Source organism: Opisthocomus hoazin, chromosome W (genome assembly GCF_030867145.1).
Source record: "Opisthocomus hoazin isolate bOpiHoa1 chromosome W, bOpiHoa1.hap1, whole genome shotgun sequence".
NCBI lineage: Eukaryota > Metazoa > Chordata > Aves > Opisthocomiformes > Opisthocomidae > Opisthocomus > Opisthocomus hoazin.
This window is the reverse complement of record NC_134453.1, coordinates 22,473,508-23,017,698: the sequence shown is the minus strand read 5'-3', so window position 1 is coordinate 23,017,698 and position 544,191 is coordinate 22,473,508. Positions and strand designations below refer to the sequence as shown.

The 544,191-nt window shown below is 45.6% G+C and overlaps 2 protein-coding genes and 2 pseudogenes across 2 annotated transcripts; all 4 read right to left on the bottom strand.

Annotated features, from left to right (window-relative positions):
* Positions 1-25,860: 25,860 nt before the first annotated feature.
* LOC142365463 (protein lin-28 homolog B pseudogene) lies at positions 25,861-26,509 on the bottom strand (annotated as a pseudogene).
* Positions 26,510-64,360: 37,851 nt separating this feature from the next.
* Positions 64,361-67,818, bottom strand: LOC142365462 (endogenous retroviral envelope protein HEMO-like; annotated as a pseudogene).
* A 95,784-nt stretch (positions 67,819-163,602) lies between these two features.
* On the bottom strand, positions 163,603-165,243 carry LOC142365461 (uncharacterized). Its single transcript, XM_075446294.1, is given in 1 exon segment — positions 163,603-165,243. A coding segment is annotated over 1 exon segment (1,641 nt).
* A 62,847-nt stretch (positions 165,244-228,090) lies between these two features.
* LOC142365460 (uncharacterized) lies at positions 228,091-475,870 on the bottom strand. The gene is given in 4 exon segments (XM_075446293.1): positions 228,091-228,260; positions 469,845-470,063; positions 470,066-470,607; positions 475,338-475,870. Coding segments are annotated over 4 exon segments (1,464 nt in total).
* Positions 475,871-544,191: the final 68,321 nt, after the last annotated feature.

Sequence of the window (544,191 nt, the reverse complement as noted above, 5' to 3'; positions counted from 1 at the left end):
CGCCCAGTCCCCTTCCCCAGTTTATATATGGTCTGCTAATACATATTCATACAGAAAGTTCTGGACTTTGCCATAGGTTCTCCTTGTTGCTAATACATATTCATAGGGAAGGTTCCAGACGGTCTACGTAGCCCATCCTGGTATCTTTCCGCGGCTGCGCGTACTTGTTGCTAGGGGTCGTCCTGCTCCCTCCGGCGGTCACTAGGACAAAGGTCGCAGTCCTCCTCCGCGCCGCGGACCAGCCTCCCCCCCCCCCACACCTGGCCATTCCAGCCCAGCACAAAGCAGGGAGGCCGCGGCACCCCGCCGAGCAAACTAGTCCAAAACTTTCCCGCCCCAAGGTTCTATGATTTAACAACATTGCATAACAGCGATAAAGCTAAACCAAAAGGAAAGGGAGGGGGCTCTTTTTCCATCTGCCGGTTTGAGAACAAACTTTATATGTATACATTTATTACACTCCTACCCGCCACTGAGGGCAGGCATTGGCAAGTGGCGCTCCGGCCCCACCGCGGGCAAAGCTTCTCTGCCTGGCCCTTCCCCGGGCAGGAAAATCGGGCAGCCCAAACTTATCAGAGTGCCATCTCCGCATCCGTCCTATCGACAGGGACGCGTGCCCATTGAACCGATAAAAGGAGAATTAACGTATTTATAATCCATCTCTAACCACCGTGATTTTTAATCATACTCCTCTCCCGTCAGTCTTCAGCAAACCTGTCTCTCAAACCTAAAGGCTTCAGGAGGGGACTCGGGCTGTCAGTACAGTGACTAGCAGTCAGCTCTAATCCAGGCTAGAAGCTTTGGGAGCTAATGCAATACAAGTAATGACCATAATATAACTCAGAAGGAATTGTCAAGTCTGCAAAACTAAATATTTTTCATCAGCCAAAGAGAAAAGGGAATAATTATTAAAAATAAACGGATGTGAACACGGTGGAAACAGATTTGATTAAAAAAATCAAAAGAATATTAATAAAATCCACACTGTAGTCAGAAATACAGTGTAATACAGTAAAACTGTCATTCTGTCAAATTATGCCAGCTTGGTCAATGAGTGATGCTTTTCTAGAGTTTTTTCTAGCTATTCAAGCTAGGCCATGCTTGCTGCCTTCCCCTTAATCATAGTTAGAAGATGTAATCAGAACTTGATCTATTCTCATGGGGTTTTGATCTTGAACCTTGTAGAGAAAGGTCTCATCTCTCCCATGTGGATCAGAAAGGGGGAAAGGTTATTAGACAGTTATAGGATATTTATGCTGACAATTCTGCTCACAGCTTATTCTGACCACAGGGTTCATTTCAGTGTCATGCCAGTTAACACAAATCTTGATTGCCTTTTTAAGCCTTAGACTATTTTCATAGACTTGGTAACAGTGAATTAAAAAGTCATCCACAAAGAAACACTCCTGTCTTCAGGAAAACTAATATAGTTGGCATCTGGTTTCACAGCATCAACTGAATAGAAAAAGAAGTCTGGAAATATGGTTGAATGTTTATTCCATTTATAATTATTTATTTTAGGTGGTTCTTAAATTTCTAGATTCTTAGCCAATTTGGCCCTTGATTTATCTGATGACTCTAGTACTGTTACAGCAGGTATGGTTGATTTCAGCGAGGAAAAACTAGATTATATATTGAGGTTATTCTATTGATTAAAATACCGAAAATGGAAGTGTTAAAAAATCAAGGTGAATCTTTACAGTTGATCCTTAAATTTGTACAGATTGACAAGCTGCTGACATTGCTAACATCCACATACCCTCAGTGTTATTGCAACAGTGTCTATATGCGTGCTGTAATCCCTATAATGACGTGAATTATACCACCCTCTTGAAGAAACTTTCTGAAGACTTTTACAAGTTATTTCATGAATGATAGGACAGTTGATCTTGGAAGTAAAGATAAAGGGAAAAGCCAACAAGGCACATATCCTGCTTGTATATTGTTGTTATAGACCACTCATCCAGGATGAAGAGGTAAATGAAGCATTCTACAAGCGGTGGGCAGAAGTCTCACAATCACTAGCCCTTGTTCTCATGGGGGACTTCAACTTACCGGACATCTGCTGGAAATACAACACAGCAGAGAGGAAACAGTGTTCCTGGAGTGCGTGGAGGATAACTTCCTGACACAGCTGGTAAGTGAGCCTACCAGGGGAGGTGCCTCACTAGACCTGCTGTTTACTAACAGAGAAGGACTGATGGGAGATGTGGTGGTCGGAGGCTGTCTTGGGCTTAGCAACCATGAAATGGTAGAGGTCTCAGTTCGAGGTGAAGTAAGGAGGAGGGGCCGGCAAAACCACCACCATGGACTTTCAGAGGGCAGACTTTGGCCTGTTCAGGGTGCTGGTTGAGAGAGTCCCTTGGGAGAGAGTCCTGAAGGGCGAAGGGATCCAGGCAGGCTGGACATTCTTCAAGGAGGAAGTCTTAAAGGCACAGGAGTAGGCTGTCCCCATGTGTCGCAAGGTGAACCGGCGAGGAAGACGGCCGGCCTGGCTGAATAGGGAGCTCTTGCTGGGACTCAGGTAAAAAAGGAGGGCTTACCACTTTTGGATGACATGACTGGCTGGGTAGACGAAGGGAGAGCCGTGGATGTTGTCTACCTGGACTTCAGCAAGGCTTTCGACACAGTCTCCCATGATATCCTCCTAGGGAAGCTGAGGAAGTGTGGGCTGGATGAGTGGTCGGTGAAGTGGATAGAGAACTGGCTGAATGGCAGAACTCAGAGGGTTGTCATCAGCGGCGCTGAGTCTAGTTGGAGGCTGGTGACAAGTGGTGTCCCCCAGGGGTCAGTACTGGGCCCCGTCTTGTTTAACTTCTTCATCAACGACCTGGATGAAGAGTTAGAATGTACCCTCAGCAAGTTTGCTGACGACACCAAACTGGGAGGTGTGGTAGATACACCAGAAGGCTGTGCTGCCATTCAGCGTGACCTGGATAGGCTGGAAAGCTGGGCAGAGAGGAACCTGATGAGGTTCAACAAGGGCAAGTGCAGGGTCCTGCACCTGGGGAGGAACAACCTCATGCACCAGTACAGGCTTGGGGTGGACCTGCTGGAGAGCAGCTCTGCGGAGAGGGACCTGGGTGTCCTGGTGGACGACAGGTTAACCATGAGCCAGCAGTGTGCCCTGGCTGCCAAGAAAGCCAATGGGATCCTGGGGTGCATCAAGAAGAGTGTGGCCAGCAGGACGAGGGAGGTTCTCCTTCCCCTCTACACTGCCCTGGTGAGGCCTCATCTGGAGTACTGTGTCCAGTTCTGGGCTCCCCAGTTCATGAAAGATGAAGAGCTACTGGAGAGAGTCCAGCGGAGGGCTACAAGGATGGTGAGGGGACTGGAGCATCTCCCCTACGAGGAGAGGTTGAGGGAACTGGGCTTGTTCAGCCTGAAGAAGAGAAGGCTGCGAGGGGACCTTATAAATGCCTACAAATATCTGAAGGGTGGGTGTCAGGAGGATGGGGCCAAGCTCTTTTCAGTGGTGCCCAGTGACAGGACAAGGGGCAATGGGCACAAACTGAGGCACAGGAAGTTCCGTCTGAACATGAGGAAGAACTTCTTCCCTCTGAGGGTGACGGAGCACTGGAACAGGCTGCCCAGGGAGGTTGTGGAGTCTCCTTCTCTGGAGATATTCAAGACCCGCCTGGACGCGGTCCTGTGCAGCCTGCTGTAGGTGACCCTGCTTCGGCAGGGGGGTTGGACAAGATGACCCACAGAGGTCCCTTCCAACCCCTACTATTCTGTGATATTCTGTGATATTCTGTGATAAGACAGGGATGGAGAGCAGAATAAACCTCCCATAATCCAGGAGGAAGCAGTTAATGACCTGCTACGCCACCTGGACACTCACAAGTCTATGGGGCCGGATGGGATTCACCCAAGAGTGCTGAGGGAACTGGTGGAGGAGCTGACCAAGCCACTCTCCATCATCTATCAGCAGTCCTGGATAACAGGGGAGGTCGCAGATGACTGGAGGATCTCAAATGTAGCACTCATCTACAAGAAGGGCCGGAAGGACGATCCTGGGAACTACAGGCCTGTCAGCCTGACTTTGGTGCTGGGGAAGTTTATGGAGCGATTCATCTTGAGTGTGCTCACCAGACATGTGCAGGACAACCAGGGGATCAGGCCCAGCCAGCATGGGTTCATGAAAGGCAGGTCCTGCTTGACCAACCTGATCTCCTTCTATGACCAGGTGACCTGCCTAGTGAATGAGGGAAAGGCTGTGGATGATATCTACCTGGACTTTAGTAAGGCCTTTAACACTGTCTCCCACAGTATCCTCCTGGAGAAACTAGCTGCCCATGGTTTGGATGGGTGTACTCTTCGCTGGGTAAAGAATTGGCTGAATGGCTGAGCGCAGAGAGTGGTGGTGAATGGAGTTAAATCCAGCTGGCGGACGGTCATGAGTGATGTTCCCCAGGGCTCGGTTTTGGGTCTGGTCTTGTTTAATATCTCTATCAATGATCTGGATGAGGGGATTGAGTGCTCTCTCAGCAAGTTTGCAGATGACACCAAGTTGGCTGGGAGTGTCAATCTGCTTGAGGGTAGGAAGGCTCTGCAGAGGGATCTGGACAGGCTGGATCGATGGGCCGAGGCCAATTGTATGAGGTTCAACAAGGCCAAATGCTGAGTCCTGCACTTGGGACACAACAACCCAATGCAACCCTGTGGGCCTGGGGAAGAGTGGCTAGAAAACTGCCCAGCAGAAAAGGTCCTGGGGGTGTTGGTCAACAGGCGGCTGAGCATGAGCCAGCAGTGTGCCCAGGTGGCCAAGAAGGCCAAGGGCTTCCTGGCTTGTATCAGGAATAGTGTGGCCAGCAGGAGTAGGGAAGTGATTGTCCCCCTGTCCTCTGCACTGGTGAGGCCGCACCTCGAATACTGTGTTATCTTTTGGGTCCCTCACTACAAGAAGGACATTGAATTGCTGGAGTGTGGAGTCCTGGCTGGACGAGAGGGAACATAGTTCGGTGCGTTGAGCAACCCAGGTTCTGATCCGGAGGTGAGCCTTGGGAGCGGCTGACACGGAACCCTGCTGGGAAGGCAGAGCGACGAGCTCGGGACACTGGAGCAGGGGGAACGTCACCGTTTCCTGCCACACTGTCACTTCCTTCCTGCCACGTTGCTGTTTCCTGCCACAGTACTGTTTTCACTTCGAGATGCAGCTCTGCACCAATCACAACGAGTTGCTGTAGTTTTGCCTATATATGGGTTGGGGTTTTAACCATTCAGATGCTGTAATAGTTTTGCTATATAAACCTTGTTTTGCTGACTAATAAAGGTGTACGATCATACTCATATTGGGGTCACATCGTTACAACGGTCCGTTACCCACGCCAACATTTGGTAGCAGCGGATGGACGGTTTCCCTGCAGGAGGCCCTCAGTCTGCGGTGAGCAGCTAGAGAGGGGGGCGTGGGAGTAACGGCTGGGAGGGTCCTGCCTGGGTGCGGACGCGCAGGGCAGGTATGGACGGCCGACTCCCAGGGATTTTCGAGCCACACTGGGGCTGCCTGGCGCAGCTAAATTTTAACGTGGAGGCCGGGGTCGCTGGCATGGAGGTGGATGCCGCGGCAACATTGTTAGTCGGTATTCTCTCTAAGAGAGGAATAGACACAACGGCAAACCAACTCATGAAGTTGATTAAACTGGGGCAACGATGGGGTCACTTTGCGGATACCCCGGTACTGATTTCCGTCTCGGAATGGCAAGAGTTAGGAGAGATGATGTGGGAAAGGACAATAACGGGGGAGGACAAGGAGGAAAAGGAGATAAAAGCCGTCCGCGAGCTCTGGCGAACAGTATTACACACCTTAAAAGCCATGAAAGCTGAACGAGAGGTGGTGTGTGCTGCAGCTCAGATGCTAGCTCCGGAGCCCGGGAAAGATCACGCGCCTAAGCCTGGGACATTAGCACGGGTTTTCGGGCTACCTGCCGTTAGAGGGGTGACTGGGATCACTTGTAACACAATTGCCGAGATTCGAGCGAGTGCAGAGTGCGGTTCCGGTCTCGGCGCAGAGGGGGGTGGCCCACCGGAAGTTGCTGCCAGAGACATCAACTCGAAATGCGAGCCGGACGCGGTAGTACGACCGCCCCCAGGGAGCGGGGAGGAGTCGGGCGCGGAACTGGGACTGTCTTTCGGAAGAGGGGAGGAGCGGCTAGTACCACCCCCAGAGGGGGAGGGAGAAGGGGCGCGGCTTATGACATCGGCCCCTCCTGGGGCGCGGCCTGCAACATCGGCCCCTCCTCTCTATTCACCCCTGCCACATTCCAGCGAGGCGTCTCCACTCACGACGCCCTCTGATGCCGGCCAGAATGAATTACTCAAAAAAAAAAAAAAACAACAACAAAAAAAAAAACACCAAAAAAAACCAAAAAAAAGCCAAACAAACCCAAAAACCGTGCGATCTGTTGCAGTCAGTTTTGCAGCATCTTCAAGACAAGAGCTCGCAGTTCCAGCATATGTCAATCGTTACCAACCCCCCCACCGGGAAAATGAGGCTTCTTCTCCGAGATGTTTAGCTGGGCCTCTGGCACGGATCACACCTACCCGCTGGAGCGGTGTTACAAGAGATGCCATCCTAGATGGACAGTGGAACGTTGCCACCATTATCTGAGGTACACAAGCCTCAGCCTGTCCTGTGGAATAGGTTAATGGATGACAATCGTAAGTACAGGTGTTTGGCCGGAGGAGTGGCCACTAAGTTACCACCTGAAGAAAGCCATGAGCAGGGGCTGGGTCTAACAGACCCTGAGCAGGAATCAGGTCTGTTTTCCCCCCCCCCCCCCCCCCCCGCTCGCTGGAGAATGGGACAGTCACTGAGAAAAGGAGCGAAGGCTCCATTAAAGAATTTTTTTACAGTGAAGTTTGAAAGAACAAAGTCTTGCAGTTTAAAATACCTGAGGAAATCATTACTTGGAAATCAGTGCATACAGCTTTAAATGCTCTAAAACTTACAGAGACTATCTCAGAAGCAGCTGCTATACCTCTGTCCTTATCTCAAAAGCAAGGACAGAGCAGCAGTCTGCTGAAATTTAACCCTACATAGGACGAAATTCCTACCGAACATGAGAAGTGCGGGAAGTAAATCTGCCAGAACCTGACGATCCTTTGAATCCAGAGAAACGGGAAGTGGGGTGTAAAAATCCGGCATCCCGAAAGTGTACAACAGGGTCTCTCGACAGCAATTGGCGTACCCGACCTGAGATCAAAACGAGGTGAATTCCAACATAAAACTGCACAGTCCCTCAGACGCTGTACAGCCGCCGTGCCAGCAGTCACCGCATCGAACGGGTCAGCAAACCTTACACCTGGTGGGGCACATGGCTCCCCCCGGGCAACCGGCGGCACGGTTCCTCCCCCCCCCCCCCCCCTTTCCCCCCCCCCCCCCCTTTCCCCCCCCCCCCCCCCCTTCCCTCGATCCCAGCGCGCCGGCCCGTTCCGGCCAGCCCAGAAGCGGCGCGGCGAGAACCATCTTTTCTAACATTCAAGGACTTGGTTACAAAAAATGTATACAATTCAATTACTGCAGTAGAATTCCTTGTGAACAAACAGCTGGACTTTATTATCTTTCCAAGGTTCAGATAGTCTACCTAGATGATGTTATTCACTCTGCTGAAAAGTGAAAATATTGACTTTACAGCTGAAGATTTGTCCCCTCTATTTACTTTGTCAAAAAGGACTCAGATTTATTATTTTCCCGAAGATCAATGCCAAAAGCAAAAACTGTTTTACAAAAGATTTCAGATAGAATTGCAATTGCCTTTACCTTCAGAATTAATGTCGAATTGCCAACAAATTTGTATATCATTTATGAAGGTTTTGTTTGCCAACAAATTTGTATATCATTTATGAAGGTTTTGTTTTACAGCCTTACCCTCTTTTCAATCAGTGGTGTGTTAACACGCAGAAGTTGAAGACTCTGGAATGAATCTTTTTGTCTCATACGCCCATGAAAACATTGACTTCAAAGGTACACATCATAGTGTCCTTAATAGCACAAAGTTGGAATCACTGTCAGCAAGTTGATACTATTTGCCTGCTGCTGGCTAAAGATGAGTTTGTGGCTTTAAACAGTGAATCCTTATCACTGCAAGCTGCTCTAGCTGATTATTTAAATAACATACGTTATACCCTTCCACAACATAAGCTGTTACATTCCCTCTCTCAAATTTCATTGCAGCCAAAAAACCGACGTGTTTCTGTTCCTATTAAAGGAGCATGAACAGTGTTTCGGAAACAAACAAATTCATCAGATTAGCAATCATCTATTTTAGTCGTTGAAGGATCCACACAAATTTTTTATGCTATGAGCGGCCTTGCACGTTTTTTGAATTGTTTTCGACTGAACCACTCAATGTTGTCACAGATTCTGCATGTTGTGAATATTGTTCAACGCATTGCAGATGCAATTGCTATTGAAATTAGAAAATCGTGTACGTGTATATTTTATAATGCATATATAGTTACATACTACTCTACTAAAACCAATAACTGAAGAAAAAGTTGTAGCAGATCAATTGACAATGGCAGCAGTACTGCCACACCGTTTCAAGCAAGCCCGATTATCTCATGACTTCTTTCATCAAAATGCTTCTTCCTTGCATAAACAATTTGCTTTGCCCCAGGGGCAAGCCACAAAAAATGTTCATGCATGCCCTGATTGTCAATGTATTACACCCGTACCATCGTGTGCAGGAGGGAACCCTCGTGGTTTACGAGCTGATGAGTTGTGGCAAAGTGATGTTACACATATATCAACATTTGGTCGACTGCATTGTGTACATGTTAATGTGGATACTTTCTCAGGATTTCTGGTAGCCACGGCACATACGGGAGAAAAGGAACGTTTCACGGACAATTTCTGTTTTCCTACAGGACTGGAGTATACAACATGTTACAGGTATACAACATTCTTCTACTGCACAAACCATTGTCGAAAGTGTCCACGGGACCCTCAAAGCTATGCTAAATAAACAAAAAAGGAGGAATCCTATGGGCAGTGTTACCCCACAGGAACAGTTAATGTACTTAATTTTTAAAATCGTTCTGATGATCAATTATTTACAATAGCAGCTGACCGTCAATTCGGGATGGTCCCTCCATTTGTGGTTCGACCAAAAGTATGGTATAAAGAATTTGGGGAATCACAATGGACAAGTCCTATAGAACTAATAACGTGGGGAAGAGGGTATGCGTGTGTTCTTCTTTCAACAGGCCCTTGATGGTTACCAGCAAAATATGTGAAGCTATATCATGAGCTGAAAGAACGTAACGCAGAATCCGATGCCAGAGGTGACCACACTCACTCTCAGGGAGCAACCTCTGACATGGAAGCAGAAGAGACCCACTCTGGATGATCCTATTACACAGGGAACACTGAAAAAATTACAGCAAACGCAAGTACTCTGATGACTGCAGTGGGTGCACCACCCACACCAATTAATACATTCCTTGCATATTTGGCAATTATCTCCCACAACAGCTTTTGTATAACGAAGCAATCTTGGAGGACACGGTATACGCGATTTTAGAACTGCGTCTGCACAAGAGCAAAGGTCAACTAGCAGACACCGTGAGGAAAAGTATAAACCTTCACCTGAGGGCTCCTGACAACTGCCTAGAGGTGCCAATATGCATGTACAAAAGACATTAATATAAAAAAAAAAAAAAAAAAGGGGGGGGGGAGAAATGGAGAATGATAAGTACTTTGCAGAAATGTAATGATTATGTATGTTAACATGGCATAAATATCTAGTAAGAGTGTCTTTTCGGTACACACATTTGAGTAGAACTATTCCCTGTGCGTTCAGTACTGCAGTAAAGAATGCCTGCTTTCTAGAACTCCAACATTAAGTTTTAGGAAGTTAATTATTTTGCTGCTTTCTAGTAATAGATTTTGTGTACCCAGGTAGGACGCTGCTCTTGAACTTCAATGGTCTGAGGGATTGCAGGACCTCCAGCCGGCACCAAGGGATTCTCGGGGAGAACCTCTGATCACTGGACCAAAAAGTTCTGAGCGTGAACCATTAATAAGGCAAAGGCAGTCTTCCAGTATTGTTTTTTGTTGCCTATTTGTTAGTCATAGTAAAAGCTTCACAGCATTGAGCTATATCCCTGACGAGAAGGGAAAGTGTCCTTTCTAATCCTGAATTGAAAAGAGAGTACTCTTCCTGAAACTGAAGCTTGGGAATTTGTCTGTTAAATGTTGAATATTATTGTAAGTCCTGTCTTTGCAATATTTGGATTTATGCTAAAAACTTGGTGTGCCTCTGTGTGTGTGTAGTCGCGACCATGAACGTGTGGTTTTATGTTACAGTGTTTGTATTTCTGTGATCTGATGGATTTATTTGGTTTCTGTGATCTAACGGATTTGTCTGGACTAAGTAACTGTTTTGTGTCTTTTGGTTTGGTAAGTTCTGCAGGTATTGACTATTTCTGGTTTTTGACTTTAGATTGTTGTATTTGGACTCTGATTTATCAAAACTTCGGAAGCATTTGATGCAGCAGGGAATAGATGTGGTGATGTTTGCAGCTTTATGCTTTTATGTACATTAATTTTAGCCTATATAGTTAATGAGTCATAGTTCTAGGTACATTGATCTTAACCTAGGTAATTAATATCGATAGCCAATACTAAATGTTATGGATGTTTGTATATGTGATAAGTATACCTATAACCCAAGTGCAAATTTACTGAGCTCATATTATTGATACACTGCTATTTCGATGCCTGACGTGGTGAGATGCATTCCCTCCCATTGACAATAATGATATGCTGTGGTCAAGCGGTACTTTAGTCCCACCATCCACACAGGAAGAAAATTGGATACAAGTAAATCCAGCAAGAAAATAGAATACAAGTAAATCAATCTACACCCATATGCTAGGTAACAGATTTACCATCAGTATGTATCATTCTCAAGTTAATTTAATCTTTCTTTATATCCAGCAGGTTGTGGTATGCACTTCACATCTCTATGTCTTCAACTAGCATTTGTGTTCTTATACTGTTAGTATTGTAGTTTGTGTGGGCCTCTGAAAGAGTGGTAGCAAGCTGAAGACCAAAATTAATGTCAGCTCTCATCATCATCAACAACCTCATCAACTATACCTGGCTTGCTCAAAAAACAAAAAGGGGGAATTGTGGGTTCCTGGCTGGACGAGAGGGGACATAGTTTGGTGCTGTTGAGCAACCCAGTCTTGGTAATGGAGATAGACCTTGAAAGTAGCGAACACGGAACACTGCTACAGAAGTAGATTGGGGAACACGGAACGCTGGGCAGAGAAGCAAGCCAGTGTTACCACAAAAGTCTTGCAATCCCTGCTAGAAGATCAGAGTAGTCTACGACATGCGGTATTGCAAAATAGAGCCGCAATTGATTTTTTACTGCTGGCCCAGGGACATGGTTGTGAGGATTCTGAAGGCATGTGCTGTATGAACTTGTCCGATCATAGTAAGTCCATCCACAAGCAATTATAATGGCTTGAACAGCACGCAATCAAATACAACAAAGCCAGGGATTTTTTGATGGATTTCTCACCTCGCTCTTTGGTAATCTGCCCGCTTGGCTTAACAGTTTAATTGTAGAAATTTTGCGCATATGTATCGTGTTACTTGCTGTTGGAGTTATAATATGTATTTGCTTTAGCTGTCTTAAAAGGGCTCTCTCCAAGATGACGAAGCAAACCTGGCTTGCTCAAAAAACAAGAAGGGGGAATTGTGGAGTCCTGGCTGGACGAGAGGGGACATAGTTTGGTGCGTTGAGCAACCCAGGTTCCGATCCGGAAGTGAGCCTTGGGAGCGGCTGACACGGAACCCTGCTGGGAAGGCAGAGCGACGAGCTCGGGACACTGGAGCAGGGGGAACGTCATCGTTTCCTGCCACACTGTCACTTCCTTCCTGCCACGTTGCTGTTTCCTGCCACAGTACTGTTTTCACTTCGAGATGCAGCTCTGCACCAATCACAACGAGTTGCAGTAGTTTTGCCTATATATGGGTTGGGTTTTTAACCATTCAGATGCTGTAATAGTTTTGCTATATAAACCTTGTTTTGCTGACTAATAAAGCTGTACGATCATACTCATATTGGGGTCACATCGTTACAACAGTCCGTTACCCACGCCTACACTGGAGTGTGTCCAGAGAAGGGCAATGAGGCTGGTGAAGGGTCTAGAGAACAAGTCTTATGAGGAGAGGCTGAGGGAGCTGGGGCTGTTTAGTCTGGAGAAGAGGAGGCTGAGGGGGGGACTTTATCGCTCTGTACAACTACCTGAAAGGAGGTTGTAGTAAGGTGGGTTTTGGTCTCTCCTCCCAAGTAACTAGCCATAGGACAAGAGGAAATGGCCTTAAGTTGCGCCAGGAGAGGTTTAGATTAGATATTGGGAAAACTTTCTTTACTGAAAGAGTGGTCAGGCATTGGACCAGGCTGCCCAGAGAAGTGGTGGAGTCCCCATCCCTGGAGGTGTTTAAAAAACATGTAGACGTGGCACTTAAGGATATAGTTTACTAGGCGGTGTTGGGTTGACAGTTGGACTTGATGATCTTAGAGGTCTTTTCCGACCTTAATGATTCTCTGATTCTATTTGAAGGAAGAAGGAAAAAGAAAGAGGAATGTCCAGGAAAATGAGGTATAGTTTGAACACCTCCAGAGTTTGGAAATCCTTGACTCTCAGAAAAATATTTGATTGACATAGTTATCAGTGTTCTCTAAGGCCACATTTCTCAAACGGTGGTCTAGGGTCAAAACATGATCAATGAAAATGGCTGTAAAATAGAAGCAGGGAAACAAACAAAAAGAGGATAAAGAGATAAAAGAAAAAAAAAATCAGATTAAACTTTGAATGTGCATTTATATGTGAATGTAAACAACAGCCACTGCAACATACTGTACAAGGTAGTTGCTTCGTTCCCCTCCCCCCAAAATGATGACGAAATTTCATAGATTAAGTACAGGCTTCCACAGTCCACTTACTTACCTTCTACCTTTGACTGTGTTTTAAGCCCCTTTGCTAGGCCAGCATAGGAACTTGTGGAAACCCACAATGAGCTGGTGCAGGAAATGAAACCAAAAATCAGGTATACATAAAAAGTAATTTTGGGCAAGATCAGCTTTTAAAGTGGCTTATTACAGAACTATATGTTAAGTAACATGCTGGTTCAAGAGAGGGGACAGGACCACAGCAGATCCCACTGATAAATTGTAGCTATTCTGAGAAGTTTCCCAAGTCCAAATCTGATCTCACATACACTGATTACAGTCAAGTAGTCTACTTTTTGCATAGGCAAGAACATAAATCTTATAGTCTAAAACATAAACCTTCTACTGAAGTACAGAATATGTCACTTCACATCAGTAGTCATAAAAAATGCCAGTTGAGCTGTACTGCATGAAACTTGATGTGAGAAGGACACAATAATTTGTCACAAAGTAGAGTTTTAGAAAACAGAAGGCCAAAAAACCTGAAGCAATTATCTCAGTCACTTTACCACAGAGGTGACAAGGGTAGCTCAGATCTGGAGAGGGGGAGGTTGCCAAGTGGGTAAGGTCACAAACTAAGCAGGAAGGAATGCTCACTGTGATAGTGTAAACTAAAATATAAAAAATATATATATAAAAAAGATTTGAAGTGATAGGATTTTCTAAATCTCGCCTTGCTATCTTATCATCTCTGAGATCATAGCAAACAATACACATTCAGGTGAGAAAGGAACTGTGCAAGGTGTGTACCACTGCCCTCTAACTGTATATAATTAGAACTATTCAGACATCTGAGGCTCTATATATATTTAGACATCTGAGGCCTTGTACATTCAAAATTTCTGTAAGCTAAAAATTGCCTTTTAGTTATGCAGATTCTTTGGGTTCTAGAACTGCTCATCAAGTTGGTCAGTTCAATTTTGTTTTGTTTGGGGTCTTCTGGGAGATGGGTAGGGTTGAGGGCTTTGGGGAATGTAGCGAGGTAAACACAACAGGTGAACAAGAAAGGAAGTGTGCTAAGTACACAAGTCAGACAACAAAAGTGGATGGTTTAGTTTCAATTAAAAAGTTTCCTCCCATCAGACATTTTATTTTCCCCTAAACAACTGTGCTTTTATAGCAGAAACTGAGTTCTAGATCATTTCTTCCAAGAAACGTTCCCCTTGTCTCCTCATCAGTGTGCTGATCGCTGCTACAGGTAACAGCATATAACAAAAATTGTTGCAACACTCAGAGCTGGGGGGTAGCTAATTGTAGAGGACGAGGCTTCTGTACACAGCCTCAGCTGTTCCCTCAACAAGACAGGCAAGCTGTCTGTCCTACTAAAGTGTGTGCATATGCTCTGAAATCCATCTTCCCCATCCAACTAGTTGCAAGTGTCATGAGGTAACCAGAGCTTCCTCCTCTGCGGTGGGCTGGAGATGTCTCCAGACCACATGCTTGTTTCTGCCTGTGACTGCCTTCAGTTTCTTAAACTCTTTACTGTTCCTCTTCCTGTTGTCTGCCAGGCTGGGAGCTCTGCAAGCAGTTGTCAAGAAGAATTGAACTCCTTTGTGCAAAGAGATTTCCATCAGAATTAGGAAGGGGGGAAAACAAAAAGCAATGACAGTTTATTTTCAAAAGACATGAAGATAGATTCATAATACTGAAATATGTAGTAAAACAAAGGCATGGACAATATGATTACACAGTTTCCAGGCTGATAGAAAATACACTGGAGGAACAGTTGCAGAAAGAAGCTACAAATACCCTTTTTGGCTACAAAGTCAGTGCTTTGAGGTTAAGGAAGCAAAGTCTCCTATAGACACTATATAGGATGGAGGACCACATGGATTCCAACTCTCTTTTGTTGGTGTCGTAGTTTAACCTTGATGTTATAGTTTAACCTTACAACTTGTGTTTCATTGGTAAAGTACTTGTATATTATCTTTCAAAAATTAATATGGTAAATACCTCAATGCAAGTAAACACCTGTGATAACATCCCCCCCAGTATAACTTCAAATATGTTGTACATATCTTTCATTCTAAGGCAATACTAGTTAATGTTCTCATACTGATGACAGGTTTCTTCTTTCTGAATTAGATCATTACTACATGGTTTTATTTTCTGTTTTGAGAAAAAGAAAAATGACTACATTATCCGAAGAAACATGATCACTTGTAGTTTAAGCAAAACCAAGTAGGTGAGGTTTGTGTTAAACTATCATCTTATGGTTAATAAACAGCCATCCATATATACAGACTGTGCTGTACTGGTTTGTAATAACTGTTCTGCTTAATAATGCTGTGGGGAAGCCTAAAATCAGATATAAACACCTTATCCAATTTTGAAGCACATGCAAGAGATATCACCGGCAACTGTTTCTATATTTTATATAAGGTTGACAGTATATGTTGCATACAATTTAGCAACACAGTCTTAAAGAATGAATAAAAAATGAATAGGTTTTAAATACATAATGGGAAAGAGTTATAATTAGGAAAGAGTTATAATTAGGGTGACGGAGTTATAATTAGGGTGACAGAGCACTGGAACAGGCTGACCAGGGAGGTGGTGGAGTCTCCTTCTCTGGAGATATTCGAGACCCGCCTGGACAAGGTCCTCTGCAGCCTGCTGTAGGTGACCCTGCTTCGGCAGGGGGGTTGGACTAGCTGACCCACAGAGGTCCCTTCCAACCCCTACCATTCTGTGATAATCCAAGAATGCATTGACAGAAAAAATGGGAGAGGAAAGAATGCAGGGGATAAGCCAGTTCAGAGACTAATAAAAGCATAAAAAATAATAAACAAGCAAGGGACAGTTTGCCTGTTTATTATTTTGCATTAAAGACACTAATTTTGCCTCTGTAGTTATATTAATACTCTCTGATGCTTGTTTCAGAAATTGGAATCTCAGATTTAATATCATTCTGTTCATCCCTAAAAATACAGCAGATTATGGTAAGTAATTAGTTTATCAACGTTATTTACTCAGTCACAGTAGCACATAATTTATTCCTTCTCCAAAGTGAACTATAAGCAGTTTTCTCTGGTGAAATAGAACAGTCTTGAAACTAGTGTTAGAGATCATTAGAGAAAACACTCAAATTGCCCTTTGATCTGAAAAGGCATTTAAATTTTTGCCACAACAAAGTTTATTTCACCTTTAACAGTGGACAAATCTATGCTCAAATGATCATGATGTATTGGTCAAAACTGTTTAATCATCACGTGCACTATCAGAACTTTCTCAATGGCTATTCTTAGCTGTCTTTTCCAGCGGCCTGTTCAGTTATGCTGTTTTGCTTAAGCGGCCTAGTCGTGCTAACTCTCAAGCTACATCAACCCCAACAATGTCCCTGCTCAGTGCAGGGGGGTCAGGCTAGATGACCTCTAAAGGTCCCTTCCAACTCAAAGCATTCTATGGTTCTATGATTCTACTCAGCCTGAAAACACCATTTAACTGACAACTTACCTTGGAAACACCCAAATGCCATAGGGTGCCATGGGCTGTGCCTTTGAGGGGCTAGCTCTGCACACCATGCATTTGTTTTGGCAGGACTGATGTGCTCAGCCCCCCCCAGCCAGACTGCACTGTAATCCATGCTTGTGCCTCTGTGTTTTGGGGTGAGTTTTTTTAACACTGCTAAGAACCAGCTCCCTTCCTGATGGGACCCAGTCTCCTAGCACTAGCTCCATATAGGACAGCCATGGGACAGCCCCACAGTGAGTCCCAGGAGCCAGAATTAATGATCAGCAGGTAGGATGCTCCTGGAAACAAGAGAAAGAGCTACAGTTCAAAGTCCCCTCTGTGGGGCATCTCCTTGCCCAGGGGGATTTCCTGACCAAGCACGTCTCATCTCACCCGCGAGGCCACCCTACCACTGCAGAGAGTCCCTGTTCAGTAACTGGATTTCAGGAGCTAGCAGTGACATGAAAGGGATTTAACTTCACAAGGGCCTTTTCCCCATCTTTGCTCCAAGGTGTGTTATTAATTAAACTGTCATTAGATGAAATGCTCATGTAATGATTGGAGCAGGGCCTAATACACAAACGGCACTGTTGTCTGCTCCTGCTGCCTGCCTTGGTGGTCGCTCCCTGGCCTCCTGTGCCTGTGCGTCTTCATGGATTCAGCCACAGAAATATCCCTCTGCCCAGGCCAGCAACCACCTCAAAATGAGAAATAAAGACTTACCTGAAAGAGGCAGATGTCTGGTCACAGCGCCCACTGACAGCCCCAGACAGGCCCCGAGGCCCTCCGGGGAGCCCTATCAGGAGTGAGAGGAGCTGGACTGCAGACAAGCTGTAACGGGGGCCTAACCTCCACCCTGTGGGCAGGACCCAAGACAGGCACACCAAAAATGTAGCCCAGGCAGGGACTGACAGACTTGTGAAAACGGGGTCCTGGGCACAGGCAGGGTGGGGAAAGGCCGGGGGGCTGGGCAGGGCCTGCTGGTGCCCTCTGGGTGTGGCGCACACAGGAACCTGGCGGGACATGATGGGCCTCATGGGGAGGGAAGAGGAGGGCACCACCTCTATCACTTCATACTTAGTTTGACTTCTGCTTTCTGACCTGTGAAGAAATGCTCGTTTTCAATTTTGTACTCAGAGGCACTGGAGTTACTAAGAGAGCCATGCACACCTCAGAGCTGGGGCTTGGCACCTTCCCCAGACATTGGGGCTTCTTCTGCTTCCCAACACAGGGCTGAAAAATGCTTTTGGTACAGGAAAAACATGGCTTGATACCTATAGGATAAGACTCGCTCTGAAAGGAAAATTTAAAATATGAAATTAAATGAAAAAATGGATTTCCAGTGCTGTTTCAAGAACAGTTACTGAACAAAGTACATAAATGGGATTTAGAGTATTTCCAGTCACTCCCTAGTGAGTGCTTTGACCGCATGGCCACAGATCCATGCTCCCTTTCAGTCCATCTCTTTGGCCCAATAAATCTTTAATTATGCTGTGACAAATGTAACAGCTATGGCAGAGGGGGTGGGGATGCACTGGGGTTAGGGCGTGAGGGATGGGGCTGGAGCCCACGGTAGTTAAAGAGCAAGTCTTGTTTCAGTGCCACTTCAACAAGGGGATCTTATCCTGGTCTGAATGTTGAAAGAATGTCATTTCACAATTTCTCATTCATCAACCAACTTCGGTCAAGGTCAATGCATGGGACAGATAGATCTCTATATCTGTTCTAACTGTAAATGTAGTAAGCGCAATTTAGTTGGGACGTTGGTATCAATAACTCTTGTCTTGAAAAGGAGCTTGCAATATCTGGTTATGTACTTTTAGTACTGTATTTCGGCAAAGCTACTGAAGGTGAAGGGTTCTGGAGCAGAGGCTCGCGCCGAGGGATCCTTTCTCCGGTGGCAAAACTGCAGCGGCAAGGCGGCAAAAAGCGCCGAGAGAGAGAGAGAGAGAGAGAGAGAGAGGAGACCCCAGCCCCCACCCTCAGCGGGAAAGCGGGAAGTGCCAACGAGCAGCAGCTCTGACTCAGCGGGGGCGGAGTCGAGTGTGACAGCGGCAGTTTAAAAGCTGGTGTGCCCGCCATTTCGACCATTTCGGCGAAGCTACTGAAGGTGAAGGGTTCTGGAGCAGAGGCTCGCGCCGAGGGACCCTTTCTCCGGTGGCAAAACCGCAGCGGCGAGGCGGCAAAAAGCGCCGAGAGAGAGAGAGGAGACCCCAGCCCCCCCCCTCAGCGGGAAAGCGGGAAGTGCCAACGAGAGGCAGCTCTGACTCAGCGGGGGCAGAGTCGAGTGTGACAGCGGCCAAACCCCCTCACGGATAAGAGCAGCTCCCAGGGAGCGCGGGCGACCAGGAGCGCGGGCGAACAGAGCCGGCAAACAGAGCCGGCAAACAGAGCCGGCAAACAGAGGCGGCGCAGCAGTTTGCGCGGCAGTTGGCGCAGGCAGGGCGAGCGGGGAAGGCGACTGGCAGGGTACAGCCGCCCCTTCTGGCAACTCAAGTAGTGGGCATCGCTCTTCCAGGAGATATTCTAGCCATGGTTACCACCCGTGGTAAAGCTCTTGCTAGAAGGAGTGTAGGGACCCAGACGGAGGCCCCATGCAAGAACGCGGGTGTCCAGGTCTCTGGCTGCAGGGAGTGCCTGAGCCTGGTGCTCGTACCGGAGGACAGCAGAGACAACGGCTGTGTTCGGTGCGAGCAGGTGAATGACCTGCTCAGCCTGGTGGCAGAGCTGAAAGAGGAAGTGGAGACGCTGAGGAGCATCCGGGAGTGTGAGAGAGAGATCGACTGGTGGAGCAGCTCCCTGCCCTCCCTGAGGCAGAGGCAGCAGGAGGCGGCTCCACAAGAAGCAGAGAACCCCCTACCCTCTTGCCACCGAGCAGAAAGAGGGGACCTAAGAGATGGGGGGAATGGAAACGGGTCCCTGCTCGGGGTGGCAAGCGAATCTCCCCTCGGCCTCCCTCACCTGCCCGGTTGCCCTTAAGCAACAGATATGGGGCTCTGGAATGTGAGGGACCAGCCACAGAGGAAGTGGGTGTAGGTGAAGGTCCATCCAGGGGGTTGCCCAGGACGAGTCAGACAGCCCCAAGAATTATGACTGCCTCAGCTAAGAAAAAAAAGAGGGTCATTGTCATAGGTGATTCCCTTCTGAGGGGAACAGAGGGCCCGATCTGCCGACCGGACCCATCCTACAGGGAAGTCTGCTGCCTCCCTGGGGCCCAGGTTAGGGATGTTGCTAAGAAACTCCCTGGTCTGGTGCGGCCTTCTGATTACTATCCCCTCTTGGTAATGCAGGTTGGCGGGGACGAGATAGCAGAAAGAAGTCCCAAGGCCATCAAAAGGGACTTCAAGGCACTGGGGCGACTGGTTGAGGGATCAGGGGCGCAGGTGGTGTTTTCCTCCATCCCTTCAGTGGCAGGGGACAGCACTGAAAGGGGCAGGAAAACTCACCTGGTTAACAGGTGGCTCAGGGACTGGTACCATCGGTCAAATTTTGGCTTCTTTGATCATGGGGAGGTGTACACAGCACCGGGCCTTCTGGCGACAGGTGGAACTCAGCTGTCTCAAAGGGGAAAAAGAATTCTTGGCCACGAGCTGGCGGGGCTCATTGGGAGGACTTTAAACTAGGTTCAAAGGGGGAAGGGGATATTGCCCAGCTCACTAGGGATGAGCCTAGGCTTGGCGTGCCAAGGCCAGGGGTGAGATTGACAGCCCAGCTCAAGTGTGTTTACACCAATGCACGTAGCATGGGCAATAAACAGGAGGAGCTGGAAGCCATTATACAGCAGGATGGCTACGACTTGGTCGCCATCACAGAAACATGGTGGGACAACTCGCATGACTGGCATGCTGTCATAGATGGCTACAGAGTCTTTAGGAAAGACAGACCAACAAGGAGAGGTGGGGGAGTTGCTCTATATGTGAGGGAGCAACTGGAATGCATTGAGCTTGGCCTGGGGGCAAATGAGGAACGAGTTGAAAGCTTGTGGGTTAGAATTAAGGGACAGGCTCACACAGGTGACATTAAGGTGGGTGTGTACTACAGGCCACCTGACCAGGAGGAGGAGGTTGATGAGGCCTTCTACAGGCAGCTGCAAGCAGCCTCACAGTCACAGGCCCTGGTTCTCATGGGGGACTTCAACCACCCTGACATCAGCTGGGAAGACCATACAGCTAGGCAGGCGCAATCCAGGAGGTTCCTACAGAGCATCGATGATAACTTTCTGATGCAAGTGGTGGAGGAACCAACAAGGAAAGGCGCGCTGCTGGACCTCGTGTTAACAAACAAGGAGGGACTGGTGGAGGATGTGAAGGTCGGAGGTAGCTTTGGCTGCAGTGACCATGAAATGGTTGAGTTCAGGATCCTGCGTGGAGGAAGCAGGGCGATAAGCAGGATCAAAACCCTGGACCTCAGGAGGGCTGACTTTGCCCTCTTCAAGGAGCTACTGGGAGGAATCCCGTGGGCCAGGGCTCTCGAAGGCAGGGGGGTCCATGAGTGCTGGTCGCTCTTTAAACAACACTTCTTCCATGCACAGGAGCAATGCATCCCCCTGAGAAAGAAATCGAGCAAAGGAGGCAGGAGACCTGCATGGTTAAACAAGGAGCTTCTAGCAGAGATCAGGCAGAAGAGAAAGGTCCATGGAATGTGGAAAGAGGGACAGGCCACTTGGGAAGAGTACAGAAACGTGGTCAGAGCATGCAGGGATGCAACAAGGAAGGCCAAGGCCCACCTGGAATTGAAGCTGGCAAGGGATGTCAAAAACAACAAGAAGGGCTTCTTCAACTACATCAGCAGCAAAAGGAAGGCTAGGGACAACATGGGGCCGTTGCTGAATGAGGCGGGTGTCCTGGTGACGGAGGATGCAGAGAAGGCAGAGCTACTGAATGCCTTCTTTGCTTCAGTCTTCAGTGCTAAGACTGGCCCTCAGGAATCCCAGGCCCCGGAGGTAAGAGAAGAAGCCTACAAAGAGGACGACTTTCCCTTGGTCGAGGAGGACTGTGTGAGGGATCGCTTAAGCAATCTGGACGTCCACAAATCCATGGGCCCCAATGGAATGCACCCACGAGTGCTGAGGGAGCTGGCGGATGTCATTGCTGAGCCACTGTCCATCATCTTTGAGAGGTCTTGGAGGACAGGAGAGGTGCCCGAGGACTGGAGAAAGGCCAATGTCACTCCAATCTTCAAAAAGGGCAAGAAGGAGGACCCAGGGAACTACAGGCCGGTCAGCCTCACCTCCATCCCGGGAAAGGTGATGGAGCAGCTTATCCTGGAGGCCATCATGAAGCAAGTGGAAGAAAAGAAGGTTATCAGGAGTAGTCAGCATGGATTCAGCAAGGGGAAATCATGCCTGACCAATCTGATAGCTTTCTACGATGACATGAATGGCTGGGTAGATGAAGGGAGAGCCGTGGATGTTGCCTACCTTGACTTCAGCAAGGCTTTCGACACAGTCTCCCATGATATCCTCCTAGGGAAGCTGAGGAAGTGTGGGCTGGATGAGTGGTGGGTGAAGTGGATAGAGAACTGGCTGAATGGCAGAACTCACAGGGTTGTCATCAGCGGCTCTGAGTCTAGTTGGAGGCTGGTGACAAGTGGTGTCCCCCAGGGGTCAGTACTGGGCCCAGTCTTGTTTAACTTCTTCATCAACGACCTGGATGAAGAGTTAGAATGTACCCTCAGCAAGTTTGCTGACGACACCAAACTGGGAGGTGTGGTGGATACACCAGCAGGCTGTGCTGCCATTCAGCGTGACCTGGATAGGCTGGAAAGCTGGGCAGAGAGGAACCTGATGAGGTTCAACAAGGGCAAGTGCAGGGTCCTGCACCTGGGGAGGAACAACCTCAAGCATCAGTACAGGCTTGGGGTGGACCTGCTGGAGAGCAGCTCTGCGCAGAGGGACCTGGGTGTCCTGGTGGACGACAGGTTAACCATGAGCCAGCAGTGTGCCCTGGCTGCCAAGAAAGCCAATGGGATCCTGGGGTGCATCAAGAAGAGTGTGGTCAGCAGGACGAGGGAGGTTCTCCTTCCCCTCTACACTGCCCTGGTGAGGCTTCATCTGGAGTACTGTGTCCAGTTCTGGGCTCCCCAGTTCATGAAAGATGAAGAGCTACTGGAGAGAGTCCAGCGGAGGGCTACAAGGATGGTGAGGGGACTGGAGCATCTCCCCTACGAGGAGAGGCTGAGGGAACTGGGCTTGTTCAGCCTGAAGAAGAGAAGGCTGCGAGGGGACCTTATAAATGCCTACAAATATCTGAAGGGTGGGTGTCAGGAGGATGGGGCCAAGCTCTTTTCAGTGGTGCCCAGCGACAGGACAAGGGGCAATGGGCACAAACGGAAGCACAGGAAGTTCCGTCTGAACATGAGGAAGAACTTCTTCCCTCTGAGGGTGACGGAGCCCTGGAACAGGCTGCCCAGGGAGGTTGTGGAGTCTCCTTCTCTGGAGATATTCAAGACCCGCCTGGACAAGGTCCTGTGCAGCCTGCTGTAGGTGCCCCTGCTTCGGCAGGGGGGTTGGACTAGATGACCCACAGAGGTCCCTTCCAACCCCTACTATTCTGTGATATTCTGTGATATTCTATTAGAGAGACAAATGCAAATTTGCTCTACCTTCTTCTTTAAGGAAATGAATATATTCTGAAGTGCCTTTACAAGCATAGCTACCAAAACAGTGAGAAAAGTTCACAAAGAATGCCAAGTAGGTATAAAAATAAAAGCATTGTCTCCATTCTTGGACCTGGGACAGAAAGGAGTCTGTTAAAAGGACAAAGCTCTGAAAAGTGTCAGGACAATGCTGAGGGACAGGGAAGAGATGACAATCCTTTGTTGAGAGGGGGAAGCGTGAGCCCTCAGAAGATACAAATGATGACAGACTACATGCATAAAAACATAGGCAAACTGCTGAATGTAGTACTGAATAGGCTGTTCTAAATTCAGCATAATGATAGATGCAGGAGTACATGAATTCCTTGCTCCAAGAAAATAACAGTTGAGACGAAATCTAGAACAACGTTTAAATTATAAACAGAGAGAGAACTTAGTGCAAGCAAAGACAAGGAAAAAAGGACATGAGTCTTACTCTGAAGCTTTCTGTTAGCTTTCTCAAGTCACACCTTTCCTCTCACCATGAAGGGAAAAGGGGAAAACATTGAATGCATGGAGGTTTAGGTAGGTACAGCAAGGGAAAAAAACAGGAATAAGTAGGTGCTGATTTTACACATACAGAAAGGCATGCAAAGAAATTGAGACACACAACAACCACTATTTCCCAGAAGTGGTTTCCCTAGTGTCATGGGTTCAGCCAGGACAGAGTTAATTTTCACTAGAAGCTGGGAGGGGACACAGCTGGCCGGCTGACCCAAACTGGCCAAGAAAACGGGGTATTCAATATCATGTGACGTCATGCTTGGTTCTGAGTGGGGGAGCTGGCTGGGGGGAAGTTAATTGCGGCTCGGGAGCATGCAGGGCACCAGGCGGTGAGTTTGCTCTGTGCATTTCGCTGTTAGTTTATATATATTTTTCTTATCAGTATTGTTGTTTTTACTGTTTGTTTCGTTTGCTGTTCTGTGAAACTGCCCTTATCCCAACCCACGAGTTTTGCATTTTTCTTTCCATCCTCCTCCCCACCCTAGTGGGGGGAGGGGCGATAGAGCGACCGTGTAGTCCTTAGCTGCTGGCCACGGCCAAACCAAGACACCTAGGTTTCCCTCTGATTTCACTAGATGTTGTCTGCAACATGAAGCATCTAGCACTTAAAGATATTTAAGGTGCTGTGCCGGAAGACCTTTAAGGACCTGACCCAAAGTTCTGGAATATTTTTCCTCTCTAAAAGAAACAAAAGCTCTCAGAAGCTCCTGTGCTGAAATTTTTCACAATGTGTTTATCACCATCATTAGATCTCTGGAATTATCAGCTACAACTAGATAACTAAGGCTTTGCTTTGGTAATTATCAGATCACGGGGATGTCCTCAGCAGCATTTAAGGCAGATATGCCGGCATTAACCATACCTTTCAAGTGTTTGAAACAATGCATTTTAATGATCAGAAGGAAGAGGCAAAGCACCATTTCTAAGGCCATCTCCTCATTTTATGTTGATTGCTACAAAAAGAGGTTTTTGCCGACATTCAGTGTTCAGTATCCTCTCAGATTTCAAAGCATGTGAAACAGACCTAAAACAGTCACAATACAAAGATTTTCCCAGAGGCTTGTGCATGACAGGGGATGTGACACACCCACTCAATACCTTGGTCTTTGGCCCAGGTGTCTATGAGGCTGTTTCAGAAATGAGTCCCATTGTCTGACTCAATTCTTTCTGGGGTGCATCCACGTGACACACCACGTATATCACCAGTCCTGGATCCAGCGTTGATCTGGCCAATGGAGGGGGGGTCCAGGTCCTGGGGGGTGCCGCCTTTACAGTGATTTTCTCAGTTTTTATAGGTATCTAGCCCCCTCCCCTTAGTTGAGTTTCTTGCTTCTCATGCTAATTAATTAGTTGGTGATAACCACCTTTTCTGTTATAGGCTAAGTTAGCCTCGCTTTCCATGTAAATTAGCACGCATGCTCCTTACAGGTGGTGGGGGGGGCAAGTCTTTTCGGTCTTGAATTGAGTCAGTGGTCGTGATCTCCCCCACCACAGTTACCTCTGTTTGACCTCTTCCCGGTGCAGGACTCTTAGCTTGTTAGCTGTAAAAAGGGAGTTGGGTACGGAGGCAATTAAAAGTGGTGTGCTTAGCTTTACCAGAGTAGCATTGGGCTGTGAGGGTCTCTCCCTCAGTCCAGATGTCACTTGGTTGATTTAGCATCAGACCGCCAGGTGCCAGGATGAGCGGGCCCTTTGCTTAGGCCCAGTGCTTATTGGCACAAGATAAGTACAATGCTCTTGTATCCAACACTGACAGGCTTTGTCCTTCACATTAGCACCTTAGATAAATGTTTGAGACATTTAACCCCATATTGTCGGACTCTTACACCACCCCGTGGCTCAAACAGTTGGCTGAGTTAGATCTCAGTAGAGATCATCTTCTGTTGTCGTAATCTTCACATAGCGGACAGAAGGAGAAAAGAGAGAAGAAAGCAAGTGGCTAATCATACATCATACTTTAGCAAGGGCTAACATCAAAACCAAAAATCCAACAAATAACATAAATCCCATATTTACAAGCCATTTTCCCCACCCCATGAGTCCCAAAGTTTGTAGTATGGACTACAGCCAGGAACCAGGAGTCGCACCTTATCTCTAATACTCTAGAAATATCTTTTTCAATAATACTTTAACTACCTCATTAGCCTGATTGGTGCAACAGGGAAAGGTTTCTGGCCATCCAGAGAAAGTATTCCCTAATACAAATAAATACCGATACCCATTTTGTCTGGGAAGTTCTGAGAAGTTTATTTGCCAATAATCACCAAGACTATAACATTATCTATAAGAGCCTCTACTCCCCGTTGTGTTCCTCTGTGTTCCTTGTGATGAAAAGAGGCCCCTTTCTGCTTGGTTCTTCAGGCGATGCAGACAACTCACTCGATGAAGCTTCCTGTAGTGACCTGTCTGCATGCTTCGAGATCTTCGACTTGCCCTCCTGGGAGTTTATGGGGGCAGTTAGCCACCATGTGCATGATGCTCTGACAGTAATGTCACTTCTTTGGCTGTGGAGGTAGACTACATTCTTTGGCATGGTGGCCAAGGCCACCACAGTTGTAGCATCTGTTTCCCATTGGTCTTCTTTTTTGTGCTGTCTTCCCTTTGGGTCGTATTTCACTTCCTGAACAGGGGCTCCCACCAGGGCCTGTTACCCGTATTGATTCAAGACCTTTAGAAGATTTCTTGAAAGTAAATTCCACTGGTTCTCCTTCTTTTAGGCTTCTAAATCCTTCCATGTGGAGCTTGCTTTGGTGTACAAAGACATCAACTGGAGACTCCAAGGGGCTTCCCTCTCTGTTGCTCATAGAGATGAACCTGAATTCCATTCTCACATTGAACCATTTGCAATGGCCAGTTCCATGCAAAACCTGGGATTCCTCCTCTTCTTCCTGCTCTGGCAACTTCCTGGGCTCGTCTCCACCTTTACTCACCCCTTCAGCCATGCTGCCCCACAGGCCCTCTGCTCCAAGAATTTCTAGTGTTCCAGACGCCCATCATCCAATACTTCTTCTGGAATTATTTCAGGTTCCGGTTTACTTCTTCCTGTAACATGAACGCTTGCGCTTCCAGGGTTTTCTCTTCCGGTATCTGTAGTTGTATGTTTCCTTTGTTTTGAAAACAATTTAGTTTATTAAGTAAATCTCTCCCCAAAAAAGGCATTGGGCAATCAGGTATGTATAGAAATTTATGATTAAAAATTCAGTTTCCAATTCCACATGTAATCGTTTCGAAGAAAGGCCTTACTTCCTTTTTCCCTGTAGCCCCAACAATAGGTATAGTTTGTTTATTCAGTTTACCTTTACATGTATTTAACACTGAACAAGTTGCACCTGTAATGGGCTAGAATTATTGCAGTGCAAATCTTCAGGACAAGGGGATACTGGTGACATAAATGGAGTTTCCGGTATGGGAGTTACCAGGTCACTCGTGTTCTCTCTGGCATTCCAAAGATTAGTCAAATTTGCTGGGGGAATTTCGTAAAATGGATCCTGCTCCACCCTTCAGGCTCTACCAAGAGCGAGAGCGACACCATATCAGCTCTCAAACGGAGCTTTCACTCTTCCCCAAGTATAGTTGGCAGTACAGGTTTTTGTGATTATATTCAACTTAATTTCTAATAACTTAGAGGAATCAAGATTAATGATAGAAAAGCTAATACCTTCTCCCGAAGATTTGAGAATTTGAACACAAAGTCATTGGTCAGTGTGGTTCCACAAATTTTCCCAGGTGGAATTACTTAGGAGTTCATAAAGAGCCATTGGGTGTTCAATTTGGGTCCCATCCTTTTTCCATGGTTGACCCTCCTTCTGAAGATTCAGGTTAATCATTGTGAATTTAAATCCTTCTGATGCAGAACCAGGGATAGCAACACATATCCCTTGGTTTGTTTGATTCCAAATATTCATAAATCCTTGTATCAACTCCCAAGTCGAGTTATTTCCAGCTGATTGAGACAAAGTTATACATGCACCAAGAATGAATATATACTTCTCCCACACCATTTTTTTCTTCGTGTACAACATAGGAATACAAATAACATTAAAAAGCTAACAAAAGCGCATGTTACCCAAACAAAGCTTGTTAACATCTGTTCACCAGCTTCAGTTTCCTGTAATGATAAGGAGACTTTACAATATTAATGAGGGACACAGGACAATAACAAAACAGGTGTTAAAAGGATGGCAATTGTGGAAAAAATAGACATTCCAATTCATTTTTCTCTAGTACAGTACAAAAATATTCCTAGTAAGATTAAACAAACTATATAGATAACTGATCACTTTGTGGTTGTGAACATAAGTCCCACGATGAGTTGCTCGCAACCTGTAATATAAATGTGCACAAAAGAGAAAATAATTAGAAGGAGGGGACAATCCAAGGAGTATGGATTCAATGATCCTTTCCATGGGCATCTGTAGCCACCCATGTATATACATTGCTGGGAGTCTTCAGGGTCAGGGGTACTTGCCCCACAGTGGGTAAGTCCACCAAAATGGGTTGCCCGGGATAATGGAGTGGGTTGCTTGGATCTTTATCTTCCCTCTTCCCAGGCAGAATGGATGAGGGCTTAGGGCAAAATGCGGTGAGTTGGGGGCAGCCATTAATTCCCCAATGGCTGTTAACCTTAGTTACTGCATCGGGTACCCACTGTGCCCATCTGGGATCATGGGGCTTTAGGGGTCGTTTCAAAAGTCCATTGGTGCATTCCACAATGCCACTTGCTTGAGGGTAATATGGTGTATGGAAGACCCATTGCATCCCCTCACTTTGTGCCCACTCCTCCACCACCCTGGCAGTGAAGTGGGTCCCATTATCTGATTGAATTGATTTGGGTTTGGGCAAGCAACTGAACTATAATTTTAGGCCTTTTACTGTATTATCCCCTGTTGTTTGCCATACTGCTACAGCTTGGGTTAATCCTGATACTACTTCGACCCCTACCAATACATATTGCTTTCCTTCTGAAAGTCGAAAAGGGACGATATAGTCCACCTGCCAAGTGCCCCATAACCCTTTGTTGTCCCTTAAATGCAGAGGTTGGTCCTTTAGAGGACTGTGTTCTCCTAATTGTGTATGGCATAAGCTACATGCTGAAATGATGGTGTTGCATAATTCTCAAGTTACCGGTCATCCTCTACTAGCTGCTTCCTTATACAAATCTCTGCCTCCTGTATGGCCTCTTTTTACATGCAACCATTCCAGCAGGTTTTCCCATTTTTCCTACTCACTCTCCATGGCCAGTCCTGCTAGATGAGTCATTGAATCCACCTGATTATTCAGCAGATGGGCTGGGTGATCTCCTGCCTGGTGTGCTGCAACCCACTCTAGAAAAAGGGGTTTCTGTTTTGCCACATTTAGGATTTCTTCCCATTTTTCACGCTGCCACACCGGCACCTGGTTCACCTCCCACTGGTTTGGTTCCCAAAATAGGAGCCATTCGGTACATCCCTTAAACATGGCATAAGAGTCCGTGTAAATAAACACTGCTCCTACAGCTTCAGCTTCTTTGGTAATCACACTCTATACTGCTACCAATTCTTTTACCTGTGCGCTTCCTTCACCCTCGGTTACGATTCGATCCCCAGAATCAACATGCAAGGCGACTGCTCGATATTTCCATACTTTCCCCTCTTGTCTAGAGGATGCATCAGTGAACAAGACATTCTTCGCTTCGGGTTCAAATGGAGGGGCTGGCTTAACGTAAGAGGGAGCAGGTTCCTGTTCCGGATGATCAGAAGGTGGATCTTGTATGCTCAGGACTTTTGGTGCTCCTTCCTCTATCTGGTGGGTATGGCTATAATGATCTAGTTGAGCATACAACTTTCTTACTGTTTCAAGCTGGGCTACCCCCACAGGGGGTGGAGTCCCGGCCAATACTGGTTTCAAGACTTTAAAAGGCCCTCTCAAAATTATTGGTTGTTGTCGTATAATCCTTTTGGCTTCCTGTATGCAAGACTGGTTATAAAAAGGCCCTTTTCCCAAACTGAATAACGTTTTTCTGCATCTTTAAAACTGCGGGAGTAAAAGCCAAGAGGACGGGTCAGACCCTCTGTGTTATCTTTAGTTACTTCATGCAAAATTGTTGTTTGGTCGTTTATGATTTTTAAATCCTCGGATATCCTTCCACTTTCATCAATGAATATGCAGCAACTTGAATTTACTACTGCACATACTCCCCCATGAGAGGCTAACATCATGTCTAAGGCCATCCTGTTCTGTAATGCAACTTTTCAAAGTTCAGTAGTTTCTTCTTGTAAGGCTCTTATAGCGTCAGAGGTGGCATTTCCGATTTTCTCAATGACTCCAGAGATGTTCACTATTGCCTTTTCCAATTCACTGACTCCTAATGCTGGGATTAACCATCTTATGAATGAGTGAAAGGTAGTAGGCCGAGTGATCAACGGGTTATCTATTGCTCTCCTCTTCTTTCTAATTGGGGACTTAACCCACCCCATTCCATAAAGATGTGTTATTATTTTGATATCTGGAGATACCACTCCCAAGGTGCAAGAACCTGTCCACCAGGGAGGTAACACTTTAAGGGCTTGGTCTCCACACAGCCAATACCATCCCGTCCCTTTGGGCACTTTCCAAAATTTTCCTCGATATTTCTGTTGATTTTTCTGTAATCGCAATTGCATGTACCAATCACACTGCAAATAATTCCCTACAGAATAGTTTCCTCTTTATTCTGAATTCTGGTCAGTAATGCACTCAACCTTGCCTGTTAATTGGGAAGTCCGGATTTCCTGAACTTTTGGATTATTGTTTTGAGTTTTAAAATAACCTTCAGGGTTGTCCCAAAGGTTATTGGTAGGCCAATTAGTGTTACAGCAGATTGAATGCTATGCTTTGGGAATCTAGTACACACCCAACATTTGCTTGCATTAGTGGCTGAAGCTACTTCTGCCACTAATTTCACATGGGCATTCTCATGCCATGGACTTCCTAGTTTCTGCCCAGACACTTTTAAACTTATCAGTAACACAGAAACTAGAGTTGTCGTTTGAAAACGAGCTTGAGAGGAGCTGTCTACGCGGAAGTCCATGGTTTAGGAGCCCTCTTGACTCTTGAGTAATGAACCCAGGGTCCTTTCTTATCCAGCTTTACGGCCATGTATGTTGTAAGTAAAACCTGAAATGGTCCTTTCTTGCAGGGGTTCTCCAGACCACGACTTCAGGTATACCCAATTTCCGGGCTGGAACGGATGTACTGGGGAATCAAGATTCAGAGATTTATTTGCAACCACATTCTTTTTCATTTCTTGCATCACTGTCCCTAGGGATATTATGATACTTTTGTAAATCTGTTTCACCTCTGATGTTTAATTCCCCTGGTAATTTAGGAATCTGGTACAGTCTCCCATACAACAGCTCCTAAGGGCTTAACCGATGTTTTCCTTTAGGCCGAATTCTAATTCTCAGCAGAGCAAGTGGAAGTGCTTGTATCCAAGTCATTGAGGTTTCCTGGCAAATTTTTCTCAATTGCAGTTTTAAAGTCTGATTCATTCGCTCTACCCGTCCACTAGATTGTGGGCGATAGGGGGCATGCAGTTTTCCTGTTATTTGTAATACTCTACTGACTTGTCCAACAGTGTCTGCAACAAAATGTGGCCCAAACTGCGGTATTATTTCTTTAAGTAAGATTTTGACAACTTCCCTGGCTTTGTTGGTACGACATGGGAAGGCTTCAGGCCATCCTGTAAAAGTATCTACCAATACTAACAGATATCTTAATCCTCCTTTTCTTGGCAGTTCAGTGAAATCTATTTGCCAGTGCTCTCCTGGAGTGTTTCCTGTTTTTGTGGATCCAAGCTGAATTTTATTCTGTTTCTTTGGATTATTTCTAAGGCATGTTTCGCACCTTTCAACTACAGACCTTATAATTTCCACCATATTATGACTCACCACTGACTTCTGCAGATGTTTCAATAAATTCTCAGTTCCCCAATGAACACTATTATGTTCTTTCTTTACTATTTCATGCATTAAAATTGGGGTTAGAATTACCTGCCCCGTAGGAGTAACAACCCATCCATTTTTCTGTATCTTAGCTCTTAATGTTTCAATTAAGTTTTGATCCTGACTATCATAATTAGGGGATTGTCCTAATTCTTTTTTCTTTTCAGGTACTATTGCCAATATTCCTTTACCCTTTTCTTCAACCTTACGAGCAGTCAGATTGGCCAATTGATTGCCTCTTTCTTGTGGGATTCATCCGGTCTGGTGAGCTTTGCAGTGCATAACAGCCACTTCCTTCAGTTTCTGTACACTTTCAAGTAGCTTTAAAATCTGCTCTGCATGTTTAATACTGGTCCCTTGAGATGACAACAATCCCCTTTCTTTCCAAATTTCCCCGTGTGCGTGTAATACCCCAAAGGCATACTTGGAATCAGTCCATACATTCACTTGCTTTCCTTCACTTAAATCTAAAGCTCTTGATGCAATCAGTTATGCCTTTTAGGTTGACGCTTTTGATTGCAGAGCTTCTGCGTCTACAACAGTATTCACTGTAGTCACAGCATAGCCTGACATCCAGATCCCATCTCTCACAAAACTGCTCCCATCCAAATACAGCTCCTGGTCTGGGTTTTCCAGAGGGATGTCTTTCAGGTCAGGTCAGCTGGCATATACTTCCTCGATGGTCTGTAAACAGTCCTGTGTAGTTTCTTCCTCCTTCAGTTGTCGGGATGACAGGAAAACTGCTGGGTTTACTACTGTAGTTGATTTTAAAACAGTATCATCTTGTTTAAGAAGTACTATCTGGTATTTCAACATCCGACTTGGAGACAACCAGTGTCCACCTTTTTGATCCAGGACAGTAAGTACCATGTGTGGTACAAAAACAGTCACTTTCTGTCCCAGTGTCAGTTTCTGGGCTTCTTGAATTAACAGCATAGTAGCAGCTACAGCTCTCAGATATCCTGGCCATCCTTTGCTGGTATGGTCCAATTGCTTTGAGAAATAGGCCACAAGCGCGTCTGCTGCCTCCTAGCATCTGAGAAAGCACCCCCAGGGCTAAAGCTTGTCATTTGTGAATGAATAATTTGAAAGATTTAGTCAGATCACGGAGTCCTAAGGCTGGTGTTTTCCTTAGAGTTCTTTTTATTTGTATTTCTGGTGCTATTGTCCCATTCCAAAGACCCAGGTGGTGAAGCTTTCAGTAGCTCATAAAGAGGTTTCACAATGAGTCCATAATCTGTAATCCACAGCCTGCACCACCCTACCATTCCAAGGAAGGTCCACAGGTCATGTGCATCCTGGGGTTCCGGAAGTTCAGAGGCAGCCTCTTTTTGTTCCATGCTCAGTCTTCTTTGTCCTTTCAGAAGTTCAAATCCAAGGTACTTGACGGATTCCTGAGCAACCAGAGCCTTTTCCTCTGAAACTTGGTAACCATTCATTCCAAAAAAAATCAAAAGATCGATAGTTAATTGTAAGCATACTTCCCAGGTTCCTGCTGCAATTAGAATATCATTGATATACTGAAAAACAGTCCCTATCACAGAATCACAGAATCACGGAATGGTAGGGGTTGGAAGGGATCTCTGTGGGTCATCTAGTCCAACCCTCCTGCCGAAGCAGGGTCACCTACAGCAGGCTGCACAGGACCTTGTCCAGGCAGGTCTTGAATATCTCCAGAGAAGGAGACTCCACAACCTCCCTGGGCAGCCTGTTCCAGGACTCCGTCAACCTCAGAGGGAAGAAATTCTTCCTCATGTTCAGACGGAACTTCCTGTGCTTCCGTTTGTGCCCATTGCCCCTTGTCCTGTCACTGGGCACCACTGAAAAGAGCTTGGCCCCATCCTCCTGACACCCACTCTTCAGATATTTATAAGCATTTATGAGGTCCCCTCGCAGCCTTCTCTTCTTCAGGCTGAACAAGCCCAGCTCCCTCAGCCTCTCCTTGTAGGGGAGATGTTCCAGTCCCCTCACCATCCTTGTAGCTATCCGCTGGACTCTCTCCAGTAGCTCTTCATCTTTCATGAACTGGGGAGCCCAGAACTGGACACAGTACTCCAGATGAGGCCTCACTAGGGCAGTGTAGAGGGGAAGAAGAACCTCCCTCGACCTGCTGGCCACACACTTCTTGATGCATCCCAGAATGCCATTGGCCTTCTTGGCAGCCAGGGCACACTGCTGGCTCATGGTTAACCTGTCGTCCACTAGGACACCCAGGTCTCTCTCCACAGAGCTGCTCTCCAGCAGGTCCACCACAAGCCTGTACTGATGCATGGGGTTATTCCTCCCCAGGTGCAGGACCCTGCATTTGCCTTTGTTGAACCTCATCAGGTTCCTCTCTGCCCAACTTTCCAGCCTGTCCAGGTCACGCTGAATAGCAGCACAGCCTTCCGGTGTGTCTACCACTCCTCCCAGTTTGGTGTCATCAGCAAACTTGCTGAGGGTACATTCTAACTCTTCATCCAGGTCGTTGATGAAGAAGTTGAACAAGGCTGGGCCCAGTACTGACCCCTGGGGGACACCACTAGTTACCAGCCTCCAACTAGACTCAGCGCCGCTGACGACAACCCTCTGAGTTCTGCCATTCAGCCAGTTCTCTATCCACTTCACCGACCACTCATCCAGCCCACACTTCCTCAGCTTCCCTAGGAGGATATCATGGGAGACTGTGTCGAAAGCCTTGCTGAAGTCGAGGTAGACAACATCCACGGCTCTCGCTTCGTCTACCCAGCCAGTCATGTCATCGTAGAAAGCTATTAGATTGGTCAGGCATGATTTCCCCTTGCTGAATCCATGCTGACTACTCCTGATAACCTTCTTTTCTTCCACTTGCTTCATGATGGCCTCCAGGATAAGCTGCTCCATCACCTTTCCCGGGATGGAGGTGAGGCTGACCGGCCTGTAGTTCCCTGGGTCCTCCTTCTTGCCCTTTTTGAAGATTGGAGTGACATTGGCCTTTCTCCAGTCCTCGGGCACCTCTCCTGTCCTCCAGGACCTCTCAAAGATGATGGAGAGTGGCTCAGCAATGACATCCGCCAGCTCCCTCAGCACTCGTGGGTGCATCCCATTGGGGCCCATGGATTTGTGGACGTCCAGATTGCTTAAGCGATCCCTCACACAGTCCTCCTCGACCAAGGGAAAGTCATCCTCTCTGTAGGCTTCTTCTCTTACCTCCGGGGCCTGGGATTCCTGAGGGCCAGTCTTAGCACTGAAGACTGAAGCAAAGAAGGCATTCAGTAGCTCTGCCTTCTCCGCATCCTCCATCACCAGGACACCCGCCTCATTCAGCAGCGGCCCCACATTGTCCCTAGCCTTCCTTTTGCTGCTGATGTAGTTGAAGAAGCCCTTGTTGTTTTTGACATCCCTTGCCAGCTTCAATTCCAGGTGGGCCTTGGCCTTCCTTGTTGCATCCCTGCATGCTCTGACCACGTTCCTGTATTCTTCCCAAGTGGCCTGCCCCTCTTTCCACATTCCACGGACCTTTCTCTTCTGCCTGATCTCCGCTAGAAGCTCCTTGTTTAACCATGCAGGTCTCCTGCCTCCTTTGCTCGATTTCTTTCTCAGGGGGATGCATTGCTCCTAGTATGGAGGAAGTGTCGTTTAAAGAGCGACCAGCACTCTTGGACCCCCCTGCCTTCGAGAGCCCTGGCCCACGGGATTCCTCCCAGTAGCTCCTTGAAGAGGGCAAAGTTAGCCCTCCTGAGGTCCAGGGTTTTGATCCTGCTTATCGCCCTGCTTCCTCCACGCAGGATCCTGAACTCAACCATTTCATGGTCACTGCAGCCGAGTCTACCTCCGACCTTCACATCCTCCACCAGTCCCTCCTTGTTTGTTAACACGAGGTCCAGCAGCGCGCCTTTCCTTGTTGGTTCCTCCACCACTTGCATCAGAAAGTTATCATCGATGCTCTGTAGGAACCTCCTGGATTGCGCCTGCCTAGCTGTATGGTCTTCCCAGCTGATGTCAGGGTGGTTGATGTCCCCCATGAGAACCAGGGCCTGTGACTGTGAGGCTGCTTGCAGCTGCCTGTAGAAGGCCTCATCAATTTCCTCCTCCTGGTCAGGTGGCCTGTAGTACACACCCACCTTAATGTCACCCTTATGAGCCTGTCCCTTAATTCTAACCCACAAGCTTTCAACTCGTTCGTCATTTGCCCCCGGGCCAAGCTCAATGCATTCCAGTTGCTCCCTCACATATAGAGCAACTCCCCCACCTCTCCTTGTTGGCCTGTCTTTCCTAAAGAGTCTGTAGCCATCCATGACAGCATGCCAGTCATGCGAGTTGTCCCACCATGTTTCTGTGATGGCGACCAAGTCGTAGTCGTCCTGCTGTATAATGGCTTCCAGCTCCTCCTGTTTATTGCCCATGCTACGTGCATTGGTGTAAACACACTTGAGCTGGGCTGTCAATCTCACCCCTGGCCTTGGCACGCCAAGCCTAGGCTCATCCCTAGTGAGATGGGCAATATCCCCTTCCGCCTTTGAACCTAGTTTAAAGCCCTCTCAATGAGCCCCGCCAGCTCGTGGCCAAGAATCCTTTTACCCCTTTGAGACAGCTGAGTTCCACCTGTCACCAGCAGGCCCGGTGCTGTGTACACCTCCCCATGATCAAAGAAGCCAAAATTTGACCGATGGCACCAGTCCCTGAGCCACCTGTTAACCAGGTGAGTTTTCCTGCCCCTTTCAGTGCTGTCCCCTGCCACTGAAGGGATGGAGGAAAACACCACCTGCGCCCCTGATCCCTCAACCAGTCGCCCCAGTGCCCTGAAGTCCCTTTTGATGGCCTTGGGACTTCTTTCTGCTATCTCGTCCCTGCCAACCTGCATTACCAAGAGGGGGTAGTAATCAGAAGGCCGCACCAGACCAGGGAGTTTCTTCGCAACATCCCTAACCCGGGCCCCAGGGAGGCAGCAGACTCCCCTGTGGGATGGGTCCGGTCGGCAGATCGGGCCCTCTGTTCCCCTCAGAAGGGAATCACCTATGACAATGACCCTTCTTTTTTTTCTTAGCTGAGGCAGTCATAATTCTTGGGGCTGTCTGACTCGTTCTAGGCAACCCCCTGGATGGAGCCTCACCTTCACCCACTTCCTCTGTGGCCGGTCCCTCACATTCCAGAGCCCCTTATCTGTTGCTTAGGGGCAACTGGGCAGGTGAGGGAGGCTGGGGGGAGATACGCTTGCCACCCCGAGCAGGGACCCGTTTCCATTCCCCCCCATCTCTTAGGTCCCCTCTTTCTGCTCGATGGCAAGAGGGTAGGGGGTTCTCTGCTTTTTGTGGAGCTGCCTCCTGCTGCCTCTGCCTCAGGGAGGGCAGGGTGCAGCTCCACCAGTCGATCTCCCTCTCACACTCCCGGATGCTCCTCAGCCTCTCCACTTCCTCTTTCAGCTCTGCCACCAGGCTGAGCAGGTCATTCACCTGCTAGCACCGAACACAGCCGTTGTCTCTGCTGTCCGCCGGTACGAGCGCCAGGCTCAGACACTCCCTGCAGCCAGAGACCTGGACACTGGTGTTCTTGCGTTGGGCCTCCGTCTGGGTCCCTACACTCCTTCTAGCAAGAGCTTTACCACGGGTGGTAACCATGGCTAGAATGTCTCCTGGATAGGCGATGCCCACTACTTGAGTTGCCAGGAGGGGTGGCTGCACCCTTGCCCAGCCGCCTTCCCCGCTCGCCCTGCCTGCGCCACGTGCTGCGCAAACTGCTGCGCCGATCCTGGGCTGCTGCACCGCCTCTGTTTGCCCGCTCTGTTCGCTTGTGCTCCTTGGGGGCTGCTCTTATCCGTGAGGGTGGTTTGGCCGCTGTCACACTTGACTCTGCCCCCGCTGAGTCAGAGCTGCCGCTCGTTGGCATCTCCCGCTTTCCCGCTCGGGGGTTGGGGGGGGTGGGGGGGTTGGCTGTGGTCTCCTCTCTCTCTCTCTCTCTCTCTCTCTCTCTCTCTCTCTCTCTCTCGGCGCTTTTTCCCGCCTCGCCGCTGCGGTTTTGCCACTGGAGAACGGGTCCCTCGGCGCGAGCCTCTGCTCCAGAGCCCTTCACCTTCAGTAGCTTCTTATGTCACAGAATCACAGAATGTTAGGGTTTGGAAGGGACCTCTGTGGATCTTCTAGTCCAACCCCCCTGCCGAAGCAGGGTCACCTACAGCAGGCTGCACAGGACCTTGTCCAGGCGTGTTTTGAATATCTCCAGAGAAGGAGACTCCACAGCCTCCCTGGGCAGCCTGTTCCAGTGCTCTGTCACCCTCAGAGTGAAGAAGTTCTTCCTCATGTTCAGACGGAACTTCCTGTGCTTCAATTTGTGCCCATTGCCCCTTGTCCTGTCGCTGGGCACCACTGAAAAGAGTCTGGCCCCATACATCACAGGGTAACTTGTGGTTTTTCCTGCGTGACCAGGGGTAAGATATGAGGAAATGGGACGGAAAACCTACTGCTGACCTAGAGGCACGAGTACATGAGTTAAAAAAGAAAGTGCCCAAAAGAAAAGTTACTCTGCTTTCCAGTGGGCAGTTCTCCAGACAGGGTAGGTGGAATTCTTGTCCCTCCCTTACAGACTCAAATAAAAGGTATTAGAGGGGCCCTGCCTCCAGCCAGGAGGAGGAGAGGGACAACCGAGTTTGTTGGACTGTGTGGATTTGATGGCCTGGTATGTCAGAACCACATGAGTATAAAGCTTTGGTAGACACTGGAGCACAGTGTACTATAATGCCATCGAATCATAAAGGAGCAGAGTCAATCAGTATTTATGGAGTGACAGGGGGATCTCAAGAGTTATCTGTATTAGAGGCCAAAGTGAGCCTAACTGGAAATGAATGGGAAAAGCACCCTATAGTAACTGGCCCAGATGCTCCGTGCATCCTTGGCATAGACTACCACAAGAGAGGGTATCTGAAGGACCCAAAAGGATATCAGTGGGCCTTTGGTACAAGAGCTGTAGAGGCTGAGGACATTAAACAGCTGTCTACCTTGCCTGGCCTCTCAGAGGACCCTTCTGTTGTAGGGTTGCTTAAGGTCGAAGAACAACAGGTACCAATTGCTACCACAACAGTGCACCGACAACAATATCACACCAACCGAGACTCCCTGATCCCCATTCAGAAACTGATTCGACAACTAGAGAGTCAAGGAGTGATCAGTAAAAGTCATTCACCCTTTAACAGTCCAATATGGCCAGTGTAAAAGCCTGATGGAGAATGGAGGCTGACAGTAGACTATCGCGGCCTAAAAGAAATTACACCGCCATTAAGCGCTGCCATGCTGGACATGCTTGAACTTCAATATGAACTGGAGTCAAAGGAAACCAAGTGGTATGCCACCACTGACATTGCTAATGCTTTTTTCTCTCTATTCCTTTAGCAGCAGAGTGCAGGCCACAGTTTGCTTTTACCTGGAGGGGTATCCAGTACACCTGGAATCGATTACCCCAGGGGTGGAAACACAGCCCTACCATCTGCCATGGACTGATTCAAACTGCCTTGGAACAGGGTAAAGCTCCAGAACACCTGCAGTATATTGATGACATCATTGTATGGGGTGACACAGCAGCAGAAGTCTTTGAAAAAGGTGAGAAAATAATCAACATCCTTCTGAAAACTGGTTTTGCAATAAATTGAAGTAAGGTCAAGGGACCTGCATGAGAGATCCATTTTTTAGGAATTAAATGGTGAGATGGGCATCGCCAGATCCCAATAGAGGTGATTAACAAAATAACAGCAATGTCCCCATCAACTATCAAAAAAGAAACACAAGCTTTCTTGGGCGTTATAGATTTTTGGAGAATGGACATTCCACATTATAGTCACATAGTGAGTCCTCTCTATTGAGTAACTTGAAAAAAGAATGATTTTCAGTGGGGCCCTGAACAATGACAGGCCTTTGAACAAATTAGACAAGGGACAGTGCATGCAGTAGCCCTTGGACCAGTCCAGTCAGGACACGATATTAAAAATGTGCTCTACACCACAGTCGGAGACAATGGTCCTACCTGGAGCCTCTGGCAAAAAGCACCAGGTGAGACTCGGGGTCCACCCTTAGGTTTTTGGAGCCGAGGATATAAAGGCTCTGAGGCCAACTATACTCCAACTGAAAAAGAAATATTAGCAGTATATGAAGGAGTTTGAGCTGCTTCAGATGCGATTGGTACTGAAGCACAGCTCCTCCTAGCACCCCGACTGCCAGTACTTGGCTGGATGTTCGAGGGAAAGGTTTCTGCTACTCACCATGCATCCGATGCTACCTGGAGTAAGTGGATTGCATTAATCACACAGTGGGCTCAAATAGGTAACTCCAGCTGCCCAGGAATCTTGGAAGTAATCATGGACTGGCCAGAAGATAAAGATTTCACAGTGTCACCAGAAGAAGAGGAGGTGATGTGTACTGGAGAAGCCCCACCATATAATGAACTACCAGAGAATGAAAAGCAGTCTGCCCTGTTCACTGATGGATCCTGCCGCCTTATAGGAAAACATCATAAGTGGAAAACTGGCATATGACGGCATGGACTCAGCTTGTGGTGCAAGTGACTCCAAGTTTACTTTGCAAGCAGTGCTTTATCCATCTTTACCCGGACATTAGTTCCTGGGAACTTTCTATCCCGATAAGGCAGCTATTTGCACGAGGTTCTCTATTCTACTTCTGTCCAATCCATAGTCGTATCACACGCCAGGTCAGCCAATAAGGTTGCTGATCACGTGCTGTCCATGCGCTGGCTGACAGTACACAACCGTTGATTTTTAACTCCTTATCATGTACTCCGCTCCTTCAGCACATCCACAAGTCCTGTTTACTTCAGCATTTTTCTCTTCTGTTTATTACAGCAATCTGCTTTTGTCCCATCCTCTACAGAAAGCAGCAGTATGGAGTCCTACATGACAAATCATAGAGGCTGATGAGGGACAAGGTGAGTCAAGTCAGTTTGTGGAGGTAAGAGCCATACAGCTGGCCTTAAACATCGCTGAATGGGGAAAGTGGCCAGTACTTCATCTTTATACTGACTCATGGATGGTGGCAAATGCTTTGTGGGGGTGGTTAAAACAGTGGAAGCGGAGTAACTGACAGTGCAGAGGCAAGTCCATTTGGGCTGCCCCACTGTGGCAAGATATTGCTGCCTGGCTAGAGAACTTGCCTGTGAAAGTACGTCATGTGGATGCTCATGTCCCTAAGAGTTGGTCCACTGAAGAACATCAAAACCATTAGCAGGCGGATCAGGCTGCTAAGATTAAAGTGATTAAGTCTCTCTCCCTTTTCCTCCTTTTCCCTTCCTCTGGTGGGAGGGTGAGGGTTAATAGAGAGCGTCTGTCACTCAGTTTATTGATGGCCTGCTTTAAATCGTGACAGCTACACAGGAAATAGTTATTGTGTGCATGAGTGTATGAAAGGGCCAGGCTGGAAAACCGCCTGGAGCACCTGGATGGTTGTTTGTGACTGAAGACAGTCACGAGGGATGAATGTGTGAGAAAGCTAACTCTCTCTGATTAGGGAGTGTGAGAAAGAAAGGAATCATCCTGTTTGGCCTCATAGCTCACACTCGTATCTGTGCATATAAATTAATTTCTTGACTGTGTTGGAAGGTCGCTCGCTCGCTCACTCGCTTGCTTCTTAGTTTGCTTGCTTGTTTACTTGCTTGGCTTCGGAATAAAGGAAACTTGCCTTGAGAAGAGAGAAATGTCCGACTGATTTCTTCACCACATTTGGTGATTTCAATCACTGCATTGGGCTGATTTCTTCACTGCATGCAACTTTTGTAATTTCCTCCAAATATCGTCTGTTGACTGTCCTATAAAGAGGAACACTAACTGATTTTTCCCTTCTTCCAAAGGGAACTTTCTGTGCAGTTTCCTTTATCTAAAAATTCCGTCTGTGGCTCCTCCTTGTTCTGCTTAATCTGGTACAACTTTGACCAATTCACTGCTTTAGGAATAGCATTCTTAATTCCAAACAAAATCAATCTCTGATATTTTTTTATTAGTTCCCTTTCCACTCTAATATTAGGGTCCCAATCTGGATCTGTAGGAGGTAGATGTTGCTCCCACTGACCCTGAAATCGTCCTGCAGCAATTTGTGCCTCTATGTGAGTTCTTGCTGTTCTAAAGATCGTTTCCTTTTCTGTGCTGTCAAAGAATACCGACATAATAGCATCAATATCCTTCTAATCAGGGTCTGTAGTTCTGATCACTGCATCAAAAGCTTTAGCCACCTTATCAGGATTATCTCTATAATTTCCAGCTGCCTGCTTCCAGTTATTTAAATCAGTTATTGAAAAAGGCACCCTCACAATCACTAGTCCTTTATTTCCAACAGCCTGTCTCAGTGGAGCTTGCAATACTGCCCCCCTGCCGACAACGAGTTCTCTCAGCTACCGGAGTCGCTCCTGTCTTTCCATTCTCAGTCACCCGCTCCAAGGGGCTCAGGTATATTATCCTGAAATCTCTGTCTCAACGTGGGAGCAACAAACATTTCTAGGTCATCCTCTGGCTCATCCTGAACTAATTTTAAAGACCTCTGTCCAATACTACAAGCAGAACAACATCTTTTCAAACCTTTCCCTTTTCCACTGCCTTTCCTATCTTTTTCTAATGCTAGTACCAAAGGATCTGAGGGAGCCAAATTTATCCCACACTACTTCTGCCATTCAGGGTGTGAACATGAAGTGAAAAACATATCTGCATACAGTATTTCATCCCACTTTCAGTCCCGAAAAATGCTTATCATATTCATGGTTTTTTTTGAGAATTCATTAGCATTTGTTAATGTCTTTTGGGTGGTCGTCACGGGTCTTCAGATGAAGGCTTGTACTCTTCATCACGGTGTCCAGTGGTTGACCTTTGCTTCTGTGCATACTCAGTTCTAAGATCACATATACCATGTCCTTCAAGGTTGCTTTGTTGCAGTCTTATGGTCACTTTGTAGCCTCCTTATCTTCATGGTCCTGCACATCTGCTCTCCCAAGACCGAGCTGTCTAAGTGGGATTATTCAGGAGTCTCTTATTTTACAACCTTCCCAATTATTCACAGAGAACCAAGACTTGCTTTGGTTTTAACTAATATGTTGTGCAATGATTCTGAGACCTAAAGTGATAAGTTTTATCTACATCCGCTACATCTGCTACATTCACTACACTCACAGGCATCAATACTATGACTACGACATTTAACTAAATGAATGATTTACCACAACCAGTCTTGCTTGACTCTTGTCCTCTACACTCAAAAAAAAAAAAAAAATCTCCCAAAACAACCAAACATGCAATATCTTCTAGCAAGAAGCAATGAAAATTTTTTACATTTAAAACTACACAGTTGTTTAGGTGTCTCCAGAGAACAAACACTCACCTCTCCTTTTATCTTACAGGTCAGCAGTTCAAAACTAGCTTGTCTCAGCAATGAATGAATGCTGTTACCTTCATAAAAGTATTCAGTGCTTGATATAATGCACTAAAAAGTCTTGTTGCATTCTGAGGTTTTTACACCAAAACATTACTGCACTATATGGAGTGTAACTATATTGCACTCTATATAGATAATTTTAGCACATTTAAAAACAACTGGAACATGCACTTTTAGACACATCCTACCTAAAAGAAGAAATAGAAATCTCAGAAAAAGGAAGATAAACATATGCTGCTCAGCTATTTTTGAAGAAAAATGGCTTTAAAATGGAACTTACTGTTCCAGGGACTAAATGTGTAAGTGTCCAATGAGATAACAAAACGTGGTAGGAATCTAGAACTGGTTGGAGACTATGTACAAAAAAGTACAAGGAAGTTATTTGTTGTAATAGAGGAATGCTATTAATTTCTTAGCTGTGTTTAAAATGGTACTAGACATTGTAGTCCCAGGAGTTTCTCTGCAGTCTCAGACAAACGCCAACAAGGGAACTGTCATTCAAAAGTGCATTCACAGTGCCTGCTGAGCTTGGAGCAGCCATGAAGGCCTCAGCTTCCAACCTGCTGGTGTCTGGTTGTCCACACACAGCCTGGCTGCAGAGCTGTTTGCTGCAAGGCACTGTGCCTCTGTTGTTCAGAGCTGGAATTCAGGAGATGCACAACTTACACTGAATATCAGGGGGAGATCAAGCTCCACCAGGAGGGCTGGATCTACTCTGAAATTTCTAGTCATAATTACAGAGGAAACTAGATGACGTGCCAGGAGTAAGATATTCCTCTAACTCATTAGACAGAACTCAAGTTCAGACATGCGCTCGCCTAGACAGAGAGCATAAATATGCCCTACATAAAGTGCAGCAGAAAGTGCAAAGAAGTCAAAACAAATTCAATTATCTTTTCTAATTTTCTGTCAGAGTAATGATAAACATTTTCAACAAGAATTGGTAAGAAGTCACAGGGTGAGTTTAAAGGAATGTTTTTTCTTGATATGTATCAGTGATTTCTTTATGCACAAGTTTAAACCACCATTTAATTGTTGTAGATATGAGTCCTGGGTTCAGCCAGGACAGGGTTAATTTTCACTGAAATCCAGGAAGGGACACAGCAGGGCAGGCTGACCCCACCTGGCCAAACAGGGCAGGGTATTCCATACCATGTGCCGTCATGCTGGGTTCCGGTTTGGGGGGGAGCTGGGCGGTGGGAACTCACTCGCGGCTCTGGAGCATGGCAGCGGCGGTTCGGGAGAGCGGCTCTCGGGGTTGTGCGGTTTGTGTTGTGTTTTTCTCCTAATCTGTATCGTTGTTGTTCCTGTTCCCTTTGTATGCTGTTCTGTTAAACTGCCCTTATCCCGACCCACCAGTTTCTGCCTGTTTCTTTCCATTCTCCTCCGCACCCCAGCGGGGGGAGGGGCAGCCGCGTGGCGCTTTTGTTGCCGGCCGCAGCCAAACCATAACATTTAATTTGGCGCCCAAGCGTGGGGCAGGGATAACAGCAGGGCTGAGCAGCGGGTGTTAAAATGGCTTTCTTAGATTTTGTTAAATTTTGTCATACACATTTACTGTGTTAGTTAAATACTTGCCAGTAAAAATGTTTCTGACTGATCAAGTGGCTGTGGTATGTAAATCCGTACTTGCACTATGTGTTCATTGTCATGCTGTTCATCATCACTGGGAAAAGGATCAGGATGATGATTTTGCTCTACTCTACGATATCGTCTTATGACATGATAACATCACTGCGCATGAAATTAGTCTTATATTTGCATGCGGCACTGCGGTCATTTCCATACCTCGAGTCCTATCTCTTAGAATTTGTTAATAATCGAACCCAATCTGTGGGGAAAACTGGAGGGGACACCTTCCACCACTCTGTCACCCCCCCTCTCTCCCTCAGGCTACTCCTAACGGCTTTTGAGAATTTCGAGTACCCGTGGGATACTCAGGCCAGTGTGTTTCTATTATTATGCCTCCTGAACGGGTTTCAGATTTTGTTTACAGTTAAACAAGTAGTTAAGAACATCCTGCAGAGATCTGCCCCGGGGCTGGATAGCTGTGAGTGGCTGGGTGTGTGGGACAGCATGGGCAGGTGTATAGGGCAGTGGGCACCCCTGATGTTTTTGAAACTCACCCCTGAGCAAGTACAGAATCCTGAAAAACTAGTAAACTATCTGCAAAAAGTGTGCTGCCACCCTGGGAACTCCAGAGAGACACAAATCACCGCAAGGTGCTGGAGTCTGGCCCACGCCTACCGAGCCCTGTTCAACCTGATTCAGTGCTCTAAAGGGGAAAGGGGGGGAAACAAAACGGCAGGCACTGCGACTGGCGCTGCCCCCCCCAGCCGGCCCTGCAGCCCCTCCAGCCCAGGAGGCAGTCACAGCCCCCCCGACCGGCACCATCACTGCTGTAGCCATTGACGTTGTCCCGGTTGTCCTGGTGGGCACGGCAGTTGCTGCAGCTCCAGCTTCAGCTGCAGGCATCATGATTGAGCCCAATAACCAACCTGTGCCAGTAGCAGTTGCCCCTGTAAAACTAAAGAAAGATGCAAAGAAATCAGATCACTCCGGAAAGGATAACAATGAGCCAGGGTCATCACGGGAGACAGAGACAGAGATCATCACCCGGTCCCTGTACCTGAGCGAGCTGCGAGACATGCGGAAAGATTTCAGCCGCCACCCAGGCGAGCACATTGTCACCTGGCTGCTGCGGTGCTGGGATAACGGGGCCAGCAGCTTGGAATTAGAGGGCAAGGAAGCCAAGCAGCTGGGATCCCTGGCCAGGGATGGGGGCATTGACAAGGCCATTGGGAAGAAGGAACAAGTCCTCAGCCTCTGGAGGAGACTTCTGTCAGGCGTGAGGGAGAGGTACCCCTTCAGTGACGATTTTGTATGCTATCCTGGCAAGTGAACCGATATGGAAAGGGGTATTCAGTACTTGAGGGAATTAGCTGTGCGGGAGCTGGTTTACTATGACCCGGACAATGAGCAGTTACCCACAGACACAGATGAAGTCCAGTGCACACCATCTATGTGGAGGAAAGTTGTGCGAAGCGCACTATCCTCATATGCAAACTCACTGGCAGTCGTAAACTGGAGAGGTGAGGAGGCACCAACAGTGGATGAGGTGGCTGTCCGACTCCAGCAATATGAAGAAAGTCTCTCTTCCTCCCTTGTGTCAGCTGTGAAGAAACTGTCCCAGGAGTTCCAGCAATTCAAAGAGGATATGTCCTACTCCCCACCTCTATGGGCCAGCATCTCAGCCATCAGGGGCAGGCATTTTTCTTCTCAGGTGAGAGGATACAGAGGCTATAAACCACGGGGCACCCTGTGGTTTTACCTGCGTGACCACGGAGAGGACATGAGGAAGTGGGATGGAAAACCCACCTCAAGTCTAGAGGCACGAGTGCGTGAGCTGCCAGGTAAAACAATCACAAAAGGGGATTCTGTTAGGAAAAATGCCACTCCAGTTTCCAGCACCCAGCTCTCCAGACCAGGTAGACAGTTTGATCTTGATTCTGATCCTCTGGAAGGGACCTCCAAGTCATTCTTACAGCAGGTGAGCAGCAAATTCTCTGACCAGGATTAGAGGGGCCCTGCCTCCAGCCAGGTGGAGGAAAGGGACAACCGCGTTTATTGGTCGGTGTGGATTCGGTGACCTGGCACATCAGATCCACAAGAGTGTAAAGCTCTAGTGGACACTGGTGCACAGTGTACTTTAATGCCATCAGATTTCAAAGGGTCAGAGTCCATTTGCATTTCGGGAGTGACAGGGGGGTCCCAAGAGCTGAGTCTACTGGAGGCTGAAGTGAGCCTCACTGGGCAGGAGTGGCAGAAGCACCCCATTGTAACAGGCCCTGAGGCTCCGTGCATCCTTGGGATAGACTATCTTAGGAGAGGGTATTTCAAGGACCCAAGGGGGTATCGGTGGGCTTTTGGCATAGCTGCTGTGGAGACGGAACAAATTGAACAGCTGTCCATTTTGCCTGGTCTCTCGGAGGATCCTTCCGTTGTGGGGTTGCTGAGGGTTGAAGAACAACAGGTACCAATTGCGACCACAACGGTGCACCGGCGACAGTATCGTACCAACCAACACTCCCTTCTCCCCATTCATCAGCTGATCCGCCAGCTGGAGAGTCAAGGAGTGATCAGCAAAACTCGCTCACCCTTTAACAGTCCCATATGGCCAGTGAGAAAATCTACTGGAGAGTGGAGACTGACAGTGGACAACCGTGGCCTGAATGAAGTCACACCACCGCTGAGTGCTGCCGTGCCAGACATGCTAGAACTTCAATATCAGCTGGAGTCAAAGGCAGCCAAGTGGTATGCTACAATTGCAATGGCTAATGCATTCTTCTCCATCCCTTTGGCAGCAGAGTGCAGGCCACAGTTTGCTTTCACCTGGAGGGGCATCCAGTACACCTGGAATCGACTGCCCCAGGGGTGGAAACACAGTCCCACCATTTGCCATGGACTAATCCAGACTGCCCTGGAAAAGGGTGAAGCTCCAAAACATCTGCAGTACATCGATGACATCATCAAGATGATCATCAAGAGAAGCGTGGCCAGCAGGTCGAGAGAGGTGATTCTGCCCCTCTACTCTGCTCTGGTGAGACCTCACCTGGAGTACTGCGTTCAGCTCTGGAGCCCTCAGCACAAGAAGGACATGGAACTGTTGGAGCGGGTCCAAAGGAGGGCTACAAAAATGATCCGAGGGCTGGAGCACCTCTCCTATGAGGACAGGCTGAGAGAGTTGGGCTTGTTCAGTCTGGAGAAGAGAAGGCTGCGGGGAGACCTGATTGCAGCCTTTCACTACTTAAAGGGAGCCTATAGGAAAGATGGGGACAATCTTTTTAGTAGAGACAGCAGTGACAGGACGAGGGGTAATGGTTTTAAACGAAAACAGGGTAGGTTTAGGCTGGATATAAGGAAGAAATTCTTTACAATGAGGGTGATGAAACACTGGAACGGATTCCCAGAGAGGTAGTGGAGGCCCCATCCCTGGAAACATTCAAGACCAGGTTGGACAGGGCTCTGAGCAGCCGGATCTAGTTAGTGGTGTCCCTGCTCGCTGTGGGTAGATTGGACTAGATGACCTCTAGGGGTCCCTTCCAACCCAAACCTTTCTATGATTCTGTGATTCTACGATCATTGTATGGGGTGACACTGCGGAGGAAGTTTTTGAGAAAGGGGAGAAAATAGTTCAGATCCTTCTGAAAGCCGGTTTTGCCATTAAGCGAAGTAAATTCAAGGGACCTGCGCAAGAGATCCAGTTTTGGGAAATAAAATGGCAGGATGGGTGCCGTCAAATCCCAATGGATGTCATCAACAAAATAGCAGCTATGTCTCCTCCAACCAGCAAAAAGGAAGCACAGACCTTCTTAGGTGTTGTGGGTTTTTGGAGGATGCACATCCCAAATTACAGCCAGATTCTAAGTCCTCTGTACCACGTGACCCGGAAGAAGAATGATTTTGAATGGGGCCCTGAGCAACGACAGGCATTTGAACAAATTAAACAGGAGATAGTTCATGCCGTAGCCCTTGGTCCAGTCCGGTCAGGGCAAGATGTTAAAAACATGCTCTACACCGCAGCCGGGGAGAAGGGCCCAACCTGGAGTCTCTGGCAGAAAGCACCAGGGGAGACTCGAGGTCAACCCCTGGGGTTTTGGAGCCAGGGATACAGAGGATCCGAGGTCCGCTATACTCCCATTGAAAAAGAGATTCTGGCAGCATATGAAGGCATTCGAGCTGCTTCAGAAGTGGTCGGCACTGAAGGACATCTCTTCCTAGCACCACGATTGCCGGTCCTGGGCTGGATGTTCAAAGAGAGGGTCCCCTCTACGCATCATGCCACTGATGCTACATGGAGTAAGTGGGTCACACTGATCACACAGAGGGCCCAAATTAGGAACCCCAGTTGCCCAGGAATTCTGGAGGTAATCATGGACTGGCCAGAAGGCAAAGATTTTGGAGCATCGCCAGAGGAGGAGGTGACACGTGCTGAAGAGGCCCCACTGTATAACAAGCTGCCAGAAGAGAAGAAACCGTATGCCCTGTTCACGGATGGGTCCTGTCGCATTGTGGGGAAGTAGTGGAGGTGGAAGGCTGCTGTATGGAGCCCTACACAACAAGTCGCAGAAACTGTCGAGAGAGAAGGTGAGTCCAGCCAGTTTGCAGAGGTGAAAGCCATCCAGCTGGCTTTAGACATTGCCAGTCGAGAGAAGTGGCCAGTGCTCTATCTCTACACCGACTCCTGGATGGTGGCCAATGCCTTGTGGGGGTGGCTGCAGCAATGGAACAAGAACAACTGGCAGCGCAGAGGCAAAACTATCTGTGCTGCCCCATTGTGGCAAGATATTGCTGCCCGGCTGGAACAGATGGTTGTAAAAGTGCGTCACGTGGATGCCCAGGTCCCTAAGAGTCGGGCCACTGAGGAACATCAAAACAACCACCAGGTAGATCAGGCTGCCAAGATTGAAGTGGCTCAGGTGCATCTGGACTGGCAACATAAGGGTGAACTCTTTATAGCCGGGTGGGCCAATGACACCTCGGGCCACCAAGGAAGAGACGCGACATACAGATGGTCTCGTGACCGAGGGGTGGACTTGACCATGGACACCATCTCACAGGTTATCCATGAATGTGAAACATGCGCTGCAATCAAGCAAGCCAAGCGGGTAAAGCCTCAGTGGTATGGAGGACGATAGCTGAAATATAAATATGGGGAGGCTTGGCAGATTGGCTATATCACACTGCCGCAAACCCACCAAGTCAAGCGCTATGTGCTCACAATGGTGGAGGCCACCACCGGATGGCTGGAAACATGCCCTGTGCCCCATGCCACTGCCCGGAATACCATCCTGGGCCTTGAAAACAAGTCCTGTGGCGACTTGGCACTCCCAAAATAGTTGAGTCGGACAACAGGACTCACTTTCGCAACATCCTCATAGACACCTGGGCCAAAGAACACGGTATCGAGTTGGTATATCACATCCCCTACCATGCACCAGCCTCTGGAAACATAGAGCAGTACAATGGGCTGCTAAAAACCACTTTGAGAGCAATGTGGGGTGGGACTTTCAAAAACTGGGATACTCATTTAGCAAAGGCCACCTGGTTGGTTAACACCAGAGGATCCACCAACCGGGCTGGTCCTGCCCAGTCAAAACCTCAGCGCCCCGTAGAAGGGGATAAAGTCCCCATAGTGCATATGCAGAACATGTTAGGGAAGACAGTTTGGGTTAGTCCTGCCTCGGGCAAAGGCAAGCCCGTCCGGGGGATTGCTTTTGCTCAAGGACCTGGGTGTACTTGGTGGGTAATGCGGAAGGATGGGGAAGTCCGATGTGTACCTCATGGGGATTTGATTTTAGGGGAGAATAGTCCATAAATAAATTGTATAAAGTTAATTGTTAAATAACCCTGTCACTGTCTGTTATCACTGTTATAGTTGTTATATGTTAGACCAGTAGTATCATAGTAAGAATCGTCCAGATTAAAGGATGGACTTTTTGATGAAACTTAGCAGAGCACAGCGATGATGGGACTGGACCTGGTTTTCAACAACAGGCACCCAGCAACTTCATCAAGATCAACATCTTCTGCAGACTGTGGGCACGGGCCACACCAGATACATCAGCCGTGAGCTCCGGATGCAGCAAGTGACCGCCCATCACCACACATCACCTCTCCTGCCATAGAAGACCATTACGACAGATGGAGCCCAAAGTCATGGATTAAATGAACTCAACGGACACTTCAGAGTGATGATCCATAGACGAATGGAATGATATCTGGAGACAGGAGAAGTGGTGGTGATCAACTGGACAATGGGGGACCTGGGCATTACGTAGATGATATGGAATAAGGGGTGGATAATGTGCTGAGTTCGGCCAGGACAGGGTTAATTTTTAACCGGAATCCAGGAGGGGACACAGCAGGGCGGGCTGACCCCACCTGGCCAAACAGAGCAGGATATTCCATACCATGTGCTGTCATGCTGGGTTCCGGTTTGGGGTGGAGCTGGGTGGTGGGAACTCACTCGCGGCTCGGGAGCGCGCAGGGGCGGTTCGGGAGAGCGGCTCTCAGGGTTGTGCGGTTTGCGTTGTGTTTTTCTCCTTATCTGTATCGTTGTTGTTCCTGTTCCCTTTGTATGCTGTTCTGTTAAACTGCCCTTATCCCGACCCACCAGTTTCTGCCTGTTTCTTTCCATTCTCCTCCGCACCCCGGTGCGGGGAGGGGCGGCCGCGTGGCGCTTTTGTTTCCGGCTGCAGCCAAACCATAACAATATGTGCACTTTTTCTTATTGTTAGCTAACAAAGATTACTGATTTGAGAAACAGAGACTGCAATTTAAAAATATGTTTTGAGGAAGACATACTGTGAAAGAAGTCCATTAATTTCCCTGCTGAGCAGAGACCACCTTCTTCCCCAAAATAAAACAGCTACCACTACCCGTCTACTGTCTCTACTGTCACCGAATCCACCATGCTGGGAAGTCAATATGTCAGTATCAGCAGTGAAGTTGCCTAGGGATAACAAGGCAGAACCTATAAAGCGGAGGTTTTCTTTCCTGCAGAGTTGTGCCCCAGGGCAGATTACTATTATCTGTGAAAGGAAACTAATGACTTGTCATTATCATACAAAAAGTTAATTTTGATTTGGAGAAAGGTTTCTTGGTCTGTTTTAAGCCTGATGTGCATATTCCTTGTTAGCTGTATTTTATATAAACATGGCTTATTTTGGATATGTCTACATTGCCTTTCAGATACAGACCCAAATCTGCACTCAAGTCCAATTTCATCCATGCAGAAATCCATGAACTTTGGGTGAGATTTGACCATTCATAAAAGGACAGAAAATCACACGCTACAGTTTAGTATGATCCCAAGCGCGTTCCTGCCTGATCTCTGATCAACACCTATTGACATTAAAACTGCTGCCTCAGAGACACTGTGAAGAATTTAATGTATGTTTCCTATACAGGCTCTTTAGGAAAGACAGGCAGGGGAGACGAGGAGGGGGTGTCGCCCTCTTTGTCAAAGACCAGCTGGAGTGCATGGAGCTCTGCCTGGGAATGGATGAGGAGCCCACGAAGAGCATATGGATCAAGATTAAAGGCAGGGCAGGGATGGGCGACATTACAGTGGGAGTCTGCTACAGGCCACCTGACCAGGACAAGCCAGTGGATGAGGCCCTCTATAGGCAGATAGGAGAAGCCTCACGTTCAAAAGCCCTAGTCCTCATGGGGGAGTTCAGTCACCCTGTCATCTGTTGGAGAGACAACACAGCAGGGCACAGGCAATCCAGGAGGTTCCTGGAATGCGTTGAGGACAACTTCCTCCTCCAAGTGATAGAGGAGCCCATGAGGAGAGGTGCGATGCTGGACCTTGTTCTCACCAACAAGGAGGGGCTGGTGGGGAATGTGAAAGTCAAGGGCAGCCTTGGCTGCAGTGACCACAAAATGGTGGAGTTTAAGATCCTTAGGGCAGCAAGGAGGGTGCACAGCAAGCTCACTACCCTGGATTTCAGGAGAGCAGACTTTGGCCTCCTCAGGGATCTGCTTGGTAGAATACCGTGGGATAAAGCCCTAGAGGGAAGAGGGGCCCAAGAAAGCTGGTCAGTATTCAAGGATCACCTCCTCCAAGCTCAGGAGAGATGCATCCCAACCAAGAGGAAGTCAGGCAGAAATGCCAGGAGGCCTACATGGATGAACAAGGAGCTCCTGGCCAAACTCAAGCAGAAAAAGGAGGCCTACAGAGGATGGAAACAAGGACAGGTAGCTTGGGAGGAAAACAGAGAAATCGTCCGAATAACCAGGGAGCAAGTTAAGAAAGCTAAAGCTAACAGAATTAAATCTGGCCAGGGATGTCAAAGGGAACAAGAAAGCCTTCTACAGGTATGTCAGTGATAGAAGGCAGACTAGGGAAAATGTGGACCCTCTCCGGAAGGAAGCGGGAGACCTGGTTACCTGGGATGTGGAGAAAGCTGAGGTGCTGAACGATTTTTTTGCCTCAGTCTTCAACAGCAAGTGCTCTAGCCACACCGCTCAAGTTGCAGAAGGCAAAGGCAGGAACTGGGAGAATGAAGAACCACCCACTGTAGGAGAAGACCAGGTTCGAGACTGCCTAAGGAACCTGAAGGTGCACAAGTCCATGGGGCCTGATGAGATGCATCCGTGGGTCCTGAGGGAACTGGCAGACGAAGTTGCCAAACCACTCTCCATCATATTTGAGAGGTCGTGGTGGTCTGGGGAGGTCCCCACCGACTGGAGAAGGGGCAACATCACCCCCATTTTTAAAAAGGGAAAAAAGGAAGACCTGGGGAACTACAGGCCAGTCAGTCTCACCTCTGTGCCTGGCAAGATGATGGAGCAGATCCTCCTCAAAACCATTCTCAGGCACATGGATAACAAGGAGGCGATTGGGGACAGCCAACATGGCTTCACCAAGGGCAAATCGTGCCTGACCAACTTGGTAGCCTTCTATAATGGGGTTACAGCATTGGTGGACAAAGGGCGGACAACTGACATCGTCTACCTGGACCTGTGCAAGGCATGCGACACTGTCCCGCATGATGTCCTTGTCTCTAAATTGGAAGGACATGGATTTGACAGATGGACCACTTGTGGTGATGGAGCAGCTTATCCTGGAGGTCATCAACAAGCAAGTGGAAGAAAAGAAGTTTATCAGGAGTAGTCAGCATGGATTCACCAAGGGGAAATCATGCCTGACCAATCTGATAGCTTTCTACGATGACATGACTGGCTGGGTAGATGAAGGGAGAGCCGTGGATGTTGTCTACCTCGACTTCAGCAAGGCTTTTGACACAGTCTCCCATAATATCCTCCTAGGGAAGCTCAGGAAGTGTGGGCTGGATGAGTGGTCGGTGGGGTGGATTGAGAACTGGCTGAATGGCAGAACTCAGAGGGTTGTCATCAGCGGCCCAGAGTCTAGTTGGAGGCTGGTAACTAGTGGTGTCCCCCAGGGGTCAGTACTGGGCCCAGTCTTGTTCATCTTCTTCATCAACAACCTGGATGAAGAGTTAGAATGTACCCTCAGCAAGTTTGCTGACGACACCAAACTGGGAGGTGTGGTGGATACACCATCAGGCTGTGCTGCGATTCAGCGTGACCTGGACAGGCTGGAAAGTTGGGCAGAGAGGAACCTGATGAGGTTCAACAAAGGCAAATGCAGGGTCCTGCACCTGGGGAGGAACAACCCCATGCACCAGTACAGGCTTGGGGCAGACCTGCTGGAGAGCAGCTCTGCGGAGAGGGACCTGGGTGTCCTGGTGGACGACAGGTTAACCATGAGCCAGCAGTGTGCCCTGGCTGCCAAGAAGGCCAATGGCATTCTGGGGTGCATCAAGAAAAGTGTGGCCAGCAGGTCGAGGGAGGTTCTCCTTCCCCTCTACACTGCCCTGGTGAGGCCTCATCTGGAGTACTGTGTCCAGTTCTGGGCTCCCCACTTCAAGAAAGATGAAGAGCTACTGGAGAGAGTCCAGCGGAGGGCTACAAGGATGGTGAGGGGACTGGAACATCTCTGCTACAAGGAGAGGCTGAGGGAGCTGGGCTTGTTCAGCCTAAAGAAGAGAAGGCTGAGAGGGGACCTTATAAATGCTTATAAATATCTGAAGGGTGGGTGTCAGGAGGATGGGGCCAAGCTCTTTTCAGTGGTGTCCAGTGAGAGTACAAGGGGCAATGGGCACAAAGTGAAGCACAGGAAGTTCCGTCTGAACATGAGGAAGAATTTCTTCCCTCTGAGGGTGACGGAGCACTGGAACAGGCTGCCCAGGGAGGTTGTGGAGTCTCCTTCTCTGGAGTTATTCAAGACCCGCCTGGACAAGGTCCTCTACAACCTACTGTAGGTGACCCTGCTTCGGCAGGGGGGTTGGACTAGATGACCCACAGAGGTCCCTTCCAACCCCTAATATTCTGCGATTCTGTGATTCTGTTGGATAAGGAACTGGCGCAATGGATGCACTCAAAGAGTTGCAGTTAATGGCTCGATGTCCAGGTAGAGACCAGTGACGAGTGGTGTGCCTCAGGGGTCTGTACTGGGGCCGGTGCTGTTTAATAAGTTTGTCGGCGACATGGACAGTGGGACTGAGTGCACCCTCAGCAAGTTTGCTGACGACACCAAGCTGTGTGGTGTGGTTGACACACTGGAGGGAAGGGATGCCATGTAGAGGGACCTTGACAGGCTGGAGGGGGGGTCCTGTGCGAACCTCATGAAGTGCAACAAGGCCAAGTGCAAGGTCCTGCACATGGGTCGGGGCAATCCCAAACACAAGTACAGGCTGGGCGGAGAGTGGCTCGAGAGCAGCCCTGAGGAGAAGGACTTGGGGGTACTGGTGGATGAGAAGCTCAATATGAGCCAGCGATGTGCGCTTGCAGCCCAGGAAGCCAACTGTATCCTGGGCTGCACCAAGAGAAGCATGGCCAGCAGGTCGTGGGAGGTGATTCTGCCCCTTTACTCCGCTCTCGTGAGACCCCACCTGGAGTCCTGCGTCCAGCTCTGGAGCCCCCAGCATAGGAAGGACATGGATGTGTTGGAGCAGGTCCAGAGGAGGGCCACGAAGATGATCAGAGGGCTGGAGTACCTCTCCTATGAGGACAGGCTGAGGGAGTTGGGGCTGTCCAGCCTGGAGAAGAGAAGGCTCAGGGGAGACCTTATAGCAGCCTTCCAGTACCTGAAGGGTACAGGAAGGATGGAGAGGGACTTTTCACAAGGGTGTGTAGTGATAGGACAAGGGGTAATGGCTTTAAACTAAAAGAGGGCAGATTTAGATTAGATATTAGGAAGAAATTCTTCACCATGAGGGTGGTGAAACACTGGAACAGGTTGCCCAGAGAGGCAGTGGATGCGCCCTCCCTGGCAGTGTTCCAGGCCAGGTTGGATGGAGCTCTGAGCAACCTGGTCTAGTGGAAGATGTTCCTACTCATGGCACGGGGTTTGGAACCAGATGATCTTTAAGGTCCCTTCCAACTCTTACCATTCTATGATTCTATAAACCTTTTTTTGTGCCTGTAGTTCATGATCTCATAGTATTCTACAGACAGCATTTTCCTACTAGGTCTATGTAGAAAGAAGAGTGATAAAGAAAAAAATACTGTATAAACTTAGCATTAAGGGGATGATATTCACATTTCTTATCTCATCTTCTCCAATAAAAAATACAAGTGATGTCTGTACTTGTTCAATCAAATTATACTCATATGGACACACAAAAAAAAAAGGTGAAAACTATTGCAGACAGGTAAAATCAAGAGAGCAAGAAACAAATATGCGGTTGATAAACATTATTTTCTATCTTTTGCTGTAGGAGTGAAAAAATAGCAAACACTGTACAAAGGCATTATCTGAATAAGAGACATAAAAGTGCTACTTGATAGCACTGCTGTTCTCAGTAGAAATCTTCTGGAAATAATGTTTACTCAGTTCTCAGACAAATCCAGTCCTCTTGTGAGATATCTTCCTTTTTGTCTGAGACCATATCTTAAGACAATTGCCTCAAAGCCTGTGTGCAAAGCTCACTGCAGGACCCCCCTGGCAGGCTGGCCAAATAACAAACCAACAAGGAATAAACAGCCACCCAAAACCATCCTCAAAGGGAGTTGGAGGACAGGTACCTCACTGTGGAAAAATGTGTCTAGACACCGACCCCCTCCCCGACCTGCTGGAGCCAGGACTGAGGAAAAACACGTGCACGGGACTGGGGGAATGTGGGGTATGTGCTGTTGCCTAAGGGACAATCTCCCTGAACACCTTATAAAAGGCAGTGCGACCAAACGACAAGTGGACCCCCACCACTGATGCACACAGGAACTACAGACCAACGGGTCGCCGCTGGATCCATGGTGGTGACTGTCTCTTGCGACTCTATCCCGATTGCTTGCTAGGTTTCTTTCTTTCCTGTCTTTTCCTCTCTTTCCTGTTGCTGTTTCCTCATGCCTTCATTTGAATAAGTGATCAATAAATTTGTTTGACTGGCGGCATTTGACCTCGTTTGTGTTTAATCTCAATCTGGGAATAATAACGAATCTCTACCGCTCGAGTCTTCCCGGACCATAACACTTTTGTAGTTTACTTCATTTAAAAGCCCAGATGTTTGTGCAGGCAGGGCGTGTGGGCAGGGTTCAGTCCTCCTCCTGGTAAAATGACTAGTGGACATTGCCCTCCCAGGAGAAGACCTAGCCATGGTTTTTACTTGCGCGAAAGTTTGTGCCCATTGCCCCTTGTCCTGTCACTGGGCACCACTGAAAAGAGCTTGGCCCCATCCTCCTGACACCCACCCTTCAGATATTTATAAGCATATATTAGGTCCCCTCGCAGCCTTCTCTTCTTTAGGCTGAACAAGCCCAGTTCCCTCAACCTCTCCTTGTAGCAGAGATGTTCCAGTCCCCTCACCATCCTTGTAGCTATCCGCTGGACTCTCTCCAGTAGCTCTTCATCTTTCTTGAAGTGGGGAGCCCAGAACTGGACACAGTACTCCAGATGAGGCCTCACTAGGGCAGTGTAGAGGGGAAGGAGAACCTCCCTCGACCTGCTGGCCACACTTTTCTTGATGCACCCCAGAATGCCATTGGCCTTCTTGGCAGCCAGGGCACACTGCTGGCTCATGGTTAACCTGTTGTCCACTAGGACACCCAGGTCCCTCTCCGCAGAGCTGCTCTCCAGCAGGTCTGCCCCAAGCCTGTACTGGTGCATGGGGTTGTTCCTCCCCAGGTGCAGGACCCTGCATTTGCCTTTGTTGAACCTCATCAGGTTCCTCTCTGCCCAACTTTCCAGCCTGTCCAGGTCATGCTGAATGGCAGCACAGCCTGATGGTGTATCCACCACACCTCCCAGTTTGGTGTCGTCAGCAAACTTGCTGAGGGTACATTCTAACTCTTCATCCAGGTCGTTGATGAAGAAGATGAACAAGACTGGGCCCAGTACTGACCCCTGGGGGACACCACTAGTTACCAGCCTCCAACTAGACTCAACGCCGCTGATGACAACCCTCTGAGTTCTGCCATTCAGCCAGTTCTCTATCCACTTCACCCACCACTCATCCAGCCCCCACTTCCTGAGCTTCCCTAGGAGGATATTATGGGAGACTGTGTCGAAAGCCTTGCTGAAGTCGAGGTAGACAACATCCACGGCTCTCCCTTCATCTGCCCAGCCAGTCATGGTCAGGCATGATTTCTCCTTGGTGAATCCATGCTGACTACTCCTGATAACCTTCTTTTCTTCCACTTGCTTGATGATGGCTTCCAGGATAAGCTGCTCCATCACCTTTCCCGGGATGGAGGTGAGGCTGACCGGCCTGTAGTTCCCTGGGTCCTCCTTCTTGCCCTTTTTGAAGATTGGAGTGACATTGGCCTTTCTCCAGTCCTCGGGCACCTCTCCTGTCCTCCAGGACCTTTCAAAGATGATGGAGAGTGGCTCAGCAATGACATCCGCCAGCTCCCTCAGCACTCGTGGGTGCATTCCATCAGGCCCATGGATTTGTGGACGTCCAGATCGCTTAAGCGATCTCTCACACAGTCCTCCTCGACCAAGGGAAAGTCATCCTCTCTGTAGGCTTCTTCTCTTACCTCCGGGGCCTGGGATTCCTGAGGGCCAGTCTTAGCACTGAAGACTGAAGCAAAGAAGGCATTCATTAGCTCTGCCTTCTCCGCATCCTCCATCACCAGGACACCCGCCTCATTCAGCAGCGGCCCCACGTTGTCCCTAGCCTTCCTTTTGCTGCTGATGTAGTTGAAGAAGCCCTTCTTGTTGTTTTTGACATCCCTTGCCAGCTTCAATTCCAGGTGGGCCTTGGCCTTCCTCGTCGCATCCCTGCATGCTCTGACCACATTCCTGTACTCTTGCCAAGTGGCCTGCCCCTCTTTCCACATTCCATGGACCTTTCTCTTCTGCCTGATCTCCGCTAGAAGCTCCTTGTTTAACCATGCAGGTCTCCTGCCTCCTTTTCTATGTTTCTTTCTCAGGGGGATGCATTGCTCCTGAGAATGGAGGAAGTGTCGTTTAAAGAGCGACCAGCACTCTTGGACCCCCCTGACTTCGAGGGCCCTGGCCCATGGGATTCCTCCCAGTAGCTCCTTGAAGAGGGCAAAGTCAGCCCTCCTGAGGTCCAGGGTTTTGATCCTGCTTATCGCCCTGCTTCCTCCACGCAGGATCCTGAACTCAACCATTTCATGGTCACTGCAGCCGAGTCTACCTCCGACCTTCACATCCTCCACCAGTCCCTCCTTGTTTGTTAACACGAGGTCCAGCAGCGCGCCTTTCCTTGTTGGTTCCTCCACCACTTGCATCAGAAAGTTATCATCGATGCTCTGTAGGAACCTCCTGGATTGCGCCTGCCTAGCTGTATGGTCTTCCCAGCTGATGTCAGGGTGGTTGAAGTCCCCCATGAGAACCAGGGCCTGTGACTGTGAGGCTGCTTGCAGCTGCCTGTAGAAGGCCTCATCAATTTCCTCCTCCTGGTCAGGTGGCCTGTAGTACACACCCACCTTAATGTCACCCTTATGAGCCTGTCCGTTAATTCTAACCCACAAGCTCTCAACTTGTTCCTCATTTGCCCCCAGGCCAAGCTCAATGCATTCCAGTTGCTCCCTCACATATAGAGCAACTCCCCCACCTCTCCTTGTTGGTCTGTCTTTCCTAAAGAGTCTGTAGCCATCCATGACAGCATGCCAGTCATGCGAGTTGTCCCACCATGTTTCTGTGATGGCGACCAAGTCGTAGCCGTCCTGCTGTATAATGGCTTCCAGCTCCTCCTGTTTATTGTCCATGCTACGTGCGTTGGTGTAAACACACTTGAGCTGGGCTGTCAATCTCCCCCCTGACCCTGGCATGCCAAGCCTATGCTCATTCCTAGTGAGCTGGGTGATGTCCCCTTTTCGCAGCCCACTCAGATAAACGTTGTAATCAATAGGTGCCTGCTGTGTGACTCGGTGTGCGAGTTAGGAGGAACGATCCCCCTTGCACCCAGCGCCGTAATGCAACATACCTGCTTTATAACTCTCTGTGAGTTGTGGAGTTTGTTTCCACACGTCAGTACAGTCTTCTGATTATTACCTGCTGTTGGTAATGCAGGTTGGCAGTGATGAGATCGCGGAGAGAAGTCCAAAGGCCATCAAAAGGGATTTCAGGGCACTGGGGCGATTGGTTGAAGGATCAGGGGCATAGGTGGTGTTTTCCTCAATACAGTCAGAGGCAGGAAAGAATACTGAAAGGGACAGGAAACCTCACCTGATTAACAGGTGGCTCAGGGACTGCTGCCGTCAGTGGAATTTTGGTTTCTTTGATCATAGGGAGGTTTACACGGCACCGGGCCTGCTGGCAACAGATGGAGTCCAGCTGTCTCAAAGGGGAAAAAGGATTCTTGCCCATGAGCTGGCAGGGCTCATTGAGAGGGCTTTAAACTAGGTTTGAAGGGGGAAGGGGATATAACCAGGCTCACTAGAGGTGAGCCTAGGCGTGGCATGCCAATGTTGGGGGTGAAAGCGATAGCCCAGCTCAAGTGCATCTACACTAATGCACAAAGCATGGACAATAAACAGGAGGAGCTGGAAGCCTTTGTGCAGTAGGACAGCTATGACTTGGTCGCCATCACAGAAACATGGTGGGATGACTCTCATGACTGGAGTGCTGCAATGGATGGCTATAAGCTCTTCAGAAGGGATAGGCAAGGAAGGAGAGGCGGTGGGGTGGCTATGTGTGTTAGGGACTGCTTCGATTGTATAGAGCTCAATGATTGTGATGACAAGGTCGAATGCTTATGGGTAAAGATGAGGGGGAAGGCCAACAAGGCAGACATCCTGTTGGGAGTCTGTTATAGACCACCCATCCAGGATGAAGAAGTAAATGAAGCATTCTACAAGAGTCTGGCAGAAGTCTCACAATCGCAAGCCCTTGTTCTCGTGGGGGACTTCAACTTACCGGACATCTGCTGGAAATACAACACAGCAGAGAGGAAACAGTCTAGGAGGTTCCTGCAGTGTGTGGAAGATAACTTCCTGACACAGCTGGTAAGTGAGCCTACCAGGGGAGGTGCCTTGCTGGACGTGCCGTTTACTAACAGAGAAGGACTGGTGGGAGATGTGGTGGCTGGAAGCCGTCTGGGGCTTAGTGACCATGAAATGGTAGAGGTCTCGATTCTTGGTGAAGTAAGGAGGAGGGGCCAGCAAAACCACCACCATGGACTTTCAGAGGGCAGACTTTGGCCTGTTCAGGATGCTGGTTGAGAGAGTCCCTTGGGAGAGAGTCCTGAAGGGCAAAGGGGTCCCGGCAGGCTGGACATTCTTCAAGCAGGAAGTCTTAAAGGCACAGGAGCAGGCTGTCCCCATGTGCTGCAAGACAAACCGGTGGGGAAGAGGACCGACCTGGCTGAACAGGGAGCTTTGGTGGGACTCAGGAAAAAAAGGAGGGTTTACCATTTTTTGGAAGAAAGGACAGGCGACTCAAGAAGAGTACAGGGCTCTTGTTAGGTCATGCAGAGAGAAAACTGGAAAGGCAAAAGTCAAGCTAGAACTCAGCCTGGCCGCCGTTGTAAGGGACAATGAAAAATGTTTTTACTAATACATCAACAACAAAAAGAGAGCCAAGGAGAATCTCCATCCCTTATTGGATGTGGGGAGGAACATTGCCAGCAAGGATGAGGAAAAGGCTGAGATGGCCAAGCCACTCTCTGTCACTCATCCTGAGCTCGCTCACCGGGCATGTGTGGTACAACCAGGGAATCAGGCCCAGCCAGTATGGGTTCATGAAAGGCAGGACCTGCTTGACCAACCTGATCTCCTTCTGTGACCAGGTGACCCACCTAGTGGATGAGGGAAAGGCTGTGGATGCTGTCTACCTGGACTTTAGTAAGGCCTTTGACACTGTTCCCCACAGCATGCTCCTGGAGAAACTAGCTGCCCATGGTCTGGGTGGGTGTACTCTTCGCTGGATAAAGAATTGGCTGAATGGCTGAGCGCAGAGAGTGGTGGTGAATGGAGTTAAATCCAGCTGGCGGTCGGTCACGAGTGGTTTTCCCCAGGGCTCAGTATTGGGTCTGGTCTTGTTTAATATCTCTATCAATGGTCTGGATGAGGGGATTGAGTGCTCCCTCAGCAAGTTTGCAGATGACACCAAGTTGGCTGGGAGTGTCGATCTGCTCGAGGGTAGGAAGGCTCTGCAGAGGGATCTGGACAGGCTGGATCGATGGGCTGAGGCCAACTGTATGAGTTTCAACAAAGCCAAATGCCAGGTCCTGCACTTGGGTCACAACAACCCCATGCAGCCCTGTGGGCTTGGGGAGGAGTGGCTGGAAAGCTGCCTGGCAGAAAAGGACCTTGGGGTGTTGGTCGACAGCCGGCTGAGCATGAGCCAGCAGCGTGCCCAGGTGGCCAAGAAGGCCAAGGGCTTCCTGGCTTGTATCAGGAATAGTGTGGCCAGCAGGAGTAGGGAAGTGATCGTGCCCCTGTCCTCTGCACTGGTGAGGCCGCACCTGGAGTACTGTGTTCACTTTTGGGTCCCTCACTACAAGAAGGACATTGAGATGCTGGAAAGTGTCCAGAGAAGGGCAACAAGGCTGGTGAGGGGTCTAGAGAACAAGTCTTATGAGGAGTGGCTGAGGGAGCTGGGGCTGTTTAGTCTGGAGAAGAGGAGGCTGAGGGGAGACCTTATATCTCTCTACAACTATCTGAAAGGAGGTTGTAGTGAGGTGGGTGTTGGTCTCTCCTCCCAGGTAACTAGCGACAGTTCTAGAGGCAATGGACTCAAGTTGCGCCAGGGGAGGTTTATATTGGACATTAGGAAAAATTTCTTTACTGAAAGAGTGGTCAGACATTGGAACAGGCTGCCCAAGGGAAGTGGTGGAGTCCCCATCCCTGGAGGTGTTCAAAAAACGTGTAGATGTGGCACTTCAGGATATGGTTTAGTAGGCATGGTGTTGTTGGATGGATGGTTGGACTTGATGATCTTAGAGGTCTTTTCCAACTTATGATTCTATGATTCTATGATAATATGACTGAAGCAAAGCAGGCATTCAGTAACTCCGCCTTCTCTGTTTCCTCCATGACCAGGGCACCCACCTCATTCAGCAGAGGCCCCACATTTTCCCTAATCTTCTGTCTGCTGCTGATGTACTTGAAGAAGCCCTTCTTGTTGGCTTTGACATCCCTTGCCAGATTCAATTCCAGGTGGGCCTTAGCCTTCCTCGTTTCATCCCTGCATGCTCTGACAACATTCCTGTACTCCTCCCAAGTGGCCTGTCCCTCTTTCCACTTTCCATAGACCTTTCTCTTCCATTTGAGTTTTGCTACAAGCTCCTTGTTCATCCATGCAGGTCTCCTGCCTCCTTTTCTAGATTTCTTTCTCAGGGGGATGCACCGAACCTGAGCACGGAGGAAGTGATGCTTAAATAGCAACCAGCTTTCTTGCCCCCCCCTACCTTCTAGAGCTCTAACCCTCGGGATTCCTCCAAGTAGGTCCTTGAAGAGGCCAAAGTTAGCCCTCCTGATGTCCAAGGTTTTGATCCTGCTTATTGCCCTGCTTCCTCCATGCAGGATCCTGAAGTTCACCATTTCATGGGCAGTGCAGCCAAGGCTGCCCCCAACCTTCAGCCAGTCCTTCTCTGTTTTCAGCATAAGGTCCAGCAACACACCTCTCCTTGTTGGTTCCTCCACCACTTGCATCAGAAAGTTATCATCGATGCTCTGCAGGAACCTCCAGGAATGCATGTGCCTGACTGTGTGTTCTTCCCAGCTGATGTCAGGGTGGTTGAAGTCCCCCACCAGAACCAGGGCCTGTGACTGTGTGGCTTTTTTCAGCTGTCTGTAGGCGGCCTCATAGTCTTCCTCTTCCTGGTCAGGTGGCCTGTAGTAAACACCCACAACAGTGTCACCCATATGAGGCTGTCCCTTAATTCTTACCCATAAGCTCTCGACTCGTTCCTCATCCGCCCCCAGGGAGAGCTCAATGCATTCCAGTTGCTCCCTCACATACAGAGCAACTCCACCACTTCTCCTTGTTGGCCTGTCTTTCTTAAAAAGTATGTAGCCATCTATGACAGCATTCCAGTCATGCAAGCTATCCTACCATGTCTCTGTAATTGCAGTGAGATAACGGCCCTGTGACTGCACACAGATCTCTAATTCTTCCTGCTTGTTGCCCATGTTGCGTGCATTGGTGTACAGCCATTTCAGAGAGGTAACTGAGCATGCACGTTTCCCTGGAGGGGTGCAAGAGGGTCCGCCATAGCCATACCCACCCTTAATGTGATTGGCCTTCTGGTTCTTAATTTGGGACGCAGCTGAGGAACATTTGTCACTGTTCTGGTTGGCCACACTTATTCCCCAGCCAGATGAGATGGCTTGAGCATTGTGACTTTGAACTCTGCCCCCCGAGTCCTTCATTTTAAAGCCCACCATGCCAAGCTGACCAGCCTGCTGCCAAAGATTCCTTTGCCTCTTCTGCACAGAAGCCAGGAGTTGGTATGCATTATTCGTCTATTTCTGGCTTCCCCTTTTCCTGCAACTGGTAAAATGGAGAAGGTAACTTGGGCACCAATGCTTTTTTCTTGCCCCTCCAGGGCTTTGAAGTCTTCCTAAATTCTGCCCAGGTTCCCGCTTGCGGTGTCATTTCTGCCCACATGAAAGAGTAGCAGAAATAGTGACTAATTATGCTGTACTGCTTAACTGGGATGTACTAGACGATGGAGGAGGTTTGTCCATTTTTCCCTTATCAAGATTAAGTAGAACAGTGACCGAGAAAGGCCTATGAAAAGAGTATCATGTATTTTCCAACCACTCTAATCACAAATTTCAGGCAGTAACTTCTGCAGTCCAGATATATTCTTTTATTTTCCTACTAATAAGTTCAATTAACTTACTGCATGGAGGTCATAGTCTCTGTGTGAAGCACAAACTATTTAATGATTATTTTAAAAAATGTAATTAACACCTGCACTGCCCCTGGTTTGATGCACTGTAATAGTGAGGCACCATTATCCAAGGGTGTAATATCAAGAGAAGAAAGAAGTCTTGAGGTAATTTAGAATTAATAGGCTTTGTTTTAGCAGCTTCATGAGAAGATTTAAATAATTTTATGAAACTTTCAGGCATGTTTAAAAGAAGTGTGAATGAATAAGAAACTGTAACTGAATTTTTTATTTCTAGTTTGAAGATCCCAGGACAGTTCAAATGTAGAAGTGAACACACCATTTATAGAGTAAAACTGGACAGTATCTATCTGTAAAGCCCAGAAAAGACACCTCTGTAAGAAGCTTCAGCTTCAAAAATAGCTTTTTTCCTAGTTGATATACAATAGCTGTAAGTTCAGGAGATCGGTAACCATTAAGTGCTAGAGATCTACAATCAAATCCCTTGCAGAAATCCTAGAGCATAACTGCAGCCCAGGCTGCCTCCAGTCTTGACTTCACTGATGAGCTCAGGTGCATTGGTGACCATCAGGTCCAGTATTGCATCCCCTCGGGTAGGGCTGTCTATTACCTGGCTTAAGAAGTTATCCTCAATGCACTCTAGGAGTCTCCTGGATTGCCTACAGCTCGCCGTGTTGCTTTTCCAGCAGATATCAGGGTGGTTTGAAGTCCCCCAGTAGTACGAGAGCCTGCGAGTGCAAAGCCTTCTGGAGCTGGAGGAAGAAGGCTTCATCAGTAGGCTCCCCTTGATCAGGCGGCCTGTAGTAGGCACCAACCACAAGGTTCCCTTTGTTGCTTCGGTCTCTGATTCTTACCCATAAGCTTTCAGCCTGCTCGTGGCTATTCTTCAGGGACAGCTCTTCACATTGTATTGATTTCTTGATATAGAGGGCAATGCCTTTGCCTCTCCTTCCCCGCCTGTCCCTTCTGAACAGCCTGTAGCCATCAATAGCCGCACTCCAGTTATGGGATTCATCCCACCAAGTTTCAGTAATGGCATCTAGGTCATAGTTTTCTAGCAGCATGGTAGCTTCCAACTCCTCCTGTTTGTTTCCCATGCTGTGTGCATTCGTGTAGAGGCACTTCAGCTGGGCTGTTGGCCGTGTCACCTTCTTAGTGGAACACCCCTTGTTTCCCTTGGAGTGTTTCATGGAAGTTTCCTTGTTGGCTCCTATTACCTCAGGAGCTCCCAGCTCATCTCCGCAAGACTTTGTGCTGCACTGTCCCCAGCATGTCTCTGGGCAACAGGTTGAGGGCCCATACTAGCACCCCGTCCCTCTAACCATTGTGTGCGATCCCACAGCTTGTCACCGGCAAACCAGATATGTTCCCCTAATTTTTCAGTATTCTGCACTGGTTCAGGGGTGAAGCTCTAAAACACTGGAGGTGCCCACTGCCCTAGGCATTTATCCATGCTACTCCACACACCCTGTGACTCATAACTATCCACCCTCAGGGCAGATCTCCGAATGATATTCTTAATTTGCTTGCTAACCTCAGACAGAACCAAAACAATATTCCCAAGAAATACCAGTAGAAGTATTTTAACTACCCAAGGATGTTGATGCCGTGAAAAGCCGGAGTTGAAGACTCAATAGTCAGAGGGCTATTAAGCAGGTATTCTTTATTGCAGCGCCGGGCACACGGGGGATCCCTCCTCCAAACTTGTGTGCACCAAACACCCTGTCATTTCAGGTTAAATACAATCACAATATGCATATTCGTTACATTTCTGAGAAAAGCTTAGCATATTCATGACTTTTCCAAGAACTAATTAGCATATGTTAATATTTTTCACGAATGTCTGTTAGCATCCTCGGGTGGTCTTTGGGGGTCTCAAGATGAAGGCTTATACTCCTCATCACAGTGTCCGCTGGTTGACCTTTGTTTCTGCGCAAACTCAGTTCTAAGATTACGTACATCGTGTCCTTCCAGGTTGTTTTGCTCTGGTCTTGTTGCCCTCTTGGTGCCTCTTTATCTCTGTAGCTTGGTGCATCTGCCCTTCCAAAGCCGAGCTGTCTGGGGTAGAGTTATTGAGGAGCCTCTCTATCTTAGAGCTTTCCTGTCTTCTCAAAACAGCAAGGATCTACTTTAGTTTAATTACAATCGCTCCAGTAAGTGGAAATTTTACATTTACAGGTATCAGATCCCTCCTTTTCTTTTGAGTATTTGTAGCTAGAAAGCTACGAATCCTCACTATTGTATTTTATCAGTATGTTTTCAAATTTCTTCAGTCTTTCATTCCAAGGGTCTGGGAAAATTATTTTCCGGTTTCTATTTGGTGCCTAATCTTGTTCCTTTTCCAGTCACTGTATGTCTCAAGTGAATCCTGACAACACCAAAGGAAACATTTGAGAGATATGCAAACAAATATTCCTAAAACCATCAGGGTGATTAATCCTATCAATAATTGTTTTAACCATTCTAAATTAGGGAGCCAAGAGGTTACTTTAGCCCATAAATCTCGAAACCCCAAGGAAGTATCATCCAAAGCTACTTTATGGAACATTCGTGTTTTCTCCCAGAGCATATTCAAATTTGCTTCTATCTGTCTGTCTTTAAGGATATATGCACAGCAACTGGTATTAATGATCATACATACTCCCCCTTCTTTGGCGGTCAATAAATCTAATGCCATTCGGTTCTGTAGCACAACTTTACTAAGGGATGATACTTCTGTCTGTAAATTTTCCATAGTATGTATTATTAGATTTTCCATCTTCTCTAAAACTGTGGAAATGTTTAATATGGCTTTCTTTAGTTCGCTTATTCCTAGCCACGGCAAAAACCGTCTGACAAAGCTATGAAATTTTGTACCCTTACTTACAAGTGGGTTGTCTTCCCGTTTGGCTCATTTCCATGATGTTCTCAATATGCCTTTAGGTATTTGGGACTGGTTATATCTTTGGTCCTGGCTGACTAGGTGACCTATAGTACACATTCTCTTCCAACCTGCAGGGAGTCGCTTTCTGCTAATGCCATCGCCACATAGCCACCAATACTCATCAGGTAATTTACAGGGGCGTCAGTGGCTGTGAGATTAGCTTCATAAAATGTTGTAATCGATGGCCTTTCTGGACTTGTCAAATGCAAGACGAAAGACAAGCTCACAAACTCGGACTGAGGTGTCTCTCTACTGAGGTGTCAAGAGCCCAAGAGATAACAAAGGAAGTAAATAACTGGTGCTTATCTTATCAGACAAAAGTAAGGGGGGATAACCCATCACTATAAACGAAGTGATCTGTGGGGCACTGGGGAGGCTGTGCAGCCAGAGATTGCTTCAGAGATTGCTTTGGATAAAGCACAGATGGCTCCCGAATACACATACCAAGATGCCCGCTTCGAAGGCATGTCACACTGCTGAGTCCCGCTTCTGACGACACGACATTCCACGCCAAGAGCCAATCGATACACAATAATTGATTTAGTCCCACCTCACAAAAAGATTTCCAAACATATAAAAATTGGCACTTGAAAACTCTCTTTGGGAGGAGGAGCCAAGCGAGAACTTCACCTGACGGACGGGTCGACGGGCCTGAACCTCTCTTCCCCCCCCAAAAAGGGACGCCTTTTTGGTAAGAGTCGCGCCTCTGACTTTGTCAGACGTACCCCCGGGAACACATTGTTAACTAAAGCGCTAAACTATTACCTTGAGCTCAACTTTTGTAGACAGTGCATTTATCAACGGCAATTCTGAATCTGTGATACCTGTCGCTTGAATAAATTGCCTATTGTTTCAACTTTGCGAAACTGTTTCAGTGAAAGTCCTTGGAAGGGCTCTGGCAGGCTAGTTGAATATCAGACTCCCCTTTAACGTGACAGCAGTTTACCCAGCCAACTGATACATTCCTAAAATAATCCCAGTTCGAGGGGCTATAGGTTTCTAATTGGGTTCTGTTACAAAAATCAATATATACCACACTTGTCCCTTTCAAATCCCAAGTCCCCACTTCTAGTCTAGTTCTGTTGATTCAATAATCATTCCACCTGTCCCTGCAAGTACAATTTTGTGTGTATGGAAGGGAGTTCGGCACAAACAAGAGTTGGATCTTGCTTTCCATTGGCAATTATTATTGCTGACCAATATCTGGGTGTTGTTATCTAATATCTGTAGGTCAAATCTTGGCCCTGTCATGTAGGTCAAGTTGTCGTAATCACAGTATCCTCCATCGTGTCTTCTCCAAAACTCGGGCCAAGTATTATTGTCACAGTTCTAATGAGTAGACCCTACCCCGTATAAAGGGAGTCTCATGTTACCTTTTGGTAAGGCATTACAAATCCAACAATCCTTAGCTCCCGTGGCGTTCGCTATCATCTGAATTGCATTGTAATATAAGTTTTTACTCCAAGTGTTCACTAATAAGCCTAGGTTTAACAAAGTTACCGCTGTAATCGTAGTTTTAAACCGCCAGCCTTTTCGATGGTCCATCTTGGTTCAGGAGCCTTCTTCACTTGAGAATAATGGATCCAGGCCGGTTGTTCCCGAATCTTGATTGCAGTAAAAGTGGTCAGCAATACCTGGTAAGGTACATTCCACTTCTCTCTCGGTGGGTCACCTGAAAAATTCTCTTAACATAAACCCAATTTCCAGGGCTAAACGGATGGATCGAGTGATCTAACCCCTTAGCCCTGGTACCCAAGACGTTTTTACTAATCTTTTCTAATTGTTTTCCTAAGGATATAACATAATTCTTTAGATACTGATTTTTTAACTGGTTCAAATTTTCCTCTTGATATTTAGCCTGATATGGTCTCCCATATAGTATCTCAAAAAGGGCTCAGATTTTCTTTGATCCTAGGTTTTACACGTATCCGAAGTAGTGCAATAGGCAATGCTTGGTATTAATGTTCAAGGTACTGTAAAAAAGTTGGACAGTATCTATCTGTAAAGCCCAGAAAAGACACCTCTGTAAGAAGCTTCAGTTTCAAAAATAGCTTTTTTCCTAGTTGATATACTACACTAGCTGTAAGTCCAGGAGATCAGTAACCATTAAGCGCTAGAGATCTACAAACAATCAAATCCCTTGCAGAAATCCTAGAGCATAACGCACCTGTTTCATAACAGCAATTTTTCAGGCCACTCGTACTTGGAATCTAATTTCCAGCATAATGCCAATGTGTAAAAGCACTCAAACATTTGCTTGCATGAAAATCACCGTGTTCACACAGCTGTCTGCAGTCTCAGATGCTCACCTTGCAATCTGTGCTGTTTGTTAAAGGGGTCAAATCAAATTCTTCCCTAGCCAAGTCCAAACATGCTGCCTGTACAAAGGGCATGGCTCACTCTCTCCTAAAAGAAAGAGGAGCAATAAAACAGGTCAGCAGGGAATGCCTCTGACTTTTTCAGTGCACCCTGAGTAGTCTTTTCTGTCTACCCAGCTTTATCCTGGGGAATCAAAAAGGACCTGGCACAGGACAGAACAAGCTAGAACAGAATCACAGAATCACAGAATGGTAGGGGTTGGAAGGGACCTCTGTGGGTCATCTAGTCCAACCCTCCTGCCGAAGCAGGGCCACCTACAGCAGGCTGCACAGGACGTTGTCCAGGCGGGTCTTGAATATCTCCAGAGAAGGAGACTCCACAACCTCCCTGGGCAGCCTGTTCCAGAACAGTCAAGTGTAACCCTTTTCCTGGGTTCTCTCAGGTGAGCCTCTTAATGTCTCACTGGAGTTAACATTACCCACAAGGCTGATGTGAGGACAAACACATTAAATGTTGTCAAGCATGGGAATGGGGTCTACATAGATCACATTTTCCGGTGACAGACTTGTTTCAAACACTATGAGAAGTCAGTCAGAGGAATATATCATCTAAATAGTCAGAATGACCCAATATTCTAACACTAGACAGATTTACATTTTGCTCTGAAACCTTATTTTTCAGTAAATAATTACACAACCCTTAGCAATACATTTTCTAAAGTCTTAACAATGTCAGATGTAATTTATTACTCATTCGAGTTATTAAAAAGAAATATTTTTTATTCTAAAATGTTTTCTTAGCATTGCCAATTCTAACTTGTGGCTAAATTAATTAAAATGCAATAATTACAACAAACTAAATCGTATACTGTAAATTGAAATTCTACAATGCAGTTTACTGTTGGTTCCAGTAACGCTCATAACCAAAGAAGGTGCAAAAAGCTGAAGAGGAAGCTGAAACAATAACGAATGAAAAAATTCTTTTTTTTTTCTGGCATTTGTGGGGTTTACAAAGCCTGAAATAAACTTGATAGATCAGCCAGGATAAGTTGACATCAGCGATTGTTGAAAAAATTTGCATTGCTGTGGTGGATCGACCTTGGCTAGCCACCAGGTGCCCACCAAGCCACTCTGTCACTCCCCCCTCCTCAACTGGACAGGGGAGAGAAAATATAATGAAAGGCTCGTGGATCGAGATAAGGACAGGGAGGTCACTCAACAATTACTGTCATGTGGAGTCCTGGCTGGACGAGAGGGGACATAGTTTGGTGCGTTGAGCAACCCAGGTTCCGATCCGGAAGTGAGCCTTGGGAGCGGCTGACACGGAACCCTGCTGGGAAGGCAGAGCGACGAGCTCGGGACACTGGAGCAGGGGGAACGTCACCGTTTCCTGCCACACTGTCACTTCCTTCCTGCCACGTTGTTGTTTCCTGCCACAGTACTGTTTTCACTTCGAGATGCAGCTCTGCACCAATCACAACGAGTTGCAGTAGTTTTTCCTATATATGGGTTGGGTTTTTAAACATTCAGATGCTGTAATAGTTTTGCTATATAAACCTTGTTTTGCTGACTAATAAAGGTTGAACGATCATACTCGTATTGGGGTCACATCGTTACAATGGATCCGTAACCCACGCCAACATTTGGTAGCAGAGGATGGACGGTTTCCCTGCAGGAGTCCCTCGGTCTGCGGTGAGCAGCTAGAGAGGGGGCGTGGGAGTAACGGCTGGGAGGGTCCTGCCTGGGTGCGAACGCGCAGGGCAGGCACGGACGGTCGACTCCCAGGAATTTTCAAGCCACACTGGGGCTGCCTGGCGCAGCTAAATTTGAACGTGGAGGCCGTGGTCGCAAGCACGGAGATAGGGGCTGCGGCAACGTTGATAGTCGGTATTCTCTCTAGGAGAGGAATAGACGCAACGGCAAAGCAACTCGTGAAGTTGATTAAACTGGGGCAACGATGGGGTCACTTTGCGGATACCCCGCTACTGTTTTCTGTCTCGGAATGGCAAGAGTTAGGAGAGACGATGTGGGAAAGGACAATAACGGGGGAGGACAAGGAGGAAAAGGAGATAAAAGCTGTCCGCGAGCTCTGGCGAACAGTATTACACACCTTAAAAGCCATGAAAACTGAACGAGAGGTGGCGTGTGCTGCAGCTCAGATGCTAGCTCCGGAGCCCAGGAAAGATCACGCGCCTAAGCCTGGGACATTAGCACGGGTTTTCAGGCTACCTGCCGTTAGAGGGATGACGGGGATCACTTGTAACACAATTGCCGAGATTCAAGGGAGTGCAGAGTGCGGTTCCGGTCTCGGCGCAGAGGGGGGTGGCCCACCGGAAGTTGCTGCCAGAGACATCAACTCGAAATGTGAGCCGGACGCGGTAGTACGACTGCCCCCAGGGAACGGGGAGGAGTCGGGCGCGGAAGTGCGACTGTCTTTCGGAAGAGGGGAGGAGCGGCTGCCTTTCGGAAGAGGGGAGGAGCAGCTAGTACCACCCGCAGAGGGGGAGGGAGAAGGGGCGCGGCTTACAACATCGGCCCCTCTTGGGGCACGGCCTACAACATTGGCTCCTCCTCTGTGGCTAGTACCACCCCCAGAGGGGGAGGGAGAAGGGGTGCAGCTTACGACATCGGCCCCTCCTGGGGCGCGGCCTGCAACATGGGCCCCTCCTCTCTATTCACCCCTGCCACATTCCAGCAAGGCGTCTCCACTCCCGACGCCCTCTGATGGCAGCCAGAACGAATTGCAAAAAAAAAAAAAAACCCCGTGCTATCTGTTGCAGTCAGTTTTGCAGCATCTTCAAGACAAGAGCTCGCAGTTCCAGCATATGTCAATCGTTACCAACCCCCCCACCGGGAAAATGAGGCTTCCTCTCCGAGATGTTTAGCTGGGCCTCTGGCACGGATCACACCTACCCGCTGGAGCGGTGTTATAAGAGATGCCATCCTAGATGGACAGTGGAACGTTGCCACCATTATCAGAGGTACACAAACCTTAGCCTGTCCTGTGGTACAGGTTAATGGATGACAATCGTAAGTATGGGTGTTTGGCCGGAGGAGTGGCCACTAAGTTACCACCTGAAGAAAGCCATGAGCAGGGGCTGGGTCCAACAGACCCTGAGCAGGAATCAGGTCTGTTTCATCCCCCGCGGCTCGCTGGAGGATGGGACAGTCACTGAGAAAAGGAGCGAAGGCTCCATTAAAGAATTTTTTACAGTGAAGTTTGAAAGAACAAAGTCTTGCAGTTTAAAATCCCTGAGGAAATCATTACTTGGAAATCAGTGCATACAGCTTTAAATGCTCTAAAACTTACAGAGACTATCTTAGAAGCAGCTGCTATTCCTCTGTCCTTATCTCAAAAGCAAGGACAGAGCAGCAGTCTGTTGAAATTTAACCCTACATACGACGAAATTCCTACCGAACACGAGAAGTGCGGGAAGTAAATCTGCCAGAACCTGACGATCCTTTGAATCCAGAGAAATGGGAAGTGGGCTGTAAAAATCTGGCATCCCGAAAGCGCACGACAGGGTCTCTCTACAGCAATTGGCGTACCCGACCTGAGATCAAAACGAGGTGAATTCCAACATAAAACTGCACAGTCCCTCAGACGCTGTACAGCCACCGCGCCAGCAGTCACCGCATCGAATGGGTCAGCAAACCTTACACCTGGTGGGGCACATGGCTCCCCCTGGGCAACCGGCGGCACGGTTCCCCCCCCCAACCCCCTTCCCTCGATCCCAGCGCGCCGGCCTGTCCCGGCCAGCCCAGAAGCGGCGCGGTGAGAACCATCTTTCTGACATTCAAGGACTTGGTTACAAAAAAATGTATACAATTCAATTACTGCAGTAGAATTCCTTGTGAACAAACAGCTGGACTTTATTATCTTTCCAAGGTTCAGATGGTCTATCTAGATGATGTTATTCACTCTGCTGAAAGGTGAAAATATTGACATTATGACTGAAGGGTTGTCCCCTCTATTTACTTTGTCAAAAAGGACTCAGATTTATTATTTTCCCGAAGATCAATGAAAAAAGCAAAAACTGTTTTACAAAAGATTTCAGATAGAATTGCAATTGCCTTTACCTTCAGAATTAATGTCGAATTGCCAACAAATTTGTATATCATTTATGAAGGTTTTGTTTTACAGCCTTACCCTCTTTTCGATCAGTGGTGTGTTAACACGCAGAAGTTGAAGACTCTGGAATGAATCTTTTTGTCTCATACGCCCATGAAAACATTGACTTCAAAGGTATACATCATAGTGTCCTTAATAGCACAAGGTTGGAATCACTGTCAGCAAGTTGATACTATTTGCCTGCTGCTGGCTAAAGATGAGTTTGTGGCTTTAAACAGTGAATCCTTATCACTGCAAGCCGCTCTAGCTGATTATTTAAATAACATACGTTATACCCTTCCACAACATAAGCTGTTACATTCCCTCTCTCAAATTTCATTGCAGCCAAAAAACAGTTTCTGTTCCTATTAAAGGAGCATGAACAGTGTTTCGGAAACAAACAAATTCATCAGATTAGCAATCATCTATTTTAGTCGTTGAAGGATCCACACAAATTTTTAAGCTATCAGCGGCCTTGCACGTCTTTGGATTGTTTTCGACTGAACCACTCAATGTTGTCACAGATTCTGCATATGTTGTGAATATTGTTCAACGCATTGCAGACGCAATTGCTATTGAAATTAGAAAATCGTGTACGTGTATATTTTATAATGCATATATAGTTGCATACTACTCTACTAAAACCAATAACTGAAGAAAAAGTTGTAGCAGATCAATTGACAATGGCAGCAGTACTGCCACACAGTTTCAAGCAAGCCCGATTATCTCATGACTTCTTTCATCAAAATGCCTCTTCCTTGCATAAACAATTTGCTTTGCCCCAGGGGCAAGCCACAGAAAATGTTCATGCATGCCCTGACTGTCAATGTATTACACCCGTACCATCGTGTGCAGGAGTGAACCCTCGTGGTTTACGAGCTGATGAGTTGTGGCAAAGTGCTGTTACACATATATCAACATTTGGTCGACTGCGTTGTGTACATGTTAGTGTGGATACTTTCTCAGGATTTCTGGTAGCCACGGCACATACGGGAGAAAAGGAACGTTTCACGGACAATTTCTGTTTTCCTACAGGACTGGAGTATACAACGTGTTACAGGTATACAACATTCTTCTACTGCACAAGCCATTGTCGAAAGTGTCCACGGGACCCTCAAAGCTATGCTAAATAAACAAAAAAGGGGAAATCCTATGGGCAGTGTTACCCCACAGGAACAGTTAATGTACTTAATTTTTAAAATCGTTCTGATGATCAATTATTTACAACAGCAGCTGACCGTCAATTCGGGATGGTCCCTCCATTTGTGGTTCGACCAAAAGTATGGTATAAAGAATTTGGGGAATCACAATGGACAAGTCCTATAGAACTAATAACGTGGGGAAGAGGGTATGCGTGTGTTCTTCTTTCAACAGGTCCTTGATGGTTACCAGCAAAATATGTGAAGCTATATCATGAGCTGAAAGAACGTAACGCAGAATCCGATGCCAGAGGTGACCACGCTCACTCTCAGGGAGCAACCTCTGACATGGAAGCAGAAGAGATCCACTCTGGATGATCCTATTACACGGGGAACACTGAAAAAATTGCAGCAAACGCAAGTACTCTGATGACTGCAGTGGGTGCACCACCCACACCAATTAATACATTCCTTGCATATTTGGCAATTATCTTCCACAACAGCTTTTGTATAACGAAGCAACCTTGAAGGACACGGTATACGTGATTTTAGAACTGCGTCTGCACAAGAGCAAAGGTCAACTAGCAGACACCGTGAGGAAAAGTATAAACCTTCACCTGAGGGCTCCTGACAACTGCCTAGAGGTGCCAATATGCATGTACAAAAGACATTAATATGTATTAAAAAAAAAAAAGGGGGGAGAAACGGAGAATGATAAGTACTTTGCAGAAATGTAATGATTATGTATGTTAGCATAGCAGAAATACCTAATAGGAGTGTTTTTTCGGTACACACATTTGAGTAGAACTATTCCCTGTGCGTTCAGTACTGCAGTAAAGAATGCCTGCTTTCTAGAACTCCAACATTAAGTTTTAGGAAGTTAATTATTTTGCTGCTTTCTAGTAATAGATTTTGTGTACCCAGGTAGGACGCTGCTCTTGAACTTCAATGGTCCGAGGGATTGCAGGACCTCCAGCCGGCACCGAGGGATTCTCAGGGAGAACCTCTGATCACTGGACCAAAAAGTTATGAGCAGGAACCATTAATAAGGCAAAGGCATTCTTCCAGTATTGTTTTTATGCTTTTATGTACATTACTTTTAGCCTATATAGTTAATGAGTCATAGTTCTAGATACATTGATCTTAACCTAGGTAATTAATATCGATAGCCAATACTAAATGTTATGGATGTTTGTATATGTGATAAGTATACCTATAACCCAAGTACAAATTTACTGAGCTCATATTATTGATACACTTCTATTTCGACGCCTAACGCGATGAGATGCATCCCCTCCCATTGACAATAATGATATGTTGTGGTCAAGCGGTACTTTAGTCCCACCATCCACACAGGAAGAAAATTGGATACAAGTAAATCCAGCAAGAAAATAGAATACAAGTAAATCAATCTACACCCATATGCTAGGTAACGGATTTACCATCAGTATGTATCATTCTCAAGTCAATTTAATCTTTCTTTATATCTAGCAGGTTGTGGTATGCACTTCACATCTCTATGTCTTCAATTAGCATTTGTGTTCTTATATCTGTTAGTATTGCAGTTTGTGTGGGCCTCTGAAAAAGTGGTAGCAAGCTGAAGACCAAAATTATGTCAGCTCTCATCATCATCAACAACCTCATCAACTATACCTGGCTTGCTCAAAAAACAAAAAGGGGGAATTGTGGGTTCCTGGCTGGACGAGAGGGGACATAGTTTGGTGCTGTTGAGCAACCCAGGCTTGGTAATGGAGATAGACCTTGAAAGTAGCGAACACGGAACACTGCTACAGAAGTAGATTGGGGAACACGGAACGCTGGGCAGACAAGCAAGCCAGTGTTACCACAAAAGTCTTGCAATCCCTGCTAGAAGATCAGAGTAGTCTACGACATGCGGTATTGCAAAATAGAGCCACAATTGATTTTTTACTGCTGGCCCAGGGACATGGCTGTGAAGATTTTGAAGGCATGTGCTGTATGAACTTGTCCAATCATAGTAAGTCCATCCACAAGCAATTACAATGGTTGGAACAGCACGCCAATCAAATACAACAAAACCAGGGATTTTTTGATGGATTGCTCACCTCGCTCTTTGGTAATCTGCCCGCTTGGCTTAACAGTTTAATTGTAGAAATTTTGTGCATATGTATCGTGTTACTTGCTGCTGGAATTATAATATGTATTTGCTTTAGCTGTCTTAAAAGGTCTCTCTCCAAGATGACGAAGCAAACCTGGCTTGCTCAAAAACAAGAAGGGGGAATTGTGGAGTCCTGGCTGGACGAGAGGGGACATAGCTTGGTGCGTTGAGCAACCCAGGTTCCGATCCGGAAGTGAGCCTTGGGAGCGGCTGACACGGAACCCTGCTGGGAAGGCAGAGCGACGAGCTCGGGACACTGGAGCAGGGGGAACGTCACCGTTTCCTGCCACACTGTCACTTCCTTCCTGCCACGTTGTTGTTTCCTGCCACAGCACTGTTTTCACTTCGAGATGCAGCTCTGCACCAATCACAACGAGTTGCAGTAGTTTTGCCTATATATGGGTTGGGTTTTTAACCATTCAGATGCTGTAATAGTTTTGCTATATAAACCTTGTTTTGCTGACTAATAAAGGTTGAACGATCATATTCATATTGGGGTCACATCGTTACAACGGATCCGTAACCCACGCCTACACTGTCACATGAAAGACAGGCGTGATTTGGGGAAATTAATTTAATTTATTACCAAAGTAGGAAAATGAGTGTGGTGGTTTGACCCTGGCTGGACGCCAGGTGCCCACCAAAGCCGCTCTGTCACTCCCCCTCCTCAACTGGTATAGTTTCTAAAGTTTACCGAGGTTGACTAATAAGTACGTGGAGTGGTGTGTAACTTAAATGACTTCCCTCCATCACGAATGTAATCAATAAGGCTTTACTTGTTCCTTATTAAATAAACTAAGTAACTTATTAAAATAACTGAAATAATAACTAAAATAACTTTACTTGTTACTTACTTTATGCTGTCTTATCTTCAGGTCTTATCTTCAGCATTACAAACGTATTTCCAAATTAAATAAAAAACAAACAAATAAAAATCAGAGAAACTAGGTTTATGTGAACTACCTGAAAAAAACCCAACCAACCAACCAAAAAACACAGTGGAGGAAAAACGTAAAACAGGTCAGTTGAATTAGACAAAGTCAACACCGTCACCACACCCCCCAAAAAAACCCAGAAAAGCATTACCTTGTGTAGCACGTGCATTTCTTCCCCCAGAGCAGGAGCCCTGCATAGCCTAATTTCGATGGTGCAAACAAGGCCTGTTTCACCAGATGACTTAGTGCTCTCACTTACTGCTACTAATATTTGAGCAAGTACAGTAGCACAATAGAGGAGACTTTCCTGTATAGTTTATTGTATACAAGACCTCTCATTATTTTTATCTTTGCAACAAAAGAGAAACTATTTTTAAGAGTTTGAAAGGTTGGAAAATGCAAAAATAATGAAGAAGAAAGACTTGTCAGAGGTGATCTTCTTCCCGATATTAAAGCAGTAGGTGAGACTACATGCCCTCAGTATAATTACAATTACATAGAGTAATTGTTCGCAAATTGTATTCAGATCAGAGGCTGGCTCAATTTTTCCAGGTACATTACTGCAATGAAAGATACTACCTCCCTCAAAATCTGGTCTTGCTTGAGACATTTAAAATATTTTCTGCACGTTCTGAAGCAACAGCCTGAAAAAGAAACCCTGTGATGGGATGGCATGCACTGGTATCACAGTGAACTTTATTTCTACATTAAACTAGCAGATTGTAGAAAATCCTTTAGATGCCTGTACATAAGGTTTAAATCTAAGTTGTGTTTTTACCCCATTCTTGGTACTCATTTCTTGTAAAAACCAATCGGAAGTTCCTCCCCTAGGATCAGAAGCAAAATCAAACCTTCTAGTTTGTCTGGGGAACTGCCCACTGTAAAGTGGAGCAGCAATTTTCCTGGGAGAACCCTCATTTGTGATTGTTTCTTCTTGCAACTCACGTACCCGTGCCTTTAGCATCGAGGTAGGTTTTTCCATCCCACTTCCTCGTGTCCTCTCCATGGTCATGCAGGTAAAACCACAGTCTGCCTCATGGTGTGTACCATCTTTCAGCAGGGGAACGCTTTCTCCTAGTAGCTGAGACACTGGTCCACACAGGTGGGGAGTAGGACCTACCCAATTTTTCAAACAGTTTTTCAAACAGGATTTTGGATTTTTTGGACAGCCTTTCCACAGCCAAGACGCAGGTGCGTAGGGAAGAAGAGAGCCTGTCTTTGTATTGCCGGAGTCAGCTAATCATTTCATTTACCGTTGATGCCTCTTCTGCTGTCCAGCCCATTGTTGCCAATGAGTTGGCATATGATGAGGGTGCACTCTGTACAAACTTTTGCCACACGAGGTGTACACATTGGATTTCATCTGGATTTGTGGGTGACTGTGGGTTGTCCGGGTCATAATAAATCAGTTCCTGCACAGCTAATTCCCTCAGGTACTAGATACCTCTCTCCATGGTGGTCCACTTGCCTGGGTGGCATATAATATCTTCCTTGAAGGGATACCTGTTCTTCACGCCTGATAGGAGTCACCTCCAAAGGCTAAGGGCTTGCCTCCCTCTTCCAATCGCCTTGTCAATTCCCCCTGCTCTAGACAGGAATCCCAGCTGCCTGGCTTGCCTGCCCTCTAATTCCAAGCTTCTGGCCCCACTATCCCAGCATTGGAGCAGCCAGGTGGCAATGTAGTTTTCTGGATGACGGCTGAAATCTTTTCGTATACCTCGCAGCTCACCCACAGATAAGGATCAGGTGATTACCTCTGGTTCTTCCTCCTGTTCTCGTGGCAACCCTGGTTCATCTTCACCCTTGCAATCTGTTTTTTTTATGTATTTCTTCTTCTGTATAGGGGCGACTGATACTGTCGCAGGTTGGTTCTCTGGTTCAGCTGCAGTGCCTGTCGCAGGGGTTTGAGTAGCTACAGTACCTGTTGCCAGGGTTTGAGCAACCACAGTGACTGTCACTGGGGTTGGAGTAGCCGCAGTGCTTGTCATGGGGGTTGGAGTAGCTGCAGTGCCTGTCGCCGGGGTTGGAGTAACCTCAGTGCCTGTTGCGTTGTCGTCAGATCCAGAGACCCTCTGAGGATACTGAATAGTGTTGAACAGGGCTCGGTAGGCATGGGCCAGGCCCCAGCACATTGCAATAATTTGGGTCTGTCTGGAATTGCCAGGGCGACAGCATACTTCTTCCTAGTTTTTCAGGATTCTGTGCTTGTTCAGGGGTGAAGCTCTAAGACACTGGAGGTGCCCACCATCCCAGGCATTTGTCTATGCTGCTCCACACAGCCTGCCACTCATAAATATCCAGCCTCGGGGCAGATCTCCGAATGATATTCTTAATTTGCTTGCTAACCTTAGACAGAACCGAAACAATATTCCCAAGAAATACCAATAGAAGTATTTTAACTACCCAAGGATGTTCAAGGTACTGAAAAGCTGTTGTAATGAAGGAGGAAACATCACGGAAGAGGGTAGCGAAGGTGCCATTCCGTACTTCCTCCATAAAATCCTCTCAGAGGAAAAAGTATAATTGCTAATTATCTCCACGAGGTGGTACCTGAGTATCGGTAATAGATTCAGTACAAAGCACAAATACCAGATTAAGCCCAAGGTCAGTGTTCTAATAACAAATCTCACGGGCAAATCATTGCTAGTCATTACAGAGTACAGCAACTTGCAAAAGCCAACACCAGTCTTTGACATGTACAGCAAAAACGAGAGTACGATGCAGATCAAATAAACTAATATCGAGAACACATGAATCAATATTGTGACCCACAAGTGTTAACAGATAGAAATTCCTTAATATGCTCTGGTCAGATCTGCTGTTACCTCAACCCTTCGAGCCCCACGTTGGGTGCCAAAAAGGACTGTTGTGGTTTAACCCGGCAGCCGGCAACTAGGACCACGCGGTCACTCACTCACTCCCCACCCCCCCACCCACCAGGGGGATGGGGAGGGGAGTGGAAAAAAGTAAAACTCGTGGGTTGAGATAAAGACAGTTTAAGAAGACAACAAAGGAAAATACTACTGCTACTACTAATAATAATGAATATGCAAAACAAGCTATACACAACACAATTTTTCTCACCGCCCGATGACCCTTTCATAGACAGTCCTCGAGCAGCGATCGCAGAACCCATGGGTTTCCTGGAGCTCACGAATTTTGCGTTTTTTACTGACCTCACGAATTTCACAGAACTCCTCAAACTCACAGAAAAAGACCGAACTCCTTTTCCCTGTTCTTCTTACATGCGCATTAGTTACCCTTTCACAATTCAAGTGGATTTTGTAAAAGTATACATTCAGCCAAGGAAACTGCTGGATCAGGTATGTCCTTTGGTTATTTTACTGCTTTAGTTATTAACAGAAATAAACGAACACAAATGACTGGGCTTTGAGAACATAAAAGTGGTTGTTGGACAAAAGGAGCTGCAAAAGTACAAATTATCATCTGGATTTTTCTTCAGCCAATGAACAATGTCACAGCAATTTTCAGAGCTTCATTTACTTTCCTTCTGTCATGAAAACTTTTAGCAAAGATTTTCCAGATGAATAAACTAGCAATTACCCTGTATCAGAGGTTTTATTAAATAGAAAAGTTTTCTTATCATCCAGAGTATGGTTCAACATATGAATCCTTGTTCCAAAACAGCTGTTGCATTTGCCAAGTAATTACCATGTGAGAACAAGTCAAAGTTTCTCTCTGGAAGGGAGAGAAAGGAATTAGCTTGAGAGAGAAAAATAAAATACACTGGATGTTAATAGATGGAGCGGATTAGTCTTAGTATGTAAAGTTTAAATAGAGATACTTTTCCTGAAATTCCTAATTACTCACCAGTCAGTGTTTCCAAATGCAAGCTCTTACGACAGCTGATTTTTTTTAATATAACAAATATTCTGTTTTCTCATAGTTTGTTATTGCTAACCTCATCATTTCTGAAATCTCTCATTCCTACACTTTCAGCAGTATTTGGGGAATAATCTAGTACTAGCATATTATTATGGTAAGACAAACTTTGGAGCAACGAAACCCTAAAAGGGCTGTTTGGCTCTTCGCTAGATCAGTTCCTCTGAATTCTGCTTCCTTTTTGCCTTTCCTCCTTCCATTGCTTTGTGGTTTCTGTACCTCAGACCACGAGTATAAGAAGCAACAGCTCACTCAGGAGTAGTTTAATAATTGTTTGTTTTCTTCCCATTCAGCATTGGATAAGTGTGGGATGTACCATTAGCAGATGACAAGCCCTGAAGAAGAGGAATCCTGCAAAGACATTCATCGTGTCTTCAGGTTGCTTTGATGTGCTGTCCAAGATGACTTGGTGGGAAAGATAGAAGCCAGTCCTATACAGGACATAACATAAAGTCACCCAAAACAAATAATTTCCATCAGAACCTCTACAATTTCCACTGAGCAAGAACTGATAAAGCTACAGCTAGATCCTAGATCAGAATGTAGCAGGTCCATTCCTGCCAGCTAGCAGAGTTTAGCCATAGTCTTCTACATAGACTTGCCCAACACTAACCCATCCACATGGTTTCCAGGTGGATAAAATCTGCCTCACCAAAAGATGCTGCATACCCAACTGCTAAATCAGGTGAACATAAAGTTTTCTTTTCTCACCTGCATGGAATGATGCTGCACACTTGCCTGCCCCAACACCCGTTCCAGGGACAGCTAACTGGAACTACAGTTCAGCCCCTCTGTATCTTAAGGCAGTCAACATACCCTTTTCTTGCCCCCTCGCCTTTGCCCCCAAGAGGTAAGTCTCTTCAGCCTAACAGGTACAGACAAAACCGCTTTCAAGCTCCAGCCATTTTTTTTTCCCATTAAAAGCTGAAGATCTTCTGCCATTTCTAAACAACCTTATCTGAATTGGATTCTCTCTCTGAATCCTATTGCTCTGTGCAGTTGTAGCAAGCCGACAGATTAACAAAACTCTGGGGGTTCAATCTCTCCTTAGAGCACACTGGTATTGTCTGTCTATCAAATCACTCCACAAAGCTATAGGCTGTAGCTTAATTTCAAAAGCAGTGCATTTACAGCTATATAGGTATCACTGTGCAATGACTACTCATATGCATGACTCCCTACCTTTTGTACGTGAGCTAAACAACCTTAGAGCTGGAGCACAGAAGGCTGTATCCCATTGCTCTAAGTGTACGAAGGACATTCATTCTTTCAACAGCAGAAAAGGCTCCTACCTGTATGTGGTCCCATCTAGCCAGCAGGAATCCCGAGTCTTCCTCTGACACGCATCAAGGGCTTAATAAAACAAGCATGTTCCTAGTCTTTTGCCATTGGTTATATTTATTAGGAGGTTTTATGGTGGAAAATTTTAATCCGAAGGACACTGCTGGTATTGGAGAACACGGATGGCAACATGAACACATGCAGTGCTGGAAAATCAACACACGGGCATTTGACTTATGCCTGCTCTGCACTAGGTAACTTTCTCTAGGCAAACCCTACCAGAGCCAGCTGCCTCAGAGGCTTGTTCAAGCTGAGGTAGTCCTGCAGCAACAGATGCTTTTGGCCAAAAACATGACATGACACAACACGACATGACACTTGTCAGCTTCCAGCTGTTCCCACCAAGGCTCTGAGCCAGATCTGCTGTGAGGCCCGCTCTCCAATTAGCAACGGGTGCTCACCCACGCCCTTCCTCCCTCCACATAAAGCCCAGCGGGGCCACACTGTCTCTTACCACGCTAGCAGTAGCATGTCCTCCCTGCGAGGAGGAACAGTGGTGCCTAGAGTGACTTTTCAGCACTTTTTTTGCCTCCCCCCCCCCTCCCCCCCACTAGCTGTTGCCTGATATTCATGGGTTTGGGGCTGTTTTGTTTTGGTTTTGGACCCCGTTGCAGCTCTAGCAGCTCTCGCTCTTTCCCGCAGAGCTGCTCTGCCCTGCTTAAGGCTTCTTCAGCAGACACTGCTGCCTGCACACGGTGTAGGGCTGTGCCAAGCCTGCCTGCATGCCGCTGGGGGGGGGGAGCAGGAGTGGGAGTGTGGCGGCGGTAGGGCACTATGCCTGCCGCCTTTTCTGGGAAGCACCCAAGGCGGCTACTGTGGTGGCCGCTGCTCCTCTGACTCAGCCTCTCGGGCGGGAGTCCCCGCAGGTAAATGCTCTCTCATCTCATGGGCTGGGCGGCTGTCACGCTGTAGCCACCTTGTCCACCCTCAGTATCGAGGTGGGCTGGAGCAAGTGGGGGGGCAGGGGCACTGCCTGAGAGTTGTGGCTGAGCAAAGGTCCTCCCTGCCCCAAAGCATGCCCCTGTCTCCCCAAGGGGATGAAGCAGTGGCCCAGCAACATTCCTATTTAAAGGACTGAGGCATTTCTTCTCTTCAGCGGTTCTGACCCTCCCTGATGTTGTAACTTCCCAACATTCCCTTCTCCTATGCACTGGCTTCTCCCTGGCACCCACTGCAGGGGCAGCTGCTGCCACTGCCTCCTGTTGCTCTTTTGTCATTAGCTTCAAAAAAGTGTTTGGGGATCTCCTAGGCCTGCTAGAAAGTAATGATCCCTCCTCTGCTGTTGTCTCTGAATGGTAATGTGCTCGTTAGCGTTGCCTCCCTGTGTGTAAGCTGGCTCTGATGCTGAACTATATGTAGTGATGTTAAATCTTGCGATCTAAGACTGTCTCTTGCTTTCTGCCTCACAAATGGAAGGATTTATTAGTTTACAGGTGCAGGACTTGGAGGTTGAGGCATAGTGTTTTATTGCTGCCCAATCGTTATCAAACAAAGTGTTATTCAAGTCTTGAAATGCTCCAAATTAGTAAATTAATGTACTAAAATGTCAATATGCGTAGCAGGTTTTGAGGAATGATTCTTGGGGGATTTTATGTTGTATTTTCAAATGTGACATTTAAAATTCATGAAGGAAGCAGGACTCAACTGTTCTGAGCCCTATTCTTCCTCTAGTGGTTTTCAGTAGTTCAAGAGCAGGCCAGCTACTTCTAAGGAAATATGAGCTTATTTCTAAAACTAGTGTATTTCTGTTGTTAATCATTGTTTTTGAAGCATGGCAAAGTAGTACAGAATGGTAATGGAAGGAAATACCAGATAGCTGATATTTGCTGTGCAAGATGAAATTTGTTGGAGCATGCCTTGCCAAGGCCAAAAGTTCTGCCCAATACACATATATGAACATATTATTGCTGTGATTTTAACCATCAACGGTTTAGCTGCATTTTTGGTGTGTAGTATGTGAGTGAATAGTTACACGTTTCTTGGTGCCTCTGTTAGTCTTCCCAATACTGAGAGGAGCAATACTGCTCCTTACGCGATGATAACTTCTGTAAAGTTTGTAGTAGTTTCACGTGAAAATGTGAAAGGACAGAAAAATGTATTTTGCAGTTCTCAAAGCTTGTTTAAATAAATATATGTGCATGATCAGAGGGATGGAACACCTCTCCTGTGAGGAAAGGCTGAGCGAGTTGGGGCTGTTCAGCCTGGAGAAGAGAAGGCTCAGGGGAGACCTTATTGCAGCCTTCCAGTACCTGAAGGGGGCCTACAAGAAAGCTGGAGAGGGACATTTTACAAGGGCATGTAGTGATAGGACAAGGGGTAATGGATTTAAACTCAAAGAGGGTAGATTTAGATTAGATATTAGGAAGAAATTCTTTACTGTGAGGGTGGTGAGGCACTAGAACAGGTTGCCCAGAGAAGTTGTGGATGCCTGGAAGTGTTCCAGGACAGGTTGGATGGGGCTTTGAGAAACCTGGTCTAGTGGAAGGTGCCCCTGCCTATGGCAGGGAGGTTGGAACTAGGCACTGGGCCTGCTGGCGACAGATGGAGTCCAGCTGTCTCAAAGGGGGAAAAGGATTCTCGCACATGAGTTGGCGGGGTGTCGCGTTAAAGGGTTTCAAGGAGTCTGATAAGCGGCAAGGGGAAAGCCGTCCTGTTGAGCCACAAGCTTCAGAGTGGACCCCCTTGCTTTCTAAACTCTCTCTGAGAGAGGAGCCTAGGTGCGGCTGGATCCACTCCTACTCCCAGACTCGGTCAACAGTTTATGTCTAAGGGGTTAGATATGTAGCCACTTATCAGAGTCAATGTTTTCCTGTCAGAGCCCTCCCAGGGACTTTCACTGAAACAGTTTCGCAAAGTTGAAACGACAGGTAATTTATTCAAGCGACAGGTATCACAGATTCGGGATTGCCATTGATAAATGCACTGTCTACAAAAGTTGAGCTCAAGTTAATAGTTTAGTGCTTTAGTTAACAATGTGTTCCCGGGGATACGTCCGACAAAGTCGGAGGCGCGACTCTTACCAAAAAGGCGTCCCTTCTTGGGGGGGAGGGGTGAGGAGAAGAGAGGTTCAGGCCCATCGACCCATCTGTCAGGTAAGGTTTTCATTTGGCTCCTCCTTCAAAGAGGGTTTTCAAGTGCCAATTTTTATACTTTTGAGATCTTGGCGAGGTGGGACTAAGTCAATTATTATGTGTCGACTGGATCTTGGCATGGTATGTTGTGTAGTCAGAAGCGGGACTCAGCAGTTCGGTACGCCCTTGGGGCGGGGAGCTTACTACGTGCTTAGGGGGGCGTTCTGTTTTTTATCTGAAGCAACATCTGGCTGTGCGCCCTTCCTCGCACCTCAGGTGTCACTTAGTTGGTAGTGGTGGGCCATCACCTGTTACTTCTGTCTGATAAGTGAAGCTCATCATTGCTCCCTTTTGTTGACTCTTGGGTGCTTGACACAGGAGTCTGAGCAAGCCTTCTTCTTGCATTGAGAAGTCCAGCAAGGCCATTGACCCACATTATCCACCCTGTGACCTTGGACACATCTTGACAAGAGGAATATCAGGTGATTTGGATTCAGATGGGTCGAGGGGCTTATCTTCCTCCCTAATAGGAGAAGGTATTAAAGGAACATATTCAGGGTCATAAACTTAAAGCACTCTAATATGCGTACTGAAAATTCTAACTAGTGAAGATTTTACACATGATAAACCAACACAAATAACAAAGAGTACAATAAACATCAATACATAGTGAATCAAACTTTGTATCCATCCACTAATGTTTAGTCCAAGTCCATTAAAAATTTTCGAGAGCCACCCCATCCATTCCCAGGGCTTCTGCTTCATATCTTCACGGAGTTCTCGAGACTGTCCCGCAATCTTACGCATTTCATCCATGGCTTGATGTAAAGTGACAGATACATTTGGGATAGATGCACAACAGGTTTCATCAGGATGGGAGGCATTTAGCCATCCACAAACACCACTTCCTTTTAACAAAATAATATCTAAGGCTAACCTCTTTTGTAGCGTCATTTTGGATGTAGCTTGCAGCTGCAAGTCAACTGCATCAATTGCTGTTTTTGTCCAATTTGCTAGGGATTCTACTTGCCATGTCAAATTTTCTATATATAATCGATTATTGGTTATTGCTGTCCAATAACCCCACAAAGCTTTCATTCCAAAGTTTAGTCTCATTGCTGGGGTATAACAGTTCATCCAGGCTAAAAGATGACGATTTTCTTGTACAGAGTTCCACATTTGTGACTGTCTTTTAGCTCTATGTCCTCGTGATTTTGTCAAGGATTGAATGAAATTAAAAGCTATAGTAGGACACAAGCTTGGAATACCTAGAGTACATTCTAATCCATCCCAACAGGATTAAATGTAATCTGATATTTGTCCATTAGAACACACCCATACGGTTTCAGGTGGTGCAGGTAGCATTAAAGTGCTACACGTACTATTTTCTAGTTCATCGAGGCTATTATGCCCATTTAGATAATGTTGAAAAGGAACTCGGCATCTTAGAATCATAGAATCATAGAAAGTTTTGGGTTGGAAGGGACCCCTAGAGGTCAGCTAGTCCAACCTGTCTTGCACCTCCAAGTCATTTTTACAGCAAGTAGCAAATTCTCTGACCAGGATTAGAGGGGCCCTGCCTCCAGCCAGGTGGAGGAAAGGGACAACCGCGTTTATTGGACGGTATGGATTCGGTGGCCTGGCACATCAGATCCACAAGAGTACAAAGCTCTAGTGGACACTGGTGCACAGTGTATTTTAATGCCATCAGATTTCAAAGGGTCAGAATCCATCTGTGTTTCTGGAGTGACAGGGGAATCCCAAGAACTGAGTGTATTGGAGGCTGAAGTGAGCCTCACTGGGCAGGAGTGGCACAAGCACCCCATTGTGACTGGCCCCAAGGCTCCGTGCACCCTTGGTATAGATTATCTCAGGAGAGGGTATATTTCAAGGACCCAAGGGGGTATCGGTGGGCTTTTGGCATAGCTGCTTTGCAGGCAGAAGAAATTAAACAGCTGTCCATTTTGCCTGGTCTCTCGGAGGATCTTTCGGTTGTGAGATGGCTGTGGGTTATAGAACAACAGGTGCCAATCGCGACCACAATGGTGCACTGGCGACAATATCGTACTAACCGAGACTCCCTTCTCCCCATTCATCAGCTGATCCGCCAGCTGGAGAGTCAAGGAGTGATCACCAAAACTCGCTCACCCTTTAATAGTCCCATATGGCCAGTGAGAAAATCTACTGGAGAGTGGAGACTGACAACAGACTACCGTGGCCTGAATGAAGTCACACCACCGCTGAGTGCTGCCGTGCCAGACATGCTAGAACTTCAATATCAGCTGGAGTCAAAGGCAGCCAAGTGGTATGCTACAATTGACATCGCTAATGCATTCTTCTCCATCCCTTTGGCAGCAGAGTGCAGGCCACAGTTTGCTTTCACCTGGAGGGGCATCCAGTACACCTGGAATCGACTACCCCAGGGGTGGAAACACAGTCCCACCATTTGCCATGGCCTAATCCAGACTGCACTGGGAAAGGGTGAAGCTCCAGAACATCTGCAGTACATCGATGACATCATTGTATGGGGTGACACAGCGGAGGAGGTTTTTGAGAAAGGGGAGAAAATAGTTCAGATCCTTCTGAAAGCCGGTTTCGCCATTAGACAAAGTGAAGTCAAGGGACCTGCGCAGGAGATCCAGTTTTGGGGAATAAAATGGCAGGATGGGCGCCATCAAATCCCAATGGATGTCATCAACAAAATAGCAGCTATGTCTCCTCCAACCAGCAAAAAGGAAGCACAGGCCTTCCTGGGTGTTGTGGGTTTTTGGAGGATGCACATCCCAAATTACAGCCAGACTGTAAATCCTCTGTACCACGTGACCCGGAAGAAGAATGATTTTGAATGGGGCCCTGAGCAACGACAGGCATTTGAACAAATTAAATGGGAGATAGTTCATGCCGTAGCCCTTGGTCCAGTCCGGTCAGGGCAAGATGTTAAAAACATGCTCTACACCGCAGCCGGGGAGAATGGCCCAACCTGGAGTCTCTGGCAGAAAGCACCAGGGGAGACTCGAGGTCGACCCCTGGGGTTTTGGAGCCAGGGATACAGAGGATCCGAGGTCCGCTATACTCCCATTGAAAAAGAGATTCTGGCAGCATATGAAGGCATTCGAGCTGCTTCAGAAGTGGTCGGCACTGAAGGACATCTCTTCCTAGCACCACGATTGCCGGTCCTGGGCTGGATGTTCAAAGAGAGGGTCCCCTCTACGCATCATGCCACTGATGCTACATGGAGTAAGTGGGTCACGCTGATCACCCAGTGCGCCCGAATGGGAAACCCCAGTCGCCCAGGAATTCTGGAGGTAATCATGGACTGTCCAGAAGGCAAAGATTTTGGAGTATCGGTAAAGGAGGAGGTGACAAGTGCTGGCGGCCCCACTCTGTAACAAGCTGCCAGAAGATGAGAAGCAGTATGCCCTGTTCACGGATGGGTCCTGTTGCATTGTGGGGAAGCAGCGGAGGTGGAAGGCTGCTGTATGGAGCCCTACACAACAAGTCGCGGAAATTGCAGAAGAAGAAGGTGAGTCCAGCCAGTTTGCAGACGTGAAAGCCATCCAGCTGGCTTTAGACATTGCCAGTCGAGAGAAGTGGCCAGTGCTCTATGTTTACACCGACTCCTGGATGGTGGCCAATGCCTTGTGGGTGTGGCTGCAGCAATGGAACAAGAACAACTGGCAGCGCAGAGGCAAACCTATCTGGGCTGCTTCATTGTGGCAATATATTGCTGCCCGTCTGGAGCAGTTGGTTGTAAAAGTGTGTCATGTGGACGCCCAAGTCCCTAAGAGTCAGGCCACTGAGGAACATCAAAACAACCAGCAGGTGGATCAGGCTGCCAAGATTGAAGTGGCTCAGGTGCATCTGGACTGGCAACATAAGGGTGAACTCTTTATAGTTCAGTGAGCCCATGACACCTCGGGCCACCAAGGAAGAGACGTGACATACAGATGGGCTCGTGACCGAGGGGTGGACTTGACCATGGACACCATCGCACAGGTTATCCATGAATGTGAAACATCCGCTGCAATCAAGCAAGCCAAGCGGGTAAAGCCTCTGTGGTATGGAGGACGATGGCTAAAATATAAATATGGGGAGGCTTGGCAGACTGACTACATCACACTGCCATAAGCCCACCAAGGCAAGCGCTATGTGCTCACAATGGTGGAGGCCACCACCGGATGGCTGGAAACCTACCCTGTGCCCCATGCCACTGCCTGGAATACCATCTTGGGCTTGGAAAAACAAGTCCTGTGGAGACATGGCACTCCCAAAATAGTTGAGTCGGACAACAGGACTCACTTTCGCAACATCCTCATAGACACCTGGGCCAAAGAACACGGTATCGAGTGGGTATATCACATCCCCTACCATGCACCAGCCTCTGGAAAGATCAAGCGGTACAATGGGCTGCTAAAAACCACTTTGAGAGCAATGTGGGGTGGGACTTTCAAAAACTGGGATACTCATTTAGCAAAGGCCACCTGGTTGGTTAACACCAGAGGATCCACCCACCGGGCTGGTCCTGCCCAGTCAAAAACTCAGCGCCCCGTAGAAGGGGATAAAGTCCCCATAGTGCACATGCGGAACATGTTAGGGAAGACAGTTTGGGTTAGTCCTGCCTCGGGCAAAGGCAAGCCCGTCCACGGGATTGCTTTTGCTCAAGGACCTGGGTGTACCTGGTGGGTAATGCGGAAGGATGGGGAAGTCCGATGTGTACCTCATGGGGATTTGAGTTTGGGTGGTAATAGTCAATAAAATAAATTCTATAAAGTTAATAGCTGAATAACCCTTTTGCTGTCTGTTATCACTGGTGTAGCTGTTATATGTTGTATCAGCAGTACTTTAGTAAGAATCACCCAGACTAAAGGAGAATGGACTTATATGAAACCTAGCAAAGCACAGCAATGATGGGACTGGACCTGGTTTTCAACAACTGGCACCCAGCAACTTCATCAAGATCGACATCTCCAACCTGCAGACTGTGGGCACGGGCCGCACCAGATACATCAGCCGTGAGCTCCGGATGCAGCAAGTGACCGCCCATCACCACACATCACCTCTCCTGCCATGGAAGACTTTTCGACAGACTGAGCCCAACATCATGGATTAAATGAACTGAATGGACACTTTAGAGTGATAATCCATAGACTAAGGGAATGATATCTGGAGACAGGAGAAGTGGCGGTGATCAACTGGACAATGGGGGACCTGGGCATGACATAGATGGTATGGAATAAGGGGTGGATAATGTCCTGTGTTCGGCCAGGAGAGTGTTCATTTTCACCATAAGCCAGGAGGGGACACAGCCGGGTGGCCTGACCCAACCTGGCCAAACAGAGCTGGGTATTCCATACCATATGCCGTCATGCTGGGTTCTGGCTGAGGGGAGCTGGGCAGCGGGAAGATAGTCACGGCTCGGGAGCGCACACGGCAGCGGGCATTGAGAGTGGCTCTGTGCTGTTTGTTTTGTGTATTCTCCTTATCTGTATTGTTGTTGCTACTGTTCCCTTTGTTTGCTGTTCTGTTAAATTGCCCTTATCCCGATCCACGAGTTTTTGCCTTTTTCTTTCCATTCTCTTCCCCACCCCAGCGGGGGGAGGGGTGGCAGAGCAGCTGCGTGGCCCTTTTGTTGCTGGCCACAACCAAACTATAACAGCAGTGCATCTGTCTCTGAGAGAAGCATAAGATGCAGATACAGGAAAATCTGTCCTCCAGATCAGTGTCTGCCCTGCTCATTATTAATTAAAGTTTGGAAAGCATCTAGAAAGAAATCTTTCAGGTGATAGACACGTCTTTATGTGTAAATCAATTGATATGTCAGTAAAGAATAGAATTGCAAATATGAGTATAAATGATACAATGAAGAAGAGTCAGTAGGAGTAGTATCAACACACAAATCTGTAGGAGTTATTTGAAGGAATCAATAAACATGTCGAAAGAGTGAAATGGTGTACTTGGTCTTTCAACCATTTTTTTACAAGGTCCCGTAACAAAAATTCCTGCAAAGGCTAGGAGAAAAAGAAATAGATCAATAGTTGTTTTAAGAAGAAACAAAGAAAGATGAGGAATGGTGTTCAGTTTTCAGAGTGTAAGGAGGGATCTATTCTAAGATCTATGGTGTTCAACATATTCATAAAATCAAATGAGTGCTTAGTGAGATGAGAAAGTTTGTTGATAGTACTAAACTATGAATCTGAAAATGATTCTCAGAATTATAGAAGAATAACATTTTAAACAGGTTCAAGTAGCAGATAATAAAAGTTGATAAAAGCAAAGCAATAGCTAGTTTATGTACATATTGTTAGGTTGTAATTTTCCCATAAGATGTCATTAAACTGCGAACTAACCACTGCGTCATATTGTGAATGTCAAAGTTTAGACAAGCTTAAAAAATAATTATGTAAATTCACAAATGAAAAGTCTGCCACCATCAAATACTGATTAGAGCCTTTATCTCAGGAACAATCTACTCCAGGGATGGTTCAAACCATGGCAGATACCCTGAAGAAAATCACTGTATGCCTACCATGCTCTCATACCTTTTCCTGGTGATCTGTTAAGGGCTACTAGCAGAAACATGGTGAATTTTTGGTTGCTCTCTTTTTCTTATGGGTTAATACTGTGTTGTGGTTTAGCCCCCCCCCCCCAACCGGCAACAAAGAACCACGTGGCTGTTCTATTGCCCCTGCCCCCGCTGGGGTGGGGAGGAGAATCAGAAGAAAAAGGCAAAACTCGTGGGTCGGGATAAGGACAGTTTAACAGAACAGCAAAGCGAACAGTAACAACAATAATACTGAGAAGAAGAATATGCAAAGCAAGGGAATACACAGAGCAATTCTCTCTCACCATCCCATGCCCAGCGCACTCCCGCGCTCCCGAGCAGAGATTAACCTGCCCCCAGCCAGCTCCCCCACTCAGAACCGAGCATGATGTCACATGGTATTGAATACCCTGTTTGTTTGGCTAGTTTGGGTCAGCCGTCCTGGCTGCGTCCCCTCACGGCTTCTGGTGAAAATTAACCCCGACATGGCCGAACCCAGGACATACTGCAATAATTATAGTAGAACTGCATAATAGTGATTTGTTTGTTTCAATATTGTGTTTGTCACCACATAGGACTAAAAGACTCTTAAGGTCAAGAGAAACTAAGGTACAGTTTGCCCATTTTTTATTTTTTTCCCAATGAAAAATACCATCTAGCAGTCATTTATATACCTTAACAAGCCACCAGTGTTTTTACTCATGTAAATATGACTCATCACCCATATTCACTTTATACTTTTAGTGTTGTTTTATATGAAGATAAGTGGTACACTAAATATTTCCAAAGTGATAGTTGAATGCTACTGATTTTCTTTTCTTCAATTTTCTTTCTTATGTTAAAAGGGCTATATTAGGGGTACATGCCCCAAAAGTCTACACTTTTTGTGTTGGTAGGTAGTCAGCTGTAGTTAGTTGACCCTGGCCAACAGCCAAATACCCACACAGTCGCTTGCTTAATCTACTCTCCTGTGAGACAGGGAGAAAATAGAAGGAAGGCAAGAAGACTCTGGGATCAAGATAGTGACACTTATGTAGGGAAAGCAAAAGCTGTGCATGCAAGCAAAGCAAAAAGAGGAATTCATTCTCTACTTGCTATTGGCAGGCAGATGTCTAAACACTTCCTGGGAAGCAGGGCCTCAGCATGAGTAATGCCGTAGCCACAAATTTCCCCCCTTCCTCCTACTTTCCCTGAGCTTTTAGTTGGTGAGAATTACACTATATGGCATGGAACACTCCTTTGGTCAGTTTGGGTCAGCTGTCCTGGCTATGTACCCTGTCGCTTTAAAAGGGGTAACGGAGTCAGATAAGAGGCAAAAGGAAAGCCCTCCCATTGAGTCAAGAGGTTCAGAGTAGACCCCCTTGCGTTCTAAACTCTCTCTCAGAGAGGAGTCTAGGTGCGGCTGGATCTACTCCTAGTCCCAGATGATGCCGTGAAAAGCCGGAGTTGAAGACTCAATAGTCGGAAGGCTGTTAAGTAGGTATTCTTTATTACGGCGCCGGGCGCATGAGGGATCTCTCCTCCAAACGTGTGCACGGAAAGGACACAGTTACTAGGTATTTATGCTATGTTAACATTCATATTCATTACATTTCCAAGAAATGCTTATCATAGTAATGGTTTTTCCCCAAGAACTCATTAGTAAGTGTTAATGTCCTTCAGTCGTTGGGGGTCTTGAGATCATCTTGCAGCCTCCTTATCTCTGTAGTTTGCATACCTGTTCTCCCAAGGCTGATCCGCCTAAAGGGATTATTCAGGAGTCCCTTATCTTACAACTATCCCAATTATTCATAAAGAACCAAGACTTGCTTTGGTTGTGCAATGATTCTGACCACCTAAAGGGATAACTTTTATCTACATCAGCTACATGTTACATTTCTTACATTCACAGGTATCACAGACTTGTTCAAAGGTTTATGTCTAAAGGGTTAAGTGTGTAGCCACTTCTCAGATTCAACTTGCCTGTCAGAGCCCCTCCAAGGGCTTTCACTGAAACAGTTTCACAAAGTTGAAACAACAGGTAATTTATTCAAGTGACAGGTATCACAGATTCGGGATTGCCGTTGATAAATGCACTATCTACAAGAGTTGAGCTCAAGGTAATGGTTTAGCACTTTAGTTAACAATGTGTTCCCGGGGATATGTCGAACAATGTAAGAGGCGCCCCTTCTTGGGAGGGGATGAGAGGTTCAGGCTCATCAACCCTTCCATCAGGTAAAGTTCTCGCTTGGCTCCTCTTCCCAAAGAGAGTTTTCAAGTGCCAGTTTTTATATGTTTGAAAATCTTTTTGTGAGGTGGGACTTAGTCAATTATGTATCGATTGGCTCTTGGCATGGATTGTTGTGTCCTCACAAGCGGGACTCGGCCCTATGAGGCGGGCATCTTGGTATGTGCTTGTGTGTGGGGGGCAAATGTTTAAGCAACCTCTGGCTGTGGCCTCCGTCACATCCCGGAGATTACTTGATTTACAGTGGTGGGCTATCCCACTTTTCTTCTGTCTGATAAGATAACCACAAATCAATTGCTCCCTTTGTTAACTCCTCAGCTCTTGGCAACTGAGTCCGATTATGTCACTGACAAGTCCAGCAAGACCATGACCACATACCCTCCTAATGTCTTGCACACCCCAATTCTACTTGGAACAGAGTGGGAAAGAGAAAGCCTTGATGCTGCACGGGTGCTGTTCAGCAATAGCCAAAACACTGGTGTGTTATCAACACTGTTTTAGCCAAAAATACGAAGCACTGCACCATATGGGCTATTATGAAGGAAATAACTCCATCCCAGCCAGACCCAGTAGATCAACATCTTACAAGGCTGAGCCTGCTTTCAAACACTGGCCCTGAAACAGACCATAAAACCTCCTGTTTCCTATATATCTCTCATAAACCTATTGACGTGCGGAAAGCAGACTCCACAATCTGTAAGACTGTAAAGTAGGTGCCGGGTCTCAGCATCCGTGAAAGGACAGGAATGACTCTCACACATTGATACAATGCACAGCTAATTCCCCTTTATTAGTCTGCTTGCGTGGTTATATACATTTTTCATATCTGCACACGTGATCACGCTTATTCGGATAGGCTACAGACATAAATCACACGCTGTTCACACGCCCCATATTCCCTTATGATTGGTAACTATGCACTAACGCCAATAGCAACAGACTGCCTCCACGTCCTTCAACACATCTTTTTTTTGCTAACCCACATCATGTGCACTATCAGAACTTTCTCAATGGCTATTCTTAGCTGTCCTTTCCAGCGGCCTATGCTAACTGTTTTCCTTAAGCGGCCTAGTCATGCTAACTCTCAAGCTACATTGACCCCAACAAGCAGGTATGTTTATTTGGCGCCGGGCAGCACGGGGGGTAGTCCCACCAAAGTCGTGTGTGCCAAGCAGCAACGTGTCTCTTCAATTTATACAATCAAATATTACATATACATTAGATTTCCCAATACACCTATACATATGCATCTATCCTCATTGCATATCAAAATCAGTTCCGAGAAATTATTTCCATATTATAATTAGTTCCAAGAAGTAATTTCCATAGACTCCTCCCAGTTGCGCTTGCGCAGTGCCTCCTAGTGGTGGTCGTCGGGGGTCCCAAGATGAAGGCCCATCCTCTTCATCACGGTGTCCGCTGATTGACCATTGACCTTTGTTTCTGCGCAAACTCAGTTCTCTCCTGGCTCCCATCCATACAGCAGGGTCGGTCTTGACTGGTTCTAGGCGACTCCCAGCCCCTATCAGGAACTAACCCCTTTGTATGGAGATGCAAGACTCTCTGCTTCAGTTAATTTAGACAATAGATAGGCACTATCAGTTTTTTAAAACCACAGCAACTATTAGGAAATGCCACTTCTATTAAAATCCCTTTTAACCCCTTCCTTCAGTCCCCCCTTTTCAAAAAAGTTAGTAAATTCTTTTACTACTCTTAATTCTATTATAGTACATCATTATTCAGCATCTTCTCAAAATACTTATTGGACTCCAGCTTTCGTCGTAATTGGTTCCTTTTCCATTCACTATAAGAATCTCCCATACTCTTTCAACGCCAAAGGCTAATCTTCTCGAGCTTTAGCCGTCCTGGTTGGGAATGCTTCCAGCCAACCTGAAACGGTATCGGTTAATACCAATAGATATCGGTACCCCCCTTTTCTTGGGAGTTCCATGAAATCAATTTGCCATTGCTGCCCAGGCCCATTACCTCTTCCAATCTGACCCATTTCTGGTTTAGGGTTATTTTTCAGATTAGTCTGGAGGCAAAGATCACACTGCTGAGTCACCTGTCTCACCATGGTGTATAAGTTTCTGGCCACAATCTCTCTAATTAAATGTTTGTACAGAGCCTTTGTCCCCCAATGCCTTTTTATGTTCTTTCCTTATCAAATGCCATATCAGACAGGAGAGAATGATTAGTTTTCCCTGCGGGGTTTGAGCCCACCCCTCCTCATTATATGACTCTTCTAGATCTGTGAGAAATTTCTGGTGTTCCTCAATACATTCTGGCTTACCTTCTAGGGAGATTCGTCCATCAGGGATTAAAGCCCCTTCAGTTTTTACCTCCATTTTGGCCACCTATTTTGCCTCTCTGTCCACCAGCTCGTTTCCTTTTTCCAATTCTGAGCTCACTTTCTGGTGCGCCTTAATATGCATGATTGCCACTTTCTCAGGGAGTTGAACTGCCTCCAGTAGTTTCAAAACTTCTTCTGCATGTTTGATGTTTTTCCCTTGAGAGTTCAATAGTCCTCTTTCCTTCTAGATCACTCCATGCGCATACACAACTCCAAAGGCATACTTTGAGTCTGTGTATGTATTCACAACTTTGCCTTGGGCCAATTCCAAGGCACGGGTTAAAGCAATTATCTCTGCCTTTTGCGCAGAGGTGTTTATGGGCAAAGGTCTTGACTCTATGATTTCTTGACTGGTGGTAGTAGCGTACCCCGCATGTCTCTTACCACTCAGAACATAGCTGCTTCCATCTGTGAACCAGTTTTCCCCATTTTCCATAGGGCTGTCTCTCAAATCCGGGCGACTTGCATAGGTTGCTTCAATGGTCTCCAAGCAGTCATGATGCACCAGTTCTCCTGTGTTTCCACTGAGAAAGGAAGCTGGGTTGACAATGTTAGTAACTATAATCTCCACATCATCCTGTTCTACCAGTATAGCCTGATATCTCAGGAATCTTTGTGGAGAAAGCCATTGTCCTCCTTTTGCTTCCAATACTGAGGATACCGTGTGGGACACCAAGACAGTCATTTTCTGGCCCAAGGTAAATTTTCGGGCTTCCTGTATATTTAATATTACAGCTGCAACTGCTCGCAGGCATCCAGGCCAACCCTTCGCAGTTGCATCCAGTTGTTTGGAGAGACAGACAACTGCTCATCGATATGGACCCAGATCTTGTGCTAGTATCCCCAGAGCAATCCCCTGCTTTTCATGAGAGAAAAGGAAAAACAGCTTACATCTGGGAGCACTAGAGCAGGGGCCAACATCAGAGCCTTTTTCAGTAGTTCAAAGGCTTGCATGGTCTCCTTGTTTCATTTAAGGTGATTTTGTCCAGTAGCTGTTAGTGCATATAGAGGTTTAACAAGTAGTCCATAATTATAAGTCCGCAGCCGGCACCACCCGGTCATTCTCAAGAAAGTCCGTAGCTCTTTCACTGTCTGAGGTCTCTGAGTCTGGCATATTGCCTCTTTACGGGCCTGTCCCAAACTTCTTTGTCCAGCACTAATTTCATAGCCCAAGTAAATTACCTTGTGCTGCATTATCTGGGCCTTCTTCTTAGATACCCGATACCTTTGGAGCCCCAAGAAATTTAGTAGACTCACCGTCCAAGTGATACAGCCATCTTCTGTTTTGGTGGCAATCAGAATGTCATCCACATGCTGTAGTAATTTCCCTTCTTCAGATGGGATTTCCCAGGACTCCAAGTCTTTTGCCAGTTGATTACCGAAGATGGTAGGACTGCTCTTAAATCCTTGTGGCAGCACCGTCCAAGTGAGCTGAGTCTTTCGACCACTTTTGGGGTACTTCCATTCAAATGCGAACAATTTCTGACTGGCTTCATGGAGAGGGAGGCAAAAGAAGGCATCTTTCAAATCTAAAACAGTAAACCAGGTTAATTTGGGAGCCAACACAGTTAACAAAGTATATGGGTTTGCTACTACTGGGTAGAGGTCCTCTGTTATTTTGTTTATGGCTCGCAAATCCTGGACAACCCGATACGACCTGTCAGATTTACGGACAGGTACTATAGGGGTGTTAAAATCCGACTCGCACTCTTTCAATAATCCTAATTGTAAAAATCTTTCTATCTCTGGCCAGATTCCTTCCTTATCTTCATGTCTTAGGGGATATTGCTTAACTCTTACCAGTTGCTGGCCTTCTTTGAGTCTAACTTCAACGGGTGGAGCATTCTTTGCTCTTCCAGGGACATCAGTGGCCCATACCCCAGGGTATACCCGGTTTAGGATCTCTTCGGGAATTTTTCCTTCTGTGGGAGGACTGGTTAGAAATAGACTCAGTACCTGAATATATTGTCGATCCTTTACCTCCAGAGTAATTTCTCCTTTTTCAAATGTAATTTTTGCACCCAATTGTTCCAACAAATCCCTTCCCAGAAGTGCCTTTGGGGAATTGGGCATATACAAGAATTTGTGAATGCCCCATTGTTTTCCTAATTTATACTTCAAAGGTTTACAAAAGTATGCCTTTTCACTTTGGCCAGTTGCCCCTTTTACCATGATATAGTCACTCCCCAGGGCCATCAAGGCTTGATTCAAAACCGAGTATGTTGCCCCCATGTCAACCAAAAATTCTCCCTCTCGTTGTTCCTTCCTCTCTATTGCTAAACACTCTCCATGCTTCATCCAGCAGGACTTTCAAGTTCCTACCTTTTGTAGGACGCAACTTCTGGAGTTTGCACCTAATGTCTCCTGTAGACTTCCCCAAAAATAGGGAGACTAGTTGCTGTATTCCTACCTCTGACCCAGGGTCCAGCGGTGTGTTACGGCGCATTACATCCCTCAGTCGATCCAGGAATTCGGATGGAGACTCGGAAGGACCCTGTTTAACTGCATATAATGCTGACCAATTTATGGTTATGGGAATGGCCCTTTCCATTCCATTAGAAATCCACTTTTGGTATGCCTGCAGTCTCTCCATGTGAGCAGACCTGTTAGCATCCCACTTCGGGTCTTGGAGGGGGAAATCCTAGTCCGGGAAGATATAGGGCTGTCTGGAGGAGTGGGGATTTCATCCGAGTTCGCATCCTGTTCCTGTGGTCGAGGAGGAGGCTTAAACAAGTCAGTCAGATTAGTACATCTTTGCCCAATGCTACATGCCGAACAACACTGCCTCAGTTTACCTCTGAGTTCTTTGTTATTTTCTTGCTCAAGTGCGAGTACCATGGGGTCCTGTGGTGGTATCATTCCACAGTCCCTTTGCCACTCCAGATGGTTTTGGAGGGTGAAAAACATATTTGCATATGAGACCTCATCCCATTTTTCTTCTCTCCTCAAAAAAAGCATTAATTGCAAGAGAGTATTATGATCTGTTGACCCATTTAATGGCCACTTGGTCACATCTTCCAATTTATATAGAGGCCACCATTAATTGCAATATTTGATAAGGGTCCTTTTAGTTTCTATGCCTCTGGTCCCAACAATGTCTTTCCAGTGAGCGAGCACACAGCCTAAAGGACTCTTTTTCAAAATTCCTCCCTGATTCTTACCCATTTTGTGACTTCTTGCCCCTTTAACTTGCCTTTTTCTATTCTTTTAATAAGTTTCCATGCGAATCGCTTCTCACAATTTGTTATAGTTTCCTCCCAATCTTTCTCCCACACATCCCAAATTTCCGAATCAATTTTTCCCTTCCACACACCAGCTTCACTACCTCAATTTCTTGGTGAGTTCTTTCCCAACTATAAAACCGTGGGGTCCAGGGAAGGCACCAAGGACACTACACTCCTCACATCCTAGATACACAGTACCACTTTTTATCACAAGATTTGCACTTCAACACGACCTAAGCTTGGTGCCAATTCTTATATAATCTAGGAGCTAGCCCACATGCGAAGCAGGGAATTATTCCTGCTTGCCCACCAACCCCAGGACTTATAAGGGTTTCTGGAGGTTGTTCCCAACCTAAGGCTACCTTCCACCCTGCAGGAGTCACATATGCTCCTTTAAAATAAAATCTCTCTTCTCCCCTTTGTATCCAATCCCCCCCCGTTCTGGTTTGGCTGCAGCCGGCAACAAAAGCGCCACGTGGCCGCCCCTCCCCTCTCCGGGGTGTGGAGGAGAATGGAAAGAAAAACAGGCAGAAATCGGTGGGTTGGGATAAGGGCAGTTTAACAGGACAGCAAACAAAGGGAACAGTAACAACAACGATACAGAAAAGGGGAATATACAAAACAAACCAGCAGAACAGAGTCCGCAGAACAGAACCGCTCTCTCAGACCGAGCCGCCACTGAGCCCTCCCGAGCCGCGAGAGAGTTCCCGCCACGCCGCCCCCCCCACCGGAATCCAGCACGACAGCACATGGTATGGAATACCCTGCTCTGTTTGGCCAGGTTGGGTCAGCCTGCCCGGCTGTGTCCCTTCTTGGATTCCCTTCCTGGATTCCGGTGAAAATTAACCCTGTCCTGGCCGAACCCAGGACACCCCCTCATTCAAATACTCCCAAGGTTCGAGCCCAAACCACCTAAGGAGTGATTTCTTTTGCTCTGCCACTTTAATAATTAACCAGTTCCCATTCCCCGTGACTTAGGAGAGTGATTAGGTACTACCGCAGCCCAAGTTGCACATTAAAAGATTTACAAGCTTCATAATTATTCCAAGTGCTTTGTCCGTCTCTGGCCGTGCTCCTCGCGGAGTTACAGAACCGCAGATCGGGACTCCCACTCACTTCACAACAATGCTGTGTCTCAACCACACATACACACGCACAAAGACAAAACTTTTAACATAAAATCCCCGGGTATTCCAATTATAACATTATCACTTCAGTTAACATTCATACAAAAGTCACCCAAATGCAGTTACAGTTAGCATTCATACAAAAACCACTCAAACGCAATTGTGCGGAGGTCCACTTACCCTTCCAAACATTAGCAGGTCCATCCTGGCTCCCGACACTGGGATGCAGCGGTAACCTCGGGTTTGCGCAATCTACCCTCGAGATCACTAGCGGCCGCTCTACTGGTCAGCAAACCCCCCCTTCCTTACCAGGGTACCCTTTCCCCATGGGGACTATGCTGCACGCCAGACATCTCAGTGTGATTTACCAGCAGCCCCAGCCACGCGTACGACGTACAGGCCCTTCCCTACAAAACATACCGTTTATATCCGCAGCTTCAGGAGGTTGTTGTCTGCTCTCCGGGTGAGCGGCCGGCAGCAGAGGCTCCTCCGAGGAAAGTGCCCAGGGCGCGCCTAGGAGCGTTCGCTCCGCAGTCGCTCCCACGGTCGAGTAGAGATCTCCTGGCTGGCTCGCCAAAACTGACGTGCAGAAAGCAGACTCCACAATCGGTAAGATTGTAAAGTAGGTATGTTTATTCAGCGCCGGGCAGCACGGGGGGTAGTCCCACCAAAGTCGTGTGTGCCAAGCAGCAACGTGTCTCTTCAATTTATACAATCAAATATTACATATACATTAGATTTCCCAATACACCTATACATATGCATCTATCCTCATTGCATATCAAAATCAGTTCCGAGAAATTATTTCCATATTATAATTAGTTCCAAGAAGTAATTTCCATAGACTCCTCCCAGTTGCGCTTGCGCAGTGCCTCCTAGTGGTGGTCGTCGGGGGTCCCAAGATGAAGGCCCATCCTCTTCATCACGGTGTCCGCTGATTGACCTTTGTTTCTGCGCAAACTCAGTTCTCTCCTGGCTCCCATCCATACAGCAGGGTCGGTCTTGACTGGTTCTAGGCGACTCCCAGCCCCTATCAGGAACTAACCCCTTTATATGGAGATGCAAGACTCTCTGCTTCAGTTAATTTAGACAATAGATAAGCACTATCAGTTTTTTAAATCCACAGCAACTATTAGGAAATGCCACTTCTATTAAAATGCCTTTTAACTCCTTCCTTCACTATAAAGCTTTTTGCTGTCTGCATTGATGCTAAATATTTAGCAGCAATCAAAAACCCAGAGGTATAAGTAATGAGAACAAATATTTAAGAAAAATGATTAATATTTCCCCCACTCCCCCCAAAACACTGGATGTAAAACATATTTCTCTTTAAGACATAAGCCATTCGATATTTGACAATAGATAAGGCAAACATGCTTCTTTCAGGATTTTATAGTTTTTTAAAAAAAGTTGTGTTTGCCGCTGGCAGTTTTCAGCATCTGGGGGATATCTAGAACTAAACACTTTTCATCCATGAAGAATCAGTAGTACAGCAAATTTAAGCCTGTTAATTGCTTTTTCATCTCTCTTCCATAGATCTTAATAGATTAAATACAACCTACTTTAAATTTAAGGCCCAACTGGAAGATCAATCTGTGGTCCATCTTGTAATGTAGTATTTCCTAAGTACCTTTCTGTCAGTTAGTCTGCAGAGAAAAGAGCTAAATTATTATCTATATCTGTGGGACGGAATCAAGCAAAAGAAACTTCTCATAATGTTGTGCTCCACAGATAGGAATTAAATATTATAGTTTCCTTTAATAACATAATGTATAGAAGTAAATTACCTCACTTTGCACAGTGCTTTGAAGGTGTACCTTGGAAGTGGGTTTTCCTATCTGATTATACTTAAATCAAAGACATGGCGTATGAGGCACTGGTGCAGCATGTGTTTGGTCATCAGTTGCTTGCTTGGTCTTGAACATCAAAAGATAATCATAGAATCATAGAATTGTAGAATAGTTTAGGTTGGAAGTGACCTTTAAAGGTCATCTAGTCCATCCCTCTTGTCATGGGCAGGGACATCTTGAACTAGATCAGGTTTCCATCCCGGGAAAGGAGATGGAGCAGCTTATCCTGGAGGCCATCATGAAGCAAGTGGAAGAAAAGAAGGTTATCAGGAGTAGTCAGCATGGATTCACCAAGGGGAAATCATGCCTGACCAATCTGATAGCTTTCTACGATGACATGACTGGCTGGGTAGACGAAGGGAGAGCCGTGGATGTTATCTACCTTGACTTCAGCAAGGCTTTCGACACAGTCTCCCATGATATCCTCCTGGGGAAGCTGAGGAAGTGTGGGCTGGATGAGTGGTCGGTGAAGTGGATAGAGAACTGGCTGAATGGCAGAACTCAGAGGGTTGTCATCAGCGGCTCTGAGTCTAGTTGGAGGCTGGTGACAAGTGGTGTCCCTCAGGGGTCAGTACTGGGCCCAGTCTTGTTTAACTTCTTCATCAACGACCTGGAAGAAGAGTTAGAATGTACCCTCAGCAAGTTTGCTGACGACACCAAACTGGGAGGTGTGGTAGATACACCAGAAGGCTGTGCTGCCATTCAGCGTGACCTGGATAGGCTGGAAAGCTGGGCAGAGAGGAACCTGATGAGGTTCAACAAGGGCAAGTGCAGGGTCCTGCACCTGGGGAGGAACAACCTCATGCACCAGTACAGGCTTGGGGTGGACCTGCTGGAGAGCAGCTCTGCGCAGAGGGACCTGGGTGTCCTGGTGGACGACAGGTTAACCATGAGCCAGCAGTGTGCCCTGGCTGCCAAGAAAGCCAATGGGATCCTGGGGTGCATCAAGAAGAGTGTGGCCAGCAGGACGAGGGAGGTTCTCCTTCCCCTCTACACTGCCCTGGTGAGGCCTCATCTGGAGTACTGTGTCCAGTTCTGGGCTCCCCAGTTCAAGAAGGATGAAGAGCTACTGGAGAGAGTCCAGCGGAGGGCTACGAGGATGGTGAGGGGACTGGAGCATCTCCCCTACGAGGAGAGGTTGAGGGAGCTGGGCTTGTTCAGCCTGAAGAAGAGAAGGCTGCGAGGGGACCTTATAAATGCCTACAAATATCTGAAGGGTGGGTGTCAGGAGGATGGGGCCAAGCTCTTTTCAGTGGTGCCCAGTGACAGGACAAGGGGCAATGGGCACAAACTGAGGCACAGGAAGTTCCGTCTGAACATGAGGAAGAACTTCTTCCCTCTGAGGGTGACGGAGCACTGGAACAGGCTGCCCAGGGAGGTTGTGGAGTCTCCTTCTCTGGAGATATTCAAGACCCGCCTGGACAAGATCCTGTGCGGCCTGCTGTAGGTGACCCTGCTTCGGCAGGGGGGTTGGACTAGATGACCCACAGAGGTCCCTTCCAACCCCTGCTATTCTGTGATTCTGTGATTCTTCGGGACCCACAGATGTGCCTCATCAGGTCCCATGGACTTGTGCACCTTCAATTTCCTTAGATGGTCTCAAACCTGATCTTCTCCTACAGTGGGCAATTCTTCATTCTCCCAGTCCCTGCCTTTGCCTCCTGCAGCTTGGGCAGTGTTGCTGGAGTACTCGCCGGTGAAGACTTAGGCAAAATAGTCATTGAGTACCTTAGCCTTCTCCATATCCCGATTGACCAGGTTTCCCATTTCCTTCCGGAGAGGGCCCACATTTTCCCTAGCCTTCCTTTTATCACTGACATACCTATAGAAGGCTTTCTTGTTGCCCTTGACATCCCTGGCTAGATTTAATTCTATATCAGGGCTTTAGCTTTCCTAACTAGATCCCTGGCTGCTGGGACAATTTCTCTGTAATCCTCCCAGGCTACCTGTCCTTACTTCCACCCTCTGTAGGCTTCCTTTTTTTGTTTGAGTTTGTCCAGGAGCTCCTTGTTCATCCATGCAGGCTTCCCGGCGTTTCTGCCTGACTTCCTCTTGGTTGGGATGCATCTCTCCTGAGCTTGGAGGAGGTGATCCTTGAATATTAACCAGCTTTCTTGGGCCCCTCTTCCCTCCAGGGCTTTAGCCCATGGTACTCTACTGAGCAGATCCCTGAAGAGGCCAAAGTCTGCTCTCCTAATAAATGCAGGCTTGGAGCAGGGTGGTGTCACTATTGATTCATTTGTCAATTCATTCCAAGGAGGTTGTAGTGAGGCAGGTGTTTGTCTCTTCTCCCAAGTAACTAGTGAAAGGATGAGAGGAAATGGCCTCAAGTTGTGTCATGGGAAGTTTAAATTGGATATTAGGAAAAATTTCTTTACTGCAGGAGTGGTCAGACATTGGAACAGGCTTCCCAGGGAAGTGGTGGAGTCACCATCCCTGGAGGCATTAAAAAAAACGTGTAGATGTGGCACTTCAGGACATGGTTTAGTAGGCATGGTGGTGTTGGGTTGATGGTTGGACTTGATGATCTTAGAGGTCTTTTCCAACCTTAATAATGATTCTATGATTCTATGATTTTACTGGCCCATGTACCCTATGTTTAAATGTGTTTATTCAAAAAAAAAAACATACTGTTGTTGTTCTGGATAAATTGGAGAACTATTTCTGCAATAGGCAAAAAGACAGAAAAAAATCACCTGTAAATAGTCTTTCTCTTCTCATGGCTTGCCCCTGCTGTTCATTCTGAGTAACAGGTGGCTCCCAGCCTCTGAAAAGGAAATTCCCATAGCACAATACTGAATGTTACAGAAGGGTACATGGCAAAATGTACACTGCCAAACTGCAGGGATCAAGTGAGCCAGCTGATAAGTTACTTTGACCAGGTGAAGCCAGTCAGGAAACATGGTATCACACTTGATGTGAAGTTGCTCAGGAAATTGTTTAAACTGTTGGACAATTAAACAGAAAGTACCAAGGAAGGAAATCCTCCATCCCATTTATCAAAATTTTGTAACTGAAGTCAAAATGGTGCTTGCTTGTTGCTACTGTAATGCTAATGATGGTGAAGAAAAAGCTGATGAAATTTTACTTGCACACATACAATTCTGTCACACAATTTCTGACTGAAACTATCCAGTATCACATAATTATAAAGAGTTACTAATCACCTTCATTGCTGAATGGAAGGAATCACAGAAACACAGTCCAAAGACAAAAATGCAGCCATAAGACATGGTGCAACAGTTTTGCAGAAAGAGAGCAGATAGAGATTATTTCTGAGAAGAATACAGCAGAAAAGATTTCTGGAAAAAGTCAATCTTAACATAGCATTAAACAAAAAAATCCTATAAGCAGAAGTGAGATTTTCATACACTGGTTTGGTGAATAAATGAAGATCCCCAAGGGGAACAGTATATAAGGTACCTTGCTGAAATTTAGGGCAATAGCAAAGCACCAACTTACCTAACTAGGAGCACGATCAAGGCCTGGTATTCAGTTATCATTACACTTCTAAAAATGATTTTTTTTCTTTTTCTTTTGGGGGATATCCTCAACCACCCTACTTGTGAAAAAGTGAGGTGCCAGTCTATTTAATTTTCCTTGCTTTTGGTGTCAAACCTTAAGGTCAGGTACTCTAGAGAAAAATCCATGATTTGCCTGAGTTGTTAAGTGCCAGGCCATCTTTAAGAGAGTAGTATTTTTCCGTTACAGTTGTTCATAAATTCTCAGTTGTTCTAAAGGTACAAAACTAACCCATCAGCTGAGTAAACCAACAAATCTGGAGACTGCAGGAGAGACGATGACAACTCATCTGGCCCTCCCTACGCCACTGGAGCTAGAGAAGTGTTTGGAGGTTGTGCAAATCTGGCCGGAAGGTGTCACTTTCCTACCGTTGTTTGCAGCCCTTCAGGTTAAGGACGAGCCACTTTTTTTCTACTAAACCCAGTGGTGTTTTGAGCCCAGCGACTCATGAGCTTTTCAGCCTTTCAGCCGTAACAGCCTTTCCAGGAGCCGGTGCTGGGACTGCCCTGCACAGCAGGACTCTGCATTTCATGGAGAGACAGGGAGAGATGTTTCCAATGGCAATTCAGATTTAAGACACTGTACTGGATTTGCGTGGCAAGGTTTGGGGGGGGGGGGGGGAGGAGGGGAGCAGATACAGGACCGGCTTCTGTGAGAAGATGCCAGAAGCTTCCCCCTGTGTCTGATAGAGCCAGTGCTAGCCAGCTCTAAGACAGACCAGCCACTGCCCAAGGCTGAGCCAATCAGCAATGGTGGTAGCACCTCTGTGATAACATATTTAAGAAGGGGGAAAAACATTTTCTGCGCAACAGCAGCCAGAAGAGAGGAGTGGGAATATGTGAGAGAAACAACTCTGCAGACACCAAGGTCAGTGAAGAAGAAGGGGGAGGAGATACTCCAGGCGCCGGAGCAGAGATTCCCCTGCAGCCTGTGGTGAAGACCATGGTGAGGCAGGCTGTCTCCCTGCAGCCCATGGAGATCCACGGTGGAGCAGATATCCACCTGCAGCCTGTGGAGGACCCCACGCTGGAGCAGGTGGATGTACCCGAAGGAGGCTGTGACCCTGTGGGAGGCCTGAACTGGAGCAGGCTCTTGGCAGGACCTATGGACCTGTGGAGAGAGAGAGAAGCCCATGCTGGAGCAGGTTTTCTGGTAGGACTTGTGACCCCATGGAGGACCCACACTGAAGCAGTCTGTTCCTGAAAGACTTCACCCCGTGGGAAGGACACATGCTGGAGCAGTTCATGGAGGACTTTCTCCTATAGATATACAGAAATATACAAATTTTATAAAAAAGGGTTTAGATAGAAACTTAATAAATTTAGAGATCAAATTGTCTGCCTGTTTTTAAGATGTTTCTACTTCCATTTTACCATCATCTGTTCTAGTCCCTCAAAACTGGAGTTTTGTCTACATGGGAAAGTTTATATTATTTCAGTGTAGATAGGGCAGTAAGAACAGATATGTCTTGTTACAGGTCAGGAAGCAAAATTAGGCTGTGGACAGTGTCAATTCCAAAAGATAGAGGTTCCTCTTTCCTAATTTCGTTCTGCTGAAATTAAACAGATTATCTTAGTTTATATGGATGTCTGAGTTCATCTCACTGACTGTTCTTGCAGCTATGCATTTTGAATATGGTAGCAACAAGTTTCCAGGTACCACTGTCTTCGATATTCCCTAGTAGAAAGCTATGTCCTATGGGGTGCAGGTGGTTCCTTACTCAACACAATGAATTTTTCTCTAAATTTTTGAGTCATTGTGGTGGTGTCATTGTTTAGCCCCAGCTGGCAACTAAGTACCGTGTGGTCACTTGTTCACGCCTCCTCGCCCCTAATGGAATGGGGAGGAGAATCAAAAGAAAAAGGTAAAACTTGTGGGTTGGGATAAAGACAGTTTAATAGGACAGCAAATAAAGAGAGAAAATAACAACAATAATGCTAATCAAAGAATATACAAAGAGAGTGATGCACAATGCAATTTTCTCACCACCCAGAAAACCAATGCGTGTCCCCGAGCAGAGATCCCTGCCACAGCCAGCTCCCCCAGTTATATATTGAGCATGATGTCATATGGTATGGAATATCCCGTTTTCCTAGTTTGGGTCAGCTGTCCTGGCTGTGACCCCTCCCAGCCTCTTGTGAAAAATAACTCTATCCCAGCAGAAACCAGGACAGGTGGGTTGACCCTGGCTAGACACCAGGTGCCCACCAAGGCCGCTCTATCACTTTCCCTCCTCAGCTGGACAGGGGAGAGAAAATATAACAAAAGTCTCGTGGGTCAAGATAAGGACAGGGAGAGATCACTCACTAATTACCGTCGCGGGCAAAACAGGCTTAACTCAGGGAAATTAATTATTACCAATCAAATCAGAGCTTTGTTTTTTAGGGAGCTAAGAACATAAAGATATGCTGTATCATTCTCGATGTCAATCTCACTTTTTGGAGTGCCTGAAAATCTGCAGTACATGCTTCTGCCAAGCTTCAAGTTCTAAGGCTGCAATATGGTAATATGCCATACTTGGGGAGTTAAATTAGTCCTGAGAAGGGTTAACTAAAGCCAATTTGCAAACAAGAAAATGTGAAGAGAGCCTAAAACTCTGGGCTCACAGAGTACCTGCAGTTAGGCAGGGTGCAGTCTGATGCTCTGGCTCTGATGACTTAGCTGCCACAAACAGGATGGTCACACCTCTCTGTTTCTGATATGACCTTTCCTATTTCACTAGTGTTTCTGTGAGCTCTCAGAAAGCCAATTCAAAAAGTATTGGGGTTGATGTAACTTGAGAGTTAGCACGACTAGGCCGCTTAAGCAAAACAGTTAGCATAACTGAACAGGCCGCTGAAAAGGGCAGCTAAGAACAACCATTGAGAAAGTGCTGACACTGCACATGAAGTGGGTTAGCAAAAACAAGATGTGTTCAAGGACGTGGGGGCAGTCTGTTGCTATTGGCGTTAGTGCAGAGTTACCAATCATAAGGGAATGTGGGGCGCGTGAACAGCGTGTGATTTATGTCTGTAGTCTATCCGAATAAGCGTGATCGCGTGTACAGATATGAAAAATGTATATAACCACGCAAGAGGAGAAATACAGTGAACTGACTGTGCATTGCATCAATGTGTGAGAGTCATTCCTGTCCCTGCACGGGTGCTGAAATTCGGCATTGTGGTGACCCTGAAGATTTACCGCAGCCGAAGAAGGCAGGGGACTGTCGGCCGGCGAGGTAAGCCGGGCTGCCCGAGAGAGGCAGGAGCGGATCCACGGCACGCCGGGGGGGGGCGTGAACATCGGCACTATGGGTTCCACTGTATCAGTGTTGGAAAAGGCGGTGCTGAAAAGCCTGTTGGAATTGGCGGATCGAGCCAACACTAAGTTAACTGAAGGAGACATATCGGGACTACTATTGTGGTGCCGCCGCCGAAAGCTGATAACAACAATGGATCAGCTGTTTGATCTGGATGTGTGGCAGAGAGTTGGGATGGACGTGTGGGACTCTGTGCAGGTTGGAAACAAGGAAGAGTGACAATTAGCCCCTGTTTTCCGAACTGTTAAAAATATGATTGCCGATATGAAGGACGATGCTACTGTGGCTGCAGCTGCCGCAAGAGCTGTTTATTGTAATCGGTCAACCCGCTGGAGAGTATCAAGAACCCTGTACGGCGCCCCGGGCTTATCCCGTTCATCCTAGTGAAAAGGAGTTCTGGGGAGGATCGAGTATTGAATTGGGAGACTGGGCACCAGCGCCACCTACAGCTCCACCACTGCCGGAGAATGTGCCGCTCCCGGACTCTGATTTTCAAGAAATAGATACTGACCCGCCTGAAGGACCAACAGCGCTATTATACCCAAAAATTGATAAAAGTCAACTTACGCACACATTGAGAAAGCAACAGGATCAAATGACAAAGCTGTTGGACGAGATGCAACGACTAGATAAAGGATCCCGTAACGCCACGATTAAACAGGCATATCGAAAGGCTCACCAGGCCATAACGGATGGTTTGTGAGTGGTCGAGCAGCACATATGTGGGGAGTCGGACGGGGTGGGGAAGGTGACATCAGGGGAGCCAAACAATGGAAGCACTGACGGAAGTGCGCCAGCACAGCATTCGCAACGGCACTGGGTTAGGGTAATGCTGGAAGATGGGGGAATGAGCTTAGCTGACGCTGATCACTATTTATGCAGTAAATATGGTAAGGGGGTGGGGGATGACGAACGTGAGGTGTGAAAGATGGAAGTGAAGTGGAGAGAGCAAGGAGGGGGGGCATCCGGTGTTCAAAAGCTTGATTGTGCGCACGGTGGGTGTGGTCTGCAGGGACCTGGCGGTACAGAGGGGGGTGCTGTGGCCGCTGGAGGTCGGAGTGGAGACGGGACGCCCCCGATACGCGACCCTAATTTTAATATGGGACAACGATGGAGGGGGGTAATAGAAAATTCTGTAATTGAAGGACAAATGCTACCAAACAGTTTAACAGCATTCCCGGTGTTTACGCAGGGGAATCAACGGATATGGGCTCCTTTTGACTGGAAAACAGTGAGTCAGTTACAAAAAACCATAATGAACTATGGTTTGGATAACAAGCAAGTTATGACGCTGGTTACCACCTTTTTCAAAAATCAGATATTAGTGCCAGCTGATGCCCGAGCCTTGTTAGAATTGGTGTTGCCCCCCACTGCCTTTATGTTGTGGAAGGATAAGTGGTGGGATAAATGTGAGGTTGCAATGATGCAAAACCTTCAGCTAGGTGCCGACGATCCTTTACGTGTAGTTACACTAGACCAGCTCATGGGTATTGGCGCTTTCCGCGAGGGGGTGACTCAAGCAGCACTGCATCCTCGAATATTGCAACAGTCACAGAGCTTAGCCCTGGCCGCTTTAACTGAGTTACCACAGATTGGGAAGCCTGTATTACCTTATACGCAGATTCGTCAGGGTCCTGATGAGCCGTACATGCACTTTATAGACCGATTAAAGGAAGCATTAGATGCGGCACTGTTATGGTTTGGCTGCGGCCGGCAACAAAAACGCCACACGGCTGCCACTCCCCCCACCGGGGTGCGGAGGAGAATGGGAAGAAACAGGCAGAAACTGGTGGGTTGGGAGAAGGGCAGTTTAACAGAACAGCAAACAAAGGGAACAGTAACAACAACGATACAGATAAGGGGAAAACACAACACAAACCGCACAACCCAGAGAGCCGCTCCCGCCGCTGGGCACTCCCGAGCCGCGAGTGATTTCCCCCTGCCCAGCTCCCCCTAACCGGAACCCAGCATGACAGCACATGGTATGGAATACCCTGCTTTGTTTGGCCAGATGGGGTCAGCCCACCCAGCTGTGCCCCTTCCTGGATTCCGGTGAAAATTAACTCTGTCCTGGCTGAATCCAGGACAGGCACCAAATCTGCCAAGTGAAGCAAAAGGTGCAGTAAGAAAGGACTTAGCTTTTCAAAATGCCAACACTCAATGTCAACAGATAATTGCGTCCCTACCTAGTGGGTCTACCCTTAGTCAGTACGTGGAGGCTTGTTCCCGATTACCTCGCTTAGCGGAGGAAAGAGAGAAGGCCAGAATACATGCGGCTGCTATGGCCGCTGCTTTACGACCTGCCATGCAAATGGGGAAAGGGGATCGAGGTGCTAAAGCAAAAACTGGTTGTCTTATTTGCGGAGAGGAAGACCATTACAAAAGAAACTGTCCTCAGGTCAAGAAGCAAAAGGTGGTGGCTGACGAATTTGTAGGGACATGCCATAGATGTGACAAGTTCGGGCATAAAGCAGCTCAATGCAGGTCGCAGTTTAAAAAGGATGGTACCCCCCTGTCAGGAAACGGGCAGAGCAACGCCAGGATGGGGGGGCGCGAGGACAAGAAAGTTCCCCACAGCTATGGCTGTCTCGACGAGCTCCGAGCCGCCACAAGCGGCTCCGCAGGAGTCGATCTGGCCGTGGGACAAGACATCACTATAGAAGATGACAAGGTGCATGTCGTCCCCTCGGTAGCCGCAGGACCTTTAGGTCATGGGCTGAGTGCATTGTTGTTGGGGCGATCCTCTGCATCTAGACAGGGAATCTTTGTCCTACCAAGGGTAATTGATGCAGATTTCATGGGCCCAATAGGGATTATGTTAAAGGTATTCACGCCACCATTAACCATCAAACGAGGCAGCAAGGTTGCCCACTTGATTCCTTTTATTGCTCAGGTCCCCCTAACTGACCCTAACTATAGGGGAAGTGACGCCTTTGGCTCAAGTGGACCCCCCTTGGTGGCATTCGTACAACCTCTTTCCACAGAACAGTCCATAAGAAAGATCACTATTAAAGGCCCGAACGGCATTGTACTAAAAGACCAGAAAATGTTGTTAGACTCCGGAGCAGATGTTACTATAATCCCGAGGGCCCAATGGCCAGAGTCATGGCCATTGACGGTAGTGTCGGGCATGGTGACAGGAATCGGTGGTGCAACAGCGACACAAATGAGTACTGAGTTCACTACCTTTGTAGATCAAGATGGTAAGTTGCTGGCACAAGCACGCCCTTATGTCTTGAATACCACTATTTGGCTATTAGGCAGAGACGTATTATCACAATGGGGTTGTGTCATTCAGACGCCTTTTTGACAGCGGCCATTGAAGCGAGCACATCCAGGCCTACACTGAAGCTCACGTGGTTGACAAAAAAGCCGATCTGGGTGGACCAATGGCCACTGTCTATTGAAAAGCTCGCCCATCTCCAAGAACTGGTGGATGAACAAGTGAAGTTGGGGCACTTGGTCCCGTCCACTAGTCCTTGGAATACTCCTGTGTTTACCATTCTGAAAAAGTCCGGAAAATGGAGACTCTTACAAGACCTAAGAGCACTTAATGCAGTAATGCAGGATATGGGGCCACTACAACCCAGACTACCGTCGCCAGCTATGATACCTGAACAATGGGATATCCTGATTCTAGATTTGAAGGATTGTTTTTTTACCATCCCGTTACATCTGGACGATTGTGAAAAGTTTGCATTTACAGTACCCGCCATTAACAGAGCATCATTGGGATATTAGCTCAATGGCGGGAGCAACAATCAGACCCATTATGCATCCTGGAATGGATTTTCGGTCCTAGCCATTTCAAACGAACTGTGACCACAAGGATTGAGGCTATTGCAGCTATAATCCATAAAGGATGCCAACGAGCAAAAATTATTGCTGGAGCTGTACCACACCAGGTAATAATGCCACTCACATCCCAACTGGTCGCACAGTTTTGTCAAACCAATGATGAATTTGCAGTGGCCGTATTGAACCAACCATTTGTAATAGATAATCACTACCCATGTCACCCATTGTTTAAGACATGTTTACGGTTGTTGCCACGGAATATTGTGACTGATTGCCCGCTAGACGCATTGACAGTGTTTACGGATGCGAGCAGCAAATCGAAGCGTGCTGGGTTTGTGTGGCAACTACATGGCTACTGGTACTCGCACAGCCTTGTGGCGGAAGGATCTGCTCAAATTTTAGAACTTTTAGCAGTAGTGGAAGTATTGAAGCTGTGGCCTCAACAACCTCTTAATATTGTGATTGATTCACTATATGTCGTTGGTATCATACAAAGGTTACATTTTGCATTTATCGGTAAGATACAAAACCCATTGCTGTTCAGTGCCATAACTCAGTTATGGCACATGCTTCAACAGCGGCAAGAACCACTATTTGTAGCTCATATTAGAAGTCATACTTCCATTCCTGGGGGCCTAACAGAAGGTAACCACCGTGCGGACCAACTAGTGACGGCCACTCCCGTACAACTGTCCACGAACTTTGATGCTGCACGAGCAGCGCATGATTTTTTCCATCAGTCTGTGGCGGCACTGCAGCGACAGTTTTCATTATCTAAAGCAGATGCGTGTGCTATTGTTGCAGCCTGCCCTGACTGTGCGAGACTCACTCCTATACAGGATGGTGGTGTAAATCCTCGAGGTCTACAGCCCAGACAACTTTGGCAAACCGATGTGACCGAGTTCCCCCAGTTTGGGCATTTGAAGCACATCCATGTCTCTGTCGATACGTGTTCGGCTGCCATCTGGGCAACAGCAGCTACTTCTACCAATGCCAAAGCAACCCAACGACATTGGGCGCAAGCCTTTGCTGTGTTGGGAGTACCTGAACAAATTAAAACTGATAATGGCCCAGCCTACAGGTCTCAGGTGGTGGCCCGTTTCCTTCAGCGGTGGGGTGTTAAGCATGTACGGGGCATCCCATACAACTCCACTGGTCAAGCTATTGTGGAGCGTTCCCATCGCTTACTAAAAGATCATTTAAATATTTTAAAAAAGGGGGGAGAGCAATCCCCAGTAGACTGTCTACACAAAACCCTTTTTGTCCTGAATTGGTTGAATGTTAGAGGAGGTCATAGTGACCCCCCAGCTGTTCGGCACAGGGGAACAAACAAAAATGTCTATGACAATGATGTGGTGTTAGTAACGGTATTCCGCCCGGATAAAGGGCTTTGGGAAGGTCCAGTACGACTACTCACTTGGGGGAGGGGATACGCTTGTGTTTCCACAGATAATGGACAGACGGAGTGGGTGCCGGCAAAATGGATCAAACCCATCTTGAATGAACATGGAAGAAGAAGGGGAGGTGATAAAAAGACAGTGGGCCCGGTTAACAAAGATGCTGACCACGTGGTTTAAGGCGCTACATCCTAACGATGTATAGCTGTTATCTGTACCATCTGACGAGTGCCAATATGAGTGCCTGCTTTCTAGGGCTCCTGGGTTAAGTTCTGGAGAGTGAATTATTTTGCTCCTTTCTGGTAGTAGAGTTTGGGTACCCAGGTAGGACCCTGCTCTTGAACATCAATGGTCCCAGGGATCGCAGGACCTCCAGCCGGCACCGAGGGATTCTCGGGGAGAACCTCTGATCACTGGACCAAAAAGTTGTGAGCAGGGACCATTAATAAGGGAAAGGCACTCTTCCAGTATTACTTTTGTTGCCTGCCTGCTGTCTGTTCATAAGTCTTTGTAATATTTGGATTTATGTTGAAAACTTGGTGTGGTTGTGTGTGTGTGTGTGGTCGCAACCATAAATGTGTGCTTTTATGTTATGGTGTTTGTATTTATGTGACCTGATGGATTGATTTGGTTTTTGTGATCTAATGGATTTGTCTGGACTAAGTTGGATTTGTCTGGACTAAGTAACTGCCTTTGCATCTTCTGGTTTGGTAAGTTTTCCGGTTTCTGCCTTTAGACTATTGTATCTGCATTCTGATTTATTGGGGCTGCGGAAGCATTTGATGCAGCAGGAAACAGATGGGGAATTTCTGGCTGGTTAATGTCACTAATCAAAATGTTATTGCTTATTGTTGCAATAATTATGCCAGTGATTTTATTGGTCCCGTGTATAATACGCATAACACAAAAGGCACTAGAGGTAACTGTGAAGAAAGTTTTTGTGATGCAACTAACACACATTGAGCAAATGTTTTTAAGGCAATGGTAAGATAGCTCAGCTTTTATTGAAAGAAAAGGGGGGAGATGTTGGGGTTGATGTAGCTTGAGAGTTAGCATGACTAGGCCGCTTAAGGAAAACAGTTAGAGTAACTGAACAGGCCGCTGGAAAAGACAGCTAAGAATAGCCATTGAGAAAGTTCTGATAGTGCACATGAAGTGGGTTAGCAAAAACAAGATGTGTTCAAGGACGTGGAGGTGGTCTGTTGCTATTGGCGTTAGTGCATAGTTACCAATCATAAGGGAATGTGGGGCGTGTGAACAGCGTGTGATTTATGTCTTTAGCCTATCCAAATAAGTGTGATTGCGTGTACAGATATGAAAAATGTATATAACCACGCAAGCGGAGCAATAAAGTGAATCGACTGTGCATTGTATCAATGTGTGAGAGTCGTTCCTGTCCCTGCACGGATGCTGAAACTCGGCAAAAGAGTTTATCCAGAAAAAATAATCAATCATTCTGTTTTGCAGGGTGAGGTTTTTAAAAAGTGCCTGTCTGTGAACCGATCCTCTAGGGCAGTTGTCTCCAAAGTGGGGTGCATGCACCCCAAGGGTTGCACAAGATTCATGTTTGATCCATTGATGTTTGGGAAGAAAATATTTTTTGTATTGTTAATTAATAAATTTTTTGAAAAAAATTAAAACAAGCATTTATTTCATCTTTATCTCATCCTTTTTTTAATGTCTATTTTTCTACATGCTTTATTGTGTACACAATAAGAATTCCACTTCCATAGTTTCTCTACGATAAGCAATAGGTGAATAGTCTAGGTGTGAGCAGTACAATTTATATTGAAAGGGTTTGTCTGATAGGAGACATGATACAATTACTTTGCAGTTAAACACATTAATAGCCTGTGATAAAAAGAACATGATGTATACTGGAGAGGTTAATGCTCAAATGTAGACAGACTGAAGTTTCTGCTAAAAGTAGCAATACTGAAATAGACTGTAAAGGTGGAAGATTTTGTCTGGAAAGACAGCATAACTACAAATATTTCTGAAATACTTAGAATTGAGTGATCTTTAGAAATGTACTAACAGAAGTGTTATATTACCAAGTGTGAGAGCACGCACATTTGGACTAAACAAAAAGATCTGGGAACTTGGAAGTAGGAAAGAGGAGGAAGGATTTCAGATTAGGTCACTACAAAGCTGTACAAAAGTCAAAGATCAACTCTGAATAAAACAGGTTAGATACATTCAAGAGAAATAAGGAAGTAGGACTGGTTTGAAAAAAAAGCGCCTCGTATTTTCATGATTATTCTGAGATATATTAAATATTAATAGAGCTTTGGTCACAAATTCACATAGTTTCTAGATGATATTTCTCTATCTCATAATCATCTTTACTAAAGATAAAGTTCTTTTAAATTAAGTGAAAAAAACTCCCAAAAGTATGCTAAAAATATTACGTATTGTAACAAACAATTGGTACTTGTGGTAAACTGGGTAAGAGAAGCATTTATTGGGAACATAACTGTACTAAACAAAAAAATTATCAAGTCAAAATCATATTTCAGAAACACACAAACTCTCTTATGTGTTCGTTGATCTGTTTATTTACACACAAAGTACAAGTTGATATATATTTAAATCTATATATTCTGTTCTGTATCACTGGAATAAGAACCTACTAATTCACTCAGCCATCTTGCTAAGGACAAGGCTGTCTTCTAAATCATTTCAACAAAACATCAGTAGATTATGTAATTCTGACTTCAAGTTTGCTTAACATGTGAAACCAGTTGCCAAAAAAAAGAGAATAAATTTTAATTTTTGCATGTACAAGTGTTAGAAACTTCACATGTGAGCGCGCACACACAAATCACCAGCAGATCTCTAGTTTGGTCAGCAAAAGTATGCTGGTTTACTCTCTATATCTAGTCTTGTGCATGCAAAATGAAAAAATTCATTGCCTCTGTACAGAGGTGCAAAAAAGTGCATACCCTGCAGGCTGGGTATTTTGCAAAATACCCGGTGGAAAGATATGTAGGGCTAAATGACTTAAATTAATTTGTTAAATACTGTGATATGACTTAAATACCTATTCCTAATGCCTGCTTAGAAGTAAAAATGCTGAAGATATATAATATGCAGAAAAAAAAGAGGAGTGGGCAACTGCCTTAGTCTTCCAATGTAGTTCCTTCTGTACAATACATAGCAGAGTAACAGTGGAATTTGTGAGAGATCGCAAATCTTTCTGCAAGCATGTTATAACATTTTCACTGTCTGTAATGAATCATGGAGACAGTTGTCACTGATCCACTGACTCCTGTGAGGCCATCCAAGGATGTTTGATCTGCCATTCCCCACCAGCCTCCAAACAGACAGCACCTACTACTGTCTTTAACAAACCACGTTCCGAATGGCTTCTCCTGTGCATAACCAGAACATGTTTGTCTGCACCATCTTAAGCAATGCTGAAATCCTTAAAAGAAAGCCCATTTGGGACTGTTATTCATCTAATAAGGAAAAGTTGCTAGACATACACAATTGGGGTTTTACTTTTTTTACTAAAAAGTGTGGCAGCAATTGTGACTACCTGGTAGGGACTATGGTTTTTGTTTTCGGCTCAGTTTCCCACATTTAAATCAGGGTAGAGTTTAGCTATTCATGCATGTTTTGTATCTGCACCCCAGGCACAAATAGGTCTTTAGATTATGTTTACTTAACTCCTGGGAACATCTTAGAAGGTGATGTAGCAACAAATCATGGAAGCCGTTTCCGGGCACATGAAGAACTGTTGGCGTGGGTTACGGATCCGTTGTAACGATGTGACCCCAATATGAGTATGATCGTTCACCTTTATTAGTCAGCAAAAACAAGGTTTATATAGCAAAACTATTACAGCATCTGAATGGTTAAACCCCCAATCCATATATAGGCAAAACTACTGCAACTCGTTGTGATTGGTGCAGAGCTGCATCTCGAAGTGAAAACAGTGCTGTGGCAGGAAACAACAACGTGGCAGGAAGGAAGTGACAGTGTGGCAGGAAACGGTGACGTTCCCCCTGCTCCAGTGTCCCGAGCTTGTCGCTCTGCCTTCCCAGCAGGGTTCTGTGTCAGCCGCTCCCAAGGCTCACTTCCGGATCGGAACCTGGGTTGCTCAACGCACCAAACTATGTCCCCTCTCGTCCAGCCAGGACTCCACAATTCCCCCTTCTTGTTTTTGAGCAAGCCAGGTATGCTTCGTCATCTTGGAGAGAGCCCTTTTAAGACAGCTAAAGCAAATACATATTATAATTCCAACAGCAAGTAACACGATACATATGCGCAAAATTTCTACAATTAAACTGTTAAGCCAAGCGGGCAGATTACCAAAGAGCGAGGTGAGAAACCCATCAAAAAATCCCTGGTTTTGTTGTATTTGATTGGCGTGCTGTTCCAACCATTGTAATTGCTTGTGGATGGACTTACTATGATTGGACAAGTTCATACAGCACATGCCTTCAAAATCTTCACAGCCATGTCCCTGGGTCAGCAGTAAAAAATAAATTGCGGCTCTATTTTGCGATACCGCATGTCGTAGACTACTCTGATCTTCTGGCAGGGATTGCAAGACTTTTGTGGTAACACTGGCTTGCTTCTCTGCCCAGCATGTCAATTTCCCTAGCTGGTTTAACGCTGCGCCGACGGCAGCACCGGGCACTAATAATGCCATAAATACTCGCTCGGTGGTACTTGGGCGAGTGATTCGATCATCGCAGTTAGGAGGAAGACCCGTAACACCTCATTTGGGACGAGTTGTTACCTTCTTCCACCACTGTCGATCTGGAGCTAGCAATGTCAGCTGACCTAAGTAACACGGGCCGCCATAGACGTTACGAGGAATTCCTTGCCGTGCCCTGTCGCCAGAGATTAAAAACACGTCAGGAGGCAAGGCTTTAGGCCTAGCTTTATTCCATAAGGGAAAACCACCTTCCATCCCGTAGGCGCCCAGACTTTGGGGGCTTCTTTTGTTCATATCATTGGTACCACAGAAGGTGACAGCTCTAGAGTGGCCCTGATAGTCATAATAAGAAGCAATTGGAGTGACATTGGCCCCCCCTGACTGGTTGAAGAAATGGCGATGGTTAGGCCTAGCAATAGCAGGCCCTGCAAATACAAAACAAGTTTGAGTCCAGTTTTTGGTTGTGTTACCAATCCTTATCGACCCTAGCAAGTTCAGCTCTTGAGGATCCCAGGGCAATGTGCGATTCAGACCTTGTATGAGTTTGGCACTGCAATTACTCACTTGAATCTCCTTTGTACATCTGCCTGCACTATAATTAGCAAAATGAGTAACATTGTAACTAGGTACTCCTATTAGACAGGTGTGAAAAGGTTCTGTTGCGGAAGCAAGAGACAAACAAAATGCCGATTGGCCCGTTTTGTTCGCCCAGGTAACCCATAGATTTTGTCGGGGCTCAATGCGGTAAAGGGTTTCTTCGCCTACTATAATCTGACAACATGTAAAGAGTACGGCTAACAGGGTAACCACTCGTTTTCCTGCCATTCCCTTCAAAACTGATGTAAGCATCGCACTCTCGTCTTTCCCCCTCCGCTTTGGGGACGGTCCAAACAGCAGGCACTAACTTACTTTGGCTATATTAAAAGAACTACTTACCCTTACGGTTTTAACTCTCTGGTTTGCTAACCTTACTTACTTCAAGCAGCTACAGAGATAAGCATTGCTTCCTTTTGTCTTGAGCTTTATAACAATTAAAGCGCGAGCTACGCTGCGCCCTATTAAAGGCACTGATTACACCGATGCTTCGCAAACGATATTCGACGCCACCGCTATGGTTAGCAAGTGTAGCAACTATGTAAAACCCAAGGCTTACAGATCTTACAAAACATCACAGGTGGTATCGGTGACAAGTACCTCCTGGTAACCACTCATATACTCTTCCCTCTACTCAGGTTACTTCTACTTGATTGCTCTGCTCGTGAGAGTCTGCTTGTTGCTCCTCGGCTAACTTGTCTTGCTGATTCAAAGCAGGCTTCATGGCTCGGCTAGGCGCCCAGACTGGACCGCGATCTGTGGAAACACACATATAACCTCGACCGTTAAATATCAGTGGTACGGGTCCAGCCCATTCTCCAGTAGTCGGGTCTCTATAGATCACTTGAAACCGCGGTAAAGTCGTTGCACTATTGAATTTTAAGTTCTGGTGATGCACCACAACAGGCGGTGCCTCCTGATCACCCATAAGGCACAAATAGTTTAAAGTAAAAAGAACTCGATGCAACCTCGGTTGCGCTTCTGTTTCAACTCCTCGCTGTTTATCTAAGTAGTCTTTCAGCACACGATGAGTGCGCTCTATGAGGCCTTGCCCTGTCGGAGAATGCGCAATTCCCGTGGTGTGCTTAATTCCCCACGTCAACAAGAATGATCTCAGCTTTTGACTGACATAGGCAGGTCCATTATTGGTCTTAATTTCTTCAGGGACCCCCAATACTGCAAAACATGAAAGCAGATGCTTACAAACATGTTGTGCTTTCTCCCCAGGTAAAGCAGTGGCCAATATCATTTTCGAAAAGGTGTCTATTGTGACATGCACGTACTTCAACCGCCCAAATTCGGAGAAGTGCGTGACGTCCATCTGCCACAGCGCAAGTGCCTGCAGCCCTTTTGGATTGACCCCTTGGCCTATACCTGGTCCTTGGTTTCCGCACTTAGGACAGGCCTGTACAATATAACGAGCCTCATTCTCTGTCAGCCCAAATTGCCTTCGCAGACCTCTTGCATTTTGGTGAAAATTCTCATGACTCTGTCTGGCCTGCTGAAACTTGTCTACTGGAGGCATAGGGCATGCGGGACTGACTAAATTGTCAGCAATCTGATTACCGTGCCCTAGTCCCAGATCCCATTGGTGGCTACGTACATGAATGACACAACAAGGTACGGCCCGTTGAGACAGTACGGTCCGCAACTGGATAAACAGCTTGCCTAATCTAGGATTGACTGCCTCCCTAAGCAAGGCATCCGGTATTCGAGGCACTATCCCGGCTACATAAAGGGAGTCAGTCACAACATTTAAAGGCTCATTTAACCAATTAGTTAAAGCCCAGACCACGGCAGTCAGCTCTAAAATTTGCAGCGAATCCCCATCCTGTCCTTGTATCATATGATGACACCACTGGCCCCCTTCTTGCCAAACACAAACTGCCTTACGCAGCCTCCTGCCTGCATCTGTATACACTGTGATTCCTTCGGCCAGCGGCTTCTCCTGAACTCTGGACTTCTCAAGCCATAGATTACGCTTCAAGAACTGCCACAATCTCCCTTTCGGCTGTCGGGAATGTATCCTCCCACCATAGCCTAACAGAGCTTCCTGTATGGGTAGAGCATGCCTCAACCACCATTCCAAATCGGCTGCTTTGACCGGTATACTGATGTCCTGCGGCTCTTCCCCTGATATTTCCACTATCCTCGTCCTACCTTTTCTGATTAGCTCTCCCGCAGCTTCTGATCTTGTCTGTGTACTAGTCTTTGGCTGCACACTTAAAAACACCCATTCTAGTATGTAAAACGGATCATCGCCCCTAATAGGCTTGTCAGTGGCAAAATCAGGACTATTCAACGATGCTGTACGGGAATGAGTCTCCCCCTTCTTGTTTCGCCACTGACAAACAAGGGCATATGGTGACTCGGCAGGGTTACAAATAAGCAAGGAGACAGGTAGGGTTAGCAATCGCCTAGCAGTCCAGGCTCTTTGAAGCTTCTGTACGACGTGTTGCAAAGCTGTTTGCTGCGTCTGTGATAGGGTGACTGCTGTGCTGGGATGCGAGCCACGTAGTAGTAATGTCAATGGTGCAATGTCAGCATTGGAAATACCAGCACAGTTGCGCACCCACTGGATGTCTCCAAGTAAAGTCTGTACATCAGTCAATGTGCGCAAATTTGTCGCTAACTCCACCTTTTGTGGTTGGATCTTAGCGTCAGAGATGCGCCACCCCAAATACTTCCATGGTGCAGATCGCTGAACCTTTTCCAGGGCAATAACAAGGCCCTTGCTGGCTAAAACAGTACTCAGCTGTGTCAAGGAATCGTCATTGAACGCTTCCTGTTGACAGCAGAGGATGTCATCCATATAATGATAAATGATCGTATTCGGCCATTGCTCCCTGAGTGGAGCTAAGGCCCAAGCCACATAAAGTTGACACAGCGTGGGTGAGTTTCTCATGCCTTGAGGCAAGACAACCCACTCATATCGCTCTGAAGGTGCTGCTTTGTTGGTTACCGGTATCGAAAAGGCAAACCGTTGAGTGTCCCGCGGATGTAAAGGTATAGTGAAAAAGCAGTCTTTTAGGTCAACAATGATCACGTGCCAACCCAACGGTAGCATAGCAGGTGATGGCATTCCAGGTTGTACAGCTCCCATGGGTTGCATCTGCTCATTAATCTTACGTAGGTCGTGTAAGAGGCGCCATTTGCCACTCTTTTTCGGAATGACGAAAATGGGGGTATTCCATGGGCTGACTGAAGGCTTGATGTGGCCTGCAGCGAGTTGCTCTGCTACCAATTGCCTTGTTATTTGCAGTCGCTCTTCCGTCATGGGCCACTGGTCAACCCACACGGGTTTGTTGGAAAGCCAGGTTAGCGGTGGGTTGGGCGACTGCTCGCCAATGCCCATAACTAAAAAGGGGTAGTAGTTAGTACAACTCCAATTTGACTCAAAACGTCGCGGCCAATTAGGGCTGAAAGAGTTTCAGGCAGCTGCATGACATAGACCTTTAAACTGACCTCCTGCCCTTCAGGAAAAGTTATTTGCACAGGGTATTGGCTCATCATGGGAGCGGAGTGTCCCCCCACACCTGCGATAGCCGTTGTGGGAACACTTAGTGGCCACTCCTCCGGCCAAACACCCGTACTTACGATTGTCATCCATTAACCTGTACCACAGGACAGGCTAAGGCTTGTGTATCTCTCATAATGGTGCCAACGTTCCACTGTCCATCTAGGATGGCATCTCTTATAACACCGCTCCAGCGGGTAGGTGTGATCGGTGCTGGAGGCCCAGCTAAACATCTCGGAGAGGAAACCTCATTTTCCCAGTGGGGGGGGGTTGGTAACGATTGACATATGCTGAAACTGCAAGCTCATGTCTTGAAGACTGCAAAACTGACTGCAAAAGATCGCATGCTTTTTTTTCTTGGTATTCGCTCTGGCCGCCATCAGAGGGCGTCGGGAGTGGAGATGCCTCGCTGAAAGATGGCAGGGGTGGATAGAGAGGAGGGGCCGATGTTGCAGGCCGCGTCCCTTCTCCCTCTTCCTCTGGGGGTGGTACTAGCCGCTCCTCCCCTCTTCTGAAAGGCAGCCGCTCCTCCCCTCTTCCGGAAGACAGTCGCACTTCCGCGCCCGACTCCTCCTCGCTCCCCGGGGGCGGTCATACCACCGCGTCCGGCTGGCATTTCAAGTTGATCTCTCCAGCGCCAACTTCCGGTGGGCCCCCCCCCCTCTTTGCCCAGACCGGAACCGTGCTCCGCACTCGCTCGAGTCTCGGCAATTGTGTTACAAGTGATCCCAGTCATCCCTCTAACGGCAGGTAGCCCGAAAACCCGTGCTAATGTCCCAGGCTTAGGCGCGTGATCTTTCCCGGGCTCTGGAGCTAGCATCTGAGCTGCAGCACACGCCACCTCTCGTTCAGTTTTCATGGCTTTTAAGGGCTGTAATACTGTTCGCCAGAGCTCGCGGATGGCTTTTATCTCCTTTTCTTCCTTTTCCTCCCCCATTATTGTCCTTTCCCACATCGTCTCTCCTAACTCTTGCCATTGCGAGACGGAAAACAGTAGCGGGGTATCCGCAAAGTGACCCCATCGTTGCCCCAGTTTAATCAACTTCATGAGTTGCTTTGCCGTTGCGTCTATTCCTCTCTTAGAGAGAATACCGACTAGCAACGTTGCCGCAGCATCCACCTCCATGCCTGCGACCACGGCCTCCACGTTAAAATTTAGCTGCGCCAGGCAGCCCCAGTGTGGCTCGAAAATTCCTGGGAGTCGGCTGTCCGTGTCTGCCCTGCGCGTCTGCACCCAGGCAGGACCCTCCCAGCCGTTGTTCCCACGCCCCCTCTCTAGCTGCTCACCACAGACTGAGGGACTCCTGCAGGGAAACCGTCCATCGTCTGCTACCAAATGTTGGCGTGGGTTACGGATCCATTGTAATGATGTGACCCCAATATGAGTATGATCGTTCACCTTTATTAGTCAGCAAAAACAAGGTTTATATAGCAAAACTATTACAGCATCTGAATGGTTAAACCCCCAATCCATATATAGGCAAAACTACTGCAACTCGTTGTGATTGGTGCAGAGCTGCATCTCGAAGTGAAAACAGTACTGTGGCAGGAAACAACAACGTGGCAGGAAGGAAGTGACAGTGTGGCAGGAAACGGTGACGTTCCCCCTGCTCCAGTGTCCCGAGCTCGTCGCTCTGCCTTCCCAGCAGGGTTCCATGTCAGCCGCTCCCAAGGCTCACTTCCGGATCGGAACCTGGGTTGCTCAATGCACCAAACTATGTCCCCTCTCGTCCAGCTAGGACTCCACAAAGAACAAGAAGCTGACTGGGACTAGTCAGCATGGATTCACAAAGAAGAATTCGTGCTTGACCAACCTGATAACCTGTGATGAAATGACTGACTCGGTAGATATGTGAAGAGCAGTGGATATTGTCTACTTGACTACCTAGACTTCATTAAGGCTTTTAACACTGTCTCCCATAAGATACTGAGAAGCTCATGAAGTATGGGCTAAGTGAGCAGATAGCAAAGTGGATTGAAAATTGTCTGAATGGCTGGGCCCAGGGTATTTTGATCAGTGGCATAAAGTCTAGTTGGACGCCAGTAACTAGCAGCGTACCCCAGGGGTCAACACTGAGTCCAATGCTGTTCAACATCTTCATTAATAATCTAGACGAAGGTGCAGAGTGTACCCTCAGCAAGTTTGCTGATAATACAAAACTGAGAGGAGTGGCTGATATGCCAGAGCGTTGTGGTGCCATCCAGAGGGATCTGGACAGGCTGGAGAAATGGGCTCACAGGAACCTCATGAAGTTCAACAAAGGGCAAAATCCTACACCTGAGGAGGAACAACCCCAGGGACCAGTACAAGCTAGGGGCCACCCAGGTGGAAATCAGCTTCGCAGAAAAGGACCTGGGGGTCCTCGTGGATACCAAGTTGAATACTAGCCAGCAATGTGCCCTTGCCAAAAAGATGGCCAGCAGTATCCTGGGGTGCATTTGGAGAAGTGTTGCCAGCAGGTTGAGGGAGGTGATTTTTCCCCTCTCCTCAACAGTGGTGAGGCCACCTCTGGAGCAGCATGTCCAGTTCCGGGCTTCCCAGTACAAGAGAGAGATGGAGATACTGGAGAGACGCTAGAGAAGGGCCACTAAGATGATGAAGGTGTCACTGAAAATCCAGGAATAAAACCTCATAACACCAATGTAGTGTTAAAAGGCAGGCATTCTTTATGGCAGCGCTGGATGCAGGGGGATAACTCCACCGAACGTGCATACCTCATACTTTTTCCATGTGGTTTATATAGATCAAAAATATACATATTTACGCGTATGCATATTCATTATTATTCCCGTTGGTGATTGGTGCAAATTTTCTCGTTTCACATGTAAATTATTGTGCAGACTCAGTCACCCTCTTCCATTGTTCCTTTTTGAGTAGGTGGTATTACTTGGGTAGGTGGTCAGTGGTCGCGATCTCCCCCTGCTGGAATTACCTTTTACCCACTTGGCTCTTATTCTTGTCAGTCCTGGTCAGATTTCTCAGTTCGCTTCACGAAACCACACTCCATCATTCTCTTTCGACAGAAACACATTGTCTATTGTTTTGTTCACATTAATGATTACCTACATCTATCCCGAATGACTTACTTCGTATACTCAGTGTTCCCAGACCTAACGTCCAGTTGGATAGCGCTGTACAAGGAACATAGCAGCATTTGTTCATTGCCATGGTTAGCTGATTCTATCACCCTGGTTACAAAGGGACTGGACAATCTCCCATAGGAAGAAAAGTCGAGAGAGCTGGATCTGTGCAGCCTGGAGAAGGCTGAGGGGCATCTCATCAAGGTGTATAAATATCTGAAGGAAGACTGTAAAGACAATGGAGCCAGACTCTTTCCAGTGGTGTCCGCTGACAGGACAAGAAGGACTCCTCGCCTCAATCGGATCACTGCAGGAGCAGACAACGACCATCTAAAGGAGTAGAGGTATTCTTTAAATTTTCTTTCCTTTCTTTCTCTGTTTTGAAATCTGAGACCAGTCATTTGGAGAATTCTCATAAGTCGTAGGAGATGTCCTACGCTGAGTGCTATATACCAGGCTGCTAGTGCCTGAGTGTATACATTTTGGTACGTTGGTACAAGCACGGGTTAAGCTTTGTACTTCTGTAATAACATACTTTTGGTATTGGTACGCTTAGGTAACCCGCTTAAGTTGTACTTCTGGCAATATGGATTTGTTGGTACTGAACTCAGATATCGGACATCTCAGATACTGGCTTGTTAACATACCCATCAGGCATTGTAAAACCGACAGATGAGTGTGAATGTGAGTTAACTGGTGAATGAATAACTGAAAGGCAGTACAGCTGTAAAGTGGGGGTGACTTGAAAAACTGCGCATTTGACCCTGAACCTCTTTTTCTCGTAAATTGTTTTATCTGCGACCAGAATATTGTGACTTTTGTGGAACGTGGTCAGAGCGGGACAGAAGGGGATGGCAGGTTAAAATTGTTAAAATAATCTATGGAAAGATAACAGAAGTACAGAATCAGTAAAGAAAAATGTGGGGACAGCAAAGCAGTGGTATTTTAAAGAAAACCCCTGAGGATGTATCCTAGCACATTGGAAAGATTCTATGACTGTGTGTGAAGCCTCTGTGTGAATGACAAAGAAGTCAAATAAGTACAAATAAGTACAAAATGAGTGTGGAGTTCTGAACCGTGGTTCTGCTCTCCCGTGAGACAAGCAGCCAGAGATGAATAAAGCACAAAAAAAAAAAAAAGAAAAAAAAAAGAAAAATACCCAACAAAAACCCCATGTACATTTGGTAAGTTCTGCAGGTACTGATTATTTATGGTTTTTGACTTGGGACTGTTGCATTTAGACTCTGATTCATCGGGGCTACGGTTTATAATTTCTTAAGTATCAGTGCAGGGTCTTTCCGTGGGGGGGGGGGGGAGAGAATTTTGAGAAAGTCTCTCCTAGGATGTGTATTGAAACATTGGGAAAAGTAGGGGGAGACCCCTCACTCAACAACAGCTTAATAATGTATGGGGTTTGGTTTGTTTAAAGAAAAATTGGCACAATTTAGGGATTGAATTGGGAATTTGGGAACTGGTTTTAAAATACTTACAAGTTGGTACATATTGTGGGGTTACAAGTTCTCTAGTTATTTGGCATTGATCGGTCATTTCGGGACTCTGGTTTTGGGGTATGTATTAAATATACTGTATATATTTGAAGGAAGGGGTTAAAAGGGATTTTAGTAGAAGTAGCATTACGTAATAGCTGCAGTGCATTTAAAGAGAACTGATAGTGCCTATCTATTGTGTAAATTAACTGAAGCAGAGAGTCTTGCATCTCCATACAAAGGGGTTAGTTCCTGATAGGGGCTGGGAGTCGCCTAGAACTGGTTAAGACCGACCCTGCTGTATGGATGGGAGCCAGAAGAGAACTGAGTTTGCGCAGAAACAAAGGTCAATCAGCGGACACCGTGATGAAGAGGATGGGCCTTCATTTTGGGACCCCCGATGACCACCACTAGGAGGCACTGCGCAAGTGCAGCTGGGAGGAGTCTATGGAAATTACCTCTTGGAACTGATTTTAATATGAAACGGGGATAGGTTATGCATATGTATAGGTGGATTGGGATATCTAATGTATATGTAATATTTGATTGTATAAGTTGAAGAGACAAGTTGCTACTCGGTGCGCATGACTTTGGTGGGACTACCCTCCGTGCTGCCTGGCACCAAATAAACATACCTACTTTACAATCTTACCGATTGTGGAGTCTGCTTTCTGCACATCATATTGTTTTAAATGAGTTCTATGTGTATATATATATATATATATAAACATATTAGCTGAAGTAGTTTGCCTCTATATATTGTTGTACTTAAGTGATACACAGTTTGTAAACAGAAGGATTTTAAAAGATCTTTTCTAGGATATGTGTGTGTCTGTATTGTGTTGACCAATCGGTGGAGAAATTGAGAAGTTATTTTATTGTAACATGAACTTCGGAAGGAGGTGATCCACTCACAAAGAAACAATTAATTGAATTATGATATGCTGTTACAATTTTGTAGATAATTAAAAGGTATTGATACCTGTGAATGCAACAAATGTAACATGTAGCTGATATAGATAAAAGTTATCCCTTTAGGTGGTCAGAATCATTGCACAACCAAAACAAGTCTTGGTTCTTTATGAATAATTGGGATGGTTGTAAGATAAGGGACTCCTGAATAATCCCTTTAGGTGCCTGGGCCTTGGGAGAACAGGTATGCAAACTACAGAGGTAAGGAGGCTGCAAGATGATCTCAAGACCCCCAACGACTGAAGGACATTAACACATACTAATGAGTTCTTGGGGAAAAACCATTACTACGATAAGCATTTCTTGGAGATGAAATGAATATGAATGTTAACATAGCATAAATACCTAGTAACTGTGTCCTTTCTGTGCACACATTTGGAGGAGAGATCCCCCGTGCGCCCGGCACCGTAATAAAGAATACCTACTTAACAGCCTTCCGACTTATTGAGTCTTCAACTCCAGCTTTTCACGGCATCACAGATAAAACAATTTACGAGAAAAAGAGGTTCATGGTGAAATGCGCAGTTTTTCAAGTTGGTTTTTTTTTTTTCACTCATGCACACTTTACAACCATACCGCCTTTCAGTTACTCAGACATTCACCAGTTAACTCAAATTCACACTCATTCACATTCAGTTGTCGTTTTTAGGATGCCTGATGGGTATGTTAACAAGCCAGTATCCAAGATATCCGTGTTCAGTACCAACAATTCCTTAGGGCTCTGGGGGAAAACACGATGTATTCCAGGAAGTATCACAAAGCCTCCAAATTGGAAGGCCATGAGCATACTTACATTAGCTTCTATCTGTCTGTCTGTGGAGTCCTGGCTGGACGAGAGGGGACATAGTTTGGTGCCGTTGAGCAACCCAGGTTTCAAAGTAGAGATGGCCTTGAGAGCGGCGAACATGGAACCCTGTTGGGAAGGTAGAGCGACGAGCTCGGAACACTGGAGCAGGGGGACTGTTACGTCGCCGCTTCCTGCCACAGTGTTGCTTCCTGCCACAACACTGCTTCCGCTTCGAGAGATGAAGCTTTGCACCAATTGCAGCAGTTTTGACTATATATGGTTAAGAGTAACTAACCAATTAGAAGCTGTAATTGATTTTCTATATATACCCTGTTTTGATGACTAATCAAGTAGAACGATCTTACTCACATTGGGATTGTATCGTTTCTACCGGTTCCGAGTTCCCACTCCGACATCTGTCTGTTTTCTTATAAGGTCTGGGGGTCCTAGCTCAACGCCTGGGACCCTACAAAAGAGCTGTGGCGTATTTTTCTAAACAGCTGGATGAAGTAAGGTAAGGATGGCCAGGATGTCTGCGAGCTGTGGTGGCGGTGGTCTTGAATACTCAGGAAGCCCAAAAATTTACCTTGGGCCAAAAGATCACAGTACTGGTCTCACACACAGTATCAGCTGTACTGGAACAAAAGGGAACTACTGGCTTTCCCCATCCCGATTTCTACAATACCAGGCCATTCTGATTGAATCAGAGGATATTAATGTTGTAGTAACTAATGTTACGAATCCAGCTTCATTTCTCAGCAGGTCAGTCTTTGAACAATTGGTACATCATTGCTTAAAACCATAGGGATCATGTACTCCAGCAGACCAGATTTGAAAGAGGAACCCCTGGAAGATGCCCAGGACTCCTGGTTCACAGATGGAAGCAGCTTTGTCCAACAAGTTATTTGAAAGGCCAGGTACGACGTGACAACAACAGACAAAGTAGGTGAGTCTCAGTCACTATCTGCTGGAACATCAGCTCAAAAGGCTGAAATTATTGCCCTAACTACGGCTCTGGAGTTAGCAAAAGTAAAAAGGATAAAAAAATATGGACAGATTCCAAATATGCTTTTGGAGTTGTCCACACTCATTGAGGCAATTTGGAAGGAGCGAGGACTACTAACCGGACAAGGGAAGCAGGTTAAATATGCTGAGGAAATCCTTCGCCTGTTAGAAGCTGTTCAACTACCAACAAGAGTTGCCATCATGCACTGCCGAAGACACCTGAAGGGTAACACTGACCAGGAAAGAGGTAACAGGCTGGCTGACTATGAAGATGAACAGGCAGCAGAGAGAATGAAAGAGATTTTGGCCTTAATTCCAGATAACAGAAGTAGAAACCTAAATGACCAAGCAAATATTGAGTATTCTAAAGCTGATGAAGAATTAATAAAGGGATTAGAAGGACAGATTCCATCCCAGGGATGGGCCTACTCAAGTGATGGCAGAATTATAATCCCGGCTAAACAGACGTAGGGGGTGGTTAAAGAACACAATATGACACATTGGGGAGCGGACTCCCTGTATAAATTTTTAAATCAGAAATTAATAGGGAACAATTTGTATACTACAGTCCGACAAGTAACCCAACAGTGTGAAACGTTTAAAAAAATAGCCCCAACACATGTAACTGGGTACAATTAGGAAGTATTGGGAAGGGAAGTGTACCAGGAGACCATTGGCAAATTGATTTCTCTGAACTTCCAAGAAAAGGAGGGTACAGGTACTTGACAGTATTTACGGATACCTTTTCAGGTTTGCCAGAAGCATTCCCCTGTAGAACATATAAAGCAAGGGAGGTAAATAAGGTATTATTAAGTGAAATAATACCTCGGTTTGGGGTACCGACAATTATCTCCTCAGACAGGGGGACACATTTTTGTGCAGAAGTAGTGCAACAAGTCAGCAAACTATTAGGAATCGATTGGCAGTTACATACGCCCTACAGACCACAAGCCAGCGGGCAACTAGAAAAGATGAGCCACATGAAAAAACAACAGACAGCAAAAATATGCCAAGAAGTGAATCTGTATTGGTACCAAGCATTGCCTATTGCACTAGTTTTTGGATACATGTAAAACCCAGGAGCAAAGAAAATTTGAGCCCTTTTGAGATACTGTATGGGAGACCATATCAGGCTAGATATCAAGGGGAAGATTTGAACCAGTTAAAAATCAGTATCTACAGAATTATGTTATATCCCTAGGAAAACAATTAGAAAAATATTAGTAAAAATGTTTTAAATACTAGGGCTAAAGTGTTAGATCCATTTAGCCCTGGAGACTGGGTTTATGCTAAGAAATTTTCAGGTGATCCACTGAGAGAGAAGTGGAATGGACCTTACCAGGTATTGCTGACCAATTTCACCACAGTCCAGATTGGACAACAACCGGCCTGGATCCATTATTCTCAAGTGAAGAAGGCTCCTAAACCAGGATGAATCGTCAAAAAGGCTGGCGGTTTGAAACTACGATTACGGCAGTAACTTTGTTAAACCTAGGCTTATTAGTGAACACTTGGAGTAAAAACTTATATTACAATGCAATTCAGATGACAGTGAACACCACAGGAGCTAAGGATTGTTGGCTTTCTACTGCCTTACCAAAAGGCGACATGAGACTCCCTTTATACGGGGTAGGATCCACTCATTGGAATTGTGACAATAATACTTGGCTCAGGTTTTGGAGAAGACACGATGGAGGATACTGTGATTACGACAACTCAAGCTACATGACTGGGCCAAGATTTGACCTATAGATATTAGATAACAACACCCAGATATTGGTCAGCAATAATAACTGCCAATGGAAAGCAAGATCCAATGCTTGTTTGTGCCAAACTCCCTTCCATACACACAAAAATTATACTTGCAGGGACGGGTGGAATGATTATTGGGTCAACAAAACTACAGTAGAAGTAGGAACTTGGGATTTGAAAGGGACAGGTGGGATATATATAGATTTTTGTAACAGAACCCAATTAGAAACCTATAGTCCCTTGAACTGGGATCATTTTAGGAATGTATCAATTGGCTGGGTAAACCACAGAACATTTTATGGAGCTAATCTCTCAGCCACTGACGGGCCCTGTAAATTACCTGATGAGTATTGGTGGCTATGTGGCGATGGCATTAGCAGAAAGCGACTCCCTGCGGGTTGGAAGGGAATGTGTACCATAGGTCACCTAGTCAGCCAGGACCGAATGTATAACCAGTCCCAAATAGCAAAAGGTATATTAAGAACATCATGGAGATGAGCCAAACGGGAAGACAACCCACTTGTAAGTATGGGAACAAAATTTCATAGCTTTGTCAGATGGTTCTTACCGTGGCTAGGAGTAAGCGAACTAGAGAAGGCCATAATAAAAATTTACACAGTTTAAAAAAAAAAAAAAGATAAAAAAATCTAATAATACATACTATGGAAAATTTACAGACAGAAGTATCATCCCTTAGTAAAGTTGTGCTACAGAACCGAATGGCATTAGATTTATTGACCGCCAAAGAAGGGGGAGTATGTATGATCATTAATACCAGTTGCTTTACATATATCAATAAAGACAGACAGATAGAAGCAGATTTGAATATGCTCTGGGAGAAAACACGAATGTTCCATGAAGTATCTTTGGATGATACTTCCTTGGGATTTCGAGATTTATGAGATAAAGTGACTTAATGGCTCCCTAATTTAGAAGGGTTAAAACAATTATTCATGGGATTCATCACACTGATGGTTTTAGGAATACTTGTTTGCATATCTCTCAAATGTTTCTTTGGTGTTGTCAGGATTCAGATGAGACATACAGTGATTGGAAAAGGAACAAGATTAGGTACCAAATAAAAAATGGAAAATACTTTTCCCGGACCCTTGGAATGAAAGACTGAAGAAATTTGAAAATAATACCTACAAAATACAATAGTGAGGATTCATAGCTTTCTAGCTACAAATCCTCGAAAGGAGGGATTTGATAGCCGTAGATGTAAAATTTCCACTTACTGGAGTGACTGTAGTTAAACTAAAGTAGATCCTTGCTGTTTTGAGAAGACAGGAAAGCTCTAAGATAGAGAGGCTCCTAAATAACGCTACTTAGACAAACCTGACTTGCTCTTTTGGGGAGGGGACAGGAAAACTCTAAGACAGAGAGACTCCTAAATAATGTTATCTGGACAGCTCGGCCTTGGGAGGGCAGATGCACCAAGCTACAGAGATAAAGAGGCACCAAGAGGGCAACAAGACCGGAGCAAAACAACCTGGAAGGACACGGTATACGTAATCTTAGAACTGAGTTTGCGCAGAAACAAAGGTCAACCAGCAGACACTGTGATGAGGAGTATAAGCCTTCATCTTGAGACCCCCAAAGACCACTCGAAGATGCTAACAGACATGTGTGAAAGACATTAACATATGCTAATTAGTTCTTGGAAAAGTCATGAATACGCTAAGCATTTCTCAGAAATGTAATGAATATGTATATTGTGATTGTATTTAACCTGAAATGACAGGGTGTTTGGTGCACACAAGTTTGGAGGAGAGATCCCCCGTGTGCCCGATGCCGTAATAAAGAATACCTGCTTAACAGTCTTCCGACTATTGAGTCTTCAACTCCGGCTTTTCACAGCATCAAGATAACAGGGCACAGACTGAAACACAGGAGCTTCCTCCTGGACATAAGAAAACACATTTTCCCTGTGAGGGTGGGACTGAGTGCGGGAATAGGTTGCCCAGGGAGGTAGTGGAGTCTTCTTCCTTGAAGATCTTCAAGAGCTGTCTGGACATAGTCCTGGGCAAGTGGCTCTAAGTTGCCCTGCTTGAGCAGGGATGTTGGACCCATTCTGCGATTCTGTGAACTTTACAAAAAGAACTTGTGTAATCTGTTGAGTTCTATTTTTAATGCTAGAGCTTTAATTTTTTGCACTTAAAAAGAGCTACAGAAGTTCTGAATTGCATGATGAAAGCAGAAAATTGATGGCAAATAAAAAGGCATCGGAGCTCTAATTCTGTATTTAGTCAATATAGAGTTTCTTTTTTGTTTCTTTCATTTAAAAAATGTAAAGGTAATGATTCATCCTCTACTAACTGTATTGCTTTCACTGTTCTCATCTAATATTAAATATGCATATATAATTTATTATTTAGAGATACTAAGGAATAAAATCTTCAGTTTAAGCAGTAAATTTCATCCCAGGGAAATTGCAAATTAGCCCTGTACAGGATAGATTTCACGATTCTTTAAGTGGAAATACTTCTAGAATGAATACAGCACCACTTTTATGAAAGCTCTCTTAATAGTCTAGTTAAAGAATTAACTAAGACTATCGTACCCATTTGAAACTGCCAATAAATCGCTAGAGTGTGAACACTCCACGTGTAATTTGGTCAGGTCACTACGACAAGTACTGTAAATTTTGCAGACAGGATCATAGTCAGAGTAATATGCTCTCATAGGTTAAGAAACCAACCTTAAAATCTCTAAAACTTTAATAACTGCAAGTGTAATGAGCATGGATTAATCTATCATCCCAAAAGTAAAGTGAATTATGTACGGCTCCCCGTCTTATGCTGGTGAATGTATTAGGGTTTCTATATCTCAATGGAAGAGCGTCAATTTATATATCACAGCTTCCTGCAAACTATACCTTTTCCATTCAAGTCCTGGGCCAGCTGGGCTATATTGCAAGCATCACAAAGAGCTTGTCCTAAAGTAATCTGGAACATCATTACTCATGTATGCTTTTGTTATTGTAAATAAATACATATGTATATTAATTTAGGGATATGCTATACTGCTGTGACAGCTTTTTATCAAGATTGGACTGTCAGAGACCTAACAGCACTTAGACATCTAACAGCACAATCCTCTACTACTTGCGTAAGTAGCCTATCAGAATAAGCGTGCTCGCATGTACAGATATGGAAAAATGTATATAACCACACAAGCAGAGCAATAAAGGGAATCAACTGTGCATTGCATCAATGTGTGAGAGTCGTTCCTGTCCCTGACGGATGCTGAAACTCGGCAGGGCTGGGGCTGCTTGGGACTGGGACTGCCTGGAATTGGCACTGTTTGGGACTTGGGCTGCTTGGGGCTGGGGCTGCTTGGGACTAAGACTGCTTGGGACTAAGACTGCTTGGGAGTGGCAGTGTTTGGGACTTGAACTGCTTGGGACTTTGGCTGCTTTGGGCTGGGGCTGCTTGTGCTTGGGCTGCTTGGCGCTGGGGCTGCTTGGGACTGGGACTGCCAGGGATTGGCACTGTTTGGGACTTGGGCTGCTTGGTACTTGGGCTGCTTGGGACTGGGACTGCTTTGGGCTGGGGCTGCTTTGGGCAAGGGCTGCTAGGGACTGGGGCTGCTTGGGGCTTGGGCTGCTTGGGGCTTTTGCTGATTGGCGCAGGTGATGCTTGGGCTGGGGCTGCTTCGGTCTTTGGTGGCTTGAGGCTTGGGCTGCTTGGGGCTTTTGCTGATTGGGGATTTTGCTAATTGGGCCAGGTGATGCTTGGGGCTGAGGCTGCTTGGGATGGGCTTCTTGGGGCTGGGACTGCTTGGGGATGGAGCTGCTTGGGGCCGGGGCCGCTTGAGTCTACTGCTGCTCTGGGCCAGGACTGTTTGTGGCTGGGACTGCTTGGGGATGGGTCTGCTTGGCGCTGGGGCTGCTTGGCTCTGGGGCTGCTTGAGGCTGGGGATGCTTGGGGCTTGCGCTGCCTGGGGCTGGATCTTCTTGGGGCTTGGGCTGCTTGGGGCTTCAGTGCTTGGGGCTTGGCTTGCGGCTGCTTGGGGCTTGGACTGCTTGGGTCTGGGGCATGGGCTGCTTGGGGCTTGGGCTGTTTTGGTCTTAGTTGGCTTGCAGCTGAGGCTTGTTGGGGCTTGGGCTGCTTGGGGCTGGAGCTTCTTGGCTTGGACTGCTTGGGACTGGGACTGCTTGGGACTGTGGCTGCTTGGGGCTGGGGCTTACTGGGGCTGGGGCTGCCAGGGGGATATGGCTGCTTGGGTCTGGGGCTGCTTGGGGCTGTGTTGGGGTTGATGTAGCTTGAGAGTTAGCATGACTAGGCCGTTTAAGCAAAACAGTTAGCGTAACTGGAGAGGCCGCTGGAAAGAACAGCTAAGAATAGCCATTGAGAAAGTTCTGGTAGTGCACATATGTGGATTAGCAAAAACAAGATGTGTTCAGGGATGTGGTGGCAGTCTGTTGCTATTAGCGTTAGTGCATAGTTACCAATCATAAGGGAATATGGGGTGCATGAACAGCGCGTGATTTATGTCTTTAGCCTATCCGAATAAGCGTGCTCGCATGTGCAGATATGGAAAAATGTATATAACCACGCAAGCAGAGCAATAAATCGAATCATCTGTGCATTGCATCAATGTGTGAGAGTCGTTCCTGTCCCTGCATGGATGCTGAAACTTGGCATTGTGGTGACCCCGACGTGATACCGCAGCCGAAGAAGGAAGGGGACTGCCGGCCAGCGAGGTAAGCCGGGCTGCCCGAGAGAGGCAGGAGCGGATCAGCGGCATGCCGGGGGGGCATGAATATCGGCAGTATGGGTTCCACTGTATCAGTGTTGGAAAGGCGGCGCAGAAAAGCCTGCCGGAATTGGCGGATCGAGCCAACGTTAACTGAAGGACAGATATCGGGACTATTATTGTGGTACCGCCAACGAAAGCTGATAGCAACGACAGATCGGTTGTTCGACTTGGATGTGTGGCAGAGAATCGGGGACTCTGTGCAGGTCGGCAACAAAGAGGAGCGACAATTAGCCCCTGTTTTTCGAGCTGTCAAAAGCATGATCAGCTGAACGGAACGAAAGCTCCATTAAAAGATTTTGCAGTGAAATTTGGAAGAACAAAGTCTTGCAGTTTAAAATCCTTGAGGAAATCATTACTTAGAAATCAGTGCATACAGCTTTAAATGCTCTAAAACTCGTAGAAACTATCTTGGAAGCGGCTTCTACTCCTCTACGGTTATCTCCAAAGCAAGGACAGAGCCACAGTCTTTTGAAATATTTAACCCCACATACGATGAAATTCCTAACCCAATATGAGAAATGAGGGAGGTAAATCCGCCAGAACCTGACGATCCTTTAAATCCAGAGAAATGGGAAGTGGGGTGCAAAATCTGGCACCCCGAAAGTGTACGACAGGGTCCCTCTACAGCAATTGGCATACTCGAACTGAGATCAAAGCAGGGTGAATTCCAGCATAAAACCGCGCAGTCCCTCAGACACAGCACAGCCCGCAGTGCCAGCGACCACCACACCAGACGGGTCATCGAACCTTACACCTGGTGTGGCACACGGGCCCCCCTGGGCAACTGGCGGTGCGTCGCGGCCTGGCCCCCCCCAATCTAAGCGCGCTGGCCCGGCCCAGCCCAACCCAGAAGCGGCGCGGCGAGAACCATCTTCCTGACATTCAAGGACTTGGTTGGAAAAAGTGTGTATAATTCAATTACTGCAGTAGAATTCCTTGTATCCTTATCGCTGCAAACTGTTCTAGCTGATTATGATATTAATGTATGCTAATGAGTTCTCAAGAGTGCCTGCTTTCTAGGGCTCCGGGGTTAAGTTTTGGAGAGTGAATTATTTTGCTACTTTCTGGTAATAGAGTTTGGGTACCCAGGCAGGACCCTGCCCTTGAACATCGATGGTCTGAGGGATCGCAGGACCTCCAGCCAGCACTGAGGGATTCCCGGGGCAGTCGATTCCAGGTGTACTGGACGTCCCTCTGCCGGGTCTCAACATCCGTGAAGGGACGGGAACGATCCTCAAACGCATTGGCAAGATGCACAGTCCGATACATTTATTCCCTCACTTCTCCGGTTATATACATTTTTCATATCTGTACACATGATTACGCTTACATCGGATAGGCTAAAGACATAAATCACACACTGTTCACACGCCACACATTCCCTTATAAATGGTAACTATGCACTAATGCCAATAGCAACAGACTGCCTCCACGTCCTTGAACACATCTTGTTTTTGCTATCAATGGCTATTCTTAGCTGTCTTTTCCAGCAAGGCTGTTGAATCATGCTGTTTTGCTTAAGCGGACTAGTCGTGCTAATTCTCAAGCTACATCGACCCCAACACCCCTCCAGGTGAAAGCAAACTTTGGCCTGCACTCTGTTGCCAAAGGGATGGAGAAGAATGCATTAGCAATGTCAATTGTAGCATACCGAGGGACAGGCCACTTGGGAAGAGTACAGAAACGTAGTGAGAGCATGCAGGGATGCGACGAGGAAGGCCAAGGCTCACCTGGAATTGAAGCTGGCAAGGGATGTCAAAAACAACAAGAAGGGCTTCTTCAACTACATCAGCAGCAAAAGGAAGGCTAGGGACAACGTGGGGCCGCTGCTGAATGAGGCGGGTGTCCTGGTGACGGAGGATGCGGAGAAGGCAGAGCTAATGAATGCCTTCTTTGCTTCAGTCTTCAGTGCTAAGACTGGCCCTCAGGAATCCCAGGCCCCGGTGGTAAGAGAAGAAGCCTACAAAGAGAACGACTTTCCCTTGGTCGAGGAGGACTGTGTGAGGGATCGCTTAAGCGATCTGGACGTCCACAAATCCATGGGCCCCGACGGAATGCACCCACGAGTGCTGAGGGAGCTGGCGGATGTCATTGCTGAGCCACTCTCCATCATCTTTGAGAGGTCCTGGAGGACAGGAGAGGTGCCCGAGAACTGGAGAAAGGCCAATGTCACTCCAATCTTCAAAAAGGGCAAGAAGGAGGACCCAGGGAACTACAGGCCGGTCAGCCTCACCTCCATCCCGGGAAAGGTGATGGAGCAGCTTATCCTGGAGGCCATCATGAAGCAAGTGGAAGAAAAGAAGGTTATCAGGAGTAGTCAGCATGGATTCACCAAGGGGAAATCATGCCTGACCAATCTGATAGCTTTCTACGATGACATGACTGGCTGGGTAGACGAAGGGAGAGCCGTGGATGTTATCTACCTTGACTTCAGCAAGGCTTTCGACACAGTCTCCCATGATATCCTCCTGGGGAAGCTGAGGAAGTGTGGGCTGGATGAGTGGTCGGTGAAGTGGACAGAGAACTGGCTGAATGGCAGAACTCAGAGGGTTGTCATCAGCGGCGCTGAGTCTAGTTGGAGGCTGGTGACAAGTGGTGTCCCCCAGGGGTCAGTACTGGGCCCAGCCTTGTTTAACTTCTTCATCAACGACCTGGACGAAGAGTTAGAATGTACCCTCAGCAAGTTTGCTGACGACACCAAACTGGGAGGTGTGGTAGATACACCAGAAGGCTGTGCTGCCATTCAGCGTGACCTGGATAGGCTGGAAAGCTGGGCAGAGAGGAACCTGATGAGGTTCAACAAGGGCAAGTGCAGGGTCCTGCACCTGGGGAGGAACAACCTCATGCACCAGTACAGGCTTGGGGTGGACCTGCTGGAGAGCAGCTCTGCGGAGAGGGACCTGGGTGTCCTGGTGGACGACAGGTTAACCATGAGCCAGCAGTGTGCCCTGGCTGCCAAGAAAGCCAATGGGATCCTGGGGTGCATCAAGAAGAGTGTGGCCAGCAGGACAAGGGAGGTTCTCCTTCCCCTCTACACTGCCCTGGTGAGGCCTCATCTGGAGTACTGTGTCCAGTTCTGGGCTCCCCAGTTCAAGAAGGATGAAGAGCTACTGGAGAGAGTCCAGCGGAGGGCTACGAGGATGGTGAGGGGACTGGAGCATCTCCACTACGAGGAGAGGTTGAGGGAACTGGGCTTGTTCAGCCTGAAGAAGAGAAGGCTGCGAGGGGACCTAATAAATGCCTACAAATATCTGAAGGGTGGGTGTCAGGAGGATGGGGCCAAGCTCTTTTCAGTGGTGCCCAGTGACAGGACAAGGGGCAATGGGCACAAACTGAGGCACAGGAAGTTCCGTCTGAACATGAGGAAGAACTTCTTCCCTCTGAGGGTGACGGAGCACTGGAACAGGCTGCCCAGGGAGGTTGTGGAGTCTCCTTCTCTGGAGATATTCAAGACCCGTCTGGACAAGATCCTGTGCAGCCTACTGTAGGTGACCCTGCTTCGGCAGGGGGGTTGGACTAGATGACCCACAGAGGTCCCTTCCAACCCCTACTATTCTGTGATTGTGTGATTCTGTGATACCACTTGTCTGCCTTTGACTCCAGCTGATATTGAAGTTCTAGCATGTCTGGCACAGCAGCACTCAGCGGTGGTGTGACTTCATTCAGGCCACGGTAGTCTGTTGTCAGTCTCCACTCTCCAGTAGATTTTCTCACTGGCCATATGGGACTATTAAAGGGTGAGCGAGTTTTGCTGATCACTCCTTGACTCTCCAGATGGCGGATCAGCTGATGAATGGGGAGAAGGGAGTCTCGGTTGGTACGGTACTGTCGCCGGTGCACCATTGTGGTAGCCATTGCCACCTGTTGTTCTTCAACCCTCAGCAACCCCACAACGGAAGGATCCTCCGAGAGACCAGGCAAAATGGACAGCTGTTCAATTTCTTCCGTCTCCAAAGCAGCTATGCCAAAAGCCCACCGATACCCCTTTGGGTCCTTGAAATACCCTCTCCTAAGATAGTCTATCCCAAGGATGCACGGAGCCTCGGGGCCAGTCACAATGGGGTGCTTCTGCCACTCCTGCCCAGTGAGGCTCACTGCAGCCTCCAATACACTCAGCTCTTGGGACCCCCCTGTCACTCCCAAAATGCAAATGGACTCTGACCCTTTGAAATCTGATGGCATTGAAGTACACTGTGCACCAGTGTCCACTAGAGCTTTCTACTCTTGTGGATCTGACGTGCCAGGCCACCGAATCCACACCGTCCAATAAACGCGGTTGTCCCTTTCCTCCACCTGGCTGGAGGCAGGACCCCTCTAATCCTGGTCAGAGAATTTGCTGCTCACCTGCTGTAAAAATGACTTGGAGGTCCCTTCCAGAGGATCGGAATCAAGATCAAACTGTCTGCCTGGTCTGGAGAGCTGGCTTCTGGAAACTGGAGCGGCATTTTTCCTAACAGAATCCCCTTTTGTGATTGTTTTACCTCGCAACTCACGCACTCGTGCCTCTAGACTTGAGGTGGGTTTTCCATCCCGCTTTTTCATGTCCTCTCCGTGGTCACGCAGGTAAAACCACAGGGTGCCCCGTGGTGTATAGCCTCTGTATTCTCTCTCCTGAGCAGAGTTACACTTGCCCCTAATAGCTGAGATGCTGGCCCATAGAGGTGGGGAGTAGGACATATTCTCTTTGAATTGCTGGACCTCCCGGGCCAGTTTCTCCACAGCTGAGACAAGGGAGGAAGAGAGACTTTCCTCATATTGCCCGAGTCTGACAGCCACCTTGTCCACTGTTGGTGCCTCTTTACCTTTCCAGTCTACTACTGCCAGTGAGTTGGCATATGAGGATGCGGTGCTCCGCACAAACTTCCTCCACGTGTCGTGTGCACTGGACTTCATCTGGGTCTGTGGGTAACTGCTCATCGTCTGGTTCATAGTAAACGAGCTCCCGCACAGCTAATTCCCTCAAGTACTGAATACCCCTTTCCATATTGGTCCACTTGCCAGGACAGCATACAAAATCATCACTGAAGGGGTACCTCTCCCTCACGCCTTAGAGAAGTCTCTTCCAGAGGCTGAGGACTTGTTCCTTTTTCCCAATGGCCTTGTCAATGCCCCCATCCCTGGCCAGGGATCCCAGCTGCTTGGCTTCCTTGCCCTCTAATTCCAAGCTGCTGGCCCTGTTATCCCAGCACCGCAGCAGCCATGTGACAATGTGCTCGCCTGGGTGGCAGCTGAAATCTTTCCGCATGTCTCGCAGCTCACTCAGGGACAGGGACCGGGTCATGATCTCTGTCTCCTGCGATGACCCTGTCCCATTGTCATCCCTCCCGGAGCGATCTGCTCTCTTTGCGTCTTTCTTTAGTTTTACAGGGGCGACTGCTCCCGGCACAGGTTGGTCATTGGGCTCATCCACGATGCCTGCTGCTGGAAGTGGGGCTGGAGCAGCTGCCGTGCCCGCCGGGGCAACCGGGGCCACCCCTGCGGCCGTAGTGTCGGTCGTGCGGGCTGTGACTGCCTGCTGGGCTGGAGGGGCTGCAGGGTCGGCTGGGGAGGCAGCGCCAGTCGCTTCACACCCTTTCCCCTTTAAGGCACTGAACAGTGTTGAACAGGGCTTGGTAGGTGTGGGCCAAACCCCAGCACATTGCAGTGATCTGTGTCTCTCTGGAGTTCCCAGGGTGACAGCACACTTTTTGCAGATATTTTACTAGTTTGTCAGGATTCTACACTTGTTCAGGGGTGAGATTCAAGAACACCGGGGGTGCCCACTGCCCTAGGTACTTTCCCATGCTGTCCTACACACCCAGCCACTCACAGCTATCCAGCCCGGGGCAGGTCTCTGCAAGATGTTGTTAACTACTTGTTTAACCCTAAACAAAACCTGAAACCCATTCAGGAGGCGTAACAGTAGAAACATGCTTGCCTGAGCTTCCCACAGGTACTCGAAATTCTCAAAAGCAGTTAGGACTATTCTGAAGGAGAGAGGGGGGTGAAAGAGGGGGGAAGGTATCCGCTCCAGTTTTCCCTACAGATTGAGTTTGATTATTTACAAATTCTAAGAGATAGGATCCGACGTGTGGAAATGACCACAGTGCCGCATGCAAATACAAGCCTAATTTCATGCACATTGATGTTATCATGTCATAAGTCAATATCATACAGTACAGCAAAATCGTCATCCTGATCCTTTTCCCTGAGGTAATGAAGAGCACCACAGGGAACACAGTGCAAGTAAGGATTCAAATACCACAGCCATCTGATCAAAGTCAGAAACATTTTTTACTGGCGACTATTTAACTAACACAGTAAATGCATATAACAAAATTTAACAAAATCTAGGAAAGCTGTTTTAACACACTCTGGTCAGCCCTCCGTTATCCCCGCCCCACGCTTGGGCGCCAAATTTAATGTTCTGGTTTGGCTGTGGCCGGCAACAAAAGCGCCACATGTACACCCCTCCCCCCGCCGGGGTGCGGAGGAGAATGGAAAGAAACAGGCAGAAACTGGTGGGTCGGGATAAGGGCAGTTTAACAGAACAGCAGACGAAGGGAATAGTAACAACAACGATACAGAAAAGGGGAATACACAAAACAAAACAGGCTGCAGAGAGAGCTGCTCTCACCGCCCGCTGCCGCGTGCTCCCCAGCCGCGAGGGAGTTCCCGCCACCCAGCTCCCCCCAACCCCGATCCCAACATGACGGCACATGATATGGAATACCCTGCTCTGTTTGTCCAGGTTGGGTCATCCCGCCCAGCTGTGTCTCTTCCTGGATTCCGATGAAAATTAACCCTGTCCTGGCCAAACCCAGGGCAGCTACCCAGCCATTTGCAAAGTCTCCCTGTTTTGCAATAATTAATATATCCTGCCATTTCTCCTTTTGCCATACAGGTATTTGATTAACTTCCCACCCATTCTGTTCCCAAAATGGAAGCTATTCAGTACACCCTTTAAAGACCGTGAAAGACTTGTTATAGATATAGACGGGAGCTTCTTGTTTGAAAACACTCCGTACTGCTACTAATTCTCCTACTTGGGCGCTGCCCTCCCCTTCAGTGATTATTCTCTGTTCAGTTTTTATCTGTAAGGCAACGGCTTGTTATTTCCCTGTTTTGCCTTCTCGTTTAGCAGAAGCATTGGTAAATCAAAGATTTTGCTATTGCTCTGAAAACGGGTTGGGGGGGGGGGACGGACACCCACACCACAGGAGAAAGTGCACCACTTTCAGTTTGTAAAGCAGCTGCTTCCTGAATAGCCAGGATTTTCGTGGCACCCTCTGAGGCCTCAAAAACATTACAGTAATGTTCTGAGTGTACCATTTCTGCACTGAGGCTCACTGTGCCACCCCGTCAGGGGGTGGTGTCCTAGCCAGCACAGGTTTTATTACCTTAAAGGGTCCTCTAAGCACTATTGATTGTTTGCATATGATGTGTTCGGCTTCTTGCAAGGCTAAGCTAACCACACATAAACTTTTTTCCCATACAGAGTACCGTTTCTTGGAGTCCTTAAAGCTTCAAGAATAAAATCGCATAGGTCGAGTGAGGTCCCTCAGGGCCCCTTTTCCAAAAATTTATCGATAAGCCTGACTGGGCAAATCCCCATTCAGTTTGGACTGGGTCAGAAGGATGAATTGGGCCAAAGACTTGATGGTTAGCAGCCTCAAACACTAACATCTGCAGGGCTTCTTCATGGAGTGGGGTCCAGTCCCATGACACTCCTCTTTGTAACAAATCACATAATGGCCTGACAATGATGGAAAAGTCGGGTATATGCTTTCTCCAAAATACAAGCAATCCTAATGCATGTTGCAACTCTTTGTTTCGGGCATTTTTATCTGGTCTAGCGTGGAAAGGGTGTCTTGAGGAATACACATCATTCTCCCTTTCCACCAGATTCCCAAAAATTTTACCTCATTTCCTGGTGCCTGAACCTTTTCAAGAGGGTTTTTTAGCCCTAAGCCTTCTAAGTGTGAAATGATTTTGTCCTGCATTGCTTGAACCTTATCTACCCAACTGCCTCCTATTAGCACGTCATCAATATACTGATAAAGTTTCACTGCTTCCTCCAAAGGAATCAATTCTAATTCTCGTGCTAAGGCATGGTGAGCTAGAGTAAGGGAATGCTTGTATCCCTGGGGGAGCCGGATGAAGGTGAACTGTTGCCCGTCCCAAGTAAATGCAAAGCGCTCTTGGTGTTCGGGTTGCAAAGGGACCATGAACAACATGTCTTTAACATCAGTAGTTGCCATAATGGGATGAGCTTGTTCCTGGATAGATGCAATGAGTTCAGCAATGTTCAGCACAGTAGCTGTTAACGGACCTGAGTTAGCATTAAGCCTCCGAAAGTCTACAGTTAGTCTCCATTTCCCACCTAGCTTTTGAACAGGCCATACAGGGGAATTAAAAGGGAAGTGGGTTGGCACTACGATCCCCTGTGTTTTTAACTCCTCCAGTAGTGGAGTGATCTCCTTCTGCACCCCTAAAGGTAGCGGATAGGGCTTAGAATTTGTTAGTCAAGAAGGCGGTAACAAAGGCGCAGCGTGTAACAGCTGTATATCTATTGACGGGGTGCCAAATGCCAATTTCCTCCCTTTATCATCAATCCACACTTTACCTTTCAGGATATCAAGTCCTAAAAGGTTAAGTGGGAATTGCTCTACAATCATTGTTACCGGAGTGGCCACATCTTCCCCGGGCAACTGCAAACTGACAACAGCTAATATTTGCACTTCAACATTACCAAAAGCATCTGCAACAAACATACGCCACTTAGACAAAGTTATGCCGCTTTGCACTGCATCTTCCATTTTAATAGCCAAAATTTGAGCTCCAGTATCTACCAGGAACGTTACTGGCACTAGATTAGGCTCCACAAAGCAAGTAATTAATAGATCACCCTGGTGGCTTTCAGTGAGCTGTCTGATATATACCCATCCTTCGCCCCCATGCTCACTACCAGGGGGTGAAGGGATCAGTTTCCCATGGGTACAGGGGAAGGGGTTGGCTCCAGAATGGGAGAACTAGGAATGGGGCTCTCATTTTTAACTGGTGGACTTTCAGGCTACCCTAACACTAACCTTTCCAGTTTGTCGGTTGGCAACCCATCCATAAGATCTCAGGGAATACCTTTCCGCCATCCCATGTCATCGCCCGTTGTGCCTGTGCCCTATATCTCTCCCCCCGGTGGTGTTACTAGGGACACCCTTTCACTGTTAGGCGAGTGTGGGGCAAATTTCAATTCAGTGCACCTTAAAACTTTCAGGTCCACTTTGATAGACAGAGCGGTCACTGGGCCCTATTTTTGTCCATTATTAATTAATTCCTGAGCTAACTCCCCCGAAGTCCACACTTTTCTCTCCTGAGGTTTGCAATTAGGGGTTACTATCCCTTCTAATGCGGCGACAGCCCTTTTGCCCTTAGTCATCGCCTGTATTTTCTCTTGCAATTGAATACCAACAGCTTTTAGAGAATTGGGGAGGCCCCTTATAAGAGGAGTCACACGTTCTGGGTCAACTGCTGTCATCACTGGGGACTCCTGTCTGGGTCTTAGCTGCCGGTCGCACACCATTTGCAGGCATGCCGCCTTTTGTACATTTTCTACTAATTGGTCAACCATCCCCACAATAACAAGGGGATCCCCCCCCTCCAGAGGGCTAAGACTTCCTGCCCAATAGGCTGCTCTCTGGGTGAGGGACCAGGGTGCACGATGATCACCAGTGGTTAAAAACACTCCCGGTCCCCAAATAGCCCTCGGCTTCCTTTGCACTTAACAATATCTGATCCCCCCCGACAATGACACTCTCCAAACCTATTCTGTCTCTGACTCCTTTGGAGTGCGGCCAAAATCTTTTTTCATTTTAGCTAATTTAGTAGCAGAATAAGGAACCTCCTTAGTTGTAATGTGAGGAAATTTATCCTCATCATCCTCATATTTGAATCCAGTTTTAACCAAGGGCTGGAAAGAACAGGTAGGGGCATCCAATTTAACCAGTCTTAATTTAGTTTCCTCCAATTCATTACTGGGATATTCGATTCTTTTCCCAGGTAGCAAAGAGCACTCCTCACCCGTGAGGAGTTGCTCTTTCAGAGCAGACTGCAAACAACTCGCCTGTGTCCTTTCTTGTTCCAGTTGTCCCTTTAAATTCTCTACCTCTGTTGTAGTTTTCCCTCAATTTGCAAAAAAAACCCACACAGTTACTCTCTCACTCCTCCCCTCTCCCCACTGGGATGGGGAGAAGAATCAGAAGGAAAAAGGCAAAAAACTCGTGGGTTGGGATGAGAACAGTTTAATAGAATGGCAAAGAGAGAAGAAAATAACAATCAATCAACAACACTGATAAGCATATACACTGATAAAAAACTCCCCACTTAAATACTGAGCATGACATCACATGGTATAGAATATCCCATTTGATTGGCTGTTTGGGACAGCCCAACCAGCTTCTTGTGAAAATTAACTCTATCCCAGCTGAACCCAGGACATTATCCACCCCTTATTTTGTACCATCTGTCACGCCCAGGGTCAAAACTTTACTATCACTTCTTCTGGTTTTATATGCATATATATACACACACACAAACATCATTTCCTTAGTTTACAGACCATCCCTCTAAAATGTCCATTGAGTTCATTTCATTTATGATGTTGGGCTCCATCTGTTGTAACAGTCCTTCAGGTCAGGAGAGATGACTTGTCATTTTGGATGGCTGCATGCTGCATCTGGAGCTTGCAGCTGGTTTTATCAGAGTTCATCTTCTGTTATTCTGGATGATTCTTAATGTATTATTATTTATACGACATATAGCAACTACAGCACTGATGGCTTATCATGACATGGCTATTTAGCAACTAACATAATAAAATTTAATTAATTGTCTAGTCTCACCCAAAATCAAATCCCCATGAGGAACACATCGGACTTCCCCATCCTTACACATTATCCACCAAGTGCACTGACATCCTTGAGCAAGCAGGTGGCCTTTGCTAAATGAGTATCACAAATTTTGAAAGTCCCACCATCCAGCACTCTCAGTGTAGCTTTTAGCAGTCCATTGTACCTTTCAGTTTTTCCAGAGGCTGGTGCATGGTAGGGGATGTGATACACCCACTCAATACCGTGTTCTTTGGTCCAGGTGTCTAGGAGGCTGTTGTTAGGAAAATGAGTCCCGTTGTCTGACTCAGTTCTTTGTGGGGTGCCATGTCACCATAGTACTTGCTTTTCCAGGCCCAGGATGGTATTCCAGGCAGTGGCATGGGGCACAGGGTAGGTTTCCAGCCATCCGGTGGTGGCCTCCACCATTGTGAGCACATAGCGCTTGCCTTGGTGGGCTTATGGCAGTGTGATGTAGTCAATCTGCCAAGCCTCCCCATATTTATATTTTAGCCATTGTCCTCCATACCACTGAGGCTTTACCCACTTGGCTTGCTTGATTGCAGCGCATGTTTCACATTCATGGATAACCTGTGAGATGGTGTCCATGGTCAAGTCCACCCCTCGGTCACGAGCCCATCTGTATGTCGCGTCTCTTCCTTGGTGGCCAGAGGTGTCATGGACCAACTGAGCCATAAACATTTCACCCTTATGTTGCCAGTCCAGATGCACCTGAGCCACTTCAATCTTGGCAGCCTGATCCACCTGGTGGTTGATTTGATGTTCCGCAGTGGCCCGACTCTTAGGGACGTGGGCATCCATGTGATGTATCTTTACAACCAACTGCTCTAGCTGGGCAGCAATATCTTGCCACAATGGGGCAGCCCAGATGGGTTTGCCTCTGTGCTGCCAGTGCTACTGTATGAACCATCCCATAGTCTCCTGCTGAACTGGCAGAGTTGCAGGGAAAATGTTCCAGGTGTCTGGAGGAATCCGAGACGGAATACGTATTTTGAGTCTCCCTTACTGGGGGAGATCGAATCCTCTTAAATGAGGAAGAAGCACAAGGCTACTGGGGTCCTGGAGTATTTCTAACTGCCACTCTGGGTAATCATAATTACTCATTAACTATGTGGGCTGCTTATTGGGCTGGTGACATAGGCCCACAAGACAGAGGAGAACCTTCTGTTATAAAAATGTCAGGATTCTGTGATTTGGTGACACCTGTGCAAAAGGCTGCCTGCATACAAGCAATGCATGAACAGGATGTGTTAATAAGATCCCCAGTGTTAGCCCCCATAGTTCCGGCAAGATTAACTCCATTGATTCACAGCGTCCCAGTTTAGCGAGTTTAGAACGCAAGGGGGTCTGCTCTGAATCTCATGACTCAACGGGAGTGATCTCCTTTACCTGCTTATCAGACTCCCTCACTCCTTTTAACGTGACAATCTTGCCACAATTGGGCAGCCCAGATAGGTTTGCCTCTGCGCTGCCAGTTGTTCTTCTTCCATTGCTGCAGCCATCCCCACAAGGCATTGGCCACCATCCAGGAGTCGGTGTAAACATAGAGCACTGGCCACTTCTCTCGACTGGCAATGTCTAAAGCCAGCTGGATGGATTTCACCTCTGCAAACTGGCTGGACTTAACTTCTCCTTCAGCAGTTTCTGCGACTTGTCATGTAGGACTCCATACAGCCGCCTTCCACCTTCAATGCTTTCCCACAATATGACAGGACCCATCAGTGAAAAGGGCACATTGCTTCTCATTTTCTGGCAGCTTATTATACAGTGGGGCCTCTACAGCATGCATTGCCTCCTCCTCTGGTGGTACTCCAAAATCTTTGCCTTCTGGCCAGTCCATCATCACTTCAAGAATTCCTGGGCGACTCAGGTTTCCCATTTGGGCCTGCTGTGTGATCAGTGAGACCCACTTACTCCACGTAGCATCGGTGGCATGGAGGGGACCCTCTCTTTCAACATCCAGCCCAGGACCGGCAATCGTGGTGCTAGGAGGAGCTGTGCTTCAGTGCTGACCACTTCCGAAGCAGCTCCAACGCCTTCATATGCTGCCAGAATCTCTTTTTCAGTGGGAGTATAGCGGGCCTCGGATCCTTTGTATCCCCGGCTCCAGAACCCCAGGGGTCGACCTCGAGTCTCCCCTGGTGCTTTCTGCCAGAGACTCCAGGTTGGGCCATTCTCCCCGGCTGCGGTGTAGAGCACGTTTTTAACATCGTGCCCTGACCAGACTGGACCAAGGGCTACGGCATGAACTATCTCCCGTTTAATTTGTTGAAAGCCTTGTCGTTTCTCAGGGCCCCATTCAAAATCATTCTTCTTCCAGGTCACGTGGTACAGAGGACTTAGAAACTGGCTGTAATTTGGGATGTGCATCCTCCAAAACCCCACAACACCCAGGAAGGCCTGTGCTTCCTTTTTGCTGGTTGGTGGAGACATAGCTGCTATTTTGTTGATGCCATCCATTGGGATTTGACGGCGCCCATCCTGCCATTTTATTCCCCAAAACTGGATCTCTTGCGCAGGTCCCTTGACTTTACTTCGCTTAATGGCAAAACCGGCTTTCAGAAGGACCTGGATTATTTTCTCCCCTTTTTCAAAACTTCTTCTGCTGTGTTGCCTCGCACAATGATGTCATTGATGTATTGTAGATGTTCTGGAGCTTCACCCTTTTCCAGTGCAGTCTGGATTAGTCCATGGCAAATGGTGGGACTGTGTTTCCACCCCTGGGGCAGTCAATTCCAGGTTGTATTGGATGCCCCTCCAAGTAAAAGCAAACTGTGGCCTGCACTCTACTGCGAAAGGAATGAAAAAAAATGCATTGGCAATGTCAATTGTAGCGTACCACTTGGCTGCCTTGGACTTCACTTCATACTGGAGCTCTAACATGTCTGGTAGAGAAGCACTCGGTGGCGTCACTTTGTTCAGGCCACAAGAGTCTACTGTTTACCTCCACCCTCCATCAGACTTTTGCACTGGCCATACAGGGCTATTAAAAGGTGAGTGAGTCTTGCTGATGACTCCTTGGCTCTCCAGTGGATAAATCAACTCATGAATGGGGGCCAAGGAGTCTCGGTTTGTGCACTATTGCTGCCAGTGCACCATCCTGGTAGCAATTGGCACCTGCTGTTCTTCAATTCGCAGCAATTCCACAACAAAGGGATCTTCTGAGAGGCCAGACAGGGTAGAGAGCTGTTTGATCTTCTCTGTGTTCACAGTGGCCACAACAAACGCCTATCGGTACCCCTTTGGGTCCTTGAAGTATCCTCTCCTGAGGTAATCTATGCCAAGAATACAAGGGGCCTCTGGGCTGGTCACGATGGGGTGCTTTTCCCACTTGTCCCCTGTCAAGCTCACCTCAGCCTCCAGTACAGACAATTCTTGGCATCCCTCTGTCACTCCAGAGATCCAGATGGGTTCTGTGCCCCTATACCCTCATGGTATCAGCATATGCTGTGCACCAGTGTCTACCAAAGCCTTATACTTCTGTGGGTCTGATGTGCCAGGCCATCGAACCCACACAGTCCAGTACATTCGGTCATCCCTTTCCTCCTCCCGGCCGAAGGTAGGGACCCTCTATTCTTGTTCCTGGTCAGAATATTCACTGTCTGACCCTTGCGGTGGCAGACCAGAAGTCCCCTCACCAGGATCAAGGGAGGTGATTGCAGTTCTTCTGTGTCTGGGAGATGGCTGATGGCTTTCTTGTGTCTCAGCAGTAACTACACTGACAGCTTTCTTGGGTGGCCCTTTCTTAACAGCTGTCTTCCCTCTCAGTTTGCATACACGGGCTTCCAGCTTAGAGGTGGGGTCACCATCCCACCTCCTCATATCCTCCCCATGGTCACGCAGGAAGAACCAGAGTGCACCACGCAGCACGCGTCTGGGGCTCCCTTTCCCTCTGACTGGGCCAGGAGAGGACCGATTTCTTGGGGCATCCCTGACACCCGAGACACTGTCCCATAGGGATAAAGAGGAGCCAAGACACTCTCTCCACAGTTGGTGTATCCATATCCGGGCAATACATTGCTGCTGAGCTGTTAGAATATGATGCTGGGGCACCTTGAATCACCTTCCTCCACATGGCCTGTGTACATAGGACATCCTCTGGATCTTTGGAGACCTCCTCATCATCAAGATCACTGTAGATGACTTCTAGCACTGCTAATTCTCTCAGGTACTGGATGTTTTCATCTGCAGTAGTCCACTTTTCTGGGGAGTTTGCAAGATCTTCCTTGAATGGGTATCTTGCCCTCACACTTGAGAGGAGCCATCTCCAGAGACTGCAAATTGCTGCCTCTTTTCCAAGTCCTCTCTCAATTCCCCAGTTTCTAGCAAGGGATCCCAGCTGTTGGGCTTCTTTCCCTTCCAGTTGCTGAATGTCAGCCCCATTATCCCAGCATCAGAGCAGCCAGGCAGCAATCCTCTCACCTGGCTGGCGGCTGTAATCTTTTCGCATATCTCGAAGTTCTGCTGAGGTCAGGGACTGGGAAATTTCCTCTTCCTGTTTGAGCTCTCTGACTCCTTCCTCCAGTTCTCTTCTCAAAGGACCAGCTTCTTGATCAAATCTTTCCTTTTCTTCCTCCTCTCTTACTAATTGAGGATATGGACCCATTGCTCTCCTTGTCCACTGTTTTTTGTTTTTCACTAAGGAGCAAGTTGTTGTTGTTTGGGACCCTACCTCAACTCTATTGTCCTCAGATGCAGCCTGGGTCCCTGCCTCAGCCACAGTCTTCTGACAGTACTGAACTGTGGCTCTATTGGCTCAGACCAGACCCCAGTACAGTGCTAGAAGATGCTGGTTTTCATTGGGGTAAACAATGCACCCTTCTATTACAGAATCACAGAATGGGAGGGGTTGGAAGGGACCTCTGGGAGTCATATAATCCAACCCCCCTGCCAAAGCAGGGTCACCTAGAGCAGGCTGCAGAGGACCTTGTCCAGGCGGGTCTTGAATATCTCCAGAGAAGGAGACTCCACAACCTCCCTGGGCAACCTGTTCCAGTGCTCCGTCACCCTCAGAGGGAAGAATTTCTTCCTCATGTTCAGACAGAACTTCCTATGCTTCAGTTTGTGCCCATTGCCCCTTGTCCTGTCACTGGGCACCACTGAAAAGAGCTTGGCCCCATCCTCCTGACACCCACCCTTCAGATGTTTATAAGCATTAATAAGGTCCCCTCTCAGCCTTCTCTTCTTCAGGCTGAACAAGCCCAGCTCCCTCAGCCTTTCCTCATAGGAGAGATGCTCCAGGCCCCTCACCATCCTCGTAGCCCTCTGCTGGACTCTCTCCAGTAGCTCTTCATCTTTCTTGAACTGGGGAGCCCAGAACTGGACACAGTACTCCAGATGGGGCCTCACTAGGGCAGAGTAGAGGGGAAGGAGAACCTCCCTCGACCTGTTGGCCACACTCCTCTTGATGCACCCCAGGATCCCATTAGCCTTCTTGGCAACCAGGGCACACTGCTGGCTCATCGTCAACTTGTCGTCCACCAGGACACCCACGTCCCTCTCTGCAGAGATGCTCTCCAGCAGGTCCGCCCCGAACCTGTACTGATGCATGGGGTTGTTCCTCCCCAGGTGCAGGACACTCCACTTTCCCTTCATGCAGGTCATTGATGAATAAGCTGAATAAGTCTGGGCCCAGTACTAACCCCTGGGGGACACCACTAGTTATAGGCCTCCAACTAGACTCTGCGCTGCTGATGACAACCCTCTGAGTTCTGCCATTCAGCCAGTTCTCAATTCACCTCACTGTCATCTAGCCCACACTTCCTGATCTTCCCTAAAAGGATGTTATGGGAGTGTGGAATTATTAGAAAAATTAAGGTTTTACATCTAAAAATTAAGGTTTATATGAAAAACATAGCATTGTTCACCCACTGAGGAAAAGCATGAAATCAAAAGGAGCTCTGAGGATGGGACACAGCTGCAGCAGGCATGCGAGGAATCCACTAACACAGCAACTCCCTGCAACACACCATAGAGGATGGAGCGCAGTGGAGATTCCGTGGCCATGCTCCGTGATGATAAAGCGGGAAGAAATAGTCTTCTAGAACTGATAAGCAGCTCATCTGGCCCCCTGAGCCAACAGGTTTTCGAAACCTTGCCGAAGTGCTATCTTTCGTGAACTTTGCTCGTTTTAATATCATTTTAATACCAAAACACACCTCCATCCCAAAGGCTACCTGCCTCCGAGGTGCGACCACTCCTCTTCGAGTCTGCGCCCTTGATTTTTTGTAAACTATACCTTTAAACATGAAGCAAGAGAATTTTACACTAATCGTGATAAAAGGTATGCATGACTACAGTCACTCAAACTCCACCTTAAAGGTAGAAATGATTTAAAAGTAGCCAAGGAAATAGGGGATTTTCGGAGAAGAAGATAACACCGTGAGCAAGTCAAGGGAAACTCCACCTCAGACTGCCTCTGACTACCGGGATTGTCCAACGGGCTGAGCATTGCTTCTCCCCTCCTTGGGACGCCTTGGGTGAGACTTAGACTAAGCGCTTTTCTCGGGAATCTAATAAATCTCTCTAGAGAGTTACTCCCTAATGTTTATAGCCAGGCTGTATTATTTATAACCTTTTCACGCATTTTATACTTAATAACATCGTGTTTGCACGTGCTTTCTTGCAGACAGTCACTATCACCGGCAATTCAAAAAACCTATATACCTGTTGCACAAATAAAACTGCACTGTTTAAGTAGCCAGTTGTCAGAGTTTCTCACTGAATGTGACCAAACACGGCCATGCTAGTTCATGAGCACGACTGGACTGAAGTGCAGACTGCTATTAGTGTATCCAGAATCGTGGTAGTTTAATATACATATTAAACGCAACTGGACTGGTAGTGGCAAATTGGATATCACTCAGAATTTAAACCTAGCCGCATCTAGCCTCCCACTCCGGTGAGGAGAGTTAGAACACAAGGAGGTTGATTTTCTGCCAAATTAATGCAAACAGGGAGACAGTGTCAAAAGCCCTGCTGAAGTCAAGGTAGACAACATCCACGGCTCTCCCCTCATCTACCCAGCCAGTCATGCCATCGTAAAAACTTATCAGATTGGTCAGGCATGATTTCCCCTTGCTGAATCCATGCTGACTACTCCTGATAACCTTCTTTTCTTCCACTTGCTTCATGATGACCTCTAGAATGAGCTGCTCCATCACCTTATCTGGGATGGAGGTGAGGCTGACTGGCCTGTAGTTCCCTGAGTCCTCCTTCTTACCCTTTTGGAAGATTGGAGTTGCACTGGCTTTTCTCCACTCCTCGGGCACCTCTCCTGTCCTCCAGGACCTCTCAGAGATCATGGAGAGTGGCTCAGCAATGACATCCGCCAGCTCCCTCAGCACTCGTGGGTGCATTCCATTGGGGCCCATGGATTTGTGGGCTTCCAGATTGCTTAAGTGATCTCTCACACAATCCTTGTCGACCAAGGGAAGGTCATCCTCTCTGTAGGCTTCCTCTCTTACCTCCAAGGCCTGGGATTCCTGAGGGCCAGTCTTAGCACTGAAGACTGAAGCAAAGGCGGCATTCAGTAACTCTGCCTTCTCTGCATGCTCCGTCACCAGGACACCCTCCTCATTCAGCAGCGGCCCCACATTTTCCCTAGTCTTCCATTTGCTGCTGATTTTGTACTTCAAGAAGCCCTTCTTGTTGTCCTTGTCATCCCTTGCCAGATTCAATTCCAGGTGGGCTTTGGCCTTCCTCGTTGCATCCCTGCATGCTCTGACCACATTCCTGTACTCTTCCCTAGTGGCCTGCCCCTCTTTCCACGTTCCATGGACCTTTCCCTTCCACCTGGTCTCTGCTAGAAGCTCCTTGTTCATCCATGCAGGCCTCCTGCCTCCTTTGCTAGATTTCTTTCTCAGGGGGATGAACCAATCCTGAGCATGGAGGAAGAGATTTTGAAACATCGACCAGCACTCTTGGACCCCCCTGCCTTCAAGAGCCCTGACCCTCGGGATTCGTCCAAGTAGCTCCTTGAAGAGGCCAAAGTTAGCCCTCCTGAGGTACAAGGTTTTGATCCTACTTATCGCCCTGCTTCCTCCATGCAGGATCCTGAAGTTCACCATTTCATGGTCACTGCAGCCAAGGCTACCTCCGACCTTCACGTCCTCAGCCAGTCCCTCCTTGTTTGTTAGTACAAGATCCAGCCTCTCCTTGTTGGTTCCTCCACCACTTGCATCAGAAAGTTATCATCAGTGCTCTGCAGGAACCTCCAGGAATGCATGTGCCTAGCTGTATGATCTTCCCAGCTGATGTCAGGGTGGTTGAAGTCCCCCATGAGAACCAGGGCCTGTGACTGTGAGGCTACTTTCAGCTGCTTGTAGAAGGCCTCATCAACTTCCTCCTCCTGGTCAGGTGGCCTGTAGTACACACCCACAACAACGTCACCCATATGAGCCTGTCCCTTAATTCTATCCCATATGCTCTCAACTTGTTCTTCATCTGCCCCCAGGCAGAGCTCAATACATTCCAGTTGCTCCCTCACATACAGAGCAACTCCCCCACCTCTCCTTGTTGGCCTGTCTTTCCTAAAGAGTGTGTAGCCATCCATGACAGCATTCCTGTCATGTGAGCTGTCCCACCACGTTTCTGTGATGGCGACCAAGTCATAGCTGTCCTGCTGTACAATGGCTTCCAGCTCCTCCTGTTTATTGCCCATGCTACATGCATTTGTGTAGATGCACTTGAGCTGGGCTGTTGATCTCACCCCTGACACTGGCATGCCTTGCCTGGGCTCATCTCTAGTGAGCTGGGCGCGTCAGTTTGCCCAGGTTGTTTGCCTGTTCAGGTGTAAAATCTCAGGCTATGGGAGGTGATAACCATCCTAGGAACCTGCCCAGATCCTTCCACACACCCTGCCACCCAGGGACTGGCTGTTCTAGGGCACGTTTCAGTATAGCCTCACCCAGAATCTGTTTTCTCTTACACCAGCACGAGACTACGTTCCACAAAACCCATAATATGCCAACAGTATTAACTAGTAGCACTAAACAGCTCACACGAGCGTGAACAAGGACCTCGACAGCTTGCCTAATACAACCATCCACAGAAATCCCAGGTGGGGAGAGGGAGATGTACTCCCTCATCATCTCCACAAGACATCTTCTGCAGTACAGCAAGGCTGTCAACACCAGGACAAAGCACATAGCCATTTTTGGTACCAACATACTCCCAAGTTCCTTCATCCACCCTACAAAATAGCTCCCCCAGCAAAGTAAAGCTGTCAATGCCAGGGCAAAGTACAAAGCCATTTTTGCTACCAACATACTCCCGAGTTCCTTCATCCGCCCTACAAAATAGCTCCCCCAGAAAAGTAAAGCTGTCAATGCCGGGGCAAAGCACAAAGCCATTACTTGTATTAATGTGTTTCAAAGGTCAGCAAAATAAAGCAATAAGCAGCGCAAACAACCAATTCCGTGACCCACACAGGAGCTTGCCACTTAACAACTACAGCTATAGCACATGTAGTACAAAACTGCCATTGTATTCGAGCCCCACACTGGGCGCCAAGATCTCTTGTGGTTTTGCCTCAATTTGCAACAAAAGAACCACACAGCTGCTCTCTTACTCCTTCCCCCTTCCCAGTGGGATGGGGAGGAGAATCCGAAGGAAAAAAGGCGAAAACTCATTGGTGAGGATGAGAACAGTTTAACAGAATGGCAAAGGGTGAAGAAAACAACACTCAGTAATACTGAAAAAAAGCATATACAACATGCAGTGTTCTCACCACCCAATGCTTAGCTTGCTCCTGAGTAGCAAAAGCCCCTCCTTCAGCCAGCCCCCCACTTAAATACTGAGCATGACATCACATGGTATAGAATATCCCATTTGACTGGCTGTTTGGGTCAGCCCAACCAGCTTCTTGCGAAAATTAACAGCTGAACCCAGAATCTTCACAAGGACTGGACCAGGTCTTGCAGTGACTGTATAGTTTGCGATTCTGTCATGTGCTGTTGATCTCTAGCTTCTACAGCTAGAGTATATGCACATAGTGAAAATGCTGAACCTTTCATAGAGAACACATTACTAGTCCCTTGCGACAGGCAGTCAGATTTCCCTCAGGGATAGCTCCTAAACTCTTCGAGATTAAAATAATAATAGTAAAATGATATAGTATAGACTGGACACTGTTAACATTGGCATATGCAGTGAATAAAATTAATATAAAACTCAGGAGCCAAGTCTAAGTATTCGAGAAATTGTCTGCTAGAGGAAAGGGCTGGAGCACTTGATGAGCCATGATCCGAGGGCTGGAGCACCTCTCCTATGAGGACAGGCTGAGAGAGTTGAGCTTGTTCAGCCTGGAGAAGAGAAGGCTGCAGGGAGACCTGATTGCAGCCTTTCAGTACTTAAAGGGAGCCTATAGGAAAGATGGGGACAATCTTTTTAGTAGAGACAACAGTGACAGGACAAGGGGTAATGGTTTTAAGCTAAAACAGGGTATGTTTAGGCTGGATATAAGGAAGAAATTCTTTACAGTGAGGGTGGTGAAACGCTGGAATGGGTTGCCCAGAGAGGTAGTGGAGGCCCCATCCCTGGAAACATTCAAGACCAGGTTGGACAGGGCTCTGAGCAACCTGATCTAGTTAGCGGTGTCCCTGCTCGCTGCGGGGGGGTTGGACTAGATGACCTCTAGGGGTCCCTTCTGACCCAAAACTTTCTATGATTCTATGATTAAAGGTCTGTCTTAAAAATAACATGAATCAGATGATGTTGGAAGTTCAGATTATTCCTGAACCTTTTGTGGTCACTTCCTTACACATGGGAGATCATGGGTTAAGTCAACAGAGATGTAGGAATCTGCAATACACTTGCTTATAGAGGAGTTGCATCTCCTTATACGAGGGGCTGAATTTGGCCCTTAATTTTGAAAAATTGACTTGAAGCTAAATAAGCTTAAGAATTAGTAACACATTTTCAGATCACCGTGGCTCCTACATCAGAACAATTTCAGTTGCCCCTGGAGGTGAGAATGTAGCAAGTAAATTAAAGCAATCTTTTGCCATTATGCCAGTGTGTACATGTAGATTAATTGTTGGTACCATCAGGGCTTTGCTGTGAGGATGCTCTCAGCAGGACTGCAGTCCTAGCCTATGGTTGTTGCTACAGGGAAAAACGCTGTCAGAAAGGGGGTGCAATGGCATAAAAGGGGAAACACTCCTTGATACAGCTTAAATTAATGCTAATTAAAATAAGGAATAGGTTGCAGGAGGGAGATGGCAGTGTTAATCGGCATAATATAAGGCAGGGGACTGGAAACACTCCACTGGGGTCTGTGCCTGTGTAGCTCGGTTTGTTTACAACACACAAAATCTCAGCTACTGTTACCGTAGCCATGGCAACAGTATTGAGGTTACATCCATCAACAAAGAGAGAAAAACAAAGATAAGGCTGGTGTTTAATAAAGATGAGCCATGATCATTATACACCAGGCAAGAGAGGACTGCAAAACGAATAGCCTGTGTCCCCAATGTACATGACTTACCCTCTGCAGCAATAGAAAATGGATAAACTTGTGACACCAGTGTCGCTCTTTCCCTAATAGGTGAATGAAAGGCATTGAATGTATTCCTACTCCCTTTAAATATTACACGGTGATGCAAACTCCTTGCCCACTTATTTATTCCATATATAAGGCACAATGGCTTGGGTGCAACAGTAACATCTGAGGTTGTGTCAGAGAGTATAAGAGAAAAAAGGATTTCTGAGGTTCACAAGCACGATATATCCAAGTGGAAGAAATAATGTATTAAAAAGAAACAGCATTTGTACCACTTGGGATATACGCCAAATGCTGTTGGGTTTTATCTGCATATCTGTTCACTGTGTTCCCTTTACTTCCTTATACATTTTGTTGTTAGCACAAAATGTCCATGCAGTCCTTTGTGAAGAGGTCACGTGTGATTCAGTTTCCTGGGAATGAAGTCAGCCTGTCTTCAGGACAATAAGCTGAACAGTAAGAGTCTTCAGATGGCCCCATGCATTACATAGTTAGAGACATGCTGGAGAAGCTGGAATCCAGAAATGGAAATGAGAATAGGAGACAGAAGGATGTGTGATGGGTGACCTAGGAAGTCTCTGTTCCAGCTAATCACGTCTGATATGTTGATGGTTCCTTTCTATTCTGAGAGAAGAACACATAGGGAATGACTCTAGAGCTAAATTTCAGGAGGATGTTTTGTCACAGGATATTTGTTAGTCCATACAACATGTGAAAAAACACAATTCAAATCATTTGAGTAAAAAGGAATGACCATAGTGTCAGGTGACACAGTTTGGCTGAATGCATACAGAGCTTTTTTCTTTGCATCTGATCTGTGCCCTATGTAGGACTATTGTGGTACTTAAATTCTGCTTTTGTATGGTTTTTCTCAGTTTAAAGTATTTGACAATGTGAGACTTAATTGCAGATGATGAGAGAGTTGTTAGCATGAAACTTACAGTTTTAGTTGCTTGCCTTTCAGTGTGGCATGAGGACGTGCAGAGGAATCTCAGAGTAAAAATTTTTTTTAGAACTGTTGGAGTGTATAGAGATCAGTGTACAATATGTCTATGTCTTATCCACATTGCCCATTACAAATGATCCAAAAGTATTTATTCCCATAAATTGTGTCTCCAAAAATATTAGGTGGCATGGCCAAGAAAATTATCAGAGTGTGTGTGAGCAATATAAATAAATGACCAATCTGATAGCCTTTTATGATGGCATGACTGCCTGGGTAAGTGAGGGGAGAGCACTGGATGTTGTCTACCTTGACTTCAGCAAGGCTTTTGACACAGTCTCCCATAACATCCTCCTAGGGAAGCTAAGAAAGCGTGGGCTAGATGACTGGTCAGTGAGGTGGATTGAGAACTGGATGAATGGCAGAACTCAGAGGGTTGTTGTTGCGTTAATTTGGCAGAAAATAAACCCCCTTGCTTTCTAACGCTCTTCACCGAAGTGAGAGGCTAGGTGCGGCTAGGTTTAAATTCTGAATGATGTCCAATTTGCCACTACCAGTCCAGTCGCGTTTAATATGTATATTAAACTACCACGATTCTGGATACACTAATAGCAGTCTGCGCCTTCAGTCCAGTCGTGCTCATGAACTAGCACGGCTGCATTTTGTCGTGTTCAGTGAGAAACTGTGACAACTGGCTACTTAAACAGTGCAGTTCTATTTGTGCAAAAGATATATAGGTTTTTTGAATTGCCGGTGATAGTGACTGTCTGCAAGAGAGCACGTGCAAATACCAAACGCGTGAAAAGATTATAAATAATACAGCCTGGCTATAAACATTAGGGAGTAACTATTCCCAAGAAAAGCGCTTAGTTTAAGTCTCACCCAAGGCGTCCCAAGGGGGGGAGAAGCAAGGCTCAGCCCGTCGGCCAATCCCAGTTGTCGGAGGCAGTCTGAGGTGGAGTTTCCCTTGACTTGCTCACGGTGTTGTCTTCTTTTCCTCTGAAGATCTTCTTCTCTGAAAATCTACGGTGTTATCTTCTTCTACGAAAATCCCCCATTTCCCTGGCTATTTTAAGATCCTTTCTACCTTTAAGGTGGAGTTTGAGTGACTGTAGTCATGCATACCTTTTATCATGATTGGTGTAAAATTTTCTTGCTTTATGTTTAAAGGTATAGTTTACGAAAAATTGAGAGCGCAGACTCGAAGAGGGGTGGTTGCACCTCGGAGGCGGGTAGCCTTTGGGATGGAGGTGTGTTTTGGTATTAAAATGATATTAAAACGAGCAAAGTTCACGAAAGAATAGCACTTTGGCAAGGTTTCAAAAACCTGTTGGCTCAGGGGGCCAGATGAGCTGCTTATCAGTTCTAGAGAACCATTTCTTCCCCCTTTATCATCACGGAGCAGGGCCACGGAGTCTCCACTCCGTTTCGTCCTCTATGGTACATGGTACATTGCAGGGAGTTGCTGTGTTAGTGGATTCCTCGCATGCCTGCTGCAGCTGTGTCCCATCCTCAGAGCTCCTGTTGATTTCATGCTTTTCTTCAGTGGGTGAACACTGCTACGTTTTTCATATAAACCTTAATTTTTTGATGTAAAAACTTAGTTTTACTAGTAATTCCACATATTCCACCCCGTGACTAAAGTCACTCAAACTTCACTAGATTTGGGGTTAATCTGGAATGTCACATGTGTTCCTATGGTAAGGGTTGTCAAGTACAAACGAATTTTGGGGAGCTAGCAAGCGAGTTAACTTTTTCATCATAAGCCAAAGTTTAACATACAAAGCAAGTGTCAAAACAAAGCACAATATGGTGATTATTAATAAAACAATAACGGGATGCAACATCCTATTAAAGAGTCCTGTAGTTGTTGGTGACCATCCGAAAAGAGTGTCCCACCATTTGTGTTCTCCGTCCTTTTTGACTCTCTCCAGTACTTGATGTATTTCTTCTACATCATGATGGACAGTAATTAGAGTCTTTTGTCCGTTTTCTTGGGCCTCCTTTAACAGTCGCTTCAAGTCATTATGTTGTAGCAGTTTTTTCACTAATGTGATATTCATTCCAATGGGGACAGGTGGTAAATCGTGAATGAGTGTATAGTTGGTTTGTAACATTTGGTGAGACGTAACAGGAGTCGAATAACTGAAATCGCATCCAACAATGTTAGTGAAATTACAAACACAAAAATTTAAATGATTGTCAATATCTGTGACCATGTTATCTATGAATATAAAATTACAAGGAGATCTCATGCAAACACATCCTTTCCCAACATATACAAGCACAGCATTGGGGGCATCATCAGGATGTATCTCAAAATGGCAAACGTTTTGTTCGGTGTCGAGACAAATGTCTTGCGCTTTAAAAGTATTACTCTCACAAATAAAGCCTTGTTGTTCTCGTGTGATACATGCATCGACATCAACAGTTTGCCATTTGTCACCATCTCTTTTGGCCCACACTCTATGCTCAATAGGATAGAGTATTGTTCCGTTGAGATTTAATCCTAATGCAATGATCGGGTGTATGGTATATACCGAGGCATTTTGTATCGTTAAGACAAAAGCAGTGGCCTTACTCTTAATGGGGTCATAGGTGAAATTAACTAGGTTCCACCAGGACTGAAATTTTTTCTCAAAGTCAATTGCATTATCCCATATCACTTTTCGAATTTCGGTAGGTAAGGTGCCTTCTTCACCTTCCCTTATAATTGCAGCAGTCATCGATTGCATCCAAAGCTGGGCTTGGATACAGCTGAGTGCTAAAGAAATATTGCTTTGGGCTGCACCAAGTGCATTTGCAATCAGCTGATGGTCCTTTTCACTTGTTTCTTCCCACTGAGCTAATATATTAGAAAAAAGCCATTGGTGATTTCCCAGAATTAAAAGGGAAGACCGTAGGGGGTGTTCTAACCTATTCAAGTCACCAGCAGTTGTGACTAGTTTGTTAGCAAGTACTTCAGCATCTATACTGTTTAAGACTCCCAAGCTTGTTCCTAAGATACCAGTTACATCTCTCTTCAATCGCTGTGAGGAGGCAAGGGTTCGTTCATGTAACCACGCATACCATCCTGCATAGGATGTACCTAGGAAAGGTGAGCAAATAGGTTTGATGGCAGAGACATTAATCTGCATTGATAGTTCCACTCGCTTGAGAGAGTAGGTCAGGTTAAACAATATTTGTTGTTGACCAGTATTTTTGATAACTTAAGGACCAATGTTAAAAATGTAAGGATTTAGACTTGTGGGTGTCTGAATGGATTCATTCTCAAAAATTTGTTGGGGTGACACCGTGATTGGTACAGGCATAACCGTAGTTGAAGTCTTTTCCTGTGATATGTCTAATCCAAATTTAAATGGTAGTGCTTTGTCTCCTCTGTCAGTGCTTCCTAAACAGACAACAGATACTGATTGAATTATAGTAAAATTGAACCAACAAACATCAGATGCACAATGCTTCCTATCTATTGTGGGTTCTGTTTTTTGTTCAGGAAATTTCCTGATAGTAACTTGGGTTGAAGGAGAGAAATCTTTTCTATTGCTAGCATTAAAGGTTCGACAACCTATGTGGATTGTTTTCCCTTTATCGACTTTCCATCTATGCATCGAATGTTTCCATTCTGATTCATGTATTTGCAATTCCTTGTTGTCATATATGATGACAGTTGCTAAACTCATTCATTCTAAGTAGAAATACTATTACAGTTAGAAGGAGGGACAAAATTCCTTGGATGCACTCGAGGTTAGCGTAAGCCAATGCGTCTGTCTACGTGCAGTTCATCCAGGATTCCTGTGAACACAAAAGGGAAGAAAAAACATGCTCGGTCGACAAGACCGACGGGGTTAAAAGGAAAGTGAAATCCACCGGGTGCTGATTAAGTGTATTTCTCTTGAGTAATCTTTGGCGCCCGATGCACAGGGATTTTTCGGAGTGACTAGTACCATTGGCACGGCTCCAATTTGAGGCATTTTTATCAGCACATTTAAGGTAGCTATCTAGGAATGAGCAGCTCTTTGTATTATTATTACCACTTCAGCAATATTCGGAACTGCGGCAGTTAGGGGTGCAGTATTGGCATTTACTTCTTTTTTCCAGTTTTACTACCACCCCGTCAATACCAGCAAGTTCTGCTGCTGGCAATGGGTATTGCTGAACATTAGTGATTTTAGAGGGGGGTAATGGTATGGAGGTTTCTAGCAGACTCAGTGCCACTGTGCCTAACCCCTTTTCATGTCCTGCAAAGCTCCACACAGTTCCATCGGGGAGTTTCCACACTCGCCTGTGCAGCAAATCAAATCCTAAAAGATTAGTGTGTGCAGCACCCACTAACACTTCTTTCCTGGTCATTCTCTGTTCTCCTGGTAACCAGAGGGTGATTTTTGCAGTGGGGCATGTTTTTATCACACCATCAATCCCCATAAATTTGACTTTGCGTCAGGTGGGTTTTATGCCCAAAAGTTGTGCTGTTTTATTAGTGATTACTGACATTTGGGCCCCGGTATCGATGAGAAATTCAGTTAATATTTTTCGGGGTCCAATGGGAAGGGCAATAATAGGTTCGTTGACTTTACCAGGGAGGCATTGAATCGCTAGTACCCGCCGGACAGGGTGGCTCACTGCCCTCCCCGGGGATGGGAGTTTTTTTGCTGGGACTCTGACAAATCAATCAAGTCAGATTTTGGTGCAGAAGGCACAACGCTGTCATAACCAGGAGATTCGCCGGTTGGACGCTTTACCCCAACCGAATTATTTTTTCTAGTTAAATTGGACCAGTGCATGGAGATCTTCCGTAGGGACGCCGTGCAGGAGCCGTCAAGGTACTCCCAGGTCTAGGGCTTTACGCCACAACTCATTTTGCTTCTTATCAGGTTTAAATCTCCCGTCAGGTTTAGGGTTGTGAGTACGCATTCGATCAGATTTGGAGTCTTTTATGTGGACCTGGCGAATCCTTTGGGTAGGATCGGGGGGCTTTTCACCAGTTAGGGTAGCCCAGCCCATTTGGCATCCATATTTGTCTATTTCCTGCCCAAATTCATTCCAAGTGGGTATACGGCCATGCCGACCCCGACCGCAGTTAGTGTTATCACAAATCTCCCGTATGCGGTTTCGAGTTTCGACCGTAAATGGCTTAAGGCAATCGGGGAGACCACGGATGAGAGGGCCTAGTTGGTCTGGGTCAATAGGAGCTAACATTGGGGATTTTCGAAACTCCTCCCAGTCATACATAGCTTGCAGACAAGCTGCTTTTCGTACTGCTGCAGACAGGTCAGAGTAACCCTTAGCTCTAATCTCTAGCGGCTTTCCCCTTTCCCGCGGATCCATACCACCTGCCCAGTAGGCTGCTCGAGCGGTTAGGGAATAACAATGATCTCCTGGCATAGTGGTTAAAAACACTCCAGGTCCCCAGGTGTCTCCCGCTTCATCCTCACTTAACATAATGCTATCTCCACCCTCAGCAGAAACTCTACACACATATTCAACAGTTGACTCGCTTGACTGCCTGGAGTATTTCTCTTTTATTCTTTCCAACTCTGTCAGTGTCCACGGCACGGTACGTGTAGTGGTATGGATTTCATCATTATCATCAGCAGCTGTTTCAATTTTAATTAGGGGTCACAAGGGTATCACTTGGGATTTAAAAGTCCCTTCGACTTCACTGACTTCCTCATCATCACTGTCACACCAAAAATCTTCAGTCTGCATTCCTGAGCTCGGGTAACGCATTAACTTACAAATCTGCTGGACCTGGGCAGAAGGCTGCATTTTATCTAAAAGCCCATTCACCTTTTTCAACAACATCCTAAGCTGCTGATTTTCCTCCAAGAGCTCATCAACTTGGTTTCCTAATTTCTCATTTTTGCTTGTAAGTTTGCTAACCCGAGTTTCTAATTTTTCTCCTGTCTCCTTCTGGAAAGCTAATGCTGATTTCAGCACCTCATTTTCTGATTTTAAAGCTGCATGTTCTACGGCAGAGACCAGAGTAGGAGCAGGGGCTTCCTTAGCTTCTTTTTGTGCACAAGATAAACAGGCGCCTAACACCGCACAAATCACTCCTTTACCTTTACCAGTTCGGAGCTTTTGTGAAACCTGACACTGTTTAACACATTCAACTACTTTCTTTTCACCCTTCCAAAACTTCTGGGCCCTATAAAGGTATAGTTTACGAAAACTTGAGAGCGCAGACTCGAAGAGGAGTGGTTGCACCTCGGAGGCGGGTAGCCTTTGGGATGGAGGTGTGTTTTGGTGTCGGGGCGATCGGCTAAGTCCTGCCCCGAGGGTCGCGAACCTGGAGAAGCGGCGGAAGAATGCAGCCGACTCAATGTGAGTGATAAGCAAGCTTCGTTTATTACAGTTTGGTTACACAATTTATAGAGTGATTAATTAGCTACTACATATTGCAAAGTTAGAGCTCATTATTGGCTAGCCAGCTAAATGTCAACTCCGCCCATACTCCCTCATTCTTCTCCAGCTGCAACCTGTTTTTCACATTCTTGCTAACCGCAGAGTTGATTTGTTAAATTCCTTGTTCTGTCAAGGACACCGTGTGCTAAGCTTAAAATGGATTTTCTACAACAAGCAATTCGGTCGAGCCTTGCCATCCCCCCACACTTCCCCCTTTTTCTTTTTAAATTGCGATAGGGCTCCTAATAGATGAGAATTTGTTAAAAATACACAAAGGTCAATAGGGAGGTCGGGGTCACGACGGTGGACGAAACGTGAGGCAATCTGGTCAGCAATTTGAGAGAGGATACGCTGCTGTTCCGACGTAAGTTGCACCGGTGTGGTTGGGTCTGTCCCACGTAGTAACGGTCGAAGGCTGTCCAACTGTGCGTTGGATATTCCGACGACAGGACGGATCCATTGGATGTCTCCCATCAGCCTTTGGGCGTCATGCAGTGTCTTGATTGACGTGTTGAGTTGCAGTTTTTGTGGGTGGATCTGAGAGTCAGAAATCTTCCAGCCTAGATATAGCCATGGCGCTTTCGTTTGAATTTTTTCAACAGCTATTATTAAGCCATTCTCTCTCAGTGTCGTATGTAATAGCTGAACTTGTTCGGCGCTGAACTCCGACTCCTGCGCGAGCAGGATATCATCCATATAATGATAAATTAACGTGTGTGGCCATAATTTCCTTAAGGGTTGTAGTGCATTGTCCACATACAACTGGCACAGCGTGGGACTATTTTTCATTCCTTGTGGTAATACTGTCCATTCAAAACGCTGTGCTGGCGCCTCTTTGTTAACAGAGGGCAAAGTAAACGCGAAGCGTTGCATATCTTGCTCGTGTAATGCAATAGTAAAAAAGCAATCTTTTAAGTCCACTATCAACAGTCTCCAATGCTCTGGTAACATAGCGGGGTTAGGTAGTCCTGGCTGCAGCGCTCCCATCGATTGCATTTGAGTGTTAACTGCCCTTAAGTCATGTACTAGCCTAAATTTTCCAGATTTTTTCTTGATCACAAAAATTGGAGTATTCCAAGGGCTTGTCGATAAACGCAGATGCTTTTGGTCTAGTTGTTCTTGCACTATTTGATGAGCGGCGGCGAGGCTTTCCTGCTTTAACGGCCACTGCTCGACCCACACTGGTTCGTTCGTTATCCACTGCAATGGGATCGGGAAAGCCCAGGTTGCAGTGACCGTTACTGAAAAACCTTCTCGGTGGTTAGCACCACCCCCAATTGGTCAAGAACATCTCTTCCAATTAGACCATTCACTCCAGTCGGGAGGGGCATGACAGTGACTGGCACGGTCGCATGTCTGTTGTCTATGATTATCAAAATACGGTCCACGCTCCGTTGTACCGGAGTGTATCCCCCCACTCCTTCAACTCCTCGCTCCATTGGTTTCGTAGGCCATGTTTTAGGCCAGACCCCTTCTTCTATAATAGTTAAGTCAGCACCTGTATCCAACAGCAGCGAGAGGTGGATCTGTTGACCCCGGGCCTCTAGCGTAGCCATCGTAGTCGGTCGACGGTTCATAGACATGGTCAGAAATACTCCTGCTCCCGTTGAGCCAAATCCTCGATCCTCCCGGGGGGTGGTGATTTTCGGGGAAATACCCGCAGTCAGGTGCGGCAGCGGTACCAATTGGGCAATTTTGCTGCCTGTTGGAATATGTATTGGCGGAAACGATGTCTGGACAATGATGCTAATAGTCCCGGTAAAATCGGCGCCAATGAGTCTTGGGATGACCGTCAAACCTTTTAGGCTTGTTGACGAGCGGCCGAGTAATAACGATTCACATGCTTGTTTATTAATAATCACTGGTCCCTTTACATTGCTTGGTACTCGTTGGGGTCTTTGATCCAATAGGGTGACAGCTACTGCCGTTGCCACATCCATTCCGAGGCTGCCGGCTGTAGCTGGTTGTAACTGGCTGCTGATGTCGCTGTGGGCGTTTATAAGTTGGCAGTCACTTGCTGCACTGCTGGAGCTGCTACTTGTGTCGGGGCGCGACGGCTCGACGCGCTCATCCGTCCGTTTCCCGACTTGAGACATATCTCAGTATTGTGATTGTTCGTATGGCAGTTCTCACACCACACCCTGGTGGCTTGACAATTACGTCTCATATGTCCTTCTCGCCCACATCGGTAACACTTAAAGTTTCGTGGCGGCTTCGGTCGTGCCTCCGCAGCATTAACTCGAAGGGGTTGCAGAGCGGCGAACACTTGCTGTTGGATTTGTTGTTGGGCTGTGAAGGCCTGTTGTTGGGCTTGAAGGATATCGCTTCCTAACTGTTTCATAGCCTCGACCAACATAGCTTGTGGTCCTACCGGTACCCTACTCATTCTATCCAACATTAGTTCTACTGTGGCATCAGCGGGTAAAGAACTTATGATGTTTCTAGTTTGAGTATTCGAATTCTGAATAACACACTGCCTCAGCAAAGCTGCCCTCATCCATTCCGGTACATCTGACTGTTCTATGGCACTAGTGAGGCGATCAATAAAGCGAGCAAAAGTTTCCTCCCTTCCTTGCTTAATGCCCATATAGGACGGCGAGGGCTGTGCAATTTTAACGTGTTCAAGAGCAGCCCTAGCCGTACGCATAGCCTCCAAGCATCGCTGCGGCCCCATCTGCAATTGTGCCCTGATAGTGACAAAAGGACCTGCCCCCATCAGTTGTTCTACTGTTACGCCTCGCAGCGGATCGCCCTGCTCCCGCGGCGTTTGAGCGGACGCTTCACAATATCGCTGCCAATGGGCCTGCCACAACAATAACTGCGACTGAGTCATAATCATTCGCATAATAACCTTAATATCCTCAGGACAAAGCACAGCACCCCCCCATATATAATTCAACATCTGCTTAGATGGCTCGCCGTGCAAACCTGATTCATTCACCGTGTTCCGTAACTGTGACAACAATTTCCAGCCTAACGGAGCATGATTACCATGATAATCCCCATGCGCATCTTCTTCAAACGCTACCGGAAAGGCCAAGGGGAGAAATTCCCCTGCCTCAGACGCTTCGTCTGCCACCTTCCTCCAATTAATACCCATCGGTCTCCTACAGGTCCCACTATCCTTTCCCGTTTCTTTATTCCCTTGCTCCCCCTTTCCTTGCTCCATCCCTTGCTGCTCCACCTTCCGCCCTATCCCTAACTCCTTTTCTTCCTCAGCCTCTTGATTGTTACTAGACCCTTCCATCGTCACCTTCACTTTTTCCCAGCACGGAGGCTCCGGGACCTTACTTGTACTAAATAATAAGGCATTGTCTCCAGGGGGTGCCGTGGTTCCACTAGAAAACAAGGAACATCCCGCCTCCGGCGGGGGGGCTGACGGCTCTACCTTTTCCAACTTCTGAGTAACAACGGCCGCAAGGTTTTTCTCAACTTTATACCTCTTAATGCAATTGATAACCTCCCGCCACGGCTTCATTAACTTTTTACCTATCTTGTCATCATCAATCACCATATCCCATAACACGTCTCCAAAATCCCTCCACTCCTTCTCCTCAAATAACGAATCTGGAGTCTTAAAAAACCCCTTGAGCTTACCGGTTGCCACTAGTCCCGCTAGCTGTTTAATACAACCAAGCTCTACTCCCCGCTTTTCTAAAAAGCGCTGTAATAACTCTAGGGCTACTTCCTTATCCATACCTTTAACAATAAGCCTTTATCCTTTAACAACAATTAAAAACATATACCTGCCGAAGCGATATCCTTGCAGCCCTTAACCTGTAGCCCTTGCGGTGGCGAGCGTACGCAAAATCACGTAGTCAGGCTCCTAAGTCGACACACCACAGCGCAGTGTTCGGTCGCTTCTGCCCCCTGGTCGCTGCTCCCAGTGCCCCGCTCCTTGCCGCTGCTCCAGGTCGCTGTTCGGGCGCCAAATGTCGGGGCGATCGGCTAAGTCCTGCCCCGAGGGTCGCGAACCTGGAGAAGTGGCGGAAGAATGCAGCCGACTCAATGTGAGTGATAAGCAAGCTTCGTTTATTACAGTTTGGTTACACAATTTATAGAGTGATTAATTAGCTACTACATATTGCAAAGTTAGAGCTCATTATTGGCTAGCCAGCTAAATGTCAACTCCGCCCATACTCCCTCATTCTTCTCCAGCTGCAACCTGTTTTTCACATTCTTGCTAACCGCAGAGTTGATTTGTTAAATTCCTTGTTCTGTCAAGGACACCGTGTGCTAAGCTTAAAATTGATTTTCTACAACAAGCAATTCGGTCGAGCCTTGCCATCCCCCCACATTTTGGTATTAAAATGATATTAAAATCAGCAAAGTTCACGAAAGAATAGCACTTTGGCAAGGTTTCAAAAACCTGTTGGCTCAGGGGGCCAGATGAGCTGCTTATCAGTTCTAGAGAACCATTTCTTCCCCCTTTATCATCACGGAGCAGGGCCACGGAGTCTCCACTCCGTTCCGTCCTCTATGGTACATGGTACATTGCAGGGAGTTGCTGTGTTAGTGGATTCCTCGCATGCCTGCTGCAGCTGTGTCCCATCCTCAGAGCTCCTGTTGATTTCATGCTTTTCCTCAGTGGGTGAACACTGCTACGTTTTTCATATAAACCTTAATTTTTTGATGTAAAACCTTAGTTTTGCTAATAATTCCACAGTTGTCATTAGTGACACAGAGTCTAGTTGGAGGTCTGTAGCAAGTGGTGTCCCCCAGGGGTCTGTACTGGGCCCAGTCTTGTTCAACTTCTTCATCAATGACCTGGATGAAGGGACAGAGTGTATCCTCAGCAAGTTTGTGGATGGCACAAAACTGGGAGGAGTGGTGGATACACCAGAAGGCTGTGCTGCCATTCAGTGAGACCTGTCCATGCTGGAGAGTTGCGTGGAGAGGAACCTGATGAAATTCAACAAGGGCAAGTGCAGGGTCCTGCACCTAGGGAGGAATAACCCCATGCACCACTACAGGCTTGGGGCTAACCTGCTGGAGAGGAGCTCTGCAGAGAGGGACCTTGGAAGTGCTGGGGCATAATCACTTCCGTAGTCCTGCTGGCCACACTATTCCTGACACAAGCCAGGATGCCGTTGGCCTTCTTGGCCACCTGGGCACACTGCTGATTTATGTACAGTCAGCTGTCGACCTGCACCCCAAGATCCTTTTGCACCAGGCAGCTTTCCAGCCACTCCTCCCCAAGCCTGTAGTGTTGCATGGGGTTGTTGTGACCAAAGTGCAGGACCCGGCATTTGGCCTTGTTGAACCTTGTACAGTTGGCCTCGGCCCATCGATCCAGGCTGTCCAGATCCCTCTGCAGAGCCTTCCTACCCTCAAGCAGATCAAAACGCCTGCCCATCTTGGTATCATCTGCAAACTTACTGAGGGATCACTCAATCCCCTCATCCAGATCATTGATAAAGATGTGAAACAAGACTGGACCCAAAACCATTTCAGCGAAGCCACTGAGGCGAAGGGCTGCGGAGTGGACAACCGCGCTGGGGACCCCTTTCCTAAAGCGGCAGAATCGCTAAGTCAAAAGCGCAGGGAGGGAGAAGACACCCAAACCCCCCCCCCCCCAGAGGAGGCAGGAGTCAGCTCCTAATGAGCGGGCAGCTCAGCAGGGACGGAGTCAGCGGTGACGGAGGTGTGACCCTCCTGAGTACAAGAGCAAACCCTAGGCAGCACGAGCAACCAGGAGCGCGGCGAACAAGGTGGGCAAACAGGGAGTGGAGCATCAGAAGAGTGTGGCGCGGCAGTTTGCGCGGCATTTCACGCAGGCAGGGCATGCAGGGAAGTTGGAGGCCACCCCCCAGCCCCTGAGGCAAGCTCAGGAAACTCATCTGCAGGAAGGAAGCCCAGCCATGGCACCCCACCGTCAGAAGGCTACTTCTTCTCTGCTGGTCAGAAAGGAAGCCTCAACCCACACTGAGGTCCCTGGAAAGCACGCAGCTGTCCAGGTCTCTGGCTGCAGCGAGTGCCACCAGCTAGCACTGGAAACGGACAACAGCAAAGGGAATAACTGCGTAAGGTGTGACCAGGTGGACTATCTACTCTGCCTGGTGGCAGAGCTAAGAGAAGAGGTAGATAGGCTATGGAGCATCAGGGAGGCCAAGCAGGAGATCGACTGGTGGAGCCTTGCCCTGACAACCCAGGAGTCTACCCAGGAACAACCTGTAAAAAAGGCCCGGGACCAAAGGGCACTAGTAACCTCCCCCCATCAGGCTGAAGGAAGGGACGCAAAGGAAAACAGCGAGTGGAAGCGGGTCCGCAGTCGGGGCACCTTGCCCACCACATCTCCACAGGTGCCTCTGCATAATAGGTATGAGGCTCTAGATGTGGAGGACAAGACGGTGGATGGTGCAGGGGTTGACCCATCCACATCGGAGGAGGCACAAAGATCAGAAGGACCTCCCTCTCGCATTACTAGCAGCTCCACAAGGAGGAAGAGATGAGTCATAGTTGTAGGAGACTCCCAGCTGAGGGGAACAGAGGGTCCAATATGCCGGGCAGACCCTCCTCTCAGGGAAGTCTGTTGCCTCCCGGGAGCACGGGTCAAAGATATTGCTAGGAAACTTCCTAGACTGGTCTGACCCTCAGACTATTATCCTCTGCTGCTCTTCCATGTGGGTGGGGACGAAGTTGCAGTAAGTAGCCCGAGGGTAATTAAAAAAGAATTCAAAGCCCTAGGACGATTAGTAAAGGAATCTGGAGCACAGGTTATCTTTTCATCGCTCCTTCCAGTGGTGGGCAGAGACGTTGAGCGACAGAGGCAGACTCAGTCTATCAACACATGGCTCCGTGACTGCTGTCACCGCCACAACTTTGGGTTCTTTGACCATGGGACGACATAAACAGCACCAAGCTTGCTGGCATCAAATAGGAGCCGGGTTTCTCAAAGGGGGAAGAGGATCTTTGCCCAGGAGCTTGTGGGGCTCATGGACAGGGCTTTAAACTAGAGGTGAAGGGGGAAGGGGAACCTATCAGGCTTGCCAGCGACAGGCTAGGGGATGATACACAATGGTTAGAGGGATGGGGGGCTAGTAGGAGCCCTCAACCCGTTGCCCAGCAGCGTGCGAGGGACACTGCAGCAATGTGGAAGTCTTGCGAAAGGGAGCTGGAGGCGCCTGAAGTATAAGGTGCCAAGAAGAAAATACCCATGAAACACCTCAAGGGAAAAAAGGGGTGCTCTGCTATGAAGGTAACGAGGCCGACAGCTCAGATGAAATGCCTCTATACAAATGCATGCAGCATGGGAAACAAACAGGAGGAGTTGGAAGCAGTCGTGCTGCTGGAAATCTATGACCTGATTGCCATCACGGATACTTGGTAGGATAAATCCCACGACTGGAATGTAGTTCTTGATGGCTACAGGCTGTTCAGAAGGGACAGGCGAGGAAGGAGGGGCGGGGGCATTGCCCTTTACATCAGAAAACATTACAGAGTGAAGAGCTGTCCCTGAAGAATAACCACGAGCAGGTCGAAAGCTTATGGGTAAGAATCAGAGAGAGAGGCAACACAAGGAACCTAGTGGTTGGTTGCCGAGTTTCAGCATCTGTGCAAGGACGGAAACGACTCTCACACACATTGATGCAATGCACAGTCGGTTCCTTTATTATTTCGCTTGTGCGGTTATATACATTTTCCATATCTGTACACGCGATTATGCTTATTCGGATAGGCTACAGACATAAATCACGTGATGTTCACACGCCCCACATTCCCTTATGATTGGTAACTATGCACTAACGCCAACAGCAACAGACTGCCTCCACGTCCTTGAACACATCTTGTTTTTGCTAACCCACATCATGTGCACTATCAGAACTTTCTCAATGGCTATTCTTAGCTGTCCTTTCCAGCAGCCTCTTCGGTTATGCTGTTTTGCTTAAGCGGCCTAGTCGTGCTAATTCTCAAGCTACATCGACCCCAACATCTCCCCCCTTTTCTTTTCAAAATAAGCTAAGCTATCTTATCATTGCCTTAAAATCATTTGCTCAATTTGTGTTAGTTGCATCACAAAAATTTTCTTCACAGTTACCTCTAGTGCCTTTTGTGTTATGCGTATTATACACGGGACCAACATAATCACTGCCATAATCATTACAACAATAAGCAACAACATTTTGATTAGTGACATTAACCAGCCAGAAATTCCCCATCTGTTTCCTGCTGCATCAAATACTTCCGCAGCCCCAATAAATCAGAATACAGATACAATAGTGTAAAGTCAAAAACCGGAAAACTTACCAAACCAGAAGATGCAAAGGCAGTTACTTAGTCCAGACAAATCCATTAGATCACAAAAGCCAAATCAGTCCATCAGGTCACATAAATACAAACACCATAACATAAAAGCACACATTTATGGTCGCGACCACACATACACACACAGAGAGACAGGCACACCAAGTTTTCAACATAAATCCAAATATTACAAAGATTTATGAACAGACAGCAGGCAGGCAACAAAAGTAATACTGGAAGAATGCCTTTGTCTTATTAATAGTCCCTGCTCAGAACTTTTTGGTCCAGGGATCAGAGGTTCTCCCCGAGAATCCCTCGGTGCTGGCTGGAGGTCCTGTGATCCCTGGGACCATTGATGTTCAAGAGCAGGGTCCTACCTGGGTACCCAAACTCTACTACCAGAAAGGAGCAAAATAATTCACTCTCCAGAACTTAACCCCGGAGCCCTAGAAAGCAGGCACTCATATTGACACTCGTCAGATGGTACAGATAACAGCCATACATCGTTAGGATGTAGCGCCTTTAACCATGTGGTTAGCATCTTTGTTAACCGGGCCCACTGTCTTTTTATCACCTCCCCTTCTTCTTCCGTGTTCATTCAAGATGGGTTTGATCCATTTTGCTGGCACCCACTCCATCTGTCCATTATCTGTAGAAATACAAGCATATCCCCTTCCCCAAGTGAGTAGTCGTACTGGACCTTCCCAAAGCCCTTTATCCGGGCGGAATACCGTTACTAACACCACATCATTGTCATAGACATTTTTGTTTGTTCCCCTGTGCCAAACAGCTGGGGGGTCACTATGACCTCCTCTAACATTCAACCAATTCAGGACAAAAAGGGTTTTGTGTAGACAGTCTACTGGGGATTGCTCTCCCCCCTTTTTTAAAATATTTAAATGATCTTTTAGTAAGCGATGGGAACGCTCCACAATAGCTTGACCAGTGGAGTTGTATGGGATGCCCTGTACATGCTTAACACCCCACCGCTGAAGGAAATGGGCCACCACCTGAGACCTGTAGGCTGGGCCATTATCAGTTTTAATTTGTTCAGGTACTCCCAACACAGCAAAGGCTTGCGCCCAATGTCGTTGGGTTGCTTTGGCATTGGTAGAAGTAGCTGCTGTTGCCCAGATGGCCGCCAAACACGTATCGACAGAGACATGGATGTGCTTCAAACGCCCAAACTGGGGGAACTCGGTCACATCGGTTTGCCAAAGTTGTCTGGGCTGTAGACCTCGAGGATTTACACCACCATCCTGTACAGGAGTGAGTCTCGCACAGTCAGGGCAGGCTGCAACAATAGCATGCGCATCTGCTTTAGATTATGAAAACTGTCTTTGCAGCGCTGCCGCAGACTGGTGGAAAAAATCATGCGCTGCTCGTGCAGCATCAAAGTTCGTGGACAGTTGTACGGGAGTGGCCGTCACTAGTTGGTCCGCACAGTGGTTACCTTCTGTTAGGCCCCCAGGAATGGAAGTATGACTTCTAATATGAGCTACAAATAGTGGTTCTTGCCGCTGTTGAAGCATGTGCCATAACTGAGTTATGGCACTGAACAGCAATGGGTTTTGTATCTTACCGATAAATGCAAAATGTAACCTTTGTATGATACCAACGACATATAGTGAATCAATCACAATATTAAGAGGTTGTTGAGGCCACAGCTTCAATACTTCCACTACTGCTAAAAGTTCTAAAATTTGAGCAGATCCTTCCGCCACAAGGCTGTGCGAGTACCAGTAGCCATGTAGTTGCCACACAAACCCAGCACGCTTCGATTTGCTGCTCGCATCCGTAAACACTGTCAATGCGTCTAGCGGGCAATCAGTCACAATATTCTGTGGCAACAACCGTAAACATGCCTTAAACAATGGGTGACGCGGGTAGTGATTATCTATTACAAACGGTTGGTTCAATATGGCCGCCGCAAATTCATCATTGGTTTGACAAAACTGTGCGACCAATTGGGATGTGAGTGCCATTATTACTTGGTGTGGTACAGCTCCAGCAATAATTTTTGTTCGTTGGCATCCTTTATGGATTATAGCCGCAATAGCCTCAATCCTTATGGTCACAGTTCGTCTGAAATGGCTAGGACCGAAAATCCATTCCAGGATGCATAATGGGTCTGATTGTTGCTCCCGCCATTGAGCCAATATCCCAATGATCTCTTCCCGAGAGTCATAGATATATAACTGGATCGGGGAGCCTTCAAGTATCCGGGAGACAGAACCGTGTGAGATGTTCTGCGCGATAATTTGAAGTGCTGCCTCTGCTGGTTGTGTTAATTGGCGTGGTTAGTGAGAATTCTTTCCGTCCTGCAATAGTTCATACAAGGGGCTGTAAATCTGTATTGGTTATTCCACAAACGTTCCGAATCCATTGAAGGTCTCCTACCAACTTTGGACATCATTAAGTGTTATGAGGTTGTCAGCACGTATAGTCAACTTTTGCGGCCTAATCACGGTTTCAGTTAAAGTCATGCCCAAATATTTCCATGGGGGTTGTTGTTGAATCTTTTCAGGAGCCACCACTAAACCCCAATCTTCCAACATCCCCTTTAATTCAAGAACAATGTCATCTTGGATTGGACATCGTGAGGCCAATAATAAGTCATCCATGTAATGATACAAAATTAGTTCCTGATGAGATCGTCGGAAAGATTGCAGCGCCAAATCCACATACCATTGGCACATTGTTGGTGAGTTTTTCATACCTTGTGGTAGCACTACCCATTGGTACCGCTTCGTGGGTGATGCTCTGTTAATGGCGGGTACTATAAATGCAAACTTTTCACAATCATCCGGATGTAACGGGATGGTAAAAAAACAATCCTTGAAATCTAGAATCAGGATTTCCCATTGTTCAGGTATCATAGCTGGCGACGGTAGTCTGGGTTGTAGCGGCCCCATATCCTGCATTACTGCATTAAGTGCTCTTAGGTCTTGTAAGAGTCTCCATTTTCCGGACTTTTTCTGAATGGTAAACACAGGAGTATTCCAAGGACTAGTGGACGGGACCAAGTGCCCCAACTTCACTTGTTCATCCACCAGTTCTTGGAGATGGGCGAGCTTTTCAGTAGACAGCAGCCATTGGTCCACCCAGATCGGCTTTTTTGTCAACCATGTGAGCTTCAGTGTAGGCCTGGATGCGCTCGCTTCAATGGCCGCTGTCAAAAAGGCGTCTGAATGACACAACCCCATTGTGATAATACGTCTCTGCCTAATAGCCAAATAGTGGTATTCAAGACATAAGGGCGTGCTTGTGCCAGCAACTTACCATCTTGGTCTACAAAGGTAATGAACTCAGTACTCATTTGTGTCGCTGCTGCACCACCGATTCCTGTCACCATGCAGGACACTACTGTCAATGGCCATGACTCTGGCCATTGGGCCCTCGGGATTATAGCAACATCTGCTCCGGAGTCTAACAACACTTTCTGGTCTTTTAGTACAATGCCGTTCGGTCCTTTAATAGTGATCTTTCTTATGGGCTGTTCTGTGGAAAGAGATTTTACAAATACCACCAAGGGGGGTCCACTTGAGCCAAAGGCGTCACTTCCCCTATAGTTAGGGTCAGTTAGGGGGACCTGAGCAATAAAAGGAATCAGTTGGGCAACCTTGCTGCCTTGTTTGATGGTTAATGGTGGCGTGAATACCTTTAACATAATCCCTATTGACCCTGTGAAATCTGCATCAATAACCCCTGGTAGGACAAAAATTTCCTGTCTAGATGCAGAGGATCGCCCCACCAACAATGCACTCAGCCCATGACCTAAAGGTCCTGCGGCTACCGAGGGGACGACATGCACCTTGTCATCTTCTATAGTGATGTCTTGTCCCACGGCCAGATCGACTCCTGAGGAGCCGCTTGTGGCGGCTCGGAGCTCGTCGAGACAGCCATAGCTGTGGGGAACTTTCTTGTCCTCGCGCCCCCCCATCCTGGCGTTGCTCTGCCCGTTTCCTGACAGGGGGGTACCATCCTTTTTAAACTGTGACCTGCATTGAGCTGCTTTATGCCCGAACTTGTCACATCTATGGCATGTCCCTACAAATTCGTCAGCCACCACCTTTTGCTTCTTGACCTGAGGACAGTTTCTTTTGTAATGGTCTTCCTCTCCGCAAATAAGACAACCAGTTTTTGCTTTAGCACCTCGATCCCCTTTCCCCATTTGCATGGCAGGTCGTAAAGCAGTGGCCATAGCCACCGCATGTATTCTGACCTTCTCTCTTTCCTCCGCTAAGCGAGGTAATCGGGAAACAAGCCTCCACGTACTGACTAAGGGTAGACCCACTAGGTAGGGACGCAATTATCTGTTGACATTGAGTGTTGGCATTTTGAAAAGCTAAATCCTTTCCTACTGCACCTTTTGCTTCACTTGGCAGATTTGGTGCCGCATCTAATGCTTCCTTTAATCGGTCTATAAAGTGCATGTACGGCTCATCAGGACCCTGACGAATCTGCGTATAAGGTAATACAGGCTTCCCAATCTGTGGTAACTCAGTTAAAGCGGCCAGGGCTAAGCTCTGTGACTGTTGCAATATTCGAGTGTGTAGCGCTGCTTGAGCCGCCCCGTCGCGGAAAGCGCCAGTACCCATGAGCTGGTCTAGTGTAACTAGACGTAAAGGATCGTCGGCACCTAGCTGAAGGTTTTGCATCATTGCAACCTCACATTTATCCCACCACTTATCCTTCCACAACATAAAGGCAGTGGGGGGCAACACCAATTCTAACAAGGCTCGGGCATCAGCTGGCACTAATATCTGATTTTTGAAAAAGGCGGTAACCAGCATCATAACCATAGTTCATTATGGTTTTTTGTAACTGACTCACTGTTTTCCAGTCAAAAGGAGCCCATATCCATTGATTCCCCTGCGTAAACACCGGGAATGCTGTTAAACTGTTTGGTAGCATTTGTCCTTCAATTACAGCATTTTCTATTACCCTCCTCCATCGTTGTCCCATATTAAAATTAGGGTCGCGTATCGGGGGCGTCCCGTCTCCACTCCGACCTCCAGCGGCCACAGCACCCCCCTCTGTACTGCCGGGTCCCTGCAGACCACACCCACCGTGCGCGCAATCAAGCTTTTGAATAGCGGATGCTCCCCCTCCTTGCTCTCTCCACTTCACGCCCCTCTTCCACACCTCACGTTCGTCATCCCCCACCCCCTTACCGTATTTACTGCGTAAATTGTGATCAGCGTCAGCTAAGCTTATTCCCCCATCTTCCAGCATCAGCCTAACCCAGTGCCGTTGCGAATGCTCTGGTGGCGAACTTCCGTTAATGCTTCCATTATTTGACGCCCCTGAAATCACCTCCCCCATCCCATCCGACTCCCCACATATGTGCTGCTCGACCGCTCGCAAACCGTCCGTTATGGCCTGGTGAGCATTTCGATATGCCTGTTTAATCGTGGCGTTACGGGATCCTTTATCTAGTCGTTGCATCTCGTCCAGCAGCTTTGTCATTTGATCCTGTTGCTTTCTCAATGCGTCCGTAAGTTCACTTTTATGAATCTTTGGGTATAATAGGGATGTTGCTTCTTCGGGCGAGTCAGTATCCATTTCTTGAAAATCAGAGTCCGGGAGCGGCACATTCTCCGGCAGTGGTGGGGCTGTAGGTGGCGCTGGTGCCCAGTCTCCTAATTCAATACACGATCCTTCCCAGAACTCCTTTTCACTAGGACGAATGGGAAAAGCCAGCGGCGCCATACAGGGATCTTGATACTCTCCAGCGGGTTGACTGATTTCATAAACAGCTCTCGCAGCGGCTGCAGCCACAGTAGCATCGTCCTTCATATCGGCAATCATATTTCTAACAGTTCGGAAAACAGGGGCTAATTGCCATGCCTCTTTGTTTCCGACCTGCACAGAGTCCCACACGTCCATCCCAACTCTGTGCCACGCATCCGGATTGAACAGCTGATCCACTGTTATCAGCTTTCGGTGGCGGCACCATAATAATAGTCCCGATATGTCTCCTTCAGTTAACTTAGCGTCGGCTCGATCTGCCAATTCCAACAGGCTTTTCAGCGCCGTGTTTTCCTATGCTGATATAGTGGAACCCATACTGCCGATGTTCACGCCCCCCCCGGTGTGCCGCGGATCCGCTCCTGCCTTTCTCGGGCAGCCCGGCTTACCTCACCAGCCGGCAGTCCCCTGTCTTCTTCGGCTGTGATAAATCCTCAGGGTCACCACAATGCCGAATTTCAGCATCCATGCAAGGACAGGAACGACTCTCACACACACTGATACGATGCACAGTCGGTTCCTTTATTATTCCGCTTGTGTGGTTATATACATTTTCCATATCTGTACACGCGATTATGCTTATTCGGATAGGCTACAGACATAAATCACGCGCTGTTCACACGCCCCACATTCCCTTATGATTGGTAACTATGCACTAACGCCAATAGCAACAGACCGCCTCCACGTCCTTGAACACATCTTGTTTTTGCTAACCCACACCATGTGCGCTATCAGAACTTTCTCAATGGCTATTCTTAGCTGTCTTTTCCAGCGGCCTGTTTAGTTATGCTGTTTTGCCTACTGTTTGGCCTAGTCGTGCTAATTCTCAAGCTACATCAACCCCAACAGTTGGTGTCTACTACAGGCCACCAGATCAAGAGGAGCTGACAGACGAAGCGTTCTTCCTCAACTCCAGGAGGCTTTGAGCTCGCAGGCTCTTGTCCTACTGGGGGACTTCAACCACCCCGACATCTGCTGGAAAAGCAACACGGTAAGCTGTAGGCAATCCAGCAGGTTCCTAGAATGCATTGAGGACAACTTCTTAAGCCAGGTAATAAGCACCCCTACCCGAGGGGATGCGATACTACACCTGGTGGTCACCAATGCGAGTGAGCTCGTTGGGGATGTCAAGATCAAAGGCAGCCTGGGCTGCAGTGACCACGCGCTGGTGGAACTAATGCTACTGAGGGAAATGGGAATAACGAAGAGCATAGTCAAGACCCTAAATTTTAGGAGGGCAAATTTCCAGCTCTTCAAGGAGATAGATAGTCAGAAGGACTCCCTGGGAAACGGTCCTCAGGGACAGGGGAACAGAACAGAGCTGGCAGGTCTTTAAGGATGTATTCCACAGAGCGCAAGAGCTCTCGATCCCCAAGTGTAAGAAGTCGGGCAGAGAAGGGAAGAGACCGGCATGGCTGAGGCAAGAGATGCTGGTCAAACTAAGGAAGAAGAGGGAACTGCACAGGCAGTGGAAGCAGGGACTGACTTCCTGGGAAGAGTATAGGGAAGCTGCCTGGTTGTGTAGGGATGGGGTCAGGAAGGCCAAGGTACAGCTGGAGCTGAACTTGGCAAGGGATGTGAAAAATAACAAGAAGGGCTTCTACAGGTATGTCAGCCAGAAAAAGATGGTCAAAGAAAGCGTACCCCCACTCATGAGCGAGACCGGCGAACTGGCAACAGCAGATGAGGAGAAAGCTGAGGTACTCAACAACTTTTTTGCCTCAGTCTTCACTGGCAACCTCTCTCCTCACCCCTCCCAAGTCGACGAATGGCATGAAGGAGACCAGGAGGGTAAAATCCCTCCAGCTGTAAGTGAAGACCAGGTTCGGGACCTCCTGAAGAACCTAAACGTACAGAAGTCCATGGGACCTGATGAGATGCATCCCAGAGTCCTGAGGGAACTGGCTGATGTAGTTGCCAAGCCACTCTCCATGATATTTGAAAAGTCATGGCAGTCAGGGGAAGTTCCCAGTGACTGGAAAAAGGGAAACACTGTACCCCTTTTCAAAAAGGGTAGAAAGGAAGACCCTGGGAACTACCGACCTGTCAGCCTCACCTCTGTGCCTGGGAAGATCATGGAACAGATCCTCCTAGAAGATATGCTAAGGCACATGGAGGCCAGGGAGGTGATTCGAGACAGCCAGCATGGCTTCACCAAGGGCAAGTCCTGCCTGACCAACTGTTCTGGTTTGGCTGCGACTGGCAACAAAAGCGCCATGCGGCCGCCCCTCCCCCCGCCGGGTTGTGGAGGAGAAAGGAAAGAAGCAGGCAGAAATCAGAGGGTTGGGATAAGGACAGTTTTAATAGAACAACAAACAAAAGGGAACAGGAACAACAACAATACAGATAAGGAGAAAACACAACACAAACCGCACGACCCACAGAGCCGTTCTCCCGCACCGCTGCCGCGAACTCCAGACCCGCGAGCGAGTTCCCGCCGCCCCGCTCCGCCCCCACCGGAACCAAGCATGACGGCACATGGTATGGAATCACAGAATCACAGAATCGCAGAATGGTGGGGGTTGGAAGGGACCTCTGTGGGTCATCTAGTCCAACCCTCCTGCCGAAGCAGGGTCACCTTGTCCAGGTGGGTCTTGAATATCTCCAGAGAAGGAGACTCCACAACCTCCCTGGGCAGCCTGTTCCAGTGCTCCGTCACCCTCAGAGGGAAGAAGTTCTTCCTCATGTTCAGACGGAACTTCCTGTGCCTCAGTTTGTGCCGATTTCCCCTGTCCTGTCATTGGACACCACTGAAAAGAGCTTGGCCCCATCCTCCTGACACCCACCCTTGAGATATTTGTAAGCATTTATAAGGTCCCCTCACAGCCTTCTCTTCTTCAGGCTGAACAATCCTGAATACCCTGCTCTGTTTGGCCAGGTGGGGTAAGCCCCCACCCCCCGGCTGTGCCCCTTCCTGGAGTCCGGTGAAAATTAACCCTCTCCTGGCCAAACCCAGGACATTATCCACCCCTTATTCCATACCATCTACGTCATGCCCAGGTCCCCCATTGTCCAGTTGATCACCACCACTTCTCCCGTCTCCAGATATCATTCCCTTAGTCTATGGATCATCACTCTAAAGTGTCTGTTGAGTTCATTTAATCCATGACTTCAGGCTCCATCTGTTGTAATGGTCTTCCGTGGCAGGAGAGGTGGTGTGTGGTGATGGGCGGTTGCTTGCTGCATCCGGAGCTCACGGCTGATGTATCTGGTGCGGCCCGTGCCCACAGTCTGAAGGAGATGTTGATCTTGATGAAGTTGCTGGGTGCCAGTTGTTGAAAACCAGGTCCAGTCCCATCATCGCTGTGCTCTGCTAGGTTTCATCAAAAAGTCCATCCTTCTTTAATCTGGACGATTCTTACTATGCTACCAGTGGTATAACATATAACAATTATAACAGAGATAACAGACAGTGACAGGGTTATTTAACAACTACCTTTATACAATTTATTTATGGACTATTCTCACCCAAAATCAAATCCCCATGAGGTACACATCGGACTTCCCCATCCTTCTGCATTACCCACCAGGTACACCCAGGTCCTTGAGCAAAAGCAATCCCGCGGATGGGGTTGCATTTGCCCGAGGGAGAACTAACCCAAACTGTCTTCCCTAAAATGTTCCAGATGTGCACTACAAGGACTTTATCTCCTTCTACGGGGCGCTGAGGTTTTGACTGGGCAGGACCAGCCCGGTTGGTGGACCCTCTGGTGTTAACCAACCAGGTGGCCTTTGCTAAATGAGTATCACAAATTTTGTAAGTCCCACCCCCCATTGCTCTCAAAGTGGTTTTTAGCAGCCCATTCTACCGTTTGATCTTTCCAGAGGCTGGTGCATGGTAGGGGATGTGATATACCCACTCAATACCGTGTTCTTTGGCCAAGTGTCAAGGAGGCTGTTGCAAAAATGAGTCCTGTTGTCCGACTCAGTTCTTTCTGGAGTGCCATGTCACCATAGGACTTGTTTTTCAAGGCCCAGTATGGTATTCCAGGCGGTGGCATGGGGCACAGTGTAGGTGTCCAGGGTAGGTTTCCAGCCATCCGGTGGTGGCCTCCACCATTGTGAGCACATAGCGCTTGCCTTGCCTGTGCTTCAGTGCCGACCACTTCCGAAGCAGCTTGAACGCCTTCACATGCTGCCAGAATGTCTTTTTCAGTGGGAGTATAGTGGGCCTCAGATCCTTTGTATCCCCGGCTACAAAACCCCAGGGGTCGACCTCGAGTCTCCCCTGGTGCTTTCTGCCAGAGACTCCAGGTTGGGCCATTCTCCCCGGCTGCGGTGTAGAGCACGTTTTTAACATCTTGCCCTGACTGGACTGGACCAAGGGCTACGGCATGAACTATCTCCCGTTTAATTTGTTCAAATGCCTGTCGTTGCTCAGGGCCCCATTCAAAATCATTCTTCTTCCGGGTCACGTGGTACAGAGGATTTACAGTCTGGCTGTAATTTGGGATGTGCATCCTCCAAAAACCCACAACACCCAGGAAGGCCTGTGCTTCCTTTTTGCTGGTTGGTGGGGACGTAGCTGCTATTTTGTTGATGACATCCATTGGGATTTGACGGCGCCCATCCTGCCATTTTATTCCCCAAAACTGGATCTCTTGCGCAGGTCCCTTGACTTGACTTCGCTTAATGGCGAAACCGGCTTTCAGAAGGCTCTGAAGTATTTTCTCCCCTTTCTCAAAAGCTTCCTCCGCTTGTCACCCCATACGATGATGTCATTGATATACTGCAGATGTCCTGGAGCTTCACCCTTTTCCAGTGCAGTCTGGATTAGTCCATGGCAAATGGTGGGACTGTGTTTCCACCCCTGGGGCAGTCGATTCCAGGTGTACTGGATGCCCCTCCAGGTGAAAGCAAACTGTGGCCTGCACTCTGCTGCCAAAGGGATGGAGAAGAATGCATTAACAATGTCAGTTGTAGCATACCACTTGGCTGCCTTTGACTCCAGCTGATATTGAAGTTCTAGCATGTCTGGCATGGCAGCACTCAGAGGTGGTGTGGCTTCATTCAGGCCACGGTAGTCTGTTGTCAGTCTCCACTCTCCAGTAGATTTTCTCACTGGCCATATGGGACTATTAAAGGGTGAGTGAGTTTTGCTGATCACTCCTTGACTCTCCAGCTGGCGGATCAGCTGATGAATGGGGATAAGGGACTCTCGGTTAGTAAGATATTGTCGCCGGTGCACCGTTGTGGTCGCGATTGGCACCTGTTGTTCTTCAACCCTCAGCAACCCCACAACGGAAGGATCATCCGAGAGACCAGGCAAAATGGACAGCTGTTCAATTTCTTCCGTCTCCAAAGCAGCTATGCCAAAAGCCCACCGATACCCCTTGGGTCCTTGAAATACCCTCTCCTAAGACAGTCTATCCCAAGGATGCATGGAGCCTCGGGGCCTGTTACAATGGGGTGCTTCTGCCACTCCTGCCCAGTGAGGCTCACTTCAGCCTCCAGTACACTCAGCTCTTGGGACCCCCCTGTCACTCCCGAAATGCAAATGGACTCTGACCCTTTGAAATCTGATGGCATTGAAGTACACTGTGCACCAGTGTCCACTAGAGCTTTCTACTCTTGTGGATTTGACGTGCCAGGCCACCGAATCCACACAGTCCAATAAACACGGTTGTCCCTTTCCTCCACCTGGCTGGAGGCAGGGCCCCTCTAATCCTGGTCAGAGAATTTGCTGCTCACCTGCTCTAAAAATGACTTGGAGGTCCCTTCCAGAGGATCGGAATCAAGATCAAACTGTCTACCTGGTCTGGAGAGCTGGCTGCTGGAACCTGGAGCAGCAGTTTTTCTTTGATGCATACCCTTTGGTGACTGTTTTACCTTGCAGCTCACACACTCATGCCTCTAGGGTTGAGGTAGGTTTTCCATCCCCCTTCCTCATGTCCTCTCCATGGTCACGCAGGTAAAACCACAGGGTGCCCCGTGGTGTGTAGCCTCTGTATTCTCTCTCCTGAGCAGAGGAACGCTTGCCCCTAACAGCTGAGACGCTGTCCCATACAGGTGGGGAGTAGGACATATTCTCTTTGATTTGCCGCACCTCCTGGGCCAGTTTCTCTACAGCTGAGACAAGGGAGGAAGAGAGACTTTCTTCATATTGCCGGAGTTGGACAGCCACCTCATCCACTGTTGGTGCCTCCTCACCTTTCCAGTTTACAACTGCCAGTGAGTTGGCATATGAGGATGGTGCTCTCCATACAGACTTCCTCCACGTGTCGTGTGCACTGGACTTCATCTGGGTCTGTGGGTAACTGCTCATCGTCTGTGTCATAGTAAACCAGCTCCCGCACAGCTAATTCCATCAAGTACTGAATACCCCTTTCCATATTGGTCCACTTGCCAGGATAGCATACAAAATCATCACTGAAGGGGTACCTCTCCCTCGCGCCTGAGAGAAGTCTCTCCCAGAGACTGAGGACTTGTTCCTTTTTCCCAATGGCCTTGTCAATGCCCCCTTCCCTGGCCAGGGATCCCAACTGCTTGGCTTCCTTGCCCTCTAATTCCAAGCTGCTGGCCCCATTATCCCAGCACCGCAGCAGCCAGGTGACAATGTGCTTGCCTGGATGGCGGCTGAAATCTTTCCGCATGTCTCGCAGCTATCTCAGGGACAGGGACCGGGTGATGATCTCTGTCTCTATCTCCCACGATGACCCTGGCTCATTGTCATCCCTCCCGGAGCGATCTGATTTCTTTGCATCTTTCTTTAGTTTTACAGGGGCGACTGCTACCGGCACAGGTTGGTCATTGGGCTCAGCCGTGATGCCTGCAGCCGGAGCTGGGGCTGGAGCAGCTGTTGTGCCCACCGGGGAAACCGAGGCAGACACTGCAGCTGTGGCAGCAGCAGCCGTGATGCTGGTCGGGAAGGCTGTGACTGCCTGCTGGTCTGGAGGGGCTGCAGGGCCGGCTGGAGGGGCAGCGCCAGTCGCAGTGCCTGCCGCTTCGTTTCCCCCCCTTTCCCCTTTAAGGCACTGAACAGTGTTGAACAGGGCTCAGTAGGCGTGGGCCAGACCCCAGCACGTTGCAGTGATTTGCGTCTCTCTGCAGTTCCCAGGGTGGCAGCACACTTTTTGCAGGTATTTTACTAGATTGTCCGGATCCTGCACTTGTTCAGGGGTGAGTTTCAAAAACACTGGGGGTGCCCACTGCCCTAGATACTTGCCCATGCTGTCCCACACATCCAGCCACTCACAGCTATCCAGCCCAGGGGCAGGTCTCTGCAGGATGTTCTTAACTACTTATTTAACCCTAAACAAAACCTGCAACCCATTCAGGAGGCATAACGAAAGGAGAGTGCTGCCCTGAGCATCCCACGGGTACTCAAAATTCTCAAAAGCCGTTAGGACTAGCTTGAAGGAGAGAGGGGGGGCAAAAGAGTGGGGGAAGGTATCCCCTCTGGTTTTCCCCACCGGCTGGGTTGCATTATTAACAAATTCTAAGGCATAGGATCTGAGGTATGGAAATGACCGCAGTGCAGCAAGCAAATAGAAGCCTAATTTCAAGCACAGTGACATTACCATGTCATAAGTCGACATCGTATAGTACAGTAAAATCATAATCCTGATCCTTTTCCCAGCGATGATGAACATCACCACAGGGAACACGTACAGAAAGTACGGATTCAAAAACCACAACCATCTGATCAAAGTCAGAAACATTTTTTACTGGCGACTATTTAACTAACACAGAAAAATTAGTATAACTAAATTTAACAAAATCTAAGAAAGCAGTTTTAACACACGCTGCTCAGTCCTGCCGTCATCCCTGCCCCACGCTTGGGCGCCAAATTAAATGTTCTGGTTTGGTTGCTATCGGCAACAAAAGCGCCACACGGCCGCCCCTCCCCTTACCGGGGTGTGGAGGTGACCCTGCTTCGGCAGGGGGGTTGGACTAGATGACCCACAGAGGTCCCTTCCAACCCCTACTATTCTGTGATTCTGTGATTCTGTGATTCTGTGAGAACGGAAAGAAGCAGGCACAAACTGGTGGGTCGGGATAAGGGCAGTTTTAACAGAACAGCAAACAAAAGGGAACAGGAACAACAACGATACAGATAAGGAGAAAACACAACACAAATCGCACGACCCACAGAGCCATTCTCCCGCACCGCCGCCGCGAACTCCAGACCCGCGAGTGAGTTTCTGCCGCTTCCCGCTCCTCCCAACTGGAACCCAGCATGACGGCACTAAGCCCTGGGGGACACCACTCATGACCAGCCACCAGCTGGATGTAACTCCATTCAACGCCACTCTCTGCGCTTGGCCATTCAGCCAGTTCTTTATCCAGCAGAGAGTACAGCCATCCAAAACATGGGCAGCTAGTTTCTCCAGGAGGATGCTGTGGGGAACAGTGTCAAAGGCCTTACTAAAGTGCAGGTAGACAACATCCACAGCCTTTCCCTCGACCACTAGGCGGGTCACCTGGTCATAGAAGGAGATCAGGTTGGTCAAGCAGGACCTGCCTTTCATGAACTCATGCTGGCTGGGCCTGATCCCCTGATTGTCCTTCACATGCCCGGTGAGCATTGAGCTCACTCAGAATGAATCACTCCATAATTATGCCCAGCACCGAGGTCAGGCTGACAGGCCTGTAGTTCCCAGGATCCTGCTTCCAGCTCTTCTTGTAGATGGGTGTTACATTGGCAAGCCTCCAGTCATATTAGGACCTCCCCTGTTAGCCAGGACTGCTGATAGATGATGGAGAGTGGCTTGGCCAGCTCCTCTGCCAGTTCCCTCAGCACTCTTGAGTGGATCCCATCCGGCCCCATAGACTTGTAAGCGTCCAGGTGGCATAGCAGGTCATTAACTGCTTCCTCCTGGATTATGGGAGGTTTATTCCGCTCTCCTTCCCTGTCTTCCAGCACTGCGGACTGAATATCCTGGCAATAACCAGTCCTACTGTTAAAGACTGAGGTAAAGAAGGCATTAAGTCTCTCAGCCTTTTCCTTGTACTTGGTGGCAATGTTCTCCCCCGCATCCATCCAGCGGAAAAGGACCTTGGGGTGTTGGTCAACAGCCAATTGAACATGAGCCAGCAGTGTGCCCAGGTGGCCAAGAAGGCCAACGGCATCCTGGCTTGTATCAGGAATAGCGTGGCCAGCAGGACTAGGGAGGTGATCGTGCCCCTGTACTCGGCACTGGTGAGGCCGCACTGTGTTCTGTTTCTGGTCCCTCACTGCAAGAAGGACATTGAGGTGCTGGATTGTGTCCAGAGAAGAGCAACGAGGCTGATGAGGGGTCTAGAGAACAAGTCTTACGAGGAGCGGCTGAAGGAACTGGGGCTGTTCAGTCTGGAGAAGAGGAGGCTGAGGGGGGACCTTATCACTCTCTACAACTATCTGAAAGGAGGTTGTAGTGAGGCAGGTGTTGGTCTCTTCTCCCAGGTAACTAGCCACAGGACAAGAGGCAATGGCCTCAAGTTGCATCAGTGGAGGTTTAGATTAGATAGGAAAATTTTCGATTAGATCTGTTAGACTGCAGACTGATCTCTAGAGAGAAATGGAGGAAACTTGCATGAGTCATTTCTAAGTGGACTGTAAAAAGTACTGGAAAATATACCTCAGGGAGTAATCTTGCATTGGGTGAGGGATAACGTAGGTGATTTACACTAAAAGGTCCTTTACACCTCTGATTTGATGAATCTATGATCCCTTGCAAAACAGGCTTATTTCCTCAGTTTAATATACCACAGTCTGGAAGAGAATATGACAGAAGTGTTTGGTGATGTGATCTTTCATACAGCCCAGTAAATGCCAGAAATCAAGCTTCCAGCACACAATACCATTTTGTCACTGTCACTGATCCACACACTAAGACAGATGAAAGGTTTGGGATGCTGGGTTGGTTTGAGGGTAGTCTTTTGCTTTTTTCCCCCTTATTAAGTGAAAGTGCAGGCCATACAACTAGTGCAAAACCTCTGCAATAAATACAGAAAATTAATTCCCATTAATTCCATTTCATGATACGTCATTCCTTCTAATTTCTCTGGCCCACGGTTTGTTTGCTAGTGGGATGTTGTCTGCATTGTCTGCAAGAACATTAAAAGGTACATTGACTCTTTGCCTTAAGTGCACACGTTCGCTACCCCCTTCGTAAAAGATGGGAATCACCATCTGCAGGTTTTGTGGGTTTTCTTTTTTTTTTAAACAAACAAATCATTCTAAATCACTGGAGAGCTGCATTATTCTAAACAATTTATGAGACAGTCTGCCTCACTGTATTTCCCTGTAGAAGGGATTGGGCTGATTTTATGAACGATTTATTGCTGTTTTCTTCTGTAGGCACCAATAGACTAGACAGGAAAATCAAAGTAAATTGAATGCAAAGTAATCAGTTTTCTTCCTTTAGAGTAGAACATCACACACACGTCCATAGGCGTACACTAAATATTGTTAAAATTTGAAAGTAACTATTTGGTTTATGAAACAGAGGCTGTAAAAATATCAACCCCAAAATACATGATGGACTAACACTAGTTGTGAATGCAAAAAGTGGTAAGCAAGGAAAGATTTACAGCTGCCTGTGGAGAGAAACCGACTTGTTTGCGCAGTGGCTCAAGAGTTAATTGGGACCAGGTGTCTATTTTTTTTTTTCCCTTGGAAATTATTTTCTGACTGTTGGAGGAGTTGCAGCCGGTAGTAAATTCTGGTTGGCTTTTGATTTGACTGCAAGTTAATATTTGTATTTCTTTTCAGCCAGGAAACAAAACAAAGCAAAACAAAACAACATTCAAAAGGGCAAAACCAAAGATTAGTCACGCCAGTCCAGACACATGCAGTTTATATATATCTGCCATTCGAAAGTCAAGCAAGTCAACAAGGATTTTTTTTGCCCAACAGTAATTTTGCCAGACATACTGGGCTGAATAATAATGAATAATAATTTGGCCATTAGTCCATGAGTTCATATGCTAACTCCATTATACTTTAGCAGTTCCTAAACTAGCTACTTTTTCACTAGTTTAGGCATATCTATAAAAACCTGTTGACGTATACTTAAAATAAGGACACCACTTGTCAATGTTGTTTAAAAATGATAAATATTTTAATATTAATTTTAACTGATGTCAGTTAAATTATATTTATACTTTCATTTCTACACTCCGTTGAAAATAACAGAAGAACACAACCTAATGACAAACCAATTTTATAGCCCCCGTTTATAGAGAACAATGGCAACTTACTAATACAGAATCATGCCTATGTCGACTGATCAGAAATGTATTGTTAAATGTACCATTTTGTCTGTGCTCCCAGTGAGCAAGAAACCACAAACCCGTTTTAATTTTACAGAGACAAATTAAAAGAGTCAAGCAACTTCATTATGGTGCAGCTGTCATAAAAACCGATACAGAAAACAGAAGTGAAAGTATCTTGAAATCACATCCATATTGGCATCTCACAACTGCAGCCTGATTGTATTGTTAATTCTCTAAATGCACAATAAGCCAAAGAGACAATTTATAAAGCATACTTGTCATTTTATTAGTAAATTAACTTTTTATCTCAAATGTTTCTCCATTTAATTAGTATGTATTGAAGGCCAAGATCACACCAGCTAGAGTCAGTAGAAAGAAAAAATTATTTCATTTATCTAGTTAACAACTTTTAGCAGAGTGGTCCATGAGTTCTATTCTGTCTGGTTATTTATGCTTTGCCGTTATAAAGCAGAATGTGGAAATAAAATTTCAAAGATGAGTTAATATTGTAATTCACCAGATCAAGTTCATAATTATTCATGTCTTCAGTTTTACTTAATTATATTCAACTTTTGTACTGCCATGTTACTCACATGAAGTCAATTAAATGTACAAGTGTTTCTTGGACTAGACCCTCTGTACAAATTAAGGAGATTTGGAAATTACTCTGTGAGAACTGACTTGTTACAAGATGTTCTGTACTGAGCACATACGGAAATGAAATAAAAATAGATATTACTAGTTTGAGACACTGTAAATCTTAAATGGTTCTGCAGTTTTGTACAGACTTCTTTAAATACAGGCAAGTTGCTAAGGGCAACTCTAACCAAAGCATTAGATGACCCAGTGATATTAGATGTTAGATAAATGCCTTTTTCATACCAGAATTGGGAATAGTTTTGTGTTTTCATGATTCTCAGTCTTCACCTGTGATAGTTTTTTTTTCTTCCAAAGAAAGAACTCTGTTTCAAACTTCTTTTAAAATAAGCCTTGCAGGGATGGAAATGGTGGCAGCTTCCTCATACACAGAGTCCACAGAGCACTCTCCTAGGAAATGAGCAGTTTTCTCTGCAGACTGAAATGATGCAAATCTGTGTCTCTCCTTCAACAGAAGCTTTTCTTAGTCACAAGAAGAGGCAGATCTAGAAAAATCTGAGGGATGAGAAATACTCCACACTTCTCTTGTTGAGATTTTGCCAAAGTATAGGTTTTCAGATTTTCAGACTTGCTCAGAATCGCATACATTTTATTTAAGTATCTGTCCTGGGTTCGACCAGGACAGGGTTAATTTCCACCAGAATCCAGGAAGGGACACAGCCGGGCGGGCTGACCCCACCTGGCCAAACAGAGCAGGCTATTCCATACCATGTGCCGTCATGCTGGGTTCCGGTTGAGGGGGGAGCTGGGCGACAGGATCTCCCTCGCTGGGGAGCGCACGGTGGCGGTGGTCGGTGGGAGTGGCTCTGTCCATTCCTGCTGTTTGTTTTGTGTATTCCCCTTATCTGTATCGTTGTTGTTACTGTTCCCTTTGTTTGCTGTTCTGTTAAACTGCCCTTATCCCGACCCACCAGTTTCTGCCTGTTTCTTTCCATTTTCCTCCGCACCCCAGCAGGGGGAGGGGCAGCCACGTGGCGCTTTTGTTGCTGGCCGCAGCTAATCTATAACAGTATCAATTCAGGGGTCTAAGTATTTCTAGATGCTGTTCTTAGTTGCTTTTCACTCCTGTGAAGTGAGGATGATAGCACTTCCCTATCTCACTGAGTTCCTGATTATTCTGGAGTGATGATGGATATATAGTATATACCTTTCCCCATGCGTAATAGGTAAAACTTACTGAAAAATCTTATGTTCCATATGTAAAGTATTTAAACGATATCTCTTGTTCTTCCAACACACTTTTTACTCTCTGAAGCAAATAATAATACTTTGGTGTTAACAATTTTGTCTAGGAGCATTTCACAGAATCACAGAATCACAGAATCACAGAATGGTAGGGGTTGGAAGGAACCTCTGTGGGTCATCTAGTCCAAACCTCCTGCCAAAGCAGGGTCACCTACAGTAGGCTGCAGAGGACCTTGTCCAGGCGGGTCTTGAATATCTCCAGAGAAGGAGACTCCACAACCTCCCTGGGCAGCCTGTTCCAGGGCTCCATCACCCTCAGAGGGAAGAAATTCTTCCGCATGTTCAGACGGAACTTCCTGTGCTTCATTTTGTGCCCATTGCCCCTCGTCCTGTCTCTGGGCACTACTGAAAAGAGCTTGGCCCCATCCTCCTGACCCCCACCCTTCAGATATTTGTAAGTATATTCTAGGTCCCCTCGCAGACTTCTCTTCTTCAGGCTGAACAAGCCCAGCTCCCTCAGCCTCCCAGAATCACAGAATCACAGAATGGTAGGGGTTGGAAGGGACTCACAGACTCACAGACTCACAGAATGGTAGGGGTTGGAAGGGACCTCTGTGGGTCATCTAGTCCAACCCTCCTGCTGAAGCAGGGTTACCTACAGCAGGCTGCACAGGACCTTGTCCAGGTGGGTCTTGAATATCTCCAGAGAAGGAGACTCCACAACCTCCCTGGGCAGCCTGTTCCAGTGCTCCGTCACCCTCAGAGGGAAGAAGTTCTTCCTCATGTTCAGACGGAACTTCCTGTGCTTCAGTTTGTGCCCATTGCCCCTTGTCCTGTCGCTGGGCACTACTGAAAAGAGCTTGGCCCCATCCTCCTGACACCCACCCTTCAGATATTTGTAAGTATATTCTAGGTCCCCTCGCAGCCTTCTCTTCTTCAGGCTGAACAAGCCCAGTTCCCTCAACCTCTCCTCGTAGGGGAGATGCTCCAGTCTCCTCACTATCCTTGTAGCCCTCCGCTGGACTCTCTCCAGTAGCTCTTCATCTTTCTTGAACTGGGGAGCCCAGAACTGGACACAGTACTCCAGATGGGGCCTCACTAGGGCAGAGTAGAGGGGAAGGAGAACCTCCCTCGACCTGCTGGCCACACTCCTCCTAATGCACCCCAGGATGTCAATGCCCTTCTTGGCAGCCAGGGCACACTGCTGGTTCATGGTTAACCTGTCGTCCACCAGGACACCCAGGTTCGTCTCTGCAGATCTGCTCTCCAGCAGGTCCACCCCAAGCCTGTACTGATGCATGGGGTTGTTCCTCCCCAGGTGCAGGACCCTGCATTTGCCTTTGTTGAACCTCATCAGGTTCCTCTCTGCCCAACTCTCCAGCCTGTCCAGGTCACGCTGAATGGCAGCGCAGCCTTCCGGTGTATCTACCACACCTCCCAGTTTGGTGTCATCAACAAACTTGCTGAGGGTACATTCTAACTCTTCATCCAGGTCTTTGATGAAGAAGTTAAACAAGGCTGGGCCCAGTACTGACCCCTGGGGGACACCACTAGTTACCAGCCTCCAACTAGACTCAGAGCCGCTGATGACAACCCTCTGAGTTCTGCCATTCAGCCAGTTCTCAGTCCACTTCACCGACCACTCATCCAGCCCATACTTCCTGAGCTTCCCTAGGAGGATATTATGGGAGACTGTGTCGAAAGCCTTGCTGAAGTCTAGGTAGACAACATTTGATTGAGAGGAACCTGCAGGTTTTGACTAGTTGACCTTAGAAGTTGATTTCCCCATCTGTGACTCATAGCTTAAGGAAAAACAAAAATGCACACTGTGAAAGGAATAGATGATTATGAATCACTCAAAAATATGGGAAGAAAAATGTAAATTGTTTGAGACACACACTGCCAACTTAGGCTAATATATTGCTTCTATTTCAATAACAAAGAGGCTTCAGAGTATGGTGCCATGGCTGTTGTGTTATTTTACAACAGATTCTTTCCCTTATAGGAGAAGGATTGTGATGATCTATTCTTTAATAGATATTGACAAAGTCAAAGATTCCTGTTCTTAAAAGTCAAAATTGCCCTAAGAGGAAAATCTTCAGCTATAAGATATTTGAGTCAAACAAACAGAAAAATAAGTATTTACAACCCTAAGGCAATCAGAGAAAATGCAAATCTGCACATCAGATTGATTGGCCCAATTCTACACAGATAGACAATACTCTTAAAAATGCTGTAAGTCAATCTGTATTAGTGTTTTAAATCTGATGAAGAACTGAAATTTGAAATATATTCATCTCTACACATACATGCAGCCTGTTTTCAGAGAACATTCAGGGAGTACTGCAGCTGACATACTTTTGAGAAGGCAAGAAAATCAGAGGTGCGACTTCAGATCTGCCTTCTAGTTATTTTATAGTTCTGCTTAGATACTTATCTTATATGACATAGTTTCTGAGAGGCAAGTTTTCTTCTCTCCTGACCCTAAATGAAACTGGAGGGACTGGCCAGGGTAAAACCTGGCACAGCAGTCTTTTGTTCTGTCTAGATATCCTACTTTTGCATTATTCTGTTAGAACCATGAAATGAAATTTCTGATTGCACCGTAAGTATTATTTTAGTTTGGTTCATTTTTATTAATTTACTTTTTTTTACCTGTAGGTTATTCTGCAGAGTAATGTAGAATAATTGCAGGTCATGATTTTGGTCAGCTGTACCTGTGGATGAGAAAGTCCGGTAAACATCATGAGTGAAAGCTGTAGTTACCAGTTATGAAACTGGTATCTGAGCCCCCTCAAAAGAAACATGGTAGTCCAGCTGAGAGTGCTATGTTAATTTAATTATTCTCTACCAGTGTAGTGATTTACCCAAGGTGAGGGAAACACCATTTTTTGATTCCTGAGCAAAAGAAATTCAATTAAGTGCGGAAACAGAATTGATTTCTCAGCAGTTCAGGAAACCAAGAGTCATCTCTCCCCTGAATTTCACTGTTCTGAAAGTGAAGGATTAACAGAAAGCTTTTGAGACAGGAAGAGAGGAGCCAGAAGAGAGGTGTGAGAAGAGAGCTGGATTTACTTCTGTTCTCAATAAGGAGTGCATGAGAAGGATGTGAGTGGTGACAACCACATTTAGCATGGCCTTCCCTGCACGCTGTAAGCTTTCAACAATAACAGAGTAATCTTGGAAGATCTACAGGGAAGACAAAGCATTCATGGTGCTCCATGGGGTCACTACCTGCTTGGGCTGGGGAGAGGAGGAGAACAGAGGGGTGGGAATATGAGCAGTCGAGATTATTTTGAAGTTCTCACATTTGCAGAGGAATGCTGGAAAATTGGAAAGCATTGAGAAAGGTATAAAAGAAATGATTCAGGAAATGGAAAACATGTTTAAGCTTGATAGATTTACGAAGTTCAGTATTCTTTAATTTATCTGAGAAAAATTTTTAAGAGAGAGATTCAATGTGACCTGTATATACCAACATGCATAAGAAAGCTATGAAAAGTGGATCTTTAATATACACCTAGAATTTGAAGCTTCATCAGATGAGAAATAAATAAGATGAATTTTTTGTTTTATCCTGAAGGAAATTTACTCTTAAAACAATACATGTAGATGTGTGCTTATTTCTCCATTGCTTCAGGTCTTTAAATCATGACAGAAGGTTTTTATTTTGCCTTACGAAATTGGCACAGAAGCTTAAAGAGAAATTGCAGGCTTGAAGAACAAGAACAAAGATTTTGGGACATGTTTGCTTGACAGAACAGTCTTTTTTGGCATTTTAAATCTATTTATTCCTATAAAGCAATGAACTAGATTTTGATAAACACGCAAACTCATTGTTATAGTTTGGCTGCGGCCGGCAACAAAAGTGCCACGTGGCCGCCCCTCCCCCTGCCGGGGTGCGGAGGAGAATGAAATGGAAAGAAACAGGCAGAAACTGGTGGGTCGGGATAAGGGCAGTTTAACAGAACAGCAAACAAAGGGAACAGTAACAACAACGATACACATAAGGAGAATACACAAAACAAAACAGACCGCAGAGAGAGCCGCTCTCACCACCCGCCGCCAAGCGCTCCCGAGCCGCGAGGGAGTTCCTGCCGCCCAGCTCCCTCCTCAACCGGAACCCAGCATGACGGCACATGGTATGGAATACCCTGCTCTGTTTGGCCAGATTGGGTCATCCCGCCCGGCTGTGTCCCTTCCTGGATTCTGGTGAAAATTAACCCTGTCCTGGTCAAACCCAGGACACTCATCTACAAAACTTCCTGCACCTAAATAAAACCTTTTCCTGTCTTAGATATGCCCACTGCTTGAGGAAGCTCCTGAATTCAGATATGAGAGAGATGGGAGGAGAAATTTGTCCAGTTATTCCACTCAATGCCATGGATGATCCACCAACATCAAGGTTTTTAGTTCCCTGTTGCAGTGCATACTGTGTATCTCCAAATCTCCTGATCTGCAAAATGTGGAAGACTGTTGGAGAAGCTAAGTGATACTCAGAAGGCATTTATATCTATGTTCCTGCTGCTTTAAATGAGGGTTATATTGTGGGAAACGGTATAACTTGAGACAGAACAGCACTGTCTCATGACCCTGAAGGATCAGCGCATCCTGTGCCTCCCTTCTCTGTTCTCAGGAAATAAGCTGTTTTCACTCATCCAGCTGCAAAAGATCCAGGAAAACAGCAACCGTGAACTGGCATTCACGAAGCCATGAATCCAAAGCTGATTGGCTCTAGTAACTATTGTATTAGTATATAAGATATTCACTTGAGCAATAAAGGAATTCTGACTGAGCACAAATTGGGATCCGTGCAATCATTCACCATATTATATGTTGACAAGGATTTATGGAGCCTTTGAAAGTTTTTAAAAATACAAGACCTAGAATTGTACAACTGTGAATGTCCAGGATAAAACCCTATCTAAGGATTACTATCAGATGTTGTGTGAAGGTATTTGTTATGAAGTTGTGATTCCATAAGTGTATAACTACAAGCTTATTTGTTTATGCATTTGTTTTATTCCTTAATACGTACCCAGATGGTGGTTTCTTGAAATCATATCTGTTATTACTAAGGATTACAAGTTTGTCTAATATCTGTATTTTGTTATATCTCCCTTTTTGTATGTGCTGAAAAAAAATCTTGTCTGTTTATTTTAGTTTTTCTGTTCTGGAATGAATTATTCTAAAATTTACAGAATTTCCTGTGCAAAGATTTTCTTGTGTGTTTAAAACCTGAAGGACCGTTCTGTGTTTTACTCTATTACTCTCCTTCCCTGTAAATTTTAAAACAGAACATGTTATAAGGTACAACAGTATAGATAGACAACTCCTCCTCTCCCAAATAATTTTTGACTGGAGGAGGAAATGATCAATGTTTATGGCAAATTTGCAAAAAATTATTTGTTGCATGAAAAATGATTTGAACATGGATTCAGAGGAATTTTGCCCTCGCTCTTCGAAGATGGTCTTTGACCAAATGTACGATGTAGAGGGAGAGATCACGCTAGTTAACTAACTGGTTAGCAAACAGCATACAAAAATGAAGCTTCTTTTCCAAGCAATATCTAAACAAAAACTTACATAATGTTAGTACAGGACTTAGAAATAAGTGAATTGGATATCAAGTACATAATTATATTCCCATAAGTAACTCTTAAAAATATAAAGCCTAGTAACTGGATTTATGATCCAGTTTATGTGTGGATTTGTCATACACTTGCTATTGGGGACTAAGAACCGAAACCAATTTGAATGCCAGAATCTAGAATAGGATGAAGATGGAATTTTGCTGCCTAAATCCAAAGCAATGCATGTGGGCACCCTCACTCAGCTGTCATCTGATGTCACAGACATTTCAGCATTTTCTGAGCCTCTCTTTTTATATAGTGTAAAATTATCTCTGAAAGCTTCACATGTAGCCTTTTAATTTGAAATCAGTTGAGGAAAACAGTCTGAAAAAGGGTCACCGAGCACCAGACTCAAACTCCACCTTGTTCAGTCTTCGTGGTTCAATGTATCTGGCACTTTGTTTCGAACAGCAGACCAGCTTCAGAAGAAAAAAATATGGATTACTCAAGAAGAGTTTGCACTTTGATGTTTAGGGCATGTTTGAGGTAGATGACAGCTGTGGTTTAGAAATCTCTCATACAAAGTTGCTGACCCTGACTGCAGAACTATAAATTAAAAGAGGACACGATCTGGCAGTTTGGTAACTATGCTTCAAACAGAAAAGAAGGGCTTGTGACCCTTGGAAAAAGGGGTCTGGCTGCCCATTTTCAAGAGGGAGTTCTGAACTTTAGATTACAAGTTGATAAAGTTCCATCATGCATTAAAAATTTACTTATCTTGCTCTTTCTGACTAGCTGTCTGACTGGGGTTGATTTGGATACCTCCATTTATTTCTCTCTTTGCTCTGTGTGCCTTATTGAAGATGCTGGATTCCACTCCAGGGTATGACTTCAATAGATACCATGTAGCTTTTAGACCACAAAGACCTTTCTGGATGAAATGATGAAGAACTAAGTTGCAAATCCTGAGTAAGAATTTATGAAGGAATCCGCATGACACATTAGTGAATAACTTTCATCCTTAGGTATACTATATATGGATCTAAAGACAGGTAACAATGGGACATCTTCATAAATACAATACCTGCTGTATAATTAAAAGCAAAGGAACTACTCAATGTAAGCTATTGTGCAAGCTTAGTAAAGGTAGGAGAATAGAGCTGACAGAAACCTGCCTGTTCGTATTTTTCACTGTAATTCTTCTGTGTGCTAAATTCACATTACTTTCATTCTGTCCTGGGTTCGACCAGGACAGGGTTAATTTTCACCAGAAGCCAGGAGGGGACACAGCCCACATGGCTCACCCAAACTGGCCAAACAGAACAGGGTATTCGATACCATGTGCCATCATGCTGGGTTTAAGGGTGGGGGGAGCTGGACGGGGGGGAAGTCAGTGGCAGCTGGAGAGTGCGTGGGGCACTGGGTGGTGAGAGTTGCTCTGTGCATTTTGCTGTTTGTTTTATATATTCTCCTTATCTGTATCGTTGTTGTTACTGTTCGCTTTCATTCACTGTTCTGTTAAACTGCCCTTATCCTGACCTACAAGTTCTGCCTTTTTCTTGCCATTCTTCTCCCCACCCCGTGGGGGGAGGGGTGGTAGAGTGACCACGTGGCCCTTTGTTGCTGGCCACGGCATAACTGCAACACATTTCAAGATTCTTATACTCTTTCCTATATTTTACCTGATCAACATATCAGACTTTCTTTATTTACCCACTGTTTTGCCTAATCCAAGTTAATTATCACATAAAGGGAAGCAGTGTGCTCAAACTAGTACCTGCTAATCTCATTAAACAGAGTTGTGGTTTTTCAACCTTTCACTTAGTGCACAAAATCAAACACTACTTCACAATTTGAAAGACAACTCTGTAATAAAAACAATATCTCAAGTGTTACACTTTCAGAGGCAATTCATAGAATCATAGAATCATAGGTTGGAAAAGACCTCTAAGATCATCAAGTCCAACCATCCACACAACACCACCATGCCTACTAAACCGTGTCCCGAAGTGCCACATCTACACGTTTTTTAAACAACTCCAGGGTTGGGGACTCAACCACTTCCCTGGGCAGCCTGTTCCAATGCCTGACCACTCTTTCAGTAAAGAAATTTTTCCTGTCTAATCTAAACCTCCACTGATGCAACTTGAGGCCATTGCCTCTTGTCCTATGGCTAGTTACTGGGGAGACGAGAACACAGGACTCCAGGTGCGGCCTCACCAGTGCCAAGTACAGGGGCACGATCACCTCCCTAGTCCTGCTGGCCACACTATTCCTGACACAAGCCAGGATGCCCTTGGTCTTCTTGGCCACCTGGGCACACTGCTGGCTCATGTTCAATCGGCTGTTGACCAGCACCTCTGGATCCTTTTCCGCCAGGCAGCTTTCCAGCCACTCCTCCCCAAGCCTGCAGCGTTGCGTGGGGTTGTTGTGACCCAAGTGCAGGACCCGGTACTTGCCCTTGTGTTAGAAATTGATTATAAAGATTGATTATAGAATAGAATAAAATCATAGAACTAGAACGTAGATTCAGCTGTGTAAACACAGCTGTGTTAAGAAACCATACAATGTGTATGCGTGCAATTGGGATAGAAATTAATTGTATGGATTGTATCAAACAGAATTCACAAAAGAAGTCGAGATGACCCTGAAACCAAGCAAGGCCTGAAACCAGCGAGGGAGAATTCTATGAAGAGAGAAGAATAGAAAGAACTTAATAAATGATGTACTTAAAGGAACGGAACGGAACGGTTGCTTAGAAACTTATGAAGATTCTAGACTTGATGTAATCGGTTTAATAAATGTATATAAACTGGTCTAGCAAGTTAAGCTTTGCCACTCACTGAGGTGATGGCCCAACTCTGAGTTGTGAATAAAGCAAAACCTAGTGTAACCCACTCTTGTGAGGATAAAATTTTTAACACCTTGCTGAACCTCATACAGTTGGACTCGGCCCATCGATCCAGGCTGTCCAGATCCCTCTTCAGAGCCTTCCTACCCTCAAGCAGATCAAAACTCCCGCCCAGCTTGGTGTCATCTGCAAGCTTCCTGAGGGAGCACTCAATCCCCTCATCCAGATCATTGATAAAGATGTTAAACAAGACTGGACCCAAAGCTGAGCCCTAGGGGACACCACTCGTGACCGGCCACCAGCTGGATGTAACTCCATTCACCACCACTCTCTGGGCTCAGCCATCCAGCCAGTTCTTTATCCAGTGAAGAGTACACCCATCCAAACCATGGGCAGCTAGTTTCTCCAGGAGGATGCTGTGGGGAACGGTGTCAAAGGCCTTACTAAAGTCCAGGTAGACAACATCCACAGATTTTCCCTCATCCACTACGCAGGTCACCTGGTCATAGAAGGAGATCAGGTTGGTCAAGCAGGACCTGCCTTTCATGAACTCATGCTGGCTGGGCCTGATCCCCTGATTGTCCTTCACATGCCTGGTGAGCACACTCAGGATGAATCATTCCATAATCTTCCCCGGCACTGAGGTCAGGCTGACAGGCCTGTAGTTCCCAGGATCCTGCTTCCAGCTCTTCTTGTAGATGGGTGTTACATTGGCAAGCCTCCAGTCATCTGGGACCTCCCCTGTTTGCCAGGACTGCTGATAGATGATGGAGAGTGGCTTGGCCAGCTCCTCTGCCAGTTCCCTCAGCACTCTTGGGTGGATCCCATCTGGCCCCATAGACTTGTAAGCGTCCAGGTGGCATAGCAGGTCATTAACTGCTTCCTCCTGGATTATGGGAGGTTTATTCCGCTCTCCTTCCCTGTCTTCCAGCACTGCGGACTGACTACCCTGGCAATAACCAGTCCTACTGTTAAAGACTGAGTTGGAGAATTTAGGAGAATCTTCTTTAATTGAGCAGCTGACAGCATCAATATGGTTTCCATAAAGAAATGCCTTCCACCTCCTGTAATGGGAAGCCCTAGTAGTGTGTACATTGCTATCTCCAGGAAAGCAATCTAGATCCTACGGTGCTTATAAACATTGGATTCTTCTTTTCAGAATTATAATATTTCCTGTCTCATAACTCCTTACAGCCCAAAGGCTCCCCAAAGCACTGTGTGGACCGCATGCACCCCAAACACCAAAATGAAATTTCTTTCCAGGAAGAAGAGGGAGGCAGTTGACAGCCAAATTGCATCGGAAGTGTTTTTGTTTAGCCTGGATAAATGCCAGGTGCCCACCAAAACCACTCTATCACTCCCCCTCCTCAACTGGACAGGGGAGGGGAAAGATGATGAAAGGCTCATGGGACGAGATAAGGACAGGGAGAGATCACTCACCAATTACCGTCACAGACAAAATAGACTGATCTTGGGGAGAAAAAAAAAAAGTTTAATTTATCACCAATCAAATCAGAGTAGGATAATGAGAAATAAAACTAGATCTTAAAACACCTACCTCCACTTCCTGCCCCTGGGCTGCACAGGGGGATGGGGAATGGGGGCTATGGTCAATTCATCACCCATCGATTCTGCTGCTCCTTCCTCCTCAGGGGGAGGGCTCCTCACACTCTTCCCGGCTCCAGCCTGAGGTCCTTCTCATGGGAGACAGTTCTTCACAAACTGCCCCAGCGTGGGTCCCTTCCATGGCATTCAGTCCTTCAGACACAGGCTGCTCCAGAGTGTGTCCCCCACAGGGTCACAAGCCCTGCCAGAAAACCTGCTCCATCATGGGCTCCTCTCTCTCTCTCCATGGGTCCACAGGTCCTGGCAGGAGCCTGCTCCAGCATGGGGCTCCCCACGGGGTCGCAGCCTCATTCAGGCATACTTCTGCTCCAGTGTGGGATCTTCCACGGGCTGCAGGTGGATATCTGCTCCACCGTGGACCTCCATGGACTGCAGGGGGACAGCCTGCCTCATCATGGTCTTCAAGATAGGCTGAAAGGGGAAAAATCTTTGCTCCATTGCATAGAACACTGCCTCCCCCTCCTTCCTCACTGACCTTGGTGTCTGTGGTGTCTGCAGAGTTGTTTCTCTCACATTGTCTCACTCCTCTCTCTCTACACTGCCGTTTCACCATAAGTTTTTCACCTTCTTAAATATATTATCCCAGAGGCACTATCACTGTTGCTGATTGGCTTGGCCTTGGCCAGCAGCGGGTACATCTTAGAGCCGTCTGGCACTGGCTTTATCAGACATGGGGGAAGCTTCTCGCAGCTTCTCACAGAAGCTACCCCTATAGCCCCCCCTGCTACCAAAACCTTGCCACCCAAACACACAACACAGCCAAATGACATCGAAAGGCAAGAGGGCTCCATTTGGATCACTGGTTTCATGTAACATGGCCAATTCTAATGAAAAAGAGCACTTCTGGTACTCGAAGTCATATGCGCTGCAAAGTATATGCAGGAAAAAAACCTGAACATTTGTTATGAACCTCTGTTATTAACCTAGTTCTCAGTATCACAAAATGGATGCTGGCATTACTAAATGGGTAAATAAGTGCCAACACAAGTAGCCTGCTGGGCTAAGGTGCTGGTCGGATTACACATCCTTCCCTGGGAACCAGCGTGCAGCCAGAAGTTCCTTAATTATCTAAGTAAAAAAATGCCAAACATTCACTGCATTAAAAAAATACTCCCTTTTAAAGAGCTGTCCATTAATTTTAGTACAGATGAACTATGGATCACTGTTTACTGTAAGAACACAAGAGAGCAGAGTAGGTCCTGGAGCTTGACTTTTTCAACCTACACTGGGACTGCATTTATTCAAGGACCCAAAAAATAACATTCTGTGGCTCCTCTTGTGAGACATATCCAGCTACCAAGATTTTTGTCCAAAATATAATTTCTTTTTTTCCTCCAACAGAGAGGAATTTCCCTCTATATCTCACCCCATTACTGCTAGATGTATCTCTTTGCCATTAATAGTTCATGAGTGCTCCGTAAGAACACAGATAACTGTCCTGATTTCTCAATAAGATCCTTCTTCTCATGACTATTCCATCTGCATATGACTACTGTATCAGCCCATTTCACAAAGTATATCATATTCAAACTCTTCTTCCTTTCCTCCATGACTATTGAGAGAAGAGGAAAATATTTTTTAAAACCTTTGTTTTACCAGATATTGACTGCTTTCCATTTTTTCTTCCCGTGACAAAGATTTTTTCATTAAAATCTTTCCCTCACAGTAACAACCTATAATTCATTCAAGAACAACAGTAATCTCAATATGTTACAAAACTGTCAATTGGCCTCTCTGCTCCAAGGTTTGTACAAGAAATAATTTTCTGTGTAAATAAATTACAGGAAAAGGAGAGACAAAAGGAGAAGAAGAGACCACAGACATTTCCTGTGAGTAAACGTTAGGTCAGAACTAGATGCTGCATTCAGATTTTCTGAGCTTCAGTCCTGTTTCTGCACAATACAAGCAACATCACTATATGCTAGTAGGGAAGATTTCTCTCTAAGAGAAAGTATAACACTTTGACTATGGCCTGATGTTCATGGGTGCTAGCTAACAGATGGCTGTTATCTGTAAAAGTCCAGACACTTTTGTTTGCCAACTGTAAGAACAAGAAAACTTGGCTTTTCTTTTTCTCTCTATGTACGCAATAACATACAGTAAATGAAGGTAGTGTGTTTGCTCAGAAAACTGGGCTAAAGCATCCCTTATGAGCAGTCACACAATATTGAAGTTTATAGCTGTGTTCTGTGTGGTTCTAGTACATGCTGTTTATGAAGTACTTTGGGGTCCCTTGCAATGAAAAATGCTATATGAGTGAAATGTTATGATATTGGACTCTTCATTTACATATTCTATTTTTTCAGAATATTTTCTTTCATTGTGGTCTGTGTAGTGTGTTGAATGAATGATTAGTGGTCTCCTCTAGGTAGTTATCTGTCTTCATTTCTGTAAGTGAGCTTCCTTGGCCTTAGAGACACAGTTGACTTGACCTGTTCACTTCCTGTAAGTGTCATATCATCAGCAGTGAAGGAAGACAAAATGTGGTTTGTGTTTAAATTTGTGCACGCAAACAAACAGGACAACCTGTGATCTGCTACTTGTATTTCAGTTGCCAGAGGATGAGGAAGATTCACAGCGTATTTTTACACTGTTCTGAAGAAAGACTACAACTAGGAGATGCTCTCCTTGCCTTCAGTATGAAAACACGTGGGCTTCAACAAAATTGTTATCCACCTCTATTTATGCATTTGCTATAGGAGATTTGTACTGTCCATTTCTAAGGGGTTTAATATAGAGGGAGCTAGGAACAAGAATTTAGTTGCATAGGAACAAGGTGTATAAAGAAGAGTTTGGTTGACTGATGGAAAGTATATATGCCAAAGCAAGCAGTATATTGAATAGGACCAGACAGGCTTGTATGTCTGCATACATGAAAGTATGTTGTGTTGTAAAATGATGATCAAGACAAGAGCTTTTCTACTGCTCAGTGGGAAAGAAAAGCTATCAGAATAGTGCTGAGAAGGCCAAAGCGTCTAATGCCTGCTCTGTGTTTGCTTGCTTCCTAAACTATTAATGTGGTGAGAATGACCCTGAAAAAACTGATTTTTTTTTTTTAAAGGGGGTTAAATGTTAATTTCTATATGCAGGTGAAAATGCTGAACCACACAACTGAAGATCAGGGAATAGCATGTGGGGCATTAGCTCTTCTAAAAAAGATCTGAGAGTTATTGAGGTTAATAATTACGTGATGCATTGAATGTGGCATATGATTTTGTAAAATAAATAGAAATGACATGTATAGCATAAGTAATTACTCTGATTTACTCTACACTGCTAGAGTATGGAACTGAAATATTTGAGGCAGCTTTGGACTCTACACATCAAGAGAAACTTGAATAGTCCAGAGAATATTAACAAGCAAAGATCCAAGGTCAGAGCTTCCTTTCCAACTGGATGTAGCTCACATGAGCTATGTCAGGGAAGAGGACTATATGATCTGCTGAGTTCTCCAATTCCAAAATCTGTGGATTCGTATCAAATGCACTTTATGTGTCTTCAATCTCTCTTTCCTTATTCAGATAATCTCCCTTTGCTATTGGTAATAACTAGTTTAATGTTCTTCGGTTTTTTGCACACACGAGTGCTGAGGGAGCTGGCGGATGTCATTGCTGAGCCACTCTCCATCATCTTTGAGAGGTCCTGGAGGACAGGAGAGGTGCCCGAGGACTGGAGAAAGGCCAATGTCACTCCAATCTTCAAAAAGGGCAAGAAGGAGGACCCAGGGAACTACAGGCCGGTCAGCCTCACCTCCACCCCGGGAAAGGTGATGGAGCAGCTTATGCTGGAGGTCATCATGAAGCAAGTGGAGGAAATGAAGGTTGTCAGGAGTAGCCAGCATGGATTCACCAAGGGGAAATCATGCCTGACCAATCTGATAGCTTTCTACGATGGCATGACTGGCTGGGTAGATGAGGGGAGAGCAGTGGATGTTGTCTACCTTGACTTCAGCAAGGCTTTCGACACGGTCTCCCATAACATCCTCCTAGGGAAGCTCAGGAAGTGTGGGCTGGATGAGTGGTCAATGAGGTAGATTGAGAACTGGCTGAATGGCAGAGCTCAGAGGGTTGTCATCAGTGGCGCTGAGTCTAGTTGGAGGCCTGTAACAAGTGGTGTCCCCCAGGGGTCAGTACCGGGCCCAGCCTTGTTTAACTTCTTCATCAACGACCTGGATGAAGAGTTAGAATGTACCCTCAGCAAGTTTGCTGATGACACCAAACTGGGAGGTGTGGTAGATACACCGGAAGGCTGTGCTGCCATTCAGCGTGACCTGGACAGGCTGGAAAGTTGGGCAGAGAGGAACCTGATGAGGTTCAACAAGGGCAATTGGAAGGTCCTGCACCTGGGGAGGAACAACCCCATGCACCAGTACAGGCTTGGGGCGGACCTGCTGGAGAGCAGCTCTGTGGAGAGGGACCTGGGTGTCCTGGTGGACGACAGGTTAACCATGAGCCAGCAGTATGCCCTGGCTGCCAAGAAAGCCAATGGGATCCTGGGGTGCATTAGGAGGAGTGTGGCCAGCAGGTCGAGGGACGTTCTCCTCCCCCTCTACACTGCCCTGGTGAGGCCCCATCTGGAGTACTGTGTCCAGTTCTGGGCTCCCCAGTTCAAGAAAGATGAAGAGCTACTGGAGAGAGTCCAGCGGAGGGCTACGAGGATGATGAGGGGACTGGAACATCTCCCCTACGAGGAGAGGCTGAGGGAGCTGGGCTTGTTCAGCCTGAAGAAGAGAAGGCTGAGAGGGGACCTAATATATGCTTATAAATATCTGAAGGGTGGGTGTCAGGAGGATGGGGCCAAGCTCTTTTCAGTAGTGCCCAGCGACAGGACAAGGGGCAATGGGCACAAACTGAGGCACAGGAAGTTCCGTCTGAACATGAGGAAGAACTTCTTCCCTCTGAGGGTGACGGAGCACTGGAACAGGCTGCCCAGGGAGGTTGTGGAGTCTCCCTCTCTGGAGATATTCAAGACCCACCTGGACAAGGTCCTGTGCAGCCTACTGTAGGTAACCCTGCTTCAGCAGGAGGGTTGGACTAGATGACCCACAGAGGTCCCTTCCAACCCCTACCATTCTGCGATTCTGTGATTCTGTGATTCTTTCAAGGTATCTCTCACAAAACTTTTGCATTCTGGAACATCTCGACTACCCTTATTTTAAAGCTTCATTATTGAGTTTACCAATATGACTTCCAGATTTCAGAGTTAATGTGCTCATCAGCAGCACGGTCATTTCAATTTTGTCATGCAGCTGAAATATCTACTTAGGTAAAGGTTTAAAGTACTCAAAGAAGGAAAGAGGAGAAAGGGAGACTTACAGATTTCATCTGACCATAGCATTTATTTTTTTAAAGATTTGTTTTCTGGCAGGAATTGAAATCAAAACTATTTACAAACAAATTTTGTTTTCAGGTATTTCCCAATGTGAACATTTATTTCTTTATTTTTTTTTTAATTTCATTTTTTGTACTTGACTTTTTTTACTGAAATTATAGTATAATACAAGTTATATACACGTAGATTAGAAAAATAAAATTTTAATAGTATAGAATATTAGAAATGGTTTAACCCACCTGAAACAATGACTTCTTTTCCACTTCTCAATTCATAACTGCTTTTAAAATGTCAGAGTCTCTCTTCCTGAGTTGAGGTTTGAGAAAAAGAAAGAGGGAAGGATGTATTTTTCTTATTCACAGAGTTTGAAGTAAGTTTTCACCCAGCTGTCATCAGATCATCCATTGGTGCCTCAGGTAGCCTGGCTTTCTTAGTGAGAAAGAGGCACCCAAAATGAAAATTAACAGATCTGAAACGAACTCATGCCTTCAGGCATTGCTTGTTGCTCTTGATTTATTAAAGGTAAAGCCAAGAGAGAAAACCTCCAAATTTGGGCAACATAATAAAATGTTTGAAATTTGTTTTTTGCCCTGAGATCTCAGAAGACTGCCGTTGAGTAGGGTAAAAGGAAGGAAAAAAAAAAAAAGAAAAAGGAAGGAAACAGATCTTGGCCTCCTGACCCTCCAGATAATATGTAATCCATTATAAAACTTCATCAGTTATGTAGCCAAGATTTATGTAAAGTTAAAATATGCTTTCTCATTTTATATATCTCTACAGAAGTACTCAGGACAGATGCAGACACAGATTTCAAGTTTTCATTTGTTCCTTTCTAATGCAAAAGTTGTAGTTATCCTTGTAAAAGCAGATTTTATGGTGCACGAACATGAATGGACTGACTTGACTTGGCTAAAAATGTTTGGCACTGAGCATTGTTCGTCACATCTTCTGAGGAGTATGGCTTTGTTAACGTCATTACTCACCAGTCCTTATTTTTTCATGTAGTTTAACAGAAGTATATGAAGAGAGAGCAACTGGTTAAATTAGGAAAATTTTACTTCAAATTTTCACAGGAAAAAAAAAAGAGATAAAAAGAAGACAGCCAACCTAGGAAGCAAAGCACTTGATAATATTTTCCCTTTGGAAATAAAACTTTATTAATATTAATATAATATCTTCTTGTTATTCTTTTCTAAAATGTTGCCCCTTAGGTATATATCAGAACTGAAACTTTACAGCTACTACTGGTCAGTTAAATCTGAATATCTCTGCTGGTTTCCCATTGGGTTATCCTTATAAATTATTATTTTATAACTCTGTGTATATATTTATGTAGGGTTGGATGTGTGTGTGTGTGCTCTTTTTTATTACAAAAACATTAGTTTGCAATGGGATATGAATAAAGATTACATTAATAGCTTATAAGGCATACAGTAATTATTTTTTTCTTTGTATATTTTAATCTTGCATGCTGACACTTCACTCCCTCAGTAACTGTCTTGCATATTAGCTTCTCATGTGCTTTCTAAAAAGCAAGGGTAAAATTCCCTTCCTCTTACAGACATTGAGAGCACTTTATTAATAATTCCCCAGAAGAGAGTGAAAATATTAAAAAAGTAGAGCATGATTATAATATCCATTGCTGCATTTTTTGCTACGTAAGTAGAACTCACTGAAAACTTTACATGAAAATTGTTGAAATTTGAGGTTTTGATTATTTTTTTTCCTGGGAAAAAAAAGAAAGAAAAAAGATTTTTGTAGGAAAAATCAACCTGTTATGAAGGCAAAAAAAAAAAATAATTGGGGTAAAAAATGGATTCTTCTCAAATGAAAAAAATATGGATCTTCTGACTAGACCAACCTATAGAAAAGAGGTATTTTGAGGTTTCTATACAAAACTATGATTCCTTCCATGAGATAATAATATATGCTGTCATGAGGTGTTATACAATTCATTCCACAAATCTGTAAGATTTTGAATGTGGCAAAGTTTTTGTGCTCAGAAAATGACTGCAACATCAGTGTTTTCTTATTTACATTCTGCTGTAGTTTGTAGAATAAATAATTCATTACAAAGACATTAATGAACAATCTTCTTGTAAGTGTTTTCATCTTTTTTTTCTTCTTTAGAACCTTGAATCTTTAAAGTATCTTAATCTGGGAAATGATCAAACTTTTAAAACCAGTAAGTAGGAGAAATAAAAATTATCCAAATCTTCTGGAGCAGTAGAAGCCTTCAACTTCGCATAATTCTCAGAAAGGTTTCCTCAGGATGCTCCCTTGGGTTGCAGGGAGTGGGACCACGAGGGAGAGAGGGATACTTCACAGAAAATATTAGTTTCTACACACTGGGTGAATTCCATGTAGACTGGCTGCTGCCAGCGCAGTCCTCATCTACAGTTTGTATATAGTATAATATTTGTGGCAAGACCTTCTACTACTGTCATGGCATTTGAGTACACTTCACTTGAAATTGCTATGAATCTCCCAATGGGCTTCATGCAGTCTGTGTCATTTCTACCATTCCAGGATCAAAATTGTGCTTGGCAGTATGTATAAAGCTTCCCGCAAGGCTACGTTTGCCCCTTGTGGATGGGTTTTCCCCTGTATTCAAGTAAAATGAAAAGAAGGTTATCAGGAGTAGTCAGCATGGATTCACCAAGGGGAAATCATGCCTGACCAATCTAATAGCTTTCTACGATGGCATGACTGGCTGGGTAGACGAAGGGAGAGCCGTGGATGTTGTCTACCTCGACTTCAGCAAGGCTTTTGACACAGTCTCCCATGACATCCTCCTAGGGAAGCTCAGGAAGTGTGGACTGGATGAGTGGTCGGTGAAGTGGATAGAGAACTGGCTGAATGGCAGAACTCAGAGGGTTGTCATCAGCGGCTCTGAGTCTAGTTGGAGGCTGGTGACAAGTGGTGTCCCCCGGGGGTCAGTACTGGGCCCAGTCTTGTTCATCTTCTTCATCAACGACCTGGATGAAGAGTTAGAATGTACCCTCAGCAAGTCTGCTGACGACACCAAACTGGGAGGTGTGGTAGATACACCAGAAGGCTGTGCTGCCGTTCAGCGTGACCTGGACAGGCTGGAGAGTTGGGCAGAGAGGAACCTGATGAGGTTCAACAAAGGCAAATGCAGGGTCCTGCACCTGGGGAGGAACAACCCCATGCACCAGTACAGGCTTGGGGTGGACCTGCTGGAGAGCAGCTCTGTGGAGAGGGACCTGGGTGTCCTGGTGGACGACAGGTTAACCATGAACCAGCAGTGTGCCCTGGCTGCCAAGAAAGCCAATGGAATCCTGGGGTGCATCAAGAAGAGTGTGGCCAGCAGGACAAGGGAGGTTCTCCTTCCCCTCTACACTGCCCTGGTGAGGCCTCATCTGGAGTACTGTGTCCAGTTCTGGGCTCCCCAGTTCAAGAAAGATGAAGAGCTACTGGAGAGAGTCCAGCGGAGGGCTACGAGGATGATGAGGGGACTGGAACATCTCCCCTACGAGGAGAGGCTGAGGGAGCTGGGCTTGTTCAGCCTGAAGAAGAGAAGGCTGTGAGGGGACCTAATAAATGCTTAGAAATATCTGAAGGGTGGGTGTCAGGAGGATGGGGCCAAGCTCTTTTCAGTAGTGTCCAGCGACAGGACAAGGGGCAATGGGCACAAACTGAGGCACAGGAAGTTCCGTCTAAACATGAGGAAGAACTTCTTCCCTCTGAGGGTGACGGAGCACTGGAACAGGCTGCCCAGGGAGGTTGTGGAGTCTCCCTCTCTGGAGATATTCAAGACCCACCTGGACAAGGTCCTGTGCGGCCTGCTGTAGGTGACCCTGCTTTGGCAGGGGGGTTGGACTAGATGACCCTCAGAGGTCCCTTCCAACCCCTACTATTCTGTGATTCTGTGATTCTGTGAAAACCTGCCTTAGGCTTGACATTTAGTGCAAAGTATAAGTGGAAATTAACCTTAAGGCTCTAATTGAAGTAGGAAAGTGATTCTGTAATAAAATCTAAACCATGTCTTGACTGTAATCAAGAAATGGGAAAAAAAAGATGATACCATTTGATATTTAATAAAAAGTAATACGTACAGCTTTAGGTATGTAATTTCCTTGTGCGGCATTAAAATGAAATGCAAAGCATATAAAACCAAAAAATCTATTCAAGTGCCTTATGGAATCATAAATTGCAATGACATTTCAATGAGAACAACATGATTTGCCCAGTCAAAAGCAATTATGTTAGGGTAAAGGGGGGAAACAAGAAATCTGAGGTCATCATAAACATTGTCAGCCCAAATCTGCATCTCTGTGCCTCCTAAGCCAACTTGCCTTACTATTTCACTTGTATCTCAAAACAATTTATTTCTTTCCTTGACGAAATGGGCCTACCATGTCTACAAAAATGATTTTTTTGTCCAGTTTATCTTTTTATTTTTCCTTTTATTTCATCCCTGAAATGCTCCTGTTGATTGCTATGTAACATACCGCAATCACAGGCGCAATTGCATGCATGAGCACGGTAACCTTCAAACTAACAAAAAGGCATATTTGTCTTTTATATGTCAGATGTACTGTTCATTGAGTTTCTTCTTGACCTATATTTTTGATGATGGTTGTGTTTTAACTGAACTTGTCATTAACAGGACAAGACTTCTCTTCCCTTTCAACACAATTGCACTTATAAGTAACAGTCTTGAAAGGTGCTGCACACCTTTAATTGACGATCACTGAAATGTCAGGGCACTCAGCATTTCACAGAAGTGCTCAGAACCTTGAAATTACCAATAAATAATAAAGGATTACATAAGATCAAAAAATCAAACGCTCTGTCCATTTGATCACAGCATGAAGAGAGGTGAGATATCAAGTTAAGAACATGCCCCAGGCTTTCTGGATGAAAATGTTTGAGATATTTTGCTGCCATACTTAATATGGGAACTAGCAAGTCCTCATGCATGAAGCCAGCACTCCAAAATTTGTTCCCCACCAAGGAACATGTCACCTACCTTCCAACACTGAGCAATATTTTTTGTTTTGGAGGCAGTGACCAAGACAATAGCCTATGTGCCAGAACATCCGGACTCTTCCTTCCCCAGTTTGCTACTAACTTTGTCTATGACCTAGAACAAGGATCTGGACAGGATATTAAGAAATTTCCCCCCTTGCTCTTCCCAAGACAACTGTGCAGGCTGATATGAAGGCAATAATGCAATATGAAGATAAGTGTATGGGGGCTCCAGGGGCTACTCCTATAAAACTGTTGAAACACAGCCACTGGGTTCCCAGTATGAGCTGGTAACTCTACTTACTGTCCAGTGTTTTTCTAGGTATACATAATAATGAATTCACCTGAGGGAAAGAATTCTTGGCCACGAGCTGGCGGGGCTCATTGAGAGGGCTTTAAACTAGGTTTGAAGGGGGAAGGGGATATTGCCCAGCTCACTAGGGATGAGCCTAGGCTTGGAGTGCCAAGGCCAGGGGTGAGATTGACAGCCCAGCTCAAGTGTGTTTACACCAATGCACGTAGCATGGGCAATAAACAGGAGGAGCTGGAAGCCATTATACAGCAGGACGGCTACGACTTGGTCGCCATCACAGAAACGTGGTGGGACAACTCGCATGACTGGCATGCTGTCATGGATGGCTACAGACTCTTTAGGAAAGACAGGCCAACAAGGAGAGGTGGGGGAGTTGCTCTATATGTGAGGGAGCAACTGGAATGCATTGAGCTTGGCCTGGGGGCAAGTGAAGAAGGAGTTGAAAGCTTGTGGGTTAGAATTAAGGGACAGGCTCATAAGGGTGACATTATGGTGGGTGTATACTACAGGCCACCTGACCAGGAGGAGGAGGTTGATGAGGCCTTCTACAGGCAGCTGCAAGCAGCCTCACAGTCACAGGCCCTGCTTCTCATGGGGGACTTCAACAACCCTGACATCAGCTGGGAAGACCATACAGCTAGGCAGGCTCAATCCAGGAGGTTCCTACAGAGCATCGATGATAACTTTCTGATGCAAGTGGTGGAGGAACCAACAAGGAAAGGCGCGCTGCTGGACCTCGTGTTAACAAACAAGGAGGGACTGGTGGAGGATGTGAAGGTTGGAGGTAGACTCGGCTGCAGTGACCATGAAATGGTCGAGTTCAGGATCCTGCATGGAGGAAGCAGGGCGATAAGCAGGATCAAAACCCTGGACCTCAGGAGGGCTGACTTTGGCCTCTTCAAGGAGCTACTGGGAGGAATCCCGTGGGCCAGGGCTCTCGAAGGCAGGGGGGTCCATGAGTGCTGGTCGCTCTTTAAACAACACTTCTTCCATGCACAGGAGCAATGCATCCCCCTGAGAAAGAAATTTAGCAAAGGAGGCAGGAGACCTGCATGGTTGAACAAGGAGCTTCTAGCGGAGATCAGGTGGAAGAGAAGGGTCCATGGAATGTGGAAAGAGGGACAGGCCACTTGGGAAGAGTACAGAAACGTAGTGAGAGCATGCAGGGATGCGACGAGGAAGGCCAAGGCTCACCTGGAATTGAAGCTGGCAAGGGATGTCAAAAACAACAAGAAGGGCTTCTTCAACTACATCAGCAGCAAAAGGAAGGCTAGGGACAATGTGGGGCCGCTGCTGAATGAGGCGGGTGTCCTGGTGACGGAGGATGCGGAGAAGGCAGAGCTACTGAATGCCTTCTTTGCTTCAGTCTTCAGTGCTAAGACTGGCCCTCAGGAATCCCAGGCCCCGGAGGTAAGAGAAGAAGCCTACAAAGAGGACGACTTTCCCTTGGTCGAGGAGGACTGTGTGAGGGATCGCTTAAGTGATCTGGATGTCCACAAATCCATGGGCCCCGATGGAATGCACCCACGAGTGCTGAGGGAGCTGGCGGATGTCATTGCTGAGCCACTCTCCATCATCTTTGAGAGGTCCTGGAGGACAGGAGAGGTGCCCGAGGACTGGAGAAAGGCCAATGTCACTCCAATCTTCAAAAAGGGCAAGAAGGAGGACCCAGGGAACTACAGGCCGGTCAGCCTCACCTCCATCCCGGGAAAGGTGATGGAGCAGCTTATCCTGGAGGCCATCATGAAGCAAGTGGAAGAAAAGAAGGTTATCAGGAGTAGTCAGCATGGATTCACAAAGGGGAAATCATGCCTGACCAATCTGATAGCTTTCTACGATGGCATGACTGGCTGAGTAGACGAAGGGAGAGCCGTGGATGTTATCTACCTTGACTTCAGCAAGGCTTTCGACACAGTCTCCCATGATATCCTCCTAGGGAAGCTGAGGAAGTGAGGGCTGGATGAGTGGTCGGTGAAGTGGATAGAGAACTGGCTGAATGGCAGAACTCAGAGGGTTGTCATCAGCGGCTCTGAGTCTAGTTGGAGGCTGGTGACAAGTGGTGTCCCTCAGGGGTCAGTACTGGGCCCAGTCTTGTTTAACTTCTTCATCAACGACCTGGAAGAAGAGTTAGTATGTACCCTCAGCAAGTTTGCTGACGACACCAAACTGGGAGGTGTGGTAGATACACCAGAAGGCTGTGCTGCCATTCAGCGTGACCTGGATAGGCTGGAAAGCTGGGCAGAGAGGAACCTGATGAGGTTCAACAAGGGCAAGTGCAGGGTCCTGCACCTGGGGAGGAACAACCCCATGCACCAGTACAGGCTTGGGGTGGACCTGCTGGAGAGCAGCTCTGCGGAGAGGGACCTGGGTGTCCTGGTGGACGACAGGTTAACCATGAGCCAGCAGTGTGCCCTGGCTGCCAAGAAAGCCAATGGGATCCTGGGGTGCATCAAGAAGAGTGTGGCCAGCAGGACGAGGGAGGTTCTCCTTCCCCCGCTACACTGCCCTGGTGAGGCCTCATCTGGAGTACTGTGTCCATTTCTGGGCTCCCCAGTTCAAGAAAGATGAAGAGCTACTGGAGAGAGTCCAGCGGAGGGCTACGAGGATGGTGAGGGGACTGGAGCATCTCCCCTACGAGGAGAGGTTGAGGGAACTGGGCTTGTTCAGCCTGAAGAAGAGAAGGCTGCGAGGGGACCTAATAAATGCCTACAAATATCTGAAGAGTGGGTGTCAGGAGGATGGGGCCAAGCTCTTTTCAGTAGTGCCCAGTGACAGGACAAGGGGCAATGGGCACAAACTGAGGCACAGGAAGTTCCGTCTGAACATGAGGAAGAACTTCTTCCCTCTGAGGGTGACGGAGCACTGGAACAGGCTGCCCAGGGAGGTTGTGGAGTCTCCTTCTCTGGAGATATTCAAGACCCGCCTGGACAAGATCCTGTGCAGCCTACTGTAGGTGCCCCTGCTTCGGCAGGGGGGTTGGACTAGATGACCCACAGAGGTCCCTTCCAACCCCTATTATTCTGTGATTCTGTGATTCTGTGATTCTGAGGGATACCTGTGCTGAGCCTCTTCATGAAGAAAACACATCTTCCACTACAAGACTGATATAAAACTGAGATTATTGAAATAGGAGTATACAGAGAGATTATACACAGAGTATCTGCTGCACTATAAAAATAAGTCCAGTTTTTCATGAATAAGAAGGTTGCTTGCAGGTGCTGTTCTTAAATACTGAATAGTGTCTCATTCACTGACCCACAGAGGTCCCTTCCAACCCCTACTATTCTGTGATTCTGTGATTTTGTGAATAAAAGAGTAATGTGTTGAAAAAAAATCATTCTGTGCTAAAGATGCTGTTAAACACTAGAGGGATATTATGAAAGGGTAAGAAAATAACTCTTATCATTCTCTTCTATTGTGGAGACGTCTCCGTGTGTTGCACTGACAGTGTGGTACGTGGTAAGGATTTTCCTCATGAGCACCAAGTGTCCTGACTTTGTTCTCTCCTTCATTTCCTGGACATGACTTCTGCAAGATTCATAGAATACAAAAGATGTCACTATTACCCCTTCTTTCTTAAAATACAGTGTATTGCTTTAATCCAAATGGAAAAAAAAAACCACGCCTGTGGTGCTAGAAAACAGAACTCCCTGAAAAATAAATTTACATTTGGGACATACAGGGATTCTTGGAGATATTCATGGGGGGGTTAGACGGAGAACAGCACTAGGATCAAAGTTTTTCGAGCTCTACATCTCCATTTGTCAGTTATCTGCTGTATTTTCTCAGGAGACAGGCAATCTCCATATTTTACATAAGTTTCCTTAAGAAATCAAAATTGTTAATATCTAATTCACAGAGATCTTAGGAGGCTTCTATACATAATGGTGACATGGATTTTCATTCCATGATTCTGGGATGAAAAATTATGCATATTCTGGAAATCATGAAGCTGTTATAACTAACTAAAACTCACATACAAGAGCAGCCCTCGGAGAGTGCGAGCGACAAGGAGCGCAGGTGACCAGGGCCAGCAAACAGGGTGCGGTGCATCAGCCAGGGTGCGGCGCAGCAGTTTGCACGGCAGTTTGCACAGGCAGGGTGTGCAGGGAAGGCGTGCGGGCAGGGCGAAGTCCCCCTCCTGGCAACCCAACTAGTGGACATCGCCCTCCCAGGAGATATTCTAGCATGTTTTCCACCCGTGGGAAAGCTGTTGCTCGAAGGAGTGTGGGGACCCAGACGGAGGTCCTGCACAAACACACAGCTGTCCAGGTCTCTGGCTGCAGGGACTGCCTGAGCCTGACGCTCTTACCGGAGGACAGCAGAGACAACTGCTGTGTTCGGTGTGACCAGGTGAATGATCTGCTCAGTCTGGTGGCAGAGCTGAAGGAGGAAGTGGAGAGGTTAAGGAACATCAGGGAGTGTGAGAGAGAGATCGACTGGTGGAGCTGCACCCTGCTGTCCCTGAGGCCAAGGCAGCAGGAGGGAGCTCCACAAGAAGCAGAGGACCCCCTACCCTCTTGACACCAAGCACAAGGAGGGGACCTAAGAGACGGGGGGAATGGAAACAGGTCCCTGCTCGGGGTGGCAGGCGAATCCCCTCCCAGCCTCCCTCACCTGCCCAGTTGCCCTTAAGCAACAGATACGGGGCTCTGGAATGTGAGGGCCAGGCAAATGAGGATGCGGGTGAAGGTCCATCCAGGGGGTTGCCTAGGACAAGTCAGTCAGCCCCACGCATTATGACTGCCTTGGCTAAGAAAAAAAGGAGGATAATTGTCATAGGTGATTCCCTTCTGAAGGGAACAGAGGGCCCAATATGCTGACCGGACCCATCCCACAGGGAAGTTTGCTGCCTCCCTGGGGCCTGGCTTAGGGATGTTGCTAGGAAACTCCCTGGTCTGGTGCAGCCCTCTGATTATTACCCCCTCTTGGTAATGCAGGTTGGCGGTGATGAGATCACGGAGAAAAGTCCCAAGGCCATCAAAAGGGACTTCAGGGCACTGGGGCAACTGGTTGAAGGATCAGGGGTGCAGGTGGTGTTTTTGTCAATCCCATCAGTGGCAGGGAAGAGAACTGAAAGGGGCAGGAAAACTCACCTGATTAACAGGTGGCTCAGAGACTGGTGCTGTTGGTGGAATTTTGGTTTCTTTGATCATGGGGAGGTTTACATGGCACCGGGCCAGCTGGCGACAGATGGAGTCCAGCTGTCTCAAAGGGGAAAAACGATTCTTGCCCATAAGGTGGCGGGGCTCATCGAGAGGGCTTTAAACTAGTTCTGAAGGGGGAAGGGGGTGTAACCAGGCTCACTAGAGATGAGCCCAGGCATGGCATGCCAGGGTCAGGGGTGAGATCGACAGCCCCGCTCAAGTGCATCTACACCAATGTACGTAGCATGGGCAATAAACAGGAGGAGCTGGAAGCCATTGTACAGCAGGACAGCTATGACTTGGTCGCCATTACAGAAACGTGGTGGGATGACTCTTGTGACTGGAGTGCTGCGATGGATGGCTATAAGCTCTTCAGAAGGGATAGGTGAGGAAAGAGAGGTGGTGGGGTGGCACTGTATGTTAGGGACTGCTTTGATTGTCTAGAGCTCAACGATTGTGATGACAAGGTTGAATGCTTATGGCTAAAGATGAGGGGGAAAGCCAACAAGGCAGACATCCTGCTGGGGGTCTGTTATAGACCACCCAACCAGGATGAAGAGGCAGATGAAGCTTTCTACAAGAGGCTGGCAGAAGTCTCACAATCGCAAGCCCTTGTTATCGTGGGGGACTTGAACTTACCGGACATCTGCTGGAAATACAACACAGCAGAGAGGAAACAGTCTAGGAGGTTCCTGGAGTGTGTGGAAGATAACTTCCTGACACAGCTGGTAAGTGAGCCTACCAGGGGAGGTGCCTCGCTAGACCTGCTGTTTACTAACAGAGAAGGACTGGTGGGAGATGTGGTGGTCGGAGGCTGTCTTGGGTTTAGTGACCATGAAATGATAGAGTTTTTTTTGATAATGATAGATTTTCTTTACTGAAAGAGTGGTCAGACATTGGAATAGGCTGCCCAGGGAGGTGGTTGAGTCCCCAACCCTGGAGGTATTTAAAAAACTTGTAGATGTGGCACTTAGGGATATGGTTTAATAGGCATGGTGGTGTTGTGTGGGTGGTTGGACTTAATGATCTTAGAGGTCTTTTCCAACCTATGATTCTGTGATTCTATAACAACAGCAGTGAATACAAGCAGAACTCTTGATTGGGCAGAATTAGCCAAAACTCAAAACTTCACTGAGAGGAGAAAACTATTCCTCTGGTACCTCAATGGAAGGAAGTCAGACTTCATGGAATTGTTGTGATGGGCTGTCTGCTAAGGTGATGACTGCAGACCTCAAAGAGTCTCGCATCCTCAAGCAGGTGGAGTCAACCTTCCAGACTGTTTGACATCTATATCAGACATCTACATCTGTCAGAGGGGCGGAACATTTCTGCTCTGAGGAAAGTCTGAGAGAGTTGAGGTTGTTCAGCCTGCAGAAGAGAAGGCTCCAGGGAGACCTTAGAGCAGCCTTCCAGTACCTGAAGGGCCCGACAAGAAAGCTGGAGAGGGACTTTTCACAAGGGCATGTAATGACAGGACAAGGGGTAATGGCTTTAAACTGAGAGAGGGTAGATTTAGATTAGATAGAAGAAAGAAATTATTCACCATGAGGATGGTGAAACACTGGAACAGGTTGCCCAGAGAAGTTGTGGATGCCCCCTCCCTGGAAGTGTTCAAGGCCAAGGTGGATGGGGCTTTGAGCAACCTGGTCTAGTGGAAGGTGTCCCTGTCCATAGCAGGGGGGTTGGGACTAGATGATCTTTAAGGTCCCTTCCAATCCAAATCATTCTATGATTCTGTATGGTGTGTCCCAACCAGATAGCAATTATTACCTCCCTTCCCCACTCACAGAGGACAAAATAAGACTAATTACTGAAAGGATTCAGTGAGTTGATTCTACTTACATTTTTTCTCCCAGCAACTTTAAGCTGTTTCGACCAATTTCTCAGTGGATGGGGCTATCAGTGACCATCACCAAAGCCCTGCAAGCAGACATATGTCCTGTCTTTCCCTTGAAAGCCCGTTACCACACATTGCTGTATTCCTGAGCTGTTTTTTGCTAATCGTAGGAGTCAATCAGCATGTTTCAAATGTTTCTTAGTAGTTACTAGAGGGAAAATGTGAAAGTACACATTTGGCCTTGAAAACAATATTTCAGGGGCCAGAAGGCATTTAATTCACGTCATACTGCAAGGGCACCACATGTTTTGACAGGCCCTGAGAGAGGTAATTCAATGAGCATCATTTTAATGATATATGATTTAGACAGCTATTTTTCCTTTTGTCCTCTCTGTGACCCTGCTCCTTCCCCCTTTCTTTTCAGTGCTGCCACAGACTCACTGTCACAAAGATGTCAAATCTGTAGCCATTTATGTCCTTGCTCAGAAAATAATAGGCAAAGGATAGAATTAAATGTGCAGATTACTGCACAGTTTGCAAATCGAGGCAAAGGGATTTAATTCAATTCCCTAATTCTGCTTGCTTGTCCAAGGCATAGGTTAGACATGCAGGGCCAGGTTTCCAGGTTTATTCCTGTTGAAAGCCCATCGAAATCAAGGGAGTTTAACAGGAAGAAATTTTACTCAGTACAAGCAGCTGTTTAAGAGAGCGGAGTAATGTGGTTTATCACTTAAAAATGGTTCAAACAGTGAACCGGGTGGACAGGTAGATCGTGTACTTAAATGTGAGAAGAAATTCTGTTTCGCCTTGTTATTCTTACCTTACCTCACTGCTGAAAGCCAGAATGGTATTGTGAAAGGCATTGTGCAAACACAGGAAAAAAGGCACCTTCCTATCTTAGAAAACTTCAAATCTAACCAGTAATAAAAAAGAGAGACATTCACTTTGTCCTACCTGAAACTCAAGCAACTGAGGTTCTCTCTCCCTATGCGTGACATCATTCAAGGCATAAAAAATTTGAGAGGTGACAAAATAGCAGGAGAGGAGATTTTGAACCTTTACAAAAGACCTATAAACTCTGTGCAATTGAAACAACTGGTTTTCCTGTCCTTTTGCAACTCAGTTGCCATCTGTAGGGCACTGTTTAACCCGAATAAAGATGCTGAATCAGAGTGCAGGTTGGTCAGGATCCATCACATTCATACAAGTCTGTAGAGGATCAGCACTCCTATAAAAGCATTCAGTAGGCTCGGGAATGTCATGCTGAATAACACCATTATTATCTACTGGTAGAAAGGGCTTCTGGAAGGGAAAAGATGCACATGCTTCTAGTGGATCTACTGAAAAGCTAAAACAGAGAACCTTATAGATTATATCCTCAAAACTCTGGCTGCTGTTTCCCTTCTTCTCTCAAATATATGTATTGAAATGAAGGATGAAGTGCTTATGCAGCTCTGCACTTTTCTGCATTGCAATTGAAGAAAGTATTTGGGTAATTTAATGCTATTTTCATCTTGGCAGTGTATACATCCCCATGACTTAAGTCACACTTCTCACCTGGTCCTGGATAAAGAATTTTAGGAATACAGAGTTTGGGGTTTTGTGGGGGTTTTTTTTGTTGTGGGTTTGGTTGTTGTTGATTTTTTTTTTATATAATTTCTCTGCATCTCCCACTTAGCAATTTATCTCTATAGCACACAGAAAAGCATCTGGGTGCTTCTTGAACATTTACAAGCTGAATTTTTTATTTTTTATTTTTTAACCTCACCACCAGTTGAGTGAACAGATTTGTTTGTTCATATTGGGCTGGTTGACACAGGCATTAGTGAAACAGCAGGAGGTAACTACAGGAATCTGTGAAAAGAGCTTGTTGAAGGACAGACAGGAAAATGGGGTTTGCAATGAGTTGTGTTCCATGGCTGTGCTTCTTGTCCTTGGCCAGATCTAGCTCTCAAAATGCTTCCCTCTCTGTATGGTCTGTGCTAGCCCTGTTAATCAAGGGTGATAAACAGCTGCAGTAGAGCAGGACTGTGACGAGCGGGAGAAACAATCTTTGGGGAAGACAGAAATAACCCTGTGGAAAATTTTGGAGATTGCACAGAAAAACCTCAGCTAAGCTTTTCTGCCTAAGAGGGTAACAACAGTCCTTACAACTAGGACCGATGTTTCAGTGCTTGGTAGGACTTGTAGTGTTTTCAAAAATTTACTTTTTGTATCAGAAGGTCATACGTTAATTTATCTGTCCTCGTTCCTGGATACAGCAGATTGTGATAGCCATGTCTGAAGTTACCTCACCTCTCCCTGCACACTTGCAAGTGAGATTTCTACACTCCATTGACTGTGCCAAACAGCTCTCAATGGGTGAACAATGCTACGTTTTTCATATAAGCCTTAATTTTCAGATGTAAAACCTTAATTTTACTAATAATTCCACATATTCCACCCCGTGACTAAAGTCACTCAAACCTCACTAGGTTTGGGACTAATCTGGAATGTCACGCGTGCTCTTATGGTAAGGGTTGTCAAGTACAAACTCATTTTGGGGAGCTAGCAAGCGAGTTAACTTTTTCATCATAAGTCAAAGTTTAACATACAAAGCAAGTGTTAAAACAAAGCACAATATGGTGAGTATTAATAAAACAACAATGGGATGCAACATCTTGTTAAAGAGTCCTGTAGCTGTTGGCGAACATCCGAAAAGAGTGTCCCACCATTTGTGTTCTTCGGTTTTTTTGACTCTCTCCAGTACTTGATGTATTTCTTCCACATCATGATGTACAGTAATTAGAGTCTTTTGTCCATTCTCTTGGTCCTCTTTCAACAGTCACTTCAAGTCATTATGTTGTAGCAGCTTTTTCACTAATGTGATGTTCATTCCAATGGGACAGGTGGTAAATCGTGAATGAGTGTATAGTTGGTCTGTAATAGCTGGTGAGACATAACAGGAGTCGAATAACTGAAATCGCATCCAACAATGTTAGTGAAATTACAAACACAAAAATTCAAATTATTATCAATATCTGTGGCCGTGTTATCTATGAATATAAGTAATATAATATTATATAATGTTGAGTACCTAATATAATATATTAGGTACTCAACAACTTTTTTGCCTCAGTCTTCACTGGCAACCTCTCTCCTCACCCCTCCCAAGTCGACGAATGGCATGAAGGAGACCAGGAGGGTAAAATCCCTCCAGCTGTAAGTGAAGACCAGGTTCGGGACCTCCTGAAGAACCTAAACGTACAGAAGTCCATGGGACCTGATGAGATGCATCCCAGAGTCCTGAGGGAATTGGCTGATGTAGTTGCCAAGCCACTCTCCATGATATTTGAAAAGTCATGGCAGTCAGGGGAAGTCCCCAGTGACTGGAAAAAGGGAAACACTGTACCCCTTTTCAAAAAGGGTAGAAAGGAGGACCCTGGGAACTACCGACCTGTCAGCCTCACCTCTGTGCCTGGGAAGATCATGGAACAGATCCTCCTAGAACATATGCTAAGGCACATGGAGGCCAGGGAGGTGATTCGAGACAGCCAGCATGGCTTCACCAAGGGCAAGTCCTGCCTGACCAACTGTTCTGGCTTTCTATGATGGTGTAACAACAAGGGTGGACAAGGGAAAACCTATGGATGTCATCTATCTGGATTTTTGTAAAGCCTTTGACACGGTGCCCCACAACATCCTTCTCTCTAAATTGGAGAGCCATGGATTTGATGGGTGGACCGTTCGGTGGATAAGGAATTGGTTGGATGGTCGCAGCCAAAGGGTAGTGGCCAATGGCTCAATGTCCAGATGGAGACCAGTGACGAGTGGAGTCCCTCAGGGGTCCGTACTGGGACCGGTGCTGTTCAATATATTTATCAATGACATGGACAGCGACATCGAGCGCACCCTCAGCAAGTTTGCAGATGACACCAAGCCGAGTGGTACAGTTGAGACACCAGAAGGACGGGGGCACAGGAAGTTCCGTCTGAACATGAGGAAGAACTTCTTCCCTCTGAGGGTGACGGAGCACTGGAACAGGCTGCCCAGGGAGGTTGTGGAGTCTCCTTCTCTGGAGATATTCAAGACCCGCCTGGACAAGATCCTGTGCAGCCTACTGTAGGTGCCCCTGCTTCGGCAGGGGGGTTGGACTAGATGACCCACAGAGGTCCCTTCCAACCCCTACTATTCTGTGATTCTGTGATTCTGTGATTCTGTGATGCCATCCAGAGGGACCTGGACAAGCTGGAGAGGTGGGCCTGTGTGAACCTCATGAGGTTCAACAAGGCCAAGTGCAAGGTCCTACACCTGGGTCGGGGTAATCCCCACTATCAATACAGGCTGGGGGATGAAAGGATCGAGAGCAGCCCTGCTGAGAGGGACTTGGGGGTACTGATAGATGAAAGGCTGGACATGAGCCGGCAATGTGCGCTGGCAGCCCAGAGGGCCAACCGTGTCCTGGGCTGCATCAAGAGAAGCGTGGCCAGCAGGTCGAGAGAGGTGATTCTGCCCCTCTACTCTGCTCTGGTGAGACCTCACCTGGAGTACTGCGTTCAGCTCTGGAGCCCTCAGCACAAGGACATGGAACTGTTGGAGGGGGTCCAAAGGAGGGCTACAAAAATGATCCGAGGGCTGGAGCACCTCTCCTATGAGGACAGGCTGAGAGAGTTGGGCTTGTTCAGTCTGGAGAAGAGAAGGCTGCAGGAAGACCTGATTGCAGCCTTTCAGTACTTAAAGGGAGCCTATAGGAAAGATGGGGACAATCTTTTTAGTAGAGACAGCAGTGACAGGACGAGGGGTAATGGTTTTAAACTAAAACAGGCTAGGTTTAAGCTGGATATAAGGAAGAAATTCTTTACAATGAGGGTGGTGAAACACTGGAACGGGTTGCCCAGAGAGGTAGTGGAGGCCCCATCCCTGGAAACATTCAAGACCAGGTTGGACAGGGCTCTGAGCAACCGGATCTAGTTAGTGGTGTCCCTGCTCGCTGCAGGGGGGGTTGGACTAGATGACCTCTAGGGGTCCCTTCCGACCCAAAACTTTCTATGATTCTATGATTCTATGATTCTATAAAATTACAAGGAGATCTCATGCAAACACATCCTTTCCCAGTATATACAAGCACAGTGTTGGGGGAATCATCAGGATGTATCTCAAAATGGCAAACGTTTTGTTCGGTGTCGAGACAAATGTCTTGCGCTTTAAGGGTATTAGTCTCACAAATAAAGCCTTACATAAAAATGTAAGGATTTAGACTTGTGGGTGTCTGAATGGATTCATTCTCAAAATTTTGTTGGGGTGACACCGTGATTGGTACAGGCATAGCCATAGTTGAAGTCTTTTCCTGTGGTATATCTAACCCAAATTTAAATGATAATGCTCTGTCTCCTCTGCCAGTGCTTCCTAAACAGACAACAGATACTGATTGAATTATAGTAAAACTGAATCAACAAACATCAGATGCACAGTGCTTCCTACCTGTTGTGGGTTCTGTTCTTTGTTCAGGAAATCTTCTCATAATAACTTCGGTTTAAGGAGGGAAGTCTTTTCTATTGCTAGCATTAAAGGTTCGACAATCTATGTGGATTGTTTTCCCTTTATCGACCTTCCATCTATGCATCGAATGCTTCCATTCTGATTCATGTATTTGCAATTCCCTGTTGTCATATATGATGACAGTTGCTAACCTCATTCCTGCTATGTCTTTTCCCATAGTTCTTGTATATCCAAAATAGGCCTTCGACCAAGGGTCATCAGAGGTTGTGGTGTTAAGGAGTAGATTTTTAGATCCACCTTGCAGGGTCTTTTCGAGATCATTGTCAGATGGTTCAAATGAAGGGAGTGGAGCTGAACTGGGTTGTGTAGTCGGGTCAGGCTCGATTGTGTCTATTTGAAATTCGAAGTGTAATGCCATTTCACACTGTTGCCACCGACAACTTACAAAAGTGGGTTCTACAAGAGAAAAGTTGTGCCAGCAATCCCACTGTTCAGTGACGCAGTACTTGGTTGTCACTTGGCCTGAGTTCCTGGGACGTGATATCCCTATTCTTGTGACTTTCTCATGAGCTGAGCCATTGACCATCCTACATCCTATATGGATTTCTTCTCCCACTTTACCTCTTAGGGATGGATACCAACTATTCCAAACCCACTCACGTTTTGGAAACACCTTGTTGCTATGTAAGACCACAGTTGCCAGAGTTATTTTTTCTTTTGACACCCCTGTCCTTGCATCATGTCTAATAAAGGCCTGAGACCATGGCCACTTTGGGTCCTGTTGACTACAAATCAAAGGGAAATGTATTGGCAAGATCAAACATAATATAATGGAATTCATCATTTTAAAACTTGGACAAAATTCCTTGGATGCACTCGAGGTTAGCGTAAGCCAATGCTTCCCTCCATGTGCAGTTCATCCAGAATTCCTGTGAACACAAAAGGGAAGAAAAAACGCTCCATCTTTGTCAACCGACGGGGTTAAAAGGAAGGTGAAATCCACCAGGTGCTGAACTGGTGTATTTTTCCTGAGCAATCTTTGGCTTCCCATGCATAGGGATTTTTAGGAGTGACTAGTACCACTGGCACTGCTCTAATTTGAGGCATTTTTACCAGCACAGGTTGTCCTGCATAAAAACCTGTAGGGTATTCTGAGGGACAGAAGCAGCTCCTTTAATCCACCAGATCCCCAGGAATTTAACTTCCTGTGCAGGTCCCTGACACTTTGAGTCTGGAATTTCCAGTCCCAATTCAAGCAGTGTTGTCCGGATCTTTTCCATGGTGTCTTTTACACTCTCTTGATCCTCTCCCCCTATGAGGATATCATCAATGTACTGGTATACTGTACATCCAGGGGAAACAGGGATCTCTGCTAAAACCTTAGCCAAAGCATTGTGGGCGATGGTGGTTGAATGTTTATACCTCTGTGGAAGTCGGTTAAAAGTATATTGGATGCCTTTCCAAGTGAATGCAATCTGTGTTTTGTCCTGCTCCCGGAGGGGAATCATGAAAAACATGTCTTTAACATCTAAGGCAGCCATCCAGGAATGGACAGCTCCTTGTATTATTGTCACCACTTCAGCAATATTAGGATCTGCGGCCGTTAGGGGTGCAGTATTGGCATTTAGGCGTCGATAATCTACTGTGAAACGCCATTGTCCGGTGGATTTCTTTACTGGCCACACCGGTGAATTGTAAGGTGAATGATACCTCTTTTTTTTTAATTCTACTACCACCCCGTCAATACCAGCAAGTGCCACTGTTGGCAAGGGGTATTGCCAAACATTAGTGATTTTAGAGGGGGGTAATGGTATGGAGGTTTCTAGCAGACTCAGTGCCACTGTGCCTAATCCCTTTTCATGTCCTGCAAAGCTCCACACAGTTCCATCGGGGAGTTTCCACACTCGCCTGTGCAGCAAATCAAATCCTAAAAGATTAGTGTGTGCAGCACCCACTAACACTTCTTTCCTGGTCATTCTCTGTTCTCCTGGTAACCAGAGGGTAATTTTTGCAGTGGGGCGTGTTTTTATCACACCATCAATCCCCATAAATTTGACTTTGTGTCGGATGGGTTTTATGCCCAAAAGTTGTGCCGTTTTATTAGTGATTACTGATCACTTAACATAATTCGATCTCCACCCTCAGCAGAAACTCGACACACATATTCAACAGTTGACTCGCTTGGCCGCCTCGAGTACTTCTCTCTTATTTTTTCCAATTCTGTTGGTGTCCACGGCACAGTACGTGTAGTGGTATGGATTTCATCATCATCATCAACAGCAGTTTCAATTTTAATTAGGGGTCACAAGGGAATCACTTGGAATTTAAAAGTCCCTTCGACTTCACTGATCTCCTCGTCATCACTGTTACACCAAAAATCTTCAGTCTGCATTCCTGAACTCGGGTAACGCATTAACCTGCAAATCTGCTGGACCTGGGCAGAAGGCTGCATTTTATCTAAAAGCCCATTCATCTTTTCCAACAACATCCTAAGCTGCTGAGCCTCACCCCTGAGTCTAGCATTTCGATATTCTAAATTTCTTTTTTCCCCCAAGAGCTCATCAACTTTGCTTAGAAGTTTACTAACCTGAAGTTCTAATTTTTCTCCTGTCTCCTTCTGGAAAGCTAATGCTGATTTCAGCACCTCATTTTCTGGTTTTAAACCTGCATGTTCTACGGCAGACACCAGAGTAGGAGCAGGGGCTTCCTTAGCTTCTTTTTGTGCAAAAGATAAACAGGCGCCTAACACCGCACAAATCACTCCTTTACCTTTACCCGTTCAGAGCTTTTGTGAAACCTGACACAGTTCAATACGTTTGACTACTTTCTCTTCGTCCTTCCAAAACTTCTGGGCCCACTCCTTCCCAACTTGGGAAGGGACACAACCGTATTTTTTCAGCAGTTTATCCATGGCAATCCTGTACATGACGCCAATTTTCTGTTGCGTTAATTTCGCAGAAAGTAAACCTCCTCGCATTCTAACTTTCTTGACTGGAGTGGGAGGCTAGGTGCGGCTAGGTTTAAATTCTGAGTGATATCCAATTTGCCACTACCAGTCCAGTTGCGTTTAATATGTATACTAAACTACCACGATTCTGGATACACTAACAGCAGTCTGCACCTTCAGTCCAGTCGTGCTCATGAACTGGCACGGCCGCATTCGGTCGTGTTCAGTGAGAAACTGTGACAACTGGCTACTTAAACAGTGCAGTTTTATTTGTGCAACAGGTATATAGGTTTTTTGAATTGCCGGTCATAGTGACTGTCTGCAAGAAAGCACATGCAAAAATAAAATGCATGAAAACTTTACAAATAATACAACCTGACTATAAACATTAGGGAGTAACTCTCTAGAGAGATTTCTAAGATTCCCGAGAAAAGCGCTTAGTTTAAGTCTCACCCAAGGCGTCCCAAGGTGGGGAGAAGCAAGGCTCAGCCCGTCGGCCAATCCCGGTTGTCGGAGGCAGTCTGAGGTGGAGTTTCCCTTGACTTGCTCACGGTGTTATCTTCTTCTCCTCCGAAGATCCGCGGTGTTATCTTCTTCTTTACCTTCTGGAGAGCACCTCTGTGGAGAGGGACCTGGGTGTCCTAGTGGACGACAGATTAACCATGAGCCAGCAGTGTGCCCTGGCTGCCAAGAAGGCCAATGGCATCCTGGGCTGCATTAGGAGGAGTGTGGCCAGCAGGTCGAGGGAGGTTCTCCTCCCCCGCTACACTGCCCTAGTAAGGCCCCATCTGGAGTACTCTGTCCAGTTCTGGGCTCCCCAGTTCAAGAAAGATGAAGAGCTACTGGAGAGAGTCCAGCGGAGGGCTACGAGGATGGTGAGGGGACTGGAACATCTCCCCTACGAGGAAAGGCTGAGGGAGCTGGGCTTGTTCAGCCTGAAGAAGAGAAGGCTGCGAGGGGACCTAATATATGCTTATAAATATCTGAAGGGTGGGTGTCAGGAGGATGGGGCCAAGCTCTTTTCAGTAGTGCCCAGTGACAGGACAAGGGGCAATGGGCACAAACTGAGGCACAGGAAGTTCCGTCTGAACATGAGGAAGAACTTCTTCCCTCTGAGGGTGACGGAGCACTGGAACAGGCTGCCCAGGGAGGTTGTGGAGTTTCCTTCTCTGGAGATATTCAAGACCCGCCTGGACAAGATCCTGTGCAGCCTGCTGTAGGTGACCCTGCTTCGGCAGGGGGGTTGGACTAGATGACCCACAGAGGTCCCTTCCAACCCCTACCATTCTGTGATTCTGTGATTCTCCGAACATCCCCTATTTCCCTGGCTATTTTTATATTCTTTCTACATTTAAGGTGGAGTTTGAGCGACTGTAGTCATGCATACCTTTTATCATGATTGGTCTAAAATTTTCTCGCTTCATTTTTAAAGGTATAGTTTACAAAAAATCAAGGGCGCAGACTCGAAGAGGAGTGGTCGCACCTCGGAGGTGGGTAGCCTTTGGGATGGAGGTGTGTTTTGGTATTAAAATCATATTAAAACCAGCAAAGTTCACGAAAGAATAGCACTTTGGCAAGGTTTCGAAAACCTGTTGGCTCAGGGGGCCAGGTGAGCTGCTTATCAGTTCTAGAGAACCATTTCTTCCCGCTTTATCATCACGGAGCAGGGCCACGTAGTCTCCACTCCGTTCCATCCTCTATGGTGTGTTGCAGGGAGTTGCTGTGTTAGTGGATTCCTCACATGCCTGCTGCAGCTGTGTCCCATCCTCAGAGCTCCTTTTCATTTCATGCTTTTCCTCAGTGCGTGAACAATGCTATGTTTTTCATATAAACCTTAATTTTTAGATGTAAAACCTTAATTTTACTAATAATTCCACACTATCTTATCTACTTTTGTGGTTAATGTTTTCATGGGCATATGAGACAAAAAGATCCATTCCAGAGTCTTCAGCTCCTGCGCATTAGCACACCACTGACCTAAAAGAGCGTAAGGCTAGTAAAAAGCATAAATTATATACAAATCTATTGGTAACTTAAGATTGATTCTGGAGGCAAAGGAAGTTGCAATTTTATCCAAAACTTTCTGCAAGACAGTTTTCGCTTCTGGTGTCAATCTCCTGGAAGATAACAAATCTGAGTCCCCTTTCAACAAGGTAAATAGAGGGGACAATTCTTCAGTCGTAATGCCCAAAAGGGGTCATACCCAATTAACTGTTCCTAATAATTTCTGTAAATCATGAAGAGTGGTGACCTGATCAACAATAAGCAATGGTTGTGGGAACACTTGTGAAGTAAAGAGTTTCCATCCTAAATACTTCCAGGGCTGCTCTGTCTGCACCTTTTCTGGGGCTATCTGTAACCCGTAGTTCTTTAATGACGATTCTAATTTAGCAGAAGCAGTGAGCAGTACATTTTGTGTCTCGGCAGCAAGGAGGATGTCATCCATATAGTGATATAAGTAAATCTGATTGAAAGATTGCCGTACTTCTTTTAGCACTGCATCCACGACTATCTGGCAAATCGTGGGGCTATTCATCATGCCTTGTAGCAGAACGACCCAATGGTATCGCTTCATGGGTTTGCTGTTGTTAATTGAAGGCACAGAAAATGCAAAATGGGCACAATCATCAGAGTGTAAAGAAATTGTAAAAAACCCCAGTCCTTTAAATCAATAACAAAAAGACGCCAATCTTCTGGAATCATAGCTGGCTTAGGGACACCAGGCTGTAGCGGCCCCATTGGGCTCATTGCTGCATTTATGCAGATCTTGTAATAATCTCCATTTACCAGACTTTTTGGGAATGACAAATCTAGGGGTGTTCCGTGGACTAGTAGATGGTACCAGGTGACCTAATGCCAGCTGCTTGTCCACAAGGGGTTCTGCTGCAGTAATGGAATTGTACACACTTTTTCCAACCAAGGGCTTGAATTCAAGGAAAACGGTTCTCGCGGCGCCGTTTCTGGGTCATGCCAGTCCGGGTGGACGTGCTGGGGGCAGGGAAGGGGGGGCCGGTCCAGGCCGTGCCGCCGGTTGCCGAGCGAGGGGAGCCTGCCGGCTTGGTGGGAAGGGGCAGCACGCAGGGGGGCCGTGTGCCCCACCAGGTGTGAGGTTCTCTGACCCATCTGGTGTGGTGACTGCTGGCGCTGCGGGCTGTGCTGTGTTGGAGGGACTGAACAGTTTTAGGCTGGAATTCACTATGCTTTGATCTCAGGTCGGATACGTCGACTGTCGTAGAGGGGCCCTGTTGTACTTTTTTGGTTGCAAGCTGAAATTGCAAGATCTCAGCGGCTTCCTCCTGTTCAATTTGTCCCATAATAGCAGTTTGTATCCAATCTAAAAACTGAACATAGGGTTCCTGAGATCCCTGTCGAATTGATACGAAAGACATTTCTCGCCGGCCAAGATCTGGCACCTTTCGCAAGGCCTTGAGAGTTAAATCCTTGGCTTGCGTAAATACTGCTCTTGATAGCGCCGCCTAGGCTCCCTCTGTGGTGTAATTTTCTTGACCCAGCAACTCATTTTCTCCAATACCTAATCCAGCAGAAATATTCTCCATAACTTGCACAATTACAAGTTCCTTATATTCTGATGCCCAGATGGTATATTGTGCAGATGATAGAACCATTCTAAGTACTGATCGCCAGTCAGAAGGGGTCATGACATAAGATTCTCCTATAGCCTGTATGAGGTTCATAATAAACGAAGCCTGGAGACCATATTCTCATATGGATTTCCGAACTTCCTTAATAGCCTCGTATGGTAAATAAGCATACTCTGGGGCTTGGTTAGGCTTATACACTACAGGCATAGCTTGAAGGATAGAAACATCTCCTTTGCAGAGCGCATCAATCCTACATTTATCTAACAATACGTTCAACTGTCCAACAACATTCAATGGTCCCGTACGAGTCAGAGGCTGTGTAGGAGCCAAAGGTGGGCGGGGGGGTGGTGTGTAGGAGCAGAAGGGAGCGGTTTAGGAGCAAAAGGGGGGGGTTAATAAGTGACAAGCTTGATATTGATCTTTGTCGTTGTGCCTGTAAAATTTCATCTGCTGTGGGGGTGGGTGTTGCGTAACCTTCACCAGAGTTAGCGGTGGGTATAAATCAGGTCCGTCCTCGGTGTCTATTTCCCCGGGATCAAAAGGGTAATCAGATTCTGGCAGATCTACCCCCCGCATTTCCTGTGTTGAGTTAGGGGTTTCATCGTACGCAGGACTAAATATTTCCAAAGTCTGCAGCTCGGTCTGTTCCTGCTTTTGCAAGAATGGAGGAGGGGCAGCCGACACTTGTAAGATAGTTTCTGCAGGTTTTAGAGCATTTAAAGCTGTATACACTGTTTTCCAAGTCATAATGATTTCCTCAGGGACTTCAAGCGGCAAGTCCTTTTCTGTCTGCAATTCCTCCCCCACCTTTGCCCACAACGAGCTATCATATGAACCTGAGGAAGGGTACCACGAGCAATAGTCTCTTATCCAAACTAACAATTTAACCAGCTTTGTAACTGATACCGCAAACCCTTGTTCTTTCAAAATTCTCTGTAAAATCTCTTGATGGAGCTTTTGCTCCTTTGTAGCTGACTGTCCCATTTTATAAATCCACAGCTGCTCACCTTAATCGTTCCAGCGAAGGGTGATGTCTCCTCTTGTGTGTGCGCACACGTGCATATGTGTCTCCTCTTGGTCCCAGCTGCGGTTCACCACCGGTAATAATCTCCAACTCTGAATATCTTCATATCCAAATATCTTTATATCCAAATATCCTTATGTCCGAATATCTTCATGTTTGAAAACACACCTTCAGGCGCCATCTGTGGTGAATGACTTCACGGACCCCAATCTTGTGCTCGATCAGTATCATTTTATTGCTCAAGTGAATACCTTATACACTAATACAATAGTTATTAGAGCCAATCACTTTTGGATTCGTGGCTTTGCGAATGCCAGTTCACGGTTGCTGTTTTCCAGGATCTTTTTCAGCTGGATGTGTGAAAACAGCTTATCTCCTGAGAACAGAGAAGGGAGGCACAGGATGCGCTGATCCTTCACGGTCATGAGACAGTGCTGCTCTGTCTCAAGTTATACCGTTTCCCACAATTCACTTGCCTGCAATTTACATGGACCAAGACTTGATGACCCCTGTCCCCTTCAGTCCTATGCTGATATTTGGAAAGTAAGAGTGACTAGAACCTGGGTCTCCTATGCTATTGGAAAGTGTGCTAACCCTTGAGATGCTGGGTAAAAGTTGGGACAAAACTTCCACCTCGTTCTCTTCTGTTTCACTAACTCAGTCTTCACTTCAGGACAAACTCAAAAGACTGTTCTTAGTCTGTGTAGGTGACAGCCAGGCCATACCTCCCACGTGGAGGTTGCTTCATCCTGCTACATCTATTCTTTCAATTCCCAAATGTAAACAGATACTGTAGAATGGCAAACGGACAGATAAATTTTCCCTAACAAGGAACATTATTAAAGTTGCTCTGATCAGTCATGGTGGGGTGGTTAAAGGATCAAGAGGAATAAACAAGAGACGCATAAGCAAAACTTTGGGTAGCTGTCTTATCAGTCAAACCCACATGGAAAGATGCTGAACTGCGGTGGGCAGTAGCTAGGACATGGAGATAATAAAGGGTATAAATCTAAACCTAAAACTGATCCCCTAAAAAGACAGAGAGGTGCCAATATAGGGTTGAAAATAATACTTTAAAAATAGGTAGGATAATCTGGGCTAATGTACAAGTCATGGGAAGTGGAAGGATCCCACACAGCAGGAAAAGCTGTTTTCTTGTACTCTTCTGCTACACACGCCACGTAATTTCATTTAGGGGGTGTCTGCTTTGATGTGAAACTGCTACTGCCAGAGGTCCCACTCCCAAAGAGGATAAGGCATTACTACCATGGAAAGAGTGATATTCACCTTCTCCATTATTATGTTTCTACTCTGTTTATACCTGTATTTGGTGAGACTAAAAGTTCAATCATTAAACTTTATATGACTTTAAAATTATAGAAATGAGAACACAACTTTTAAAGTAACAGCAAATGAAGACTTAAACATTTCTAATCTGATTAGAGGATGCTTTTCAAATCAGAAAAAAGCCACATATACATGCTGACTATTTCCTTGGCTACGAATCTGATGTTGAATGAAATCTGAAGTCTCTGTAAACTTCCTTTCCTCACTACAAATGAGAAAATAACAGGACTATTCCTCTCCTCTCCACTCTTTCCCTGTGAAAATGTATCTCTAAACAGTTAAAAGGGTTTACCACTTATGGAAGAAAGAGCAGGCAACTCAAGAGGAGTACAGGGGTCTCGTTAGGTCATGCAGAGAGGAAATCAGAAAGGCAAAAGCCCAGCTAGAACTCAGACTGGCCACCATTGTAAGGGACAAGAAAAAATGTTTTTACGAATACATCAACAACAAAAAGAGGGCCAAGGACAGTCTCTATCCCTTATTGGATGATGGGGGGAACATTGCCATCAAGGATGAGGAAAAGGCTGAGAGACTTAATGTCTTCTTTGCCTCAGTCTTTAATAATTAGACTGGTTATTCCCAGGATATTCAGCCCCCAGTGCTGCAGGATAGGAAAGGAAAGCAGAACAAACCTCCCATAATCCAGGAGGAAGCAGTTAATGACCTGCTATTCCATCTGGATACTTACAAGTCTATGGGGCCAGATGGGATCCACCCAAGAGTGCTGAGGGAACTGGCAGAGGAGCTGGCCAAGCCACTCTCCATCATCTATCTACCTGGCTAATGAGAGGTCCCAGATGACTGGAGGATCGCCAACGTAACACCCATCTACAGGAAGGGCTGGAAGGAGGATCCTGTCAGCCTGACCTCGGTGCTGGGGAAGATTATGGAATGATTCATCCTGAGTGTGCTCACTGGGCAAGTGAAGGACAACCAGGAGATCAGGCCCAGACAGCATGGGAAAAAGAAAGGCAGGTCTTGCTTGACCAACCTCATCTCCTACAACCAGGTGACCTGCCTAGTGGATGAGGGAAAGGCTGTGGATGTTTTCTACCTGAATTTCAGCAAGGCTTTTGACACTGTCTCCCATAACATCCTCCTAGGGAAGCTCAGGAAGTGTGGGCTGGATGAGTGGTCGGTGAAGTGGATAGAGAACTGGCTGAATGGCAGAACACAGAGGGTTGTCATCAGTGGCATAGAGTCTAGTTGGAGGCCTATAACTAGTGGTGTCCCCCAGGGGTCAGTACTGGGCCCAGTCTTATTCAACTTCTTCATCAACGACCTGGATGAAGAGTTAGAATGTACCCTCAGCAAGTTTGCTGATGACACCAAACTGGGAAGAGTGGTAGATACACCAGAAGGCTGTGCTGCCATTCAGCGAGACCTGGACAGGCTGGAGAGTTGGGCAGAGAGGAACCTGATGAAGTCCAACAAGGACAAGTGCAGGGTCCTGCACCTAGGGAGGAACAACCCCATGCACCAGTACAGGCTTGGGGCGGACCTGCTGGAGAGCAGCTCTGTGGAGAGGGACCTGGGTGTCCTGGTGGACGACAAGTTGACCGTGAGCCAGCAGTGTGCCCTGGCTGCCAAGAAGGCCAATGGGATCCTGGGGTGCATTAGGAGGAGTGTGGCCAGCAGGTCGAGGGTGGTTCTCCTTCCCCTCTACTCTGCCCTGGTGAGGCCCCATCTGGAGTACTGTGTCCAGTTGTGGGCTCCCCAGTTCAAGAAAGATGAGGAGCTACTGGAGAGAGTCCAGCGGAGGGCTACGAGGATGGTGAGGGGACTGGAACATCTCCCCTACGAGGAGAGGCTGAGGGAGCTGGGCTTGTTCAGCCTGAAGAAGAGAAGGCTGCGAGGGGACCTTATAAATATGTTAAGGGTGGGTGTCAGGAGTATGGGGCCAGACTCTTTTCAGTAGTGCCCAGAGACAGGACAAGGGGCAACAGACACAAATTGAAGCATATGAAGCTCTGTCTGAATATGAGGAAGAACTTCTTCACTATGAGGGTGACGGAGCCTTGGAACAGGCTGCCCAGGGAGGTTATGTATTCTCCTTCTCTGGAGATATTAGAAAACCGCCTGGATGAGGCCCTGTGCAACCTGCTCTAGGTGACCCTGTTTTGGCAGGGGTGGTTGGACCAGATGATCCCTAGTGGTCCCTTCCAAACCCTATGATTCTGTGGTTCTGTGGTTCTGTGAGTCTGTTTGGATGGGTGTACACTTCGCTGGGTAAAAAAATGGCTGGATGACTGAGCCAAGACATTTGTGGTGAACGGAGTTAAATCCAGCTGGTGGCTGATCACAAGTGGTGTTCCCCAGGGCTCAGTTTTGGGGCCAGTCTTGTTTAATCGTAGAATCACAGAATCATAGAATGGTAAGGGTTGGAAGGGACCTTAAAGATCAGCTGGTTCCAAACCCCGTGCCATGAGCAGGGATATCTTCCACTAGACCAGGTTGCTCAGATCTCCATCCACCCTGGCCTTGAACACTGCCAGGCAGGGGCCATTCACAGCTTCTCTGGGCAACCTGTTCCAGTGTTTCACCACCCTCATGGTGAAGAATTTCTTCCTAATATCTAATCTAAATCTGACCTCTTTTAGTTTAAAGCCATTCCCCCTTGTCCTGTCACTACACACCCTTATGAAAAGTCCCTCTCCATCCTTCCTGTAGGCCCCCTTCAGGTACTGGAAGGCTGCTATAAGGTCACCCCGGAGCCTTCTCTTCTCCAGGCTGAACAACCCCAACTCCCTCAGCCTGTCCTCATAGGAGAGGTACTCCAGCCCTCTGATCATCTTCATGTCCCTCCTCTGGACCCGCTCCAACACATCCATGTCCTTCTTGTGTTGGGGGTTCCAGAGCTGGACGCAGGACTCCAGGTGGGGTCTCACGAGAGTGGAGTAAAGGGGCAGAATCACCTCCCTCGACCTGCTGGCCACGCTTCTCTTGATGCAGCCCAGGATACGGTTGGCTTTCTGGGCTGCAAGCGCGCATTGCCGGCTGATGTTGAGCTTCTCATCCACCAGTACCCCCAAGTCCTTCTCCTCAGGGCTGCTCTCGAGCTACTCTCCACCCAGCCTGTACTTGTGTTTGGGATTACCCCAACCCAGGTGCAGGACCTTGCACTTGGCCTTGTTGAACTTCATGCGGTTCACGCAGGCCCACCTCTCCAGCCTGTCAAGGTCGCTCTGAATGGCATCCCTGCCCTCCAGCATGTCAACCACACCACACAGCTTGGTGTCGTCAGCAAACCTGCTGAGGGTGCACTCAGTCCCACTGTCCATGTCGCCGACAAAGATATTGAACAGCACCGGCCCCAGTACCGACCCCTGAGGCACACCACTCATCACTGGTCTCCACCTGGACATCGAGCCATTGACTGTAACTCTTTGAGTGTGTCCATCGACCCAGTTCCTTATCCAACGAGTGGTCCATGTGTCAAATCCATGTCCTTCCAATTTAGAGACAAGGACATCATGTGGGACAGTGTCAAATGCCTTGCACAAGTCCAGGTAGACGATGTCACTCGCCCGTCCTTTGTCCACCAATGCTGTAACCCCATCATAAAAGGGTACCAAGTTGGTCAGGCACGATTTGCCCTTGGTGAAGCCATGTTGGCTGTCCCCAGTCACCTCCTTGTTATCCATGTGCCTTAGCTCCATCATCTTGCCAGGCACAGAGGTGAGGCTGACCCTCTCTGTCCCTGGGCACCTGCCTCGGCAGTTCTGCCACTTAGAAAATGTTGCCCCGGCGCAATCCCTCGCTCCGGAGCCCTTCATCACGTGGTCTTCCATAGAAGAAGAAACACACATCCTACAAGAACAATTCTTAAGGGAGTAGATGCCAGATGTGGAGATTTTAAGACCAGGAGGAACTATTATGACTTCCACGTAAAAAGCCATCTAATTTTTACAAAGTGTCAAGCCCTTAAATTGACTGTGCTGAAAATGCACATTATACATGTTATTCATCTTCCAGTGCAGAGCTGTTTCAGTTCTTTTATCATTTTTATTGCTCTTCCTAGGAACATACCAAGGGATCAGTCCTCACACTTATTTCCATCTACCACATTCCTCCTGGAGGCCTGAGTATTGTGTGGCTATCCTCCTTCACTCAAGATCCTGATGATGGCATTGCTTCTTGAATGTACATTATTGCATCAACAACTTCTCTGAGTTTCTCCCATTTTAGTTACAGCAAAATCTTTGACGTGCTCTTTTATGGTTTGGCTGCGGCCAGCAACAAAAGCGCCATGCGACCGCCCCTCCCCCCGCTGGGGTGTGGAGGAGAATGGAAAGAAAACAGGCAGAAACTGGTGGGTCGGGATAAGGGCAGTTTAACAGAACAGCAAACAAAGGGAACAGTAACAACAACGATACACAGAAGGAGAAAACACAACACAAACTGCAGAACCCAGAGAGACGCTCTCCCGGACTGCCACGCGCGCTCCCAAGCCGCGAGTGAGTTCCTGCCGCCCCCCGCTCCTCCCAACCGGAACCCAGCATGACGGCACATGGTATGGAATACCCTGCTCTGTTTGGCCAGGTTGGGTCAGCCTGCCCGGCTGTGTCCCTTCCTGGATTCCAGTGAAAATTAACCCTGTCCTGGCCGAACTCAGGACATGCTCTTTCATGAATAAATGACAATTCCTCATATGTGGCATATATATTTTTTGCACAAAAAAGTGCAAAAATATTGAAAGCATTCTTCAGCCTTAGGCCCTACAAAGAGTGCCTTTGAAATCGGTGAGATGTGTTCAAACAGGTAATATTTCCTGCACTCACAGAGACAATAGTGAAGAGTGGCATTCCCATGACTTTGCAAAGACAGCCATTAGGTGAAGCACTGCATAACTATAGTAGGATGGAGACTGTAATGATTCATGTGTAGCTAACAATTTGTTTAAATTAATCCTGCTGTTCCAGTTCCACTCTACATGAGGGTACTACTCCATGTATTGTACAATGGCTAGTGTGCCATGATAGGTGTTTCAAGAACTGGTAAATTCTTTTAGTAAGATTAAGTCAATAGCCTTGTAATGAATGCTCTAAATCTTTAATAGGTAACACTTTACACTAATTTAGAGAATATAATTCATGCATAGATGTATTGACGCTGTACATACTCCAGTATTTGTTAAGGCAACTTAAACATAGATTATGAACCAATTTCTTGTGGAAAATAAAGTATGAACTGGAATGATTTTGCAAAGATCCTTTAACGTGTATGCCTATATTGATGTGTATGCATGTATATATACGCAAATGTACACACTCACACATCACATTCATATTGCTAAGACACAAAACATTAGACAGAAAAATCATCTGATACATAAGTCTCTTATGAACGCTCAGAGCCAAAGGGCAGAAGATTCATTCAGGCCTAGTTAATCTGCATCTTGCTATCCAGCTAGTGCTGTAAGAGAAGTCTGTCTCATCTGTTGGTTTTCAAGAATGGGAAGGTTTTGATCCATCTGTCACACAATTCTTCCTGTTTCTTTTTGGAGAAATATGCAATCTGTCCCATTAATAAAATGTCGCAAGTAGTTTCCTCCTTCCATGCAGCTCTAAACCCACTTGACAGGTGGATAGTTTGACCTGTACATGGTGCAAAGCATTGAGTCATTTTAGTGAGTGTATGTCTCCACAAAGAAAAGAAAGATAGTCACTAATTAAAACCTGGTAAGTCATCTAGAAGACTGGTAACACACTCTGGCATTTGTTAACACAATACAAAAGTCACTAATTATAGTAGTATTGTTAGTGCCATTGAAGTTATAACAGCCTGTCAGAGGAGCCATTATAAACCACTATATTCAGGTGTTCATAACAACCATAAAAATTAAAGCTGAAATTTGGCATACATGATCTTGGTTTGGAGCACTTTTTTCCTTTAACAAACTGGGTGGGGGATGCTTGTGGCTGCACATATTTATATGTAACTTCGATGGTTTAAAAACCTTACTTTGAAAACCACTCATAAAATAAGTGGTTATTTTATTCATAAAATAAATACTTTGGGATTAAAAAGAAGCCAGTTTAAATCCTGTTTCATCTGTTTACTGTGGTCCAAGCCATATATTTTCTGTTTTGACTGGATACTTAAATGTCTATGTATCTCTAAGCAGTTGAGGAATTTAGTACAAACAGTTATCTGGGAAAGGTAGCAGTTTAAATACTTGATCTCTCAGTTCTTCAAAACACCACTTATAAGAATGAGAAAGAAAATAATGTCTCCTTTTCCTGGCTTCCTTTTTTCCCTATCCAAATGGGAATGCAAATACCATGTAATGGAATGTTTGTAAATATTCCTTGCAGTGGTGGCTGCTTTTGGGGTTTTACAGGAAATCAATTTCTCCTGTATCTATCCCTGCTAAAATCGGCCAATTCAACAACAGATGGCAAAATTAAAGATCCCAGTCCTTAATTTCTCATGGCATGTGAGTTCATAGACTTAATGAAAGAAAACTGTTTACATGTTATACTTACACCTACATTAAAATGATTAGATCCCATAAACTATGCAGGACATCATTAACAAGTTTCATTATGCATCAGATGACAATGTCCTCATTCCAGCAGCAGTCTCCAATTAATTACATAGCAATCATCGCAGAGCTGACATTGCTAGAGATGGGGGATTACCCTTGGTGCAAGCAGTCATTAATATGATTGCACAAGGATTTGGGATAACAAATCACTCCTGGCTAGAACAGACCTGGACTCATTAAAGTTTAAACATTTTATTTAAAAAAGTAAACACGGGAGATTTGCCTGATAGTAGTACCTTGGGTTTTCCTTTATCCAAATAAATAAACTTGTGGCAACAATGAAGGAAAATAGCAAGGCGACTTAATAAGATGCATCATGTAAGTATAAAATACTTGACTCCAGGACATTTTCTTCTTCCAACATTTTCTTCATTGACTGCTTTTCTTCCCTCCCTTCCCTTCATACAAAACAGAAAGAAGAACAACTCTTCCTCACATGTGACTCCAAACTCCAGAATCAAGAAAGAGTCTGGGCCAGGTTGGTTATGTCTGTGCCATATCTGTTATCTACATCATCCTGGTTCTTAGGCTAAATGGCATCGGCTGGCTTGCATCCATTTGATCCCTAAGCTATGGGATCAGAAGCACGCCGCTCTGTTTCATGCCTGGTTTTGCCAGCCGAGGGAGCTAATTTGTTCATTCTAGTCAGTCTGAACTAGGACGTATGGATAATTTTCACACTGGACCACTGAAGTGAAACAGGAGTGCAGATGAATTCAGTGGTGTGCATGCACCCACAATGTTTTCCTGATGCAAAATCTGTGTCAAATTTCATTTATCTGGGGAACACATTAGGGTGTAGAAAATCAAATGTCTTCTCTGTTGGGATTTGTGGAATACTGCTGTGAAACTCGGAAGACTCAGTATTTTTTATATTCATGGTGAAAGTAGAAAGTGGAAGAAGGAAGGAAACAAATATGAAGTAGATAAGAAATTTCCTGAAAGAAGGATTTATCTTGCCAATGCTTAGACTCCCAGCTGAATAACCTAAATGAGGATCTTACTGGAAACTGCTTGTATGGGAAATGAAGAGTGAGATACCTCTATATGGCAACTTAGGTGAGCTAAATCATCCCCTGGCAATGCTTTTTGCCCTTGATAATTGAATACTGCATTAGCAGTGAGTTAAGTAGGACGACTTAAGGTTAGTGACTGAACAGAGAAGACAGTTCACTCTTTTATCTTCCTAGTGCAGTATGCATCTGCCTGAGCCACTCTTTTATTATGGTATCAAGGACTGCTAACCCTCTTTGTGTAAACGGTCTCTTCCTCTGCACTAGTCAACAGATAGTATCAAGACCTTTCCATTCTGTCTCATCTGTGATGGAGGAGGACTTAGAGATATCTCCTACCTTACTACAACAGTTAGACTTCATGAATGAGGAAGAACTTTACCTATATTTGACTATAGGTATAGACTCAGTTCAGTCTTATCAGTTATCTTATGCAGATATTTGAAAACACGGAGCCTGTAGACAGCAAAGACAGGTAGTGATTCTGCATTAGGAAAAAGTATTGATTAAGTCTTGGTCCTGCGTGAAGTCTGACCATCTCCAGTGAGGCTCGGTTGAGATGGCCTGAGTGTTCTCACCTAAATTTTTCAGGAGAGAAAAATGCCACATCAAACTTAAACTAGACACTGAGATTGAAATTGCCAGGGAAACAGACACATTTCAGGATGCTGAAATGCTGCCAGGACATTTACTACAATACATTTATTTCTTGAAAGATTTTTACATAACCCTTTACTGGCCAGAAACTTTGTCTCCATGCATCTCCTACAGATGACTGCTGTGGAGGATGAAGCATTAAAGGACTGGGGACATGTGAGCAATCCAGCATTTTCTCTGTGAGGCCGCAGAGCCTTAGCATAAGGCCGCAAGGGCATCTAGAGGACAAAAGGTGGTATAAACAAAGAAATGAATGCAAAGAAAAATGAGTCCAGAATACTGAAGCGGAACTTGCCACCTACAAGAAAGCCACGAGCACAGCGCGTGAACAAGTAATGCACACCAATCATAATCGGGTTGCTATGTGATTTAATTTGATTATTGCCAATGGGAGATCGCCGCGTATGTAATGGGGAATATAAATGTGAGCTATCTGAGGCTAATAAACGGCTTGTACCTGATCACATTGATCGTCGTGTCGAGTCCGGTTCATCCTCCGCGACATCTGGCGCCCGAACAGGGACCCTTGTGTGCCCCGAAGACTTCAGGCGATGGGATCCGTCTGGAGGTAGAAGGCGACCAAAGGCGGAGAAGCCAACCGAAAGCAGTCACTGCCCCGGCGGCATCGGTCCAAAGTGCTGACATGTGGAATGAAGCTTCACAACTCAGAGATTTATAAAGCAGTGCCCACTGGACCGGGAAGAAGACGCGCGCGCCGATTGAGACGGGACGGTTATCCCTGTCAGAACGTGCCCCACGACAAGAGGGACGGAGCGAGACGGGACGGCTATCCCCGTCAGGATCTCACCAGGAACAGGTGAGCGGTTGGGGAGGAGATGGGGTCTGCGCTGACAAAGGAAGAAAGTGCAGTGGTGAAGCTCCTCCAACATATCCTCTCTAAGAGAGGGGTCTCCTACGATGCAAAAGTACTGAAAGAGTTATTGGTGTGGGCACGAAAGCGTAACTTGATCCCCGGGGTCGGAGCCGCGTTTGAGCTGCCCACCTGGGAAGCCATAGGACAAAGCCTATGGGAGGAAATCAGTAGTGGGGATAAGACTGCGGGTCGTTTCTCTACTCTCTGGCCGTTAGTGAGAGAGACTTTGCAAGAAATGAAAAGCGAAAGAACCGTCGCCGCGTCTGGTTTCGCTGCCCTGACCCCTGCTATGCCGTCAGCGTCGGGAAATGCTACGCTGCTTTCAAACGACGCGCCGAATTTGTTTGAGAATCGCATACGTATGCCACCTTTATGGGCAGTCAAAGAAACAACGGCGGCAGAGACACGTGAAGGGGAAATAGCTGAAAGGGCTAGTGAGGAAATTCAGCCTGAAAAAATATACCCACAACTATCGCCGACCCGACCGGGGACCCTGGAAGGGGAAAGGGAGTCGGGGGCGGAGGACAATAGTTCGCTTAAACAAGTACTGCAGGAGATCAACCAGCAGTTAAAGGACTTGTCGTTGCGGTCACCTTCGCCGGGGGCTGGTGAAATGTTTGAACCATCGGTGCAGGCAGAGCCGACAAAGGGAAAACCATTCCGGTCAGGCCGGTTGGACTGGAATCCTGAGCTGGCACCCCCCCAGCTTCCATTGCCAGCAACATCGTTACCATCGTTACTGTTGCCACCTGCTGGAGAGACGCATCCGGGACAACGATGGAGAGGAGTTTGTCGAGACGCGCTGGTGGAGGGACAATTCATCACGTCTGTTGCAGCGTATCCAGTGGTGACGGGGGTGGGTGGGGAATCGAAATGGGAAGCATTTGATTGGAAGTTATTGGAGAAAGTTAAGACTTCAGTAAGGCAGAATGGGTTAAGATCGCCGGTAACCCAACAAATGCTAAAGTATATTTTTACTGCTGATCGGTTACTTCCTATGGACATTTTACAAATTGCTGAAATTGTGCTAACTCCTTCACAACAACTTTTATTCCACAGGTCGTGGTCGCGACTGTGTGATCAAGAGGCTGCACAGCCTCGGGATCAAAATGATCCACTATATGGTATTCAATCACAAATGCTTACCGGACAGGGTCCTTTTGCAGATGCACAGATGCAGTTAGGATTTATACCGTAGGTGTTACAGCTGTCGCAGCAACTCGCGTTACAAGCAATTCTTTCAGTGCAGGAGTCGGGTCAGCCTACTGCTTTTGCACATATTAAGCAGGGACAAAATGAGCAGTTTACACAGTTTGTTGACCGACTTTACAAAGCTATCGAGACGCACCCAGACCTAACAGGGGACATGAAGACCAAAATGTTCCAGTTACTAGCTTTTGACAATGCCAATGAGAGGAGTAAACAAATACTAGGCTCGTTGCCACGATCTGCACAGGTAGCGGACATGGTTGAGTTGATGGAACGAACCCAACAGACCAAGTACGCTGCGTGTGTGGCTGCCGCGGTACAAGGGGCTATCGCACCATTGTTACATAAAAATCGGGAAAAGAAAAATTTAAAAAAGTGGTGTTTTAGATGTGGAAAAGTGGGATAGACAGCCAGTCAATATTGTTTTTTATTTTTTGTATGTAGTAGGAGTAGTTTTGTGTTTAGAGCATGTTATGCTTAAAGAAGTATCCAACAGACATTTGTATAAGATGTTGCAGCATTTTTTAGTTATGCTAGATAATAGAACAGTGCCATATTTTATAACCCATATTCGTAGCCATTTGATGACAGGCGGCCTTGCAGAAGGAAACCGTCGCGCAGACCAGCTTGTTATGCCGACGTGGACGGGTCCACCCACGGATAGCTTCGCTCAGGCGCGCAACGCCCATGAATTTTTCCATCAATCCGCGAAGGTATTATCGAGACAGTTTCACATTCCTTTGCATGATGCTCAAGGAATTGTGAAGTCTTGTCCAGACTGCCAAAACATAAGTCCAGGTCTCGGAGTGGGAGTAAACCCCAAGGGACTACGATCCTTGCAGCTATGGTAAATGGATGTCATGTATGTGCCAGAGTTTGGACGTCAAAAGTACGTACATGTAGTGATTGATACATTTTCCATGGCCATTTGGGCAACTGCGCAGTCCGGAGAAACCACGCGACATGTAATAAAGCATCTGTATGCTAGTTTTGCAGTACTAGGGATCCCCATAGAGATAAAAACAGATAATGGTCCAGCATACACCTCAACAAAATTTGCTCAGTTTTGTGTACTCTGGGGCATCCACCATACCACAGGTATCCCACATAATCCCACAGGACAAGCCATGGTAGAAAGAGCACACCACACACTGAAACAATCACTGCATAAACAAAAAAAACAAAAAAACAAAACAAAACAAAAAAACAACAAACAAAAAAAAGGTGAAAGGCAATATACTATAGGTTATCAAAATGTAAGTGGGAATTCAAGGCATTGGAATTTTTCGCTAAACACTATGGGAAGGTTTTCGGTTAACACCTCAGGGGGATTTCTGTTACCATCAGGATATTTCCTCATCTGCAGAGATCGCACGTGGGGAGGGATTCCTGTTCACCCAGTAGGAGGTCCGTGCTGCATAAGAAAGCTAACATTGTTCACCCCACGTATCAGAGATTTTTTGAGCCTCAATAAAACTCGTAGTAAGCGAAGTCTTAGACACTTTGATCCAAGGTGTGATAATAACGTACAGCTGAGATCTGTAGCTGAAACAGTAGCGTTATCCTTTTTCCTCCCTGGAGGCACTGCCGCCAGGAATTGGAATATTCTCAAAAAATTAGCTTTCTGGAGCTTGAAGCAGTCTAATACCACTTCAGAAATATTAACGCAGCTATTAATGGATGTAGATAATGTTTGCCATGTAGTCTTATAAAATAGAGTGGCTATTGATTTCTTATTGCTTGCACAAGGTCATGGGTGCCAAGAGTTTGAGGGGATGTGTTGCATGAATCTGTCTGATCATTCTCAAAGTATTCACCAACAGCTAGCTGTCTTGTGGGAAAGAACAGAGCGTATTACGTACAATACATCACCGTTTGACAGTTGGCTGTCTTCTTGGGGTCTGTCGGGATGGATAAGGGAATTAGTTAAACAAGGTATTGTTATTTTGGTAGCAATTATTGTGTGTTTAGGAATTGTAAGTTGTGCTTTAAGCTGCATAAAGAAATTGATGCTTAAAGTCTTCAACCAGGCCTGGATTGCTCGAAACAAAGAAGGGGGATTTGTGGAGGATGAAGCTTTAAAGGACTGGGGACATGTGAGCAATCCAGCATTTTCTCTATGAGGCCGTGAAGCCTTAGCATAAGGCCGCAGAGCCTTAGCATAAGGCCACAAGGGCATCTAGAGGACAAACGGTGGTATAAACAAAGAAATGAATGCAAAGAAAAATGAGTCCAGAATACTGAAGCGGAACTTGCCACCTACAAGAAAGCCACGAGCACAGCGCGTGAACAAGTAATGCACACCAATCATAATCGGGTTGCTATGTGATTTAATTTGATTATTGCCAATGGGAGATCGCCGCGTATGTAATGGGGAATATAAATGTGAGCTATCTGAGGCTAATAAACGGCTTGTACCTGATCACATTGATCGTCGTGTCGAGTCCGGTTCATCCTCCGCGACAGACTGCTTTTTCACATTGTTCACAGGCAGTGAACTAATACAATCCCAAAAGAAGCAAAAGAACATGTGGGCAGTAACTTTATTCCTTCAGAGCCCTATTGTTCTTCAGGATATCATTTATGTAGTGCAACCAACTGAACGAGGAAACATATCTTTAAAAGTGTTGGGGTGTTAGCATCTGCCACCTGCTAGAATGTTGAGAAGCCTGTCCTAAACATTCATTGGACACCGAGCTTTTCATATTTGTTCTCTGTGTTGTTTAAGAGAAGTTCTCTTAAAACTCAGGGTATTCCTGATGGTCCTGGTCTTGGCCTGATTTTTTTTTAATTTTAGCTTTTTAGATATTCATATTTGTGACCTTTAAACATCCCCCAAATGTTTTAAAGGCTCTTCATGTTTGGAGTAGGACTGAATCAGGAAGAGAGATTTCTAAACAAGAATTTATTGATATCTACAAAGCTCCATCGCAAAAAGAAACCCTTAATTTTTGGAGTGTTGGTGTGGACAGAGATAATCTGAGACAAGGTCTGGCTCACAGTCCCCCAGGAAGACTGTGCAAGTGGAGGAGTTGGAGCCTGGCCTCACTCAATCAGCTTTGCACTCACTGGACAGAGGAAGCCAGGTTGTCCCTTAGTGTGCTAGAAAATTACCCTTTTCATAAACATAGGTTCAAACAATACCTGTTTTCAAATTGTCTACTCTAAAAAACACAAATAATTGCACAAAGCTGCATTCATAAGCCCTTTCTGAGGTTACAGAGAAGTAGCCAGCAGCATAGACTTTCTTTCCTCCTCAGTTCTAATAGAAAACAAACACAAACAAAGCAGACAAACAAGACTGAAAAGCCTCAGGATGAAAGCATCCTTGGTTACTAGTAATGTTTGTCAAGGATATCAGAGCTGTTGAAAAAAACGATCTGCCCTACACAAAAACTCCTTGCCCAATGTATCTTGCACCAGCTTTCTGCCTCCTAATCTATCCTCCTGTTTTTGCTTTCATCCTCGTGCTTTCCCTTTGTCTTGCATTTTATCACAGCTAAATCAAAAATATTTTTCTTCCTAATAAAAACCCTAACAGTAGCCCATGTCTGTATTTTTTTCCAGTTCCACGGAGTCAGTACAATTTAAATGTTTGATGCTGCCCTGGTTTCATAAGAGCAGCGTGCCATTCTTGCTGTCACGCTAAACTCCTAGATTGTCTGTGGGATAGTGCTTTCCTGAGCAAGACCAGACCTAGGCAACCTGCAGTACCCATTCTTTTGTAGCAGGGAATGGGTGAAGTTGCTGAGCATCATTTCCCAGCACAGAGCACCTCTGGGTTCCCAGCACGCCGGTGAGAAATGCTACACTCTGCAAACTCCTTACTTTTGCCCATCCACGGCCATTTCATGTTTGTGGCTGTATTCTCCATGAAGCAGGTTTCCTTCCATCCTGCCAGATACTGACATTGAGTGAAGGTAAAAAATTATCCTGTTATTTCTAACAGTTGATGCTGCCAACCTTGTGGATTGTTACAGTACTTGTAGCTTAGTGGCAATTATGTTTCTGAGAAAAACAGCCTCACTGTCTCTATTTCTATATTCCCACAATGAAAGGGCTCTCAAAGCAAGATTGATACCTGAATTTTCATATCTCCCTTGGGCAGATGTAATTGCTGACTTCACTACATGTCTCTGTCTTGCTGTGTCTGTTAAGATTTCAGCTTTATTTCTTGAATAAGTTTCCCCCTGCTGCCTTCACTTCTTACTCCAGCTCTCAAGCCTATATCAAACATCCTTTCAGACCCTTTCTTTTAATTAATTTTTGACAGTTCCTGGCTTCTGAGCATTTTTATTATGTCTCCTATAAATTGGCCTCTCTACAAAATAATAAGCAAGGCCATAGTCCTAGCAAAAATGAATGCAGTAGTGCCCCCACACTTACAGGAACAGACATAAACTACTGAGGGAGCACTTTGAACTCATTCATAAACTTAAATTTGTTCTTTGATAGTTAGATGTGGTGAGTATAAGAAAAAAATTCAAAAACAAAAGGTGACCTGAGAACATGACAGCTTTTATGTTTCGGGATAAGAAAGCCCAAAGGAAGAACCAAAATGGCCCAGCGGTGACAGCATTAGTCAGGTCTGCAGCTGCATCCTATCTCTATTCAAACAACACCGATAATGTTAAACAGATCACCTCATTAATACTTATGTGCCTATATACATATTTTTTCCCTATATGGAGGAAAATAAAGCATAAGGTTTGCACTAAAAAAATGTTTCCCTCTGCTGATGATATGTCCTGGGTTCGGCCAGGACAGGGTTAATTTTCACCGGAATCCAGGAAGGGACACAGCCGGGCGGGCTGACCCAACCTGGCCAAACAGAGCAGGGTATTCCATACCATGTGCCGTCATGCTGGGTTCCGGTTGGGAGGAGCGGGGGGCGGCAGGAACTCACTCGCGGCTTGGGAGCGCGCGTGGCAGTCCGGGAGAGCGGCTCTCTGGGTTCTGCAGTTTGTGTTGTGTTTTCTCCTTCTGTGTATCGTTGTTGTTACTGTTCCCTTTGTTTGCTGTTCTGTTAAACTGCCCTTATCCCGACCCACCAGTTTCTGCCTGTTTTCTTTCCATTCTCCTCCACACCCCAGCGGGGGGAGGGGCGGTCGCATGGCGCTTTTGTTGCTGGCCGCAGCCAAACCATAACACGATACAAAATCTGTTTTTAGACTAGGTCTTAGCTTTTTACTTCTTCAAGCATAAATAAGGGGTAACAGCACTCCCCTGTATCTCAGGGGTGTTGTGGAGGTAAATACATTAAAGACTGTGAGGTGCTCACCTCCCAGATAAGTATTTTAGGCAGTGCCCGCAGAATTCCCAAATGTTTGCTTTCTTAAGCTCTGTGAAATTACTGGGCCTAATGCTTCCTACTTTACGTTGCCTTAATATTTGCCTGTGCTCATATGAAATGGGAGTAAAACACTGTTGGTTGGATGGTGTAGTATTTTACAGCAATGTGTAATCATCCCCCTGAGATGCAAGGATCAAACTCACAGTGTCCATGGCAGTGTATGGTACAACAGTGCAGTAAAAGTGATGATAAAGAAAGCATACCCATGAGAAAAGGGCTTATTGCTGCTTCTTAGACTCAGAGAAATCACTAACAAATTCCTCCAGAGAAGCGATACAGCATTTAAAGAGGTTTGTGTGATGTAAGCTTGAAAGGATCAGAGATGACGTCTTCATTGCTTCCATTTTCATTAGCTGCAGGTCATTAAACAGGCATTTGCAGGCATAATTCCGTATGCATAAAATAACTGAAATATTCATTACACACAAAATGAGTGAAAATGCACTCCAATCATTTTTGCATGTGATCTGTCTTTTTAAGTATAAAGATACGGATGACCAAAGGTCTTTCTCTCACCCCCTTCTCCTGTTTACAATACCGATGTACACCAGTATTTATAGCCAAGCCTAATAAGTGTCATGACTAAGTTCCTTTTTGTGGTGTAAGAGACTTTCCAAAGAGTGGTTGCAGCTCACCCACAGGAAACTGCATCCAGGCAATGGTAAGGTTTGTAAGTTAATCTCTGAGCCATCAAGAAATACCTTTTCATGAATGTGCATGTAATGCAAATTCAATTTTCTTGTACACTTACACTACAACTACGAGCTAAGTAACCCTTTACCATTTCTTTCCACATGACTCTTGCCTCGATCAGCTGTAAGCAGCAGAAAGTAAAAATTTGTGATGCTTAAATATTTAGTATTAGTGCTACAACTTCCAGCTTGCATTAGTGGGACCAGGAAAACCATGCATGGTGGTAGGGCATTGGCAAAAATCAAAAAGCCAAAAAGCTCTTGCAAACAACCTATTTATGATAATGAGTTTTCCTCTAGAGTAGCACATGGAAAAGGCAGAGCTCATGATGCCTGATTGCCTGCTGAGAGCTACAGACCTTGCACGACAAAGTTAGAGCCAGTTTGCAGAGCTGTTGTTCTGGCAGCAGTAGCAGAAATTTGTCATGAGGAAGGGAGTGGTGTAAATGAAATCTTCTGGGTCTCTAATCTCAGACAGAAATAAGCTCGTTGGAGCAACTTTTATATTTTTTTTATGAGTGGTTAATATTAACAAGTGAAACCTTTATTTAAGCAATTAGACAAAGTGCTAAGCTTTCAAAAAGTCTTGAACATGTATGGAGTGACTTCAGTGGGAAATTCCTGTGTGTAATGGCTACATAAATCAGTTTTCTTCAGTGGATGGGTGCTGGAATATATTAAAAGTATCTTTTCAATGGGAAAAGGACTTGAAATTTTTTTTCAGTAACGGCAAAACCAGTCAAGAGCAAAGATGATTCCTTTTGTGGTCTGCCTTGTGGGGCTCTATTGGGCTGCAGAAAGCTGTCTTTCCAAGGACTTTCCTAGTGGAACTGGAAAAAGTTCCTTAACCTTTCTGAGACAGTTTCTCACCTACAAGCAGTTTCATCCCTTCACTATGGATTTACCAAGGATCAATTCACGAAGAGGCTTCAGGCCTTCTGACACCCGAAACATAAGAAAATAAAACCGGGAAGGAAGAATTTGGTCATGAGGAGGTGACGCTGCTGCTTTGCCCAAGAAAGGTTACAGAAAGGATGACTTCTGTAAACCTAGCATCACTTCAGATAGCAATGAGAAAATATTTAGCACTCAGTGTGTTATTACCTGTTCAAAGGCAGATTTGAATCTCATGAACTTGGGCAATATGGATTGTATTCATTCAGTACTTAGAAATGTATATCCAAGACCAACAAAATTTCCAGATTCCTATTTAATAAGCCTTTTGTAGTCAAACACTGTGATCCTAAAAGCAGTTTATTTATAAAATGTTAGTTATTGTTTCGAAAAGAAGAGAAAGGGAAAATATACTCTTAAACGTTTTAGATAAAGGAACATGGAAGAAACCAAGCAATTCCTTCCTGTCCTGGGAAAAGAAAAAAAATCTAAAAAACCCCCTCACAATAAGACCCCACCGCTAGACCAAACCAAAACATAGCATGAATTAAAATGGAAAAGACAAATGAGCAGGCAAAAAGAGGCATCTTCCCAGAAAGTGTTGCATTAGGAAAACATCAGGAAGAAAATTATACACATTTCCAAACTGCATAGTGCATGGCTGTGATTTTGCTGTGAGGCACAAAGGGCTTGGAGCCTATACAAAACATGTAAGGACATGTTATGGATTTGCGTGGCAAGGTTTTGGTAGTGGGGGGGCTATAGGGGTGGCTTCTGTGAGAAGCTGAGAGAAGCTTCCCCCATGTCTGATAAAGCCAGTGCCAGCCGGCTCTAAGACGGACCTGCCACTGCCCAAGGCCAAGCCAATCAGCAACAGTGGTAGTGCCTCTGTGATAACATATTTAAGAAAGGGAAGAATAAAAACCTATGGTAAAACGGCAGTCAGGAGAAAGGAGTGAGACGATGTGAAAGAAACAACTCTGCAGACACCAAGGTCAGTGAAGAAGGAGGAGGGAGGAAGTGCTCAAGATGCCAGAGCGGAGAGTCTTCCCCTGCAGCTTGTGCTGAAGATCATGGTGAGGCAGGTTGTTCCCCTGCAGTCCATGGAGGTCCACGGTGGAGCAGATATCCACCTGTAGCCCATGGAAGGGACCCCACGCTGGAGCAGGTGGATGCCTGAAGGAAGCTGTGACCCTGTGGGGGAGCCCCACGCTGGAGCAGGCTCCTGCCAGGACCTGTGGACCTGTGGAGAGAGAGAGAAGCCCATTCCGGAGCAGGTTTTCTTGTAGGGCTTGTGACCCTGTGGGGGACCCACTCTGGAGCAGCCTGTTCCTGAAGGACTGCACCCCGTGGAAGGGACCCGTGCTGGGGCAGTTTGTGAAGAGCTGCAGCCTGTGGGAAGGACTCACATTGGAGAAGTTTGTGGAGAACTGTCTCCCATGAGAGGGACCTTCACGCTGGAGCAGGGGCAGAGTGTGAGGAGTCTTCCCCCTGAGGAGGAAGGAGTGGCAGAGACAATGTGTGATGAACTGACCATAACCCCCATTCCCTGTCCCCCTGCACCGCTCAGGGGAGGTAGAGAAAGGGGAGTAAAGTTGAGCCCGGGAAGAAGGGAGGGGTGGGGGGAAGGTGTTTTAAGATCTGGATTGATTTCTCATTATCCTACTCTGATTTGATTGATGATGAATTAAACTCCCTTTTCTCCCCAAGTTCAATCTGTTTTGTCCATGACAGTAATTGGTGAGTGATCTCTCCCTGTCCTTATTTCGACCCACAAGCCTTTCATCATATTTCCTCTCCCCTGTCCAGCTGAGGAGGGGGAGTGATAGAGTTGTTTTGGTGGGCACCTGGCATTTATCTAGGCCAAATTAAAACAGGGCATCAAAATATATTTCAGCATGCAAATCAGAAGTGATCCCTCTCAGTGTCAGCTGGCATTTAGGTAAACATCAGCAAGCCAAGAAGGTTAAAAAAAGAGCAGCAGTGTCAGGAAGAGTTTTCTAGTCATTCCTAGTGGAATACAATACACTGTCCTAGTTGGGGTACTGGCCAAGGAAAGGCATTTTTCCCCCTTAGGAAATGTTTCCTGTCTATTCCTTCTGTGTTAAAAAATAAAAACACATATAACAGTATTGCCTTACGCAACAGATGTACCAAAACTTCCATTAGAAACAATGCCTTGGTTCCAGCTGGAAATCTGGAGAAGTCTCCAAACTTTACTCCAGTGAAACAACCACATTTGGTAATACCAAAGTGAGGGCACTCACTGCACCCTGGAGTGTGTCTAGTGGTACTTCTATCTGCAACCTGTCCATACAGTGCAGGGAAGTGCTTTTCAGAGACCGGTCCCTCAATGGCTTAAGATGAAGCTGGGCATATTTATTTAGGGATGATGAAAACAACACAAAACACAACAAAAATCCCTTGGCAGGTGGCTGTTAGCTGAAGGGCTCGGTCTTTAATTGGTATAAATAATTAACCAGCACTGTGCATGGATGACTACGCATATAATAGAGATGTTTCCTTTTGAGGTCGAGATCATATCCTTTGTAACGCAGAGTAAATCACGCAGCTTGTAGGAGCAGGTTGCTTCTTACTGAATGGTGATGGAAATGTTCACAAATCATATTCTGCTAATCAAGACCCCCAGAACAAATTATCAAGGATGGAAAAGGGTTGTGGATTTCCAGGTGAGGTAAGTAGAAGAGTGCTCAGCCTGTGTTTTTAGGACTGGTTATTAACACAGCATATAAATATTTCCAAACTAAACTCGATGCCTAATGTGGAGTTTTCCTGTAATCTGCAGGTAAACACTGTATGTGGTACAATTTAAAAAGAAAAGGTTTAAAAAAAAATCGCAAGACAGACACAAAATCTGCCTTGCATTATGTTTAGCTCAACCAGATGGGATTGTATGACTCTTATATAAAAGAAATCAATATGGTCAGAAGGATTTCCTGTAGTAGTTAATATTAAAAATATACCAACTCTGATTTGTGAAACACAGATAGATCAGGGATCTCAAACCAGGATTTGCGAGTTATTCCCACAGCCTACGTCAGCACAACTGGACCAGCGTCTACTTCCCTTGACTGTATTGCCAAGTGATGCATGTCCAGCACAAATGGCTGCAGACAAAACCTTTATCACTCTATAACCTATAGGAATATTTTCCACATTGTGGAAAACTGTTAAAATTTTTTGAGCCTTCTGAACTGACCTTCTGAACTGACTCTGGGCAGAGCGTGGGTTCACACATGAACACATATGTTTTGTTGTATATGATGGCTTCTTTGTTTTCCAGGTGAAGAGAAGACATTGAATCAATGGCATTTAACGAGATGAACTGACGGTTCCAAGTGCAGTGTTACTAAGGCATGAGGTTTCATTTCAGTGAGACTTATCTCTTTTCAAAAAGAAAGCAAGATGTGAGCAATCTCTGTGATATTATTATTCGCACTGAATTTCACCTTAATTTAACAGGATCTGGTAAGACCCCACCTGGAGTCCTGCATCCAGCTCTGGAGCCCTCAGCACAGGAAAGACATGGACCTGTTGGAGTGGGTCCAGAGGAGGTCCACAAAAACCATCAGAGGGTTTCTTAGGGCCTGTTGTGATAAGACAAGAGGTAATGGTTTTAAACTGAAAGAGGGGAGATTCAGGCTAGCTGTAAGGAAGAAATTTTTTACAATGAGAGTGGTGAAACACTGGAACAGGTTACCAAGAGAGGTAGTAGATGCCGCATCCCTGGAAACATTCAAGGTCAGGTTGGATGGGGCTCTGAGCAACCTGATCTAGTTGAAGATGTCCCTGCTCATTGCAAGGGGGAGTTGGACTAGATGACCTTTAAAGGTCCCTTCCAACCCAAACCATTCTACGATTCTATGCTTCTATGACCTGGAGCTGTTGCAAATTAATTAAATGCTCCTCATGCAAGAGAGTATGAGACAATAAGGTTCTGTACTCGCCTTATCCCAGGTAACGAGAGGCATTTACAAAGCCAGGTACCACTCCTCAGTTCTCTGTGCCACCTCCAGAGTGGTTTTGAGACTCCTGAGGGCTGCTCCAGATTTCATTTTGTGGCTTCACTCTTTGTATGAAGTTCATTGTGTTGTCAATCCCTCATGCTATGCACACATAGAGGCCGGAGGATGAAGTCTTCTACAATAGCTTATGTATTCCAGTTTTTCCCAGGTTATAAGGAGGTGCCTCTTATACAAGCAGAATCCTACCGGGATAATCCTGACAAAATGTACTGAACTTTTAGGATGATTATTGAAAATCACAATCCAGATTGGTAAAATATTAAGACCTAGGAAACAGAATTGCAGCAACATTGGCAGCTGCCTTTGCAAGGACTCAGGCTCCATCTAGGGGCCAGGGGCAAGGGAGCAGCAGAGGATAAGGAGTTCGGATTTCATTGTAAAGAGATCAGTGTGTCCTATGTAAGGAAAAAGGGACACTGGAAAAATGAGTGCCCAAAAGGACAGTCTAATTGGGGAAAACTCCGGATGGACATTATATAGTCACTCCTCAAATAATGAGAGAACTCATGAAAAAGACGCATAGTACCACTCATATGGGGGCTGAAGCTGTAGCAGAAATGATAAAAACATATGCAATTGGCATTAATATGTTAAAAATTGCCAAAGTTATTACACAGGGATGTGAAATTTGTTTGAAAAATAACTCAAAAATTCAAAAGAGACCCTCTTCAGGAGAGGTAAAAAGAGACTTTGTACCTGGGAGTTATTGGAAAATTGATTTTTTAGAATTACCTAAGTGTGAAGGGTATAATTGTTGATACCTTTTCAGGCTAGCCAGAAGTTTTCCTGCGTCACACCAACAAAGCTAGGGAAGTAGTCAAAGTGCTGTTAAAAGAAATAATAACAAAAATTGGTGTCCCTGAGGGATTTTCATCAGATAGGGGATCCCATTTTGTAGCAGAAATTATCCAGGAAGTTTCAAAATTCCTACAGATTAAATGGGATTTACACACTCCGTGGAGACCACAATGTAGTGAGAAAGTAGAAAGAATGAATCAAACATTAAACAACAGATTAGGAATTATGTCAGGAAACTCAGATGAGATGGAATGAATGGTTTTATCCCTAGCACTGCTCAGAATTAGAATTACACCACAAATGAGAGAAAAAGCTAGCCATTTGAAATATTATATGGGAGACCTTATGCTGTAAATTTAACAGGGAAAGATAGTCAAATGCACCTGAATGGGGAACAGATTTTGAAAGAATACTTAATCTCTCTGGGCAAGGTTATTAATTCTCTCCATAGGTGCATCCAGATTAAAGTTTCTGTGCCTTTGGACTCACCAGTACACCCTTTCAAGCCCAGAGATTCAGTATATCTACGGACGTGGAAAGATGAACCACTCGCAGAAAAGTGGAAAGGACCTTACCAGTTGTTGCTGACTACAAACACAGCAGTGAAACTTCAAGGGACTGAATCTTGGATCCATTACACCAGGATAAAGAAAATGCCTTCCCCGCCGCAGATCTCCACACCAAAGTGACATTGTAAATATTTGAAAAATCAAAAATGAAATGGTTCATTGCTGATTCAGCGTGTACCTCTTTGCATCCCAGTGAGATATAAAAGAATGAGTTGAGACTTAAAGGTATTAAAACACATTAAGTCTCAGAAAGGGGGGAAACAGTAATAGAACAAGTTCTTCCCTTGGAAAGAAGGGGTACAGCTTGTGTTGAACAGTGTCCCTTTGATCAAGTAGTGCATGACGAGAATCATGCTTACGTTTAACCTAAGCTTAGAGACAGAATAGCTTGGCCATCTACACTATCCGTTTAATCAAAGACAAATTCTTCTTCCTGAGGAAACAAAAGAAAGCTGGCAAAAGAAAGTAGGCTTAAGTTGTCCTTAGGTGACATGTGACCATATAAGGATAAAAGGAGTTAGGGTACTTCATCCGGGAAGACCACCGAGGACCACCAGAGACCCGCAAAAAGGAGGAAGATATGCACAGAAGGGTCTGAAAAAGAGCCAAGAAGAATGACGCCGCATAGTTGCACAACTTATGTAGATCAGAATGAATATAGTGTCCTGGGGGTTAAATTTCACCAGAAGCCAGAAGAGGACACAGCCCACACGGCTGACCCAAACTGGCCAAACAAAACAGGGTATTCAATACCATGTGCTGTCATGCTCAGTTCCGGGTGGGGGAGCTGGTTGGGGGGGGAAGTTAATCGAGGCTCAGGAGTGTACTGGGCACCAGGCGGTAAGAGTTGCTCCGTCCATTTCGCTGTTTGTTTTGTATATTTTTTGTAGAGGACAGGGACAAAAGCAGATTGCTGTAATAAACAGAAGAGAAAAATGCTGAAGTAAACAGGACTTGTGGATGTGCTGAAGGAGCCGAGTACATGATAAGGAGTTAAAAAAGAGCGGTTGTGGTACTGTCAGCCAGCGCATGGACAGCACGTGATCAGCAACCTCCTTGGCTGACCTGACGCGTGATGTCACTACGGATTGGGCAAAAGTAGAATAGAGAACCTCGTGCAAATAGCTGCCTTATCGGGATGGAAAGTTCCCAGGGAAGTAACGTCCGGGTAAAGATGTATAAAGCACTGCTTGCAAAATAAACTTTGTCTCACTGGCACCACAAGCTGAGTCCGTGCTGTCATATTCCACAAATGGCACCTGAACAGGGACAAGAAAGGAGGTCGAAACAGAGCCCAGGACCGGTGTCATAGCCCAGCTGAACCAGGAACTGCGGATCAAGGAACAAGTGCACCAATTGTCTGATAATAGGTGAGCAGCTGGGAACCATAGGCGGGAAGCTATCCAGGGATAAAAGATTAAGCATTGATGTGCTTAGGAAGATGCTACAGATGCAGAATACAAACGTTACTCATGAGGTGGTGGCAGGAGGCAGAGGCCGGGGCCAGGGCCGTGAGCAGAGGCTGGAGCTGGGGCCATGAGCAGGGGCCCAGTCCAACAGACCGTGAGCAGGAATCGGGTCTGTCCCCCCCGTCTCGCTGAAAGATGGGACAGTCAGCTACAAAGGAGCAGTACAGGCTTGGGGTGGACCTGCTGGAGAGAAGCTCTGTGGAGAGGGACCTGGGTGTCCTAGTGGGTGACAGGTTGACCACAAGCCAGCTGTGTGCCCTGGCTGCCAAGAAAGCTAATGGGATCCTGGGATGCATTAGGAGGAGTGTGGCCAGCAGGTCGAGGGAGGTTCTCCTTACCCTCTGTTCTGAGGCCCCATCTGAAGTACTGCATCCAGTTCTGGGCTCCCCAGTTCAAGAAAGATGAGGAGCTACTGGAGAGAGTCCAGTGGAGGGCTACGAGGATGGTGAGGGGACTGGAGCATCTCTCCTACGAGGAGAGGCTGAGAGAGCTGGGCTTGTTCAGCCTGGAGAAGGCTGCGAGGCGACCTAATAAATGTTTATAAATATCTCAAGGGTGGCTCAGCAATGACATCCGCCAGCTCTCTCAGCACTCGTGGGTGCATTCCATCGGGGCCCATGGATTTGTGGATGTCCAGATCGCTTAAGCGATCCCTCACACAGTCCTCCTCGACCAAGGGAAAGTCGTCCTCTCTGTAGGCTTCTTCTCTTACCTCCGGGGCCTGGGATTCCTGAGGGCCTGCCTTGGCACTGAAGACTGAAGCAAAGAAGGCATTCAGTAGCTCTGCCTTCTCTGCATCCTCTGTCACCAGGATACCCGCCTCATTCAGCAGCAGCCCCACATTGTCCCTAGCCTTCCTTTTGCTGCTGATGTACTTGAAGAAGCCCTTCTTGTTGTTTCTGACATCCCTCGCCAGCTTCAATTCCAGGTGGGCCTTGGCCTTCCTCGTCGCATCCCTGCATGCTCTGACCACATTCCTGTATTCTTCCCAAGTGGCCTGCCCCTCTTTCCACATTCCATGGACCCTTCTCTTCCACCTGATCTCTGCTAGAAGCTCCTTGTTTAACCATGCAGGTCTCCTGCCTCCTTTGCTCGATTTCTTTCTCAGGGGGATGCACCGATCCTGAGCATGGAGGAAGTGATGTTTAAACAGCGACCAGCACTCTTGGACCCCCCTGCCTTCGAGAGCCCTGGCCCACGGGATTCCTCCCAGTAGCTCCTTGAAGAGGGAAAATTCAGCCCTCCTGAGGTCCAAGGTTTTGATCCTGCTTATCGCCCTGCTTCCTCCATGCAGGATCCTGAACTCCACCATTTCATGGTCACTGCAGCCGAGTCTACCTCCGACCTTCACATCCTCCACCAGTCCCTCCTTGTTTGTTAATACAAGGTCCAGCAGAGCGCCTCTCCTTGTTGGTTCCTCCACCACTTGCATCAGAAAGTTATCATCGATGCTCTGTAGGAACCTCCTGGACTGCGTGTGCCTAGCTGTACGGTCTTCCCAGCTGATGTCAGGGTGGTTGAAGTCCCCCATGAGAAGCAGGGCCTGTGACTGTGAGGCTGCTTGCAGCTGCTTGTAGAAGGCCTCATCAACCTCCTCCTCCTGGTCAGGTGGCCTGTAGTACACACCCACCGTAATGTCACCCCGGTCGCGACTATAAATGTGTGATTTTATGTGTTTGTTGTCATAGTTTTTGTATTTATGTGATCTGATGGATTTATTTGGTTTCTGTGATCTAAAGGATTTGTCTGGACTAAGTAACTGCTTTTGTGTCTTTCGGTTTGTTAAGTTCTGCAGGTATTGATTATTTCTAGTTTTTGACTTTATATTGTTGTTTTTGGATTCTGATTTCTCGGGGCTGCGGAAGCATTTGATGCAGCAGAGAATAGATGTGGTGATGTTTGCAGATTTGTGCTTTTATGTACATTAATTTTAGCCTATATAGTTAATGAGTCAGCGTTCTAGATACATTGGTCTTAGCCTAGGTGATTAATATGGATACCCAATACTAAATGTTGTGGGTGTTTGTATGTGTGGTGAGTATACCTATAACCCAAGCGCAAATTTACTGAGCTCATATCATTGATCCGCCATTATTTTTACCCCTGACATGGTGGGATGCATCCCCTCCAATTGCCAATAATGGTATGTTGTGGTCAGGCAGTGCTTGGGTCCCACCATCCACACAGGAAGAAAATTGGATGCAAGTAAATCAATCTACACCCGTATGTTAGAGAACAGATTTGTCATCAATATGTACAATTCTCAGGCTAATCTGACCCTTCTTTACACCCGGCAGGTTATGGTATGCACTTCACATCTATACGTCTTGCACCACAAGCTGAGTCCGTGCTGTCATACGCCACAATTCTTCTTATTGGTGGTGGTGTTGTTACTGTTAACTTTGTTTGCTATTCTGTTGAAGTGCCATTATCCTGACCCACAAGTTTTGCCTTTTTCTTTCCATTCTCCTCCCCACCCCAGTGGGGGGAGGGGTGATAGAGTGACTGCGTGGTCCTTTGTTTCCAGTCACGGCCAAACTGCAACAGATAGGTAGAATATGCATGAATGTAATGTATAAATGTAACGAAGAGGCCAGTCTTGGGTGTGCTTGATTTGTGGAAAGTCCACCAAGCACCCAGGCCTGAATAAAACAATATTTCTCCTGAATGTGTGAGAACTGGGTTATTGCACACCGGGTAAAAGAATCCATTTTTCGGACAACAGCTGTATAAGGTGAGCTACTGAACTCTCCATAAAAGTGCAACATCACAAGGACGTGGAGCTTGAAGGGACCAAAAGAGGCCAATTTATTGTGTCTCCCACCAAGGTAACAAAATCAAATGTACATCTCTGAAGGGGTTTTGCTTTGCCTGTTCTTAAGAACATCCAAAACCACAGCCAGAGCAGTAGCTTGTAGTCTGTTCCTATGTATCCTATGCAAAAAGATGAAATTTTCATTGATTTATTCCTTGTTGTCTTTGCTCCCAATCAGATTATTTTGAATCTTCCCTAAATGCTTACGCAGCCAAAATTATGGGATTTCTTTTTCCTATTGAAAAAAATACCAACCTTCTCTTCTTCAAGTTAATCATATGCTAATGTTTTTTAAGTTCAGATCATTTTTCCAGCTTCTCAAAATTAGCTTGAATTCTTATCGCATCATACTGAGTACCTGTTTTATATTTTTCCACAGAGCTTCTTGGTGCCACCTATACGGGCATTCACCACTGATGTAATGCATAATAAAACTGAATACTCTCCTGGAAGAGACTCCAATTAGACTCCTAGATGCAATGTCTTCACAGTCTAGCACTGCCCTATTGATAGACGCACAGAAGAACATGACTTTTTAAGACCAGCTGTTTACCTAAACTATACTTGAAATGTTCTTATTTGCTTGTGAGAATGCCACAAAGGACCATGTATAAAGACATATTAAAATCAATATTCCTCACATCTGTCACCCTCTCTGCCTATGTACTATAAGGAGAAGATTATTTGATGTGTTGCCAAATCTGCTACAATTGTTGTCTTCTTACTTCACAGAATTATAAACATACTTTTTTGACAAAATTTTCCACAGATTTTTTTGCAAATCAGTGTTAATATTCTCCAAATTCCTGGGGTTTTTTCCTTTCAAGGGTAGTCAGTATGTTTGAATTCCTTCAGTTATCTAGGTCTCCCTGTTTTCTGCAAGCTATTAGAAGTAAATAATTTTAGTGCAGAGGTTGCTCTGACTAGTTTCTTAAGTATTGTAGAAATTATTATGGTATACCATACAATTACATTCTGTCTTGAACATCAAGTTGACAAAAGTTATTGACCAATAAATCCTTCCATGAATGCTTGCTCTCCCAGCAAAAATATCCTCGTCTCTGCTCTTCATCTTTTCTTCTAACAGTTTCTTCTTCCCATTGATCACCCACTCACACAGATGTCTTATGTCCTCCATGAAGCCTTATACACAGAGACGTCTCTCTGAACCAACCTATGAGGCCGTTATCTCCCCTCAGATTTCCCTTTGAGACACATTTTTGGGATGATTCATATGAGAAATTACCAAATGAATATCCACTTAAGGAAAAGATAGGTCAAAATTGTACTTTTCTTGGTCAACAGCAGGTTTTTATCTTTTTACCTAATGATGTGCATTACAATTATTACAGACATCACATATATCATGATGATATTCAGAAGGAATTGAGTTCCTGAAGAGGGTGCTGAAGTTGCCAATGCAATTTTGAAAGCTGCATTTTTTGTTTATGAGACCTATAGTCACTTGTCTTTCATGATGGATTTTTAGAATGAGATTATTAAGCAGCTAAACTGTCTTTCATCTTATGGTACAGCATACAAATTGCAGTATGTTTACAATATTTCTCATTGCACTTGAAATGATATTTCATCCACTGTTGACAACAAAGTATTTATATTTCTGCAGCTCAGCTTCCCTTTTGGTGGAAAAAACTTTAAATTCTCTGCCATTTCAGTGCTTGCTGCTAAATGATCCTAAATGGCATGTGCCCAAAGGGGTTTCTGTGTTGCAGCGCTCAGCAGTGCTATACCTACGCAATTGCCTCTTGGAACAAAATTTCCAGTTCCGGGTTAGATGTGTAAATTCCCCATCAGTGTGTTTCCTGCTGAATCCAAGATTTGCCTTCTCTTAGCTGTCACCCACATCAGCACTTGTAAGGTCTCAGTCCTTCCTGTGTTCTTGATCTCCTTCTTGTCGATAAAATGATCCAGTTTCAGCCAACATCCCCTTAGCTTCACAAAAAATGCAAGCCTTCTGAACTGGCTGTTTGGAGGGCTCAGAGGTATGACTAGTAATATACAGAGCAACCAAACTTTCAAGGTTCAATTGTTGATAAGGTCTAATTTCCTGAGAAAGTAATGCTAGAGTGTTATTGTGCTGTTTACCATGAACTGATTTCACTTCATTTATATTGCCTCTTGTTATTCTCCTTCCTCTAACCTCTGTCCCCCTCTCTGTCTATGGATAAATGTCAAGCTTTTCGGTCCACAGATCTGCCTGCCTTGAATCTTAATTAAGTGAATTGTAGCATGGCTATAAATAAAGGAATAATAAATATATACAGCCTTTCATAAAGATGTAGGCCTAATAATCCTCCAGGAGATAGTCTGCAAATGCCTGCCAGATGCAATGAATTCTACATGATAATCCTTCCCAGTTATTAAAAGAGATTTCATCTAGTTATTTATTTTTCTCCAAGGTAAATGAACCATTGTAATGAGTAACTTGTTGTCGTGGCTTAATGTTTTCATAGTTGATGTTACTTGCAACCTGCAAAAAGATATCACCACTCTTTTTCATTCAACTGGTTTGCTTGCTAGCTCATTCCTGATTTGTAACGGGAAAGGTTTTGTGACTGTTTGGCACCCTGTTCTCCTGAGCTGCACACTGAGTACTACCTCTGCCATCCGGGGTGGCATTTCATCCAAAGCAGTAGAGACAACAATGAGATTGGTTTACTGGTTTATTTCATTATTGAAAATAAAACAGTAGTTGGGACACACAAGAGTGTTAATGCTAGCTTGCTGGCATCCTAAGCAAGGAAAAAGATGTTATGGTCTGAAAACCAAGAGTAATCTTTGCTGTTCATTGCAGTAATATTCTTTGTTGTAAACAGTGGAGTTGGTTGGGTAATCTAGTGAAACTAATCTTCTCAAACTCCTAATGTGCAAAATAGACATAATAATTATCAATTCTTTTGTAGGAAACCGAGAACTATTAATAAAAGGGCTATGTGAGAGGTCTTTAAGTCTATTACCATTTTGATTATCTTTATTTTGCTCTTATCTAATGCAAATCATGTGAACATTTTCTTATTAAAGGTTTTAATATATGAACGTTACACCTGCTACTAGTAACATTACTATAACTGAAAGAACTGTGAACATCTGGAGTGAAATTCTGTATCCTCTTAAATCTACGTGAGCTTTTTACACTGTTTTAAATGAAAGCAGACATTCCTTAAAATGACAGTTCTGAAAACATATTTCTCTCACCACACAGAGAGTGGGAGGGCAGTGGAAAGGAGGAGATAATTGAGGAAACTGGAAGTGAAATGATGTTCATGGCTGTCAGATGCAATTTCCATTTTAATGACTGTAAGGAGGAGTCTCAGAGAGCGGCCAGTCAGCAGAGGTTTGGGTGACCACTTGCAGTGTCAGATGTTGGGGTACTCTGGGTTGGTGTTCATGATTTGAAGGAAGGAATATGTCTCTTTTGCTCCTTCCCTGGGATGGACTGATACTGCTCCAAGTTTTTTGATGTTTCACAATTTTCTGACTAGCACAACCTAAGGTTTTGATGAGGTGGAAGCTGTGTTCTGTTTGACAGCCTACAAACACAAAGGCATTCATCATACCTTCACTCCATAGACCTGCAGTCTGAAAGATAAATATTGATGATTTGGTGAAGCAAGCAGTCCAGGAGAGGGGGAGGACAAGAAGTAACAAGCTGTGTCAGTGTAGACTGCCTGACTCTCACAGAATCAAAGAATGTTAGGGGTCGGAAGGGACCTCTGTGGGTCATCTAGTCCAATCCCCCTGCCGAAGCAGGGTCACCTACAGCAGGCTGCAGAGGACCTTGTCCAGGCGGGTCTTGACTATCTCCAGAGAAGGAGAATCCACAACCTCTCTGGGAAACCTGTTCCAGTGCTCCATCATAGTGCTCTGTACATAGTTTAGAGGAGCTCTGTTCAGTGCTCTGTATGTAGTTTAAAGGAACAAGGATGTTGCCAGGCTGGGTCAGATCTTTAATCCATCTAGCCCAGTGTCTTGTCTCTGTGACTTGCCAGTACCATGTCTTAAAGAATTTGGGACAGTAAACATAGGACATCGCATGGATCCTTAGTGTCCCTACTAAATGTTCATGCCTATGCCAAGAAACTCTGTAGAGTCTGTACGGCAGAATCAGTGTCTGAACTGCAATTCATGAGCCCATTTACCTGTACATATACATCCCGGGTAAGGTGATGGAGCAGCTTATCCTCGAGGCCATCATGAAGCAAGTGGAAGAAAAGAAGGTTATCAGGAGTAGTCAGCATGGATTCACCAAGGGGAAATCATGCCTGACCAATCTGATAGCTTTCTACGATGGCATGACTGGCTGGGTAGACGAAGGGAGAGCCGTGGATGTTGTCTACCTGGACTTCAGCAAGGCTTTCGACACAGTCTCCCATGATGTCCTCCTAGGGAAGCTGAGGAAGTGTGGGCTGGATGAGTGGTCGGTGAAGTGGATAGAGAACTGGCTGAATGGCAGAACTCAGAGGGTTGTCATCAGCGGCGCTGAGTCTAGTTGGAGGCTGGTGACAAGTGGTGTCCCTCAGGGGTCAGTACTGGGCCCAGTCTTGTTTAACTTCTTCATCAATGACCTGGATGAAGAGTTAGTATGTACCCTCAGCAAGTTTGCTGACGACACCAAACTGGGAGGTGTGGTAGATACACCAGAAGGCTGTGCTGCCATTCAGCGTGACCTGGATAGGCTGGAAAGCTGGGCAGAGAGGAACCTGATGAGGTTCAACAAGGGCAAGTGCAGGGTCCTGCACCTGGGGAGGAACAACCTCATGCACCAGTACAGGCTTGGGGTGGACCTGCTGGAGAGCAGCTCTGCGGAGAGGGACCTGGGTGTCCTGGTGGACGACAGGTTAACCATGAGCCAGCAGTGTGCCCTGGCTGCCAAGAAAACCAATGGGATTCTGGGGTGCATCAAGAAGAGTGTGGCCAGCAGGACGAGGGAGGTTCTCCTTCCCCTCTACACTGCCCTGGTGAGGCCTCATCTGGAGTACTGTGTCCAGTTCTGGGCTCCCCAGTTCAAGAAAGATGAAGAGCTACTGGAGAGAGTCCAGCGGAGGGCTACGAGGATGGTGAGGGGACTGGAGCATCTCCACTACGAGGAGAGGTTGAGGGAACTGGGCTTGTTCAGCCTGAAGAAGAGAAGGCTGCGAGGGGACCTTATAAATGCCTACAAATATCTGAAGGGTGGGTGTCAGGAGGATGGGGCCAAGCTCTTTTCAGTGGTGCCCAGTGACAGGACAAGGGGCAATGGGCACAAACTGAGGCACAGGAAGTTCCGTCTGAACATGAGGAAGAACTTCTTCCCTCTGAGGGTGACGGAGCACTGGAACAGGCTGCCCAGGGAGGTTGTGGAGTCTCCTTCTCTGGAGATATTCAAGACCCGCCTGGACAAGGTCCTGTGCAGCCTACTGTAGGTGCCCCTGCTTCGGCAGGGGGGTTGGACTAGATGACCCACAGAGGTCCCTTCCAACCCCTACTATTCTGTGATTCTGTGATTCTGTGATCTTTCCAGGTACATGGAAGCCCAGGCTGCTGAATGTCTGGAAACAAATATTTAATGCATAGATAAAGTGACATTCTGTGTGCAGAACATGAAGACTGGTACTCAGCATGCACAACTCTCTAATATAGAAATCGCATTACATGGACTAACCCCAACATGAGTCGCTACATCCTTAGGGTCTTTTTCTTCCAAAGGTTGCGGGATTTGGGCACAGGCCTAGGAGAGCTCTTCAAAGGAAAGTTCAAGAAATCTGGCTTTAAAAAAAGAGTTTACAAATACTTCCCAACAAATATTTGGCATTTTATTTCAACTTCTGTAATTCTTATCTGTTAAAATGTTTATTTGAGGTGTCCTTTAGTTTTCACTTTCAGTGTGTCAGAAGGTTCCCTGGCTTAATCACTCATTGTAGAAAAAAAAGAGCACCATTGCCTTTTATCTGTTTTGAACTTACTACCCTCCTTAATTTTATTGCACATTCTCTTGTCTTGCCACAAGCTGAGGAGAAGAGAAGCACCTAATCTATCTTCTCAAAGTAATTTATTTTTATCCTTTCATTATGTCCTTTTGTCCCTCTCCTTTCTGAGGTAACTCTTCCTAATCTTTTCAATCATTCTACATGACAGATTTTTTTCCTTTTTTTTTTTTTTTAAGGCACGGATCACTTTCAGCTGTCACAGGTGAGCCCCTTCTAATTCTGATAAACTTATTTTATGCTAGTGTAATAATACTTCACAAAATTTTCCAGATGAGACCACATTTTGATTTATAGATTGGCTGTATAGTATTTACTGCATCATTCCCCATCTCAGTTCTTATGAACCCTCACATCTTGTTTGAATTTTTTTCTTAAAACTACAGCTGCATATGGTGTAAAAATCTGTCTTCATTGATACCCATATCCCTTTCCTGGATTGAGACAGTGAATGTAGACCCCTGTCAGATATACAAGCAGTTTAATATATTTTTTTCCCTTCAGTATGTCTTACTTTGCATTTATTGGCATTGAACTTCATTTGCCCTCACTTTAGTTCTCACATGGTTTAGCTAAGTCTATTTGAAGTTCCTTACGGGTCTCTCTGGTCTGTGCTAGCTAAATAACTTTGTGTCATCTGCAAGTTTTGCTAAGCTCAGTATTGCCCTCTTTCCAGATCATTAATACAGATTTCAACCACGAGATCTAATGCAGAACAATGAGGCGAGGCATCCCACTGTTCACCTTGTGCCACTGACTATTTATTCCTTCCCTTTGTTTCCCATCTTTCACCGATTTTCAGCCCATGTTTGATGTACTCCATGAGCACATCAAATAAGTGAAACCATAAGTGTAGCTAAGCATCAGCGTGATCAGTTTTTCTCACCGCTTTGAATACAATTTGTGTGGTAAATACAGTGTGTTTCCATCCTTCTCCAAGAAATCCCGTTTTATTTATTTATAGTATTTAACAGCTCTAAAAATTCCTTTGGTAGGCCTAGACTTTGGAAATGCCTGAGAAAGAAACATGTCTACAGTTATGTATGTAATTCAGCATGTCAGAAATTTTCATATTTCTACTTATGGAGAGACTGTGTCATTTTTCTCTTTGAGTAGTTAAGGGTGAGGGGACTACATACAAAGATTTTTCACCATTTCCTTTTGTAAGGACATCACTACTATCTCTAGAAACAGCAGCACATGAGAAACCAGCCCATTTTTACAGAAAAAGTAACCTTGATTTTGGCCCCTATATCAGGAGAAGGATATAAGAGAATTTTGCAGCTTTCCAGTCTGCTTTCAGCTAGAAAGGGTGCCCTGTCCATCTATACAGCATGGTCACTGCTGATGTTCACGTCGTGAGTGCTGATACTGATGCTATGACTGCTAGCTAAGGGAGAAAACTTTATATTGGTCGCTGAGGTCCCATGTCATGCACCAGCTTAGCAGGAGGACTCTTTCTGAGCTTGTTCCTTGTATTTCCCAGATACTTGCTGTCCATACTTCTATGTAAAATAACTGGATCAAGCTCAGCAGTCAAAGGGTGAGGGTCCTGACTTCGGTGACACAGAGCAGCTGGATTGTGAAAGCTGGTGCAAATAATGGAGATAGGACCTATGTCCCACCATTTCAGGCCTGTCATTATCTTCTGGTTGATCAGCTCTGTGTTGCTGCACTGTCTGAAAGCTCCTTCCACCACTTTATTGTGTAAATCAAGCTCATAAAAGCAAGTCTTTTACACTGTGGATACTCCCCACAATGAATATGAAACTTTTATTTTCAAATAGTTTGCAATATGAGCTGAAAAATGAGCTGGTTCTGCAAATAATCTTTCCAGTTAACTAATTTGACATAATACCAAGAGAAAGTGAGTATAAATGATTTATGAGCATGGTCAAATCAAATGTATTTATTACTTGGAAGCAATGCTCATAGAAAATGTTTAGTTACATTCAAGCATCTCTGCTCAGGAGCCTTTGCAATGTGCTGAGAAAAAAGGGAGATGTTATCACTTGAGTATCAGAGTGCTGACACTGAGACTGATCCTACTTCCTCCTTTTATCTTGGACATCTTATTTTATGGTAGCATTTTGCATTCCACAAACATTAAGGCACTGGGTGAGTTTGTCTGATGTTCCCTGGGAATGTGGCTTCATATGACGCTTTGACTCCTTACCGTTTGTTAACACAGAGCTTAAATTGTAGGTTCCAAGTCACTGTGGCAGCATCTGCAGAATGGGTTTTGTACACGGGAGAAGGAGGATTAGTGAGTTATTTAGAGCGATCTGTAGGAAATGCTGAGGAATATCCTTGTCATTTCAGGATTTTGCCATCTTAAATTTGCCTGTAAAGAGGAATTTACTTCCAGTTGGGATGTTCAGTCATAATCCCTCTGTCTCTTCTTTAATGAAAACAAACAAGCAAGGACAGGCAAAAGTCTTTACTTTTTTAAAGCTGGAATGAAGGGAATTAACTGTGTTTTTATGACTAATCAAGTTTTAGATCTACCTTCCAGCATGTGAGGATTCTGAATTCAGCTCCCTCCTGTGCCTGAGGAGGTTGAAAAGTACACTGCTTATCTCCTGAAACAAAAAAATGTCAACAGTAGTGATTTAGAAAGTCTTATTTTCACATACCCAATATGTCTGTGGTGTCAGCACTTTGCTAAAAAAACAGGAGAACTGATTTTAAATCCCTGCTTCAAAGTAGGCAGGATGAGCTTTCAGTAACAGATCTCTTCATTCATCTAAGTGCATGGACAGTTTTTTGGTCATTTGCAACAGGGAAGGTTCCTTTCTATCTGGGTTGACTTATTTTAGGTGTTCAGTTCAATGAGAAGGTGTTGTGGGTTTGCGTGGCAAGGTTTTGGTAGCGGGGAGGCTATAGGGGTGTCTTCTGTGAGAAGCTGAGAGAAGCTTCCCCCATGTCTGATAAAGCCAGTGCCAGCCGGCTCTAAGACGGACCTGCCACTGCCCAAGGCCAAGCCAATCAGCAACAGTGGTAGTGCCTCTGTGATAACATATTTAAGAAAGGGAAGAAAAATAATGCGGTGAGACGGCAGTCGGGAGAGAGAAGTGAGATGATGTGAAAGAAACAACTCTGCAGACACCAAGGTCAGTGAAGAAGAAGGGGGAGGAGGTGCTCGAGACACCGGAGCAGAGAGTCTTCCCTTGCAGCTCATGATGAAAGACCATGGTGAGGCAGGCTGTCCCCCTGCAGTCCGTGGAGGTCCACGGTGGAGCAGATATCCACCTGTAGCCTGTGGAAGGGACCCCACGCTGGAGCAGGTGGATGCCTGAAGGAAGCTGTGACCCTGTGGGGGAGCCCCACGCTGGAGCAGGCTCCTGCCAGGACCTGTGGACCTGTGGAGAGAGAGAGAAGCCCATTCCAGAGCAGGTTTTCTTGTAGGGCTTGTGACCCCATGGGAGACCCATGCTGGAGCAGCCTGTTCCTGAAGGACTGCTCCCCATGGAAGGGACCCACATTGGGGCAGTTTGTGAAGAGCTGCAGCCCGTGAGAAGAATTCATGTTGGAGAAGTTTGTGGAGAACTGTCTCCCGTGAGAGGGACCACACATTGGAGCAGGGGCAGAGTGTGAGGAGTCCTCCCCCTGAGGAGGAAGGAGCAGCAGAGACAATGTGTGATGAACTGACTGCAACCCCCATTCCCTGTCCCCCTGTGCTGCTCGGGGAGACGAGGTAGAGAATCAGGAGTGAAGTCAAGCCCGGGAAGAAGGGAGGGGTGGTGGGGGGGGGGAAGGTGTTTTAAGATCTGGATTTATTTCTCATTATCCTACTCTAATTTGATTGGTGCTAAAATAAACTTTTTTTTTTCTCCCCAAGTTCAATCTGTTTTGTCCATGACAGTAATTGGTGAGTGATCTCTCCCTGTCCTTATCTCGTCCCGTGAGTCTTTCATCATCTTTCCTCTCCCCTGTCCAATTGAGGAGGGGGAGTGATAGAGTGGCTTTGTTGGGCACCTGGCATTTATTCAGGCTTAAACCATAACAGAAATTTAGCTGTTTAGCTAACTTTTGATAGTGGCGTTTAATTTCTGATTTTTCCTCGGTATGCCTCACTAGAAAGTTTAGGGGACTCCTGAATAAGCCTGGTGGCTTCCCTGAACCTAGTTTTAGTCATTTAATTCTCTTTGTCTTCTATAAGGAACCTAAGCACTCTAACCCTGGTGAAGTATAAGGATTTCTCTAAAATTCAGGAAATTAAATGTGATTTGTCTTTGGAAACTTAGAACTGGGTTCTCAAGTCATAGCTTCAATCGCAAAGTACTACAGTGACTTCTGAGACCCACTTTAGTTTTAGGCATCTGTGCTTATCTCTTATCTTGGACTTTATGTGAAACTAATGGTATATCACCATTCATATGGTTGAGAGTGTACTTTTGAAGCAAATCTCCTGATTGTCCCCAGTTATTACACATTGGTTCTCATCACAGAGGGGACTCAAAACCTTTAAAATGAAACAAAACTAAAAGATGCTCTTCAAAAGCACACTTGATGCACTGCAGCACCTATTGGGTCCTAGTTCATATGTCTAGACTAAAGCTGATCTAAAAAAAAACTCTTTTAAATGTAAAATGACCCTCAACAGTAGCTGTTTCACTCTGCAGATCTACTCCTGTTGCACCATGCTCCTTGCTTGTATGGACATAGTCTTGAATTAGAATAGGTACCTCGGTTTGTATGAGGTGTATTCCATCCTTGTCCTGATCTTGCTAAAGTATGACAATTTTCTTCTTTGAAGAAGTGGATGAAAAAAAAAAGTGTTAAATGAAGTACCAGAGGTGAACTATTAACCAGGTAGTTAACTAATGCTACTTCCTTTTCTGTAGTTTGAGAGTCACTTAATAAAGAATGAATAGAATCAGTAAAATTTGCAAAATTGGGAGAATTCATACTTCACAAGCTTTGTAAATATTCTTTTTTATTCAGATACTCTTTTTATCACAGACCTCTTTCCCAAGACACAATCCCAAAATTAAGAAGTCTAATAAAACATATGTAGTCATTTCTCTTTTCTCTTTTGGGAGTGATACAAACTTCTGTGGGACTTTTTCTTTTAGAGAGAGAGAAATTAGACTGAACTAATCAGCATGAATTGTATGGGGAATGCTATGAGTCATCAGTAGGAAATTCTGCTTCATCTTTGTTTAAAAAGAAATAAAAAATAGGAATTTTAAAAATTACCAAAAGAAAAGGAAGATTAACTGTGCTCTAAATGCAAGAGATTTCCAGGAGACCAAATAAGTCTTCTATAAACTGATTTGCCTTTCTGACTGTGATTTAGTAGAGTGACACCTAATTTGTTCTGAGAGTCATTGATGCCTCCAACACAATGGAGGATGACAGCTTGCGTAACCTCTCTTTCAGCTCTCATCTCATTTATTCTGTTTGAAGTCGAGTTCTGACAAGACAGAGGCACAGAATTAATATTACCTTAGATCAGCTCAGTCTCTAAAGGGAGCAGCAAAAGCTTTTCCGGAAACGATAAACCCTTTAAACATGACAGGAGGAATAGGACATTAGGAGGTATCTGAAAGTATCCATTATTAAAGAAAAAAAATAATCTATGTGGGTCACTTCGATTGTGATTTTTTTTTTCTCCTAACAACAAAAGATGAGCTACTGTCAGTTTTCCATACAAATGTAAGGATTTTGGATAGTTTGTGCTTGACATCTATATTATACATACACACATACATACATGCATACATATGTTTTCTTTTTTGTTATTGTAGCAGAATCCCTAGCCATGAATGGCATTTGTTTTGACTTTTAAATTCCCTGCTTGTTTGATCTGGTTCATTTCCAATTTAAGATAAAAAATCAGGAAGGGAAATTCCCATCACATCTGATAGTTTATAAGATCAAATTTAATTATTGCAATTTGTATTTAAAATTAATGTAACACTTTTAATGTAAATCAGAGGAAGCCAAAGAGATAATTTGTGCAGACAGCTTTGTCAAAGGAACAAAAATAAAGAAGCGTGATAATTTCTGTGTAGCTGTGTGCACTTCAATCTGTGGTCTACAGAACATCAGTATGGGTAAACTGGCAGAATTCCATTCAAGCAATAGAGCTACAGTGAATTATGCCAACTAGTGGTCAGAGTGGTCAGAACTTATATATATGTATATATGTACACATACATGGGGTGGGTGGATGTGTGTGATTGACAAATTAGATAGTGGAGGGGAAAATATATATAGGAAGACTAGAAATGTTGCTGTTTGTCTAAAACCTTCATATCAAACTACAACTAAAGGAAAAAAAATCCTTCTGGGGTTTTAACAACTACGAGTGGAAAGACTTAATACAGGGGCTATCCATTAATAAATAATCTATCCAATGGATAAACCTTGCAGCATTTTCTTTTTGTGAATTCTCGGTGGACTTCGGATTTCTATCAGCAGACATCCAATTTACATATGAATCGTGATTTCATCATATCTTATCCTGTCATTCCACTAGGAATAATTTCTTGTCATTCCACTGTGAATCATTTCAGGAAAGTACAGATGACTTAACAACTTACAGTTAAATAGTTTGTGTCATGCTGGAGCAAACCATGCAAAAAGAATCAGTGTATTTGCCACACAAATGGAAGTATCTCTGGGAGACGCAGGGTGGAGCAGAAAAGAAAGGAAGGGAGGAAGAAGAAAAGAGGAAAATGCTATAATGCAATAATGGACAATAGAATGGCAGCATGTAGCAGGACTGTGGAAAAGGAGCCTGATTTTAATAGAAGTCAGAGAGGTAGAATATAAATGAGGATGTTAAGTAGACTGGAGAGAAGACAGTCCAAATACCACTTTGTTGGGAAGGATGATGTAAACTTTTCCTGTTCTGTTGAACACAGGAGAACACTCAACAACCTCAAGGGACGAGCTATAGGCCTGAGATTAGACTTGCCTTCTCCCTGAACAATTTACTAAATGAATGTCACTTGTCTTCTCCCATGTCCCCACTCCTGTTCTGGAAATGTTTTTTTTAAATAGTCTTTGATTTTCAGTGTTTTGTTAGAAGTTCAGCATTATTTTTCAGCAGCTTTGAGCAGTTCTACATATGGCTTTGTGCTAATCTATTCACTTTGGCTGTACCTTTTATCTTATTTGTGATGTGTGGCCAGCTCCACTGTACTACCCTCCAACTGGAAGAGCAGAGAAAGGAAACATATTCTTGTGGTCTTAGATATGCTACTATTATTTCTCATTTCTGGATGGGATTCATCTTCCTTAACTTGAGACAGTTAAAATACAGATGTCTCCATCTGAGATACTCATTGTTGGCTCTCTTTATGGTCTATGAAAAGAAATAGGTGCTTTAAAGCAGGACTGTTCTGTCCTACACTAAACTGTCTAATTTAAGATTAGATTAATTATTTCACTCTAAAACTGCTTATTTCTTTCTATAGTCTTCAAAAAGAACCTATAATAACAGATCTGATGGAAACATCTACAAGTTAGATGTTCAAAATTAGGTGTAATTAATGTTAGATTGCAAGTTGGCTTATTTTGGTAATCCAGATAATGGAATGGATGCTGAAAAGGGTTTTTGAACACAAAGATGGATATAGCACTCCAAAGCAATGTAAATAGACAAAAGGTGACTTTAAAACAGATCTGAAATAAAATCACTTACCTACTAGACAAACATCCCTTGGGCAAACATTCTACCAGAGTGAGTAATTATGAAGAAGGTCAAAACTTACAACATAAAACCAGAGGAGGACAGACAGAAAAAATTAGTCCTTTGATGGTGTGCAACAGTCAGGGTAACCTAATTCCTTTCATTGCATTAATTTACTTATATATGATGAGGACAAGACAAAAGGTGTCATAAATCTCTGCAATCATGCTTTGAACTTATTCTTTAAATAATCATGGAGTGAAAAAGGAGAAATAATGAAGAGTCAATGAAAAATGCAGGGTTTCACTATAAGCTTCATTGTAAGGTTTGTGTCTGGCTTGTAATAAATCTGAGCAATTCTGTGCATAAATTCACAATCAATTTTAAGAGCAGAAATCATATGAAAAATTTGTGCCTGCTTAAATACTTTTCTGAATGCAGGGCATGTTGGATAGTGGAAAGGTAAATTAACTCCCATGGGAGTTAACTTCCGATTTACTCCACGCAATGCCTGAAAATGGTCAAATGAGTTACACAAATAAAAGACCTCACATATTCAGTGGAATTTTTATTAAACATCACACAGTAACTAACAAATAACAATTAATTCTTATTACGTCACACCGAGACAAAATTGATAAAAGCTGTTTAATCTGTGGGTGGACTCACAGCCCGGAACAAAATAAATAAGAACAAAATAAACCCCCTGAATTTCATGGCTGCATTTCGGAGGAGTAAATACAGTGAATCCAAGTTACATTCTGAAAGTCTCATCTAGCTTCCCTCCAGAGAACGAGATTGAAAAAGTAATGATAGAATCTGTCTTTATAACAGTAACTCTGTGGTTATAGCCACCCTCCAGGACTGGGAAAGCTATGTTCAATTCCTCCCCACTGAAATTTAGTCTCTTTTCCCTTCTTAAATCTGAAGAATCTTAAAATTTTTTTTGAGCTAAATGACAAAGCTTCAACAGGGCACCAGGAAAGTGCTCCTGCCCTCCTCAGTTCATAATAGGAAAGTATCCTGTCTGTTATGTTACAAATGAGATTAGGGTAGAAGCATTCTCTGCTCTGCAATCATTTTAATTTTATAGGAATGAATTAAAGATTAATTAATTGGACCCAGGAAAAAGGAATAAAACTGAATGGGTGGGTATGTCCTAGGATGTCCAGCTAGAAATGGATTCTAGTGCTCTAGTGCTTGCTCTTGGTTCTCTATCTCATCCAGCTGATAAAAAATTCAAGTTTATCCCAGAAAGCTGGAGATGACATTTGAATCATTATAAGAAAAAGAGAAAACTAAAATTGGGCCACCCACTTTTTAAGGCTTGTTCTAGTCACCAAACTGTCATATGAATGTCAAAAAAAAAGACACCTAAATCCTCTGGGGAAAAAAAAAGGTCATAAACAAATATGTTCCAGAGAGATTTTGGACTGTAATTGTGATGTGTTATGGTACATCCCAGACACTAAGCAAAGTGTCTAAGATTCAAGAAAAGGGTAAGATCTGGAGTATAGATTCCTGTATTTCATGCTTCTTACAAGGTAGATCTCAACCAAGCGTGTTGGATGCTTTTGATATGATTGATGATCCAAATGCACTGTGTAGGGAACCCAGGTACCTGACAAATGATTCTAGCTTTTACTGCTGTTATAGGATCTACCTACAAGATCTTCAGGTCCTTTGACGCATCTTGCCTTTGCAGTTATGTAGCCCTACTGCCAAAGCATCACCTCCATTCCTGTATATACATTTTTTTTATTACGCACTGAGAGGGTAATCTGCATTTGCAAATGCAAATCTGAGTACAGAGAGAGCAACTAAGTTGTCCAACGTGACAAAGGGAGATGTATTAGAAACTTCTGTCTCAGGTTCAGCATTTTTACTGTCTTTTCTATGATATGGGATCTCTTTTTGATGTATGTGTACCACTAAGCATTATTCTCAACATATCTAGCTAGAATGGTAACTCATTACCACCACGTTATACACAGGTTGGATAATTGTGTTTCCTTCTCTTGGCAAAGCCGTGGACATACTATTTGTCTAATAAAATATATGCAGTATTAATTATTAGTAGCATTTCTTGTCACTGTTCATTTGTTCATTACAGGGTGAAATACTAAGTGCATGTAGCCACATTAATTTTCATTAATAATGCGAATCAGCTAGTGGTTATAAACTTTTGATAATATTATAACTATACAAATCCTTATTGGGGTATTTTCATTAATTTTTATCAGCCACATAATCAGCTAAATAACTGAATTCTTCTGCTGTAAATTTGTCACTTCCATCACAAGATTGTTAAATGGTGTTTAGGGTCTTAAGCTATTTTCTCCCAAACCATAGAATTAATGACAATCTCAGTCTCTCCCATTTGTGCTGAACCGTATATGCCCTTCAGAAAATCCTGCCACAAGCAACCTAGAACTAGAAGGCAACCCTGCCTGTAAGGATGTTTTTTATCTCACCTCAGTTTAGCTGACTGGGACTATTTGAGGAGGGGACAGTAAATGAAAAGGTTTGCTTTTGTTTCATTTTGGAAGGCAGGAATAGATGGGAATGTTTTATCTGCTGAACCCCCTTGGGCAGAACAGAATTTTTCAACGACCTCAAATCTGGTGAATTATTTTACTGTTTGTATTTTTATTTATCTATTTGTTTCCTGGTATAGAAAAACTCACCAAAATAAATAAACAAATAAAAGGACATTCTGAAACCAAGAACTGAGATACTCTGGGTGGGATTATAGTGCCTAACCTTTGGGTGTCTTCTGTTCGCCTGACCTCCAGCTGTCACTTTGCAAAGGTGCAGATCTTCATAGAACCATAGAGTCATAGAATTGTTTGGGTTGGAAGGGACCTTTAAAGGTCATCTAGTCCAACCCCCCTGCCATGAGCAGGGACATTTTCAACTTGCTCAGAGCCCCATCCAACCTGACCTTGAATGTTACCGGGGATGGGGCATCTACAGCCTCTCTGAGAAAACTGTTCCAGTGTTTCACCACCCTCATCGTAAAAAATTTTTTCCTTAAAAGTTTTTTCAGTGGCTTCTGGGCTGCATTTCTTAGGCCCATGTAGATGTGTCAGACACTCCGAAGTATTTAATGGATTTAGACATCTGTGTTCAAGTATCTAAATTGTTGTGATGAAATGAAACATTTCAACTCTCTCAATATAAAAACATACTGTGTATTTCTTCGAGAATTCTAAGTTTTTACTCAGACTTTTGTTTTCAGCTGATCCAAATATGCCTTTTTGAGGGGTTGGTGGGGAGTTTATCCCTGAGGTTTCACCTAGCTCCAGCTGTGAGAACAAAAGTGTCTCCTGGAATGTCTCATTTCAGGTGTCTCTGTCTAAGTATACTATTATCCAAAAGTAAGTGACAGGATAGATACAGAATTTACCAGGCTGATGACACACAGGAGGACAGATTACAAAATTGCTATAGTCTATTTAACCTGTAACATCTATTAACCAGAATAATTTAAAAAATGCTTTTCTGTAAAAATGTAAAAATGAAACCCAGCAACAATTACTCATCAGCTAAAATCGCAGACAGACCAGAATAAAAGAACTTACAAAAATTAAGAAAAAGATTCTTCTCTAGAAAGCATGTGAGACCAAAACTGGTGTTCAACAAATGCAGAAGACAGCTCTGCTTTATCTACTAAGCACTGAGGCAGTAGGTTAGTAAGCACAAATATTCATGTCAGAGTAAGTGTGGAGAGACTTCAGGAAACATGCATTACATGATGGATGTTCCCTAAAACTTCTCACATAGCATTGCCATATCCATGCGAATATGTTATAGACTAGTCCTCTCACCACAAAAGGAGCACACAGACATAATTTTACCATTATTTTTTAACTGTGACTACATTTTGTCCATTAACTAGCTTTCCTCTTTTTTTTTTCCCCACCATGGAATCCCCACATGCAAGCTTTGCATCCTGCTACCTTTTCATTGAAAAAGCTAATTATCAAAATTATTCAGCTATTGACACTGTTTTGCATTTACTCAGCCAATCTATTTAACACCTGTAATATGTTTTCACCCTGTGGCAATGTAACATCCTTGTTTGTTAATGGAACAGATATCAACTTCCAAACGCCTCTGGTTCAGCAAAGAGAAATGGAGCTATCGCAATTAGCATTGATCAGTGCATCCAGCACTGTTCCATGTGCCTCATTTTAACCCAACAGTAATTTTAATAATAGAGTTATGTCTGCCTAGAGCAATTGGAGAGATCCCTGAGTTAGTGCCAGTTGAGCTGATCCACTCAGACCAGTGAAAAGCCATGCAGAAGTACTCATTTATGCCCTTAAATCAAAGAAGCTTCATTAGTAAAGGTTTCCATCAGATAGAAGGACCCACTGATGTGGCCGCAGTGAGTCTGGCTCCAAAGGTTGTTCTGTCCACACTATCAAGGAGAGCGATTGCTCTGTGGGGTTCCCTTAGATGCTGTACATTTGTGGTTACATCTGTGATTAGATATTAAATCTTCTGAACACATCTTGCAGAAAAAAAGGTTTTAAGTGAGGTACTAGATAGGGAACTAGAGTTGCCATTGGTTTCTTTATGTGACCGGGACCTTTTCTATTTGTCTGTATTTGCTTGTGGGTCACCTGGCATTAATTCAAGTTTAGTAGCTTAATGTTCAATGAAAGAACATGTAAGATGCCTTTTCCTGCACCCTCACATTCTGCAACAGGGCACTGCCTGTTTGTTTACCTCATTAGGAAGCTATATGCATATTTTTTAAGCACTGTCAATTACAAATCACAAATGACTAGCACATAATTGTATGTATTTTCAGATCAAGGCAGAAGTGCATGTGCCAGTACCTGTTAGATTTGATTGGACAAGGTCACATAGAAGAACATTAAGAAATTGAGACAGAGATGTCAAAGCATTTCCAACAACAACAACAACCACCCCACTCATATCAACAAGGGGGAAATGGAAGCATAAACCAAATTTCATCCAAATGATTGCAACTGAAGCACATGTCTTATGGGAAAGGTCTGAAGTTAGCACATGTGCTGATAGAGCAATATGACGATGAAGGGAAAAAAATTCCAGGCTTCAGTGTCTTCGCAGCACAGATGGTTGGGTTTGCTTTTCTGGCCTAGTTGTTCATTAAAATGAATCAGATCAATCTGGCTATCCCAAACGGCTAGTATATGTCTCTGCCTTATTATTCTGTGCTTTGCAACAATGATGATAATATAGTGCCCATGGGTCAAATAATGCTTTGATATGGATCACATGGTATACTGGTGGTGGACTGTCAATGTCTTAACAATCCATTCAGCAGTGAAATCTAGGAAAGGGGACAAAGTACCAACTGGATCACATCTGTGGTCTAACCATGTTTTACAAAATTTTTGGTAGGTACTACACAGACCGTAAGCTATTATGTGTGATTAATTACAGCACCACAAATGACACCCAGATTTGGGCACTTCTTTGCCTTTCACATTTTGACAGTAATGAGTGGTAAACACTAGCAGAAGCATGTTTTATTTTTGTGTTTTGTTTTTTTAATGTGGCAAAGGATCTGTATAGTGCAAACAACACCAGAGATTTCCTTTTTTTTTCTTTTTCTTTTCCTTCCAGAGAATGAATAACAGTTATGAAGAGTGTGGTGATGTATGGTCCTACTAGACAGTCATAAAGTGTAAATTTCTAACATGAGATGCCTGTGGGGAGGGTAGATTTTCCTTCAGCCTCACAAGTCCCACTGACATTAATGAAGGAGGCATGTCTACAACACCCCTCACTGAATAATTTACATCTGCACAGATAGAAAGTCAGAAGGCAAAGCTGGAGAAACATCAGAGAGCTGGCTTTAAATCAAGTCAAAAGTTTGCCTGTGTTTGTGAGTGGTTTATTATTATAAAAAGAAAGCAATGCAAAGTGAAATTAAAGCTATCCATCCAGCTTTGAGGGCTTCAGGACAGGGGGATAGTGCGGGGTTCACTGGGAGGGGTGGCAAACTAAAAAGTATGAAACTTTGCTGAAAAATAGGGAGGTTTAAGGAGGCAAATGAATTGTAAAAATTGAATCAACAGCAGAGTATCGTAAACTGAAAAGCAAAAATAGAGTAGTTGTTTTGGAACTTCTTTCACGAATGCATTATTTTGTTAGTTGACACAAAGCAAACAAGTCCAGGAAGGTAGCTGGAAATAACAGAGATTTGAGAATCAAGTATTATTTTGAGTAAGTGACTGTGATTTAGACCAGCAATTAGGACCAATCTTTCAAAGGAATTTAGACACCAAGAGTTAGATGGCCATCTGTAAGAATGCGTCTTATCAGATTAGGCTCCTAGAGGCATACAACAAAACAGATTCACATGGTGGTAACTACACCAGCACTGGGTGGACTAGCTGACGTGCAGAAGGGATGTTCAGCCTGGAGAAGAGAAGGCTCCGGGGTGACCTTAGAGCAGCCTTCCAGTACCTGAAGGAGGCCTACAGGAAGGATGGAGAGGGACTTTTCACAAGGGTGTGTAGTGACAGGACAAGGGGGAATGGCTTTAAACTGAAAGAGGTCAGATTTAGATTAGATATTAGGAAGAAATTCTTCACCATGAGGGTGGTGAAACACTGGAACAGGTTGCCCAGAGAAGCTGTGAATGCCCCCTCCCTGGCAGTGTTCAAGGCCAGGTTGGATGGAGATCTGAGCAACCTGGTCTAGTGGAAGATATCCCTGCTCATGGCAGGGGGGTTGGAACTAGATGATCTTTTAAGGTCCCTTCCAACCCTTACCATTCTATGATTCTGTGATTCTACGATTAAACAAGACTGGCCCCAAAACTGAGCCCTGGGGAACACCACTTGTGATTGGCCACCAGCTGTATTTAACTCCATTCACCACAAATGTCTTGGCTCAGCCATCCAGCCATTTTTTTACCCAGCGAAGTGTACACCCATCCAAACAGACTCACAGAACCACAGAACCACAGAATCATAGGGTTTGGAAGGGACCACTAGGGATCATCTGGTCCAACCACCCCTGCCAAAACAGGGTCACCTAGAGCAGACTGCACAGGACCTCGTCCAGGCGGGTTTCTAATATTTCCAGAGAAGGAGAATCCATAACTTCTCTGGGCAATCTGTTCCAGTGCTCCGTCACCCTCATAGTGAAGAAGTTCTTCCTCATATTCAGACAGAACTTCCTGTGCTTTGTTTATGCCCATTGAAAATGTCCATGCTCATGGTAGGGGTGTTGGAACTAGATGATTTTTAAGGTCCCTTCCAACCCTTACCATTCCATTATTCTATGATTCTATGATTATTCTGTCAGTGCAGTCAATTCTTACTGAGCTTAGGATGCACTTTCACTGAATACCTAGCATTAGCATCCTGCCCAAACCTTAACGAATTCTGGTGGGTGACTTAAAGTGAAAATGAAGCACTCTCTAGATATGAGTTTAAGGTTGATAGGTGCACAAGATGCAGATCCCCACAAGGTGGCAAATTCTAAAAGGTTGCATCTTCACTGGTTTTCTGAACAGAGAACAACTACTTCCTTCTTGGGTAGGTTTTGATCATCAAATCAATCAAGTCAGTTCAGTTCTTCAAGTGGTGAGTGATCTTGGACCTGAAGTTTCTCAAAAGGCTTAGAGATCCATCCCTTACAAAACAGTTCCCTCTCAGAGTCTAAGCAAACCCACGCCAAGAGCATTCATGAGAATACTCACACAAGCTCAGGGGAAATCAAACTTTGGCTGCTGTAGATCACAGAATCACAGAATCACAGAATGGTAGGGTTGGAAGGGACCTCTGTGGGTCATCTCGTCCAACCCCCCTGCCGAAGCAGGGTCACCTACAGCAGGCTGCAAAGGACCGCAGCTAGGCGGGTCTTGAATATCTCCAGAGAAGGAGACTCCACAACATCCCCGGGCAGCCTGTTCCAGTGCTCCGTCACCCTCAGAGGGAAGAAGTTCTTCCTCATGTTCAGACGGAACTTCCTCTGCTTCACTTTGTGCCCATTGCCCCTTGTCCTGTCGCTGGACACCACTGAAAAGAGTCTGGCCCCGTCCTCCCAACACCCACCCTTAAGATATTCGTAAGCATTTATGAGGTCCCCTCTCAGCCTTCTCTTCTTCAGGCTAAACAAGCCCAGCTCCCTCAGCCTCTCCTCGTAGGAGAGATGTTCCAGTCCCCTCACCATCCTCATAGCCCTCCGCTGGACTCTCTCCAGTAGCTCCTCATCTTTCTTGAATTGGGGAGCCCAGAACTGGACACAGTACTCCAGATGGGGCCTCACTAGGGCAGAGTAGAGGGGAAGGAAAACCTCCCTCGACCTGCTGGCCACACTCTTCTTGATGCACCCCAGGATCCCATTGGCCTTCTTGGCAGCCAGGGCACACTGCTGGCTCATGGTCAACTTGTTGTCCACTAGGACACCCAGGTCCCTCTCTGCAGAGCTGCTCTCCAGCAGGTCCGCCCCAAGCCTGTACTGGTGCATGGGGTTGTTCCTCCCCAGGTGCAGGACCCTGCACTTGCCCTTGTTGAACCTCATCAGGTTCCTCTCTGCCCAACTCTCCAGCCTGTCCAGGTCTCCCTGAATGGCAGCACAGCCTGCTGGTGTCCACCACACCTCCCAGTTTGGTGTCATCAGCAAACTTACTGAGGGTTCACTCTACCTTTTCATCCAGGTCATTGATGAAGAAGATGAACAAGACTGGGCCCAGTACTGACCCCTGGGGGACACCACTTGTCACCGGCCTCCAACTAGACTCAGCGCCGCTGATGACAACCCTCTGAGTTCTGCCATTCAGCCAGTTCTCAGTCCACCTCACCGACCACTCATCCAGCCCACACTTCCTGAGCTTCCCTAGGAGGATGTCATGGGAGACCGTGTCAAAAGCCTTGCTGAAGTCGAGGTAGACAACATCCACTCCTCTCCCCTCATCTACTCAGCCAGTCATGCCATTGTAGAAACTTATCAGATTGGTCAAGCACGATTTCCCCCTGATGAATCCCTGCTGACTACTACTGACAACTTTCTTTTCCTCCACTTGCTTGATGATGACCTCTAGAATGAGCAGCTCCATCACCTTTCCCGGGATGGAGGTGAGGCTGACCGGCCTGTAGTTCCCTGGGTCCTCCTTCTTGCCCTTTTTCAAGGCTGGAGTGACACTGGCTTTTCGCCAGTCCTCAGGCACCTCTCCTGTCCTCCAGGACCTTTCAAAGATGATGGAGAGTGGCTCTGCAATGACATCCGCCAGCTCCCTCAGCACTCGTGGGTGCATCCCATTGGGGCCCATGGATTTGTGGGCTTCCAGATTGCTTAAGTGATCTCTCACACAATCCTTGTCGACCAAGGGAAAGTCGTCCTCTTTGTTGGCTTCTTCTCTTACCTCCGGGGCCTCTCTTACCTGAGGGCCTGCCTTAGCACTGAAGACTGAAGCAAAGAAAGCATTCAGTAGCTCTGCCTTCTCTGCATGCTCCGTCACCAGGACACCCTCCTCATTCAGCAGCGGCCCCACATTTTCCCTAGTCTTCCATTTGCTGCTGATGTACTTCAAGAAGCCCTTCTTGTTGTCTTTGACATGCCTTGACAGATTCAATTCCAGGTGGGCCTTGGCCTTCCTCGTTGCATCCCTGCATGCTCTCACTACGTTTCTGTACTCTTCCCAAGTGGCCTGTCCCTCTTTCCACATTCCATGGACCTTTCCCTTCCACCTGATCTCCGCTAGAAGCTCCTTGTTCATCCATGCAAGTCTCCTGCCTCCTTTGCTCGATTTCTTTCTCAGGGGGATGAACCAGTCCTGAGCATGGAGGAAGTGATGTTTAAACAGCGACCAGCACTCTTGGACCCCCCTGCCTTCGAGAGCCCTTGCCCACGGGATTCGTCCAAGTAGCTCCTTGAAGAGGCCAAAGTTAGCCCTCCTGAGGTCCAAGGTTTTGATCCTGCTTATCGCCCTGCTTCCTCCATGCAGGATCCTGAACTTAACCATTTCATGGTCACTGCAGCCAAGGCTACCTCCAGCCTTCACATCCTCAGCCAGTCCCTCCTTGTTCGCTAGTACAAGGTCCAGCCTTTCCTTGTTGGTTCCTCCACCACTTGCATCAGAAAGTTATCATCGATGCTCTGTAGGAACCTCCTGGACTGTGTGTGCCTAACTGTATGGTCTTCCCAGCTGATGTCAGGGTGGTTGAAGTCCCCCACGAGAAGCAGGGCCTGTGACTGTGAGGCTACTTTCAGCTGCTTGTAGAAGGCCTCATCAACTTCCTCCCCCTGGTCAGGTGGCCTGTAGTACACACCCACAACAATGTCATACATATGAGGCTGTCCCTTAATTCTAACCCATAAGCTCTCAACTTGTTCTTCATTCGCCCCCAGGCAGAGTTCAATGCATTGCAGTTGCTCCCTCACATACAGAGCAACTTCACCACCTCTCCTTGTTGGCCTGTCTTTCCTAAAGAGTGTGTAGCCATCCATGACAGCATTGCAGTCTTGCGAGTTGTCACACCACGTTTCTGTGTTCAGTTGGACATTCACAAGACAGTTTCAACTATACCTAGTTTCTGGGCTCGACAGTTTTCATCCAACTGAGAAGACCCAACATGCCAGAGGGCGTACTGTTTGACCCACCTTTGATGTCTGTCCTTAAATGAGATGAATCATTCTCTGGAGCTATTTTTCTCCATTGATTATAGAAGGAGTTTTAGATAACTAACTTAGCCTTGAATACCAAACTTTCAACACCTTTGCAAGAGAAAGAGTTCCCAACTTCTGGAATCCTGTTGCTGCCAAACTGTTGGGTCAGGATAGAGTTTAGTTATATTTGTAGGTCTGTGACTTTGTGCTGTTGTCCCTTGCTCAGATCTGTATTTTCCTGGGTACTGCTGCGTTCCCTGAGCTAACTGCTCATGGTTAATGGAGTTGTCTGCTCTGCACTTCTGACTCCAGGACTCACTTTCATGTTGGTGGCAGAAACTTATCTGTGACAGTAATGTACACTTCCCCTGAGACTTTGTTTCTACTACTCTGTCCCCACTACTCGTCCTGCTCTAGCAAATCTGTGTATAAGTTTCCATGGCCTTTAATTTTGTCATGAAGAAGGGTGAGCTCTATAACTTCTGTTGTCATTCTACATTGAGAAGCAAGAAAGAGTGCATTAATCCAAACAGAAGTGACCATTCTGTTGCAAAGCTGACACATCCCACGTAGCTCTTATCCTGTGTTAAGCAGTCATCTGTTCCCCAGCTAAGTAAGTCACAAAGTGATGCTATTTTTTTTTTAAATACATCTTTTATTTTTTCCTAAGCTACCAAGCTTGGTGATAGTTTAGTTGGAAAATGCACCATCTGAACAGATGGAGGATAAATCTTTCACTGAAAATATATGCCTATCACTTTAACCGATGTGTAAGATGTTTTTTGCTAGGTAGGAACCTGCTGAATATGTAAAAAGGTTATTGTCCTGCCATTATCCCTATTCCATTATGAAATTGTTGAGTGATTTTGAATGAAAGAAAATAAACTTCACAAACAGGTTGGGTGGATGTTTACGATGGCAAATTGACTGTTCTTAAACAAATTGCTTTCAACAGGAAGTGGGCTGCATTTCCTCAGTGCACTCCTCTTTGGTTCTGAGCCAGGAAAAAAAAAAAAAAAGTTTGCATTAGATTCAGGAAAATGGGGAGGGGGAATTGAAGTTAAAAGAAAATCAAAATATTGTTTCACTATTTCTCCCTAGTTTACTGTCTAGTTTTGATGTTAGTGGTTTTGTCAGGTTTAGTAGGTTTGTCTTCTAAGAGGAAAAAGAAAAAAAGCAGTCATAAGGAACCTATGTGTATTCCAAATGTAATTTGTTTTATTTACAAGCCTAGCATGAAGCAGTCAAACAGCAGGCAAGACAATCTATTCTTCTTGGAATCTTAGCCCTGTGTTAAGCTCCTAGGAAGCAATTTAATGTCCAGAGATAAATCTAAGCAAGAACCCAGGAAGGAGGGCAGTCTTTCCTGATGATTTTATGTCTTCTTGTTCCTTGACATGCCTCTATGATATCTCTCCATAATTCTAACCTAACAATATCAACATTTCCTCCAGAGATTCAAACTTTTTGTCAGCCAAGTGCAGGAATTTGGAAAAGTCTACAGATTCATGCCTCTTACCTAAGTTTAGGCATCTTCAGTGTAGATAGCGACACTTGAGCTAATCGCTCTAGATTCCCTCTACAGTTTATGGAGAAAAATAGCTGCTTGTAGGAGCAATCTGTCTCAATTTATTTAGCTGTCAGGATGGGGGACCAACTGAACAGAAAGCAGCTTTGCAGAAAAATAGCTGGGAGTTCTGGCAGACAAGAGATTGAACAGGAGTCGGCAATGTGCCCGTGCAGTGAAGGCGGTCAGCTGCACTCTGGGCTGTGTGAGAAGGGTATGATTAGGGGAGCAGAGTTTGGGAGATGCAAGGAAAAGGTGAGAAATTTGGTTTATTAAGCTTTCAGAGAAGACTAGGTTGGATCTTACTGCTGTCTGCAACTACCTGATGGAAGAGTATACGGAAGGTGGAGTAAGACTTCTTGAAAGTGCACTGGGATTTGAGTGGAGGTAACAAATGCAAGTTCAGTGTGGGAAACAGTTATATATTTGGAAAAAAATCTGGATGGTGATGGGGGTGGTCAAGCATTTAACAGTAACAAATTTAACAGTACTCAAAGTTCTGCTGGACAATGCATGGAGCAACCTCACCTAACTGGATGTGCTTTGAGCAGTGGTTTGGATTAGAGACCTCCAGAAGTCCCTTCCAACATGTCTGAATCTATGATCCGTGCCCTACAAGTGTGTATGGATTTTGCAACTATAAAGAAAGCCAAAGGACCGTAAAGAAGTGTACTCATTCCTGTGTAAATCTCTTTATTTTATATCTAAATCTTAGCTTTTAACAGTGGCTTTTTGGACCACCTCCATTGCTGTACCTTTTAAAACAAAATCAATTACTCTCTTACCTCTACATTTATTGGTATGCTCTCTAACCATCTGCCAGTGTGCAGGTTCGTAATATCATCAGCGCATCTATACCACATTAGACCTTTCTGTTACTGATTCTTGTTGTACTTGACAGTCAAAGTATCATTAAAAGACTACAAATATATATCCTATTGTGGTTGAGACAATCATTTTTCCTTAGCCAAGCAAGAAAAAAACAAAAGACTCTGAGAAAGCAATTATGGTTGTCTGATGTGGCCTCAAACCCCAAGAAAGAGCACACATCTTTGCATGGAAAGAAACATTTCAGCCTCTCATTCTCTCAGTGATAGAGAAACTAGGCTATAACCAAGACAGAAATTTCTATTTTACTTTATAAGTTTTGTTTCCTTTTTCTTTCTCAGCTTTTCTTATTGAAGTGAAGCAAATTAAATTAAGGGAATTTGAGGGAGAAAGTTCTAACGCAGGTGCATATTTGTCTGTGAAATGTTTTTCCAGTTGGTATAATAACAATCCCTAAACTGAAAACATCTGCAATGAAAATCCCATCATCTGTCAGGAATGAATCAGCAGGGCTTGATTTGATAGCAAGACCCACAGGAATTGTTGTGCTGGATTAGCATCATTGCCTCTATGCCCCCAAATCTCATTTCTCTCAGTGTCTCAATCAAGGAGGGTCAGAGTACAGTGGTCAAACAGGTGGAAGGTGGAGAATGGATTTCATGTATGGAGTCACTGAGGTATATGGGAATCTTCAGCCTGAAAAGTGGTAGCTGAGGGGAACTAGCATCATGGTCTATAAAGCTGTGAGTGGCATGGAGAGTGGGGAAAGATTTCTACTGTATCTTCTAATGCAAGAAGTAAGGGTATCAAAGGCCACTGTCCAAGGGAGAGTTTTGAAGAAATAAGAGCGATTTCAACTTTGGACAATGTGCAGTCAAGATGTAGAACTCTTTGCCATGGGATGCTGTTGGTGCTAGAAGTTGATGTCAGTTCAAGTGGAGAAAAGGCTCCCCAAAATACTGAGAAAAAAAAGACTATTCAATACAAATATCTAGCTCAAGAACTCCAGGCACAGAAGTTTCTGAGTTTCTGGTTTCCAGTCACTGTTAGTGACAGTGGCCAGATGGACTAGAATGACCATTCATAGGACTAGCAAGAAGTGCTTCAAAGTGAATAAAATAAGCTTCTGGAAGGCCAGTGTTTGCCTCAGAGACAAATTAGGCTGATGTGGGACAGACCTTTGCCTTCATACTTCAGAGACCTGATGCAACTTTGAAACACAGCTTCAGCTTTTGAAAATCGATAATTTCAGTTCTTTCAAAATCAGACAACGGTGAGAAAGATTTACTTGAAAAGTTTTAGCAACGTGTTCTCTTTAATGCCATGGCTTCTTTCCATTTAATAAAACCATTGTAGTGAACAATTGTATTGGCAAATTAGCATTAATAGCAGAAAATATTTACAGATCACTGTGTACTCAATTGTTAACATAAACGGTAAAAAAAGACTTTATTCTGTTCATTGTGGAAACAAAGTCAATACTATATCAGCATCCTGCTGGCATTCAAAAGACAGGATGAAACAAAAAAAAATCCCTAAAATTAAACTTGTAAATCGATACTTAGAAGCCTATGTGTATACCCTAAAAGTTGTTAGCACCACAGAGGTTCCCTGCGGAGTTGACAACAGCATTCTGGAAACTGTTGCAGTACAGGTTTGAGTGGGTTCCTTCTTTTCTGAGCAGACTGTACCATTTCCAGGCAGTCTAGTGGATGGCTTTTCCACAACAGATGCCCTGATGCTTATACCTATCTTTAAAATATCTAGATAATTTTTTTAGGAGCAGTGTTTTAAGGAAAACTCATTGACATTTGTATTCCAGTCATGCCTTTTTATTTTCTATTTCTTAATTATTATTTATTTACTTATTTATTAATTTTTAAGGTCAGATTCAGCTTTCATCAAATTTTATATAATTCTAAAAAAGAAGTCTGTTTTTTTCCATCTTCCCCTAGATGCTTCAAATACTTATGGCTATTCTGAGAAACATCAAGAATGTGAAACATTTATTTTTTCTGGAATTTAGCTTATAAAAAGAAAAAAGATTACACTCCAGATGTATACGCCTCTGTTAGTCACCTCAGGCTCCCTTTGCTGTCCACTTAGAAACAGACAGGCTAGGGTGCAGTTCACCTCATCCTTTCCGGACATTGAAAGTAGATCAAATTAATCATTCTTTCAAATGCCCATTTCTTCCCATTGACTTTATTAGACATCAGAAGTCACCGTAACATATTGAAACTGTGTATCCCTTGTCACCTTGTTCAGAATGAAATAACTTCACTTTGAAAATCTAGTATCTAATTTATTCTCTATATTTTTTTATATGGCATTGCCACTGGAAGAATGAGCATAAAACATTGAGCATAAAACAATCCCAAATTACATTGGAATTATTATGCTTCAGTATTTTGCCCCATTTCAGCAGTCCAACAACATCCTTTTCTCCTCACACACAAGTAGTTCAGAATTGGAAAGGATCACAAAAGGCGGCAGTTGTAGCATAGAAGCTCTCTAAGAGCAGGCCCAAGTTAGAAGCAGTATAAATAAGGTCCCAAATTTTTCTGTTCAGCTGAAAAGCAATTCCTTTGCCAGAAAATATTCTTTAACACCTGCCATCTGTTGGTTTTAATTTTTACTGGTTATTTCAATTTTTATTGAATCACACTGGCTGTAAAGGATTGATGCTCGAATTTAACAATACATAACAGACCAGACTTCTAATTTGTTCTTCAAAAGTGACTTTTTTTTTCCAGTCACTGGATGTAAATATTTTAACGGACTTATTAAAACAAAGTCAAACATTTTTATGTATCACTTTTATGAGTTAGAGGTGTTGAGTTCATGAATGTGATTTTTACTTTAGCCAGAGCAGTAAGTGACCTGCAGTTCTGAAAGTCAAGCTCTCAAGTCTGGATTGAATCCAGCCTGTGCAAAATAAATAGATGAATTGTTTTGGCATTTCATAAGCATTAAAACAAACAAACAAACAGATGTTGTTTTGAATAAAAAAATAAATAAAACATAGACTCTAAAGGAAACTTCAGTGGGAATCCCAACTTTTCATTTTTTTCTGTCGAGAACTCAAAAAAACAGTTCACTTCCTAATGCAGGTAAGGTGGCAAAGGTCTCTTGAAAAACTAAAGAAACAACCCCAAAATGACATTTCCGCTGAACAATTAACACTTAAAAAGAGGAAATAAAACTGCATGATACCAGTTCCATTTCCTTCAGCACTCTCACTCGTCTGCTGACCACACAGGACTCCACAATAGCTGTAAAAGCCATAACACTCACAGCACAAGCCAGAAGCACAGTGTACAACGTCCCAAAATGCTTGTTAAAATCGGGCAGGAGGGAGCTCCAGACTTGCCTTCTGCTCTGTATTTTGCCATCCTAAAGTCAGCACATCGAGCAAGCAATTTAGATTCTTTGTGTTGCGCTGACAAAATATTTTGTGATTTGCAGGGGCGGTCTGATTTTTAGGTCTAATTAATGTTTGTAGAAGATGTTTCAAAGACATTTCCTTGAAAATGTTCCAATATGGCTCCTTAATATTATTGCCACTGATAACATATCCCTTTAATAGCTGCTTTTTGTTTTACCTGTTCCACACATCCTGTTTTTAATGAAGCCTGTTTTTCAACATCCTATGTACTCGCAACCCCTAAGAGCAGGTCTGATCTTTTTTTATTTCTTTTTAATAATAGAGGCTACTTGAAGGGATTAATCTGGACATGTAAAGAGTTTTCAAGATCCTCAGCAGGTGTTTTTGAGACAACATAACCAAAATCCTTAAAATTTGAACTAAATTCTTGCTGAGATGAATATCTGACCTAAAATTCTCATCATTTTATGTTAACGAATTTCTGTCCATTCTTTTCCTTGACCATCACAATCTCAGTATGTCATACTCAGATACAGATTTTTAATTCAGAGCATCTTTCAGATAAGCATGAACCATTATCTCCATTCCACAGCTGAATGAAATATGGTGGACCAAATTACTTGTATAAACAGAACTGTTTATATCCGTGCAGTGTGACGTGTCTACAGCAGGCATCTCTCAAAACTAACTGGTGACATAATCACAGTGATAAATATTACCTCAGTCTAGGTAACATGGGCAGCTTTACAGAAATCATTCCTATATTTCTGGGAAACTTTCAGAATCATTAGTGAGCTGTGTATCTGTGTTCATTTGTATCAGATTTATATTTGCAAACAGTTGATAAATTTTGAGACAGTTCTTTCTAGACACAAATCTAATTTCCTTAGATGCCTTTAGATATTTGTACAAATGCATTAGACACATGAAAGAGTGCTTTCCCAGGTTGAAATTCCATGTACCTAATTTGAGCTACTTAAAAACCAAGTATCTGGTCTAAATTAACTAATAAAGCTACTTCTTTAGTCCCTTCTTGAGAGCAACTCATGCCATGTTAAGATCTGAGACACATAGGATGAACTGACCTGTCATGGTCATTTTCATGGTGAAAAATTATAGTCACCAAAGTGTGTGTTAAGTAACTTTTAGATGCATAAAAGTTAAAGATTATTTTCAATTTGTAGTGGCACTCCAAATGCTCTCTTAGAAAATTTAGGCCTAAAAGTCATCTTGGAACTTGCAATCAACCTACTTGGTAAAAATAACCCTTTCTGATAAATGCAGCATTTTCAACAAGACCTACTATTAGGTTCTTTATCCTTATGAAGTAGCATTCACAGGAAAGCACATAGGTAACATTTTCATAAAGTATTTTTTAAAAATCCAGTCAAGAATTGTGACCAAAATTAATTCCAAGGCTAAGAAGCAGCAAAAATGCTTGAGCATTTGTGTTTAGTCATGAGAGGGATTTAAGAGGATGTAACTTCAGGCTCAACTTCTCTGTATCAAGGTAAGTATAGATAGGCAAAAGAGTTTGCATGGAGGGGGAGGAGAACGGAAGCTCGTTTGTTTGCTTATTTTTTTTAAGCCAGTTTTATTATAACTGAAAACTGTTTGATCATTTTGTATACTCCAGAGGTCCTCTTTGAATATTTAGTCCTAAAAGTTTACTCAGAAGCTGAAATCAATTTACAGGTTGGATAACACACAGAAATAACTTCTCTCTGATACACACAGTTTTTGAAATAACATCCTCTATGAGACACTAAAGCTTTAATATCATCAATATCCCTGAAATGAGAGGAGTGAAAAAACAAAACATGAAGTGCAGAAACTTCTATCAATTTCATTCACAGTGGCAGAATGACTCTAATACCAGAGACGTTTATGAGTCATAAACTATCATTTATAAATGCAGTGTTTAGCATTGATTTCAGTGGACAACATATGGTAGCAGCATTTCTAAATAGCTTGAACTGATAAATAGTCCAGTGAAGTGGCTCGATTTAAGATGCTAACACATTAACTACTGCATGTGGTGGTGGCATGTTTGCATCACTAACACTGTCTGTCTGCTTGGGCCTTATGGAAATAGACACTTGCTTTGAATTTATGAACTGGCACAGTCAGTCTATTTTTCACAATGATTTATGAGGAATCACCTTTTGCAGACTGGGTGATCCATCTATGACTGTGTTAACCTCAGTCCTATCATGTTATATAGCATGACCACATCCCACACATTTTAGCCCATGGTAGCTTGTCTTGAGAGACTGGCTCATTTCTTAGGGATGTTTGAATCTTGTATTTTGTCCTTTTAAAGGAATTGTGTAAGGATTTGAACTTGATCATTATTACAGTGAGACTGATTAACACAAACGGGTCAGCCGAAGACTTACCTGAGGTCATATCTGCTCCTGTCATAACTGCAATGTTGTGTGCACATAATTTACAGCTGCTGCTTCTTTCACCTTATGTAATGACAAAACTAATATTCAGTTTAAAAAAAAACAAACAAAAAAATCAGTGCTTGGTCTGAAGAAAAAGGAAAATCACTAGTGACTGCAACATTATAGTAATATAAACTTTGACTAATCTTTATGGGAACTTTGGATTCATTTGTTTTTACTCTATCTGTATCTAATTAGCTTTCTTTGGTCCTGTCAATGATCTTTGAAAACAGTCTTGAAACTTGTATAAAGACAAAGCATCCCCTCAGACCTCCAAAATATAGTGCAGATTGGTGGGCGCAGAAGCTCTAGCACAGCTGAATAAAAATTACCTGGGAAACTCAACATAGCAATTTTTCTTTTTCCTCTTGTTTTCCTTTTATTCTTCCTTTTTCTTTTCTATTTTCCTTTTTCTTTTCTATTTTCCTTTTCCTTTTCCTTTTTCTTTTTTCTTTTTCTTTTTCTTTTTCTTTTTCTTTTTCTTTTTCTGATTATTTTTCTGATTATTATTCTGAAGATTTTTATTTTTATTTTATTTTTTATTCTATCTCTTTTATCATTTTTCCATCTATCCTTTTCTTTCACCACAATTCACAATCACCTTCACTGTATGGCTAGTTATTTTAAAGGAAGAGGATGGTCCTTCATAGCTTCCTTTTCTCATTGCTGGTCATAGAACTATAAATTCACAGGGCTGTTCTGTGACATCTTAATAATATATGTGATACAGTTTATGAAATCAGAAACATAGTAGAACAGGTTTCCGCATCCTGATAACATTGTAAAGAACTTCTTGGGTGTGTTGAATGGGGAGTTGTTATGGATTTGCGTGGTAAGGTTTTGGTAGCGGGGAGGCTATAGGGGTGGCTTCTGTGAGAAGCTGCAAGAAGCTTCCCCCATGTCTGATAAAGCCAGTGCCAGCCAACTCTAAGATGGACCGACCCGCCGCTGGCCAAGGCCAAGACAATCATCAACGGTGGTAGTGCCTCTGTGATAACATATTTAAGAAAGGGAAGAAAAAAACTGCAGTGAGGCGGCAGTTGAGAGAGAGGAGTGAGACTATGTGAGAGAAACAACTCTGCACACACCAAGGTCAGTGAAGAAGGAGGGGGAGGAGGTGCTCGAGACACCGGAGCAGAGAGTTTTCCCTTGCAGCTCGTGCTGAAGATCATGGTGAGGCAGGTTGTTCCCCTGCAGTCCATGGAGGTCCACATTGGAGCAGATATCCACCTGCACCCCGTGGAAGGGACCCCACACTGGAGTAGGTGGATATCTGAAGGAAGCTATGACCCTGTGGGGAGCCTTGCACTGGAGCAGGCTCCTGCCAGGACCTGTGGACCCACATGGAGGACCCATGCTGGAGCAGCCTGTTCCTGAAGGACTGCACCCCATGGGAAGGACCCACGTTGGAGAAGTTTATGAAGAACTGTCTCCCGTGAGAGGGACCTCACGCTGGAGCAGGGGAAGAGTGTGAGTAGGTAGAGAAAGGGGAGTAAAGTTGAGCCCGGGAAGAAGGGAGGGGTGGGGGGGAAGGTGTTTTAAGTTCTGGATTTATTTCTCACTATCCTACTCTGATTTGATAGGTGATAAATTTAACTTCCTTTTCCCCCCAAGTTCAGTCTGTTTTGTCCATGACAGTCATTGGTGGGTGATCTCTCCCTGTCCTTATCTTGACCCTCGAGCCTTTCATAATCTTTCCTCTCCCCTGTCCAGCTGAGGAGGGGGAGTGATAGAGCGGTTTTTGGTGGGCACCTGGCATTTATCCAGGCCAAATTAAAACAGGGGTTTAAAAAAGGTGCCCAAGTTTGCTTTGGAAACAGACTGTCACCTAGAACTGATGGGTGGGATTCCTGTCATCCAGCAGAGACATGTACAGTGGAGACCTCTGTCTCCAAGCTTGCTAGGGAAAGATTCATCTTATTCTGAAGTGGATTTACAAACCAGGTCAGGTAAATTTCTTTTCATCAGCTATAAACAAAGTCTAAAATTTAGGTCAGACACCAACTAAGCACTTATTCATCCTTTCTTAATAAGATTTTTATGCTGATAGCTCCTCTTTTTTGGGATCAGGATGCTTTAATGACAATGACCACTGCAACAATAATAATAGGAATGATGATGGTGATGATGATGATAATGATGAAGAGAAAGATGCAGTGGTACTTAAAAACCATCAGCAGACTGGATCCTGTTATAGTAGATATCACAGAAACTTTGGAGGTTAGTCAAACATGCTAAGGTAAATCAGATATGCAAAAACACACACATACGCAAATGTGTATATTCTTCATATTCATGGCTGAGAATAGAAGTGGAGTATATTCTTGAAAGCACTTGATAAAGCATCTGGTTCCATTTAGATTTCTAATGGTGAAACTCTTGGTATCCAATCTCAACATAAGCCAATCAAAAGACCTCTGTCTATCTCTACAGAGCATTCTTCAAGAAGAGCTGCTCTGGTAAACTTGTCTTTTCAACTTTTTTCCCGGAGGAGCTGAAAGGCTAGGATTTATTGAGTGTTTGCAGTTTCAAAACCTAGAAATATGTAAGGATTGGATGAACTATTCATTTTGAAGCTGTAACCATTTGAGAAGCAAAACTGTGAAATAGTTTAAGGAAATAGTTCAGATATAGCTTTTCAATCTCAACCACTAGAGAGAATAAAATGAGCAGAATTCAACCATTCACACTGGAATTAGTAAAGAAAGCAATGACAATTTCTGGTTTGTACTGAAAGTATCTGCAGACTACTAGTTGTATTTTATGTTTAAAATAGTTTGTGTGGAAATCCCTAACTTTCATAAGTGGTTACTGCTTAGACAAGTGAATCAGACAATATCTGAGGATGAAAATTTTCAAGCAAGGAAGAGGAATCTGTGTCTGACTATGTTCAATTTCAAACACGATCTGAAAACCACCAATCTATGCCAAGGTGCTACAAAGGAAATACCATCTTTAAATACAAGCTTTTCAACAGGCCAGATACCCTCACTGGCTTGATTTCCGGAGAAGCTGAACAGCTCTACCTTTAAAGAAAGCCTCTAAGAGGCTGTTCAGGACCTAAAAAATCAGACACTGAACAACTGATCTAAAACCTGTCAGAATGAAGGATTTGGAAGCGCACTTTTTATTTAAGGAATCTTTATGTCCCTTCGTATTACAGTTATATTTTTCCTTTATGTTTGCCAAACAGTCAAGATAGGATTGTCTCTGCTGATCAAATATACCTCAAGGTGGTACAGAGCTGAGCTCAACCCAAATGTGTGAGAAGGAGGTAAATGGCTACGGGAAAGGGACTTTTCTCTCTTTTATACTTCATAGATTGCCCTATAGAGTCCTTTCACATTGGCTTAATAGCTTTACCATTATACAGCTCATTAGTTCTTGCTATTTCTTAACTGAACAGCTGGGTAGAACATGTTTAATTTATGCCCAGTTTAGGACTGAAATATATTCTCCATAAAACTTTAAAAAGGAAAAGTAATATAAAAATGTTCCCTCCAGTATAACCATCACTAACAAATAATGAAATTGTTTATCATTCCTATTTTATGTCTGATACTTCAGGCATTTCAGAGTCCTTTTTCAGACTGTTATCTACTGCCCTTCAAACCCTTCATGTTGTTATCCTCTCTTTTACATCAGTAATAGGTTTAAGACTCATAGTAATAAATGTAAATATATTACTGCTTTAGGGCAATAAAATTGTTCTTTAGCAGTTAACTACACTCTTTGCAACAGTGAAAAGCATTTTAAATTAGCACTTGGAGAAAACTAGGATATTGGAACATAGAGACAATATAAGACTGCAGCAATCTATTGGCTGTTACCTAATGGAAAAGTTAGTTCATTAATGCTGAAGTCAGTTGATTCCTAAGGGCTGCAATGTGAAGTCTGACTCCCATCTAACGTCTTGTTCTCAGCTGAAATGGTGTTCTAGAATCCCTGTCTAGAGTTATTCACAAGTTTTAAAGAAAGGAGAACAGATTTTTTTTTTCCTTTTTTTTAGTGACATTGAGAATGCCATTTTTCTAGAAATACAGCAAGTATTTTTATGCTTCCCAGGAATCCCTATCTACAGTAATGTCTCAGCCCCAGTTCTAGTGATGTGGGAAATTGACAATTAGTTCAGTTTTGCTATAGCTTTAGTTTAATTTCGTTATGTAACTTTGCTTCTATGTTAAGGTAAGAGTTAAACACTGTTAATTAATTTAATTCTGCTCTTTGTAATCTTGCTAACAAGGACTGTTGTGGCTCAAATGTAGCTAACAAGGACTGCTTGCGAGACAGACGAAGAGAAACAAGGACTGAGAACCAGAACTTTGTTGTCTATAAGAAGCAACTGTCTAGCTGAAACTGGTTCTATGGTTTGGGACTCAGCCAACACAGACAACTCAGGAATTTTTGAGCCAAAGGTGAAAGCACACAGTGAGGAAGACTACGAGCCTTCATCCAGAAGACCCCCACAGACGACCACCAGACGACACTGTGCAAGTGCTAAAGGGGGGTGGAGTATGATAATGAATTCTTAGAAACAATTGCAATAGTCCAGCCTACTTAGATAAGCTTTGTAATAAATAGGTGCATACTTCGTGACTTGGTGTGCAAGTTAGGAGGAGCGATCCCCCTTGCACCCGGTGCTGCAATAAACATACCTGCTTTATAACTCTCTGAGTTGTGAAGTTTGATTCCGCACGTCACTAGGAAGCACCTGAGAATGTGCTTATCTCTAAGCAAATATGTAGATAAGCCTGATAAAGCCAAAGAAACTATCTATACAGCTCCTTAGAGACAAATAGTCCATCTATTAGGTTAATAGTGTCGGCATCATAAAGCTGGATTCAGTCTTGCTGTATGCTGGGGAACTGATGGGTGACCAATGCAAAGATATTTAAATCTACACTACTTAATGGAGCACAGCACTCTCCAAACTAGCATTATTCTGAGCTGGTGTGCCCATGAAAAAAATCAATGCTGCACTATGCAGGAGCTCTGTTTCAGGGCTGGAAGCAACATTGCAGCATTAGGATGGTGCTGTGCCCATGCTAATAAGCCCTGCTTACAAGCAGGTTCAGTTGGCAGTGATTCAGATCTCTCTGTACTGTGCTTCATTGCACTGTGCAGATCTATAGCCCCAGATCCTCAAAAGAACTGAACTCAGTGGGAATTAGAAACCTACTCTAAATGTGTTTAAGCTCCCTCTTGTAAATCAGGGATAATGAATAGCACTTTCAACTTCATGATGGTGAGAATAAATACATTAAAACTAGGAAGCTACTAAGTTACAATCACACTGAGGGTTATTTAGTTTTGTTTCTGTGATGGATGGATGAAGTTAAGCACATGTTTTAATTCTTTCATTGACCGTAGTCAATGCCATTGGAAACTCTCCTCATAACCGGTCTGTCAGTGGTCGATCTGTTTCCTGGATTGTAATGTTCTATAATTTTGTTAGTGGGAAGATGCATGTGAAGCAGTTTTTGCTTCATTTCCTTTTGAAGACACCATGCTGATGGACGGTTTAATTCAAAAGCCAGTTTGTTCTTAAGGAAGAACTCCATATTCAGACTGCAAATCCTGACACTTATGCCTGTTTAATATCTCCTAAATGTGTCTTTGCTTTTTCCTCTATCTCTATTGCTAGAAATAAAACTGGCTTAGTCATTGCTTCCATTGGTTACTGTTCTGCCTCCCTTGCTGGTCTTTCAGCTCTTCCCCTCATACTACAAAAGTAGTCATTCATCTTCCCCTGTGCTCAGACTTAACACTGTGTAACAACACATATATTCTGTGTATATTTTCATTTGAAATGTTGCTTTCAGTGAAAAATGTTTTTCATTAAGGCAGACCTTTCTATAGGAATAAGATATTTTATTTAAATATTATTTCTATTGACAACATAATTTGCACTGTGTTTTGCTCACAAACTTAACAAATAAGGGGGGAGAAGAGAAGATACATCGTGGTTGACCAACCCTCTCTGAAAATGTTTAGTAGCTAGATACCTAAGAAAATTAAGCTTTGCAGGTTTGGGCTTTTCAACAACTAATTCATACAAAAAAAGTCAGCAAAAATGAAACATTATTCACACTATTTTTGGCACATTTTTTGACACATTTATGGTACAATTAACGACCACAATTTTTCAGAACAAAGTACATGGGGGAGATTTTGGTTCTATCACCTATTCAAAATTCAGTTTTCAATCTTGGGTGAATTTTTTTGTTTAAGCAGAGACATTGTTGGAAAGTATGGAGGAAAATAACCTCCACAGAGTGATTGCTGACAATTAGGATTTACTGTTTCTGAGGACAGGGGTATGTATTTCATATAAATTAGAATTGGTTTGTAATGTTTTGGGCATTTTTTTCCTTGTAAATTTTATTTGTGGATTTTGCAGTTGCCTCAAAAGCTTGATTGAGATGGGATGTCATGGCAAAGAGAATTTCGGGAACCAGATGAAGTTCTCTGGAAATGGAGGTAGGATTTGCTCTCAGACAATTCAGTGATGCTCTGGCATCACTGAGAGTTTCACTTGCCCACTTTCAGCACTAAATGATGTACAGGTAAGATGGGAAAGTCATTAGCCCATTAACTACAGAGTTGGGAAAACAAGGCTATGATCACTTCCAGCATGTTTTGCAAGTCTTTAGTCCAGCTAGCAAGTCTGTGGACTCTAAGAGATCAGATATGACTATTGCTCAGTCATGACACAATATCTCAGTAACTCTATTCCAGATCCAGATGGTCTACTTTAAGTTTTCTTGGGTTCTATGTAGAAAGTGATATGCTGTTTGCAACTAACTGAATTCTCCATGGTAATTCTTCATATGCAGTGAGGTGGTCATAAAAACAGACCATTCGGCCTATGCAGACAGATACTCCGAGTAATAGAGTCTGGCATAACATAGACAACAGAGAACACAGGCATTAAAAACATGCCTCCAGACCTAAGCTGGTTGCCACAAACCCAGTTCTATCAGCTCTCTGTAGATTCAAGAAGCAAGTGTGACTAGCAAAGGCATTTTGTTCTGGAAATGCATAGACCATCACCACTGCTTTAGAAACATGGAAAGAAGACATCCATGAGAAGCTTTGCATGGAGCCAGCTCATGCACAGCAAGGTCAATGCTATGCTTGAGCACAAAGATCATGTTAAACCTAAGTTACTATGCCTTGCCTCTATACCAAGACTCCCCAGAACTACTTAATTACAGAGAAACATGCAGAGATACCCTAGTTCTGCATGGGACCAGCTTGTGTCCTCCATGCTAATTAACTTGGGCTATGAGCACCGTGAGAAGGTGGCTATCTGGTCTTGAAATAGCCTTGGAAGCAATATGCTTTCATGTAGTGCTGTGCCAGAGCCAAAGCTCTGCTGGACCCAGCTGGCTGTCACCATTTCTGTCAGACTTGAGCTGACTGTGAGAGTGGGATTAATCTCACTTAACATCAGATGTCTGCACTACGGACATCTATGTCTCAGTTAGTCACCCTTGTCTCTCTTTATAGTCAATGGAAAGAAACAAGCATGATTCACCTCATCCTAAAACAGACGTCTAAAATGTGGATGAATCATACCTCTACAGTGTCTGTTTTGCTCAGGCAGTGAGAGGAAATGATGCAAACACAGACCTGGTGTCAGAAAGAGATTAGAGCTTGAAAGTTACCGAGTGGCAGCACCTCATGGGAAGGGTCCCCGTGGGACATACAGGTACACAGAGACAAAACAAACAGACAAACTACTTATTTTTGGTCATGTGGCAACTGATTTGGAAACTCAGGAGCCAGAGAATTACCTCCCAGTCAGAAATAAAGATGGAAACCTTGGTCTTGGTTTCAAGATTAATGACAAACCACTCTGTTTAATCAATGAATTGTATGCATTTGCCTCCTTCTGAGGCAGGTCACCAAGTGTGATGCATCTCTCAAGTATCACAATATTAATTAAGCTAAATGAGATGCAGAGAACTTTTTAGGATTTAGTAATCAACCTTGGACCCATTTACCCATTTCTTGTTCTTTTTTTTTTCTTTTCTTTCTGGTGATTCATCAAAAACAGTGAAACCTCGTGGTATCAGTGTCCCACGGCTCCTGTAATCTAGGCAAATAACTGCATGTCTCCATTCACTGATTTCACAGCCTCATAAACTGATATAACAATTCTTCTTTCCTTTTTGTACAGCAATTTTCCCATTAAAGGAAGTTTTAGAAGAGTATTATATAATACTATACTGAAGCTGGACTTTCTACCCAAATAGTGACAAAAAGTGCAGTTTTGTCCCATCCAAATGAGAAAACTTATGCAATTAAGTTTGGATGTAAACAAACTTCATGGTTTAGGGCAGCATTTGCTTCTGACCTATGTAGCATCTGCAAGAAGCTTGGGGAGACCTGTGGTCTAAAATAATGAAAATCAATGTGTAATGAAAAAGCGTCTAAATGTGGTATTCTTCTAAAGCTTGAAACATGAGCAATTAGTCAGGGATACACAATGCAGTGCCCTCATTTTCTCAAACTGGAGCTCTTTACAGCTTGCATCCCCTGCCTTTGCTGTTGACATTCTAATTGACTTTTTGCATTTCATAATGGTAGTTCCTCTCTTGCTTTCCACTTTATCTGCCAAACTCACTGCTGGGTCTTTCTCAGATGCACAAGAGTCACGGATAAAGCTGACTGAAAATGCATCACTTATTTCAGTCATATTGCTAAAGTACACCCCAGTAGCAGCAAAGCAAGACAGGAAATTATTAGAATTGGACTGCTGTCATCAATTGCTTTCTCATCAATTGCTCAGTTTTCTGACAAACTCCAGTTCTTCTTAGCTTTCAACTGTTAAAACAGTGATGACAATAATAATAATGAGGTCCACTTGGAGAAAAACAAGGCAACCTCCCAGCACTTTAGACAGGAAAGTATCATGTTATTGTCAGTGAAGGCTATCATCTCCATGTAACCAACAGAAATGCCCCCAACCCACCTCTCCCAAGGTACAGCACTGCCAGGGGCTCTTGTCTGCATGTTCTCCAGTATCCTTGTTTCTGCAGGATTGGCATGATTTATACTAATCTCATGATCTGCTCTCAAAATTCACTGCTGTTTGTTGGAGAAAGAATCAGACACTAAATAGGAACTTTTTTTAAATACAAGTGATGGGGGAGGAAAGGCTACACTCTCACCCACTGAACACCAGTCCTGAAGGAACAGATTTCTATTTTGCAGCTTCTAGCAAATTTTGTTGCTCTGAAGAAACATCTGCTGGAATTCCAGTCCCTGGCTCTGTGCATCTACCAGTCTGACCTATGATGTGAGTTCTTTGGGTATGAAACGTTCCCCCTTGTGTAGCTGGAAAATGTCTAGCCTGCATGGCTCTATGACAAATAATATGTAGGTAGATTTGGGAGCAGAAACCACACATATTCTATTTTTGCAGCTGAACCAGGCTAAATTGTCTTGCCAACACCACCAGCCTGTATCCAGATAATCCCATTGACCTCAGCAGTATAACTAAGTGGAGAATTCAGCCTCAGTGTGCATCCCCTATGGCTGCACCACAGTACATAATTATTTGCTGTTTGTTATTTCTATTGCAGTAGAATCCACAGGAGCAAATAAGGATCGGGATCCCCACTGTGCTAGGTGCAATGCAAACATATAAGCAGTCATGGTGCCTGCACTAAAGAGCTTATAGCCATGTCTCTTAGGAGAACATTTCTTCGTCTAATAGACTTCTCTATTAAGAACTGTTAATTACTTAATTCAACCTGATTATTTTCTCTGCATAGTTTCTTCTATTTCTTCTGCCTAGCCACCCTAGACTATCCTTAATAATTCTCCTTCCTTCACAATATCAACAGCTTTCCACACTGTGCAAGCAATTATTATTCCTCCTTTTTATTTCTTGATTGTCTCATCAAATACTTGTCCCTCAGTCACTTTCTGCTTTTCAATCATTTTTTGTTGAAAGCAACCATTTCTCTTCATTCTTTTCATTTTAACGTCTTTGAATCATTATCATTCCAGCGTGGCTGAGTGACATGAGAGTTGTGCCTTCTCCTTGGGCCATGATGTCATGTTTCCTTGCGGGACTATCCAAAAGCACATTCACACTCTCTGTTGCTCCCTTTGCCTGTCTTTTACTACAAAACTAATGGCTCATTGTCACCCCACAGGTTTCCTTCACTGTTATTGCAACCTAAATATTACGTATTCCATTTACTGAATGCCTGTTTCAAATTACCTCTTTGCACACCTCTCTCCAGAGGCATTAGATGATGGGTTTTTTTCCAGTCTTCCAGACTCAATCTCATTTCACTGTTTCCTGATTATATTTCTAAAGTCTCTAGGTCCCTTTGTATAACTTCTCCATCTCTGCTGTAATTTGCACACAAAAATTTCAGCCTGTTTCTGTGGCTTCCAGAGGCAAACTGTACCCTTTGCAGTGCAGCTACACCTTCAAAAGATCACAGGCTTGTAGTAGAAGGTTTGACTCCCATAACTCACATGTAACTGCAACTGCAATGCTCTGCTCAATGGCTAGCACTGATCTCCACTGGTTTACTGCCAGTACTGCTACAGCAAGACCCTGCTATAAGGGGATTTTTTAGAAATGCAATGCTCAGGTTGCTTATGAATTACATACAGTGCTGAAACAGCAGTCACACTAGCCGATGAACAAGTCAACATTCTATTAAACTAAGGTTCCCCATAAAAATTTATTGGAGAAAGAATATTCTCCAAGTGCAACTACTTTCTGGTCCCACACTTCGTTAGACCAGAGCAGGACAGGATAGGAATGGTAATTTTTTTCCTTCTTTCTATACATTTTTAAGAGGTTTAAAATTAATCAGATAACCTTCATCTTGTAGGTCATTAATCACACGTTATTGGACATCTCCAGACCAAATGACTTTTCAAGAGAAAACATGAAACAACATACCTGGAGACAGGTGGTTAGACATCCCAAAGGAAACCTTGTGAACTACCTTCAGATGGAGAAAGAAGTTTTACCTTTTCACTACAAGCAGAGTCTCTCCTCAGAAGTCCTTTTCATAACATCAGATAAGGTGTAGTCCCTTTCTCATACCTGTTTGAAAATAGGTCATAAAAGGACCGGGCACCAGACACCCTCTTTAGACAGGAAAGCTATACCAGCTTTCAGAGATAATATTGACTTGACTTACCTCCACAATTTTCCCTATTTAGAAAAGAGTAGAATGCAGTATTCCTTTTGATAATATCTGAATTAAAGACAAGGACATGTCACGGTAATGATGTTAGTAAGTGGGAGGTATTGTAACTAACCATAATTAATGCTAGGTCTTTTAATATCAAAATTCATTGGGCTGCTGTTATATTTTAGCTGTTTCCTGTGAACCATCAAAAACTCTGGGGAAAAATAACTTCAGGAAATATAATATTCTTTTGTCTCAGACTTTTGATAAAATTACTTTGGTTTAAGGGATCCTTACTCTGTAATTTAAACTTGTTGCCTAAGCAGCAGTATCTTCTTGTATGCAGGCGTTAACATTAGTAAATTTGAAATTCTTCAGGTGGGATTAACACCTTCCCTTATGGGGCGAAGCAAATTAACTTCTATCTGTCTGCTGCAGTGTAAGAGTATGAACACGGACTGTGGCTCCACTGATGTGCTGTAACAGTTAAGATACAGTAACTTAACCATGAGCCTCATCTCTTCGAGTTTCCTGGCTTCCAAAACAGCTAGGATAAACAGCAGAGAAAACCAGATGACTGGTATTAGGCAGACAGATTTGTTACAGTGCATGGAAGTGGCAAGGGATTGTGCCAAGATATATTATCCTTCTCTGCAACACCACTAGAAAAACACAAAAGCACTGACTGAAAGTAAGTCTCACTTTGCCTATCTTCAAACATAGAATTGATGGCTATCTAATCATCGAATCAAAGAAGAGTTTGGGTTGGAAGGGACCTTTAAAGGTCCTCTAGTCCAACTTCCCCTTGCAGTGATCAGGGACATCTTCAACCAGATCAGGTTGCTCAGAGCCCCATCCAACCTGACCTTGAATGTTTCCAGGGAAGGGGCATCTACCACCTCTCTGGGAAACCTGTTCCAGTGTTTCAACACCCTCAGCGTAAAAAATTTCTTCCTTAGATCTAATCTAAATATACCCTCTTTTAGTTTAAAACCACTATCCCTTGTCCTATTGTTACAGGCCCTACTAAAAATTCTGTCCCCATCTTTCTTACAAGCCCCCTTTAAGGACTGAAAGGCTACAATAAGATCTCCCCGGAGTCTTCTCTTCTCCAGGCTGAACAACTCCAGCTCTCTCAGCCTTACTTCATAGGAGACGTGTTCCATCCCTCGGATCATCTTCGTGGCCCTCCTCTGGACCCACTCCAACAGGTCCATGTCTTTCCTGTGCTGAGGGCTCCAGAGCTGGATGTAGGACTCCAGGTGGGTTCTCCCCAGAGCGGAGTAGAGGGGTAGAATCACCTCCTTCGACCTGCTGGCCACGCTTCTTTGGATGCAACCCAGGAACAGTCAGCCTTCTTGGCAGGGAAGAGCACTGAGAGGGGCAGGAAAACTCACCTGATTAACAAGTGGCTCAGGGACTGGTGACATCAGTGGAATTTTGGTTTCTTTGATCATGGGGAGGTGTACACAGCACCGGGCCTGCTGGCGACAGAGTGCAAGTATCTAAAAGGGGAAAAACGATTCTTGGCCACGTGTAGGCGTGGGTAACGGACCGTTGTAACGATGTGACCCCAATATGAGTATGATCGTACAGCTTTATTAGTCAGCAAAACAAGGTTTATATAGCAAAACTATTACAGCATCTGAATGGTTAAAACCCCAACCCATATATAGGCAAAACTACTGCAACTCGTTGTGATTGGTGCAGAGCTGCATCTCGAAGTGAAAACAGTACTGTGGCAGGAAACAGCAACGTGGCAGAAAGGAAGTGACAGTGTGGCAGGAAACGGTGATGTTCCCCCTGCTCCAGTGTCCCGAGCTCGTCGCTCTGCCTTCCCAGCAGGGTTCCGTGTCAGCCGCTCCCAAGGCTCACTTCCGGATCAGAACCTGGGTTGCTCAGCGCACCAAACTATGTCCCCTCTCGTCCAGCCAGGACTCCACAGCCACGAGCTGGTGGGGCTCATTGAGAGGGCTTTAAACTAGGTCCGAAGGGGAAAGGGGACATCGTCCAGCTCACTAGGGATGAGCCCAGGCAAGGCATGCCAGGGTCGGGGGGGGATCGACAGCCCAGCTCAAGTGAATCTGCACCAATGCACGTAGCATGGGCAATAAACAGGAGGAGCTGGAAGCCATTGTACAGCAGGACAGCTACAACTTGGTCGCCATCATACAAATGTGGTGGGACAACTCACATGACTGGCATGCTGTCATGGATGGCTACAGACTCTTTAGGAAAGACAGACCAACAAGGCGAGGTGGGGGAGTTGCTCTATATGTGAGGGAGCAACTGGAATGCATTGAGCTTGGCCTGGGGGCAGATGAGGAACAAGTTGAGAGCTTGTGGGTTAGAATTAAGGGACAGCCTCATACGGGTGATGTTATTGTGGGTGTGTACTACAGGCCACCTGACCAGGAGGAGGAGGTTGATGAGGCCTTCTACAAGCAGCTGAAAGTAGCCTCACAGTCACAGGCCCTGCTTCTCATGGGGGACTTCAACCACCCTGACATCAGCTGGGAAGACCACACAGCTAGGCACACGCAGTCCTGGAGGTTCCTACAGAACATCGATGATAACTTTCTGATGCAAGTGGTGGAGGAACCAACAAGGAAAGGCGCGCTGCTGGACCTTGTACTAACAAACAAGGAGGGACTGGTGGAGGATGTGAAGGCTGAAGGTAGCCTTGGCTGCAGTGACCATGAAATGGTTAAGTTCAGGATCCTGCGTGGAGGAAGCAGGGCGATAAGTAGGATCAAAACCTTGTACCTCAGGAGGGCTAACTTTGGCCTCTTCAAGGAGCTACTTGGACGAATCCCGAGGGTCAGGGCTCTTGAAGGCAGGGGGGTCCAAGAGTGCTGGTCGATGTTTCAAAATCTCTTCCTCCATGCTCAGGATTGGTTCATCCCCCTGAGAAAGAAATCGAGCAAAGGAGGCAGGAGACCTGCATGGATGAACAAGGAGCTTCTAGCAGAGCTCAGGTGGAAGGGAAAGGTCCATGGAATGTGGAAAGAGGGACAGGCCACTTGGGAAGAGTACAGGAATGTGGTCAGAGCATGCAGGGATGCAACGAGGAAGGCCAAGGCCCACCTGGAATTGAATCTGTCAAGGCATGTCAAAGACAACAAGAAGGGCTTCTTGAAGTACATCAGCAGCAAATGGAAGACTAGGGAAAATGTGGGGCCGCTGCTGAATGAGGCGGGTGTCCTGGTGACGGAGGATGCGGAGAAGGCAGAGCTACTGAATGCCTTCTTTGCTTCAGTCTTCAGTGCCAAGGCAGGCCCTCAGGTAAGAGAGGCCCCGGAGGTAAGAGAAGAAGCCTACAGAGAGGATGACCTTCCCTTGGTTGAGGAGGACTGTGTGAGGGATCGCTTAAGCAATCTGGATGCCCACAAATCCATGGGCCCCAATGGGATGCACCCACGAGTGCTGAGGGAGCTGGCGGATGTCATTGCTGAGCCACTCCCCATCATCTTTGAAAGGTCCTGGAGGACAGGAGAGGTGCCCGAGGACTGGAGAAAAGCCAGTGCAACTCCAATCTTCCAAAAGGGTAAGAAGGAGAACCCAGGGAACTACAGGCCGGTCAGCCTTACCTCCATCCCGGGAAAGGTGATGGAGCAACTCATTCCAGAGGTCATCATGAAGCAAGTGGAGGAAAAGAAGGTTATCAGGAGTAGTCAACATGGATTCACCAAGGGGAAATCATGCTTGACCAATCTGATAGCCTTTTATGATGGCATGACTGCCTGGGTAGATGAGGGGAGAGGAGTGGATGTTGTCTACCTCGACTTCAGCAAGGCTTTTGACACAGTCTCCCATGACATCCTCCTAGGGAAGCTCAGGAAGTGTGGGCTGGATGAGTGGTCAGTGAGGTGGATTGAGAACTGGCTGAATGGCAGAACTCAGAGGATTGTCATCAGCGGTGCTGAGTCTAGTTGGAGGCTGGTAACAAGTGGTGTCCCCCGGGGGTCAGTACTGGGCCCAGTCTTGTTCATCTTCTTCATCAACGACCTGGATGAAGAGGTAGAGTGTACCCTCAGCAAGTTTCTGGATGACACAAAAACGGCAGGATTTGCATATACACTAGCAGACTGTGCTGCCATTCAGCGTGACCTGGACAGGCTGGAAAGTTGGGCAGAGAGGAACCTGATGAGGTTCAACAAGGGCAAGTGCAGGGTCCTGCACCTGGGGAGGAACAACCCCATGCACCAGTACAGGCTTGGGGCGGACCTGCTGGAGAGCAGCTCTGCGGAGAGGGACCTGGGTGTTCTGGTGGATGACAAGTTGACCATGAGCCAGCAGTTTGCCCTGGTTACCAAGAAGGGCAATGGGATCCTGGGGTGCATCAAGAAGAGTGTGGCCAGCAGGTCGAGGGAGGTTCTCCTTCCCCTCTACACTGCCCTAGTGAGGCCCCATCTGGAGTACTGTGTCCATTTCTGGGCTCCCCACTTCAAGAAAGACGAGGAGCTACTGGAGAGAGTCCAGCGGAGGGCCACGAGGATGGTGAGGGGACTGGAGCATCTGTCCTATGAGGAAAGGCTGAGGGAGTTTCGCTTCTTCAGCCTGAGGAAGAGAAGGCTGAGAGGGGACCTTATAAATGCTTGCAAATATCTTAAGGGTGGGTGTCGGGAGGATGGGGCCAGACTCTTTCCAGTGGTGCTCAGTGACAGGACAAGGGGCAATGGGCACAAAGTGAAGCAGAGGAAGTTCCGTCTGAACATGAGGAAGAACTTCTTCCCTCTGAGGGTGACAGAGCACTGGAACAGGTTGCCCAGAGGGGTTGTGGATTCTCCTTCTCTGGAGATATTCAAGACCCGCCTAGCTGCGGTCCTTTGTAGGTGACCCTGCTTTGGCAGGGGGGTTGGACTAGATGACCCACAGAGGTCCCTTCCATCCCCTACCATTCTGTGATTCTGTGATTCTCTGATTCTGGGCTGCGAGCGCACATTGGTGGCTCATGTCCAGCTTATCATCCATCTGTTTCCCCAAGTCCTTCTTGGCACGGCTGCCCTGAATCCCTTCATCCCCCAGCCTGTATTGATAGTGGGGGTTGCCCTGCTCCAGATGCAGGACCTTGCACTTGATTTTGTTGAACCTCATGAGGTTCACACAGGCCCACTTCTCAAGCTTGTCCATGTCCCTCTGGATGGCATCCCGTCCCTCAGGCATCACTCAGCTTGGTGTCATCTGCAAACTTGCTGAGGGTGCATTTGATCCCGCAACGTTATTGATGAAGATATTAAACAGTACTGGTCCAAATATGCTTCCCTGAGGGACACCATTTGTCACCAGTCTCTGTCTGGACATTGAGCCGTTGACGCCTATCCTCTGGATGCAACCATCCAACCAGTTCCTCATCTACTCAACAGCCCGCACATCAAATCCATCTCTCTCCAATTCAGAGAGAAGGATGTTGTGGAGTGACTCTGTCACATGCCTTACAGAAGTCCACATAGACATATGTAGCTCTTCCCTTCTCCACTGATCTAGTCCCTCCATCATAGAAAGCCACTAGGTTGGTCAGGCAGGACTCGCCCTTGGTGAAGCCATGCTGGCTGTCTGGAGTCACCTCCCTGGTCTCCATGTGCCTTAGCATAACTTCTAGGAGGATCTGTTCCATGATCTTCCCAGGCACAGAGGTGAGGCTGACAGGTCAGTAGATCCCAGGGTCCTCCTTTCTACCCTTTTTAAAAGTGCGTGCAATGTTTCCCTTTTTCCACTCACCAGGGACTTTGCCTGACTGCCATGACCTTTCAAATATGATGGAGAGTGGCTTGGCAATGACATCAGCCTATTCCCTCAGGACTCTGGGATGCATCTCGTCAGACTTAGGTATGTTCAGGTTCCTCAGGTGGTCACAAACCTGGTCTTCTTTTACAGTGGGAGGGACCTTGCTCCCCCAGTCCCCATCTTGCAGTCCATCTGTGGAGTCCTGGCTGGACGAGAGGGGACATAGCTTGGTGCGTTGAGCAACCCAGGTTCCGATCCGGAGGTGAGCCTTGGGAGCAGCAGACACGGAACCCTGCTGGGAAGGTAGAGCGACGAGCTCGGGACACTGGAGCAGGGGGAACGTCACCGTTTCCTGCCACGCTGTCCCTTCCTGCCACGCTGTTGTTTCCTGCCACAGCACTGTTTTCACATCGAGATGCAGCTCTGCACCAATCACAACGAGTTGCAGTAGTTTTGCCTATATATGGATTGGGGGGTTGACTAATCAGATGCTGTAATTGCTTTGCTATATAAACCTTGTTTTTGCTGACTAATAAAGGTGAACGATCATACTCATATTGGGGTGACATCGTTACAACGTTTCCGTAACCCACGCCAACATCCATCCACTCAAGAGGTATGAGAAGAGAGATTACCAGTGAAGACTGAGGCAAAATGTTTTTGAGTACCTCAGCCTTCTCCTTGTCTGTTGTTACCAGTTTGCCAGTCTTGCTGACCCCATCCCTACCCAACCGGGCAGCATCCCTATACTCTTCCCAGGATATCTGTCCCTGCTTCCACTGCCTGTGCAGTTCCCTCTTGCTCACTGGTTTGACCAGCAGTTCTCGACTCAGCCCTGCTGGTCTCTTCCCTTCCTTGCCTGATTTCTTACACCTGGAAATCGAGAGCTCTTGCACTCTACAGAAAGCGTCCTTAAAGATCTGCCAGCTCTGTTCTGCTCCCTTGTCCCTGAGGATAGTTTCCCAGGGGGTCCTACTGACTGACTCCTTGAAGAGCTGGAAGTTTGCTTTCCTAAAATTCAGGGTCCTGACTTTACTCTTCGCCTGACCAATATCCCTCAGGACTGTGAACTCCACCAGTGTGATCACTGCAGCCCAGGCTGCCTCCAATCTTGACGCTACCGATGAGTTCACTTGCATTGGTGACCAACAGACCCAGTATCGCATCCCCTATGGTAGGGATGTCTATTACCTGGCTTGCGAAGTTATCCTCTGTACACTCCAGGAGTCTCCTGGATTGCCTACAACTCACTGTGCTACTTTTCCAGCAGATGCCGGGGTGGTTGAAGTCCCCCAGCAGGACAAGAGCCTGCAAGTGCGAAGCCTCCTGGAGCTGACCTAAGAAGGATTTGTCAATAGGCTCTCCTTGATTAAATGGCCTGTAGAAGACACCAACCACAAGGTTCCCTTTGTTGCCTCTGTCTCTGATTCTTATCTACAAGCTTTCAACTTGCTTATGGCTATTCTTCAGAGATAGCTCTTCACATTCAATGCATTTCTTGATGTACAGGGCAATTCCTCTAATTCCCCTTCTCCGCCTGTCCCTTCTGAACAGCCTGTAGCCATCAATAGCTGCACTCCAGCCATGGGATTCATCCCACCAAGTTTCAGTAATGACAACTAAGTCCACTATGTTCTCCTTTCTGCCACTGGGGGCAATTGGGCATGTTATTGTGTGATTGTGCCATTTTAAAAAATGAAATGGATTTGAAGTAGTTGCATAGTGAATGGACTTGATTTTTATTTGAGGTTAGTAGAATTAAACTAATTTATACCTTTGAAAGAACTGGATGCTGTTGTGTAGCTTCCTGGTCTTTGGGAAAGATAATATCACTTCTTTTCTCTGGGGTAGATTAATCAATTCTATATGTCATAAGGGTAGTTTTTAATGTTCAAAAATAAGCATTATTGATAGTGATTGGTGATAGGATGCCTTCTGTTGTCTCCAGACTCTTAGGACATGTCCCGATCCGATATCGGGGAGGTTTTGATGCGATCCCAGGAGACAAGATTAAGATGCAAATGCAGTCATATGCCGTGCAACCTTGTAAACTTTATTTTCGGTGAACCGGGAATTGGAGGTCTGGCGGGGACGGCAGTGGGGGGGGGGGGGGAGAAGACGAGACAGGAAAAAAAAAAAGGGTAAAGTCGGAAAAACCCCAGCGGGTGAGGAAAAGAAGTGCGGGGGGGAGAGGATCAGTTACCACCACCACGGATTCGACGATGTCCAGCGATGTCCAGTCGGCTCAGTCTCTGTGCAGGCGTGGAGCCCCGGTGAGAGTAGAGCCCAGCAGCCAGGGGGTGAGGAGGAGAGCAAGAGAGCGGTGAGGAGGAGAGCAAGAGGGCGGCGAGGAGCATGTGCTGCCCTTTTATGGGGGCATTTGCGCATGCACAGAGCATGTCTGCATACGTGCAGTTCCTGCCATGCGTGTTGCCCACTTAGACAAGTCCGTTTTTGCCCATCCACGGGCTACTCTGTGCGCAAGCGCTTTCCTGCAGGTCGTTGTGGCGGCTTCCTTCCAGAGGCCAGCAAGAGATGGCAATAGCAATGTCGAGACAAAACCAGTTTGTAGAGGTCTTCTACAGGACATCACTGCAGTTTTGTGCTGGGAGTAGTTCTGAACATATCACTTCAAGAAAGATGTGGTCTGGGTATAGTGTATTCAGAAAAGATAAATAAGAAGGGAGGCCAGGAGAGATCTAGCAAAATGACCTAAGCAGAAAGATTGGATGAATTCAGGTTGTTTAGTCTAGAGAAGATAGCCTAGGGGTGCTGCTGACAGTCTACAAATTTGTAGCAGACTACTGCTGAGGAAGAGGGAAAAATTTGTTCTTGATGTTCCTGGCAGGTAGGGCAACAGATAATTTCAGCAAGAAGAAATTAAAACAGAGTTAAGGAAACTTGCATCAACGAAGATAGCAAAGCAGTGGAATAGACTGTCTTGGAAATTAGGAGTTACCCATAATAAAAATCTTTAAAGGTGGGTTGCTCAGACAACAGGAATGATACATGAATGTTGATCTTACTTCGAGGGGGATGAAATGACCACCTGAAGAGCCCAATAGCCCTATGATGTTACTGGTAAGTATTTTAATGCATAAATAAACTCATTAAAATCAAGATCATTCACACAGTAATGCATTGTATATTGTGAATAGCACTTCAGAATCTGTCCCAAAGTTAACTGATTGAACCTATATCTTGTTCTGTGCACTGTTCCCTAATCATAAATATATTTATATTAGTTGCTTATTCATTTAAATCCACTCACATTAGGCCTGACCTCATTTTGTCACAATATTTCTTTTGAGATTTTTTAACTTTCTTTTCAGATTTTGCACATATTTTGATTCGGAAGTGTCACGTTAAAGGGGGGTAAGGGGAGTCTGATAAGCGGCAAAAGGAGAGCCCTCCCATTGAGTCACGAGGTTCAGAGAAGACCCCCTTGCTTTCTAAACTCTCTCTCAGAGGAGAGTCTAGGTGCGGCTGGATCAACTCCTAGTCCCAGACTTGGTCAACAGTTTATGTCTAAAGGGTTAAGTGTGTAGCCACTTCTCAGATTCAACTTGCCTGCCAGGACTTTCACTGAAACAGTTTCGCAAAATTGAAACAATAGGTAATTTATTCAAGCAACAGGTATCACAGATTCGGAATTGCCGTTGATAAATGCACTGTCTACAAAAGTGGAGCTCAAAGTAATAGTTTAGCGCTTTAGTTAACAATGTGTTCCCGGGGATACGTCTGACAAAGTCAGAGGCGCAACTCTTACCAAAAAGGCGTCCCTTCTTGGGGGTGGAAGAGAGGTTCAGGCCCATCGACCCGTCCGTCAGATAAGGTTCTCACTTGGCTCCTCCTCCCAAAGAGAGTTTTCAAGTGCCAATTTTTATATGTTTGGAAATCTTTTTGTGAGGTGGGACTAAGTCAATTATTGTGTATCGATTGGCTCTTGGCATGGAATGTCGTGTCGTCAGAAGCGGGACTCAGCAGTGTGACACGCCTTCGGAGCGGGCATCTTGGTATGCACATCCGGGGGCCATCTGTGCTTTATCCAAAGCAATCTCTGGCTGCGCAGCTTCCGCGGGGCCCCACAGGTCACCGGGTTTACAGTGATGGGCTATCCCCCCCTACTTTTGTCTGATAAGAAAAGCACCAGTTAATTACTTCCTTTGCTAGCTCTTCGGCTCTTGACACGTCAGTCAAGAGACGCCTCAGTCCGAGTTTGTCTTTTGTCTTGCATTTGACAAGTCCAGCAAGGCCATCGATTACAAGTAGGTGTCATTAGATTTTGCATAAAAGGAAATGCAAAAAAATTCTTGTAAACACACTCTCCTATCCAAAGATGCGGTCCTCTTTCCCCTGGCCCAGTGCTATCATACTCCCATCAGACTGGTGTTTTGAAGATGAAATCTGAAAGGAAGAAACAGTGTGCTGCTAGCCAAAGAACTGACAGAGAGCAACTGAACCAACAGATCCCCCAACAAGTTGTTTCAGGTTCAAGGTCAATCAGATATTTTCCAGTCAAATAAGATTCTGAGTCCCTGTGTACAGCCAATCAAATTGCCCAGCTTTCTTACCTTCTTCGTGCCTCTGCTTTAAACAGCATGTTTATGGATACCGCAGTGGCCCTTTCTACAAGAAAACTCTGGGAAAGAGTGTCCTTTGTCACAATGCCTCAGGCTCATTTGTTTTGTCAACAAAATGGAGTGTTTTTGAAGCAGCTGTGGGAACCACAGGGAAGACACTACAATCACAATAATGTATTATCTGGGGAAGCATTTAAAGATAGCAAGGGAGTCAGATGTCACTGGGACATGATGCTTCTTGTTTCTATGGTGAGGGTGAGCAAAAGGAAATAATCCATGAAAAACACCCAGGCGCACTCAATATTTCTCTTTCATTATTGTATGCATCAGGTATGCCAAGAAGTGATTTCAAATAATTGTTTAAACCTTACAAGTTTTAAAATGTCTTACTGCTGAAAATAGTGTCATATTCTTCCGTCTGAACATGAGGAAGAACTTCTTCCCACTGAGGGTGACAGAGCACTGGAACAGGCTGCCCAGGGAGGTTGTGGAGTCTCCTTCTCTGGAGATATTCAAGACCCGCCTGGACAAGGTCCTGTGCAGCCTACTGTAGGTGACTCTGCTTCGGCAGGAGGGTTGGACTAAATGACCCACAGAGGTCCCTTCCATCCCCTACCATTCTGTGATTCTGTGATTCTTACTGTCTGTCTGCCAGCATTTCGAAAGCTTGCATTTGTGCAATACCTATTTTGGCACCTGCATATTGACAGTAATGGAGAGTGAGTTGTCTGCAGAGAATGCGGAGGCAGTATGATATTCCCCATTGTCTCACAAATCCAGGTAGATCAGACTTTAAATAGACTGGTCACCTCTGGGTGAAGGGGGAGAGGGTATCTCACTTTTCGCTGCCTTTCTATATTTGGCCTCCTGATTTTTCACAAGTTGTGTCTCATTAATGGGCATAGTCAGGGAAAGAATGTAGTACAAAATGCAGTTCTGTTGTGCCTTCTAGCATCTATCTTCTGGTGTAAAATGTAGATTTTCAAGCAATGAGGATGCTTTCTTATTTCTGCTGAGCTTCGCAACAGCTTTGTCACTTTCCACTTGTGAAAATTCACCTGCTGTTGTGGGAGATAATTGCCAAATATGCAAGAAATGTATTAATCAGAGTGGGTGGTGCACCCACTGCAGCCATCAGAGTACATGTGTTTTGCTGTAATTTTTTCAGTTTTCCCCATGTAATAGGATCATCCGGAGTGGATCTCTTCCACTTCCACATCAGAGGTTGCTCCTTGAGTGTGAGCGCAGTCATCTCTGGCATCGGATTCTGTGTTGCATTCTTTCAGCTCATGAGAAGAGCTCGCTGGAGGGAAGGGGCGACGCATGGCAGGCGCGGCCTGCCGGGGGGGGTCATATGCCCCAGCATGTGTGAGGTTCGCTGACCCATCTGGTGTGGTGACTGCTGGCGCTGCGGCCAAACCCAGCCCAGCACTGCGGGCTGTGCTGCATTGGAGAGACCGCGCGGTTTTACGCTGGAATTCACCCTGCTTTATCTCAGGTCGGATACGTCGACTGTCGTAGAGGGACCCTGTTGTACTTTTTTGGTTGCAAGCTGAAATTGCAAGATCTCAGCATCTTCCTCCTGTTCAATTTGTCTCATAATAGCAGTTTGTAACCAATCTAAGAATTGAACGTAGGGTTCCTGAGATCCCTGTCGAATTGATACGAAAGACGTTTCTCGCTGGCCAAGATCTGGCACCTTTCGCAAGGCCTTGAGAGTTAAATCCTTGGCTTGTGTAAATATTGCTCTTGGTAGCGCTGCTTGTGCTCCCCCCGTGGTGCAATTTTCTTGACCCAGCAACTCATTTTCTCCAATACCTAATCCAGCAGAAATATTCTCCATAACTTGCACAATTACAAGTTCCTTATATTCTGATGCCCAGATGGTATATTGTGCAGATGATAGAACCATTCTAAGTACTGATCGCCAATCAGAAGGGGTCATGACATAAGATTCTCCTATAGCCTGTATGAGGTTCATAATAAACGAAGCCTAGAGACCATATTCTCATATGGATTTCCCAACTTCCTTAATAGCCTCTTATGGTAAATAAGCATACTCTGGGGCTTGGTTAGGCTTATACACTACAGGCATAGCTTGAAGGATAGAAACATCTCCTTTGCAGAATGCATCAATCCTACATTTATCTAACAATACGTTCGACTGTCCAACAACATTCAATGGTCCCGTACAAGTCAGAGGCTGTGTAGGAGCCAAAGGTGGGCGGGGGGGTGGTGTGTAGGAGCAGAAGGGAGCGGTTTAGGAGCAAAAGGGGGGGTTTAATAAGTGACAAGCTCGATATTGATCTTTGTCGTTGTGCCTGTAAAATTTCATCTGCTGTGGGGGTGGGTGTTGCGTAACCTTCACCGGAGTTAGCGGTGGGTATAAATCAGGTCCGTCCTCGGTGTCTATTTCCCCGGGATCAAAAGGGTAATCAGATTCTGGCAGATCTACCCCCCGCATTTCCTGTGTTGAGTTAGGAGTTTCATCGTACGCAGGACTAAATATTTCCAAAGTCTGCAGCTCGGTCTGTTCCTGCTTTTGCGAGAACGGAGGAGGGGCAGCCGACACTTGTAAGATAGTTTCTGCAGGTTTTAGAGCATTTAAAGCTGTATACACTGTTTTCCAAGTCATAATGATTTCCTCAGGGACTTCAAGCGGCAAGTCCTTTTCTGTCTGCAATTCCTCCCCCACCTTTGCCCACAACGAGCTATCATATGAACCTGAGGAAGGGTACCACGAGCAATAGTCTCTTATCCAAACTAACAATTTAACCAGCTTTGTAACTGATACCGCAAACCCTTGTTCTTTCAAAATTCTCTGTAAAATCTCTTGATGGAGCTTTTGCTCCTTTGTAGCTGACTCTCCCATTTTATAATTTCCACAGCGGCTCACCTCAATCGTTCCAGCGAAGGGTGATGTCTCCTCTTGTGTGTGCGCACACATGCATATGTGTCTCCTCTTGGTCCCAGCTGCGGTTCACCACCGGTAATAATCTCCAACTCTGAATATCTTCATATCCAAATATCTTTATATCCAAATATCTTTATGTCCAAATATCTTCATGTTTGAAAACCCACGTTCGGGCTCCATCTGTGGTGAATGACTTCACGGACCCCAATCTTGTGCTCGATCAGAATCATTTTGTTGCTCAAGTGAATATCTTATATACTAATACAATAGTTACAATAGAGCCAATCAGCTTTGGATTCGTGGCTTCGCGAATGCCAGTTCACGGTTGCTGTTTTCCAGGATCTTTTTCAGCTGGATGTGTGAAAACAGCTTATCTCCTGAGAACAGAGAAGGGAGGCACAGGATGCACTGATCTTTCAGGGTCATGAGACAGTGCTGTTCTGTCTCAAGTTATAGTTTCCCACATTGTCCTCTTTTACTCCAAGTGCAAAGAGTGTTTTTTGCATCTTAGATTTCATCTGCTCTGAAAAGTTACATGGAAATGGGTATATTATTATAAAACAGAAATAAAAAAAATTACTGCAAGTTTTTTGTCTGATATGGTGAGAAAACAACCTGGATGAATAAGTAGTTTTCTGACTCAGGCACATACATATTCGGCTCTGGAGTCCTCAACACAGGAAAGACATGGACCTATTGGAGCGCGTCCAGAGGAGGCCACAAAAATGATCAGAAGGATGGAACACCACTGCTATGAGGAAAGGCTGAAAGAGGTGGGGTTGTTCAGCCTGGAGAAGAGAATACCTTGTTGCAGCCTTTCAGTACTTAAAGGGGCCCTGTAAGAAAGATGGGGACAGGCATTTTAGTAGCGCCTGTTGTGATAGGACAAGGGGTAATGGTTTTAAGCTAGAAGAGTGTAGATTTAGACCGGACATAGGGAAGAAATTTTTTACGCTGAGGGTGGTGAAACACTGGAACAAGTTTCCCAGAGAGGTGGTAGATGCTTCATCCCTGGAAACATTCCAGGTCAGATTGGATGGGGCTCTGAGCAACCTGATGTAGTTGAAGACTCCCCCTTCTCACTGCAAGGGGGAGTTGGACTAGATGACCTTTAAAGGTCCCTTCCAACTCAAATTATTCTATGATTCTATGATGATGCATCAGAGTAGGATAGGATAAGTTAAGACAGGACAGAACAGAAATCAGATGAATGCCAAGAAGTTTATTTGCTTCCCAGCAGCAGAGCCATTTCCATCTCACATCCATTAATCCTTCATGAGCCTCAAAAAACTTAGTTTATTAAACCAGACTGAAGTCAAACCACCCATGGATTTTCAGCATGTTTGTGATTCAGTTCAGCCTTTTTACACAGCTATGAAAAATGTAAATACCTTGCAATGTCTGTGTAGAAAATTTGTGAAGAAACAGCATTTGCCACTCCCTGGAAAACATAGAATTAATTTCACATAAAGCAAAGGTTAGTGTTTCATTCTGTTCAGGGTGATAGAAATGATGGACTTCTATAATTTAAAAAACCTTTGAAATAAGTTGTCTGATTGGTTCGCAAGGACTGAGGTGAAATTTGTCATTGTTTTGATAGTAAATATTCATTTAAACTAAAATTCCCATTGGATTTGTACTTGGTTATTGATACAATCCTTATCAATGCTAGGACACTGCAGGAATTAGCCTTTCCTGACTTGTTTATGTACTCTAAACATAACAGTCATGCATCAAATTAGAAGTAGATTTATAAATAATTTATAGAGGATGAATAATGGATTCTTAGATGTCTTAATAAATGACTAATCAATCATTATAGAATCCAAAGGTCAGAGGTTACTTCTAAACATGGCAAATAAACCACATGAATAATAAGCTGTCCAAAAACCATCATCCTGGAAGGTGCTTGTAACTATACAGATAACCATTCATATCCATAATATGCATATAACTAGACTTAGTGAATAAAACGATAAGTAACAAAATGCAAAACAGAGACATTCATTGTGTATGCTCCTGCAAACAATTCATCTGATTCTTCAAGGGGTTCTAAAGCTGGCAAAAACAATGTCGATGAACATAGGGATGCAGTTCTCAAAAACATATTCCTATTTTTCAACTGATTTATGGAGGACACTGATAATTTACAAATTTTTTATAAGCAGTTTCTTAGTGTGTGATTAGTGTGACAGGTGATACAGGTTATTTTTGCTCTGTTACTACCCAGAATTCCTTCAGAGATCTATATATATCTGTAAATAAGGAAGCCCAATTTCCTCATCAGCAATTTCTTATGCCATATGAAACTCATTCTTCAGCAAATATAATTGGTTGACACACAGATCTGGCACTAATGGTCAATATGAAAGACTGCAAAGAACCAAAAACATCCAATAGAGTGTTATAAGATTGCAGTCTGACCCCAGACTTGCACAGCACCTAAGTTGTTGAGTATCTAAGCAATATCTTACATGACTATCCTGTAGAACAATATGATTTTCAGTGTATTCCTGTCCAGCAGAGAAAAAGAACAATATTGCACTCTGTGGTGACCTTCAAAGCCTTGTCCCTGAATGACAAGTCATATATATTGCATAGCATTGATTACACTTGAAGGTCTCATAAGAACCCAATAATGAAAAGTCAGGCATAGGCAGCAAGCTATACAGTTTTTAGGAAAACAGAAACATTAAGATTATGGTTGGTTGATCATTTTTCTTCCTAAAAGAGTTTTTTAATAAGATGACAGAATTAATTCATTGTCCAGTCTTCTTTTTTTTTTTTCTTAAAACCTGAGCGCCTTTAAAAGTCGGGAAGTCTTTAAGACTGTTTCAGCACAGTAAATTATCCAAAGGAAAAACCTGAAAGACAACTGAATGTGTCAGCTAAACAGTTTAAGCTCTACAGCTTCAGTCTCTATAGGCAGCAATTACATTTTGAAGGAAAATGTTTTACAGTTGTGATTACACATAATAGGAGGAATATATTTTTTCATTTTATCCTACTCCCATGGCGAGTCAATTTAATTTTTAAATACAAGAGACGTAATTGATTTTAGCTCTAGATTAGTACTGAAAATGATCTGTATGTGCTCTCACTAATGGAACAAGAGAATTGGCATTCCTTGGGGACCTTAACCCAACCCCGTTCATGGCAACAATTATTAGACCCTGACAGGTTATTTACTAGGAAGAGGGGGGCATAGAATACCATGCCGATTAACAATCTAGTGAAATAATTACTGTTATTCTCTTCTCATTTAATTATGGATTATTCACAAATATGTTATTATTAGAGACCACAAAGGGAAGCGTCTGTGTAGAGTTTTGACTTCTGTGCTGCTCAGAAGGCCTTTTGTAAAGAGTTTAGGGAAACCTCTCACTTTGACTTGTTTCTGAGCATATTTTAAACAAATAGGGAGTTTTTACAATTTCATTAGGGCCTGATTCATCATCATCAGAAATAGAGTTTTACACTGATTTTAGTAGGATTATATCAGACTTAAATGTATATAACTATTGCAATATCAAGACTACATGTTTGCTCAATATATTAGAGCAATGGCTGAACAATCAGCAATGATGCACCTTGTTCAGTTTCTAATATGTTTTTCTTCCTGTGTGTCATAATAGTTTATATCAATCAAAACATGTCCTTTTACAGGGTGTTATGAGAAACAAGAATAGGGAAAGAACTTTACACTCCAAGTGCATTTTTTTCCAGCTGCAACAACCCCAGTCATTTTAGATGTCAAATAGTTTATTTTAAATAAAATTAAAGTGAAGTGAATGGGAAAACATTCGTGGCATCTGGGAAATGCCAGCCCCTGTGGTTCATTGACCAGCGAGATTATTTATGGGTAATTTGACCCACCTTTAATTTCAAGTGACATACACACATGGGCATATAGACTAAATTACTTTGCTTTAATGAAAATATGCTTAGCTCTGCTAAATATTTTTCTGTTTGCTGGAAAATAGGATCTCTCAAATCTCACCTGAGTTGCAGTTTTGTTAGTTTCCAGCTGGATGATTCCAGGGTTTCAGATATATTTTTTATTCTTCACCCAATTTGCACTAAGATTTAGATATGCCAGCACTAGTGAGAAAAAACAACCCAGACTTTCAAGCATGGGAGTTCAGAGTCAGACACATTGCTAATAAGACTTGATATTTGTGGTGGCATGCAATTATGTTGTAGATCAATCCTTTCCACCATCCAGAAAATAAGACAGAAAAAGAGACTCTAAAGAAGGTACACTGCAGCCTTCCTAACTAAGCTATGAGTTCTGGATGTTCTTGTCACTCTCGTTTCTTGATCTTGATGCTGCATGGAGTTTTGTGTAGACAAATTCATGTAGAGTCCTGCTGACTTCAGGCTAGACAGGGCATTAGCACTTTGTTCAACATGAGACATGTACGCTATATCCAAACTCCTTTCCCTGCATACTCTTACACTCCTTTTCTACGTGACTACACTTTTACTGCTGCACTTTTTAATGGAGAATATTGCCACTCTTACAGGCACTTGCTGAACAATGCAAGTAATGGTGCAAATCTTCATTCCTTCAGAGTGATGAGGCCTGTTATTTGGGAAGGAGCATGCTGTTGACTATAGCAACTCAAGAGTAAGCTATCTGACCTGAGCCTGACCATGACACATGAGAACCAATATTGAAGATTTCCCTGCTCATTTCAGGGTGGTTGGACTAGATGGCCTTTAAAGGTTCCTTCCAACACTAACCATTCTATGATTCTATGATTCTGTAATATTATGAATAAAGCACCAAGTACCATCCTTCAGAGGCATTCTACATTGTTAGTGAGCATATACATGAAATGAAAGTGTGATATGTTGCTGGAGGGGTAAATAGAACTGCTTTATACCAAAGATAGCATCTAAAATCTGATCCCCTTTGCTTTGTCCTCAAGTGAAAACTCTGTAAGTTCAGGGAGATGCATTGCAAGCATGTCTTAAGGTGTTTGTCAATCAAAAAGGTTATACACGGCATTGTTTTCTACATCTTCTGAAACTTTATGATTGTAACTTCTGTGCTGTGTCTAATAAAGATCACTCTACATCTTAGAGTTAGTAAAACCAACATGTAAAATATGCTCTAGTCTAGTCTGGAATATGAACAACATCGTTCCTAGTTAAAAAGAGCCAAACTGATGTTCTGACATATGGGAAGCAGAAGTTTGGGAATAAAAATAGCAACACAAAGCTAGTCCCAAGGTAATGATCTAAGATAGCTGCAATGAAGTGCCCTCTTTGGTGTCTGTCTAGCTGTCCTTATCACTTCACGTGTACTTCAGGATTAGTGCAGCTTCGCTGATTTTGGACTGGATTAGGTCATGCCTGACCTTTTCAGAGCACAAGAAGAACAGATAGAGGCAAAAATATCTTCTCCAGATGAGCCAGCAGTGTAGATAGTGGACCACAGATGGTTTGTATCTCTGTGTAAGACTACGCAATATTGGCAAATGATAGTTCAATGGTGCAGTCTTACATCTGCTCAACATTTTGAAGTGTGTTGAGGAATAGCCACTGGTGACCTATCATATTCAGACTTTGTCTTCTCAACACGCATTCTAATTGGAGGCAAGCAGCTCCACAGAATACATAGCAGCCAACTCAGTGGGAGCAAACATTAATTGACAGTACTGTGTCAGCTATCGGTAAAACTCAGCATCAGTCATATGCAGCTTTGCCACAAAACCAGAAAGACAATGAGGTGTGTGTAATGGGAAATTCCTGGTTTCATCTGTAACATAAGAAAAGAAATTTTCAAACATCCAAATATTACCTAAAGAAATGTGGAAATGTCTAATGTGGGGGATTTTAAGGTAGTTGAATTCACAGTCTGCATTTATTTTGGGAAATGAAATGAGAGTTTGGATGTTTCATTTTGTTTCACTTTTTTTTCCCTTACATGGTTTCCATCTCTCTGTTATATACACAGGGAGACAGTTTTCTCCTATGTGACCACTCTGCTGGCTCATATTGGTTACCCCAAACATTCACGCATTCAGTGTGGCTCTCCTGCCATTCCCCTGTTTGTGAACTCGGTGACTTCATCTTGGATAGATGCAGGTGCAATGCTCTGTCTGAAGCATTACTTATTGGGGCACCCTTTCTGTTGCTTTGGGACATGGAGTACCTGCCATCCCAGCTGGATGCACAGATTCAGCCCCACATCCTCAATAATAAATTTTCACTCTACAGAAAACAAAATGGTTCCTAGTAATATGTATGGGGAAGTACCAGTGCATTTTCACACTTATCCTTACTGCCTTGCCCTCCAAATAAATGCAAGGCTTCTGTGGCATGTCAAGACTGACCAGCAGAGTGCAGCAACTATTTGAGAAGAAGCACTTGCACATTGCTCCTTCTACCCCTTGCCTGGACAAAGAGGAAGTGCCTGGAGGCAGATTTCAAGCTCATATGCACACATACGCCTTTTATCAGGACTAGAAATTCCTTAGTGAAGCACTTCCAAAATGCTGTGATAGAAAGAAACACAGTGCTCTTCATACCTAATTACGTGTTAAGCAGTCTAAGCCAGAAAAAATGTGATCAGCTGATTATGCAGAACCTGAGAAAACAGACAATGATTGTACTTATTTATGTACAAATAACAATGAAAAGGGCTGAGTATCCTACTGTGTAGCTCTACATTACATGGACATTTTTCATCCATTTGTTTATGAGGAGGAGGAGGATAATGATGGTGAATAGCTTTTTACAGTTCCAACATGTAGAGACTCCTACAAGATCAGGGAGGCTCCGCTGCCGGGCTGATGGCTCAGGAATATCTCCTGGGTTATGGCTGCTGCATTCCAAGTGAGTTGGACACACCAAGGGTAGAAGGAAAGAAGCGTGTTGAAAGCATAAGGGATATCAGGCTATTGATTCCAGCCAATGCATGGTAAACAACAAGGATAAAGTAAGCTAAATTTAAGTAGGATACTGACTCCTTTTTATGTGCCTGAAAATGACTCTGTAAATAGTTCATGCAAGCTCACAAAGGCTATATGAAGACTGATAGAAGGTCCCATATTTTTTACTTCCTCACAACAAAAGACAATCATCCTATCGTTTAAGAAATCATCTTGTGCAGTTTTTAAGCTGAAGCACAAAGTTGAGCTATGTCAAGGTGACTGGTTTGAAAGGTGATTCAGATGAATGCACCCAGCATGATTTCCCAGAGTGGTTGCATGTATTGTGAGAAAAATGGGATTCGCTCAGCCCAGTTCCACAGATTTACCTAGAGCATCCTCCAAACTAGAGAGGACATACAGTACTGTAGGCAGGCCATAAAATTAAAAGCACCATCTTCCCTCGTATTTGTTTAACAATTCAGCTTGACGAAAATTTAACAACCAGAAGGAATATAGATGAGCTTTTCAGTGTATTACAACAAAGTTGAAGCCATTTAGCAATTCCCAGTGCATCTTTTAAATCAGTTTGTGTGGAACTCTGAATGAAAGGGTCGAGCTTCCAGATATTAAAATGCAGTCTTTGAAATATATGAAAGAAAAATAACTGTTTGGTATAAAAGATCTAGTACATATTGTGGTACCCAAGATTTATGTGTGTACTTATTATGGACAAAGTGAATGGGCAGAGAAAGAAGCTCTCAGATCATAAAGCAGTAGGTGTGAGAAAGAGAGTTCAAGTCTCTAGACTCTTTATCCAGTCCTCATTAAACTAGTTTGCCTCTATGTACTTAATGGTGTAAATATCAGTTTACCAACTAAATTTGTAGCTGAATTTGGTCAGAGCCCTTCTGAAGATGTTCATGTTCCAAATCCAAGTACTTGGATTGACGCTTATTCTTGTCCTCCCTATCTAAAAACAGCCTTGTAATTTTCCTTCTTGTTTCTACCTTACTTGATCCTAGCTCCACTGGAGAGTTTCATAGCAGCCATTTCACATTGCTTCTTCTGGAAATTAGCTCCTGTTTCTATAATGTGCACAACTGGGTACAGCTAATTAATAGGTGAATGCTGGACTGACCTCAGGGCCACGCCTGCAGAAGCATATGCACTACCAGGAACCACCAAAGGAGGTCCTCTCCCTATTTTTCCTATTCTATACACTTGCCTGTCACATTATCAGGTCTTGCATTTTTTTGAGTGAATCCTGGAGGGGTATATCGCCACCTTCAGGCCAAAAATCTCAAAAATTGGTCCACTGTGGTAATCGGGAACCCTGCGTTTGAAAGAATTTGATTTAGAGCAGTAACACTACCTATTTACTTAGGACACAAAAGCGTTTATATAAGATTCAGTAAAGTCCTACAGAACTGTGACTCATCAAGTGACTTTCAATTATTCTCTACCTGGTACTACTGGAAATATTTTGTGGTTGCATCACCTAACCTAGCGATTATCCGTTCAGTTTATTGCTAAGTAGAACTTCTTTCTGTTTGGCCATTGATGATTTTTAATTATAAACAGAACTCTGTCACAAACTCTAATCAATAAAGTGTGGGAAACCTCAGAGGCTGAAAGAGGGAGAAATAATCATTAGATGTTATTAAAGTGATGGCCAATAGAAGCACAATTCTTTGTACAGTGGCCAATGTTTCAAGTGCTTATCGATTTGCTTTTATAACAATTATAGTGCACTCAGGAAAGCTGGGGAGGAGGAGGAGGAAGGAGGAAAGTCAAGAAAAAAAAGTGAAACAGCAAACCTCTAGCTGCTATTCATGTCTAAGGACGCACAAATGCAGACTATGCTCATTTAGATGATAATCTGTTCTATACCTTTAGAAAGGAGCCATGCTTTCTGAATGTGTTTTCTTTAATCATTCATGTTAAATATTTTGTTTTAATACTCCCGTTGCCTACTGTGAGCTTAGGGAACATAATGCTAGCCATACCATGATGTTCCCATTCCATGCAATGTGATAATTCTTCAGACAGCTTTGCCATAGAAAAAAATGTTCCCCATGCATGGTTTATAATAGTTTTATAAGGTGAAGTAATTACATTATCAGATATCCCTGATGTGTTTGAGCAATAAGGCACCTTCATAATAACATATGACATCTTATCATTACCGCAAGTCAATTGCACTCCTGGGGAAAGGAAGAGGCCAAGATACGTGTTACCTATACAATGCCCCCAAGGATATTATCAGGATATAAATAAGTAAATACAACAAAAAGAAGAAGAAGGAGGAAAAAGTTGATACTGGATAATGTTTAGCTGTGTTATAATGTAATTCAAGTTTTGTAAGAAAGGGAAAAAGTGTACTTTCATGCTAGGATATGATGTGACAGTTCAGAATATCTAAACAGCAATTTTGAATGAGCAGAGCTATTCACAGAAGTTAACCCATCTCCTCAGAAATCTTCTTGGCCAATCAAAGCTAGTCTGTAAAAAAAATCAGACTGGACTAAGAAATGCATTAAAATTGTAACATGCTTTTATTGCTCACAAAAATGTTGCGGTATATATTTCTAGGTGATTTAGCACATTCATGATTCTTATTTCAAGATTTCTCCCTTCTCCCAAATGTTCTTATAGGCCTGTTCGTGGAATTCTGAGTGTCTGATAAACCTGCTACAGATTTTTTTTTTCTACCAGAAAGCAATAGAGAAAAAACCTTTTCTGTCATCAGAATCTAACATTTTATTTGTCGCTGATTGATTGACTTATTTTTGTGCAAACTCTATTTAGACAGATCTCTGACATCTGTTATACTCATAGGTTCCTTCAATTAACCTCCATTCCTCTATTTTTAAGATATTGTTTATTTCATGCAAGGCCTCAAAATATTAAGCCAGTGACTAATCTGATGGGCAATTGGATGGGAAACTATTATGTACAGTTTTGGGTTCCTTAGCTGAAGAAAGATGTTGAAAAACTAGAGAAGGTCTACTGGGGAGTTAACAAGATGATCAGGGTCCTCGGTTACATGACCTATAACAAGCTCAGTAGATGGGCTTGTATATTTTGGGGAAGAGCAGGCTGAGAGAGGATCCAATATCAGCCTATTATTTGATTGAAATTTCAAAGATGATGTTTCTGTACTCTTTCCACAGGCAGCAAATGGTAAGATAGCCACAGGTGGTGGTGTAGGAAGGCAGTGCAGCACTAGAACAGGTTACCCAGACCTATTTCAGTCATCCAAGGATTCACTTTATTGTCCTCTTCCTCTACCATATCGCAAGCTTCTGGCCAAAGTAAAAAGCATAGGACATGGAAATCAATTTTTGTGCCCTTTTCCACCCAAAAGTCGCTTGGTGTTTTCTCTCAGCTCAGGATTATGTGTTTCATGTTTCTGTTTCCATTTTTCAATTAAACTCAAGTGCTTAATCAAAGGAAATCATGTCTCAGCAGGAAGCCAGAAGTGGGTAAATAAGCTGGAGGGGACAGGGAGAATCCATAGTGTTACTTAGCAGTGTATGTGGTTCAAGCATCACCCAGATAATCAAAGAGGCTTGTCTGCTGTTATGCATCAGGCAGAACAGGCCATTAACTTACTCACAATGACAAATGGGGATAGATGAATTTTGGTTTCAGGTTTCATTCCTGAGGTGCATTTCACAGGGCTCTCCAGAGCTTCACAGTGTACTTTGTTTCCAATCAGAACTTTCCTGACAAATCACAGAATCACAGAATGGTAGGGGTTGGAAGGGACCTCTGTGGGTCATCTAGTCCAACCCCCCTGCCGAAGCAGGGTCACCTACAGTAGGCTGTAGAGGACCTTGTCCAGGCGGGTCTTGAATATCTCCAGAGAAGGAGACTCCACAACCTCCCTGGGCAGCCTGTTCCATTGCTCCGTCACCCTCAGAGTGAAGAAGTTCTTCCTCATGTTCAGACGGAACTTCCTGTGCTTCAGTTTGTGCCCATTGCCCCTTGTCCTGTCTCTGGGCACCACTGAAAAGAGTTTGGCGATGCTACTGAAGCTACTTGCACTTCAGGAAACTTAATGTGGAGGCAGTTTTGCCTAGTTCCTGCATGGCAACAGAGTTGTAGCTTAATACCGTACCAGTTACGGGTGCCACAGCAAACTCCTGGGGATTGATGTGAGAGCACATAAAACCTGTGTTTGTATGTCCAGGAGGGCAATTGCTTAGTGTCTATTCAACCCGTTCTCCTTCCTTCTAGCTCCTTCTTTTGTATTTCCCTCTTCTGTCTCCTTGGATGCTTTTTTAATTTTTCTTCTTTTCTCCCTCAGTTCTTCAACTTCTTCCTTTTTGTCTTTGTCAGAAAGCATCCCTACACTTTCTCTAAAAAAAAAAATCTTCCTCAAAACAGTATACTTTTTAGAAATGTCAGCAAAATCCACTTAATGACTTCTGATAGTGCACATGATGACTTCTGATAGTGCACATGATGTGGGTTAGCAAAAACAAGATGTGTTCAAGGACGTGGAGACAGTCTGTTGCTATTAGCGCTAGTGCATAGTTACCAATCATAAGGGAATATGAGGCGCGTGAACAGCGCGTGATTTATGTCTGTAGCCTATCCGAATAAGCGTGATCGCGTGTACGGATATGAAAAATGTATATAACCGCACAAGCGGAGCAATAAAGTAAATCGACTGTGCATTGCATCAATGTGTGAGAGTCATTTCTGTCCCTGCATTGATGCTGAAATTCGGCGTTGTGGTGACCCCGACGTGATACCCCAGCCGAAGAAGTCAGGGGACTGCCGGCCGGCGAGGTAAGCCAGGCTGCCCGAGAGAGGCAGGAACGGATCCGCGGCACGCCGGGGGGGGGTGAATATTGGCAGTATGGGTTCCACTGTATCAGTGTTGGAAAAGGCGGTGCAGAAAAGCCTGCCAGAATTGGCGGATCGAGCCAACGTGAAGTCAACTGAAGGACAGATATCGGGACTATTATTGTGCTACCGCCGACAAAAGCTGATAGTAACGACAGATCGGTTGTTCGACTTGGATGTGTGGCAGAGAATCGGGGACTCTGTGCATGCAGGTCGGCAACAAAGAGGAGTGACAATTAGCCCCTGTTTTTCCAGCTGTCAAAAGAATGATCAGCTGAACGGAACGAAAGCTCAACTGAAAGATTTTACAGAGAATTTTGAAAGAACAAAGTCTTGCAGCTTAAAATCCCTGAGGAAACCATTACTTGGAAATCAGTTCATACCGCTTTAAATGCTCTAAAACCCGCAGAAACTATCTTAGAAGTGGCTGCTACTCCTCCACCGTTATCTCAAAAGCAGGGACAGAGCTGCAGTCTTTTGAAATTTAACCCCACATACGATGAAATTCCTAACCCAATATGAGAAATGCGGAAGGTAAATCCGCCAGAACCTGACGATCCTTTAAATCCAGAGAAATGGGAAGTGAGGTGTAAAATCTGGCACCCCGAAAGTGTACGACAGGGTCCCGCTGCAGCAATTGGCGTACCCGACCTGAGATCAAAGCAGGGTGAATTCCAGCATAAAACCACGCAGTCCCTCAGACACAGCACAGCCCGCAGTGCCAGCGACCACCACACCAGACAGGTCCGCAAACCTTACACCTGGTGGGGCACACGGCCCTCCCCAGGCAACCGGCGGTGCTGCCCGGCACCCCACCCCCCTCCCCCGATCCCAGCGCGCCGGCCCAGCCCGGCCCAGCCCAACCCAGAAGCGGCGCAGCAAGAACCATCTTCCTGACATTCAAGTACTTGGTTGAAAAAAGTGTGTATAATTCAATTACTGCAGTAGAATTCCTTGTGGACAAACACCTGGACTTTATTATCTTTCCCGGGTTCAGATGGCCTTTCTAGATGATGTTGTTCACTCTGTGTAAAGGTGAAAATACCGACATCACGACTGAACTAGGGCTCTGGGGTTAAGTTTTGGAGAGTGAATTATTTTGCTGCTTTCTGGTAGTAGAGTTTGGGTACCCAGGTAGGACCCTGCTCTTGAACATCAATGGTCCGAGGGATTGCAGGACCTCCAGCCGGCACCGAGGGATTCTCGGGGAGAACCTCTGATCCCTGGACCAAAAAGGTTCTGAGCAGGAACCATTAATAAGACAAAGGCATTCTTCCAGTATTGTTTCGTGTTGCCTGTCTGCTAATCGTAGTGAAAGCTTCACAGCATTGGGCTATATCCCTGGGGAGAAGTGAAAGTGCCCTTCCTAAAACAGAATTAAAAAGAGAGCACTCTTCCTGAAACCGAGCCTCAGGAATTTGTCTGTTAAATGTTGAATGTTATTGTAAGTCCTTGTCTGTTCATAAGTCTTTGCATTGCAAAAAAAAAAAAAAAAAAAAAAAAAATCATAAGTCTTTGCAATATTTGGATTTAAGTTGAATACTTGGTGTGCTTGTGTGTGTGCGGTCGCGACTATGATTGTGTGATTTTATGTGTTTGTTGTCATAGTGTTTGTATTTCTGTGTTCTGATGGATTTATTTGGTTTCTGTGATCTAACGGATTTGTCTGGACTAAGTAACTGCCTTTGCGTCTTTGGTTTGGTGAGTTCTGCAGGTATTGTATATAGTTAATGACTTATACCCTTAGATACATTGATTGTAGCCTAGGTGATTAATATGAATACAGGTTATGGTATGCACTTCACATCCATATATCTTTTTATTAGCATTTGTGTTCTTGTGTTTGTTTTTGGTATTGCACAGTAGGGGGGCTGTTACTGGACCATAATGCCAATAGTGATGCTTAGGTGTGTCAATGTAGAACTTGCTTTAAATTCATTAAATAAAAAAGGGGGAGATGTAGAGGAAGCAGTGATTATATTGGTTCCGTGTATAATACGCATAACACAAAAGGCACTAGAGGCAACTGTAAAGAAAATTTTTGTGATGCAACTAACACCAATTGAGAAAATGTTTTTAAAGCAATGACAAGATAGCTTAGCTTTTTATTGAAAGAAAAGGGGGGAGATGTTTGGGTCGATGTAGTTTGAGAGTTAGCATGACTAGGCCGCTTAAGCAAAACAGTTAGCATAACTGAACAGGCCGCTGGAAAGGACAGCTAAGAATAGCCATTGAGAAAGTTCTGATAGTGCACATGATGTGGGTTAGCAAAAACAAGATGTGTTCAAGGACGTGGTGGCAGTCTGTTGCTATTGGCGCTAGTGCATAGTTACCAATCATAAGGGAATGTGGGGCGTGTGAACAGCGTGTGATTTATGTCTTTAGCCTATCCAAATAAGCGTGATCGCGTGTACAGACATGAAAAATGTATATAACCACGCAAGCGGAGCAACAAAGTGAATCGACTGTGCATTGCATCAATGTGTGAGAGTCATTCCTGTCCTTGCACGGATGCTGAAACTTGGCAGGGGATGGAGTCAGCAGTGACGGAGGCGTGACCCTCCTGAGTACAAGAGCAAACCCTAGGCAGCGCGAGCAACCAGGAGCGCGGCGAACAGGGTGGGCAAACAGGGAGTGGAGCATCAGAAGGGTGTGGCGCGGCAGTTTGCGCGGCAGTTCGCGCAGGCAGGGCGTGCAGGGAAGGCGGAGGCTGTCCCCCGGCTCCTGAGGCAAGCTCAGGAAACTCATCTGCAGGAAGGAAGCCCAGCCATGGCACCCCACCGTCAGAAGGCTGCTTCTTCTCTGCTGGTCAGAAAGGAAGCCTCAACCCACACTGAGGTCCCTGGAAAGCACGCAGCTGTCCAGGTCTCTGGCTGCAGCGAGTGCCACCGGCTAGCACTGGAAACGGACAACAGCAAAGGGAATAACTGCGTAAGGTGTGACCAGGTGGACTATCTACTCTGCCTGGTGGCAGAGCTAAGAGAAGAGGTAGATAGGCTATGGAGCATAAGGGAGGCCGAGCAGGAGATCGACTGGTGGAGCCTTGCCCTGACAACCCAGGAGTCTACCCAGGAACAACCTGTAAAAAAGGCCCAGGACCAAAGGACACTAGTAACCTCCCCCCATCAGGCTGAAGGAAGGGACGCAAAGGAAAACAGCGAGTGGAAGCGGGTCCGCAATCGGGGCAATAGGCAAACCCTTCCCTTGCCCACCACATCTCCACAGGTGCCTCTGCATAATAGGCATGAGGCTCTAGATGTGGAGTACAAGACGGTGGATGGTGCAGGGGTTGACCCATCCACATCGGAGGAGGCACAAAGATCAGAAGGACCTCCCTCTCATATTACTACCAGCTCCACAAGGAGGAAGAGACGAGTCATAGTTGTAGGAGACTCCCAGCTGAGGGGAACAGAGGGTCCAATATGCCAGGCAGACCCTCCTCTCAGGGAAGTCTGTTGCCTCCCAGGAGAACGGGTCAAAGACATTGCTAGGAAACTTCCTAGACTGGTCTGACCCTCAGACTATTATCACAGAATCACAGAACGGTAGGGGTTGGAAGGGACCTCTGTGGGTCATCTAGTCCAACCCTCCTGCCGAAGCAGGGTCGCCTAGAGCAGGCTGCACAGGACCTTGTCCAGGTGGGTCTTGAATATCTCCAGAGAAGGAGACTCCACAACCTCCCTGGGCAGCCTGTTCCAGTGCTCCGTCACCCTCAGAGGGAAGAAGTTCTTCCTCATGTTCAGACGGAACTTCCTGTGCCTCAGTTTGTGCCCATTGCCCCTTGTCCTGTCTCTGGGCACTACTGAAAAGAGTCTGGCCCCATCCTCCTGACACCCACCCTTCAGATATTTGTAAGCATATATTATGTGGGAAACGATATAATCTGAGACACAACAGCACTGTCTCATGACCCTGAAAGATCAGTGCGTCCTGCGCCTCCCTTCTCTGTTCTCATGAGATAAGCTGTTTTCACACATCCAGGTGCAAAAGATCCTGGAAAACAGCAACTGTGAACTGGCATTCGCAAAGTCACGAATCCAAAGCTGATTGGCTCTAGTAACTATTGTATGAGTATATAAGGTATTCACTTGAGCAATAAAATGATTCTGATCGAGCACAAGATTGGGGTCCGTGAAGTCATTCACCACAATATTAGGTCCCCTCGCAGCCTTCTCTTCTTCAGGCTGAACAAGCCCAGCTCCCTCAGCCTCTTCTCGTAGGAGAGATGCTCCAGTCCCTTCACCATCCTCGTAGCCCTCCACTGGACACTCTCCAGTAGCTCCTCATCTTTCTTGAACTGGGAAGCCCAGAACTAGACAGAATCCTCTGCTGCTCTTCAACGTGGGTGCGGACGAAGTTGCAGTAAGTAGCCCGAGGGTAATTAAAAAAGAATTCAAAGCCCTAGGACGATTAGTAAAGGAATCTGGAGCACAGGTTATCTTTTCATCGCTCCTTCCAGTGGTGGGCAGAGATGTTGAGCGACAGAGGCAGACTCAGTCTATCAACACATGGCTCCGTGACTGCTGTCACTGCCACAACTTTGGGTTCTTTGACCATGGGACGACATAAACAGCACCAAGCTTGCTGGCATCAAATGGGAGCCGGGTTTCTCAAAGGGGGAAGAGGATCTTTGCCCAGGAGCTTGTGGGGCTCATGGACAGGGCTTTAAACTAGAGGTGAAGGGGGAAGGGGAACCTATCAGGCTTGCCAGCGACAGGATAGGGGAGGATACACAATGGTTAGAGGGATGGGGGGCTAGTAGGAGCCCTCAACCCGTTGCCCAGCAGCAGGTGAGGGACACTGCAGCAATGTGGAAGTCTTGCCGAGGGGAGCTGGAGGCGCCTGAGGTATCAGGTGCCAACAAGAAAATACCCATGAAACACCTCAAGGGAAAAAAGGGGTGCTCTGCTATGAAGGTAACGAGGCCGACAGCTCAGATGAAATGCCTCTATACAAATGCATGCAGCATGGGAAACAAACAGGAGGAGTTGGAAGCAGTCGTGCTGCTGGAAATCTATGACCTGATTGCCATCACGGAAACTTGGTGGGATGAATCTCACGACTGGAATGTAGCTCTTGATGGCTACAGGCTCTTCAGAAGGGACAGGCGAGGAAGGAGGGGCAGGGGCGTTGCCCTTTACATCAAGAAAACACTACAGAGTGAAGAGCTGTCCCTGAAGAATAGCCACGAGTAGGTCGAAAGCTTATGGGTAAGAATCAGAGAGAGAGGCAACAAAGGGAACCTAGTGGTTGGTGTCTACTACAGGCCGCCAGATCAAGAGGAGCTGACAGACGAAGCGTTCTTCCTCCAACTCCAGGAGGCTTTGCGCTCGCAGGCTCTCGTCCTACTGGGGGACTTCAACCACCCCGACATCTGCTGGAAAAGCAACACGGTAAGCTGTAGGCAATCCAGCAGGTTCCTAGAATGCATTGAGGACAACTTCTTAAGCCAGGTAATAAGCACCCCTACCCGAGGGGATGCGATACTAGACCTGGTGGTCACCAATGCGAGTGAGCTCGTTGGGGATGTCAAGATCAAAGGCAGCCTGGGCTGCAGTGACCACGCGCTGGTGGAACTAATGCTACTGAGGGAAATGGGAATAACGAAGAGCATAGTCAGGACCCTAAATTTTAGGAGGGCAAATTTCCAGCTCTTCAAGGAGATAGATAGTCAGAAGGACTCCCTGGGAAATGGTCCTCAGGGACAGGGGAACAGAACAGAGCTGGCAGGTCTTTAAGGATGTATTCCGCAGAGCGCAAGAGCTCTCGATCCCCAAGTGTAAGAAGTCAGGCAGAGAAGGGAAGAGACCGGCATGGCTGAGGCAAGAGATGCTGGTCAAACTAAGGAAGAAGAGGGAACTGCACAGGCAGTGGAAGCAGGGACTGGCTTCCTGGGAAGAGTATAGGGAAGCTGCCCGGTTGTGTAGGGATGGGGTCAGGAAGGCCAAGGCACAGCTGGAGCTGAACTTGGCAAGGCATGCGAAAAATAACAAGAAGGGCTTCTACAGGTATGTAAGACGGAAAAAGATGGTCAAAAGAAAGCGTACCCCCGCTCACGAGCGAGACTGGCAAACTGGTAACAGTAGATGAGGAGAAGTCATGGCAGTCAGGGGAAGTCCCCAGTGACTGGAAAAAGGGAAACATTGTGCCCCTTTTCAAAAAGGGTAGAAAGGAAGACCCTGGGAACTACCGACCTGTCAGCCTCACCTCTGTGTCTGGGAAGATCATGGAACAGATCCTCCTAGAACATATGCTAAGGCACATGGAGGCCAGGGAGGTGATTCGAGACAGCCAGCACGGCTTAACCAAGGGCAAGTCCTGCCTGACCAACCTAGTGGCTTTCTATGATGATGTAACAACAAGGGTGGACAAGGGAAAACCTATGGATGTCATCTATCTGGATTTTTGTAAAGCCTCTGACACGGTCCCCCACAACATCCTTCTCTCCAAATTGGAGAGCCATGGATTTGATGGGTGGACCGTTCGGTGGAAAAGGAATTGGTTGGATGGTCGCAGCCAAAGGGTAGTGGTCAACGGCTCAATGTCCGGATGGAGACCAGTGACGAGTGGAGTCCCTCAGGGGTCCGTACTGGGACCGGTGCTGTTCAATATATTTATCAATGACACGGACAGCGACATCGAGTGTATCCTCAGCAAGTTTGCAGATGACACCAAGCTGAGTGGTACGGTTGAGACACCAGAAGGACGGGATGCCATCCAGAGGGACCTGGACAAGCTGCAGAGGTGGGCCTGTGTGAACCTCATGAGGCTCAACAAGGCCAAGTGCAAGGTCCTACACCTGGGTCGGGGTAATCCCCGGTATCAATACAGGCTGGGGGATGAAAGGATCAAGAGCAGCCCTGCAGAGAGGGACTTGGGGGTACTGATAGACGAAAGGCTGGACATGAGCCGGCAATGTGCGTTGGCAGCCCAGAGGGCCAACCATGTCCTGGGCTGCATTAAGAGAAGCGTGGCCAGCAGGTCGAGAGAGGTGATTCTGCCCCTCTACTCTGCTCCGGTGAGACCTCACCCGGAGTACTGCGTACAGCTCTGGAGCCCTCAGCACAAGAAGGACATGGAACTGTTGGAGGGGGTCCAAAGGAGGGCTACAAAAATGATCCGAGGGCTGGAGCACCTCTCCTATGAGGACAGGCTGAGAGAGTTGGGCTTGTTCAGCCTGGAGAAGAGAAGGCTGCGGGGAGACCTGATTGCAGCCTTTCAGTACTTAAAGGGAGCCTATAGGAAAGATGGGGACAATCTGTTTAGTAGAGACAGCAGTGACAGGACGAGGGGTAATGGTTTTAAGCTAAAACAGGGTAGGTTTAGGCTGGATATAAGGAAGAAATTCTTTACAATGAGGGTGGTGAAACACTGAACGGGTTGCCCAGAGAGGTAGTGGAGGCCCCATCCCTGGAAACATTCAAGACCAGGTTGGACAGGGCTCTGAGCAACCGGATCTAGTTAGCGGTGTCCCTGCTCGCTGCAGGGGGGTTGGACTAGATGACCTCTAGGGGTCCCTTCCAACCCAAAACTGTTAGTGATTCTATGATTCTATGATTATCCACCCCTTATTCCATACCATCTATGTCATGCCCAGGTCCCCCATTGTCCAGTTGATCACCACCACTTCTCCTGTCTCCAGATATCATTCCCTTAGTCTATGGATCATCACTCTAAATTGTCCACTGAGTTCATTTAATCCATGACTTCGGGCTCCATCTGTCGTAATGGTCTTCCGTGGCAGGAGAGGTGGTGTGTGGTGATGGGCGGTCACTTGCTGCATCCGGAGCTCACGGCTGATGTATCTGGTGCGGCCCGTGCCCACAGTCTGCAGGAGATGTTGATCTTGATGAAGATGCTGGGTGCCAGTTGTTGAAAACCAGGTCCAGTCCCATCATCGCTGTGCTCTGCAAGGTTTCATCAAAAAGTCCATCCTTTAATCTGGACGATTCTTACTATGATACTACTGGTATAACATATAACAATTATAACAGCGATAACAGACAGAGACAGGGTTATTTAACAATTAACTTTATACAATTTATTTATGGACTATTCTCACCCAAAATCAAATCCCCATGAGGTACACATCGGACTTCCCCATCCTTCCGCATTACCCACCACGTACACCCAGGTCCTTGAGCAAAAGCAATCCCCCGGACGGGCTTGCCTTTGCCCGAGGCAGGACTAACCCAAACTGTCTTCCCTAACATGTTCCGCATGTGCACTACAGGGACTTTATCCCCTTCTACGGGGCGCTGAGGTTTTGACTGGGCAGGACCAGCCCTGTTGTTGGATCCCCTGGTGTTCACCAACCAGGTGGCCTTTGCTAAATGAGTATCCCAATTTTTGAAAGTCCCACCCCCCATTGCTCTCAAGGTGATTTTTAGATTTGTATCGTTCGATCTTTCCAGAGGATGGTGCATGGTAGGGGATGTGATACACCCACTCGATACCGTGTTCTTTGGCCCAGGTGTCTGTGAGGCTGTTACGAAAGTGAGTCCCGTTGTCGGACTCAGTTCTTTCGGGAGTGCCATGTCTCCACAGGACTTGTTTTTCCAGGCCCAGGATGGTATTCCGGGCAGTGGCATGGGGCACAGGGTAGGTTTCCAGCCATTCGGTGGTGGCCTCCACCATTGTGAGCACATAGCGCTTGCCTTGGTGGGTTTGTGGCAGTGTGATGTAGTCAATCTGCCAAGCCTCCCCATATTTATATTTTAGCCATCGTCCTCCATACCACTGAGGCTTTACCCGCTTGGCTTGCTTGATTGCAGCGCATGTTTCACATTCATGGATAACCTGTGCGATGGTGTCCATGGTCAAGTCCACCCCTCGGTCACGAGCCCATCTGTATGTCGCGTCTCTTCCTTGGTGGCCCGAGGTGTCATGGGCCCACCGAGCTATAAAAAATTCACCCTTATGTTGCCAGTCCAGATGCACCTGAGCCACTTCAATCTTGGCAGCCTGATCCACCTGGTGGTTGTTCTGATGTTCCTCAGTGGCCCGACTCTTAGGGACATGGGCGTCCACGTGACGGACTTTTACAACCAACTGCTCCAGATGGGCAGCAATATCTTGCCACAATAGGGCAGCCCAGATAGGTTTGCCTCTGCGCTGCCAGTTGTTCTTCTTCCATTGCTGCAGCCACCCCCGCAAGGCATTGGCCACCATCCAGGAGTCGGTGTAAACACAGAGCACTGCCCACTTCTCTCGACTGGCAATGTCTAAAGCCAGCTGGATGGCTTTCACCTCTGCAAACTGGCTCGATTCACCTTCTCCCTCTGCAGTTTCCACGACTTGTCATGTAGGGCTCCATACAGCAGCCTTCCACCTCCGCTGCTTCCCTACAATGCGACAGGACCCATCCGTGAACAGGGCATACTGTTTCTTCTCTTCTGGCAGCTTGTTATAGAGTGGGGCCTCTTCAGCACGTGTCACCTCCTCCTCTGGCGATGCTCCAAAATCTTTGCCTTCTGGCCAGTCCATGATTACCTCCAGAATTCCTGGGCGACTGGGGTTTCCCATTCGGGCGCGCTGGGTGATCAGCGCGACCCACTTACTCCATGTAGCATCAGTGGCTGTTGCTTTAAAGGGGGTGGTAAGGGGAGTCTGATATTCAACTTGCCTGCCAGAGCCCTTCCAAGGACTTTCACTGAAACAGTTTCGCAAAGTTGAAACAATAGGTAATTTATTCAAGCGACACCTTATCACAGATTCGGAATTGCCGTTGATAAATGCACTGTCTAAAAAAGTGGAGCTCAAAGTAATAGTTTAGCGCTTTAGTTAACAATGTGTTCCCGGGGGTACGTCTGACAAAGTCAGAGGCGCGACTCTTACCAAAAAGGCGTCCCTTCTTGGGGGTGGAAGAGAGGTTCAGGCCCATCGACCTGTCCGTCAGGTGAAGTTCTCGCTTGGCTCCTCCTCCCAAAGAGAGTTTTCAAGTGCCAATTTTTATATGTATGGAAATCTTTTTGTGAGGTGGGACTAAGTCAATTATTGTGTATCGATTGGCTCTTGGCATGGAATGTCGTGTCGTCAGAAGCGGGACTCAGCAGTGTGACTCGCCTTCGGAGCAGGCATCTTGGTATGTGTATTCAGGGGCCATCTGTGCTTTATCCAAAGCAATCTCTGAGCAATCTCTGGCTGCGCAGCCTCCGCGGTGCCCCACAGATCACTGGGTTTACAGTGATGGGCTATCCCCCCTTACTTTTGTCTGATAAGATAAGCACCAGTTAATTACTTCCTTTGTTAGCTCTTTGGCTCTTGACACCTCAGTCTTTTGTCTTGCATTCCACAAGTCCAGCAAGGCCATCGATTACAGTGGCATAATGCGTAGAGGAAACCCTATCTTTGAACATCCAGCCCAGGACCGGCAATCCTGGTGCTAGGAGGAGTTGTGCTTCAGCGCCGACCACTTTTGAAGCAGCTCCAACGCCTTCATATGCTGCCAGAATCTTTTTTTCAGTGTTAGTATAGCAGGCTTAGGATCCTTTGTATCTGTGGCTCTAAAACACCAGGGGTCGACCTCGAGTCTCCCCTGGTGCTTTCTGCCAGAGACTCCAGTTTGGGCCCTTCTCCCCGGCTGCGGTGTAGAGCACTTTTTTAACATCTTGCCCTGACCAGACTGGACCAAGGGCTATGGCTTCAACTACGTCCCTCTTAATTTGTTCAAATGCTTGTCATTGCTCAGGGCCCCATTCAAAATAATTCTTCTTCCGGGTTGCGTAGTACAGAGGACTTACTGGCTGTAATTTGGGATGTGCATCCTCCAAAAACCCACATCATCTAAGAAGGCCTATTCGGTGGTGTGACTTCATTCAGGCCACGGTAGTCTATTGTCAGTCTCCACTCTCCAGTAGATTTTCTCACTGGCCATATGGGAGTATTAAAGGGTGAGCGAGTTTTGCTGATCACTCCTTGACTCTCCAGCTGGCGGATCAGCTGATGAATGGGGAGAAGGGAGTCTCGGTTAGTACGATATTGTCGCCGGTGCACCGTTGTGGTCACGATTAGCACCTGTTGTTCTTCAACCCTCAGCAACCCCACAACGGAAGGATCCTCCGAGAGACCAGGCAAAATGGACAGCTGTTCAATTTCTTCTGTCTCCAAAGCAGCTATGCCAAAAGCCCACCGATACGCCTTTGGGTCCTTGAAATACCCTCTCCTAAGACAGTCTATCCCAAGGATGCACGGAGCCTCGGGGCCTGTTACAATGGGGTGCTTCTGCCACTCCTGCCCAGTGAGGCTCACTTCAGCCTCCAGTACACTCAGCTCTTGGGACCCCCCTGTCACTCCCGAAATGCAAATGGACTCTGACCCTTTGAAATCTGATGACATTGAAGTACACTGTGCACCAGTGTCCACTAGAGCTTGATACTCTTGTGGATCTGATGTGCCAGGCCACCGAATCCACACCATCCAATAAACGTCGTTCTCCCTTTCCTCCACCTGGCTGGAGGCAGGGCCCCTCTAATCCTGGTCAGAGAATTTGCTGCTCACCTGCTGTAAGAATGACTTGGAGGTCCCTTCCAGAGGATCGGAATCAAGATCAAACTGTCTACCTGGTCTGGAGAGCTGTTCACTGGAAACTGGAGTGGCATTTTTCCTAGCAGAATCCCCTTTTGTGATTGTTTTACCTCACAACTCATGCACACGTGCCTCTAGACTTGAGGTGGGTTTTCCATCCCCCTTCCTCATGTCCTCTCTGTGGTCACGCAGGTAGAACCACAGGGTGCCCCGTGGTGTGTAGCCTCTGTATTCTCTCTCCTGAGCAGAGGAACGCTTGCCCCTAATAGCTGAGACACTGGCCCGTACAGGTGGCAAGTAGGACCTATTCTCTTTTGTTTACCAGACCTCCTGGGCCAGTTTCTCCATGGCTGAGACAAGGGAGGAAGAGAGACTTTCTTCATATTGCCGGAGTCGGACCGCCACCTCATCCTCTGTTGGTGCCTCCTCACCTTTCCAGTTTACAACTGCCAGTGAGTTGGCATATGAGGATGGGGTGCTCCGCACAAACTTCCTTCACATGTGTCGTGTGCACTGGACTTCATCTGGGTCTGTGGGTACCTGCTCATCGTCTGTGTCATAGTAAACCAGCTCCCGCACAGCTAATTCCCTCAAGTACTGAATACCCCTTTCCATATTGGTCCACTTGCCAGGATAGCATACAAAATCGTCACTGAAGGGGTACCTCTCCCTCACGCCTGACAGAAGCCTCCTCCAGAGGCTGAGGACTTGTTCCTTTTTCCCAGCAGCCTTGTCAATGCCCCCATCCCTGACAAGGGATCCCAGCTGCTTGGCTTCCTTGCCCTCTAATTCCAAGCTGCTGGCCCCGTTATCCCAGCACCGCAGCAGCCAGGTGGCAATGTGCTTGCCTGGGTGGCGGCTGAAATCTTTCCGCATGTCTCGCAGCTCGCCCAGGGACAGGGACCGGGTGATGATTTCTGTCTCTATCTCCCACCATGACCCTGGCTCATCGTCATCCCTCCCAGAGCGATCTGCTCTCTTTGCATCTTTCTTTTGTTTTACAGGGGCAACTGCTGCTGGCACAGGTTGGTCATCGGGCTCATCCACGATGCCTGTGGCTAGAGTTGGAGCTGCAGCAACTGCCGTGCCCGCTGGGGAAGCCGGAAAAACGCCAGTGGCTGCAGCAGCGGTGATGCCGTTTGGGGGGGCTGTGACTGCCTGCTGGGCTGGAGGGACTGCAGGGCTGGCTTGGTGGGGCAGCGCCAGTCGCAGTGCCTGCTGCTTCATTTCCCTCCCTTTCCCCTTTAGGGCACTGAACAGTGTTGAACATGGCTCGGTAGGCGTGGGCCAGACCCCAGCACATTGCGGTGATTTGTGTCTCTCTGGAGTTCCCAGGGTGGCAGCACACTTTTTGCAGATATTTTACCAGATTGTCCGGATTCTGCGCTTGTTCAGGGGTGAGTTTCAAAGACACCGGGGGTGCCCACTGCCCTAGACACCTGCCCATGCTGTCCCACACACCCAGCCACTCACAGCTACCCAGCCCCGGGGCAGGTCTCTGCAGGATGTTGTTAACTACTTGTGTAACCCTAAACAAGACCCAAAACCCATTCAGGAGGCATAACAATAGAAACACGCTGCCCTGAGCATCCCACGGGTACTCGAAATTCTCAAAAGCAGTTAGGACTAGCCTGAAGGAGAGAGGGGGTGTGTAAGAGTGGGTGAAGGTATCCCCCTCCGGTTTTCCCCACAGGCTTGGTTTGGTTATTAACAAATTCTAAGACATAGGATCCAAGGTATGGAAATGACCACAGTGCCGCATGCAAATACAAGCCTAATTTCATGCACATTGATGTTATCATATCATAAGTCGATATCATACAGTACAGCAAAATTGTCATCCTGATCCTTTTTCCAGTGATGATGAACAGCATGGTAGTGAACATATTGCAAGTAAGGATTCAAATACCACAGCCATCTGATCGAAGTCAGAAACATTTTTTACTGGCGACTATTTAACTAACACAATAAATGCGTATAACAAAATTTAACAAAATCTAAGAAAGCTGTTTTAACACCCGCTGCTCAGCCCTGCCGTTATCCCTGCCCCACGCTTGGGTGCCAAATTTAATGTTATAGTTTGGCTGCAGCCGGCAACAAAAGCACTACGTGGCCGCCCCTCCCACCACCGGGGTGTGGAGGAGAATGGAAAGAAACAGGCAGAAACTGGTGGGTCGGGATAAGGGCAGTTTAACAGAACAGCAAACAAAGGGAACAGTAACTACAATGATACAGATAAGGAGATAACACAACACAAACCGCACAACACAGAGAGCCGCTCTCCCGGACCGCCGCCGTGCACTCCCGAGCCGCGAGTGAGTTCCCGTCGCCCAGCTTCCCCCCCCCCCCCCACCGGAACCCAGCATGATGGCACATGGTATGGAATACCCTGCTCTGTTTGGTCAGGTTGGGTCAGCCCACCCGGCTGTGTCCCTTCCTGGATTCCGGTGAAAATTAACCCTGTCCTGGTCGAACCCAGGACACCAAGTCATAGCTGTCCTGCTGTACAATGGTTTCCAGCTCCTCCTGTTTATTGCTCATGCTACATGCATTGTTGTAGATGCACTCGAGCTGGTCTGTTGATCTCACCCCCGACAATGGCATGCCATGCCTGGGCTCATCTCTAGTGAGCTGGGTGATGTCCCCTTCCCCCTTCGAAGCTAGTTTAAAGCCCTCTCAGTTAGCCCTGCCATCTCGTGGGCAAGAATCCTTTTTTCCCATTTGAGACAGCTGGACTCCATCTGTCGCCAGCTTGCGCTGTGCCATGTAAACCTCCCCATGATCAAAGAAACTAAATTCCACTGATGGCACCAGTCTCTGAGCCTGTTTTCCTGCCCTTTTCAGTGCTCTTCCCTGCTGCTGACGGGATAGACAAAAACACCACCTGCACCCCTGATCCTTCAACCAGTTGCCCCAGTGTCCTGAAGTCCCTTTTGATGGCCTTGGGACTTGTCTCCGTGATCTCATAACCGCCAACCTGCATTACCAACAGTGGGTAATAATCAGAGGGCCGCACCAGACCACTGATCTAAATAGGATAAAATCACCTGCATTGGTGAAAGTCCAGTGACTAGAGATCTCTAAGCCGTATTACTGTATTGACTAAATCTCCATTGGTTACAATGAGAATCAAGACAATTAGTTTGGATTTACACACTTACACAGTAGAAACATGAAAGTCTTTAAGTTGAACATCACTTCAAATGTATATTCTTTTGGTGACCAGGAGACTAGCCTGTTTGCCATGTAGGACAGATAAAGGTTAAAAGAATACTTATGTCTTCCTTTATGTTGTTTCTAGTTCTGGACTCAGATTAAGCTTGTGATGACTATAATTAAAATTTTCACTATTCTAAGTACATAGCTATTTTAGGTAAAATCCATGATTAGGAGGGAAAGAGTTCATATGGTAGAGTAACCTATATGTAACATTCTTAGAGAACACAAATAAAGAGATTCACAATGGAGTTTGTACAGATATATTGATTGATTTATTGTCAAAGTAGCAGTTACCTTCAAGCAAGCTCTGAGCCACTCATCTTGCAACTGAACCAAAATCACCCACAACAAACTTTTAATTTGTGATGTTAAAAATAAAGTTAAAGTTCAGTTTAGCATTTCTGCAAAATATGATTCATAAGTTATATCAGTAGGTTTTATACCCTAGAAATTAAATCTCCACAACATTCAAAAGTGAGGGAAAAGTGTAATATGGTTTAGCACCTGGAACAAATATCTGTATGCTCATCTGGGTTTGAGTCTTTTCTATCCCTAAGCCACCTCTGCTGTAGCATGAGCCAGACATCAAAACTTGTGGAAAGAGCCAAGTATGGTTGCAGTCATTGGAGGCCTCACATTTTACTTCACTGAACTTTTGGAGAAGGTCCTGCAGCAAAAGCAGTCCAAGATTTTGGTGGTCAACCTTCTGTGTTTATTTTAGCTCAATATGATAGTTCCAAGAAGCAGAAACTCAAAAGGTCTCTTCGAGAACAAAGTGGCTGATCATACTCAGTAAAAGTTATGCAGGGAGGTTTGCCTATTTATTCTCACCGGAAACATAAGCCAAACACTAATATCTGGAGCTAGGAAGACATTTCTCCATGCAGCCATGTAATTACACAGTTTATTGTCACTGACATCAGTTCTCATCTCCTCCAAAATTACCATCAGCTACAGATTTCTTGGTTTGGTGAACCACAACGAAACAGTTCAACCTGAAGTTTTTTCATCTAGTAGCAGAATCTGCAAGGGATGCACCAATAGGACTTTCTTTTCAGCACCTGAAAATATGAATGATAAAAGCACTTTTCTGGATTAGTATATTGAACAAAGACAATAACAGTTTTGCTTACGCAGATCAGTGCTCAAAATAAGTTACTGTATTTAGACCAGCTGAGGTAGATTTGGCTCGGTGCCTCTTTTCTGAAAACTCTTGTCTGGACAGTCCAATTTCATGCTTATTTGAGAATGCACAGATCCCAAGGATGGAGAGGACTGAAAAATATTTACAGGTATATATTGGAAATTTGCCTTTCCTTCCAGATTAAGTTATTGTCATGGTTTAAAGCAGGGCGGCAATAATCTGAGTGACAGATGCTCTCTATTAACCCCCACCCTCCCACCAGAGGAAGGGCAAAAGAAGGAAAAGGGAGAGAGAATTACAAATTGAATATAAAAAGTTTTGCTAATAACACTAATAATACTAATAATATTAATAATAAGAGAAATAATGTAAAATATACAAAACTGATACTGAGTTTCCTGGAGTTGGGTGCCGGGGCACTGGTGTCCTGCCAGCAGCTGTCATGCAGCACCAGGAAGTCCCAGACCAGCCTCGGCAGCAGACAGGAACTGGACTTGGGAATGCACGGATTGGGATCTGGATCAGGATCACAGGTTAAACAACGAGCAGGGTCCTCTTCAGAAGCCAGCCATGAACGAAGAGAGTGAGACCCTCGTGATCCCCCAGCTTTAATCTGAGTGCGACGTGCATGGCATGGAATACCTAGTTGGTCAGTATCAGGTCACCTGTCCTGTCCATCCCTCCCTGCAAGTACAACCCTTTATGATTCCTCACTTGTGGGACCTAAGAGATCTGTTGGTGACCTTGGCTGCTATGGTGATAATTGTAAACAGGGGCCTTTTTCTGCATTCCTTTCCCACCGTTAGCTCAGTGTAACTACAAACATTAGGTGTTATCATCAGCTTTGGAGTGGACAGTGTCTGTAAAATATGCAGCCAGCTTCAGAAAAATGCAGTTACTTAGAAGAACTTAGCTGTAAGGAAGATTCACTAAAAGAGAATCGGTTCTGTTTTAACCAAAACCAGGACAGTTATGATATTGGACTGCTACTGAGAAATAGAAGAGTGGACTTAGAATCACAGGAAAGAATTCTGCTTTTGAAGATGTTTCCATACAAAATCTCCATGTGTAGTCTTGTCCATGTACATAGTTCAGAAATCTTATACAATGCTGTACTAGCCAGCTCTGCCCAGTAGTAAAGTTCTTTCCTTACAGACATCCAAACTCCTCCTCAGCACCACGGCAGAAAATTTACCAGTCAGCCAGGACTCTGGCAGGTTTGGAGGACAGACAGGAATGTCTACAGAAATTAGTTGTATCATTGATAAATATTTGCCACTTCCGATGGCAAGTAATAGATAGGAATCAGTTATTGCACAGCTATGTGGGGACTGGGACTTATTGCAAGTCTTTGGAGTGACATTGTAGCTGTGATTGCTATTAGCAATTGTGCTGCAAAGCATTAGGCTTGACATCTTTTCTTCCAAAGACCTGATACGTATACTAACATTGTACCCTTATACGGCATAGGTGAGCTGAGATTCTGCCGTCTTCCCTTAGGTGGTGGAAGACCATAGCTTGACCATGACTCATGCCTTCTCGTAACAACTGTTTGCCTCCTTCTTTCCAGACTACACCTATGCACACTTCCATTTGGGCCCCGCTTGCAGCTCCATCCTGTCCAACCTCCCTGTGAAGTGAAGACTCTGAAATATCATGAACAAGAATGCCAGAAACACATAAGCAGGTTTTTGCTCTGGATCACCTCATTCAAATATTACCGTTCCCGGAATATGCTCAAGCTGTTCAGTCTCTTGACTTCACAGTTAAATGAAGAACAATTTGTTCTGGCCAGAGCTGAGAAAAATGGAGGTGATGCTTCCTTTCCAGTGGTATTCCCACTCCATTGAAGATTACTACTATTATTCACATGTCTAAAGAGAAGGTGCTTCCCCATACTGCCTGTGTGCGCTGTGGATACCCAAAGTGGCCTGCATGTCTCAGTCTCAGCCAGGGTACTATTTAATTTCATCTTGTGAGCTCTGGCTGCAGCTTTAGAGTGGCACATCTGCTTATCCACCCCCATACCTCCTGGCTTTGGTGACTATATCGAACTGTAGATAGGCAAGCGACTGCCAAGCTTAAAAAAAACAAACCAAAGCAAACCAAAACACACCCTCCAGCTGATGGAGAGCACAACAATCCACCTGCTGAACAAGCAATTGCTGAAAGCAAACCAGCATTTGAGATTACATGGATGACTTCTTACATGAAGTCAAGAATTTGGTCCTCGGTTTCCAAGAATCCCAGTTCAATTTATTCACGTTATCGGAGAGATCACACAGGGGAGCTCCACTCCTCATGAACAACTGTTAGAGGGAAACTCATGAAAGCAGGAGACAGAGGTTTCTTGGCTACTGGTCCATGTTGTTATATTTGCTTCTGGAACACATCAGAGTGACTGTAAACCTCAGCACTTTCAGAGCAAAATGTAAAACATTCTTCCATTGACCTCGCTTTCCCACAATAACACCTCATAAAATAACAGAGCAAGGAAAAAAATACGGAGAGCTTTATGAGTGCACTTTAATAAATCAATAGGGGGGTTAGATACCACAGTGGTAGCTGCTGTATAAATACCCAGACAGGAAGATCCTGTTCTGGAAAATTTGAATAGGCAATTCCTGAACCTGTTATTGTCCAGTTTCACTTGAAGTAGGAGAAAGTCTGTTATTTTTTCCCCACTGGCAGAGAAAAGCCTGGTGTCTAACTCTCAACTGGTATAAATAAATATATCTCTGTGTCACTGGTGCTGGCTTGATCTATACCACCCGAGATGCTTGCCAAGAGAAGAACCACAAGTTGCTTGTATTTCTGATTATAAACAGATATAGAAAGAGCACAGTAGAGTTGAAATTATCATTCATGTCTGCATATAAGCAAAGAAAACAGAAGAAAATAGGCAAATGGTGTGAAAGACAGACAAGTATTACTTCTGAGTTCCACAGAAACACTCAGAGATATTTTACACTCTTGATCATTTCCCTTATTTTACTAGTGCTTTTAACAGGTTACAGTGATATTCTTCATTATCCTCTTCTGAGAGAATACTGTGTATATAGCTAAATTAATTGGTTATGGGCTAAGACCTAAGGACTGATTGTCACATAAGGTCTACAAACCCCATCTCTTAGAGTACAGCAAACATACTGCATTTCTAATGCATCTTCTCATTACTGTATGATGCCCTCTTTTAACTTTGCAAAGGAGAGGTGAAATGAATGCCATCTACATATGCAGACTCAGAAAAATAGCCTTTCCTTCAAAAGAGGGATTAATAAAGTAGCACTTGATTAAGCTGAGGAGCAAGGATTCAAGGAAGGCAATATGTTAAGGAAGACAACAAGTGAAGAGAGGGAAAAGCAGTCTGTGAAACCTGGAGCACAGAACGGTGTGGAGAAGATCAAGGTTACAAACAGGCAGGGCAGAGTGGAAAGGTCAAAAGCCAAGTAAGAGCATGACAGAGTAAGGACCAGGTTTCTTGCAACAAAGTGGGTGATAACGTCAGGAAGGCACTAGGAGGATCACATTGGAAAACAGAATAGTAATAATGTATGTATCTGGGAAAGGAAGCTGTGAAGAACTCAATGTAACTGAAAGTAGAAATAGAGATGGAATGAATGAAAGAGGGAAAGAGAAATGAAAATTAGACAGAAGATCTCTAGGAATGGATTAGCCAAAGTCCATCTTCACAGTCTGAAAGATGAAAGGACAGAAAAGCTAGTCTGGGGCTTAACTGCCACTGTCATAGCTAATGAATTATTAACAAGTAAATTAAGAAATTGAGTAAATCTGTCTCAGCCAGCTCCCACTTCTGACAGTCACCAGTGAAATGTAAAGCTCTTATTACAATTCCTTTCCCTTTCCATTATGCAATGGCTGGCAATGCACTGTGGTTTGAGGGTTTCCTTTAGATTTGTTAGAACCTCTCCCATGGCTCTTTTTGGGCGAAATTCTCCCACCACAAACTTCCACGCTATGAAGGACTCTTGATAAAGCTATGCTGATGACATATCCACAACAATTGCTCCAGTCCTTCTGTGGGCCAGCCCAGGCTTAAATGTCATCATCATTACCATGAATTTATTTGAAGCTAGTGCCCTAAAGCCAAGCTTAGTGATGTCAAGAAGTAGGTGCTACCCACAGACCACAATGCTGAATTTTCTTTTCTTGCTCAGAGAAATTCCCATCCGTATTATTCTGGAGCAAGGAAGGGACACACAGTTAGGAGCGTGCTTTTAAAACTTTCACAAATTCATCTAGAACTGCCAAAAAATGACAAATTAATACAATATCCTTATCACATCTTGAAATACAACTGTCTATAGTATTGTTCTAATATCAGCTATGGGCATTGCATAGCCCTCTGTCTTTTGAGTGATGCTTCTACATGATTTTCCAGCTAGAGGAGACAATGAGAATGTCTTTCCTCATACCTCAAAGAAGGGAAGTAGATGGGCACATTTCAGGTTTCAGGGGAGAAGAGGTGAGCAGACAATAGTTTCCTCAACGCCCACTGTTACTGCACAGAGGACAGACAAAGTCTCAGTTACATGATGTGAGAAGTCCTACAAGACTGAGAAATTCTGTTCCATCCCCTATATCTCCAGCCACAATTTGGCTATTGATCCTGCAGGAGATTAAGAAATGTATTATTATTATTATTTTTATTTTTTTTAAATAGAGGGAAAAAAGTGAAAAAAAAATGCAATCACCTCCCCTCTGATGTTTTTAGAAGTTCTCAAAAAGAGAACTTTTTTATCTAAACACAGCAAATGTTCAACCAAAATGAACATCTCTCTACAGTTCGTTTTGCTCATTTTAGTCAAAACCACTTTTCATTGGTAAGTGTTTTCACCAAACGTTTACTGATTATTTCTGGCTCAGCTGTAGGGCTGTATATCCCTGCTGCCATGAGCCTGGTATATACATTATGTGTGCTTGGCAAATGTTTTGCGCTGAAAGAATGCACAGAAGACGTCATTCAACTGGTCCTTGAGATAATACAGGCAGACAAGATAAATCTGCAGAGTCTACTACACAAAGGTGACCAGAACAGACCACAAAAAAAAGATACACAGCCAAATTTAGAGAACATGTTAAACATGAGGAGCTTCTGGTAGATGCATAAATATGGGCATAATTAACCCAGAATAAGATGAGCACTCATGGATCAGCAGACACCAAAGGGAGGAATCAGAGGATCTGCTGCTGCTCTGTTTAGCTTGCTGGGATCTGTTGCAGCTGGTGAATGCTATGTTTTTTCTCCAAAACGGGAGAACAGAGCCCTGAAGCAGTTGCTATCTGATTATGCTGACCAGAAACAAAGCATTGCTGTTGTCAGCTCCAACTGCTTTGTATTTTGCTTTTCTCCTTGCTGGCTTTGCAAGCAGCTGTTTGCTCTCTTCCCTGGTGTAAATCAGGAGTAGCTTCAGTCAACACAGTGCCATTTCTCTGTCCATCATGTGGTAAAGATCTAATACATTCTTCCTCCTGGGAGAGCAAAATGCAGCCAAGAGTATATGTTGGCCTTGCTTTCCTTGCTCTTACACCATCATGTGACTGTTAACATAAAAGAATTATTCTTTTTACGAGTAGCAATCCCCGTCTAGATGAAAATAAGGAAGACTCAGCCCCACGCAGTGCATCTTTTATGTAAGCACAGTAAAGTGAAAGCAATGTGAGAAATAGAGTGGGCAGACATGGATTTAGGAATTCAGGATCTAGGAATACACTTCTTGGGTATCAGTGAGACTATTGATATTGATTGTGGCTATGAGGGTTAACTTATGCTGGAACTGAGAAGGTGACTTCTGTGCTGAAAGCCAAGTAGAGCTGACCATGTTCTCAGACCTTCCTGCAAATGGGCTAGTCAGTGGGATCTGCTTGTAGCCAACTCAAGTGCCCACATCCTGCACCCCAGGTAAAGTGCTCTCAGACAACTGACAGTAGTCTGCAGCTCTGATATGAAATTAGTACCATTTTAAGCACCTCTACTTACTGCCATAATGCATAAAAATCTGTCTTCTGGCTTGGAAGACTAGAAAAATCTGGAGCTTGAAATTCATCCTCATTTAACTGGTTTCATAGAATCATACAATAGTTTGGGTTGGAAGGGACCTTTAAAGGTCCTCTAGTCCAACTTCCCCTTGCAGTGATCAGGGACATCTTCAACCAGATCAGGTTGCTCAGAGCCCCATCCAACCTGACCTTGAATGTTTCCAGGGAAGGGGCATCTACCACCTCTCTGGGAAACCTGTTCCAGTGTTTCAGCACCCTCAGCGTAAAAAATTTCTTCCTTAGATCTAATCTAAATCTACCCTCTTTTAGTTTAAAACCACTATCCCTTGTCCTATTGCAGTAGGCCCTACTAAAAAGTTTGACCCCATCTTTCTTACAAGCCCCCTTTAAGGACTGAAAGGCTACAATAAGATCTCCCCGGAGTCTTCTCTTCTCCAGGCTGAACAAGCCCAACTCTCTCAGCCTTTCTTCATAGGAGACGTGTTCCAGCCCTCTGATGATTTTTGTGGCCTCCTCTGGACCCGCTCCAACACATCCATGTCCTTCTTGTGCTGGGGGCTCCAGAGCTGGATGTAGGACTCCAGGTGGGTTCTCCCCAGAGCGGAGTAGAGGGGCAGAATCACTTCTCTTGACCTGCTGGCCACACTTCTTTGGATGCAACCCAGGATACAGTCAGCCTTCTGGACTGTGAGTGCACATTGGTGGCTCATGTCCAGCTTTTCATCCATCCATACCCCCAAGTCCTTCTCGTCCAGGCTGCTCTCAATCCCTTCATCCCCCAGCCTGTCAAGTTATCAAGTCAATCCTGATCTTTATCAGCTAGAAGACAGTACAGCTTCAGAAACTTTTCAGAGGGCAACAAATTTCTGTCCAATTTAAACACTCATTCACAGCTATGTGAGGGAGGTCATCTCATCTCCCAGGGATTAGCTAGTATACATATATATGCAAACTAATGGTAAGGATGTGGGATGAAAAGACAACTGTTGACCAACTCAGATAACTTTCCATCATCCCTCCTACTTCAGCAGCAACAGAAGTCCCAACGTGCACAAGCAGTTCTGGTGATGCAAACTATCTCCTACTCCATCACAAATATGTGCAGAGCAGACACGAGAGGGCAGCGCTGCCCCAGGCACGGGTACTCCTGCATAATGGGTTGCTGTGGGCAGAATGGGCAGCGGTGGGCAGCAGACGCTGGTGCAGACCTCAGTTGTTCCTGTCTTGGGGACACTTGCTGCTCTCCCCAAGCAGGACCACGCATTGAAGAAACGCATTGCTCCACCAAGCAACACAATCACTTCCTGGTGGATCTAAAAGCTCCTCCTGCAAGGAGCACATTGCCATGGTCTGACTGGTACAGAAAAGTTCTCATCTTAGGGGTGGTGAAGAGACAGTGAAACAAGTAGTGGGATCACATCTTTTATTTTTGCAGTGGGGGGAAGTTAGCAAATGGTTTCCCCATGAGCCACACTGTGACTGCTGTTCTACACCATATCCACAGAATCACAGAATCACAGAATGGCAGGATTTGGAAGAGACCTCTATGGATCATCTGGTCCAACCACCCTGCTAAAGCAGGGTCACCTAGAGCAGGTTGCACCAGACCTCGTTCAGGTGGGTTTTGAATCTTTCCAGAGAAGGAGACTTCACAGCCCCTCTGGACAGACACATGTAATCTGAAAAGGGAACAACATTTGCAGGTGCTAAAAATTATTCAGGGTAGTCAAATCTAACAGTGACTGCAAAGAGTCACAGGATTATATTGCAGTGCTGTCTGACTGGGTAATAAAATGGCAGAGAAAATTTAATTTCTACTAATGCAAAGTAATGCACCTGTGGAAAAATAATCCTAACTGCACATATTCAGTGATGGCTCCAAATCAGCTTTGTATCGTTGCACTTCATTCATGTATTATGAATAATATGTTCAATTCTGATCACACTGTCTCAGAAAAAATACAGTAGAACTGGAAGAGGTAGAGAGAAGGTGAGAAAGATGATCAAAGGCTGTTTTGGTTTGGCATGGGTAAATGCCAGGTGCCCACCAAAACCGCTCACATCAAGCTGGGTGGGAGTGTCGATCTGCTTGAGGGTAGGAAGGCTCTGCAGAGGGATCTGGACAGACTGGATCAATGGGCCGAGGCCAACTGTATGAGGTTCAACAAGGCCAAATGCCGGGTCCTGCACTTTGGTCACAACAACCCCATGCAACGCTACAGGCTTGGGGAGGAGTGGCTGGAAAGCTGCCCAGCAGAAAAGGACCTTGGGGTGTTGGTCGACAGCTGGCTGAACATGAGCCAGCAGTGTGCCCAGGTGGCCAAGAAGGCCAAGGGCATCCTGGCTTGTGTCAGGAATAGTGTGGCCAGGAGGAGTAGGGAGGTGATCGTGCCCCTGTACTCGGCACTGGTGAGGCCGCACCTGGACTACTGTGTTCATTTTTGGGCCCCTCACTATGAGAAAGACATTGAGGTGCTGGAGCATGTCCAGAGAATGGCAACGAGGCTGGTGAGGGGTCTAGAGAACAAGTCTTATAAGGAGCGGCTGAGGGAACTGGGGCTGTTCAGTGTGGAGAAGAGGAGGCTGAGGGGGGTCCTTATCACTCTCTACAATTACTTTAAAGGAGGTTGTAGTGAGGCAGGTGTTGGTCTCTTCTCCCAGGTAACTAGCCATAGGACAAGAGGCAATGGCCTCAATTTGCATCAGGGGAGGTTTAGATTAGACATTAGGAAAAATTTCTTTACTGAAAGAGTGGTCAGGCGTTGGAACAGGCTGCCCAGGGAAGTGGTGGAGTCACCATCCCTGGAGGTGTTCAAAAAACATGTAGATATTGCACTTCGGGACAGGGTTTAGCAGGCATGGTAGTGTCGTGTTGACAGTTGGACTTGATGATCTTGGAGGTCTTTTCCAACCTATGATTCTATGATTCTATGATTCTTTATAACAGAGATCTATGGAATCAGGAATGGTGTGAAGAAAGTGGAGAGGGGAAATAATTCACTTTTTCGCAGTACAGTATCTGCAAGACACCAAAGAAAATGACCAGACAGGAATTTTAAAAGGGTTTTTTGTTTTGCTTTTTGTTGTTTTGTTTGTTTGTTTGTTTTGGGTGTGTTTATTTTCTGTGCTGCACATTGAAATGTGAAATTCTGCCACAGAATTTTCCAGCAGTGAAAAATTATACATGAGTTCAAAGAAGAGATTAGACATCCATGGAAGTCCACAGATCCAGCAGCTGTTAAGCACAGCAGCCCATCTGTGGTCACCAGCTCAGCAGTCCCTATACTACTTACTTCTGGAAAGTGGAAAGTGTCCCAGGGGATCACAGTGCCCTTTTCTCATACCCCTAGGCTGTTGTATTACTCTTCTTGGCAACTACTGTAGCTACTATTGGAAACAATGTCCTAATAAATGTTTGTTCTGATCCAGTATCTTATATCTGTATGTTATGGTGAAAAAAATATATCTGACAGACTAGTATATTAATTTCGCCTGGATCTTGCTGTTTCACTTCTCACAGAAATCATCTGGGCCCACAAAAAAATCTTATGACCAATTGAAAATATAACTTGCATAAAGAATTGTACTCATTTGCATACAGTTGCTTCCTCTTCTTCCTTCGCTCAGGGACTGACAGTCTATTCCCACCGCAGTACGTTTGGAATTGGCTTACACCTCACACTGAATTATATAATTTCACCTTCCTTCCCTCTGATTTATTTCTTACATATCATACTTCTTTTGAGATTGAGACGAGTCTCCAATTTACCATAGTTCTACCTTGCCTGATGTCTTTTCACTCTTTCCAAGAAAATTCGCTATTCTTGTCTGATGGATATTTGAATAGTCCTAAAAATGGGTCCTTAACAAAAAGGATTAAGAACCATTTGTCTTTCCAATATATATTAAAGTTTGCCCTAATACAAAACCATAAAATACTTAAAATGTGTGAAACTGTTGGATATAAGACACTGTTAGAATTGTGTGAAAATAATCCAAATAATAACATTCAGGAAAATGATACTGACAAGCACTTCAGGTGATTTAAGCCACCTCTCTCCACCAAAAATTAAATCTCCCAATTCAAGTGGAGCAAATGTTCAAACCAGATTTTGTATTTTATTTTCTTTTAGTGAGAAAATGGGGGAAAAAAATAGTTCTTTCTGATCAACCTAGCGCCTTTTTTCAGTTTTTAATTCAATTGCCAAATAAAACATACAAAGATGTTTTTTCATGGGGCCCTACACAGATTATTAATAATAAACAGACCATTATTAGTGTCTTCTTCACTGTGTGTAGATGGCTGAGGAGGATCAGAACACAGATTTGTCTTCTTTCCATCAAGATGGGGCTAGTTTTTGAAACTGCTGTCTCCTGCTCAGCATAGTTTTAGACCTGCAATCCCAAGATTACAGAAGCTGTCCCAAAAATCTGATAAAATCCCATAAAAGACTGAATTTCAGGCCAAAACCTCTAAGATCAGCCAGAGCTCCCCCTGCTTTCCTGTGCTATCAAGAGGAATTCAGTGGGAATATGGATACCAGCATTCAACCAAAGATTAAAAGCTCCTGTCATAGAAGACTGCTCTGGATCACCGCAGTTATTTTCTGGTTATCAAACACCCATCACAGAGGAGATAAAGCAATTTACAGGGTTGTTTTGATTTAGCCTGGATAAATGCCAGGTGCCCACCAAAATTGCTTTATCACTCCCCCTCCTCAACTGGACAGGGGAGAGGAAAGATGATGAAAGGCTTGAGGGTCCAGATAAGAACAGGGAGAGATCACTCACTAATTACCATCACCTTCAAAAAAGACTGAACTTGGGGAGAAAAGGAAAGTTTAATTTATTACCAATCAAATCAGAGTAGGATAATGAGAAATAAATCCAGATCTTAAAACACCTTGCCCCCACCCCTCCTTTCTTTCCGGGCTTATCTTCACTCCTGTTTCTCTACCTCCTCCCCCTGAGTGGAACAGGGGGACGGGGAATGGGGGTTACAGTCAGTTCATCACACATTGTCTCTGCTGCTCCTTCCTCCTCAGGGGGAGGACGCCTCACACTCTGCCCCTGCACCAACGTGAGGTCTCTCTAAGAGAAGACAGTTCTCCACAAACTTCTCCAATGTGAGTCCTTCCCATAGGCTGCAGCTCTTCACGAACTGCCCCAACGTGGGTCCCTTCCCACGGAGTGCAGTCCTTCAGGAACAGGCGACTCCAGCGTTGGTCTCCCATGGGGTCACAAGCCCTGCCAGAAAACCTGCTCCGGCGTGGGCCTCTCTCTCTCCACGGGTCCACAGGTCCTGGAAGGAACCTGCTCCAGTGCGGGGCTCCCCACGGGGTCACAGCCTACTTCAGGCATCTGAAGGAAGGGGATAAAAGGGATTTCAGTAGAAGTAGCATTACCTAATAGTTGCGGTGCATTTAAAGAGAACTGATAGTGCCTATCTATTGTCTAAATTAACTGAAGCAGAGAGTCTTGCATCTCCATACAAAGGTGTTAGTTCCTGATAGGGGCTGGGAGTCGCCTACAACCCATTAAGACCAACCCTACTGTCTGGATGGGAGCCAGAAGAGAACTGAGTTTGCACAGAAACAAAGTTCAGTCAGCGAACACCATGGTGAAGAAGATGGGCCTTCATCTTGGGACCCCCGACGACCACCACCAGGAGGCACTGCGCAAGTGCAGCTGGGAGGAGTCTATGGAAATTACTTCTTGGAACTGATTTTAATATGGCAATTACTTCTTAGAACTAATTTTAATAAGGAAATTACTTCTTGGAACTGATTTTTATATGAAACGGGGATAGGTTATGCATATGTATAGGCACATTGGGAAATCTAATGTATATGTAATATTTGATTGTGTAAGTTGAAAAGACAAGTTGCTGCTCGGCGCACACGACTTTGGTGGGACTACCCCCTGTGCTGCCCTGAGCCAAATAAACATACCTACTTTACAGTCTTACAGATTGTGGAGTCTGCTTTCCGCACGTCACATCCACTTGCTCCAGCGTGGGGTCCCTTCCATGGGCTGCAGGTGGATATCTGCTCCACTGTGGACCTCCATGGACTGCAGGGGGACAGCCTGCTTCACCATGGTCTTCATCATGGGCTGCAGGGGAAAATCTCTTCTCTGGCACCTGGAGCACCTCCTCCTCCTCCTTTCTCACTGACCTTGGTGTCTGCAGTTGTTTTCTCTCACATAGTCTCACTCCTCTCTCTCGAGTGCCTTTTTACTGCATTTTTTTTTTCCCTTCTTTAATATGTTATCACAGAGGTGCTACCACCATTGATGATTGGCTTGGCCTTGGCTAGCAGTGGGGTCCATCTTAGAGCTGGCTGGAATTGGCTCTATCAGACATGGGGGAAGCTTCTCACAACTTCTCACTTAAGCCACCTGTATAGCCCCCCTGCTACCAAAACCTTGCCATGCAAACCCACAACAAGGGTTGAGTACAATTAAAGGGCACTTCAACATATGAATACAACTTTTTTGGCTTCTTTCCTGATATAGAGAGGATTATGTAGTTCATGTGACTTTCACGCACTGCTAAAATTTGTCTGAGGGATATTATGTGAGGCTGTAATTGAGGTATGCACTTTTATTAAATTATTGTTTCTGCTTTCCCATTGATTCCCTCCCAATGATACCAGATGTGGGGTGTTGGGCTGATTTTTCATTGTTTCAGAGCATGTGCAAGTGTCTCCAGTGAGACATTCTTCCATGAATAAGCATCTTGTGGAGTATGTACCCAGAGCAGTTTCCCTCTGCACAGATATTCAAGCATCAGTACTGAGATGTGTGCTGGGGTCCCTTGTAAAACACATTTATGAACAAAGTCATGTGCAAGAACAGAGTGAGGCAGGATCCACTTCACAGGCAGCATGAGTGATACATGAAGTCACTGGTCACATAAGTCTATGCAAATTTTTGGAGCAAACCCAATTTGGCTAATAGTCATCCGTATATTTTAACCACCAAGCAACCCCTTCTCTCCCGTTAGAGGGTACAGTCATCACCTCTGCAAAGCTAGAGTATCGCTAGAGGCACTACAAAGAGACCAGCTGAGCTTCCCTTCTGTTTTCTCGAGATGTGTGATGCTGTGAAAATACTACAGGCAGTGTGAGCTGGTGCATGAATGGAGCTAACAGTGTCACGAATTAAAACATGGCATTCATTTTAGCTCTTGCACTAGAAGCCATAGCATAAAGAGGAAACCCACAATGATAAATGGACTCCCTCTGTGTAAATTACTGTGGCAGGGGGAGAGAATATTAAAATGTGGTAGCAGTTTGAGATAGCATGGTCAAAATCGGACAATGTCTGGTCAGGTACAGTACCAGCCACATGAACAATAGTCTCATTTTCAGGTCATCTCCAATCTGTGCTGCACATCTATGAGGGGGGAGGTGTTATTAGTTCGTGATAATCACACTCTTTGCAGTTCCTTTACTGCTATTTAAAAACGCTTTTATGTTGGGTAGATATGTCATTTATTGCGTGCTAGGAGGAAATGTAGTTGGTAGTTCTGAATGTTGAAGAGCAGTTGGAGCTGAGCTGCACAGTTCCAGGTCCCAAGAACTCTGTCTCCTGTTTCATAATAATAATAGTGATTTATCCCCTGTGCTGTTAAGCTGTTTGAATGACTCCATGCAGATCTCAGGGCCATCATTTTATTTCTGTCATCTAAGCTGAAGCTGTAATAGCAAGAGCTGACTTTCTTTCTTTCTTTCTTTCTTTCTTTCTTTCTTTCTTTCTTTCTTTCTTTCTTTCTTTCTTTCTTTCTTTCTTTCTTTCTTTCTTTCTTTCTTTCTTTCTTTCTTTCTTTCTTTCTTTCTTTCTTTCTTTCTTTCTTTCTTTCTTTCTTTCTTTCTTTCCTTCTTTCTTTCCTTCTTTCCTTCTTTCCTTCTTTCCTTCTTTCCTTCTCTTTCCCTTCCTTCCTTCCTTCCTTCCTTCCTTCCTTCCTTCCTTCCTTCCTTCCTTCCTTCCTTCCTTCCTTCCTTCCTTCCTTCCTTCCTTCCTTTCTTCCTTCTCTCTTTTGTTCATTCTTTCTTAATTCTTTCTCTTCCTTGCTTTCTTCCTCTCTCTCTCCCTCTCCCCCCACGTTAAATGAGGCAATATGTGCCATTGTTACATTTAACAATTGCCACATTTTCACTTCACTGAAACAAATCAAAGTGTTATGCTACCCTGCCGAGTTTCAGCATCCGTGCAAGGACAGGAACGACTTTCAAACACATTGATACGATGCACAGTCGGATTCCTTTATTATTCCGCTTGTGCGGTTATATACATTTTCCATATCTGTACACGCGATCACGCTTATTCGGATTGGCTACAGACATAAATCACACGCTGTTCACACGCCCCACATTCCCTTATGATTGGTAACTGTGCACTAAAACCAATAGCAACAGACTGCCTCCACGTCCTTGAACACATCTTGTTTTGCTAACCCACATCATGTGCACTATCAGAACATTCTCAATGGCTATTCTTAGCTGTCTTTTCCAGCAAGCCTGTTCAGTTATGCTGTTTTGCTTAAGCGGCCTAGTCGTGCTAATTCTCAAGCTACATCGACCCCAACATCTCCCCCTTTTTCTTTTCAAAAAAGCTAAGCTATCTTATCATTGCCTTAAAAACATTTTCTCAATTGGTGTTAGTTGCATCACAAAAATATTCTTCACAGTTACCTCTAGTGCCTTTTGTGTTATGCGTATTATACACAGGACCAACATAATCACTGCCATAATCATTACAACAATAAGCAATAACATTTTGATTAGTGACATTAACCAGCCATAAATTCCCCATCTGTTTCCTGCTGCATCAAATACTTCCGCAGCCCCAATAAATCAGAATGCAGATACAATAGTCTAAAGTCAAAAACCGGAAAACTTACCAAACCAGAAGATGCAAAGGCAGTTACTTAGTCCAGACAAATCCATTAGATCACAAAAACCAAATCAGTCCATCAGGTCACATAAATACAAACACCATAACATAAAAGCACACATTCATGGTCGTGACCACACACACACACACAAGCACACCAAGTTTTCAACATAAATCCAAATATTACAAAGACTTATGAACAGACAGCAGGCAGGCAACAAAAGTAATACTGGAAGAATGCCTTTGTCTTATTAATAGTCCCTGCTCAGAACTTTTTGGTCCAGGGATCAGAGGTTCTCCCCGAGAATCCCTCGGTGCCGGCTGGAGGTCCTGCGATCCCTGGGACCATTGATGTTCAAGAGCAGGGTCCTACCTGGGTACCCAAACTCTACTACCAGAAAGGAGCAAAATAATTCACTCTCCAAAACTTAACCCCGGAGCCCTAGAAAGCAGGCACTCATATTGACACTCGTCAGATGGTACAGATAACAGCTATACATCGTTAGGATGTAGCGCCTTCAACCATGTGGTTAGCATCTTTGTTAACCGGGCCCACTGTCTTTTTATCACCTCCACTTCTTCTTCCGTGTTCATTCAAGATGGGTTTGGTCCATTTTGCCGGCACCCACTCCGTCTGTCCATTATCTGTGGAAACACAAGCGTATCCCCTCCCCCAAGTGAGTAGTCGTACTGGACCTTCCCAAAGCCCTTTATCCGGGCAGAATACCGTTACTAACACCACATCATTGTCATAGACATTTTTGTTTGTTCGCCTGTGCCGAACAGCTGGGGGGTCACTATGACCTCCTCTAACATTCAACCAATTCAGGACAAAAAGGGTTTTGTGTAGACAGTCTACTGGGGATTGCTCTCCCCCCTTTTTTAAAATATTTAAATGATCTTTTAGTAAGCGATGGGAACGCTCAACAATAGCTTGACCGGTGGAGTTGTATGGGATGCCCCGTACATGCTTAACACCCCACCGCTGAAGGAAACGGGCCACCACCTGAGACCTGTAGGCTGGGCCATTATCAGTTTTAATTTGTTCAGGTACTCGCAACCCAGCAAAGGCTTGCGCCCAATGTCGTTGGGTTGCTTTGGCATTGGTAGAAGTAGCTGCTGTTGCCCAGATGGCAGCCGAACACGTATCGACAGAGACATGGATGTGCTTCAAACGCCCAAACTGGGGGAACTCGGTCACATCGGTTTGCCAAAGTTGTCTGGGCTGTAGACCTCAAGGATTTACACCACCATCCTATATAGGAGTGAGTCTCATACAGTCAGGGCAGGCGGCAACAATAGCACGCGCATCTGCTTTAGATAATGAAAACTGTCTTTGCAGCACCGCCGCAGACTGATGGAAAAAATCATGCGCTGCTCGTGCAGCATCAAAGCTCGTGGACAGTTGTACGGGAGTGGCTGTCACTAGTTGGTCCGCACGGTGGTTACCTTCTGTTAGGCCCCCAGGAATGGAAGTATGACTTCTAATATGAGCTACAAATAGTGGTTCTTGCCGCTGTTGAAGCATGTGCCATAACTGAGTTATGGCACTGAACAGCAATGGGTTTTGTATCTTACCAATAAATGCAAAATGTAACCTTTGTATGATACCAACGACATATAGTGAGTCAATCACAATATTAAGAGGTTGTTGAAGCCACAGCTTCAATACTTCCACTACTGCTAAAAGTTCTAAAATTTGAGCAGATCCTTCTGCCACAAGGCTGTGCGAGTACCAGTAGCCATGTAGTTGCCACACAAACCCAGCACGCTTCGATTTGCTGCTCGCATCCGTAAACACTGTCAATGCGTCTAGCGGGCAATCAGTCACAATATTCCGTGGCAACAGCCGTAAACATGTCTTAAACAATGGGTGACGCGGGTAGTGATTATCTATTACAAACGGTTGGTTCAATACGGCCGCCGCAAATTCATCATTGGTTTGACAAAACTGTGCGACCAGTTGGGATGTGAGTGGCATTATTACCTGGTGTGGTACAGCTCCAGCAATAATTTTTGCTCGTTGGCATCCTTTATGGATTATAGCTGCAATAGCCTCAATCCTTGTGGTCACAGTTCGTTTGAAATGTCTAGGACCGAAAATCCATTCCAGGATGCATAATGGGTCTGATTGTTGCTCCCGCCATTGAGCCAATATCCCAATGATCTCTTCCCGAGAGTCATAGATATATAACTGGATCGGGGAGCCTTCAAGTATCCGGGAGATAGAACCATGTGAAATCTTCTGCGCAGTAATTTGAAGTGCTGCCTCTGCTGGTTGTGTTAATTGGCGTGTTTCGTAAGGATCCTTTCCGTCCTGCAATAGTTCATACAAGGGGCTGTAAATCCGTATTGGTTATTCCACAAACGTTCCAAATCCATTGAAGGTCTCCCACCAACTTTTGGACATCATTAAGGGTTTTGACGTTGTCAGCACGTATAGTCAACTTTTGCGGCCTAATCACAGTTTCAGTTAAAGTCATGCCCAAATATTTCCATGGGGGTTGTCGTTGAATCTTTTCAGGAGCCACCACTAAACCCCAATCTTCCAACATCCCCTTTAATTCAAGAACAATGTCATCTTGGATTGGACATCGTGAGGCCAATAATAAGTCATCCATGTAATGATACAAAATTAGTTCCTGATGAGATCATCGGAAAGGTTGCAGTGCCAAATCCACATACCATTGGCACATTGTTGGTGAGTTTTTCATACCTTGTGGTAGCACTACCCATTGGTACCGCTTCATGGTTGATGCTCTGTTAATGGCGGTTACTGTAAATGCAAACTTTTCACAATCATCCGGATGTAACGGGATGGTAAAAAAACAATCCTTCAAGTATAGAATCAGGATGTAGCTTGAGAGTTAGCATGACTAGACCGCTTAAGCAAAACAGTTCGCATAACTGAACAGGCTGCTGGAAAGGACAGCTAAGAATAACAATTGAGAAAGTTCTGATAGTGCACATGATGTGGGTTAGCAAAAACAAGATGTGTTCAAGGACGTGCAGGCGGTCTGTTGCTATTGGCATTAGTGCATAGCTACCAATCATAAGGGAATATGGGGCGCGTGAGCAGCGTCTGATTTATGTCTGTAGCCAATCCGAATAAGCGTGATCGCGTGTACAGATATGAAAAATGTATATAACCACGCAAGCAGAGCAATAAAGTGAACTGACTGTGCATTGCATCAATGTGTGAGAGTCGTTCCTGTCCCTGCACGGATGCTGAAACTCGGCACTTTGATTTAGTCAAAACGTTATATTGTTTTCCCTTCACCCATGATGTAAAAACTTGTGCTGACATCTGAGTATCAATCAATGCCATGTACATTGGGTAGGCTTCAGCTCATCTTTACTTCAGAGGCAGGATTCAGTTCACAGGTTAAAGGTCTAAACAAATGTGTATCTGTGTACATATATAAGTTGTGTTTCAGTAAGCGGAGGTCTGGGGTTTCATTTGGTTGCCCAGACTCCATGAGAAGGATCTCATGGTGTGTCTCGAGATGTAAGTGGACGGTTTCCCCTCTTGCAAAAATTGTTTTCGCCATAGAAGAGGAATAGAGATTACGTCATTCTTTCAATGCATATGCCACCAACTGTGCAATGAAATTGCTTAAATTTTGATAAAATTGCTCATTTTCTGAAGCGAACACAATAAACTGACACAGTAATTTTTAAAAGATTTGGATTCAATTCAATTTTCCAGATGTTTGCCTGTAATCAGCTTAGGAACTAAAATTTCAGAACGATGCTATTCACACAACAGCTGTTGCAAATTTTTCTTTTGAATCACACCAATCTAGAAGTGGATTTGTTTACAAGCAGCCTCAGCGTTACATGAGGAACTGAATGATTGCACTAAAAAAAATTCAAAAAAATGCTCTTCTGACCATTTACAGAGTTTTGTTTTTATCACATTATAGCTCCATTTTTAAGTAATTTTTCTCATGAATTAGTAAATTTAGTTTTCTTCACCAGTCAGTGAATTTTGCCATTGAATTTAATTGAAATATTTTTTTAATTTTAATTAATTTGAATTTATAAAACACCTTCTGCCCACCCTTCCCTTCTTCCCGGGCTCAGCTTCAATCCAGTTTCTCTACCTCTTCCCCCCCAAGCAGCAGAGGGGGATGGGGAATGGGGGTTATGGTCAGTTCATCACATGTTGTCTCTGCCGCTCCTTGTCCCTCAGGGGGAAGACTCCTCACACTCTGCCCCTGCTCCAGCGTGAGTTCCCTCTAAGAGGAGACAGTTCTCCACAAACTTCTCCAATGTGAGTCCTTCCCACGGGCTGCAGCTCTTCACAAACTGCCCCAGCGTGGGTCCCTTCCACAGGGTGACGTCCTTCAGGCATCCACCTGCTCCAGCATGGGGTCCTCCATGGGCTACAGGTGGATATCTGCTCCACCGTGGACCTCCATGGACTGCAGGGGGACAGCCTGCCTCACCATGGTCTTCATCACGAGCTGCAAGGGAAGACTCTCTGCTCTGGCATCTTGAGCACCTAATCCCCCTCCTTCTTCACTGACCTTGGCGTCTGCAGAGTTGCTTCTCTCACATCGTCTCACTCCTCTCTCCCGACTGCCATTTCACCACAGGTGTTTTTTTCTTCCCCTTCTTAAATATGTTATCCCAAAGGCACTACCACTGTCACTGATTGGCTTGGCCTTGGGCAGTGGTGGGTCCATCTTAGAGACGGCTGGCACTGGCTTTATCAAACAGGGGGGAAGCTTCTCGCAGCTTCTCACAGAAGCCACCCCTATAGCCCCCCTGCTACAAAAACGTTTCCACACAAACCCATAACAATGTGGATCACTGATAAAGAGATTAAGCAGAACTGGCCCCAGTACTGAGCCCTGGGGAACACCACTTGTGACCAGCTGCCGACTGGATTTAACTCCATTCACCACAACTCTCTGGGCTCAGGCCATCCAGCCACTTTTTTACCCAGTGAAGAGTGCACCTGTCCAGGCCATGAGCAGCCAGTTTCTCCAGGATAATGCTCCTGTTCGAACGGGAGACTATTCTTTTGCACAAAACGGCCACCAGAAACACCTTAGACAACTGATGATTCCCGAAGCTAGTGGTACAAAATAGAAATAAATCAATGGTGTTTCAGAAAAGCCTACTTTTTTGATAGAAGTGGTTTTCACGAGAAATCAGAGCAGAGGGGAGACACGTGTAATATATTTCTCAGTATTAATAACTCCTGCTTACACATAACAAAGATTTTAATCACTGTGGTAATCTCCCTCTTTGAAATGAACATCTCATATTCATCTTTGGACAAAATAATTGAAGCAAATAAAGGTAAAATCTAGAATATAAAAGTGCCATCATTTGGAGGTAGAAAGGTTAAGGAGCATCAGGGAGTGCGAAAGGGAAATAGACTGCTGGAGCCATGCCCTGCCACTCCCGAAACAAGCGCAGAGGATGGACGCTCCATGAGAAGCAGAAGATCCCCTGCCCTCTCGCCACCAGGCTGAAGGAGAGGACCTGAGAGACAGGGGGGAATGGAAACAGGTCCCTGCTCGGGGAGGCAGGTGAATCCCTTCCCGGCCTCCCTCTCCATCCCAGGTGCCCTTACACAATAGGTATGAGGCTCTGGAACTGGAGGCGCAGGCAAATGATGAGGCAGATTGTGGGCCTCAGCAGGGCCCCCAGCGCGGTGCAATTGATGAGGGAGGATGTGTTGGAACTTGTGGGCCATAAACCCTGGGAAGAAGGGAGTTAGTGCCCAGCCATCCTGACCCTGAGAAGAAGAGAGATAGTGCCGAGCCATCCTGAGGGAGGAAGCAAGGCCTTGGATAAGATAAGAAAAGAATGTGTCTGCATGGCCTTAGTTTAGATGAGCTTAGGAAAAGAATGTGTCTGTATTAGCAACTGTGTTGACCAATCAATAGGTGCCTAGTTTGAAACTTAACCAATCAGTTTAAAACACGCTGCCTTCTGATCTGTATAAATGTATGTGTGTAAGAACAATAAAACGATCATCCTGCTTGCATCAAGCGGTGTCCCGTCTCTCAATCGCGGCAAATTGGTGACCCCGACGTGATTCGGAGAAAAACCACCTATCTGCGTGGCATGCTGCGAGTCCCACAGGACGTTGAATGAGCTGCTGAAAGGAAGCAGGAGCCGGCTTAAACAATCCCTCCGGAGCAGAGAGGCGAGCTGTGGGAAACATGGGAAGTCAGACGTCTTCCCCAGAGAGAGACGTATATGAGCTTATGAAAGCTCTCCTTAAAAAACATGGAAAGAATATTTCTGGGCATGATCTTAAACTGATGCTTAAATGGGTACAAGTGAAGATGCCCACTGTAACTGCGTCTACTATCTTTATGCGGGAACTTTGGGATGATGTGGGGGTGAAACTATGGGACGCGGCAACAACAGGGAACTCTGAAGCGCAGCATATGCTCCCCTGGTGGAGGAGTGTTTTTGAGACTTTAAAAGCGCAAGAGAAAAATCATAAGGACAAAGCAGGGGAGGAGGACAACTCTCCCACGGCGCCTCCGGTGCTGCCGGAGAACAAACCCTTAAGAGTGTATGCTGCAGGATACCCCCCGGGGGGGGATCCTTTTGACCCGGGTCCGGTGGATCCTGAAAAAGAACTGTATCTCTACCCCCCTGACCCACGCGATGTGTGGGCTAATATAAAACGCCAAGCCTTGAAGGAGGGGGAGTTAGAAATCGCTAAAACAATTGTAGCCCCCGTGATCTATCAGGGTCGGGGGGCTCAGTGGGAGGCTTTATCTTTCTCAGTAATTAAGGAACTGCGTCGTACTGTTACTGAGCACGGGCTTTCGTCTCCGTATTTTGCAAGTTTGCTGTCTTCTGTTTTTGACACTTATGTTATGACTCCGCATGATTTAAAATCTTTAGCGCAACTGTTACTGACTCCAACACAGTACTCCCTGTGGGAGTCACACTGGAGGGGGGGACTCCAGGCACTTTGTCACAACTTACATGGTCACGGCAATGCAGCTATAGCTGCGCTGACTATAGAGCACCTTACTGGCACGGGTCAGTATTCTGATCCGGTGGCTCAAGCCCGGGATATCCCACGGGAAGCTCTTGAGGCAACTCGTGAAGAAGCTAAAAAAGCCCTTTTTAAGGTCCCTGACTCACAAAAACCGCTAAAAACCTTCACTACGATTACCCAGGACCCCCGGGAACCTTATATGCAGTTTATTGACAGGCTGAAGCAAGCTCTGGAGCGTCAGATAGACAATACGGAAGCGCGGGAGATTTTGTTGTTAAAATTGGCTGTAGAAAATGCTAATGTGGATTGTAAAAAGTTACTGAAATCTCTCCCAAATCCAAACCCCACACTGGTGGAAATGGTAGAGGCTTGTAATAGAATTGGCACTATGGATCATAAATTTGAAGCCATGGCTGCTGCTTTTGCGGCCACGCACAGCTCTGGGGGGCCCGGGAATTGTTACGGTTGCGGCAAACCAGGTCATTTGAAAAGGAACTGTTTGGCTACCAATGCTGGTGCCAGGCCCCAGGCCCTTGGGGTCTGCCCTAGATGCCGAAAAGGGCGTCATTATGCTAATCAATGTCGGTCTAAGTATGATTTCCAGGGTCAACCGATACAGGGAAACCGATCGCGGAGCGCGGGGCAGCAACGCGCGCAGACACAAGTACCGCAGCCGACGTTTCAACCCCTACAGAGGGAATCGGCAGTGTCTCAAGTCTCCACCCAACAGCAGCTGGTAGCGCCGGATTGGACCTGGCAACCTCCCACACAGTAACGTTGCTCGATTCCTCGGTTCACTTATTGTTAACAAATGTTTCGGGGCCCCTACCCCCAAAAACCCAAGCGCTTTTGTTAGGAAGATCATCTACCACCTTGTCAGGACTTTTTGTACTACCAGAGGTTATTGATTCTGACAGTACTGATGAAATTAAAATCATGGCATGGACCCCGTTTCCTCCTTGCACGGTACCAGAAGGCAGCCGTATAGCACAATTGATATTGATTCCCACAGTGACGAACTCCCCAGTTCCTAACCAGCCTCAACAAAGGCAGAGAGGGTTTGGATCTACGGGGAACCCACAAATTTTATGGGTACAGTCTATTTCCCAAAAATGACCTGTGTACCAATGTACCCTTATTCGTGGGGGGCAACAAGTAATATTAAATGGGATTATTGATACTGGAGCTGATGTCACAGTAATATCCCAGGCCAAGTGGCCTCCACAATGGCCTCTGGCTAATGTTTCCCAGACATTGGCTGGAATTGGGGGAACTGGTAAAAGTCACCAAAGCGTAGAATTAATCCAAATCCAAGGTCCGGAAGGGCATACAGCTTCTGTTAAGCCTTTTGTATTACCTGTTCCTATGGTCCTGTGGGGGCGCGACGTACTGTCTCAGTGGGGAATGTCTATTCGGACCCATTTTTAGATGGGGCCATTGAAGTGCGTAACACCCTGAAATTAACTTAGAAAACTGATCACCCTATTTGGGTAGATCAATGGCCCCTCCCTCTGGAAAAGCTTCGCGCCCTCCAGGAATTAGTCACTGAGCAGTTAACAAAAGGGCACATTGTGCCCTCCACTAGCCCTTGGAATTCACCTGTCTTTGTCATCAAGAAACAAACTGGCAAGTGGCGCTTACTCCATGACCTTAGGAAAATTAATGACGCTATGGAAGACATGGGAGCCCTTCAACCAGGACTCCCGTCCCCTACTATGATCCCTCGAGATTGGCACTTGACTGTTATTGACCTCAAAGACTGCTTTTTTAATATCCCACTGCATCCAGACGATACTCCTAAATTTGCCTTTTCAGTTCCAAGCGTCAACATGCAAGCCCCATTGCAGAGATACCAGTGGGCTGTGCTGCCACAGGGAATGAAGAATAGTCCTACGATTTGTCAGTGGTACGTGGCTAAAGTACTCACCCCTGTTAGAACTACAATGCCTAGTGTCTTGTTGTATCACTATATGGATGACATCCTGGTGGCTGCACAACTCCATGAGGTCATGGAGGAAGCCGTAGCTCTTGTCATGGCTGCCGTTAACTTGGAAGGCCTCTGTATTGCACTGGAAAAGGTTCAAAAAATATCTCCATGGAAATACTTAGGTTGGCGCATCAGGGCCCAGACTATAATTCCCCAACCTCTGCAGATACAGACAGACATACAAAATTTACATGATGCACAAAAATTGTTCGGAACAATCAATTGGGTTCGACCACTGTTGGGGATTTCTAATGCGGACCTAGGTCCTTTATTTAGACTGCTAAAAGGGGACACTGACTTGCGCTCCCCCTGCAGTCTTGACCCTGAAGCCACTACTTCCCTGCAAAAGGTTGCTACAGCAATTAGTCTCCGACAAGCACATCGATGGGCTCCCGAACTACCCTTTTTTCTGATTATTTTGAACCCCGCTTGACAACCTCATGCGCTAATATTTCAGTGGGATTCTCAGAAATCAGACCCACTGCTAATTATTGAATGGGTTTTCTTACCCAATCAATCTGCAAAGACTATTTCAACACAGCACGAGATGTTTGCATCTTTAATCATTAGAGCCCGGCAGCGTTTACTGACACTATCAGGAATGGACTTTGCCTGCATCTGTTTGCCTGTGGCAAGTACTTACTTACAGTGGCTCCACCAACAATCCGATGCCTTCAGTGTAGCAATAGCTGGCTATACAGGCCAACTTACTTCTCACCCGCCATCTCATAAGCTACTCAGTGCTGACTTTCATCTTCTGTCCAGGCCAAAAAGATGCAACCAACCCTTGCAGGCCCTCACCGTGTTTACGGACAGCTCTGGAAAGTCGCATAAATCGGTCATCTTATGGTGGGATGACCAGCGTGGACAATGGGACTCGGATATAGAGACTGTGCCTGGTTCTCCTCAGATAGTAGAACTGAACGCGGTTGTTCGAGTTTTCTGAAAGTGGTCCACACCGCTTAACATAATTACTGACTCAACTTATGTTGCAGGAATTGTTGAACGGGCTGAAGCATCTGTGTTACGTGATGTCTCACATTCTGAATTTTTTGCTTTATTGCAGGAACTTATTTTCCTCCTGGACTCGCGCCCTCATCCCTATTTTGTCATGCACGTCAGGGCACATACTGTTTTACCTGGTTTCACTGCAGAAGGGAATCAACGAGCTGATATGCTTACTTTACCAGTGCAAGTATTACCGGATCGCGTAGCACAGGCTAAACTCAGCCATTCTTTTTTTCACCAGAATGCTGGAGGTCTTAAACGGCAATTTGACCTCACTACCCAGCAAGCAACTAACATTATCGCCGTGTGTCCTGACTGTCAAAAACACTCCTTTCCGTCGGTAGCGGGAAGAGTTAATCCTAGGGGACTGCAGAGCTTACAACTGTGGCAAACTGATGTAACCCACTTTTCAGAATTTGGTCATCTAAAATGTATTCACTCTTCCATTGATACCTTTTCTGGTGCCTTGTTTACCTCCTGCCACACAGGAGAAAAGACACGTGATGTTCAAAAACATTTAATGCGTGCCTTTGCCACTTTAGGTATACCCTCTCAAATCAAGATGGACAACGGCCCTGCCTACGTGTCCGCGCTGCAACAAAAGCTTTTTTTAACTCCTGGGGGATTACTCACGTTACTGGCATTCCTCACTCCCCTACAGGCCAATCCTTAATTGAACGCTCTCATCAATCTCTGAAACGCTTGTTACAACAACAAAAAGGGGGAGTAGGGACTGCTACCCCTGAGGAGCGTCTACAGAAAGCCTTATATGTTTTTAATTTTTTAAATTGTTCTCTGTTAGACAGCAACCCTCCGATAGTTCGTCATTTTAATACAAACGCTTTGTTTGAAGCAACAATTAAGGCCCCAGTATTGATTCAAGATCCTGAAACAGGTAAGATCATGGGACCCTACCCCCTTATCACGTGGGGCAGAGGTTATGCTTGTGTTTCCACAGAAAGAGGCCCCCGATGGATTCCAGCAAAAAGCGTGCGGCCTTTCCCTGAATCGTTGCCACAACCATCTGAGGACGAATCGGATCGCACCCAGGACCAACCTTCAGAGCAGCAAGTTGGTGAACCTCCTCCAGAGGACCGGGACAATCAGGACAGTAGAATCATAAACATAGAAGGACTGTATGAACCAGCATATAGAAACACCAGTCACAAAAGTTTCGTGTCTTTTCTGTAACACTTGTGAACCATGGGTTGTGTGTAAATGCTATAAAGACAGCAGTGTATGCTTTGGCTGTTTTTATTTTTCTGTTATTGCTCCTTCCATGCCTGTTGCAGTGTTTGCAAAAACTAATAACACGCTCAGTAAAAGGAATTCTTATTGTACAACAGGAAGGGGGAGATGTGGGCCTCAGCAGGGCCCCCAGCGAGGTGCAATTGATGAGGGAGGATGTGTTGGAACTTGTGGGCCATAAACCCTGGGAAGAAGGGAGTTAATGCCCAGCCATCCTGACCCTGAGAAGAGAGATAGTGCCGAGCCATCCTGAGGGAGGAAGCAAGGCCTTGGATAAGATAAGAAAAGAATGTGTCTGCATGGCCTTAGTTTAGATGAGCTTAGGAAAAGAATGTGTCTGTATTAGCAACTGTGTTAACCAATCAATAGGTGCCTAGTTTGAAACTTAACCAATCAGTTTAAAACACGCTGCCTTCTGATCTGTATAAATGTATGTGTGTAAGAACAATAAAACGATCATCCTGCTTGCATCAAGCGGTGTCCCGTCTCTCAATCACGGCAGCAGATGAAGGCCCGCACACAGGGTTGCCCAGAACTAGGCAGTTAGCCCCACGCATCACAACCGCCTCCATGAAGAATAAAGGAGGGTAATTGTCATAGGCGACTCCCTTCTGAGAGGAACAGAGGGCCCGATATGCTGACCGGACCCATCCCACAGGGAAGTCTGCTGCCTCCCTGGGGCCTGGGTGAGAGATATCGCTAGGAAACTCCCTGGTCTGGTACGGCCCTCTGACTATTACCCACTCTTAGTTGTTCAGGTTGGCAGTGATGAGGTCAGGGACAAAAGCGCACTGGCAATCAAAAAGGACTTCAGGGCTCTGGAGCTTTTAAACTCCAGAGGAGGGTGCGCAGCAAGCTCACTACCCTGGACTTCAGGAGAGCAGACTTTGGCCTCCTCAGGGATCTGCTTGGTGGAATACCATGAGATAAGGCCCTAGAGGGAAGAGGGGCCCAAGAAAGCTGGTCAGTATTCAAGGATCACCTCCTCCAAGCTCAGGAGAGATGCATCCCAACCAAGAGGAAGTCAGGCAGAAATGCCAGGAGGCCTACATGGATGAACAAGGAGCTCCTGGCCAAACTCAAGCAGAAAAAGGAGGTCTGCAGAGGATGGAAGCAAGGACAGGTAGCTTGGGAGGAATACAGAGAAATCGTCCGAATAACCAGGGAGCAAGTTAGGCAAGCTGAAGCCCTGACAGAATTAAATCTGGCCAGGGATGTCAAAGGGAACAAGAAAACCTTCTATAGGTATGTCAGTGAAAGAAGGCAGACTAGGGAAAATGTGGGCCCTCTCCGGAAGGAAGCGGGAGACCTGGTTACCTGGGATGTGGAGAAAGCTGAGGTGCTTAATGACTTTTTTGCCTCAGTCTTCAACAGCAAGTGCTCTAGCCACACCGCCCAAGTTGCAGAAGGCAAAGGCAGGGACTGGGAGAATGAAGAACTGCCCACTGTAGGAGAAGACCGGGTTCGAGACTGCCTAAGGAACCTGAAGGTGCACAAGTCCATGGGGCCTGATGAGATGCATCTGCAGGTCCTGAGGGAACTGGCGGACGAAGTTGTCAAACCACTCTCCATCATATTTGAGAGGTCATGGCAGTCTGGGGAGGTCCCCACCGACTGGAGAAGAGGCAACATCTCCCCCATTTTTAAAAAGAGAAAAAATGGAAGACCCGGGGAACTACAGGCCAGTCAGTCTCACCTCTGTGCCTGGCAAGATGATGGAGCTAAGGCACATGGATAACAAGGAGGTGACTGGGGACAGCCAACATGGCTTCACCAAGGGCAAATCGTGCCTGACCAACTTGGTAGCCTTCTATGATGGGGTTACAGCATTGGTGGACAAAGGACGGGCGAGTGACATCGTCTACCTGGACTTGTGCAAGGCATTTGACACTGTCCCACATGATGTCCTTGTCTCTAAATTGGAAGGACATGGATTTGATACATGGACCACTCGTTGGATAAGGAACTGGGTCGATGGACACACTCAAAGAGTTACAGTCAATGGCTCGATGTCCAGATGGAGACCAGCGATGAGTGGTGTGCCTCAGGGGTCGGTACTGGGGCCGGTGCTGTTCAATATCTTTGTCGGCGACATGGACAGTGGGACTGAGTGCACCCTCAGCAAGTTTGCCAACAACACCAAGCTGTGTGGTGTGGTTGATACGCTGGAGGGCAGGGATGCCATTCAGAGGGACCTTGACAGGCTTGAGAGGTGGGCCTGCGTGAACCTCATGAAGTTCAACAAGGCCAAGTGCAAGGTCCTGCACCTGTGTCAGGGCAATCCCAAACACAAGTACAGGCTGGGTGGAGAGTGGCTCAAGAGCAGCCCTGAGGAGAAGGACTTGGGGGTACTGGTGGATGAGAAGCTCAACATGAGCCGACAATGTGCGCTTGCAGCCCAGGAAGCCAACTGTATCCTGGGCTGCATCAAGAGAAGCATGGCCAGCAGGTTGAGGGAGGTGATTCTGCCCCATTACTCCACTCTCATGAGACCCCACCTGGAGTCCTGCGTCCAGCTCTGGAGCCACAAACATAGGAAGGACATGGATGTGTTAGAGTGGGTCCAGAGGAGGGCCACAAAGATGATCAGAGGGCTGGAGTACCTCTCCTATGAGGACAGGCTGAGGGAGTTGGGGCTGTCCAGCCTGGAGAAGAGAAGGCTCCGGGGTGACCTTAGAGCAGCCTACCAGTACCTGAATGTTTTAGTTTCGGCTGCCGCCGGCAACAACAGCGCCACGCGGCCGCCCCTCCCCCTGCCGCGGTGCGGAGGAGAATGGAAAGAAATAGGCAGAAAATCGGTGGGTCGGGATAAGGGCAATTTAACAGAACAGCAAACAAAAGGAACAGTAACAACAACGATACAGATAAGGAGAAAACACGACAAAAACAGACCCGCTCTCTCGGACCGCACCGCCGCCGCACGCTCCCGAGCCGCGAGAGAGTTCCCCCTCTGCTGCCCCCCCCCCACCGGAACCTAGCATGACGGCACATGGTATGGAATACCCTGCTTTGTTTGGCCAGGTGGGATCAGCCCCCACCCCCCGGCTGTGCCCCTTCCTGGAGTCCGATGAAAATTAACCCTGTCCTGGCCAAACCCAGGACATTATCCACCCCTTATTCCATACCATCTACGTCATGCCCAGGTCCCCCATTGTCCAGTTGATCACCACCACTTCTCCTGTCTCCAGATATCATTCCCTTAGTCTATGGATCATCACTCTAAAGTGTCCACTGAGTTCATTTAATCCATGACTTCGGGCTCCATCTGTCGTAATGGTCTTCCGTGGCAGGAGAGGTGGTGTGTGGTGATGGGTGGTCACTTGCTGCATCCGGAGCTCATGGTTGATGTATCTGGTGCGGCCCGTGCCCACAGTCTGCAGGAGATGTTGATCTTGATGAAGATGCTGGGTGCCAGTTGTTGAAAACCAGGTCCAGTCCCATCATCGCTGTGCTCTGCTAGGTTTTCACCAAAGAAGTCCATCCTTCTTTAATCTGGACGATTCTTACTATGCTACTACTGGTACAAAATATAACAATTATAACAGTGATAACAGACAGTGACAGGGTTATTTAACAATTAACTTTGTACAATTTATTTATGGACTATTCTCCCCCAAAATCAAATCCCCATGAGGTACACATCGGACTTCCCCATCCTTCCGCATTACCCACCAAGTACACCCAGGTCCTTGAGCAAAAGCAATCCCGCGGATGGGGTTGCCTTTGCCCGAGGCAGGACTAACCCAGACTGTCTTCCCTAACATGTTCCGCATGTGCACTACAGGGAATTTATCCCCTTCTACGGGGCGCTGAGGTTTTGACTGGGCAGGACCAGCCCGGTTGGTGGATCCTCTGGTGTTAACCAACCAGGTGGCCTTTGCTAAATGAGTATCCCAGTTTTTGAAAGTCCCACCCCCCATTGCCCTCAAAGTGGTTTTTAGCAGCCCATTGTACCGCTCGATGTTTCCAGAGGCTGGTGCATGGTAGGGGATGTGATACACCCACTCGATACCGTGTTCTTTGGCCCAGGTGTCTAGGAGGCTGTTACGAAAGTGAGTCCCATTGTGTGACTCAATTTTTTTGGGAGTGCCATGTCTCCACAGGACTTGTTTTTCCAGGCCCAGGATGGTATTCCGGGCAGTGGCATGGGGCACAGGGTAGGTTTCCAGCCATCCTGTGGTGGCCTCCACCATTGTGAGCACATAGCGCTTGCCTTGGCGGGTTTGTGGCAGTGTGATGTAGTCAACCTGCCAAGCCTCCCCATATTTATATTTTAGCCATCGTCCTCCATACCACTGAGGCTTTACCCGCTTGGCTTGCTTGATTGCAGCGCATGTTTCACATTCATGGATAACCTGTGCAATGGTGTCCATGGTCAAGTCCACCCCTCGGTCACAAGACCATCTGTATGTCACATCTCTTCCTTGGTGGCCCGAGGTGTCATGGGCCCACCGAGCTATAAAAAATTCACCCTTATGTTGCCAGTCCAGATGCACCTGAGCCACTTCAATCTTGGCAGCCTGATCTGCCTGGTGGTTGTTTTGATGTTCCTCAGTGGCCCGACTCTTAGGGATGTGGGCGTCCACGTGACGGACTTTTACAACCAACTGCTCCAGACGGGCAGCAATATCTTGCCACAATGGGGCAGCCCAGATAGGTTTGCCTCTGCGCTGCCAGTTGTTCTTCTTCCATTGCTGCAGCCACCCCCACAAGGCATTGGCCACCATCCAGGAGTCGGTGTAAACACAGAGCACTGCCCACTTCTCTCGACTGGCAATGTCTAAAGCCAGCTGGATGGCTTTCACCTCTGAAAACTGGCTGGACTCACCTTCTCCCTCTGCAGTTTCCACGACTTGTCGTGTAGGGCTCCACACAGCAGCCTTCCACCTCCGCTGCTTCCCCACAATGCGACAGGACCCATCCGTGAAGAGGGCATACTGTTTCTTATCTTCTGGCAGCTTGTTATACAGTAGGGTCTCTTCAGCACGTGTCACCTCCTCCTCTGGCGATGCTCCAAAATCTTTGCCTTCTGGCCAGTCCATGATGACCTCCAGAATTCCTGGGCGACTGGGGTTTCCCATTCAGGCACGCTGGGTGATCAGAGCGACCCACTTACTCCACGTAGCATCGGTGGCATGATGCGTAGAGGGGACCCTCTCTCTGAACATCCAGCCCAGGACTGGCAATCGTGGTGCTAGGAGGAGCTGTGCTTCAGTGCCGACCAATTCTGAAGCAGCTCCAACGCCTTCATATGCTGCCAGAATCTCTTTTTCAGTGGGAGTATAGCGGGCCTCGGATCCTTTGTATTCCCAGCTCCAAAACCCCAGGGGTCGACCTAGAGTCTCCCCTGGTGCTTTCTGCCAGAGACTCCAGGTTGGGCCATTCTCCCCGGCTGCGGTGTAGAGCATTTTTTTAACATCTTGCCCTGACCGGACTGGACCAAGGGCATGAACTGTCTCCCGTTTAATCTGTTCAAATGCCTGTCATTGCTCAGGGCCCCATTCAAAATCATTCTTCTTCCGGGTCACGTGGTACAGAGGACTTACAATCTGGCTGTAATTTGGGATGTGCATCCTCCAAAAACACACAACACCCAGGAAGGCCTGTGCTTCCTTTTTGCTGCTTGGTGGGGACATAGCTGCTATTTTGTTGATGACATCCATTGGGATTTGACAGCGCCCATCCTGCCATTTTATTCCCCAAAACTGGATCTCTTGTGCAGGTCCCTTGACTTTACTTCGCTTAATGGCGAAACCGGCTTTCAGAAGGATCTGAACTATTTTCTCCCCTTTCTCAAAAGCTTCCTCCGCGGTGTCACCCCATACAATGATGTCATCTATGTACTGCAGATGTTCTGGAGCTTCACCCTTTTCCAGTGCAGTCTGGATTAGTCCATGGCAAATGGTGGGACTGTGTTTCCACCCCTGGGGTAGTCGATTCCAGGTGTACTGGATGCCCCTCCAGGTGAAAGCAAACTGTAGCCTGCACTCTGCTGCCAAAGGGATGGAGAAGAATGCATTAGCGATATCAATTGTAGCATACCATTTGGCTGCCTTTGACTCCAGCTGATATTGAAGTTCTAGCATGTCTGGCACGGCAGCACTCAGCGGTGGTGTGACTTCATTCAGGCCACGGTAGTCTGTTGTCAGTCTCCACTCTCCAGTAGATTTTCTCACTGGCCATATGGGACTATTAAAGGGTGAGTGAGTTTTGCTGATCACTCCTTGACTCTCCAGCTGGCGGATCAGCTGATGAATGGGGAGAAGGGAGTCTCGGTTGGTACGATACTGTTGCCGGTGCACCATTGTGGTTGTGATGGGTACCTGTTGTTCTTCCACCCTCAGCAACCCCACAATGGAAGGATCCTCCGAGAGACCAGGCAAAATGGACAGCTGTTTAATTTCTTCCGTCTCCACAGCAGCTATGCCAAAAGCCCACCGATACCCCCTTGGGTCCTTGAAATACCCTCTCCTAAGACAGTCTATACCAAGGATGCACGGAGCCTCGGGGCCTGTTACAATGGGGTGCTTCTGCCACTCCTGCCCAGTGAGGCTCACTTCAGCCTCCAATACACTCAGCTCTTGGGACCCCCCTGTCACTCCCGAAATGCAAATGGACTCTGACCCTTTGAAATCTGATGGCATTGAAGTACACTGTGCACCAGTGTCCACTAGAGCTTTCTACTCTTGTGGATCTGACGTGCCAGGCCACCAAATCCACACCGTCCAATAAACGCGGTTGTCCCTTTCCTCCACCTGGCTGGAGGCAGGGCCCCTCTAATCCTGGTCAGAGAATTTGCTGGTCACCTGCTCTAAAAATGACTTGGAGGTCCCTTCCAGAGGATCGGAATCAAGATCAAACTGTCTACCTGGTCTGGAGAGCTGGCTGCTGGAAACTGGAGCGGCATTTTTCCTAACAGAATCCCCTTTGGTGATTGTTTTACCTTGTAGCTCACGCACTCGTGCCTCTAGACTTGAGGTGGGTTTTCCATCCCCCTTCCTCATGTCCTCTCCGTGGTCACACAGGTAGAACCACAGGGTGCCCCGTGGTGTGTAGCCTCTGTATTCTCTCTCCTGAGCAGAGGAACACTTACCCCTAATAGCTGAGACACTGGCCCGTACAGGTGGGGAGTAGGATGTATTCTTTTCTAGTCGCGTGACCACTTTCTCCACGGCTGAGACAAGGGAGGAAGAGAGACTTTCCTCATATTGCCGGAGTCGGACAGCCACCTCATCCACTGCTGGTGCCTCTTTACCTTTCCAGTCTACTATTGCCAGTGAGTTGGCATATGAGGATGGTGCGCTCCGCACAAACTTCCTCCACATGGATTGTGAGCACTGGAGTTCATCTGGGTCTGTGGGTACCTGCTCATTGTCTGTGTCACAGTAAACCAGCTCCCGCACAGCCAGTTCCCTCAAGTACTGAATACCCCTTTCCATATTGGTCCACTTGCCAGGATAGCATACAAAATCGTCACTGAAGGGGTACCTCTCCCTCACGCCTGACAGAAGTCTCCTCCAGAGGCTGAGGACTTGTTCCTTTTTCCCAATGGCCTTGTCAATGCCCCCGTCCCTGGCCAGGGATCCCAGCTGCTTGGCTTCCTTGCCCTCTAATTCCAAGCTGCTGGCCTCGTGTCCTGGGTTTGGCCAGAACAGGGTTAATTTTCACCGGAATCCAGGAAGGGGCACAGCCGGGGGGTGGGGGCTGACCCCACCTGGCCAAACAGAGCCCGGTATTCCATACCATGTGACGTCACGCGGGGTTCCGGTGGGGGGGGGCGGCGCGGCGGGAAGGCACTCGCGGCTTGGGGGGGCGCAGCGCCGGTCCTGTTTCGGGAGAGCGGCTGTCTGAGTTGTACGGTTCGTGGTTGTGTTTTCTCCTTATTTGTATCGTTGTTATTCCTGTTTTCCCTCTGTTTGCTGTTCTGTTAAACTGCCCTTATCCCGACCCACCAGTTTCTGCCTCTTTCTTTTCATTCTCCTCCGCACGCCGGCGGGGGGAGGGGCGGCCGCGTGGCGCTTCTGTTGCCGGCGGCAGCCGAAACCGAAACACCTCTTTACCCCAGCACCGCAGCAGCCAGGTGACAATGTGCTCGCCTGGGTGGCAGCTGAAATCTTTCCGCATGTCTCGCAGCTCGCTCAGGGACAGGGACCAGGTGATGATCTCTATCTCCTGTGATGACCCTGGCTCATCGTCATCCCTCCCAGAGCGATCTGCTCTCTTTGCGTCTTTCTTTTGTTTTACAGGGGCGACTGGTACCGGCACAGGTTGGTCATTGGGCTCAGCCGCGATGCCTGCAGCTGGAGCTGGGGCTGCAGCAGCTGCTGTGCCTGCCAGGGAAACCGAGGCAGACCCTGCAGCTGTGGCAGCGACAGTGCCGGTCGGGGGGGCTGTGACTGCCTGCTGGGCTGGAGGGGCTGCAGGGCCGGCTGGGGGGGCAGCGCCAGTGCCTGCCGCTTCGTTTCCCCCCCCTTTCCCCTTTAAGGCGCTGAACAGTGTTGAACATGGAAGCTCATTAGGCGTGGGCCAGACCCCAGCACATTGCGGTGATTTGTGTCTCTCTGGAGTTCCCAGGGTGGCAGCACACTTTTTGCAGATATTTTACTAGTTTGTTCGGATTCTGTATTTGTTCAGGGGTGAGTTTAAAACACACTGGGGGTGCCCACTGCTCTAGACACCTGCCCATGCTGTCCCACACATCCAGCCACTCACAGCTATCCAGCCCCGGGGCAGGTCTCTGCAGGATGTTCTTAACGACTTGTTTAACTCTAAACAAAAGCTTAAACCCATTCAGGAGGCATAACAAAAAGAGAGTGCTGGCCTGAGCATCCCACGGGTACTCGAAATTCTCAAAAGCCATTAGGACCAGCCTGAAGGAGAGAGGGGGGCTGAAAGAGTGGGGGAAGGCATCCCTTCGGGTTTTCCCCACAGGCTGAGTATGATTATAAACAAATTCCAAGACATAGGATCCGAGGTATGGAAATGACCGCAGTGCCGCTTGCAAATACAAGCCTAATTTCATGCACATTGACGTTATCATGTCATAAGTTGACATCATACGTATAGCAAAATCATCATCCTGATCCTTTTCCCCGAGGTAATGAACAGCACCACAGGGAAAACATAGTGCAAGTATGGATTCAAAAACCACAGCCATCTGATCACAGACAGAAACATTTTTTACCAGCGACTACTTAACTAACACAGAAAAATGCCTATAACAAAAATTTAACAAAATCTAAGAAAGCTGTTTTAACACCCGCTGCTCAGCCCTGCCGTTATCCCCACCCCACGTTGGGCGCCAATTTAATGTTTTAGTTTCGGCTGCTGCCGGCAACAAAAGCACCACGTGGCCGCCCCTCCCCCCGCCGTGGTGCGGAGGAGAATGGAAAGAAACAGGCAGAAAAACGGTGGGTCGGGATAAGGGCAGTTTAACAGAACAGCAAACAGAGGGAACAGTAACAACAATGAAACAGATAAGGAGAAAACACGACAAAAACAGACCCGCTCTCTCGGACCGCACCGCCGCCGCACGCTCCCGAGCCGCGAGTGAGTTCCCCCTCTGCTGCCCCCCCCACCGGAACCCAGCGTGATGGCACATGGTATGGAATACCGGGCTCTGTTTGGCCAGGTGGGGTCAGCCCCCACACCCCGGCTGTGCCCCTTCCTGGAGTCCGGTGAAAATTAACCCTGTCCTGGCCAAACCCAGGACACTGAAGGGGGCCTACAGGAAGGATGGAGAGGGACTTTTCACAAGGGTGTGTAGTGATAGGACAAGGGAGAATGGCTCTAAACTAAAAGAGGGCAGATTTAGATTAGACATATATGAAGAAATTCTTCACCATGAGGGTGGTGAAACACTGGACCAGGTTGCCCAGAGAAGCTGTGGTTGCCCGCTCCCTGGCAGTGTTCAAGGCCAGGTTGGATGGAGCTCTGAGCACCCTGGTTTTGTGGAAGATTTCCCTGCTAATGGCAGGGGGTTTGGAACCAGATGATCTTTAAGGTCCCTTCCAACCCTTACCATTCTATGATTCTATGATTCTATGATCAAAATTCATACTGGAAACAGTAAGCATCCTTATTGAAACCATCATATTAAAGTTTCCAGTTGCTTATTTCTTTTTGTAGGAGCTCCTTATTTTATATCCTGAATAGTATTTCCTTAAATAGATTTGCACCATGCAAAGTGCCATTATGATTTCCAACATTGATTTCCAGAGGGGCTCCTGCTAGTCTGTAGCCATAACTATGATGAAAAGGGGCTGCAGACAGCCCATTGCAGTAATACCATCTCATCTATCAACCAAGCAGATTATATGAGTAGCATCTCCTTAGAATAGAAACTCAGAGACATAATAATCAGTGAGATCTGGCATGATGAGTGCCCACACGAATCCGTTGCTATAAAGGATGCCAAAATATTACTGCTTTACAAAATCTATGGACTTGTAGTCAGCAGGGCTGAGACCAGGAAGAAAGGCATTTAGGACTGACTGAATGTTTAGGTGATGGTCTCTGTTTTTAGAGTAGTGTATCCCATTACAGTGTATGTTTTGAAATTTCCTGTTAGTTTTATGCTGTGATTTCATAATGCAAGAGCTTTAGGGGCCAAATTCAGGGCCAGAAGCAACCATATCCTTTCTACATTGCTTTTTCCTCCCTTCATACAAGCCAACTGTTGACAGAATCTGCATGTGAGATGGATCAGGAAACGGAGCTTTCTGCCTCCGGTTCTGAAGGTGCATTTCTTGCTATTGTGTTATTGTTGTTTGTAGTATTGAGTTTTTTGTAACTCAGATCAGTTTCTTCCTGCAATGTGAGCGTAGGAACAAGCAGCCAAAGGCAGAAAAGAGCAGCTGTAACTCCTTAGTCTGATATTCCCTCCAGACGTCTCTGATCAAAACCCTACAGAATGCAGAATTTAGTCTGTTCTTAATCAACCTAAGATCCAACTTGTTCTCTGTAGGCTCCTGTCACTCTTCAGTGACTCTGTAAGAGACCAAGGACAAGCAGGATAACCTGCAGTATTTTGTCCGTAAAGCAGTTTCCAGACTAATAGCTCATTCACTGACCCACATTGCCTTTTATAAGGAGCAAAATATTAGAATGCAATTCAGCCCCAGCTTCACAGTCTAATATTAAATAAGAATATTTAAAATGTCTAGGAAAAGCTTTTGTCCATAGTCTGAGGTCAGGTTTTGAAATCTTTGCAAACTCTCTCCGGGGAGGCTGTGTAGAGAGAGACATCCTTTCAGCTCACCCTTGAATACACTTTGAACAAGCAGCTGCTTTTTACTGTAAGCATGTTATTAATTGTCTCTTTTCAAAAGCAGAGATAGTACCCTGGAAAACATTCTATTGATTTTTTCCCTGTCCCTGTTTCAATCACACTCATATGAATGGCTTTCATTTTTAGCAACAACAAGAGATTCTTCGAAGAAAAGTGGTGTCTAGGTGCAGCCTTAAATAAAATCACTGCTCAATTTAAGCTCTGAAAAATACTATTGATATTTTAATAGAAGATTGGAGAACCGATTGCTGGTTCAGTAATAGCTACAATGAGTTTATACATAGGAATCATGCACAAGGATCATTTTATTTCTCTTAACGTACTTGTTAACAGAAAATAGTAGCCTAAATCTTAACTCACTTGATTATTACATGTCAGGGATCTCAGGCACATGGAAATATTTCATTCTAATTTTCTAAAGTGGAAACATGCACTGAGATACCTGTGCACAGAGTTCAGAATATAGAACTGCAGATAATATTCTACTGTATATTTCTATATAATAACATTCATACAGAAGAATCTGCAAGTAAGAAAATGTGCACACCTGGAAATATGATTTCCCTTCTGACTTCAGTTATGGTTGCTATTAATTACTTATATTACACAGAGTAAAGCATATGTTTTTTAAATATTTTTGCTTGTGACCAAAAAAGAAGTCACGACCACTGGTTTTGAAACCTCTAAACTGAGAATCCAAATGACACAAAACCCACACTGAATTATGTGCTACATTAACATCTAGGGAGAGCTTGCTGATGTCAGCTGCCATGAGTGAGTCTCAGATTGAATGATATTTTATAAGTCTGAGCTCCAGGAACTATGGGATGGTGTGAGAGGTCCTGCAGGAAGGAAAGGGGCATGGGTAGAAAGGCAAGGCAAGACAAGGTGGCTTTGCATTTGTGGAAAGAAGCTTGAGAATACATCATAAATGCACTTAATTTTTAATCTCAAAATCCATATAAAAGAAGGTCCATATTTTTTGATATTCTAAGCAAACTCCTGACTTCCAAGGACTCATCATTTTTTAATGGTGGTAACTGAAAAACTCTGCCTCTATATAAGTGGTATAATATTTCATAGACAGTGAGTATAGAAAATAACTATCATACATACTACAAGCTGTAAGATACGAGCCAGAAGCACAATTATATTATGCATAAAATTTACACAACATTTCTCATAATATCCATTTGACAAATTCTTTGGTTCTGTAACATCAGTTGTGTTGCACTGAACACTGACAATTGAAGTTTTTAGTTAGAAGCCAATGTACAAATTTTGCTTGCCTTCTTTAACAGCCTATGGTTACCAGTGTAAGCTTTGACAGGAGAGCTGTTACATTTTTATTTCAACACTATGTCCTACATAAAAGTTGGCAATAAGGGAAAGTACTCTATAGGATACAGCTCCCCCATGGCTTCTTCCTTCACACGCTGAGATTTTTTATATGTGAACAAAGTGAAGGTATCTTATTAAAAACAAAACAAAACAAGAAAAAAACCAGAAAGACAAAGAGGAAGAGAAAAGAAGGCGGGGGGGGGAAGGCAAACAAAACAAGCTCAGGTATCTTCTGGTCGCAATAAGTAATTGAGATATTCTTCATGGTTTTTTCTTTTTAAATGTAATCCTGCTCAGGCCTTCAAAAATATTCCTTTTCAGTTCTGTTTTCATCTGAAAAGAGTAATATAAAGTTGAAAAAAGCAGGAAGTCAACTTATATTCTTTGTTACACATCTTAATATGATACTTGCTCTCCATATCTGCACAAAATCATTGGCTTGTGTTCAGCTTGTGGTCCTTAATGAACTCCTCATGCTATCCTACAGAACTTCTACCAAGCCCATTATTTCTGTCTTATAATTGTATATTATGCATCCCAAAATATACTACCTTGCACTTGTCTCCACTGAATTTCAATTTATTTCTTTTTCAAAACATTTTCCTTATATATTCAGATCATTTTGAACAAAATTTCTTTATACCAAAACACTTGAAGACTTTCCCATCTGTCTCTGATCTGATAATTTATAAGTCATATTTTATTCCACCATACACATAATTGATAACAGGAATATCAGGGTAAAACTCCACTTCCTGTGCCTTTCCATTTTGACCATGAACTGTTGATAAATACTCTATAGTAGTTTCATATTGTGCTTTTGATTAAATAATTTCTAGTCTTGGCTTAAACAGGTGCCTTTTGTTCTTGATGAGCTGCATAGCTCATTTGGTTTTCTTTGCAGAGATGGATAGATGGATACAGTTATCAATCTTGTTTGTTACCTGTTGTGTTTTCAATTGCAATAAGACATCAACATTCTTCTTGTTCCGTAAATGAGGGTCTTTTGCATTTGCTCACAGTAAGTAGCACCACTGGCTCAATTTGTTTGAAAGAATATCATAATATAAGCTGATTCAAACTACAGTACAAAATTTTGTAGTAGCCTGTATTTAAGTGATTGTGTTTTTCTCCCTGATTATTATCTTTTCTTTTATTATCTTAACTGTTCTGTCAGATGGCAGTTTTGCGCACTGTTTTGGTTTTGGTTTTTTTTTTTTACCATCCGTCCTATTCATAAAAATGAGAAAAATATGTCTCTATTAATCTCCTCCATCGTTTTGCTGGTGCAATGTTGTCTGTAGTATATTCTGCAGTACTTTTGCCATTTGTGTCCTTCTTCATCCAAGGTGATATACTACACATTGCTTAGTCATGAATATAATTACTATGGTTTCCATCATGTGGTTCATAAATTCCACCACGGAAGCCTCATTCATGTTTGTATCTTAAATAAAAACTCTTTTTATCCACTCAGTTCACTCTCTGTCCTAAAAAAAAAAATAAATCAGAAAAAAAACTTTCAGAATCTGACAAAATTGGTGTTAAAAGTAACTGTATGATCAACTATAGAATAATCTACAAACCGTGAATGTCCAAGCTATGTAATCCCAGCTGGAGACACTTAGACAAAACAGTTTTGCTATAGGTATAGGAACTATCCAGGTTTCTTTATGGTTCCCTGAAGAAGTAGTCTCTGATAACGTACAGTTTATTATTCTCCTCCCTACTGAACTAAACTGTTCAGTATTTCCTAATGTTAAAAGTAAGAGACAGAAAGAAGGAAAGTCTCAGCTGTTAATAGATTCCACATACTCAAAAAAACTGGGTAACTTCTGCAAACACGCTGCAAGGTTAGTAATGATTTCTGAATTATGAGCCAGATCAGAGAAGAGGATGTTGCTTCATTAAAAACAGACAAATCAGCATTATAAAGTAGTCATGGAGAAGGGTGAATTTTGGAGTTTATGGGAATGGCATGGTGAGATTCTAACAGTGATGACCAAGGACAAAGATAGATTTCTGGTAGAAATGCTTCTTTTCTCTTTTTCTAATCTAGTTGTCAACTATACAATCCAAAACCTAATTCTGCACTTTACTACAACGGGCCAAATTTTCTCTGCTCCTTAAATTATGTTTAGTTGTTTCACAAGGATATGACAGGAACTGTCCTGTCTCTCCTCAGAAAGCAGTGAATCAATGTACAGCACAGAGCAGCAATACTTACCAAGCCTCTGCCATCAACACATATTTTGAAACTCGAATTAGGATGGCAAGTCACAGCTGCAAGGATCAACTTGAGAACTGGTGACACAAAGTGCCAAATCTGTAGAGAGCTGGTGCCTTCAGCAGTGATTTGAAGCTCCGGTAATAACCTAACAGTACAATGTATACTGTTAAGCAGGTATCCTTTATTACAGCGCTGGGCACACGGGAGATCTCTCCTCCAAACCTGCGTGCCAAACACCCTTTTCATTCCAGGTTAAATACAATCACAATACACTTATTCATTATATTTCTGAGAAATGCTTAGCATATTCATGTTTTTTCCAATAACTAATTAGCATATGTTAATGTCTTTCACGCATGTCTGTTGGCGCCTCCGGGTAGTCATCGGGGGTCTTCGGATGAAGGCTCGTACTCTTCATCACGGTGTCCGCTGGTTGACCATTGTTTCTGCACAAACTCAGTTCTAAGATCACGTATACCATGTCCTTCCAGGTTGTTTTGTTCTGGTCTTGTTGTCATCTTGGTGCCTCCTTATCTTCATGGTTCTGAGCATTTGCTCTCCCAAGGCCGAGCTGTCCAAGTGGGATTATTCAGGATTCTCTTATCTTACAACCTTCCTAATTATTCACAAAGAACCAAGACTTGCTTTGGTTTTAATTAATCTGTGTGCAATGATTCTGACGACCTAAAGTTATAACTTCTATCTACATCCACTACATCTGTTACATTCGCTACATTCCCAGGTATCAATCCCTCCTTTTCTTTTGAGGGCTTGTAGCTTACACACTACAGTTCTCAGCAGTTACAGCACTGGATCTTTATGCATGCAAGAACACAAACTGCAATAATAAAAACTACTAACAACTAGAAAATATCATTAAAGCTACTCAGTTAAAGTTTCACGTTTCTTATTGTCCCTTCTATCAGCAGATGAATACAATTCTCTGTAGAAGTCAACAAGACTATTAAGACATGTAGTAACTTCTTCCATGCTTCTGACAAGACTTTTTTGTTTCTGCCTTTGAATGGCAACTAAAAAGTTGTTGACCAGGCCTATTTCCTTCACATAACTCTGCAATTTCTTCCATTTCATACAGTTCAACAGTCTATCTTTGCTGAAAAGAGTGCTCAGCTCTTCAGAAAACCTGTCTTTTGTTTGTTTTTTGTCTACATATTCTAAGAGAAATGTTTGATCTGTTTTGTCTCACTCAGATTTCATTCACCTACATTTTACTAGCCATACCCTCAGCTTCAAATTGATCGGTGTAATTGTAGTTTGTGGGCAAATCCCTCAGGTGATCTAAATTAGAGTGGCTGTATTGACTACAGTGTAACTGTGCTGCTTTACTTCACCTGAGCATATGCCTGAATATTTCAAGTCAATAGGGTTACACTGATTTATGTCAGCTGAGGCATCTATCACCTGGGCAAAGTATTCCATAGCTGTCTCAGATTTATGGCTTCAGACCTTCCTTACTGTAAATCCCTACATTCTCCAAGTTCCTTAGGTTGTTCATATCAGTTCTCTTGTCTCTTCCAAACACTAAAACATGACTGCTCACTCAAGCTGGCAAATATGCTAATTGCACCCCTTTGAGTAAAGCCTTTATTGAATTCTAGTAACTAACATGGCACTTTGGGCTTGTGGAAGAGTTTTCTTTTTCACTCCACATTCTTTGCCAGCTCCCTTCATGTGTTTGAAAAATACATAAATGAGATACTGTCTTTCTAATGATAGGCATCATGTGTGTTGCTGAACTCCTTTGAGTGTGATAACCTAGGAATGGTGGGTTGCTGAACAAATGTGATGATTCTTGGTTGGACTTTTACAAAATCAACAGTGGGTCTGTGCTCCCACAAATACCAGGAAAATCAGTCCTGTAGTTTTATGACCACTTCTTGCTGCAAGTTGTCAGGAACATGAGGACATTAATTTAATTGTCCCGACTAGGCTCCCAGGGGACCCCCACTTACCCCTGGTCTCCAACCCTTCTTCCGCGGTAGACCTCAGACCTGCACTGTAGTTAGCTCATCTCCTGTATGGAACCCACAGACATACACTGTGTTTTGCTTCCAGCCCTGGGTCCAGCCCCTCCTCCTTTGCTCCTGATGGGACTCTCTGGATGAACCTTTGACATGATTCATCCCCTCATCACGTCCAGGGCTGTTGACAGACCCTGTTATTGGTCCCCAGTTCTGCTTGCCATGATGGGACCCCATGAGACTCCCCTGTCAGTGACGACACTGCCTGCACAGGGTTGTCCTCTGCTCTCAACTTGTCCTTTATCACAGGGCAGCCCTGTTCTTGCTGTGTCCTGACACAGGTAACAGCACATGTTCCATTCAGCCATTATCAATTTAAAGAAATTGCTCTGCTATGAGAAAACTGGATGCTATATCACTTGTTTATTCAAGGCTTTAAGCCGTCTTGAAAGTTCTTCCTGTCAACCAGAATTTCTGAATCTTGTAGTTGCAATTGACCCAAAGAGATTCTTCCACAGCTTTGCACAAAAAGGCCATCACCCAGTGAAGCAATGTCTTGCAGCCCTGAAATGTAAAATCTACCACCTAGAAAATATTTAAAGCATTTCATTTAACTTTTTACTCCAGGGACTGGAAAAGTAGCTCAATCCAGCTGAAATACAATAGCTACTGGCGTGGGGAGGAGGCACCTCTGCCAGAATGAGGGGAGGACAGGAAGAAATGCAGGAACAAGGCTCCTGAGGGCTGGCCTTGCTTTGTTCACTATCAAAGAAATTGGAGTAAAGGACACGACAACCCTTCAGAAAGATGAGGCAATTTGTGAGCTCTGAGAAACATCTAATACTGGACTCGCTGGGGGAGTTCATGTTACATCACAGGGGTGAATTGAGAAGTCATAGGAGCTGCTGAGGACATGTCACTGCCCAGATAGTGAAGAAAGAGGATTGTTTCAGCATTAAGGGTTGGAAAGTAAATATAAGATTTGTTTTGCTGGCTTTGGTCGTCCCTGGTGAGTGGTCTTTCATGTCAAAAGTAAATAGTGTCAGTCATCATTGATAGTGATCTGTGTCTTTTCACATAGTAAGTATATTTAATTGCTGATAGATGCATCAGACTCCTGGCCATTGGGCCAAAACTTGTTTTCATTTATGTCAGATGAAATGTGGAGAAAGTCCACCAGAGTCAATATAAATTCCTCCAACTTTATGAGAAATGTCTGCGAGGTGTATTTGGCTCACAAACACAGTGACTGAAGGAGGACCAGAACTGCAGTGCTTTCACATGTGTTTTCATCTTGAATTGAATAAACAGTTGAAATATCAAAATGTTTCATGGGATGAAAGCTTCTCAGAAATTATATAGGAAGTGAAATGATTCATTCCTGGTAGTTTTAATGTTAGCTTTCATCTGTCCAAGCAACGGCAGTTGTATACCAACAGCTGAATGTCTCAAACACTGTGGGGCCTGCAGTCCCCACCTGCACCGTGTCTGTCTTTAGGTAGGCACTCATTTACACTGCCTAATTAGAATTGGAGAAGAGCAAGTCTGAAGATAAAACCCATTAGTAACCAAAATTATTCATCTCCACTGGAGTTATAAGATAGTATCTATTTATGCTGAATTACATTCAGGCTGGAGGAATTCGTCAATAGCAATATTTTTTCATTGGACCAACTCTGTTTGAAGGAGCAATCCCAGTGGCTCAAAAATACTTTATTCCCTTTCTCCTTCCACTCCCTGCTCTGCTAACCTTTGTGAAGGTGGCATGAATCACTCTGTGGTTAGATACGGGAACTGCTAATAAGGATAGCCATTGCAATGAAATTGAAGAGTTGCAATATGGACAAATGACACTTCAGGACTGAAATCTCAGCTGAGCTCATCAGCTCATTTTAGAGACAATTTCATTTTAACTGGGTGTGTGAGAACAGTCTCAAAGCTTTTACATTTAATACTGGATGAAGGGAAAACCTTTAATAATGGAAATTATAGCACTTATTAGGTGAACACATTACACGAAGAATGAACTGAGTGATAACTCTTACTCACCATCTTACACTGTTTAATCCTCACGTGCAACTCGGCAATGCTGGGCTGAGATCAGGCTTTTTTCCAGAATGTCTGGTCCTTCACAAGTCACCTTTGGAAGGATGTTTCAAGCCCATCAAGGAAAAATAGTGGTCAGCTGTATGAAGGGTGGGAAAAATTCTGTCTCTCTGGTCAGTAACAAAATGTGCTGTAATTTCAGCTGAGCCAGGGTTTCACCTGTTGGCTTTTAAATCTCTAGACATAAGTTTGTTTCTCTGCCTACAAGCCCTATCAACACCAACAGTAAGCCTATACTTTGGCAATCAGAGGAGCTTCTCCTTTCCTTCAGTCACTCTTATCTGCTGCTAATACCAGAATAACAAAGAACACAGGACAACTTGTGTTTTACTTCTTTCCAGTTTCAATGGGAAAAATTGGTCTTATAAATTTTATATATCCATGTGCAGCAGTATCAAGTTTGATTGGGTTAGCTCACTGCCACATGTTATTGCTTTGGAAGTAACTCCTCTCTCTGCTTTTTGCATGTGCTGCAGGAGGTATAAGATCCCCATACCACGTCTGAGCTTTTCTGCATGCACCTTCACTTATACCTCTCACAAAGCTTTCGGAAACTGCATTTGTGTAAGCAAAATGCACAGACCAATACTCTTCTGATCCAAAACCCATGGAAATGAGTGTCTTCTAACTGTGTTAAAGTAGATAAATATAAATTTAGGGTCTAAGCAAACCGGGAGATAGGAGTAGTTTGCAGTAATACGCAAAAGAAGGTGTTTCGGTGATCAGGATCTGAAGTGTGAGTGTATGCTTCGATAGACTGAATGAACTGTTGCTGTTTAACAGCTATCTTGCAAGGATGCTAGAAGACATGCATAACCCTGTGGGTAAAAATGAGTACTGTTTTATTGACTCAGACTCTGAGACAGGTTCACAGACTGTGTAGGTAGGTTTAGTTCCCCCGAGCAAAAAAAAAAAAATTGCTGATTTGTGCTATCTGGCTTTCTGATTTCAGTGGCAGTGATGATTTATTAATCTCTTCAGCTGAAATTCTTCAGTGAAAGTGACAAGTGGTAAAGAAAAAAAGTGAAGCAGCAGAAGGTGAGATAGTATTTTTCCAGAGCTATTCTTTTAGCAAGGACAGGTTGGTTGTCCTTGTGTTCTCCTACATTAACTGCTCTAAACCAAGCTACTACATTGCATTTTACACAGCAAAGTCAAGGACAGATTTCTTAAAATAAGGGGAACAAGACTGACCCTGTGCCAGGGCCTGATTTTCTGTCTGAACACCAGAGAACTCAGACCCATGGTCATCATTAGAGGGAGAAAAATAAAAATATAACAACCTGTGATCTTATGGCAAACGTTGCTTACTTTTTGCCTCCTGCATTCCTGAAAAATTTCCCTTGAGTCACTGTGACTCTGGGGAATGGTATATATTGTATGTGAATGAAATTGCTGTCCCTTTTAGTGAGGGTATCTAAGACTAACTGCTGAACAAATGCAATAGATGGAAAGTGTGTATCTGGTAGATATGATTTTTCCCATAAATATCACTGTGATTTTGGTACAGTCAAAACTCATCCCTTCCCAATAAGAAGGGAATAACTGATGTGGAAGTCATTTGGTCCTTCCAGATTTTAGAAAACTGCTTGATGCTGAAATGTGTAGGTTCAAGCCCTCCTGGAAATCCATGTCAGGGAAACATAATAAATTTTGTTTTCCCAAAGAAAGACCTGAATTCTAGTTGACCATGAATGTATATGTGACAAGTTTTCTTTTATGCAAAAAGCCTGAAATCAAGGTACATGGGAAGACCACAGCACTTCAGATACGACGACTGTCCTGTCTTAGAGGGACAGTGAATTAATTACTCATACAAAGAGCCTGCAGCATCTCCATGGAGTACTCATATTATTGGAGCAACATCAAAGAGGCTGAAAAATACCACAAATAAAATTATTCTTATTTGATTGAGTCTGTCTTATAACTGTTTTACTTCGGTGCAAAAGTACTGTTTTAACATCACAGAAACTTGCTCTGGATCAAAATCAAAATAGGTCAATTCCTCTTTCACCACTATGAACCTCCAAATAAAAAAAAAGTTTAATTACTGTGCTATTCCTTAGTGTCTCTTGCTGTCAGGCTCAGGTATCTGTAGTGTTAACTGGAGAACTGCCTGTGTATGTATAATGTTTTTGATGTACTGTGCCTTAACATTTTGTAAGTACTCTGCTTTCTGAAGAGCTAAGCAGACAGTTTGGCCTCAGTTCAATGTGGCCTTATGCACATATACTTTTCTAGCAGGTTTTGCTTTCACAGCTTTTCTACATGGGGAAGTCAGATTAGCATATGAATTTAAATGCAGAGCCTGACTCTGCAACTAGCTACTGCGTATCATTAAAGCACAGGCTCCACTGAACCCCACGAGCTACAACTTTCTGTTCACCTTCCCGGCTGCTGAGAGAAGCTAAATTTAGGAATAACTACAGGAAAACTGCCCCATTTTCTATTTGGTCTTGCTCAATCATAGTCTATCAAGATTGTATGGAAGATGTCTTGAGCTCATGTTGAGACGCCACATTGCTCCCCTTTCTTGAGAAATCTCAAGCTACGATTGTAAATGTCTGCCAAGGCTTAATGAGGATTTTCAAATTATGTTGAGGACAGTGGTGTAAATAAGCAAAGGTGCAGTTCCCACTTTCTATTCATGGAAAAAGTGAAAGTTGCATTGCTCTGAGGCCTTTGTTCACTTTAGAAACTGCATGGAAAGTACTACAAAGATTCAGCAGTGGCACTTAAAGGAAGGATTATGTATGGGGACAATATCTTCCACCCAACATACATGGGAGTACCCTGGACCCACATCTGAGTTTAATAACATTAACATTAGCAAAAGGTCCACTTGAGCAGTGTCAACAAAATAGCCTGGAATAAAATATTTTTCAATATCTAGCCATTCTACAATATACACGGCAATGGCTATGTGCCCCACTCTATTATGAAAACAAAATAAGATTTTAATTTAAGAGACTTAAATAATGAAAATGTCAATTTTTTATTTTCTCTTAGTACATTTCCATTGTCTCATGAGAATTCAAAAGCCCTGTTAAGTCCTATTAATGTTACAGCCCACCTATCTAAGTAAGCATGGCTGAAGAATCAGTACAGTGTACCACTGTGTTCTGGTTCATTTTCTAACCTCTTTAAAACTGAAAGTGAGGAAAAGAATGCTAGTCTCTGTGTGTACCTTGTACAAATGGCAGAACCAGTAACATTTCTTGAAGAGATGACTCTGCAAAGCTCCAGACTGAATGCACAAAGTCAGCTTAAGTAAGGGTTAAAAAAAGCATCAGTGTAAATGAACTTCTTACATTTCAGTTATCACAAGCTGCCTGCCTGTTGAACTAGTGGTGTGATTTCAAGCAGCCATGGATTTTCAGGGAAGGATTGAGGACAGATGTTCTCACTGATATTATAGCTTTTTCACTATAACTTCCCTAAGTTTTCAGAAGTTTGTGGCTTTGTCTCCAGGCCTTTCCCCTCTTCAGCCTTTGATTCGCAATCATTGTGACAAAAAAATGTCGATATTCCTTAGCACAGCTGAGATGCCACATATTTGAGGAACTGGCAAAGCTCCTCATCCCTTGCAGATGAAGAAAGGGACAGCTTGAAGGAACTAGATGATTTCTGACAAGGAAAAAAAGGAACTTCTGTACCAGAAACTGCTTATTAAAAAAAGAAAATAACTCCCAAGGCAGGTTCTGTAAAACACATGATACCATGGCTATAGTTAGATGGCTTCAGGCCAGGCAAAGAGAATAGATCAGAGCTGGGTTAGCTCTGCCACTGTAGATGGTAAAGCAGTGGGATGTGTATTATCTACCCCAGCAGTGGAGTGAACTCTCCCAGACACACAAATTCTGGAGAACTACCAGTGATAGTCACTGAAAAGTTGACTGTAGCAAATCTGTTCGGACTCAAGAGCACTTACCACCAGCTGAAGGACATTACAGTCAATTGATTTGTCCAGTGTAGACAACACCTGAAAATAACCCTGGCTGCCTGGAGTTGTTCTGTGTTTGTTAGTTTTGTCTTTAGTTACTGCGTCTTTTATATGCCTTTTGTGTATTGTTCATCTGGAAGTTGAGTACTTTCTTGCTTACTCTGTCAGCTTTTTCTTCACCCCATTACAGGGTCACCTATAAAAAGCTTTGAAGGCTTGACTCACAGGCATGGAACAAAATTTGTTTCAGATGATAATGTTTCCCAGTAGGAGAGTGTTTGGACTGTTGTGAAAGTAGTTTGTTATGAGAATATAAAACCAGTTTCCAGGATGAACAAGGGAATTGTTTTGTTCCTTTGCAGTGCAGAGTTAGTGAGCAATAGCCTGAGGGGCTCAACTCTAAATCAGGCTGGATAATTCCTTGCTTTCATTTTGATATTCTTTTGCCTACATCCAGCCCAGCTTTCCTTATTGTATATCTAGATGGGCTCTGGAAAACTAAGATCAATATTTCAAGTGTGTGGCCTGGAGATTTAAAATTGGGTAACCATGGGATAAAGGCAATGCATGAAACTCCAAGAGTGGGTCACACAGGGAGACTACCTCCTCACTGCATGATCAGGACCAGGCGGCAAGGGCGTGACAAGCCCCTAAATGAGGGACAGGGAATGGTGACTTCCCATACTTCCCACAGCTGAATGTGATAAATATGATCTCTAGGATAGTTCCTTTAACTGGACACCATGACTCCTCTGCAGATATGGGGCTTGTGTGAAGCATATGCCTGCCTATGCAAAAGGCTAATGTTAATGGACTAATGCTAATGTTCTTTTTCAAAAAGAACATACTAAAACTGGGGTTATTCTCAGGTAACTAAAGTTTACCTTCTTCTACTTTGGGCATTAGAAATTTCACGTGCTTTTTTTTAATTGCCTTGCCTGAAACCTTAACTTAGTGAGCTTACTCACCTTTTAAACTTACCAACATGTACCTCTGCTTGCCAGGGGAAACGGATTGATTTTTCCCAACACGCATAGCTCAGATGAAAAGCATGCTCTACTAACAGTTGCTACTAGCCCGCAGACAGACAACGAACAAGGGCCCCTGTGCAGATTCACTCGTACCCCACTCACCTTCAAGGTCAGATTTTCAACTCCTCTAGCCCTTGGGATTAAATGCAGAGCCTGACTCTGCAACTAGGCTAAAAGTTTCTTTAAATCAACAGAATTTATTTGGGATCAATATGTGGGAACATTCTATATCAACGAAGGTCATGATGTCCTTGAGAGTTTCTGAACAAGAGAAAAATAAGGACGTTATCAGTTGCAACAGAGGACTTTGGCAGAACGCCCAGAGCAAACGAAGGAGAAATCATACACAGCTAAGCTAGCCAATTGAATGTTTAGGATAGGCGCGTGAACAAGCATTTGGTTGGAGCAGGTGGACAGCTTTGTAAGGGTATAAAATGCAGCTTTCTGATAAATAAAGGGTCTTCGATTTGGATATTGGAGTCCGTGTCATCAGTCTCCTCGAATGGTGACCCCGACGTGATCCAGGACAAGTCCAGGATGCTATCCAGGACCCAGGGACGGATTCAGGGATCGACAAAGCGCGCTCCAGAGTAGCGGCATTCGGAGGAGACGTCTCGCTGAACGATCGTCTTGCTGGCTGGACCGAGTGGACCAAGACCCTGGGGCAGTACAGACACCTTTTCCATTAACCCCGTGATCAGGATCAGGTGAGCAGCCGAGAAATGCGAAGGGAGTGAATATGTCAGCTGAAGAGAAAGTGGTTGTTAAAATGTTAAAGCATATTTTAAGGAAGAGAGGGGTTAAATATGAAGAACAGACTTTAGACCTGTTGTTAGCCTGGCTCAGAAGTAATGGAGTGCCCACAGAATCACTGTGTGTTTTTGATGTTTTAACTTGGAAAGAGGCAGGAGCTGAGAGCAGGGGCCGGAGCCGTGAGCAGGGGCTGGGTCCAAAAGACCCTGAGCAAGAATCGGGTCTGCTCTCCCCCGGCTCACTGAAGGATGGGACAGTCAGCTACAAAGCAGCGAAAGCTCCATCAAAAGATTTTATAGAGAATTTTGAAAGAACAAAGTCTTGCAGCTTAAAATCCCTGAGGAAATCATTACTTGGAAATCAGTGCATACCGCTTTCAATGCTCTAAAACCCACAGAAACTATCTTACAAGTGGCTGCTACTCCCCCACCGTTATCTCAAAAGCAGAGACAAAGCCACAGTCTTTTGAAATATTTAACTCTACATACGATGAAATTCCTAACCCAACACGAGAAATGTGGAAGGTAAATCTGCCAGAACCTGACGATCCTTTTAATCCAGAGAAACGGGAAGTGGGGCGCGAAACCCGGCACCCCGAAAGTGTACAACAGGGTCCCTCTACAGCAATTGGCGTACCTGACCTGAGATCAAAGCGAGGTGAATTCCAGCGTGAAGCCGTGCAGTCCTTCCGACACAGCACAGCCCGCAGCACCAGCAACAACCACACCAGCAAACCTTACACCTGGTGGGGCACACGGCCCCCCCCGGGCAACCGGCAGCACGGCATGGCGCGGCCTGACCCCCTGCCCCCGGTGCGCCCGCCTGGCCCGGCCGGGCCCGACCCAGAAGCAGCGCGGTGAGAACCATCTTCCTGACATTCATGGCCTTGGTTGGAAAAAGTGTATATAATTCAATTACTGCAGTAGAGTTCCTTGTGGACAAACACCTGGACTTTATTATCTTTCCAGGGTTCAGATGGCCTTTCTAGATGACGTTGTTCACTCTGTTGAAAGGTGAAAATATTGGCATCATGACTGAAGAGTTGTCCCCTCTATTTACCTTGTTGAAAAGGGACTCAGATTTGTTACTTTCCAGAAGATTGACACCAAAAGCGAAAACTGTCTTACAAAAAGTTTCGGATAAAATTGCAATTGCCTTTACCTCCAGAATTAATGTCAAGTTACCAGCAAATTTGTATATAATTTATGGGTTTTTTTTCCAGCCTTATGCTCTTTTAGATCAGTGGCCTTTAACAGCGAAAAAGGTCGCCATTTTACAACAGTTAGTACAAGAGCAACTTCAATCAGGACATATTCAACCATCAGTTAGTCCTCTTTTTGTGATACCAAAAAATTCAGGAAAGTGGAGATTGTTACATGATCTATGATGAATCAACAAAGTTATGGAGGATATGGGACCTTTGCAACCAGGTTTACCATCACAAACTATGATACCTAAGGGGTGGAGCGTTTTAGTCATTGATTTAAAGGACTGTTTTTTTACTATACCAATCCATCCTGATGACAGTGTTAAGTTTGCGTTTTCAGTGCCGACAACAAATAGACAAGGACCAATGGTATCAATGGGTAGTCTTGCCTCAGGGAACGAAAAATTCACCAACGATGTGTCAAATTTATGTGGATGCAGCACTGAGACCATTTAAAGAAAAATACCCACAGTTATTGGTGTATTATTATATGGATGATATACTAATAGCAGAAAAAGACAACATTGAACAGATTAAACAAGAATTGTGTAACATGTTGGAGGTCTGTCAGTTACAAATTGCGCCTGAAAAGGTGCAAAGCATCATGCCGTGGAAATATTTGGGGTGGAAAATATTAGACCATACCATCGATCCTCAAAAGTTGTCAATAAGAGTGAACGTTCAAACACTTAACAATGTGCAAATTTTGTTAGGAAACATTAATTGGGTGAGGAATTTATTGGGCATTGACAATCAGACATCGCAACTGTTGTTTGAATTATTAACAGGAGATACAGAATTAACAGCACCCAGATCACTTAACAAAAGAAGCAGAACAGGCTTTGCAAAAGGTAGAACACATTTTAAGTCAAAAAGACAAGTGCATCGTATTGTGTATGGACGTCCTATAGAATTATTAATCATTAATAATGATTTTCAACCCATAGGACTGATACTGCAACAGGTAGATAAAGAGCCAGAAACAGAAAGATTACAAATTTTGGAATGGCAGTTTTTATCTCACCAGCCTCAAAAAACAATCACAACCAGACCAGAAATGTTTGCACAGTTAATCATGAAAGGTAGAAACCGAATTGTGGAATTGAGTGGAAAAGAACCCGAAACTATTATCATTCCTGTGACAGAGCAATATTTACAATGGTGTTTACAAAATAGCCAGTTTTTACAGATTGCTTTGGCAGCTTTTAGTGGACAGATAAAGGTGCAACATCCAAGTCATCGTCTGATTATTTTTATGGAGCAACGGTGTTTAGAACAGAAATCTAAGTGTAGTGCCACTCCAGTAAATGGACCAACAGTTTTTACAGATGGTAGTGGAAAAACTGGAAAGGTAGCCCTGACTTGGCTTGAAAACGGACAGTGGAAATCACATGTAGTGATTTTACAGGCCTCCCCACAAACTCTAGAGTTACGAGCAATAATTGAAGTATTTAAAAAATGGATGAAAGAACCGGTTAATATTATCACGGACTCGGCCTATGTAGCTGGAGTGGTGCAACGCTTGGAAAGATCATTTTTAAAACAGATTAATCATGAACTGTTATTTAATCAAATGAAAGAATTATGGCTGTTATTACAGCAACGAGAATATGAATATTATGTGTGTCATCACCGTAGTCATACCAACCCGCCAGGATTTTGTGCTGAAGGAAATGCGAGAGCAGACAAACTCACACAACCAGCCCTTATGTTACCTGTTCCGGACACGTGGCAACAGGCTCGCATATCACATGAGTTTTTTCCATCAGTCAGCAAAAGTTTTGAAAAAACAATTTAATTTACCAATTTCAGAAGCAAAGGCAATCATACAAGCATGTCCAGACTGTCAGCAGATGACAAAAGGACCAACAGTAGCAGTTAATCCAAGAGAATTGCAGTCACTGCAATTATGGCAAACAGATGTGATGCACATCCCAGAATTCGGAAAATTAAAGTATGTACATGTATCCGTTGATACGCATTCAATGGCGGTTTGCATGACAGCATTGAATGGTGAAACATCTCGACATATACACAATCATTTTAGACATGCTTTTGCGACGTTAGGCATTCCTCAAAAGATAAAAACAGATAATGGCCCGGCATATGTTTCACAATCAACGGGACAATTTTTTAGAAAATGGGGACTACAACATGTTACTGGCATTCCACACCCTCCGACAGGCCAGGCAATTATAGAACGTACACACCAAACATTCAAACATTATTTGCAGAAACAAAAACAGGGGGAGTCTGGGGAGACACCAGTAAACAGATTAATGAAAGTACAATATGTGATGAACTTTTTACAATTAGCAGGGGAAGATGTTATTCCTCCCATTGTGAAGCATATGCAAGCTATGCCAACAGGAATGTCAACATATAAAGAGCAAATTAAAGTGTTAGTGAAAAACAAGGAAGGAAAATGGGAAGGACCGTTTCAATTAGTAACATGGGGAAGAGGCTATGCTTGTGTCATTACAGATAGTGGACCTACATGGATCCCGGCAAAATGGGTAAAACTGGCGGTAGAAAAGGAAACATTGTCTGATGGATCATCTTTGGAGCAGTGATCATCACGACAACGGCAGCAGGACCATGGACCATCCAAACAAGGCAAAGTTTATGGGTGTCTTTCGCAAATCTAACAGGACAAGACTCATTGTGTTTGCTATAGATGCTCGCCTCCTGTGACGAATCCAAATTGATGAGCCAATTGTTAATTAATCAAGTGTGAATTTATTAGCAATAGAATTTATTTAAGCAAGCGATGAAGCAGGCAAAACAGCGCTGGGCGGCCGGGGAGTCTCTTGCTCCGCCAACGGTCCGCTCCCCACCTCCCCCAGAGTCCCTTTTTATAGTTCAGTAGTTCCGGTTCCACGTAGCACATCCTGGTCTCCTTCTGCAGCTGCGCATGCTGTTGCTAGGGGGTCGCTCTGGTCCCTCTGGTGGTCATGAGGATGAAGGCCGTAGTCTTCCTCCACGTTGTGGATCAGTTCCTTTCCTTATTTGGTCATGTTGACCCAGTACATAGAAATCCCTGCTTTATTCTTTTGACAATGATTAAGGAAGTGGTTATGCAAGGGTTGCACATTAACAATACAGCAAATACCAAGGTAAGAGGGAAGGGGGGGGGGCCTCCTTCACCTTCCAACCGGTTTGAGAACAAATCTTATATGCTTTTGGTTTATTACATGTTTGTCATTAGCCGCACCCAGAGATCCATTTAGAACATGTCTTATTGGAAAGGTGGTGAATGATTTTAGAGATCTTATGGAGTATGTGAATGTCACTGGCATTTTAAAAACTCAGAGGTAGATAATTGGGGAGAAGCAACGAGAGTATTGGTAGCTATGTTTTCTCCACATGTAGGTGTAGGCAAAGCTTTAGGTAGTATAGATAGGTTGTCATGTTGGATGGCAAAGTAAATGAATTTAATGTCAGCTTTAATACCAGAATTAGCGATAGATGTAAATTCAGTGAGGCACACAATGTTTCAGAATAGAGCAGCCATAGATTTCTTGTTGTTAGCTCAGGGACATGGATGTGAGGATTTTGAAGGAATGTATGAATTTGTCAGATCATTCGGAGTCCATTCACAAACAATTAAAACAATTAAAGGATTTGGCTAAGGATTTGAAATGCGAAAAGTTCCCAGATTGGTTGAGAGGACTGTTGTCAGGATGGGGGATTACAGGACGGTTACCAGAATTAATCCTCAGGGGAGGAATGATATTATTGATGATTTTGATTGTTGTTATGATATTACCTTGTTTCTTGTAGTGTATTCAGGGAATGATTCAATGACAATATCAACAACTACATTCCTTGGTCAATGAAAACAAAAAAGGGGGAATTGTAGGAACATTCTATATCAACAAAGGTCATGATGTCCTTGAGAGTTTCTGAACAAGAGAAAAATAAGGACGTTATCAGTTGCAACAGAGGACTTTGGCAGAACGCCCAGAGCAAACAAAGGAGAGATCATGCACAGCTAAGCTAGCCAATTGAATGTTTAGAATAGGCACGTGAACAAGCATTTGGTTGGAGCACATGGACAGCTTTGTAAGGGTATAAAACACAGCTTTCTGATAAATAAAGGGTCTTCGATTTGGATATCGGAGCCTGTGTCCTCGATCTCCTCATCAATACATGCATTGAGATAGCTAGTCTATCTGGTACAGGTGCCTGAAGTTGAGTAATAGTTTAACAACTGTACTAGTAACTTGCTCCTGTGTCCCATCTGCCTCACTTATCACCTGGCAACTCCTTCAGACAGAGTACTTGTGAAGAAAAAATCTGAAATATTGAATCCTTTTTACGTATTTTTCCAGAATAGATTTTGCCCCCTAGAGATTGCTCAAAGGAAAATACCCTCATGTTTAGGAGGGAAATAAGAAAGAAGGTAATAAAGGTTGACATTATTGAGATAGCAAGTGATATTTGTCTTAAATCACTAGGAGAAATAGTAACTTCAATTAACTATAGACTTGTATAGTGTAACTGTTTATAGCTGAGCTAATCACCTCTTGTCAAAGCATAAATAAATATGCTTATGGTATGATTCACCTTATCCTAGTACAGACCACCAAAAAGCCGAAGTCAAGTTAGACCCTAAAATCTTCCCTTGTTACTCTGCAAGATATACCAAATCCGAAATCTCATTCAATTCTATTGTGGTTTTGCCTCAATTTGCAACAAAGAACCACGCAGTTACTCTCTCACTCCTTCCCTCCTCCCCGCTGGGATGGGGAGGAGAATCAGAAGGAAAAGGCAAAAGTCGTGGGTTGAGATGAAAACAGTTTAACAGAATGACAAAGGGAGAAGAAAATAACAACAATAATACTGATAAAAAGCATATACTACATGCGACATTCTCACCACCCAATGCCTAGCTTGCTCCTGAGTAGCAAAAAGACCCTCCTTCATCCAGCTCCCCACTTAAATACTGAGCATGACATCACCTGGTATAGAATATCCCATTTGATTGGCTGTTTGGGTCAGCCCAACCAGCTTCTTGTGAAAATTAACTCTGTTCCAGCTGAACCTAGGACAACCCCAGTCTAGCTTGCACGCCTTTCCTATGCAAACTTTTATGTTCTTCCAGCAGAGATTCACTAAGCAACATCTCCCACAACATTTGACTTTCCAATGTAATTAATTTCTATGAGTAATTAATAATGGTATGGTTGGTGTTTTCAACATCTAACCATCCTGTCATTAACACTGAGGTCAACTTTGCAAATTGTATGGCAACTGTGTACAAGACTGTCTTTGAACAGATTATTGGACTTCTAGGCAATACTGGAAAAAAAATGTGTAATGAACCCAGCTATCAAATATGAGGGATGCCCTGGGTAGCTGACTACTCTTTACAGTCCTACTGGGATTAAGTTAAGATGTCGCTATCTTTATCAATTTTTTTTTTCGTTTTCTGGGTCTGGATTCTTTGAGCCTTCTTAGTTACTCAAAGAAATATGAGTGTCAAGTGTCTTACCTGAAACAGACTTGGTATTTGACCCTTCAGGAGGTGGAAGGGAAAGGAAAGATCAAAAGATTAAATGATATTGTTAACCACACAGTGAATTTCTTGTCCTGATTCTGTAGAGGCTCTTTTAAGAGAACTGCTTAAACTGCAGTCCAAATCACTATACCTTTTCTCAGCAAGTTAGTGTAGATAACACATAAAAGACTCTTTGTGTAGGACATTGTTTACATTGACTCAAAATAACATTGTTAAAGTGTTTTTTGTGTTTTTCAAGCACCAGTAGAGAAATCAGAGGTTTTGTGCTTCCTGGCTTCCCAAAAGAACCTTTCATTAGTTATCTTCTAACCTTTGACTTTTAAATGAAAATTCTAAAAGGCCAAGAGATCTTCCTTTTATTTGACATGTAACTATGTCACCGACTTGTATCTTTGGGCCAAATTTCATAAATGGTTGCAAACCCATTGGAAGTCTCTGATTCCAGTTCAACAAAAGTATAAGGTGTCTAGAATATACATTGTTGAGAAAAGTGTCATAAACAGAATGGATCACGACATGGATTACACCAGCACACAACACAATGCAGTATCAAGGCTCTCTCTAAGGACCTGTCTCCATAAGAAGCTGGATACAGCTTTAAAGCAAATCTACTTCTGAAAACATAGTGCTTGGATGGAAGCAATCTTCTTGAGTTTAAAATGTATGAAAGTTAGGAATATAACTTTAACTAGTCTACTTGGTTCCTTCTGTCACTAGTAGCTGTGCTGAGTTGTCCTTCAGAGACACCTAAATTTCACTCCTATTTTGAGAAAGGCAACGCCTATACAGTACCATGTCGAAAGAGAGTAAACATTAAGGCCGGGCACAAAATTTCTGTTCATGAGCTACTCTGCACTAATAGGTATGTTAAGGGCCAATAGGGATGAATCAAGAAAAGAAGTTCATATGATCCCAAAAGGACACAAACTAAATGTTCAGTCTTCTGCCAGGTCCCATTCTTTAGCCAAGGGAGACTGATTTGTGTCATGAATGTACAGTCTAGAAGCAAAGAAAAGTACCTTACTTCTGTCAAGAACACATTGTATTTCCTGTTGTGTGATCTCTCCCTGGTACCCTATGGGAAGATATTTGGCCTCGTTCCTGTTTAAATTCATTAGATATACCAACAGAGCATTTGCAAAGACTGTTTTATAGCATATACTTTGCATCTCCCACCAGTAACTGACAATGAAAATGGAAATTATGGTAAGGGATGGAAAATACAGATTAAGGCTTACTAGTAGACAACCTGAAGTGTGTGTCTATGAACATACATATATATATACACACATACACACACTGTAAACAAACCAATATACACATATAAAGTATAGACTCACATAATCTGTTGACATCAATTCTGCTCCTGAATCATTCTATTGAGGATACTAGTACATCTATGTTTCTTTATTGACTAAACTCAGTTCAGTATAGTTCTGTGTGATACTGCATAGACTACCAATTCATGTGGATGCTAATACAGATTTCGATAATATCCATTGTGCCATTTAGAGGTGACCTTTTTAACTGTGTGCACCAATAGACTCATTACAGGCCAAGCCCGTGTTTGTTAATCCCCTGGGGAGACGCAGCTATAATGATTTTTGTGGAAAGGCATTGGATTGCTAATGTGATATCTGTAGAACATGATCTAAAACTTCTTGAGCTTTGTTCATCACTTCAAGGGGGAAAAATACTAACTAAATCTGACAGTATTTGCATATATAGTCTAGTAATTAGATGAAAGATTTCTCTCTATAATTCTAGAGGGCAATAACAGAAATTATTAAATAAATTTGAGAGCTACCTGGAGTAAACAGTCACCAAGATACCCAGCAACCATAATATTCAGTGTTTTATTTTGCATATATAAATGGCTATAAAATAACTTCTCATGAAAATTGGAGATCTAAATTAAGAAGCCTTTTATTCTGGGCTTGATCCAAAGCTTACAGGAGTCAGTGGATTTTTTATATGGACTATAGTGAGCTTTAAATAAGGTTATAATAAAAAACTTCTCTAAAAGTGAATGAAATGAGTGATAACTGTGAAAACCCCTCAGAATCTGGTTCTACTAAGGCCTCCGTTATTCACACATTTCAACATCTCCAGCCAAAGAGAATCTCTCTAGAGTCTTCTAGACTTTTTTTCATTTAAGGAGACTAAAGTGCGGCTGACATCCAATTTCTGAGAAAAACACGTCACAATTTCATATTGGTTTTGGGGCCTACATTTATAAGTGGACGACTCCTTGCAAAAAGCTTCTTCATGGCATACCAGAAGAAGCATAGACAGATCCTCAATGAATGGATCTCTCCTGTCTGCTGTGCAAGAAGAGCCATACAGTGGCAGAGAGATTTTACACGTGTACCATATTTTGCTTTGAAATCCTCTAACCCATTAGGATTTCACCAAAGTTCTAGGAGTGTCAAATCAGCAATTTAATTTACCAAAGAAATTATGAAAATGGTGTCTTTCCTCTTCATAAACAGTTTGGTTAAATGTTCACTATACTGCCAATGCCTTTCTAGATTTATAAAGGTGGTTCTAGCATAGAAAATATACAAAAAGTGACAAGACAAGATCCTAGTTCAACCAGTTTAAAATGCTACTTAGTCAGAAACCAGTTGCCAACAGGAGTCAGTAATAAATGTGTAAAGAAAATTACTAGAAAGAGGGTACTGAAGTATCCCCCATTATCTGGAAGTTCTGTTTAAAATTTCCTTAGTCAGGGAAATAGTCAGGACCATTGTTCTGTTGTGAATGCTGGGCCTGTCTTCCAAAAAGTTCTTATCTAATTTTGTACTCCACAACATACTACAACACCGAATTCCAAAATATGGTTTCATCCTGTATGAAAAAAAACCCAACAACATTTCTGTTGTTGCTTTACACTTATTGACTGGTATTTCATCATGTTCTTGTGCTGTGATAAACAGTAGAAACTAATTCAGTATTTTGCTTCAGTAGTCAACAATCAATACTGTTCATGATTTTTTTAACCCTCCTCAATTTTCTCCTTTTGAAGAAGAGGAGTCGTGGTCTATTTAGTCTCTCATGTAGAAGCTGTTAAAATCCTTCTCACTACCCTTCTTTGAGAAAGATACTACAGAGTGTATGTGTATGAGAGTTGAGAGATTTTCATTCATGTTAAATTTTTTTTTACCCCCAACTCGGCATTTTATTCCCTCTTTCCATAATAAAGTGTTCCTTGGTTTATTCCTCATCCACATAGTTACAAGTGAAAAAGTATTAGCTCTTATGGGCATCTATTATTAGTTATTTAGTTTACACAGGTTTTCAATAGATGGACAAACGAGCAATGTTCATTTTTTTTAAGAGATGGTCCTTGTTGTAACTCTAAACCTCCCCTACAGGCAAAGTAGAGGAGGTTGCCCTGTGAATGGCTGTTCAAAGAAAAGGAATGAGCACTGAATGAGCAATGAAATTAATGAATACCTAGTATCTGATACTAGTTTTACCATGGCTGGAAATTTAAAATGTCCTTACTTTCTCTGGGAGTTCAGTTCCTGATGCTTTTGTGTTACTTTGAAAATGTTAGTTTGCATCGTTCAGTCTATACTTCCACTTAAGAAATAAGACTGACCTGAGTTTCTTGTAATGCAAATGACTGTACAAGTGCACAAAAATGTTTTTAAAACAAAGGTTAAACTTGATCTTCTATATTTTCATAATAAACAGCAATGATAATAGAGTTTAAAAGACCATCACTTCAGATGATAAAAGAAGGCAGGTGTCCTTTTCGGGCTGTGAAGCTAATCTGCTGCTGATATAGGCATGAAGGTTGAGATTAATCTGATAAAAGAGAATTATCTACAGTCTACTGTGTCTGTTTCTAACCAGTCACCATAGGGGACTCAATGGTGTGAAGTCATCATATCAGGGGTACAATTCATTGAAACATGGAGAAATTTAGGTTTGAAGAGACCTATGCAAATCACTTAGTCCAATCCTGCCTAAAACCAAGCTAAACTCAAAGTAAGATCTGCTCACTAGTCCAGTCAAGCTTTTTGTGGACTCCTAAATTTGTGGAGATACCACAGCCTCTCTGGGCTACTGTCCCAGTGGTGAACCACCCTTGTTGGGAAGCATTTTTTTACTACTCATTTGAAAACTTCCTTGTTGCAACTGGAGTCTGTTGTCTCTTGTTCTTTCACTGAGCACCTCTAAGAAGCATCTGGCCTGGTCTTTCCTATAGACCATCTTGGTAGATGGTGAGGGACTATGATAAGGTTCTTCCATAGCTACATTCAATCTTAAAATTAATGTCTTGCATATATCAAAGTTTCTTGATTTTCATTGGCTATAATGGAAGCACAGAATAACCACATCAATAGTAGACAGATACAGTATAAACATCTAATACTACACAAGGTGAATCTCTACCACATGTCGCGGAGGATGAACTGGACTCGACACGACGATCAATGTGATCAGGTGCAAGCTGTTTATTAGCCCCAGATAGCTCACATTTATACTCCTCATTACATACGCGGCGATCTCCCATTGGCAATAATCAAATTAAATCACATAGCAACCCGATTATGATTGGTGTGCATTACTTGTTCACGCGCTGTGCTCGTGGCTTTCTTGTAGGTGGCAAGTTCCGCTTCCGTATTCTGGACTCATTTTTCTTTGCATTCATTTCTTTGTTTATACCACCGTTTGTCCTCTAGATGCCCTTGCGGCCTTATGCTAAGGCTCTGCGGCCTTATGCTAAGGCTTCATGGCCTCATAGAGAAAATGCTGGATTGCTCACATGTCCCCAGTCCTTTAATGCTTCATCCTCCACAAATCCCCCTTCTCTGTTTTGAGCAATCCAGGCCTGGTTGAAGACTTTAAGCATCAATTTCTTCATGCAGCTTAAAGCACAACCTACAATTCCTAAACACACAATAGTTGCTACCAAAATAACAATACCTTGTTTAACTAATTCCCTTATCCATCCCAACAGACCCCAAAAAGACAGCCAACTGTCAAACGGTGATGTATTGTACGTAATATGCTCTGTTCTTTCCCACAAGACAGCTAGCTGTTGGTGAATACTTTGAGAATGATCAGACAGATTCATGCAACACATCCCCTCAAACTCTTGGCACTCATGACCTTGCGCAAGCAATAAAAAATCAATAGCTGCTTTATTTTGTAAAACTGCATGGCGAACACTATTTACATCCATTAGTAGCTGTGTTAATATTTCTGATGTGATATTAGACAGCTTCAAGCTCCAGAAAGCTAATTTTTTAAGAATATTCTAATTCCTGGCGGCAGCGCCTCCAGGGAGGAAAAAGGATAACGCTACTGTTTCAGCTACAGATCCCAGCTGTACATTATCATCACACCTTGGATCAAAGTGTCTAAGACTTCGCTTACTACGAGTTTTATTGAGGCTCAAAAAATCTCTGATACGTGGGGTAAACAATGTTAGCTTTCCTATATAACATGGACCTCCTACTGGGTGAACAGGAATCCCTCCCCACGTGCGATCTCTGCAGATAAGGAAATATCCTGATGGCAACAGAAATCCCCCTGAGGTGTTAACCGAAAACTTTCCCATAGTGTTTAGTGAAAAATTCCAATGCCTTGAATTCCCACTTACATTTTGATAACCTATGGTATACTGCCTTTCACCTTGGCTATGCAACCAAAGAAGCCACGGATCTCCGAACTCAATCACTCCTGTGTCATTCCACGGCAACCACTGCGATTGCTGCTGCAAATCGCTGCAATTTGGCTGGTTAGACACATTTGCCCATTGAGCGGGTGCCATGGAACCTAGCAGCTCTAGCTCTTGCAGAGGAAGTGAACTAGAATGATTTAAAGGTGTTACAATCCACTGCTGTAAAAAGGCACTCTGTATCACTGGCACATCACTACTCCACGTACATTCACCTTTCTCTGACCTACTTTGCCTGGTTTTGTTATATAACTCGTTCAAATTGTTCATACTCTCATTCACAAAGTCCTTGAACTCGTCCCCATTCATGACAGGATAGCCAATCAGGCATGTGCGAAAAGGATCTCCTGGGGTAGCTAAAGAAAGGTAAAAATCCATCTGACCTGTTTGATTGGCCCAGGTTACCCACATATTCTGTCTCACATCAATGCAATGAATGGCTCCTGCATTCTCAACAAATAGGCAAAGGCATATCATTATCCTTAGCGCGATGGCTGCTGGCATCCTTGTCTCTTTCCAGACCGTCGTAGACACCGTCTCTTCGTTTTCTCCCATTCTGTTTCTGGCACCGTCTAGATAGCAGGTACCGGGTTATTTTTACTACACTCAAGCTTAACTACCAGGATAGTTCTTGCCCTTGCATACACTAATCTTACCCAATCTGCTGTAGCCGAGTGATATTTTTCACTATGTTTTCATGTCCAGCAGCAATTAGCACACGAACAGTGTCAAGTTCCCTTTCCATGCACTGATCACACCAGCGTTGTGCACGTGCTACTCTACACCACCACTGTTTCTCACAGACCTAACAACTACACAAAACCCATGGATTACACGCCTTACAATAGTTACACTTAATTGTTCCAGTATGTGCTTCCACACCAGCGTCCATTAATCTTTCTTTTCCAAAGCCTGGATATCTGCGTCGTCGTTATCTTTATCAGGACCTTTTCACGGACGGACCCATCGAGTAGGAATCCATCTTACTCCGTTATCTGTAAGCAAGCACATATAACCCCTACCAGTTAATTTCACTTCAGCTGGTCCTTCCCATTTTCCTGTTTGTAAATTCTTAAACTGAACCAACACTTTTTCCTGTTTCTGTTCTCCTTCCATCAACGCCCTGTGATGTATTAATGCTGGAGGTTCCTTCCTTTCCCCTGTCAAACGCAAAAAATTCAAGACATACAATACTTTGTTCAATCGTTCCTGTGGCATACTCTCAGTTTCCCCCCTTTTTTGTTTATGCAGTAATTGTTTCAATGTGTGGTGTGCTCTTTCTACCATGGCGTGTCCTGTGGGATTATGTGGGATACCTGTGGTATGGTGGATGCCCCAGAGTACACAAAACTGAGCAAATTTTGTTGAGGTGTATGCTGGACCATTGTCTGTTTTTATCTTTGTGGGGATTCCTAGTACTGCAAAACTAGCATACAGATGCTTTATTACATGTCGCGTGGTTTCTCCGGACTGCGCAGTTGCCCAAATGGCCATGGAAAATGTATCAATCACTACATGTACGTACTTTTGACGTCCAAACTCCGGTACATGCGTGACATCCATTTGCCATAGCTGCAAGGATCGTAGTCCCTTGGGGTTTACTCCCACTCCGAGACCTGGACTTATGTTTTGGCAGTCTGGACAAGACTTCACAATTCCTTGAGCATCATGCAAAGGAATGTGAAACTGTCTCGATAATACCTTCGCGGATTGATGGAAAAATTCATGGGCGTTGCGCGCCTGAGCGAAGCTATCCGTGGGTGGACCCGTCCACGTCGGCATAACAAGCTGGTCTGCGCGACGGTTTCCTTCTGCAAGGCCGCCTGTCATCAAATGGCTACGAATATGGGTTATAAAATATGGCACTGATCTATTGTTTAGCATAACTAACAACTGCTGCAACATTTTATACAAATGTCTATTGGATACTTCTTTAAGCATAACACGCTCTAAACACAACACTATTCCTACTACATACAAAGAATCAGAAACAATATTGACTGGCTGTCTATCCCACTTTCCCACATCTAAAACACCACTTTTTTAAATTTCTCTTTTCCCGATTTTTGTGTAACAATGGTGCGATAGTCCCTTGTACCGCGGCAGCCACACACGCAGCGTACTTGGTCTGTTGGGTTCGTTCCATCAAGTCAACCATGTCCGCTACCTGTGCAGATCGTGGCAACGAGCCTAGTATTTGTTTACTCCTCTCATTGGCATTGTCAAAAGCTAGTAACTGGAACATTTTGGTCTTCATGTCCCCTGTTAGGTCTGGGTGCGTCTCGATAGCTTTGTAAAGTCGGTCAACAAACTGTAAACTGCTCATTTTGTCCCTGCTTAATAGGTGTAAAAGCATTAGGCTGACCCGACTCCTGCACTGAAAGAATTGTTTGTAACGCGAGTTGCTGCGACAGCTGTAACACCTACGGTATAAATCCTAACTGCATCTGTGCATCTGCGCATCTGCAAAAGGACCCTGTCTGGTAAGCATTTGTGATTGAATACCATATAGCGGATCATTTTGATCCCGAGGCCGTGCAGCCTCTTGATCACACAGTCGCGACCACGACCTGTGGAATAAAAGTTGTTGTGAAGGAGTTAGCACAATTTCAGCAATTTGTAAAATGTCCATAGGAAGCAACCGATCAGCAGTAAAAATATACTTTAGCATTTGTTGGGTTACCGGTGATCTTAACCCATACTGCATTACTGAAGTCTTAACTTTCTCCAATAACTTCCAATCAAATGTTTCCCACTTCGATTCCCCGCCCACCCCCGTCACCACTGGATACGCTGCAACAGACGTGATGAATTGTCCCTCCACCAGCGCGTCTCGAAAAACTCCTCTCCATCGTTGTCCAGGATGCGTCTCTCCAGCAGGTGGCAACGATGGTAACGATATTGTTGGAAACAGAAGCGGGGAGGGTGGCAGCTCAGGATTCCAGTCTCACCGGTCGGACTGGAATGGATTTCCCTTCATCGGCTCTGCCTGCACCAATGGTTTAAGCGTTTCACCAGCCCCCTGTTGGCGTGGGTTACGGAAACGTTGTAACGATGTGACCCCAATATGAGTATGATCATTCACCTTTATTAATCAGCAAAAACAAGGTTTATATAGAAAAGCAATTACAGCATCTGAATGGTTAAACCCCCAATCCATATATAGGCAAAACTACTGCAACTCATTGTGATTGGTGCAGAGCTGCATCTTGATCTGAAAACAGTGCTGTGGCAGGAAACAACAGCGTGGCAGGAAGGAAGTGACAGCATGGCAGGAAACAGTGACGTTCCCCCTGCTCCAGTGTCCCGAGCTCGTCGCTCTGCCTTCCCAGCAGGGTTCTGTGTCAGCCGCTCCCAAGGCTCACCTCCGGATCGGAACCTGGGTTGCTCAACGCACCAAGCTATGTCCCCTCTCGTCCAGCCAGGACTCCACAATTCCCCCTTCTTGTTTTTGAGCAAGCCAGGTTTGCTTCGTCATCTTGGAGAGAGCCTTTTTAAGACAGCTAAAGCAAATACATATTATAACTCCAACAGCAAGTAACACGATACATATGCGCAAAATTTCTACAATTAAACTGTTAAGCCAAGCGGGCAGATTACCAAAGAGCGAGGTGAGCAATCCATCAAAAAATCCCTGGCTTTGTTGTATTGGATTGGCGTGCTGTTCCAGCCATTGTAATTGCTTGTGGATGGACTTACTATGATTGGACAAGTTCATACAGCACATGCCTTCAAAATCCTCACAGCCATGTCCTTGGGCCAGCAGTAAAAAATCAATTGCGGCTCTATTTTGCAATACTGCATGTCGTAGACTACTCTGATCTTCTAGCAGGGATTGCAAGACTTTTGTGGTAACACTGTCTTGCTTCTCTGCCCAGCATGTCAATTTCCCTAGCTGGTTTAACGCTGCACCAGCGGCACCGGGCACTAATAATGCCATAAATACTCGCTCGGTGGTACTTGGGCGAGTGATTCGATCATCGCAGTTAGGAGGAAGACCCGTAACACCTCGTTTGGGACGAGTTGTTACCTTCTTCCACCACTGTCGATCTGGAGCTAGCAATGTCAGCTGACCTAAGTAACACGGGCCGCCATAGATGTTACGAGGAATTCCTTGCCATGCCCTGTCGCCACAGATTAAAAACACGTCAGGAGGCAAGGCTTTAGGCGTAGCATTATTCCATAAGGGAAAACCACCTTCCATCCCGTAGGCGCCCAGACTTTGGGGGCTTCTTTTGTTCGTGTCATTGGTGCCACAGAAGGTGACAGCTCTAGAGTGGCCCTGATAGTCATAATAAGAAGCAATTGGAGTGACATTGGCCCCCCCTGACTGGTTGAAGAAATGGCGATGGTTAGGCCTAGCAACAGCAGGCCCTGCAAATACAAAACAAGTTTGAGTCCAGTTTTTGGTCGTGTTACCAATCCTCATCGACCCTAGCAAGTTCAGCTCTTGAGGATCCCAGGGCAATGTGCGATTCAGACCTTGTATGAGTTTGGCACTGCAATTACTCACTTGAATCTCCTTTGTACATCTGCCTGCACTATAATTAGCAAAATGAGTAACATTGTAACTAGGTACTCCTATTAGACAGGTGCGAAAAGGTTCTGTTGCGGAAGCAAGAGACAAACAAAATGCTGATTGGCCCGTTTTGTTCGCCCAGGTAACCCATAGATTTTGTCGGGGCTCAATGCGGTAAAGGGTTTCTTCGCCTACTATAATCTGACAACATGTAAAGAGTACGGCTAACAGGGTAACCACTCGTTTTCCTGCCATTCCCTTCAAAACTGATGTAAGTATCGCACTCTCGTCTTTCCCCCTCCGCTTTGGGGACGGTCCAAACAGCAGGCACTAACTTACTTTGGCTATATTAAAAGAACTACTTACCCTTACGGTTTTAACTCTCTGGTTTGCTAACCTTACTTACTTCAAGCAGCTACAGAGATAAGCATCGCTTCCTTTTGTCTTGAGCCTTGCAACAATTAAAGCGCGAGCTACGCTGCACCCTATTAAAGGCACTGATTACACCGATGCTTCGCAAACGATATTCGATGCCGCCGCTATGGTTAGCACGTGTAACAATTACATAAAATCCGAGGCTTACAGATCTTACAAAACATCACAGGTGGTATCGGTGACAAGTACCTCCTGGTAACCACTCCTATACTCTTTCCTCTATTCAGATTACTTCTACTTGATTGCTCTGCTCGTGAGAGTCTGCTTGTTGCTCCTCGGCTAACTTGTCTTGCTGATTCAAAGCAGGCTTCATGGCTCGGCTAGGCGCCCAGACTGGACCGCGATCTGTGGAAACACACATATAACCTCGACCGTTAAATATCAGTGGTACGGGTCCAGCCCATTCTCCAGTAGTCGGGTCTCTATAGATCACTTTAAACCGCGGTAAAGTCGTTGCACTATTGAATTTTAAGTTCTGGTGATGCACCACAACAGGCGGTGCCTCCTGATCACCCATAAGGCACAAATAGTTTAAAGTAAAAAGAACTCGATGCAACCTCGGTTGCGCTTCTGTTTCAACTCCTCGCTGTTTATCTAAGTAGTCTTTCAGCACACGATGAGTGCGCTCTATGAGGCCTTGCCCTGTCGGAGAATGCGCAATTCCCGTGGTGTGCTTAATTCCCCACATCAACAAGAATGATCTCAGCTTTTGACTGACATAGGCAGGTCCATTATTGGTCTTAATTTCTTCAGGGACCCCCAATACTGTGAAACACGAAAGCAGATGCTTACAAACATGTTGCGCTTTCTCCCCAGGTAAAGCAGTGGCCCATATCATTTTCGAAAAGGTGTCTATTGTGACATGCACGTACTTCAACCGCCCAAATTCGGAGAAGTGCGTGACGTCCATCTGCCACAGCGCAAGTGCCTGCAGCCCTTTTGGATTGACCCCTTGGCCTATACCTGGTCCTTGGTTTCCGCACTTAGGACAGGCCTGTACAATATAACGAGCCTCATTCTCTGTCAGTCCAAATTGCCTTCGCAGACCTCTTGCATTTTGGTGAAAATTCTCATGACTCTGTCTGGCCTGCTGAAACTTGTCTACTGGAGGCATAGGGCATGCGGGACTAAGTTGTCAGCAATCCGATTGCTGTGCCCTAGTCCCAGATCCCATTGGTGGCTACGTACATGAATGACGCAACAAGGTACGGCCTGTTGAGACAGTACGGTCCGCAACTGGATAAACAGCTTGCCTAATCTAGGGTTGACTGCCTCCCTAAGCAAGGCATCCGGTATTCGAGGCACTATCCCGGCTACGTAAAGGGAGTCAGTTACAACATTTAAAGGCTCATTTAACCAATTAGTTAAAGCCCAGACCACGGCAGTCCGCTCTAAAATTTGCAGCGAATCTCCATCCTGTCCTTGTATCATATGATGACACCACTGGCCCCCTTCTTGCCAAACACAAACTGCCTTACGCAGCCTCCTGCCTGCATCTGTATACACTGTGATTCCTTCGGCCAGCGGCTTCTCCTGAACTCTGGACTTCTCAAGCCATAGATTTCGCTTCAAGAACTGCCACAATCTCCCTTTCGGCTGTCGGGAATGTATCCTCCCATCATAGCCTAACAGAGCTTCCTGTATGGGTAGAGCATGCCTCAAATCTGCTGCTTTGACCGGTATACTGATGTCCTGCGGCTCTTCCCCTGATATTTCCACTATCCTCGTCCTACCTTTTCTGATTAGCTCTCCCGCAGCTTCTGATCTTGTCTGTGTACTAGTCTTTGGCTGCACACTTAAAAACACCCATTCTAGTATGTAAAATGGATCATCGTCTCTAATAGGCTTGTCAGTGACAAAATCAGGACTATTCAACGATGCTGTACAGGAATGAGTCTCCCCCTTCTTGTTTTGCCACTGACAAACAAGGGCATAAGGTGACTCGGCAGGGTTACAAATAAGCAAGGAAACAGGTAGGGTTAGCAATCGCCTAGCAGTCCAAGCTGTTTGAAGCTTCTGTACAATGTGTTGCAAAGCTGCTTGTTGCATCTGTGATAGGGTGACTGCTGTGCTGGGATGCGAGCTACGTAGTAGTAATGTCAATGGTGCAATGTCAGCATTGGAAATACCAGCACAGTTGCGCACCCACTGGATGTCTCCAAGCAAAGTCTGTACATCCGTCAATGTGCGCAAATTTGTCGCTAACTCCACCTTTTGTGGTTGGATCTTAGCGTCAGAGATGCGCCACCCCAAATACTTCCATGGTGCAGATCGCTGAACCTATTCCGGGGCAATAACAAGGCCCTTGCTGGCTAAAACAGTACTCAGCTGTGTCAAGGAATCGTCATTGAACACTTCCTGTTGACAGCAGAGGATGTCATCCATATAATGATAAATGATCGTATTTGGCCATTGCTCCCTGAGTGGAGCTAAGGCCCAAGCCACATAAAGTTGACACAGCGTGGGTGAGTTTCTCATGCCTTGTGGCAAGACAACCCACTCATATCACTCTGAAGGTGCTGCTTTGTTGGTTACCGGTATCGAAAAGGCAAACCGTTGAGTGTCTCGGGGATGTAAAGGTATAGTGAAAAAACAGTCTTTTAGGTCAACAATGATCACGTGCCAACCCGACGGAAGCATAGCAGGTGATGGCATTCCAGGTTGTACAGCTCCCATGGGTTGCATCTGCTCATTAATCTTACGTAGGTCGTGTAAGAGGCGCCATTTGCCACTCTTTTTCGGAATGACGAAAATGGGGGTGTTCCATGGGCTGACTGAAGGCTTGATGTGGCCTGCAGCGAGTTGCTCTGCTACCAGTTGCCTTGTTATTTGCAGTCGCTCTTCCGTCATGGGCCACTGGTCAACCCACACGGGTTCGTTGGAAAGCCAGGTTAGCAGTGGGTTGGGCGACTGCTCGCCAATGCCCATAACTAAAAAGGGGTAGTAGTTAGTACAACTCCAATTTGACTCAAAACGTCACGGCCAATTAGGGCTGAAAGAGTTTTGGGCAGCTGCATGACATAGACCTTTAAACTGACCTCCTGCCCTTCAGGAAAGGTTATTTGCACAGGGTATTGGCTCATCATGGGAGTGGAGTGTCCCCCCACACCTGCGATAGCTGTTGTGGGAACACTTAGTGGCCACTCCTCCGGCCAAACACCCGTACTTACGATTGTGATGTCAGCTCCGGTGTCTAGCATAGCATAGATTTGTACTGATGCATTTTTCTGACTCAACACAATGCGCATATTAGGCCGATGGTCCATCTTCGTAGTAAAACAAACTGCAGGATCTGTGGAACCAAGACTTCGGCTGTCACGGGAAGTCTTTGCTAAAGAATGATTGACTGAGCTGCCTATCACTAGAACCTGCGCTATCTTACTGCCTTTTGGAACAAACAAAGGAGGACAAAGGGTATGGACCATAATATGAATCTGGTCCGCATAGTTTGCATCAATAACCTTAGGAACAATTAGCAGTCCCTTAACGCCGGCAGAAGAACGTCCCACTAAAAGTCCTTTCATTCTGCCGTTTGAATTAATCCTTGGCCCGACCGCATTACTAGGGATCTCATGTACGGTTGTGTCGTTAAGGACGACGTCTATTGTGGTTTCCAAGTCGATTCCCAAGCTGCCTCTGGTTGCGGCTTGAGGCTGATGTGAAAAACTCTTGCTTTGCTCGGAGGATTCATTTGTTTCCACACGCGGCCTCTGTCCGCGCTCCTCCTCTCGTTTCTGAACATACTTTTGTGGCATGGGTATCCTTTTGACAATTCTCACACCAGACGGCACCACGGCAGCAACGTCTGACGTGCCCCTTTTCCCCACACCGATAGCAAATACGGTGGACTGACAATTGCACCTGCAGAGGACTGTTTTGTTGCACTGCAGCTGCAAGTGGTTGGACAACTTCTCTGACCGCACCTTGCACGGCAGCAGCGACCATCGCCTGTTGCTTGTGTTCTCCAGCCCTCTCGACCCTGGACAGCATGTCTTCAACTCCTGCCCCTCTCGGCAGGCCTGCCAGAAGCTGTTTTGTAGTCTTATTGGCATTGTCAAAGGCTAACACATGAAACAACTGCTGCTTGCTTTCGTCATTTAAATCTGGATGATTCATTAACGCATTATACAGCCGGTCGATGAAGTCGCTGTAAGTTTCAGTGGCTCCTTGCACTACAGTTCCGAAAGATGGAGCGGACGAACCAGGCAGTGCAAAGAAAGCTTCCAGGGCAAGATGTGCTGACAATTGAAGCACATGGGCGGGGAAGGTCAACTGCCGTTCCAGGTTAGCATAAACTCCTTGTCCGGTAAGTATGTCCACTGTTACTCCATGATAAGGATCTTGCTGGTCCCGATGTCGCATCGCCTCATCCATAGCCCGTTGTGCCCATGCTGCTCCCCACAACAAGAACTGAGTAGGGGTGAGTAACAATCGCATTAAACTTCGACAGTCATACGGACACATCAGGTCAGCGGAGTAAATCCAGGTAACAATTTGTCGAGTGGCCTCAGACTTCACCCCATATTGCGTTATGGTGCTACGGGCCTGTTGCAAAATCTTCCAGTCATGTGGTTCCCAATTGCCTTGACCATTAACCTGTACCACAGGACAGGCTAAGGCTTGTGTACCTCCCATAGATGTGGCAATGTTCCACTGTCCATCTAGGATGGCATCTCTTATAACACCGCTCCAGCAGGCAGGTGTGATCAATGCCGAAGGCCCAGCTAAACATTTTGGAGAGGAAGCCTCATTTTCCCGGTGGGGGGGGCTGGTAACGATTGACATATGCTGGAACTGCAAGCTCATGTCTTGAAGACTCTGCAAAACTGACTGCAAAAAATCACACGCTTTTTTTTCCTTGCAATTCGTTCTGGCCGCCATCAGAGGGTGTCGGGAGTGGAGACGCCTCACTGGAAGGTGGCAAGGGTGGATAGTGAGGAGGGGCCGATGTTGCAGGCCGTGCCCCAGGAGGGGCCGATGTCGTAAGCCGCGCCCCTTCTCCCTCCCCCTCTGGGGGTGGTACTGGCCGCTCCTCCCCTCTTCCGGAAGGCAGCCGCTCCTGCCCTCTTCCGGAAGACAGCCGCTCCTCCCCTCTTCCGGAAGACAGTCACACTTCTGCACCTGACTCCTCCCCGCTCCCCGGGGGCGGTCATACCACCACATCCGGCTCGCATTTTGAGTTGATCTCTCCAGCGGCAACTTCCGGTGGGCCATCCCCCTCTGCGCCCAGACCGGAACCGCGCTCCGCACTCGCCCGAATCTCGGCAATTGTGTTACAAGTGATCCCAGTCATCCCTCTAACGGCAGGTAGCCCAAAAACCCGTGCTAATGTCCCAGGCTTAGGCGCGTGATCTTTCCCTGGCTCCGGAGCTAGCATCTGAGCCGCAGCACACGCCACCTCTCTTTCAGCTTTCATGGCTTTTAAGGTGTGTAATACTGTTCGCCAGAGCTCGCGGACGGCTTTTATCTCCTTTTCCTCCTTTTCCTCCCCGGTTATCATCCTTTCCCACATTGTCTCTCCTAACTCTTGCCATTCCGAAACGGAAAACAGTAGTGGGGTATCCGCAAAGTGACCCCATCGTTGCCCCAGTTTAATCAACTTCATGAGTTGCGTTGCCGTTGCATCTATTCCTCTCTTAGAGAGAATACCGACGAGCAACGTTGCTGCAGCATCCACCTCCATGCCTGTGACCACGGCCTCCACGTTCAAATTTAGCTGCGCCAGGCAGCCCCAGTGTGGCTTGAAAATTCCTGGGAGTCGGCTGTCCGTGTCTGCCCTGCGCGTCTGCACCCAGGCAGCACCCTCCCAGCCGTTGTTCCCACGCCCCCTCTCTAGCTGCTCACCGCAGACTGAGGGACTCCTGCAGGGAAAATGTCCATCCGCTGCTGCCAAACGTTGTAACGATGTGACCCCAATATGAGTATGATCGTTCACCTTTATTAGTCAGCAAAAACAAGGTTTATATAGCAAAGCAATTACAGCATCTGAATGGTTAAACCCCCAATCCATATATAGGCAAAACTACTGCAACTCGTTGTGATTGGTGCAGAGCTGCATCTCGAAGTGAAAACAGTACTGTGGCAGGAAACAACAGCGTGGCAGGAAGGAAGTGACAGCGTGGCAGGAAACAGTGACGTTCCCCCTGCTCCAGTGTCCCGAGCTCATCGCTCTACCTTCCCAGCAGGGTTCCGTGTCCGGCGCTCCCAAGGCTCACCTCCGGATCGGAACCTGGGTTGCTCAACGCACCAAGCTATGTCCCCTCTCGTCCAGCCAGGACTCCACAGCCCCCGGCGAAGGTGACCGCAACGACAAGTCCTTTAACTGCTGGCTGATCTCCTGCAGTACTTGTTTAAGCGAACTATCGTCCTCCGCCCCCGACTCCCTTTCCCCTTCCAGGGTCCCCGGTCGGGTCGGCGATAGTTGTGGGTATATTTTTTCAGGCTGAATTTCCTCACTAGCCCTTTCAGTTATTTCCCCTTCACGTGTCTCTGCCGCCGTTGTTTCTTTGACCGCCCATAAAGGTGGCATACGTATGCGATTCTCAAACAAATTCGGCGCGTCGTTTGAAAGCAGCGTAGCATTTCCCGACACTGACGGCGTAGCAGGGGTCAGGGCAGCGAAACCAGATGCGGCGACGGTTCTTTCGCTTTTCATTTCTTGCAAAGTCTCTCTCACTAACGGCCAGAGAGTAGAGAAACGACCCGCGGTCTTATCCCCGCTACTGATCTCCTCCCATAGGCTTTGTCCTATGGCTTCCCAGGTGGGCAGCTCAAACACGGCTCCGACCCCGGGGATCAAGTTACGCTTTCGTGCCCACACCAATAACTCTTTCAGTACTTTTGCATCGTAGGAGACCCCTCTCTTAGAGAGGATATGTTGGAGGAGCTTCACCACTGCACTTTCTTCCTTTGTCAGTGCAGACCCCATCTCCTCCCCAACCGCTCACCTGTTCCTGGTGAGATCCCGACGGGGATAGCCATCCCATCTCGCTCCATCCCTCTCGTCGTGGGGCACGTACTGATGTGGATAACTGTCCCGTCTCAATCGGAGCCTCTTATTGTGGTGCGCGCAAAATTCAAGCTGCCGGGGCAGCAGCTACTCTCGGTTGGCTTCTCCGCCCTTTGGACACCTCCTTCTACCTCCAGACGGATCCCATCGCCTGAAGTCTTCGGGGCACACAAGGGTCCCTGTTCGGGCGCCAGATGTCGTGGAGGATGAACCGGACTCGACACGACGATCAATGTCATCAGGTGTAAGCTGTTTATTAGCCCCAGATAGCTCACATTTATATTCCCCATTACATACATGGCGATCTCCCATTGGCAATAATCAAATTAAATCACATAGCAACCCGATTATGATTGGTGTGCATTACTTGTTCACGCGCTGTGCTCGTGGCTTTCTTGAAGGTGGCAAGTTCCGCTTCCGTATTCTGGACTCATTTTTCTTTGCATTCATTTCTTTGTTTATACCACCGTTTGTCCTTTAGATGCCCTTGCGGCCTTATGCTAAGGCTCTGCGGCCTTATGCTAAGGCTTCATGGCCTCATAGAGAAAATGCTGGATTGCTCACATGTCCCCAGTCCTTTAATGCTTCATCCTCCACAACCACAGGTAAGTAGGCTGATGTATCCATAAGCTATCACTGTGTGATAAATTCTGGGAAAATTTACTTTGATTACTGTTTTTATTTGTTCACTAATTAGAATCTGCATGAAACATGAAGTAGTTGCTGGAATCAACAAAAATTTTCAGGCCAAATTTCTTTTGGCTGATGGCTGGAGCTGCATGACACTTGAGAAGCATGCACAAATAATGGTCGTGACTCCAGAAACAGAAAAACCCAAAACAAACAAAAAACCCATGTTCCATAGTTTTACAGAACTGCCCTTTAATAAATTAGTTGTGATCTCTTAAGCCACTAGACTGACTACAGCCAACTCTAATAGTCCGTATGTTGCAGTGAAACTAGAAACTGTTCAGCTGTGTGCCAAATGACAGTATCCTGAAATAATTGAGATAATCGGTGTGTCCAGGTTACTCCAAGAACAGCCGGAAGGATGTTTTCCTTGGAATAAATCTGGGAAAATGTGCTATCAAGTAACAAATATTTTTAATCATTGTGGTAGCCCTGTCACCAACCTATTGTGTAACTATTATAGGTAGTGATGTTCTGAACTGTCTCTTGGTGCCCATCCATACAAGGATGAGAAAAGCAGTTCAGATGTGATAATCATGAGACTTTATTTTGACCACAGACCTAAAATCTTCAGTTCTAAAGAACTTTTTTTTTCCTGTTTGCCTCTTCTGTGAAATCAGGACTAGTTGCTGAAATACTAAAATATCAGGAAACAAGTTTTACTTTTAGTTTTTTCTAGTTTGTACAAAAAGTCCTAGCAAAAGTGTTCTGTCTTTCCTGAGAGTTTCAGTCTACTATTCTCAACACAGGTATACATCTGCTTCTTGGTGAAAAAATGCCCCAAAGCTTTTTGCACCCATCCTAAAGCAGATGACTATTTTAAGGGTCTTCCGGCCCTAACTAGTGCATAAATTTCACTTACTTGCTCCATAACAACATATACTAGTACAACAATCAGAACCAGAGAACAGGGAAATAAGCATTTTCAAGTGCATTAGTACTGGAGTTAACCAAAATCTCAAACATGTTTAACTGAGCCTAAGTGTTTTGGAATAGATTCACCTGCTGTAGTGCTAATCATTTAAATGTTGGGACTCTAGCTTGAGCTACATGTTGGTTATCCTCTGTGGTCAAGGGAGAGAGACAGACACATCCAGAGATGAACTCATCATACTGTAAGGGTCAAACAGATCTATATGTACACCTGTCTCTCCACACTGATGATGGCGAAGAACATATTAGCTTATACTAGGTACCTAACATACAAATGGCTAACACTGAAGGAGATGAATCTCATTAAAAAAAGAAAAAGTAAAGAATGCATACTCATAATTACGCTTTCACACTATGACTGTTATTGTCATATTTATTTCCCTTTTTTCTCAACTGTCCATTTTGTCATTTATCTGATAATCCCAGAATTAACATAAAGAAAAATATGCAGTTTTCTTATATAAAAAAGTAATAGATTGTAAATGTTCAGTTGTTGTTGGGGTCGATGTAGCTTGAGAGTTAGCATGACTAGGCCGCTTAAGAAAAACAGTTAGCCTAACCGAAGAGGCCGCTGGAAAGGGCAGTTAAGAATAACAATTCAGAAAGTTCTGATAGTGCACATGATGTGGGTTAGCAAAAACAAGATGTGTTCAAGGACGTGAAGGCGGTCTGTTGCTATTAGTGTTAGTGCATAGTTACCAATTATAAGGGAATGTGGGGCGTGTGAACAGTGTGTGATTTACGTCTGTAGCCTATCCGATGTAAGCGTGATCGTGTGTACAGATATGGTAAATGCATATAACTGCACAAGCGGGAGAATAAAGTATTCTGACTGTGTATCTTAGCAATGTGTGTGAGACTCGTTCCTGTCCTTTCACGGATGCTGAGACCCGGCATTTTGGTGACCCTACGGATTTATTATCGCAGCCAGAAAAAAAAAAGGCACGGGACTGCCAGCTGGCGAGGTAAGCCGGGCTGCCCGAGAAAGGCAGGAGCGGATCCGCGGCACGCCGGGGGGGCATGAACATCTACAGCATGGGTTCCACTGTATCAGTGTCAGAAAACACGGCGCTGAAAAGCCTGTTCGAATTGGCAGATCGAGCCGACGCTAAGTTAACTAAAGGAGACATATCGGGACTATTATTGTGGTGCCGCTGCCGAAAGCTGATAACAATGGATCAGCTGTTCGATCCGGATGCGTGGCACAGAGTTGGGATGGACTTGTGGGACTCTGTGCAGGTCGGAAACAAAGAGGCGCGACACTTAGCCCCTGTTTTCTGAACTGTGAAAAATATGATTGCTGATATGAAGGATGATGCTACTGTGGCTGCAGCCGCCACGAGAGCTGTTTATGCAATCAGTCAACCCGCTGGAGACTGTCAAGATCCCTGTATGGCGCTGCGCACGTACCCCGTTCGTTCCAGTGAAACTGAGTTTTGGGAAGGACCGAATAGTGAATTGGGAGACTGGGCACCGGCGCCACCCACAGCCCCACCACTGCTGGAGAATGTGCCGCTCCCGGACTCCGATTTTCAAGAAATGGATACTGACTCGCCCGATGGAGCAACATCACTATCATACCCAAAGATTCATAAAAGTGAACTTACGGACACATTGAGAAAGCAACAGGATCAAATGACAAAGCTGTTGGATGAGATGCAACGACTAGATAAAGGATCCTGTAACGCCACGATTAAACAGGCATATCAAAAGGCTCACCAAGCCATAACGGATGGTTTGCGAGCGGTCGAGCAGCACATATGTGGGGAGTCGGACGGGATGGGGGAGGTGATTTCAGGGGGGTCAAATAATGGAAGCATTAACAAAAGCTCACCGCCAGAGCATTCGCAACGGCACTGGGTTAGGCTCAGGCTGGAAGATGGGGAAATGAGCTTAGCTGACGCTGATCACTATTTATGCAGTAAATACGGTAAGGGGGTGGGGGATGACGAACGTGAGGAGGAAGAACGTGGAAGAGGGGCGTGAAGTGGAGAGAGCAAGGAGGGGGGGCATCCAGTGTTCAAAAGCCTGATTGCGCGCACAGTGGATGTGGTTTGCAGGGACCCGGCGGTACAGAGGGTGGTGGTGTAGCCGCTGGAGGTTGGAGTGGAGACGGGACGCCCCCGATATGCGACACTAATTTTAATATGGGACAACGATGGAGGGGGGTAATAGAAAATGCTGTAATTGAAGGACAAATGCTACCAAACAGTTTAACAGCATTCCCGGTGTTTACGCAAGGGAATCAATGGATATGGGCTCCTTTTGACTGGAAAACAGTGAGTCAGTTACAAAAAACCGTAATGAACTATGATTTGGATAACAAGCAAGTTATGACGCTGGTTACCACCTTTTTCAAAAATCAGATATTAGTGCCAGCTGATGCCCAAGCCTTGTTAGAATTGGTGTTGTCCCCCACTGCCTTTATGTTGTGGAAGGATAAGTGGTGGGATAAATGTGAGGTTGCAATGATGCAAAACCTTCAGCTAGGTGCCGACGATCCTTTACGTGTAGTTACACTAGACCAGCTCATGGGTACTGGCGCTTTCCGCGACGGGGTGGCTCAAGCAGCGCTACACCCTTGAATATTGCAACAGTCACAGAGCTTAGCCCTGGCTGCTTTAACTGAGTTACCACAGATTGGGAAGCCTGTATTACCTTATACGCAGATTCGTCAGGGTCCTGGTGAGCCGTACATGCACTTTATAGACCGATTAAAGGAAGCATTAGATGCGGCACCAAATTTGCCAAGTGAAGCAAAAGGTGCAGTAGGAAAGGATTTAGCTTTTCAAAATGCCAACACTCAATGTCAACAGATAATTGCGTCCCTACCTAGTGGGTCTACCCTTAGTCAGTACATGGAGGCTTGTTCCCGATTACCTCGCTTAGCGGAGGAAAGAGAGAAGGCCAGAATACAAGCGGCTGCTATGGCCACTGCTTTATGACCTGCCATGCAAACGGGGAAAGGGGATCGAGGTGCTAAAGCAAAAACTGGTTGTCTTATTTGTGGAGAGGAAGACCATTACAAACGAAACTGTCCTCAGATCAAGAAGCAAAAGGTGGTGGCTGACGAATTTGTAGGGACATGCCATAGATGTGACAAGTTCGGGCATAAAGCAGCTCAATGCAGGTCGCAGTTTAAAAAGGATGGTACACCCCTGTCGGGAAACGGGCAGAGCAGCGCCAGGATGGGGGGCGTGAGGACAAGAAAGTTCCCCACAGCTATGGCTGTGTCGACGAGCTCCGAGCCACCACAAGTGGCTCCGCAGGAGTCGATCTGCCCGTGGGACAAGACATCACTATAGAAGATGATAAGGTGCATGTCGTCCCCTCGGTAGCCACAGGACCTTTAGGTCATGAGCTGAGTGCATTGTTGGTGGGGCGATCCTCTGCATCTAGTCAGGGAATTTTTGTCCTACCAAGGGTAATTGATGCAGATTCCACAGGCCCAATAGGGATTATGTTAAAGGTATTCACGCCACCATTAACCATCAAACGAGGCAGCAAGGTTGCCCAACTGATTCCTTTTATTGCTCAGGTCCCCCTAACTGACCCTAACTATAGGGGAAGTGATGCCTTTGGCTCAAGTGGACCCCCCTTGGTGGCATTCGTACAACCTCTTTCCACAGAACAGCCCATAAGAAAGATCACTATTAAAGGACCGAACGGCTTTGTACTAAAAGACCAGAAAATGTTGTTAGACTCCGGAGCAGATGTTACTATAATCCCGAGGGCCCAATGGCCAGAGTCATGGCCATTGACGGTAGTGTCGGGCATGGTGACAGGAATCGGTGGTGCAGCAGCGACACAAATGAGTACTGAGTTCATTACCTTTGTAGACCAAGATGGTAAGTTGCTGGCACAAGCACGCCCTTATGTCTTGAATACCACTATTTGGCTATTAGGCAGAGACGTACTATCACAATGGGGTTGTGTCATTCAGACGCCTTTTTGACAGCGGCCTTTGAAGCGAGCGCATCCAGGCCTACACTGAAGCTCACGTGGTTGACAAAAAAGCCGATCTGGGTGGATCAATGGCCGCTGTCTACTGAAAAGCTCGCCCATCTCCAAGAATTGGTGGATGAACAAGTGAAGTTGGGGCACTTGGTCCCGTCCACTAGTCCTTGGAATACTCCTGTGTTTACCATTCAGAAAAAGTCCAGAAAATGGAGACTCTTACAAGACCTAAGAGCACTTAATGCAGTAATGCAGGATATGGGGCCGCTACAACCCGGACTACTGTCGCCAGCTATGATACCTGAACAATGGGATATCCTCATTCTAGATTTGAAGGATTGTTTTTTTACCATCCCGTTACATCCGGATGATTGTGAAAAGTTTGCATTTACAGTAACCGCCATTAACATAGCATCAACCACGAAGCGGTACCAATGGGTAGTGCTACCACAAGGTCTGAAAAACTCACCAACAATGTGCCAATGGTATGTAGATTTGGCACTGCAATCTTTCCGACGATCTCATCAGGAACTAATTTTGTATCATTACATGGATGGCTTATTATTGGCCTCACGATGTCCAATCCAAGATGACATTGTTCTTGAATTAAAGGGGATGTTGGAAGATTGGGGTTTAGTGGTGGCTCCTGAAAAGATTCAACGACAACCCCCATGGAAATATTTGGGCATGACTTTAACTGAAACTGTGATTAGGCCGCAAAAGTTGACTATACGTGCTGACAACGTCAAAACCCTTAATGATGTCCAAAAGTTGGTGGGAGACCTTCAATGGATTTGGAACGTTTGTGGAATAGCCAATACGGATTTACAGCCCCTGTATGAACTATTGCAGGATGGAAAGGATTCTCACTAACCACGCCAATTAACACAACCAGCAGAGGCAGCACTTCAAATTATCGCGCAGAACATCTCACACGGCTCTGTCTCCCGGATACTTGAAGGCTCCCCGATCCAGTTATATATCTATGACTCTCGGGAAGAGATCATTGGGATATTGGCTCAATGGCGGGAGCAACAATCAGACCCATTATGCATCCTGGAATGGATTTTCGGTCCTAGCCATTTCAAACGAACTGTGACCATAAGGATTGAGGCTATTGCAGCTATAATCCATAAAGGATGCCAACGAGCAAAAATTATTGCTGGAGCTGTACCACACCAGGTAACAATGGCACTCACATCCCAATTGGTTGCACAGTTTTGTCAAACCAATGATGAATTTGCGGCGGCCGTATTGAACCAACCGTTTGTAATAGATAATCACTACCCGCGTCACCCATTGTTTAAGACATGTTTACGGTTGTTGCCACAGAATATTGTGACTGATTGCCCGCTAGACGCATTGACAGTGTTTACGGATGCGAGCAGCAAATCGAAGCGTGCTGGGTTTGTGTGGCAACTACATGGCTACTGGTACTCGCACAGCCTTGTGGCAAAAGGATCTGCTCAAATTTTAGAACTTTTAGCAGTAGTGGAAGTATTGAAGCTGTGGCCTCAACAACCTCTTAATATTGTGATTGACTCACTATATGTCGTTGGTATTGTACAAAGGTTACATTTTGCATTTATCGGTAAAATACAAAACCCATTGCTGTTCAGTGCCATAACTCAGTTATGGCACATGCTTCAACAGCGGCAAGAACCACTATTTGTAGCTCATATTAGAAGTCATACTTCCATTCCTGGGGGCCTAACGGAAGGTAACCACCGTGCGGACCAACTAGTAACAGCCACTCCCGTACAACTGTCCACGAGCTTTGATGCTGCACGAGCAGCGCATGATTTTTTCCATCAGTCTGCGGCGGTGCTGCAACGACAGTTTTCATTATCTAAAGCAGATGCGCGTGCTATTGTTGCAGCCTGCCCTGACTGTGCAAGACTCACTCCTATATAGGATGGTGGTGTAAATCCTCAGGGTCTACATCCCAGACAACTTTGGCAAACCGATGTGACCGAGTTCCCCCAGTTTGGGCGTTTGAAGCACATCCATGTCTCTGTCGATACGTGTTTGGCGGCCATATGGGCAACAGCAGCTACTCCTACCAATGCCAAAGCAACCCAACGACATTGGGCGCAAGCCTTTGCTGGGTTGCGAGTACCTGAACAAATTAAAACTGATAATGGCCCAGCCTACAGGTCTCAGGTGGTGGCCCGTTTCCTTCAGCGGTGGGGTGTTAAGCATGTATGGGGCATCCCATACAACTCCACCGGTCAAGCTATTGTTGAGTGTTCCCATCGCTTACTAAAAGATCATTTAAATATTTTAAAAAAGGGGGGAGAGCAATCCCTGATAGACTGTCTACACAAAACCCTTTTTGTCCTGAATTGGTTGAATGTTAGAGGAGGTCATAGTGACCCCCCAGCTGTTCGGCACAGGCGAACAAACAAAAATGTCTATGACAATGATGTGGTGTTAGTAACGGTATTCTGCCCGGATAAAGGGCTTTGGGAAGGTCCAGTACGACTACTCACTTGGGGGAGGGGATACGCTTGTGTTTCCACAGATAATGGACAGACGGAGTGGGTGCCGGCAAAATGGACCAAACCCATCTTGAATGAACACAGAAGAAGAAGGGGAGGTGATAAAAAGACAGTGGGCCCGGTTAACAAAGATGCTACATCCTAATGATGTATAGCTGTTATCTGTACCATCTGACGAGTGTCAATATGAGTGCCTGCTTTCTAGGGCTCCGGGGTTAAGTTCTGGAGAGTGAATTATCTTGCTCCTTTCTGGTAGCAGAGTTTGGGTACCCAGGTAGGACCCTGCTCTTGAACATCAATGGTCCCAGGGATCGCAGGACCTCCAGCCGGCACCGAGGGATTCTCGGGGAGAACCTCTGATCCCTGGACCAAAAAGTTCTGAGCAGGGACTATTAATAAGACAAAGGCATTCTTCCAGTATTACTTTTGTTGCCTGCCTGCTGTCTGTTCATAAGTCTTTGTAATATTTGGATTTATGTTGAAAACTTGGTATGCCTGCCTGTGTGTCTGTGTGCGTGAGTGTGGTCGCGACCATGAATGTGTGCTTTTATGTTATGGTGTTTGTATTTATGTGACCTGATGGACTGATTTGGTTTTTGTGATCTAATGGATTTGTCTGGACTAAGTAACTGCCTTTGCATCTTCTGGTTTGGTAAGTTTTCCGGGTTCTGCCTTTAGACTATTGTATCTGCATTCTGATTTATTGGGGCTGCGGAAGTATTTGATGCAGCAGGAAACAGATGGGGAATTTCTGGCTGGTTAATGTCACTAATCAAAATGTTATTGCTTATTGTTGTAATGATTATGGCAGTGATTATGTTGGTCTTGTGTATAATACGCATAACACAAAAGGCACTAGAGGTAACTGTGAAGAAAATTTTTGTGATGCAACTAACACAAATTGAGCAAATGTGTTTAAGGCAATGATAAGATAGCTTAGCTTTTTTTGAAAAGAAAAAGGGGGAGATGTTGGAGTCGATGTAGCTTGAGAGTTAGCATGACTAGGCCGCTTAAGCAAAACAGCATAATCGAAGAGGCCGCTGGAAAGGACAGTTAAGAATAGCCATTGAGAAAGTTCTGATAGTGCACATGATGTGGGTTAGCAAAAACAAGATGTGTTCAAGGACGTGGAGGCAGTCTGTTGCTATAAGTGTTAGTGCATAGTTACCAATTATAAGGGAATGTGGGGCGTGTGAACAGTGTGTGATTTATGTGTGTAGCCTATCCGATGTAAGCGTAATCGTGTGTACAGATATGGTAAATGCATATAACTGCACAAGCGGGAGAATAAAGTATTCCGACTGTGTATCTTAGCAATGTGTGTGAGAGTCATTCCCGTCCTTTCATGGATGCTGAGAACTGGCAAGTTGTCTTCACTGCTTTTTAAAATACTATTTTCTCTACTTCTAACTCCACATTTAAACAGAACCTTGTTTGTAACTGGCATTATCACCAAGCCTGTTTATCTGAGAGTGCCTGCATGACACACCTCTTGGTGGCTACGGCCGCCTAAAGCTTCAGAAGAAGAGTTGTGTGGTCACAGATGTATGGCAACCATGTACAGGGAGATGGTGCTGCCTCATAAACAGAAATTAGAAAGATCTGATTGCTGTTCCCACCTCAGACTTACCTTTTCTGAAAATTCTGTTGGACACTTCAAAGTACTTTTATTTCACCTCCATCTTTATCTGCATGTATAGAAGTTTCTTTCATCAAGCTGTTCTTTCATCAAGTTTATTGTTGAACAATTTTATGCAGCTTCATTGGGCCTGAATAAAATATTGCTCTATCATTAATTTTCAAAGGACAGCAATACATCAATGGTTAGCAGTGAATGCAGATGATTCTTGTTATACATTAATACTGCTTTGTTAATGCTGCATGTTGGATGGCATATTCCAGAGTCGTCTCATTAATACAGTTCGTACAAACTCAGAATGACTAGATCACAGAACACTGCATGACTGTTTTTACCCTGAATCATGACAGAAACTCCAGACAATGACACCTTGCAGCAAACTGTATCAAAAAGCTGTGGAAATACCAAACTAATCCCTTTCGGCTCTGTGTGATGTGAGTGGATCTGGGTGATGTCTTAACATAGTGTCTGATGATGGATGTAGTTTTTCTGACTTTTTCCTACATCACTTCACAGTGGGCTTGGCAGCCAAACTAGACTGTAATTCCCATGTTGTTTTATGAGGCTCTACTAATGCACTGCAGTTAGGTGTTGCAGGAGTTGCTGCCACGGAAAAGAAGAGAGATGTGATCTATCCATGCTACTGCACACTTCAGATGGATTAATTTCAAATGTTTATTTATAAACATTTTAATCCACCTGAGCCATTGTGATTTCAATACGGACATATAGAACACACATATAAAAATGTATGAAAATGAATAGAAATAAAATGTTTTCCTGCCACTTCCCGGAGGGAGTATTGAGAACTTCAGGAAAATTAGATTCCTCCAGATCCACATAGACTTAGAAAGATAATGATGAGAAATCAAGGGCAGTAAAATCCTACCACATGTGCCAACCCAGGCTGTAAGACTGCTTCTGTCTGTTAGCTGTATATACAGCAAGGTTTTGGTGGGTCTGAGGAGGTGGCAGCCTATACTGTTCATCACCCTCTTGAACATAGGCATAATAGGCAAGATTTGTCTGCTTTTACTTAGGCTGTTACAAATTAAGTGTTTGTTTAGAGTCAGTAAGTAGGTCCCTCAGGTCTATTTACATTTGGCAGAGGAAAGTAGGCATGTTCAAAAAGTAATTCATTGCATCTTATGAGATCAAACATGAGCACCCACTGAGTGTGCCAATTTTTCTCTATTCACTTCAAACAGAGCCTGGAGTCATTGGCTCATACTTGCATTTGTAATACTCAGACAATCAAATCTAGGTAAGGAGTACCCTACCAAGGTAGACTATGACACGAATAGTGTCTAAGTAAGTCAAGCACCCATGGCAGCCAGCCTGGATTGACTCCATAGTCACTAAAAAATGTTGCTCTTATCTGAGAATCTTTTTTGCCACTGCATAAAATCTGAAGTTACTAATAGCCATAATTTTTCAAAAATCACAAGATTTTAAGCTTGGATTTTTACTTCATTGCTGGTAGGTTTTAAGGCTGTTGCAGATCCTGTTTTTGCATTCCACAACCAACAACATGAGTCTCTATTGTTTTGCTGAGTTTCTTTTAAAGTTACCTTCCTGGAGGTGAATTTCTAAAAAAAAAAACACCCAATGAAAAAACAAACAAGACCCCTTGCATTTCATATGACACTCAGTGAAATGGTACAAATTAGCAATAAGAAAAATATGCACCTCCAGTATGCTGAAGATTTCTATTTCCTCATCACTTGTACTTGTTTTATGTGTGTACATGACTACATAAATCAACAAAGAATCATGAATTTTACATACAAAAGGAGATTCTTCAGGAAAAAGATGAGCTTAACAAAAACAAACAAACAATAACAGTGGGGATTTGCTCAAAGAAAGGTTATTCCCCTTTTCTGAAGACCTTAAGAATTAAGGCATAGTTGATGTTTATTTAGATACTCTGGTTACTATACTGCATCTAATACCTGCAAATTTTCCTTTAAGAAAATGATTACTGTGTTTTAATGTAATTATGAATGCTCTGGAAGCACAGCATTTTCACTACCTCTTCACCTCTCTGATTATATACGTGTATTTTGGGATGCCTGTCAAGAAAATATGAGCAATACATTTCAACAGCAATAACCTTTTGAACAAAAAAGTACTCATGAAAAGGCACATAAAAAGCCAACTTTCTAAGTACTCAAATCAAAGACAACTAAAGAATTATGCTGAAGCAGCCTGGCAGAGTTCGAATAAAGCACTATATTTGGAGGAACTATTTATTTGTCTGTATTTTTCAACAACAGTAAAATCCTGGATAAAATTTTACTTAATGAGAGAACAGTTGCAGTTATTCTTAAAATCAGTTCAAACAAGCTTCTGCTTGTTTCAGTTTTGAGGAGCTTTTCTTCTGAAAGTTCTCAAACTGCTGTAAGAATCATTTCAAGGCGGTCACCTCTGGTGGCTGCTTACATTAGCATCACTGTCTTGGTCTGAAGAAGTAAAGATGTGAGATGGGGCTCAGGCTTAGGTAGGGCTCAGGCCCTACCACCCTGAGTTGGAAAGGGCACAAATGTTGTGTTGGAAGGTAGCTAATACATAGTTTTTTAGAGCTCCACCTTGACTTCTTACCACAGAATCAGAATCATAGAATGGTTTGGGTTGGAAGGCACCTTAAAGATCATCTAGTTCAAACCGCCATACACAGGAACACCTTCCACTAGACCAGGTTGCTCAAAGCCCCATCCAACCTGGCCTTGAACACTTCCAGGAAGGGGGCATCCACAACTTCTCCGGGCAACCTGTTCCAGTGCTTCACCACCCTCATAGCGAAGAATTTTTTTCTTAGATCTAGTCTAAATCTTCCCCTTTTCAACTTGAAGCCATTACCCTTTGTCCTATCCCTACACGCCCTTGCAAAAAGTCTCTCTCCAGCTCTCTTGTAGGCCCCTTCAGATACTGGAAGGCTGCTACAAGGTCTGCCGAGAGCCTTCTCTCCTCCAAGCTGAACAGCCCCAATTGTCTCAGCCTTTCCTCATAGGAGAGGTGTTCCATCCCTCTGATCATTTTTGTGGCCTCCTCTGGCCCTGGTCGAACAGGTCCATGTCTTTCCTGTGCTGAGGTCTCCAGAGCTGGACGCAGGACTCCAGGTGGGGTCTCACCAGAGCAGAGAAGAGGGTCAGAATCCCCTGTCTCGCCCTGCTGGCCACACTTCTTTTGATGCAGCCCAGGATACAGCTGGCTTTCTGAGCTGTGAGCTCACAATGCCAGGTCATGTTGAGCTTCTCACCAACCAGCACCCCCAAGTTCTTCTCCTCAGGGCTGCTCTCACTCATAGCCTATGGCTGGAACTTTTTTGTCCTGATAATTTTTTCTGTTCTTTTATTGGTATCACAATTTATGATTTCTTGTTCCATGGAAAGTTAGCTTAGTTCAACATGATTTATTGCCTGGATTAGTGGTACCTTGCCATCCCTGGCTAGACTCACGCATAAGAAGTGAGAATCGGGTACAGAATCAAAAAACTATGTTTTGGTGTCAACTTGTAAACATAGATACAGCTAATTTCTATGTCATACCTGCAAATCACATGTGATTCAGTTTATTAAATACAGGTTTCAAGTGCTATTTGAAATGGCTAATTGTATGCTAGATGCCTGCAAGGTATTGCTAGGTATTTGAAATGACATTCATAAACACCTTCACTCCTAGAATGCCATTTAGAGGACATGCAAAATATCCTAGAGCTTCTGAACAGAATCATAGGTTAGAAAAGACCTCTAAGATTATCAAGTCCAACCGTCAAACCACAACAACAATGCCTACTAAACCATGTCCTGAAGTGCCACATCTACACATCTTTTGAACACCAACAGGGATGGTGACTGTTTTGGTTTAGCCTGGATAAATGCCAGGTGCCCACCAAAACCACTCTATCACTCCCTCTCCTCAGTTGGATAGGGGAGAGGAAATATGATGAAAGACTCGAGGGTCGAGATAAGGACAGGGAGAGATCACTCACCAATTACTGTCACGGACAAAACAGACTGGACTTGGGGAGAAAAGGGAGATTAATTCATCACCAATCAAATCAGAGTAGTATAATGAGAAATAAATCCAGATCTTAAAATACCTTCCCCCCACCCCTCCCTTCTTCCCGGGCTCAACTTCACTCCCGTTTCTCTACCTCCTCCTCCCCCTGCCACCAAGAAGTGCAGGGGGACAGGGAATGGGGATTATGGTCAGTTCATCACATGTTGTCTATGCCACTCCTTCCTCCTCAGGGGGAAGACTCCTCACACTCTTCCCCGGCTCAAATGTAAGGTCCCTCTCACGAGAGACAGTTCTCCACAAACTTCTCCAGTGTGAGTCCTTCCCAAAGGCTGCAGCTCTTCATGAACTGCCCCAACGTGGGTCCTTCCCATGGGGTGCAGTCCTTCAGGAACAGGCTGCTCCAGAGTGGGTTCCCATGGGGTCATAAGCCCTGCCAGCAAACCTGCTCCAGCATGGGCTCCTCTGTCCATGGGTCTGCAGGTCCTGGCAGGAGCCTGCTCCGGCGTGGGGCTCCCCACAGGTTCACAGCTTCCTTCAGGCATCCACCTGCTCCAGCGCGGGGTCACTTCCATGGGCTACAGGTGGATATCTGCTCCACCTTGGACCTCCATGGACTGCAGGGGGACAACCTGCCTCACCGTGGTCTTCAGCACGAGTTGCAAGGGAAGACTCTCTGCTCCGACATTTCGAGCAACTCCTCTCCCCCTCCTTTCTCACTGACCTTGGTGTCTGCAGAGTTGTTACTCTCACTTCATCTCACTTCTCTAACTGCCATCTCACTGCATTTTTTTTTAATTCCCTTTCTTAAATGTTATCACAGAGGCGCTACCACCGTTGATGATTGGCTTGGCCTTGGGCAGTGGTGGGTCCGTCTTAGAGCTGGCTGGCACTGGCTTTATCAGACATGGGGGAAGCTTCTTGTGGCTTCTCACAGAAGCCACCCCTATAGCAACCCTGCTACCAAAACCTTGCATGGCAAATGCATAACAGTGACTCAACCACCTCCCTGAGCAGCCTATTCCAATGTCTGACCACTCTTTCAGTAAAGAAATTTTTCCTAATATCCAATCTAAACCTCTCCTGAGGCAACTTAAAGTCATTGCCTCTCGTCCTATCACTAGTTACCTGGGAGAAGAGACCAACACCCGCCTCACTACAACCTCCTTTCAGGTAGTTGTAGAGAGCAATAAGTTCCCCCCTTAGACTCCTCTTCTCCAGACTAAACAGCCCCAGCTCCCTCAGTCGCTCCTCGTAAGACTTGTTCTCCAGAACCCTCACCAGCCTCATTGCCATTCTCTGGACATGCTCCAGCAACTCAATGTCCTTCTTGCAGTGAGGGGCCTAAAAGGGAACACAGGACTCCAGGTGCGGACTCACCAGGGCCGAGTACAGGGGCACGATCACCTCCCTATTACTGCTAGCCACACTATTCCTGACACAAGCCAGGATGCTGTTGGCCTTCTTGGCCACCTGGGCACACTGCTGGCTCGTGTTCAGCCAGCTGTCCACCAGCACCCCAAAGTCCTTTTCTGCCAGGCAGCTTTCCAGCCACTCCTCCCCAAGCCTGTAGCATTGCATGGGGTTGTTGTGACCCAAGTGCAGGACCCGGCATTTGGCCTTGTTGAACCTCATACAGTTGGACTCGGCCCATCGATCCAGGCTGTCCACATCCCTCTGCAGAGCCTTCCTACCCTCAAGCAGATCAAAACTCCCGCCCAGCTTGGTGTCATCTGCAAACTTACTGAGGGATCACTCAATCCCCTCATCCAGATCATTGATAAAGATGTTAAACAAGACTGGACCCAAAGCTGAGCCCTGGGGGACACCACTCGTGACCGGCCACCAGCTGGATGTAACTCCATTCAACACCACTCTCTGGGCTCGGCCATTCAGCTAGTTCTTTATCCAGCAGAGAGTACACCTATCCAAACCATGGGCAGCTAGTTTCTCCAGGAGGATGCTGTGGGGAACAGTGTCAAAGGCCTTACTAAAGTCCAGGTAGACAACATCCACAGATTTTCCCTCATCCACTACGCAGGTCACCTGCTTATAGGAGATCAGGTTGGTGAAGCAGGACCTGCCTTTCATGAACCCATGCTGGCTGGGCCTGATCCCCTGATTGTCCTGCACATGCCCGGTGAGCGCACTCAGGATGAATCGCTCCATAATCTTCCCCCGCACTGAGGTCAGGCTGACAGGCCTGTAGTTCCCAGGATCCTCCTTCCAGCTCTTCTTGTAGATGGGTGTTACATTGGCGATCCTCCAGTCATCTGGGACCTCCCCTGTTAGCCAGGACTGCTGATAGATGATGGAGAGAGGCTTGGCCAGCTCCTCCGCCAGTTCCCTCAGCACTCTTGGGTGGATCCCATCTGGCCCCATAGACTTGTAAGTGTCCAGGTGGCATAGCAGGTCGTTAACTGCTTTCTCCTGTATTATGGGAGGTTTATTCCGCTCTCCATCCCTGTCTTCCAGCTCTGGGGGCCGACTATTAAAGACTAAGGCGAAGAAGGCATTAAGTACCTCAGCCTTTTCCTCATCCTTGTTGACAATATTCCCCCCTGCATATAACAAGGGATGGAGAATCTCCTTGGCCCTCTTTTTGTTGTTGATGTATTTGTAAAAACATTTTTTGTTGTCCCTTACAATAGTGGCCAGCCTGAGTTCTAGCTGGGCTTTTGTCTTTCTAATTCCCTCTCTGCATGACCTAATGAGACCCCTGTACTCCTCTTGAGTTCCTGCCCTTTCTTCCATAAGTGGTAGACCCTCCTTTTTTTCCTGAGTCCCAGAAAGAGCTCCCTGTTCAGCCAGGCCAGTCGTATTCCCCGACGGTTCATCTTGCGGCACATGGGGACAGTCTGCTCCTGTGCCTTTAAGACTTCCTCCTTGAAGAATGTCCAGCCTGCCTGGACCCCTTTGCCCTTCAGGACTCTCTCCCAGGGGACCCTCTCAACCAGTGTCCTGAACAGGCCAAAGTCTGCCCTCCAAAAGTCCATGGTGGTGGTATTGCTGGCCCCCCTCTTAATTTCACGACAAACCGAGAACTCTATCATTTCATGGTCGCTAAGCCCAAGAAGGCCTCCGACCACCACATCTCCCACCAGTCCTTCTCTGTTAGTAAACAGCAGGTCTAGAGAGGCACCTCCCCGGTAGGCTCACTTACCAGCTGCGTCAGGAAGTTATCTTCCACGCACTCCAGGAATCTCCTAGACTGTTTCCTCTCTGCTGTGTTGTATTTCCAGCACATGTCCAGTAAGTTCAAGTCCCCGATGAGAACAAGGGCTAGCGATTGTGAGACATCTGCAAGTCTCTTTTAGAAAACTTCATCTGCCTCTTCATCCTGGTTGGGTGGTCTATAACAGACCCCCAGCAGGATGTCTGCCTTGTTGGCTTTCCCCCTCATCTTTACCCATAAGCATTAGATCTTGTCATCACAATCGTTGAGCTCTGTACAATCGAAGCAGTCCCTAACATACAGTGCCACCCCACCACCTCTCTTTCCTCACCTATTCCTTCTGAAGAGCTTATAGCCATCCATCACAGCACTCCAGTCATGAGAGTCATCCTACCATGTTTCTGTAATGGCGACCAAGTCATAGATGTCCTGCTGTACAATGGTGTTGGAGTGGGAAGTCGGTTCGGCAGTAACGATACAGTCCCAATATGGGTAGAATCGTTCTCCTTTATTAGTCAGCAAAACATGGTTTATATAGCAAAGCAATTACAGCTTCTAATTGGTTAGTTACTCTTAACCTTATATGGGCAAAATTGCTATAACTCATTGCGATTGGTGCAGAGCGTCTTCTCCATGCGGAAGCGACGACGTGGTAGGAAGCGGCGAGGTGGCAGTCCCCCTGCGCCAGTGTTCCGTGTTCGCCGCTTTCAAGGCCTATCTCTGGTTCGAAGCCTGGGTTGCTCAATGGCACCAAACTATGTCCCTTCTAGACCAGCCACGACTCCACAATTCCCCCTTCTTGTTTTTGAGCAAGCCAGGTATAGTTGATGAGTTTGCTGATGATGATGAGAGCTGACATAATTTTGGCCTTCAGCTTGCTACCACTTTTTCAGAGGCCCACACAAACTACAATACTAAAAACAGACATAAGAACACAAATGCCAATTGAAGACATAGAGATGTGAAGTGCATACCATAACCTGCTGGGTATAAAGAAAGATCAAATTAACCTGAGAATGATACATACTGATGGTAAATTTCTTACCTAGTATACGGGTATAGATTGATTTACTTGCATCCAATTTTCTTCCTGTGTGGATGGTGGGACCGAAGCACCTCCTGACCATAACATATCATTATTGTCAATTGGAGGGGATGCATCTCACCACGTCAGGCGTTGAAATAACAGTGTATCAATAATATGAGCTTAGTAAATTTTCACCTGGGTTATAGGTATACTTATCACATACACAAACATCCCTAACATTTAGTATTGGCTAACCATATTAATCACCTAGTGACTCATTAACCTTGTTTAGCTAAAATTAATGTATATAAAAGCACAAAGCTGCAAACATCAGCACATCTAACCCCCTCTTGCATCAAATGCTTGCAGAGTCCTGCTAAATCAGAGTCCAAACACAAGAGTTTAAAGCCAAAAAGGAAAACCAGAAAATAATCAATACCTGCAGAACTTATTCCCAACCGGAAGACACAAAACCTGTTACTTAGTCCAGACAAATCCATTAGATTACAGAAACCAAATAAATCCATCAGATCACAGAAATACAAACATGGTAACATAAAACCACACGTTCATGGTCGCGACCACACACACACACACAGGCACACCAAGTTTTCAACATAAATCCAAATATTGCAAACACTTATGAACAGACAAGGACTCACAATAATATTCAACATTTTACAGACAAATTCCCAAGCTTCAGTTTCAGGAAGAGTACTCTCTTTTCAATCCTGGATTAGAAAGGACGCTTTCTTTTCTCGTCAGGGATATAGCCCAATGCTGTGAAGCTTTCACTACGATTAGCAGACAGGCAACAAGAAACAATTCTGGAAGAATGCCTTTGCTTTATTAATGGTTCCTGCTCATAACCTTTTGGTCCAGGGATCAGAGGTTCTCCCCGAGAATCCCTCGGTGCCGGCTGAAGGTCCTGCGATCCCTCGGACCATTGATGTTCAAGAGCAGGGTCCTATCTGGGTGCCCAAAATCTATTACCAGAAAGCAGCAAAATAATTAACTCTCTAAAACTTAACTCTAGAGGTCTAGTAAGCAGGTATTCTTTACTGTAGTATTCACACATAATCATTACTTTTTGAGTATATATATTAATGTCCTTTGTACATGCCTATTGGCACCTCTGGGCAGTTGTCAGGAGCCCTCAGGTGAAGGTTTATACTTTTCCTCATGGTGTCTGCTAGTTGACCTTTGCTCTTGTGCAGACGCAGTTCTAAAATCACGTATACCATGTTCTCCAAGATTGCTTCGTTATACAAAAGCTGTTGTGGGAGATAATTGCCAAATATGCAAGGAATATATTAATTGGTGTGGGTGGTGCACCCACTGCAGTCATCAGAGTACTTGCGTTTGCTGTAATTTTTTCAGTGTTCCCTGTGTAATAGGATCATCCAGAGTGGATCTTTTCTGCTTCCACGTCAGAGGTTGCTCCCTGAGAGTGAGCATGGTCATCTCTGGCATCGGATTCTGCGTTACATTCTTTCAGCTCATGATATGGCTTCACATATTTTGCTGGTAACCATCGAGGGCCTGTTGAAAGAAGAACACACGCATACCCTCTTCCCCACGTTATTAGTTCTACAGGACCTGTCCATTGTGATTCCCCAAATTCTTTATACCATACTTTTGGTCGAGCCACAAATGGAGGGACCATCCCGAATTGACGGTCAGCGGCTTTTGTAAATAGTTGATGGTCAGAATGATTTAAAAAATTAAGCACATATAATGCTTTGTCTAACTGTTCCTGTGGGGTAACACTGCCCATAGGATTCCCCCTTTTTTGTTTATTTAGCATAGCTTTGAGGGTCCCGTGGACACTTTCGACAATGGCTTGTCCAGTAGGAGAATGTTGTATACCTGTAACATGTTATATACCCCAGTCCTGTAGGAAAACAGAAATTGTTCGTGAAACATAAGCAGGACCATTATCAGTTTTAATTGTTTTTGGAACGCCCATAGTGGCAACACATCTTAGCCAGTGACGTTTCACATCGCGTGCTTTTTCTCCCATATGTGCAGTGGCTACCAGAAATCCTGAGAAAGTATCCACATTAACATGTACACAACGCAGTCGACCAAATGTTGATATATGCGTAACAGCACTTTGCCACAACTCATTAGCTTGTAAACCATGAGGGTTCACTCTTGTATACGATGGTACGGGTGTAATACATTGACAATCAGGGCATGCATGAACATTTTCTGTGGCTTGCCCTCGGGACAAAGCAAATTGTTTATGCAAGGAAGAGGCATTTTGATGAAAGAAGTCATGAGATAATCGGGCTTGCTTAAAACTGTGTGGCAGTACTGCTGCCATTGTCAATTTATTTGCTACAGCCTTTCCTTCAGTTATTGGTCCTGGTAGAGTAGTATGTGACCATATATGCATTATAAAACATACATGTACACGATTTTTAAGTAGTGTAGCTAATTTCAATAGCAAGGCAAAAAAATTGTTTGTTATTGACTTCTCTTATCATTGCATCTGCAATGCGTTGAACGATAGCCACAACATATGCAGAATGTGCGACAACATTGAGTGGTTCAGTCGAAAACAATTCAAAGGCATGCAAGGCCGCTGATAGCTTAACAATTAGTGTGGATCCTTCAACGATTAAAATAGATGATTGCCAATCTGATGAATCTGTTCGTTTCCACACAACTACAGCTTTATGTGTTTTCCCTGATCCATCCAGAAACACTGTTCATGCTCCTTTAATAGAAACAGGAACACATCGGATTTTTGGCTGCAATGGAATTTGAGAGAGGGAATGTAACAGCTTATGTTGTGGAAGGGTATAACGTATGTCATTCAAATAATCAGCTAGAGCGGCTTGCAGCGATAAGGATTCCCTGTTTAATGCTACAAAGTCATCTTTAGCCAGCGGCAGGTAAATAGTATCAGGATCACGTCCTGTCAATTGCTGACAAGGATTCCGACCTTGTGCTATTAAGGACACTATCATATCTACCTTTGTGGTTAATGTTTTCATGGGCATATGAGACAAAAAGATCCATTCCAGAGTCTTCAACTCCTGTGCGTTAACACACCACTGACCTAAAAGAGCATAAGGCTGGAAAAAGGCATAAATTATATACAAATCTGTTGGCAAATTGACATTAATTCTGGAGGTAAAGGTAATTGCAATTTTATCTGAAACCTTTTGTAAAACAGTTTTTGCTTTTGTCATTGATCTTCGGGAAAATAATAAATCTGAGTCCTTTTTAACAGAGTAAATAGAGGGGACAGCTTTTCAGTCGTAATGTCAATATTTTCACCTTTCAACAGAGTGAATAACATCATCTAGAAAGGCCATCTGAACCTTGGAAAGATAATAAAGTCCAGCTGTTTGTCCACAAGGAATTCTACTGCAGTAATTGAATTGTATACAGTTTTTCCAACCAAGTCCTTGAATGTCAGAAAGATGGTTCTTGCCGCGCTGCTTCTGAGCTAGGCCAGGCCAGGCTGGAGCGCTGGGCTCGGCAAGGGGGGCACGGGCCGCGCCGCCGGTTGCCCGGGGGGGGGGGGGGGACCTGTGCCCAGCCAGGTGTAATGTTTGCTGACCCGTCTGATGCAGTGGCTGCTGGCACGGCGGCTGTACAGCGTCTGAGGGACTGTGCAGTTTTATGTTGGAATTCACCTCGTTTTGATCTCAGGTCGGGTATGCCAATTGCTGTAGAGAGACCCTGTTGTACACTTTCAGGATGCCGGATTTTTGCACCGCACTTCCCATTTGTCTGGATTCAAAGGATCGTCAGGTTCTGGCAGATTTACCTCCCACATTTCTCATGTTGGGTTAAGAATTTCATCATATGTAGGGTTAAATTTCAAAAGACTGCTGCTCTGTCCTTGCTTTTGAGATAACAGTGGAGGAGTAGCAGCTGCTTCTAAGATAGTTTCTGCAAGTTTGAGAGCATTTAAGGTTGTACGCACTAATTTCAAAGTAATGATTTCCTCAGGGATTTTAAGTTGCAAGACTTTGTTCTTTCAAAATTCACTGTAAAATCTTTTAATGGAGCCTTCGCTCCTTTTCTCGGTGACTGTCCCATCCTCCAGAGAGCCGGAGGGGGGGGGCAGACCCGATTCCTGTTCAGGGCCTGTTGGACCCAGCCCCTGCTCACGGCTTTCTTCAGGTGGTACATTTGCAACAAAAGGACTTTTCTGAATGACACTGGCCACTTTTTTCTCTGCTAACACATCTTTTAACGCATCATAAACCAAACGCCAAGTTGTTAATACTCGACTCGCATTCACATCACCCCTTGAAGTATGTTTAAAAGGTAACTCTCCTGACACCTTCCAAGTTAAAACATCAAAAACACGTGGTGATTCCACGGGCAATCCATTACTTCTAACAACAGCTCGAAAAACAGGAGCTAATTATCGCTCCTCTTTGTTGCCGACCTGTGTGCAAAGAGTCCACGATTCTATGCCACACATCCAAGTCGAGCAAATAATCTGTTTTCCAATTTTTTACACTCGCTGGTATTGTGGTTATCTCGCTTATAGTTCACACCCCACTTTAGCTATCCCTCTCCACCGTACCCCCGACCCTCCCCTGGTTCCCAAACCCCCCATTCCATGGCACGGCGCTAGGTGGGGCTGGAAGAGAAAACGGGGTGTATGGGTTAGGGACTGGTGGCTCCGGCAGCAAAGTATCCGTAACCTTCTCATCTGTACAACGAGTCACTGGAGTCCTTGGGACGGCGGCATAGGCGGAGGAAGTGGAGGATACCACGGTACAGGATTCGGGGACATGGGATGATCGGAAGGGGCAGTGGCAGCGCCCGGCCGATCTGCGGGCGGTGGCCCCTCAGCGCATCCCTCTCCGCGGCGCGGTGGTGGTGGTGGTGACTCTGGCGGTGGGGGTGGAAACCCCTGTGCCAGCGGGTCTCGCCGCGCGTACTCCTTTTCCTGGACCGCAGGTTTCCCTTCCTCCACGGGCTGCCGACTCGGACCCCCTCCTGCTTTCACAGGTGGCATAGGGAGGCTAGGACCCTGAAACAGCAGAGTTGTCACCAAGCAGGTCCCTCCCTCGGGTGTTAATGTAGCGAAAGCAGAAGTAACGGCTTAAGCCCTTTCTCCGTGCAGCAGCAACAGAAACTTCAAGGTAGCTGAGTCATATTGTAACCCTCTCACGGAGAGGATGGGTTGGAGGAGCTTAACCACTGCTGACTCTTCCTATGTCAGTGTGGACCCCATCTCCTCCCCGGCCTAATCAACTTCACGAGTTGTTTTCCCGTTGCCTCTATTCCTCTCTTAGAGAGAATACCGACGAGCAACGTTGCCACAGCCTCTACTTCCGTGCTCGTGGCTCCGGCCTCCACCTTAAATTGTGTCTGCTCCAAGCAGCACCAGCGGGCCCGTTTTTTCTCTGGGAGGCGGCCGTATGTGTCTGCCCTGCGACTATGCACCCAGGCAGCACCACTCCCAGCCGTTGTTTTCCCACTCCCCTCCTCTTGCTGCTTACCGCAGTCTCGGAGATTCTGCAGGGAAATCGAACATCCTCTGCCGCAGGGAGATTAACTCATGAACCATCTAACCATCCTCTGCTACCGTTTGTTGGAGTGGGAAGTCAGTTCGGCAGTAACGATACGATCCCAATATGGGTAGAATCGTTCTCCTTTATTAGTCAGCAAAACATGGCTTATATAGCAAAGCAATTACAGTTTCTAATTGGTTAGTTACTCTTAACTATATATGGGCAAAATTGCTATAACTCGTTGCGATTGGTGCAGAGCGTCTTCTCCATGCGGAAGCGACGACGTGGTAGGAAGCGGCGAGGTGGCAGTCCCCCTGCGCCAGTGTTCCGTGTTCGCCGCTTTCAAGGCCTATCTCTGGTTCGAAGCCTGGGTTGCTCAACGGCACCAAACTATGTACCTTCTAGTCCAGCCAGGACTCCACGCAATGGCTTCCAGCTCCTCCTGTTTATTCCCCATGCTACATGCATTGGTGTAGATGCACTTGAGCTGGGCTGTCGATCTCACCCCTGACATTGGCATGCCACGCCTGGGCTCATCCCTAGTGAGCCTGGTTATAGCCCCTTCCCTCTTCGGACCAAGTTTAAAGCCCTCTCAGTGAGCCCCGCCAGATCACAGGCAAGAATCCTTTTTCCCCTTTGAGGCAGCTGGACTCTGTCTGTTGCCAGCAGGCCTGGTGCCATGTAAACCTCCCCATGATCAAAGAAACCAAAATTCCACCAACAGCACCAGTCTCTGAGCCACCTGTTAATCAGGTGAGTTTTCCTGCCCCTTTCAGTGCTCTTCCCTGCTACTGATGGGATTGAGGAAAACACCATCTGCACCCCTGATCCTTCAACCAGTCGCCCCAGTGCCCTGAAGTCCCTTTTGATGGCCTTGGGACTTTTCTCCATGATCTCATCACCGCCAACCTGCATTACCAAGAGGGGGTAATAATCAGAGGGCTGCACCAGACCAGGCAGCTTCCTAGAAACATCCCTAACCCTGGCCCCAGGGAGGCAGCAGACTTCCCTGTGGGATGGGTCCGGTCAGCATATTGGGCCCTCTGTTCCCTTCAGAAGGGAATCACCTATGACATTTACCCTCCTTTCTTTTTTTTAACCAGGGCAGTCATAATGCATGGGGCTGACTGACTCATCCTAGGCAACCCCCTGGATGGACCTTCACCCGCATCCTCATTTGCCTGGCCCTCACATTCCAGAGCCCCGTATCTGTTGCTTAAGAGCAACTGGGCAGGTGAGGGAGGCCGGGAGGGGATTCGCCTGCCATCCCGAGCAGGGTCCTGTTTCCATTCCCCCCCATCTCTTAGGTCCCCTCTTTCTGCTGGGTGGCAGGAGGGTAGGGGGTTCTCTGCTTTTCGTGGAGCCGCCTCCTGCTGCCTCTGCCTCAGGGACGGCAGGGTGCAGCTCCACCAGTCGATCTCCCTCTCACACTCCTGGATGCTTCTTAACCACTTCCTCCTTCAGTTCTGCCACCAGGCTGAGCAGACCATTTACCTGGTTGCACCGAACACAGCTGTTGTCTCTGCTGTCCTCCGGTACAAGCGCCAGGCTCAGGCAGTCCCTGCAGCCAGAGACCTGGACAGCTGTGTGTTTGTGCAGGACCTCCGTCTAGGTCCCCATGCTCCTTCTAGCGACAGCTTTCCCACGGGTGGAAACCATGGCTAGAACGTCTCCTGGGAGGGCGATGTCCACTAGTCGGGTTGCCAGGAGGGGGACTTCGCCCTTCCTGCACACCGTGCCTGCGCCAACTTCCGCACCGCACCCTGGCTGATGCACTGCACTCTGGCTGCCGTCTGTGGTCGCTTGCACTCCCTGGGGGCTGCTCTTGTACGTGAGGGGGTTTGGCTGCTGTCACACTCGTCCCCGCCCACGCTGAGTCAGAGCTGCCACTCGTTAGCAGCTCCATCTTTCCCCCTCGGGGGGAGGGAGAGGCTGGGGTCTCCTCTCTCTCCCGGCACTTTTGCTGCCTTGCCGCCGCGGTTTTGCTGCTTCAGGAAGGGTCCCTCGGCGCAAACCTCTGCTGCAGAGCCCTTCGCCTTCGGTGGCTTCCTACAAGATGCCTGCCTGCGCGACAACTGAGATGATCCCTGCAGATCTGTGCAGCCCACTGGACTGTTGACCAGCCACTAGGGAGAAGACTAATGCCTAAACGTTAGTGTCCACTGTCATTTGACTCATTCTCTAAGCTCTATTGACTATTGGCTAGATCTCAATCAACTCTGAGTGCTCAGGCATCTAATTAGATGGCATACAAATTTCAGTCATCTAAATCCGGTGTTAAAGCTTGCCTCATGAGTCTCTACAGTTCCTTCTGGATTATTCATCCAGTGTGAACACTAACAAGCTCATGCTCCCTTGACTTAGTAGTTCACCCCTGTGAAAGCAGCTAAGCAGCTCCTGAAACTGAGCAAGCTTGGAAAGCAAGAGAGCTGCATTTGCACAGTATTGCATCTTAGGGAAAATCCCGTCTGACCCCATCTTCACAGAGCCATCTCAGTCTGATTAATGCTTAGTGTCACAAAACCATCCAGGGGGACCTTTTGAGGTTAATAAAAGGTGGGAGTAGGGGTGTCAGATGTAATGGTCCTTCATGTTTGAATTTCTGTACCTACGTTTCTCTCTTACTCCTATTCTGTAATTCTGCGTATGTGAATTGTTGCTTCTTACCTACTTGTATGAGTCTGGATGGATGGCTCAAGTTCCAGTAGCAGGGCCATATTATTAATGAGAAGAAAGCAAGCAAAGGACAGGAATGACAAAAGGAGACAGATGGAGACTCAGAAAACAGTCTATAAAAAGGGGATTTTTTCTTTAAAAAGTCTAGGCCCAGGTTCTAACATCAATTTTCTTCTATATTGAATTTATTATTTTTCTGGAAGTACTTGAAAATAAAATCCTATATATATATAGTTCCTAAAATAGGGTTAGAGTTGTTTTTAAAGAATGTTTTATACCTTCCAACACTAGTCAAGTAAGAGCCATGCTTCCCTCATGATTCATGGTTAATAGCATACTTTCTTTAGACAGCTTTATTTATCCTACAATAACATACAAAATATGCCTCAACTGGCTTTAATTTTAGCCAGTTTTGTTTTGGCATTTCTTTAACAGCACATAGAGGGGGGGTACAGGGGGAGTCAATAAAGAAGAATGTGAAAATGTGTCCTCCTATAAAAACCAAGCCTGAAGTAGCAGTTGGACTTTGGCATATGTGTGGCCTATTATTGCTTTCTGTTGTAATCAGCCTTCTGGCAGAACAATAACATCAAGGTGTTGTTTATACAGTATAAAATGCTAAAATGGCATTGTAAAGATTAGCTGGAAGGTGAGGACTGTTTTGAGGGCTTTTTTTTTCATTTTCCTTTCTATTCCTGCAATAAAGTAATACTGCACATGAAAATTGCTTTCCTCAATACTTTAAAAGACTTTTTAATGGAAAAACTGTTACCTGCAGAGAGGCAGTATGGCCCATGGCCTAAAGGGACTAAGAAGGAAAAGACTTTGCTTGAATTCTCAGTTCTACAATAAATATGTTTTGTGACCTAGGTTCACGTCACCTCTGTGTGCCGCCTACCTCAAACAGTATTTGATGCAACTGAGAGTTCAGGCACTGAGAGCCCCCACAGCATTGTTAAGTCCCTGCACTATGTGTGCACAGGGGGTGTTCCATGGGCCAGTAGATGGTACTAGGACACCTAATGCCAGCTGCTTGTCCACAAGGAGTTCTACTGCAGTAATTGAACTGTATACACTTTTTCCAACCAAGGGCTTGACTGTAAGGAAGACGGTTCTGGCCGCGCCGCTTCTGTGACAGGCCGGGCCAGGCCGTGCCGCGCCACCAGTTGCCGAGCTAGGGGAGCCCGCCGGCGGGAAGGAGCGACGAGGGGCAGGCGCGGCCCGCGGGGGGGTCCCAGGCCCCAGCACTGTCAGATTCGCTGACCCGTCCGGTGTGATGACTGCTGGGGCTGCGACCAGACCTGGCCCGGCGCTGCGGGCCGTGCTGTGTCGGAGGGGTTGCACGGCTTTATGCTGGAATTCACCCTGCTCTGATCTCAGGTCGGGTACGCCAATTGCTGTAGAGGGACCCTGTCGTACACTTTCGGGGTGCCGGGTTTTGCACCCCACTTCCCGTTTCTCTGGATTGAAAGGACCGTCAGGTTCTGGCAGATTTACCTCCCGCATTTCTCGTGTTGGGTTAGGAATTTTCGTTGTACATAGGGTTAAATATTCCAAAAGACTGCGGCTCTGTCCCTGCTTTGGAGATAATGGTGGAGGAGTAGCAGCCACTTCTAAGATAGTTTCTGCGGGTTTTAGAGCATTTAAGGTTGTATGCACTGATTTCCAAGTAATGATTTCCTCAGGGATTTTAAGCTGCAAGACTTTGTTCTTTCAAAATTCTATGTAAAATCTTTTGATGGAGATTTCACTGCTTTGTAGCTGACTGTCCCATCCTTTAGTGAGCCGGGGGAGAACAGATCTGGTTCCTGCTCAGGGTCTGTTGGACCCAGCCCCTGCTCACGGCTCCGGCCCCTGCTCACGGCTCCTGCTCACGGCTCCAGCCCCTGCTTAAGACGGTTTGTGCGATACCCTTGCAATCATGCGGTGTGAGCTCAGCGGCAAAAATTGAGCATACGGGGATCCTAAGCCATGTTTACATGCATGTCGAACGCAATTTCTTGATGACTCCCCACTGAAAAGGTTCCCATTCTGCTGCTGCACCGTCGGCCTGATAAACTGGATAAGCGGCTATTTCCCCCCTCATTGCCTTAGCTGTTTCAACATTGCCGTGGTCCCAAGCCTGTTGGTGTAGGTGTTTCCAGAACTTAGCTGGATCAGGACCAGCAATAGTTACATGTATGGGGGAGACACTAAACAACTCAGTAACAACAGAAGACCCAGGTAACCCGGCTCTATTAATACAACATGTACGTCCCATCCCAGTACCCCCCATATCAGACAAGTCAATCAGCGGAGGCTCAGGTAATGGGGAATGACGAGACTCAGGGAGAGTTATTGATGCAGGATCGACCGATTCTCCCGCAGTCTGCTGAGCCCCTTCAGTAGGGGGGAGTTGTGGTGCTGTGGGCACGGGGAAGGTAGAAGGTGACACTGGCCAAGGAGAAGGCTCGGGGTCGGTAGCATTCGCAGCAGCAGCTTTTGCTTTTTTATCCGCCCACAGCTGAGCTAGTGAGTCTTTAACCAGCTGCCACATCGTCAGAGACTGGGTTGCAACCTGATCCCCTTTAGAAGCAGCCTCAAACAGTTTCTTTCCTGCTTCTTCCCATGTCTCTATATCAAAGGCAGTTTTAGCAGTAGCAGGCAGCTCATTACGCTTACATCATAGCAAAAGCATGCGCACAGCTTATTCTTCATACTTAATGCCGCACTTTTCGAGTATACGCGTTAGTATATTCAGGATAGACCATTCTTCTACAGAAATTTGCGCACGCAAGTTCCCAACGGCACACCTCTCCAGATGTTGAAATTGCCGGCTGGCTACAGACTCTCCTCGTCCGTCCAATAGCTTCGTTGGGCTCTGCCGTCACCACTCACCGTCCATGGTCAATGCCTCAGCGAAATAGCCTCACATCAGGGTCATCATTTGTGGCAGCACACCACAATAAGTTACAGCAGTCAAAAAGCAAGCAAAAGCAAGCAGAAGCAGCAGCAGAAGCACTTTAATGGTTAATCATAACATTTTTATATCCCCTTGTCCCCCACCCCCAGAGTCTCATTGGTGAGGGTCTTTTGGCATGTAGCTCCTCTGTTCTTCTGACTGGTCATCATGCGTCCGTTCACTCGGCCTTCACGCTTATCAAAGAGTTGGATTTTCCCATGCTGTTTCTTCGTTCCTTTCCTCCTGTTTTTCAACCACAGGTGCACAAAATAATTAGCTCATAGATATGGCTCTAATCCATCAAGATGGTCAAGGCCGCCCGCGGCCCAGCCGATTCCCACAGCACTACAAAAAGTTAAAGGTAAGGAAAGTATCTACATTATAGGGATTCTGTTTTGACTTGTTTTTACCTAAGGGACAGCAACATAAGACCGTCAAGTAGCGTCATCAAAGTCACCAGTTTAAATTTCCTAAACTGGAAGCGAGTTCAGTGTCTGTGAGTAAGTTCAATCCCTTGTGTGCATGAGGTATATAGGAAGGGTTCTTCACAACAAATTAGCATGAATGGAAATGACCGTGTTCAGAACTTTCTTGTAATAACAGACATCCCTATGATCACAGGGATGAGAAGATCATCACACATGAGCATGGAAGAGACATTTACTCTGAGCTTAATTCAGCTGGCCATAGATTAGTTCTATAACGCCACTTGAGATAAATTAGGGAGTTCAGAACATCTTTGCAGAGCTCACAGATATGATGCAGAAACTATGGGAAGTCTTCACCCTCCTGGTGTGACAACTGGAGGACAGCCCGGACACAGACGTGTCTTCTGTGTGGAAGAAATAGAGTTGGGAAGTCACAGTTTTGAATTTCTAAACATTGAGTACCATTTTCCCATCTCTCCTCAACATTTTCACTCCTCTGTAGAAAATTTACAGAGTCCCAGCTGGCTTCTGAAGAGTACCAGGGAGTGGGAATGTATTTAAAACCTTAGTTGCTTCCCTGGAGAAGAAATTAGGGACACCTTTAAATAATCTCATCGGAAAAGATGTTTACCAATTCTGTTATGTTAATTGTCATTATTACATTATTTTGTGCTGAATATACCAGATGATTTTTAATATATGCTGCCAAGACACTGGTTTCAAAGTCTGGGTGCTTCCCCTCTCTCCAGAAATCCCTAAGCTGCAGACTACTGAGAGCTGGGAAGATGTACCAGTCAAGCAACCACTCAGCACTTGTTCTGTTTCTTATATTCTCTCCCAAAACATCTGTTACTGATCACTGTCAGATGTAGGATACTGGGCTGAAACGAGTTTTGGTCTGCCCTAACGATTATATCCTTGTGTAATAAATAAATATTTCCATGACACAAAGTACATTGATATGAGCAGTCTTGATTCCTACCACCTTCTTCTGATAGAGTTGGGAAGGAGGGTGGATCCACAAGAAAGCCATGGGCTGGAAGAAGTCTCCAAAGATTATTTAGTTAGGTCCAATTATTTCTAAACCATTCATGGCAGCTATTTGTGTAACCAGTTTGTAACCATCTATCTTCAGCAGTGGAGGTCCACAGTCTCCCTAGTGTTCATTGTCCTAACAGCTAGAAACACTTTCCGCATCTCTGAGCTACATGTCCATTCCTACAGTTTAAGACCAGACTAACTCTCCTGTCCTCAGCAGACATGGAAAATGGCTTATTCCTGTCGTCTTTCCAAGTGCTTTTTTTCATGTTTAAAAGTTCTCACAATTCTTTCCTGTCATTTCTTCTCTGAAATAACTTCCTAATGTGCATCAGTCTGTTCTGATAGGTCATGGTTTCTACCTCAGGCCATTCCTATAGCTCTCTTCTTGATTTTCTCCTATTGGTTCTTTGGACAGTTGTAAGTTGTTGAAGTCCTGTTGGACTTCAAGCGAAGTCTAAGGCCCAAAAATGGAGACAGTACCATGGCTGAAGATGTATGTCATTTGAAAGTGGCATACCATTGTTTTTATGTTTGAGTACGATGCTTGCTTTTTTTTGAATAGGTCTGATTGTGCCACTAATTTCCATAGGACACTTTCCTTCAGCAAAATCAACTGACGCTAATATTTTCAGAGGAGAGATCCCAAATAAACAATGACCAAATCAAAGAAATAGACTATCAAAAAAAAAAAAGATCAGACATCATTTATTTTATTAGCAACATAATCATCATCAAGTACTGAGGGAGCTGGCGGATGTCGTTGCTGAGTCACTCTCCATCATCTTTGAAAGGTCCTGGAGGGCAGGAGAGGTGCCCAAGGACTGGAGAAAAGACAATGTCACTCCAATCTTCAAAAAGGGCAAGAAGGAGGACCCAGGGAACTACAGGCCGGTCAGCCTTACCTCCATCCTGGGAAAGGTGACGGAGCAGCTTATCCTGGAGGAGCTTATCAAGCAAGTGGAGGAAAAGAAGGTTGTCAGGAGTAGTCAGCATGGATTCACCAAGGGGAAATCATGCCTGACCGATCTGATAAGTTTTTATGATGGCATGACTGGCTGGGTAGATGAGGGGAGAGCCGTGGATGTTGTCTACCTCGACTTCAGCAAGGCTTTCGACACGGTCTCCCATAACATCCTCCTAGGGAAGCTCAGGAAGTGTGGGCTGGATGAGTGGTCAGTGAGGTGGATTGAGAACTGGCTGAACAGCAGAACTCAGAGGATTGTCATCAGCGGTGCTGAGTCTAGTTGGAGGCTGGTGACAAGTGGTGTCCCCCAGGGGTCAGTACTGGGCCCAGTCTTGTTCAACTTCTTCATCAATGACCTGGATGAAGAGTTAGAATGTACCCTCAGTAAGTTTGCTGATGACACAAAACTGGGAGGTGTGGTAGATACACCAGAAGGCTGTGCTGCCATTCAGGGAGACCTGGACAGGCTGGAAAGTTGGGCAGAGAGGAACCTGATGAGGTTCAACAAGGGCAAGTGCAGGGTCCTGCACCTGGGGAGGAACAACCCCATGCACCAGTACAGGCTTGGGGCAGATCTGCTGGAGAGCAGATCTGCGGAGAGGGACCTGGGTGTCCTAGTGGACGACAGGTTAACCATGAGCCAGCAGTGTGCCCTGGCTGCCAAGAAGGCCAATGGCATCCTGGGGTGCATCAAGAAGAGTGTGGCCAGCAGGTCGAGGGAGGTTCTCCTCCCCCTCTACTCTTCCCTAGTGAGGCCCCATCTGGAGTACTGTGTCCAGTTCTGGGCTCCCCAGTTCAAGAAAGATGAGGAGCTACTGGAGAGAGTCCAGCGGAGGCCTACTAGGATGATGAGGGGCCTGGAGCATCTCTCCTACGAGGAAAGGCTGAGGGAGCTGGGCTTGTTCAGCCTGAAGAAGAGAAGGCTGAGAGGGGACCTTATAAATGCTTACAAATATCTTGAGGGTGGGTGTCAGGAGGATGGGGCCAGACTCTTCAGTGGTGCCCAGCGACAGGACAAGGGGCAGTGGGCATAAAGTGAAGCAGAGGAAGTTTCATTTGGACATGAGGAAGAACTTCTTCCCTCTGAGGGTGATGGAGCACTGGAACAGGTTGCCCAGGGAGGTTGTGGAGTTTCCTTCTCTGAAGATATTCAAGACCCGCCTGGACAAGGTCCTCTACAGCCTGCTGTAGGTGACCCTGCTTCGGCACTGGGGTTGGACTAGATGACCCACAGAGGTCTCTTCCAACCCCTAACATTCTGTGATTCTGTGATCACAGGGCATCAGATTTCACTTCACGCTTCCATGTTGCAAAGAGTGAGTTATGTTTTGTGGCTTACATATACTGCATGCAGCAAACACCAAGAGAGATGGCAGCATTTTAATTAAAATCGATTAGGCCTCTCCGAAAATTAGGCGGGGGGAAACACATCTTGTAGAATACAGAGCTGCCAAGTTTTTGCTGGAGACTAAAGCAGGCTTTGCAGGGAATGGAAGGAGCCTGTACAGGGCCAATGGGAGACTGGGAGCTGAATCACACTGGTACAATTAGATCGGCTGAATGAAAAATCACTCACGGAAAGAAAACCTCATTAATTATCAAAATGTCATCATGTGCAAACAAAAAGGCATTGAAAAGCTGGCCTCTCGTGTCATATCTAGAAGGTACAAAAATTCTTAGCTCATTTTGCATACATTTGATGATGGAAGATAGCTTCATTTCCTGTCCCTTCTCTCTTCTGATTTATAGCCTGTGTGTTCTCTAAAGCAGGAATAATTCACTACACAATATTAATGTGGCCTAAACTTTAACTTGTGTCTTCTTCCTTAATGTCGTTATAATAACTGTTATAGTTTGGCTGCGGCCAGTAACAAAAGTGCCACGTGGCTGCCCCTCCCCCCGCTGGGGTGCCGAGGAGAATAGAAAGAAACAAGGTAAAAACTGGTGGGTCGGGATAAGGGCAGTTTAACAGAACAGAAAACAAAGGGAACAGTAACAACAACGATACAGATAAGGAGAAAACACAACACAAACCGCACAACCCAGAGAGCCGCTCTCCCGGACCGGACCGCCACTGCGTGCTCCCAAACCACGAGAGAGTTCCCGCTGCCCAGCTCCCCCACCGGAACCCAGCATGATGGCACATGGTATAGAATACCCTGCTCTGTTTGGCCAGGTGGGGTCAGCCCACCCGGCTGTGCCCCTTCCTGGATTCCGGTGAAAATTCACCCTGTCCTGGCCAAAACTAGGACATTATCCACCCCTTATTCCATACCATCTACGTCATGCCCAGGTCCCCCATTGTCCAGTTGATCACCACCACTTCTCCTGTCTCCAGATATCATTCCCTTAGTCTATGGATCATCACTCTAAAGTGTCCACTGAGTTCATTTAATCCATGACTTTGGGCTCCACCTATCGTAATAGTCTTCCATGGCAGGAGAGGTGATGTGTAGTGATGGGCGGTTGCTTGCTGCATCCGGAGCTCACGGCTGATGTATCTGGTGCGGCCCGTGCCCACAGTCTGCAGGTTGGAGATGTTGATCTCGATGAAGTTGCTGGGTGCCTGTTGTTGAAAACCAGGTCCAGTCCCATCATCGCTGTGCTCTGCTAGGTTTCATCAAAAAGTCCATCCTTCTTTATTCTGGATGATTCTTACTATGCTACTACTGGTATAACATATAACAACTATAACAGAGATAAAAGACAGTGACAGGGTTATTTAGCAATCAACTTTATTCAATTATTTTATGGACTATTCTCGCCCAAAATCAAATCCCCATGAGGTACACATCGGACTTCCCCATCCTTCCGCATTACCCACCAGGTACATCCAGGTCCTTGAGCAAAAGCAATCCCCCGGACGGGCTTGCCTTTGCCCGAGGCAGGACTAACCCAAACTGTCTTCCCTAACATGTTCCGCATGTGCACTACAGGGACTTTATCCCCTTCTACGGGGCGCTGAGGTTTTGACTGGGCAGGACCAGCCCGGTTGGTGGATCCTCTGGTGTTAACCAACCAGGTGGCCTTTGCTAAATGAGTATCCCAGTTTTTGAAAGTCCCACCGCCCCATTGCTCTCAAAGTGGTTTTTGGCAGCCTATTGTATCGTTCGATCTTTCCAGAGGATGGTGCATGGTAGGGGATGCGATACACCCACTCAATATCATGTTCTTTGGCCCAGGTGTCTAGGAGGCTGTTGCAGAAATGTTTTGGTTTCGGCTGCCGCCGGCAACAAAAGCACCACGCGGCCGCCCCTCCCCCCGCCGGCGTGCGGAGGAGAATGGAAAGAAAGAGGCAGAAACTGGTGGGTCGGGATAAGGGCAGTTTAACAGAACAGCAAACAGAGGGAAAACAGGAACAACAACGATACAAATAAGGAGAAAACACAACCACGAACCGTACAACAGCCGCTCTCCCGAAACCGGACCGGCGCTGCGCCCCCCCAAGCCGCGAGAGCGTTCCCGCCGCGCCGCCCCCCCCACCGGAACCCAGCGTGACGTCACATGGTATGGAATACCGGGCTCCGTTTGGCCAGGTGGGGTCAGCCCCCACCCCCCGGCTGTGCCCCTTCCTGGAGTCCGGTGAAAATTAACCCTGTTCTGGCCAAACCCAGGACAAGAAATGAGTCCCGTTGTCCGACTCAATTCTTTCGGGAGTGCCATGTCTCCACAGGAGTTGTTTTTCCAGGCCCAGGATGGTATTCCGGGCAGTGGCATGGGGCACAGGGTAGGTTTCCAGCCATCCGGTGGTGACCTCCACCATTGTGAGCACATAGCGCTTGCCTTGGCGGGTTTGTGGCAGTGTGATGTAGTCAATCTGCCAAGCCTCCCCATATTTATATTTTAGCCATCGTCCTCCATACCACTGAGGCTTTACCCGCTTGGCTTGCTTGATTGCAGTGCATGTTTCACATTCATGGATAACCTGTGCAATGGTGTCCATGGTCAAGTCCACCCCTCGGTCACGAGACCATCTGTATGTTGCGTCTCTTCCTTGGTGGCCCGAGGTGTCATGGGCCCACCAAGCTATAAAGAGTTCACCCTTATGTTGCCAGTCCAGATCCACCTGAGCAACTTCAATCTTGGCAGCCTGATCTGCCTGGTGGTTGTTTTGATGTTCCTCAGTGGCCTGACTCTTAAGGACGTGGGCGTCCACGTGACGCACTTTTACAACCAACTGCTCCAGACGGGCAGCAATATCTTGCCACAGTAGGGCAGCCCAGATAGGTTTGCCTCTGCGCTGCCAGTTGTTCTTCTTCCATTGCTGCAGCCACCCCCACAAGGCATTGGCCACCATCCAGGAGTCGGTGTAAACACAGAGCACTGGCCACTTCTCTCGACTGGCAATGTCTAAAGCCAGCTGGATGGCTTTCACCTCTGCAAACTGGCTGGACTCACCTTCTCCCTCGGCAGTTTCCGTGACTTGTCGTGTAGGGCTCCATACAGCAGCCTTCCACCTCCGCTGCTTCCCCACAATGCGACAGGACCCATCCGTGAACAGGGCACACTGTTTCTTATCTTCTGGCAGCTGGTTATACAGTGGGGCCTCTTAAGCACATGTCACCTCCTCCTCTGGCGATGCTCCAAAATCTTTGCCTTCTGGCCAGTCCATGATGACCTCCAGAATTCCTGGGCGACTGGGGTTTCCCATTCGGGCGTGCTGGGTGATCAGAGCGACCCACTTACTCCATGTAGCATCAGTGGCATGATGCGTAGAGGGGACCCTCTCTTTGAACATTCAGCCCAGGACCGGCAATCGTGGTGCTAGGAGGAGCTGTGCTTCAGTGCCGACCACTTCTGAAGCAGCTCCAACGCCTTCATATGCTGCCAGAATCTCTTTTTCAGTGGGAGTATAGCAGGCCTCGGATCCTTTGTATCCCCGGCTCCAGAACCCCAGGGGTCGACCTAGAGTCTCCCCTGGTGCTTTCTGCCAGAGACTCCAGGTTGGGCCATTCTCCCCGGCTGCGGTGTAGAGCACGTTTTTAACATCTTGCCCTGACCGGACTGGACCAAGGGCTACGGCATGAACTATCTCCCGTTTAATTTCTTCAAATGCCTGTCGTTGCTCAGGGCCCCATTCAAAATCATTCTTCTTCTGGGTCACGTGGTACAGAGGACTTACAATTTGGCTGTAATTTGGGATGTGCATCCTCCAAAAACCCACAACACATAAGAAGGCCTCTGCTTCCTTTTTGCTGGATGGTGGAGACATAGCTGCTATTTTGTTGATGACATCCATTGGGATTTGACGGCGCCCATCCTGCCATTTTATTCCCCAAAACTGGATCTCTTGCGCAGGTCCCTTGACTTTACTTCGCTTAATGGCAAAACCGGCTTTCAGAAGGGTCTGAATTATTTTCTCCCCTTTCTCAAAAACCTCCTCTGCTGTGTCGCCCCATATAATGATGTCGTCGATGTACTGCAGATGTTCTGGAGCTTCACCCTTTTCCAGTGCAGTCTGGATTAGTCCATGGCAAATGGTGGGACTGTGTTTCCACCCCTGGGGTAGTCGATTCCAGGTGTACTGGATGCCCCTCCAGGTGAAAGCAAACTGTGGCCTGCACTCTGCTGCCAAACGGATGGAGAAGAATGCATTAGCGATGTCAATTGTAGCGTACCACTTGGCTGCCTTTGACTCCAGCTGATACTGAAGTTCTAGCATGTCTGGCACGGCAGCACTCAGCGGTGGTGTGACTTCATTCAGGCCACGGTAGTCTATTGTCAGTCTCCACTCTCCAGTAGATTTTCTCACTGGCCATATGGGACTATTAAAGGGTGAGCGAGTTTTGCTGATCACTCCTTGACTCTCCAGCTGGCGAATCAGCTGATGAATGGGGAGAAGGGCCTCTCGGTTGGTACGATACTGTCGCCGGTGCACCATTGTGGTCGCGATGGGTACCTGTTGTTCTTCAACCCTCAGCAACCCCACAACGGAAGGATCCTCCAAGAGACCAGGCAAAATGGACAGCTGTTTAATTTCTTCCGTCTCCACAGCAGCTATGCCAAAAGCCCACCGATACCCCCTTGGGTCCTTGAAATACCCTCTCCTAAGACAGTCTATCCCAAGGATGCACGGAGCCTCGGGGCCAATTACAATGGGGTGCTCCTGCCACTCCTGCCCAGTGAGGCTCACTTCAGCCTCCAGTAGACTCAGCTCTTGGGACCCCCCTGTCACTCCCAAAATGCAAATGGACTCTGACCCTTTGAACTCTGATGGCATTAAAGTACACTGTGCACCAGTGTCCACTAGAGCTTGATACTCTTGTGGATCTGACGTGCCAGGCCACCGAATCCACACCGTCCAATAAACACGGTTGTCCCTTTCCTCCACCTGGCTGGAGGCAGGGCCCCTCTAATCCTCGTCAGAGAATTTGCTGGTCACCTGCTGTAAAAATGACTTGGAGGTCCCCTCCAGAGGATCGGAATCAAGGTCAAACTGTCTACCTGGTCTGGAGAGCTGACTTCTGGAAACTGGAGCGGCATTTTTCCTAACAGAATCCCCTTTGGTGATTGTTTTACCTCGCAACTCACGTACTCGGGCCTCTAGACTTGAGGTGGGTTTTCCATTCCGCTTTTTCATGTCCTCTCTGTGGTCACGCAGGTAAAACCACAGGGTGCCTCGGGGTGTATAGCCTCTGTATTCCCTCTCCTGAGCAGAGAAACGCTTGCCCCTAATAGCTGAGACACTGGCCCGTACAGGTGGGGAGTAGGACATACTCTGTTCGAGTTGCTGGACCTTCTGGGACAATTTATTCACAGCTGAGACAAGGGAGGAAGAGAGACTTTCCTCATATTGCCCGAGTCGGACAGCCACCTCGTCCACTGTTGGTGCGTCTTTACCTTTCCAGTTTACAACTGCCAGTGAGTTGGCATGCGAGGAGGGTGCGCTCCGCACAAACTTCCTCCACATGGATTGTGAGCACTGGAGTTCATCTGGGTCTGTGGGTACCTGCTCATCGTCTGTGTCACAGTAAACCAGCTCCCGCACAGCTAATTCCCTCAAGTACTGAATACCCCTTTCCATATTGGTCCACTTGCCAGGATAGCATACAAAATCATCACTGAAGGGGTACCTCTCCCTCACGCCTGACAGAAGTCTCCTCCAGAGGCTGAGGATTTGTTCCTTTTTCCCAATGGCCTTGTCAATGCCCCCATCCCTGGCCAGGGATCCCAGCTGCTTGGCTTCCTTGCCCTCTAATTCCAAGCTGCTGGCCCCGTTATCCCAGCACGGCAGCAGCCAGGTGGCAATGTGCTCGCCTGGGTGGCGGCTGAAATCTTTCCGCATGTCTCGCAGCTCGCCCAGGGACAGGGACCGGCTGATGATCTCTGTCTCTATCTCCCGCGATGACCCTGGCTCATCGTCATCCCTCCCAGAGCGATCTGCTCTCTTTGCGTCTTTCTTTTGTTTTACAGGGGCGACTGCTACCGGCACAGGTTGGTCATTGGGCTCAGCCACGCTGCCTGCAGCTGGAGCTGGGGCTGGAGCAGCTGCTGTGCCTGCCAGGGAAACCGAGGCAGACCCTGCAGCTGTGGCAGCGGCGGTGCCAGTCTGGGGGGCTGTGACTGCCTGCTGGGCTGGAGGGGCTGCAGGGCCGGCTGGGGGGGCAGCGCCAGTTGCAGCGCCTGCCGCTTCGCTTCCCCCCCTTTCCCCTTTAAGGCACTGAACAGTGTTGAACATGGCTCGGTAGGCGTGGGCCAGACCCCAGCACATTGTGGTGATCTGTGTCTCTCTGGAGTTCCCAGGGTGGCAGCACACTTTTTTCAGATATTTTACCAGTTTATCCGGATTCTGTATTTGTTCAGGGGTGAGTTTAAAACACACCGGTGGTGCCCACTGCTCTAGACACCTGCCCATGCTGTCCCACACACCCAGCCACTCACAGCTACCCAGCCCCGGGGCAGGTCTCTGCAGGATGTTCTTAACGACTTGCTTAACCCTAAACAAAACCCAGAACCCGTTCAGCAGGCAGAACAAAAGGAGAGTGCTGACCTGAGCATCCCACGGGTACTCGAAATTCTCAAAAGCAGTTAGGACCAGCCTGAGGAAGAGAGGGGGGGCGAAAGAGTGGGGGAAGGTATCCCCTTCGGTTTTCCCCACAGGCTGGGTTTGATTATTAACAAAATCTAAGACATAGGATCCGAGGTACGGAAATGACCGCAGTGCCGCATGCAAATACAAGACTAATTTCATGCACAGTGATGTTATCATATCATAAGTCGATATCGTACAGTACAGTAAAATCATAATCCTGATCCTTTTCCCCGTGACGATGAATAGCACCACAGGGAACAAGTATAGCAAGTACGGATTCAAAAACCACAACCATCTGATGAAAGACAGAAACATTTTTACCGGCGACTATTTAAGTAACACAGAAAAAATGCCTACAACAAAATTTAACAAAATCTAAGAAAGCAGTTTTAACACCCGCTGCTCAGCCCTGCCGTTATCCCCGCCCCACGTCTGGGCGCCAATTTAATGTTTTGGTTTCGGCTGCCGCCGGCAACAAAAGCGCCACGCGGCCGCCCCTCCCCGCGCCGGCGTGCGGAGGAGAATGGAAAGAAAGAGGCAGAAACTGGTGGGTCGGGATAAGGGCAGTTTAACAGAACAGCAAACAGAGGGAAAACAGGAACAACAACAATACAAATAAGGAGAAAACAAAACCACGAACCGTACAACAGCCGCTCTCCCGAAACCGGACCGGCGCTGCGCCCCCCCAAGCCGCGAGAGCGTTCCCGCCGCGCCGCCCCCCCCACCGGAACCCAGCGTGACGTCACATGGTATGGAATACCGGGCTCCGTTTGGCCAGGTGGGGTCAGCCCCCACCCCCCGGCTGTGCCCCTTCCTGGAGTCCGGTGAAAATTAACCCTGTTCTGGCCAAACCCAGGACAAGAAATGAGTCCCGTTGTCCGACTCAATTCTTTCGGGAGTGCCATGTCTCCACAGGAGTTGTTTTTCCAGGCCCAGGATGGTATTCCGGGCAGTGGCATGGGGCACAGGGTAGGTTTCCAGCCATCCGGTGGTGGCCTCCACCATTGTGAGCACATAGCGCTTGCCTTGGCGGGTTTGTGGCAGTGTGATGTAGTCAATCTGCCAAGCCTCCCCATATTTATATTTTAGCCATCGTCCTCCATACCACTGAGGCTTTACCCGCTTGGCTTGCTTGATTGCAGTGCATGTTTCACATTCATGGATAACCTGTGCAATGGTGTCCATGGTCAAGTCCACCCCTCGGTCACGAGACCATCTGTATGTTGCGTCTCTTCCTTGGTGGCCCGAGGTGTCATGGGCCCACCAAGCTATAAAGAGTTCACCCTTATGTTGCCAGTCCAGATCCACCTGAGCAACTTCAATCTTGGCAGCCTGATCTGCCTGGTGGTTGTTTTGATGTTCCTCAGTGGCCTGACTCTTAAGGACGTGGGCGTCCACGTGACGCACTTTTACAACCAACTGCTCCAGACGGGCAGCAATATCTTGCCACAATAGGGCAGCCCAGATAGGTTTGCCTCTGCGCTGCCAGTTGTTCTTCTTCCATTGCTGCAGCCACCCCCACAAGGCATTGGCCACCATCCAGGAGTCGGTGTAAACACAGAGCACTGGCCACTTCTCTCGATCAGCAATGTCTAAAGCCAGCTGGATGGCTTTCACCTCTGCAAACTGGCTGGACTCACCTTCTCCCTCGGCAGTTTCCATGACTTGTCATGTAGGGCTCCATACAGCAGCCTTCCACCTCCGCTGCTTCCCCACAATGCGACAGGACCCATCCGTGAACAGGGCACACTGTTTCTTATCTTCTGGCAGCTGGTTATACAGTGGGGCCTCTTCAGCACGTGTCACCTCCTCCTCTGGCGATGCTCCAAAATCTTTGCCTTCTGGCCAGTCCATGATGACCTCCAGAATTCCTGGGCGACTGGGGTTTCCCATTCGGGCGAGCTGGGTGATCAGTGCGACCCACTTACTCCACATAGCATCGGTGGCATGATGCGTAGATGGGACCCTCTCTTTGAACATTCAGCCCAAGACCGGCAATCGTGGTGCTAGGAGGAGCTGTGCTTCAGTGCCGACCACTTCCGAAGCAGCTCCAACGCCTTCATATGCTGCCAGAATCTCTTTTTCAGTGGGAGTATAGCGGGCCTCGGATCCTTTGTATCCCCAGCTCCAAAACCCCAGGGGTCGACCTAGAGTCTCCCCTGGTGCTTTCTGCCATAGACTCCAGGTTGGGCCATTCTCCCCGGCTGCAGTGTAGAGCATTTTTTTAACATCTTGCCCTGACCGGACTGGACCAAGGGCTGCGGCATGAACTATCTCCCGTTTAATTTGTTCAAATGCCTGTCGTTGCTCAGGGCCCCTTTCAAAATCATTCTTCTTCCGGGTCACGTGGTACAGAGGACTTACAATTTGGCTGTAATTTGGGATGTGCATCCTCCAAAAACCCACAACACTCAGGAAGGCCTGTGCTTCCTTTTTGCTGGTTGGTGGAGACATAGCTGCTATTTTGTTGATGACATCCATTGGGATTTGACGGCGCCCATCCTGCCATTTTTATTCCCCCCAAAACTGGATCTCTTGCGCAGGTCCCTTGACTTTACTTCGCTTAATGGCGAAACCGGCTTTCAGAAGGATCTGAACTATTTTCTCCCCTTTCTCAAAAGCTTCCTCCACGGTGTCACCCCATACAATGATGTCATCTATGTACTGCAGATGTTCTGGAGCTTCACCCTTTTCCAGTGCAGTCTGGATTAGTCCATGGCAAATGGTGGGACTGTGTTTCCACCCCTGGGGCAGTCGATTCCAGGTGTACTGGATGCCCCTCCAGGTGAAAGCAAGCTGTGGCCTGCACTCTGCTGCCAAACGGATGGAGAAGAATGCATTAGCGATGTCAATTGTAGCGTACCACTTGGCTGCCTTTGACTCCAGCTGATACTGAAGTTCTAGCATGTCTGGCACGGCAGCACTCAGCGGTGGTGTGACTTCATTCAGGCCACGGTAGTCTATTGTCAGTCTCCACTCTCCAGTAGATTTTCTCACTGGCCATATGGGACTATTAAAGGGTGAGCGAGTTTTGCTGATCACTCCTTGACTCTCCCAGCTGGCGGATCAGCTGATGAATGGGGAGAAGGGCCTCTCGGTTAGGACGATATTGTCGGCGATGCACCGTTGTGGTCGCGATGGGTACCTGTTGTTCTTCCACCCTCAGCAACCCCACAACGGAAGGATCCTCCGAGAGACCAGGCAAAATGGACAGCTGTTCAATTTCTTCCGTCTCCAAAGCAGATATGCCAAAAGCCCACCGATACCCCCTTGGGTCCTTGAAATACCCTCTCCTAAGACAGTCTATCCCAAGGATGCACGGAGCCTCGGGGCCAGTCACAATGGGGTGCTTCTGCCACTCCTGCCCAGTGAGGCTCACTTCAGCCTCCAATACACTCAGCTCTTGGGACCCCCCTGTCACTCCCGAAATGCAAATGGACTCTGACCCTTTGAAATCTGATGGCATTGAAGTACACTGTGCACCAATGTCCACTAGAGCTTTCTACTCTTGTGGATCTGACATGCCAGGCCACCGAATCCACACCGACCAATAAACGTGGTTCTCCCTTTCCTCCACCTGGCTGGAGGCAGGGCCCCTCTAATCCTCGTCAGAGAATTTGCTGGTCACCTGCTGTAAAAATGACTTGGAGGTCCCCTCCAGAGGATCGGAATCAAGATCAAACTGTCTACCTGGTCTGGAGAGCTGGCTGCTGGAACCTGGAGTGGCATTTTTCCTAACAGAATCCCCTTTTGTGATTGTTTTACCTCACAACTCACGCACTCGTGCCTCTAGACTTGAGGTGGGTTTTCCATTCCGCTTTTTCATGTCCTCTCTGTGGTCACGCAGGTAAAACCACAGGGTGCCCCGTGGTGTATAGCCTCTGTATCCTCTCTCCTGAGCAGAGTTACACTTGCCCCTAACAGCTGAGATGCTGGCCCGTACAGGTGGGGAGTAGGACGTGTTCTCTTTGATTCGCCGCACCTCCCGGACCACTTTCTCCACAGCTGAGACAAGGGAGGAAGAGAGACTTTCCTCATATTGGCGGAGTCTGACAGCCACCTCATCCACTGTTGGTGCCTCTTTACCTTTCCAGTCTACTATTGCCAGTGAGTTGGCATATGAGGATGGTGCGCTTTGCACAAACTTCCTCCACATAGATGCTGTGCACTGGACTTCATCTGGGTCTGTGGGTACCTGCTCATCGTCTGTGTCATAGTAAACCAGCTCCCGTACAGCTAATTCCCTCAAGTACTGAATACCCCTTTCCATATTGGTCCATTTGCCAGGATAGCATACAAAATCGTCACTGAAGGGGTACCTCTCCCTCACGCCTGACAGAAGTCTCCTCCAGAGGCTGAGGACTTGTTCCTTTTTCCCAGCAGCCTTGTCAATGCCCCCATCCCTGGCCAGGGATCCCAGCTGCTTGGCTTCCTTGCCCTCTAATTCCAAGCTGCTGGCCCCGTTATCCCAGCACCGCAGCAGCCAGGTGACAATGTGCTCGCCTGGGTGGCGGCTGAAACCTTTCCGCATGTCTCGCAGCTCACCCAGGGACAGGGACTGGGTGATGATCCCTGTCTTCCGCGATGACCCCGGCTCATTGTCATCCCTCCCGGAGCGATCTGCTCTCTTTGCGTCTTTATTTTTACAGGGGGGACTGCTTCCAGCACAGGTTGGTTATTGGGCTCAGCCGCGATGCCTGCTGCTGTAAGTGGGGCTGGAGCAGCTGCTGTGCCTGCTGGGCAAACCAGGGCTGCCCCTGTGATCATGGCAGTGGCATCCGTGATGCCGTTTGGGGGGGCTGTGACTGCCTGCTGGGCTGGAGGGGCTGCAGGGCCGGCTGGGGAGGCAGCGCCAGTCGCAGTGCCTGCCACTTCGCTTTCCCCCCCTTTCCCCTTTAGGGCACTGAATCAGGTTGAAAAAGGCTCTGTAGGCGTGGGCCAGACCCCAGCACATTGCTGTGATTTGTGTCTCTGGAGTTCCCAAGGTGGCAGCACACTTTTTGTAGATATTTTACTAGTTTGTCCGGATTCTGCGCTTGTTCAGGGGTGAGTTTCAAAGACACTGGGGGTGCCCACTGCCCTAGACACCTGCCTATGCTGTCCCACACATCCAGCCACTCACAGCTACCCAGCCCCGGGGCAGGTCTCTGCAGGATGTTGTTAACTACTTGTTTAACCCTAAACAAAACCTGCAACCCATTCAGGAGGCATAACAATAGGAGCGTGCTGGCCTGAGCATCCCACGGGTACTCGAAATTCTCAAAAGCCGTTACGACCAACCTGAAGGAGAGAGAAGGAGTGAAAGAGTGGCGGAAGGCATCCCCTTCCGTTTTCCCCACAGATTGGGTTCAATTATTAATAAATTCTAAGACATAGGATCTGAGGTATGGAAATGACTGCAGTGCCGCATGCAAACACAAGCCTAATTTCATGCTCAGTGATATTATCATGTCATAAGTCGATATCATACAGTACAGCAAAATTATCATCCTGATGTTTTTCCAGTGATGATGAACAGCATGGCAGAGAACACATACTGCAAGTAAGGATTCAAATACCACAGCCATCTGATCAAAGACACAAACATTTTTTACCGGTGACTATTTAACTAACACAATAAATGCGTATAACAAAATTTAACAAAATCTAAGAGAGCTGTTTTAACACCCGCTGCTCAGCCCTGCCATTATCCCTGCCCCACGCTTGGGTGCCAAATTTAATGCTCTGGTTTTGCTGCGGCCGGTAACAAAAGCGCCACGCGGCTGTCCCTCCCCCTGCCGGGGTGAAGAGGAGAATGGAAAGAAACAGGCAGAAACTGGTGGGCTGTGATAAGGGCAGTTTAACAGAACAGCAAACAAAGGGAACAGGAACAACAACGATACAGATAAGGAGAAAACACAACACAAACCACACAACCCAGAGAGCCGCTCTCCCGGACTGCCGCTGTGCGCTCCCGAGCCGTGAGTGTGTTCCCGCCGCTCCGCTCCCCCCCCACCGGAACCCAGCATGATGGCACATAGTATGGAGTACCCTGCTCTGTTTGGTCAGGTTGGGTCAGCCCGCCCGGCTGTGTCCCTTCCTGGATTCCAGTGAAATTTAACCCTGTCCTGGCCTTACCCAGGACAAGGACGTATCTCAAAATGACACACCTTTTGTTTGGTGTCGAGACAAATGTCTTGCGCTTTATGGGTATTACTCTCACAAATAAAGCCTTGTTGTTCTTGTGTGATACATGCATCGACGTCAACAGTTTGCCATTTGTCACCATCTTTTTTGGCCTACACTCTGTGCTCAATAGGATAGAGTACCATTCCATTGTGATTTAATCCTAATGCAATGATCGGGTATATAGTATATACCGAGGCATTTGGTATTGTTAAGACAAAAGCTGTGGCCTTACTCTCATTAGGGTCATAGGTGAAATTAATTCAGCTTCCCTTATAATTGCAGCAGTCATCGATTGCATCCAAAGCTGGGCTTGGATACAGCTGAGCGCTGAAGAAATATTGCTTTGGGCTGCACCAAGTGCATTTGCAATCAGCTGATGGTCCTTTTCACTTGTTTCTTCCCACTGAGCTAATATATTAGAAAAAAGCCATTGGTGATTTCCCAGAATTAAAAGGGAAGACCGTAGGGGGTGTTCTAACCTATTCAAGTCACCAGCAGTTGTGACTAGTTTGTTAGCAAGTACTTCAGCATCTATACTGTTTAAGACTCCCAAGCTTGTTCCTAAGATACCAGTTACATCTCTCTTCAGTCGTTGTGAGGAGGCAAGTGTTCGTTCATGTAACCACGCATACCATCCTGCATAGGATGTACATAGGAAAGGTAAGCAAATAGGTTTGATGGCAGAGACATTAATCTGCATTGATAGTTCCACTCGCTTGAGAGAGTAGGTTGGGTTAAACAATATTTGTTGTTGACCAGTATTTTTTATAACGTAAGGACCAATGTTAAAAATGTAAGGATTTAGACTTGTGGGTGTCCAAATGGATTCATTCTCAAAATTTTGTTGGGGTGACACCATGATTGGCACAGGCATAGCCGTAGTTGAAGTCTTTTCCCTTGATATGTCTAACCCAAATTTAAATGATAGTGCTTTGTCTCCTCTGTCGGTGCTTTCTAAACAGACAACAGATACTGATTGAATTACAGTAACATTGAATCAACAAACATCAGATGCACAATGCTTCCTACCTATTGTGGGTTCTGTTCTTTGTTCAGGAAAACTTCTTATAGTAACTTGGGTTGAAGGAGGGAAATCTTTTCTATTGCTAGCATTAAAGGTTTGACAACTGTTGGGGTTGATGTAGCTTGAGAGTTAGCATGACTAGGCGGCTTAAGAAAAACAGTTAGCATAACTGAACAGGCCGCTGGAAAGGGCAGCTAAGAATAACAATTGAGACAGTTCTGATAGTGCACATGATGTGGGTTAGCAAAAACAAGATGTGTTCAAGGACTTGGAGGCGGTCTGTTGCTATTAGCGTTAGTGCATAGTTACCAAACATAAGGGAATGTGGGGTGCGTGAACAGCGCGTGATTTACGTCTGTAGCCTATCCGAATAAGCGTGATCGCGTGTACAGCTGGAGGCGCCTGAGGTATCAGGTGCCAACAAGAAAATACCCATGAAACACCTCAAGGGAAAAAAGGGGTGCTCTGCTATGAAGGTAACGAGGCCGACAGCTCAGATGAAATGCCTCTATACAAACGCACGCAGCATGGGAAACAATCAGGAGGAGTTGGAAGCAGTCATGCTGCTGGAAAGCTACGACCTGATTGCCATCACGGAAACTTGGTGGGATGAATCCCATGAATGGAATGTAGCTCTTGATGGCTACAGGCTGTTCAGAAGGGACAGGCGAGGAAGGAGGGGCGGGGGCGTTGCCCTTTACATCAAGAAAACACTACAGAGTGAAGAGCTGTCCCTGAAGAATAGCCACGAGCAGGTCGAAAGCTTATGGGTAAGAATCGGAGAGAGAGGCAACAAAGGGAACCTAGTGGTTGGTGTCTACTACAGGCCGCCAGATCAAGAGGAGCTGACAGACGAAGCGTTCTTCCTCCAACTCCAGGAGGCTTTGCGCTCGCAGGCTCTCGTCCTACTGGGGGACTTCAACCACCCCGACATCTGCTGGAAAAACAACACGGCAAGCTGTAGGCAATCCAGCAGGTTCCTAGAATGCATTGAGGACAACTTCTTAAGCCAGGTAATAAGCACCCTTACCCGAGAGGATGCAATACTAGACCTGGTGGTCACCAATGCGAGTGAGCTCGTTGGGGATGTCAAGATCAAAGGCAGCCTGGGCTGCAGTGACCACGCGCTGGTGGAACTAATGCTACAGAGGGAAATGGGAATAATGAAGAGCATAGTCAGGACCCTAAATTTTAGGAGGGCAAACTTCCAGCTCTTCAAGGAGATAGATAGTCAGAAGGACTCCCTGGGAAACGGTCCTCAGGGACAGGGGAACAGAACAGAGCTGGCAGGTCTTTAAGGATGTATTCCGCAGAGCGCAAGAGCTCTCGATCCCCAAGTGTAAGAAGTCGGGCAGAGAAGGGAAGAGACCGTCATGGCTGAGGCAAGAGATGCTGGTCAAACTAAGGAAGAAGAGGGAACTGCACAGGCAGTGGAAGCAGGGACTGGCTTCCTGGGAAGAGTATAGGGAAGCTGCCCGGTTGTGTAGGGATGGGGTCAGGAAGGCCAAGGCACAGCTGGAGCTGAACTTGGCAAGGCATGCGAAAAATAACAAGAAGGGCTTCTACAGGTATGTCATCCGAAAAAAGATGGTCAAAGAAAGCGTACCCCCGCTCATGAGCGAGACCGGCGAACTGGCAACAGCAGATGAGGAGAAAGCTGAGGTACTCAACAACTTTTTTGCCTCAGTCTTCACTGGCAACCTCTCTCCTCACCCCTCCCGAGTCTATGAATGGCATGAAGGAGACCAGGAGGGTAAAATCCCTCCAGCTGTAAGTGAAGACCAGGTTCGGGACCTCCTGAAGAACCTCAATGTACAGAAGTCCATGGGACCTGATGAGATGCATCCCAGAGTCCTGAGGGAATTGGCTGATGTAGTTGCCAAGCCACTCTCCGTGATATTTGAAAAGTCATGGCAGTCAGGGGGAAGTCCCCAGTGACTGGAAAAAGGGAAACATTGTGCCCCTTTTCAAAAAGGGTGGAAAGGAGGACCCTGGGAACTACCGACCTGTCAGCCTCACCTCTGTGCCTGGGAAGATCATGGAACAGATCCTCCTAGAACTACCGACCTGTCAGCCTCACCTCTGTGCCTGGGAAGATCATGGAACAGATTCTCCTAGAACATATGCTAAGGCACATGGAGGCCAGGCAGGTGATTCGAGACAGCCAGCATGGCTTCACCAAGGGCAAGTCCTGCCTCACCAACTTAGTAGCTTTCTATGATGGTGTAACAACAAGGGTGGACAAGGGAAAACCTATGGATGTCATCTATCTGGATTTTTGTAAAGCCTCTGACACGGTCCCCCACAACATCCTTCTCTCCAAATTGGAGAGCCATGGATTTGATGGGTGGACCGTTCGGTGGATAAGGAATTGGTTGGATGGTCGCAGCCAAAGGGTAGTGGTCAACGGCTCAATGTCCGGATGGAGACCAGTGACGAGTGGAGTCCCTCAGGGGTCCGTACTGGGACCGGTGCTGTTCAATATATTTATCAATGACACGGACAGCGACATCGAGTGCACCCTCAGCAAGTTTGCAGATGACACCAAGCTGAGTGGTATGGTTGAGACACCAGAAGGACAGGATGCCATCCAGAGGGACCTGGACAAGCTGGAGAGGTGGGCCTGTGTGAACCTCATGAGGTTCAACAAGGCCAAGTGCAATGTCCTACACCTGGGTCAGGGTAATCCCTGGTACCAATACAGGCTGGGGGATGAAAGGATCAAGAGCAGCCCTGCTGAGAGGGACTTGGGGGTACTGATAGACGAAAGGCTGGACATGAGCCGGCAATGTGCGCTGGCAGCCCAGAGGGCCAACCGTGTCCTGGGCTGCATCAAGAGAAGCGTGGCCAGCAGGTCGAGGGAGGTGATTCTGCCCCTCTACTCTGCTCTGGTGAGACCTCACCTGGAGTACTGTGTTCAGCTCTGGAGCCCTCAGCACGAGAAGGACATGGAACTGTTGGAGCGGGTCCAAAGGAGGGCTACAAAAATGATCCGAGGGCTGGAGCACCTCTCCTACGAGGACAGGCTGAGAGAGTTGGGCTTGTTCAGCCTGGAGAAGAGAAGGCTGCGGGGAGACCTGATTGCAGCCTTTCAGTACTTAAAGGGAGCCTATAGGAAAGATGGGGACAATCTGTTTAGTAGAGACAGCAGTGACAGGACGAGGGGTAATGGTTTTAAACTAAAACAGGGTAGGTTTAGGCTAGATATAAGGAAGAAATTACAATGAGAGTGGTGAAACACTGGAACGGGTTGCCCAGAGAGGTAGTGGAGGCCCCATCCCTGGAAACATTCAAGACCAGGTTGGACAGGGCTCTGAGCAACCTGATCTAGTTAGTGGTGTCCCTGCTCGCTGCGGGGGGGTTGGACTAGATGACCTCTAGGGGTCCCTTCCAACCCAAAACTTTCCATGATTCTATGATTCTATGAAAAATGTATATAACCACGCAAGCAGAGCAATAAAGTGAACTGACTGTGCATTGCATCAATGTGTGAGAGTCGTTCCTGTCCCTGCACAGATGCTGAAACTCAGCAGACAACCTGTGTGGATTGTTTTCCCTTTATCGACCTTCCATCTATGCATCGAATGCTTCCATTCTGATTCATGTATTTGCAATTCCCTTTTGTCATATATGATGACAGTTGCTAAACTCATTCCCACTAAGTCTTTTCCCATAGTTCCTGTATATCCAAAATAGGCCTTTGACCAAGGGTCATCAGAGGTTGTGGTGTTAAGGAGTAGATTTTTAGATCCACCTTGCAGGGTCTTTTCGAGATCATTGTCAGATGGTTCAAATGAAGGGAGTGGAGCTGAACTGGGTTGTGTAGTCGGGTCAGGCTCGATTGTGTCTATTTGAAATTCGAAGTGTAATGCCATTTCACGCTGTTGCCACCGACAACTTATAAAAGTGGGTTCTAGAAGAGAAAAGTTGTGCCAGCGATCCCACTGTTCAGTGATGCAGTACTAGGTTGTCACTTGGCGTGAGTTCCCAGGATGAGATATCCCTATTCTTGTGACTTTCTCATGAGCTGAGCCATTGATCATCCTTCATCCTATATGGATTTCTTCTCCCACTTTACCTCTTAGGGATGGATACCAACTATTCCAAACCCACTCATGTTTTGGAAACACCTTGTTGTTATGTAAGACCACAGTTGCCAGAGTTATTTTTTCTTTTGACACCCCTGTCCTTGCATCGTGTCTAATAAAGGCCTGAGACCATGGCCACTTTGGGTCCTGTTGACTACAAATCAAAGGGAAATGTATTGGTAAGATCAAACACAATACGATGGAATTCATTATTTTAAAACTTGGGTTTACAAATGATTACAAATGCAAAAAAAACTATCACAGTTAGGATGAGTGATAAAATTCCTTGGATGCACTCGAGGTTAGCATAAGCCAATGCATCCGTCCACGTGCAATTCATCCAGAATTCCTGTGAACACAGAAAAGAAGAAAAACACGGTTGGTCTTTGTCGACCGACGGGGTTAAAAGGAAGGTGAAATTCACCGGGTGCTGATCCGATGTATCTTTCCTGAGCAATCTTTGGCTTCCCATGCATAGGAATTTTTAGGAGTGACTAGTACCATTGGCACTGCTCTAATTTGAGGCATTTTTACCAGCACAGGTTGTCCTGCATAAAAACCTGTAGGGTATTCTCCTGGTCTGGTATGTATTTTTGGAGCAATAGTGGTAGCTGTTACACAGAAATCCTTCATTTTGGGGCAACCATCTCCACTCCATCTGTTATTTAATTGATAGATGGCATTAGGTAGTCGCAGATGCCATTCAGGCTCGTGAGTTTTCGCAAAGCGCTTAACCAATCCATTGGTGCGCTCAACAATGCCATTCGCCTGAGGATAACAGGGAGTGTGGAATACCCACCGAATCCCTTCTTCCTTGGCACAGTCTTGTACCACTGTAGCTGTGAAGTGTGAACCGTTATCACTTTGGATTTCCTCTGGAAGGGGGAGCTTGTTGAACCACCCCTTAAGGGCCTTTACTGTGTTCTCCCCTGTGGCTGATTCTTCACTGGTGGCCATAGTGAGGCCGGAGATGATTTCCACTCCTACTAGGATATATTTCCTTTTGCCTGAGGGTCTTAAAGGTCCAATATAATAAATTTTCCAGGAGTGCCACAATGTTTTCTTGTCCCGAATGTGTAAGGGAGGTGCCTTACTGGGATGATCTCTTTTGATTTGTAAATGACATTGTGAACAGGCAGTTACTATTTGTTCACACAGTTTAACTGATATGGGCCATCCTCGGGCTTAACCTTCCCGATATAAGTCTGCTCGTCCGGTGTGGCCACGCTTAACGTGTAACCATTCGAGCAAGCGTTCCCATTCTTGGCCGTCGACCACGATGTCAATTTGTTGTAGCCGTGTGAGGCTATCTACCTGTTGATTGAACTGAGCAGTAATCGCGTTGGAGCTATCATGACCTTTTACCCAACTGATGTGCAACACTCTCTTTTCTCCTATTTCCAAAAATTGCTTCCAGCTATCGGTTTCCCAAACTGGAACCCTGTTCACCTGCCAATCATTGGCTGCCCAGTGACCCATCCATTCAGTGGCTCCCTTAAAGACAGCATATGAATCAGTGTAAATTTGACTAGCCCCATGCTGTGCAGCCAATAGGACCGCTTTGAGATCCCCCACCTGTGCACTACCTTCACCTGTTTCAGACACTCTTTTTCCTGTAGCTACCTCCAGTGCTACGGCTTTGTATTTCCATTTATTGTTCTCTCGATGAGATGAGGCATCTGTGAACTACACTCCCGTGAGATCACTGTCCTCTTGTAAAGAAGGTGCTTCATGGATCGGGGATGGTTGGTTTGGTGAAGGTTGGAACAATAGAGTACTATCTATGTCCTTTTGCAGCTTGGATACTTTAGCACTGCCTTCGGAAATTGGCATTATATCATTAATACCTTCAAGATAAGCATACCACTTCCTAACTGTGGGTTTCAGGGCAATGCCGGCCGGTGGTGCTGTTCCTTTACGGACTACGTCTAGGAGACGGAAAGGGCCCCGAATGATCACACTCTGTTCTCTCCTTATTTGTTCTGCTCGTTTCAATGCTCGCACTAAGAACAGCAAACCTTTCTCAAGATCTGAATATCTTCTTTCAGTATCATTAGAGGAGTGAGAGCTAAACTCCAAAGGTCTCTCTGGTCCTGCTGGTCCCTTCTGCCATAAGTTACAATGAGAACCGTGCTCACTGAACCCTTGTTCTACATGGACAGGGTCAGTCGGGTGTATAGGGCCAAGTTGTTGGAATAACCTTAACTTCTTTATCAATGATCCCAGTGCATTAGTATGCTGATCAGTCCATTCCTATGACTTTCCCTCTTTGAACAAATTATAAAGGGGACGAGCAATAATGGAGAAGCCAGGAATATGTTTGCGCCAATGACTTAGAGCTCCTAGAATTTGCTGCAGCTCCTTCACATTAGATGGATTTTGTCCTTCTATTTTTTTTCAGGGTATCCTGAGGGACAGAAGCAGCTCCTTTAATCCACCAGACCCCCAGGAATTTAACTTCCTGTGCAGGTCCCTGACACTTTGAGTCTGGAATTTCCAGTCCCAATTCAAGCAGTGTTGTCCGGATCTTTTCCATGGTGTCTTTTACACTCTCTTGATCCTCTCCCCCTATGAGGATATCATCAATGTGCTGGTATACTGTACATCCAGGGGAAACAGGGATCTCTGCTAAAACCTTAGCCAAAGCATTGTGGGCGATGGTGGTTGAATGTTTATACCTCTGTGGAAGTCGGTTAAAAGTATATTGGATGCCTTTCCAAGTGAATGCAATCTGTGTTTTGTCCTGCTCCCGGAGGGGAATCATGAAAAACATGTCTTTACATCTAAGGCAGCCATCCAGGAATGGACAGCTCCTTGTATTATTGTCACCACTTCAGCAATATTCGGAACCGCAGCAGTTAGGGGTGCAGTATTGGCATTTAGGCGTCGATAATCTACTGTGAAACGCCATTGTCCGGTGGGTTTCTTTACTGGCCACACCGGTGAATTGTAAGGTGAATGAGTCCTTTCAATTATACCTCTTTTTTCCAATTCTACTACCTCCCCATCAATACCGGTAAGTGCCGCTGCTGGCAATGGGTATTGCCGAACATTAGTGATTTTAGAGGGGGGTAATGGTATGGAGGTTTCTAGCAGACTCAGTGCCACTGTGCCTAATCCCTTTTCATGTCCTGCAAAGCTCCACACAGTTCCATCGGGGAGTTTCCACACTTGCCCGCGCAGCAAATCAAATCCTAAAAGATTAGTGTGTGCAGCACCCACTAACACTTCTTTCCTGGTCATTCTCTGTTCTCCTGGTAACCAGAGGGTAATTTTTGCAGTGGGGCGTGTTTTTATCACACCATCAATCCCCATAAATTTGACTTTGCGTTGGATGGGTTTTATGCCCAAAAGTTGTGCTGTTTTATTAGTGATTACTGACATTTGGGCCCCGGTATCGATGAGAAATTTGGTTGATATTTTTCGGGGTCCAATGGGAAGGGCAATAATAGGTTCGTTGATTTTACCAGGGAGCCATTGAATCGCTAGTATCCGCCAGGCAGGGTGGCTCACTGCCCTCCCCGGGGATGGGAGTTTTTTTGCTGGGACTCTGACAAATCTATCAAGTTAGATTCTGGTGCAGAAGGCACAACGCTGTCATAACCAGGAGATTCTCTGGTTGGACGCTTTACCCCAACTGAATTATTTTTTCTAGTTAAGGATCGGACCAGTGCATGGAGATCCTCCGTAGGGACGCCGTGCAGGAGCCATTGAGGAACCCCCAAGTCCAGGGCTTTATGCCACAACTCATTTCGCTCCTTATCAGGTTTAAATCTCCCGTCAGGTTTAGGGTTGTGAGTACGCATTCGATCAGATTTGGAGTTTTTTATGTGGACCTGGCGAATCCTTTGGGTAGGATCGGGGGGCTTTTCACCAGTTAGGGTAGCCCAGCCCATTTGACGCCCGTACTTTTCTATTTCCTGTACATATTCATTCCAAGTGGGTATATGGCCACGCCGACCCCGATCGCAGTTAGGGTTATCACAAATCTCCCGTATGCAGTTTCGAGTTTCGACTGCAAATGGCTTAAGGCAATCGGGGAGACCATGGATGAGAGGGGCTAGTTGGTCTGGGTCAATAGGAGCTAACGTCGGGGATTTTAGAAACTCCTCCCGGTTATACATGGCTTGCAGACAAGCTGCTTTTCGTACTGCTGCAGACAGGTCAGAGTAACCCTTAGCTCTAATCTCTAGTGGCTCTCCCCTTTCCCGCGGATCCATACCGCCTGCCCAGTAGGCTGCTCGAGCGGTTGGTTAGGGAATAACAATGATCTCCTGGCATAGTGGTTAAAAACACTCCAGGTCCCCAGGTGTCTCCTGCTTCATCCTCACTTAACATAATTCTATCTCCCCCCTAGCAGAAACTCGACATACATATTCAACAGCTGACTCGCTTGGCCGCCTCGAGTACTTCTCTCTTATTTTTTCCAATTCTGTTGGTGTCCACGGCACAGTACGTGTAGTGGTATGGATTTCATCATCATCATCAACAGCAGTTTCAATTTTAATTAGGGGTCACAAGGGAATCACTTGGGATTTAAAAGTCCCTTCTACTTCACTGACCTCCTCGTCATCACTGTTACACCAAAAATCTTCAGTCTGCATTCCTGAACTCGGGTAACGCATTAACCTGCAAATCTGCTGGACCTGGGCAGAAGGCTGCATTTTATCTAAAAGCCCATTCATCTTTTCCAACAACATCCTAAGCTGCTGAGCCTCACCCCTGAGTCTAGTATTTCGATATTCTAAATTTCTTTTTTCCCCCAAGAGCTCATCAACTTTGCTTAGAAGTTTACTAACCTGAAGTTCTAATTTTTCTCCTGTCTCCTTCTGGAAAGCTAATGCTGATTTCAGCACCTCATTTTCTGATTTTAAAGCTGCATGTTCTACGGCAGACACCAGAGTAGGAGCAGGGGCTTCCTTAGCTTCTTTTTGTGCAAAAGATAAACAGGCGCCTAACACCGCACAAATCACTCCTTTACGTTTACCCGTTCAGATCTTTTGTGAAACCTGACACAGTTCAATACGTTTGACTACTTTCTCTTCGTCCTTCCAAAACTTCTGGGCCCACTCCTTCCCGACTTGGGAAGGGGCACAACCATATTTTTACAGCAGTTTATCCATGGCAATCCTGTACATGACGTCAATTTTCTGTTGCGTTAATTTGGCAGAAAATAAACCTCCTTGCGTTCTAACTCTCTTCACTGGAGTGGGAGGCTAGGTGCAGCTAGGTTTAAATTCTGAGTGATATCCAATTTGCCACTACCAGTCCAGTCGCGTTTAATATGTATATTAAACTACCACGATTCTGGATACACTAATAGCAGTCTGCACCTTCAGTCCAGTCGTGCTCATGAACTGGCACGGCCGCATTTGGTCGTGTTCAGTGAGAAACTGTGACAACTGGCTACTTAAACAGTGCAGTTTTATTTGTGCAACAGATATATAGGTTTTTTGAATTGCCGGTGACAGTGACTGTCTGCAAGAAAGCACATGCTAATATGTTATCAAGTATAAAACGTGTGAAAAGTTTATAAATAATACAGCCTGGCTATAAACATTAAGGAGCAACTCTCTAGAGAGATTTCTAGGATTCCCGAGAAAAGCGCTTAGTTTAAGTCTCACCCAAGGCGTCCCAAGGTGGGGAGAAGCAAGGCTCAGCCCGTCGGCCAATCCCGGTTGTCGGAGGCAGTCTGAGGTGGAGTTCCCTTGACTTGCTCACGGTGTTACCTTCTTCTTCTCCGAAAATCCCCCATTTCCCTGGCTATTTTTATATTCTTTCTACATTTAAGGTGGAGTTTGAGTGACTGTAGTCATACATACCCTTTATCACGATTGGTGTAAAATTCTCTCGCTTCACATTTAAAGGTATAGTTTACAAAAAATCGAGGGCGCAGACTCAAAGAGGGGTGGTCACACCTCGGAGGCGAGTAGCCTTCAGGATGGAGGTGTGTTTTGGTATTAAATGATATTAAAATGACCAAAGTTCACGAGAGAATAGCACTTTGGCAAGGTTTCGAAAACCTGTTGGCTCAGGGGGCCAGATGAGCTGCTTATCAGTTCTAGAGGACCATTTCTTCCCGCTTTATCATCACGGAGCATGGCCACGGAATCTTCACTCCGCTCCATCCTCTATAGCATGTTGCAGGGAGTTGCTGTGTTAGTGGATTCCTCGCATGCCTGCTGCAGCTGTGTCCCATCCTCAGAGCTCCTGTTGATTTTATGCTTTTCCTCAATGGGTGAACAATGCTACGTTTTTCATATAAACTTTAATTTTCAGATGTAAAACCTTAATTTTACTAATAATTCCACAGTGGCAAATTGGATATCACCCAGAATTTAAACCTAGCTACACCTAGCCTCCCACTCTGGTGAGATTTAGACAACAAGGGGGTTTACTTTCTGCCAAATTACCCCATCCCTTGTAACGCAACAGACCCCCACCACCGATGCACACAGGAACTACGGACTGACGGGACACCTCTGGATCCATGGTGGTGACTATCTCTTGCAACTCTATCCCAACTGCTTGCTAGGTTTCTTTCTTTCCTGTCTTTTCCTCTCTTTCCTATCGCTGTTTCCTCGTGCCTTTGTTTGAATAGGTGATCAATAAACCTGTTTGATTGTCGGCATTTGACTTCATTTGTGTCTTAATCTCACTGTGGGAATAACAACGAATGTCTACGGCTCGGGTCTTCCCAGACCGTAACAGGTGTCAGCAAATCAGACTACTTTTGCATGACCAGAATGTTAAGCTGTAGTTTCAGCTTCTTTGTTAATTGGTGCTGGCAAAGCACAGCCCCAGTGCAATTAACTTTTCTGCAGTGGAAGAGGAAATCTTTAAACCTCATAAGTGCTCTGCCATGCAACTCCTAAAGATATTCAGATATTGCAACAAAATTGTACAGCTAACAATGCCGAGTGAAATATAGAGGTCTGAAAGTGACAACAGGGAAATCAAGTACTGATACTTTGAGTTATACAGGTTACTGCAATCTGCAATTTACAGGGTATGAATATCTACTGACTTCAGTGAGATTTAGTTGTCTTCTCATGCTCCTTAATGGATTTTGAATCAAAACTTAAATGAACGAAAGGGGACAAATTGGCTACAAATAAAGAATGTTTCACAACTGTCTTGTTCTATATGCAAAAGTAGGGTATCTTTGGCAAAAGTGGAAGGCAACAAAATTGGGAAAAAGGAAAAGAAAAACTATTTATTATGTTCTTTGTTAACTTGTAAAATTGACAAGTGCATCAGGCTATCCAGGAGAAAACCTTCTAGACATGCAGGTGGATAAATAAGGACAATTAGAGAATAAACCGAGCCTATGAAGGGAACGACAGAGAGAAGAAAGACACTGACAGAATTTATTAGTTATTTGTAATTAACTTGTGTGGATTTTCTTAATTATCTGGCCCTGGACAATGTCAGAGAAGACTTAACGAAGAGGAAAAGGCCACAGTTCAGTTGGGTACAGATGTAATTATTTAAAAATGTGTAATAAGAACACACTGTATTAGAAAAAATGGAAGCATGAAGAACTGGGACTACGACTCCTCAGATTATGCAGAAGAAGTTTCACTTTCTCTCTTTGGAAGCTGATCTCATGTCCAAGTGTCTGTGGCTCTGATCTGACCCCATGTTCTACGATGACCCACTGTGACTTACTCTGTATGTGCAAACTGATTATGGTAATTGCATGTAAATATTAACACAAATAAAATAAAAAGTCACAAAGCAGGTTGCAGTTTCTTTATCTGTCTGTTTAATCCATTAGTAGAAATAGAAATTAAGACAGGTAGGATTTCCGTTTGAAGGTGTAGTCTTTGTTATTATTCTGCATGTTACTATAGCCTTTATCAGTTCTGGTGTTAGTCCATGAGCTCAATATCATAGATATGGTATGGATATAGACTTAAGTCTGTTCTTCCCTCCAGAAAGTCATGGTATTGTATTTTCCTCATGGAAGGCCAGTGAGAGAGGGAACGTGAACCACCCCAAAATTTTATTTCCATGCATCATTCCTGAACATGGAGTTACCACATAGCTTGGAAGGAAGGAGCTGGACTTTCAAAAAGTCCTGTAGCCATTAGGAGATTTCGCAAGGAAAGAGAGACAGGCCCAGAAAGCACTTTCCTAACAGGAAAGATATCAAAGTGGTTTTCACTGTGTGCTGCAGACTCAGATAGGTGTTGATAGAGCAGCCAGCAGGTAGACGTACTGACAAAGAAGGATATCTCCTTAGCTGGGAAATATCCCTGATAAGCTCAGCTGAAACCTCCTTGATGTGGGAGTAGTTAGCAGGACAAAGAAATCTTGATTTGCGCAGGATAAAGAAATCTTGATGGATGCAGGTGAAAACGAATTGACTTTCCAGGGAAACAGGACTCAGCAATAACTATTCTGGCAACTGACGTCCTATGCCTGCTTATGTATCTGCACCAAAAAGGTACAAAAAGTAACTTGCTACCTACCCAAAATGAGCTTCTCTGCAAGGCCTTCCCTGCACAAGATCTTCTAGACAGACTAGACTCTTGATGGGGACATCTGGTTGACTCCAGACTGCATGATGCAGGTCATCTTTGACGTGAGACTTTTCTGTTGTTGATTAGCCTAACTTCTAGGTTTGGTAACACCTCACATAATATATTTATAGGCATGCACACAGGTAAAGTTTCATAAGTATATACTTGCTTCACTAGTTGGAATTCTGTAATAACTTGTAATATATTTACTTTACTCTTCTAACATATATACTCGCTTTCCTAGTGGTAATTTTGTAGTGGCTCATACCTATATATATATTTGCTTTTACTAAAAGTAGTTTTGTAGTAGTTTGTAATTCTCAGAAACCCAGCATTTGTGTCCTTCTGTATTTATTGCAGAATCTCAGGAACCCCACAGTCATGATCTTTACACACCTTTGGGTTGGGTAGCCCTCATAGGTCATGACCGTGACTGCTACAGGTATAATGAGCAAAGCTGTTACATACAGTGCCAGTGAGTTGCCATATAGCACTTTTCATCTGTACATCTCAGACCAATTTACTGAGGATGCCATTACTATTATTTAATTGTTTCAGACAGGGAAGCTATAATGCATGGTAGTGAAGTGACTTACCCCTGCTGACTCTGTCACAGAGATGATAGCAGATCTTTGGAGTCTTAGACTGGGGCTTGGAGACCACCAACTCTCTAACTCTAAACCAAGCATAAACTGTCAGGGGAATGATGGATTCAGCTGGTACTGAATTGTGTATGAAGGACAAAGAAGTTAATTTGCAACAACAATTGGCAAATTTTTACCTATATTCCAAACCTAACCTTTGAAAAGCTAAAGCCACTCTCATGTCCTTTTTAAGATGCTTACAATAAAATAAACCGTTTCTTGCAACTTCTGGAAACTTCTTGCTAGCTTCTTTTTAGATCCTGGTTTTCCTATTTTCTGCTAACCCTTAATTTGGCATTTTTCTTTTGGACAATAAGCGTTTTTGATGGAGGTCCTCAGAGCTGTTTCATTCAGCCCTATTTCTTCTCTGGGGCACATGGTGAAATCTGGGTTGTTCCCAGGGTGAGATCTGGATTGTCTCACCAACAGCAACTACTAAAGTTGTGACCGATCCCTGAAACTCCAACATGGGAAGAGAAAGAGGAGGTCTCAAGGAGTCATCAGCTGCCTAAGCCTCCTGACATTGTTAAAGCTTAAATAAAGACAAAATTTTGGTGTTGTATAGGAGTTATGAGTCCAAACTGGTATCCATACATTGAAATTCTACAGAAAGTTTTGACCCAAATGAGAAAGAGGTCTAAATACATCAGGCAGTTGAGGTTATTAATGTCCTTGAACTGAAATAGAGGAAACATTACAAACTAGGCAGGTAAATTGAAATCCAGTCTCCTGCTCCTTTATTCATTCTCCTTCTTGCTTTTTCAGTGATACAGGTTTGATTTCAATACGCCTGGAGGGAAGACCTTTGAACCTGTAAATTTTATTTCAGTTCCAGCTCATCTGTGACTGAAACTGTTTTGGTTTAGCTCCAATTCACACCAATCAGAATCTGCTAACCTTGAACTAGTTAGAAATTATTCCACTTGAAAATTACATTTAAAAATGAAAAGTCCATATGACAAAGGCATCATTGGAGACCACAGAGCCTACCAGGAAGGGAGTTCAGGCTACTTTTTCCTGTCACAGTCTAGTCAATGTTTGTGTTCCTAGTAGTGTCAACCATACCACTGCTTGCTAAATTTAAGGAACTTAAGAGAAACTGAGCAGTTGAGCTCAGATCCTGGTTGTACCAGAGCAAAAGTAAAGAGAGCGGGAGATGAAGTTTAATGACTGAAGGAGGTCACAGGCTTTCAGCCATGTGCACCACTGAAAATATATTTAGCGCAGAAGGACATGGGTATTTGTCCTGGGTTCAGCTGGAACAGAGTTAATTTTCACAAGAAGCTGGTTGGGCTGACCCAAACCAGTCAATCAAATGGGATATTCTATATCATGTGATGTCATGCTCAGTATTTAAGTGGGGAGCTGGATGAAGGAGAGGCTTTTGCTACTCAGGAGCAAGCTGAGCATTGGGTGGCGAGAACATTGCATGTAGTATATGCTTTTTATCAGTATTATTGTTGTTATTTTCTTCTCCCTTTGCCATTCTGTTAACCTATTTTCATCCCAACCCACGAGTTTTGCCTTTTCCTTCTGATTCTTCTCCCCATCCTACTGGGGAGGAGGGAGGAGTGAGAGAGTAAGTGTGTGGTTCTTTGTTGCCAATTGAGGCTAAACCACAACAGTATTTCTGTATAATGAGGTACATGAGGCTGGCTGAGAGGGAGGATGCCTGATGGGCTGTGGGGGAGTAACGGTAGTAACAACACCAAGCCCTCCAACATGGCAGAATCACAGATCTTCTCAAAAGCACTGCCTGGAGGTGGTGGCAGGGGGATTAAAATTGGTTTTGAGCCCATTCAGTTCTGACTTAGGTTTAATAAGAATCTGAATGATTGCTCTGATTAAGTTCTGATATGGGGAAAAATATGGGTTTGAATTGGTTTTAACTTTTGGGTTTGGGTTCAGTTTGTTTGCCATCTTAGAGTTACATTTGGACATCTTACTGGATGAGGACAAGATGAGATACCTTAGGTTTGTGTTGGAGGTGAGACCCTGTTTCTAGTTGGCCACTGAGCAGCACCGGAGGTGTTAGGGTCTGGTACTGCTTTGAGAAAAGTGCCTGAGCACAGCCTGAGCCACTGTAACTCAACTGAGGGGTGTTTTAGTGTCTGGTAGCTGTAAGCACAGAAGAAGGAAAATGGGACTGGAGTTTACCTGTACCTCATTTCTCCCTCTGGACTGAGTCCTCCTTGGATTTGTGAGACAGCACTGAGAGGTGTCTTTCTGCACCAGATTATACAGTGAAATCATCGAGAAAACTAGGCATGTAAATTAAGCTACTCAACACCAAGCCCGTTGAGTAGGATTTCTGACAGTTTGTTGTGGGTCTATCCACACGTTGCTGCTTGATACAATCTGGTTAAGGAGGAAAGGCCTTTCTCACCACAGATGAGTCCCATGCCATCATGTTATCCAGCTGCTCCATGCTAAGTGTCTTAACCACGTGGCATCTCTGCCTCTACTTATGTTCAGTGCCTTCCTGCATTCTTCCACTTTTCATTTCCAACTTCCACAGCATTGTTTACTGCACTGCTGATGTCAAATAGGATTAAACCTGATAAGGAGAAGCAGATGCATTACATCTGGCAGAAAGCAAAAGATCAGCATTTGGCACAAGGGTTTATTGTTTGTGATAAGGCTTTGAAATGTAATTAATTTTGCAAAGCCATGCCAATGAATGCCATTCAAACTCACCAGATGTGCCAGGGAGGGAGATGCCAACTCTTTTTCCAAGAGGACGGCTTGATGTCTGCTGACTCTCATTTGTGCAGCTCCATGGGTTTTGAATAAAATAATGTCTCTTTGGATGGCAACAAAGAACAGGCTATTCTCTGCAGAGCTACTGCATATGTGATGACAAAAAGGGCTTTTCTCTTGGTGGGTGTAGTTTTTCTGGGTGAATGTGTTTCCATTTATTTATTTATTTATTTATTTATTTAGAGTCTTTGTCTACAATCAAATTCTGTGCAAAAGCAGCATTGGTCTGAAGTCAAAAGCAGTCAAACACACAGGCACATGCAGACTAAAGAACCCATACATCCACACAAATAGTTGCTCATGCAGAATGGGAAACATGAGATAAAATGCAATTTCCTCATAATATGGCTTTATATCCAATTTTTACTCGCTGGGAAAACTTCTCCAGATGCACATCTTGCTTCTGGCAAGGGGGAAAGTGTGATAATTTTTTTCCCAGTAAACTTCACTACAGCACAGATGGGATAATACAGGACACAATATGCAATAATGGGCAGCTGTTAGTGTTTCATTTTACTGGGATTTAAAGTTTCTGTAAAGCTGACAGTAGAGGTGACAGGCTTTTTATGGAGCAGGTAGTTTATTCCTGCCAACTGGTGGCTGCTGTGAACACAAAGCCCATCTTCTACACTTGGCTCCAGGTGTCTGCGGGCGAAAGCTGGGGGAACCAGGTCAAGATGAAGCCAGGTGAGAGAAAAAAGACACACACCAAAAAAGCTAAAGAGTCCAAGAAACTCAGTCCTCCATAATGTGAAGAAGCTATTTCCAAATAAACTCAATTTTAGCACATTAAAATATTTTTTGTAGCACAGCTGATGCTTCTAGCCTGCCAGTCTTCTGCCTCCTGCACACATCTCGTGCCTTACACTCCTGCACAGCAACTGTGAGCTTCTTCCAAAGGGATGTTTGACGTGAGTGGAGTTGGGATGGCAAAGCAGCTCTCCCCTTGCTTCCCTCCCCAGCCTCTATACGTCCCCTGATGTACACTGTTGCGGCGGGCTCTAGGACTCAACCAATATGATCCATAACAGTCAACTTTATTAGCAGAGAATGTGGATTATATAGACAGCACTCGGTACAGCACTCGGTTATGATTGGTTACTATTCCTAGAGCATCTATTAACAGAACACCTGTTTACCCGCAGTCGGCCTTGGAGTACCTGTTTATCCACAGCCTGCCTCTCGATGGCCTTGAGGCCTGTGCTGCTACAGACCGATCAAGTCCAAACTCAGAGTGTCTGGGTTGCTCACAATATGTCCCTCTTCTTCCAGGAATCCCACAAATCCCCCTTTTTGTTTTTGAGCAACCCAGATACCGTTAAACGTCTTCTTAACCACCTTTATGGCACAACTTATCAAACATCCAAAAATGCCTAGCATGATCAGAATCGTAACCAACATCACTATTCCCTGTTTGACCAGATCTGACAACCACTGCTGCTCATGTGACTGAGCCAGTCTGTCAATCTTGACTCTACCTTTATAGCGTTCAAATTTTTGCGTAGCTCACTCAATTGTTGATGTATCAATTTTCAGTGGTCATACAAATTCATACAACACATTCCTTCAAAAATCTTCACACCCATGTCCTTGTGCTAAAAGTAAAAATCAATTGCTACACAATTTTGTAAAATTGCGTGTCTAACCAAATCAACATCTAAAGACAAACTACTTAAGGCCTAAGAAGTAGCATTAGTCTTCTTGGTTAACCCATATCCCAATTTCATCAGGGTAGCTAGAGCCTGAAAGGCTGCAATCCTGGGAGCTAAAAAATGATGCAGTGATCATTTCACCACTATTCCAAAATTCGATATTGTCTTTGCAATCTAAGGTAAAAGCATGAATTGTTCTTTTCCGTCAGTATCGTGTATTTCAGTGGCCAATTATCATGATCTGATTTGGTGTTAAAAGCGTTTATGTCCCTAGACTACAGGGACCTTCCTTTATATGGGATGGGATGGACAGTTAAGCATGGTCCCTACAAATGATAAATACTCCATGGGGTAAAGCAAGTGGTTGATTAATCGATTTAGATATGCTCAATGTATTAACGCTCCATGCATGTGTTTGATTTCTCCCTGTATAGCTAAAAAACAAAAAAAAGTCCATTTGTACGGAGTCAAGTAACTCTTTCTCCTGAAGCTCTAACTGGGCCAATGGCAGCTGAACAGTCCATAGGTCCCACATATCAGTGACTGTGCCGTTGTTCGGGGGGACCACACTGGTCAGTGCCGATGGTATGGGCCATGCATCTAAAGGGACACCAACTAGGCATGTGGAAAAGGGGGTTCCCTGGAGATGCTATGGACAGGCAAATTGAATCTGGTCTTGTCAGGTTTGCTAGCGTGACCCACACATTTGTTTTTGGTTGTGGTGGCACCCATGCTGCTTGCATACACCCAATCAAGCTTAAGAGGATCGTTATCATTTCCATCTTATATATCGGTCTGTGTTACAGCAAAAACAGCTGATTGAATAGATCTCACTTACGGTATTAATTCCTTCACAACGAAAGCACAATGGTGTTAAGGTACGATTCAGACAAAAGTGTTGATTACCATTAAAATAAATCAAATACCTTTTACAAAATATACAATGTGCGATAATATATCTGTAACAGCGCTTACAGACTAAACATATAGACACCTGCGGCCTAGTGAGGCCTGATACACCACTCCTTACAGTCTCAAATCAGTCACTTCCCATCAAACAGTGTGTTATCACTCAAAATGTCTTCTGATGCTTCAGCAGGTGCTTCAGGGTCTTTTGTGGTTTTTTGTTGCTTGTCTAGCGCCAGCTCAACACACTTTGCTGGGAATCATTTAGGTCTTACATCTGTGGAAACACAAGCATACCCGTGCCCCCACATTAATAGTTCCCATGGCACTGTTCAAGCTCCTGATTGCAAATCCCGTGCCGGCACCTTTGCCTTAGGCCGTATGTCAGCATTCTGTAATGACAGAAAAGGAGTTAGGATAGGAGGCGATTCTCGAGACGCTGGAAAGGTTAGGTGGTTCCAGCTGAACACGGTTTTGTGCAGAAGATCATGTACCCGGATGTTAGTTCCTGGGAACTTTCTATCCCGATCAGGCAGCTATTTGCATGAAGGTCTCTGTTTCACTTCTGTCCAATCCGTAGCCATAGGACATGCCAGGTCAGCCGATGAGGTTGCTGATCACGCGCTGTCCATGCGCTGGCTGGCAGTACACAACCGCTGTTTTTTAACTCCTGATCATGTACTTGGCTCATTCAGCACATCCACAAGTACTGGTTACTTCAGCATTTTCCTCTTCTGTTTGTTACAGCAATCTGCTTTTATCCCGTTCCTCTACATCTCCCCCGTTTTTATTTAATGAATTCAAAGCAAGTGCTACATTGACATGCGTAAGCATCATTATTGGCATTATGGTCTAGTAACAGCCCCGCTACAGTGCAATACTAAAATCAAACATAAGAACACAAATGCTAATAAAAAGACATATAGATGTGAAGTGCATACCATAACCTGTATTCATATTAATCACCTAGGCTAAAATCAATGTATCTAAGGGTATAAGTCATTAACTACATACAATACCTGCAGAACTCACCAAACCAAAGATGCAAAGGCAAATCCGTTAGATCACAGAAACCAAGTAAATCCATCAGAACACAGAAATACAAACATTATGACAGCAAACACATAAAATCACACATTTATAGTCGCGACCACACGCACACAGGCACACCAAGTTTTCAACATAAATCCAAATATCACAAAGACTTACAAACAGACAGGGACTTACAATAACATTCAACATTTAACAGACAAATTCCCAAGCCTCGGTTTCAGGAAGAGTACTCTCTTTTCAATTCTGTTTTAGGAAGGGCACTTTCCCTTCTCCCCAGGGATATAGCCCAATGCTGTGAAGCTTTCACTACGACTAACAAGCAGGCAACAAGAAACAATACTGGAAGAACGCCTTTGTCTTATTAATGGTCCCTGCTCAGAACTTTTTTGGTCCACGGATCAGAGGTTCTCCCTGAGAATCCCTCGGTGCCAGCTGGAGGTCCTACGATCCCTCGGACCATTGATGCTCAAGAGCAAGGTCCTACCTGGGTACCCAAAATCTATTACCAGAAAGCAGCAAAATAATTCACTCTCCAAGACTTAACCCCAGAGCCCTAGAAAGCAGGCACTCTCGAGAACTCATTAGCATACATTAATATCATAATCAGCTAAAACGGTTTGCAGTGATTAGGATTCTTTAGTTAATGCTACAAAGTTGTCTGTAACCAGCAGCAGGTAAATAGCATCAGGATCTCGTCATGTCAATTTCTGACAACGATCCGACCCTGTGCTATTAAGGACACGATCAGGTCTACCTTTGTAGTTAATGTTTTCATGGGCATATGAGACAAAAAGATCCATTCCAAAGTCTTCAACTCCTGCGCATTAGCACACCACTGACCTAAAAGAGCATAAGGCTGCGAGAAAAAACAACTCATAAGTTATATCCAAGTTTGTTGGTAAATTGACATTAATTCTGGAGGTAAAGGCAATTGCAATTTTATCCGAAATCTTTTGTAAGACAGTTTTTGCTTTTGGCGTCGATCTTTGGGAAAATAACAAATCTGAGTCCCTTTTAACAAGGTAAACAGAGGGGACAACCCTTCACTCGTGATGCAAACATTTTCACCCTTCAACAGAGTGAACAACACCATCCAGAAAGGCCATCTGAGCCCTGGAAAGACAACAAAGTCCAGCCGGTTAAGATGGTTCTCGCCGTGGGGAGGGGGGGGGGAGGGGGCCGGGCTGCGCCCGGGGGCAGTCATGTGCCCCACCAGATGTAAGGTTCGCTGACCCGTCCTATGCGGTGACTGCTGGCGCGGCAGCTGTACCGTGTCTGAGAGACTGTGCAGTTTTATGTTGGAATTCACCTTGTTTTGATCTCAGGTCGGGTATGCCAATTGCTGTAGAGGGATCCTGTTGAACACTTTTGGGGTGCCAGATTTTGCACCCCACTTCCCATTTCTCTGGATTTAAAGGATCGTCAGGTTCTGGTGGATTTACCTCCTGCATTTCTAGTGTTGTGTTAGGAATTTCATCGTATGTAGGGTTAAACATTTCAAAAGACTGCGGCTCTGTCCTTGCTTTGGAGATAACAATGGTGGAGGAGTAGCAGCCGCTTGTAAGATAGTTTCTGCGGGTTTTAGAGCATTTAAAGCTGTATGCACTAATTTCAAAGTAATGATTTCCTCAGGGATTTTAAGTTGCAAGACTTTGTTCTTTCAAAATTCACTGTAAAATCTTTTGATGGAGCCTTCACTCCTTTCTAGGTGACTGTCCCATCCTTCAGCAAGCCAGAGGGGGGGCAGACCCGATTCCTGTTCAGGGCCTGTTGGACCCAGCCCCTGCTCATGGCTTTCTTCAGGTGGTACATTTGCAACAAAAGGACTTTTCTGAATGACGCTGGCTACTTTTTTCTCTGCTAACGCAACTTTTAACGCTTCATAAACCAAACGCCAAGTTGTTAATACTCGACTCGCATTCACATCACCCCTTGAAGTATGTTTAAAAGGTAATTCTCCTGCCTCCTTCCAAGTTAAAACACCAAAAACACGCGGTGATTCCGCGGGCACTCCATTACTTCTGAGTCAGGCTAACAACAGCTCGAAAGTCTGTTCTTCATATTTAGTCCCTCTCTTCCTTAGTTTGCTTTAACATCTTAACAATCCCTTTCTCCTCAGCTGACATACTCATCCCCATCGCGTTTCTCGGCTGCTCACCTGATCCTGATTACAGTGTTAATGGAAAAGGTGTCTGTACAGTCCCGGGGTCTTGGTGCAGCCGGCGAGACGATCGTTCAGCCGAGACGTCTCCTAATCCTTGGACTACAGCTTCTTCCTCCTCACAGCGTGTCGTTGGAGTCGCTGGAGATGGCAGTGTGGACGGAGGAAGCGCAGGATCCAAAAGCAGAAACAGCAGCAGCTCTCATGGCTCTCAAGGCTTGTAAAGTTTCATGGATCAGTCTCCACACAGTGGAGAATTTGCTCGCTTCCTTGGATCCCATACTAATTTCTTCCCACATATTCACTCCCTTATCAGCCCATGTCTGAACTTCAAAGGCAGCGTTAAAAAAGGGGATTAAGTCTTTTCTCCATGCCCAAAGCAGCAGAGACTTCAAGGTAGCTGGGTCATATTGTAAGCCTCTCACGGAGAGGATGTGTTGGAGGAGTTTAACCACTGCTGACTCTTCCTTCGTCAGTGTGGACCCCATCTCCTCCCCAGCCGCCTGCTTGATCAGGGCAGGGTTTCCAGGATTTCTTTTCCCGAATTGTGCGCTAGCGACTCCCAAGTGCTGGGGCAGCACTCGCCTTCGGCCGGCTTCCGTTCCCTCAGTCTTCGGTCTCCCTGGAGAAATCAGCCGTTGATGCTAATGCCGATCTGAGGGTCCCTGTTCGGGCGCCATTTGTTGCGGCGGGCTCTAGGACTCGACCAATATGATCCATAACTGTGGTGAATGACTTCACGGACCCCAATCTTGTGCTCGATCAGAATCATTTTATTGCTCAAGTGAATACCTCATATACTCATACAATAGTTACTAGAGCCAATCAGCTTTGGATTCGTGGCTTTGCGAATGCCAGTTCTCAGTTGATATTTTCCAGGATCTTTTGCAGCTGGATGTGTGAAAACAGCTTATCTCATGAGAACAGAGAAGGGAGGTGCAGGACACGCTGATCTTTCAGGGTCATGAGACAGTGCTGTTCTGTCTCAAATTATATGGTTTCCCACATCTCCCCCTTTTTTGTTTAGCCAGATGCTGTTGACGATAAGAACTGACATAATTCGGACTTCAGCTTGCTACCACTTTCTCAGAGGCCCACACAAACTACAATACTAAAAACAGACATAAGAACACAAGTGCTAATAGAAGACATTGAGATGTGAAGTGCATACCATAACCTGCTGGGTGTAAAGAAAGTTAATGTTTTCATGGGCATATGAGACAAAAAGATCCATTCCAGAGTCTTCAACTCCTGCATGTTAACACACCACTGACCTAAAAGAGCATAAGGCTAGTAAAAAGCATAAATTATATACAAATCTGTTGGTAACTTAAGATTGATTCTGGAGGCAAAGGAAGCTGCGATTTTATCCGAAACTTTCTGCAAGACAGTTTTTACTTCTGGTGTCAATCTCCTGGAAGATAACAAATCTGAGTCCCCTTTCAGCAAGGTAAATAAATGGGACAATTCTTCTGTTGTGATGCCTAAAAGGGGTCGTACCCAATTAAATGTTCCAAATAATTTTTGTAAATCATGAAGAGTGGTGACCTGATCAACAATAAGCAATGGTTGTGGGAACACTTGTGAAGTAAAAAGTTTCCATCCTAGATACTTCCAGGGCTGCTCTGTCTGCACCTTTTCCGGGGCTATCTGTAACCCGTAGATCTTTAATGATGATTCTAATTTAGCAAAAGCAGTGAGCAGTACATTTTGTGTTTCAGCAGCAAGGAGGATGTCGTCCATATAGTGATGTAAGTAGACCTGATTGAAGGATTGCCGCACTTCTTTTAGAGCTGCATCCACGACTATCTGGCAAATTGTGGGGCTATTCATCATACCCTGTGGCAGAACGACCCAATGGTATCGCTGCATAGTGATTCGAAGATCTGGTAGGAAAAACCTAACAGTACAATGTATACTGTTAAGCAGGTATTCTTTATTGTGGTGCCGGGCACACGGGGGATTTCTCCTCCAAATGTGCGCACCAGGCACCCTGTTGCTTCAGGTTAAATACAATCACACATGTAAATATGTCACAGAGGATGAACCGGACTCGACACGACGATCAATGTGATCAGGTGCAAGCCGTTTATTAGCCCCAGATAGCTCACATTTATATTCCCCATTACATACGCGGCGATCTCCCATTGACAATAATAAAATTAAATCACATAGCAACCCGATTATGATTGGTGTACATTACTTGTTCACGCGCTGTGCTCGTGGCTTTCTTGCCAGATGGCAGGTTCCGCTTCAGTATTCTGGACTCATTTTTCTTTACATTCATTCCTTTGTTTATACCACCGTTTGTCCTCTAGATGCCCTTGCGGCCTTATGCTATGGCTTTGCGGCCTTATGCTAAGGCTTCATGGCCTCATAGAGAAAATGCTGGATTGCTCACATGTCCCCAGTCCTTTAATGCTTCATCCTCCACATAAATATTCATTATATTTCTAGGAACTAATTAGCATATGTAAATATCTTTCACGCATGTCTGTTAGCATCTTTGGGTGGTCTTCGGGGGTCCCAAGATGAAGGCCCATCCTCTTCATCACTCTGTTCACTGATTGACATTTGTTTCTGCACAAACTCAGATCTAGGATCATGTATATCATGTCCTTCAGGTTGTTTGGCTCTGGTCTTGTTGCCCTCTTGGTGCCTCCTTATCTCTGTAGCTTGGCGCATTTGCCCTCCCAAGGCCGAGCAGTCTGGAGTAGAATTATTTAGGAGTCTCTTTTATCCCACAACCATCCCAATTATTTGCTGAGAACCAAGACCACTTTTGTTTCACTTAATTATTTTGTCTAACGACTAAGTGATAGCTTGTGCCTATGTCCTTCCACTACATTCCTTAATGAGAAAACAGGGATTAGTGTAACAGTTACATCATTAGATCACTATGCATGCAGAAATACAAGTTACAGTACTAAAGACTACTAAAAACTAAAAAATATTAAGGCTTTTTTGTTATAGTTTCACATTCCTTACAATCCCCTCTATCAATAGGTTTACTGTTGTTAATTGAAGGCACAGAAAATGCAAAATGAGTACAATCATCAGAGTGTAAAAAAATTGTAAAAAAACAGTCCTTTAAATCAATAACAAAAAGAGGCCAATCTTTTGGAGTCATAGCTGGGTTAGGGACACCAGGCTGTAGTGGCTGCATTGGGCTCATCACTGCATTTATAGCCTGCAGATCTTGCAATGATCTCCATTTACCAGACTTTTTTGGAATGACAAATATAGGGGTGTTCCATGGACTAGTAGATGGTACCAGGTGACCTAATGCCAGCTGTTTGTCCACGAGGAATTCTACTGCAGTAATTGAATTGTACACACTTTTTCCAATCAAGGGCTTGAGCATAAGCAAAACGGTTCTTGCCGCTCCGTTTCTGGGTCGGGCTGGGCAGACGTGCGGGGGGGGGGACCGGGCCAGGCTGCCGGTTGCCGATTTGCCGATCAAGGGGAGCCCGCTGGCTTGGCGGGAAGGGGCGGCGCGCGGGGGGCCGTGTGCCTCACCAGGTGTGAGGTTTGCTGACCTGTCTGGTGCTGCTGCTGGCGCTGTGGGCTGTGCTGCGTTGGAGGGACTGCGTGGCTTTAGGCTGGAATTCACCCTGCTTTGATCTCAGGTCGGGTACGCCGACTGCTGTAGAGGGGCCCTGTTGTACTTTTCTGTTTGCAAGCTGAAATAGCAAGATCTCAGCGACTTCCTCTTGTTCAATTTGTCTCATAACAGCAGTTTGTAACCAATCTAAAAACCGAACATGGGGTTCCTGAGATCCCTGTCGAATTGATACGAAAGACATTTCTCGCCAGCCAAGATCTGGCACCTTTCGCAAGGCCTTGAGAGTTAAATCCACGGCTTGTACAAATACCGGTCTTGGCAGTGTCGCTTGTGCTACCCCCGTGTCGTAATTTTGTTGACCCAGCAACTCGTTTTCTCCAATAGTTAATCCAGCAGAAATATTCTCCGTAACCTGTACAATTACAAGTTCCTTATATTCTGATACCCAGATGGTATATTGTGCAGATGATAGAACCATTCTAAGTATTGATTGCCAATCAGAAGGGGTCATGACATAAGATTCTCCTATAGCCTGTATAAGGTTCATAGTAAACGAAGCCTGGAGACCATATTCTCATATGGATTTACGAACCTCCTTAATAGCCTCGTATGGTAAATAAGCATACTCTGGGGCTTGGTTAGGCTTATATACTACAGGCATAGCTTGAAGGATAGAAACATCTCCTTTGCAGAATGCATCAATCCTACATTTATCTAACAATATGTTCAACTGTCCGACAACATTCAATGGTCCCGTACGAGTTAGAGGCTGTGTAGGAGCCAAAGGGAGGGTCTAGGAGCAGAAGGGAGCGTCTTAGGAGCAGAAGGGGGGGGTTGATGTGACATACGTAGTATTGATTTTTGTCGTTGTGCCTGTAAAATTTCATCTGCTGTGGGGGTGGGAGTTGCTGTAACCTTCACCAGACTTAGCGGCAGGTATAAATCAGGTCCGTCCTCGGTGTCTGTTTCCCCGGGATCAAAAGGGTCATCAGATTCTGGCAGATCTACCCCCCGCATTCCCTGTGTTGAGTTAGAGGTTTCATCGTATGCAGGACTAAATGTTTCAAAAGACTGCAGCTCAGTCTGTTCCTGCTTTTGCAAGAATGGAGGAGGGGCAGCCGACACTTGTAAGATAGTTTCTGCAGGTTTTAGAGCATTTAAAGCTGTATACACTGTTTTCCAAGTCATAATGATTTCCTCAGGGACTTCAAGCGGCAAGTCCTTTTTTGTCTGCAATTCCTCCCCCACCTTTGCCCACAATGAGCTATCATATGAACCTGAGGAAGGGTACCACGAGCAATAGTCTCTTATCCAAACTAACAATTTAACCAACTTTGTAACTGATAAAATCTCTTGATGGAGCTTTTGCTCCTTTGTAGATGAATGTCCCATCTTATAAATCCACAGCGGCTCACCTCAATCGTTCCAGCGAAGGGTGATGTCTCCTCTTGTGTGTGCGCACGCGTGCATATGTCTCTCCTCTTGGTCCCAGCTGCAGTTCACCACTGGTAATGATCTCCAAGTCTGAATATCTTCATATCCAAATATCTTTATGTCCAAATATCTTCATGTTGGAAAACCTACGTTCGGGCGCCATCTGTGGTGAATGACTTCACGGACCCCAATCTTGTGCTCGATCAGAATCATTTTATTGCTCAAGTGAATACCTCATATACTCATACAATAGTTACTAGAGCCAATCAGCTTTGGATTCGTGGCTTTGCGAATGCCAGTTCACAGTTGCTATTTTCCAGGATCTTTTGCAGCTGGATGTGTGAAAACAGCTTATCTCCTGAGAACAGAGAAGGGAGGCGCAGGACGCGCTGATCCTTCAGGGTCATGAGACAGTGCTGTTCTGTCTCAAATTATATGGTTTCCCACACATAACAGTCAACTTTATTAGCAGAGAATGTGGATTATATAGACAGCACTCGGTACAGCATTCGGTTATGATTGGTCACTATTCCTAGAGCATCTATTAATAGAACACCTGTTTACTTGCAGCCGGACTTGGAGTACCTGTTTATCCACAGCCGGCCTCTCGATGGCCTTGAGGTCTGTGCTGCTACAGATCGATCAAGCCCATATTCAGAGTGTCTGGGTTGCTCACAATATGTCCCTGTTCTTCCAGAAATTTCACAGTATACCACAACTATAAGACCAGCTCTGCTGAGCATCGGCAGGTGGCACTGCATACAGGTATATAGGCTTCTTCCTATCCTTCAGCTTTCCACATCCAAGAGATAAAAATGTCCTTTCCCACTGGTAAGAGTTGCAGTAAGTTTAGAAGATGTTTAGGACAGAGAAACATCTTCAGGGCAGCTAACACTGAGGGTGAGAAGAGACAAGACAGTCATCGGGCTGGAGAACCTCCAGACTATGCTGGTATGCCCAGGGCTGAGTAAGTTAATTCACAGCTATGAGACCTTCCCACATAACTTCCTTGCATTACAGCTCTATTCCAAACTCATACTTGCAGTAGCAGGTACTGCAAGTATGAGTTGCCTCCACCTCATTCTTCCCCACTAGGTTCAAATTCCATAAGTTATTGTTTTGGGTTCGGCCAGGACAGGGTTAATTTTCACCAAGAGCCAGGGGGGAACACAGCCAGGCGGGCTGACCCAACCTGACCAAACAGAGCAGGGTATTCTACACCATGTGCCATCATGCTTGGTTCCGGTTAGGGGGGGAGCGGCGCGGCAGGAACTCAGTCACGGCTCGGGAGCGCACGGCGGCAGCGGGCGGTGAGAGTTGGTCTTTGCGGTCTGCCTTCTGTGTGTTGTGTATTCTCCTTATCTGTATCGTTGTTGCTACTGTTCCCTTTGTTTGCTGTTCTGTTAAACTGCTCGTACCTCGACCCACCAGTTTCTGCCTTGTCTCTTTCCATTCTCCTCCGCCCGCCAGCAGGGGGAGGGGCAGCCACGTGGTGCTCTTGTTACGGGCCGCAGCCAAACTATAATATTAAATTTGGCACCCAAGCGTGGGGCGGGGATAACGGAGGGTTGAGCAGAGTGTGTTAAAACAGCTTTCTTAGATTTTGTTAAATTTTGTTATATGCATTTCCTGTGTTAGTTAAGTAGTCGCTGGTAAAAAATGTTGCTGATTTAATCAGATGGCTCTGGTAATTGAATGATTGCTTGCAGTATGTTTTCCCTGTGGTGCTGTTCATTACCTCGTGGAAAAGGATCAGGATGATGATTTTGCTGTACTGTATGATATTGACTTATGACATGATAACATCACTGTGCATGAAATTAGGCTTTTATTTGCATGCGGCACTGCGGTCATTTCCATACCTCGGATCCTATGTCTTAGAATTTGTTAATAGTCGAACCCACTCTATGGGGAAAACCGGAGGGCATACATTCCCCCACTCTTTCACCCCCCTCTCTCCTTCAGGCCAGTCCTAAAGGCTTCTGAGAATTTCAAGTACCCGTGGGATGCTCAGGCCAGCGGGTTTCTATTGTTATGTCTCCTGAATGGGTTTCAGGTTTTGTTTAGGGTTAAACAAGTAGTTAAGAACATCCTGCAGAGACCTGCCCCGGGGCTGGATAGCTGTGAGTGGCTGGGTGTGTGGGATAGCATGGGCAAGTACCTAGGGCAGTGGGCACCCGCCGATGTTTTTTGAACTCACCCCTGAGCAAGTGCAGAATCCGGACAAACTAGTAAAGTATCTGCAAAAAGTGTGCTGCCACCCTGGGAACTCCAGAGAGACACAAATCACCGCAATGTGCTGGGGTATGGCCCCCGCCTACCGAGCTGCCCTGTTCAACACTATTCAGTGCCTTAAAGGGGAAAGAGGGGGAAATGAAGCTGAAGGAACTGCAACTGGCGCTGCCTCCCCAGCCGGCCCTGCAGCCCCTCCAGCCCAGCAGGCAGTCACAGCCCCCCCAAACGGCTACACCGCTGCCACTGCCATGATTGCAGGGGAGGCCCCGGTTGCCCCAGTGGGCACGGAAGCTGCTCCAGCCCCACTTCCAGCAGCAGGCATCGCAGCTGAGCCCAATAACCAACCTGTGTGGGAAGCAGTCGCCCCTGTAAAACTAAAGAAAGACGCAAAGAGAGCAGATCGCTCTGGGAAGGGTAACAATGAGCCAGGGTCATCGCAGACGACAGAGACAGAGATCATCACCCGGTCCCTGTCCCTGAGTGAGCTGCGAGACATGCGGAAAGATTTCAGTTGCCACCCAGGCGAGCACATTGTCACCTGGCTGCTGCGGTGCTGGGATAACGGGGCCAGCAGCTTGGAATTAGAGGACAAGGAAGCCAAGCAGCTGGGATCCCTGGCCAGGGATGGGGGTATTGACAAGGCCATTGGGAAAAAGGAACAAGTCCTCAGCCTCTGGAGGAGGCTTCTGTCAGGCGTGAGGGAGAGGTACCCCTTCAGTGAGGATTTTGTATGCTATCCTGCCAAGTGGACCAATATGGAAAGGGGTATTCAGTACTTGAGGGAACTGGCTGTGTGGGAGCTGGTTTACTATGACACAGACGATGAGCAGGTACCCACAGACCCAGATGAAGTCCAGTGCACAGCATCTATGTGGAGGAAGATTGTGCGGAGCGCACCATCCTCATATGCCAACTCACTGGCAGTAGTAGACTGGAAAGGTGAGGAGGCACCAACAGTGGATGAGGTGGCTGTCCGACTCTGGCAGTATGAGGAAAGTCTCTCTTCCTCCCTTGTCTCAGCTGTGGAGAAACTGGCCCGGGAGGTCCAGCAAATCAAAGAGAATATGTCCTACTCCCCACCTGTACGGGCCAGTGTCTCAGCTATTAGGGGCAAGCGTTCCTCTGCTCAGGAGAGAGGATACAGAGGCTACACACCATGGGGAACCCTGTGGTTTTACCTGCGTGAACACGGACGGGACATGAGGAAGGGGGATGGAAAACCCACCTCAAGTCTAGAGGCATGACTGCGTGAGGTGCAAGGTAAAACAATCACAAAAGGGGATTCTGCTAGGAAAAATGCCGCTCCAGGTTCCAGCAGCCAGCTCTCCAGACCAGGTAGACAGTTTGATCTTGATTCCGATCCTCTGGAGGGGACCTCCAAGTCATTTTTACAGCAGGTGACCAGCAAATTCTGTGACCAGGATTAGAGGGGCCCTGCCTCCAGCCAGGTGGAGGAAAGGGACAACAGCGTTTATTGGACGGTGTGGATTCGGTGGCCTGGCATGTCAGATCCACAAGAGTATCAAGCTCTAGTGGACACTGGTGCACAGTGTACTTTAATGCCATCAGAGTTCAAAGGGTCAGAGTCCATTTGCATTTCGGGAGTGACAGGGGGGACCCAAGAGCTGAGTGTATTGGAGGCTGAAGTGAGCCTCACTGGGCAGGAGTGGCAGAAGCACCCCATTGTGACTGGCCCCGAGGCTCCGTGCATCCTTGGCATAGACTATCTCAGGAGAGGGCCTAGTCGTGCTAACTCTCAAGCTACATCAACCCCAACAGTGATGCAACTAACACCAATTGAGCAAATGTTTTTAAAGCAATGATAAGACAGCTTAGCTTTTTATTGAAAGAAAAGGGGGGAGATGTTTGGGTTAATGTAACTTAAGAGGTAGCATGACTAGGCCGCTTAAGCAAAACAGCCTAACTGAACAGGCCGCTGGAAAGGGCAGCTAAGAATAGCCATTGAGAAAGTGCTGACAGTGCACATGATGTGGGTTAGCAAAAACAAGATGTGTTCAAGGACATGGAGGCGGTCTGTTGCTATTGGCGTTAGTGCATAGTTACCAATCATAAGGGAATATGTGGTGCGTGAACAGCGCGTGATTTATGTCTGTAGCCTATCTGCATAAGGGTGATCGCGTGTACAGATATGAAAAATGTATATAACCATGCAAGCGGAGCAATAAAGTGAACTGACTGTGCATTGCATAAATGTGTGAGAGTCGTTCCTGTCCCTGCACGGATGCTGAAACTCGGCACATCACAAAAATTTTCTTTGCAGTTGCCTCTAGTGCCTTTTGTGTTATGCATATTATACACGGAACCAGTATAGTCACTGCCATAATTATTACAACAATAAGCAATAACATTTTGATTAGTGACATTAACCAGCCAGAAATTCCCCATCCACCAAGAAGGTTATTCAGCCAACCCCACCCATTGTCAATCTGTAACTCATTAGTACGCTCCATCAGCTCTTGTATACTTTTATGGATTGATTGTGAATTATCGCTCAAATTCATACAATACATCCCATGAAAATCTTGACACCCGTGTCCTTGTGCCAATAACAGGAAATCTATCGCTGCCCTATTTTGTAGGGTTGTGTGTCTTACTGAATCTAAAACCACGGCCATCTTACTTAACACCATAGTTGTCAAGTTGGTCTTTTTGCCAAGCCAGCAAGTGATTTTGCTTAATTCTGCCAATGCCTTTGCACTAGCAACTTGGGGCAGGAACAAACTGGTGGCTATAATCCCTCCTCTGTTCCATAAGTCGATATTGTCTGAGCAATCGCTCCCCACCACGCTGTGTTTTTTCCGAAATCCTTTCATGTGAATATGATTAAGTATAATGGTGATGTTCAGGGTTAGTATCGTTAATCTGCCGATCGAACAGGGACCTCCCACTGCTCCGGAAGGAATGCCTTGCCATGCCCTATCTCCACATATTAAAAAGACACCCGAGAGTAACTGGCACGGCAACACTACCCCAGGGGCACCATGTGTCCTATTTCGCTTCATCTCATTACACCATAATGTTTCATTTCGAAATGTTAAACTAGTAGGAGTGACGTCGATGGTGTTGGTACCATTTTTGAAGTACTCTGGGCGCTCTGCTATGTTTTTGAATTTAAAGAACAAGCAGGCACTCATGTTGACACTTCCCAATATATTCAGTTCTTGTGGCTCATGCGATGCTACAGGCAGACGATTGTCCCAGGTGTCCCAGCTATCCACACATGCTGAAAGATTAGAACATTTGCCCCTTATTAATGGAGATTTAATTTTTTCCGGGACAGCCAAGACATTTTCCAGTGGGACGCCTACGAGACACGTATGAAATGGTTGTTCTGGAGTAGCCATAGAGGCACAAAAGGTTGTTTGATTCAGCGTTCTCATTAGAGTGACCCAAATATTGGTGGTGTTCCAAGGTGTTAGGGGGTGACTCTGTATCCCTACTACGACTATCGTTAGCGACGCCAAGAGCGCTGCCATTGTTTCTTTTGACCCTCCCATTCTTTATCTGTTAGCTGCCAGCTTCGCGGGACTAATACTCCCTGACCACACTCAGCGCCTATGATTCAAGTGACCTCTCTGTTATGTTTCTTACAGTAAAGTTTCAACAACCGGAATACTAATGTGGCAGTCGTACGGGATTCCAAATTCTCAATTAGCCCTATTGCCAATTCTAAGTTGCATTGTTGTCGGGTTCTCTCCAGCCCAAACAATCGTGCACCAGGTAAGGATTCAGTGGGACAACCCAATAGTTCTTTGAAACCATCCTGATATGAATACCGGTCAATATATGTACTACATCTCGGGCATAATCAATGATTGTCCTTATCGCTAAGATGAACTACCCTCCAATGTCCACTGTCACACAACGGGCACCATAGTCGTATCCACGGTCTACATTGGTACCCGTGACGTGGACAAGCGCTCTCCAACTGCTGCTGTTCTGCGTCGTGAACTGTCTATGTTGTAACCCTGTGAAAAAGGCGGTGTCGTCAGGTAGTACTGATAACAGCTATACATCGTTAGGATGTAGCGCCTTCAACCACGGGGTTAGTGTCTTTGTTAACCAGGCCCACCATCTTTTTATCACCTCCTCTTCTTCTTCCGTGTTCATTCAAGATGGGCTTGATCCATTTTGCCGGCACCCACTCCGTCTGTCCATTATCTGTAGAAACACAAGCGTATCCCCTCCCCCAAGTGAGTAGTCGTACTGGACCTTCCCAAACCCCTTTATCTGGGCGGAATACCATTACTAACACCACATCATTGTTATAGACATTTTTGTTTGTTCCCCTGTGCCGAACAGCTGGGGGGTCACTATGACCTCCTCTAACATTCAACCAATTCAGGACAAAAAGGGTTTTGTGTAGACAGTCTATCAGGGATTGCTCTCCCCCCTTTTTTAAAATATTTAAATGATCTTTTAGTAAGCGATGGGAACACTCAACAATAGCTTGACCGGTGGAGTTGTATGGGATGCCCCGTACATGCTTAACACCCCACCGCTGGTGGAAACGGGCCACCACCTGAGACCTGTAGGCTGGGCCATTATCAGTTTTAATTTGTTCAGGTACTCCCAACACAGCACATATCATTGGGTTGCTTTGGCATTGGTAGAAGTAGCTGCTGTTGTCCAGATGTCAGCCGAACACGTATCGACAGAGACATGGATGTGCTTCAAACGCCCAAACTGGGGGAACTCGGTCACATCGGTTTGCCAAAGTTGTCTGGGCTGTAGACCTCAAGATTTACACCACCATCCTGTATAGGAGTGAGTCTCGCACAGTCAGGGCAGGCTGCAACAATAGCACGCGCATCTGCTTTATATAATGAAAACTGTCGTTGCAGCGCTGCCTTTTCTACCATTGATACAGTGGAACCCATACTGTTGATGTTCACGGCCCCCAGCGTGCTGCGGATCCGCTCCTGCCTCTATCGGGCAGCATAGCTTACCTCGTCGCTGGCCGGCAGTCCCCTGCGTTCTTCGGCTGCCTTGTGGTATCATGTCGGGGTCACCACAATGCCGCGATCAGCATTCATGCAGGAACAGGAACGACACTTACGCATTGATGCAATGTACAAATAGTTTACAGGAAATATTAAACAAGAAGTCCACAGAGTAAAATTCTGATGATGGTAATGCAAAATACATCTTCAGGAAAGTAGGAAGAGCAAAACTTAGAAGGTGAGGATAGCCTACATTTCCTGAGAAAACTAAAAGCATATGCCCATTTCGAAAGTGAGTGCAGTAGGATAAAAGAAGTCCTGAGAGAAAGGGCACTTGATCTTTTATCCCTCTTTTTTTTTTTCCTTGCAAGATTCCTGGCCTTCTGAGGAAGGACACTAAAGCAGAAATGCAGGTAATATGTAGTGCTCACCAGGATTTCTAAAGCATGTTTAGAAGAAAAGAATTTTCAGAAAACTGCAGACTCAGAGAGAAATAGATGACATTTTGTCCTTATTGAATCCAGCGGCTTTGTATTGATTATTTGCTGCAGACATAAGGGCAATTCTGAATAAAGGACAAACAGAAGGGGGTGATGAGTATCCATTCTGAAAAGTGGCACCTCTAAGTATTTGTGTTTGTGTACCAGGTCAGCTCAGGCTATTTAGATTGACAGTGGACATCATCAAGTCTCATTAAGTCCATGGTCTGGATAACCGAGGACAGCCTCATGTTTGAAGATTCAGGTTTCAGCTTGCTTTGTGATAAGTAAAGAAAGTTAAATCCTAAAGTGAGATATTCAGGGAAATCTTAGGATGATTTTCAACACTTTGTTTTTTGGGAATACCCAGAAAGTTGGAGAGCCCCCAAAAGCAGCTTTCACAGAATTTAGTTCATTTGGAGCAAAGCTCAATTGGTCCAGACAGGAATTGTCTTAGAAGTTTGGAAGAAAACTCTTTTACTCTCCTGTGCCATAGAACTAGTCCAATGATGGATGGTGGCAGGGGCAAACTTTTGGGAAAGGCAATTTCACTTCAAAAAGAGCTTCTCCCAGACCGCTGTAGAAACCTGGACTCTGGGGCCTCCATTTTCCTCCCTCCACCCTACCTAGGAACTTTATACAGTTGAAAAGAAATCTGAACAATCACAGGGAGATTTGGCTGGGAATGCTGAGAGCTGGCAAGGCCCTGCTCCCTCCCTAACTGCAGTGGTTTATGATCATTAAAGTTAGTCTCTCTAGGAAAAAAAAAAAGAAAAAGCAAAATATGAAAGTGCATGAATCATACATTCCAAGCAGTAAAACCATAAAATTACAGAACTTAGACTGTATGATTTTCCTGTCCCTCCCCCACTTCGCCTCTATTCCCTGACTTAAAATAGAGAGAAGAAAGCTGCAGAGAAGTGAGACCAGGGATTAAATGAGTCAAGAAGGGAATCAGTGGAGCTGCTCTGAGATCTGTAGGCAAAGCAAACAGGGAGCAGCAAAAAAAATAACTAGTAACATGGAGGGGGGGGGGAAGCATATTAGAAGGGTCACAATGGATTTATCTACATTTATTTAGGATCACTTATTCTGTTCTGTGCCTCAGACCCTGAAGTGATATTAGGATCTCACACATGCATTGCAAGAGAGAATCCTCCACCTTCTAACCTAAACAGGCAAAACAGTGCAAGGTGGAGAGGAATAAGCCAAACAGAAAAGACGTTTGTGACCCATCACTGTTCAGGGGACAGAACAGCCTGGAGCCCTACCAGGGATGACAATTCAGTTTTGAGAATACAGTGCCCCAGTTATAACTGTATTGACCAGTGCAGTCTCCATGCACAAGTGCTCTAACTTCCTGGAGATACACATCACCAAGAAAAATGCACAAACTTATCCATTTTCACATTTTCCTTCCTGGATCTGCGTTATTCTGATTCATGTATCAGTCAGTCAGGGTTAAAATTGAGTTAAACCCAAGAGTAACAACAGTTATAGGGATGGCTCTTAGTTCTGTTTTAACAATTTGTCATCTTAGTTTTTGGAGGACATTTTTGCTACAGCTGGTAACATTTAGGTCTGAAAGACTTTATGAAATGAAACAAAACCAAGCACAGCCAATGCAAAAAGGGCAAGCAGCGTTTTGCTCATTTTGCTTTCAACATTTCTTTTCCTATTTGGAAAAATCAGCACACCAAACTCAGTGAAACCCTATCTCCCTTTGGCACAAACCATCACAGCTTCACTGAAATGAATACTCTAACTAGGAAAATGGGCAAAGTAGTGTAGCGTTATTGTCACACCCCTGTCCCAGCAGGTGCACATGTGCTCTTACAGAGGTAAGTAACATGAGCTTCCCTCGGAGGAAAGAGAAGTAGGTTTGACCAAGCAACTTTGATGAAGAAAGCCAAGACGCTGCCAAAGCTGGGAAGAAGATGTGAAATAGTCATCAACATGTTAATGATGGTTCTTTAGAAACAAATGCTTTGGAAAAGGCAAATTTTAGATTTTCCATGTTTCCTTGCACTTGCAGAACTCAGCCTAAATCCCTGTGCTGTTTAATGGAGAAGTTTCATTCAATTAGAGGGTTGATGATGTTCCTATCAGCTCTTCACTTCATTAAATCAAAATGACTGTGGAAGTTGATTTTGACTAAACCCCTAGGTTAGAAGTGCCAATTATGGAGCCTGATGAAGGAGGAAATTTTAGAGTCAGAACAGCATAATAAAGGAGAGTATGTTTGAGTCCAGCAGCTTGTTGTGAGCCCTAATACTGCTTTGTCACGTGATCTTGGGAGAGCCCCCTCACCTTTCCATGCCTTACTTCTGCTTTTCCACTTCTAATGCACACCTTCTATAAGCGTTCTCCTTTCAAAGTAATGAAAACCTAATGAAAAGCAAAAAGCAAAAGTCTTGCCTGTTCCAGCTCAAGAACTTTAAGATTTTAGATAAAACCCAGAGGTTTAGAATGAAATTTATGGTCTGAAACCTAATTTTAGGGTAACTAAGCTGCCCTGAGGCTTTACATCAGTATTTCAAATTGTCCATTTAATGATACTTTGTATGAGCAGTTTTGTTCAAATAACTGTACTTTTTGTAAAGGCAGAACAAAATGTCATAGGAGAGATTAGGGTAATCTGTAAACAAAGGATACCCACGTCCAAAACAACAGCTATCATCTGAAACATTATGACAAACCCAAGGTTCATCTTCCAGTTCTGGGCACAAGAAAACATAAAAGTTCAGTGACACATCCCAAAATATGATGACAGCCTATCAGCACAACTCCCTGCAGTACCTGGGCTTTGGGCTCTCATGTGACTCACAGCAGAGGATAATAAATGGCTCCACTTCTGACTGAAAGCTGTGTTGCCTTTGTTGGCGTGGCGACCTGGTTCAGGAACGGCACGGCGACCAACCCCAGGCCGCTCGGGCCATCAGCTCGCAGACACCAATGTGGTGGACGGCAAATGGCGTTTATTGACGGGTAGCACAGTATTATATAGCTTAGGTTTACAGCGTCACTTCCGTCTGCTTACACCTATGGGCTAAACGCTACTGGTTATCAGGAGAGGAGGGGGGGCCTACCTTTCCGTACAGCACGACATCTTCCGACCGCCAGGCCCTAACTATCCACATTTCCCCCCTCCTTATGCTTAACTAAATAGGTTAATATAAAATATAAAAGTGTTAATACTTAACCTTAAGACTTAAACTTAATATCTGGCCAGACTTAACCTTACTTAACCTTAACTACAATTTAAAAAATGTAAATATTAAAATCTTACGATTACAAAGATAAGGTACCTTAGACAAATGCATTTGTAAATTAGCTAAAATATAATCTTAAAAATTCTATTGTTATTCTTATTCTTATTCTATATTGTACAGTAGTGTTAAAAAGTATATGCTATAAACTTGAATAGAAAACATAAGGCACAGTAAACAGGTAGAAGTTAACTTTTAGGGACGATTGAGGGTAACACTGGGTAGGTACATTTTTAAAGCAGTTGTTGGTGTTCTACGAACATGATGTTAACTTTCTCTAGCCGACTCTTGACGAATGACACGATCTTGTTCAGTATACAGGGTCCAAAAATTAGTGTCATTACGATCATCGCGATCAGCCCTATCAAGGTGGATATCAGGGTGGTTAACCATGGCGAATGGTTAAACCACGACTCAAACCATCCTTGTTGGGCTTCTTTGTCTCTTTTTCTTTTTTCTAGACCTTCTCTAAGTTTGGCCATGGTATCTCTGACTACTCCGGTGTGATCAGCATAAAAACAGCACTCTTCCCCTAATGCAGCGCAGAGGCCTCCCTGTCGCAAGAAAAGAATATCCATTCCCCTCCTATTTTGTAACACAACTTCTGATAGTGAGGAACTTCCAGGCTTGGACAGAACGTTTGCTGACTTGTCATCTTCTTTGGTCACCGGGGTATACGGGTTACGGGGGTGTCCGATGATCCGGTCCTGTGAACAAAAACTCACAGTTTTCATTAGTTTTATTCTGGCTAGTATGGTGCTAACAGCCACCTGGATCGGGGTTAGATGCTCTTCCTTCGCGACATGCTTAATCATGTCTGCAATACACGACCCCGCTGATAGTGATCGCAGGATTTCTTTGGTTGTCGAATTACACTGCTGATGTAAACATTCTGCTACGACTGGGCCTTTTGCCTCCACAGGCAAGGCTGATGAATCGACCGCTGCTTGGAGACGATCCACAAATGTTGTGAAGCTCTCACTCTCACTTTGCTTAATTGTGGACCATGGCGATGGTTTGGCAATGACTTTAGAGGCTATGTGAATAGCTTCTCTGGCCGCACGAGTAGTTGTAATGACTTCATGGGCCCGCAGGCCCTGGGCTTGTGCCTGGGGAGTAATCACTGTGGGATCTGTGCCCATTAACCACTGCAGGCTGGAGCCATGCAGTGGATGGTCTGCCCCAGTTACTTGGGCCAATTGCCTCGCACAGATGTCCTCCCATTCTTGTTTAAAAACGATCATCCCTGCCCCGTCAAAGATCAATCTACAAGTTTGTTTTATATCGAACGGGAGCATATCGTCTCCCCCGAAGACACCATCTATGAGGGCGGAGACAATGGCAGAATTAAGGCCTTTATCTGCCATTGCCTTAACAATCGCTTGTATATCCTTAGGGTTTATCGGTGTGTGGACCCTCTGTCCCCCGTCCGTCACCCGGACCTGGAACGCTAGTGCGGCCGATGGGGCCCAGTCGGCGCACGTAATCTTTATTTTCCTCCAGTCCGTGAGAGGGATTTCTCCCCCTCGCGGTTTCTCTTTAATTTGGATGGGGATATTTTGGCTCTTGACTTTATTTATCTTTGTTTTCTTCTCTTCTAAACTTAAATTAGTTACGAGCCACTCATCCCCGCTAGTGTTTGACTCGGAGTCGGAACTCGACTGACTGGTTACTTCCGGTCTCCAGTACGTTTTTGCCGAGCTCCGGCCCCCTCCCCTATGGGCGGGCCGCTCCTCCCCCCGCCCAGGCCCGCCCCGCCCTCCGCTCGGCGGGGTGCCCACCTCACAGGCGCATCTTTTGAAATGCACGCGCCGGTTGGCTCTCTGCCCCCCGCTGGCCCCCCTTTCCCCTTCTAGGTCGCTCCTACCGCTCCTCTCCCCCCTGTTCTCCTCCGCCTCCCCTTTGTGTGCGCTTGATAACTTTAGCGCTTCCTCCCTGTTATCACCAAAGGAATTTTCATCCCGCCTTTCCCCTTTGTGCTCGGTGCCATCTTGGGGCGCATAGGGCGGTGGTGTGGCCCAGACTTTATCAGACTCTGTTTCTTTCGCGGCGCCCCTAGCCTCCTCGGCTAACCCGCCCCAGAAGGATTTAGCTTGTTTCTCTCCCTCCGTAAGCGGATCGGGGTCCGGGAGTTGAGGGGACGTGTCGCCCTCTTGCTGATTTTTAGGCTCAGCAGAACCGTTATCGTCTGGGGGGTGCGAAGTCTGTGTAGCTGCCCCGATTCCCAATTTTGGGGTAGCTAACAAACAGTTCTTTGCCGCCTTCCAGGTCTCCTGCTCTTGTATAGCTTTCTGCAGAGCCTGCACGACTTTCCCCCACGACTTAAGCTTTTTCCCACAACCCGAGGACATTGTTTCCTCGGCTAACGCTTTAGTGCACTTATCCCACACCTCAGGGTGGAGAATATCCACCGGCTGGTCAATGACCCCAATTTGCAAAAGCCTCGCAACTGCGAGCGTAAAATCTTTGGGCTTACAATCAATTCCCCACTGCTTATGTAATTGCGATACGACCTTCACAAGGGCTTCCATCCTCCTTGTTGGTCCGGGAGCGTCCTCCCCGCCGGGCTGGTCCCGCCGCTCCGGCCGCCGTTCACCCGACTCCAGGCGAGTCTTTCCCGGGTTTCGGCACCACTTGTTGCCTTTGTTGGCGTGGCGACCTGGTTCAGGAACGGCACGGCGACCAACCCCAGGCCGCTCGGGCCATCAGCTCGCAGACACCAATGTGGTGGACGGCAAATGGCGTTTATTGACGGGTAGCACAGTATTATATAGCTTAGGTTTACAGCGTCACTTCCGTCTGCTTACACCTATGGGCTAAACGCTACTGGTTATCAGGAGAGGAGGGGGGGCCTACCTTTCCGTACAGCACGACATCTTCCGACCGCCAGGCCCTAACTATCCACAAAGCTGAAATCAGGAAGCTGATAAGAAATGTTGGTCAATGTTCCATGGTGGAGTATGACTTTTAATAGTTCCCCTGTGGGGACCTGAGAGCCTCTGGGAAGGTGAGGGCACACATGCAAGAAAACATCCTTGAGAACATCTGGGAACACGAGTTGCAGCACCTGCCTCACCATGGTCTTCAGCACGAGCTGCAAGGGAAAACTCTCTGCTCCAGCATCTCGAGCACCTCCTCCCTCTCCTTCTTCACTGACCTTGGTGTCTGCAGAGTTGTTTCTCTCACATTGTCTCACTCCTCTCTCTCGACTGCTGCTTTCCAAGCCGGTTTTTTCCCCTTCTTAAATATGCTATCACAGAGGCACTACCACCATCGCTGATTGGCTTGGCTTTGGCCAGCGGCAGGTCCGCCTTCGAGCTGGCTGGCACTGGCTTCATCAGACATGGGGGAAGCTTCTTGCAGCTTCTCACAGAAGCCACCCCTATAGCCCCCCCCCCGCTACCAAAACCTTGCCATGCAAACCCACAACACAAAGCTTGGGCAAACCTACAAGCAGGGTTGTAATCTGCAGACCTGTGGAGCACTTTTGTTCTTGCAGCATTGCTTTGCTTTACAACTCTACAGCACTGGTGGGAAAAATAAAAAACTAGCCAGAACTGGAAAGACTAATTCCTAAAGACTAATTAAAGAGAAGAGTCATAGTTGTAGGAGACTCCCAGCTGAGGGGAACAGAGGGTCCGATATGCCGGGCAGACCCTCCTCTCAGGGAAGTCTGTTGCCTCCCGGGAGCACGGGTCAAGGACATTGCTAGGAAACTTCCTAGACTGGTCTGACCCTCAGACTATTATCCTCTACTGCTCTTCCATGTGGGTGCGGACGAAGGTGCAGTAAGTATCCCGAAGGCAATTAAAAAAGAATTCAAAGCCCTAGGACGATTAGTAAAGGAATCTGGAGCACAGGTTATCTTTTCATCACTCCTTCCAGTGGTGGGCAGAGATGTTGAGCGACATAGACAGACTCAGTCTATCAACACATGGCTCCGTGACTGGTGTCACCGCCACAACTTTGGGTTCTTTGACCATGGGATGACATAAACAGCACCAAGCTTGCTGGCATCAAATGGGGACCAGCTTTCTCAAAGGGGGAAGAGGATCTTTGCCCAGGAGCTCGTGGGGCTCATGGACAGGGCTTTAAACTAGAGGTGAAGGGGGAAGGGGAACCTATCAGGCTTGCCAGCGACAGGCTAGGGGAGGATACACAATGGTTAGAGGGATGGGGGGCTAGTAGGAGCCCTCAACCCGTTGCCCAGCAGCAGGTGAGGGACACTGCAGCAATGTGGAAGTCTTGCCGAGGGGAGACGGAGGCACCTGAGGTATCAGGTGCCAACAAGAAAATACCCATGAAACACCTCAAGGGAAAAAAGGGGTGCTCTGCTATGAAGGTAACGAGGCCGACAGCTCAGATGAAATGCCTCTATACAAATGCACGCAGCATGGGAAACAATCAGGAGGAGTTGGAAGCAGTCGTGCTGCTGGAAAACTACGACTTGATTGCCATCACGGAAACTTGGTGGGATGAATCCCATGAATGGAATGTGGCTCTTGATGGCTACAGGCTATTCAGAAGGGACAGGCGAGGAAGGAGGGGCGGGGGCGTTGCCCTTTACATCAAAAAAACACTACAGAGTGAAGAGCTGTCCCTGAAGAATAGCCACGAGCAGGTCGAAAGCTTATGGGTAAGAATCGGAGAGAGAGGCAACAAAGGGAACCTAGTGGTTGGTGTCTACTACAGGCCGCCAGATCAAGAGGAGCTGATAGACGAAGCGTTCTTCCTCCAACTCCAGGAGGCTTTGCGCTCACAGGCTCTCGTCCTACTGGGGGACTTCAACCACCCCGACATCTGCTGGAAAAGCAACACGGCAAGCTGTAGGCAATCCAGCAGGTTCCTAGAATGCATTGAGGACAACTTCTTAAGCCAGGTAATAAGCACCCCTACCCGAGGGGATGCGATACTAGACCTGGTGGTCACCAATGCGAGTGAGCTCGTTGGGGATGTCAAGATCAAAGGCAGCCTGGGCTGCAGTGACCACGCGCTGGTGGAACTAACGCTACTGAGGGAAATGGGAATAACGAAGAGCATAGTCAGGACCCTAAATTTTAGGAGGGCAAACTTCCAGCTCTTCAAGGAGATAGATAGTCAGAAGGACTCCCTGGGAAACGGTCCTCAGGGACAGGGGAACAGAACAGAGCTGGCAGGTCTTTAAGGATGTATTCCGCAGAGCGCAAGAGCTCTCGATCCCCAAGTGTAAGAAGTCGGGCAGAGAAGGGAAGAGACCGTCATGGCTGAGGCAAGAGATGCTGGTCAAACTAAGGAAGAAGAGGGAACTGCACAGGCAGTGGAAGCAGGGACTGGCTTCCTGGGAAGAGTATAGGGAAGCTGCCCGGTTGTGTAGGGATGGGGTCAGGAAGGCCAAGGCACAGCTGGAGCTGAACTTGGCAAGGGATGTGAAAAATAACAAGAAGGGCTTCTACAGGTATGTCAGCCAGAAAAAGATGGTCAAAGAAAGCGTACCCCCACTCATGAGCGAGACCGGCGAACTGGCAACAGCAGATGAGGAGAAAGCTGAGGTACTCAACAATTTTTTTGCCTCAGTCTTCACTGGCAACCTCTCTCCTCACCCCTCCCGAGTCTATGAATGGCATGAAGGAGACCAGGAGGGTAAAATCCCTCCAGCTGTAAGTGAAGACCAGGTTCGGGACCTCCTGCAGAACCTCAATGTACAGAAGTCCATGGGACCTGATGAGATGCATCCCAGAGTCCTGAGGGAATTGGCTGATGTAGTTGCCAAGCCACTCTCCATGATATTTGAAAAGTCATGGCAGTCAGGGGGAAGTCCCCAGTGACTGGAAAAAGGGAAACATTGTGCCCCTTTTCAAAAAGGGTAGAAAGGAGGACCCTGGGAACTACCGACCTGTCAGCCTCACCTCTGTGCCTGGGAAGATCATGGAACAGATTCTCCTAGAAGATATGCTAAGGCACATGGAGGATAGGGAGGTGATTCGAGACAGCCAGCATGGCTTCACCAAGGGCAAGTCCTGCCTCACCAACCTAGTGGCTTTCTATGATGGTGTAACAACAAGGGTGGACAAGGGAAAACCTATGGATGTCATCTATCTGGATTTTTGTAAAGCCTCTGACACGGTCCCCCACAACATCCTTCTCTCCAAATTGGAGAGCCATGGATTTGATGGGTGGACCGTTCGGTGGATAAGGAATTGGTTGGATGGTCGCAGCCAAAGGGTAGTGGTCAACGGCTCAATGTCCGGATGGAGACCAGTGACGAGTGGAGTCCCTCAGGGGTCCGTACTGGGACCGGTGCTGTTCAATATATTTATCAATGACATGGACAGCGACATCGAGTGCACCCTCAGTAAGTTTGCAGATGACACCAAGCTGAGTGGTACGGTTGAGACACCAGAAGGACAGGATGCCATCCAGAGGGACCTGGACAAGCTGGAGAGGTGGGCCTGTGTGAACCTCATGAGGTTCAACAAGCCAAGTGCAAGGTCCTACACCTGGGTCAGGGTAATCCCCGGTATCAATACAGGCTGGGGGATGAAAGGATCGAGAGCAGCCCTGCCGAGAGGGACTTGGGGGTACTGATAGACGAAAGGCTGGACATGAGCCGGCAATGTGCGCTGGCAGCCCAGAGGGCCAACCGTGTCCTGGGCTGCATCAAGAGAAGCGTGGCCAGCAGGTCGAGAGAGGTGATTCTGCCCCTCTACTCTGCTCTGGTGAGACCTCACCCGGAGTACTGCGTACAGCTCTGGAGCCCTCAGCACAAGAAGGACATGGAACTGTTGGAGCGGGTCCAAAGGAGGGCTACAAAAATGATCCGAGGGCTGGAGCACCTCTCCTATGAGGACAGGCTGAGAGAGTTGGGCTTGTTCAGCCTGGAGAAGAGAAGGCTGCGGGGAGACCTGATTGCAGCCTTTCAGTACTTAAAGGGAGCCTATAGGAAAGATGGGGACAATCTGTTTAGTAGAGACAGCAGTGACAGGACGAGGGGTAATGGTTTTAAGCTAAAACAGGGTAGGTTTAGGCTGGATATAAGGAAGAAATTCTTTACAATGAGGGTTGTGAAACACTGGAACGGGTTGCCCAGAGAGGTAGTGGAGGCCCCATCCCTGGAAACATTCAAGACCAGGTTGGACAGGGCTCTGAGCAATATGATCTAGTTAGCGGTGTCCCTGCTCGCTGCGGGGGGGTTGGACTAGATGACCTCTAGGGGTCCCTTCCAACCCAAAACTTTCTATGATTCTATGATTCTATGAATTACAAACAAACCTGTTATGCTTCTTTGATCGGTGGCTAGTTAGATCAGTACTGCTTATCTGTGTATCTTCTGGCAAACAATTTCCTGTGCCAATATTGCAGAGTCCTCTGATATGCGCATTGAATCTAAATTAGTGTATTAAATGTGTTAAACTGCATGCAACTGTCAACTAATCTGACATTTATCTCATGTACCTGATATACTGCCACCCGCGTCTTCGGCAGAATCCCAATTGTGTTCCGCTTTTAGTATGGGGAATAAATGTATTTTATACAATGCGCTATAAAAATTCTTACAGCTACATACATATAACTGGAGTTGAATATACCACAGATGCAGTGACTACATTCAGGATGATCAGCTGAGATTAGCTGGGTTTCTGATGTAGATCAACACTTTATGCCTATATCTAAGACCGCACACTCCAGTCTCAGAGCACAAATTGCTTGATAGGAAAGTGCATAGCCACTTCTGGAGACCTGACTTAACAGCAGGTAGCCTAAACAGTCCCTGCCCAATGCAGCAAAGAGATATCGTTGTATGCAACTACACTTGCAAAATTATATGACTTATTTAATGGAAATTTGAATACAGCCATCGCTTTGAGTGCCAGGAAGTGATTCAAAGCAGCACTAAACTGAAGTGACAACCAAAAGCCAAATAAGAACCAATCTCTGTAACTGGATTAATTTGGTTTAAACTGTGCCAAAACTTAGTCTGACAGAACTGTACGGAAACATTAGGCAGGTAGTGCATGGAACGTTGTCCTTCAGATTGGGACAGACCTTTAGCTGCTGGGGGTGAGAACAGACTTGTGATGTTGCCATTATCTTGTAGGGTTACCTTGGGCAGCTTACTATGTATTTTTGCCCCAGTTTCCCACTCTTTATTGAGGACCATTATGCTATCATTTTTTATAAATCACTTTGAAATAAACTTTTGAAATATGCTGTAAAAAATTGGATGAAAATTACTGGAGGTTTTATAGCCTATCGATGATGTGAATACCAGCTGAATATAGATCTCTCTTCAGACTTAAGGACAACGTGTTTGGATTTCTCCACCCACTTTGAGTTGTCTGGGTCAGTTAGAAATTCAGTGGCGCTACACTAACAGAAGGAAAGGCTTCCTACCATGTCATATAGTCCTTTACAAGAGGTGTCATTTTTAGAAATACTCTTCTGCCACTCATGAGAAACCCAAGGAGACCAATGGCAACCAGGAGCTGCTCTTGTTGGGACAAAGAAGAGAAGGTATGATACTTACAGCAAGGTTGGATGAGTTACTTTTACAAGCTGATCTTACAACAAAGTACATATCTTGCACACAGCAGACAAAGCCTTTCAGTTATTTTGGATACAAACTAAGGAGGTTTAGGGAAGGCCACCTTAGTGACTGCCCAGGGAAACAGAAGAAAACAACTGCCTTTTGTAGGTCAGATGGGAAAGAAGGTACCTTTGCTCAGAAATGTCCCTACCTCCCAAACTCTGTGTGTCTCAACATCAGGGTAATTAGTAGTGGATCTAAGAGTATGAATGTCTGTTTATGTCTGTTTACCAGCATGACCTATGTAATATTATTTCATGCATAGGTTACAGAGCATGGCAGAGGTAAAACATTTGACCAGATTGATATGGAAAATTCAGCTATTAATACTTTCAATTAAAAACCATAATTTACTATAGCCTAACTGAAAAGGGCATCTGAGTTTTCCAGACATTTTTCCTCCAGTAGCAAAGGGACCCAAATCACAACTGCTGACTAAGTAGTGGGAAGACATGTTCACTGGGATGGTGCCGGTGGATACTTTCAGCCTGTCTCTGTTGACAACCATGGCAAAAACTCTTCATGCACAAAAATTGGGTACTCCCTTAGCTAGAAAAAAATGAACATTAGGAGAATAGAGGAGTGCTGAAAAAGGCTTTGAAGAAGTGGCACAGCTCTTCTCTCAATTTCCCTTTCTCTCTCAGCTTGCAAAGGGACCTTGGTAACACATCCCTCCTCAGCTTTTCAAAAGGAGCTCCCTTCCAGTTCAAGAGCTGCTACTACGCTAAGGCTAAATCTATCAGTCTAGCTGACACATTCCTTTGCATGATGTATGGGCAGTCCAACTTACAGTGGCCTTGCTCTTCCCATGACCTTCACCTGTACTCGAAGAGTTCCTCTGAGGATGTTGGAAGTTGCAGAGGTCACTATCACGGCACCGAAGTCTCCTGCGGGGTTTGGGCTTCAGGAAGCCCTAGATAAGGAAAGGATCAACATCAATAATTCTGCTTGCAAAATGCCACCTCTGCGTTTCATAGCAATGTACCCATATTTCAGAATATTCCTTCATTAATATCACTTTTTCAGCGGCCCAGTTAATCACTGCATGATGGAGGTGGGGAGCAGAGTCTCCCCTGATCTGTGTGAAGTGGATCCCACCCCTTGCCCAAACACAGGAGAGTTTTACTCAGCCATGACACAACCAGGCTTTTGTTTGCTAAGAAAAAGTTTGCCTGGCCCATTCTGGACCCTGTAACTGCAAAATTTCAAGACAACAAAAGACCCTGATTTCAGTTTCTCCACACAGTAATCTAAAAAGTTCTAAAGTGTTTTCCAAATGACAGCAACACACAATGTGCCGCTAATCACAGTTCACAAGCTCTCCTGAGCAGCCCCTGATTGATCCTGATGTTGTCAAACTTTCTTTTTCTTTTGACATCTTTCTGACTGGCATCGTTCTTAAGTGCTTTTGTGACCTTTCTGCTGTGTTGATCCACACAAATAGCAGGGAAGTGAGCAGTTTCATGAGGGGGCAAAGTTGATAAGAACTGGTCAAACAGTTACCAGGACCTCCGCACACCACCATTTTAATAATTGATTAGTGAGAATGTGGAGGAAGAGCCAAGGACACCAAAATTAGGAAGTGATAAGGTCTCAATCATGAGATTCTTATAGTCTCTTTTTATGGCTCCTATTGAAGTCCCTTGTGGCAGCACGCCACAACAAGTCACGACAGTCAAAAACCAAGCAAAGCAAGCAAAAGCAAGCAGAAGCAGAAGCACTTTATTGGTTAATCGTAACATTTTTATATCCCCTTGTCCCCCACCCCCAGAGTCTCATTGGTGAGGGTCTTTTGGCATGTAGCTCCTCTGTTCTTCTGACTGGTCATCATGCGTCCGTTCACTCGGCCTTCACGCTTATCAAAGAGTTGGATTTTCCCATGCTGTTTCTTCGTTCCTTTCCTCCTGTTTTTCAACCACAGGTGCACAAAATAATTAGCTCATAGATATGGCTCTAATCCATCAAGATGGTCAAGGCCGCCCGCGGCCCAGCCGATTCCCACAGTCCCTTACTGTCTTGGGTTGATAAGTAATGAGAAGAGACTTTGCATTGCATGTGGAGATTGTTCTTAACAACAGGTTTATTGAAAGATCTGGCAGTTGAATGCAATGAGTTTGGTGACACCAGTTCTGTGGAGGCAGGGACTGGCATCAGAAACTACCCTTCCTTCAATATAGCCTTCACACATTGGGTGGCCCTAAGAGGTGAGGATCCCCACCAGCAGGGAAGCTGAACGCTGCATAGTTCTGGGGTCAGGGCTGTGCGTGGCTGCACGCCTTCTGGGTATCTCACACCATGCTGCAGCAGGATTGCTAGCTGGGGAATTGTCTCCAGCACAAAACTTCCTAAGACCTGACATGCACAAACACATAGTGAATTAGCAAAATCTTCAGACAAACTGATAACGTCCACCACAAATGTGCGGACTGGAATGTGGGAGTGCATAGTGGGGTGAGCCAGGAAGAGGGCTGGCTGCAGATGAATGCACAAAAACCCCAAACAAAAGGAAATGCTCCACGGAGTCAGCTGTGACAGCATAGAAAGTCTTGCTTTATTCCATTTTCCTCCTTTTCTCCTTATGCATCACTCCAGAAGACGTGCTCTTCAGAGGGATATGTAGGCAGGGAGAACAGGCTAGTTGAGAAATAATTTGCAGGCTGGGTATCTGAACACTCAATTTTTAAACATTCTTTCACTTCAAACCCCTGTGCATTTAATATGGAGAACACATATGTGAACACGCAGTTGAGTATCACTTTCCTGAAAAGCAAAGTACTGATGCCGTGAAAAGCCGGAGCCGGAGACTCAGTAGTCAGAGGGCTATTAAGCAGGTATTCTTTATTGCGGCGCCGGGCACACGGGGGATCTCTCCTCCAAACGTGCACGCCAAACACCCTGTCATTCCAGGTTAAATACAATCACAATATACATATTCATTATATTTCCGAGAAATGTTTAGCATATTCATGACTTTTCCAAGAACAAATTAGCATATGTTAATATCTTTCACGCATGTCTGTTAGTGTCCTCGGGTGGTCTTTGGGGGTCTCAAGATGAAGGCTTATACTCCTCATCACAGTGTCTGCTGGTTGACCTTTGTTTCTGCGCAGACTCAGTTCTAAGATTACGTATACCGTGTCCTTCCAGGTTGTTTTGCTCCAGTCTTGTGGAGTCCTGGCTGGATGAGAGGGGACATAGCTTGGTGCGTTGAGCAACCCAGGTTCCGATCCGGAAGTGAGCCTTGGGAGCGGCTGACACGGAACCCTGCTGGGAAGGCAGAGCGACGAGCTCAGGACACTGGAGCAGGGGGAACGTCACCGTTTCCTGCCACACTGTCACTTCCTTCCTGCCACGTTGTTGTTTCCTGCCACAGTACTGTTTTCACTTCGAGATGCAGCTCTGCACCAATCACAACGAGCTGCAGTAGTTTTGCCTATATATGGGTTGGGGTTTTAACCATTCAGATGCTGTAATAGTTTTGCTATATAAACCTTGTTTTGCTGACTAATAAGGGTTGAACGATCATACTCATATTGGGGTCACATCATTACAACGGATCCGTAGCCCACGCCAACATTTGGTAGCAGAAGATGGAGGGTTTCCCTGCAGGAGTCCCTCAGTCTGCGGTGAGCAGCTAGACGGGGGGGGCGTGGGAACAACGGCTGGGAGGGTGCTGCCTGGGTGCTAACGCGCAGGGCAGGCACGGACGGCCGACTCCCAGGAATTTTCGAGCCACACTGGGGCTGCCTGGCGCAGCTAAATTTGAACGTGGAGGCCGTGGTCGCAAGCACGGAGATAGGGGCTGCGGCAACGTTGCTCGTCGGTATGCTCTCTAAGAGAGGAATAGACGCAACGGCAAAGCAACTCGTGAAGTTGATTGGGCCGGGGAGGAGATGGGGTCCACACTGATATAGAAAGAGTCAGCAGTGGTTAAGCTCCTCCAACCCATCCTCTCCGTGAGAGGGTTACAATATGACTGAGCTACCTTGAAGTTTCTGTTGCTGCTGCACGGAGAAAGGACTTAAGCTGTTACTTCTGCTTTCGCTACATTAACACCCGAGGGAGGGACCTGCTTGGCAATAACTCTGCTGTTTCAGGGTCCTAGCCTCCCTATGCCACCTGTGAAAGCAGGAGGGGGTCTGAGTCGGCAGCCTGTGGAGGCAGGGAAACCTGCGGTCCAGGAAAAGCAGTACGCGTGGCGAGACCCACTGGCACAGGGGTTTCCACCCCCACCGCCAGAGTCACCACCACCGCCACCGCGCCGCGGAGAGGGATTCGCTGAGGCGCCACCGCCCGCAGGTCAGCCGGGCGCCGCCGCTGCCCCTTCCGATCGTCCCACGTCCCCAAATCCTGTACCGCGGTATCCTCCACTTCCTCAAAAAAAAAAAAAAAAAAAAAAGTGGCCAGAGTCATTCAGAAAAGTCCTTTTGTTGCAAATGTACCACCTGAAGAAAGCCGTGAGCAGGGGCTGGGTCCAACAGACCTTGAGCAGGAATCAGGTCTGTTTCCCCCCCCGCGGCTCACTGGAGGATGGGATAGTCACCTAGAAAGGAGCGAAAGTTCCATCAAAAAATTTTTACAGTGAAGTTTGAAAGAACAAAGTCTTGCAGTTTAAAATCCCTGAGAAAATCATTACTTGGAAATCAGTGCATACAGCTTTAAATGCTCTAAAACTTACAGAGACTATCTTACAAGCAGCTGCTACTCCTCCACTGTGATCTCAAAAGCAAGGACAGAGCAGCAGTCTGTTGAAATTTAACCCTACATACGACGAAATTCCTACCGAACATGAGAAATGCGGGAAGTAAATCTGCCAGAACCTGACGATCCTTTGAATCCAGAGAAATGGGAAGTGGGGTGTAAAAATCTGGCATCCCGAAAGTGTACGACAGGGTCTCTCGACAGCAATTGGCGTACCCAACCTGAGATCAAAACGAGGTGAATTCCAACATAAAACTGCGCCAGCAGTCACCGCATCGAATGGGTCAGCAAACCTTACACCTGGTGGGGCACATGGCTCCCCCCGGGCAACCGGCGGCACGGTTCCCCCCCCACCCCCCCCGCCTTTCCCCCCCCCCCCCTTCCCTCGATCCCAGCGCACCGGCCCGTACCGGCCAGCCCAGAAGCGGCGCGGTGAGAACCATCTTTCTGACATTCAAGGACTTGGTTACAAAAAATGTATACAATTCAATTACTGCAGTAGAATTCCTTGTGAACAAACAGCTGGACTTTATTATCTTTCCAAGGTTCAGATGGTCTACCTAGATGATGTTATTCACTCTGCTGAAAGGTGAAAATATTGACTTTACAGCTGAAGATTTGTCCCCTCTATTTACTTTGTCAAAAAGGACTCAGATTTATTATTTTCCCGAAGATCAATGACAAAAGCAAAAACTGTTTTACAAAAGATTTCAGATAAAATTGCAATTGCCTTTACCTTCAGAATTAATGTCGAATTGCCAACAACTTTGTATATCATTTATGAAGGTTTTGTTTTACAGCCTTACCCTCTTTTCGATCAGTGGTGTGTTAACACGCAGAAGTTGAAGACTCTGGAATGAATCTTTTTGTCTCATACGCCCATGAAAACATTGACTTCAAAGGTACACATCATAGTGTCCTTAATAGCACAAGGTTGGAATCACTGTCAGCAAGTTGATACTATTTGCCTGCTGCTGGCTAAAGATGACTTTGTGCCTTTAAACAGTGAATCCTTATCACTGCAAGCCGCTCTAGCTGATTATTTAAATAACATACGTTATACCCTTCCACAACATAAGCTGTTACATTCCCTCTCTCAAATTTTCATTGCAGCCAAAAAACCGATGTGTTTCTGTTCCTATTAAAGGAGCACGAACAGTGTTTCGGAAACAAACAAATTCATCAGATTAGCAATCATCTATTTTAGTCGTTGAAGGATCCACACAAATTTTTAAGCTATCAGCGGCCTTGCACGTCTTTGGATTGTTTTCGACTGAACCACTCAATGTTGTCACTGATTCTGCATATGTTGTGAATATTGTTCAACGCATTGCAGACGCAATTGCTATTGAAATTAGAAAATCGCGTACGTGTATATTTTATAATGCATATATAGTTACATACTACTCTACTAAAACCAATAACTGAAGAAAAAGTTGTAGCAGATAAATTGACAATGGCAGCAGTACTGCCACACAGTTTCAAGCAAGCCCGATTATCTCATGACTTCTTTCATCAAAATGCCTCTTCCTTGCATAAACAATTTGCTTTGCCCCAGGGGCAAGCCACAGAAAATGTTCATGCATGCCCTGACTGTCAATGTATTACACCCGTACCATCGTGTGCAGGAGTGAACCCTTGTGGTTTACGAGCTGATGAGTTGTGGCAAAGTGCTGTTACACATATATCAACATTTGGTCGACTGCGTTGTGTACATGTTAGTGTGGATACTTTCTCAGGATTTCTGGTAGCCACGGCACATACGGGAGAAAAGGAACGTTTCACGGACAATTTCTGTTTTCCTACAGGACTGGAGTATACAACATGTTACAGGTATACAACATTCTTCTACTGCACAAGCCATTGTCGAAAGTGTCCACGGGACCCTCAAAGCTATGCTAAATAAACAAAAAAGGGGGAATCCTATGGGCAGTGTTACCCCACAGGAACAGTTACTGTACTTAATTTTTAAAATCGTTCTGATGATCAATTATTTACAACAGCAGCTGACCGTCAATTCGGGATGGTCCCTCCATTTGTGGTTCGACCAAAAGTATGGTATAAAGAATTTGGGGAATCACAATGGACAAGTCCTATAGAACTAATAACGTGGGGAAGAGGGTATGCGTGTGTTCTTCTTCCAACAGGCCCTCGATGGTTACCGGCAAAATATGTGAAGCTATATCATGAGCTGAAAGAACGTAACGCAGAATCTGATGCCAGAGGTGACCATGCTCACTCTCAGGGAGCAACCTCTGACATGGAAGCAGAAGAGATCCACTCTGGATGATCCTATTACATGGGGAACACTGAAAAAATTGCAGCAAACGCAAGTACTCTGATGACTGCAGTGGGTGCACCACCCACACCAATTAATACATTCCTTGCATATTTGGCAATTATCTCCCACAACAGCTTTTGTATAACGAAGCAATCTTGGAGGACATGGTATACGCGATTTTAGAACTGCGTCTGCACAAGAGCAAAGGTCAACTAGCAGACACCGTGAGGAAAAGTGTAAACCTTCACCTGAGGGCTCCTGACAACTGCCTAGAGGTGCCAATATGCATGTACAAAAGACATTAATACATATATATAAAAAAAAAAAAAAGGGGGGGGGAGAAATGGAGAATGATAAGTACTTTGCAGAAATGTAATGATTATGTATGTTAACATGGCATAAATATCTAGTAAGAGTGTTTTTTCGGTACACACATTTGAGTAGAACTATTCCCTGTGCATTCAGTACTGCAGTAAAGAATGCCTGCTTTCTAGAACTCCAACATTAAGTTTTAGGAAGTTAATTATTTTGCTGCTTTCTAGTAATAGATTTTGGGTACCCAGGTAGGACGCTGCTCTTGAACTTCAATGGTCCGAGGGATTGCAGGACCTCCAGCCGGCACCGAGGGATTCTCGGGGAGAACCTCTGATCACTGGACCAAAAAGTTCTGAGCGCGAACCATTAATAAGGCAAAGGCAGTCTTCCAGTATTGTTTCTTGTTGCCTATTTGTTAGTCATAGTAAAAGCTTCACAGCATTGAGCTATATCCCTGACGAGAAAGGAAAGCGTCCTTTCTAATCCAAAATTGAAAAGAGAGTACTCTTCCTGAAACTGAAGCTTAGGAATTTGTCTGTTAAATGTTGAATATTATTGTAAGTCCTGTCTTTGCAGTATTTGGATTTATGCTGAAAACTTGGTGTGCCTGTGTGTGTGTGTGTGGTCGCGACCATGAACGTGTGGTTTTATGTTACAGTGTTTGTATTTCTGTGATCTGATGGATTTATTTGGTTTCTGGGATCTAACGGATTTGTCTGGACTAAGTAACTGTTTTGTGTCTTTTGGTTTGGTAAGTTCTGCAGGTATTGACTATTTCTGGTTTTTGACTTTAGATTGTTGTATTTGGACTCTGATTTATCAAGACTTCGGAAGCATTTGATGCAGCAGGGAATAGATGTGGTGATGTTTGCAGCTTTATGCTTTTATGTACATTAATTTTAGCCTATATAGTTAATGAGTCATAGTTCTAGATACATTGATCTTAACCTAGGTAATTAATATGGATAGCCAATACTAAATGTTATGGATGTTTGTATATGTGATAAGTATACCTATAACCCAAGTGCAAATTTACTGAGCTCATATTATTGATACACTGCTATTTCGACGCCTAACGCGGTGAGATGTATCCCCTCCCATTGACAATAATGATATGTTGTGGTCAAGCGGTACTTTAGTCCCACCATCCACACAGGAAGAAAATTGGATACAAGTAAATCCAGCAAGAAAATAGAATACAAGTAAATCAATCTACACCCATATGCTAGGTAACAGATTTACCATCAGTATGTATCATTCTCAAGTCAATTTAATCTTTCTTTATATCCAGCAGGTTGTGGTATGCACTTCACATCTCTATGTCTTCAATTAGCATTTGTGTTCTTATATCTGTTAGTATTGTAGTTTGTGTGGGCCTCTGAAAAAGTGGTAGCAAGCTGAAGACCAAAATTATGTCAGCTCTCATCATCATCAACAACCTCATCAACTATACCTGGCTTGCTCAAAAAACAAAAAGGGGGAATTGTGGATTCCTGGCTGGACAAGAGGGGACATAGTTTGGTGCTGTTGAGCAACCCAGGCTTGGTAACGGAGATAGACCTTGAAAGTAGCAAACACGGAACACTGCTACAGAAGTAGATTGGGGAACACGGAACGCTGGGCAGAGAAGCAAGCCAGTGTTACCACAAAAGTCTTGCAATCCCTGCTAGAAGATCAGAGTAGTCTACGATATGTGGTATTGCAAAATAGAGCCGCAATTGATTTTTTACTGCTGGCCCAGGGACATGGCTGTGAAGATTTTGAAGGCACGTGCTGTATGAACTTGTCCGATCACGGTAAGTCCATCCACAAGCAATTACAATGGCTGGAACAGCACGCCAATCAAATACAACAAAGCCAGGGATTTTTTGATGGATTGCTCACCTCGCTCTTTGGTAATCTGCCCGCTTGGCTTAACAGTTTAATTGTAGAAATTTTGCGCATATGTATCGTGTTACTTGCTGTTGGAATTATAATATGTATTTGCTTTAGCTGTCTTAAAAAGGCTCTCTCCAAGATGACGAAGCATACCTGGCTTGCTCAAAAACAAGAAGGGGGAATTGTGGAGTCCTGGCTGGATGAGAGGGGACATAGCTTGGTGCGTTGAGCAACCCAGGTTCCGATCCGGAAGTGAGCCTTGGGAGCGGCTGACACGGAACCCTGCTGGGAAGGCAGAGCGACGAGCTCGGGACACTGGAGCAGGGGGAACGTCACCGTTTCCTGCCACACTGTCACTTCCTTCCTGCCACGTTGTTGTTTCCTGCCACAGTACTGTTTTCACTTTGAGATGCAGCTCTGCACCAATCACAACGAGCTGCAGTAGTTTTGCCTATATATGGGTTGGGGTTTTAACCATTCAGATGCTGTAATAGTTTTGCTATATAAACCTTGTTTTGCTGACTAATAAGGGTTGAACGATCATACTCATATTGGGGTCACATCGTTACAACGGATCCGTAACCCACGCCAACACGGTCTTGTTGCCCTCTTGGTGCCTCTTTATCTCTGTAGCTTGGTACATCTGCCCTCCCAAGGCTGAGCTGTCTGGGGTAGAATTATTTAGGAGCCTCTCTATCTTAGAGCTTTCCTGCCTTCTCAAAACAGCAAGTCGAGTTTGTCTAAGTAGTGTTATTGAGGAGCCTCTTTATCTGAAAGCTTTCTTGTCTTCTCAGAACAGCAAGGATCTAGTTTAGTTTAATTACAATCACTCTAGTAAGTGGAAATTTTACATTTACAGGTATCAGTACTTTATAAGTATTTTTTATTAGAAATGGCTGGGGCTATTAGTTTCTGTGATAAACCCGTTGCAGATTTTTGAACATTTTGATTTCTGTTGCAGAGCCATCAGTGTAGTTTTATAATGAGTATAAATATGGGTTCAGTGCAAGGATATACTCACAGCACTGAGAAAATATAGTCCTTCAAAATGGGAAGAACACGTTTTCTTTAATACGTCTTTACCCCCGCTTAGTGTCTAACACTGATCAATAGCTTTCAGAGTGTGATAAAGGTCCATATTTAGGTATCAACCAACATAGCTGTACTGTATTTTGTACTGAGATAGCTGGTTCTTAAATTCTCATATTTTCTTCCCACTGAACAAAAATATTATTTCATGGGAAGCCCTGAAAATTCTGAGGAAAACAAAAATGGAGGCTACTGAAAAGAAGCATTTTGTTCATGCCGTGTCTTCCACCCCAGCTGTGCTTTTTCCTGTCAGATGACAATATTTAAATTTTGTCACCAAAGTCCAATAAAAACACAATAAAATAAATTTTATCTTCCAATTCTTCACCTCACTAAGAATTTAATTTAAATTATCACAGTTTTGCAAAACGGTTCCATTTACTCAGAAAAGATTTTCAGCAGGAAGTATGTTGATGCTTTTTAGAACAGGTCTCAAAGTTTGACTTTTGGAAGGTATATTTGTGTCAATAGTGCTCCTAGGGTGCTAAAGCTGCACCTTAGCGATCTCATGATGATGACAGGAGACCCCATCCCTCCTTTTTGTTCCTGCAACGGTATCTTAAGCTGATATTGCTTTTACTTCCTTTGTTGCACAGATATAAGACCTGCTATTATCACTCTCACACTACGGGGACATGGTGGAATAACTACCTATTGCATGTAGACACAGACTACCAATTTGTTAGACCTTTCTGCTCTGGGTTTTTCTGGACGCTCAGTGGAGCAATACAATATGAGATGACATTTTCAACACAAACTGATGTCCTAGGGCAGAACAAGTCCAGCATCAGAGGAGTACAGTGGTTTACTTAAGATTTATAAGCTGGGTTTTAAAGAGTAATGAAGAGGAATGTAAAATTTTGTGGCACTTTGAAACCTAGAAGAAAAACTACCCTCATGTCTGTACTACTAATCCTAATTATGTTCTACTATTAAGTAATGCAAAAAGAGCTCTGAGAATGGGACACAGCTGCAGCAGGCACGCGAGGAATCCACTAAGACAGCAACTCCCTGCAACATACCATAGAGGATGGAGCGGAGTGAAGATTCCGTGGCCATGCCCCGTGGTGATAAAGCGGGAAGAAATGGTCCTCTAGAACTGATAAGCAGCTCATCTGGCCCCCTGAGCCAACAGGTTTTCGAAACCTTGCCAAAGTGCTATCCTCTCATGAACTTTGCTCGTTTTAATATCATTTTAATACCAAAACACACCTCCATCCCGAAGGCTACCCGCCTCCGAGGTGCGACCACCCCTCTTCGAGTCTGCGCCCTCGATTTTTTGTAAACTGTACCTTTAAACATGAAGCGAGAGAATTTTACACCAATCATGATAAAGGGTATGTATGACTACAGTCACTCAAACTCCACCTTAAATGTAGAAAGAATATAAAAATAGCCAGGGAAATGGGGGATTTTCGGAGAAGAAGAAGGTAGCACCGTGAGCAAGTCAAGGGAACTCCACCTCAGACTGCCTCCGACAACCGGGATTGGCCGACGGGCTGAGCCTTGCTTCTCCCCCCCTTGGGACGCCTTGGGTGAGACTTAAACTAAGCGCTTTTCTCGGGAATCCTAGAAATCTCTCTAGAGAGTTGCTCCCTAATGTTTATAGCCAGGCTGTATTATTTATAACCTTTTCACGCGTTTTATATTTGCACGTGCTTTCTTGCAGACAGTCACTATGACCGGCAATTCAAAAAACCTATATATCTGTTGCACAAATAAAACTGCACTGTTTAAGTAGCCAGTTGTCACAGTTTCTCACTGAACACGACCGAATGCGGCCGTGCCAGTTCATGAGCACGACTGGACTGAAGGTGCAGACTGCTATTAGTGTATCCAGAATCGTGGTAGTTTGATATACATATTAAACGCAACTGGACTGGTAGTGGCAAACTGGACAACACTGAGAATTTAAACCTAGCCGCACCTAGCCTCCCACTCCGGTGAAGAGAGTTATAAAGCAAGGGGGTTTATTTTCTGCCAACAAACTTCCTCGTATTTATCAGAGGCCATTTATGAGGTCAGCACCTACTTTAGCTGCCTTTCAGCAGGCATCTCACTTCAAGCTGGTTGTTTTGTACTGTCTGCAGACAAGGTGTCAAGTCCTCTGAAGGTCAGTCTGTCCTACATCACCATTGACTATAGAAAGCATCAGATGTTCAGTTTGTGGTTAGTAAAATCTAGCGGGGCGGAGGGGGGGGGATACATCAACCGAACTCAGGTTGTATTCAACTGCCGTGTAAATTTAGGGTGGGGATAGGCCTGGGGAATGTGGAGGAGGACTGACCAGAGTTACCACCCTTCTTCTGTCCCTTCACTGGATATTTACAACCCCACATTATGGAAGTATAGCAAAAAAGGAGCCTTGAATCTGCCTTTATTCATAGAATCCTAGACTCGTAGAATCATTTAGGTTGGAAAAGACCTTTAAGATCATCGAGTCCAACCATAAACCTAACACTACCAAGTCCACCACTAAACCATGTCCCCACATGCCACATCTACACGTCTTTTAATTACCTCCAGGGATGGTGACTCAACCACTTCCCTGGGCAGCCTGTTCCACTGCTTGATAACTCTTTCAGTGAAGAAATTTTTCCTAATATCCAATCTAAACCTCCCCTGGTGCAACTTGAGGCCATTTACTCTCATCCTATCACTTATTACTTGGGAGAAGAGACCGACACCCACCTCACTACAACCTCCTTTCAGGTAATTGTAGAGAGTGATAAGGTCTCCCCTGAGCCTCCTTTTCTCCAGGCTAAACAATCCCAGCTCCCTCAGCTGCTCCTATTACGACCTGTGCTCTAGACCCTTCACCAGGTCATCCATGTTACACGTGCCCTGACCTCCACGTCTACTAATTTAGCAGATCACGTGTTTCTCCTGTTATACAATCTTTTCATTCTTCTCACCAGCCCATTAATTCCCCAACTGTGTTACTTTTGTGAAACCCACAGTTGTTAAGCACTGCTTTGGTAGGACCTGTTTTCCTGTGACACCAAGGAATCACAGCTGCGATCACGTTCTCCATCCTGCCATGGGTGAGATGGAGTGAGCAACAGCCCGTAGGGGATCTGGATCCCAGAGTTTATGTAAGAATCAATGAGATGTGAGTTTGACCCAAATGGATTAGCTCACACTCACTTGCTCACTCCAACGTTGTGATCACCAGGTCACAACTGGCCTTCTCCACAGGGAGGTGGCCACTGGCCCAGCAAGGTCAGGCAGAAAGCCATGCTGATCCATGCTGTTCCTCCAGTTACATCTCAGGTGTCCCTGGACAGGGCCCTGGGCATCACCCAACATTCATCCTCATGCATCTTCCTGATCTCCAGCATCTTCCCCCAGCTTCTGGATCTGTTCTCCTGCCAGGATCTTCACCTTCTTTCTGAAGGCCATTTCTTCCTTTCAGGAACATTTCTTTTTTACTCTTTTTATTCTGGCACCACCTCTTCTTTCCAGGCACCCAGTCCCCAGCTTTCCCAGTCTAAACAGTCTGTGTGCAGAAGCGCACCATATGATCAGCCTCCAAACTGGTGGATTTGTCTCATGTCTCCTCGTGTACCGGAGGACTCAAGAAGTGCCACTTCTGTTTAGTCTAGGTGCTATCAAAATTTACAACTAGCCTGTACTAGGTGTAGCTAGTGAGTAACAGTCTTCTGCCTGTGAGTTCAAAAGATAACTTTGGACATTGCCCACACACACGTGTGTGTGTGTATATATATATATATATACACACACCTCCCCCCAATTATCTATCACCTGTATTCACAATTTAAGCCATTTTTTCACCTATGCCACCTGCCAATAGAAAAATAACAGATTTTCATATCAAAGACAGAAAAAAATCCCAGGAGGAACACTGGGAGTTTGTTCCTTGGAGGAAGACTGAATGGACACAGAGAAATATAATGTAAAATGTACAGATATTTTAAATCACAAAGGTTCAGCTTTCCACCCTGGACCAAATAGTAATGACACTAGAAACAACAAATGGAGCAGTATAAATCTCTGTAAAGAAAAACAAAAAAAAAAACAAAAGAAAAAGAAAAAGAAAAATATAGACATTACAAACTGATTTGCAAAGGTGCTGTGTACCAGCAGCATCCTTGGGTGCCAATTAAGACCATTTGCTAGTGCAGAGATAGGAATATGTGCGTACTCACAGATTTGGAGCCATATGCTCAAGTTCTTTTTGTTTTGTTTTGTTTTCCCCCAAAGAGCACAATTTTTCCCTCTGTTCTACTCAGCCATTTTTACTGACATAAGTGGCTTATTCTCTGCTCTGATCTCTCCTTCCAGTTTCAGAGCCTTTCTTCTTGAGGTGTCACAGCAATGCAAAGGTTAAGTCCCCTCCCTAGACGGAGAGGCACTAGAGATACTTGAAAGCTGTCGACAATTTCAGTAGGAATCTTCCTTTCACAGTGAAGGACCCTGCATGTCTAAGCAAGCTGTTCAGCAGCTTGGATTCAGTCTACTTGATCCAGTTTGTTTATCTCTTAGGATCGCTTGCAGGGTGGGTGGTTGCTCTGCACTTAACGCTGGTCTCCGCTTAAAATGTTACCAGCCTGGTATTGCAGGTGCGTAATTCACTTGATTGTTGCGCTAAAGATAACACCACAATGAGCAGTGTAAGTGTGATTCTGTCAGATGAAGATGCCCCGCTTCTCCACACGGCTTATTTTGATTCCCACACCAGCTCTTTACACTATCACTACTCTCACTAAGTGGGAGCCCAATTATCACAGAATCACAGAATCACAGAACAGTAGGGGTTGGAAGGGACCTCTGTGGGTCATCTAGTCCAACCCCCCCTGCTGAAGCAGGGTCACCTACAGCAGGCTGCACAGGACCTTGTCCAGGTGGGTCTTGAATGTCTCCAGAGAGGGAGACTCCACAACACCCCTGGACAACCTGTTCCATTGCTCCGTCACCCTCAGAGGGAAGAAGTTCTTCCTCATGTTCAGATGGAACTTCCTACGCTTCACTTTGTGCCCGCTGCCCCTTGTCCTGTCGCTGGGCACCACTGAAAAGAGTCTGGTTCCATCCTCCTGACACCCACCCTTGAGATATTTATAGGCATTTATAAGGTCCCCTCTCAGCCTTCTCTTCTTCAGGCTGAACAAGCCCAGCTCCCTCAGCCTTTCCTCATAGGACAGGTGCTCTAGTCCCCTCACCATCCTCGTAGCCTTCCGCTGGACTCTCTCCAGTAGCTCCTCATCTTTCTTGAACTGGGGAGCCCAGAACTGGACACTCATTCAAGTATATTCATTTCACTGCCATTTTAGGGCAAATACAGCTCTTAAATATTCTTCTGCCCAATTGCTCTGAGGAGCCTGTTTTGGTACTAATCATTTGAATGCACCATGCAAGACTCTTGCAATTCCAACTTTTGCTTTTCTTTTCAAGTGTGTGGTAACACCTGTATGATGTTGCAGCTACTTACTCATGAAAAATGTGCTACAATGGCTGCGGTGTTCAGATAGGATTCTCAACTTTTTTTCTTAACCTATGAGTAGTTTTTGAAATGCATCAGCTCAAATTAATAGCAAATTTAATGCCTTGTGAGAAGCAGAATAAACAAACTTTTAATTGCCTTTTTTTCCCTTGTGTTGACCTGTGCAGGACACTCACCATTTCAGCCATTTGTTATCAATCAAATCCCTTTTTTTTTTTTTAGTGAGAATTAATTTAGATTCAAACCAAAGAGATAAACTGATAGATGGAAATTATTATTTGTATTAAAATAAGCAAGACTTTGAAATATCCTGGGCTGTGATGACATATTAAAATGAAACCATACTATCCCAGAAAGTTTCCAGCTTAGGATTTTGGGGTTTAGGAATGAAAAAAATTGTCAGGTAGCCTTGAAATGAGTAAGATAGTAATCACTGATGCTGAAGTGGGCTGCTTCTATTTTAGCTCTGCAAGAGGGCTTGTGTGCCTACAAACTGGCTCACTTTTTCTTGACTATATCAATTACTCCAACTAAAATATTATTTCTTCCTGCCTATCTTGTTTCTCTTATTGTACGCACTGACAGTAGTCAGATTTCTGCTGAAAGTGTAAATAGACTGAAATTAAAAAGTGCTTTTAAATCCCTTGAAATTATTGCATGTCAGTGTGCACAGGATTTTTGCCATTTCCCTTTATATTTCCAAAACATTTCCAATTTAAATTTTGATTATGTCATGACAGGTGAACACATTTTTTAAAAATTAGATTACAAAATTTCAACCAAACTAGATTTTTAAAAAAATCTTTACAAATAAGTAAATACAAAATATATTAAACTTTTTTGCTTTTGTTTTTGTTTTTGTTTTTTTTTACTCAACCTGAAAATATCCATACTTTAATAGGGCATAAAAGAAAATCTGACCACATCTAAGTTTTCAGATATAAAAGACTCTTTCCTGTGTGGTATGAGGTTTATAGTAGTTTGGCATTCTGCATTAATAACATCATGCATTCTCTTTATTGACTCCAGCTTGATGCCAAATATCATTGCAACACAGTTTGTAGAGTCAATCAGCTGAGGAAGAAGGTGATAGACAAAGGGATGAAGACACCAGAAGAAAACAAAAAACATAAAAGAGAAGAAAGCAGTTTCTAGTTAGTTAGCACAAGAAAGACTTTTCTTCTGGGACTGGTGCTTAGACTCCATGGCAATGGGTGCAGAGTGAGAGCCCAAAATAGGCGAAGGCTCATGTGGCTGAAAGCTTTGCCTGCCTTTGTATACCTTCCTGTTGCATTTCTCCACCACATTTCTCCCTTTCTTCCTCCTTCATTCGCAGTTTTCTTTAATTTCCTCTTTCCTCTTGGCTCTTTTTCAGCTTTTCACGTCTTCTCAAGGCTGATGACAGAGAACAATCCTATTAAAACTGCTGGGAGGCAGGAAGCTATCTGTTCTTCTGTCCCGGAGTTTGAACTTTTTTTTCAGGAAATTCTCAAAAATCTGTGATTTCCGGGGTTCTGCGATGGCTGCTCAGGGACTGGCTGCAAATTGGTTGTTGGGTGGTGAGAAAAATTGAATTGTACATAATTTGTTTTGCATATTCATTATTATCATTACTATTATCATTGTTATTGGCAGTATTATTAGTAGTATTAGCATTCACTTCGTTGTTCTATTAAACTGTCTTTATCCCAGTCCATGAGTTTCCCCTTTTGCCCATTTCTCCTCCCCATCCCACTGTGGTGGAAAGGGGAGGGGTGAGCGAGTGGCTGTCTAGTGCTTAGTTGCCGGCTGCTGGGTTAAACTACGACAACCTTGTTTCCCTTTGTATGTGTTTGGTAGATCCCACATGAGGATTACAAATTCAGTGTGCCTTCAGATCCACTGTATGGAAATTTCCATAAAATGTGATTTGAAAACTACTGAAAATTCAAAGATTAGGACTCTTCTTGGTGGTGCAGATCAGGAGGACAAGAGACAACAGACAGAAGCTGAAACAAGAGAGGTTCAGACTGGATATCCTATGACCTTATGCATCTTTTCTTCCAGATGTAGCTACCTACCTGCTACTGAACTTCTCGATGTGTCATTTCACTTCCATTTCCCTAAGTCTTTCTGTACATAAAATAAAATAAGCATAATTATGGACCTCATTTCCTTTGGAAATATGCTTCAGAGATCTGTGGGTAAAGTAAATCAGGTTATACAACTACATGCAATGAAAAGAATAGACAAGGCAGAAAATCACAGCAATACCTTCTAGAAAGTGTCAAAGCATGTCTTTGGTATTAGGCTTCTTTTCCTTGTGTTTCTGCTTCCCATCAGGAATATTTCTCCTTTTCGACTGTCAGAGCTATGTGGTGATTTACAATTTGTTAGAAAAGCTTTGTCTGAACCCATGCAAGGCTTACATTACATGGTCTTGTGCCTCTCAAGATACTGGCTTGTGTAAACATAGAAATAAAGCTGAAGTTAAAATAAGCTGAATTTGAAACTAGATACTAGAGACACATGCACACTTGTACATATCCCACACAGTTTGTGTTCAGCAAACTGCTAGCTGAAAAATGTCTCTCCATGTTTAGATGTCTTCAAATGTGGAAGATATCTTAACCAAATACAATTAATTGGGTTCTTCAATGTATGAAGTATGTAATTCTATGGCGTGTATTATATATGACTGACTTAATGGTTTAATGGTCAGTCTCCCTCTTAAAATTGTATGATTTTTGCCCATTATGGGGCAGAAGTTTGGAATTGCTGTATTTTCCCAAACTCAGTATCAGATAATTCTGCCTTAGTGAAATATCCAGACTGGGGCAGCAAAAGGCTGTGAAATATCACCAGACTTGTCATCAGAATAGCAACAGTAGTAAAAAATTGAAACCAGATGGTATTTTCACCTTTCTTCTCTTTGCTAAAGAGACAGGAAGAAAGTAAGGTAGAGACTGACTCCAGCCCACCGGTGAAGAGAGAGTTCCCAGGGAAGCCCTAGATGGTGAGGGCAATTAATTCATTTTGTGCAAGGGAATCATTAGATAAAGAAGGTTAAATAAGAAACTGAGAGCTGGAAATACTACCACTAGTATATGCAATAATTTCTGCTCTAGATAGATTTTTAAGTAACATTTTCACAAAATCACAGAATCACAGAATGGTAGGGGTTGGAAGGGACCTCTGTGGGTCATCTAGTCCAACCCCTCTGCCAAAGCAGGGTCACCTACAGCAGGCTGCACAGGAACTCATCCAGGCGGGTCTTGAACATCTCCGGAGAGGGAGACTCCACAACCCCTCTGGGCAGGCTGTCCCATTGCTCCGTCACCCTCAGAGGGAAGCAGTTCTTCCTCATGTTCAGGTGGAACTTCCTATGCTTCATTTTTTGCCCGTTGCCCCTTGTCCTGTTGCTGGGCACCACTGAATAGATTCTGGCCCCATCCTCCTAACACCCACTCTTAAGATATTTACAAGCATTTATAAGGTCCCCTCTCAGCCTTCTCTTCTTCAGGCTGAACAAGCCCAGCTCCCTCAGCCTTTCCTCGTAGGACAGATGCTCCAGTCCCCTCATCATCCTAGTAGGCCTCCGCTGGACTCTCTCCAGTAGCTCCTCATCTTTCTTGAACTGGGGAGCCCAGAACTGGACAGAGTACTCCAGATGGGGCCTCACTAGGGAAGAGTAGAGGGGAAGGACAACCTCCCTCGACCTGCTGGCCACACTCCTCTTGATGCACCCCAGGATGCCATTGGCCTTCTTGGCAACCAGTGCACACTGCTGGCTTACCTCCTCACAACGACTGAAGAGAGATGTAACTGGTATCTTAGGAACAAGCTTGGGAGTCTTAAATAGTATAGATGCTGAAGTACTTGCTAACAAACTAGTCACAACTGCTGGTGACTTGAATAGGTTAGAAAACCCCTACGGTCTTCCCTTTTAATTCTGGGAAATCGCCAATGGCTTTTTTCTAATATACTAGCTCAGTGGGAAGAAACAAGTGAAAAGGACCATCAGCTGATTGCAAATGCACTTGGTGCAGCCCAAAGCAATATTTCTTTAGCACTCAGCTGTATCCAAGCCCAGCTTTGGATGCAATCGATGACTGCTGCAATTATAAGGGAAGGTGAAGAAGGCACCTTACCTACCGAAATTCGAAAAGTGATATGGGATAATGCAATTGACTTTGAGAAAAAATTTCAGTCCTGGTGGAACCTAGTTAATTTCACCTATGCCCCCACTGAGAGTAAGACCACTGCTTTTGTCTTAACAATACAAAATGCCTCGGTATATACCATATACCCGATCATTGCATCAGGATTAAATCACAATAGAACAGTACTCTATGCTATTGAGCATGGAGTGTGGGCCGAAAAAGATGGTGACAAATGGCAAGCTGTTGACGTCGATGCATGTATCACAGGAGATCAACAAGGCTTTATTTGTGAGACTAATACCCTTAAAGCGCAAGACATTTGTCTCGACACCGAACAAAATGTTTGTCATTTTGAGATACATCCTGATGACGCCCCCAACGCTGTGCTTGTATATATTAGGAAAGAATGTGTTTGCATGAGGTTCCTTGTAATTTTGTATTCATAGATAACATGGCCACAGATATTGATAATCATTTGAATTTTTGTGTTTGCTGGCTCGTGGTCAACTTGTCATCCACCAGGACACCCAGGTCCCTCTCCGCAGAGCTGCTCTCCAGCAGGTCCGCCCCAAGCCTGTACTGGTGCATGGGGTTGTTCCTCCCCAGGTGCACGACCCTGCACTTGCCCTTGTTGAATTTCATCAGGTTCCTCTCTGCCCCATTCTCCAGCCTGTCCAGGTCACGCTGAATGGCAGCACAGCCTTCCGGTGTATCCACCACTCCTCCCAGTTTTGTGTCATCAGCAAACTTGCTGAGGGTACACTCTACCTCTTCATCCAGGTCATTGGTGAAGAAGTTGAACAAGACTGGGCCCAGTACTGACCCCTGGGGGACACCACTAGTTACCGGCCTCCAACTAGACTCAGCGCTGCTGACGACAGCCCTCTGAGTTCTGCCATTCAGCCAGTTCTCAATCCACTTCACCGACCACTCATCCAGCCCACACTTCCTCAGCTTCCCCAGGAGGATGTTATGGGAGACCGTGTCGAAAGCCTTGCTGAAGTCGAGGTAGACAACATCCACGGCTCTCCCCTCATCTACCCAGCCAGTCATGCCATAGCAGAAACCGATCAGATTGGTCAGGCATGATTTCCCCTTGGTGAATCCGTGCTGACTACTCCTGACAACCTTCTTTTCCTCCACTTGCTTGTTGATGACCTCCAGCATAAGCTGCTCCATCATCCTTCCCGGGATGGAGGTGAGGCTGACCGGCCTGTAGTTCCCTGAGTCCTCCTTCTTGCCCTTTTGGAAGACTGGAGTGACATTGGCCTTTCTCCAGTCCTCGGGCACCTCTCCTGTCCTCCAGGACCTTTCAAAGATGATGGAGAGTGGCTCAGCAACGACATCCGGCAGCTCCCTCAGCAGTCGTGGGTGCATCCCATTGGGGCCCATGAATTTGTGGGCGTCCAGATTGCTTAAGTGATCCCTCATGCAGTCCTCCTTGACCAAGGGAAGGTCATCCTCTCTGTAGGGTTCCTCTCTTGCCTCCAGGGCCTGGGATTCCAGGGTATTACATTTTTTCAACAATAAACATCTACTTGCAGAAGCAGCCTAATAAAATAAATTATTATTCCATTTACATTTTGCATTTTGGATTGCTACAAAACAACCTTCCTTGAATTTTAATGATGTCATCCACCATACTTCATTGTTGCAATACTAGCATCTAAACTATTTTCTTTATTACAATCTTATTATCACCCAATAAAACCATATGAGTCATTAATTTAAGCACAGCTCATTTTTGCTAGAGGTGAAAGTTGGTGGCAAGGTAGGAACTTTGCTTTCTAATACTCTACATCATTTGGTGAATCAACAGAGTTTAGCTGCTCTTATGCCATATACCTTCTCTGTTGTCTTGGGCAAGTCAGTTGAGTGTGCATTCATGCCCATATTACGTGTCAAATTTAAGTGTCTAACACACGTGTCACATGTGAGATAGGAGATGGGTGCCATTACTATCAGTGGAGACCTGAAGCTGAACTGATTTGCCTCATTTATCCAGAACAATTTTAGATGTCTTAAAATATCTACCTAAGATGTTTTCATGGGTTTTGTGAATACAGCACAGGTGAAGGGAACTAACATTTCCTGTAACCTTTCCTTAGCAGCAACACAAAGGATGTGATCCTACTTCCATCTCTACGCATGATTTATTTCATGTATACTTTTAAGGTAAAACTTCTTTATTAATTGTGGGTACTTATGTGGTTGCTGTTACAGTAGTATAGTACATGTTAGAGTAGTATAGTGATGCTTCCGTAAGTGTCTCTCTCCATCACAGCTCTTGGAGATAAGAAAGTATTAGATGGGAAGGATGAGAGTCAAATTTTCCTTCTATTGTCTCTTGTCCTTCTCCCCCCACCCTCTCAAATATCACAGCGTCTGATTTAATTTTCTGCAGACTGGGATTTATATCACAGAGTAAAGTCCCAGTGTTCAGTGTTCAGGGAAGAAGGAGAGTTAAGACACCTTAGAAGGAGATTTAAATCAGCCAGCAAGCTGAGCAAAGAGTAGCCAGGAGCTTCCAAATGGTGTTGCTACATTTTGAGCAGGTAAGAAGTCTCAAATTCTCCTTCTCAGAAGCTTTTCTCTATATTTGAAGGTGACACTTCTGCTCACAGAGAAGCTGCAGTTCAGAGCTTTCTTCTGCAGGTAGGTGCTTCTGAGCTTTCCTTTAAACAATTGAACGAGATACCTGTCTCCTCTTTCAGAGCATGTAGGGAACAGAACAGCTCATAAGTAAGAGACTCTCAAAGTGAGAAGGGGGAGTCCTAGACTCAGTCCCTGCTTCTGCCCATGTCTAGCCTGCTCTTGGAGACAGATGTCCCTGGCAGCTACTAACTGTTCTGAGCAGAGACTTTTTCCACCCATCAGAAAAGAAATTCTTGGCCCAGAAGGAGCCTAAAGGTACAGTATTCTCCTCTGATGGAAAAGAGAAGTTTCTTGCTCGTGTTCAAGAAACAGCATTTTACATACAACAGTTATGGGATGAAGAAACACACTTGAGATGCTAGTGCTACAAGAAGACTTTCTACTTTTTCAATTCATAAGGCACTTAAAAATGGAAGAGTAAACTTGCTAGGAAAAAAGAATGGTCTAGCTAAAGAGCTCTAAATTATGAAATGAGAGACTTGAGTCTGCCCATAGCTCAGGAGAGCCTTGGTTAAGGAGTACTTAATTAATGATGGTGATATTCCTGCTTCAATTCTGTTCTGATGAGAAACACAAACATAAAGCCAAGCCACACTGAATCATAAATCATAAATTCACATAGCCAGTTCAGTGCTCTGACTGAGAAATTGCTAGAACAGAGCACAAATAAGGCTCAATCCCCTGTGCAAGCAGTCTCAGTAGCATTTCAGCCTGTTTTACTCCCTAGCACAGTGTTTTCTGAACAGGAATGAGAGATGACTCAAGGCAAATCCTTAGCCTCCTACCAGGGCTACCTCAAACAGAATATTTAGAATATTTAGAATATTTAGAATATTCATTCCCAGTGAGCATAGTGATTTTGTTACTGCAGTACATGGTACCCTTCCTTTTGCCTAGAAACAGAATTTATTGGTTGTGTTATATGCTCTATACTGATAACAGATGGTGGAAATTTTTTCTGTAGCCTCAGTTGAATAGTCTTGTGTTTTGGAGAAGGAGTTCTGTAGTGTTATTTCTGCAAACCACAAAGTTGTGAAGTTTTTCTTTTATTTTTTTTAAGTTGAATGGAAGATATATTTTTTCTGCTTAGGAAATTCTAGACTATTTTAATGTAGATCTCAATAAACATTTTCTGACAGCTATTATGATTATTTTTAAACTTAAGCCATCATTTATTAACTGAATTTATCTGGCCAGCTTAAATGACATTCTTTTGATATTTTTTACATGTGTTCTAGTCTTTTTTTTAATATGTACCCTAGGAGATAATGGTAGTCTATAAGATTTCAAAAGTCAAATCATGTTATATATATCACATGGGAAACATTTACGGTAGATGGCATGGTAGAAAATGAACCTTGTTAGGGCATCACATTAGGTAATTACAGTTTGAAATACGTACATTATTACTATTATCTTCCATAGATGATTAACCCACTTCTAAGGGGTGATAAGTGTTATTAATTGACCTGTTCACTGAACTCTAGAAGGTGTTTGGGAACGTGCATATACCACATATTATGATTCTACATCATTAATCATCCAAGTCTCCTTCATGACTCAGTAGAAGTGGAAATCAAAAGCCAAAAGGCTAACAGAAAACCCATTCTTTTACAGGTCCACAGATATATTACAATAAATAAAATTGTTCAGGGCACAGTTCAAAAAGAAGTGATCTTTCTCTGTATTTCCTGTCAGATTTAACCATTTCTTCCTTCCCACCTCTGTTTTCTTCGCTGGAGCTGCAGTCTCACGCATTGCTTATGTTCCTCACCAACATCCTGTCTCTCCATCTCTCCATTTCAGGTCTCCCCTCCTTTTAACCCTTTCCATCCTTCTTTGTGTTGCATTTTCATTTCATTCCACCTATAGCATATGCCATATAAAGCTGACTAGGGTGGCTGTACCTGGGGCACTGCACTTTCCAACCAGTCTCATTTGACAGTTCTCAATGTGAAAAGCAACAAGGGGAAACAGCAGAAGAGCAAATAGTATACATACACATACAAGTGGATGGAGGTCTTCCTCAACTCAAGAAGTTTGATATAGGGTGCTCATATGCTCCCCTGTGTACTGTTACCTTGTTAATGCATACCTTTCCATGTGCACTTTCAGAAACAAAGTATAACCACTCAAATGTATAATAGATAAGGGAAAGACAGCAGACTGAAACTAATTGAGCTATTCCTCCAACAGAAATGCAAAAGAAGGGGTTATTAATACTCTTCCTAGAGGCTTTGGATGTGCTCCAATATGTGATGAGAGATCTGCACCTGTATCCTTTGTGAATATTTAAGTATACCTTACTGTGGTGCAAGCACACAGACTTCTGTTCTGTTTGTTCTGCTAATGCGATTTAGCTTCATCAAGTAATGTTCAGCAAGACTTCTTCTAAAAGATGCCTGTATGGTTATACTATGGTAACTCAAATGATGAGTTAAACACTTGACTGAACACTGAGTGTTGCTTATTAAATAATCATGACTTTGAGATGATGGATAAACTTGATTCCCTGAATTTCCAGCTGAGATTTTCAGCAGAAGCTTCATTAGACAGACATGGGTTGAGCCTGTTGTAATCCAGATACAAATGAATTTGAAAAACTGTTCTAACTTAAAACTTTTGGACCTGAATGATTTAGATTGCCTGATTGCTCCCCAAACTAACATCTTCATTCCTCTTTTGATGGCAGAGAGGAGTGGATGTGTCATATTGTTGTACCAAGTTTAAATAACTTCAGTAAACTTTCCCATCTAATCAGGGAAAATCAAATTCATGTTTTGAAGATGAGCAAAACTGTGTAATTGTGCTAGGGGAAAATGTGTTAGTCTGAAGACTGATTCTTTTCTCCAAACATAGCACAGGGGACTGATTTGCATAGACAGGATATGAGAGGACCGGCTACTGAACCCTCTGAATTTTTACGGTATACTGAAAACATGCAGAAGACTCTAAAGTCATTAGCCTGGCTTTAGCCAATATTCTGAAGATGGGGGAACCTCTGAAAGATCTGAATGTCAAATATCATTTAGAAAATTGACACTACTTAAGGTAGTCTTTTGTGAATCCTGAGTCTTTCTACTAACCTTGGCCCCAAACAATTAAGAATTTAAAAGGCAACAGAAGGTGTACAGCCTTGGCAGCTCCTCTCCCCTCCACACCCCACTGCATATTGCCCAGTGTAAGGTTTATCTTGACACACAAGACGCATTAGTGTGGGCAGCTGTGCCTGCCACCACACCTTCCTCAACGAGATTTTCGCATCTTGCTATAAATGCTATTATTTGTCATAAGTAGTTTAAATATACAATTTTTAAAGAAACACTCTTTTAAAGCACAGTCTAATTAACTATGTGTGTGTATATTGTCCTGGGTTCGGCCAGGACAGGGTTAATTTTCACCAGAATCCAGGAAGGGGCACAGCCGGGCGGGCTGACCCCACCTGGCCAAACAGAGAAGGATATTCCATACCATGTGCCTTCATGCTGGGTTCCGGTGGAGGGGAGCGGGGGGCGGGAACTCACTCCCGGCTCGGGAGCGCACAGCGGCGGTGCGGGAGAACGGCTCTCTGGGTTGAGCGGTTTGTTTTGTGTTTTTTCTCTGTTTTGTGTGTCTCTCTCCATCACAGCTCTTGGAGATAAGAAAGTATTAGATGGGAAGGATGAGAGTCAAATTTTCCTTCTATTGTCTCTTGTCCTTCTCCCCCCACCCTCTCAAATATCACAGCGTCTGATTTAATTTTCTGCAGACTGGGATTTATATCACAGAGTAAAGTCCCAGTGTTCAGTGTTCAGGGAAGAAGGAGAGTTAAGACACCTTAGAAGGAGATTTAAATCAGCCAGCAAGCTGAGCAAAGAGTAGCCAGGAGCTTCCAAATGGTGTTGCTACATTTTGAGCAGGTAAGAAGTCTCAAATTCTCCTTCTCAGAAGCTTTTCTCTATATTTGAAGGTGACACTTCTGCTCACAGAGAAGCTGCAGTTCAGAGCTTTCTTCTGCAGGTAGGTGCTTCTGAGCTTCCGGCTATCCTTTACTCACATTGTCAAGTTGTTTACAGAAGTATCCTACTGATTGTTTCCAGGATCCTAGACGTTATGCCAGCACTCCAAAGGCCAGATGTTGCCTTTCATGGACAAACAGCTCAAAAGGTTTGGTTAGATCAGGTAAACCCAAGGCAGGGGCCATCATCAATGCCTTTTTAAGTTCAACAATGTTCCCTTTTCCTGGTTTTGTTTCTTCCATATTTCTAATTCTTTTTGCCAACTGATTTACAAATATTGTGGAGCTATTTTTGAATCTTTGTGGAAGTACAGTCCATGTCAATTGCATCTTTCGTCTTGTTGCGGGGCTCTCCCATTCAAAAGCAAATATGCTTTGACTTTGTATATCCAGAGGTATGCAAAAGGAGGCATCCTTTACATCTAGTACAGTAAACCATTTATGTTCCTCTTTCAGGGATGTCAGTAAAGTATAGGGATTGGCTGCTACTGGGTGTATATCTTGAACTATTTGGTTTATAGCTCTTAAATCTTGGACTAGCCGATA